The sequence below is a fragment of the Aythya ferina genome (genome assembly GCF_964211825.1).
Source record: "Aythya ferina genome assembly, chromosome: 2".
Lineage (NCBI taxonomy): Eukaryota > Metazoa > Chordata > Aves > Anseriformes > Anatidae > Aythya > Aythya ferina.
The window spans coordinates 140,005,038-140,494,742 of NC_140297.1; the positions used below are offsets into that span (position 1 = coordinate 140,005,038).

At 37.6% G+C, this 489,705-nt stretch overlaps 1 protein-coding gene across 33 annotated transcripts; it reads left to right on the forward strand.

Annotated features, from left to right (window-relative positions):
- Positions 1 to 13,365: 13,365 nt before the first annotated feature.
- Positions 13,366 to 461,435, forward strand: RIMS2 (regulating synaptic membrane exocytosis 2). 33 transcript variants are annotated; one of them, XM_084510626.1, is made up of 38 exons: positions 13,366 to 14,052; positions 73,300 to 73,332; positions 73,733 to 73,819; positions 94,793 to 95,003; positions 128,701 to 129,011; positions 207,870 to 208,795; positions 250,079 to 250,287; positions 251,640 to 251,759; positions 252,868 to 252,967; positions 253,786 to 253,909; positions 258,906 to 258,952; positions 260,103 to 260,215; positions 266,455 to 266,502; positions 273,608 to 273,738; positions 276,572 to 276,743; positions 277,319 to 277,472; positions 285,021 to 285,047; positions 291,838 to 291,906; positions 303,919 to 304,075; positions 309,368 to 309,484; positions 316,031 to 316,096; positions 316,560 to 316,667; positions 320,398 to 320,463; positions 322,871 to 322,933; positions 331,357 to 331,536; positions 332,721 to 332,830; positions 333,686 to 333,718; positions 359,170 to 359,202; positions 368,619 to 368,654; positions 373,902 to 374,002; positions 392,700 to 392,872; positions 393,901 to 394,137; positions 411,293 to 411,534; positions 456,853 to 456,994; positions 458,187 to 458,299; positions 459,000 to 459,101; positions 459,691 to 459,830; positions 460,299 to 461,435. In XM_084510626.1, the coding sequence occupies exons 1-38, from the start codon at positions 13,883 to 13,885 to the stop codon at positions 460,515 to 460,517; spliced, it is 5,490 nt and encodes a 1,829-aa protein (XP_084366752.1). In that variant the 5' UTR covers positions 13,366 to 13,882; the 3' UTR covers positions 460,518 to 461,435. The 33 variants fall into 33 exon arrangements, with proteins under 33 accessions (XP_084366752.1, XP_084366740.1, XP_084366744.1 ...); XM_084510614.1 differs by lacking the exons at positions 316,031 to 316,096; positions 316,560 to 316,667; positions 320,398 to 320,463; positions 322,871 to 322,933; positions 393,901 to 394,137 and adding an exon at positions 350,304 to 350,393 and having other exon boundaries at positions 13,584 to 14,052; XM_084510641.1 differs by lacking the exons at positions 316,031 to 316,096; positions 316,560 to 316,667; positions 320,398 to 320,463; ... (1 more) ...; positions 331,357 to 331,536; positions 393,901 to 394,137 and adding an exon at positions 350,304 to 350,393 and having other exon boundaries at positions 13,586 to 14,052.
- Positions 461,436 to 489,705: the final 28,270 nt, after the last annotated feature.

Sequence of the window (489,705 nt, forward strand, 5' to 3'; positions counted from 1 at the left end):
AATGAGGCAGAAATATTAGAACTAAATGCTGAAAAAGAAATATTTTTAAAAGTTTTGTTAAAATGTTTAGTAACCAACCCTTCACTCATGTGACAGAAAGAGCTGACAGAGTAGTGAATAGGTGAATCTTTCACCAAGAGAGCTGAAGGAAGAAGCTGCAGATCAGTCAGGTTCTCATTTTATTGTGTGTTCTTAATTCAGCCCACTTTTCATATTATCAGAAATGTAAGAGTTCAGCTCTCTTTAAGCTGTGCTATCACAAGCCACTGCCTTCGTGTTTTTCCAAGTTTTGCTACAAAACTGCTGCTTCAGTTAACACTTGGGTTCACCCAGCTTCGCGGATGGCGAAACTCCTGCCTTGGGCCTTGAGGTGAAGGCGTGCCCAGTCCAACAACACGGCGTGCCTTATCCAATGCAACCGCTTATCTGTGAGCAAGCAAGGGAAATACCCACACCGAAAGCAGCTTTCCATCCTCCTGCCCACAGGTGTATGTTTAATGCATAGCTACAAAAGACTCCTCGCTTGCGGCGGGCGTTAGATTTCCCCGCTGGAGGCTCGCCATGGAAAAGCAAGGCTTTCCACTTGAGTCATTTCTCACAGACGCACTCATGCACAAGTGTCTGTTTTATTAAGGGAGCTAATAAACAACAGGACTTCCCTCTCACAGAGCAACACGGCCATCCGAGGCCATGCTGATTCCCACCACCTTTGTTTTTTGACTTTCTGCCCTCAGGAGATCTTCGTCCATTCTGACAGCTCTTTAGGCACGAGGTTTTTATTGATGTGTCCAGGAGGTAGGTGTCATCAGCAATGTCTAGATTGACATGTGTGTGACTTGACCACAGAATTTCACTGTCCTGAATATCTCGTGCTTCTGAAAGCTAAAGAATATGAAAATCAATACAATAAATTCACTGTTAGCTCTAGACCACGTGGTTAGACATCTTGGCTTGTCTTAATGAAAAAACACTTTTTTTTTTTTTTCCTGAATATTAGGGAAATTGAAAAAAATTGGAGATTCTTTTGAAAGATTTTAAAGTCAACAGAATCTAGGGTGTTAGGTGTGTGGCATTTTTTGCTGTTGTGCCTTTTTAGTTCAGTGATGGTGCACAGCCTGAAAATAAGGCCAGCGTACCATCAGGCAGTCAAAAGTAGCCTGAAGATGCAGTGTTGTTGCAAATCCAATTCAGTGTAGTCAGTAGAAGAATTTTCTTGAGGAGACTGTGATAATATGTCAGTTTTACAGTCACTAAAATTATCTTTTGGGTAAGTTTTTGGAGGTTTTTCTTCCATGTTCTTCTACAGTAGAGTCATTCTCTTGTGCTCAGTTCAAGATTTAGAGCATCATTTTCTGTTCCTTTTTCCTGCCTTCTTTGAGCAGATCTGATCTGTTTTTATCCAACACCATGCCTTACAGTGCTTCAGTTTTGTAAGCTACTTTCAGCTTAATGCAAGATGATTTTCACACAGTTGCTGTCTTATTTGAATTACCCAAATTGATATTTTTTTTTTCCAGATGACAAGGCAGTTTCAGTATGCAATGGAAGTGTCTTCTCTTTAATTTTCATTTTTTGGATGGTATTAACAATTCATCATTTGTTTTTATTAGCTCATTCTAGCTATGGTTAAAATCACCTGCAAGCTTTTTGTGGTTGGAAGACAAACCTCAGAAGCCACTTTTTTTTGCTGCCTGCCAATGAAATTGTCTTTTCTTCACAGCCACACATATTCCCTTTTGCCACTTCTAATGCCATATTGCCGTGAGCATTTGGGAGGTTCTGCGTGCCTGGCCCTCTCTTACGAAGACATACAGTCCCATTGCAGGGACCCACCTCTCCTTCCAGCTGCTGAAAAATACTAGAAAATTCTTAGTATTAAAGGATATTTTACTTAAGATACTCAAAATTAGTTTATGCCAAAGCTGAAAATTATGCCTGTCAATGTGGAAAACTTGTTCTTTTAAGAACTGACATTTAAATTCCAAGAATTTCAGTGATGATTTTCTAATTTGCTTCTTCTTCAAGTATTTGCTTTAAATTTGTTTTCCTGATGGCAACACATATGCCATATTCACTGTTGTCACCTGCAACTTACATGCCCAAAGTTCAGAGGAATGAAGAAAACTTTCTGCAGATTAAAAACTGGTGTGCCTGTGTTTTTCCTTACCACCAAGCTTTTGTGGGCATGAGAGCCTGTTCTCTCCATCAACAGATGATTACGTTGGATTGAAGTTGGATGAGCTCTTCATCGGTGCTGCTGTGTGAGCAAATTCTGGGTTTAGCCTGTATTCTGCTGTTCCTGTTCTCCCACCCTCACCTACTCATGGCAGTGGGGGTGTGCTGCTGTTAATGGGGATCTATATGAGGTTTTAGAAGATGGTTTTCTAACGTGGCAATGCTGGGAGGGTTTTCGTCCTTGCCTTGACCTGTGTACCTGTGCTGTCACTGTTGATCGTCTCTTATCCCATCTCTTTGGGCTCTTTGCGTGGTGTCACTCACAGTTGGGGCAGCTCTCTCTTTCCCTCCAGCTGGGGAACCTGAGTAGTTCATGATTTTATTATTGTTCTTCAATTTGATACAATCTGTTCCTGACCATCTGTACCCACTCACGCTGAGAATATCAATACTGTAATTTTCCATCTCCCTCATAACTTGAGCTGATTTTTCCAGCTTGCAGCATCGTGTGTACATGCCAGGAGCTTGTACATAATGTGGAGTGACTCTGGAGCAGCAGCTACTTCACGGGTCCGGCTCCTTGGAGGGTTGGGCTGGCGCTTGTTGCACAGGTTCATTTGGGACTATCCACTCATCCAAGGAATTGAGATGGAAATTGTCATGGAGACAAAGTGAAGACTTAGCCAGTAATATTCTTGAAGAGGGAGGTGGTCAGCCTTGCCTCCAGCTCCCACGCGTGAAGAACTGGGAGAGGAATTTCTGTCTGGCCTCTAAGGTGGATGTACCCGGCCGTGGTAGACCTGTCGGGAGCTTACATAATCCTGCTGGCATAACTCTGGATCAGAGTCTCCTAAGCAACCCTAACACAGCAAGGTACTAGCCCCAGAAATGGGGAAAAATATGTTTTTGACTCTGGGAGTGTGTGGGGTGTGTGTATATTCAGCATAATGCTGGCAATTTATATTTTAGTATACTCAGAATTAAGCAGGTTAAATTAGCTTTTCCTCTATTTGTTTGTAGCTGGTGCTTAGAGGATTTTGAAAATCCTATTCTCAGCCATCAGCTAATTTCATTTACATCAAAAATATCACAACTGTTATGTGTTGTCTGGTGACCTGTTTTTTCAACATTTTTCTAAATGCTTTCTTTCTGCATGTAACATTTTGAAGTAAAATGCTTCTAAATGCTATGTGAATAGAAATCTGATAAATTCATTCCTTTCAGTATTTAGTCAATCCTTCAGGTCCTGCAGATTCCTACATTTGTGTGCGTGTGAGAGAAAGAGAGAGAACGAGAGAATATGGGGGAGTATAAAGATGCATAATGGACTACAACAAGAGGTTTCAGTGATGTTATAAACCACAGGACTGATGTTCAGATAGTTTATGGTCCAGTTAACAGAAACTCTCAATAGAATTATATCTTTATAAATCAAAATTTGTCTGTTGCATATTTTCTATATGTGGTTCTGACTCATGAATCTATGCCCTGTAGAAATTTCTATTCCTTCTTGAGTCATGCAAATGTAGCTTCCTATCACCCCAGATCTTGCTTCCTCCAGTGATTAGCCCTGTTGCACCCTACTCTGTTGTCATGTAGTTTTTACTTCATGTAACGTCACCATTTGGGAAACATATATATATAAAATGTTGATTTATTTATTTTTTTATATTTCAAAAATAATGTGGAATTAATTGTGCCCAAACTGGAGAAGTAAAAGAGGCAGTCAGCACAAATTAAATGGACAAAATAGGAAGAAAAGTTGATGTACATAAAACCAGAATATTTTATGCTACTTTGAGGATGAAGTTCTAAATGCAGCAAATCATTGAAAAACGCATGTAGGCGTCATCATATAAAGGGGCAATACATTTCTCCACATGAAATGGTTTAGTCAAGTAGCAAACAGGTTAACCCTTTCTTCTTTAAGCTATTTTATGAGAATGTTAAGTGAATCTTTGTGTATATTTCTCATTGTGTGCAGGAATAAAGGAAAAAAACTACCATAAACCAATGGAGTTAAATAGTTGCTAGATGCTGAATTGTGGCAGTATAGTCTTCAGGGACACAGCAGATGAATATATGAAAGTCTAAGAAGCAACACGGGGTGGACAAAGTCACAGGAGGCAACTTCCTCACCAGAAATGAGAAAAAGTTCCTCCTGAGAGAAGCAAGAAGCCACGTGGCCAACGTGTCCTCCTTGCTCTGAGGGCAAGTCATCAGCGTCACCCTCAGCTGTCCTGCAGTTAGCTGCTGCTACCGGTCAGATGCAGCACTTCAGTTTTTATATCTTATGCTGCATCTGCTGATGGAGATAAAGAAATTAACATTTTCTTCTCTAAGAGAAATGTTGAGGTGTTGGCCAAGGGAAGTACTTTGAGTAACAGCCAGATTGGCAAAATCTGGCAGCCCATTTTGAAAAGAGATTGCTCTATGTTCTGCTGCAGATGATGCTCTCAATTTTGTATTGAATTGGTTGTCTTTGAAGCCAGATCAAATACCTCATCCCTTGGTCAATATCCATTTAGCTGGGCAGGTCCACCAGAGACATCATTGGTAAAGTTTGCAACATGGTGACTGGATCTGTGGTCTGTACGGTTAGTAAATGAGAGGAGGGAAACCACTGTGTCCCTAGCGTAAATTATTATTTTATTATTATGGCGTATCATTATTAAAATAGTAATTATTATTATTATTTTATTGGAGAAGGCCATTGCCTGTTTCATTAAAATTAGATGACAAGAGGAGGAATCAGCTTTTGAAACCAATTTGTCAAATGGTGTCTTGTCCTATGCTACTCTTGGGGAACAGTGATTTTTAAATACACAGCAATGCCTTATTTCCCCATTTTTTCTAGCATCTTATTTCATTTTTCTATACTTTTACACTGAGGTTTACATATGGTTGTGTTACAGGCTTTATGATTTTTGAACTGCTGATGGCCATTAATGCTTTTAACAATGGTGGTGTGATCTACATAGGGGTGAATACCTATGAAATCCTTAGTATCACCAACAAAATGCCAACAGTTTTTATTGATGGTTTCTTTATTGCCATCCTTTGAAGTAGCTGGCATGGGAGAATGCACTCACAGAAAGGTAGCTAATCATCAGAACAGCTCATACGCAAGACAAACACGGGGAAGAATGCATAACCAGAGAAATGATAGAAGAAGAATTTATTTGGATATTACTGTCAATACATTAGTGGATAATAACAATGATAACAACAACAACAATAATAAAATATTTATCTAGCTGCTGTTACTGAGAGAAGGACAACAGTAATGAGATGAGCACTGTAAGGATGGGACTGCGTTACTGAAGTAATTGTAAATATCTGAACCCCTGAGCAGCTGCATACCTGCTTGCTCTTGCAAATGCAACAGGTTTATTGCCTCCCTAAATTCATGTGTAGAACAAATTCAGCCTGCTAGTATGGCTGCTGCTAGAATGCCTACTCATTTTGTTCTGTGGGAGAGCACAGAAATTGGCTGTGGATCCCTCCCCATGCAGAAGTAGAGATGAGGCTGTCTTTCTGTGCAGTGTCTCCAGTTTTAGCTTATCAATACACCAAGCCGATAGCATTAGCCTAAATTGTAGCATGTTGTTCAATGAAATACAGACTACGGAGCAGTTTTAAATGAGTTTTGTGTGATTTCTAGGTGTTGGGGTAGTTATTGGTTCTGTTCTTTTCCTTTCCAAGTCATACAAATCTGGCTTTTGAAAGTATCACCTACTAGTTTTATACTGGATATAGTCCCTTTTAAAAGAGGCAGGCCAGGCTTTAACAGCTGATAGTCTGAAGTACTGTCTCATTCCTTGTACACATTTCTGGTACGTCCCTTTACTTTTGAAGAAGGAAATTCACTACCTTTCACTTTGGTATTCCTCTTTGAAATGCAAGATGAAATACTAGAAATTTGCTCATTTTTTTAATTACCTCTTCTCCTCCATCCCTTCCTTCTCAAGACAATTCTTCATACATAATGCTTTTTTTTTTTTTTTTTTTTCTTTTTCCCCTGCCCTCTGTGAAAATAGATGTTTCCAAGGCACTGCTTCTTCCAGCTCACTCTCATCAGGAAAAGCTGGAAATAGAAGTAAAATATAAAGGGAATGTTTATTAATGTTTTAACTATCTTTGCTGTCTGTCAGCAAACCAAAAACATACTTTTCATATTAATTTGTATGAGCCTGTATCCTGAGGAAGGTAATAGTTATATTCAATGGGCACATATTTTCTTAGACTAATGTTGCTAGTAAAAGTGGACAAGCTTTTGTGCACATAAATCCCTTTTCAGAATGTTCTGATTTCCTATTTATTAGGAAATTATTATGAATGTAATTATATGAATGTAGCTAGCGAATGAATCTTGTTTTAATCATACTTGTGCTTTTAAGTGTGGCAGAATCCTGTTCTGGAGAGCAGACCACAAAGCAGGCACAGTAGTGTTACCATGCATTTGCTGACTCTAATTTGGCCTAATGCAATTTTTCCCTTAGCCCAGTAAAATGACAGAGTTGATTAATGTTGATTAATACTGTTCTTCATAAACTTTTCATGCTGCACGGTTTGATTTTATCTGAGGTATGTCAAGTAGTATCAAGGGGAGTTATTTTTGGGAAACCAGTATTTGAAAGAGTCAAATAAGTGCTGTACGATCTCAAAACACAAAAAATAAATTGTTGTCCAGTTAGACATTTTGTCATTCCAGTCTCTGGAATATACAGAGGACTTTCACAGAATACTGGCTCCTTACTTTAGGTACTGTAGTTAAAATTGTAATGAAAGACTGTTTGAATAATAATAATAATAATAATAATAATAATAATAATAAAGTCTTATACCCTTACACTTTTAGAAGTATTATAGTAGTGTTACATCTTCTGTGTTTATCTATTATTTGAATTAATTGAACTTCATGATTAATTTTCTGGTCATTTGGCAGATGTGAATCCTAGATAGGTAGATTTCTAGATAGAAAATACCATATGCTAAGCTTTAATTATCATCCCTTTCAGGCATATTTTCATTATCAAAGCTGCTGTATTCCAGGTTTGTGAGAATTAACCTTAGCTGAAAATTCAAACAGCTAAAGCCCAGCTGGCTTTGGGTTTTGAGGAAAATGATCAAAGTCAAGCCAGTGTTTTCTCTCTCTTGCCAATGGAGAGGCCACAACCTACACTGTAATGTAATGAATGAAGGACCTCAGTAAAGAATCATAAAGTCTTAGTATGGTTTGGGTTGAAAGGGACCTGAAAGGTCACCTAATTCCAACTGCCATGGGCAGGGACGCTTCCCACCAGACCAGGTTGCCCAAAGCAACCTTTCTTGTAACTCCCCTTCAGGTATTGGAAGACTGCAACAAGGTCTCCCTGGAGCCTTCTCTTCTCCAGGCTGAACATCCCCAGCTCTCTCAGCCTTTCTTCCCAGGAGAGGTGCTCCAATCCTCTGAGCATCCTCATGGTCCTCCTTTGGACCCACTCCAACAGGTCCATGTCCTTCTTGTGCTGTGGGCTGCATACCTGGGTGCAGAAAAGGCCTGGTTTTGCATGGATGGATGTTCCTTTATTTGTCGAACAGATACACCTCACCTTTAAACTTCCTGCCCTTGTGATTCTGTGGAAAAATTTAAACAGTTCTCCTCCAGCAGTACCCTCCAGCCTTCAAAAACATCTCTCCTTATTTTTCTTCAAGGATCACTTTGACCCCATCTTATGATAATGTCTGTGGAAAAAAAAAAATTAAAAAAAAAATCTTCCATTTATTTACTCTTGCTAACTTAATCTGACTGCTATCTTCTCATTTCAACCCACTGTGTTTACGTGAGTTACCCACCAGTTGCATTTTGTCTGTGGCTCTCTGACTCCGAGCTTTCGGTGGCAGCAGGCTGTTGTCTGTGCTATTTTTTCTATAAATATCTAGGACACTACAGTCCTCATACGTGACTAGACTTTCTAGGAATTACTGTAGTAATAATAATATGTCCAGATATTATTATGACTTTTAATAATGGATAATGAATTTAGAGACAAAATCTCAGGGTGGACTCCATTAAAAAGAAACAAAACAAAACAACAACCAACCAACCAACACAACCACACTCATTTCTGTCTTGTATAGAACCAGAAGATTTGGGACTTTCAAGCTGTCACTACAATAGGGATGAATATGTACCTGAGAGCTCGTACAGGATACTCTGTACCAGTTCTGAAGGACAATTTTGTGACTAAATGAACAACAACAAAAAGTCACGTGGGATTTAAGAATACTGGTGTTTCTTCTGAAGCAGCTTGAGATCAGGGGTCAGGGAAGAGGGTTTAGAAGGCAGCAAACAGACAAGGCAATGCCGCATGTGTGTGTTATAGGAATGTCTGACAAAGTTCTAAGTACCCGATGTGCCAGGGTGAGTGCGTGTTTTATGTACTGACTAAAATCTACATGCTCAACATTGCTGATTTGCCAGGGGAAGTTTAGGTTGGAAATGAGGAGACATTTCTTCTCAGAGAGAGCAGCCAGGCACCGGGACGGGTTGCCCAGGGAGGTGGTGGAGTCACTGTCCCTGGGGGTGCTCAAGGAGAGGTTGGACGTGGTGCTTGGGGACATGGTTCAGTGGGTTACACTGGTGGTAGGGGTGTGGTTGGACCAGGTGATCTTGGAGGGCTTTTCCAACCTTAATGACTCTATGATTCTATGATTTTGAAACACTTACAGTATCTGACAACTCAGAACACTCAAGCAAAAACCAAAGGGCCCAAGCTGGGCACAATTTTAAATACCAATGAAGGGCCCACAGATGATCAATAAATATAGATTTTTGTATGGGTTTAGCATGATTTTTGAAAATTATCTGTGTAATTGCTACACTGTTGAAAACAAAATCTTTGACTTATTACTATTATGGCCTATCAGCGTACAGGAATTCAATTACTGCCAGTTACTTGGGAGCACTGATGGTACTGTTCAAGAACTGAATGGGTTCAGATTGCCTGCATTCTTGGCATTTTGCAGGATTTTTTTTTTTTTTTTTCCCCAAAAAATCCTCTTTTGAGCTTCAACTGACTAATTGAACAGCAATCAAAATTGAAATGTCAAATTCAGGCGGAAATATTGAGCAAGTTTAAGATCCTATAAAGACATTTGTCTACACCTGTAATTCAGCATATGGTATCTCACACAGTTCAGTATTTCAAACTTACAGGCATGAGACATGATAAAGCTCTTAGAATTGATCATATTTAAGATTTTATGAATTGTATGTATTTGCACTGGACAAAACACCCCAAGCCCTAGAAATCCTGTCCATCAAGTATCCCATTCAGAAAACAATCTAACCTATCTCACACAGTTTTCAGTTGCCTGTGCTTGCTGAACACCTACGTGCCAGTGCCTCTCCCCCCTGGTATCCACGTGCTTTCTCAAATACAGCCTGGACACCAGCTTCTTGGTACACTGAGAGGAGGCAAAAAATGTCTTGTCACCCCAGCTGATTTAGGAATAAATAAATAAAAAAGGTTGGAACTCCCCTGTAAGCCCAGGAGTCACCATGATGGACACGGTGAGACTGCAGCCCTCTAATCCAAAATATCTGTCATTCTTCAAATTGCTTGTGGGGAAGTATCCAACTGAGAGAACAAATTGTCCGGAGCAGTAAAAATTACATATAGCAAAATCCTCCTGGAAGAAACCAAATGAAAAATGTAGGCAACATTATACAGTATTAGCTTCCTCAATTTAGACAGAGGAAAGCTGGGAAAGGTCCAAGACAACACCAATAAAACAGTCAATGATGGTTTGACAGCACTTTGTATAGAACCCGGGAACTGCAAATTGTTGCAGCGTAAAGTTTTTTTCCCTCCTCAGCAGGAATTAGAGGAGTGCCTTGTAAAAGAACGAAGAGTCCTGTAGGATGCACTTCTTGCTGGGTTTGATTTGATCTATTGGGAGTCTGAGTGCTGGAGGTTTTCAACCACGAACGTTTTTCACTGATCTATAACAGAATGCTTTGAAGTCCCTTTCATGTCAGCTACATAAAGATGTTTTCCAAATTAATCTTTCAACTTGGGATAGAAATAATGGAAAGAGTTAGTTCCACTGGAATGCTCCCTTACACAAAACATTAAAAAGCAGATGTTAGCTTTACCTTTTCAGGAAAGAATTACACTTAGCACACTTGAACAATGAATCTACTAACTCATTTACTCTTGTAGCTGCTCTAAGGAAGGAAATGGGATTAAGTATAATGAGACCCTTAGTGAAAGACATTCTGTGGTCTTTAACCTGATAAAATCAGGTTAAAATACCACTGTTTCCTTGGGAACCCCTTGTCTGACAGAACTGGAAAAGAACAGGAAAAAAAAAAAAAAAAGTATTAAAAAGCTTGCATTATTAACCCTGCTGGTATCAGTACGTGTAGATAACTCATAGAAGCCACCAGAAGAAAGTACCTTTGATATATGAAAGGAGGGCATTTTCAGTTGTAGATTATACAATAGAAGAACAATTCCAACAGAAGAATGTAAAACAGGAATGTGAGTCTGGCTTTTCTGAGTATAGCAGTGTATTCAGAATGGGAGCTGAAATGAAGAAGAAGGGCAGGTACCTGGAGATGTGACCCATGAAAGCGAAGGCCAGGGTCTGTAGACATTTTACTGTTGAGGGGATTACGAATGAATGTTCCTTAAAAATAAATTTCAGAAACGATCACACTACATATTAATAATTTGTCTTGCTGGTTGATTGTACATTATTATTGACACAATTACTCTGGAGTAGGTAGAGAAGTTTGCTCTGAGCGTATTTTCATCAATATGTCATCTGGGTAATGTAAATAGCAGGAGCAGCTTGGGACAATTCCGTGCAAGTTGATGGGAACATGAACAAATAATGTTTCTTTTTAATTGCAGGAAAATGTGAGGAATGATAGGTGGAGCTGATGAGAAAAAAAAAAAAAGGGAAGGTAGCAGCACAGAAAGGTCAAGCAGAGCCATTTCTTCAGTGAGTCACAGGATGCTCTAAATCTGCTCTATCCTTTCAAAGCAAATAACTAGATATTATATGGGGATTACAGTTCCTGTCCCTGGATTTGTTTATAGTTACATGTTTAGTGATATAGGATTTAGTGGGAACAGGGCAAATACCAAAGAGAAAAGAAAGCTCTTGAAATTCTGTGGTCATGTTGAGAGGAAGTACTTGTAATTTGTGGATGGAAAATCAGAGGCATGTTGAAATGATTTCAGAAGCAGGAACTGTAAATCCAGGAACTTCAGAGGTAACTACCCATTGGAAAGAAATTCAGGTGGATGAAGCCATGCACAAAGAACAGTAGCACTGTCTTGCAACAACACCTAAGACCACAACGCACTTGGTGTTTATGGCTGGGACACCGCATAAACTATTTGTGAAACAGCTGTGTAACCTGGCAGGGCAGAGAGGCTGCTTTGAAGCCATCCTCGTACTTCTTTTTAATTATTCTTAGAAGTGATTGAGTGATTTCTCTCTTTCCTCACTTCTTCAGGATAAAATGTAGTTTCCTAAAGCGATCGGTCCAGTTAATTCAACGTTTACAGATTGATAAGGACTGTACTATCTTTGGTAATCTGATGACACACACTTCTACATTTCCTCCTCTTTTTGACTTAGATGCCAGATTTATCTAGTGCCTAGAAGAAACGAGGAACTGGGTGAGAGCCAGCTGGCTGGAATCCAGTCGGAAAGGTGAAGGTGATGTTGACTGGAAGAGCAGAATGCTTTGAGGACTTGATGAAAATCAGACACTTTATTTTGTAAGGGTATCTTTTTAAATATAGCATACTCGGTTTCTGTGCAAGGGTTTGTGTAGATTATTTATATTATAAATAGATAGTGTATATATTATAAATAGATAATGTATATTATCTATTACAAATAACGAGAGACTACACCAAGAAATGGAACGGGCTCCTTTTAGTGAAAGATGCCAATGAATTTCTTGGACAAAATTAAAATTTGATGAATATGTGTGCATGATAAGAGGGATGGATTACTTCTGACATTTGCTTTACTAGAGACAACCTGTCACATTCTTTCGGTGATCTGTTCCTCCAGAACTTGTTTTCCCAAAGGAACAACGTCTTTAGTACAACATTGGAGGTAGAATTGTTTAGTTACTGGAAGTGTATCCTGGAATTCATTCGTTGTAGAAATACAGGTAATGAGGACCATGATACTTTCAGTATTTTTTTTTCCAGGTCTTTGCACCTGGGTTGTAAGTTGATGGCCCATTAGAAACAGCATCAGAAACGTAAAATTTATGTTGGAGATTTCAAACTGTCCAAACTAAAGCTTATAAAACCACTTTATTACTGCTACATATACATATACAGTTGTATGTATCGCAGTTAATGTAAAATTTGGAGTTATGAGACAATGGCAGGTAGATCTCTACTGCTTGTGAATAGATGGACAAGCCAGAGATGCGGATTCTTCAGTGTTCCTGGACAGGTTATGTCCCATGTATTGGGGCTGGTCGGCATTTTTGGCAATGCATTTCGAGAAATCCCTTTTCCAGAAATTCCTCCTCGTCACCAAACTGCCGGCTTAGGCGGGGGTTTCAGACAGCGGAGGCACTTCAGGAGGTCGATCCTGCTTTCCAGGGCTGGCGGAGGGCTCCCTTATCCCCCCAGCACCCCACCCCTGCTCTCCTCCCTCGGGCAGACGCCGGGGCAAACCCCGCGGCTCCCGCAGGCCTCAGAGGGGACGGGGCTGAGGCAGGGCCAGGCCGTGGAGGCCCGGCCCGGCCCCACCTGTGGCGGGCGGCTCCTGGCGGCCATGCCCGGCCCTCCTTCCCCCTCCCCGGCTTCTCCCCACCACAGCGTGCCCCGAAGCCCGCTCAGCCCCGGGGCTCCACCCGCCCTCTCCTCCCCTCGTCTCGGTCCTCGCAGCTCGCGTTGGCTCCTCCTTTGTGATTTTATTTATTTATTTATTTATTTATTTAAATCGCGTCCTCTTTTTTTTTTTTTTTTTTAAATTTTTTAAAAATTCCACCTCCTCCTCCACCCGTACAAATTAATTAAATAAATAAATAGCGATCGGCCGCTCCCTCCCTCTCTCCCTCCCTCCCTCCTTCCCCGGCCCCTCGCCGCCGCCCAGCAGCCGCTAGGGGCGGCAGCCGGGCCGGGCGCTGCTCAGGTGGCGGTGGCGGCAGAGGCGGAGGCGGTGGCAGCGGCGGGGGCGATGCGGGGCCCCCTCCCGTGACTCCGGCTCCTCCGCCATGCCATGGGTTAGGCGGCCTCCATCCCGGCGGCGGCGGCAGCGGCACGAAGAAGCGGCGGCGGGGCTCGGCCGGGGCGAGGAGGAATTATGAGCCGCGGCTTCCCCCGCTGCGCTCCCCGGGGCGCCGGGGCTCCGCGCTCACCCCGAGCCCCCCCGGCAGCGGCAGCGGCGGCCTCCGAGCCCCGTCTCCCGGCTCGGTGCTCGGGATAAGCCCCGCTCGCAGCGCTCCGGGCTCAGCCTTGCCCCTCTCTCTCCTTCTTCCTCCTCCTCCTCCTCCTCCTCCTCCTCCCTCCGTCCCCTCCCGCCCCGGGGAGCCGGCGGCGGGTGGGTGCGAGGTCGGGGCTCCCGGGCACCCCGCCCCTCGCCGTCGCTGTGCTGCCGGGCTATTGATTTGTATGTGCGGCTCCCGGCGCCGGAGCCCGGGCAGCGCCTCCCGTAGCTTCCCCCCCTAAAGATGTCGGCTCCCGCCGGGCCCCGGGGCGGCCCTGCGCCTCCTCAGCCGCTGCCGGCGCCTCAGCCCGAGATGCCCGACCTCAGCCACCTCACGGAGGAGGAGCGGAAAATCATCCTGGCCGTCATGGACCGCCAGAAGAAGGAAGAGGAGAAGGAGCAATCCGTGCTCAAGTAAGGGCGGGCGCACCCCCCCCTCCACCTTCTCCTTCCCTTCCTTCTCCCTTCCTCGCCCCGGCCCCGGGGGGTGGCGGCGGCGGCCGGGGGGCGCCGGGTGGGGACGGTGCCGGGCGGCGGCGGCTCCGCTCCCCCCCTCCGGCCCCGGCGGCGGCACGGCGCCCAACATGGCCGCACAGGTGCCGTCCTGGAGGGAGGGAAGGAAGGGGGGAGCCGGGGGGAGGTGGGTCGAGGCGGCGGGCTCGGCGCCGCCGGAGGGGGGCGGATCGGCGGCGGCGAGCTCCGTGCCGGAGCCCCGGCGAGCTGCGGGCGGTCAGCGGCGGCCCTGCCCGCTGCCCGGGGCCTGCGCTCCGGCCGCCTCCCCGGGTGGGTTTGCAGCGCCGCCATCTTCCTCCGGCAGCGCGCCCGCCCCGCCGCGCCTCACAGGAGGGGGACGAGGGGCACCGGCACCGGCACCGGCGGCCTTCAGCACCCGGAGCTGTCCGCACGGCCCCGCCCGGGAGCTCCCAGCGCCTGGGAGCCGCCCCGGAGCGGCGCTGCCTCAGCCGGCACCGCTCCCCTCCCCTCAGCGCCTCCCCCCTCAGCTCCCCCAAAATCGGTCCCGGGAAGCCGCCCCCCGAGCCCGGCGGCGCTGCCGCTGCTGTCACCGTGATAAAAACTTCCCGTTGCCGCCCGCCCGGCCGTGAGGTGCGCTCCTGAAGCACCCGGGGCGGTTCGCTGAGGTGTGTGGAGAGCGGTGGTGCGGTGTGAGCACGGGGAGTGAGGTGCCCCGCACGGCTCCCAGCCCGTGCTCCTCGCTTGGCTTGCTGCTGGGACGCTTTTGTTTTAAAGCAGCCCAGGTTCTGTCACGTTTCTAAACGGTGCGATGCAAAAATAAAGAGGCGTTTGTCTAAAATCTCTCCTCTCGTAAACAATCCTTACCAAAAGGGAAAGGAAAGTTACTCGAGTTGCACTTTAGGCACATAATGCCAGCACTACAGCTTCTAAGAAAGCTCCTGGCAGCTTCTGCGATCTCCATGCCTCCAGGATCACTTTGGATGGTCAAGCTTAGAAATGAAAACCGAAGCCTTCTCATTTCGTGACCAGTGAAAGTTGGCTTCAGTGAAACAGAGCGGTTTTCATTTGTGGTCTCCAGAAGCTCGGGACAAAAGGGAGGTCTTCACCACAATCTGAAGACAAACTCAAAACTTCTCGTGAGGTTTAGGCTCTGGTGGTGCCTCGCTGAAGTTTTCTCTTGAGTTCTGGGCGAGCTGTGAGGGGAATGGGATGGCACAGAGTTTATACACAAAGGCTGGCCTGACACAGGCTCTCTAATGAAAATGCTGGTGTCAGTGGAGTTTGGAGAGATGGTCCACAATATTTTATAGGATACCGAGGTCTGGTGTCAGATGAATACCTCACCAGTTTAATTTTTCTTAAAGCAAAGCGGTTCCTTGAACTGTCAGATACATCTGCATTCTGAAAATACCAACAGCTTTGTTAAGCACAACCCCTCACCAGTCACACAAGAGCGTGGTCCGCATTTTTAGGTAGGTATTACTGAGCTTAATTCTCTTGACAGACGTTTTCCTTCTGTCAAGAGAAGAGAAAGAAGAAGAAAGGAAAAAAATCAACAACCCTGCATTTATATGAATGAACTGCTGTTATTGCATATAGATAAATATAGAGCTAAATCCTGCAGTCTTTGTTCAAGTGTAATTCTCCTCGAAGGCAAGCTCCCTTTGAAGTGGAAGGTATTTTTGACTGACTAAGCAATAAAATTGTGTCATTTCATTCCACGGAGGAATATGGGAGGATAAAAAAAGATGCTGGAAACAAGAGTTGACACTTAGAGATATTAGCACAAGAACTGTTCAAACATTGTAGAGAGGGACAAGCATGGATTTCCTCTAAATTTTAGATAATTTATGGTGATTGAGTGTCAGTATGAATGGCTAGTCCCTGGGCTCTGCTTCCTTTCTGCGTTCTATTTCTATTTTGTGCTCTTCAAATTCTTATGCTGTGCCCATCACTGTGGTATTTGAGCATCTTCCAAAAGTGCACTAAGTAGCGTGACTCACATCTGTAATGTGGACCATTTTTTTTTTTTTCTTTCACTCCCTGGGGTAAATATGTGTGGATTTAAAATAGATACATAACTTCTTTTCCTTCTGCTTGTTTTACTCTTTTTTAGGGAAAGGAAATGCAGATGGTATTGAGTTGTAATCTGTAGCAACTAATAGTGATCAGGTCAGCATGAATTCCTGCCAGGATTTGCTGGAACATGATGGCGTGTAAAACTGAAGCTTTCCAGATTTGCTCTTTCCTTTGGCCTGGTTTGCTCTGTGAAATATGCCTAGCTGCAGTTATGCTCCGTGTTCCTGTGGTGGAGCTTCCGCTCCTAAAGGAGGACAGGCAGCAAACTGCTGCTTTGACTGTCTCTCCTTTGGATTTTTTGGGACCCTGGGAGTGCATCTTGAATGTCCTGTGCTAGGAAGGTGCCTTTTTTGGCAAGGTTACCGTACATATGTTTTGTGTAGTGCAATATATGCCTAATGCATGGCACTCGGAGAAAGTGAGTTCACTCAGAAGAAAGCACACTGGGTGTAAGTCCTTCTGTTTCAGGAATATTTACATATTTTCAACTTCTGGCATTGTGGGTGTTTTAATTTCTTGGATCCCACACAATGTTTGATGATGACTTTTCCTGTATGTTACACACATCCTTCCTCTCACAATTTCTATTTTTTTTGTGTGTATAAACTTTCTAAGGGGTTTTAGATAGTACTGTTTCCTATATATGGATTGATTTATGGGATCCATCATGTGCTTTTTTACTTTACATTTGTGCTTTTGTATCAAGAAACTGACTTGAGAGGTTGCACACAGGAAAAGAAACATTTGTAGAAGACGCAAGGATGCTGACATTATTTGTAAAGACAAAGTTTCAGCCTGTGTGGTGTGCATAAACACCTGTTTGTAGTACTGTGAGTTTCCAGCTTCTTCTAAGCTATTTGAGCTATTCTGAAAGCAAGATGAAATGCTATCCTAGTGAAGTCTGGCTCACGGCTCTGAAAACACAGGCACTTCAGCTTCCCAGGGGTATGGACAGTTTGGCCCAGTAGAAGGCAAGCTTACCCAAGAGAAATTCCTTTATGAAATCATCCAGCCTTTCATATATTCGCAAGGTATCACTCAAGTTTACCCTAGAAGATCTCACTCTGTGTGCATGTGAGTGAAATCGAGTGGCATCGCCGTCACTTTTATGCAGGGAGAGAGGACGGATGGGCACACGGTGGGCTAGATGGAGAAGGGTGGCTCTCTATAAGCCACCCCAGCAGGCCCACGGTTAGCTCTAGGAAGGTACAGGTGGCTGTGAACTTGTATGTGCTCCGTTGCTCTTTGTCTGCAGTTGTACAGCCATGGTAAGAAATGACTGAAATAAAACCCATGATGAGGACACCGCAAAGAAGCTTGGCTCTGTAGGCTCTGTATGGCGCTGTGGGTGAGCGGGGTGTGGGGCGGGGCACCAGGCCTGGGACAGAGGAAGCAACAAACTGATGGCTGAAAGTCACAGTAAATACCTCCCATGGCTATCACAGTGCTTTATGAATAATTATCCTGCTTTATGAGTAATCAGCTCTGATTTACACCGCTTTAAAAGGATTGTGTGTTTAGGATTTGGATTTGGGGCTGGAGGGATGACAGGTGTAGGTGATGAATACATGTGTGTGTGTGTATAGATATATATATATATATTTTTTTTTTTTCCCACAATAGAGATGCATATATGGGAAATTTCAAAGTTTATAGGGTAATGCAAGAAGATTCACTTCTGGCTATATAGTAAACTAGGACTCCAGGCAACATGAGCTGCGTAAGTTATGCTCTCATACCTTTGCACGGAGTTTTGTCTAAATTTAGGGTGCTGATCAGAGTAGGCCATTGTTACACCACTTACTATTTTGCTTTTATTTCTACTTTTTTATAAAAAAAGTATGATCAGGGTGACTTTAATAACTTTATGCAGTGTGAGGTAAGCGGTAATGGAAGTTGTAAGAACAGGTGTAGTTGAGGGAGGACACAAATCCCCTTGTCTCCTTCTGTTCCCCTTTGCCTTCCCTTTTCCCTTTCTTCTACCTCATTGTCTGCTCTCTCATAATTTTCTTCTCCCCTTTCTTTCGTTTTACAAATTTGTGCTGCCTCTTTGACCTCTCAAAATTACCATTATTGGTTATTCCTTTCTCTTGCCACATGGTTATACATGTTATACCATAGGTAATACCCATCAGGATGCTGTGACTTGTACCACTTGCTCTTCAAGAAGCCTCAGTGTTTACGATTGCTGTGCAAAGCTGCTAGCACACTTTGGGGCACTGTCTGCAAATAACAGCAGTGGTACTTCCTCTTAGTGACTAAGCAGAATGCATTTGGAGATTATACAGACTGGCAGTAACACTAATTACTGGGTTTGCTAATGTTAACGTTGAGTAAAATTTTGGAAGATTGCAGTAGTGCCAATGTTGTTCCAGCATTCAGAAAGTGCACGCAGGATGGCTTGGATGTAGAAAGGCCTAACATCATATGGGATCGATGAATAGAAAAGCTGAAACAGGATTTGGTTAACAAGGAAACCAAAAAGGAGATATTTAACATCAGCAGATGTGTGCTTTCTGAAAAATATACCGTGTGAAATAAATACACTGTTACACTTGTTTGAAACCAAAAGACAATTCCCAATTTTGCATTTTAAAGGCACGAGTGTAGACCATACTTTTAAGTGCTGGGACTGTATCCTGGAAAGTGGTGACTGGGTGAAATGCAGTGGTCTCTGGACGTCAGGGCAATGAACGGTCCTTTCTGGATTTTGTCTGCCTGCATCTATGAGCTGGATAACTTCTAAATAATGGAGAATGTTAAACAATTGATTTTTCCATTGAAACAACAGCTTAATTAGTATGTATATTGTAAGCACCAAAATGCAGCAAAGCGATAAGTTAGTACAGAACCAAGGCTTATAACTTAATGTAAAATGTGTTTTTACCCTGCCACTGGAGTTTTAAAATACCTGAAGCACATTCAAAGCTCCATAATAAGGAGGAAAAAGTAATACAATGGTTTGAACTTCGAAATTTTATCCAATGCAATTACTCTGTGAAATTAAACATGTACATAAACGTTCAGTTTTTATCTGTGAGGTAGGCGTGACAGTCTTGGGAACTTGGGAAGTGAATGCCACCTCTCACCATGTGCTCCACTGCTCCCTTAGAGCTTTGCTGTCTTACTCAGAGTCAGTCAGAAGGCTAAGTTAGAAAGTGTCTGTGCATACTGTGTATTCCGTGTTCCAAGCTCCTATTTTCTAGGAAGGATCTTTTTGTGTTGCCAGCTTCTTTCCTGTTTCCCCAATGTTTCTGTGATGGCTTTTTTTTGACAAGAAAAGCAACTTGGGGAGATGAAACCAAAAAGAGCACAAAAAAATGATTAGTTGTGATCTCTTCTATACTTGTTTGACTGCTACAGGCATTATGCCTCAACAACGAGCTTTGAGGTGCGGACATTTTTTTTATAGGATGACTAGATCATATGGGCTGTCTTAATCACTTGTTCTACTATATCATGGTTAATAGCTACAGGTTATCGTGGATAAACTCATCTCTCTAAAAAGGGGAGTCTTCATAACTCAGTCTCAGGAAGAGCCTAATTAAAGACCGATTGCTTAAAAATGGCATTCAAAACCAGTTGTTTTTCAAGCAAATTAACTGCTATTATACATCTGAGTTCAAATCAAGCCACATTATTTTCTGTAGTTACTGAGTTTAGATTACGTCTCCTTGAAGTACTGCATGCTGTAACAGGAGGAAGTGTCAGCGCCTCAAATTATAGCTGGCTGTTGAGGCTCTATAATAGTTTATTAAGAAGAAGAACAGTTTATATCTAATCTGGTAGTGCTTTTTTAAGCTAATTAAACCCCAACAACTGCCTTTTGTGATTTGTTGAACTTCTGGTGATACAGTAAAACTGCGGAACCAGTGCTGTGCTGAAAAGGTGCTTCTGCATGATGTTCTGTAGCGCCTGCTTCCTCACGTTGTTTCTCCAGTGTATCATCTTGAAGCTGCAAAGGGATTATCAGTCAGGATCAAGATTATAACAGCTAATGTAATACTCCCAGATGATATAGGGGAGTAGGAGTGCGTTTAAGAAGTTAATATACGTGGCTTTAGGAGAGTAAGAGTTCAAAGTCATTTATATAGTGCTTTGCTGTTCTCGTTGAAACTGGAAGATGATTCTTTTATAGTCTTAAATTCAGCTGCCATCACACTTTTCCACCTGAACATATTTGTAGATTGATTTTAGTTGCGCTTAACTGACATCAAATTCATGCATTTTGATGGTGGAGGAGTTTACAGTAGTCCACTATCTATCTTTGGTGTTTTGATTCAAGGAATATCTTTGATTTAGGCTTGAAACTGTTCTTACAACCACACTGAGATATCCTGTTCATTCTAGCAGGATTTAGCAAGAGCTGAACATGTGTTTCAATAATGTCCAGGTACTTCTGTTTAGAAAATTCACAAAGAAAATCTTTAATTAAATATAAAGAAGTTTTTTTTTTTTTTTTTTTTTTTTTTTTTTACTGTCCTTGTGGGGTTAGTTCTTTCTTCTTAAATCTTACGTGAATTTGCTTAAATACTTCCTCTATTCAACACTGATAGTTTTAAGGTGAATGGTTCCTTAAAGCAAATACTGTATTATATTTGTACATAGACTCACAGGTCATATAGCATTACCAGGTATTTGATATAGCGTGAAAATTGGATTCTGTGTATTTGAGGGGACAGTCTTTAATAGGTGTATTATCTAAGCGCATAAGGGATATCAAATGTTTTGACCTTTAAATAGAATTGCCAGTTACAATCAGTCATAATTTTTGGACAATGTTTTGCAGATATATTCTATATAACTTCTCAAAAACATGTGCTCTAGTGTGTTAGTAATAAAACCTTTTCCCTGTGCAGTTACTCAAACTCTTGGTGTGAATACATTTTTCTCTTTACCAAAAGGTGGGTGAGAATTAATGCTTTTAAAGCCGTTTAAAGCTCAGAAAACAAAGAACAATAGAAATTGGGTCTGTCTGAGGCCTCAAGGGGCCTTCCAATTCATCCTTTGCCTCCAGGTATGACCAGCTATAACACAGTGATTCCTGACACTTATTTGTCTAATATATTGGTTCCCAGCTGTGAGGGCACAGCTATGCAGTACACAGGCGTAGTGGCTGAGGCACGAGCACTTAACAGGAGATACACAGAGTTCAAACCTGTCGGCTCTGCAATAGTTGTGCTGTGTACACAGGAGAAGGTGAGGAGAGGGCCAAACATCTTGGCATAAAGCTCCCTGGCCCAGTTATGTATGAACCCTGCACGTTTGTTTTGCAGATGACAGTTTGGTGTGTATATATACATATACATCTGATGAGAGGTATGCAAACAAAGAATCTTAACTACTTTCCTAACTGGAGGTGGAGATTCCTTGGTGTCCCTAGGTAATTTGTTTCAGGTACTCAATGTAATTATCCTTTCCATTACATTTTTTTTTTCTCCTAAAGGTAAGCCCAAATCTCTTTCCTGCTATTTGCTGCTTACTCCGTCCCCGGTGGAAATGCAGAGCATTCCGTTACTCTCCGCAGCAACCTTTCATATACTGCACAAATGTGATTATGTCTCCTTGTGTAGATAATCATCATCCCCTTTCTGTAGGCTCAACAGGCCATATTTTCTAGACTTTAGGCTGTTCTTGTTGTTCTCAGTATTCCTTCTAATTGAGCTTTTTGAAATAAAGAGTCTGAAATGAGACACCATATTCCAAACAAAAATGTATGGGGAGGGTGCAAAGATCACACCACGTGTCCTACATAGAACACCTCCCTTGACAGCCACTGTCATGAGTGTTTGGGGTTTTGGTGGTGGCATGGCAAATTGACTCATGATCAAGAAGTTGGCTTGTGATCTTCTATACCTTCAGCATGCTTTTGTGCAGAACTGCTGTGGAGTGATTTCATTCCTCGTATTGCATTTGAACTTGGTTACCCCAGTGTTTGTCTTCATCCCTGTTGAGTTACGCTCTGTCTGTATCAGATACCTCTTATGAACGTTGAGTTGGAGCGCTTAAATAAAATGAGAAAACAGCCCTGGGAGCGACGACCAGGATTTGTCTCTATAGAGTATCCTAATCGCAGAGGTATTCAGACTTTCTCCTGGTTGTCTGTACTTGCACATTCCTGACTGCACAATTGCTCAACTTCATAGGCAGAAGGCAGAATAATCTCACTCCAGTTTTGCCCAAAGCTTGTTGGTTAGGGAAGAGAGAGCTGTGCTCAGATCTTCTCAAGCTGGGAAGGGTCTAGGATACAGGTCTTGTACCTCCTTGGGAACACTTGTAACTTTCATGCTATTGTAAAGGAAACAGTTGCTTCCTCTGCTACATTTATTCAGTTTGTGGAAGCTGTTGGCCTACTTAAAAACAAATTTGACAAAGTTGTTGAGGTCCCAGAGATACTTAGTAACTAAGGGTCTAAAGAAAATAAGTAGGTGGTTAGTGGAAAGATTGTTCATACTCCTGACCAAGGAAAAGCCTGCTCACGCTCCCTAGATGCCAAGGAGTCCTTACGGCAGAGAACCAAGCATAGACATCAAAATAAATTAATCATGACTTGTGTCCTCACAAAATCAGTCTTTTTTTGGGTTCCATACTCGTAGAACTGCTTGGTTAAGGAAAGCGATTGCCTCAGTTTTGGTGTCTTTTTCATTCCATGTTTACAACTTCTGTAGCTTGAGAATCTCTGGGATCATTCAGATCAGATATGAGTATATATAGTATAATACTTCTACGTATGAAATAACTGAAAATACTGAAATTGTCAAATTTGATTTAGAGCCAAGAAAAGAGGTGCCTTTAGGATGTGATCCATCTCATTGTAAAGTAGATGTTTCATGTAGTCTGGATGAATTGCAGAGCCCATTTCCAGCCATGGACTTAAAAAGAAGGTAGAATACGGCAGAGTTCTGCCATGTAGGCATCGTAGGTGAGTTGAATCTTACCCTTGGAGTTCTGACTTTGAGAATAATTCTTCACTATTTGATCTAATGAAAATGCCATAGCCACTTTCTGTGCTGGCATTGACTTTTATAGTTTTCTAGACTTCTTTAGAAGCCTGTCTGCTGATCTGCATCTTCTGCTAATATTTTAATGAATTATTAATTAGGGCATGTTTATTTATCCATATCTTTAATATTTGAGACTCGCTGCCGGGAAACTGAGTATGCTTCCTTTCTAAGTTATTCTTAGGATTTTGTATAATTTTTAGTATATTTAAAGTTCCAAGAGCCTTCAAAGAATGAGGTTTAAAAGAAGCCCTTGGACCACAAGATATTTCCAGTATGTGGGATTAAATTTATCTATCAAGAAAGCACATTGCAGAGAAAATCTGCCTGTGCCATTCACCAGTTAGAGTGATTAGTGGATATATCAAGCCAGAAAACAGAAAGTCATGGCTGCAGGTAGTTACTTTGTTAGGTGAGAAGTTAAAAACACGTGATGCTTCAGCTACTTGGAAATACAGATTTGTCTTTAAACTCGATAAAGATTTATTTCCATAACTCACATGCCATCTCTCTTCTTCTGTTATGTTCTGGTGTAATGCAAGCTAGTATATTTCAACCTATACTTTGAATATTTTGCATGCTTTTTCTGCCAGTAAGTCATTAGTTTAACAACATTTACGTAGCTACCATGTATTTTGAAGTTGGTAGGGCACTTTTGATAGCAAGCTAAATAAAAAATACAACTGAATTGCTATTGAAAGAAGTTATCGATATGAGCTCTGAAACTTTCATGCTTTAAAAGCCTGGATAAACAGGTATGTGCCAAAGATGTTGTGTGGAATAGAAATCAAATATATTTTTGCTGAATCAGGCCTTAAGACACTTTGGGAACATGGCTTTTGATTCAGCGTGCTTCCATTAATTTGGTTAGTCACTGCGATTATGATTCATTTCATTCTGTGTAACCAACTGCTGCACAGTAAGTGACAGCTGAACCATGTATTATCTAACAGCTAGAAAAATAGCATCACTGTCACGTTTAGAAGGCTGAGGATTATATTTTTACTGAGCACGTGTTTTGTACTGAAGTTGAAAGGCTTCAGGAAAAATCTTAATTTTTCTCAAATTACTTATAACATTACAGATATGAAATATAACAGTAAACAGCATGAAGTATTTCAAACAAACTTTATTTTGATTTATCACTATTATGAAAGTTTTTGTTCTGTTTTTGGATATTTTATTGGCTTTTAGGATTAGTTGTGAAATTATGGCTGCAGATGCTTTTCTGGTTTACATATAAGTGGCAGGTTTGCAGAACTAAATGTAACTGAATAGAAAATACTTCTCAAGTGCTGGTATTACTCCATGTTAACATCAGAACACATTTCAAGGGCAGAATTTTCATTATTCTGCTAAATTTTACCGAAAATACCACTGAGACTCAAAAATTAGCAGGTTGTAAAGTTAAGCAAAAAAAACAATGTATGATGGAAACAAAATTATATTTTCATCTAGTTTCCATGTTTCTTTCTAAAAATCATACATTCCATGTTTAAAAACAAGTATCAGAAAGTCCAAGTATATGTTTTCCTGTCCTGTTTATGGCTTATCGGGAAAAACACTGTACAGGGTGATGTGAAGACACCAAGCCAAGAAAAGGTGTTTTCAGGGTAGAGTACGGAAAAAGCACTCCGTACTTGAAAATGTTGAATTCTTCTGTCTGGTTGATATCTGAACACAGAGGTGGACAGAGATGAATGAAATTTAATGTATTATAGCTGAACACTGGTACACATTTATGTATTTTGAATGTATTTAGGCATCATTGGAAGATAAATGTTTTTAGCTACTTTGTGGTTTATATATCAATATAGGATCATATCACAGAATATCTTTGGTTAGAAGGGACCTCAGAGATCACCCAGTCCCAGCCCCCTGCCATGGGCAGGGACACCTCCCACCAGCCCAGGCCGCCCAAAGCCCCATCCAGCCTGGCCTTGAGCACCTCCAGGGATGGGGCATCCACAGCTTCTCTGGGCAGCCTGTGCCAGGGCCTCACCACCCTCTGGGTGAAGAATTTCCTCCTAACCTCTAATCAAAACCTACCCTCTTAGTTTAAAACTATTCCCCCTCGTCCTGTCATTATCCAATTGAACAGAGAGTTGTTCTCCATCCTTTTTATAAGTTCCCTTCAAATACTGAAATACTGCAGTGAGGTCCCTCTGGAGCCTTCTCTTCTCCAGGCTGAACAAGCCCAGCACTCTCAGCCTGTCTTCATAGGAGAGGTGCTGCAGCCCTCTGAGCATCTTTGTGGCCCTCCTCTGGACCTGCTCTAACAGCCCCACATCCTTTTTGTGCTGGGGGCCCCAGACCTGGATGCAGCACTCTGTGTGGGGCCTCACAAGGGCAAAGTATAAGGGGACAGTCACCTCCCTTGATCTGCTCTTTTGATGCAGCCCAGGATGCAGTTGGCCTTCTGGGCTGCAAGGTGGATTTGCCGTGAGTTCTTGTCTAAAATTCAGCCTGAGTTCTGTATTTGAAAAGTCTTTAGAGCAGGTATACTCTTATATAAAACATGCTTTTATTTGGAGAATGGCAAAATAAACTTTTAATTCGATTTTCAACTGTTAGTGTGAATAGTCATGTTTGTTCAACACAAACAAGAGTGATTATTATTGTATAATTAGACCACGATCACAAAGATACTTATGCCCAAACTTAAATGCAACATCAGTAACTAATTTTTAACTCATTCGGACTAGTTATTTACATGTAAGAGATAGATTAATTAAAATGAATATAGGTTAAAAATTTGTCTTTGTGTCTACTACCTAATTTTGTCTAATAATACTTAAAAAAGGAAAAACATTCACTGAAACTGCACTTTCACTCTAACTTATATTTAATAGTGAATAATTTTTTTCATTGTTTAGCCACTGTGCATGTAAAGACTGGAGCGTATCCTTCCCAATTTACATTTATTTTTAAAGAAAGGATTTCTTGAAAGTTCCTGGAAGTAAATCATTAGTTCACTGGCCTATTAACTAAATAAAGGCACTGTTGTATATGTTGTGTTGTTATTAATTTAAGTCATTGAATAATATGCTCTGACTTTTATTCTTAGGTAAATAAGAAAGAGTAGTTTGGACTCGGTAGCCTTTTTTGTCATTCTCTGTAACCATAAGTTCTTCTCTGACAGGGGCTTAGGAGCGTTTTATTGTAGTAATCCATGAAAAATTTTTCTTTTAACAGGGCTGCCGTGCCTAACACAAGCACGACTAAGCACTTCCTTACCAAAGATGACCTATTTTAAAACAGCTTTTGCCTCCCATTGGTGCTGCTGGGCATTTTGTAAAGCTGGCCACAAGAAAGATGGTGGCTTGTGTTGGAAGAGGGAAAGTACCATTAAACAACTTCTGTCTTGGATACAAATAACTTGTGGTTGGTGTTTATAACATTACTGAAGGGTATTATCATGGTGTGGAGTGAGGTTTACACAAGAGCTTTTCTATGCATTTCCATTGCTTAATGTATTTGGTCATCATCAGTATCTTTTTCTAGGGATGGTTGGAGCATCTGCACAATAGCTTTTGTGTTTACAGTACTAATGTGTATTTTAGCCTTAGTTTCATTTTTTCTGGGGAAAATTTCTCTGGATGTGATACAAAGGGAGGAAAGGATTGTTACTGAACTCTTGCCTATCAACCTGTGTATCTTTGTCTTTTTATTCATGGTTAGCTTTCTATTGCCATAATCAATGAAAACTCATGTAGGAACGTATATGGAAGTAGGGAATTCACTAGATTTGTAATTAAAAATTGCATAATTTCCTTTTTGGTGTGGAGTAACTATTTAGTAAGTATATTTAGGAAGGCTAGTTTGAGCCTCATGACACCACCCTTCCCTGCTTCCCTGCTGAATAACTGGAGTTGGAAGGCCATCGCTGATGGCCTCCTCCAGGCCACATCCCCCTGCTCCACCGGGGGCTCCTCCACCCATGGGGGGGCTGCAGCGTGGAGATCTGCTCCATGTGGGACCCATGGGCTGCAGGGGGACAGCCTGCTCCACCAGGGACCTCTCCACAGGCCGCAGGGGAACTGCTGCTGCCTGCCTGGAGCACCTCCTGCCCTCCTGCTGCACTCACCTGGGGGCTGCAGGGATGGTTCTCACTCCTCTCTCCCAGCTGCTGTTGCTTTTTTTTCCCCTCCTTTCTTCAATCTGCTCTCCCAGAGGCCCAACCAGTGCTGCTCATTGCTTGGCTCTGTCCAGCCATGGGTCCCTTTTGGAGCAGCTGGAGCTGGCTCTGCTCTGACATGGGGCAGCTGCTGAGCTCTGCTCACAGAGGCCACCCCATCAGCCCCCCACTACCAAACCCCTCCCACATAAACCAACTAGAGCTCCTGCAAAAGGTGGGTCTGAGCAGCTGCATTAAGCGGTTTATCCCCCAGGTAGTGCTCTGGTGTCAGTACCACACGGGCAGCTCCATCCCCAGCCCAGCTGCTTCCTCGTGCCTCTGTGACACCACCGCAGCCCTGGTGCAAGTGTCTGGTGAACTGTCTAGTGAAACTGCTTCAGGGAATTTAAAAATATCCTCCTCCTCCCCATTTCGGCAGAGCTATTTTTATCGATGGAAAGGAACTGATCTGGTTTACTGTACAGTCCTGCAAGCAGCTGTGCTAGCACAGCTGAGGGACCGGGAGAGATTAGCTACAGTGCTTTTCATGTTTCTGGAAGCAGTGGGCTTGCTCCACTCTTATTTCCACAGTCTGCAATGACTGCTCGTGTTGCAGTCATTGAGAAAAACAGCAATCAACACTTAGGAAATCATTTCCGATTTGGAAGGTTTTTGAGGTTTGAGTAGATGCAGCCAGAATTAATGTTCAGAGCCCTTTCTTATGATGAAAACCAGGAAAATGCTCCTAAAATTTTACTGTTGAATAACTGGAGTTGGAAGGCCATCGCTGATGTTAGTTGAGGTTAAAGGTTTTGTGTCTCAGTGTACGCAGGCTGTTTTCTCAGGTACTTAAAACAGGTTTTCTGATGTAGCATAACATTTCAGCTCATAGGGTATGGAAGAAAGAGATGGGAAACACCTTAGATGATGCTGGCCGAGTGGATAGGCTGTAGAAAGCTGTGTTGTTCCATTTTCCAATGCGATCTGGTTTATAAATAATGAAGGATGTGTAGCAAGGATCCTAGTTGTAATCGCAGCACACACACAAGCTCATGTATTTTCACAGGTGGCATAATGACCAAATGCTCTTTGTAGTGTGTGAAATAACGCTTTGCCCCGTTTCAGTTTTTGGGTGGAGATGAGAACTTCCGATTGTTCAAATTATGTGGTGATTTTGGCTCTAAATTTGTTCGCAATTTACTCGAACTGCAGGCTACATGGATATTTTAAAATAGAGGGCATATGAATAAGTTGTAATTTAATCTATTATTGAAACCATTTTAAATAATGGCTGAAAAATTATGACTGAATTTAAATTTGCTAGGGTCATTAACTCATGAGCTACTGAAAGTTTATAAGATAGCATAGAGAAACACGAAGTGTGGACTTAGTACCATCTATGCCAACACATAAGAAGGAGGTAGACCTTGCATCAAAGTGTTTAATTTTTTTACTTGTAGTAAAAGTAATAGACTTGCAAATTTATTTGTGCATCTGACATGTAGCCTGATTGAAATAATGGAATTCCTTCTAAAAAAACCACCAACAACCTTTAAGAAATAGAGGATTAAAAATACTACCCTACTAGTAACATTTTTCTGAATGCCTGGTGTTCTTATTTTCAAGCAATGCTATAATTTAAAGGGACATCGTATTCTTTCAGGAGAGAAATAAATCTATTTGGACTAGGATTATTATGTAGGACTATTAAATATTCACATATTTTGTACTGTCTGGTTGCTAATATTAGCCCAGTATTCATTAGGAGCTACAATCTACTATTGGACAGAAAGTATTTTTTTCTCTTGGATTGCTATAGCAGTCATCTTTGATCTGCATTTTACTGAAAAATCAAACATCTATCCCCTTTCTTATGCCTTCCCTTTAGGCTACTGGTAAAAATTACTACAGAAACAATATTTTAACATGTTAACATGCGTTGTACCCCAAATGAGAGTGGTGATTCTCTTTTCAGAATCACAGTCCACTCTTCTGGAATGATGTGCTGCCCCAAAATGTGAATAAATTATGTATTTTTTAAAATGTCACATTCACTTAGAAACCAGCAATTTCATTAAAAATATCTTTCTTTTAAACATTTCTTTTTTCTATAAATATTAGGCACAAATATCTGGAGGGCATAGTAAGCTTTTACTTTTTCACAGGTTAATATTCATACTGTCTCAGTGTCCGCTTCTACAAATGCCCAGTGTCCGACTGGATTAGAGTTCTAGTTCGTACCGCTGGCTTGAATTCCTGTGTTAGTGGGAAATGAAATATTAAAAGGTCTTTCCTCCTAATGCTGTATGTAAAGAAGATGCAGTCATGCTAGGTGTTTTTCTCTAAAGAAAATGAGGATGGAACTATTATATCCTGGGTAGAGATCCATCTGAGATACCAATGGGATTATTTTGAGATAGGGAAAATATGGACAGCATGTTCATCTTAAACAAGACTGTTTCCACACAAGAAGTGATATATTTATTATAGTACTCCAAATATCAAATTATATAAATACTGTTTTAATATTTTTAATTTTACTTATATTTAGGTTACACAAGTTTTGGATTTTCCAATTCTTGTATTTTATGTCCAGGTTATATATAAAAGTTTCTGTGAGGTGACCATTTAAGTCTCTCAATTCTATAGATTTTAATACAGATTAATTTAAAATTAGACAGTTTCCCTAACTCATTTTTTTACAGATGAAGCTTGTCAGAAAATATTTGGATTATACCGTACCACTGGCAAATGAAACACTTTGTGATGCTTTCCTGAATTTTTTTTTTTTTTGTAATAAAATGGCTGAGCCCGATTTTGGATTAACTTGCATTTTTTTTATTCTGTTATAAGTCTACTGAAGTCATTAGATCGCTTCTGATTTAATCTTATTGTCAAAAAAAAAAAAAAAAAAAAAAAGAATTAGGTCCATTATTCCTCATCATTTATGTCAAAATTTATAATGGCAATGTGGGAGTGAGAGACTGCAGACGGCCTCTGGCCTGTCCTGTAGAATTTAAGCACTGAATTTGTAGGTCCTGAAGTGGCATTGTTGCAGGTGGAAGAGTGGAGAGAAAAGTAACCTAAAGTGAGGCATTGTACTCATAACAGAGAAATCTTGAAACAAAAGCCCAAAAGTTTTCTTTCTCTCCTTTTATTTTATTTTTTAATCATATTTTGTTAACCTCACGCCTCTTCAGCTGCTCTGGTACCTGTAAATAATTTCGTGTGATGACAGTTTGTGGAATACACACAGTATAAAAGTTGGCATTTTAGTAAACATTGAACCTCGTGTACATTCCCCAAACACCAGAAAGCTTTTGGGTTAAAGTTCAAGGCTGTCGCATGTGTAGCAAGGATTGTGCGTGCAGTAATAAAAAGGGAGTGAAAGGAAATTGCAATTTGATATCTACACTTGTGACATCATCTTGTATGTAGACACATCTTTTAGTTTTTTATTTGTTTGCAATAGATAAAGGGAGGACAATAGGGCTTTCAGTGGTTCTCATTCTTTTTTTTTTTAAGGCCAGTTAACTATATATAGTTACTATAGTTACTATGTAAAGCTATATATACTAAATAACAATATTTTTTGGGTCTCATTAGGAGAATTTTTCTGAGTAAAACGCTTTTACTGTCTGTCTTACACTATAAAACACTTTTACCTATTTTATCTATAGTAACTAACAGGTAAAAATAGTTGCTGTAGTGTCGTGCATGATCTTTTTCCCTCTATCTTTCTTGTAGCTCTTTTCAGTGGCAAATCCCTGTATGTCTGTTGCTGAAGGAATACGTCTTCATGGGAGCTGACAAAATTAACTCCTGTCTGCAGCTAAATTTATCCAGTTTAGTCAAGCAAGAATCAAAGTACAGGAATTTGAAAAGGGCGTCTTTAATTAACGTTATTTCTAACAGTTGGCGTTTGATAGCTGAAGCTTTTTTTTTGCGCTGTCAGCTGCAGGGTTTCAAACTGAAGTGCTGTTTTTAATTTGCTGGTGACAGACAGCCGTGCCAGTCAACATGCGAGAGCCTGGGTGCTATCGGTTTCTGTTCGTTTGCTTATTCACTTTCTTGCTTTGCTACAACCTACTTGCGCTCTCCCAATCTGTCAGGCTCGCTTAAAGTAAGTTGTAGCCTAGCTTTCCACACTGGTTTTGTTTTTCCCATGTTTCCTTATTTTAGTAAGCTGTTTTATCCAGTTTTAGCTAGAGCAGATTGATCTAAATCCTTCAGAAGATGGATGGATTGACTGGAGGCACCTGGAGGATTAACTCCAAACCACAGCAGGATACAAAGCTCTTGCATTTCTTTTTGGGGACAGGACTGAGTCCTGCTGCACTCCATCTCCAGCACCCGTGTGGGTGTTTCCTGGGCAGAGGTAGGGATGGCGTTGACCGTAACATTCTGTTCCCAAATTTTGGGATTCTCTGCTCTGCCACTAAAATGGACGCGATCAGTACCAAGAACAAGCTTAGATTATCCCTTCGCACTCCCAAAACACATTTGGAGCCTTTAACAAATGTTGCCTCTGAAGCTGCACGGATAAGTTTTGTTCCATCCTCTGACCTTCCAGCAAAAATAGATCCCCTCTCATTGTCCACAGGGCTCGTGGATAGCTCTTCTTTAGTTTAGATAGTTCATCTTTCTCTCTTTCTTTCTGCTCCTGTTATATTCTGTCCTTGAGGAAGGATTTTATTATTGAGAAAAGTTTTCAATTAGAAGGCGGGCCATTCATTTTAAAGGGCATATGAATTTGAGCTCAGTCTAGTAATCGTTAATAATTACAGAGCTGCTGTTCCAGACTGAGGATGCTCTGTCAGTACTTTCTCAGAATATGTTTCCTGATCCCTGCAGTTTGTCTGGATCCAGGTGTGCAACTCAGCTTTAAGGTTTTACTCCATAGTAAGAAAAAATTCAAACCTGTGACACTTCTCTCCAATTCCCCTGTGTCCTGCCTTCCACAAAAAAGAAGCAACACTGTGTGCATCAGGTGAGAGCCGTGGCGTACTGTGAAGCACAGCTGATGTGGATGGTCTGGAGGTGAGGATATTTCAGTCCCAGTACACAGGAGACATGTTTAGGTTCATCCCAGGTCCTGTCCTGAATTCCATCACCTGCAGCGTGCGTTGCATTATGGATTATTCAGCAGTATCTATAGCAGCAAAATCTGTAGTTTGCCATGCAGTGACATTTTTAACCACAGGCGTGAGGAGGCATCTTCTCCCAGGTTATTCTTGTTTGACGGTGAGGTTGCTGCGTTTTATACAAGTTGTATTTTCTCATCCTTGTTAGGCAAAGTTGAAGCAGTCTGACCAGGAAATGATTAATGCATGAATCAGAGTGACAGTGTCCTCATTTGAAAAGAAAAAGTGCAGCCTCCTGGATACTTAAGTTTTGGAAACACTCTTTGCCGTCAGTACAGCTGTGCCTCCAGGAGAAATGAAGAATCCAGTATGACCCCATGACTGTGCACTTGATAATCATTTCACTCTTAATAATCTAATCCGTCCATTGTAATGAAGCAATTAGCTTGCTGTGCCCCTAGCTGTACTCCAGTAGTGAATAATGGCAATTTATTCTCATTTTAACAGTTTTACTGTTGAACGCTATGAGGTGGGGCTTATTTGACCTGACCTTTCAGGCCTCGTACACGGTAGAAAAAATATTTTTGTAAATCAGGCTATCTGTTGTGGGGATATTTATGATGGATGAATTTAGCTCCCTAACATAAATTTCTTTGGATCAGAAATAAAGGTAATATGACATCAGAGGGAAAAAAAAAGGGCAAGGAAAGGAGAAACCACAGCACTAAATCTGGCTGCTATTAGTTCCTCTGGTTTCAGTTGAAGTGATCAAAGAAGTGATCTGTGACAACGTATTATTCATTCCTGATCTCATCAGCTAGCCTCAAAATCTTCCCTGTATTTTTTCTATTTACTTTATGGTCTAGCACTCCATTTCGATGTAGGTTATCTTTCTAGGGCTCTCAGTTTAAAATGGACACAAAAATTCCTTGCATATTTTTAAATGGGATAAGGAGAAGGTTTAATTTGACGTGCAGTATTTAAGGATAAGCTATGTTTACTGTGACTTTGCCAGAACTGGGTAGTGCTTGCTTTGTCTCTTCATTCACTGACTCTTTCAGAATTCCTTTTTTTCTGCAATGCTTTCTCCTTGTAAGGCTCTCTGTGATACAGGCAGGTTTTGTTCAGTGCAAATGTTACTCTGCTCCTGCAGTGACTTTCTTTGCAGGAATGGCACGCGGAATCAAACACAGCAGTCAGGAAGCATGAGGAGGAAGGCAGAAGGGAGAGTGTCTGGATTTTGCTCAGTGTCACTGCTGAAAGGCACATCGAGGTGGCAAGTGACACTAGAAAGCTCTTGAGGGTAGGAAGCATTTTTTTTAATGTGTGGAGTTTTAATTAAAAAAAAAAATTTGAACTCTACCTCTACAATTCCCTACTGCCATATACTGTACAGAAGTACTACACCTGTACATGTTCTCCTGGGAATCTTTTCACATCCTCTGTAAGTTCTGAGCACAGTCAAGGTTTCCTTGCACCTTCTCACCTCTTTGTTGGGATCTGCGTGTTCAAAAAGGTAATGAAAAAGATCTTTTCGGTTTTGGGGAGGATTCTTTTTTTGGATGACTTTTCAAACCATGACAACATGTTGCTAGAAGCCAGACAAGTTTTGATATCTGGATTCTGCTGGAAGAAACCAGGACTCTTGCCAGCTCCTCTCCTCAGCATCTTGGCAGGCTCGCCGGCAGGCTGGCGGGGAGCAGCATCCTTTGAGTTGCTCAGTCCCCAGTTCTTCAGCAACGGAGACAGCTGGGGCTTCCAGGACCCTTGGTTCTGGGCTTGTCAGGTGGCTTGTTGCAAAACCTGGAGCCCCGATCAAGCTGGGTATAAATCAGTAATTCCACTTCATAGGAAATTTCCAAATTCTTGGTGTTCATTCTTCTGTAAAACAGATTAGCTGCAAGGTTTGTACCTTGTATCATCGTTTCCTTATGCAGATTTTGAATGTTCTCCTGTCTCGGTGTCTCAAATGTAACTCCGTGCTCTCTTTCATCTTCCTCTCTTCAGTCAGTTACAGAAAATTGTTACAGAACAGTGTCTGTGCCTTAGAGTACACTCACAAATATGCATGAAAATATTGTCATTAATAATGTGTGACCTGACATATGTCTCAGGTAAGAACATTTTAGTGCAGCTGATCCGTACAGATTAACTCTGACTACCTGTCTTGTTATGGCAGACTGGGAGTCTCACAGCTAACTACTGAAACTATGTAATCCAACCAATTTTCTACCCAAGAGGTGTATGTGATGTTAAATTGTTTCCATCCTGCTGATTGAAGCCACTTGCTGAATCAGTGCTTCATCATGATCTTGATGTAACAGCATATGGGGCTAAACTTCTGCTATAAAATCTCCAGATTATCCATGCTCTACTGTTTAAATATTCTTTTCTGCGTATTCAAGGCAGCCAACAAACAAAATGTACTTCTAATTATTGTTATCACTTAACAAATAGCCTTCTGTTGTCTCATTTAGAACAAGAAACTTATTTAACTCCTCAGACAACCACATTAGTCCCATGTTTAGGGTATAATAGAGAACAAATTTAATTGCCTGCCTTGCCCTACTCTTCCCTATCTAATTTATACTGCGAGCACTGGGGGCAGCTAACAGGAATCTTTGTGGTTTTGGAAGTAGATGTCTACTCAGGATTATGGTAAGATTTATAGTACCTATTTGCCTTCCTGCAAGTTTTGTTAAAATGCGTCAGTGATTGACATTCCGCAAAGGCACTACTCTTAAATGTGCCTCTGCTCCCAGTAATGCTGGACAAACCAGAAGAGAGCTCATTCTGAGAACATACAAACAATAAATATTTATAAATATATATGAAACAGGCAAACAGGAAATGATACTTAGAATTAGGAGCTGTTTCTAACCTGTATTTCATTGAAGAATGCATCTTTGTTAATTAGTTACTTTAAATAAAATTAGAGTTAATTACTAAATCAGGTACACAGTGGATTTTTTCCTTTTTTTTTTTTTTCTCCTAATTTATAACCAGATTTTTTTTTTCTTAATTTCTTTGAATAATAAACAGCATGTCACAGTTACACCCCCTGCCCTGCCCTGCCCTGCCCTGCCCTCCCTTCCCCTCTCCTCCCCTCCCCTCCCCTCCCCTCCGAATTTGAAAATTCTGGAATTAAGAGGTAGCTGCAGAAGGAGAGGCAAGAGAAATAAGGATCTGTCTGAACTATTCACAGACAAGCAGCTTAGAGAAAAGTGTTATTTCTCCTGTACTGTCTTTGGACTTCTCTCCAAATGAAGAAGTGTCCTAGTCAGAAAAGTATTCTGGAAGATGTTGATTTATTCTAGCTGAGGATGTAGCCTCATGCTTTTATTGTGAGACTAAATCCCAGTCTACTTTCATGTCCCATGCTGTAATTGAAGAAAATATCATGATAACCAAAGAAAAACTGGATGGTTTTATTTTCATATTTCCTCCTGTGTTTGTTCAGAATTTCAAGTTTAAAAAAAAGCTTGAAGCTTGGCTTGTGGGCGATGCACATTTTTTGTCTGCACTTGGGAGATGGACTGCTACCTTCCCTTTTTTGCTTTCCTTTCTTCAAGCCTCAAGCATTTTATGGCAGGTTGTTCCTGAATTGTGTTTATTCCCTGATTCAGACCACACATGCAAAGCTGTGTGGAAACATTGGATACTGTGGTGCTGTTGCTGTTGATAAAATAACAAATAAAAACAAAGATTTGCCAAGACTGCTTCTTGCAGATGGACAGTCATTTTCTTAAAAAGAGTCATTCGCTTTTTTGTTTTTTTTTTTTTTTTTTGAAGATCTGTGAAACTGAGGAGGAATTTTTTATTAGCTTAGAAACCATTTTTGGTGTGGTGGTCAGTTTTGAGGCTCTGAAAGCTTCTGTCTTCAGTCTCAGCACATGATACCCATGGCAGACTAAAAACGAGTAAAGAAATTCATCAACCTCTGCTTTTCACCTGTTAGCTTAACGCTTTATTCTTGTTATTCTCTTTATTCTCATCCTGAACCCCTTGCTCGTTCTAAACAACCTTCTGTTACGAGGGTTATATGCTGAACAAAGAAAATCTGAAAATGCCTCATGTCCTCACTTTGAAAAGCAGGCTCTTTTCCTTCACATGAGTAGAAAATAACAGAAGACCACTGCAAATTTTCTGTGTTTCCATCAGAAAGCTTTGCACTCTTAGATTCTGCTCATTTGTTCTGGTCAGAGAATTAAGAATAAATGGATCAGATCTTTGTAAAGTGTTAGAATGGCAGAATTTGAGAGGTTAGTTTTTAAGAGTGTATATTGAAAGCAGGATTCCTACTGGTGTCTCCTGTTTTGTCTGCAGGTTGCTTAGGAGAGAGCATCTATATGACCATCTATCAAGAATATACTGCTCTTTATATATAGCTTTTGCTATATTATGAACATGTGTTTTAAAGCTTTTAAGTACAGTTTTCTCAGCACTTTCCAAGAGAGTTTTAGTAAAGTTCAGGGAGTTAAAAAAAATAATAATAAAAAAATCAGAGCATATTTTATATTTTTATTTTCTACTGTTGATATGCCTATTTTTCACTTCTTTCCTCATCCTTTTCTTCTTCCTTACCTTGACCCAAAGCTCCATACAACTTGAGCCCTGGCAGATCACTCCCAGTTATGCATGAATGACTCTGTGGGGCTTTCAAAAATGCTGTTTTGGCTCCTTTAGAATAATAGTAACCTAGCCTTACTTGTATATTCTAGCATTTACAGATGGTGTGTACTATTGTACCTGATAATGGAAAGAAAGATAGTTATGTCTTCACAGCAAATGCAAAATGTGTGAGTTTTGGTTATTTCTCATAGATTTGCAATTCCTATGATAACTTGTGGTATTAATTTTCCCTCAAGTACTAAAATAATTATGGATTAAAAATTGTCAATTCATGTGGCATTAAGTGTCTAGGGAATTGTACTTGTAGGAGTTTCAGTTTGTGTTAAACATTCATATTATACTAAATAGTTTAATTTTGTAAGGATTTTATTAATAAGTAACCATTTTCCAAGTTAAGGGGTTAGATGAAAGAAGAATTAATCACATTTACTAACGTGCATGCCTGAGACAACTGTCACAGCAGGAAATTTTGTTTACTGTTGCTAGAATGGGGATTTGTGAAGGGTTGAAGTAAGGCTATGGCAGAGTCATTCAGAGATTGAAGAATCTAAGGGGTAAGCTAAAGGGCTTTATATATATATATATATATATATATATATATATATATAAAATTTTTTTTTTTTTACAGAAATGAAACATGAAGAAATGTTACGACATTTCTCAGACTTTGCAGGATATGCCATGGAAATGGCCAATTTGAGAAGCTAGTGTTGATAGGACAAAAATTTAATTAATGAGGCAAAATAGTCATAGATTGTAAATGTATACTGAGGAAAAGTATGTTAATTCTAGACTACTATTGCAGCTTCCTACATGTAGCTTTACGAGGCACCAGAACTGAAATGACTGTGCAACCCAAACATAATGCACATTTTGTAATACCTATCCATTGATCTGTTTACTGAGCATGAGTCATGCAGCTTGCAATGAAGTTTGGTATCAGATGTGTTACACTAGCCTCTGCTGTTCTACAGGTTGGTGAGGAATAGGATAAAAATAACGTGAAACCTGTTGGAAGCAATGGAGATGTAGATATTGAGCCGCTTCATAATTTTAAATCATATAGTTTCTGAAACATTATTCACTATTGAGTGACCATGTATTCAAGAGTGAATAGTGAACAGAAATAATATAACATTGCAGACAAGTGTCAGACAAATTGGGGTTTTGCAAAAGAAAATTCTGACTAAACCAAAATATCATTTTGATCCAAGGCCACAGGGAGCTTCCACTAATTCAGTAAGTGATATGTGTACCAAGGAAGTTAACAATCCTTAGCATCAGGGATGTCATGTCAGTGGATCCTTTGACTTCTCATATTTTCACCACAAACAGTTATACCCACTGAAGAAATAGGCAGTTTTTCAGCTCCCATAGAAATATAAGGTACTAAGCTTGCCACTTGCTTGAGAAAATTCTGACGTCCACTTTAGTATGTTTGTAAGTATTTGAAGTTCAATACTAAGTGATCACTGGGGAAGAAGCAGTGCACTTTGCCTTTCTAAGAGGCTTCGGGAACTGAAATAGTAAAGGAAACAGATTTGTAATACTCGGGCTTAGTAATATACAGCAGAATTCGGGAACTAATCTTTCAGTACTGGGAGAGATGAGTTCCCCCCTCCTCAGTGGGAATAAGTATTTTTTTCTGTATTTTTCTAGGTTTTTTCCAGGACTTGGAATGAAGTCTCATTTATTCCATCTTGATTGTTAAGGGGGCTGAACTACACTGGTTTTGCAGTTCAGTGCAGAATGGGAAGTGAGCTGAATCACTTGTGCATTCTAAATCTCTTTGAATTTATTTACCTTGTCTCAGCTCACCTTCTCCATAATACAAGAATCAGACGTGTGTGTGTGACAGATTCAATGAATAACATATTCAATAACATGTTCAAACAGTCAAACTGGTCCTGCTGGACCAATATCTAGGATGGTGTCTTCAACAGTGTTGCAGCATGAATTTTAGAAACGTATATCATAACAGGCATTTTTGTAGCTATCCTTGTTCAGAAAAGACTTTGTCAGAATTCAAGACTTGCTGAGTTGGGTATGGTACGCACACCACTGGGCATGAGAGGCACTGATGATCTGTTGTGTGTAAATTTTTCGTAATTTTTTTAAAAACTATACCTCTGGTTTTAGTAACATACTGTGCATCACATTCCCAACTGATGAATGCAGTGTGGAAGAAAACCCTTTGGTTGTGTTTATTTTTAAATTTGCCATATGACAACTCTAATAGGTAACACACAGCTCTACTAACCTGAGAAAAGTAGGGAAGCCATATTCACCTTGACCACATCAACTGGGTTTGAATAGACTTTTTTCATAACCCTTCCTTATTTCTATTTATTTATTTATTTATTTTTACAATCTCAGTCTATCTCTATTTCAACTTGAATGCTTAAAAGGATCATGTGTAGATTCTTGGATATGGAAATCATTCCCTGCTGTCTATCCCTCTCACTGTCTTTCTTGCTTTCTTTTTTTGAATAAATTGTATTCTCTCAGAGGGGAAATAATTAGAACTGAGACACGTTAAAGATGTGGGCATACCATATTCTTATCAAGTGATATAGTAATATATTGTTTTTTGTAATAAATCCCCAAAGCTATTTCTCTTTCCATTTTTGACTACCACTGTAATTTCTTTTTCCTGAATTATAATAGCTAATTTATCAGTGAGCTTTCTAGCTGTAGCTAGGATTATTTTTCCATGTGCATTACTTTGTACATATCCACACTGAAAAATATCTAATATTTAGTTGCCTGTCTGTTCAGTCTCAAGATTTCTTACAACTCTTTTCAATCATCCATTCAATGAATTCCAGTAACTTTGCTTCTGTAGAATTTTTTCCACCTGAGTTTTTCACATTTCCTTTGAGTTTAGTTGACAGTACCCAAGCTTTGAGAACTGCCATTTTAAAATGTGGGGATGTGCTAGATATGTGGGATTAAACCCCATAAACTTGCCATCTTTTTGTCAAGAATTTTGGTAAAGAATTAGTAGTTTGCTTTAAAAAGACTAAAGCAGCGCTAATTGTAACAATTTAGAGGATATAGATATATGTGTATGTGGTCATAGTACAGGATTTATTAACTTAGCTGGAAACCTTGTTAAAATGGTATATGTGCCTGTAATTTAGATAACAGAACAGATGGAGTGCTGTTCTTGCCAGGTGTTAATGTTTTTAAATTTATTTATTTAAATCTTTAATAGCTATTTCCATAATAGCTATTTCCATCTCTTTTTTTTTTCATCTTTTTTTTTGGTAACAGTTAGAAAATTTGGCATGACAGTGTTTCCTGATAGAGTGGGAGGTGTATAAAGCTGGTACTGTACTGCATTTTTACCATGTTCTGCAAGTGCAGAGCTGGAAAAATGTGCCAGGCTCCTACAGGCCAGAGGGTTCCACGTAATGCACAGAAGTGCCTGCTGAAGATTATTTTCTAACTCCCACCAGTAAGTTTCAGTATCCAACATGCCTAAGTACAGGCTCCTTTATAACCATCTATTGAAAACAGAGGTATTTTTGTGTGAGGTGTATGCAGAGATGACAATCAGGAAGAGTTTGAAGCAAAGGGGAGAAATGCCAAGTTCCTACTGGTGTCCACATATTTAGTATTAGATGTTGTAATTAAAAAATCATTGCTCATTTTGCTTTTAAAAGGGAAATTGATATTTTTTCTCCATTACTATGTCTTTTTTTTTTTTTTTTTTTTTTTTTTTTTTAAGAGCGTTGGCTCCCAAGTCCGGACTCGAGATGTCTCAAGCAATCATGTGTTATGGTCCACTTTGTAACTATTTTGTAGGTAAATTATTTTGTAGGTAAATTATTTTGTAGGCAGAGCTGTATTTTCCTCTCACTTCTCTAATTGGAAGGTATGCTAGTGTATCACTATTCAGAGCCGGAAAGATCAGATCTGCTTAAACCAGCCTCAGCCCATTTATACCTTTTTGTTCTTTAACATGTTGCTTCTTTTGCTGAGGGAGCTGGGGTTGTTTAGTCTGGAGAAGAGGAGGCTCAGGGGAGACCTTATTGCTCTCTGCAACTGCCTGAAAGGAAGATGTGGGGAGCTGGGAGTTGGCCTCTTCTCACAGATAACTATTGATAGGACTAGAGGGAATGGCCTCAAGTTGTGCCAGGGGAGGTTCAGGTTGGAAATTAAGAGACGTTTCTTCTCAGAAGGAGTAGTCAGGAACTGGAACGGGTTGCCTAGGGAAGTGGTGGCATCATCGTCCCTGGGGGCATTTAAGGAAAAGTTGGCCGTGGTGCTTAGGGACATGGTTTAGTGGCTGACATTGGTGGTAAGGGGATGGTTGGACCAGGTGATCTTGGAGGTCTTTTCCAACCTTAACGATTCTATGATTCTTTCTCTGTTTTTTTCCCCCCACTTCCCACACAAGTGGGAAGATGGAGGCAGTCACAGACACACACAGCTGCTGCATTGCCGCTGCCCAGGCCCCGTGGCTGCCCTGCTGCCCTCAGGTAGCGGTCTGGGGAGGGAACACCCAGCTTGGTTTGGCTCAGGGTCCCACATTGCCTGATGTTTGGCCATGGCCATGTGGGCATAGCCAGCCCTTCGGGAAGGGGCTGAGGAGATGGAGGTGGCTCAGAGGCCACTGGCCGTTATTCCGTTCTTGTTATGGCTTCTGCTGTTGTCCCTCTCATCAGCAGGCCTGTGTGGTACCAACTGTCGGTCTGTTTCAGTTTTGGTGGGGTGCCTAGCCTGCTGTTGACAGCAGAAGTGTGTGTTATGCTTTTGTACCATAGATGAATGAAAAATTAAATAGAAAAAGTGCCTATGAGAGATTCTAGAGGAACTTCACGATTTACAGACTCCCAGGCTGGCTGAGGCCAGCAGGGCCCTCTGGAGCCAGCCAGTGCCACCCGTGCCCAAGCAGGGACACCCAGAGCAGGGTGCCCAGCACCACGTCCAGGCGGCTGCTGAAGGGCTCCAAGGAGGAGACCCCACAGCCTCTGGGCAGCCTGTGCCAGGGCTCCGTCACCCGCACAGCACAGAAGGGCTCCTGGTGTTTAGAGGGAGCCTGTGAGTCTAAATGTTGCAACTGCAATGCAGACTTGGGGTAGAAACAGACGTGAAGTAGGCCTGGCTGCTGAGTGCCCTTAAGACACTGTTGCTTTTGCAACCAGAAGGATAGGTAACTTCACAAAAGCAATTGGAGTACTTAGAAATCTAGGACAGATTTCTGCTAGCATAAATAGGGGTATAAAAATGTAGTTAACAACTTGCTGTGCTGCCAAGCTGTGAATCGAGACACCCTTAAACTTTTTTAACTAGCATGACATGTTCAGCAGGAAGGACTATGTTCTTCAAGTATAGCCTGTCTTTTATAGCAATTTTTCAAATTTTTTTTTTTAATACATTTTTTTCTGCAATTGTATACCAGAATTTCTATGCATGAAAAACATTCCTAATGTAGGCATGTAGGCATAGTGAGTGGTTCCTGAATTAATTCCCATTGTTTTGGAGATGTCACCATTCCTTTCCTATGTGACTTTTGCTAGAATATTGCATTCACCTTTTAAGCCTGTTAGAAGTAAGTTGATGGATGAGGAGTTGTTCAGGCAACTGCAAAGCTGTTTGGAACTCCAAAAGAAATGTGGATTTTTTATTTTTTCATCATGTTTTTACAGGTTTAAATGACAATAAAAGGGGAAAGGTATAGCAGTCTACACAACTTTAGCAGGAAATCAAGAAAAGAAGGTAAAAAACCAAATGTATGAAATGTTGATAAAATTCTGGGAATGAGATCTTAGTCTATGGGAGTAGTCTATTACAGACTGCTAGACCTCTTGTTACTCGATTCTTTCAAAACAAGGTGAAGCACTCTAGGTACGTGGTAAAGAACAGCACCAGTAACTGATGGAGCATAGAATCCTAGAATCATCTGGGTTGGAAAGGATCTTCAATTACTTCTTTTTGGTTTATGATTCCATCATTCCTAATACTGACCGAGGGACTTTTATAATGGTCTAAAGAACTTTTTTAGCCTTTATGATTTCTGTGCAGAATAGATATACTTGAGAAATGCAAATATATGAAGCACATCTTGGATTCCATAAGTTTAAAATAGAACAGCTTCTCTTTTATTTTGAACCTCCACTATTACTTTTTTTAAAATTTATGTATTTGTTTTTTTTAATTTCCTGACTGTTCATATTCAATCAGAAAGTTCGTTTCTTAGAACTTTTTATGGTCTTTGGTTCATCTCTTTTCCACAAAGCTGCTTCTGAAAAAAGTCCTCTGGCTTCAGGCCTTGCTTGGCAGGCAGTATGGTATCCTTCTGTCAGACAGCCATTCTTACCTTCTCTGATGTCTGTCTGGGTGAAGACATGTTAGGAAGAACTGTAGCGATTTGCCAGACATTTGATCTCAGAAATAGGAAGGAACTGCAAAGGATCTGAAAACTATTTGTCAGAGTTTCACTAGATAAATTTCCAATCTGGCAGTTCAGGTCAATCTGGAGTGTCAGGTGGGCTTCTCACTGGACTTGTGCTTGAACAAGAAAGGAATTTTCAAAATGTTTCAAAAACCTAGTGTGAGAAAAAGCCTCGATGCTATGCAAGCACTGTTCAGAAATAACCAGAACGTTGTGGTGTTATCAACACTGTTTTTGTCACAGATCCAAAAACAGCACCACATGGGTCACTGAAGAAAATTCACTCTGTCTGAGCCAGATTAAATATGAATTCCTAAGAAGCTATACTACAGAGATTTGAAAATGAGGGATTATTCAGAATCTAGTGTTGATGTGTGGAACCAAAAGCCTTCTTCTCTTGTGGATCATGGATGGTCAGGTGGTGGAGAGTGTGTAGTGACATTACTTTGTTCTGCTTTCAGTTCCTCAGCTGTTCTCACTTGGAGAAATTATTTTTTTCTGTATTGTTTCCTGAGGTGAATCTCCTCTTCAATTCAGACGTCAGTACATGATACTACTCATGGTGGTAGTAGATTAATTTGAGCTTTTATTTTTTATTGTCATTGAGTTTTACTCCTTGACAATAAAATCACTCCTCCATCTCTGTACAAATGCATCTTTTGCGTTAGCTGCCATTTTTACCTGAGAAGTAGAAAGTCTCTTAAGGATTATTCCTTCTGTATACTTTTTTTTCTGAAAAATTTTATACTTACGAAGGAATCTATGTTAAGTTCTAGTGTGTTATTTAGGTTAAAATATTTTTTTTCCTTTTTCCTATATATAGGTCTAGATTTAGAATATTGATTATATTCTGGATGTCACTTTTCATCCTGGATGTCTAGAATAATTTACCTTTCATTTGTTATACAAAATTCTGTTGTCTTTCTGACTCTGAATCAGAGGTATCCAAAGATGCTGGCATTCAAGGCTATCAGAATTGTTTCTTGACTGCTCTGAAAGCACCACAAAAATTGCTAGCTACACTGGATATAAGAGCCTGAGGGCTCCAGCAATGGCAATATCAACTGCAAAGTGCACCTACATCTTTGAGATTTGCTGATCTTGCTGAGGATTGTGCATCAGTGGCCTACAGGTGTGATGCAGCACCTGGCAGAGAAGTTATGCCATAAAACTTTGGGTGAGCAGCACTGGAAGTAGTTGAGTGCAAGTGTACTCTCAAGCTAAGTTTGATCTAAGTGTTAAGTGTGATTCTCACACTGGATGGGAACCTATCCATGGCTTACACTATCTTGAAGAATTTTCTATTAACCATGATTCATCTTTTTTTTTTTAAAGTCTAGATTAAAAAAGCAAGAATAATTGAAAAGTCCACTGAAAATAATGAATTCTGTGGTGAGAGCAGAGTTTGAATAGTGCACAGTAAATTCAGCATGGGGCCAATGGCATCAGAAATGAGAACACAAAACACTGAATAACGCCTGCTTAGCAAAATGACAGCTGACATCTCTACTACGTGAAGCAGATGATCTTTGGGAAAAACAATGTTTGAACATGCAATTTTTTAAATACATGCATAGAACTGAAGTAGCAATCCCATCAATGTTAGCTTTCTAATGTATGTTCTAACTCTTCAGTTCTACATTTTATGAACAGAAGTGGTAATGTACGAGCACAGCACATCAGGTTGCCTTGTACTGATACTGGTAAGGATGGAACCTTTAGAAGGTTTTATCTCTGTTACAGGAGCTAATGAAGTATTAACAGTAACTGATCATAGGTTTCTGCCTGAACTCATAGAAGGAGCACAATGGGACATGCTGCCTGTGAATGTCAGCAGAATTAGCAGAGCAGTGCTTGAAATTTGTGTGATCTATTTCTTGCTGAGGTGGGAAGTAAGTGTAATACATATGAAATTATATAGAAGATTATATTACATATCCTGTAAGATGCCTGATCCTAGCAGGGAGCTCAGGGGAAAGAGCCCTTCGATTCTCATTTCAAGTGTCTGGATCAAAACCTCATATAATTCATAGAAGCTCAGGGCTATTGTTTCAGATACAGTTTCATTCAGCTTAGGTTATAGAAAAATCATAGAGTATCCTGAGTTGGAAGGGACCCAAAAGGATCATCAAGTTCAACTCCTGACTCCACACAGGACTACCTAAAATTAAACCATATTTCTGAGAGTGTTGTCCAAACACTTCTTGATCTTCAGATTAAAAGATTCTCTTTGAGAATGAAAAGTAATGAAAAGTAAGATTTGGCTTCTAAAACTAAGAATTTAATTGAGTTTGTGTGATCTGCAGTTACTTGCAAAGGTTTTTTTTTTGTTTGTTTGTTTAGTTGCCAGCTGATGACCATTCTTTGTCTAATGGTAAGGCCTGCCTTCAAAGAGTGCTGTTCAATATAATATCATCAGATTTAGTCTTATGTTTTTTAATGTATTCTCTAGCAGCTTTTTTTTTTTTTTTTTTGTAAATAGAGAAATCTTTATAGAAGATATTAAAGAAATGAAATCTAAACTTGTAATGCAGTGTGTCAGGCCAAGTAGTGGAAAAGCAAGGAAGTTTTATACAGTAGCTTTATACAATTTTATAATGGTAAGTACATAGTCATTTTTGTATATTCATAAAACAAGAATATTCATTAATCTACACCTATATGAATCCATATGTTTATATAGATCTTATATAGACCCCAGTTATATAAACAGAACCACTAAAAAAAATCATAGTGCTTCATAGTTACTAAACTTTAAACTCTGGGAATTTTGAATTAACTCTTTTTTTTTTTTTTTTTTTTTCCTGATCTGCTTCATCACTAACAAATTCAGATATCAGGAAAAGGAATTTAGGTAAATAATTGTGCCAAAAATTGATAGGCATTAAAGGTAACATAAGATATAATGCAGTGAAAAATCAGCCAGTGAATCAAAATAAAATTTGATTCATTGTCAGAAGAATGCTATCTTGGACATATTAGTGTAGGTGAAAAATTATGAAAATGTACTTATTATGGTAGAAGCACTCAAAAGAATGAAGAGAACATACTAAGACTGTTATCTTTACTGTTTTTGGGGATTGCGTATACTCTAAACAGATAAAAGCTCTGTAGTGTCTGATAGCACTGGGAGAACTCTGGGGCAACTCTTGAGTGTAAAGGAATATTTTTCTTGTAGATGTATTTGTGGGAGAATTAGAAGGTTGTTGTCTGTGAATGTACTCTTATAAATGTAGTATGCCTCATATAGAATAGATACTTAAATTCAGGAAAAGAGAATTTCACTTAGTTTTCAACTATTTATTGGCGACAAGTTTTTAGATACCAGAATTAGTTTTTATTGAGTATAGGTTGGATAGGTAGCTTACCCGTGCATTCAGTACACAAATTGTTTATGCTTTATGTAACATTTTATTTCATGTTGTTAAGAAGTTCAAAGCAGAAGTTTTATAAAAGTGGCAAGTAAGTAGTTAACTAATTTTGTAGGAGTGCTAAATGAAGCAGATACTACTTTCTGATTTGATATAAAGACAGCGTCCATCTGGATTGGTGTAAACATGAAATAAAATAGTTGATTTGCAAAATTAGCATTTTTAGAAAACATTGCAGTGGTGCAAAGTGTGCAAATATCAGCTTGAATCTTCCCTAACCATATGTCTGTAAATTAATACCAACGCAGAAAATCACAAAGGCGGTAACTGAAGCACAAAAGAACCGGAGATTGCTGCTACCTAAATGTTGTTACGTCTTCTTTCTAAGATTTTAAGTAATCTCTTAAATTGTATTCAAAAGTTTTTGCAGTAAAATCAAAGAATCACCTCGGTTATTTTTTTTCTGAGATGGAAACTGGGCTTTATCTTTTTTTAAGTTGTTGTGAGTTAACCCTGATGGCAGCCGCTTGTTCACTTCCCACTGGTGGGATGGGGAACAGAGTCAGAAGGGTAAAAGTGTGGAAACTCGTGGGTTGAGATAAAGACAGTTTAATAGGTAAAGCAAAAGCTGTGCATGCAAGCAGAGCAAAATAAGGATTTCATTCACTACCTCCCATTGACAAGCAGATGCTCAGCAACTTCCAGGAAAGCAGGGCTTCATCATGCATAACAGTTTCTTGGGAAGACAAACGCCCTCACTCCACATGTCCTCCCCTTCCTCCTGCTTTTCCCTGGTTTTGTTGCTGAGCAGAAGTTGTATGGTCTGGAATCTCCCTTTGGTCAGATGGGGTCAGCTGTCCTGGCTGTGTCCTCTCCCAGCTTCTGGTGCACCCCCAGCCTCCTTGCTGGTAGAGCAGGGTAAGAAACAGAAATCCTTGGTGCTGTGCAGGCACTACACAGGAATAACTACAAATAACTACAGCATCGGGGTGTAATCAACACTGCTCTGGTCACGGATCCAAAGCATAGACCCTATGAGCCACTATGAAGAAAATTAGCTCTATGCCAACGAAAAACAATGCAAAAGTACATTTAATATTTATATTAAAATGAAATAATCCTATGTATTTGCCAGTTACCCTATCTTTTCTCAGTGTGACAATAGGTTATTTGAACACATTGTGAGCATTGTAGCAGTTGGCAAAATGGGAGGCTGAACAGCTGTAGTTCATGGGCCTTGCTGTCTTTGCAAGGAACCTATAATTTTGCCAGATCACAATGCAATTGATAGGAAAACTAAATTCCAGTTCACTTCTCTATTTGTTGAAATGTGTTTTTTTTTTTTTCCTTCCAAACTGGAATGGTGAAACTAATCGATTTGCTGGTTGATCGTACAAAAAAAAAATGGATTTTGCAAGATGTACTTCTGATTTCATCCTGATTACCTAACCTGGATATGGTATTACTACCTTGTATATTGTACTACTTTACTCCTGCCTGTTTTGTGATCAAAAATTCTGATTTGTTGAAGGAGAGCTCATTTTATCCTATATTTCACAAAGCATTTAACGCTCAAGAGGCTGCCAGAGTGCCGATTAATCGTAACAGACTGGCTGAACTGTGATAGCAGAGTGGTATTCTGTCAGCTTTGAGGGGGTGGATGAGTTCAGCAAATAGCTTTATAACACTGAGCAGCTAAAAGAAACTCAAAGTTTTGAGAAGGGAGAGGTGGGCCTACTTAATCCTACTGAATGGATGACCACAGAAATCTTTGAAAAGCTCTTGGTAAAGTGACAGGAGAAGAAAGAAAACAATTAAAAGATTCTGAAGTGTAAAAAAGTTAAGTAACGCTTTTGTCTTAATGCTATCACCTGGTCTTTTTGTGCTAGCTAGGGAATTTAAAAAAAATTGTCCTGTTGCTATCTGGCAGTCATTTATATATCCCATTAGGAAAAAAGGAAAGACTCGAGGACAATGGGCTTTAGCTGCCATGGGTAGTTTGATTTTTCTTCCTTTTACAGACAAACACGCATAAAGGGAAGGTAAAGGAAAACAAGGAAAAGGAAGATGCACCTCTTCTGTTTGGTTTTATTTGCAACTCACTGCTGGAGAAAGAGAGAGCGTGAAGCCGGGTTAGCTTGAATAGTTAGGGCATTGCTGCCTAAAAAGCTGCCTTATTCTTCCTTGGCTCATGGGGGTGCTGCAGTCATGGAGTTGCTGCGATGAAGGAGGTTTATCATCTGGTGACGGCAATTAGAGAAACTGGAAAAAGGAGGGAAAAGGTAAAAAAGAGAAAGAACTGTTGAGATAGCTTTTGGCTCTTGACTTCTAGGTTTTGTTTGTTATTTACAAGTAGCTGCTTGAGACGCCTTTTTTCTTAAACTTGGTCTCATTGGGATATTTCTCAGGATCAGGCCGATCAGTGCTTGTTGCTTTTTTGGTTATTGGGCTACAGGAGATGGAGGGGACAGCAAATTGGCCTTCGGGCAGATGGTGACTAAATAAATTATCCAACATAGCCCATCCTCCAGTTGTGTATTTGTCATTCACATAAGGCATTCTGATTAGCTTACCATTCATTATTAACACACTGTCTTTTGGTGATAGAAGGCTTTTGAAATGAAAGTTTTTTCAATTGCTAATTCACACGGTTTGCCTCTGGTATCATTTCCTGCCAATATCATTTTTTCTAAGATATTTGATGTCTTATACATATATGCATACATAAGAATCCTTATATCAAGTCCAATTTAAAAGATTTCTGCTTTATTACAAAAGTAGGATTTTGTCCTATTCAGCATCTTCATATCCTGAGTTCGTTGGGAATGAAGCACAGGGACAGACCAAGGGAAGACTGCAAGAGGAACACTTCCAATGCAATGACCCAGCTGGTGTTGTAAATCTAATTTTAGGTCTTCAAACCTTAGCCAAGTCTTCTATAAACTATTCTATAAACTAGTGTTCAACTTGGAAACCGTTTTTTTTTTTTTTTTTTTTTTTTTTTTTTTTTTTTTTAATTAAGCCATATATATCATTGTGGCATAGAAAATGTCACATTAGCCTCCTATTCAGGGCACAGAATACCACAAGATCGCATTGGTGTAAGCAGACCTTTTTCACCCTAAAGAATTCCTTCTTTTTCTTCTCATATCCATAAATATAAAGGAAAAATGTAAGAATGTACATTAATCCTACAAACTATAGTAATTGCTGACTGAAAGTGAAGTTGTTCATTTGTTTTTGCTTGTGTCCGTCTTGTATTATAAAAATTGTTAAAGCAAAAATAAATGCATTGTAGTAGAACTAAAGCCAGCCCAAAGTAGTGAGTTAATTTCAACCAAACGTTGGGAATAGTTGTGCTGATTTATTTATTTGTGGCAATTTTTAACTATTCTACTTACCAGTTTCATTATTTCTAGGTAGTCTTTTGTATTAGATTTGTACGGAAATTTCAGTATATTTATATATGATCTCTAAACGGTCATGAATTTGGAAATTCAGAAAAATAAGCTAATAAAATGAAACTATAGTCACTACTTTACTAGTTAAGAAATTTTTGTAGGGGTCTGTGTTAAAACCTTTTGGCTATGATAGGTAGCTAGACATACTGCTATGTCTTTTCTGTATTTTCAGATATTAAACTCCGGTTTGAGGAGAGCAGAATTTGTCCATCTTTGTTGTAAAACTAGGAAGAAATGGTGATAATAGCTATTATCAATACACTTCACATGATTTCCTGTCTGCCAGATGTGTATTAATGTATACTCCTAGTTTTTCAAATTTTTGAAAAGTTTCAAATTTAGGAAAAGTTCTGAAGCCAACAATCTCATGCATTTTGTCCAGGTGCATGTTTCCTGGGCATGTTTCATCCCTGGAGGTCTTTAAAAAACGTTTAGATGTAGAGCTTAGGGATATGGTTTAGTGGGGACTGTTAGCGTTAGGTCAGAGGTTGGACTCGATGATCTTGAGGTCTCTTCCAACCTAGAAATTCTGTGATTCTGTGATTCTGTGATTCATTTGCTTGCTTCACTCTCCGGGACTGAAGGGTTTGTCATGGGGGGAGCAACTGTTGGAGCTGTATCTCTTGTTTTACATCAGATAGGAAATCTTCTTTTTTATAGAGATTAATGAAAATCTCTTGGGTAACCTCTGTGAGCATCTGGGAACTGAAGTAGAAATGTGTATTGGATATCCCTGGACATCAAGACAATGAATTTACCCATCTAGTGTAGTATGCTTTGAAAATATTATAAAGGAGTCCCAATGTAGTTACAAAGATTCCTTTTACTACTTATCAGTACCGAGATTTTGTGTAACCAGTATTGAAAGAAGTCATTAAAAAAGGAAAGTAGCCGACTTGTTGCCGCTTGTGGTTAACCCATCAAAAAGCAAACGCAGGGAAAGTTTTGTTCACTTTGTCACTTAGTGACAGCCTGTTCTGTATTAAACAAAGAAAGATCAAATGCATCTGTCAGAAACCACCTGCCACGTTGCTTGATAGAGTTGCTTGTTAGATGTGTTTTGCTTTACATGGAACAATTACAGGAACTTAGGTTTTGCATGTTTCAGAACGAGTATTTATCATCCTATTTAATTTTTTACAGCTAGTACATTTTGTAATAAGTTCCAACAACCACAAAAATGGATCATGCATAGATTTTGCTGTTTCAGCTTTTCAGGTGACAAAGCTAAATTGCTGATGTCTCCTGTGGATAGTATTTAGTTAAATGAAAATCATACATACATATATTCTTACACTAGTACTTACCTATCATTTAGCAAACTGGCATATCTTATTTGTACAGGAGCTTCTGTGAATCCTCATTCAAATGCTATTTTTGTAAACTGCAGTAAGAATTGTAAACGAACAGGTAGTATAATGATTGATGGCAGAATAAAATGTAATGTAAAAAAATGGAGCTGGTATTTGTTTGTGGAATGAGCCATTTCTGTTTGAAATAGAAGCAAAGCAGCACTCACCAATAGTAACATTTAGTAAGTAGTGTGCTTCTTTGCATTGAACACCCGTGCTTAACTTTTTATGGAGAATAATCCCCCAAATTGCTAAAACTATGCCTGGTTTTAGGAGCATGTAAGATTCAGGTGTTCTAAGAAATTTCAGATGTGCACCTAGCCATTGCTACACAACCAAGCGTTTGTTCAGAGCTCCCTGCATGTCAAAGTTTGGGCATTTGACCAAATACTTGATATTTGACCATCCTGAAAGCAGGAGATGTTTTATTTATGCCTGGTTGGAATTTCCCATGTCCCAAGGTGTCTGTCCCTTGTACACCTTCAAGAAAAATCTGGCTCTGTCTTTTCTGCACCCCTCATTAGGCAATTGTGAGGGGTAGTAAGACCTCCCCTTAGCCTTCCGCTCTGCTTAAGGAATACTCAGCCTCTCAGCCTCTGTTTGTAAATCATGTACTCCAGCCTTGTGACCATTTTGGTGTCTCTGCTGCTTCAGTGTGTCACTGTTTCTTTTGCACTGGTTAGCCCCAAACTGGATGGGTTGTTCCAGGTGTGGTTTCACAAGTGCTGGGTAGAGGGGAATAATCACTTCTGGCTAAACTCATACTAATGGGGCCTGGGATGTGGTTGGCTTTTGCTTCCAGTACGATATGCTTCATAACCTTCCAATCAGGGTGTTTGAGGTTCACATCTCCTACAAGCATTACGTGAAGAGTCTGATGGACTGATCATTATCCCTGCTGTTGAACGTGTGATGCTGCACAGTCAATGTTGAAGGACTTGGTGGCTGGCAGGAGAGCAGGCTCCCCCTTGCCTGAGGGAAAGACTTCATCTGGCAGTGTAAAAAAGTCTGGATTTCCATCCCAGGACTCCCATTTCTGCCTGGATAACCTATTTTCTAAAAGATCAATACCGTGTTTCTAAAAACAGTGAACTCGTCCAGTCAGATTCTGCCTTCCTGGAAAGTATTCTATGAAAATGCTGTTCGTGGTGCTCTTGGACGTAATTCCCAATGTGCAGAAGTGCCTTGGTCAGGTACCTAAATTCTTGGAGGAGTCAAGTTCAGAAGAGCGGTGTTCCTTTTGCTTCTCTTGGCTAGATCCATGCAGTTGCTGTGTCAGTTTTTCAAGTTTCTGGATTCTGTTTTGAGAACACAACTTCATTAGCTGTACTTAATTATGTGCAGAATTTAGAGGTTTCTTGGGGTGTTTTTTAGCCCTTGTAAGAATGCAGCAAAGCAGCCACTTTAAATCTTACCATTATTCCTTGCCTGTGCGGAGATGTCTGTGAAGTTAGCTTGTTCTCGTGTTCATAAGCATTTGAAGTCCTTGAGCATGACCTTCAACTTTTTGGAAAGCAGAGCTCGTTTTTGTTGGAAAGCAAACTGGGCAGTTACTTGAAGTTTCTTGAAGGTTGATTTAGTCTTGCCTTCTTTAAGACTTGCATGTTCACTTGCCTGACAGCTATGCCTATATAATGGGTATATAATGCTATATAATGAGTATGCCCTTGAATCAGTGAGAAATATGAAACAGGCATGAGTAAGGTAGTGCTGTTATTTTTAAATAAGAAAACAGGAAAAAAAATCTAAGACTTTCACTAATTTATTGGTCTCTGTGTGCCAAAACACCTTGTTATTACTTGCATGCAAAGTTAGGAATCCTGGTATATTATTCCTTCCAAGAATGATTACAGGTAATTTGCCGTTCTTTCCCAGGGGATGAATGATAATGAATTTGTGTTTTGCTTCTTTTAAAAATGACTTACAGTATCCATAATCAATTGGTTTATATTTAATGATGAATACGACTTCTAAGTAGTCATTGACATTCCAACTAGAATATTTTTTGTACATTTATCACAGAGATGATAAAATACATCAGTTGTGTCATCACTGATGCTGTAATTCTGCTCCATTTTGTAGAGAACAGTTTATATTTCCTGTCAGCCTGAAATTTCACAAAAGAAGTCTACACTGAAAATTTCACAGATCTTGTTTGCATAACATAAAGATTTGTAAAAATACTATAAGTTGACTATCTCTGGTAGTTCTCTTAGCTTTGACTAGTATTTAGGAAAGTGGTTACCATTCCCTAAATATTTTTATATTTTTAAGTATTTTTAATGCTACTTGAACACGTTGAAGCTTTCAGTGCTTCTATTGTAGGAGCTGAGTTGAACTCTGAGGGTTTTAAGTAACTGCAAGCAACTACAACTATTATAATTTCTTTATATTTATTTTTATGTTTTATTAATTATAGCTTTTTTCAAATGTAGTATCAGTGATACACAAAACAAATATTCCATTTTATTTAAAGAAAGTCTGAGTATGTAATCATTTTTTCCCTGCTGTGATATAATACCTATAATTAATAATACACTGACGGGAATTTTGCCTTTCGTTTGTGGTTTCAGTAAGTAGTTTTTTTAATGTTTATAATGAAGTCTCTCCACTTATATCCTGAAACCATGCACAGGAACAATTCAAGACATCACAAACAGAGCACTATTAGTATCGACCAGGATGGCCACAGCGCTGTGTCCTCTGTGGCTGATATAATGTTAATTGTAAAGCGCAGTCTTCTGTATTTTTGACAGGCTTTTTAGTAGCAAATCAGATGTTCTGAGGCATCTTCTTTGGGTTCTCGATGGTTTCCAATTTATTAATTGTGAAAAGAGAATTGTCTTTGCTTTTATATTAAGCTGTTCCCTCAATTTTAATGATGCTGAAGTGCAAATCCCATTCTGTTCTGCAGAGGTTCATATGTTGTCCTCATCAACAAAGTGTCTTCAGCCTTTCAGTCATGCATTAAATGGCACGACTAACATCTGTTACATTCCGTTTGTTCTCTCACATCCTCTCCCTGGGGGAGGAATTTCATGTGCACTTAGTGGGGTTTATTTTAAGTTGGTGTTTTTTTCTTAATATGTACGTTTCTTTGTGTTCATATAAGAAGAGGTGAGATCAAGATGCTTTGGGAATTGAGGATTTTTGTAGAAAAGTGCTCTCTGCTTTTGAGTATGTTAAAACCATCGTTGTGCCATGTTGGCCATGATCTTTATTCTGGACACGTTTGGTCACAAGATGCCGAGCATTTTGAAGATAATAAATGAAACTTTGTACTTGACACTCTATTTTGTTAAAAATCAATGTGGAGAACAGAAAACTAGGCTACAGCCCTTATGGTAGAAAAATGTCATAGATGGAATTTGATAATGGCTGATAGCTTCTTGCTGAGGAGTTTTGCATTACTGTGATTGAGATAGCTAAAGATAATGGCAGCTGATAGATATGGGAACCCATGGAGACAAACTGCAATGTCCTGACAAACCAGGACAGGAGAAGGCAGCTGGAGGTGCTGATTTATGGTAGGCCACTATCAGGAGGAATTCCAGGAGAATTCTTAAATATTTGACTGAGTCGGCAGTTTGAGGATATATATGTTCAACCAGATAGGAGTACAGATATTTCAAAGTGGTCTCTTCTGTCTGTTCCCTTCATCTCGTTCAGCTTCCAGCAGCTGTTCTTCATTCCTGAAGTGATCTTGTTTAAGTAGCAAAACCCTGCTATCGTTATAAGTGGTAAAATCAGCACATCCAGATGCTAAGCTGGGCTTTGAAGCATTATAGAAAAATTAGGCAAGATTTCTAAAGCCATGATCAGTGTAAGTCTTGCATTTATTTGCAAAGATATAAATACATTTTATATATAGAATGCCATTTTATTTCAATCAAAAGAGCTTGCCACTTCCTTACAAGAACTGTGGAAGAAGGCAAAGTACTTCCATCACTGCTTTCTGTTCCAAGAGTGTTTCGCAAATCAGGGTTGTTCTACAGCAGCATTTTATTAGTAGTAAAAAAACATTGTGTGAAATTAATGAGGTAGTCATTGTATCTGTGCCATACATAGGTCAAAATAGTTTGTTTATTTTGTACAGAAATTAGGGTGGTTGCACACTTCTCACTTCTGTTTTCTAAGTGCTTCTGGTCCAGGTGCAATGTATTCCTTGAGCTGCCTTATAAGCCATTGTATAAATGTTATCCAGAAAGCAAAAAGATCCTTTTTCACACAGGCTGGTAACATCTGCTGTTTCCTTTTCCTGCAGCTCAGTAATTGTATGTTCTAATAGCGTCATCTAACCTTATTGGATATAGTCTTGCTTAGTGCTGCTTTTTGTAGTCACTGCATTCAATGAGATATTACAATATTTTTAGTATTCCTTGTATAAAACACTATTATCAGAGATATTAAAATAATTTTAGGGAAATTAAAAAGCGATCTCTGTAGCTATAGATATACAATCTATAGAGATGCATTTGTAAATGAATGAACAAAACGGGCACATATTAAAAAAAAAAATGTGTTTTTAAGTAACATTATTCATCATTATTTAAATAACTGTACATGTTTGAAATAACTTTAATTTTCATGGTGACATGCCCAGCACATAGAATGCAACCTTTTATTTTTTCAGTGCATATGATTTATCTTTTTTAAAATACATTTATTAAAATACTCACATAATGTTCATTTCATATGAATGACTTTTCAGTTAGATGGTTGTTAATATATGAATAGCACATGATAGCTGATGGCTTATCTTAGAGGGAGTGATCAGCTGAATATATCTACGAATTTGGCTTCATGCACAAAGGAAAATTTCTGAGTGCATGGTGTGCACAGTAAGAGAAGGTAAGAGTGGTTAATCATAAAATCATGGAATATCCTGAGTCGGAAGGGACCCACAAGGATCATCAAGTCCAACTCCTGGCTCCACAGTGGGCTGCCCAAAAATCAGACCCTTTGTCTGAGGTTGTTGTCCAAACACCTCTTGAACTCCAGCAGGCTGGGTGCTGTGACCACCGCCCTGTGGAGCCTGTCCCAGTGCCCGACCACCCTCTGGGTACAGAACCTTTCCCTAACCCCCAGCCTGACCCTCCCCTGTCCCAGCTCCATGCTGTCCCCTCGGGTCCTGTCGCTGTCCCCAGAGAGCAGAGCTCAGCGCCTGCCCCTCCGCTCCCCTCGTGAGGGAGCTGCAGGCCGCCATGAGGCCTCCCCTCAGCCTGCTCTGCTCGGGGCTGAGCAAACCAAGGGACCTCAGCTGCTCCTCATACATCTTCCCCTCTAGACCCTTCACCATCTCTGTAGCTCTCCCTTAGGTTAAATAGCTTTTATGTTGGAGGAGGGACCATTATGTTCTGACTCCATCCATCATGTATGTAATACGAAGTCTTTGAGCAGTTTTTGCATCAGGCTCAAGAAAGTGAGATTGAAGGTGAACATATTTAGAAATTGGTCCAATATTGACTTAAAATTATGATGTTTCAGCAGTATTGTAAGTAAAATGTTTCAATATTTTAAACACCTCAGTTTTAAAAAATTATATTTTAGTTCTGATATTTGCTTGAGAATCAATTTTTTTCAGTCTATATCAATACTGTCCATCTGATACATGTTAAGGAACAAGCCTGGGCTTCCAAAACAAATGGTAATTGTATTCATTGTGTCTGGTGCAGACCAATCTCTATTATTTTCTCATTCGTAGCTGTTTCTTTTTGCATCGAGATGACTGCTTGCTTCAGCCATAATGGGCCCTGCTGCAAACTACTCTGCATATGCTTTGGATGATCAAGTAGCTAGAGCGCTAAATTGAAAGGGCAAAATGAACCAACTTTGCAGTCAAAACATTCTTTTAAGAGTTTCTACATCTCCTGTGCATATAGAAATTGAAAAGATTCAAATAAAGCAATCAATTTCAACACATTTCCAGTAATGTAAAATTAAATGAGCTCAGGTCTCACTGACATTTTCCCCAGTCCTCATGACATTCTTCTCCATCTTTTCTAAATCCTTTAATATTAGAAATGTTGTGCATTCTTTTCACCTCTCCTTTGCTGTACATTGTTTTTAAAGAAAGGTTTAAGTAAGTATTTGAATTGTATGCCCTCTTCATGAGATTTGGGACTGAATTTAGCTACATAAAACCTTTGTCTTCTTGTAGTTAGCATCTCTTTTGTGGGGGAAAAAGTATTGTTTTCCACATAAGTATATAATTGACACTACAAGTAAGGCAGCGTCTCAAAATGTGTTGTTTCTGCAGCTGTGACAAGCACATCCATATCTGTGTGCTTTTTCTGTTTTTCATCTATGTCATTTCCTCAACTAAGAAGCCAGCTGTGACTAAGAATCCTGAGATTTTGGGAGAGCAGGCCAGAGAGGTTCCAAAAAAATCCAACTGTTTGGCACACAACTGAAACAGGACTTTTTGATATTGGCAAACAGTGTCATAGACAAGCCTAGTAGGGCTATGATGGATGAACTTTTTCTGTCTTTTGTGAGTAAAGATCATCCATATTAGTAAGAAACCATTGTGCTTTCCAAGACACTGTTACCCCAAAGTGTTAAACAGTTTTTAATTTTGTTTCTTGGTTAGACTTGCTACTAGTAATTGCATAGCCAAACTGTCTTCAGAAAGTGATTTTCTGTTTCTTTTCATCAGCCTGTTCTTGGTTGCTAAAGCAATATTTTAATTCATTGAGATGCTAGGATTGTCTCTAAAATTGTGAGTTTGAATACATCTGTGAGACACAAAATAATAAAAATACTAATTAGTTGGATCTTATAGATTTTTTTCTCTATGCTATTTAAGAATTAAGGACATATAATTAAATCTTTTTTTTTTTTTTTTTTTTTTTTTTCGGATATGGTGTTTGAGAAGACAAGGGGAAACACAGAACCCACTTTAAAATTGGAGGTGAGGTTGTTGGAAGAAAATCCAGAGTTAGACTTGAAACAGTCCAGTTTAATTCCCAGAAAAGCAGTGGAAGGAATAAACAAAGCTCTTGTAAGTATTTAGAAGATAATGAGGAAGTGAATAATAGACATTGTGGATTTATAAAGAACAGACTGTGCCAAAAAACATAACACAATTCTGCAACAGATATCAGGTTTTTCAGACAGAGAAGTGGCAGTGGAGAATATATCTTGACTTGAGGAATGCAGTCATCCTGCAGAACTTATTCAGAAGTAAGCTAGGACAGGTGATACAGAGAAAACTGCTTGTAGGACCATAGTAAGTACTAATGAATAATAGTCGGAAAATTTCACTGAGTAGCTGTGGATGGTTTTCTGTCTAAATGGAACAATGCAGCAAGTGAAACTTAGCGGAGTTGTCTGACAATAGTCAGTCATTCTTTTCATTAATGCCCATTATGATGGCGTAGGGTGCACTTAGAAGCATGCTAGGAAAGAGGTTTAAAATGATCTTGACAAATTGGTGATATGGTCTAAAATTATTGAATGGTATTCAACAAAGATATTATTCAGTAAGTGCTATGCTTGGATGTAAGCATTTGTTTAAACTGAAGTTAGCAACTGATCGGGCAGCAATTCCCAAATGTAATATCTAGGTTTTAAACCGCCTCTTATGCTGAACATGAACTTTAATTGTCCATGTTGTTATGGGTATTTGCCATCATGGGTTGCATAAACATCGCTCTGTCCTACAAAACACTTCTGGTGAGCACCAACCCAGCTGGAATGTGTCCAGTTTTGAAAACTGCAGCTCAAAACAGCAGTGGATTAGTTGAGAGCAGTCCAGGTGAGATCTCTAGAAAACACGGAAACAAATTAGAACAAATTTGGTATACTTTAAGACAGAAGTCTGAGGGTAACTTTAAGATTTTCAAATAAATGAAAGGTTGCTGCTCCTCATGCCCCACAGTAGAAGATGGTGCAAGAAGTATTGAGCTTAAATTGTGGTTTGGGAGATTCAAACAAGATACACAGTAGTAGGTCTAATTTTATTATATGTTAAGCTATTTAAGGCATTGTTTTCTCATTTGCTTTCTACTCTGTGGCTATGTGTATTGAACTTGTGCTTGGGATAAACCATGACTTGTGAGAATAACAATTTCTCAAACTTCATAAGCTTGTCCTTCCATCAGTACCTTCTACAGTTTTCAAAACTTTACTCCCTATGCTGATCTTGGGTAGGTTTTTCATGATGTTTGAAGTACTCTTTTTTTCCTCTCAGTCTCTTTAAGCAAAAATGCATGTACATTCTTCCTTTGAAAAAAGGAAGTATTTTCTTTACAAAACAGAAGCATACCAAATCACTAGTTTATGAACTTGAAAGTAACTTTTAAACCTGTTTTCTATAGATCGCCTTTACCATGCATTTATAAGAATAGTATGAATTTTAAAAAATATTGAATTTACAGAATTTAGTTTCCTACTACCATTAGAAATGGATACTTGGAGAACTTAGTGTTGTAACTCTGCAGAATGTGTTTACCAGGGAGTTTTTCCAGGATGTTTACCATGTGCTACATTTTAAATCATGGGACTATTGTTAGGGCTGGTTTTGATGTCACTGTGTATTTACTAATTTTCATTTATATATAGTGTCTTCATGAATGGCAGTTCTATTCACTTTAAATGCACCCTAATTGCAAACAGACATGAATGAATGCTTGCAATTAGATGGAAACGAGAACAATGAGTGTCTGCTTTACAATAACGATTTATGAGATAAATGATCATCCAAAGCTGCAATTCAGAATGCTGTTTTTAGACATTCAAAAACTTTGCAGAGAAGAGTATGAATAAGCTGTGTTTCTGAAGAATGATGCTCACAAAAGTATTTATGTAGGTTACTTTCCATTTATGCTTTTAGTACAGGTACAGATTTGTTGGACGAAGAATGAGAGATCTTCCCCGTACAAGTGCCTTTAACCTACTGTGGTCAGTTCTATATTTCTGGAATTTAAAACTGGTTCTTCTTACAAATAAGCAGTGACTGTTCCAGATATCACCCATGTTTGGGAGAGGAACATCTTCTAGGTTCTCAATTGGTTGCTAAATTTATTTTAAGGAAATATAGAAAACAAAGGAGGAAAACTTCAGATTCTTTTTTATAAAACCTTGCAAGAGACATCACATCCTTTCAGGAAGTTCAGCTCTTGAGTCAATGTTGAAATGTTAATCATTGAGAGAATACTGTAGTTTTATTTAGAGTATGATGTTTGATCATACACTAAAAACTTTCATTCATACTTGGTGGAAAGGCTGAAAGGCTACCAACCCAGGTACTTACATGTGCCTCTGACTGTAGGAAGATTTTTTGCAGCTTGACTAGGAAAGCTAATCTTAGAGAAAAATGGAAGAAAGACAGACATAAAACTACAGGAGTGTTACAGTTTCACTTATACTTAAATTGTATTTTCAAATTTCTCTATTAAATGTGATGACATTGAAGTTTTTCACCTTTTCTGCGAAACAATTTTGTTTTTACAAGAATATCTGTACTACTTTCAGGAACCACTATTGATGTGTTTTTGAACCAGAAGAATGAAATTAGATGTTTGAACAACTTTTATCGACCTTGACTATTTAGATGAGATCTCAGAGGTTAGATGGGTGGCCTGCAAGAGCCACTTGTGAGTGGCTTGTGAGTAAATAGTTGTCCTGTGAATCACAATTAATGGAGTCCAAGCAAACAGAATTTACTAATTAGTAATAAGTTTTTGTTCTCGTATGGTCACTCATTTTGGGATTCCAGAGTTCTTTGCTGGTGCCAGTCTATAGAGTAGGTGATTTGCTTTCATTGAGCAATAGCAGTAGTTACACGGATCAGATCCTCATTTCATTCTTGTGATGCTGAGAGAAATTCAGTTTGGGATTTTTTTTTACTGGCTATTAAACTGCCTTGCTGAGTACCATATAAAAATACGCTGAATGAAATTCCTCAAAAGAAATATATGGTGGCAGTACAGTCATGCAGTGTAGTGATGCCTGATTGATCAACCTGCACAGTACTCTGAAACATCAAGCCTAATGGACCCAAAACACCACACTTCTCAGGTTTTGGTGTTGAAAGCTGGTAGGAGAATGAAGGAAACCACAAGTCACTTGGGCAGGGGATGTCTCAGTTAGGTTCAGTCATTGGTACTGCATGGGTTTGTACATGGCAGGAATTAATGAAGATTAATGAAAATAAAATAGCTTCAGCATTTAAAATTATTTCTCAGCTAAAATGAGCTGTTTTGGAGAGGCTAAGGAATTCTGTTCAGAGGTCCTAACATCTTAGTTTGAAAGAAACTATTTTCATTACTTTTTATAGCAGATCATTTAAATACTTTTTAACTTCTGCTTAGTATGTCCTTACCTTATGGAAGCTATTTGAAAGAATTTAACATCCAGGACAAAGCAATCAAAATAGTTAAATATCAATCATACCAGTGTGTTCTGCAGAAGTCCTTCCCTTCCCTTCCCTTCCCTTCCCTTCCCTTCCCTTCCCTTCCCTTCCCTTCCCTTCCCTTCCCTTCCCTTCCCTTCCCTTCCCTTCCCTTCCCTTCCCTTCCCTTCCCTTCCCTTCCCTTCCCTTCCCTTCCCTTCCCTTCCCTTCCCTTCCCTTCCCTTCCCTTCCCTTCCCTTCCCTTCCCTTCCCTTCCCTTCCCTTCCCTTCCCTTCCCTTCCCTTCCCTTCCCTTCCCTTCCCTTCCCTTCCCTTCCCTTCCCTTCCCTTCCCTTCCCTTCCCTTCCCTTCCCTTCCCTTCCCTTCCCTTCCCTTCCCTTCCCTTCCCTTCCCTTCCCTTCCCTTCCCTTCCCTTCCCTTCCCTTCCCTTCCCTTCCCTTCCCTTCCCTGTGGTACTTCCTTCAAGAATAAGACAAGTTGGTTTATGTTTGGAATGCTTTTACCAAAGCAGTTTCTCTTTTAAGACTCCTAGTATTCTTTCAACATCAGTTTTGAAACCTTTAAGTATTTCCATTTATATTTTAGTCAATTATTAAATGGTTTAGTGGGGACTGTTAGCGTTAGGTCAGAGGTTGGACTCGATGATCTTGAGGTCTCTTCCAACCTAGAAAATTCTGTGATTCTGTGATTCAGGGAAAAGAGCAGTATTTTATGTTCTCCTCTTGTAACAAAAAGTCTTAAGAATATTGGAATTATTTCCTCATAAAGAATTTAAAATTTTGTCTTTAATGTAATATCCACCTCTCACGATTTATGTAGCAAATTAGCAAAAATGAATGACTTGATAAACTGGCTATTAAACATGGTCAAATCTCAGATATATGCAATTGCATTTTCAGTTCTTGTTACAAGATGTCACAATAAAGTTTGTCAGCAAGACTAGCATTTTCCTAGATTTAAAAAATTCAATTTGAAAGTATTGCTACAAAAGTTCTGTGGAATAAGAGACTGCATTACTATTGTATTTCTTGTTTATTTTTCTTGTCCTGGTTTTTCATTTCCTGTTTAAATCTTAGATTGTAATCTTGGTTTGGTAGTAGAAACTATGATGTGTTTCTTTTTTTGGTATTTTTCATGCAGTTTAACATTTAGTACACTGTCCTTAACTGGTGAAGTACCTCCACTGCTAACAGTGATAGTTATTCAGAGCTTCATGTATGAGTGGATGCAAGACGTAAGCCAGCCCTGCCAAGGGGCTCTGTAAGGCTGATTCTGAAGAGGCTGAAAACAAGAACAAATTCACAATATTGATTTCTGTTCCTGTGCAATTCTCTAGGATTGGCTGCACTCTGACTGGAAGGAATTTGGATCCTGTTCATGCAGTTAGACCTCATAGTCTGAGAAATATGAACTTACTGATTCTCTTGTAGTGCTTGTGGTTTTCACCTGGTGAATATGCTACAGCTAATGATGTTTAAAAAATTCTTACTTAACAGGCAAAGTAAAATATCAAGACCAAAGTAATTACTAATGCATTTCAAATTATTTATAGAGTTAAAATGGATTTTTATTTAATTCACCTGCTAACAGCTGAGCCCAGGGTTGCATATTTCAGGGTAGCAGCTGATGATATGCATCTAGGAAAGCACTTTCTGCAGGAGGTGCTTGGAATGCCATCTACTGTTGAAGAAGGAAAAAAAAACACCTAGTGAAAACTGCCTTTTTGGAGTTTGTTAAAAAAAACAAACAAAAACAAACAAAAAAACACAAACACGTAACTATATACATTGTTACATCTGTACATTTATTACTTGCAAAGACGTTGTTTTTGGATAATATTTGAAATATGTAAAATTCAATTAATGCTCTGAAAGGGGATTAAACGACTGTTTGATTTCAGCTTCCTAGCCTTTGTATCATTTTTAAAGTGGGCTTTTGGCTTTGTTTTATGATATCCCTGAGAATTTCAGTTAACTGCAAAAAAGATTGAAACATTAAGTATTTTTTTAAAGCCTCATCTTTCCAATATAGAATTAATGGGAATTACATTAATTAAGGAAAGTTGCAATCCAGATAATGTAATAAATATATCTTTAAAATCCTCAGGATCTAGTTAAAAAGAAATAAAAAATCACAGTGTTTTTGCCTTGTATGTGTCTAGATATACCTACAAGAGTACAAGAACGTAGAAGACTCTCAGATGAATTAAAATGTCACTATAATTTAAAGTTTTCATTTAAATGGAATTAAATACTAAGAACAACCCCTTTCAGTCCCTCTCTCCCTCCAGTCATTTTAAATTGCATTTATTTCTCTTTTTAAGAAAAACAAATGTAGGACAACAACTAAATTGGTGTTTGGTTATCAGTTGTTAAAACTTATCTGTTGATCAAATTGTGCTTGGAAAATGCAGATTTGCTGAAGTTTGAGTAGGTTTATAAACTTGTGGTTTACACTGAGATACATTTATGCACGTATTTCATCAATGAAGAAAATTAACTCTGTCCCAGCCAAAACCCGTGACATCTCATGGGGTGAAACCTGAATTTTTGGAAGTAAGGTGAGGTGTAAGTGTGGAGTGTTTGTCTCAAGGACTGTACTGAAGGAATATTTTCTAAGTAACTGTTTGTTAACGTGGTCTTAAAAAGGAAGGAAAGCTAATTCAAAATTTGGCTAAAGTAACAACGTTAATAGAAGGTAATAAGAAATTTCTTCAGTTCTGTCTAAAAATAGACAAATAGACATTCAAATATGGATTTTTTCAGCTAGTATGTAAGCTATATGCTGAAAATTCTAGCTGTCAAAAATTGATCTCCATTAGGAGACTGGATTCTACTAATGTATGTAATTCAAACATTTTTCAATGCATGCACTATTATAGAAAAGTAGCTTGCATGAGGGAGACAGTAGTGTTATCAAATCTACTGCCAGGATAGATGACTAAACTATTGTCTTACTGTCTAGATGATTAAACTGTAGTCTTACAGTGTAGCTTGTTAAAGAGAAGAAAATCAGCATTTGTAGGAACATAGCTTTTTTGTCTAGAAAGCAGTCCACTGACAGAAGAAACCAATTAAACTCAAGGAGGTGTTTACCTCCTTAAGTTTAATGTCTCATGTCCTTGAAATTAGATTTGGAAATTCACTATAGTAAAGAATTACATCATATTAGCTGCTTTTTAAAAGAACCGTTAGAAAATGAATAGGTAAGCTTCTAGTCAAGTAATATTTATTGGGGCTCAAGGACTCATTGAAATGTGCTTGCTCTTTTCAACTCCTGCCTATGGCAGCCTTCATGTGCATTGACTGGATCTTTGTTTTGCTCTTACTGGTTTTCTAACACAATCTAATTTTTGATTTTACATTTTGAATGTTAATTAATGCTGATGTTCGACCTGTTATCTATGGTACAACTACCAAGTAATGGATAATTTACCCTGAGAAGCTCAAAATGGTGAAACTCCTAGTTCACTGAAGTTAGTAGATGAGACAAATGATAAAAATCTTCTGGAATTTTAGGATTGGAAGATGCTTTTTCACTGAATATATTTTCTTGCGTTAATAGAATTATTGAGCAGTTTGGGTTGGAAGGGACCTTAAAACCCGTCTAGTTCAACGCCCCTGCCGTGGACAGGGACACCTCCCACCAGACCAGGTTGCTCAAAGCCTCTTTACACAGGATGAATAAGGTTACATTCTTCTAGCTGTATTTATTGCCCCTATTTGACAACTCTGCTTCATTCAAAACTTTATATTAATTATCGCCCTGTAATTTTTGCTGTTCCTAGTTTTTGTACATGTTGTTCCTAGGTTTCTCATAAATCCTCGGCAGACACAAGATACCCAAGTGGGAGGCAGCTGGCGCGCTCCACATGGCAACCACTTACAGTGCTGACGGTTACAAATTCCCACTTGCTCTGTGATAACCAAAATACTCTTGGTTGCTAATTATAGGACGAAGCTGCATTAGCTCAGTTCAAACAATGTGGTAGGTTTGGACAAATACGAGATTTTTAACACTGACCTTTCGATATTACCTCCCTGGTTGAGGCCTCCTGCTTCCAATTTTGGATAACCTTCAAGAGAGAGCATTGATCCGTGAATTAGTTATTGGAACGGCACATAACACAGTGGATACCATTCAGCGTAGTGCTTATTTATTATTACAGTTGTACTACGCTCATTTGCTCGTGTACTCATTGTGATTCAGACACTCAATTTATGGTTTCAACAGCAAGACCGTAATGAAAAGAAAAAGTCTGAGAAGGCTAGGAGAAATGTGGAGGCTTCCTATTAAGGAATAGGAGGAACCCAGAAAATCTCCTAGAGATTATGGTCACCAGTCTTGAAAGGATTGATTTCCAAAATGACCATATACCTAAAGGCTCTTCTACCAACAGCTCTTGGAAAAAATTAGTTTTTAAAGTTATTAACTCATTGTGGTTATGCAGAAAGGCAGTGATGGGATTGTACCACATAATGCACAAGCTTCTGAATTCAGTTATAGCTCACAGTGTCTCTTACTCTGGAAGCAAGTAATAGGAAACATTTTTGCCCTGAGGAATTCATGTTCAAAGATAAGCCGTGTCATTTATTGGGCTGGTTTTGAAATAATCAAAGCTTCCTGTCAGTTTCCCCACTCCGATTTGAAAGCCAAGTGTGGTGTTGTTGAATGTTATGTTTTCAAATAGCAATGAACTACATTCGGTATGAATTTTCTAAAGATGTTGCTATCATGTTTCCACCCTGAGACATATTTGTCTGGCATCTTTGATAAATTCATCCGGTTTCTATTTATCACCTAAATGTCAGCGTAGTTGTAGTTGTATGGAATTTACTGTGTTTATCGGTGATTTTCATCTGAGGTCCTGTAGGCAGCTCATTCAGTCTGTACCACCGTAAAGCATCGTCTATAGGTCTATGCCTATTCCTAAAGTGTGTATGGGGTTTTCTTGTTGCCTCTCTTGTACTTTTAGATACTCCTTCAGTTTGGACCTCAGGTGATGTTTAACCACTTCAGCGAGGATTTAGGTGGGTTTAAATTTATTCTGTGTTAACAGATACCATTTCTATTCCAAGCATCTAACTTCACCTGCTTCTCTAGCAGTATCAAATGCTCAATTACCTCTCAGCTTCTGATCTCCAAGTTGTTTTTGCAGAAACCGCTGATAGCGTTGTTATGGTCAGGTCAGAATCAGTCAGAAAAATCACTTGAACACTTCATCAGGCAATTTTTTTTCTTTGAAAAGACATTATTGTATTGTCCAAAATATGATCCTTCTTCACTCAATTACTTATATTCTCTAAATGAATTAAAAAATTTCCCTCTTTCAAGGGAAATGCAGATTTTATACATGCTTTACTTTGTGGCTTTGCTTACTATTTTGTCAAGAGTGGATGCAGGCAAAGTGAGACTTGAGTTGTGAGCAGGTAATCACTGCACAGTAATCTTTTTTTTTTTTTTTTCTTTCCTTTTTGATTTGTCACTTGGTGGAGGGAATATCACTGGGGTACTGTTCCAAAGATTTGAAAAAAAGAAAAGAAAGAGTCCACAGCAGGAAATCTAGGAAAATGGATTAATGGACCTTACAGTCCAAGACAGACTGGTGAAAACCTCTGAATGTGGATGGAGAAGATGACCTCCCTCTTTTTCAACATGGTCCCTAGTTAGACCAATGGAACTGGCATTCCCGGGGTGGTTTAAACAGAATTATGCACCAAATGCCATTTTCAGAGAGAGCAGGAGGCAGGAGGAAAGGAGAGGGGAAGGCTAACAGAATGTTATCATTATTTATTTAAATACTATTTTATTTTTAGTGTCATTTTCCAAGGTATGTTGGGGATGATTTTCTTCTACATAACAGAAATATTGGTGATGGCAAATTTTTTTTAAAAGACTGTGATGTTCATGTGCTGTGAAAATAGGAATGCATAGATTCCTGAGATACAATTCCGTACCTTAATCGGTATTTTTAAAAAGTGATGAAGAGTGTGAATTCATTTGCTTTTGCTTTCTTTTTCACTTTCCATGCCATCTGCAGCCCAGTTCATATTGGGTAATGCTTTGTTTTTTGAAGATTGCTGGAATATACTCATTTAGTAATTGCATTTTAATCTGTGGAAAGTTTCATGGAGATACTCAGAATACTTTATTGGGGATTTACAGTTACAGTAGCCCTGTCAATTAGCAGTATGTCCATTTTTTGGACAGCTGTGCAAGAAATAGCAGTATCTAACGTAAAATCTATAAACCGAACTTACAGTTTTGTCTTTAGTCTGTGCCTTTCAGTATGTTTGCATTGAGAAGACATTTTCTGGTTATCAAATGTTTTTGGAATAGTTGAAATCTGTTAATAATCGGAGAGAATTGGTGAGGAGGGAGAATATGTCTGTTGAAGCCTGTGTATTGGCATCTTGACTCTTGAGCTAGCTGCTGGCTCTTTACTGTTGTCTGCGATAGCGGGATCTGGAATGCAAAGAACAAATGCAAAACCCGAGGGCAGTATTAAGTTAAATTCACTTTATAATGTGTGTGGGTGTCAAGGAGTTAGCATTCATGCTGTTGTGTTTATTTGAAAGATACTGCTCTTCCAGATTTTTTTTTTTTTTATGTGGATAACTAGAAATCTGTATCTGAGACAATTATATCTGCAGTCTTCACCCAACTATTCTCTACTTCTTTTCTGTGAGCGTGGCTGGGGTCAGTGTCGGTATTGTATCTGCAGGGGAAGCAAGACGGGAAGGTGCTTTTTATAGAACTGAGGCCGTCCCTCATTGTTCCTGGGTGATTTGCTTTGGGAAAACGAGATAGCTCTGTGCATTAATATTTAATCTCATCTTAATTCTTAATCAAGTTTGGTGTAACGTGCATTTCTCATGGAGACTACGTATACTCCGCTTTGAGTTTTGGGCCGTTAGGCTCTGTGTTCCCCAAACTTAAAACTTCCTGGAAGTGTCCCACTTGCTGGACTTCAGAGGCAATGTGTTTAATAAAAAAAAAATAAAAATCAACGACTTCATTAAAGTGATCCAACATCAGTTACGACATGAATTTTAATAATAAATACTTTTTTAGGAGGAGGAGGGAAGTCAGAATTCCAAACAAGAGGTAGGTTTGTATTTCCAGCCCTCTCAGCAAAAGGGCTAGAAAAATCTTTCTGTCCTGGTGTAGCCTCATCTAACCTTTGCTGAGCAAAGGCACACAGGTACAGGCCTGCAGTGCTTGAAACCCAAGTGAGGTGGTTTGTTACGTGCCTTGTGCTTCTCCCGGTGTTTCAGGAGACACGAGGTACACTCAGACTGTTCCTGCTGACCCGATCTCCGTGTGCCTGTAGGTCCGTGGCTGGCAAATCTGAATGTTGAGAGCGCTGTCGTGTTTGAGGTAGATCTTTATTCCTGGCAAGGATGGCTGGTTCTGAAATGTGCATATCCCCAGGCTTCACTGGAGAAGAACTTGGTACCTGTTGAATTTCACCCATCTAGAAGGTATACGGAGTATTTTATGGGTCATTATCATGGATTTAGGCACCTGAATACCACCCGCATGTTTTTGTGGCTATGCACCAAAGCATGTAAAAGTAGAGGAAAGGTCTGGTGACAGAGTACTTGTTAGTTTACCAACACATTTGGGAAGAATCCTATATGGTTTTGGCACAATAGATTTTAGGTAAGTGCTTTTACTGATAGCAGTGGATTGAAGAATAGAAAATTATTAAGAATTTATAGGGCTGAGGAAAACTGTGTTATTTTCACTACCTTTACAACTTCTTCTCCTGCTTCTGTTGTTCTTGTTCTCTTCCCTCACTTCTCTGTTCTGTCCTCCTATTCGTTCTCTCTACCAGTGGGACTAGCCATGACCTTTGAGGAAGCGTAGAGTACACAGAGAGGATCTAACATAAAGAAGTGCTGAATGAGACTTGAGGTCTAACGTAATGATGCTGGTGCCTTGAGGTCAAAGGGTCTGGCACTTGCACTGTGTAGGCTTGCAGAAGAGCACAAGAGGATTGGTACTGTGAATGTTTCAAAGCGCAGAGGGTCCAGACAACTTACACACTTTTACACTTGTAAAGTGCAAAAATTCTTTATTGTTGGCAAGCAGAAAAATGGTGGCTTGTTTTAAAGTCAATAAGGTGATGCAGGATATGGAATTATGAGATGTGGAAAGTAAGTTGTGAACTGATAAAGGTTTCAGATTCTTTCAGCGTTTAAGAATTAATGTAGTGTTTGTACACAGTGTTGATTGAATTCCTGTAGGGACAGAAATTTTCATCAAAAAAGAAAATAGGTAGAGAATTACTTAATGTTTTGAGTTGTTAAAATGCACTGTCCCAGTCACTGCTGATCACATCATCTGCAGCCTGCTGGTGGTCTTAATAAGCAGGTATTTATGGGAAATTGTTTCTGGTCAATAATTAGAACCGGCATCCTTCTTGGTGGAGTTTCTAGAAGGCAGATTGAAAAGGTGTGGGAAGGCAAAGTTAAGACGTAGTCTGAAAGAAACGGAATGTAGTTACATGGTTTGGGATTTTTCAGTTGGTCTGATGAGTAAATGGATATATATATACATATATATATTGGACATGTTAATCCAGTTCTTGTAAGGAATTATTAGTTGCTGATTTTTGAAAGGAGGGGAAAAGGCAATTTATATATGGGAAATCTGGGAGTACACTCCCTAGTAAAACACAAGGTACTTCTTGTAACCGAAGGAAGGACAACGCAATGTGTAGTATCTAGACAGGATTTAAGAATCTGGAGTCCTATCAGTCCTCTTTTGTCTAAAAAAAACTATTTAAACCACCATTGTGTTAAAACACATTCCTTGTATTTCATCTAAATGCATTAATATTTCTATGAGTTACTGCAGCTTCTACTCCTAATTTGTCTGATTGAAGAGTATTTTGGAAGGAGATTAGCAGCCCTTTCCCTCTGGCTTGCTGACTTGGGTGCCGAATCTCAATCTATTCCCTGACCTTGGATGAGAAATGTCTGTGCTGTACACCCAAAGGATCCAGGCCTGTTGACCCACAAGGTCAACAAGAGCTTAACTTCATATGGTAGAATCTGTTTTTTTCAATAGATACTTTTAATAATTTCGTTTCAAATTCTAGCTTCCCCTCCATTGTCGCTATAAAGTCAAGAAAGATCATTGCCTAATCAAGGGACTAAAGGGTATGAGGATAGTACTCAAGGATGCGTCATAGTTATATAATAACAGAGGCTCTTGTCCTCACGTAACTGCAGTGTTGGAAAGTGTACAGTGGACGAGACACAGAATTGTAGGAGAAAAGAGTATTTCAGGGGAGATATTTTCAATTGCGGAAGCAAATCATATCCTGACTTAGAACACAGTGCTCCTATAAAATGAGGGGAAAACCATTTTAAATGCAGATTTTCAAGGTGGCTACTAATGGGAAACATTTCTTTAGTGGTTCTGAATCTGATTGTAAGATTTTCAGAAATACAAAGGATTTGCAGCTGCAGTTGAAGTCACTGAACACACACAATTATGTAAAGATGCTAAATCCTCTTGGGGAAAAAAAAAAAAAAAACAAAAAACACAACAAAGATTTCAAATGGAGCTCTGAAGAAGTGTGCGTTACTGCAAATTATGATCTCACTCTATTTCGGTCTCAATTCTGCATGTTACAAAAATGACCATGGTCCCAGTCCAAAGGAAGGGCATTGGTTGTAATCTCAATGTGTGAAACATTCGTATTTCATTTGTTTATTTCAGTAGAAAAATTCACAATGAAACACTAATTTAAGTGTCCAGTAAATACGTTTGGGAGCCATGTATTGAGAGGAATATAAGGAAGCATGGAGGAACTGCGTATTCAGGTTTCTTGGTCCAGTGGCACTTCCTTCTCACAGCTTACCAAATACAGCTTTCAGGCCCTTAAAGTTGGAGGCTATAAGCTGTTTTAAGGTGCCTAGTACAAGAAGGTACAGATACCAATTCCCTATTTTTTTGTGTGGAAAAAACAGTATGGTATCTCACGGTGAAAGATGATACTGCAGTTAAAATGCATGGCGGAGTGGAATTGCAACTGCATGAGCAATTTTTATTTCCATATTTCTTAACTTCAAAATATATCTGCCTGCGTTTTTGGTTTTGTACTTTTACCTATTTTTTTTTCACTATAATTTTCTAAAATGCTGAAAAGGCAAGCTGTGCTAGAGGACTGTTCACTGTGTGCTCATGTTCAGTTTTCTCTTTCTGTACTAAATTTTGTTTTTTTTTTTTTTTTTCAAAATTTTCACTGTATCAGTGTCCACTTCCCTTATTTAGTTCTTGTCTAGTCACTGAACCCTGTTCACAGGAGGAGTCACAGTGACATGTCATATGGAGGAAGAGATGTGGAGCTATTTTTGTGAGCTTTAGTCTTTTATCTGAAGTTAAGCATCTGCTTAAATTATGAGCCTGCACTCCCCTCCTAGCTAAGTAAGGGACATTGAGGACATCTGTTTAGGAACCTGTTTGGTTTCATTGAATGTAAAGGGAAACTGGTCCTAACTTGATATTTAGGACAGATAGGTGCAATTAGAGAGAGAGTAAATATTAGAGAGATGTAAATATTGCCTGTGAGTACACATCTCTATTCTTGGATTTAGTGGAGAGGAATTGCATAGGACATCACCTTGCTCACTCAAATTAAAGCATTTATTTCAGATACAATGGTTTCCTGAAGATGATGGACAAACACTAATCAGTACTATGCAGACTTACTGCATGTATTATCTAATTACTTCTTCTAGCAAGTAAAAGTAAACTTCACTCAGAGTCAAGTTCCTTAGTCTTCCCTCCTTAGTTTTTAGAGTTACGTTGTCTGCAGACACTGACATAATTGTAGTTTCATAAACGCAGAGAAGATTTTCCTTTAACCTGTTAGTTTAGGGTGCTGTGTTTTAAATGATGTTACATGTTTTAAATTCACCTTGAATTATGGTAGGTAATTCGATTGTAAAATAAAAATATAGAAAATAGATAGTAAAGATAATCAAAACACCTTCCTTTGCATTTGTAGTTGAATGTATTGCTGGAAATGTTCTAACATGTTATTCTGTCCAAAGAATTGGAAGCCAGTTAGAAGAAACTGCGTTGATTTCAATTTTGTAACGAGAAGTTTTAGATATTTGGCTTTCCCTAGTTTTAATCCTAAATGGAAATAAGCACAAAATACCCAATACTATAAATGCCCAACAAATATTAAGGGAATTCCTTTTAACTCAGGGTAAGATTTTTTTCCTACTGATTTGATGCAGGTTATAAAACTTCAGGGTAGTTGTTTTACAACATGTTGCACTCAGTTGTGCAAACTTATCTTTTTAGGGTCAAAGAAGAGCAAAAACCACAGCTGACACAGTAAGTAAATTATCTTAAAAGTGCAGTAGGCTTGACTTTTCTACCTTTGCCATGTTCTGCTTTCTGCACCTTTGATGGTATTAGCTTACCCTAATACCTGATAGGCTGCAGTTAGTTTGCCATCTGCTTCCTGACTGGCTTGTAAGAGAGCTGCCTGCAGCTTCTTACTTCATCCACATCTCGGTTGGATGTAGGTTCTTGCTGCCTGCTTGTGAACTGGTTAACTGTAAAACTTTGTTTTCCCTTTCCTCCCTTAGTGGCTGATTTAGTACTGCAGCTAACATTCCCATTGGCTCTAGCTTTTCCGCCTGTATATTTTCTATTATCATTGGATAAGAAAACATTTGAACTAGTCTGGTTTTATTGGTTATTCAGTCACATTATTTGCTTATTTAAACAGGTGGTTTCCCTTTAGTGGGATCACTGAGCTGGTAAATAACGTTCTTCAACCACAGCAAAAGCAGCAAAATGAAAAGGAGCCCCAGACGTAAGTAAGCTGCTCTCTGTAGACTAAGTAATGTCTGTATAGCATTAAAACTTACTGGAGAGTAGGTTTATAAGAACTGCCCATTTAGAACATCCTGCTGAAGGCATTTTACAAGCTGACACTGTTTGCTTTCCAACCCTCATTGGCAAAGGGAAAGCTGAAAATCAACTTCGACATTTTTAACAGTAATTTAAGTGGTTATATTAGAAAACAATCAGAGGAAATACTACTGCTCCATTTGCCTTTTTCTGCAAATGCTCCATACGTGAAACTCTCAGTGAAGTGATGTGTTTTCTGTGCATGCGGAGCTTGAATGGTAAGACATGTATTATATATAGCATATCTATGCACATGCATGGTATTTGTGGTACTGATCATGCATAGAATGCTATACAAATCTATGTAATATGAAGACCTCTTAAAGGACCAGGAAATTACCATTTCATTTTTTCATGCTTCTAAAATATCTGTAAAGTTTCAAAACTTTAGCAGATATAAGGTGAAATTTTGGTTCTGTCAAAATTCAGGGGAGTTTTGACTTTGATGGGGCCATTATTTCATCCATGGACCCTCTACAGTGCTAAGCCAGTATGAGAGCTGTGTGAAAAATTTTACTTTTCTTTCAGTCTGAAAATGTTATGATTTAACAGGAACTGGCAAAGCTAGGACATTCAGTCTTAGAGTGGAACTTAAATCATGAAGCTACAAATACTCTTTTCCTAATGAGAAACTAAAAGTATATATATCAAATTTTAAGATTTAAATGTGACATCTGATATTATTTGAACTTTAAATGGTTATGTATTTTCTTTTTAAAATGATTGTTTTATAATTTCACATTACAAAATAAATGTTTGCTTTTGAACCCATGTGTAAGAGGTTTAAGACACGCATATTATTTGAGGCAGAATCAGTTTTAGTTTATTTTTAAATATGTATAGTTAAGTGGCATTTCATACTTCCAGGGCATGAAAACAGTTATTATTTTTTTTTCCTGAAAATACACAGAAATTTTGACAAAATTGAACAGAGAAATAGGCCATAAAATTGATATTCTGTAAGGCAATGTGTTATTTTGAGCTCTGTGTCTTATTTCCTCACTGAGGTTCTTATTAAATTGTGTATGTTACTCGTAGTGGAGTTTTTCTTTATTGATTATGGTTAGGCATTTGCAATATTAAAATTTGTTCACACCATCTCCTTTGTCTTCCTAATCTCCTCAATGCATTAAAGTTTGTTCTGGTTACCAATATTGTACATGTGAAGCATATAGCTTTAAAGAAACAAAATACTGTTCTCAATGTAAATGAGTGAGTTATAGTTGCCAAAAAAACCACTAATAAATACTGTTATTGTTAAAATTACTGTTATAATGGAAGGATTTTTTTGAACAGCCATTTCTGGGAACCAATTTTCTTCAGTGTTTTTATTAGATAACTAGGAAATGAAGTATGCTGTAAACTCATTGAATTTACAGATGCCACAAGGCTGCGAGAAGTATGATATTTAATAGCAGGGTTATATTCCAAAAATATTCTGAATAAAAACAAGCTGTGGTTATGGTGTTATGATGCCATGCAGTAGAGGTCTGATACTATTCAGCAGGATGAATTTGTTAGGTAGGGATAGTTTATGCAGTTGACCTAGGATGGAGAAAACCGTCCAAGTAGAAGTTCTTTTACAGAGAATATGGGAGCCATAATAATATATCAACTGAGGAAGAGTCAGTATTTGTGAACAACGTAAATGGCATAATGGGATGTGTACACAATAGCCTGGATTTGCTGTGAAGAAATGTTTTCACTCTGCTAAACTTTGGTAATGTCTCACCTGGAATAGTGTGTGCTCTGTTTTGGAAACTGTATTTCAAAAATGATGTGGAGTGGTTAGTGTTCATTGGAGAGTAATAAGAATGATTAGTCATATGTCTAAATAATATGGCATGTACAAAGAAAGATTGAAACATATGAGATGGTTTAGCCTACTGGAGAGAAAATCCCAGGGGATGGAGATGAACAAATCTTTAATTATGCAGAAAGTTGCTGTAGTTTGAAAGGAAAATTTTCTCTTCTCCTTCCTGCTCGTGTTCAAGCAGAAAGAATTAAACTTAAGTTGTGCCAGGGAGGATTCAGTGATTCAGTTTGGTAGGGAAAACTTTTTAATGGAAAGAAAACTTAAAATGCTTAAGTAATTTGCCTGGGGCTTGTGTGGAAGCTCTGTCACTGAAAATCTTAGACTTGGCAAGGTAAATATCTGTTGTTACAAGAGACCCAAGTGTAGGTGGTTCTCACTAGGACAAGAGAATGGATTAAGTGACTTTTTCAAGTGTCTTCCAGCACTGTGTATTTGTGATCATATCAAGTCATTGATTTATTAATTAATATGATTAATTTTTGTGATTATTGTAAACTTTCACAGAGAAAAATAGAACAAAAATATTAACAGGGCAACTTTTTTATTTACTTTCTTTTCCTGACTTTAATGGATTGCAGAGGACTGTTGTACTTGGGGATCATTGTAAGACACAGAAGTCTGTATGCCTGAAGACATTTTTACCACTATCTATAAATGTCTGCACATTTTCCACTTGAAATCACTGCCAGTATCTGAGTCTGTAATGGATTTTAAGATACGTCTGGCTGTCCAATTTCAGTGATGGAAAACTTATTTACAGTTAATCTGGGGAGGACAAAATGTGTGAGAAGGCAGACAAGGAATCATGCTAGTGGTTGAGAATGTAAGGTATCGTGTTATAAAATTCCGTTTTGCTCTCAAAGTATTTTTGAGGCAGGAATAGTTTGACATCCTTTCGACATGAATTTTTTATCACAGAACCACAGAATGTTTGAGGTTGAAAGTTCCCTCTGGATGTCTTGTCCAACCTCCCCTGCTCAAGCAGGGTCACCTAGAGTCACTTGCCCAGGACCATGTCCAGAAGGTTTTTGAACATCAGTCTCCAAGGAGGGAGACTCCACAACCTTTTTGGGAAACCTTGTTGTGCCCAGTCACACTCACAGTTAAGTGCTTCCTGATGTTTAAACGTAGCCTCTTGTGGTATGGTTTGTGCCTATTGCCTCCTGTGCTGGCACTGGGCACCACAGAGGAGAGCCTGCCTCTGTCCTCTTTGCACCCTCCTTTCAGGTATTTATGGACAATGATGAGACCCCCCCCTTGAACCTCTTCTTCTCCAGGCTGAACAGACCCAGCTCTCTCATCCTTTTCTCATACTGTTATGCTTTGCTGGGCTTTCTCCAGTTTGTCCAGGTCTCTGCTGTACTGGGGAGCACAGAACTGGACACACTACTCCAGGTGTGGCCTCACCAGGCCTGAGCGGTGGGGAAGGATCATCTCCCTTGACTTGCTGGCGATACTTTGCTTAATACAGCCCTGAATACCACTGGCCTTCTTTGCCCCAAGGGTACACATTGTTGGCTCCTGTTCAACTTGCTGTCCAGCAGGAGCTCCAGGTCCTTTCCTGCCAAGCTGCTTTCCAGCTAGGTAGGGTCCAGCCTGTGCTAGCGCATGGGGTTGTTCTTCTCCAGGTGCAGGATTTTGCATTTCCCCTTGTTGAACTTCATGAAGTTCCTGTCAGCCCACTTCTCCAGCCAGTCTAGGTCCCTCTGGTGTATCTGCCACTCCGCCCAGTTTTGTGTCAATCCACATTGCATCAGTTCATGCAGCCCGTAGTTCATCAACTTCTGTGTGAGAATCTTGTGGCAGATGGTGTCAAAAGTCTTCCTGGAGACAAAGTAGATGGTATCCGTTGCTCGCCACTCATATATTAAGCCACTCATTTCATCACAGAAGTTCATAAAGTTGGCCAAGTATGACTTCCTCTGTTGAAATAGTTTCCAGGATGAGCTGTTCCATCAGCTTCCCAGGGACTGAGGTGAGGCTGCCTTGCCTGTGCTTTCCCTGGGCCCTCCTTTGTGCCTTTCCTGAAGGCAGGAGTGACATTTGCTTTCCTGCAGTCTTTGGGCATTTGTCCCAGCTGTCATGATGGATCAAAGGTTCAATATTGAGAGTGGTCTTGCATATCTGGTCTTCCTTGATAACAAATATTTTTATCTCCAGCTCCTGTGTACCTCATCATGAGTTTTGCCTGCATTGTTCAAGGTCTTTCCATGTTGGCATCCTTACAGAGTAGGGATCCATAGCTGCCTTCTGAAGAAATTGCTTCAACTGTTGAGCAATTGCTCAACAATTAGCCTGTCAATTTTTGTTTCTTCACATATATATGGCATGTATTTTGTAAAAGGTATATATGGATTTTTCTTCATTAGGACTTGCTGATGTTCTTTGTGCCTAAGTGTTTCACTTAAAGTTTATATATCTTTTTTTTTTTTTTTATATATATATATATATATATATATATTTTTTTTTTTTTTGTAAGGACCCTGGAAAGTTATGTGATTGTATTAAGCTCCAGTCAAAATAGAGGTATTCCCATAATCTGTATTGGCAATGCCCAGCAATGCCCAGCAATGGATATTTAAGAACTCACATATGGAGCAGGGCACGCAGAGAGTAATTCTGGTACAGCCACTTGGCTGTGTTGTAGTGGTTTCCTGAGGTGAAGGCTGCATACATATTGCTGCATTTATTTCATAGCCATTAGGAATCTCTCTGCCATAAGCATTTTCAGTCCCATTCGAAACCTATTTATATTTTTGGCTTCAGAACTTGGTGAAATGAATTCTGCAATTTAATTAGGTGTTGTATAGGAGAGTTGTGACCTTTTGTCTGCTTTAAACCTGCTGCCTATTAATTTTATTGGGGGAGTCCTTCTTGTGTTATGTAATTCCTTAGATACTACGGTGGCTTAGGAAAGACAGTTTCTTAATATTCGCTGCTTAAAGATATCCAAATACCCAAAAGATTTTTATTTTTTTTTATTGCTTTCTGCATGAAAGTTAAAGCTTATTATTAAGGGCATCATCCAAAAGCCTCTTGAACACTGACAAGCAAGGGGCATCAGCCACATCTCTAGGAAGCCTGTCCCAGTGTTTGACCACCCTCACAGTAAAGAAATTTCTCCTGATGCCCAGTCTGAACCACCCCTGGTAGATCTGTGCCATTCCTGTGCATCCTGTCATCACTTCCCAGGGAGCAGAGGCTGGCACCTCGCTCAGTGCTTCCCCTCATCAGGAGGCTGCAGAGAGCTGTGAGGTCGCCTCTTGGCCTCCTCTTCCCCAGACCAGACAACACAAGCACCCTCAGCCTCTCCTCATAGACTATATTGTGGAGCCCAGAACCACACACGATATTCAAGGTGAGGCCACAGCAGTGCTAAATATAGTGGAATAATCACCTCTCTAGGCTGGCTGGTTGTGCTGCATTTAGTGCATCTCTGAATACGGTTTGCCCTCTTGGCTGCCAGGGCACACCACAGGCTCCTGTTGAGCCTGTTGTTGACCAGCACCCAGAGATCCGTTTCTGCTGAGCTACTATCCAGCCATTTGTCTCCATCCCAGGCACAGAACCCAGCATTTTCCTTTGAGCTTCATGCCATTAATTATAGTGGATATTTTAGTCAGTGTCTGAAATAAAGCCATTTCTGAAAGGATCACTCCATTTATTAGAATCTCTAATGAATTCAAGTTAAAATACATTGGCATTTCTCAAATATTTATCATAAATCCATGGATCATTGTTTTTGTATTCTAAATTTCCTGTGTAAACAATGCGACTACCAAACACTAGGTAGCTTTGAATTTCATCATATTGACTACTGCAAGTGTGATAGTAAACCCACATAAAAAAATGTTCAACGAAAGTTACACTATATATAGTCAGCAGGTTTATTTGCAGTCCGTTTAGTTGCTGTTCAGTATGGTTTTTAATAGAACCTGTTGAAAATAGCACATTCCACTTGAAGGAATATTTTTCTCAAAGAGAAAAATATATCTCTGCAGCCAATACACTTGTGAAATTGGAGTCATAAGAAGTCTAGCACTCTCCTGTGTTTATTTTCTCAGACAGGAAGATGGAGAGAAAACTGAGAGTAAATGAGCTGAAAATAAAAGTATAATTTATGGTATTAAAAAAAAATAATATTCCAAGATTGTAGCTATCTAGCTATCTCAAAGTCAAATATTATAAATCTCCCAAATACCTTTTTAACTGTAAAAATATTCTTGTCTCCAAATAAAGTCAATATGAGGTAACTCAGCAACTTCTGTTGTGTGGTTCTAATGACTGATCATGACCACTACTGTTATGAGACTGGTAAAAATTACCACTTTTAGCATAAAGTTACAGTTGACTGACTTGTAAAGATGCCCTAGACCTTAGTCAGTTTTTTTCCTCCTAATATTTAATGCAAGAAAGCCTTATTTATGTTGGTTGTATTGTTCACATTATTAGTGATGCCAAGATAGTAGTAATGAATATGGTGAGTTTTGGTTTTATCAGAAGGCAGAGTTGAACATTTTGGGGACAGATAGATGTGATCATAAGAAACATATTTCTGGACTTAACTTTGATTCCAATTTGCCCGTTTTAGTTTTAACACATACACAGAATGTAATTCTGCAAACAAAACCCACGATAAAGATACGAGATTTCACATTTTTGATATATAAAATCTTATTAATTGAGGAATTAAAAAACACTCAGGGACAACGTGAGGAACCTATTGTTTGGGAAAATGCCTATTCATGGAAGAAAAAAAAAGTAATCTTTAAACAAAAGCCAGGTGGTGTGTTATAATGAGGAATTCCCGAGGATCTGGGATTAAAAAGAGAAATGGTCTTGCAAATAGAAAGAGAAGAACAAAACCAAAAATATTTAACTGGTCAGCAGTTAGCATTATGGGCAAAGAAAAAGTGACACCCCTCCTACTCCCAAATGGGATAATCCCAATGTATATACTTCACTCTAATAAGATAATAGATAAATGATAAGAAAGTAATTGTACTTTCAAATAAGGTAGAGCTGAAATGAAGCTATGTTAGCTATTTAGTATACTAAAATCTCAAGCTATTTTGTGTTCTGCATAATAATAATAATAGTATGACTAAGAACATAATGTTTCTATATGTATATGCATGAGGTTTAAATAAACCCATTGCTACCTAGGCCGCACAGACTGCAGTATTTCGTAACATCAGTAAAGCAGCTCCAGAAAGCTTTATGTGAGAAGATTTTCTCTTACATTTTTTGGAATTTCTCAGAGTTTTTGGATCTCATGGGCTGTGGTGCTACTAATATGCTGACAACATCCTGCTTTGAGCTGCTTTCCAAAAGAAACGGACAGTACCCCTAGAGGGATGACAGGTTGTCTGAATGAGATAAGCAAATAGATTTAGAAAATGCTGGCTTAAGCTTGACTGAAACAAGACAGAAGTGGTAATCTCACTATAATAAGAGGGAAGCATGTTAAGCATGCAGCTGAGTCACCGAGCCCAGTCTCCAATGGCACCTGCCTTCGTGACAGTGGCAAAAGGGATTCTTGCAAGATGTGGAAGCTATCCAGTTATTTTGGCACAGAGTGTAACTATCATGTATATTTTCATTTTTTTTTTTTCAAAGATTTCTCCATTTTGTGCGCTAAAGAACTGATGGTAAAGGCTGTACAGCAAGTTCAGTTTCTGTGATGTGTATTAAATCTTAGGAAGGTCAAACCTTCTAGACAGGGTTGTATCTCAGCTGCTGCACACTACTGGATAAGCATTATTCTTAATAATTTAAATTCTTTTTCCTTTAAAATGACACAGAAAACTATATTTTGTGGTAGAAGTGGTGTGAAGCTTATTATACTTGGAATATTGCTAGTTCCAAGACATCTGTTTTTATCATGATCCCAAAACAGAACAAAATGTTTTTGACTTGCCAAATAAAATTGGAACATCACTTTCCCAAATGTTCATGACCATTTTAGACTGCAAATGATCATCTATATGTGTAACAACATGTTTAAATGTGGCCATCAGTGTATGGCCTGTCCTGCTTGTCTCTGATGCTAAGTGAGCAAATTCCCTTGTGCATTTGAAAGGAGTAAATATCCATCACTTACATTTTTATTTTCCTCCTCTAATATGCTTCTGTGTTCCCATGCAATTTTCAGTCCATTACAGATACCTACTCTTTTATGTCCTCTTTTGTATCTGTCAGGGGTGGTAAAAGAGTGGCTGTTTTTGCTGACATAGTCTGACTAAAACTCTCTGGAAATATTTAAAAAGGCTTCGATTTCACAAAAGGCAGACTCAATTTCAGTGAAGAGGATATATAGAAATATAGGCACCTATTAACTGTTGAAAATACAGATCTATGCTATAGAAGCATCTGGAGTTCTATTCAGGAGTGAGTATTCAATGCACTTATAGCTACTGATAATAGAGAGTATTTTTCATTAATGTTTAAATAAAGATTCATGATATACATCTTTATTAGTCTCAAATTTGAGGAAAATCTACAGGTAGAAAATTAACTCTTTTTGTTAACTATTTCTTAACTAATGAAATAATGTCATAATAAAGATATTCTTAGCTTTCTTATAAAGCTGCTATTTTCTTAAAATAATCTTTTGGTCAAATTCCTGGAGACAACTTGGCAGAGACTGAGCACAAGAAAAGAACAAGGGAATGCCTTCTGCTTCATACGTTTTACTTACAGGTTGACACAAAATGCTGTAAGCTTTTTGCTACTCTTGGATCTCTCCTCATGCTGGGAGAATTTGTGATTTGATACTTGGGCAGAAAATAAAGAAGACAGGAATCTCTGATGAATAGTGGTTCATGGTTCTCATTGTGAACATAACAAATACCAAAGCCTGAATTTCAGTGGGATTTATATTATCTACATCACATAGCATGCCTTAAGTTATTCTTTGTCCTCTATCAAGTTTTTGTTTGCTGATTCATTATTCCCATTGGGAATTTAGAACACAAAAATTATCATATGGAGCTTGTACTTACAGTGCCTGATACTGAAGGAAAGTTTGGGAGCTCAGCAGTTGCAGAGCATCTCTGCATAGACAGAATCACAGCCTGAAACTTAGAGGAGAGAGCTGCATGGTACATCCGGACTGTGTTTGGTGTATGATCTGAAGGCATAACGATAAGTTGGTTAAGAACTTTTGATCCTGCTACAAGACCAGATAGCAATGGTTATAGTATTTTCAATAATGACTTAAATCAGGCCAAGGTTTATAATCTGTCTATACCGAAGTTTTACAATTATCAATTTTATCAGTCCTGTTAAATAAGCAGTGATTGGTATGACAAAAAGGCTTTCAAAAGGGTAGTTTTAATGAATGCTAATTTGAGGTATAAAGGATTCTGAATAAATTTTTTTTTTTTTTTGCACCAAAGGTGCAGCTTGTTCTTAAAGCAATAGACACTATTTGCTCTTTCTATCATGTATGATTGATCTTAAGACGTGAAAAGCACACCATGAACGATGTTGGTTAAATATTCAGTAGAAGGGAAAGATTTAATGGTCATGGATGAATCAATTCTAACATCATAACTGTGTAACTGTCCTCAAAAGGTTGCATAAACTTCTGAAAAAGAATCAGGTTCATGAACCAATGAACAATTTCTGAACAAGCAAGTAGGTTTTAAAACACTCTAAGTTAGCGACAGTAGCACTAGAAATGTTGGATACCCTTTAACTCCACCTGGTTTCGTTGGTACTGGAAGATGTTTGGTGCTTCACAAAGGCTGGCTGTGTGGTTTAAGCCCTGCATCTTAATGTTTGCTACTGAATGCAAGTACTGAGGACACTTTGTAGCTGTGCAAATGACTTCTGCAAATGACCCGGGTGCAGGTAGTGCTGAGTGCTACTGTGAAGCATTGAGCACTTCCAGCTGCTGATGATACCAGGGGAAGCAGTGGTTGATTTTCATGCTAAGTTTCACATAACTGGGTATTTTTGCTTACTTGCAGGTTGAAAGCAGAACCAGGCCTGTCAGTCATCAGTATCTGGGGAATTCCTGTCCCCTGGAGTCAGGAAACACAGTTAGGCATGCTGGAAATGCAATTAGGGTTCCCAGCTGCAGAGCTTTCCTGGAGAAAGTTCAAACATTGGTGATGTGCTTCTAAACTAACAACTCCTTTCAATACCACTTCTGTGTAACCGATAGCTGTGAACCAGCATTGTGTTTGGCTTTGGAAGGGTTTGTTCTATGCTTTTATGTGTTTGGCCAGTTTGTTAGATATAAATAAAATGAAGTATTTGTTCCTTATTCAGAAAGGTCTGGAGGGGCAGTTAGACTAGAGGAAAGAAGTGTCAATTTGTCCTCCCTTATTTACGGCAGGAAAGGAATGGAGTGGTTTAGAAAGGCTTGACTGTAAGATGTAAAGCTCTGCCACATTTGCCCAGGAAAGACATCCTGAGTGAGACGGTTATCCTTCATCACCAGGCACAGCTTGTGTCATGATGATAGTTCTTGCTCCAGTCTGCTTCTACAGATTTGAGGTTCACTGAATGGGTATCCAGAATATCTCAGGTACGGTCTAAAAAGAGCACAGTCCTCCAAACATTTGTATCAATGAAATCAGCAAACAGCCCTTTATTTTGTAGACGAGTGGATCTTTCTAATTTTTCAGTATAATCATCCCCATTTGCTTTTGCATGTGCTCTCTTGGCTGGCCTTCTGTGATCATAGTAACAGTACTATTGATTTTACAGAAGAAGGAAATTCACTTATCTCTTCCTAAAGATGTTTTTTTCTGATTATGATCTGTATAGAGAGAAAGTTGAAGTAAATTCATAGTGATGTGGCTCCTGGAGTATCTTGGACTCAGAACAAACATAGACAGATGGTGCCAGGGTGAGTCGATCAGAAGCCTGGGGTGAGGATGAGTACTACTGGGTACAAAGTCTCATCTATGAATAACATTAACAGACAGTGAAGATTGTCATAGGGCAAAAAAGCCGTCTCACAGAAACAAAAATCCAGTTTTTATTGTACGCTATTGGGAATTTTGGTCTGTCACAGTCATGATTCTGTGATTTCAACTTGCCAGTAATTCCAGTTGTGCCCTCCACATGTCACTCCTTCTTAACCTTTAGTAAGCTTTACATCCATTTGTGTATCCTGTGCTTCCACAGCTGAATATGATAGTTTTGTTTTAGGAAGGGGATGTTCTTGATTCAGTGCAAGGATATTCAGCGGAAAGACAACTTGAGTGCTGTCAGCAGGAGCACAGCCTGCCCAGCACAGGTCTGCTTTGCCTGTGGATACAGAACCGTGTCAGAAAGCAGTTTTGGAACAGTTGGGGACCCCCCATCTCCCAGTTATGCCCTTAGGCATAAAGGCAAAACACGTTTTCTTGTTTGTACTACGGTGTTCACCAACAGGGTGAAAACCACTAACGTTTGTATGACAAAAATCTGATTAACAAATGACCTCTGAAACAGCAGACTCTTGTCTATTTCAACACTGAATGTGTATTTTAGTTAACAAATATATTCCAGCCATGTCTCATCATACATAATGATGGCACTGCATTCTTCTCTTTATATTACCCTTAATGAATCTTTAAAGAAAACGTTCTGCTATCTGTACTCTTGGAAACTATTCTCTAAAAGGTTTACTATTGAATTTATGACTCCAGTGTGTATACTCCTTAACTCTGTCAATATTAATTACCTATGTACACTAAATAAATACTCTTTCTTTGGTTAAACATGTACTGATGAGTCACGATAATCCCAGGATGAAAACTTTTGTCTGCTCTGCTCAGCTTTTTAGATGGTGATTTGTTCAAGTATTGGCCATTATATCATAGGCAGTGCCTTTGCCTCTCTGCCAACAGAAAGACGAAAGGGAGATGTATATATAATCGACTTATTTTGGGTGCCTGTATTTAAAGAAGGATGCTGCTTTCAATGCTGGAAACGTAGTTACAAAGATCTGTTTTGTAAGGGGCCAGTTAACATTAGCACAAAGAAGAAATGGACATTTATCAGTGTTGATACTGGGCCTTAGAATGTTAATGTCCATGGACCTGGTCAATCCTGGATGCAAAAGGCTTATCTAAAATAAGAGTGGTGATTACTTTCAGACATGTGGACTTTGACAATTCCACCTGAAGTGTCTATGTTTTGCTGTAGGAAGATAATTGATAATTTTCCTGCAAAATATATTGCAGATTATCAACGGTGTCTTTAATTTATGATAGTAGATTTGTTGAAATACCACAACAGTTGAAGATCCCTCAGGGAAGGGGCAAAGGGAGAGCAACAAGATGGAGTAAGAGCCTGCTGAGTCTGATGTGCAGTGAGCATCTGAGCTGGATGAACTGATCGGTTCAGACCTGTACATCATACTATTTAAACAAAATGATATCTCAGAAACTTACAGGATCACATATATGACACAGCAGTCTATGTAGTAACTTATGAGCCCTGCTCAAGAATATGGAGAAATACAGTGCTCGAATATGAGAGCAGTTACACAGGAAGCAGATTGATGAAGAACAGAGCTAGGGCTTGTTTGACTTAAGTGCAATTATGCTAAAACAAATGTGAGTAGAATCTGCTTCTATTTACTGTTTTTCCAAACAGAAGTACTCCAGGAAAAGGCTTTAATGAACTGAGATCACAATCTTGGCAGGGAATAGTGTTCAAGTGTTACAGGAAAAGCGAATTTCACAGAGCAGTCTCTGGGCTAGTTCCTGGCCTGTGAGTGTCACGGTGTCCTTGCTCCTGCTGGTTTACAGGGCCTGCTCTTACCCCACACTTCCCCTCCCCTGGGTTACGAACAGCAAAGCACGATCAGCAGGGCTACTGGTGGCCCAGTACTGCTGTCTTACAGCCCTTGTTTATGCCCAGTAGGGCTCAGACCTTAATGATTAATTAATAAGCTATTTTTTTGGGGGGAGGGGTTGGTTTTGCACAGCTCTGATTATTTAGAAAAGTCAAACATTGTCTTTTAGGAAGTGTTAGATTAACTACTGTTTATACTGTTTTTGGGACACAAATCTCTTTTCAGTTATTATCAAATACTGTTTACCTAAAATGGAGAAATACTGTGTTAACCTAATCATCATTATGCTTCAATTCAGTAAAGCGTTGCGTTTAGTGAACTTTTTGACTAAAGGGAAGGTATGGCAGCCTGGCTTTAGATACAATTAATATGGGGAAAATTGTTACATGCCATGTTCACACAGTCATAATAATCTGTCCTCCAGGCGAGAGCATCCCTCTCCTTTTGTGAGCTACTTGCACCTGAAAAATCGTAATTATTTTTATATTTGAATTTCAGTGTTAGGAACCATTTCTTCACTTTGTTTCTAGAAGAAACTAACCTGACGAAGGTAATTGATGTGTTTTGGCCCTATTTCCTGTTACTTTTAAAACATGAACAATATGGAAAATGACAGTCTCCTGAAAATGGGAGAGGTATTTCAACAGGATTTCCCCTTGTAGTGCTGCTAGCACGGTGGCTCCACTGGTGGTCCTTTTACAGTAAGAATACTGATACTCATAAACCATACAAAACCCAGATCTGCCATAATTAATTACTACCACCTATTACAATATCTATGGTGGTGATAATTCATCATCAATCACATTGGTGTAGTCTACATAGATGATGATGAGCTAACACTGTAGCAAACACAACTGAGACTTGCCTATACTAACTTTCTTAACATTGCTCAAAATTATTTCCTGTTCATTAAAAAAGGAAAAATGTCAAGATAGGAACAATCCTGTTGCAGAGGTAAGAAGATAGGGGCTGCTTAATAATTGAAGCTGCTCATGAATGTTGTAAACAATGTGGAATGAACTCACTCTAATCATGATACTGTAATGTCAGGAGGTGTTACATTTCGGAGCCAAGACAGTCTGACCTATTATTTGGCATGTATTTATTTGGGTTGTGAGTGTAATCATCTAATGAAAAAGTAATTTTGCCTTTCATAGTAAGGATCACATAAAAGTTCAACACAGTAAATTTGCTTTTTTGGGCATTTTTAAAACTATGGGCATGAAGTTAATGGCTTCTTTTTGTAAGTTAACTGATGATGCAAATAAAGTAACCTGAGTGACTGTGAGAAATATTATCTCTGCTGAAGATGCCCTTTATAAATGTAATAATGTTGTATTGCGCTTAATAGTCAGCCACTGAATTAGCATTTTTAAGGTACGTTTGATAAACCTTGCATCCCTTAAAAGGAAATGTATAAAGTAAATAACAGCATGATTTATGAAAACAAGACAAATGTAAAATAAATTGGGAAACTTTTTTTGTGGGTGAATTATTTGAATAGAATGGTATTTTGTGTAATTTTTAATAATGAGGCTGTTCTTTAAAAAATTAAAGTCTAATAATGCATCTGATATTCAGTCCTTTTATTTAAAGTGAAATTTGTGATGACTGCCAAGTTAATTCAGTGACAGGAGATGAGATTTAAAAAGTTATATAGATGTGGACAAGGTTGTTTACAGCTGATGTTTATTTGGTTACCTAACACAAAGTATCAGAAAAAAATCAAAAATAGCCAACATGCAGCACTATTTCTAATAATTTTAGACTGATATGAGGTCTCTGTTACAAAACATTTCATTTGAGCGAATCAGGAAGAAAAATGCAACAACAGTTACAAAAATCTGCGTGGTTTTTAAATGTAAAATGTAGAATGATGGTATAAAAATAGACTGTAAAAGGATTATTCTTCTGAGAGCCTCAGCCAAGTGTACTTGGTGATCTAAATTTCAGGTGAGAATTGTTGCATAGGGGATAAAAGTCTGTATATGCCTGCACAGATGTGTCAGCTTTGCATGGAAAATATCTAATTAAGTCTTAGTTTTTGCATAAACCTCATAGCATCAGCAGGAGACTGAATGCTGAAAGACCCATTGCTCCTGTGCATTGCTACTGAGACCTCCACTACCGCTTGTCGAAGGTGCTTATCAGCTGCAATATGTGATGTTACTATGCTATCAGTATAGCTGGAGATTCAAATAGTGTCACCTATCAGGCCTCTCAAATGAGAAATCCTGTATGCTTTCCCATATTCAGTAAAGCTTGAGCTCATGATGCATTTTTACCCCTTGACTAAACAGTTCCAAAAGTGCTCTTCTATCAGCATGGCTGTTTTTCCAGATTTGTAACCAGAATTTCTTTCAGGCAATTGTTCTTTCCCATTGGATTTGTTTGAAATTGATCAAAAGAAGTTGAAAGTATCTGGATATGTATGGCATGTACATATGGGTAGCTGCTTACACCTTGCTTCATAACAAACTAGTTTAAAAAAAAAAACAACATTCAAACAACAACCAAAAAACCAACATTTGATCATAATTGTCTGTATATCTGTAATCTCTAATTGAGTTTTCTTTTACTGGGCTGGAATATAAATTAAATGACAGTACAAATGCCCATCTTTAAAGAGCCTGTTCTGTGCTCTGCCACACACACTTCCTGGCAGCCTGCTTTTACTCAAAGTCCAACTACTGGCTCCTGATCTTCCCTGTCAGCTGCGGATTAGTACTTACAGCTTCAGCACTTTACCAGAGCTGCTCCTTTGGGATAGTGGGGAATGCAAACACAGGGACAAAGCCCAAGGAGCTGGAGATAAAGTATTTTTAATTGAGGCAATGCAGTTGTGGAATGAACTTGGAGGGAGAGATTCCTATTATTAGTCAGGCACTGGAAGATCACCTTTGTCTGTTAAACTGGTATGGTTAATCTTACTTTGAAGGACACCTAAAATTACCTGGGAAGGGCCAGCCTTGTCACATAGTGGGAAAAAGAGTATTTGGAAAACTTCCTCTGTACTATATAACAATGTGGATTTACTTTACCTCCTTGGTGCATTAAAAAAGCAGTCCTAGTGATATTTCCAGTATAGGTGGAGAAGGTACAGAAGTTGCTGGCAAAATTAATTAGAAGAATAATGAAGATGTTTTAAGGGAGAAAGAATGAAAAATTTAACTAGAATGGAGTTGGATGTGTTACTACATTCTGCCTCTTTAAACCTTAATTGGGACTTTATAGCTTTTTATATAGTACAAATTGGGAAAATACATTCAAAAATTTGGTTACAGATTAATTTTAACAAATAAAAAGGCAGTCACAAAGATATCACTTCCCAATTCGGTCTTGCAATTAGCTTGAACTGTCTGCTACAGGAAAGGAAGAAACAAGTATCAGTGTTTTTTAAGGAAACCTGGGAGGAACGGACACAACCTTTCTTTTTTCCTTTATGTGCATATTGTCTGGCTTTATCTTGCTGTCATTAAACCCACGTAGAAATATCGTAAGATTAATTGGATCAGCCTTTAGTTGGCCATATGTTAATCTTCTCTGTGTTTACTTTTTCTTGTAGCCCTGTGCAAGACTATTGTACCTAGAATGCTGTTGTTCACTGCTGCCTTGCCAGGAAAGAGCAGCCTCACTGCTGCTCATAAACAAAGTTATTAAACAAAGGATGCAGTTTTATTCAATACTGAGCAGTATATATATATATATATGTATATATATTTATATATATTTTATATATATGTATATATAAAAGGAAAAAAAAAAAGGACAACTAAGGTAATCCTTGTGATCTTACAGTTACAGTTAGACTTTCAGTCTATTCAGTCTTATCCTACCCATTTGTTAAAATGGAGTTGTTTTTTTCCCCCCCTCATTTTTGCTTGTCTTTTTTTTTTTTTTTTTTTGAGTGTCTTAATAAATAAACTAGATTCGATATGACTTTGTCTGTAGTTGCAAGCACGTTTATGATCATACAAGACTAATTCATTATGACATCAGAACAGCGCAATGAGCAATATTTGCTGTTTGGTGGGGGAAGTCAAATAAACAGAGAATGTGGAATAGTGCAAACTGGTGGTCTTTGCAAAAAGCCCTAATAAAGGACGAGGGGAGAAAATGGATCTGGAACAGCTTGAAGACCTCCTCCTGTCCATATCTTTTACTTCTAAGAGTGGCCTGTACTAAGTTCCCACCAGCATAGATCAAAAAGTAGCATTTTACTGCACAGTTGTGTTTTTAAACTTCTTTCAATTTTCATTCTCTAAAATATTTTTCAGTAGAATTTGTTTTGGGTAAAGCTGAAGCTTAGACATATAGCTGAGGTAGTTAGCTCTGAAGTTAAGCCTACTGACAGTAGAAAATAGTTAATGATTATTCATTTAAGGAAACCAGACAGTTAACATTGTATTTCAGCTTAATGAGACAGTGGAAAATTCATTTTGACAGAAAGTTAAAAGACTGTGGGTTAAGTGAATGTTTGTAGAGATCACTGCTGGCATCTAGTTTCTGACGGGGTTTCATTTTCACTGGTACAAAAGCTCAAAACTCTGAATTACGAGTGACATTGAAACTGTAGTTGTGTTATCAGCCTCTGTATGATAACTCATTCATTTTAAACAGAATTTGATGAGAGTTTCTTTTATGAAATCGGGATTGAGTCTTCCATTGCTTAAGATTTTTTTTATATCTGTTGGACTTAAAGTAAAATCATGATTTTATGAAAAGGAGTTTTATGTGGTCTCCTTTCTCATTTCAGCCATATACTGGCAAAACCGACAGTTTGCGATTAAGGAAAGCTCTCTTTTGCATTTCTGAAGATAGTTTTCTTTTTAAATTTACTTCTTTATAGCCTCCACACGCCAGTATGAAGGCATAAACTCAAAGTTTTGCTGCCCATTTCCTTATGTAGTGCTGAAAATACATGTGAGGTCACTGGTCAGTTGTCCCTAACACATGGGATTACATGTGTAAGAATAATATCCATTCCGATAAGAAGTGGGTGTGATTAGTGCTGGGTTTGCTATCACTGTTGTAAAAGTAGAAAGCTTTAAGTGTTTGATACCATAGAGGGAAGAGCGATGTATCTGTTAACGGGTGGTTGCTGCCACTGCACTGAAAAAATGGTTGAATGAAGGGACTTGGCAGAACTGAAAGTGAACAAACCCTTTTTGAAGTCTGGATTCTGGCCACATCCGTGCTCTGTGCCTGGGAATCGGAAATGAGGCACAGGCTTCAATCAGTGGGAAAAAAAAATAATGAGAAAACTTTGAGGGAACCACAGCCAGGAACTGAGAAGTGGCTGCTGTCTGCCTTCTGCACCCTGGGTACTTAGCCTTGGAAATCTCAGAAACGTTGAAGTGAACTTTTGTAAGGCAGCAGTGGCTTTGCAGCTTCTTGTCAGTATTAAGGATTTTGTGGGGGGGATACAATACTGCAAATTCTGTAGGCATTTCTGGGGGACAGAAGAAAACAACTTCTGCATTGTAATAACAGAAGTCAGATGACTGAACTTGCTTTTCTTATTTACCATTGGCTCATGGTTCATGAGAGGCCCATGGATTCCTGCTCTTTGATTGATTCTGCATTTCTCTTTGCCAGAAGGGTGTGGGGGACCAAGGAGAAGCAGAATTAACTGAACTCCTTTCCAGAAAACAAAACAAATACCTTTTTGACCTTGACAGCTTCTACAAATGGTTGCATTGATACTCAAATGCCCTCTATGCAGCTATCTTGTATATAGCTTTATAGTACACAAGTCTTGACTAGTGATACAAGCTTCATGAACTCGAGCAGATATGAGTGTGATTCAGGGAACTCATTCTCACAGGAAATTAAAATGACCAGAACTTACATTTAGGTTTTCCACCTCAACTTTCCATCAGTATCAAGTCTTTGTATAAACTCCTACCAGCCTCTCATTTTCCTCTAAAACTACAACAGTTGTTAAAGTGCATTCTTGTAGTGTTTGGAAACATTGTGTGTGGAAAAGGAGAGAGATTTTGCATCAAGACAAAGAGATGGCGTGTGATGGTGCTATTTGAGGCCATTGTCCAAATACACATAGATATAAATACCCATTGCTAAGTTTTCCACTTAAACATTTTTTACTGTATCGTTCAATGTAATTATTTGGGTTTATAAACAGAAACCCTGTCTTTTTTTTTTGGCTTAAACCCTTATATGCTAGATGTTGAGAAATAATTATTAGATTTTATAGAAAGGTTTTTTCTTTAAGGACTTTCTATTTTTTTGTTTTGTTTCAAGTATGCATATTCATTTCAAGTGGTTCTTATCAGTACGTAGAATGCATACTGTGTGTACTCTGTTTATTTAACAGACTTTTGTTTTCTGTGTTTAATTTTTTCCAACAGCTGTCAAAATGTGTAATACTTTTCTTGAAACAGAAAATGATGTAATAATGAACTATTTTGACAGAAAAAATGTTCGATACTAGAACGAGGATTTTAGAAAACTTTTCTGTAAAGTAACCTTGAAAAGTTTATACATTGAGGCAAAAGTTACGGTGACCTTTGCATGGATGCTTGTGCCCAAGAGGAAACAAAAGTGAAATTATTTCAGTACATGAGGCTTAGGAATTGGCAAAAGGCTTGTGCTTTTTATGCATCAGTGAGACTGGTAAGAAAATAATCATAAAAACAAAGGCTGTAGATTAAAAGGAAGCCACAAAACTAAATGCAACCTAAAATAAACTTGAAGTTCAGCATAGATAATATGCATTAAATGAAGAACACAATGTTTGGCAAAATTAAACAGCAAGCAAGGTCTCGGGCTTTGCATGTGTTATTGATGGACATGGGCCAGACTGCCAGCTACCCGTTGTATAGTGCTGTCAGTGTAAAACGATGAAATGTGCCAGATTTCCAGAACGAAATTCTGTTCTCAACTTCATCCAGCTCTTTCTTAATAGTGACTCGTGTCCTGCCTCATTCAACACAGAGCAGTCAGCAGTGAGCTCATGGACCTGGAGGAAGCCCCTTGCTCCTGACCCCTCAGGCAGCGGTGTACCCATGTCCCTCCCGTGGTGACCCCATGTCCCTTGGGCAGTGTCCCCACATCCCTCTCATGGTGTCCCCCTGTCCCTCCTGTGGGGCCGGGGGTGCAGTGGGGCCTCTCTGCTCTGCCTCAGGCCAGAGCTCCTGGCAGCCTGCAAGGGACTGCTACGGTCTGAGGGCAGTGTGTGGACTTAAAAGAGAACTCAAGTGACAACAGCCAGTAGATTAGAAAGATGAGGCATAAATTGCATGAATTAAACCCACTTTGTCTCTGGAAAAAGGCCAGCGGGGGCTGAGAGCAGGAGACATCCCATTGCTGCACAGAAGAGGCCTGCCTCCTGCCTTGCTTGATGAAAGGTGGGAGCTGCCTCTTAAATCCTATGACTCCTCTATGTTATAACACAAATAATATTTTTAGGGGAGTTTTCCCCTAAAGTAGCATGCCAGAAGGAATTGTTGCAGTATGAACTTGGTAGCTGAATACGAATGTGCTCCTAGTCCACTGGAAATGGAAGGTAGAATGTGTGGGATTTCTGTGTGTGCATATGTGTGTGTCTTAAAATATTGTTCCTAGGTTTTACACCTAAGGTAGTCCTTTATCGTGAGGTGGCATGAGATGGTGGTCACTAGACATGTATAATGATATGAATGGCTTAAATAACGGATAGTAAGTTGCTAAGTTGACATATCTTGCTATATGCTTGTGGTTGCACCCGTTGCTTGATAAATGATAAAGCATTTTAGAATAATTAATCTGTGCAATATTGGCAATATCCAGTGTTGTCGGATAAATGAAGATAAGGTGTATTAAGATAAGATACTTGCATGTGTCTGGTGGAACTAGGTGAAAGTGCACTTGGAAAAACAAATGAGATTTTTTTTTTTCCTGCTATTAACCAGTTTATCATCTAGTACCATGGGATTATGAATCACTCACTTCATGTTTCCTACTGTTGTATTTGCAGCTCACAGCTTGGTCACATCCCAAAGCAAATTACTTGTCTTTGTAACAGCTGAACTGTGTGCTGCATGTTACTAGTGTTGGGCCACCTCCTTGAGTTTAGTTCAGTTGGAGAAGTAGTAGTTCTTGAAGGTTACACCTCTGGAGCATCATAAATTACACGTATTTCTCTCTGATTTTTGTTCTGAAGTTGATTGTGGTTTAGTGATTGTGAAGTATTTGTGGGCCTAAATAAAAAGAAAAAAAAACAACTGTTAATGATCTCTTTTCTTCTGCAGAAAATTACATCAGCAGTTTGAAATGTATAAGGAGCAAGTGAAGAAGATGGGCGAAGAATCACAGCAGCAGCAGGAGCAGAAGGGTGATGCCCCAACCTGTGGCATCTGCCACAAAACAAAATTTGCTGATGGCTGTGGCCATAACTGTTCATATTGCCAAACTAAATTCTGTGCACGCTGTGGAGGAAGAGTGTCTTTACGGTCAAATAAGGTATGGACTTACAAAAGCTTAGTAATAAGCTTCTAACCTCATTGTCTTTTATTCATTGCTTATGCATCCTAATCACAGCTACTGAAACACATTTCCTTAAAGGATGAAATGATATCTACTTTAAGGTCTTCTAAGACATCTATCCTCATTTCAAATAATTTCCATTTGCAGATGGATTTGTGACTATGTCCTTTACATTAACACATGCCACATTTCTACTGTAAGACTTATGCAAGTACAATTCTTTGAATAGAGGATCAAGTTTCTGTATTGGAGGCCGGGAGATATAGCTAGTGATCCAGTGATGCTAATGTTGAGACACTGTGACTATTGCAAATTAGAGCAAGTTTTTTTTTTTTTTTTTTTTAATATTATGCTTGCCCAGAATCCTCTGTACAAGATTATCGTAAAGTGAGTGCCAGAACAGTATATAGAGTACGTTACGGACTTTTAAAATGTTTATCTATTAAACATATGCACATATATATACACATGTAAGTATATTACATTAAAATATTCTTAGTAAAAATGCAATGCACTAACAGTATGGAGCTTCAGCTAGTATACTGTTTTTTATTATACAACAACAGGTAAAACAGCAAGTTGAATTTTTAAAAAGTTTGGTCATAGAATAAAACATTCAGTAGAACAGAGGTAATCAGAAAACTTAAGTTCTGAAAGAACTTAAATTCAGTGTTTTAGATAGTTGGCATCTCACACATCTTTCTCAGTTTCAGACAGATATTTGTAGAATATTCTTGACTACTCAGGACTCCTTATGCTAGCCTTTGTTGCAATATCTTCTGTAAATCAATACAATCATTTATTAATGTAATCATTTGTCAGTATCATTTATTTCCATAAATCAGTTTCTTCTTGTAATAGTCATTGCAAATACCATGCAAACTGTAAATATTATCTTAATCGCTTGGAAGGCAGGTGACAATGTTATGTATTTTTTGTCCAAGATTGAAAAGGAGGCTTAAATAATGGACTCAAGTTTTGATTGACAGGGTAGAAAAGAACCTTCTACTTGCTGATGATTAAAGTAACTGAAATTATGTGTAAATCTGTCAAACTGCCTTGATAAGACCAAATTTTGTTAAAAGTAATTTTAAAATTTGTATAGAACCTTTTGTCTTGAGTGTGCTCACATTATTATTGCTTTTTATAACTAAATTGTGTTACCATTAATCAGAGATATAATAATTCCTGTACTGATATCATCTGACTATAAAATACCATTGAGACACTTTCTTGGATTCATTATGTCTACGTTAGTAGAGTCATACACTAGTTAGAGTCAAAGAATAAAAGCATTAGGAGGAAGGCTTCTTCTAATGAGATGTTCTGAGACATCATTTAGAATCATAGAATGGTTTGAGTTGGAAGGAATCTTCCTCAGGATGGATCTGAACTTGGCAGAAATTTCTCTACTGTCTCTTGACAGGTTTCCAGTGGATTCTTCCAATACCCTCTAGACTTAGAAAGTTTTTCTTTGTCTAATCTGAATCTGTCTTTCTGCAAGCCCACTTCTGCTTTCAGTATTATGAGTCTGTTCAGCAACTTTTCTCAGTTGACATTTTTCTACTACTATGGATAATTTAGTGTGGTAAATAAACTTTTCTGACTCTCATTCCTTTCTGTTCTTGATCACTTATGAATATGCTGGACAGAGCATCTCTAGAGAGATTCTCTGTGAGGCTTCACTGGTGATACCTCTCCCATAAAAAGCCCTGACCATTTATTCATGTTCTTTTCTTTTTGTCTTAAACTAATAAAATTTTCTTATGGAATAATTAATTCCTATTTCACTGCCACTGATATTCTTTAAAATCCCAAGAGGCCAAACTCAGCTATATCAGCAGGTATCACTTACTCAGTGACTCCTTGAAGGAATTAAATGTAACAGACATGACTTTTCCTTACTAAAGTTTATACCTTTATCTTACATAGCTAAAACATTAAACTTACATAGCTGATTCATACGTTTGCATTAAAATTAAGTCCATTTTGTACAAAAAGCATTATTATGTGGAAGTTCCTTCTAGATCAAACAGATAAAATTGATAATGATGGTACTGCTGCTTCTCTGCTCCAGCTTATGACTTTAGGGATAGGAGCATTCAACCAGAATGGGGAGTTTAAATTCTGTGTGAATAAGGGAGCTTAAACTGGCATCTCTTATGATTATGAAAAATTTCAGATTGATTACAATTGTGTTTCTCAAATAATAAATCATATAACAGCAATTTGTAGTGGTATAGGTACCACTGATACACAAGGTAACACTGCTATTCGTTCTTAATCATACACTGATTATACAGGAAAATACAGAGAGTGAGGCAGTAGACAGCAGAACAAGACTTATGCAGCTGAGAAATTTATATGTTAAAATGTTTGACATCTACTGCCTTCAGATAGATAAAACTTGTGTGCAGTAAATATAATTTTCAACAGCTCAGAATGCCACTTCATTAAATCAACCTTTCATTCCTAGAGGAAGAAAAGAATACTTGTGTGAAAACTTAATTTGAAGTATGGTGAATATCTGCTTTAAGGATGTTCAGCAGTCTGCTATCAGTTACACCCACTGAAACATTCTTCTCTCTTTGTCTTTGAACATCAAAAATTAGAGATTTTCAGTTGTTTTATAGGGCCTAACATCTGTGTTTGAACTACACAGGGTATATACATGTATATAGGAAATTTCCCTCATTTCCCTCTGGTTCTGTCAAAAATTTGCATTTTGATTATTTCTCTGGGGTTATGTTTGATTTTCAGAGAACCATCAAGTTCTTTTCCCTTCTTTGTTGAGTGCAGGACGTACAGTGTGGACCATCCATATGCAGCCACAAAGTGTAATCCATTTCATTGTGTTGACAATTGACAGGCACCAAAGAATTAGTCTGTCACAGGCAGGATTTCCAGGTCACTAGGATTTGGCATAAACACAGTGATTTGCAATCGCATACAAATAAGTTGATCCTTAAGAGACACTGTTCGATTCTGTGTTTCTCTAGAAAAGACATGTGACATTACTGACTTGATGGAAAGGATTTCTTCAAACCATTTTTTTTCCTGTTCTTTAGTGTAGGCCATGTAACACCTGTAGAATCTGATAACATAAAACTGTAGTCTTCTTTCTGAAGAATCTCTGTGCCATTATCTCAGGAAGAAAGAAAAGGAAGCTGCTGAATTATTCCGAAGACAGTCTCCTATTTAAAAGATTCAAATTCACAATTGGAGACTGTAAAAGTTATCCTTCTAACTGGGATGAATTTCACATCTCAGTCTCTCTGTGTGTAGAATAGAGTTCATATTATCAGATACATTAAAGACCTCCAGCACACCTGAACTCTGGTCATGGTTATCGGAAAACAACAATGCCACAGTGACCATCCATGACTGTTAAAACATTTCTAAACAATGATTAACACCATTTAATTTGAGGTGAGCAGCTTTCCAAAGTTATACCCCAACCTAGCAGGACTACAGTTCAGCCATATATCTCATGGTCCTTAGCACAACTCCCTCCCCATCCCTCACCTCCAGCAGTGTTTGGCTGCCTTTGCTCGAGGGCAGCTCTGATGGGACACAGCTGCAGCCTGGGATCAGCCCAAGTAAAGTGGTGGGAGAAGGAGCCCTGTGGGGGCTTCCACCCCCTGCTTGGGGCTGCCTTTTGGCTCAGGCACTTGGCCTTGGTCATTCCCTTGGTGCCATGGCTGGGCTGTGCCCCTGCTGACCTGCATCTGTAGGCTGGGCCTGCTGGCCAGCCTTGGTTCTGCCTCATCACCACGGCCCTGTTGGGATTGCCCTGTTCCCCTCGTGTGGGGACTGTGGGACACAGCTCTGTTGGTGGGGGCATGGCCTGGCTGAAATCACCCTTTGTGCCCTGCTCCTGGCCCTGGCTAGGCCGCTGGCCCTGGCTGTGACGGGGCAGTATAGATGCAGCTGTCCTAGCAAAACGTAGTTCTTCTCATTGCTGCATTTGGTACTGAGATGAAAGGCTTGCACAGCAATCATTTTGAACCAGGAGATACTGCTCCTTTCCAGCCTGTAAGCTTCTCATGCGAACTTATACGTAGCAATACTGATACCCAGCTGCAGCATTTCTGTACTGACACCTCAGGTTCTCTTGATTCTTCAGAAAAAAAAATATATCTGTGATTCTAATAGAAGCTTTGTGGATATTATCATTTCTTTCAAGTGATAACTGCAGAAACTATTTTTGTTACTCGCTTTATTATTTTAGGCTATTTTCACTTGGTGGCTGTTTTGAATCTCATTAAAGAGCAGATGATAGCTTCAATTTCAACAGAGGCTAGGCATATTTGAACTCTTCACTCTGTTTCAAAGCTTTCAAAAACCTTAGAGATTATTATGATCCTGACACAATGAAGAACTGATAATATTAGGCAAACTGATACTTTTGCACTTAAGGTGAAAACATACTTTCTTGAACAGTGGCTTTGGCTTACCCAGTCAAATACCAGATTCACCTTCTAACATTTTTTAAAGGATAAGGTGTAGATATTGACTTTAATGCTACATTTCTTCTGAATATGGAATGAAAGTCCAGTAATTTTACTCACATTTCTTTGTCTGAATATTCATGGAGGTAAAAGCCTTTTCCCACAAAACTGATGTTAAAATGTACTTGCATTTTCACATGGAACCAAATAAATATTGCCAAAATCTGACCAATTTGTTGCTTTTTAAGCATTTGTTCTTTGAGAACTGGATGGGATAATTTCTTAAATATCTTTGCTATTGAAACGACTGACTGGACTGTCTCTCATATGGTCAGTCATGTCACTCCTTATGTCGTACTGGTGTGAACTCAAATGCTGTGCATCAATGCTGGGGGAAGCAGCTGAGAAGCTGGCGGTAGTCCTAGGTGTCTAATGAAGGGTAACTGCTTGTCTTGAATTTCACGTCTTTAAATTTCATTGCCTGTTTCTGAAAAGAGACACTTCATCCTCCAAGTTGCTCTATATAGGTAGATTCTGTCTGCATCAAGACTTGTTGATCTGTTGGGATTCACACGTTACAGTGTGAATGACAGGATTTAGAGTCAGAACTGCCTCCAAAGCCACCAATTTCTGGAATTGCTGCTTTGCATTGGAGAATTTACACTGATATGTTGAAGTGTTTAAAGCTCTTCCTATGCTGTTAATTTCTGAGAAATATCTTACATCTCCTATGAGTATATAGTTTATAAATGAGTAAATATGTATTATTTTAATCTTTACCTAAGCAGTGCTTGTACTTTGGAATATCTTTTAAGCTAAGAGAGAAGAGACTTCCCTACTGATACGTGAAAATGACTTATCTGCTGCAATTTTCACAAATATTGACTGAGTTCGTAGGAAATACGAGTTGTTCTGTTCTCCTTGCTTATGTTCTTAGGATGCATTTAGCATTTACGTTAGCTTTTCTGAGATTAATATTAAATTTTTTAAAGTAAAGTGAAGCTATTGGAAACTGTTGAACACAAATTCAGATTTGGCAAAATGAAAGTGAACAGAAGAGTGTTACCAGATCAATATTTATGAGACAATAGTTTCTAATGTTAGAGCCTAGTGATGAAAGAGTAGTTATTAGAAAAACTGTCTCAAAGCTCTTAAGCTGTCTTCTCTTAAATACGTATCAGTGTTACAGTGAGAGCTTGTTTCTGTCTTTTAGATTTGAAATGAGTTTTCTCTATTACTGGCTTATATATTGTCATCTTTACTTTTCTTCTTATATTAACTTGTTTCTTATGCATTATGGTTTTATTCTTAAATGTTCTAAAGATCCTTGTATTTTAGGTGAGAACTACTGAGTGGAAAATGTAGATTAGAACATAATTCAGAGTATGAAAAGGGGCAGATCATCCACGTGTTTGCAGAAGACTATTAGAATATTTAATAGTTAAAATTTTATATATATAATTATCACTTACAATTTGGATAGACTGGAACACCATGTTAGAGTAGCATAAAAATAGTCAGGACATTGAATAAATTATGCTAGTCATTATTTTTGGAAAAGAGATAAAAGTGGGAAAGATTCATATTGATGGCTAAGCAGAATGTTTAAATATATGCAGGTGTATAGTGTGTAGTTGAAAGCTATTTAAAAAGGCTAATATAGCTAGATTTTCTTAATGAGTGAGGACAGACTATTGATGAATAATCATTGGGTTGGAAAGGACCTCTGAAGGTGTCTCACCCAACCTCTTGCTCAAAGAATTTTGAATTACATTAGTTTTCTGAGGACCTTGCCCAGTGAGCTTGAGTCTTCAAGGATGGAGATTCAGCAGCGACTGTGAGCAAACTGTTCCAGTGCTTCACCACTCTCTTGCTTAAAAACTAAACAAAAATTTCCTACATCTAGTCTGAATTTGCCAAGTTCTATCTTGTATTTATTGCCTTTTGTCTCATGCTTCACTGTGTATCATTGAGGAGAACGCTACACATAACACCACATCATTAAATGATCAAATTATGGGTACTGCATAGTGAAGATTATATGGGATTAATACTCAAAATTGCACTATTTCTAAGCAGTTTCTTGAAATATCACAGGCATTGTTTATAGTCTGTTTTAAAATTTCAGAAATACTGGTGCACTGGAGATTATGAAAAACTGAAGCTAAATAACAAGATTTTAAAAGTTATTAAGACAGTAAATACTGTGCTAGAAACAGACAATTCAGCTTCAAAGAGTAGTCAGCCTAGGTAGGTAGAACAGTAAGTTAAGTTCTATGATAAAAATCATAGCATTTTTTTTCATGCATTTAAAACGTTACCTTTGTCAATATTTGCTATTTTACCTGCTGCGTTACTTGTAGGAATTAATTAAATTTTGTCAAGCTCTCTTGTTTAAAATCAAACAGTTTTTAACTGTTGTCAGTATCCTTAAACTGGGGAGTGGGGCTAGTCTGACCCAATTGCTCTTCTGTGCTCCTACATACTGCTTCCTGCAGTTGAGAGACATTCACCGAGAAAGGAACCTAACCAGGCAGGCATTTATGATTACAAATGTTTAGCCTCTGTGCTAAAAACACGTGGTAATGCTCCTCTTGCGTAGTAGAGTGTATTTCTCCAGAGGTGAGAATGAGAGATTGAGGCGTTAGGTGTTTTTACTCCAAACATCTATGAACAACTCCTGCCACTCTTGCTGTGGTGGGACAGGCAGCCCCGCTAGGAAAGCAGTGGTGCTTTCCTATGCTGTGCAGATAAATGACTCTGCACACGGAATGGTAATGCTTACAAGTTCTTTGGTTTTAGATAGCTTTCAATGCTATCTCCTATTTCTTTAACTGAGAATACTCTAAAAACTCTAGCATCTTTGAAAATGCTTTAGGTTTTACCACTGCACATAGGATCACAGAGTAAGCTGAGGGTGGTAGGACCTGGGGAGGTTATCTAGTCCAATCTCCTGCTTCAAGCAGGATTAACTTCACAGTTTGACCAGGTTTTTCAGGACCTCATCCAACTGAGTTGTAAGGATGGAGATTCATTCCATAGCCTCTTTGGGCAACCTCTTGCAGTACTTATCAACTCTCGAGATTTTTTTCTTTCTTTGTTTACGTCTGGCCCAACTCATTGTCCTTCAGCTGTGCATCTTCAAGAAAATTCTGGCTTTGTCTTCTCTATAGCTTATCTTTAAGTAGTTGAAGATTGCGAACAGTTCCCCTCTTCCCTTACCCATCCACATCCCAGCCTTTAAACTAAATAATCCTGTGTCCCTCAGGTTCTCCTTGTGTGCTCTGCCCCTTGACTGTCTTAGTTGGCTCTGCTGTACTCTGTCCTGTTTGTTTGTGTCTCTAGCATTGGGGGCAACCTAAAACTTTTGTAAGAGCACAGGAGCACAAAGTTACATGTCGTAAGGATATCTGAATAATAAAGCTATAAATGAGTTGTCACCCTTTCTATGTGAGCAGTTGTATTTCCAACGCAGCAAAGTGCTCGTTTGCATGCCTAGATTTAGTCTATGTATTGGCATGTGACATTGAGGTACCAGAAAATATTGCTCATTTTATGCATTTTTCATCATCATTCACAAAAATGGGAAATAGTTTTGTCTGAAACCATTTTGAATATTTTTGTTTTCTGAAGTATTAATCCATTTACATTTTGAGCTAGAAAGACAGTTCCTTCAAGGAAAATAATACTGGGAATATTTGTATTCAATATTTATGAATATGAAAAAGAGTATATAAGTAATATAGTAATATAAGTAATACAGATCTGACATGACATGCAATAAATGCTTGAGAAACTCTGTCTCCTTGTGCTTTAAAACCCTAGTATTTTAAAGAGCTATTGAATGATGAACATGCAGTTATGCCATAATGTATCCCCTATTTCTGGCTAGAATAAATAAAAATCCTTCATTTCACTGGACTCAGTGCAAGTGCAAAAGGTTGATGCATGCTTATCATTTGCAATGCTGGGGTCCAAGGCATGTGGAGCTAAATTCTGCATCCTTTTTATGACATGCCTCATTTGATTTATTAAGGTAATTCAAAATAATTTGGAGTCATGTCTTAGAAAATTCCATCAAGAAAATAATTTTAATTTGTACAAATATTTTCTTGTATACATAAAATTTCTCAATTTCACCCAGAAAAATAAGAAAATTATTAAAATGAAATATTTTTCACTGGATCCTCGTCACCACTATGGGAAATAAGAATGACATATAATAATTCCTCTGAAATTTGTTCATTTATTTTACTAACAAATACTACTGCTTGCTTTCAGAATGAAAGTGACTCTTTCCTTCTTTGTCTTTTTTTTTCTGTCTTTTCTTTCTTGCTTTCGTGGATATGAACTCCAGGAGGACAAAGTGGTTAGAGCCTTTTTTCTGTCTTAAGTCCTTTTCTTTTATGCGTAGATTTGTTTCCTGGCCTACATTTGCTTTTATTTACACATGTGTAATTCCTGCTAAAGGCAAGGGGAGTTACTATCACTGAAATGAAAGCAATGTTTGGCATGAAAGCCTTACGTGTTTTTCAGATAACTTACTAATAATTTGTGAGTTGTTGTGGACATTATGCATGATATTCCTCTCTGCAGCTTCTGTGAGCATGCTCCTTCTTTTTCTTTAGTTTTGCAATATGATATGTGCACAGTTGGAAAAAAAAAATTGTCAGGGAGGTGTTTCTCTTACAAAAATACAAATTAATTTTACCACAGTGGCATAAACCTTTAAAAATAACTTTTTCCCTATGTAGTAGCAGTGTTGTTGATATTCTCAATCTCAAATGCGGTTGATGTTCTCAATGTTTTGCCTTCTTTTAGTAACTTTTTGTAACATGGTAGTTAAGTCTTGATTTTTAATGACAGTACAGTTAGATGTCAATAACAACTAAGAAAACATATCTGTTCTTACTGTCTAGGAATAAGCCAGCAATGTCATAGAGCAATCCATTAACATATGTTATTTTTTAAATTAAATGGCACACGGGCATTCAGAAAATGTGGTGCACATATTGTATTGAGCATAATGTTGAATTAACGCTAGAAGTTATGCATGTCACTGACACTGTGTTTATTTTGCTGATATTACACCAGAAGCAAATATTTTAATCTGATTTTATTTTAGATGCACTTAGTAAAGGTGAATTTGAGAATAAGCCTGAATATATTTCAATATTTTACCAGACTATATGCAATTATTAAAAAAGAGAATGGAATCAAGAAAACTAGCTGAGCTAATGTAAATCTGCTCTTTTGTGAAAATCACTAATGTATTCTGAAGGGAACTGCAATTGTACAGCAACTTGCCCTGTAGTGCTCGGCAAGTAAGTTCCAATATTTGACGGACTAAAGAGATACTTCAGCATTCATATGCAACATGGCACAGTCTTTCATTGCAAAAAATAGGATTTTTTTTATTGGTAGCAGTGTCAAGGCTCACATTTAGTTCATGTGTATGGCTCAGAAATATGTTGCTTAGTATAAAAGTTTTAAGTCATTTGCTGTTACCATTTAGGCTGTGTTTTTACTAGGGGGCAAGCGATCTTTATGGTGGGACACATAATGGTCCCTTAGTCTGTTAGAGGACTACATAGATTTTTTTTTTGGCCTGCATCTTCAGAATTTTTTTTTCTCAATTAAAATGTTGTGAATTCACAGAAGCCATGAAGTAACACCAGTTACTAGTTGATAATAGGATTATTATTTTTATTATTTTTATAATAATAGGATTTTTTTTTTTTTTAATTTTGTGTAATACAGCATTTAGTAGTATGTTAATCCACACAAAGAGTCCTTAATGTTATCAGTTACCTCTTTTTGTTGTTAGCAGTTTTCCACTGTTAACATATTAGGGAAGGTGTGAATTCCAGTATTTCTTAGGAAGCCTGTTCTGTATTGAGTAGCCATAGAGTGGCAAATTCAATCTACTTATGGATAAAGCTATAAATATTTGGTGATTGTTGGTAGGATGTTGACTGTATGATTCAACAATATGAATTTGGAAAATCAGGTTTATCCAAAGCCTGTGAGGTGTTAAAGAACAGAAAGTATTTTAATATTTCAGTTCATTGTCTCGAGAAATAAAGATTAAGATTATAGAGAAAAACTGGGGCTGTCCATGGTGAGGAATGAAGGGGACAATCATACGCCAGGCTGCTGGTGCTGTTTATTATGGGGAATGGAGTTGGACATGAATTCTCAGTCTGTTTTAATATTGCAATTGTACTGTTAAACATGCATAGAAGAGAACTTACATTTCATACTGCTATCATATTGGAGTATAAAGCTGTACCTGTTTCCAAGTCAAATCACTTGTCCCAGCCATTCATTAGTCTGGTATCACTGTATATCAAGTACTTTTGCAAAATGAAGGCTCAAATGTGACAGAAAGGAGTCATTTATGTTAAGTTATAAAAGAGAAAGATCATCTCTGAGGAGGAAATAGTTGACTATTTTTAAAGGAAAAATAATGTTCAGTGATTTTTTTCCACCTTCTGTATTTATATTTTCTCTAAATAACAAAGGTACATTTTAAAGGATTTTGTGCATTAGTTATTATTCAATCAAATGTGACCATGAAGTAGAGCATTGCTGTTTAAGAAACGAGATTCAATTAAGGCTGACTGAAGTGAAGTGTATTTCAGAAAATAAAGGTGCACAGGATCTCCTTCCTCCTACTTAGATTTTCACAATTATATTCCTAACCAAATAAATTTGTTAAGATGAGCAACATCATTAGCTGTGGCAGTGAAAACATACAGCTATATCATTGAAAAACATTAAATTAAACGATTAAAAACATAAGGAACTAAGGAGTGCCATATAGGTTGTGTAAAAACATATCTTCACTGCATATACTACTAAATGAATTAGTGGTGAATATTTTAGTTTTGACTGAAGTTTAGCTTGTTTTTAAACAAAACTATATTTTTATATCTTTGCTTGGAGGCAGTAGCTTTAAAGTCGGTGGTAGTTTGAGGACACAAGTAAACCTTAAAAGAAGTTTTTGGAAACAGCTGGCAGGAGAAAACACGGATCCTTCTGCTTTAGCTTCCTTCACTTGCTGGTTATGGTTCTGGCTTTTCAAAACTTCTAAAATCCCTATGGAATGTTTAGTTTTGAATGTTTGAGGTTTAGATACATCAATTCATGCTTTTCAAGTGCTTGTTTTCTTATTCTTTGTTTAATAACTGTCTCAGGCACAGAGATTTAAAAAAACAAAAACAACAAAAAACCCAACAGCTTTATGGTTTGAGTTAGCTCCAACTTAATTCAATTATTTGGAACTCTAATTTGCAACAAATATTGTTAAGGTCAATGCTGCCCTGTCTGAAAGAGAGTGAAAATCTCATTCTGGATTAGACAATGTCTGTAGCTGGTAATGAAATCTTTTTTTTCTCTCGTCTCAGGAAGTTAGGAGGCAGTCACTGATTGTCATAAAGCTGGAGTCCGCTGCGGCAAAAAGATGGTGTGTATGGGAGTGTATGACATGGAAGAGACACTTTTTGAAATCTGAAGGTGAAAAGGGTCTTTCAAAAGACAAAATCCTTAATGTTCCTCCTTGTGAGATGTTTCTCCCTATTCTTCATTCAACCCCTTCGTAACAGTGCTATGGGGAACAGTCTCCCAAGTAAGCAGTGGTGATACTGGAACCTGATCTGGAGTCCAGCAGACAGATCAAGTGGAAAGACCGAACTGTTAAGTGCTAATCTCACATATACTATCACACACCTGTAACTCATACTGGAAGAATCGATTCTCTTTTCATAGCTGTATTTCTGCATTATAAATTGGATACTTGTGACATGAAGTGGGCAGTTCAGCAGCCTGGCATAGGGACAGTCTGGTCCTTTCTCTGCTCTTTCATCTCTTTTAGAAGGAAGTTGTTTTTAGGGAATCTGTGAACTGCTACAGGTAAATGAAAGCCTTCAGCAGAACAGCTTATAATTCTGTAAAGGACAAACCTGAGGTGCAAAGTTAGGGAATTTCATCCTTGTTCTGTTTTTATCTACTGTGTGAAGTGGGTAAAACATTTAACACCGTCCTTGAAATGGGTCTTCTGCCTTTGTAATTGTATGTATTTTGAAATACTTAAAGGCACAAACAAATAGCTTGTCTTTGAAAATCAAATCTTCAACCTTCGCCAGTCTTAAGAACCTGGAGAATCTTTTTGATGAAATTGTCTCAAAGTCTCCTTTAGTCAAAATCAGATTCAAACATATTTACTGAACAGATTCCCAGGTTAATTCCCCTAATAACTGGACCGACTCTGGAGTTTTATTTTAACTTTAATTATTAAATAAAGATTTAATCATTTTTGTGATTCTAGACAGACTGAGTTCAGACAAATGCAGTCACTTAGGCAATATAGCCTCATAAAACAATTCTATGTAAAATTACATTAGAAAAGATCAAAAGCAATTAACATTGGGCCTTGCTGTCCCTATGTGTGTTACTGCAGATAAAAATTTATGATTCCCCAGTTTTCCTTTGGCGTATTCTAGAGTAATGAATTTTATTATTCCAGTCAGGAGAGACCAAAGTGGTGGCGAGAACGCTCACATCGTTTTGTGGAAATTTCATTGGAACTGTTAAACAAGAGAGAGTGTGTTTCTCATTTTACTACTGTCTCCCTGAAGAGATCCTGGGCTTGACCGAGAATCCTGTTGTTCCTGCCCCAGCTGTGTTGCAGGCCTGCACCTCCACGGTGCCCTGAGGCAGCCTGGAATTGCCCACATGTGACAAAAATTTGTAATAATCATTGGGAATAACCCCCATCATGGGTTATTTCTAACACTGTTGCCTTCTTGCTTTTGGAAAATACCTGTTTGGGTAAACTCTTACCTACTGTTGACACTTGACCCTGACCTCTGTGTCTTATCAGGAAACACGCTCCGAGTATTATCAAGCTTTTTAAGGTCTGTCAATGCTCTAAGGGATATGCTGTTAAACAAATACGTTGATTTCTTGATGACTGAAATTTGGGAAAAACAACTTCTTTACAAAGCAACTTGCAAAAACAACAGGATATTTCATAGACTTAAAATACTTCTGACAGAAGTCTCCTGTACCAGCTATTATTTAGGATCATTTTGCTGAGACATTTCTCAGCTGCAGGAAGCTTAATGATTTTCCTCAACTCTTGAGTGTTGTCTTTCAGCTTGGGATCTCTAAAAGTAATTCAGAGGGTTGGCAACTTAGACCTTCCTGTCTTAGTTCACTTGTCCCGGTGTGTTCTCTGATCCTATTTCTCATGTATCCATTTGTCTGAGCTACTCTCCTTTATCTCTACTGAGTTCAGAGCTCACTCCTGTTTCCCTCATCACTAAGGGGCCTACCTCCACTAACAGAAGGTGCTTCTAACAAACATGACAGTGAAAACTCACAGTTTTTCTGTTTCTTGGAGTTGGATTGCAAAACATAAGTAAATGTAAATACCTTCAAACTTTCTCTGTAGATAACTTTAAATACTAAGATTTTCAGTACTTTCAAGGCTGTCACAATGTTACATATAAGAAAAAATAGTCAATGTCTTATTAAGGTTGTAATGTTAAACTTTACTGAAATCCTGGTGAGAAGCACACATAGTAAATAAATCATATTGATGGCTAAATTGGCACACAAGTGTTATTCCTAAATCAGATCTCTTTCTATGTGTTGTTAACTTTGATGACCTTACTGTCATACTAAGATACACTCTGTCAGTCAAGGAACAGGGAGATTACACTATGTTGTATCTAAACTTCATATTAACTTCTGTGAGCTGCTGGAGAAGTTGGGGGACAGTGGGATGGAATGAGGCTTCTAATTTCTCCACTGCAAAGCCCTTTGTCCCATTTCCTCGTGGACAGATCAGTGATACCATGATGTTCAAGGAAAGGGGGATGTGGCCCTAGAAATTGCCATTTTCCTTTTCTAGTTTTTCTTGCACTTGAAAGTTAATTGGAGAAATGATAATAAACTTCTTGATACAGTCTACCTTCAGAATAGTCTTAATTAGTGCAATCTAAAGACTACAGAGTTTTTTAATATAACTCCGTATTAAAACTATTTGCTTTTGTTAGCAAACTCCATGCTTGGAGAGCACATTCAGATGTGTTTCTTGCTTAAGGGATAAACCAGAACAGTAACTAGAGGAGTAAATAGGTGTGAAAATCCTTTTACATCCACATATGTACTTCGGTATCAGATGAGAAAGGGTTTATATGCCTAACGGCTTATATAATTTTTCCACCTACAATAATCAGTGTAAAAGATGCTGGTTCCTCCTATAAACCTTGTCCTGCACGTGTACACTCTGGTGGTGTAATTTTGTAGTACAGAAATTAGAAATAGTTGACTTGTTTCAGATGGTTTTCATTTTGACTTTCATTTTGCTGTTTGTCTTATCCTGATGGCATTAGAAATTTGTTTTCTAATTTCAGATTGTGAACCATTTACCACTTCATAGCTTTTTCAAGCTATCTTAAAATAAATTTGTCTTAAAATATATATATGAAAATTGTATAACAATAGATAGTGTTAGATATAAATATATTTTCACTGTCATTTTCTTTGTTGAAATTAATTTGCAATTCCAGAACAGGAAGATGAAACAGTTCTTGAGCAGTAAGTTATATTTGCCAACTGTTGCAATATTCAGAAACCATATCATGTGCTATTAAGTTCCAGGTGTAGACCTTTATCAAAGGTAGCTCAACAAATTCCTTGTTTCAGTCCCAGGTGTGTAACAGCACACCTAGGACTCTATGGACACAGTTAGACACAGCACAGCAGGGGGTGTTATAAATGTTTAATTATCTAGATTCAGCTTCAGTGGCTATATATATAAATAATGAAGACATTGCCAGTAAAAGAGTAGAGCAGCAAACCTCCCAAGGTGTTTTTTGTTTTTTTCTTTTCCCTGAACTCTTTACTTAGAACTTTATCTAGTGTCTTCAAGGAACAATTTTTTTTTAAGTTGAGGAATTAAATGAAAAAGTCTTTACACCTGGGTTAATATTGCCTGTTTGCTGTTTAGATCTGCTCTAAGAAAATAGGAATTTATATGACAAACACTTTCTGATGCATCAAATATTGGATGCACAGACAAGACAGTTACTTAGCATAGTACGCATGACTTTATGTAGGCAATTTTAGCAGATCTTGGACTTCATTGTGTTCATGGAAAAAGTTTAAATAAATGTGAAAAATACTGTGTTTAAATGAGATGTCTTCTATGAAGTATAAATAGGAGGCATTTGAAAATTAGAAATCCCTTGGTTTGACTTACTGTAAAGATGCCTTCATTCAGCATCAAGGAGATCTACGGAGAAATCTGGATTTCAGGTAGCTAATTCAATTTCAGTCAATTGATGTGTGCTAATGTTTGTAGTTTGTTGAGAATTAGTTCAATGTAGTTCAAAAGTCCTTCTTATCATTTTAGATCTGCAAGAAGAAAAAAACCCAATGCTTTGTAAACCAAACACATATACAAAGTTAACAGGAGTCCTGTTTGTTGTTGGGGATAATGTGCTTTCACAAAGTAGATTCCTAGAGTATTTTTATACTGATAGAATCATAGAAGTGTCTTAATTAATACAAGTTAGAACATTAGCCATTTAGTTTACTATGTATATGAACACACCTCCCATTTAGCTTTAAATGTCTAAATTTCTTGGGCATTGTTAATAATGTTCATTTAACCTGTTCATCTTTCAGTTTCACTGTAATTGCTACATAACTTTAGAGTCATGACCTGGTTAATTAAGGTGTACTTGCTCTCAGATTCTTGGTCATGTGGTTAAGAAAGATGATATTTATTGTTGTTGACAATTTGGATTTCTTACAGTTCTAGGTAGGGAATGTGCGGTGTCTTTCTGAGAGAGTAGAATAGTTTTGCCTCTACATTGGAAGACAGGGTTCAAATGCTTTTTTTCCCTTGATATGTACAATTGTCTAGTTGTCTGTTTGCTTTCAGAGTTTTTAAACATTTTTTAAACTCCAATACCATGATGATTATATATGTTTTAAGAAATCGTTTTTGCTCTTACGTGGGAAAGGAAATTTGTCTCTCTTAGTATCTCCTTTAATCTACTTTAAATTCTCTTTTAGTTCTATCTGATCCTGGTTTTGTTTTCCTTTTGTTATGGATATCTCTGAGGAAGAAGAAAGCTCTCTCTGTAGTGGATACCTGGCATCAGTCATTTGGGAAGAGCAGAGTTGTTTGCATTGTATTAACATACTTGTTTTATAGCAAAAAGTGAAAATCATCTAGCAGGTTATCCTATATACTTGTAGCTGGACACCAATCTCAAGTGCTCATTAAAAATGTCTAAAACCTTTTTTTTTTTAAATCCATACCAAAGTGTTTTATTATTATGCAACATACTATGAAGAGGTGGTTATTTATTTATTTATTCTGTGGTAAACTAACTTTTGGAACTGTTTCAAGATTCATGTGATCATTTTTGTTTGATAGATTCTTAATTTATTTATATATTTATTTATATTTATATTATTTATAGATTTTTTCGTAACAAAATAGTTTTGATACTACAACATTAGACTTCTGTAATATTGTGCCAAAGGCTTAATAAAATACGATTTTGTATTCTGAGTAGGGCTCTGATACTTCTGTTGTAGTTGTGTCTCAAATTTTAAATTCAGGTTTAAGTAACAGCAAATCTAAGCCTATTACACTTCTTTCCATATAAATATTTTTATTAACTCTATTTACTTTTGTTTGCGTCTCACATTCAGTACAACACTGAACATGAGAAGAGAACACAAGGCTTACTTAATGAAAACCTCTTGTAAATGGACACATGTTAACTTTTCCAGTAAAAAGTAGAAGACATGGCCCTTGATTTTGATGATTTTAAGAGATACGCTTTTCTTTACTGGTTACTCCTCAGATCAGCATGGGGTTCTGCTGGATGAACCCCAGAGCACAGTTGGTTGACATATTGGACTGCGAACTAACTGGGTCATTAAATAATAAGGATCTGGACCTTAGGATAAATGTATTTTTTGGCTCTGTGTAAATGGCAGAGCACATCTATGAAGTGTGTGTCCCTCAGAAATGACCTGCTGCCAAATACTTCAAACCAGAAGTTTCATAAGGTTTCCGTGATCTCTCAGGGTTTCAGATCTTTTTGACAGCTTTGTCAAAACATGTTCCAAAATACCAGTTAAGCAAACAAACAGAAAACTTAGAGAAGTCTGCAACTGTTTTGAAAGTATACAGTGCCTGAGCCAACTGAGAACAGTAGTACAGTAAATCTGGACATACTCCTCAGTGGTAAAATTAGTAAGCATAGGAAGTACAGCATTACGTCTTTTGGGGATGTGACTGTGATGCAGAACCACTGCCCCAGCGTGCCACCTTGGTCCTGTCGCTGTGATAACGCTGCAAGTGAGCGAGGTGCCCTAGTGATCTACTTTTCTCGAGTCTCCAGCTAATCTGGGCAAGTGTTTTCTTCACATCTGTTAATGTGGAAAGACAAAGCCAGATGACGTATGTATATCAATATTGTAGAACACACGTGGGTTCTCCACTGCTACTCTCTTTTTCCCTCAAGCCAGCAGTAGTTCTCGCAGCTGAAGCTAAATCAAAAAGTTTGCATCTCTAGGCCAGAAGAAGAATTCTATATAAATCTGGGGATTTTCACTTTCTGACCTCCTCAAAGCCAGCATCTCTAACCTCAGCAGCAGCAGTCCTGGAATCCAACACTGAATTTGGGGCATTAATGGAACTCAAACACCTCATCCTTTTGGACAGCCCTGATGTTATCTGGGTAGATCCTCAGAACTTTTAGGCAGGAAGCTGCCATTTTTACCCAGACTAGAAGTACAACCCCTTCCACATACACCAAAATCACTGAGTCCAGGTCTGGTTAAATGCTTCTGTTCAGTTGCAATAAACCTTGCAGCAGTCCTTCAGAAAGTTAGGCCTTTAAAATTGTGGCTGTCCAGCAAGGGAGCTGTGATATTATTATTAAACCTTGAGGATATGCCAGAGTAACTGAGGCTTGAGAGTTTCTGAGGCTTGTCCTATAAAGCCCACATTTACTAAAGTCTTATTAGACTCTAGTTAATTAGAAGGCATTGCAAACATGCTATTTATACAAGGACCTTAGTTGCTACTATTATAATTTTATAATAGTTTATAAAAAGTAGTTTTACTGTGAAATACAAGCTTTGTTGCCCTGTGGTTTTCATCCTTGCAGTTGTGCGTACTTGTGTTCAATCTTTGGTTATAGTTTCCCCTGTAACTGGGCATGTTTAATGGTATTCTCCTAATGAATCCTTTGGTATGTTCTAATAGTTTTAAACTGCACTTTACAGTGGGAAGAGCAGCCTCTTCAAGCAAGGGGATCAGAACTATTGCAGCTCTGAAGGCTAGGGGAGGTTTTCTATGAAGTGGACTGGGAGAAAAGCGAGTCAGGAGAAATTTCAGTCAGAAGAAAAGTAGGGGTAGCTGTGGAAATGTTGAACTTTATGTGGATGCTGGCCTGAATTTGCTTGAATTATAGTTTTGTATTTAGAATAGTAAGTATATGGTATAGTGAGTATTTATGTATTCCAATGTGAATATTTCTTCCCCACCATAAGTACCTCATGTTTATAAGAAATCAGCTTTTTACATGGGAGTGAAGAAAACTGATCCCAAGAAATCCTGCAAATAAACCTTTTGTAGATGAAAAATACTGCCTTTATTATTACTTGGCCCAGGAATTCCCTAAGGAATCATTTATATTACTGAAGTTTGATGTTGCCGTCACTCTGTTTTTCTTTAAGAATCAGAGAAACTGTGTGTTTATGGTTCTTGTGCCTGTACTTCAGAATTGTAGTATTAGGAACTTCTGTCCTTATTTTGGAGAGGTCATCCTTTATGACTATGAACTCAATGCTATGTCCTTGTGAGGCCCTGAACAGGACGAATGGAAGTTATGAAGTGAACTAGTTTCATTGAGTTGTTATTGGAGCAGGGTGAACTTAGAGACTTTAAAAAAAAATCACAGAAAACTTAGAAAATCCTTACCATATATGTTTCCTTGAATGCAGACTTGTCTAGTCATCAGTTTAAATATATTACAATTTTCTGACATATAAAGAAAGATAACATTGATAAATTCAGGCAAGATAAAATGTAGGAGTTTTTTGAAAATCCAGACACTGTTGAATCTTGCCTCAGGTCTGAGACGATGCTTCTGATGTCATTCTGCAGATTCTGATTTTGTGCAGAACTGCTGTTTTCACTTCATTAGGTTGCAGTATAAGTGTACTAAGATTTGTAAAAACAAACAAACAAAAACCAAACCAAACCAAAAAACATAATTATTTTTTCAAGTCCTTTCCAAAAATTGGGAACATTACTTTCAAATAACATATATTAAAAAACAAAACACCATTTCCCTTTTCTTGGTGGTATCAGGTCTTCTGTGTTACCCAACTGCAGCAATATTGCTTTCACACTTAAAACTATTGATCTAAAATAATTTCTTTTTCCTGAGAGTGAATTTCTTTCCCTCTTTTGAAAATCTGTGTCATTGGATCAATCTTTCAGAAATTAATCTCTTTGAGAAATTCATCTCTTTGTAGCAGTGTAAATGAAGCTGGCATGATTTTGTCTTTACAAACATCAGTTGTGGTAGAGGGAACCCTCAATCTTGCAGAATTTCTTTCTACAATTTACCAGTTCTTTCTATCCTTTGAAATGCTGTCAATGTATATAAGGGTATTTTGAAGAATGGGCTGAAATTTCAGGTCTAGAATCTATGATGATGAGCTGGAGAGTGTCAGTTGTGGTCATCCACTATGTAAAACGTAAACCAGGAGGCGGTTTACTGGTGTGCTCATCATCTGTCATCCACTCTGACTTAGCCATGTTACTATAGCTACTGTCCTAACTGTAAGGAGCAATCAGCAAAGAACAAAAACAAGACCACACAAAACTTTGTCAGTGATCCTGACAAAAACTGCAACATTTAAATTGGGATTTAAAACATTAAATTGGGATTTAAAATGTTTGATTTCTTCATATTGTCAGATGCAGGAAAAAAAGGGAACTTTGAAATTAAGGAATAAAATTAAAGTTCTCTGAGTATATTTACAGTCTATTACAAAAACAAAATATTCTTTATATTAAATTGGTTTTAATTTGGAACTTGAAAGATACCTGCTACCGGGTGCTCTGATGTGGGCTGTGTGACAGATGTATTAAGAAATCTTAAAATTCTTTTGTCTATTTTACCAAATTTAAATGAGTCTTTTATTTGAAACCAGCTGTGTAAGGAGAATCTTCATAGTACTGAGGTGGACAAATCTTAAAAAAAAAAAAAAAAAAAAAAAAAAAGCCATCTGACCACCACCACCAAAAAAGGTGAATCCAAATCAAGGTGTTGTAACAATAAAAGCAGTTAAAACAGTTTGCTCTGTGGCTGATATTTGCGCAGGGGATTCTCCAAATTCAGAGATTTGCAGATTTGCACTGTGAATGTTTTATACTCCACAGATTTGAAGGAATCCTAAAGTACCTAGACTTATTTTTGCTTATAGGAAAGCTGATAGTGCAGCATGAACAACACCAGAGAACACTGCAACTGTGTGCTTAAGGTGAGGTTGAACTGGGGGCCACTGAGCCTTTCAAGTACCCCAATCTGAAATCGAAAAGTAAAAAGAGACAGGAAGCTTTAAAGAAATCTGTCAGACTTCAGGGGCTGTTCACAAAAATGCCAGAACTATTTGAGGGAAACTTCATAGTCCTTGCTGCAACTTTCCAGTATTTTTCTATTGCTCTGTTACAGTCACATTGCCAACAGGGTGCACTGAAGTCCACTAGATGGAGCCAGGAAGACTTTGTTATGATATTACCAAACCACTATTTCAGATGATTTACGTGTCTACGTTTTATCGTACTTGAGGAAAGTATAACTTAATGCTGTGTTTTTTTTTTTGTTTTTTTTTTTTTTTTTTGTGTGTGTGTGAAACATTCTAATCTGCATGTCACCTACTTGTCATAGTTGCCGTAGGGTTTGTTCGTTCGTGCCCCAAATCCACAAGAAAGGAGCTTTCTGCTGTGTAATGCAATTGTCTGAGGCAGACAGAGCATGTCAGCAGTAGCAAACTTACACATAACAACCAGGGAAGGAATGGGTGACTTTGTTTGTCAGGACTAAATTGTCTTTATAATTAAGTAAGAGTTTTTGAAAAGTCCACTAGTGGTTAGCTGCTATCTGATATCCTGGCATGGTTCGGCTATTGGTGTTCTTCAAGATACAGTCCTGTTCTCACTTTGTTTGCATCCTCATGTGTTTCCTAACAAAAAGAAGTATTTGAGACTGGAATTAATATATATATATATAAATATATACATATTTTATAATAATATTTTAATAATATTATAATTATTAATTTATTTATAAATAATATTATAATTATTAATATTATAACATTATAATATTTTATAAATATATAAATATTTTGTTTTATATGTATATATAAAACAAAACCCACAAAACTTTATTTCATATGTAACTTCATTTTTCCTTCAAGAAGTGTGGTTGTTCTCTTCAGCATACTGATAATATATACCTGACTGTGCTAGGTGTCACTAAATTTGTTGCTTTTCAAGTCTTTTTCTGCTTTTCTGTTTTGAAATTTATTAAGCTGAAGTACATTTATTTTTTTTTAATCTTAGATTTTTATATTGTTCTGTCAGTGTTACTTGTGATGGCATCTCATGTAGAAATAAGATGTGTACATCCTGAATTCTTCTCACAGTGAAGCTGACTTGACATGGAATTCAGTGTAGGTTTCTGGCCAGAAAATGTGTCTTAGTTTCTCAGCTGAGCTTTGCAGCCTGCACTGAAAGCTGTGCTGCTGTGACTACATTGCAGCTAGAGTCTAGGCAGCATTTTTATGTTAAATTGAAAAATGTTTATATAGGATTCAGTATAGCAGTAACTGCTTTCTAGGCATCTTACCATTCTGTTACTTTTTTACTACGGTTGAATCTTGCATTTTTTTCAGACAATTTCAGTAGTGAGTAATGACACAGAGGATGTAAATGGTGTGGTTCTGTTGACTTCAATTCAGTGACATCTTTATACAGACCACAGACTTATTGTGGCCTGTCACATTATCTCTGTTCTTGGCCTCTTGTTGACGTTGATGTCGTGTCTTGCAGTAGTAAATAACCTGTAAATGCTTTGTGTGATTCATTTTCAGAACAGCCTACATACATTAACTAATGAACATGCTCAGCACATTTTTTGCTGTAGATCATTCAATATTTTTATTAGTTGGTTCTTAAATAAAGCTGTGATGTGAGTACACAACTTTGAACACAAAGTTCAAAAATAACGTAACATAAATAACATCTAATTGAGACTTTAAGTCTACAAAAGTCTCAAAATCAATCTGCTGTAAGACATTTAAATATTATTGGATGTGGTACTTAGGGATATGGAGTAGTGGGTAATGTTTGTGGTAGGGGGACAGCTGGACCAGATGATCGTGGAGGTCTTTCCCAAGCTTAATGATTCTATGATTCAGTTAGAAATTTTGTGATGTAAAACAACTTGGGGTTGTCATTTGGATGATTTCAATTACAAGTTGGAACACAATACTTTGTGTGAACTAATTATTATAAAAATATATATAAGAAAACCAAGACAATCCTCTAATTATCTTTCCTTAAAGACATGCTGGATTTGTGAGAGAAAATGTTAGAGTTAATGACTTTGCCATAAAGCTATGGAAAATTGGTAATTCTAGTGTCTATTATGTTACCTTACTCCAGCCATGACTGTGTATTATATTTTTTTACCCAAAATTTGGCTGCTTTTCCTCCATCATAAACTTTTAATCCATCAGCAGCAGTTGCTCTAATAACAGTCTCTACAGAGAAAATTCTTCTCTGAAGAAGAATTCTTCTCGCTTCGTTGGGTTAAAAACTGGCTGGATAGCTGGGCCCAAAGAGTCGTGGTAAATGGAGTCAAATCCAGTTGGAGGCCAGTCACTAGTGGTGTTCCCCAGGGCTCGGTGCTGGGGCCGGTCCTCTTTAATATCTTCATCAATGATCTGGACGAGGGCATTGAGTGCACCCTCAGTAAGTTTGCAGATGACACCAAGTGAGGAGCATGTGTCTATCTGCTCGAGGGTAGGAAAGCTCTGCAGGAGGATCTGGATAGGCTGCACTGATGGGCTGAGGTCAACTGCATGAAGTTCAACAAGGCCAAGTGCCGGATCCTGCACCTGGGATGCAGTAACCCCAAGCAGAGCTACAGGCTGGAAGATGAGTGTTTGGAGAGCTGCCTGGTGGAGAAGGACCTGGGAGTGATGGTGGATAGTCGGCTGAATATGAGCCAGCAGTGTGCTCAGGTGGCCAAGAAGGCCAACGGCATCCTGGCTTGTATCAGAAACAGTGTGACCAGCAGGGCTAGGGAGGTGATTGTCCCCCTGTACTCAGCTCTGGTGAGGCCGTACCTCGAGTACTGTGTTCAGTTTTGGGCCCCTTGCTACAAGAAGGACATGGAGGTGCTTGAGCGGGTCCAGAGAAGGGCGACGAAGCTGGTGAGGGGCCTGGAGAACAAGTCCTACGAGGAGCGGCTGAGGGAGCTGGGCTTGTTCAGCCTGGAGAAGAGGAGGCTCAGGGGCGACCTTATCGCTCTCTACAGGTACCTCAAGGGAGGCTGTAGCAAGGTGGGGGTTGGTGTGTTCTCCCACGTGCCTGGTGACAGGACGAGGGGGAATGGGCTTAAGTTGAGCCAGGGGAGTTTTAGGTTAGATGTTAGGAAGAACTTCTTTACCAAAAGGGTTGTTAGACATTGGAACGGGCTGCCCAGGGAAGTGGTGGAATCACCATCCCTGGAAGTCTTTAAAAGATGTTTAGATGTTAAACTTAGCGATATGGTTTAGTGGAGGACTTGTTAGTATTAGGTCAGAGGTTGGACTCAATGATCTTGAGGTCTCTTCCAGCCTAGACGATTCTGTAATTCTGTGAATTAAACAACCAAGCAGGTAAAAACAGTTGGACAGGAGAATTCAAGGAACTCAAGTCTATGTGCAGGGATGAGTAGGGATTAGCCTGTAACAATTACCTGCAACTTCTTTACACAAGATTGAATGACATAGTGAGACTTACACATTACTGGCTCAAGTGAAACAATGAGGCTTAACTGAACAATGATATTTATAGGGGAAAGCTATAAGCAACTTCCCACTTCCTCAAGCATGAGTATTGGGAAAATCTTTAATATTTTCACTACTGGCCTTGGCATAGAGGACAGGAATGCAGTAATTAAATACGTCGGTGACACAAATTTGGATAATTATCAGAACAGAGGAGGAAAGAGATAGCATGTCATAAGGAAGTGGATTATCTTGCAAACTCCAGTAGTAAAAATGGACTAGATTAGACAGCACTAAGCGTAACATTAGGAATTTAAGGACTAATAAGAATTTCTACTCCTAACTAAAAGTCCTTTTATTGTAAATCACTGAAAACAGTATGGGAGTCTAGGATGTGCTGAAAGTGGGTTAAATCCTTTTCTTTCCTGTGCCTGTAGGTACAGAGCAGGACTGCTGGGATGATGGCGTGTGTGAACGTGTATGAGTGGAAGCTAAGGCCGCAGTACTCCAGGACAGGGACACCTCTGTGGGCCAGACCTGCTCGACACCCCTCAATTCTGCTTTTCATAGTTATGTGACTGTGTCTGAGCTGCTTATTAGAAACAGTTCTTGCTCCGTGCTGTTCCCTGCACTATGTGCTTGGCACCTGGCCCTCTGACAGGGCTACGTCTTTCTGGGATAGGCTCAGCCCAAAAGAGCCACGTCTTGCAAAAACTGAAGGGCTTTTGTGGGTATGCGATTGGTCTCTTCAGACAATTTCTCTTCAGAAATACCAGGCAGCAAGCACAGAGGAGAGAAAGGAGCTATTTAAACTCAATGACGCTGGTATAAGAATAAAGAGTAATAAAAGTAGCTTGGAATAAATGAACACTGGAAATTAAAAGGCATTCTCTCCACTGCAGCATTAAGCCTTGGAAAAGCATTTTGATAGATTCTGGCTTCATTATTTCTAGCTAATTTTATGTTGGAACTTTACTAAGTTGTAAAGCTGCCTGATGCAGCAGGCACGTGGAATCACTGCACAAGGTCTCTTTAAATCCAGTATTCTTATTAAATGAGCTTAAATTGTAGCTGAGAAGAATGGCAGCAAATGCACGCTCAGTTTTCTTCCTTGAGATTGTTACAAATTTAGTATTGGTGCAGCTTGGTCAACTATACATTTTCTATATGTTACATAATTATGCAAGTTTCCGAAGTTAAAGGAAGGCCATCTAGAAATGTGTTGTAGATTCTGTTCATTTATAGCAGGTTTATTTCACAAAAAAACACCACACTTATTTAATGAGCCCTCATGACCCTCTGGGGTACTGTAAGGGCTTACATACTCAGCTTTGGAAGCTGTGCAGCTGGGACATAACACTTGCTAGTGTGTACTATGACCAGATCACACCTGTTTTCACATCAGCCGTTTCCTCACTGGACGTTTTTCCACCGTCTAGTTCCTTATGAAATCATGAAAGCTCATTAAAGAATTGTTTATCGTCTGTATGGCTCTGCAGGAATTACGTGCTATTTCCATTGGAATCGTTCAGAAATGTTTCAGACTCAGCAGTGTACAGGTGTGCCTGTGCCGTAATGAAAAAGGCAAATTAGTGCCTGTACAGATCTTTGACAACATGAGTTATTTTATATATGAACTTCTTATTTTTATGCAATCTACTTTAGAAAAAAAGAGCATGCTTATGAAATATCTTTGGCTTATGTTAACCCACCAAAATTAGCATTCCAACTTAAAATTTCTAGTTGTTAATGTTGTGCACTCGGAGAGGTTTGTTACATTTTTAAAACACAAATATTTTTTTCCTAGTCAGGTGTCTTATTCCCTTATTTTACTCTTAGACAAAAAGAAAATTTATGAAGGAAATTGTTTTTATATGCCTTAAAGGTAGTAAAAAATTGGTAAAACAGAGATGACCCATCTCATTACAATAATTAATACAGCATTAGTACAAAAAGTGAGTATACCTTTTATAACATAGTAGTTATGATTTTGTTCTCTTCTATGCTTAAAAAAATAGTCACATAACTATATATTGTATCAAAAGCATGCTCAAGCAATGTGCCAACTTTATGCTGACTCAGCTGTTTGTGACCATTGTAACTTTTCATGCATAATATATCCATTATCTGCAAAATTTATTTGTACAAATACATATATTCTTTACAATTTATGTAAAGATGCTAGTCTCATATTAGTACTGTAAGCTTTCCCAATTTTATTAAGTACTCTTGGAATCCATGAAGGTATTTAATACATTTTTGAGGAATGTGTGTCCATGGGGCAGGTGTAAACAGCCAAATGAATCATTATGGATATAGGGCCAATAAAAATTACAGTAGTTTTGGCAGTTGGCCAGACTGATTTTAACTTTATTACTTGCCTGAAAGTGAAAGACAGTACCATAGCACAGACTAGTGGCATAAGAAAACGTTGAAAAAATAAGTTATTTTTTATCAATTCTTTTATAATAGTCACAAATTCATAATCTTTGCTCGTGTAATATACTTCATTGAATGAATGCATTAATTTCACTGAAGGAAGTGGTGTTACACAAAGGGAGAAGGCATCCCACGTGTATAGTTGAATGGATAAATGGTAAAATACAGCCTCTGTTTGCTATAGTGCAGCAGTAGAAGAAGCTAGTATGCCGTGTCAGTAATGTTGCTGATTGTTTTGTAGAGGTTATGAAATCTTGCAGATTCATTTGGCTTTGTAAGAGAAGCAATAAAATTGATTGGCATCAAATAAAAACTAAAAAGTCTTTAAGAAAAATTTCACAATACCATACCAACTACAAGGAGTTTCTGTTCTCAGTTGCAATCAAATACATCCAGAATAGTTCTGCTGACCTTAAAACAGTTATGTGGGATTTATTTTTTTATTTGTTAGAAAAAGAATTAGAAAAATGCAGGTGGGTGGTCATAGAATCATTCAGTTTGGAAGGGACCTTGGGATTCCTCTAGTCTAACCTGCTTCTCAAAGTAGGATTGACACTGGAAAAGAAGAGAGACACTGTTTTAAGCTTCAAAAAAGAATATATACATGGAAAGAAAACACAGGAAAAGGAAGCAAGATTCCTTTGAAAAAAAAAAAAAAAAAAAAAAAGGTAGAATGTGATGTCTGTATGTCCAGAACTGTATAATGAAATCGAAAAGTTTCTGCTTTCTGTTTGAGCATAAATTAGGCACGATCTATTCCATGCGCTCCAAAATAAGCAGTTAATGTTTTTAAAATCTTCCTAACTACAAAACATCTTGACCTGAACCTTTAGAAGGATGTCTCAAGAGATGAACCGTGAATCCTCCAGCTATTGTGAAAGCCCCTACACTTTCCAGAAATATGAATGCTGGCTATTTATAGAAGATGCTGTAAGTGTTGCACAGTTTTAAACAGTTGTAAACAATTGCTTTCATTAAAAAACAAAGAAAATACCAACCCAAAACAACAACAAAAGGACAATAGAATTAAAAATTTTAAAGGAAGCACCTTGTAGAAATGAATAATAACTTTCTCTCACCAGTAATGGGTATCAGTAGTCTTAGCTGTAAGAGAGAATCCAGATTTCAGATTGAGAAAAAAAAGTGAATTATTGTGTTTTAGAGCAAACATGATCCATTTTTGATAGTGTACAGAACCAAATAGATAGGATTTAATATTTTAGCTAACTTCAAGAAGTCTTCTATTTTAATTCAAAGAGCTTTGAAACAAACTACTCTTTTAACCAAGAATTCTAAGAAGTTTTACTTCTGAATGACAATTAATATTGGAATCAAGTGCTTTTGGTGTTTTACTGGGGAAAAAAAATGGGTGATTTAATGTATTTGGAAACAAACCAATGTCCAGAAGAGCAGATCAATCATGTTTTTTAGCGAAACAATGCTCAAAGGGTTCTTGAAGTCCCTGAATCAAGACAACCATTGATTAAACAGGCAAAATAGGGAAAGCTCATCAGAAATTGGGACTAGAGGTAAGGAAGATATCAATGGGCTTATGGTAGGGCCACATCAGCAGAAGACACAGGTTTGCTGTGTAATTGTAACTTCAGTGACTGTGCAGAGGAAGCTGGCTCATATTGCACTCTGCCAAGACTGATTCAGCAGTGTCTACTCCAAGGCAAAGCAGTGGAGAGGTGGAAGTATTTCTTCCTCAAAACATTTCTGTGGTGTAGGGTGGCTTCAGACATTGCACTTCCTCCCTGTTGTAATCAAGCTGTTTTGCAGACAGACTGATGCACTGAAAAAAAGGAACTAACTTCAGTATGTCAGTAAATGTGATTAGTTGTCTCCATGCTGGGGTTGAGCAATGAGTTTTCTTACTCTTCATTTTCCTTCCCCTTCCTTTCAATGCTATGTTCTTGCTACTTTTGAGAATGTGTAGGAAATGGTACACATAATAATAGCTACATATTTTTAAACCATGTGCATTTTGGGGAAATTATCTAGCAGCAAGCACAGCAGTTAATATAATGCTAATATATTGCTTGCTTCTGGCAAGGACATGAATGTTAAGAGAGCTGGTAGTAATAACAAGCCTTACTCTTCCCTAGAAGTCTTACTACCCTTCCAGTATGATTTTGGACCTGTGCACACCTGTAATTCGAAGTAGTATTCTAAAGGCTAATGAGGATTTAGGGTCTTAGACTGTAGTATCTGAAGTATCAAACTCAGGCTGATGTGTAATCAAATATACTGCGTCTTTTAATAAAATCTTCAATGCAGTAAGACTTCCATTTTGCTCTCAGAAGATATGTTGGGACATCTATGCTTTAATAATACACAGGGGAATAGCATTTTGTGAGGTATCTTTTTTTCCACATAATTTTCTGATACTATTAAAAGGACTGTGTTACTGTATCATTTTTATTAAATTACCCATTTTTGGTTTAAAATATATTGAAATATGATTTTTCTATACATTTCTTTTCCCTTCTAATGGGTTTACAATGTGTAATATGTTATGAAGAGTTTCAACTGATGAACAAATATGTAATGTTTTTATTTAGGACAACACAAAGGAGTAGTTTTTCTTGCCTTAATCATGTCCAACATGTAGACGCTCAGTGGCTGATTATTTGGTTATTGCAGGTGTTGCAGAGTTTGGTTTTGAGTGCTTATGGAAAAAATAAATAGTACTAATACTGTGTAATGAAAGCCTTTGGGGAGAGCATGCTGTAGAATAATCTTGTAAAAAGTGGTGAAGAAACACTGAAATAGTTAGAACTTGTCTGTTCTGTGTGTAGAATTAATCGTTGTGAACTACAAGCAGATGGAGGGTTTGAAGCAAATCTGTCTGATCCCAATTCAGAATGTCTTCTCAAAAAAAAGTGTTTTATTAAAAAAAAAAAAAAGATATTTGTCTTAAATGAAAATGAGAGTTAATGTCAAAATGTCAGGCTAGATGTATTTTGTGTGATTCTTTTCACTCTTTGCAGGATAAATGAAAAGGTATTCAGCAATTCTTAGCCTAGGCACTAGGTGGTGGTTCAGGCTTTTGTATTGAAATGTGGGTCAGCATCGCTCGCACTTCAGAATCTAAATTTACTTACTGATTAGAGCTGTTGAAAAGCACATTTTTGTCCTTCTTTTGCTTTTAAAATCAGTGGTAAGAATTGACCCCAAACTGCAACAGCGATGTTTGTGTGCAAAGTGTGTTCCTAAGTTACACTTTGAATTCCTCGGGGTGGTGGTGAGGAGTTTTAGGAGTGGGCGCAGGAGGCAGTGTGCCCCTGCCAGGCTGCAAATCCCTTATGTAAGGGAAGGGCCTTTTGTAGGTACTGCTGTGGAAGGGAAGCTTTTGTGGATCTTCTTTGCAGATATGTCAAAAGGCATGCATTAAGCACGAGATCCACTCATACAGTTTCCCTTTCCCCTCTCTGCTCTATTTCCATCCAAAGTCACCCAAAATCCTGCTGGGGACTCCACGGGGTCTGGGAGCTGCCAAGCAGCTGCCCCAGAGGCGCATGGTGGCAGGAGAAATCCTGCCCTGGAGGATGCCACCCTGCTCCCCGTGCTCTTACACCCATGGCTGCCATTCAGCTGGGGGGTCTGTGCTGTAAATTACCAGGATTTTTGATGTTGAAGCAATGCTTCTACACACGGTAAGATGGAGAAGTCATTTGCGCCCTGTAGTGGAGGAGGGCTCGAGTTTGGTGGTGCACACTGACAGCACGTAAATTTCTGTGCCTGTGCAGCACTTGCCATGGACTTTGTGATTACTTGAAGCTAAAATTATAACTGCTTGGGTCAACACTATGGAAGACTGCATGTTGGACCACATTGTAAATTAAGCTTCAGGAGTGCTAGCTGTGTGCATTATGAAACACTCTTTAAAAAGGCAGAAAAAAATCTGCAAAATACATAACTGCGTGTGTTTCCATGGTCTGGCTTTTTTTTTTTTTTCCAACATGGAATACCTTAAGCACTTTTTTCTTTTTTAAATTATTCCTTCTGTTTCATGAGGTGCTTTCAGCGTAAGTGCCCATATTTTTTCCTGCAGGTTTGACCCAGTTACTTTGGTTGTCTGTAAGAAACGTGGCGTGATGGAAACAACTGGAACCAGTTTGACTTCAGTAGGGCCCGGGCTGTAACACTGCCCATGTTCCGTAATGTGTCACTGACAGACAGTGAAAAACAGCTTCCAGGCTGTAGATGGAAATGAAAATACCAGGTGACGTTGTAGATAACTGCAGCAAAGATAGGTATAGCATCTTTGCCCAGGCACTGGGCTTGTTGGAACTGTTATCAGAAAATGCTTGCTTGTTTCATCCAGGTCTTGTGGCCCTGCCAATTGCATTGCTGTGCTCTGATGTACATCGCCACCTACCCAGCTTGGCAGCAGCCGAGATTTATATTGAAACAGATCACTAATTTTTGTGTGTGACGGGGAAGAGGTTAGATCAGGAGTGCTCTCGTGATTCTGCTTGTAGAGGAGGAGATACTAAATCCTGTTCATTCAGGAAGACCTATCATTTTGTAGGGTACAGGAGGATAATACCGTTCGTCCTGGAGTGCATTGTCCCAGGAGAAAATGGATGACAAGGACATAGTTGCTCAAGTGTTTAGACTGTGATACCTAGTTTTTGTGACATTTTAACACCTACCAATAGAGGAAAATAATACAAAAAGCTTTCAGGGATTTTATGGTGCAGTGAGTCAAACTTTATGTATTTTTATACTTAAATAATTGTTTTGAATCTGCTCCTTTCATTACACTGACACACAGGTGGAAAGTCTCTTTCAGTGGTGTGTGGAACAAACAGAAATACTAAAGGCTTTTAATTGTTATGGACTAAGGAGGGCGAAAATACTTCTGTCTTTTGTGTTGACATTCTACTTCAGAGCTTTTATCTACTTTCTAACGTAATTATTAGGAAAAGCAAAACAGAGTTGTTGTGCCATTAGTATTTGAATGATGGCCAGACCTGAAGCACACGCGACATTGACCTTTCTTCTGGGGAGATGTAGCCTACTTCAGACAGCCAGCTACTCAGGCAGCCTCTCCTTTTACCCTGTCAGTGCTTGGATAGCTCCTTCTGCCTTGTGGAAATCAGCTGACTTGACTACTCCAAGGTGGGACACTAAAAAGTGAGAAGGGATGCTTGCCAGGATGGGGCACGCTGCCACCGGCGAGCAGTGCCTGCTCCTCCTACCCCACCTGGCAGTCTGTGAGCTCAGGTAGGAGCTCTGTACTCTAGTAGCCTTCTGTATGAAGCTTTCACCAAAACGTTTTTGGTGAGACACAACGAAACAGCACAGCACAGATTTTTTATTAGATAACTTACTGGAGTTAGTAAGATGCAGCTTGCAGTTTCTGAAACCTTTTGCAGTGGACAGAGCCAGGTGGGTTACAAGTTTGGAGACACTCCCAATGTGATTCAACCATCTAGCACTGTAAAGAATAACTAAGAGCTTTAACTTAAGCCATTGAATGTTCTGCACTGTAAATATTTGAAAAAGAGGCAACTCAGGTGGTAGATTAGAACTGGAGGCTGAGTGTAGACAGTGAAGGAACATGGAGTTCCAAAGTGGTATCATTTTGTTTGGGAAATAAGACAAAAAGTACATAAAGAACATAAAGAACCAAGTTAAGGCTAAAAAAATTAAATTATAGAGTGATGGACTAAACTTGTGGTAAATTAATTTTAAATACAATAAAAATTTTAAGATAACATCCTAAGCAATTTGAATAAGCCATTGAATTAGTAGCTCGCCTCTTATATTTTATTCATTACATCCTGATATATTTTAATGTCATGTAAGAATTGAATGTGAAATTAATTTACAAATAATTGGCATTGGCAGTTTCCTGCGCTGTCACATGGTTAAGGTGAGCAGACACAAAAGCCTTGCAAATGAGTACATTGCTGAATATTAAAAATCTCATCACTAAGTGTAGGATCTCACAACCGGGAAGTTATAATAATTTTAACCATTTACCAAGCGTACAGTGAAAGCTAATTCTTGGCTATGAGATGGAGAGGCTCCATATGTATTGTGCTACTTTATAAAATGATTTTAATTTGCAATAGGTTTGAAAATCAAGTCACATCTTGAAGTCAGCTTCTTCATGTGAATAGAAAATATAGACCACAGCATAGTCTTTTGGTGTATTATAAAGTTACTTGTTGCAAATGAGCAAAGAATCTGTTCCAAAGTTCCATACTCTGACTTACTAAGAAAATGGTTTAATGAATAAATAATATAAATGTTTAATTAAATTTTTATCCCTTCCTTTTTTTCTGTTGTCCTTAGCCTTTAGTCTTTATTTTCAAATTTTACATTTGATGCCATTGGAATGCCAGTTGGTAGATGCTTTTCATATATTTGTCTGCTGTCTGTGGCTTTCCCTTGTATTGTAAATGTTGAAGCAAAGGTAGAATAAAATTATTTTTCTGTTTATATATATATATATATTAAAAAAAAATAATTTTCCATGGTTGTACAGACATGTTGTGCTGTAGCTCAACTGTTGTAATTATAACAGAAAAGTTAAAATAATATTATTTAGTATTGTTTATACTTTGATCAGTTGATGCATACTTGATGAAAACTTGTATAAAGTATTTACTAGCTAACAGATTTTCTGTTTAAATATGTCTGAACAGGTAATGTGGGTATGTAACTTGTGCCGAAAACAACAAGAAATCCTCACAAAATCCGGAGCCTGGTTTTATAACAGTGGATCAAACGCACCACAGCAGCCTGACCAAGAAGGTATCAGAGGTCTGCGGAACGAGGAAGCACCTCAAGAGAAGAAAGCAAAGCTGCAGGAGCATTCGCAGTACCAAGGTCCGCCAGGTGACATATCCACACAAGGTTTGGACAAAAGTAGATCTCAAGGGCTCACCAGACAAGACTCGATTAAGAATGGTTCAGGAGTAAAGCACCAAGTAACAAGCGACACAACATCAGACAGGTAAGAAAGTGTTTAGTATTTTTACTGAAAAGATCTGTTGAATTTATGGTACAAATGTATTTTTTTCCTTTTGAGCTTTAATCTTGTTTTTATTCTGTAACCTATAAAATCCATTTTGGGCATTTTGAAACAACCCTAAGCAGAAGCAGCTGAAGAGCCTCTTACTGCATTCAGATGGTCATAGACAATGTGTATTCTTTGCTCCATCTCATAAAAAGAGTTCACGGAAAATGACAGTGGCAGTGTGACAAAGCCTGTCCACGTGCTTGCGACTTGCTTGAACCAAAGTCATGCTGTACACACATGAGTTTGGGGCCACTCACTTCATGGCAGAATTTTTGTAATCCAAAATACGGTTCAAAAACGGTTTTTTGAAGGTTAATGGGTGATGATGAAATCTTTGAGTGGTGATCTGAGTATTTTCACTGTTTCTCAGTTTCTTGCTCTTAGTTATTGTTATTAGAATCAATTTTTATTTATTTTTCACTGATTTGACTCAGCACTGGTTGAGTGGCTGTTTCAACAGTACTGTAGTAGGACCTGGATTTGGCCAGAGGGTGGAGATGCATCCTCCATCCCTTTCTGTTGTTGTGATTGTGCCAGAAGTCACCAGAAGGCTCTCAACCTCTGCGGCTGCGCTTTACTGGAACACAGAAGTAAAACCTGTTAGGTTAAATAAATTGAATTTCCTTCTAAACAAGACCAGACTAGAACTTGAAACATGTTGGGGAGGGGAAGAAGAGAGTCAGCTTGCTCACGTGTTTCCATGGAAATGATGTCCTCTCTCTCCAGAGGCCTTTACCTGACTTGGTATTTGGCAGCCAGAGCAGCATAATCTGGCAACCTTCTACTTGCTGCCCAGCCATAACCTTTTTAGCAATATTTATACCTCAAACTTGAAGCAAGTTAGACAGCTATAATATCTTTTGCAGCTAATACAATTAAAATCATTTTCTCTCCACCTCACCTCTTGGATTCTACCATATTTCATTTCCTGGTTTTGGTTTTATTTGGGAACAAATTAAATGTAATTAATCTGACCCTTTTTGTTTCACTTGTTCTGCCTGCTGTCCTTTGCTCCCATTTCAGCTGATGGGTTCAGTACCTGGTGGCTCTGAGTGCTCCTCAGTTATTTGTGTAGTATCGAAGAAATACAGAACTAAAGCTGGCAGCATAACTTCATGCTAAGGAGCAGGAGAGATGATGAGCCAGAGACTGATTCTCTTTTTATTTATTTTTTTACTTAATTTTGCCTGGGAGATGGAATCATACGTTAATGGGATGATAAAAAAAAAAATAAAAAATCAACAGGCTTTCTTGTTCTTTGCAATAAATTAACTCTGAAAGCTTTTTTATATTATGTGTGTGTGCAAAGAGGGACAGAGGGTGATACAAACATATCATTCAGATACGTAATATGTATTTACTCTGACACGGGCAGTATAAATTAATATTTATCAACAGGAAGAATGGGGACTTCATGCCTGAAGTCAGAACCATTCTGCTAATCATTATCAACACTGCTCAACAGAGTGCTCTTTCCGAGTTTATCCTCTCTGTTTTATTTGGATGCTAATACTAGTGTTCCCTCATTAACACATGCAAGTATGCCTTAAGTATATTTCTGTGTGTTGCATGTGCTTGAAAGTCAGAGGGTCTGCTGAATAATTTCCGTGCCTAGTGTACCTCATGGTAACTGTCTTTCCTTTGATGGAGGTAATGAAAAGGATTCCTGCTTGATGCCCAGTCATGAAGGGCTGGTTGGTCAAATGGGCTGTTAGAGGGCAATATCAGCGTTGTTGGGAGAGAGTAGCCTAAAATTCAGAGATGGAGATGGGCCTTAAATTCCAGCCTCTATGAGGCTGTCATGCCAACTCTGTTCTCAGCAGCAATACTGGGAAGGCTCACAATTTTATTACGCCCAGTGGCTGTTAAGAAGTGAACATAATATATTATTATCTTTCTACTGAAGTCTTGCATAGAATATTTATCATAATTTATCATAACTTTAATGTTTATAAACCCATGTATATTCTGCTTATTATTATTGATCAAGTTAAGAAAACTTTTTTTTTTTTTAAGAAAATTTTTGCCCTTTGAAACTTACAGTTGTCATCACGCAGTTGTGCTCAACTTTTCCTAAAGGATTCTGTTTTATCAAGCCTTAGTTCCTGAATGCTTTTTTTTTTTTTTTTTTAACAGCCAGTAGAAAAACATGTTATATGAAAGATTATCATGACAGGCCTATTTTAATTCTTACATTAAATGCAAAAATTGAGCTACTCTAGTATGGAGTAGAATCCATTTGTCTAGATAAGCCCTAAGAGAAAAATGTGGCAGATCAAAATGATAAAAGGGAAATGACCAAGAAGTGAGAAATATTTTAAATGTTTTTTTTTTGTGTACCTTGCACAGTATAAATAATGTAACTAAGTAGAAAATGAGAACTATATTGTCTCTATTTTCTTTTTTGTTCCAAATACATTAATTTTGATGCCAAAATTAATTTCAAAAATTAAAAACAATAAACTACTTACAATAAAGGTATCCCGAAGACTCCATATACTTCAGTTTTTCTGAAAAGCAAGGTAGAATGTCATTAAAATTTTTTTTTTTTTGGTCATCTATGTGGAAGCAGAACAAAATAAGGAATTCATTCACTGCTTCCCATTCAGCCACTTCCGGAAAAGTAGGGCTCCATCATGCGTAATGGTAACTTGGGAAGATAAATGCCATGACTCCAACCGTTCTGCCTTCTGCTTTCTTTCCCCCCATCTTTTATTGCTAAACGTGGTGTCCTGTGTAATGGAATATCCCTTTGGTTAGATGGAGTCACCTGGCCTAGCCACTTGGCCTGTCCGGTCTCAGTTTCTTGTGCAGCCTCAGCCTCCTCACTGCCAGGGCAGCATAAGCAGTAGAGAACTCCTTGGTGCTGTGCAAGCACTGCTCAGCAGTAACTCAAACATCAGTGTGTTATCAACACTGTTCTGGTCACAAATCCAAAACATAGCACGACATGAGCCACTGTGAAAAATACAAACTCTACCCCAGCCAAAACCAGGACACTTGGTCATGTTCCCTGAATCTCAAGGCCGTCAGTGCCATTGCTGTCTATTCCTTACTTTTTTTTGGTTTTGTTTTGCTTTTAAGTTTTACCATTCCTGAGTAGTACTTATATTTTTGTCCTGTTTTCTTTACTAGTATTATTCTCTATTAACACAGTAGTAATTGTTTGAAGTGTTAGACTGGCCTTCTGTTCTCTTCCCAACAGCTCCATTTCCAACTGATAGATCCTAAACTGCTCAGACACACAGGTACTTGAATGTAGATCCTCTGATTGATCTGAAATTTGTTGCCTTAAAGCAGTCTGGGATGATTTCAGATTGCACATTCTCCAAGGATGTTTTTCTTACGTTGGACATATTGCAGAGGAAAAGAGAAGTCATAAACGATTCAGCAGCAGGTTGTACTTAGCGCCAGCAGATCGGTTTTCCATTATTAATTTTTTTTTCCTTGTCCATATCCAATATTTATAATCCACCTTACGGTGTTGTTACAGCTTTCTGTGTTGTGAATCTGTGGAGAAGGCAGCGGCAGCAGCCACACCGTAAGATCTAGTGTTAATTTACTTTCAGTAATTGGCCATCCTAGGTGACAATGCCATAATTTGTTTTGTGTGGAGATTTTATGCTAAGGGCAGTTAAGAAGTCACCATACATAGTGGCTTTCATAGACTTAACCGTGCGAGCAGAGTATGGATTCTGATGTAGCATAATGCTAGGTGTTTTGAAAAGTGCCAAATGATGTGAATCAAAGAAATGCAAAATATTACTCTGTAATCCAGAGCCTCAGAAGGTCCGTTCTGAGGTCTGCTGTGCACAGATGGTGGATTTATGGCTGTATGCACTGCAGTTCTTTGATTTGTATGATCCAATTTCACATTAATTCTGGATTACACAAAGGGCCCTCTTTATTTTATTTTGATAAAAAGCACTCCCATACTCTTATTGTCTCCAAGATCTACATTACCCATTGTTCAGTAAGCTTAGTTTTATTTCTAGCAACAAAATGGTCTGAATAGGCATAGACTTCTTTCAGTCGTTTTATAGCATGCAAAATGGCTGATTTCTTCATTCCTCAGCCTAAACCAAAGCAAATATTTGTAATGTCCTATTAAAATGTGTGTAACATCTCATTAATAAAAGCTGGGGAACAGGGAACCTTAATGCTTTTTCCTGTGCCATTCTATTTGCCTGAATTGTTAGATCTGCAGGTGATGTTCCCATGTTTGAATTGTGTGGTAATTATTTTTCTTGTGTTTGGTAAGATCAGTTTTAAAACCATTTTAGTCATTTTCCAGATCTGACTTTGTTTAGTTGTTTAAATCGTAAATCTTGTGTCAAATTCCAGATGTGTTGATTCGTATACAAACTCTTTCCTATCTGTCTGGAGTAGGGAATGAACCATGTATCTTCCCAGCACAAGGTTATGATCGTGTAACTGTTTCTAATCTCATGCCTGCCTGAAATGATATTATGTAGTTCAGGCAGATGTGAATTGATTAAGATGTGAATTGATTAATTGATTTCATTTCCCCCCCAATACATCTTCATAGAATCCAAAATTCTCTCCAAAGTTTGAAAATGTTAACTTTTACTTTACAATATATGTTTTTATGCGTCCTATTACTGAAAGATAAGCTCTTCTCAGGGATATTTTTCATGAGATTCAACATAAAAAGTTGTGAAAATATTGCAAGAAAGTTCGTTTGCATGTTTTACGAGTCAAGTTATTATGTTTGCTTCTATCAGAGGATGAGCCGTATCAAAAAAGAGAGTTGGTTCTTGGTATCTGTGAAGATCATGATCTGCGAGATCATGATTTGGAGCAAGACTAATGAACAAAGCTGCCTGAACCCTCTTCAGAACTGTAAGGATGAGATTAAGTCACAAACAAACAAACAAACAAACAAAATGAAAGGAAACAACAAATTGTGAGAGTGAGCAGCTGCAGAGTTGCACAACAGCAGTATCCATTTCCCAGGCCAGCAGGCAAAGATAAAATATATCTCTCTTCCCTTCTTTCAAAGATACATGTGTGTTTTGAGGGGTTGTTTTCTATCTTCCCTATTCTTTATTCTCAGAAAAAATACAATTCTAGAGAAGTTTTCACTAACTATAGCGGCTTCAGGGGGTTCATCTTGTTCTGGGTGAGAACTGCAAACAAGATCGTTGAGGTTGCTTGGGTCTGGAGATGCAGGTTTTTCTGCATGTAATTTTTATGGAATGTATACATGCATTTCCCACTACAGAGGTGTTTTTTTCCAATGGTGGCAGAATGGAAATGGTCCACCGTGTCCCTTTGCTTCCATTCTTGGAAGGAGTGCCAACGTGAGCCGGCAGCATAGGCTCTGTCTTTTGGGACTGCAGTTGGGGATGTCAGGGTGTGAGCAGAGAGGAAAAAGAGACCAAAATAAAAGGGAGCAGGAGGAGAGAGGAAAAAGCAGGCACAAGCTAGCTGAAGAACAGCAAAGAGCAGCATGCATTAAATAACTGAAAATGTGTGTACATCTGTTTCATGTTGTATCTTTTACAAATAGCTTTTCATTAATTACTGAATTACGAACGGATGGTGCTGAGAACACCACTGACAGCAGGTTATTGCAAGTTAAAACACGATGCTGGCACGTGGAAGATCCAGTCATATTTCTTTCCATCAGGCTGAAAACCATCCACTTTCCAAGATTATCACTGTTTTTCTTGAGCAACCTACATACTTATGACACCGCACTGTAGTGCAGCCTCTGATTTTGATTATTTTATTTCCGAGTACCTGTGTTGAGAGCTCAGGTGTCTTAAGAAAAGCACACAGTCTTCACTTGGAGCTGTGGAAACCAAGCATATTTGAAAGCACACTCAAGTTTATTTTTCCACCTGCTGAACTATTTAAAGACTGTGAAAAATATAAAAAATATGTATAGAGAAGATGTTTAAACTGAGGGAGTTGGTATCCAAGAGGTAGAGTGAAAATGCTATGTGTAGATTTCCACATGTTCATATTTATCCATTAAGGACAACTGAGTTTTTAAACGTTTTAGAATTCTTTATATATGAATTGACTGACATGAATTTATTATTTTACGTGGTTTTGGCCATCACAGTGGGAAAGATACGCGATTGCTGAGAAAGCAAAATGATAGGCTTTGCCTTTATGAATAAAGCTAATCACTTTGTGCAAGTATTTTTCAGGTGAGTTTGAAATTAAAACAATATTCCTTTCCATGGATGGGTACAGAGCTGTCACGGACTAACATGATGCAAAACTTGGGCATTACAAGTACCCCACAATATTTCGAACGTGTTAATTAAAGATTGAAGTTTTATGAGATTGGAACTGCATGCACATAAGGTTTTACCTTTTGTCGTTCTTCTCCTGTTCCAGTAATTTTCTCCACTTTGATAGCCAGCCCCTGGTGTGGTAAAGTGAAAACAATGTCAGTCTCAAAATTTTAGTCTCAGTACTTCTGCTTTTTTTTCTTGTGCTGTCTACCCTATTTCAGTGTATGCTTCATGTGTTTCTTGAGATAGTGACTCAGAAGAAATGAGGTAGTTTCCTTTTACTCATTTCATACCTCTATGTACAGGTCTGGGGGTGCGGTTCACCATTTTATGGCTATTCCAGTTTACAGGTAGAAACCAAAGCTACTTTTATTGACTGTCTAAATCTGGAACAGCATAAAAAGGAAATTAATATCATCTCCAGGCAGAGGAAGTGATAGAAATTTATGGGAAGGGAGCCAGAGAAAATGCGGTGCTTAATTATTGAAAAGAAGTACCTCGGGTCCAAAAAAGTCAGAAATCCCTCAGTGTATTAGTTAATGAAATAATTAGACACAACAAGGGATTAAGCTACACCTACTTAGGAGGACGAGTGAGGAGTTTGGTACCATCTCTAATGCCTGTGTGCAGAGGCTCTGTAAGAAGCTCCCGAGTGGTACTGATGCCAGTTCACAGCCCAGCGACAGCAGGCATGCTGAGCTTCTACCTCTTAGTAGTGGGCTGCAGTGGGTTATAGCACCTCCGTGCTCCTCTAACTTCTGCAAAAGAGGGGAGCTTTTCATCTCTCACCATTACCTTTGCACAACTGTCATCTGAGAAGCAAAACCGTACAATTCTGCTTCTCTCCTAACCTTGGTTTTGTGGGTCTCCCACTCACACAAACCATAAATAATTTCGGTGCTAATGCAACAGCCAGGGCACACACAGCAGCTCTGTGACTGCAGTGTGGTTTTTGAGACTTCAATTACTTCTCTCTCTCTCCTTCCTCCTCTCTTTTTTTCCCTCCCCTCCTCTGCTTTTCTTTCCTGCAAAGTAACTGGACAACCAGTGAGTTGTCTGAAAACGTTTCTTATGTTGCTTTATTTAAAAAAAAAAAAAATAATAATAATAATATATATATATATATATTTTTAATTATTATTATTATTTTTAAGCTAGCCTTCTTTCTGTAGTGGTAGAATATGTACTGAGTCGCAAAAACCCTCATGGCCCTCTTAGCAATAGTAGATACAATTTGGTGTCCTTCCCTCAGAGAAAGCCAATCTGTTTGGGAAGAGAGGAAAGAAAGAGGAAAATGCCCTTACTGTTGCAGAACTAGCCTACCTTGATACACAATCCCAAACTGCTGCTTTTCTTTTCGAACATTATAGAGTGTTTTAATTAAACACATAATATTTTTTGTTGTTGTTTATATTTGTTGCATTTCAGTGCAACCAGCACTTACTATTTGATTTTCCTTCACTCGTAGAAGAATGAGCTTAGAGAAGTCCTGATAGTCACTGCTGATACTCGATATCTTTGAAATGAAATTTGGCCTTCCACTACAGTGTTACACTTCTGTATGTCACAGCTACATCTTTAGCTGTGCTAAAAGACCATTCATAATCTAAATTTATAAACAGAGATCTCAGCTGTATCAGAGTATTGAACGCTTGTATTAAACACTAGCATCAGCTAACGTTTATGGAATGAAGTGCAGTTTGGGATTTAGCTAAATTGACCCTGAAAGAAAGTAATATCAGAAAAAAAAAATGAGGATGGAAGTATTTTTGCTTTTATTTTTAATTAACGAGACCGGTACCTTTCTGGGTTGAACATATCTTCTCAAATCACTGTTTTGTTGACCTTGCAGAAACATGAATTTTAGGGCTCACCATGTGTACATAATCCTTAGTTGTGCTGTGCTTTTTCCTTTGGAGTCTAATTTCTCTTGCAGTGTAAATAACAGATTTTGTTTGAATTCCATATTTAAAAAATTGGTGTGTAAAGGTGAATAAGAGGCGTCTGCGGAGTGCAGCTGGGTACATGGGCTAACATTTAATAACGGACTCTGCAAACTCAAGTTTGCAGTCTCTGGCAGCAAAGTGGTTCTGGAACCTACAGGAGGCGATTCAGTGAATGGTCTTTTGTGTTCCTGCGTTTCACCATGGCTATGTGGGCTGAAAATAAAAAATGAGAATGAATAAGTAGTACTGGCACTAATTCCTTGGCTCTTCCTTTGTGCCTCTGGAAGACACAAATAATAAAGCAATCAGCTCTGTAATGCAATGTACAAGATAAATGACAACCGAACGGCAAGATTAATAGTTCTAGTAAATGTAAACCTATTTTATTAAGTCATATTTGAGGAAAAAAATAAATGAAAAGTGAATGTAACATAATGTGACTGGGATGGCCATATTTTCATGATTAAATATTATGCTATTAAAAGGTACTGTTTTGTTTTCTGCCTTGTCCTTGGCATAATTATTTTGCTTCTCTTTCTGCCCCTTGTTGAAGCCAAATCCGTGTTTGTCCCTTTGTCCACTCTGGAGTGTCTTTTTTGATATTATTTGCTAATTTTCTTTTTTTTGTGCACCATCATCTATTTTTCACTGATCTGAGTTCTTGACCAAACTCTGGTGAGACATTAGAAATGTTTTCAAAAATATGGTATTCCTTCACTTAAAGACAGACCTTTTCTTCTCTAGCCTGGTTGTCTTTCTTTCCCCTTGCTCTAGCTCACCTCTCTCTTGATTTCCAACAATGCTTCAACCGTTCGTAAGTCTCCTTCCAGATTTGTAGTAATGTGAGTGCTTCTCTCCCAGGCTCTGACAAATCTTAATTTTGTGCCTTTGAGTGAGAACAGGCCCCTCTGTGTTGCCTACTAACCAGAAGGAACTGTTCCCTTTTAAAGGAATAAACCAGCAAACTAGTGCAGTACGGTATCATTTCACGTTAAGATGAAAATACAAATTATACGAGGTCAGTAACCTTTAACTGTAAAGTGGAGTTACAAAATCCAAGGTAATATCTGGGTATGATACGCAGTGGGTTGTGCATGTCCAACTTAAGGTTCGGACCTTGCTCTGACATCTCTGCACTGTGCAGCGTTGTGCCCTGCAGCCATGCCCTGGCTTTTCGGAAAGCGACAGCAGAACGTGCCCGATTCTGCAGCGCTGGGCTCCTGGGAGACGGACTGGGGACCTCAGGAAGTGCATCATGTTCAGAGAATAACAGCAGGTTTAAGTTGCTCCAGATAGTTCTCCCAATGTCTGGTTCAGTGTTTTCTCAACTGATTCTACATGCCTGAATGGGTCCCCAGATGTAGTATATCTGCCAAATAAGTTTTTATTATGCAGGTTGCAGTAAGATAAAGCGTGAACTTTGTGCAGAAACCCATTTTCTTTGGCAAAAGGAAAACGGCAAGGCCAACAGTCCTCATGGTTATGTCTTGACAGAAAGCATTGCATTTTAGCTGCAGGTTGTTTTATTCTGTAATGACTTTCTGAAAATCTTTGGCTGAGCTTTAAATGATAGACTTCCACGATGCTCAGTAAAACAAACAAACAGAAAACTACCACTGTGGCAGAGGAGATTAAACTGGAAAGCATCTGATTTTCTGTGTAGTGCCAAATAAAGTCCAAAGCCTCAGAGGGTCATTGGATTCTAACGTACCAAATCAGTGCACAAAACCAATTTTTCTTCCAGAGGTGGATTAATTTTAATTAAACCTTGTTGACTGTGACATCAGGTCCTGGGCTGACAAAAATGGGCCTTCCTCAGTTGGATCTTTATGCTCCAGTTACAACTGTGAGGAATACTCCAAGCTAGAAGAGGAATCACAATTAATTTAACAATCTTACCTCTTGAATTTTAACAAGTCAACAACTCAACAGTTAGTTCATCCATTTCACCTCCTCATGATGCTGAGATAATTGGATTTTCTTTCTGAAATGGATGTGTAATGATTCATCTTCCTGTAACATTCCTTAGCAGGAAATAGGCTGAGAAAGATCTCTTGAAACAAAACCAATTTAACTTGAGTTTTAGACTTCCTAAAAACAATACGTATTTTGGGTGCTTCCCATGTCTTACAGCTCAAGTAAATATGATGGCTGGAGAATTTATTTTCATTTAGAAAATATGTATGTAGATTGGAAGCAAGAAGTTGGATCTTTGAATAAAGGAAAGTTGAAAGAAAAATAATTCAGTTATTACTCAGCAGGTTGGTTGCTTTGATTTTTTTTTTTTTTTTTTTTTTTTGATGCAGAGATTCTTCTCTAAATGAGAACATCAATTGTAGATACTCAGAATCATAGTGAGAATGAAGAGAGGAAGATATGTTAGTTAATGGGTAAAAGGAAAACTGTTTGCTAGATGAGCCTCTTAAAACAAACTCTGAAGTTTTGGATATTAAGGCCAGTATTAGCAGTGTCTCTGCGTTTTCTCCTCCAAAAAGTTTTGGATACTTTGCAGTAGTGACTGATGCACTGGCGTATATCAGGACCATTTGTTCTTAGGTACTTCTTACTCCTTCAAATACCTACAGATATTTGTGAGAGAGAAAAGCATATCCTGTGTCACATTTGTAGTTCTTCACAGAAGCTGTTAGTTATTTTCAGAGTTAATCTTGGTGAAGCTGAGTAAACCAAGAGATTTCCCTCAAGACAAGCATTTTACATTTCATGCTCTTTGTGGCATAGGGCTTCTTCTCTTGGAAGCATTTGTTCCTCTATGAAAATTAAATTTATTTGGAAATCTATACCATGGTGATCACTAAGTATCATGAAGTCTAACATTTATGAAAACAATCAATTACTAAATTAGTTTACACCCGTCCCCAAAGATTTTAACGCAATGGCCAGCGTTGCCATTACTCCACTAACATAAAAGTCCAGCATTAAACTGAAGTCTCTCCAAATTAAAATATTTACACGATTCCTTAATGCTTATAAAATGCAGGCTGTATGACACTGTCAAAGGAAATGAATTCCAGAGGTGTGTCCTCATTAGGAAAATATTCTTCTGGTATTCCAGCCAGCTGAAGATAGGAGCAACCCAGGACAGCATAAATCCTACAATGATATGAAAGGAAGATAAATTAGTCTCTTTCGACTGGTTCCCAAGATATGGAAGGCTCCAACTTTTAGCCAGTGCATTGAATTACAGCAGAAATTAATGAGCAATTTAGTGTATACACGTGTTCTCTTAGCTCCTGCGTCATAAAACAAAAAGGCTAATCTTTGTCGTTTGTAGAATGACCTATTTTCTAGTATGCCCATATTTGTTTCCATCACAGATCACCTGGACGCTTTGACACACAACACAAGTTTGGAGGCCTTTAAGGGTCCAAATCAGTCATCTGAAAGTAGAGGTACTGCAATAAATTCTGTAAGATACTGGCCAGGTGACTAAAGGGAATTTATAAAAATAATTAAACTCCAAATCACATGAAATGAGATATACACAAAGTATATACATTTCCACAACATGACCACACCATGGGCTTCAATGTAGTTGTTACTTTGTTTTCATTGTAAGGAGCTTTATGATCACCTTGGTCAGTCAAGTAAGTGCTTGTGTATAGATCTCATCCAAAGAGTATGATCGCTTCTTATTTCACAAAGAAAATATTATTCCTGCTGGCTTTCCTTCTCTTTACCTGAGTGTGTATACTGAACTCGTTACTGTGCTATGTGCCTTTACCTTGTTGGGAATCATCAGCGTGCTGTTGTAGGATTTAATTTTTGCTGTCTGCTTTGTGCTAATCACGTCCTCTTGTAAATCACTCTAACTTAGAGTATAGGGGATATACATGTAAGTAGTAACTGTCTGTGAGCACTGTGGACATCAGCTCTCACCTTGAATCAGTCATCCTGATACGAAGAGAAAAGGAAACATGTCTGAAAACTCCTAGTGCACGCAGTTTGGCTTCTGTTTGTAATATTTTACATTACTAATCATGCATGATGCTTCTTAGCTGTATTTTAAATCACCTTTGTTTTTTCTGAGTGGTGAAAAATTCTGACTTCTTATGAAAATGACGAACAGGTTTTTTTTTGGAGCAGATGAAGATATCAATGTATAGGCATTGTTTCAAAAATCAATCACATCTCTGTTCTAGGCCAGCACCTCTTTGCCTACTGAGACACATCTCGTTGGTGAGCCATCCAGAACTGCAAATGAGGCATAAAGCAGGATTCATGTACTGTAATGAGGTGCAAAGAAATAGCAATTGATTGTGAGTCAGATGAAGGTTAAATTGGTTGAAATACACTACTCCAAACCATGCATTCTGCAAGGTGCGGCATCTACTGCATATATTGCCTGCCGTATGAATGCGTTTTACATTTATTCCTCTGCTTATTCAACCAAAGTATCACGGCCTACTGTTCCCTGCCAGGTAAGGCAGCTACTCCTTTAGTCAAGGAAATGAAGTCTCAGCTAGACCTTTTCTAACTCTGATTACCTGATTCTTCCATCTTCATAATACTTGTTTAATACTTTTAAAATTTAAAAATACTTGCCCAGAGAGAAGCTGTGGATGCCCCATCCCTGGAGGTGCTCAAGGCCAGGCTGGATGGGGCTTTGGGCAACCTGGGCTGGTGGGAGGTGTCCCTGCCCAGGGCAGGGGGTTTGGATGAGCTTTAAAGTCCCTTCCAACCCAACCCATTCTGTGATTTTATGATTCTCCATTTTATACCATGCATTTGAATAAGCACAAATGCTAAAAGCTTAACATGTGTATCTATTTCAGTAAGCTGTCAGACACTGAATAAAGCGGGGAGCTGATTATAGGTTCATTTTATGCGTCAGAATTTACAGGCATTTTCTATGGAGAAAAGCAGATGTATTTCTCCTATAGGAGAAGCCTTCCAGTCCTGCAGACAGGAAATAAAATTGGCAGTATGTATGAATTATTTTGGTACAAGCTAGAATCATTAAGGTTGAAAAAGTTGTTTCTACATTTATTAGAAGAATAGGTAGTTTTTTCTTTTGATTTGCCAAATGCAATTTCTGCCCCAGCAGAAAGATAGATAGAGTTAATTATTCCCTGAGTCAGAAAAATGAATTAAATAACATGCATCCCTATATTTCAGGGCATATGTATATATATGGGAGATCTATGATCAATATGAGTTTTGCTGGAAAACTGGCAGATCTATGAAAAGCATGGATTATATACTGGGGCAGTGAGCTGGGTAGGAAAAAAGGAGAGTACGTGCACACCTGCATTTCTTTTCTGACATGGTGTCAGAACACAGCCAAAGCAGGAATTGATCAGATTCAGCAATAGAAATGCAGCCATAGAAATGTGGTAGGTTATATTCATACCTCCTGAATAAGGTACTTAGACAAGTGTAAGAGCACTTTATTAAACCTATTTTGGGGGCACTCAAAGAATTTTTAGTAACGTGAAGTTTTACATCCCCCTCTTCCTGTCAATTGATTATTTAGGAAGGAAAAGATGGCTGGGCTCCTAAACTAGACACCTTAGGAATCCGTATTTAAGTGGAATAAATCAGAGTGCTTAAGTGTCTGAGTGAATAAAATGAGGCCCTAGGGTTTTGTTGTGGACCTGAGGTAGGCAACAACATACTTAAACCTTAGTTTTCAGGATTGTTTCTATGAACATGTCACATACTTTATAATATTTAGATACTGAAATACAAAGTAATATTGAAATTGTATCTTGTGACTTAAAAATATAAAATAATATAGTGTTGAGTTTGAGGTTGTTGTTGGAAAGCAGGATTAAAATCTGTTTTACTTTGAATCAATGTGATTATATGAAAATTTGAAATTAATATGAAAATACTAGAATTCAAGTACTAGAACAGCATGATTCAAATGCCCATTCAAACCTATCCTGAAACTCAAATACTTCTTTTTTGATATTATCTAATAAAAAATGTACATTATATTTTACGATCTGAATATTATTGGAATATATATGCAATTGTATATTCTATTTATATATACACATAACTTTGGTGACTAATATGTGTAATATTAGTTCATATTCACCTAGGGACAATTCGTAGTGAATTTGCTAGGATTATGAGCATGGGATGAATTACTGTAGTAAGAAAAAGAAGAAAGAAGTAATAATTTATTTTTTAAAAAATGCCTGATGTCATAAGCATCTACAACTTTTATTATTATGATTGATAGCTGTCATTCCTAAGTCCTACACCTTTGAGAAAGCTTTGTGATTGAACTCAGTAGATTTCCAATAGAACTTTTTGAATTTATGCTGTTCAGGGTGTGAGGAAAACTGCTGACTGCAAACTCTTTCCCTCTGCCTTGTGTTTCCAATTGGCTTGAAAAGGTAAAATGCTCGAGAGCTTTCACTCTGGCATGAGGATTTTACCATTCACGAGTTGCATGTTTTGCTCTTTCTCCAGTGTAAATTGGAAATAACTTTACTTGACATTGTGGAGTTACAGCAATAGGCCTAGATAAGAGGAGAATGAGGCTTTTTATGCTGCTTTATTCCCTATTTCGGGATGTGCTCCAGCAATAGAAGCATTCTGTCACCATGCAAGTTGCATATATTGTGTGATCTTCAGAAGGGAGAGAAGAACAGAGATATGAGAAAAAAACAAAAAACAAAACAAAACATAATATATATATATATAAAATATTAAATAATATATAATAAAATAATAAAAATATATAATAAATAACAAAATAATAAATATGTATAATAAAAAATAAAATAATAAAAATAACTTCAAAATAATTATAATGGAAAGCGTGCCTTAATCTGAGGCTATTGATTCATTTCAAGAAGTAGACCTGTTGTGGTAGAGTCCATCATCACGAATAAAGAACTGATTTTGATGATCATTTTCATATTTCCCTTGTCCAGTTTGTTTGTTTATTTCGCTCGTCTTGAAATGTGCAATTTGTGTGGTTTGTGCCAGTTCTGGATGTGTCCACACTGGGCCTAACAGCAGGATTTCCCAACCGAACATATGGCACATTTCCTAATATCTGCATAAGGAGCAAAATCAGGCTTCTCATTGTGTTAGCCGAGTTTCCAGAAATGTAGATTGTTTAACACTGAAACTGTTTGTAACGAACAACTCATTTAAACATTCAGGTTTCACAAGTCTTCATTTTTTCCTTTCATAGATTTAGGTTTTAATTAAGCCCCAGTTGGTCAAAATAAAGTAAAATCTCAGCTTCCTGTTTGCAAAGTATATTCGTGCCAAACTGTAATAAATTTGTAGGTAAAATCTCATGTTTAACTCACCATCTTTTGGAAAGGTTTAAAGCCATACTGACTGGTGGATCATGACTAATTGTGTCTTTTACTTAGACCACAATGGGATGTAGGAAGGTGAAACAGAAATTCAACATGTAAATTAGAAAAGTTGGCACTTTTCTGCTTAGGAAATTTAAGGCTGATACAGACTTTCCTGTCAAGACTTGGCCTTTTGGGCTGATACGGCTTACACTCCCTGACTTTACTGGGAATCTAGGCGTGTCCAGGTTAATTTTATCTTTAATTATAAAGTAGACTTTTGCATGCTTTTTCCCTGCCGTGTGGTGATAACATTTAAAAATATCCAGATTCCTGCAAAGGTACAAAAGGTAAACTGAGAGTTTATCTCAGTGTTTTTTCCTGAATGTAAGTAGATTGATCATGGTGTCCTTATAGTCATTCAGAGTGTGGTGGCAAATGCTTAGGTTTGGTTTACTTTATACGTGTTGAATTAGACAATAAGCACTGTTTGAAAAAGGGAGCTTTTGTATATAGGACCTCTTCTTTCAATATATATATTGGAAGGTGACAAGTGAGTGACAAGTGAAAAGAAGATCTCAAGTATAAGGAAGTTAAGTATCAAACTGGGTAACAAATAATTGGTGCCTTTTCCAGAACTCTTACCTGAGGCTTTTAATGTGGGAATGCTGGTGGAACAGGAAACAAACTGTGGTGAGTCCTGTGTGCATGGGATACTTTTAGCAGTACATCCAGTGGAAACTGAGAAATGAAGGGGTTAAATATAACAGAGACAGAGGGTTCCACAAGCACCACAATCCAGATAGCTTATAGACGTATCCCACATATTTCCTTTGTGATATGGTAAAGGATAACAATAGCTTAAGCAGCATTTCCTATCTTGTGACTCTTCTGTCGAACTTACCATGGCAATTACGTAGCTATTCACTGTCCAATATCTACTGCCAAAGTGAGTGGGTGTTGGCTAAGCACTACCTGCCTTTACTCCATGAACACTGACTTCAGTCTTTCTCCTCCTCTGGTGATAATGATTTTCACTCAGCTTGTTGGAATTTAACTATTTTACTATTTATGCCCCTTTTTCCAATTTGGCTGAAGTTACCCAGTGTCTTCAGTCGTGGCAATGGAGAGTAAGGTGGACAGAAAAAGCAGACAAACTACCCAGATTTCAAAGTCTCATATCCTTAGGTTTAAAACTTGAAACTTAAACTAAAAGGAGAATATAGATTGCTGTTAAAAGGAGAAATGGGAGGAAGATGGAGAACTGTTTTTGGAAAGAAGGTCATTGAAAAGAATTACATGAATATTGATAGAAAGCCTTGGAAATGAAATTATGGAAATAGGGAAATGCAGAAGGTACTGAGATAAAGATGCAGACGAGAAAAACCCCCCAAGTTTTGATGGTTGGATATTCAGGTGAACACACAATTGTTTACATTACTGTACTTTGTTAGTGGATATTTTCTGTGGCAAGGTTTGATCTCTTAGTTGGAATTTCAGTATCTCCCATCTGAGATCTTTGACCTGACTAAAAGAGAATAAAATCAGTATCACTTTTCCATTCTCAATGAATGTTTAACTCAGTGAATTAAACAGTTCTTTCAATATTTAATTGTTTTATGGGAAAGAGAACCGCCTCAGCGATGATAAATTCCCGTTGGATTAACCGAGAGGGGGTTCATATGGACTTTTGGGAAATACATGAAGAAGGCGGAAGAGAAACTTGGGACTTAGTTTTCCGTGTTCCCAGACACCATTCTAACCACCAGGCTTCCTGTATTAAAAACGAAGGTGCCTTGTGACTGACTGCTCGGATGCCAGCTCAAGGAGTGGATTCATTATTGCGATTCTTGAGCAGAGTCTGATGCTTCCCTGCAGCCTGGATTTAGGTACTTCTGTATTTTGGGAATGGGGCTTTATTTGCTTTCCTCTCTTTGCTATTTCTGATCTTGGATACTCAGAATACTGGATTCTGTGACTTCTGTGCTCATGCGTTTAAGTTTACGGTTGTAGATTTTGCCATAGTACTTGCAAAACTTCTCATGTGAAGCTGAACCTTTGCACGTTGATGTGCTGAAATACAAATGAACGTGTGCTTTACCCCAGAAGAAAGTCTGGTTACATTTCATTTGCAGTAGCTAAGTCAAATGTTCATCATATTACTGAATTAAATTTAAGTTAGTCCTTTAAAATCATGCCCCATCTTGGAACACCAGTTTGCTAATTTGACCAAAAATGAGTAGTTTTATAAACAGTTAAAACTAGCCAATGTTCGAGGCCACTCTTGTTATCTTACCTGTCTGAAAAGTGTTGTTCAGGTATTTTTTCCAGTCATAATAAGAATACGTAAAACAATCCAAAACTTTTTACCTTAAGTATTTAGATAAATGTTTGTTAAGGGCAGATAGAAGAGTAATGCAATTGATGTGTTACAGGGATTTATATATTGTTACTTACCTAGTTTTATTACTGTCTAGATGAAAAAAAAAATAGAGGTTTGACTTTCTGTAAAATAAAAAACCTACTCCAGCTCCAAACTCCAAATGGCTGATCTCCACCATTTTATTTGATTCAGTCAAACTACTTTCATGCAATATCCAGTAAATAAGAATGGAGTTTAATCCAAATTGTACTTAGTAGTATCTTTTATCGCAGAATGATCTTAAATTCCTTATGAGTTTTAATGAGGTTGAACATCTTCACCTTTTGAAGCTACAACTTCCTATGAAATGATATTCTGTGTGGCTATGATAAAGAAGTGACGCCTGTAAGTAGTGTTTGAGATAACATATTTCTACACATTGTCAACTTGCTTTGTATAATAGATTTACCTTATGAGCTTTCTGAATTCTGAGGTCAAGAGGCAGTTTAATCTTATATTTGAAATAAAAATGTATATAACTTGAAAAATATCCATGCACACTTGAGACCTTTTCTTACAAACAAAAAGACCTTTTCTTGAGACACTTTTCTTATAAACGATAGCTGGAGGGTGTTTATTAAGATTCATCTTGGCTAGAGAAGTAGTATCTGTGTGGATCTCAGTGGGGCCTGGCTTAGTGGATACAACAATCTTTTCCCAGGCTTGCCTTTTTGTTTTGAAATGGGCCATTTCAGCCATGTCAAAATAGTCACTTACAGTATCTGGTACTTGATATTCCTATTCCGTGTAATATCTTTAAAGCATTTCATCCTCCTGGCTATGAAATCCATTGTAAAAGTTGTATAGAAATGACTTTTATTACTATTTAACAGTAATTAGCAGGAATGCGTATCTATATGTGCAGGTATAAACACAAAATATTATAATAATCAAATCAGAGTTTAGTTAAGTCAGGCCCTCAAATGTTAGGAAATGGCAGAATTGCAAATGCTTAGGTTTAGTTTACCTTATCCATGTTGAAGTAGAGAATAAGCACTGTCTGAAAAAGGGAGCTTTTATATATAGGACCTCTTCTTCTTTCAATGTATATATTGGAAAGTGACAAGTGAGTGACAAGTGAAAAGGAGACCTCAAGAATAAGGAAGTTAAATATCAAATTGGTAAAAAATAATTGGTGCCTTTTCCAGAACTCTTACCTGAGGCTTTTAATGTGGGAATGCTGAAGATATTCTTTCTTAAATTGAGACCAAATCACTCTGCCCTTCACCACAGGAAACTTTTCTAATATAAAAAATGCTGAAACATTTAAAAATCACTACCAGGCTTGCAGTAAGTCAACTAGTACCTGTACTGTTTTGTTCTCCAACAGTATGAGTGTGCAGGAAATAAATTGTACTTGTGGTTCTGCAGACTTCTTTTGATTGTCAGCTCTGTTCTGGCTCTGCAAGGATGTGTGCTTCAGTGGGCACAACCCACTCTGCTTATTCTCCTTTATTCTGTCCCCTCCGACCTGCTCTTGTTATGCCTCTTGCTTCCTTCATTCTTTTCAGCCCAAACAATTACGTTTTGGTAAAGGTGTAAGTAAGGAAGGAGAAGGTTTAGGAAGAAGCCTACCTTATGGAGTGATTATAATAATACAGGCTACCTAGTAAATATGGGGAGGAATTGTCTCTTTGCCAAAGGGATCTCTGTGAGAGCAAAGACAGGTCAGGAAAGAGAGAAATTCTGTTTATTTTTCTGTCCCATATTTATTTTTTGAAATAAAAATTAGTACTTTTCCAGTCAACAGTAACTTAAATCTTAATTAAAAATTTCAGATGTCCAAAAAAAGTGTGTTTGCTCAAAAACCCCACATCATTATAAATGAGTTTTCTTCTAATTGCATCTATGGAGTATATGCCTTTAAAAAGTCTCTCTTTACTTTTGTCTTTTTCTCATTAAACAATATACTTACAATGTAAGAATATTGTTTACAAGCTATCGATTCCTTACTTCAGAAGAAAATGAAAAAATGAGAAATTTAAGATATGTATCCTATTTCTCAGTAGGTTTAGAACAATTTTGCAAAAGAAGAATGCATCTCATAACTTCCATATCTGAAAAATCACTGAAATCCTTAAGTATCTGAGAATGAAGGCGGAGGTGAAAGTCAAATATTCAGACCTTCCTTGCAACTACAAGAACATTTTGGCTTTGATAACCATCCATAAGTCGCACACTAAAATGTTGATCTAATTGAAATGTATGGTAGGATACTGGTCTTGTAGCTACTCCGTGGTCAGCATTGTCTCCATGTAGTTATATGAGTGCGTATGAGTCTAATAATTACTTGAATAACTGGAATCCTTTGTAACAACATGATTCTGTTTCTTGCAGCAGTAATTTCCATATACTGTCTTTCAGATGGAATTAAGTGAAGGCAAAATTTCCTATATTACAAACATGAATTGGCAAGTAACGTGCACAAGGTGGTTACCTAGTGTAAAGTTTTCATTTGTTATTGCAAGGTAGCCATAAATACTCATTAGTTCCTACTCCAGGAACTCCAGTTCCCAGCTTTGCCATACATGTAGCCTAATATTTTTAACCACAAAATGTAATACAGTTGTTAAATACAAATGTTTCCATAATGCACAGTATGCTATAGGAATAAATGTAGTAGATATTAAAAATTATGTGGATTTAAAAAAAAAAAAAAGTAGATATTAAAAACTATTTTGTGTAATACTTTGTAGGTTTTCATGTGAAAACAGGAATATTTGGGAATAGCTTTATTACTTGTTATTTTCTCTGTTCCTCTTTTTACAAGTTTAACTTAGGTGTGGGTTGGAAGTCTTCAAGGTCCCTTTTAGATAGTCCTGTAGTTGAATTGGTTCACGTTTCTTTTTTTTCCTTAAAAATTTGAGTTGTAGCTGCCATCCTTCTGGCCAAAGAAGCATGGATGGGTACTCCATTCAGAGCACATCAAAACAACACTTTAATTAGCTGGAAGGTTGCTTATTCCCCATATCTTCTGGGATTAAAATCGCTTTCAGTGGAAGAGCTTTAATAATGGCCCTCATTTTATGTTGGTTTATTTAGAGATTTTGTAATTAGTGCTAAGATGTTAAAAGCTGCGCATAGTAAATAAGATATTCTAAGGCAAATCTTTTTAATTGTTGTTTTTCAATTTGATGATAGAATATATTCTGTCATGTTATGTAACGTTACCCTCTAATCTGGCACAAGTATTGAAAGGAAAAAGGAAAATATGCTCTGAGCCAGGGGTACTTGGTTTCTCTAGGTTCAGTAGTATTCACCATGCATATTCTGCTGCAGGATTTTGCTGTGGGCCTCAGTTAAAAATCTGCTTCTGCTTCTTGCTCTTTGACTTCTCCTGTACGTGCACCAGCTCCTAAGACAGGGGGGTTGTCTGGAAGTAGGCAGGTACGGAGCACCCAGAGATGCCACTGATTGTGCTCAGTTCTAGCATGGTTGATGCCGTGCAATGAACTTTTAAAAGGTGCTAAGGGCTTCTAATTTTGAAACGTTTTAATATATATAAAATGCAACAACTCCTTTTGGTGGTTTTTCAAGTTTTCAGTGATAAATCATTACCTTGATGCTGCATGTGCAGTACCTAGCAGAGCAGTTGCGTATAAGATGCATACTGTGTGCTTCAGCCATGAATTGGTCCTACATTTAAATGTTTGCAATGAAAAACCTGTTATCTCATCTGAGGTACAGTATAGCCTTCCCGGTGAGACACAAGGTCTGTCATTACGGCCTCAGCTACATGTTATTTATTATGTGAAAATATTTTTCGAGTGGTCTGTCTGTCCTGTACAGCTGCCTTTACATTAAAAAAAAAAAAAAAATCGACTTACATACACGGCCACTGGTGTTAGTCATTTTTACAGGGGAGGGAAGGAGGAGGGGAAGATGCAGAAATCCTCCTCCTCTTAGACAGTAGTAACAGTGTGAGGATGCCTTGTCCTCATTTTTATTACTTCTGAGATTTTATTGCTGGCAGCCAGATGTGCTGAAACTCCTGACGACAGCATCTATTCACTGCGTGTTTTTAATAGGCTTAGAGAAATATGAGTAGAGTACATGAAAGCAGCTCAGCTTCACACTTCAGCTGGGAATGCCCAAAAAGCTTACTGCTGTTTAGAATTCTTGCTACAGTCAGGAGAAAGCCGCACGGGTACTAAATCTTCTACGACTGAATTAGAAGAATAATGACTGTACAATTAACTATCAGCCCCTGCTCATTTAGGCACAGTTTTTACAGAGACCAGGAGAAATATGGAACTTGATTGGCATGTTTGCATTTGATGGTGTGTGCAAAATAGATGACTTTTAAGACAGGTGGTGAAGAAAAATAGAAGGGAAGGAAAGAGAAAATGCAATTTGAGACACTGCGCCAGGTCTGCAATTCTGTTTTATCTCATTTTCATGGGGTTTTCTCATCCCCTCCAAATATTTTACAAAATGATCTTTTTGGACAGACGCTGAACAACACTAGGTAAGTAGAAATGAAACATGTTTCCCTTACCATTTCTGTGCTTGTGCTGATAGCAATCTATTTGCATGTTTTGCAGTGCGATACCTTTCTAATTGCACTCTTAAATATTAACATTTTTATGGTGGCAGTGACTCTCTTCTGTTGGTGCTTTTATGTTTTATGTAAGGATTTGAATGAGAAGTCAGTCTGCAGAAATAAAACCAGCACAGATAGAATAAAATATTTAAGATGGATATGTATCTTCCAAATACATTAGCTGCCATTAGGAGCTCGCATTATTAGCTCTAATCCTTAAAGCATATTAAATAATCATAAACAAATTTGCCTGGGAAAATGATTTCTGTGTGGATGTGGCAGTGAAAGGATTAAATGCTCAGCGATGTGCCTGTTTAACCATATATAATTTGTTGGGAGATGTAAATTAGGAGCCCTGCATACCATTTGCAACACAGGCAGACAGCAGTTCCTTATTTTTAGAAGACTTTGATGCTGTGTGCGATGCTTGTCACTAATGGCTTTAACTAGCCAAATTACAGCTGGTCAGGGGATGCTTTGCAGTAGGTCGGTCAGCTCTGTAGGCTACCCTTTAGCTGTTGTTTTGTGGAAATTCAAAGCGATGGGGAGAAGTTGTTGTTTATTTGTGGGAGACGGTTATTAAATTGGCTGCTCAGTTTTATTTCTGAGAGGAAACTGAATTCATAGCAACTCATTTTTGTTGCATTCAGTGAAGATAATGCTGTAATGCCAGTGTTGAGAACTTTTTCATACTGCTTTTAAATATTAACAGAAAAAAACGATGAAGAAATGTATCTAAAAGCCTGAGAGTGCAGATCGGGGAGAAGAGGAAGCCTGTAGTTTTTTGTAAAGATAGTGCACTGATGGAAACATTCTGGAAAAAGCATGGAAGTAATATTGCAGAGACTGTACCCAGCATTTTAATCTTCCTCTCTGTATCTGTGGGAGAAATCCCTTTTAAATGAGGTATCCTTGCTTCAATACAATGATATCTGTATTTAATACTTCAGAAAACTGTTATTTCCCAGAGCATTGTTCTAAGGATTCTATCCCTTACTCCTGATGTTTCTTTTATCAATATTTTAATATTTATTTAATGTTAGTGCTTTCAAGTTCTCGTACCTTGGCTGTGAATTTCTATTTAGGCATGCAGAATGGGGGAGGCAGCTTTAGTAATGACAATCAGTTTAGTGAATTAAGATTCTTTTAGATATAGCTGAAATCTGTAGTCGGTGGGATTTTCCTTACCTCCCTTTAGTGTGCTGTGAAATCTTTGAAGCTCAACAAAATGGAGCAATAATTCATGTATTATCAGCTGTGATTGTAAAGCAGTGCATATTTCCAAGTGCACAGTTTCAGGCCTGCAGCAACCAACAAAGCCCTTAGCAACTGTTCCAGACATCTACAAACCGATTCCTGGTTCTCTGTATCTGTTTTTGCAGATCAAAGTGCCTGCTTTTTGCAGATCAAGGTGCATGCTTCTTCTTAATTTTGTGCAGACACGTCTGCGTACTGCTTTTAGGTGTGTATTTTGTTGTAAGTCTCATGCAAAAGCTGCAAATGATAGCAGTTTCCAATCAAAAGGCATCAGAGGAATATTTGATTGCATTTGTTGTGCCTGAGATTTAGAATTACATTTATTCTAGAAGACCGGCAAAGAAGAAAGGATTACTGGAAACCCAGCCTCTCACCCGGTATGGGCTGTCAGGTTTAGGATGAGAATATTTCTACATTTATAAGGAGCTGTTTAATGATTTTCTGGGTACCAGTGCAAAGCATTGTGCAATTTTTTAACAAAATGCAGCAGTAACCATGGTAGACAAGTCATGCTTTCTGTGTTATTTAAACTTTTTTATTAGTTGGAAGTTATTTAAACTTACGGGGTAAAGAGGTTCTTTCTAAATTCGGAATAAGTATTTTAAATTTGGTCATGATAAAAGGGCTTTGAAGAAGTCACATATTGAGTAGTCACTAAAAGTCTTTCCTACATTTATTTTGGAGGGTACTCCTTGTTATTGTCTTACTCATTAAAAATTACATTTTAATTTTTCTAATTACATCAATGTAGTGTGTATTTTAGGTAGATTTTTCACTGAGTTTTGCATTATTAAGGTACCATACTTGCTAAAACCCGATTGTTTGTGCATCAGAACTGTAGCAAGGAAAACAAAAACATCTACAGCATGTACAAGATTGTGCTTTACCAACGTATAATGTGGTCTGTCTCTTTGGGCTTTGAAGTTAAATATTTATTCAGATTATAAAGCCTCTTTTGTGCTTTTTCAGTTTTATTTTCAGTCTGTTTTTATATGTAAAAAGTAAAAGTTGGAGTCCAGAACGATAACAGCTGACATTAAGCACAAAATGATTAACTGCTGGTATACAAAGCAATAATGGGAAGAAAACAGGTTTACACATACTAACAGCATAGCAGGTAATAAAATATTAAGAAGAGTCATAGGGGAATAGGTAGTCTGCATATGACTGTAACTGAAAATGCATTCCTATTAATTTTCACATGATCTATATTCTTAAGAGTTCTCCTGAAGTTTAGATGTGCTGTGATTTTGGCTTTGGAAAACCAGTTATCATGGCCTCGGTGTTCTGGTATTATACCAAACATTAGCAGGAATATATATTAAGCTGCTTTTTTGTCATTTTACAAAGAAACCTTACATGAGTTGGCTTTTTATTGCATGTTCTTTGTGTTACAGTAGCTGGTGTGAGAGGACCCAAATGACACTGAACTCCTCATGAGTTAGATTGATTTTACCGTCGAAATGGCTTTAGTTAGCCTCTGCTAACAGCTTCAGCTGGAGGAATATTGCAGTTCGGTTTTCAGTAAGATGCTGTTGTGGGTGTAAAAGGGCGAGCTTTACGGGCTCTTCCTCCTGGTCCTGCACGTCTCCTGTCCCACATTACCAGCTCTGGCCAGCTGAAGCAGTACATGCTAGGAGTTCACTTCAAAATCATGTTTCACCTACCTTGTGAGTGCAGTGCTATTTCCCCTGCAATAGGTTGCTTTCTGCTGGAAAATTATTAGAATTACCTCGTGTTAGGAAATCAGTAGAATTGTTTTGTATTCTTGGCATTTGGCAAACAGCAAGCTTGGGGAATGAAGTCTTCATGTGTCTGGGAAAGAAAGGGTGGGGAAAGAAATCGGGAGACTTTTCTTTTGATTCTGAAAGCGTACCAAGTGCTTACATTACATTCAAATTGCTCAGCAGCATCTAAAGGAGCTCCAGATTTTTGAACTCTTAATTTCTTTCTGATGATGTTAGCTGTCATTCACATGAGTAAAGACAATGAGATAAAGTTTTTGAATGTCTTTAAAAGCCTTTAATTATCAGATATGTTGCATATTCTGATCGTCATTCTTCGTTTAGAGTTCAGGGTACAAATACTGTGCTGTCAGATGCTTTATTTGTAGCAGCACGCTTTGAGAAGTCACAGTTGCTTTGGGCAATATTCAGATTAACACATCACTGCATTATGGCGAGTATCTTTTGTGACTAAAATTGATACAAATGGCACGGAGGAGTATCAGTCCAATTTTACCATTGCAGTATATATTAGCAGGGCTTTTCTGAGAATGGAAAGAAGGGGATTTACCTAAACCTAGTTTGTCCCACAACATGTTAATATTTTTTTTTGTTACAGCCATGTGAAGGTGAATTTGTTGTATAGGTTGGCCACACAGGGGCATAAGATAACTTATATATTCTGCCCCAAGTACCAGTACCAAGGTTGTTCTCCCCACAAATTCTATGTACAGCAGAGGCTCGGGAATGGTCCATGCTTTGAAATTAGACACACCTAGTTTAAAAAAGTAGACTATGTTTTATTTCATTAAATTTAAACTCATTATTTTTAGAGATTCTTAAGTGTTTACGCTTTTTGAACTCCTCGGTAAGCATCTTTTAAATAAGTATGCTGATTTTCAAAAGGTTACTAAAATAACTAATATATCACCCTATTTATGAAACCAGATACTTACACAGAAAATAAGATTCTAACAGAAAACTCTTATTTTCATTATTTAATTTTCTGTTTTCTTTCCTGAAGATACCTATGAGCTATTTACTGATGCTCCATTTTATAGTTAAGCCATCACATGATGTCAAGAATTACTGGCACAGACATTTGTTATTCATCATGGTGCAATTAATGATTACTTTGACATTGAAGGAAAAAGATCATTTTCTATTCCCTGTTGGGAAATGATTTTGTGGAGATATTTCTGCAGAACAGATTTTTAATTTTCCTGACTGTATAGGTTCAACAAAGCATGGGGTTTGCAATAATTTTAAGGGTATGTTAAATTTACACATATTTCTAGTCCAAGAGTCAAGGATAAAAACACAGCGATGACATTTGAACTGAGTCTATTGTCCATTTTCTGACATACGGTACTGAGTAATAACTGCAACTGCCTCCCTCCCATTCAGAATGGAGCTTGCCCATAACTACCTTTAACTATGTTGTTTGTTGGGATGTTCACTTCCCTACTAGATACATATAAACCCATCTTAAACCATTTCCTGAATTTTTCAGCTGATGTGCTTCATCAGTTGAAAAGCCATGTGATACTAGAAAGAAATCCAGAACATTTATCTGTATTCCTTTTCTTTATATATTTTTTTTTCCTTGACGAGTCAAAGGCATAGCAAAGCTATTTTTCCCCGGTTCCTAACAGTGTGTTACATCAGACACAATCAGGATTCCAAAACTAAGCTAATGCCACCCCTACATCTCTGCATTACTTCAGAGAGGTTAACCATGTCATATGATCAACAATCGTTTTTCACCTAAAATTGGAGTCGTGAACCATATTGAGGTGAACGCCTATGCATATATTTAAACTTCTATAAACACAAGGTGAAGACTGGCTGGATCAAGAGGTTGTATATAAGACATAGACAACAGGTTGCATATAAAAGACAGAAAGAAACTTACGACTTTCTTTCCTGGTATTCCATGAAAAGCAGCTGTCAGAATAAGGAGAACCTTTTAAATTCCTCTTTTTCCTGTAACCCGTTTAAAAATTCCAAGCTTTTGGATTACAAAAAAGCCCACTACCACAGCAACCCAATGAAGTGGAGCAGACAGCAGGGGTGAGGGAGCTCAGTGGTGAAATTAGTGACCACATTTGGACTTCTTTGCACCTTTGCCATGCGTCCTCACAGAGCACTCCATGTGCTCTTTGAGCTGTGAACAAGTATATTGAACACCATCCATCCTTTGGCCCTTAATTTTCTACTTTGGGAGAAAGTGGGGCAAGCAGCACGAGTATATTAGTTTCCTCCTTCTCATCTTTCTGTTTCCCATGCAAGAAGAAACTGAACATGCCCTGAAGCTATTTCTTTTTGGGAAGAAGTTCTGTATTGCATCCTGTCTTGGCAGCTGTTAATTTTTTTGGGACTTGTTTTTTAAATCCTTTTTTTTTCTGGGGAAAAAAATCAGTCAGAGAGAGAAAAGTAAGAGAGAGATTTCCTTAGAGAACCATCTCCCTTCCTATCTCTTCCAGCTCTGGAGAGAGCTACCTTCTGTTACTTCCACCTCAGTTGCTGCAGATTTAATAAAGTGACATATGCTTCCTCTGTGCATCTCACAGAGCTGGGGATATTTGCAGCCGTAACAGGTTTCTCTCTATTCTCTTTGTGCATCAGCTACTGTTACATGAGGATGCTAAGAATATCCTACCTGGTATGTGGTTGCAACTTCCCACCAGGAAGAAAAAAAGAGGAGGGGTCAAATGTGGACAATTGACCACAATCCAGTTAGTATGTTACATTTTTGAATTTAAATCACCCTAAATTTGGAACCAATTACGTATGTCTTAAAACTTATGGATATTTAACCAGGATGAGAGCATTAGAAATCTAAGCTATATTTGATGAGAACATATGAGAAGAATCCCTCTCCATTCTTGAATAACTCAGATAATTCCTGTAATTCCTAACACCATCCTCATGAGGTGTGGGTATTATCTTCTTCCAGAAGAAGAAAAGGTAGATGCCATGATATTAAAAAATGACTGGTGATTTTGTCTGCATGACTTGAAACATTTTAAAGAGATCTGTTTAAAGAGCCCAGTAGTTTATGAAAAGTGCATGTTCTGACAGACATCTAGAAATCAAAATTTCTAGCTATGGACCTTTATGGGATACTAGACGCATTTGGTGGTTGATTGAGCTGTGGTGACTGCCACTAATGGTATGATCTTACCCTTCCTTGGGTGTTGTAGAAGTGCCCTGGGTGGTTTGTGAGTCTGTTCCATGGCGCCTTGGGTTCCTTTGGCATTCTGGTATGAGGCAAAGGCAACGTGCCAGACCATACACTCAAATGCATATTCATAAATATTTCCATTTTCCCACCTGTACAGTCAAAAACCCCTGGTAAGATCCTAAGCCAGGCCTCCATTGCTCAGTACCAGGTATGTCAGAAGAACAATCATTGAGGCCCTCACCTTTTGTTTTCACTCCTTTCTTTATTGTTTTAGCTTTTTTCCTTTCAGGCCAGTCAGTGAGTTAAATCACCTGCACATTCATGGCCCAACGGGCCTACCCATGGCAACATTCATTTACCCTGTCGGGAACTGTACTTATAACGAATTGTGGAAACATGGTGCTTCAAAAAGAAATCTTCTGATTACAACTAAGATATATCCATGTGCTCCTCAGTAGAGGCCCTTTGCCAGCTGTTCTGTGGCCTCTGCCGGCTCCTGGCAGTGGCGAGGAGGAGGTAGGCCGCTTCTCTGGTGTGGGCCCTCCTCCTGGTCTGCTTCTTGAAGTGTTTTTTTCTGTTTTTGATCTTGGCACAGTGTGGTTCTGGGTAGGAAGAGAATTACAAGGGTGACCAATCTTATTTAAACCTCTTGAATACGGTCTCAACTGAGAGATGGACAGAATAACACAATAAATGTGGAAACTTTGGATATGTGGTCTAGATAAACGAGGATGGAAGAGAGCAGTATTGCAGCTCTTCCTGCCTTCCCACTGAGGCAGGGCTAACCTTCCAGCTGCTAACTATGGACAGAGCAGCCCTTTAGATCCCCCAGGAGTACACACTTGGTAGAACGAAGGTTTATTTAGAGAAAATACCAGGTTTCGAAACAGTTCCAAAAAGATTGGTAGCTAGGCTTCAGGTGGTTCATAATGTTCTGATAAAAGGGATAATAAAAAATAATATTGGTCCTTGATAAACTGTGAAATCTGAGGTGAGTTAGCAGTATCGTTTTAACCCTACCCTTAGATAGGATGCTTGAAGCAGAAGTTTGAAATATTTCAAGCCCTTGGCTTCACTTCAGCTTGTGCTGAACAACAGGGAGGCAAAACCCTTTTCCCTTAACCCTGACAAAAAATAACTGCGAGAATCAGAAATGACATAAAAATTTTGCATGTTGGAGAATTTTGTCCCAAATTTGTCTAAGTATGGCATGGATTACAGATTTAGTTGTTGAAATATAAACTTGTATTGGTTTTAGAACAAGAATTGGGTTGGATTTATCTTACTGAAGTCAGTGAATTTGCATACTGTCTTTATTTATAAGGCTGAAATAGATCTCGATTAATACACCCTATCCTACTTGCAACTTTTGACATATCTGTCTGATGAAGATACACTTCCAAGTCCTATCTTCTGGTATTCAAGATAATTTTTTATCATGAAACTTAATATTTTTAAGAACTTAGTTTGTAGTTCATGCCTTTTAGATTGTAACAGCCATTAATGTTATAATCTGAACAATAACCTTTTTTTGTTAAAAGGTGCACAAGACTAAGCTGACAGGCAAGGAAATGCAATTTCCTTGTTAACTGCTTCATAATATTTATCTTTCTAAATCTGTAAAGTAATATATGAAGTTGCTAAGAAATACTCTAAACCAAAGAAGTTTAGTATGTGGTTCAGCTATTATGCACCAAAGAGGGGGCCTCTTAGCGTGTATTATGCATGTGTATTTGTAAGTGACAAATATTGCATTATTAAATAAATGACAAGTGAGAAAACTTGATACAAATTTGAATATTTTTTTCTCTGTAATGCATTCAAAATACTATTTTTGAAGTGTTGATTATAACACTATTAAAAGATGGCCCCAGATTTTCAAGATGAAATACACACCAATTATTGATTTCTTATCTCAGTTCTGCAAAATTTAGTTGCAAGTATAGATACGCAAACGTAATAAAAAAAATCTAAAATAGCTTCAAAAAAAATGGCTGAAACCACAAGCATAAAATCTCCTCTCCCAACCTACCCTCTCCTCTTCTATATACCAATGTTTCTCTTTGCATTCCTTGATTTTCCTAGCATTATTTTTTATGTTGTTGCTCCTGCGTCTTCAGATTGCACTCACAGCGAGTGCATTTTGTGTGGATGTTGAGAACCCAGGGGCAGGCAGCGTTCCGTTCACTTGACAGCTTCCATTTTTCACTGCTGTTGGTGGCATTGTTCTGCTGTAAAATTACATGAAAATGTGTTTTTTTAAAGAAGACCCAAATTTTACAGCTCTTCTGTATCACAGTGACTCTACCACTGTGCCTGACCATTATTCAAATAACCTATAATAAATGCCTCTAATGCCCTATTTTCAAGAACTTTTCCAATAGAACCTACTTCATCTAACTGTTAGAGTTTTGCAAGTTTTGGAGAAGTGTCAGGAAGGACAGAAAAGATTTTAAAAAGCAACAAGAATTATGGTTATAAAACCACAGCAATTCAAATAATTTACATGCAGAAAAGCTTGTGATTAGTGTAGATCGTTAATGGTAAAGTATGCTCATTCATAGCACAAAGCACAATCATGGGGCATAAGGAGTACCTGTAATGGTATTTCAAATCTCCTATTTTAGACTACAGCATGAGAAGAAGGTGTCAGCATCATTTGGTCAAAGAACTGGGGGGTGCAGAGATCTGAATTCTGCACCTGCCACCATCAACATTTCCTTTGCAGTGCCAGGAGAATAATATGAACTTCCCTGCTGGAGTTTTCTGGTATATATTTCCTATTCAATATGTCATGGGCAGACTGAAGTTTAATTTATAATTTTTCGCAAAGTGTGATGCTGGATGTGCACGTATACACAAATGAGAGATCAAAGGCAGTTTTCATTCTATTTTCTAGGAATTTCGGTTCACCTTTGGATTTCAGGCCATGCGACAGAATAGCTTGAATATCTTAAGAGATGCCCAAGGATTTTGTGGCATACCCTTCACTTGCACTGAGGACGCCCTCAGTCATACCAGCTGCAAATTGCATCATATTGCTAACTACATTATTTCCTTAGATAGTCAGCTACACAGCTGCTGTGTCTTCATCATGGTGATTTTTCATCTTGGGATGGGTCTTTCAGAGTGTTCTCAATTAATTCAAGAACTGAACATAATTTGTCAGTTCTGCAAGCATATATTTATATACATATAAATATGTAAATGTATATACATGTAAATAAATACATACAATTCTGCAAGCATATATTTATATACATATAAAGCAAATATATTCGTGTTTGCATGGAAATAGTGAGTGTGATGATGTTGGGCAATGTGTTTGATAATAGTTGCTAAGTATAATGGAGACTCTAAAAAGCTGGGTAACTGTACAAGCTGCTCAGAGGTTCTGTTTATAAGATTGCACTGGTGTACAGAAATACCTTCTCCTCCTGTGAACCACAAAAAATAAAAATAAAAATAAAATCACTGATATGCAGTGGCTGTTGCTGATGGTAAGCTCGGAAGAACCCGTGGACCTTGATTTTTGTGGGTTTTATTGCAGTTCCATGGAACTAATGCAGTGGGGTCTGTTCTGGATTCTGGTCTGTTGATGTAATCCATTGCGAATATGTCTGTATTTTAGAGTTCACAGATAAATATAGAAATAAATGCAGTTGAGAAATGTGAACATTTCCTACTAACCTTTAATTGGGAAACCTTTTGAATAATCATTAGTGTTTAAATGCTGTTTCAATAATTACTTTTCTACTGAAGCTATGCAGGGTACATTAATCAGAATTTCATGTTGGTTACATACGAGTGATATCTAATCTGTTCTTGTGTCATACATAGAAAATCTGCTGCATATATTCACCTTTGATTGGAGAAAGTGGATATTAAAACAATAGTTTTGGTCAGATTGGGAATGAATTTTGGATCTACCGTTGCTTCAGCTGAAGATTAGCTAAGTAAAAAGGAGAAAAAATGTTTTTCTTAAGTAGGTCTTTGGCAATGCATCAGCTCTGCTTGAATTCTGGGAGTTTCATTATAACAATTTCAAATTTGGAGCAATGTGTTAGTGCATGATACATTTTTTTCTCCAGAAAATAATGTTAGTTCATTGTAATTGCCAAGAAAATGTGTGGAAAAAGTACACTGAACTCTGAGGAGTGTGACAGTGTGGCGATAAGATAGGAAACAGTTTATCATATAGACCTACTCATTGCAGTGTGTTATTTCTGTCCCTTGCCTATCTGTATTTTTTCTTTCCCTGTTTCAGTTCTCTCCCCTGACAAGAAAATGCTGCAAAATAATATAATTTCAGTCATGCATCAGGCATTCCACATGTAATGTAAAGTTTAAACTATGGCAATAGAGTAGTTGTTAATTTTTCGTTATCTCCATGTACCTAAATAACACGTTTCAGAAACTTTTTTTTTTTCCCCTACATATTACTCTATGGGGGGATAAGTTTTGTTCTATTTCAAAACGAAGCACTTCATTAAAAATTCAGCATCTTTCCCTATCCATATCAATGCCTAAAAACAAATGATTTATCTTTGCTTTAGTTTTTCAAATGGTTTTGCACTAGCAAGATTGGTGACATTTTTTTTTTTTTTTCCCAGAATAGAACACATTAAGTTATATAATTAAAACCAAGAAAAGGTAATGGTTTCAGGCCAATATATTAATTTTGGATTTCTGAACTAAGCTTTGCTTTTATTGGTGTGCTAGACTAGTCTATGTACTGAGCAGATCTAGAAAGAAAATTTTATTTTCTATTATTTTGACGGGTTTTGTGCTTAATCATGCGATGCACTATATTTTTAGTGTGTGTTTCATCAAGACTGAACCGAATACCCTGAAAAAAATATAAGAAAGTACTATAATGATTAATGTTAATGCACTTCGTACTGATTGCAGATTGACTAATGCCAGCATGAAACTGATGCATTCCTAGTAGGGTCCTTTGGATATAGACCACAGGCTTCACCTGTACTCAAAACATGTTGGGAAGTCCAATTTAGAAACATTACCGAATTGGAAGAGGTTTACGAGAGTGGTTGTGAGGAAGGATACTGTCAATATCGCAGCAGAAGTATGTATTAACTCTGCAGTGAAAGCGTGCCCTCCATTTCGCCTGATTATATTTTCTGTCTACGATATACTCTGTGCTGATTAGCTGCACTTTCTGCTGCAGGGCTGCTGCATTCTATTTACGGTATATAATCATGTATAATAAATAAGATGGTTTGAATACTTAACCAGGAATGATACTACATTTACTAAGGTATTCATGTATTATTGTGGATTATTTCTGGTTCCACAGTTAATGCTAAATTCTATTTTTTTTTTCCTTTGAAGCAGAAAATTTAACTTTGTTTCTTGTATATAGGAAAAGAAAAAATTCAGGTATTCTAGATGTTCTCTCGGTAAAGCTTACAACTGGCTTGAAATGATCTTTTAGCTTTTGAGTTCTAGTCCAGTAAAATAGTATTTTAAATATTTACATAGCAAGTCTCATTTTTTTTGAGATCTGTACAAACAGTACAATGAATAAGGCACTAGTACAGCTTTTTTTTTTTTTTCCTTCCACTTTCTTTGTAGCTCTGTAATCTGCTAACTAAAAGACTAAAACTTGCTAACTAAAAGATTACTTTTCATGAATCTTCATTTTGATCTTGATTAGTCAACAAAGATTGTTTTTACGTTGCTGGCTTAATGCCTTTAAGTGATATATACAGAATTAATTTATTTGTTAAAGAGGATTATAATGTCTACGTCTGTTTTTACCCTCAGTAAATCTAATATAATAAAATAGCTTTGCACTTTGCCATGAAAAGTTCATACAGTATTCCTCCCAAACATCCTTGCATTTCTTCTCTAAACCATCTTTTTTATTCAGTGGTGATAATTGGGGGTTCTAGTTGAATTCGTGTGAGAAAGGAGCTTCACATTTCAACTCCTAGTTAGGAACATAAGTTCATTGTGCATCACTCAGGAACTGAGATGAGGATAATATAGACTCCTGGAAATAAGCAATGAGCTTTAGATAAACATCTTCTGTAGAATGCAGATTTAATGTTTTCCACATAAAGCCCATAGGGTGTCTGTTGAGGCTAACCATGACTTGCAGGTTGCAGCCTACTGAAAAACTATTAAATGCCATTTTAGGTTTTGAGTAGTTTATAACTGTGAATGTGGATGGAACATGCTGTCCTATGAGTCTGAGACACTGGAATCATTGAGAATATTTCTGGAAATATGGTTTTAGCTAATCTACATTTCAAAAAAGCAATAAAAGAAGATGAAAAAGAACACAAAACAAAACCAAAAAAGCACCACGACGAAAGAGATAGAATAGTGAAATGGAAATATGCCCAGGTTGGTTTAATTATTGTTGAAAGAAAACAGCTTAGTAGCATATGTATGTATTAATTACTTAAACAGCAAGGATGAAAGAGATTCATTTAGGAGATTTAAAAAAATCCTGAAGTATGATGAAATCAATATAAGGTTTAGACTAAATGTCCATTCATATTTCTTAATCTACCCCATTGCAGAATGAATCACCTAGCAAATGGCATTGCATAAGCCTTAAAAACAAACCAAACACAAACAAACAGAAAACCACCCAAAATTAGATTAAGAAATCTCTAGAAAATGTACCGTGGGGAAAGATCCTTCATTGTCATGGAAACAAACCAGATCATCTAATAAGTGCTTTCCATCTCCAGCTACATCCTACTTCTGCCATATATTTCCAGGTGAAGTTAGAAAAGAAAGGCATTTTTGTTTATTTTGACTGTCTGACAATGCGCTACTGACAGCTAAGATGCCAGTACTATCGCTGGAAGTTTATTTTTCATTAGGATTAAGTAGGAATTATTGTTTATAATACATGAATGCGTAATTAAAACACATGGGCTAAAAGGCATTATTAACAGACCAAATATTACCGCTACTATCTCTGTTTCCTGCATCACGCCAGCATCACTTCTGTCATATTTTGCTGATTCTTCTTTCAGTCAAATGCAAGGCAAATCAAGGAAGCTATAATTAATTAATTTTATTTATTCTTTATCTAAACAGTCTCTTTGACAAGAAGGACCTTGTTTTCAGAAAAATGTTTGGACTGTGTTTGTACATTACCTTCTAGACAAGTTTTAAAAGACTATATGATTTGCTTGGAAGATTCCCTAAAAAGTATTACAGATAAATAAGACATTTTTTTTTTTCTTGTGAGGTTAAAAACTTCTTTGACCTATCACCAAGCTCATGGCCTTTTTCCAAAGAGGTTAATGTCACTTGGTGGCGTGAGAAGCTTGTAGTTGAAACACAATCAGAAGTTGTGTTCCCTTAAATTCTACTTAGATATATTTAATCTTTCTTTATAAGACTTAATTCAGAAGACAAGAATCTAGATAGGGAAATAGCAGAAAAACCCAGGGACAAACTGTATGGATTGTGAAGGCATTTTTAATGCTTGCTGCGTTCATCTGCAGTTTTTCTCAGTTTTCATTAGAAAGGCTTTACTGTTTGCATTGCTAAAATAGTCTTCAGTTATATAAACCTTTGAGTCAGTGTATTTACAAATGTGATATTGAGCTTGTATTAAAAGCTGAGGATCTGGAAGGAATATTTCAAAAAGCAACACTGGGCTTAGGAGGCTGCTAGTAGGCATCAAGAAGATTTTATAAAGGCTGTGGAAGGAAATGAGACGTGTGCCCAGGTCTGTCTCATCTGAGATCAGATGCTGATCAAAGCCCCCTAGGTTTCCTGCGAAATCAGTGGAGAGACAGAGGTATTTTAGGGCAGAATCCAGCTGACATGTTTAGGCAGCTACGCTACTGTAAGTCTGTTGCTGACCAGGAAACGTGAGATAATCATAGCTTCATCTTTTTGGGGAGCTAGTGTGTACAGAGAGATGGGAATGCAAAGCCTGTTGCTGCTGTTCTCTGAAAAGTTCCTTGCTGCCTAGATCTAGTGCCCCACCTCACATTGCATGCCTAACGTTTTACGTGCTGAAGATAATTAACCAGTTAATGATGACTATAATGAAATTTAGAGCATTCTGAGAAAAGGTGTGTGAGACAAATACTAGGTACCTCTTACAGATCTGACTCTTAGATGCAACCAGGTTTTGAATAAGTTGGCTAAAGGAGTTTGGCGTATCCTTGTCACAATGAGCTTGGTGGTTATTTTGGCAGTGTAATGCGTATAAATATGTAAAGATGATGCAACTTCTAAAGAAAACAAAAGTTGCTACAAAATCTATATTTGCTTATAGATTTATTTATTTATTTATTTATTTATCTTTTAGGCAGAGGCTCTTTCTTCCACCTAGCTTGGAAGGAGATTTGTATATAGGAAAGAAATCATTACGCAAATAGCGTGATAGAGAAGTGCTATCCATTTCTTTCTCTTAGTGGTTGAGATGTAGTGTCTACATTAAAAAAAAAAAAAGTTTTGAAGTTTTGTTCTTTCCTTTACCTACTGTGGTTGTTGGTAGGAGGAACGCTGCTTCTCAGAATAAACACATTTTTTTCTTAGAAAAGTCAAGTGAAATAATATAACACAAATAAAAATAAAATTACAACATCCCGGGTCTGTGAAGACTAAGACTTCACTTGAAGCTAACAAAATAAATTTGTTGAAATACAAAAAAATACTTGAAACCTTTTTAAAATATGGGTGCAAACCTGCAGCAGTATTTGCTTATCTTTCCGTGCCTTAACAGCAGAGGAACTTGTCATAGGGTAAATTTGTCATTGGGATGGGTCACTGCAGACAATATAATGTGGTTTGCCAAAAATGAGCTTCACGTTGTTTCATTTCCAAATATATGAATTATCAGTATATTGCTGTCAGACACAAACTTAATTTTTTTTTTCCTTCATTGTTTGCTTTAAGTAAAAGTGCTAATGCCATCCAAGTTTCTTCACCTTACAAAGATAACACGATCTCTAAAGTGAAGAGAAAATGCTAAATATCATCTCACACAAAAAAACTTAGAAAATACGCAGTTACAAAACAATTGTCATTCTCTGAAAGGTGATATATAAATAAAGTATTTCAGAGTATTCAACTTAAATCTCTTCTACATTTATGTTAGTCTGATAATGACCAGAGCTGTCTACCTTTTCTTCCCTTATGGCTCTCAAGAGCAGCTGTTGCAGTGAAACCACTGAAATGAAAATAAATCAGCACGAAATATAGCCACATTTTCCAGAATGTTAATTTAGGCTTTCTGCCTAAATAAGAACACTAGTTCATTAAAAATAATAAGCAATACTTGTCCAATATTTAGCTATCTAATAAAATGGTTACGTTGATTTTGATTGTTTAAAGAATAGCTACAGGAAAAAAAAAAAAAGTTTAGTATAAATGCTTGCAATTTAAATTAGATTTATTTGCTCTTTATTTCTAACTTTGCCTCTTGAGCTATGAGCTCCAGAACTTTCTCGTTTAATACTTTTTTTTTTTTTTTGTGAAATAGAAGCCACATAAAATTAATTGAATAGCTCTGAAATACTGTACAGAGACGATCACAATTAATTTCATCAAGTAAAAACACACTTTGCCAGATACAAAAGGACACCTATCCAACTGCACTGTCAGTCTGACTGGTTCCAAATAAGTTTTCTGTTCAGCCATCCAGGGACACAATGCTAAATTATGGTGATGCTCCATCAAGGGTATTTTTCAGTGTATATACATGTATATGTATACACATTTTAATATACATTTTGTATCATATTTAACATTAACACAATTTTATTACTGTCCTAAGAAAGAATCATTACTCTTTTTGCTTATGTGGCTTACACATAAAACCCATAAAAAGTGGTCGAGGAGCCAGAAGAGGGAGTGAACCCAGCATACCTAAAGTGCCTGTGTACCAGGGAGAGACTGGTTTGTCTTCACCTAAAGCATTTCAAGTCTCTGGCTTCCTGGGGGTGTGCATGAACAAGCAATCCAGTGTGGTGTTAGAATTGAAGGGTTCTCTGCATTGTCTCCGTTTGAGTCTGTGTCATTTATGTTGGGGTAAAAATGCAAGACAGAGGAAAAATTCACTGCCAACTGCGGTCTTATACCAAGGGGTCTGGTCACAGCTGCCAGAACTGTTTATAGGTCCCATCCAATGCTCTTCTTACTGGTCTAGTAATTACTGCAATTAACTATTTTTTAATTTTTAATTTTATAAAGTATCAGTGCTACTTCCTCCTCCAGCCATACTGAAAGAGTGAGCCAGTTGTTTATCCAAAGAAAGCATTGTCAGTGCTTTCTCTGGAAGGATCCATGGAGAGTTCTCCTTACCATTACTTCTGATTCTGGACCCGACACCACAAACCTTCCTTGAGAATGGAGGGCGTCCCTGTAGACACCAGCCTTGCCTCTTTCTCCAGGCCACATCTTCAGCCCAGAAGGAACGTGTTGAGATGGAAAGTCAGGAGCCAAGATCCGTTCATTGACAGTTCATTGTTAAGTGTTTTTGAGCCCCACTGCAGCCACGTCAGTTCTGCAGACACTGAGAGGAGCGCAGGCCTGGGCGGCAGCTCTACCTCAGACCTTCATGCTCAGCAGAACTCAAGGCTTGAAGGCTGTTAAAACTCAGCCTGACAAATCCTCGTGAGAGCTGGTAAGCAAGTGTGCAGCTGTAGTGCAGCTATATCCGTAAGTGCCTCAGGCTTTGGCATAGTAGCTCAGATGTTTTGGTCTGTGAGTTCCCATCAAATAAAGGATTTCATGATATGTTCAGGGGAGAGGCAGGATTCCAGACACAAAATTTCCCAGCTTTTTCTGTTTGTTCACCCAGGTACGCCATATACTGCTTTGAAATGTAGTGAGTCAAATTCTCAGATGCCTAAAGCTTCTCATGTGCTGTGTATTGTTGTTAATAATTAACTTAGTATTTTGTTTCCTGGACTACATATTTGTTTCCACAGACTACATATTTACAAGGTAATCATCATTGTCCCCATAGCTAAGTTCATGTAAGGGAGAAACATTATGTTGCTGTCTCATCTTCAACTTGGCACCACCAGCATTGTCAGCACCTGTTTTCTGTTTTTAAGACATTGTGGATTAGAAGGTGTGGAAAACAGAAATATTTTTCTCTTCCATGCAGTATGGATATTTAGTTATGCACATCATCTACTAAAATCTGGCACCAGCACATCTTTTTTTTTTGTGTGTGTGTGTGTCTTCATTACCTGTTAGATTAAGAAACAAGTAAACATTTTGGTTCCAATTCATTTCCTGTAAATGTTTTAGAATTAAAGCTTACAAAATTTCAAGCAACAAAGTAACTATTAAAAGCAATATGCTGTAGAAAAGTAGTATAAAATTGAGGAAAATAAAGAGGATGTTTATAGATGAATTGAAAGAGTATGTATGTATTTAGTAGCTTATCACTCACTTGGTTTTACTTTGGTACATTGTTTTTTAAATTTCCTGTCTTTTACATGAAATGCTGAGATTTTGATGACTGTAGTTAAACATCTCCTTAACTGTTCAGATGTACTGCACCAAGTTGACTTGTTAAACACATTAAGCAACAAGTTGTAGGTAATTTTTTGTGAAAAGATACAGTAATACAAAACATCGCAGGTTTCTTCTGTTGAAGGAAGAAATGAAAAATCAGATTATTCCATAGAACAGGGGTAAGTATTGTCCAGCTTTTTTGAGAAAATGGGCTGAGAGCTTTGCCTTAAATGTGTCAACAGATCACAATCATAACCTGAGGGCAATTTGTTCTATCCACTCTTGCTCCCCTTGTGCTATTCAGAGAGCTCAAAACAATCCTAAATTACCATCAGATTCTCCTTCTAGGGATTCTCATGGTTAGTGATGTTTCCAGGGAAGCTTAAAGACATCTGAGTAGACTTCAAACTGCAATATTAATTCCTTCTATGTTACCAGCAGCTTTTTCATCTGCTTTTCAGCTCTAGATGGTAGTATGGTAAGTTAAGGCTCTGACAAGAGATACTGAAAAATCTATCTTCCTTTTGTCTACTTCATTTTAGTGGGCTTTCAGCCAGGACTGAGATGAGTGGTGGGCTGGGGGAAGGAACACTGGTCAGAGTGCCTTCACATCCCATAGCATGAGACTGGTCTTGAGCTGAAAACATGCAAAGCCTGGCTTGTTGTGAGAGGCAGGACTGATTCAAATACTTTCATGTAAAGGAGATTGTATGTCTGGAATGCAGTTTCAGGCTGTTATTAAACACATTTTTAAGTCATCTTTGAGAGCTTTTCTGTATGTCAGAAGTAGACCAGGATTGTGTGCTGTTATCTTCAGTTACATATTACCATTAGCCATTTCTCCAAAGAAGACATACGATGTAAACTTTTCCTTGTATTTAAAAAAATCTCTTCTCTATCCTCATTGTTTGGTGCTTAATTTCTAGTTTCTAAATGAGAAAGACATTATGTCTTGACATTATGTCTAAACCCCTTTGTGAAGTTTTATTTGTAAACACATGAAAATTTTCCATGAAACTCTTTAAATTATGTATGATCCAGTGTAAAAACATTTTACTAGTACTTCATAATCCACAAATACATTATTATTAATTATTTAACACATAAGTACATTATTGCAGAGCACTACTGTATTTTTTGTAGTCTTGTACAGTACTGTAGGTTAGACTCATACAATAGCTTGGGCTGGAAGGGACCTTAAAGATCATCTAATTCCAGCCCCCCCCCCGCCATGGGCAGGGACACCTCCCACCAGCCCAGGTTGCCCAAAGCCCCATCCAGCCTGGCCTTGAGCACCTCCAGGGATGGGGCATCCACAGCTTCTCTGGGCAGCCTGTGCCAGGGCCTCACCACCCTCTGAGAGAAGAGTTTTCTCCTAACATCTACTCCAACTCTCCCCTCTTTTTGTTAAAAATCATTCTCCCTTGTCCTGTCTTTGTCTGCCTGAGTGAAAAATCACTCTCCATCTTTTTTATAAGCCCCCTCTAAGTATTGAAAGGCCACAGTGAGGTCCTCACAGATCTTTCCCTTGTCCCAGTTGGACATCCGCAGCCCTCTCAGCCTTTCTTCACAGGAGAGGTGCTCCAGCCCTCAGATCATCTTTGTGGCCCCTCTCTGGACCTGCTCTAACAGCCCCACATCCTTCTTGTGCTGGGGCCTCCAGACCTTGACAGAGTACTCCACGTTGAGCTTCACAAGAGCAGAAAGATGGGGGCAATCACCTCCCTCCACCTGCAGGCCACTCCTCTGTTGATGCAGCCCGGGATGCAGTTGGCCTGGGCTGCAAGTGTCCACTGCTGAGGTGATCAAACCCTGACAGAAATAACCACTTACAAGTCATGAAGGCAATGTATGCGGTAGACCTTCTTCCACCACTGTATATGGCAGGAGGTGACCAAATAGTGACCAGCTGGGCTCAGAACAGTCTAACCAACCTGATGGATGAGAAAGGATGGGTTAATGAAAGGGGCTGAGGGAGGGAGAATTAGGAGGCTTTTCCCTGTGGCTTTGGCCTAGGAAGAACCCTCTCTGTGGATGTCATGAGACAAGGGCAAAAAAATCTTTCACTTTCTCAACAGCATGTAACTTAATAACTATTGTTATTATTGCCATTGTGTTATCTGTTGTGCTTATTGTGTTTAAATCTTCTACCTAAGAAAGGAGAAAGAATTGAGAAGGCCCATGTGGTTCTGGAGGTGTGGTGTAGTTCAGAGCAAGAATGTGATTACCTTAAAAAATGAATGGGTTGCTATCATTTCATGAACTGTTCATACGTGTGTTGCAATCCCACAGTAACTCATGTAAAGATAGAACCAGAGGACGGTTAGTTATTTAGAAAAGCAATAAAGGCGCAGAAGGAGTTTCAAATGGGTGAGTTCCTAATGGCTGGAAAAGTCAGTACTTTTTTTGTTGACACTAGGTTTGTGTTTAGTAACGTGGTCTTCCATTCAGACAAAATGTTGTCTTTCAGAGAGAAGAGAACATAAATCAAGTATGACCAAACTTGTCCATGTGGAGGATAAATGTGAAAAAAAAAAAAGTTAGTTCATTAACTATGTTAAGTCTAATTTTAAGTTCAGGTCTTCCAAATGGATTTTCACTCTTGAGCGGAGCTTAAGAAAGTTCTGCATGGGTATGTTAAAGTCTGGAAAAACTGCCTTCAAGTTTAAGAGACTAAACATGCCATTTATTTAAAGAAGATGAAATGTTTACTGCACAGTGATTGATAAGTGCCTGCTCACTGAAAAGTATTCGTGGAGCCTATTATGAAAAGACGCAACAACATCCATTAAATGTAAGGGAAGCAACATCTCAGACAAAAAATGGTGAAAGTTTTGTTATAAAATTGAGGGACTTGGCATCAAAAGACTCCAAATCACAACTGAATGTTTTTCAGATGTATATTTTTCAACTCAGATGCAATTTATGATCTAGATTTAAGAAATCTGGTCTTTGTAATCGAGGAAGCCATATGGGATGATAAGAATAATTCCTTGTGAATTTAATTTATGAACTAACTAAAGGCCAAGTGGAGGAGAAAATCCAAACAAATTTTCTGTAGCAAGCATTTTAATTAGTATTGAGTTTAGCAATAGTTTTGTTTTAAAAGAAGCCTTAAATGCTTAAATGCTTAAAACCGTACCTGAGAATATCATTTTATATCTAGTTTATTACTTAAATATGTACTACTGTGTGGTTTCTATTATATGTACAGCATGCCTTATGTTCAGCTTTGGCTGCGTAAATGAGTGGAGGGTAGCTATGATTTCTGTGCATTTTAAGAAGCTTGCCCAGATGGTGGATATTGCTGAGTCACCACTCCAGGCTCAGGTAGCAGTTTGTTCCGGTCCTCATCAAAAGATTTATAATGATTCTTATCAGTTTATCCGTATGCTTGTCAGTTCATTTCACAATGCAGAGATTAGATGGACTGATGGCTACATATTGTTCAGAAAATATTATTTTTTCATTCAACCGTTTTCATTACAATCCATCGCACTCTTTCAAAGCCTAAATTCTAAGACCTTTGTTGTTAAAGAAACACATCTTATGATTTAGTTTCCATTTCCATGTGTTGTTTCCCATTTGTTATGCTGTATTGTCAATATTAACTGATTCTTCTTATTTTGACACGTTCCTTGTGGTTGAACCATCCCTGTCTGTGAATCTGTACTTCCTGGTGTTCAATCATTAGGCCTGGACATGATCTTCAGAGGCAGTTGCAAGATAACTTCATAGCAGTAACTGAGATAATGCAACTTTTGTAATGAATTTAATATACTCAGTTCCTTATTTATACATTCAAGGACTATATTAGCCCCTTCAGTGTGGATTCTTCTTGAAAATTGAAGTGACTGCTCTCCAGCATGGAGTCTTCCATCCTGGTGATGTGGTTTACCTGTTTTTCCTGGCTGCATGATTTACATTTAGCTGTGCTGCAGCATGATTTCTGGAGCTATCCTTTTCCTTCAGTCATTCTGTCAGCGTTATCCTGATAACTTCATGCATACTTGGGAGATACGTAAATATCAATATCAAAATAACTATTGGTGCAACATTTCCAGGGCTTTGGGATCTTGAAAATCACTGTTAACACATGAGCTTGCCCTTTTTGTAGACTTTCTGAAGCTACTTGCTATGAACCTAGAAAGTCAGTATAATTTAGTATAAATGTAAAACAATCCTTACTAAAATTAGACATTTCCTTAGCTACTGATGTAATGGAAAATATTTATGGTCATCACCACCTAGTATCAGTTTATAATCTGGCTTCCTTCCAAATCACAGGAGAGAAATACTGATCATCTCTGTCTATCAGTTGAAAATTTTACCATTTCCTTTTCATAACAGACTCGCATAATTGTTAAATTCCTTTGCTTTTGATATAGTTTCAGAAATACTTCATATGTTTTTTGTCCTCGTCTCATCTGACAAGGGATTTCCCATATGTATTTTTGTTTCCATTACCAGTTTTCTTTTAACTTCTAGCTTTATGTTAATTATTCTCAGCTTTTCCACTTGTTATATTTGTAGAACTGATTTCACTTACAGCTGAAGGAAAGGATAGCTGCTAAAGTGTTCTAAAAAGTACTCAGTCAGAATTTCCACTTCTCAGTTTACATTTTTTCTCTTCATTTGATTTGGATCCTTGTTTTCAGCTTTGGGGCACAAAATACTTTCAAGCTCTGTGTGTGTATATTAAAGGCTTGTGCTTGACCATGTAACAAATTTCACAGAATGGTTTGGGTTGGAAGGGACCTTAAAGCCCATCTAGTTCCAGGCCCCTGCCACCAACCCAGGCTGCCCAAAGCCACATCAGCCTGGCCTTGAGCATCTCCAGGGATGGGGCATCCACAGCTTCTCTGGGCAGCCTGTGCCACTCACTGCTTCATCAAGGGGCCTTCCAAATATCTAATCTAAACCTACCCTCTTTTAGTTTAAAACCATTCCCCCTTGTCCTATCTCTTACAAGGCTTTCTGATAAAAATGTGAAGTAATTATAATCATTTGTACCTAGGATGTTATTAATTTTTAGTTATGTGACTGGTTCTTCATTTTCTGAGGATGACATTTCAGGATGAAAAGATTTCTTTGTGTTGATGTAGTATTTTTTTTATTATTTTTTTTTCACTGTTGAACTTTACAGCTATCTTTCTGAAAATTTCTAGGGACCTTCTGGCACTGGAAAGCCTGAACCTTCCATTATAGGTAGCATATATGCTCATACTAAAGTCTCCGTCTCTCCAATATGAAAAAGCTTTTTTTTTTTTTTTTTTTTTTTTTTGTATACTATAAATGGGTCTTAAGGAATGTGTCATTTAGTTAGCTATAATGATAGATGCATTTAGATAGAAGAACGTTGATTTCAAATTGATTATAGATAAAACATTGATTTAAAAACATTTGAGATATTTTAATTGAAAGTTCTTCAGTGAACAGAAGGTAGGTAAAGGGAAAGTAACACAGGGAACTCCTTTATTAATGTGAAGTAAGTGACCCCTCCATACAGTGACACGAAGTGTATGAAGACATGATCCTTTTAAAGATAGATCATTTATATTCTGTAAAACCACACCTAGACAGGAATTTACTTCTAAAACATGGACAATAATGTTTTCAAGAAAAGTCAGTAGTTTTTAGTGTTCTGAAATTGTATATAACCTGCAAAGTTCATGTATGGCTGTGTCATTAATTCTGGTATGTGTCATTACTGGTAACAGGTGGAGCCCATCAGGTACTAACCATGTCTTGTTTCTTGATTTTAGAAGTCAGTGTAGCATCCTGTAGTGCATCTGTTTCTTGCAGAATGTTATTTTTACTTTTCATTACATTCTATTGACAGATCAGCAAAGACATTGTCCTCTCTTGGACATTCATAGGTCTCCCTATGGACCTATTTGCTTATCTTGCTGTTTGGGCTGGGCAGCCATTAACACAAGTATATTCTGTAGATTCCTCCCTTCCACCTAGCAAGGCATGGTTACGTTCTTGGGCAGTTTTCTTCATCAGCTCTTCGATAACCTTGCCTGACGCAGTTTTCAGATTTCCAAAAGACTTTGCCTATACCCTTCTATTAGTGAGAAAAACAGTCCCTTCTCTGGCTTTAAACTTATTGGATTAAAATGCAAATGCAAGCACCATTTGAATCTGCACACATATGTTCCTTTGCATGATTATTACTTAAAGCTGCCTCCTTATAGCCATAATGATCTCTGCAGATATTTTACAAGATTGAAGTACCTAGTGGCTTACTACTCGCTGCAGGACATATAGATAAAGTGTCCCTTAGGTCACTTTCTTACTTACTTCCCTAGTATTTGCACACTTTCAAGTCAAACAGCCTATTTTTCTTTCTGTCCTTTTCCTTTACGCTCCTGCCTACTCAGGAAAACCTTTTCATGCCCTTAATGTGAAAAAGACTCCTTTTCTGAGAGAAAGAGAACAAAGACCTTTTAAAACTAAAATGCAGTGTTTATACCCTATGGGGAAAAGTGCAAAGGTGATGCCATTTAAAGGTTTTCCAAATGAATGAGATCATGTAATAAAACTTACTAGAACACATACAATTCTTAGTGTATAAAAAACTCAGCCAAGCAGGGCTATGGTCACAGTTATTTGAGGGACACACTATGTCGTGGTCTATAGAACAGTTCTTTGTAGCTGAATTCCCCCTCTTAGCAAACATGCTTACTCCAACTTAATGTCTTATTTCTGATTTTCGGAAAGCTATGTAACAGCCTTTGTTCACATGAAAATTCTTCGTCTCTTCTGAGCTGTGTTGTGCTGCTGATTAACTTCTTGCTTTCAGGAACGTGTAAAGGTTCTCAAAGGAGAGCATGTGCCCTCAAAACGAGCATAGAGTGAAAGGTGCTGGAATTACATTGCTGTTAAGGATTCAAGTAGATACTTTGGAGAGGTTTACCAAATACTGCCCATTATAAAGCACTCTTTTTTTATTTCTTTCTTTTCTACACTTCAAAATCTGAGACCTATAGGGTGAGGTTTCAGAAAAAGCACGGGAAAGACCTAGAGGCATACCAGTATCACGTATTTTTGTGACAGAAGGAACACCCGTAGATGAGACTGCCAGATGACCTTAAGAAGTAGACCACACTTTATACTCCAGAGAAAGACAAAAAACAGTCCCTGCCAGTCTGACGTAGCTAAAATTCATTCTTGACCTCAGTTGTGCCAATTAGTGTACCCATGAAAGGGTAAGGAAGATGCAACAATAAGACAGCTGAGATTTTTTTTTTTTTTTCATGCCATCTGGAGCATGCTTGTCCTCCTCTCAAAAATCTGTTGCTAGATAGAGCCAGATTCTCACACATCAATGCAAACTTAAGTCTAGCAAACCTAAAAGCAAACCATGCTTCTAGAAAAACAAGAATGTACTTTACCACTGAAAGTCACAAAGCACAGGACTTGTTCAGTAAGAAGATGGTGGAACAGTCAGGAGCCAGATATGCTACTTAAACAGACGTCTCTGTGCTCGTTATCACGTGTGTATATTTCTGTGTCCTGGCTGAATGACATCTTATTTAAAATTATTGTTTCTCTCTTAAAACAATGTGGATTCTGTGCCTCTGCTACCCTGTTTGGAAGACATCCTAGAAAAGTACTTCACTGATAATAAAGCACCTCTTCAATTTTTAGTCATAGTTCTTGACCAATTTAAATCTATCTCATCTTGTTGCAGCAGTGTCCTGTACGTTAAATTGTTCTTCTCTGTTTTTGTCTCTAATTACATACACAGATTCATAATATTCCCTCTCAACCTTCATTTTGCATAGTTAGATAAGACAAAATTATTTTGATATTACTTTTTAGTGTCAGTCTCAATTTTCCTGACCATTGCATTGGGTCATCTATGTAATTTACTTTTTTCTTTATTGAAGATAGGTGACCAAAAGCTCATGTTAGTCTAAATGGAATCTTACAGTGCCTTGTGTAATGATACTACTACTTCCTATACTACTTCCTAATACTACTTATGCTGCTGAAAGTAAGTTTTTTATTAGTCCTAGAGTCACAGTTACCTTTTCTCTGTATCACACGGACGTATCATATTCCAGTCATTGCTGTGACAGGCCAATGTGTGTATCCTGCACTTGGTTTAGAAACCCCTCTCTTGCCTCCTCTCATAAGGGACAACATGGTTTGTAGCAGATGTTTTTGATTTAAAGCAAGACTTAATTTTTTAAATATTAAATCTTATCCTTTACTGTTATTGTTAATTCTGTATGTCAGGAAAATTGAATTCAGCTGATGAACATGCACACTTCTGTGTTTAGTTTCTCTTGTAGACCACACGGATTTTTAGAAAAGCACTTGTGCAGACAACTTTGGTAAGACAAACCAAAACTGCGCTTCAGAGGTTCAGTTCAGTTTGGTTGTAAGACCATGTTTTGTTTGTTTGTTTGTTTCTGTTCCGCAAGAATCGATGTTGATTTCATCCGTTTCAGATTTTTCAGGATTCAGGCTTTCTACTTTTCCTCTATGATTGAAAAGACTGGAAGCTTATCTGATGAAATAAAAATGCATACTTGCTTTTAAATGAAAGCTGAGTATCTGCTTAATGTTGAGATCATCTATGTAATAATATTTAGTGTGCATGGCTCTTCATAAGATGCGATGAATCCTTCAATTCATGGAACATGGATCCTTCCTGAATTCTTCAATCCGTGGAGCTGACCAAAGCATGGTCAGCTACACAGAATTCACCTTCTGCTACCTTTGTGGCAAAAAGACTTACTAAATATTGCACTGGAAAGCAAACAGATTATGAAAAGCAGTGGAACTGTAGAATATCTTAGCTGCCAAGAAATAGAAGTTCATAAACTTACTGACGCCTGCTTCTCCCCTTGTTTAATTATTTTCTTAATCCAATTAGTCTTTTGGCATCCACTGGCTACTATTGCAAGAAGTGAATTATGTCCTTTGCGGAAACAAGCATTTCCTTTTAGGTTATTTCATACGTGATTTGCTGGACTTACATCTCCTTACACCAGTCTTCCCTGTTTCTTTTCAATATTTGAACGAAACATCATATCTGTTTTTGACCACTCCTGAGCACTGAGCTGATGCTTCAGAAAACTCTCTGCAATGCTTCCATTTTTTGAGTAGATAACAGCTAACTCCTGGTTTCTTCCAAGTTACGCGTTGTTAGCTTTATTTTTGCCCTTTTGTGTTTTTTAACATCGAGTGTTATTTGCAAGCTTGTTATCCAGTCATTATAAGATGGCTAATGCAATTCTTAGTAGTCAGGTTTCATTCTATTCTCAATAGCTGTGAAAACTGTCATGTCAGTATTTGACTCTGTTTAGAAATTATTTATAAATAGACCAAATATTTTGAACATAAATCCTTTGTGCTCATGAAGAAGAAAGAGGAAATTTGGAACTCATGTATAGGCTTTTACAATTCCACAGCCAGTATCGCCCATCCAAACTTCCTAAGATCGCGTGGTGATTTGAAATTTTTACCTGTTCTGCTGAAAGAAGAGCAGTCTCACCCTAATTCTGCTTTCTTGAAAGCTTGCCTTTTCTGCAGCCTTGAAAGTATTTTTTCACGTATTGTGTCTGTCTGGTAACTTTCCCCCCAGCCTGCAGCCTCTGGTTCTAAGGATGCTATAAACCGCAGGTCTTTTTAGCGTGTGATGGGATGGAAGAAGAGAGAGGGAGAGAAGCATCGAGTTTTCCTTTTTCTAAGTGCTTCCCTCTTCCTTCAAATGTGGTCCCCAGATACCCAATCCCTGGTAGTGTAAGTGCTTCTTTGAGGCCCATTACACTTGGTACTTTATATACTCAACTGCTTTTGTCTACTTTAATAGCCTAATTCAGCTTCTACTGAAATCGATAGAAAGTCTCCCACTGACTTCGCTAGGAGCTGGATCAGACCCCATTGTTATTTCTCCCAGAGTCTATTAACTTTCTCCAACTGTATTCATTACTTGGACAATTGCAAGTATCCAAAAGGAATTGATGCTTAATTTGCCTACTTCAGAAGTCAGTAAAAATGTGTAGGGAGATGAGATAGGATGTGTACTTCAAAGCTGACATGCAAACCTGCCAAATTCCATCTCCTACATCCATCTGCAATCCTAGTAAATAATTAGAAAATATTTAAAAGAGGTCTCTAAATCTGTAGCAGTCCCTAAACCCAAGAGCAATAGTTATTTTGAAAGTAGGGAGAAGGAAAGTTGCTTAACGAACTATTTAATTTGACAAAATTGTGCAAGAGGATCAAGATAATGCATAAAATGTGCTCTGTAGAAGTATTCAATACAGTCTCTTAAGTCATCTTTAATTCATAATTCTCATTGGGCACAATTGCATGTATTGAGAAGAGGCAGAAGGACACCCCAGGGTAGGTTAGGATCAATGGCAATGCTCAGGATGGGAGGTGAGTGAGTAACACATGGGTGTGTGTAACCATATCACATGCTACCTCTTATTAATGTATCTAGAGATTAGTGTTCTGTTAAGTAAATACTTTGATGATGCTAAGAGTTGTTGCTGATGTTGGAGTAGGAAAAAAAAGGGTAGGATACGATGAGCTCTAGAAAAATACCATCTATGAAGTAATGAATACGATGAAATACGGCTTTAAAAATGCAAGTGGCTGCAGGAAGGCAGTGAAGTACTTGCCTTAACTTTGAGTATGTGAGTCATCAATTAGCCTGCTCAGAATGCAGCTTGGATGTCACGTTGTCTTTGACAGCTTAAGACATTTTTGGTCTGTTCTCCTCTGTCCTGTATCCCGGGTCACACGTTGCTACCTCTGAAGACACGATGTACCATCCCCTTGGGCAGGTGCTCTGCTAGGGCTCGTTCCTCGCTCCTGCGAGTCAGGCAGCGCATCCTTCAGCAGCGCCTTGGCTGACTTCTGAGGGCACTTCAGGTGCTAAGTAAGTGAACAGCATCCAAATGGAGCATGTGGATACAGCGGACTGTCAAGGCTTCTGCTGGGCCACAGCTTTGGGTTCTATTACTGGGTATTGGTATTTGAATATTGGAAAAGAGGGGTATCTTAATAAAGGGCAGGGATAATGTGTTAGTCCCCTTAGTCCACTGGACTCCTCCTTGTTATAGTGAAATTACACTATCGAGAAGAAACAGAGGATTGGTTTTACATTGTTTTCCTTCCTCATGAACTTTGACAGTATAATAGTTACTTAAAGCCTATGACCTAAATTTTGATTTTTTCGTTGTGTAGGAATAATAAGTTATGTTTCTGTACAGTAAGTAAAGATATTTTACCCTTTTAGAAAAATAAGTTGGAATTAGAGCTATAGCCAGCTTACAAACTGTTTTTTTTACTAGTTGTTCAGACTTCTGTTTTTACCCTCAATGCCCTTAAACACCTACACCAACTGCCTTTGAAGGCTATGTAATTAGTTCCCATAGGCAGCTTGAGCTTTTGTTTGAAGCTTCATTTAGGAGAAAATCCCTTGTGTACCATTGTATTTTTTTTTTTACTTCGTTTACCAGGCAGAATTACAAACTGCTATACATACATAATGCATACACAGCTAAAATAGGTATCTCTTACCTTCTTCTGTTTCTTGTCCCCCTTTTTTTTTTTTTTTTTTTTTTGACTAATGACATGCTCCTAACACTTGCACCTCTTAAGTAAATGTGGCAAAATGGTCACTGCGTGTGGAGTGATTATTTCGGGATACTACATCTTTAAATGAGATCACACTCTAAATTAATTAGTTCATCATATTTTCTGCTTGGTAAGGTGTTCGTGTAGCCTCTGGCTTTTGTGTGGATACTTCTACACATGAAAACGATGTTTAAAGAGAAAAGTATAATTATATCCTTTGTCATTTTTGCCTGTGGAGTGATTTTTTTTTTTACTTGACAAGTTCTGATATGAAGGACAAAAGACATTAGGCATAATTTGTGAAGACATTTTAGTTTGCTTATACATGTATTATTTTTGAATAGCTGAATGGTTGAATAGGCTTTTTTGTCTGAGGCACAAGTATGTCAAACTATAAAATTCATGTAACATAGTATACAATGCAGCACAGCATAATATAGCACACCATGGAATATTCCATTCCTAAAAAGGTAGGGCTCTTCTCCTTTACAGTAGAACAAGAGGATTTTTAATCAAGCTCTCATTTTTTTTTTCATTTATTTTTTTATTTTTTAACAGTGAATTAACACAATAACTTGAAAGAACAACATATAGATGCCAAAATTGTAGCTGAATCTGATGCATTTTTGAGGGGAAAAGCTGACTAAGGTTGCAGGGAGCTGCAAAAGCACCGTAGTGTTCAGCTGCTGGGAATGATCAGAATGCAAAATATTTCAGGTTTCACTGTACTCTAACTACAAGTTTTTCCTATTTTAGATCGACTATTATTTGAACAGCTAATCTGGATGTGTTGTATTTAAATTGGACTGTACTTTCTTAACTGAAACATCTTTACTCTCTGAACGAAATTAAATTGTACTATGGGAATGGTCACATAACTATTGGAAATTAAACACTGAATCATGCAGCCATTCCCAGTAAATTACTTATGGACGACTGTATGTACTGCAAGTTTTACTAGAAATTAAGTATTCATTTGTTTTCAAAGAAATAATTTGCTCACAAAGGATTCTTTTTTTTTTTTTTCTTCTTTATTTTTCTTATAAAAGCCTTTACTTTCCAAGAGTTTTATTTAATTGTTTTTTTTTTGATGGCCTCTAAATAGATGTTATTGTGATTTCAGTAGGTTTTTATGACAAAGGCGTATGACGTTGATGAAGGCATATGAAAAATGACTTCTCTCTGTTTAACATAAAAATGGACTATGATGGAGGTTTAATTTTCATTGTGGCTTTACATTCACAAAAATATGAATATTATGGTATATTTTGACTGGGAATGGGGAAAGGAAGGTTTGCCTTCCTGTAAATCTGCTTCTCAGACATCTGAATCTATTCTAATTCATACACCTGGTGGATGTAAAAATAGTTGCTTAGATAACTTCCCATTTTCTCTTCTAAAAGTCATATGAATATGTAACTTTGGATTCTGTAGCCTATATATGGCTGCAGAAATTCAGTTTCAATGAAGTCCTTTTGGAACTAGAGCAGCACCATAATTTCCTAGCATGAGAGCATGTGGAAGTTAGAGAAGGTGCTGTGGTTGGATTGAATGCTGAAAAGTAAGTAGAAGTTCACAAATTTAAATCTTTGATCTACAGGATTTGGCTTAGTATACATTAAGTGATGCCAAAATTGGGTTTTCATCTTAGCAGCACCACCAACAGAAGCGTGGGAATGACTTGCATTTGTTTTCCTTAGCAAGATTGCAAGTTATCCCCTTTCACTAAATAACTTGAATAGGGAGAAAAGAAAAGAAGTCTGAAGATGCTCATTAGGGAGGAGATACAGCAAATCAGATAAGAAGCAACAGCTAATCTTTGATGCAGCTGTGAACATTACCAGATATAATTTCATTAAATAAAAACTCTAGGTGGTAATACAGAAATGATTCCTTCATGACCTTCGAAGCCTGCCTTCCACGAGCCTACTTCAGCAATATTTACTTAGGTGACATGTTTTTCTTGACTCGACAACTGAGATCCTCTTAGTCAGGAAGTGCAGAATGGAGACCTCATAATAAAGCAACACAATCCTACTAAAATTGCATTAACTCACACAAGAACCCCTTCTCTCCTGCAGTGTTTAACCGTGTGTATTTAACACAGCCCTGCATTTTGACCTTGTGAACATGAGCCAGTCACTCTGTCAGCTCCCATTAATGCTTAAAGTCAGTAACATTTCTTAATGAAGGCATTCTTGTTCTGCAATAGAACCTGGTAAGGAGTGGGACATTCAAGGCTCACTGTAAAAGATACCTGCTCAAGGCTTTAGGTAATGAGCAGAGCCTCAATGTCTCTCAAAAGACTTATTTACATGTATATTTCACCAACAGTTATGCAGTTAAGAAAATCATTGCATCTACTTGATAGCAGTTAAATAGAGCCTTTGTAAATTGGCTGAGAGTGTTCTGTTGGAGTGGCTATTGTGCTGAGGTACTCCAGCATACTATTTAAAAATGCACATCGAGAGGAAACTCTTACAAGATCTAACCCCGTTGACTTTTAAAGGTTATTCTTGTGTTTTGCTCTGTCAGATCAACTCAACAAAACAGAAAGCAAAAGTGTCTTCAATGTTTAAAAAAATCCGGAATTTCATAAAACTTTGATATGCTGGACTTTGCTTAATTTTAAGTTTATCAGAACTGGTATCAATAAATTGTCACAGTAATCTGGGCTGTTTCACGAGGCAACGACACATCTTAGAAATGTGTATTTTCCTCACTTTTCGCTTTGTGTGTCATTTAAGGCTCTGTAACATACCAAAACACAAATTTTGAAAAAATTAAATGGAATCATTCTCGTGTTTGTAGACAGAGACTTGAGATGTTGATATTTCAAGATTACAAATGGATAAATTGACCAAGTAATGCAAAATAATTTTGTTAAATATCGACTTAAAAATCAGAAAGCCTCCACAAACACTTAACAATACTCTGTTTCTTTTCAGTTTTCAAAATATCTTTAGGCTCAGGGCCATTTCCAGGTGAAATTTTATAAATGGTTGCTAAAAAGATGTTTCACAACATCTGCCTGCTCAGAAGTCATAAAGCCTCATTAATATGGATTAAAAAGATGTATTTCAATAACATTTAGTGAAGATACATCCATCTCATAACAACTTTTATATCAGTCCTTCAGGGTTTCCTGATATTTTATTTACTCCATAAACCACTTACTAAAATAAAGTCAAAGCTCTCTAAGTTGTTTTGAAAAAGTTATTAGAAATTATTTTGGAAAAATAAGTCAAAAACAAGTGAGATGTTACCAAGAAAGAAAGCCGTGCTCTCAGATCCTGCTATAAAACTGGCAAGCTCGGGGTGAATCTGCTCTCTTCTTGGAGGCTCACCTCAGACATTTGGAGAGCGTTGTCGTCCTCCTGGCTGTCAGTTAGTGGGAGAGGGAGAGAAGAACTTCCATGCCAGATGGGTTCATCCTTTTTATCAGATACGTAACAGTGATGGACAGCATGTGAGTTAGGCAGCAGGAAGAGAAACGAGATGGAGGAAAGAAATACAGATGTCAAACAGACACTTTAAGGCTTCTCTTCTGTGGAACAGTGGAACAGGTACCAGTGCAGGGCAGGAATCTTTTGTGTTTGAAGGAAAACATTGCACATGCTAATTCTGGGTTTTCCAGTGTGCAAAGATGCAACAGCAGGATAGTGGTGAAGTAAAAATGCACTGTGTTTTGTCAGCCCAAGTTCTTGTTCTACAGGAGATTTTAAACATTTTTCTAAGACTGTAATAAATTTTGAAAGTCTTAAGTGCTAAAGAGTGTAAGAGTGTAAGTATGAACCACTGCAAGTAGGAACCAGATAGTATTTTACACTGTCAAAATGCTCACTTGGACAAGTTTTCCTTTGTTGGCTTGAAGACTTGAGCAGGATTTGAAACGCCAACTTCCCTGAGTTACCGCGTAACCAATACTGGGAGTGTAATGCAAATGATGAAGTACACAGATTTTGAAAGGTTTTATGAATAGCTTTTTTTGCTGAAATAAACCTACATCCTTTCTCTGTGCTTTGGTCTTGCACAAAGTCTTTCACCTATCAAAAGAGTTGCCCTGACCTTTATGGTAGCAATTTATTAAAATAGGAAAATCTGTGAGACTTCTAGTGTGCCACATTTCCCTCATCCTGTAGGATGTGGATTGATTATTCAGTTCTTGCAGGGTATTAAGGATTCAAGTACTGTCTGTCCTGGTGCTAAATGAGCAGTTGCTGGAATTTTTCTTGCACAGTGAAAACAACTTTGAAAGGAAAATAAGATGCAAGGAGGTCCTATTAAACGGGGTATTCTGATACCACTTCAATGTCTTGGGACTTCTAATGCCATGAGAAGTTATATAAGCATCACCAAAGTATTAGCAACAGACAGATGCTTAAAAATCACCTGGTCAGGTAAGACTACATGTAATATTACTCATTCAGTTTGAGGTCAACATGCATTGCTCTCAATGCAAGATGCAACAACTGGATCACACGTACCCAGCTATACCATAGCAATCCTGAAGTTAGAGAGGTTTTTTGTCTCATACACTGCTCCTAAGACAACTTGTTTTTCTGTCTCACGTTTCACAGCTAGGAACAAGGTTTTCCCATTTTCCGATCCCTAAACTTCCTATTTCTGTACATGATTGGTTTTCATTTTTTTTTTTTCCTTTGGATGCTACTTTTGCTATTCATGGTTTTGGTTTCATCTCATTTGGCTTTAAAAATCTATAGCACAGAATTTTGTGTCTTAGTTACCTAGTCTTCCCTTCCAGCAAATGGAGAGAAATAAGCTTTTATAGGGAACAACTCATTTCTCCCCACTGTAGACATGGAAAATGTGTTGGAGTCTACAAGTGCCATTTCTTTCTGGTGACCCTAAGGGAGTCACTGGTGACTCGGAGCTTGCTCTGGATTGCCTGCACTGCTCTTTTCTCAGACTAGGGAAGATCACCCAGGACCTTGGGTGTGAGGTTTGTTGTTCCCTTCATTTAAAAGAAAATTGGAAATGAAAACAATATATATATATATACATATTTAAAAAACGTAGTCAAGGCAGATGGTCTGTTGAAAATGAAGCTGGCAGTGTCTCTAGGCTGCTTTTTTCATGATTGACAATGGGTCTTAATGATGACAATGGTGATTACTAGTTTGAACACCATAACAATGCTGCAATTAGCAGCAATAGAAAGGCGAAGGTTTCAATTTCACTTAGTGTTTTCAGAAGCTGCCTTATATAAATGAATGTTTCTTCCAATTTTGCACAAAGCACTGTCCAGAAGGGATGCAGGTGCCCGTTCTTCACAAGCTTCACAAGCTCTGTGGTAGCCTGGTCACACCTCACACGACGTGGTACCGTGCTCCGGGAGCTGTGAACGCTAACTTTAGTTTGTAGCTCACGTCCCTTGGCTCCCTTCATAGTCAATGGAGAAAGATTGGCTCCCTAGGGGGTGATTTTGAGAACCTCAACCTATTTTCTGCTCCGGATCAGCCGTTAGAGTTGCCTGCCTCTCCCCACTGACTGTAGAGGGAGCCTGGGGAGAGCAGATTCTCTGAGCTAACTTCAGGCGTGTGTGACGGTCCCCAGGTAAGTATTTAGACAAAATACAACACTCTGTAGGTGCCTGGAAGTCCTTGTGGGTCCATTAAGGTATGCGTTGAAAACCAGGCTCTTGTCCCTTATTGCATAGAGAGAGTTAATGTCAACCTATTTTTTTTATCCTTATGGGTAGTATCATAATGCAGCACATCCAGAGTGAAATCTGGTAATTCTAGTGTAAAATAAAGTCTATTTCATATTTGTCCAAAAGTACAAAATAACACGGTTTCAGGTACATGTGTTATTCAGTTTTCTGGTTTGGATTTTTTCTAGATATGCTGACTTTCGGATAGATTTCAAACACACAGTTAGTATGGTACAGTACAGGTCAGATTTTATTACTACTGAACAGAGGAAAAAAATTACAAGTAGTCATGGATTTTGTCTTGATAATGTTAGGCTTCGTGTTTATTCGCTTTTATGTAGGTAAATGTGATTTACTAAAATGCGATTAAGTAGTTACCTCATTTATATATTGAAGGTAAACAAAACCATAATCCCTGTGAATGCATATTGAATTAAACCTTTGAATTTTCCCAAGTAATATGTCAATAAAATAGAAATTAAAGTATTTTAAACAGATAGGAATGTCTGGATTAACGCAATATAAGGCACTGTGAGCAAAATGCTGTAGAAAATATTTTTTTTCTTAGCAGTGGTGAAATTTAATGTCTCTTACAGCACCAGTTTTGTGGTCAAGTCTTGTTTTGTAGTGAGTTTGAGAAGAAAAAAGTTTTTATCTGTGACTAACCTTTTCATCACATTTAATAGACCCTGAGTTAAAAGATATTTTGTGAGGTTTCCCTGTAATAAATTTTAAATGAGCTTACAGAGGCCAAATTGACATTTTCCCCCTTTTCTTCTCTATTTTTCCTTTCTGGGAAGGCTCTCTGCCCTGAGTAAAATGCCATGAAGTGCTAGGTGACTTGATATTTCGGGCTAGGGGGGCTGTCTTTTGATATTTCAGCAGATTATTTTAATTGAAGATGATCATGAAGTTGGATCCTCACTGTCGGGACCAGATTGTGCATTTTCTGAGCGAGCTGCTTCCCGGGGGTTAACACGAACGGTGATGGGATAGACTTTCTTTATCGAGGCTTATAGGTATGCTGCTCGTTTGGGCAGAACCATGAGTCATTTCCAGCTAGACTTGGAGCATCTCCACTCTGCATATCGGCTTGCTGCTTGTGAGTCAGCAAAACCGAGGTGCTGATGACCGGCCACTTGAAAAGGAAGGCGGGTGTCAGCACCTGTGGTTCCTCGCGCGCCCTGTGCTGCGCAGGCATGGCACCTCCTCGTCCTCCCCGCCCGGGAAGCTCCCACCCGGGGTCTGCAGCCGCAGAGGAGCTGCAGGGCCTCACAGGGGGCAGAGGGGTGGGAGCAGTTGTGTACGGCCCCACCAAGCCCCGATGGCCCTGACGTTATGTGGTGAGTGCCCGGGGTGCCTGTGCGTCAAAGCCATGCAGCGCAAAGAACTCCAGTTGCTGTAAGGTAAGCAATCACTCTTCTTTTTGCTCGTCGTTATTCCCACAGACAGGCATTACGGTCTCCATATATGAAGGAATAGAAAGGTTTGTGTGCAAAAGTGATGACTGCAAAAGCTATCTGTAAAAAACTAATTTAGAATCTTTTTTTGTTACAATTTACTCTTAAAAGAAAGCTACTGAAACCCCCGTGTGCTTCTTCCTGTGAATTTTTTACATACATCCCTGACCTGCAGTGTCTAAGCAATAAGCAGATGTATTAAATAATTGTTATTACAGACACAGTGGAAGAAATAAGTAAATTTTGACACATCCGGAGCTATTGCATAACATCTGGTGATTCATAGAAATGTAAAGATACGAGTTATCAAAAGAGGTTTTAAAATTTATGGTCAACCTAAGCATTTTTGAATTAGAGTGCTCCTGAATGACTGATCCGGTACCTTAATTCCTGTAGCTATTTCTTATCTTTGGGTGCTTACACCTTGTAAAATAAATACAAAGCAAGCTCCTTGCATGTCACTGTATTTATTTTTCTGTGAAGGTTTTATTTTCACTAATTTCATTGAGAATTCTACTAGAAAGCTGCGTGTTTTTACAGGCACTGCATTCCCTGAGATCTAGCTCTGATTAGATTTTTCTATTGTTTCTTAGCCGGTTAATTACATTTCTTCACAAATAAAGGGAGAGGCATATAAATTTAGTGGTATATTCAGTAGCCTGCATGGTGTATTTTGAATTGCTTAGCTCTTTCCTATTTTAAAAAGATTTTGTAGAGGAGCACGTCTCTGTGATCCTAAGTGTGCAGTTACATTTTGTGTATTCAGTGACCCAGTATTTTGTAGCATTTCATATGAGCCATAAGAGAAAATGAACAAAGACTAAATGCATGAGTCATTATTTGCTGAAAGGATCTCGTATTCCCATTTTTATTGTGTTCCTCCGAGTGAATATATATGATTTTTTTGTTTTGCAGGGATTGAAGGTTTTGCTAGTGAATATCGGAGCAAATGTGCAGTTGTCTCCTTTTGCTGTTCTTTCAACTGGAAAGTACAATGCAGCCCCAGCATGTACTCTCTAGTTCTGATAATGGCATGAAAAGTATGGAGCTTTAGAGAATGTCAACTAAATACTATGGCTATTAAAAAAATAAGAAAATGTCCATTTCTCTGCAAGAAAATCGCAGTCCTTTACCTTTTCCAAAAATGCATGCACTGAAAGAATGTAGAAACACTTTTACACTAAACCTGCTAGTATATATAACTATTTCATCATGTAATGAATTTTGAGGAAGATAGGTAAAATAAGTTATGTAGTCTATGCTAAATGTCTGAAAATTTCAATAAAATACTTAAAATAAGCTAGTTATAAATACTTCTGTTTCTGACTGTTTGAAAAATATATTTTGTGCAGATTGTGGTATGGTTTTTGTTCTAAGCCGATTATAGACGAAACTTTGCTCAGTCACATTGGTGTGTAAGTAAGGGATGCTATGGTTTAAAAAGCCGTGACCAAAACCCTCAGATTAATGAATTCACCTAAGTATGTTTTTCAAGAGAGAAACCATAGGTAAAAATTCAAGGCTTTCTGTGCCTGACAATCATACTTCAGGAGCATACTGCATTTTGATAATTGAGAAATTTCCATATAAATTAACTTGGAAATGGGACAAAAGTAGGTTCAGTATTCCAAAGGGGATGAGGGAGCATCTTTCCTTCTCTCCCCCTCCAGTTTTCGATTCAGCATGTTATACCTTGTACGACATTCCCTTTAGATCCTGACAAGAAAAGCAGTTGCACTTCTTAACTACAAGAACGTAACATGTTTTAGCCTAGCTTCATTTATTTCAGAAGTATTTTAGAAATATTTGTACATCATTTGTATTTCAGAAGTAATGTAGTCTGCAATTCAGGAAAAGCTGCTTGAATTGTAAAGATGTTTAACTTGCCATGTTTGCTCTTACATTTACTACTGCAACCATAACAAATATCTGTTTTATTGAACAGGGTGGTAAAAGAGCAGTCTTTTGTTTTATACAGAGTTATAAATCTTGATCTGTATAAAGCGGAATGAGTTCATAAATGTGCATTTCATTGGAGGTTTTGATGTTAGCTATTTAGGCACTGGAAATTGGCTTACAGTGAAACCGTCTTGTGGCATTGGCAACACGACTGGTTAAAAGATTTGAAACCTTATTAAACTGATGGCATGGCTGCCTGTTGTCTCAGCCAGCTTTCATCTCACTGACAGGTCTCTTGACATATTTTAAAAATTGGCAGTATCTGTTGGTCATGCCCAGAATTACAATTGAAGTTATGTCTGTTTGGACGTCTTTGTCCTTCCAAAAACCAGGCTCCCCACCAATACTTAGTTTTAGCCTAACGAAATAAAGGCTGAAATGATCCATATAAAGACATTTTCCCCGACATTCTGGTTTTCATCAGAAAACATATTTTAGTGGGAGATTTAGCAGTTAGCTATATCTTTATTTTTTGGCCTTTATTTTGCAGATTTAGGAGTTTGAATTTCTTTAGGAGGCACCACCTTGTAGTTAAGAATGATGTCGGTAGGAGATGGCCACAGGTAATAAATGTTAGATGAAGCTTTGTTACAGATGTGTTATTTGCATTTGGTTCAGTATTTTTAATTTTGCTTCATTTCTTCATTTAATTCTTGCAGAAGCACTGAGTAAATTAGTAGTTAACACAACCAGAAAAAAAAAAATCCAGTGATACATGGTATAACTATTTCCTGTTTAGAGGATTTATTGTGAAAAATCTCAACTTTAAATCGTGCTGAAATCTCTTGAATTCTTTAGGTATGGCTGGGTATGTGGATTTCATTTCATTATTTTGATTTTCAGTGGGCTTCGAAACTTGCTTGCTCCCAGTCTTGAGTGGGAAAGTTTTGGGTTGTTCACCACCACAACCACCAAACATACCAGGAGGAATGTGGCCTCTCAAGGGAGAGGTGACAAAGATGAGACAATGCCATGAATTGTGGTCACGCTACAGAATATTGCTAGCGATGCTAGAAGAGTTTTTACTCTTCACATTAATAAAGTAAAAATAAAAAAGATAAACATTTTCAAAGTCAGTAGTCTTGAGACAAAAAAAAGAACAATTTTTGCTTCAGCTGTTCACATTTTATTATATAATCTATATTGCATGTTTCAGAGGAATGTTCAGATGTTACAATATTAGGATTTACTTAAAAAAAAAAAAAAGCTATAGCCAGGTTTTGTTATTTTAAGAAACATTTCTTGTAAACAATTTTTCACTTAGATTTCAGTGGTCCAGGCTGCTGTTTGCCTTGGCATTAGGGAAAAGTTATAAATAGGTTTTAAATCCCCAACAACAGCATTTCTACTGAGATATAAGTAATAAGAGGGAAATAGCTTTTCTGGAGAAGGAAATCTCTCTGAAAGTAATGGTTTTGGGAAAAGCTATGAAATGTGGATTCAGATGTTAGGCACTTTCATGAAATCTCAGCCTCCTAGCTAGGATATAAATTTGGAGATACCAGACCCACTAAACGGGTCTCCTGATGCAATGAAGGGAACCTCATTTAGAGTGGGTGGAGGTTATGCTGTACACACTCCATTTCTTCTCCTTTGGACCTTTCTTTAAGCTTCCACAGATGAATACTTCTCTCTTCTCCCTCTCATTCCCTCTTCTGCAGAAGGCAGAGGCGAATAATCTGAAGGTGGTCATGTTCAGGGAGTTTATCTGAAATTATCGGGAATTGTCCCCTCCTCCTCCTTTGCATTATCCATTGGAACTGAAAATGAAATTTTTATCTTCACCAGGGACCTACTGCTTTTTTATCCGTTTGTTACTAAAATAACAAATTCAGAAGACTTAGAAGTTATTCTTAGTCACAGTAAGTGTGTATGGGTGCTACATGTGTTGTGGTCTTCGTGCAAGAGACCATGGACAACCAGCATCAAAGCTTCCCACACAGCTTCTGCCTTGGGGCTTTGCACTCCCAGCTGCTTCTTCAGAGCTCTCAAATTGAGCACCTGTGGACTCACCCTGTGGATTCACCCTGACTCGTGTGCAAGGCTATGTGCCCTCCACTCTGCAAACTGCAATACAATATCGCATAAGAACAGCAGAGATAGCACGTTACCTCATTTCAATTGTAAAAGTAATCGTTAATAATTGTAGAGTAATTGTACCACTATTCCTTAGTGTACTACCCACTGTAAGAAAAACGTGCCGGTCACTGTAAACCAAGAATCCGTAGGTCTTCTAATTTAAATTGCCTTTTTAAATCTTGCTATTTGCTTTGTGCCTGCTTCTGATGTGATTATGATTCAATTTTGTCTCCCATGCTGATCTTGAATTGTTACTTGAGAAAAATCTCCATATATCTGGTTCATATGAAGAAATACAGTTCTACCCAAAGTCTGCCTTTTTGTTGCCTATCCTCAGGATGGGATGTTACAAAAGATGACCTGAAAAGATACTATGATCTCTGAGAAAAAGGCTGTGAAGTGCTTTGAAAATAAGTTTTATTGGAAGGCCTGATGCAAACAGTTCTCTAATGGACGAGCTCTGGTTTGCAGCTGGACATAATCACCTCGCTGTGCCTGAAAGCATTTGCCTCTTGTTGAGAGATGGGTATAGCAGTATATAGGTCTTGGATCCCTGGTGTTGAGAAGGTTGTGATTTTGTCATGATCACAAGATGCTTTTGAGGGCAAAGAACCGGAATATGAGCAGATTCAGAAGAGTAGCTAAAAAAAATGAGATGCATATCTGTATGACGTGTATTGCTTTTTATTTGCTCTTTCTCTTATGCTCTTTATGTTTGTTTTAACTTTTTAACTTTTTATTTTGTGTGTGTGTGTGTCCTGTTGTCTTTCATACTAAAAAATGTCGTCTTTTAATACAGAAGGTGTGGTCTGTCTACACGTTAGTCTATCTGTACCTTTGCCTGACACTGTGTGGGTAGCTTTCTCTCCTTCAGTTCACTGAGAACCAAAATGTGCACAGTGCTTGTGTGAGCCACCTCGTATTACTGGCCTCAATATGCCAGGCAGCCACTGAACCTGTCAAGAACTGGGAAGTTTAGAAAATGCTTAAGCAGAACACAGTTCTTGCAGTAAAACTGGTGTGCAGGTTGCATTTCTAGAACAAATCTATGTTTGTTTTTTTTTTTTTTGGGCATCAGAACAAATGGACCCGTGTACTAGAATATGTAGAGTATTTATGTTTTGTTATACAACATGAAATACTGGCATAATTACAGTTATACAGCAGTGAGCTTGATAACAGGGGGAAACAGGAAAGGAAATTGTCTGTGTTGGAGCTCCCTTTGGTAGTCAGCTGGTTTAAGAAAGAAGTCCTAATTTTCTCTTGATCTTTGGAATTACTATTTAAAAAAAATCTGAGTTAAATTGGTGCTTGAGCTTGGTCATTGAATCAGGTGATAAAGCAGCTTTCCACATGTCCTCATCAAAACCACTTCTGAATTTTCAACCTTGTTTCTGATTCAATGACCAAATCGGTCCTAAGTACAGGAAGCCAGAGGACAAAGGTTATGAATAAATTAGCAAAAGGACATTTTCAACGTTCGAGAGTGGGAATGACAGGAGGGCTTGGAAGCAGGAGTACTTCTGGGCAAATGTGCAGGCAACTGGAGTATCACAGTTTGTTCCCTCACGAGTACTTATCCCGTACTTAGAGCCAGCCATTACCAGGTCCTGTACACAGCATTATGGCAAGTATAGAGCCCTCTTCTCATTGCCCATAAGTGTTGCTATTACAGAAAATGTAAAGTAATGACAGAAGCTCGAATTAGAAATATCCTGGATTGCATTTTATGTTATCTTTCTCTTCTATCCTTGATTTCTTTTTGTTTGATCTCTGTAGGCATTATTTGCGTGTTAATTAACACAGTAATGTAGATTTACAGCTTTTTCTTTTTGGCAGGTTTTTACTAAGCAAAATTTGTTTATCTTTTAAAGTCTATCTTCATTACATTTTGCATTTTTCACGTCATTCCTCCACGAACTCCTTTGTCACTTAAATCAACTAATGCTAAGTACTGATTGCAAGACATTCAACTTCCAAATAAGAGAATTAATTAAAGCATTTTGGTCCACTTCATTGCAATACTTACTCCTTGTGTTTGCTTGCAGTTCCCTGCATTTTAAAGATAATAGCAGAGCAGTCCTGATCAGGTCCCCATTCCAGGTTCTTACAATATTTAGGCTCCTGTGTTAGTCCCTGTGATTATACACAATTTACATAAAATTCCAATCATTTCGCTATTTCTATTATGATGTTTAATCACTTTATTTTATGTGGCATGGATCCAGTGATGGAGCCAGGCCCCTTTGTAAGTGAAAGGCTTTTTTAACCCAAAATTTTTGAACTCAGAAAGCAGGCGGTGAGACAACTTGCACCTACTGCTGTTGGGCTGCCCTGACTTGAAGGTGGCTTTGATTCAGTAAGGGTTCTCTTGAGGTAACTTGTTGAGAAAAAGAGAAAAGAGAATTAAGTTGGATTAAGATGCATAGCATACTTTCCTGTCTTTGCCTGTGAGTTTGTATGATTCTTGACAAAAAGCTTTCAGGATGTGTCATAAAATACTGCATCTCTTAGCTATGACCACGTTTACTTAGTTTGGTGTGTTGCAGAAGGGTTTAGATGTTTGACTTCCATTTCCCACGTTTCTTCCAAGAACAAAACATTCCACTCGACATTGCCTTAAGCTAGAGCTTAAAGAGGAGCTAAGGCATTAGCAGGCTGCCTGTACACAGAATAGGGCAGCTCCAGTGCCTCTCAAAGCAAAGGAGGTGAACCTAGGCTTGGCTCTGAAAAGGGATGTTGCTCCTGGAGGAGCTGTTAGTGCTGGTGCAGCCCGGGCTTTCTTAGGTGTGGTTCAGCTGTCCCATGGAACAGAGCTGTCAGCAGCCACAAGAGCAGCCCTAGTGCACAATAAAGCAGTCATACGGCATAAAACATATAAAATGCTTCCTTGCTAAAGAAAAAGGAACATCATGAAGTTTCTGTTTTCCAAAATACATTTTTACTTTAATACTGTATTTTTATAGCATGAAATAACTTGCTGTTGTGATAGGTCAACTGCTTTAATACCTCTTATGTTTTTACCAAATAGGATTTTTTCATCATGCGCCCAATATTTTATTAACCTTAGATCTTCTGAGGACACACTGATGAAAAATAAACAGTTATTCATCAGTCTCTGTATATTTGGAAAGAGATTTTTTTTCACACAGGCTTAGATTTTTCTTTCTTATTTGGATGAAAACAAAACGTTGTCACTATCTTCTTTTTCGGAGTCAATATATCAAAAAAGTGTGGAATTTTGAAAGCTAGCAAATGCTCCTATATTTTTAATGTCAAATTTTGTGTTTTACGCTATTGATCAGTAACTGCATCTGAAATCTCCATTCAGAGATAGTATGTAATGCATTCTTTCTAAAATAGTGGAAAACGGCAAAACCAAAAGTAAACTGAAGAAAAAATGTCTAACCTCTACCACAGCATTATCTTTCTGTCCAATTTTCACAAACCTAAGTATTAAAAATCTATTTTTGCTATGATGTACTGATGATGGTCATTCTGTCAAGTTTTATCTGTATTTTAAGTGTTCATATCTGTGGTGATAATTTTCTGACGTGGCTATAATTATCCACTTCCCTTCTCCCTCTCGCCCCCACAAAATTTGTATGAATTTATAAATCAAACTCAAGATTTATTAATTAAACTCAAAATAGCATTGGTTGTTCTTGTTTTGCCATAAGAGCAAGAGGAAGGTGCATGGGTAGGTTTTAATGGAAAAGGAAGAGGTCTTTAGGTTTTGCTGTTAATAGCATATCATCTATATAAACCTAAATAGTCTATTGATTTGGGAAATATCACCCTAATGGTTTGGACAAATGAACTTGGTTCCACAGTAAGGCCACATAGAAGGAATTTAATTTGATACATGTTTTTCTTCTCAGCAAATTTTCAGTTATATCCAGCATTAACCTGATTTCTGAAAAAAAAACATTCTGTGGAGGGAGGACATCATCCTATATGATCAGAGTTATCCTTCGCTCTTTATTACATATTAATCTATTAACCTTGTAACTGTATTCTGCTAGTTCTCCTGGATATGCATTTCAAAATCTTTATACTACGAAATACTCATTGCCAGATCTATCAAACTATCCATTTTGATTGTTTTTCTCCAGTGAAATTACAGAAACTTGCTTCTTGCTTTCTGCTCCATTTGTCAACTCGAGCATCCCGAATGTCTTTTATAGTTTCTCGCAAAGTTAGCATGGCTCCCCGGCCTAACATCCAATCGCTCTCATGCCTGAAAAGTGCTTCAGTGAGCATCCATTTAACCTTTCTTCTTGCTTAGCTCAACAACGAAAGTAAAGGTTAGCTAAAAAACTGCTATAGATCCCAACAATTTGACAGTAACACTATCGAGAATGATGAAGTCATCACTAATCGCTAAAAGCTGTCATGAGTGTCTTCACAAAATGTTTTAAATCATCAGTTCCTTAATTACTTTTTTTTTTTTTTCTTGTCCTTTACCGCGTTCTCTTAGCCAATTGCTCACATTCTACTTAAGACTGACGTACGGCGAGTACTCAGTAATTTTGTATGATGGACTGCTCTTACTGAAGAAGCTCTAAGACTTGAACAATTCACGATCCGAGTTTCTCAGCTATTTGCCAATTGAGGCTCCAGTTGGTTTTGGCTGTCCTAGTTTTCATTCGTAACCTCACACCTTTTATAGAAATGCTGTTGTTGATGGAAGAAGTGACCAACACAATGTCCAAAATCTTCTCATGCGTAGCCCTAAACTTCAGATATAGTTTTGTCATTTGTATCACAACCTGGGAGAATGGTGTAGAAATCTAGCCTGCTGGGTAAGGCAGGTGATGTTGGCAACATGAGCTGTAAAGGATGAACTAGTTGGGATGTTTGTGTGCACACAGAGCAAACAAATGGGCATTCATTTCTCCACAGGAATGAGAAAAGTCAGTATCTTAATTTATTTTTTTAAGTATTACCAAAATAATGAAATCTCTCTTCATTGCAGCATCATGCAGAATACATTGAAAATCTTGTTTAAACTACAAGACTACGTTTATTTTAGTTGATTAATTTTAAAGTGCCTTTGATTCCCACACAACCTTCTCGGAAGAGAACTAGTTGTATAACTGTTTATTTCAGTGAGTTTACTTCAAGGCTAATGTGTCTCCAGTGGTCCTCCAAGGACTACCCAGCACTGGTGTGCCTCCTGCTACAAGAGGTCTGTATTTTCCTCCATGTACACTGTTGTCATCTTGACTGGATGCCACCTTCCCATATAAATGCTGCCAGGTAGCCAGGGTTATCCTTTCACCTGCACACGCTTCATAGAGGAGCCAGTGATCTTCCATGTGGATTTTTGCAAAGATCCTGGAATAAATTTTCTGATGAAAGCTACATGTTGAAGCGCTTTGGGGGAATACTCACTATAAGGCAGACACCTGTAAGAGATGATCAGAAACTAAGAGGGGGGAGCATCCAGGGCTGGTCTCAGCACTTCAGAAAACCCAAGTAGCTCTGGCAAAAATACTTAAATCAGGGAACTGTATAGGATATCTGAGGATGGACCTGTTACCTGCTGATACTTGAAGGAACCAGGCTGTTGTTTCTCATGTGCTGTTGTTACAACATTGTGGAGTGGTGGGAAGTTTTCCACACAGCACCTCTGACAACCCAGGCAGCAGAGGGCAGGGTGGGCATCTCTTTTCTCCCGTTAGCCCTGGGATCTAAACTGGAGGATTTCCATCTAGGCAGCGATGACTGTTTAATCCTGCACATTCAGGCACATGTTTCAACTCATATAAGGACTGTAGATTGAAAGCCCCATACTTAAACTGCCACGGAGCAAGTTCTTTCAGCTTGGAAAACACCATAAAGTCATGTCCTATCAATATTTGTTATAGATGCTGTAGCCTTTTCCACAAACACAAATCATTTTTCTGCATATTTACGGTCTGCATTTATGTTGGATATAAACAGGTACTGCTGGAAAAATATGCACTTTTAATCCCATCCCATCAATATGTTGAAAAAGATGGTTGAACTGGGAATTTAAAGATATATCTACTATGGTAAATTCCAAGTTCCTGAAGGAACATGTCTCATTTCTTAGTGGTCCAGCTCCTGTCCCCTTGTCTGAACAGGTCTTGGTGAAGCTGCTGCAAAACCCACCATTCATAGACTTAATAATGGGTCTTTACCTCATGCTACTGAAGAAACTGGACATTTTCATAATGGTTATTTTCTGCTTGCTCTTTTATGTAGGCGTCAAGACAGCTCAGTATGACCTATTCCGTTTCTCCCAGACTGAAATATGAATCATAAAGATAAAAACTAAAACAAAAACAATCAAAAAACTAAAATTCATCGTATGATATCATTTATATATTGTAATGTATTGTATTGACTCCCATTCATTAGTAAAGTTTCAGTTCTATGAGTTCAACACCCCCAAACAACCTGCAGAGATGTTTCTGGGCAGAGCAACTCTCACAGGAACTCCCATAGGACTGTCCATATTGTTGATATGTTTTTTACTCTTTGATCATTTCTGAAGTAGCTATCTTTTTTATGTATTTATTTATTTAACGGTGATAATGCACCAGCAATAACACAGTGTTTCGTTGAAAGAAAACTCTGTCCTTCATCAGACTTAAAGGTTTTCTTTGAAAACCATCTACCAAAACCAGGGTGCTTTCAAGAGGTGATAGCTGCACCTGCTGAACGATCCTTGTAGTACGAAACTGGAACACTTCAAAAAGATTAGACTCAAAATTAGATGCAGTGATGTATAGATGAACATGATAAATGCTGTGTGGCGGCTGAGGGAAGAACTTTGGTGTCAGAATGCCTTTCTAGGAGTGTGAACTCACTATTCTCGCATACTAGGTGGAGGAAATCTGGGTTGCTGCAAAGTCTGTATTTTTTCCTATGTCATGCCATTTTGTCATGGGTTAAATTTATCACAGTCAAATTTAATGTGGATGTGGTGCTTTATATTAAGTATATAATTTATTTTTATGCTAGTTTGCATAGATTGAAGGCATGTTACTTGTGAAATTATGGAAAATAACGTGTTTATGATTATTTAATGCAAATGAGACAGTCTATGCATTTGCTTTATTTTATTTTCACATTCTCATCACATTTTGAAAATGAGTTCTGTTGACTGTTGCTAGAAACAGTCCACTGATTTCCACTGTTTTTTTTGGAAATGGTATGTGAAATGTAAGTAAATATTCTCAGTTCTACAATATGTTCAGCACTTCAGACTGAAGGAGATGCTGCAGTTGTTTTTAGCCTAACGGTTGAAAATTTTATCAAAATTTGACTTGTTACAAACTAAAAATAATGGATATTACATAATTTCATTTAGGACCTTGTAACACAAGGCATAAAATACTGGAACTGCGCAATTTTAAAAATAGTTTAAATTAAATGCCTTGACCAGCATGTATGTTTGTAGGCAGTAGTACTGCAGCAAGGCACTAATCAGCTAAGTACCATAATCCTCCTTATAGGGTAAATTCTTACTTGACCTCCAGCTATATACAGCACATGGTAACAGCATTAAACTATAACACTCCTCTCATGCTCTCAATAGCTTCCCATTGGGTCAGCTCTCTGACTTGAATTGCTGCTTCATATTCCAGATTTTTTTTTTCATGATGCCTTATATTTTGTGATTGCATTTTGAGGGAAAGGAAAGGATCGTAAAGTATATTTTGAAATCGCGTCTCAACGTTAAGAGACTTTTTATGTGATTTTGCTGAACCTAGAGGATTAAATGAGAGACCTAGCCAGAACAGAAATTGATGTATTCTCATGAACCTGAGGCTTCCTACTACCCAGATGTGCAGTGGCTGATCAGAAGGTAAAGCAGGGAAGAAAGGTGCTAAATGTGTTGTGTGAAAATGATGTGTAATGTTCAGCATTTTTTGTTCTCTTGGGGATATTAGGAAGATATTTTTTATTTTTAGCAAAAAAGCTCATTGGAGGTACAGAAAAACTTTTTATTGTGCTTCAGATATTTGAGAATAGTATCTTCAATGAAGTCTTGTACTTTAATGTACTTTTTTAAATTGGATTTTATTGCCTGTGACTTAGAAATATTTCTTGGAAAGTTGGATTTCCTCTCGTAAAAATAGCATATGCAGCATTTTGGATTTTACTTGCATTTTATATTATTTGGAGTACTTTTTAGTAACAGTTCAGTATTGTATTAACTCTTTCTTGTGCTTCAGTATTTCTGTGACCTACTATTCTTCTAACACCCCAGGTTCGAAAGTCATTTGAGTCCTGCTGTATGACAGCTGTTAATTGATTCCACCCTTCTGGAAATGATTTCTTTGGTGTCAGTACTAAGACAGGCAACTAGAATGCATATTTTGAGCAATTATTCGAGAAAGAGGTTTAGCCCATTGAGCATTGTTTTTATGATTATCTGTTTTTAAAAAAATATGTTACAGAAAATAAGTGAGATGTTTCTTGTGCATATTTGCAGTGGATATCATTAGCAAAATACCCATTTTGAAAATGTTCAAAAATGTAAGTAAAGATAGATCTCAGAACGTTTTACTTATTTGTAAAAGGTAAGCATTCAGCAGTATAGCTGAATGAACAGTAGGATGAAAATACAGTTAGTTTATTTTTCTAAAGTCAAATCACATGAATTAAGGGCTGCTGAAAACTCGGTCGTAATTAAAGGAGGACAAAAATATTTCTACTGGTAGTCCCATTTTCCTTCCCATGATGTTCTTGATGTAATAAAAACCTGTGAAACAAACTCATTGCTTAAATATTTGTAGATTAGCAAGGGGTATTTAAAACCACTAGTACTGTTCAGTGGTTCCTTGTTTTTTTTCCATGTTATAACTCATTTCCTCACAAACTGAAATTAGCCCTTCAAAGCTGCAATGCTGATTTGTGCTGAATTGCTTGTATAGCAAATATGTGATTCTGAAGTAATTGTATTGTTTTATATGTCTGTGCAGTCACGTCAAGTTCAAAGCAAAGTCGTTATCAGTGGCGAATTTCATTATGTTAATGATTTTGTTACCACAGATTTCCTTTCATCCCATCAATACCAGCCTGCAGTCAGCGAACTTGTATTTTCTGATAAAATCTAATAGAGATCAACATCCACAGTACTACTCTCATGCTTCAGTAAATTTTATAATCATCATTGTAAACTTAGCTCGTTATTGTTTGGAGATACTTAGCTGGAAGGTATTTTAATGTTTCAAAATATGGTTGCGATAAAATTTGTAAGGCATAGCTGAAATGAAGAATGAAGTAATGGCTCAGATGAACTTTACTTAATGAATTGCTTAGATATCCGAGAGTTAAACGTACTTCAGCATAACCTGTTTAAAACTGTATTGGTCAAGAAATCTGAGAAATACCTTTTCTTTTTATGAGTAGGCTATTAAAATGATTTAGTTTGAAATTGGTTGCATTTGGTTGCATACTTCTTTTTAGGTGTGAGAACCCAAGGAGAGGGGAATAGACAGATCAGAAGATCAATGTAGTATAAAAGTAGGCAGTATAGGAGAACTGCAAAAAGAGATCTTAGAGACCTGGAGCTGCTTAGAAGTCAGAAAAAGCTATTTTATTTTTATTTTTTGTGAGGTGGAGCCATAGGTGCTTTTGGAGTGTGTGCGGAATGACTTCTCATGCACAGTGTGACTCAGCAAAACTGGAGCAGTTTTACGAAATCTCTAATTGAGAGCAGCCCTGAGGAGAAGGACCTGGGGGTGTTGGTTGACAAGAAGCTTGACATCAGCTGGCAATGTGTGCTGGCAGTCCAGAAAGCCAACCGTACCCTGGGCTGCATCAAACCTCTGCTCTGCTCTCCTGGAGTGCTGCATTCAGCTTTGGGTCTCCCAGCGCAAGAAGGATATGGAAGTATTAGAAATGAGTCCAGAAGAGGGCCATGAAGATTATCAGAGGGCTGGAGCACCTCTCCTGTGCAGACAGGCTGAGGGAGCTGGGGGTGTTCAGCCTGGAGAAGAGAAGGCCCCGGGCAGAGCTTACAGCGGCCTGCCAGTGCCTAAAGGGGGCTGCAGGACAGCTGGGGAGGGACTCTGTGTCAGGGGGTGTAGGGACAGGGCAAGGGGAATGGCTTTAAACTGAAAAAATGGAAGATTATTTAGATTAAATATAAGGAATACATTCTCTGTGATGAGGGTGGTGAGGCCCTGTTACTGGCTGCCCAGAGAAGCTGTGGCTGCCCCATCCCTGGAGGTGCTCAAGGCCAGGCTGGATGGGGCTTTGGGCAGCCTGGGCTGGTGGGAGGTGTCCCTGCCCATGGCAGGGGGCTGGAACTGGAACAGCTTTCAGGTTTCTCCCAACCCAAACCATTCTGTGATTCTATAAGCAGAAAATGTGAAAAGGAGCTAAATCAATACCAGCTAGTCTCTTACAAATACTTCCAAAGTAGGTAAGCATTTTGCAGATTCCCCAGTAGGGCAAAGGAAGCCTGAGGAAATCCTTTCTTAAGAAATAACAGAGATCTCCCTGGAAAAAGGGCATCAGGATCTTAATTTTACACTGGAAGTTTTCAGGGATCTTTGCATGCTCAGGATTTTTGGTTGCAAAGTCTGCAGCATGCTCAGCTCACCTTCTTGCAGCCTAGAAGTTTTTCTGCAAGGTGAAATGACGGTGCTTTATCTGCTCCCTGGCTCTGTTGTAAAACAAGTGCCTGTCTATCTGTTGAATATAATGCATTAAACTGTAAAAGTGTAGAAGAGTAGGACTATTCTTACCTGATCACTCAGCAACCAACAAATGCTGTTTTCCTGACAGGTGTAGGCTAGTAATGGAGAAACAAAGCTGTGCTGGCTGTGTTTGATGAGGTCTCTAACAAGAAGCCTCATGTATTGCATGGCTTTTATAGCAGAGTTCCAGTGGGAAATGTGAATTTTTACTTGCTCTGCATTATTCTTTCATGTACTGAAAGTAGTGCATTTTGCAAACAGCTAAGCAAGAATGCAGTATGTGCAGGGCAAATATCTTCAGTTTTAAATTTCCAGTGTTCCTTGCTAAGTTATAGGAAACAGAAAACAAATTAGGAGTATTGTTTGGTAAGTTAAAATTAGGTCTTAAAAGTAGGTGACCAATATTTGATTTTCAAGTAGTTTATCATGGCTCAGGCCCACTGAGCCCTTAGTAATTTTTTTTTTAATTTACCTTCAACTTCTTATTTATAAAAATCTCTCAAGATGAGTTCAGGTACCCATATGTTTGGACATATCTTTAGAATTATATTTTCTTGAACATTTTCTTCAGTTCAGATATGTCTTTTATTGGTCTGAGAACAAGATTAGTAGCCAGGAACATCTGAGGTCTAATTTTTACTGCGATACAAATACTTCTTGTATTACAATGTTTTTGAATATCCATAGCTTTTGGAATATGGTGAAACTTGCCTTTTCATATTTCCTTTTCCTTGATACTTTTGGGTTCATTTTTATAAATCTAAACCAAAGCAGACAGGGGTTTTCTCTTCATGGAAGAATACAGATGAATGGCAAAGATTTTTAAGCTATGTAGTTGCATTACTGAAATCAGAGCCATTAAAACAGAATAGCCATGTTATATTCTCCCATGCCATATTTTAAGTACATATATTGCTATTATAGTATGGGGGAGTTGAATAATTAACTGCATGAGCAGGTCAGGTTGCTTTTTCATAGTATTAGTGATATTTGTAGTGCAGTGCGAGTAACATTTCCACCAGTGTAGGGTTAAGAGAGATGTGTTAAAAGCGTAAATGTCATGTATTAGTAAAAATAATAATGATAATCAGTAGGAAACAAGTCTTAGTTTCTGTATCAGAAAAATGAATTTTTAATAGACTGTGCCCCACAGGTTTGTGTAGGTTCTAGAACTTTCGAGGCCTAGTAGAGGTTTTATTTCATTGCTGGCTCAAAGAAGCAGTAGTCACGGTGGCCTTGCAGTGTTGGGACGAGGGGACAGTTGCTCAGGGCCATGGGCTGAGAACCCGGCTGAGGACCAGGCCACATCCAGCAGCACTGGCGCTCCCTGGAATTTGGGCTCACTGCTGTGTGCCAGGAAGGGGACGGTGTGGGTGCCTTCTGTGGTGTAGCTGCGGGGGGAGGTACGCCAGGACAGGCTTTTACTAAGGTGTCTTAAAGGTAGTTAACGGTGAGGAGTGGATTAGACAAAGGCTCATGAAGGTGAGTCAGAATTAGTGTGACCTAAAAATAGCAGTGACTGACCATAAGTTTGTGAGTGCTGCACCTCCTACCACAATTTAACAGTGCTGTCTCAAAACGTAGACATGCAATGCACTCTACGACAGTGTTTGTTGCAGGTATTTTTAAAATAAAGAAGAGTGGCTAATGGTGAAGGGGGGCTTGAGTACCGCGCGGTGCGGTGACCGCTGGGCAGGACGAGCCCTCTCCAGCTTTGAATGTCTCTAACTAGAGTACTCTTGAGAGTTTTTTTAGCCTGTTTGTCAGATTAGTCCCTATTTTACAGGAGGTAAAGGCCGTTCCTGGCCGGTTGGGTGCGTGGGTGTGCTTCGTTTGTGTCTCATGGATAGGATTCAGCTTCTGCCATTTGATCCTGGGGTGAAGTTCGATCCCTTCAGCAGAGCTGAAATTGATTAAAATAGTCCCAATCAGCATAAGCAAGGAATTAAAGCAGTGACTTTTACCTGTCAGGCTGCTTTCACCAAAGAAGAAAGTTGGGTTTTCAGGAAGGTCCTTTCTCTTCCAGGTGGCCTGAAAGTTGCCTCATGCAGGGCAGCTGCATAAGGTTGTTTCTTCCGTGAAGTAGATGGAGGACTCAGCTGATCTTTATGTTACTGTCAACCATAGGTGTTGGTCCTATATTCATGTCTTGGCAACAAAACAGAGGAGAGGCAGTGACTACTTCTGGTAAAGGGTTTGAAAATGTTTGTTTAAGAGGTATAAAAATATGGTGCTCTGTTGGCACATCCTCCTCTCATTAACATAGTACATGCTAGAAAAAAAAAAAGGTGGAGTTTTTAGAAATCTTGTGCCAGTTCCATAGATGATACATTTTCCTGGTAGAAGTATGTTTGTCTCTGCAAAAAGTCTACAATAAATGCTTTTGCTTTTATGAAAATTCCCAGTGTTTCCAGAAGAGATTTGTCTTCTACTCTTTGCATTGCTATGAGGACAATGTGACATGGAGTCATATATATATGTGTGTGTATATATATTATACGTAATATATATATGTATACATAAATATATAATCTCCCCAAATGTGGCTAAAACACTTCTAACTATACTGTTACTTATATTACTACAGATACACGTATGCATATGTTTGATCCTGAAGAATGTGTAGACTTAGTATGCTCCAAGGCATATGTGAGATTTTTCAAACTGGCTTATGCATGGTTGTGTGTTTTACACAATTCATGATGGACTTGGTCCTATAAACCACACTTCTGGGGGTGGTGTTTTGATGTCTTGGAGGAACAAGTCCATGTAAAAATCTGTGACTGTAAATATAACTTAATCAACTCATTATGTAATACAAACTCAGTATACACAGTGTGAATGTTAACAGTCAAGTATACGTACATACCATGTGAACACATACTTGTCTCAACCTTGCAGTGAAATCCATACGGATGACTGCATATCCATTGAATGCCATTTATTATTTAAAATTGCATTTGCATAGAGATAAAAGATTTTGCCTACATGGGGAACAGAATCGAGATGTTAGGCACATTTTTAATATAGGCATGGCAGAAACTTTCAGCAGTGTAGGTAATTTGCAATTGGAACATCTTAACTTGGGATGTGGCATATTTTTCATTGTCTGAAGTACTTAACTGAAATTGCGTATCTTCCTTAAAGTAAGCTTCTACATCCAATCTCCGTTGTTTTAATGAAAACTTCCATGTCTTTGCAAACTCTCTGATTGTGGTAGTTCTGTTGTCCTGGTTGTCTGTTCCTGTTGTCTGTTCTGGTTTCAGACTTATGAAACTGTTTGTGTCACATGAGAACGATTCAGCCTGACGCCCCAGCAGCAGAAGCCGTAGAGTTTTCCTTAAACGTACAGAGGTTATGATTTCTGCTGGTACCAACATGACACTTTATTAAGACAGATAGGACATCTTAACTTCACCATAAACAAATAGGCATACAAGTGATGCTGATATTACTTGTCATCCTTCACAGAAAGAGTTGCACTTTTGCAAGATTGAATTAGTTTCCTCATTTGTAGATGCTGTTGTAAGGCTAAAGTACTTTAATGTTTACGGGGCTAGACTGGGTCCAAATCTTTCAGGCATTGTTTAATGACCCTGTATGGTACCTAAGACAGGATGCCAATTTGCCAGCCACCCCCTGCACGCCCTCCTCTCACACAACTGTGGTTTTCCCTTGCTGAGCAGCGACTGCATTTCCTTTCTGGCTGAGAGAGCAGTGTCTTCTCTCCTAGTCTCTTAGGCAGAGCCTTTTCTGCCTGCTTTCCTGGGCACCAGGGAAGCCTGTTTTTCCTTCTCCCCTTCACAAAGCTGAAGCCTTTCCTTATTCCTTCTAAGACAGCTGTGGCAAGAGCAGGCTGTGCCTTTGCTGTTCTTTCCCTGTACTCAACAATAGGTAGGATTGCCATGGTGCTGTCGGCAAGGCTGCCCTTCGGCATCAGTGGCCATTTGGGAGGGTAGAAAATATTTTCAAAAGGTTCTTAATTGCAAAGATGGAACAAAATGTAAGAGCAAAGGTCTGATAACACAGTAATAATTCCAGATTCCTGCAGGGAACTCCTCCAGCTCCATCTGGGGTACTGAATACCAAGCTGGATGTGTCTGGAAGAGGCATTTTGAATGCTCATTATCCTTTGAGGATTGATAAAGGCACAATCTGAAGCTCCAGTCTGTTTTTCTGTATGAATCACTACTCCGTCTTTAATTGATCCCTTCTATTCAAGATGCAAACAATGATATCAAACAAATGTAGCCAACAATATATCAAACAGAATATATGTAGCATTTTTAATATTCCAGGCAGATCTCCTAATAGGATATTACCGCTAATAAAATCAAAGACAATCAGTTATTTGCCAATGTCAGAAAAAAATATCTGTAGATATTTTTATTTTTATTTTTATTTTTTGCTTTCCTGAGAATCCTCAGAATTTTCTGTGGTAGATATGGTCTATGAAAAAGAATGGTACTGGAGATCTATTTTGGTATCTGGCTGGTGTGTCTTCTTCAAATGCTTGGACCAACACTATTGCCAATAGTAGGGATGAGAAGGATTTTTTTGTCAAGCCAGGCAGGAGTTCGAGGATCTTTGCTTTAGTATGCAATAAAAATATGTTTTGTTTTTTTTTGACTTAAGGTAGAATACCTGATTTAGAAAACTGCTGCCACTGGATCTTCGTCTGTCCCCTTTTCTGCCCTTGGTACACATCATAGTTTTGTGGGAATGGAAATGTATATTTTTAAGCAATAATGACTGCTAAAAGATCAAACTAATGTAGTGATGTAGCCTTAATTTCTGCAGTGATTATAAAACCCTGTGACACAGAAGTATGTGGTCAAGTTATATCACTTAAGAAAGATTAGAAAAGATTATAAAATTTTGGTACTTTATAAACCAGTTATGACTATAAAATAGTGTCAATACTTGAATTTTATATTTGATGATGTTGTATTAGCATTTTTCCATAAAGACTGTTTTTTTTTTTTTAAACTACACACTGTAAACATGCAGCGTGACATACTTTCTTTAATTTGGTGCAGAAAATATGCAAGCGCATTCACACAGAAATGCAATGAATGTTTTCTTGTTTGTTTGGTTTTCCTTCAGCTGATCATTGTATTAAGCATTTAGTAAGCATTAGCTGAATATTTATGCTGTAGGAAATATTGACAGAGTTCTCTTCCTTCTTCCTTGTCATTATTATTTAGGAAAAGAAGCCCATCAATATCAAGAGAACAGAACAGAAGATACGACCAAAGGGAAGAGAGAGACGAATACTCACAGTATGCTCCATCAGACAGTGCGATGCCCAGGTCACCATCAGATTATTCAGATAGGCGGTCGCAGCGTGGGCCACAGTTATACGAAGAACCTGAACTGGGTGATTATAGGGATTCCAACAGGAGGAGTCGCAGGCGTTCCAAGGAGTATCCGGTAGAAGAGGAGGATGCACAGAACAGAGAAGAATATGAAAGGCAGCGGAGGGAAGAGGAATACCAGGCACGGTACAGAAGTGATCCTAATTTGGCTCGTTACCCAGTCAAGCCACAACCGTATGAGGAACAAATGCGTATCCACGCTGAAGTGTCCCGAGCACGACACGAGCGGAGGCATAGCGATGTCTCATTGGCAAATACCGAGTTGGAGGATTCCCGGATATCTATGCTGAGGATGGAACGACCGTCAAGGCAAAGATCTGTGTCTGAGCGCAGAGCTGCCATGGAAAATCAACGTTCATACTCTATGGAAAGAACTCGAGAAGCTCAGGGACCAAGTCCCAATCGTCAGAGGACCACAAATCATAGCCCTCCTACACCTAGGAGGAGTCCAATTCCTCTGGAAAGACCAGACATGAGGCGCTCTGATTCATTAAGGAAACAACACCATTTGGATCCCAATTCTGCTGTACGGAAAACAAAACGTGAAAAGATGGAGACCATGTTACGGAACGATTCACTCAGCTCAGACCAGTCTGAATCTGTCAGACCTCCACCACCAAAGCCCCATAAAACAAAAAAGGGAGGTAAAATGCGCCAGGTTTCTTTAAGTAGCTCAGAAGAAGAATTGGCATCCACTCCAGAGTACACGAGTTGTGATGATGTGGAGATTGAAAGTGAAAGTGTTAGTGAAAAAGGTAAGATTACTATTTTTTTAAATTTATTTTTTTTACTATTTCAATATATGGATGTGGTTTGGTTTCCATTCCGTTATATGGTTATTTTACATATTAGAATTGATTGCAAACACTTATCTACAGCCCTTCAGATGTGACTGAGGTTTGTTATGATGGGGGTTTCGTTTTTCCGATTTTGTTTTTCATTTATGTAAATCTCAATGTAATGATTTACATCGAAGGAGAGTATCACAGCTACTAGACATATCTGGATATGTTTAAGGAAAAATGTACCTTTTGAAATAGTTAATTAAATCTGTAAGTTATCTCTCAGTCTGGGCTGTCATACAAGGCCATGATTTCATGTCCATTAACACCAGATCTGTGTACTCCTGGATCACACATGAGTGCGAATCTGGATCAAGTGTGGGCGCATGACCGCATTTCTGTTGTATTAACTAGAGCACATGATGCAGAGCTTATGCCAGTTTCATGCTGGCTGCTGTAGGTTAAAGAGCATCTGATCTGGGAAAAAAAAAAAAAAAGTATGCAAATTTAACTCATTCAAGTTTTTTGTTTTCTTTTTTAAATTGAAATGACTAAGGTGATTTATATCAATGGAGGTTCCTTATGGCTATGGTGCTTTTTGATTTTAGTGCTTTTTAGGATTTTTGATGTTGCAGTTACTCCATTATCAGAAAGAAAAGAATCAATTGAAATTATTCTCAACCTATGCAATGGTAATGTATGTCTTAAATACAGAAGCATTGGGGACCATCAGTTTAAACTGAATCTAGTTAATATTAGTTCACTTGCTTTCATGTATCTTGTTGGTCTGAAATGCAATAGTTATGACTTGTTTTCAATTCTTTTTATGCCAATGCATCTTTACTAATGCTCATGAGTGGTGTGTGCCCCTTAATAACAATGTTCAAGGTATGAACATGGAGAAGAAAGAAGTTCCTTTCAGTGCTCATCTGCTTTTGTGGATTGGGATTACAACTGTTCGTTGTAAATATTTTATCAAGTTGCTTTTGAAGTACATAAGTCATTGGAGGTGAAACTACAATGAATTTGTATATGTTGATAGCAGAAACCATGGTCTGATAGCCAAGGAGCAAAACAGTGCTCCTTGAAATTTGTCTCAGAGTCGAAGTAGGTAGTTACATGCACTTCATCAAACAGCTGTGATGAAATCCAGATCTCATTAGTCTTCCTGACAAGCAGCAAAACTCCTATGAACTTCAGGGTGTTCATGATTTTATTCTTAGTAGCAACCTTGAGGAAAATAGAACCGATCAATTTCTGGGGAACAGTAGTAAAGTGCTATTTAGTGAAATTCACTATAGGAAACATTATACAGAATAACACAAAATATATTCTTTGGATATGTAACACACAAAACATACTATACATAAATCATACTATACAAAAATGTTAGATTCTTTGTCAGTATAATAAACTGTCATAAATTAGAGTTTTCACTGAGATCATTTTGTATTTTAACTATCACAGAAAACACATTATTACCGATAACAATAGTTAATGATAATATCATCTCTCTCCTGATTTCTCAGGTAGTGAATGGAGCTAAATTGAGCATGTATTTGATAAACGCATGAAGAAAGCTTGAGGAATCTTACAGGAAAAATGCCCTGTTTTATGTTTTGCTGATCTGAACTGAATTGCCATGTGTGGTTTTCATGTCATAGCTGCATCAGCGTGGCCCAGTGGTGGCCTGCGACTAGAACCGGGCTGGAGAACAGCCTGGTTTTTAAGAGAGGACACGAGCCACTGCTTGAGCTGGGGAAGAGCTCTGCCTGCTTCTGACTGTGCCTGCTTCCAGCTGGAGCTGGCGGCTGCTCTTTCTGGCCTTGCTGACGTGCTGGGAGGCAGGGACTGTGCACAGAGCAGGCAGCCAAGCCAGCAGTTGTGCCCATACCCAGAGTCAGAGCCAGCTGCAGCAGCCCTGCTCATGGTATCGGACGATAACCTCAGCCCCTCTGTACTTCTCCTCCACCCTTATTCCTGGAGCAGAAGCTCCCAGAAAGGATTTGTTTGCGTTTGGGAAGGTTTGGCTTCTGCTGGGCGTGGGATGGAGCCGAGAGGTCTGCTAGGATGATGCCTTCACAGCTGCTGCCGACAGGCCTGCAAAGTCCTAACTCTTTATTTTTGTCAATTTCTGTTACCATGTTGAGTCCATACAAGCAAGCGATTTCTTCCTGAATACCACCAAAAGGAATCCAGCACATAAAAGCCCATCAGTCTTCCTTGCATTGCACTGCAATACTTCGTTTTGATCAAACGGCAATTAATTATTTTAAACACCTCCTATAAAATGGGCTTCTCCTCCCCACGGATTACTTCCTTCCTGCCCTACAGGACTCCTCAGCCCCGAGGATTTCTCAGCTGCCCTTCCAAGTCACACACAAAGCCTCTTTGGCCAGAGAGGAACTGCTAACCCCAAAGCATTTGGCCTTGGAGTTGCAGTTGGAGAGTGGCAATGTTAGACGGAGAATTTGGATGCAGTTATAAGGAGTTCTTTAAAAGGAGAGAATAAGTTGTTCTCCATCTCCTTCTCTATGGAGTATCCCTAGTATTTGGTCCTGGTCTCTTTTCTGTAGCTGTCTGCTTTAAGGTAATTTCTCCTTAATTAAAAAAAAAAAAAAATATTGGTTTTCAGGGAGGGGACAGGACAAAGTTATTTTTCTGCTCATTTCTTGTAATGGCCAGAGAAAGCATTGGAGTGCTCCTGCCTCATCTGTGTGGGGAGCAGGGAAGCTGGGAGCAGAGAAAGCTGATGAACACCCGAACACCCAAACGAGACGCAGGCAGCCAGTAGACAGCCATGTCAGACACAGCCATGATGAAGGAATATTGTAGACGGAGGTTCAGCTGCAGAAGCAGAAGAGCTAGCTTCTTAGCCGCACAGGTTTTGTAATGCAACTATATTTGGACCAGGAAATTCGGGTCATAAACTAGGCTGAGGAATGGCAGGTTGGAGTCGGAGTCAGGAGGCTGAACAAACAAGGGGAGTAAGTTTAGGAATTGCAAAACAAAATGTCATTGGGTCACTGGAGACCAGTGGATCGAGATGGAAACCAAGGCTGAAAATGGGGAGAACAAACCCAGTAGCTCAAGTAGGCTAGAGCTAAGATCGGTAGTTTGGGAAGAACAGCTAAAGTGAAGGCAATGGATCTAATAAGGATAACTGAGAAGGTGAACTGGAGCTTGCTAATCCTCTAAGTGTTGGTTAGAGGGTGCCAAGGTTAGCTGAGAAGCAGAGGCAGCAGTTTGGGTGAGACGGTGAGTGGCTGGGAAAAGGACGTTTGGTGACAAGGACGGGAGGGCCCAGCTGGGCTCAGGAGCTGTGGCAAAGAGGGACAGGGACATCCCAAGGAAGGACATGGGTTTGGTGGTATGCAGGTTAGGCCAAGCTGTATCCATAGCTTGTCTGATTTTAGTCTCTTCTGTTGTGAGGAAATACTAGAACATTTCTGTTTGCATTTTCAGTTAGATGTTTGTCAGTCCAGTTGTAAGGAATAGGCCTTAGGGCCGGCTTGAGATAGCCCCCAGCATTTGTCGGCCAGCATGGAGCAGATGTGAGGCCGAGCACCACACGTTTGCTCCGTGAGAGCACAGGCTTTCCAGGTATGGTTAATAAATGAAGCAGCACCACTGTTTAGGCATTCTTTGTGGCAGTGCTTTCATGCCCACAGTCAACTCAAGTGCCTGAAGAGACCTGCCACAGTGTGCCTTGGGACTCCTGGGGCTGGCCCCACACCTGGAACACGGGAGGTGCTGCAGCTGGGGCTCCTTCTGCCCACTTCTCCCCTCAAACATTTAGGGGTCCTGGGGGTACAACAGTGCTTCACAAATCCCTAAAACACCAGTGCTCCAGCAACGCATAATCTCAGATGGAAAAAAGAGAATTCTTTCATGGAAATCTCGGTGCTTGATAGCCCTAAATACTGCTCTAATTTGCTCTAAATATGAAGTAGGACATAATGGATTTTCCAATGGTGGTAAGCAGTTCAGGCGTACTTGTGTGCTGTGCTCCCAGCCACCTTCCAGAGCACCCGTGAGTGGTATCTGCTTGCACAGGCAGTGACTTGACATCTGATGTGGGTGGAAGCTGTGGTGGGGAGTGCAAACGTGTCTCTGTGTTCCCTCAGAGGTGCGGCTCTGAAGTTTACTGTTTGCTTTTACTGCTCTCTTATTAAAACATCACAGCTAGATGGATGACCATTTTTATTATCATAGGAAATCATACGCATAACATGTGGATAGACAGGCTCCAGTGTTCTCATATTCTTCAAGTCCCTCAGCTGTTGACTGAAAGCTTTAGAGCACAAGCTGTGAGAGTAAAAATGTGTGTATGCAGGACAAGGGTCCATATGCTGTTCTTTGTCACTAGGTGCACTAAAAACATGGATATATGACCTTGCCTTGACTGTATTACACTCTTTTTTTCGTAAAAAAAAAAAAAAAAGAAGTAACTGCACTTTTTCATTACGGAAGTTAAAAATGTCATTTCTGGAATGGGACATTCTTGTTTATTGAAAAGAAAAACCAAAACCAACCAACCAACCAAACAAAAAAAAAAACAAACAAATCAATTTAAAACAGTTTATTTATTTATTTATTTATTTATTTTTTATTTATTTATTTTGTGGAGAATAAAGTCTATCTGGAACCTCTCAAACCTATATCCTCTTGTCACAAGCAAAAATGTATGGTAGGTAACTCATGGATGAGGAAAAGAAAGCATGCTTTCAGTGTGCTCCTGCAAGAACAGTGTATGGCTTCCATGAGCAGAGCTGCCATGCAAGTGGGATGCCGTCACAGTGCTTGCACTTCTCAATTCCAAGAGATAACGGGCCTGATTTCAATCTGACTTGTGCCACTTTCATACATCTTCAACTTTGACTTCAGAGTTACACTGAACTAAATTAGATCTGAATGAGGTCATTGTTTCTAAAAGCTGCTTCATTGAGGTTAGAGAGTTCCTGAAAGTCTTTGGTGGAACAAACAGGAATTATACTAGAAGGCAAAATTTCAGGACTGAGCTGCAGCACTTGTCATGAACTCAAGAACAGGCTTTGAAATTCCACTCAGTCTCAGTATGAAGATACTTTAGATTTTGAAATATTAAATTTTGAATAGTCATAAGGAGAATAATTGATTATTCATTCAAAACACTGAAAAGTTTGTTGTGTTTTATTAAAACTCAGATTTAAGGCAACCGATGCATTTCTCCTTATTGTTTTTTTGCTTAATATTGCAGTGTAAGAGAACATTTTTTTGCATTTAGAAAAAACCTCTTTTTTTCCATGAAGATCTTTACATCTTCTGTAAGGAAAATGTGATTTTAATATATAAAGACTTTGACTAGAAATTCAGAATTCAATTTTTCTATTTTTTTCCAGCCTTCTGATATTAACTTATGTCTCTGTCTTAGCTGTATACTAACCTAGGAAATACTAACTGATAAGAAATACTACACTTTTCCAATTCCGTGTGCTTGAGCAATAAAAAAAAAAAAGCTGCTTTTAAAGTATTACTTACAACATCAAATGAGAAGTATCTTACTACTTAAAATATTAGTAATCGTCCATGACAGAATACAGTTTTCCTAAAAAAAATAAAATAGTATATGTAATATGCATAGATGATAGCAGAACCAGAATGTGTAAAGCTGTGGAGATTTCTAATAGTAATGAACTGCTTTGCTGTAGTTTTGCCAAACCTTCTCCTACTTGTATGTTCCTCAGGAGATAGAGGGAAGTGATGCGATCTTCTGCAGCATTTAGATGGATCTACTGTATAACATTTTTAGTTTGCAGTCACTTAAACCTGGCATAAGCCAACAGTGTCCCTTACAGAAAGACTGCCTTTTCTCAGTTCTTGACCACGTACTCCCGTCCTTATATCACTCCTTCTGCTCTGCTGGCAGAGGCTTTCAGGCAGGTACATACAGCAGCAAGTCAGGAAACTTTTGTAGGGTAACACTAATTAAGCAAAAAGATGGTAAACATTAATATTTGAAGCTTCTTGATAAAATTATATTGAATGTCATAGTAGATGCTGTAGTGCATGCTAAAAAAATCTCAGCCAAAAAGAATCTCAGGATAGGCAGAGATGTGTTGAAGTATGGAAGAAGAAGTATTTTCATATAGTAGTCAGAGAAGACAGAATATTTTCTCAAAAATAAATGAAAAATTTCATAGCACTCAGGTTCCAACAAAAAATCTAATAGTTTTATTGATTAAAATATTGACTAAATTACAAACTTAACCTTCTATACACAAGTGTACAGAAACCATTAGAAGTGCAATTCTTTATTCTGTTTCCTTTTACTCTGGAATTTTGCTGGAACCACAGCTATAGCAAAGTGCTGTGCTGGCACCAGATTTATTCTTTCCTGATATGATGTAATGGAGGGACCATGAGTTATTACTAAGGTATTTCTGTGCATTAATTGTAGTTATTTATGCTTCCAGATGAGAGTAAGTTGATTATTAATAGTACTACATAATTTTAAATATTTTTAAGTTGCAGAGAAATATTTATTATTGGAACTGATTTTTAGTTCATATTTTTAATACTAACTACACCATGTATTTTGCCCTAGAAATGGTCTTTTTTATTTTTACTTATTTATTATTCTGAAGGTAAATATATAGGTATATTTCAATTAAAGCTATAAGCCATTGAATTGTCTGAGCTACCATTCTTAAAAGTACCATAAAAAGCATTGTGACTTTCTATGAGCACTCTTACCTTTTTCAAATGTCAGTAGAAGACAAAAGACTTGTGTTTTTGTTTAAAAATGTTTTTCAACTGTCCTTTCGCATCTTGAAAGCTAGAATATATGCTGAATGAACTTAGTGTATATTCATTGACCTTTTGCTGAATCAGGCATACTTGTGTGCCTGATATAAAATAAGAAATTACTGTCCAAATATGCCTGGAAAGGGGTTGATCCTAAGAAGGCGTCCTATGGAGGTGGTTCTTACCTTATTCAACCCAGTCCTCTTGTACTCAAAATTTGTGTTTAACAAAGTCAGAATCTTAGGACCTGTGGTTTGAGTCTTGCATCATCCCTAAGTGCCTTAAATTCATAAAGAATTGGCAGAGGTGAGCTAAAATGAAGACTGCTGGGTACTGTGTAAAACACTTGATAGAACAAAATGCCATTATGGAATTTCTCTCGTGAGTTTTCTGAACATTTAGCTAAATACTGGAGTGTTTGTAATCTTTTCACAGAGGACTCTCAGCAAACAGAAACACCAACAGCAGGAACAATGACGTGATGTCTCCAGAAGGCAGGGAGCGTGCATTTTTCAAATTATAATTTTCTTCATAGTTTGGTGAAATCATTGTTCTTCCAGTAAAACAAGGCACTCAGACCTATCTGTCACAGATCTAATGTCTGGATTAGACTCGGTGTCATTTTAAATTACGTTAGTACTTTCCTGTGGCATATTTAAATTGATTTTTGCAGGTAGTGTTGCCGCTTCCCAAATTAACCGTCAGAAACATAAAGGGCCATTGTCAAATAATTTTACTTAATTAATTTTACAAAGTAATTAGCTGAGAGTGTTCTGTCAGTAATGCAGCGTGATTTTTTTACAGTTTATTTAGAAAAAGTAAGGATTTGTCATTTAATTTCATTGAGGGTGGGGTAATCATACGGCAAGGAGGTCGGGGAACAAGCACGTGCTGTGCCCCTGCTGTCTGGGTTCCCTGTGCTCTGCCCGTTAGCTTCATTGCACCAAACTTCCCAGCTGTGCCTTCCCAGACCTGGAATTAGTTACAAAAGCAGCTGGAGATTAAGCATGATATGTCAAAGGTGAGAGCCAAGCTCCTGTGTTTGCCACAGGAAAGCATATCTGAAAGGATATTTTCCCAATTCCCTGTCCTGGTGCAGGGGTGAGGGATCATCCCGACAGCCTGGGGCAGGACCGCCACGGAAATTTCCTTCAGAAATTAGTCCCTTTGGCACAGTCACAGCCCCAAGCTGCTGGTCAGGTTTCGGGCAAGGAGGAAGCCATTCTATGATCCTACAAAAGGCTTTGTCTCCCCACTGCCCCACCAGGGAAGATCAGGCTGCTGGATGGTGAGTGGCTTTGAAAATCAGGCCGCCTGCTTAGGGAGCTGATTATTGACTGAAGAACTGAATTTCACCCTATTATTGCAAATCCTACCTGGTTTGTTCCAACAGTAATGTTTTCTTGAAATTATATTAAATACCATTAAATGTGTTTCAAAGTGTTTGATGTCTTCCATTAATTTCTAAGGATCAGTAGTGTGTGTCTTTCATGGCGATTCATAGTTTTGATATTAAAATCCTAATTTTAGGGGCAAGATAGAAAAACCTTGATGTAAAAAAAATGGCTTTTTTTTTTTTTGATAATTGAGTAAATGTTAAATAAAACTAGCTGAAGAGAATTGGCTCATATCAAATTGATACTGAGAGGTACTGTTGCAAAGTCTCACTGAGAAACATATTTTGCCATGGAATACAAATACCTACATCTCTCCTGAGTGAAATATCATATATGCTAACATTTTTCAGCCTTCCTACTGAACTAATCCTATTTGTCATGGAAAGGCTAAAAACTATTGCACAGAGAAAACAAAAATCAAGAATAACGTTTAGTAGAGCATTGTTCTTTCTTGGCATCACTTTTTTAGTTATAAAGTTTTCTACTTGGCTTTGAAATGGGAAAGCAGTTGGAAATTACAATTGATGATTTATTTCTGGAAACATTTCCAATAACATGTATCAGCTTGCACTGTAAAAATGCTTACATTCTGGAACATCCAGATGTGCTGAGGACAAAGCAAGTCTCCAGTGTTTTAGTCCTAACAGCCAGGTGGTTATGTTTGGGCATTGTTGTATGGTAAATGAACCATTACGTGGAGAAATAGATGGAGAGAGATCCCGTAAAAATTTGATTGACTTCCTTGTGGAGCTACTTACATAGCGGTCTGTTCCCATTTTGTATAGCCCACCCAAATCTTGACAGTCCTCAGTGGTGCTTTCCCCCTTTTTACTGAATTTTTATTTTTTCTCTTGCATCAATTTCTTTCCTTGCCACTTTTTGAAGCCTTGTAATTTAGGTAATTATTTGATGGGTCATGCTGCAGCACTTACAGACTTCCAGACTTGAAGAGACTTTTAAAACAGTTTATTTCAGTTAATATTTAACATTCCCATGGTAAATTGTCACATGTACTGGTGGGAACAGCACTTAGGATTTCACCATTTCACCTCGTTGATTAACTTCTTGTAAAGGAAAATTTGAGTGTCATTTATGAGCATGGAGATCCAAGTGAGTGAGAGAGGGGCATGTGGTTCTGGCTTACATCTCATCTGTGTGATTTTTCAGTAGGAAACTGAATTCAGCAGCCTGTGTTCGTGCAGCAGGATGCAGCAGTATTCTCTGTTCTCTCCAGTAGGATATTCTTATGAGATTCATAAAGGTAGACAAGCTGACTGAAACCACATATAAAAAGTACTCATGTCATACACTGAAGTTTAGGCCAGATTGAAGACAGGAATTCTTAGGACAAGGTGCTCAGGTCAGTGGAATTCTGGAGAAACACTCCTTAAGAAATAGCTCAAATGTTTTTATTTTCAGCCTTCCTGATCATTTAGATTGTGATCATCTTTTAGGGCCATTGTTACATAATCTGTTTACTTGGAAAATGGAAATATATGAACATTAGTTACATAATCTAATTTAAGTAAGAATCAAATAAAAGTTTTCATCACAAATCCCCATGTTTTCTGCTATGCATCTTTCTATACACCTATAATAACACGGAAAGGTGTAGCTTGTCAGCCTATGGTGGATGCCTAGACATTACATAGTATCTTCTCTAAGCAGTGCCTGCATGAAGTATTTTTCATGGGATTTTACAAACTTTAAGAACTTTAATATTTCTTCTGTATTTTACAGTTCATATTTAAAAAAAAAATAATCTCAACTTTGAAAATCTGTCAATACAGGGAGTTTCTAAAAGCTGAGGTTCTTTGAAAATTTGACTGTTCTGTTTTCAGCCTGCAGTTTTAGTGCACTTTAAAAAAAAAGAGAATTACAACAGAAAGCAATTTTAAAAAAGCTAGCATAATGTTGCTATAAAGGAATTAAATTTGTTCTTGAAAGTTTTGGACTGCTGAAGGCTACCAGAGTTAGGTTTGAACTTCAGGCTGATCCAGGACCAAATTTATGAGGTTGTTATTGTCTATAGAAATAGTATAGAAAATATATTTAAGAGGCTGAAAGTTCCTTGTTTTCAGGCATTCATAACCCATCGACTGAGGTCCATCACTGTGATCCTTTACAAAAGCCAAGGCTATTCGGTAGTCGAAATCTTCACAGATGTAATTCAGTATAATTAAGGCTAACTGCTGCAGGCTTTCTGCTATTTTTTATACTCAGTATTGCAAGAAAGGAGAAATAAAATCAATCAAACCCGGTAATTTTTTTGTAAGAATATAAAGTTATTGCAGAAACTAAGTCCAACAGAGTGGCTGAACCAAAGTAAAGTCCTTGTTAAAAGCTGAGAAGAAACCAAGTGTGCCTCTCGCCATGAGCAGGAGAGCACCCACCTTCCTGCTGGAGCATGGCTCAGCAAGGTGAGCCCACAGCTCATCGCTGGCTCAAGCAAAATTTCTGCCTTGCCAGATGAGAGCGAGGTGAGAGCATCGGCTGAAGTACTGGCAGCACTGAGCTGCAAAAAATGCTAACTGCTGGCAGTATGCATGTGAGGAGCCTGCTCTGAGCTGCCATGCTACCTCCTTTGTTGCTGCCAAGGCTGATAGTGGCGTGCAGATGCCCTATAAGCAGCTTTTCACTTCTGGCCTTTGGAAGAAGTGTTGAGCTTGAGCAAATCAGCATCTTTCTAAGATGAGGGAAAGTACCTACGAAAAAGCAATAAGTTGCTTTACTGCCACATTAAGTTCACAAGGTTTAAAATGGTACATGGTTATGGCAAACTTTGTATCAGGAAAATGTATGGTATGCTCAGCGCTCTTGCCTTTGTCACTAATAGTTTTCCTGTAAGAAAGGAAAAACACGGTTAAAATAGATATACAAGAAGGCATCTTGATATGATTTCCATTCAGCATTCTCTGAACCTTATTTTCTGTTGCTACACACGCTTTTTAGCTGTAAAAAGTGACTGAAAAGTGGGTGTAAAACATTACCATTCTGATCTGCCAGCATTAACTAACACCTTCCACGTATTCACTTTGCAGTAGATCAGATGCCTGCACTGGAGGCATTGCAGTGGAAGATGAAAGCTGCGTTTTTCAGAAGTGCTAAAGCCTCGGTGCACTTATGAAATTCAATGAGAGCACAGAGTGCCTAGTCAGCAGTTTTATTCTTTTAAAATATCTGGAAAGAGACTTGTACATAGTGCCCTACCTCTCTGCATTTGTGTCACGCGAGTGTGAAATGCCATCACCCTGTGAAGGCGATGACCTTCAGTCACTCTGCACAGATGCACATCGCTGAGCATTTTAGAGAGCTGAGGGACCTGAAGTTGGCTGTTTCTTTTTATGGGTAACAGTAATAATATGCTGTAAATATACTATGAAAGTACCACATAATTAAACAACTTAATTACTAACTATGGGTAACAGTTTCAGGTTACTTGGACTGTGTGTGAGGCCTCACCTCGAGTCCAGTGTTCTGTTTTGGGCCCCTCACTACAAGAAGGACATGGAGGCCTTGGAATCTCTCCCCCAGAGCAGAGCTACGAAGCTGGTGAAGGGCCTGGATCACAGGTCCTGTGAGGACTTCACCCTCTTTCTGAGATGCGCTTTTTGTCTCTATGAAAGTTGGCACACAGTTGGCTGCATTATATTTCTTTGAAAACAAAGTATCAGTACACATAGGCTTAGGAAAGAATTGTCAGTATTCAGTTGCTAATATTTGTGGCTCTCCTGAACTTGTTGAAAGTTCTCATAGCTCCTATGTATAACCACAATAGATAAGGACTTTCCCTAAAGAGCTGCTAACTCGTTTTCTCCCAGGAAGGCACAGACACAAGGATTTTCCCTCTATGTGCTCTGGACTGAGGCAGCAACTGTCCGAAAGAAAGATTATATATTTTTTATTCTTGTCTTACCTTTTATATCCTGCTAAGCCTGGAAGGGAGAAACAGTTTGTTCACAAGGCGGACCAAAGCTAATCTCAGGATGAAAACTACTAAACTAGGATATGAATTCTCTGAGAGGGGAACTGGAGAGGGAAACTGCCCCCGGGAGTTGTGGGGTTAGGCAGAAAGCTGTGGGAGTTCCCTTATAATGACTGGGAAAAAAATATATGTTAATTATTGCTCAGATAGTACTTTTTGTAATTGACGTATGCTCATTATCCTATTTTTTTTTGACTTGTTTAAATATTGTTTCTTGAGTAAACTCCTCCGGTCAAGGCCTCTGATACTAATGCACTAAGCAGTGTTATTGTTAAATGGTTTATTCAGCAATAACGCGCCATAGAAACTCTGTCCTGTTCACCATTATGTGGCCCTTACAAGACTGCAGCAGTGGGATCAGCAAGCTAACAAAGCAGAACTTCAGATACCAGTTTCTATGAAACAATGTTTTGCATCTTTTTGTTTGTTAAAGTATTTCATCAGTCTTCGTTTTGCTCCTGTGTACAGTTTTTTGAGTATTTCTTGTTCTTCAGGTCCTTCTAGCTGGATGGTTTGTCTCTACCTTCCTTTTGAAAATTCTGCTGCTGCAAAAATGGACGTTATTAAAGATTGATCTTTGTATAAGAACAGTTAGTACAGTTGGCAAATCTTTTCTAATCATATTTGTCAAGATGGGTTGTAAATAATTTTGAAATGGGCTGTATAATAATGAATGACACAAGAAAATTCAACTCAATTGTAGGAGATAAACTGATGAATTTGCATTTTCCCTTCCATTTCAAGCTTTGAAGACATATTTATCAGTAGGTCTTTACTTATCATGTTTGTTTATTTAATCTGTAACTGAAGTTATATATATACAACAGTTCCCCAGAGCTCTTCTGTCCTTGGGACACAGCTAGGGCTCTCGGCGTGACAGGTGCTGGATGGATACAGCTGCAGCCCCACAGTTGCACAGCTGCACTTCTGTGTCAAAACAGCTTGCAATGTCCTAGTGTTCATCGGAAAGGTAAAGATGCTTTTGCCTCTCCAGTTTCGACTTAGGTGAGGCAAGCTGTGGTGCAGGAATGTTCTGGTCCCACAGCTACACGCCTAGAATTGGGTAATGGGAAAACAGCAGGTATTTTCAATCCTGTGCTACCCCAAAAATTTTCTCCTGCTGGCCAGCTCATCAGGTGGCTAGCTAAGCCTACTTTGGTGGCATAGCAGTGAGCAGCAGGACTTTGTGAAGGACCCAGATCTGGCCCACCTGGGAGAGGTTTAAATTTGATAATAATGTAGCATAATCCAGCAAATGCTTTGGCTACTTGTTCCTGCTAAAAATAAAGCAGATTTTGCTGAACTAGACAGCCACATCAGATCATGTACTTGCAAACTATTTATGATGAAAACATAAGCATAAAATAGAAGCTGCATTTCCATATTACAGGCTAAGATGTACTCAAGAGGGCCCTAATCCTTGACTACTGCTTTTAGGTACTATTGACATAGGAGAAATATATTGCTGACTGGAGTCCAACTTGGTCAACTGTCAATGCTTTATTCGGCAGAAAAGCTCTGCTTTAGTACCTGTGTAGTATATCTGCTGTCTTTTCTAAAGCATTTTGATAGTTTTGTAGAATTTAAAATGAATGATTACCATTACAGCATCTAATATGGCCAGCTATTTATCACAGTCCATTCAATGCCATGCCGGTAATTTGTTAGTGAGCTCAATAACTTGTATGACAGAAGAACATCCTGTATTTGATCAAAGTGCATTTCTTGAAAGGCATCCAGCATTTGCATGGAGGAGAGATGAGAATCTGTGATGTTTCGTAATAGTTCATTTCAGTAGGTGATTTCTGTTGTCATTTAAGGTGAGAATTTAGATTCCAGACATTCGTCTAGCCTTACGTGTGTTTTAAAACTTCAAACTGGAAGATACAGAGGCTTAATTTTATGCGTTCTAATCCTGGTAAATCAGTGGGATTATTCATAAAGTATAAGTTTCTGCATTTGCCTAAGACTGCGTGGGAACAGAAATGGGGTGCCACACTCATACATATATGTAATCTGGGCTTCTAAGGTTGCTCGAAATGCTAAAACTTCAGCTTGTTAACAGTTTGGGTGAACCTTCATTAATAATTATGAGGACTTGAGCTGATTCAATGCATAAAATATTCTTAGCTTGATCCCTAGACAGATCTCTTAGCTACTCTGCTCTGGAGTTCATCTGTGTGTCTTTTCCATCTTATAATGTAAGGAGTTTTGAATTTAGAAGATGTGAAGACATAAGCAAAGAAAATAACAATGTGTTTTAATTAAAGAATAACATTTCCATTTGAAAATGCACTGGGTTTTGTGTTTTACATCAGCTGGCTGATTTACTTTAGGTTTTTGATGTAGTCACTTAGATGTTGTGAGTTAGCAAACCTGTAAAGGGATCAGTAGTATTGTAAGAAAAATACTGAAAAGTATTAATATATGAAAAGAATTACAGAAAAGAGAATGCTAAGTTTTTTTTTTCAGCAGAAAAATTTGAAAAGCAGCTGCATTTAGATTATGTGCTTTCCTGACATTTAAAATGAGAATCCAAGAAATCAGAGGATAATAGTTATGGTTATCATTATCATACCAGTGGTAATAGAATATCTTATATGATGTTATGATTAAACTATTCATTTTATTAGAAAAATATACTTAGTGAATTTAAAATCAGTGAGAGAAGACATTGCTAAAATTATATGAGAAAATATGGATTCTAAAATTGTATTTAATAAAATATTCATTAAAGATTCATTCTATACTTTAAAATTAGAAGTCTGCTTAGTATTTAATTTGTAACTGGTTGAAGTTCAATATCGTATTTCTACTGTATGCGAATCTAAAAGCTGTAATACTTTGCCTTTATATGTTCAGATAATATTTAGAAGAGAAAATACAAGAATAGCAGTTGTGATATCTGAAAGCCAAGTATCAAAGAAAGAAAATAAAAGAGCTAGATTTCATCATGCATTTCTCAATGAATTTATTTGTCAAAGGGTGAGAGCAGACATGAAGTATTTTTCCTCTGGACTGCAGAAGAACTTGTGTTCTTTCAGATTTTTTTCTTAACCATTCAACTGCACAAGAAGGAGAAATATGCTTACAAAAGGGTCCAGACTATGCGGTTTGATTACAATTAATTACTTGGTGGAAGGGGGATAAACTGGCTTTCCTCACTGGGGGACTGATGTCGCCCCTCTCCTGCCAGCTCTTTTAGGGCAAGTGCTAAGCTTTTGGTGGCAGAGGGGATCCTGTCGCAGGCTGGTGTGGACACATTTCCTGACAGTGTGACCTGCTGTAGTCATTTTTGTGCAGGACACATTAATCCCAAGCCTGTAAGAGCAGGGGTTGAAATGCTTTGCGAAAGTGTTCTCTATCTCAAAGCAGTTGCAGTGAACCAAAGCAAAAAAGGTACAGTTTAGGGAAATGATGAATATTCGACAAACTCAGCCTCACACACTCTGTTAACGCCTTTCCATGTAGAATTAACTTACTGAAACTATTACAGTAAATGTGGGATCATGTATTTCAGGTTTGCTAAAAAGTACAGAATTTTCTAAGTGTCTCTAAGATTGATGCATTCTGTAACCTGCATTGGCTTGAGTTATTATCAAGATGTGAGTGGGTAAAATTAACACGAGCATATTCAGAGTTAACTGCCGGCCTCTTCTGTGCTCTGAACCAGTGGGGCATCGCCACCATCTGTGGGTATGTGACTAAGCTCAGCAAAGTGTCTCTTCTTACTGACATCACCACGGTCTGCATCGATCCAGTGATGCTGTTCCACTTGAGGGCTTGTTTGTGCCTTGTTGGCAGATGCTGTAAAAGTAAGGACTTCACATCTGACTGTGCAGATAATATCCTGGGTTGGGTGGCTTTTAGGACTAATCTGAATAGGCAGCAGCCCAGGATAACCAGTGTTGGTGAAATTGCTATAGCCCAGTTGCTTATTTTGCATGCTGAGCCTGTTGTTGCTGCTGCAAGAGAGGTTAGTGCTGCTGCAGGGGGGCCGGATGAGCCCACCGGTCTCTTCAGGCAGCAGTGACAGCCATGGCCTGGATGAACAACAGCAGGAACAGCAAACCTGGCACTGGATGTACCTTCACCCTCAGTTTCCAGCTCCATCTCTTCTGCCTTGCTGACCCTTGTTGTGGGCCACCACTAGCCCTAAGTGCAGATAAACTTCAGGTCTGCAAAGCTGAGAAACTTTGCTTTGGGTCTCTGTGTTCCTGTTAACGCTGCTCACATCCTGCGGGACAGAGTGGGTTAAAGGGCAAGTAGATGTAGTTCTAATGAAGTTTAACAGATCATAATCTCAACCAGCATGTTGACCTGGCTCCCTTTCACTCTGTAGATGATACCTGTTATTAGGATACAGTATGGGAATAACACATTTTAAGGTACTACCTTGGTTTCACTATTGCAGCAGCAGAGCAGTTCACTATGGTTTGTGGGGTTTTGATAAAGGGTTTCCTTTTACCAGAAAAATCGTAATTGTTCTGTTATTGCTGTTGACATCTATAACAGACAAAGAAGCAGAAAATGCTTAAATGCCTGGAATATGGAAGTTAAATAATGAATAAATGTCTTTTTCTTTCACATTCGGAAGCATTCTCAGAGCAAAACAATAACTGCTGAGGGGACTCTGACAGGCACCAACTGTTATTTGGGGGGAGGACTGGCAATGAAATGAGGTGTTTTGGCTTGGTTACATTTGGTGATGCTATTTCTTCACTTTAGAATCATAGTACCAATAACAAGGGAAGAGAGAAGATAAAGAAATACAGAAAGTCTGTTCTTGTTGCTTGCTTTGTTCAGGACTACACAGAGGGATCCTCAGGTGAAGGCTGGGCCTTCACCTCTGGCCCACCACTGGGGCCTGCTCCCCGTGCCTCAGCTTTCTCCTCCTGCCCTTTTGTTACCAGCTTGGACAATGTTGTTTACTGGGTCTGAGCTTCTCATAGTGGTCCTGGTGGTGGTGATATCGTGAAATCAGTTCAAAAGCTGAACAGTTTGAAGTGGTTATAGGGAAGTCAAGGACATGGCAAGAGAGAGAACTGAATTTGGGGAAGGGATGGCAAAAACGTGATGGTGATTGTGACCATCTGCCCACCTCACAGGTTTCTGCTCAGGCCCTTGTGGCTGATCATCACAAACAGCTGTGCCTGCACGAGTGGTGGGAATTAAAGCAGTCTGAAAGCAAGGGTTTTATTGCCAGGATGCCAAGATTTGACCTGCAGATCCCTGGCGGCCGGCACTAGTCCTGTAGCAGTGAAAGCCGGGCTCCGGGGAAGCAAGCAGGAGTTTTTCTGTTGGCTTAAGTGCAACCAGGTTTCAGTCTAAATGTTGGGAGAGGCATTATCACTGATCATAATGCCATCAAACTAACTAATCCTGGTGTAAGAAAATACATTTCCTACATTTTATTTTTAACTACATTTTTATACTTTGAATTTGAAGAGTTTATGCACACTTTTAGACTTTAAGATTATTTTCTATTAAATTCACCTGCTCAGGATATATTTGGCTCCCTTGTATTTAGCAGGAAAAACTCTCGTAAGCATCAGTGAGAATGAGGATTTATGTTTTAATTACAGAAATGGATCTACTTAATCTAGGTGCCTTCAAATGAACCTGTTTTAACAAATGTGGATGCTCAGCCTCTGTCTTGCAAAGATTATTGCTTACCGCCTAGATTCTTCTGGTAGAAGCCGATAGAAGCTGGCCATGACAGTAATGCAGTTTTTGATGGTGTTAAGTGGTCATTTACTCAGATTTCTAAAGACATCTTCTTCTCAAGTAAAGCAATATGAAATAGAAGCTGACAGAAAATTTTAATGTCAGTCACAAGCGTGAGCCAATGAACTATTAAGCAGTGAAGAAATATTTAAATATCTGACCAGCAGTGCACATTTATGTGCAGGATCCACATAATACCTAGAGTTTATTGTGCTTCATATTTTTAATAATACAAAACTTTAAAAAAGAAATAAAGAAGAAAGTATTCTGCTTGCTTATGCCCTATCATTTAGAAACATCCTTGAAAAATATATATGTTCAGGAAGCCACAATTAAGTGATTCTTTAAGAAGAAAAATGTAGTTATTTCCTTTAAAAGAAAATAATAAATCAGATTAATAGTATTATAAATCTCTGCTCACAGTAATGATAGAGAATTGGCATACCAGGTTAAGGCTGTTCTCAAATGCCTGTGCAAATGTGGCTAAGTGAAGCGTTCGTACATCTGCCCTGAAAATCATCTACACATTATTATTAATTGCATCTGTGCTCAGACAGTAACTTTTTGTGAAGCTATGCCTCATCTTTGACTGAAATTTAAAGCTTTTAGTCTTGTTTTCAAGTGCATTGATACTCTGTGTAAGAGTAGGGGTTTGATTTAGGTTTATACAAACACTCCCAGATGAGGGCCCTGATAAGTTATATTAATGATTGTTTGGCAGTTTGATATTATAAAGAATATTTAAGGAAACTATCATCACGATTATAGTTTCAGCAGTGCAAAAGAGAAGTATATTCATGGAAGAGTGATATTCAGGGCACAAGAATTCAAATTGATGGTGGATTCAGTGATAGCAGATGCAGATTTGAAGTCCAGAGTTAAAATATCTCTGATAAGAAGGTTGTAAGGATTACATCTTTTTATAGCCTCACACATATGACTAAGCACTAAAAACCATGCTGTCCACATTTTTCTTTCTAAAGTAGGTTGTGTCATAACACTTGATTTATGGCAGAAAACAATGTAGGACTGTAATACGGGTGGAAAGTGTACATATGACATGTGTTCTGCTCCCTCGATGTGTATTCCTCATGGAGCAAAAGGCACGCAGTCTCAATAAATTATAGAAGAAAGAAAGGTAAGTAGTGTTTTACTTTTAGCTAAGATGCTTCTACTAGAAAATAATAGAACAGTGTTTTGGCATCAAAAAATTCTTAAGTATGATAAAGCTGAGATAATGTGATATGAGACTCTGAATTTTTAATGTTATGTTCAGTCAAAATGACAAGGAAATGCTGTAAGTGTTTAATCTAAACTAGTCTCCCAGTTTTCCATCCCAGAATTTATTTTGCAGTGGCAGACGTATATCTACAGGGACTTTGATTTCTCGTAACTAGTGTCTTGATTGAACTTCTTAATAAACAAACCATCAAACCATCATTACCTTTTGTTTGACGTTGCTCACACTGGTACAAGCAGAGTGTTTGGGATGGGATCTTAACCGAGGGCAGCAAGGAGAACAGCACAGCACATTCTTGGCTAAGAACAGAAAGGATAAGTGAATACAGGCTTTGTACCGTAGTGCTCCTGCGCTGAGGTGAACGTAACAGGGCAACCCTGTTAGTTGTGACCTTCCTTCTATCCTATAACGCGTTTGAGTGGTAATAGATTTCTTCATGAATGCAAATCGTAGAGGTTTGCCCCACATGGCAGTTGCGGTGTAACAGCTATCCACTGCGGAAAAGAATCGGGGAATATGACTGAAAACTGAGACCACAAAGAAAACCCCTTAGTACCTTTACAAAGGCTTTAGGCAAACTTGAATTTGTTGAGCAGTTTTAAAGACTGTCTTTATTACTAGGTGTACCTAGGATGCAGAAGATCTGTTAGTCAATGAAAAAATGATGCATTTCCCCCTTCTGTTTGCTTTTCACGTTCTCCGACATCAATAACAAAGCATCTGCCCCACAGGAGCCCCGTAATCCTCTATAACTCAGGTCTTTGGGATTAGCCACCTTCTATCTGAACGCATTTCTGTGTCTAATCTTGAGTCTTTTCTGTGTTCTGAGTCTAGTGTTAAACACTGCACTAAAGAAAAGAGACTTTTCATGGGATAGCTGTGTTGTGAGATATGTGTAGCACTGTTAAGATTTTAGTTTATCTTCTTCAAATTTTGTTATTTCTTAACAGAGAGACTGGAGCTTTTTATCATGAAGAAAAAGGAGGCTGATTGTAACCTAACTAAATTTCAGAAATAATCTGCCACAGGATAAGACTTAATCAAGCAAAGTATTCATAGTCACAAAAGAAATTAAAATAGGATTGCATTCTAGAACTGAAAAACTTGGAGCTGTTTCATCATGGGCAAAATTTATGTTGGTTTGCTCAAGATTTGATCACAGTGGATTCATTTCCTTTGCATTTTGATGGTAAAACATATGGCAAGGTTTTTTTTTTTTTTTTTTTTTTTTCTTTTTTTTTCCCTAATGATGATGCCAGCATAGTCCAGTACTATGAAAAAATGTGGATAATGAAATAATTGAAAAGTGTCGCTGCCAGCCTGAGGAGGCAGTCACAGAGCAGAAGCAGTCTGCTTTTTCTGGCACCCTGGTAAAGAAAAGGAGATAAAAGAGTTGGAATGGAGAGCTGAGAAAAAACTGAGGTAGCAAGGAAAAGGAAAAGGAAGGAAAATGGGAACTGTGTAGGCCTGGAGGAGGCATTTACAGCAAAGAGAATTGGGACACTGGGCTGATCTAGGGCTGCGCAGTAGGGCAGGAGGGCAGTAAATCCTGGCTGTCGCCCTAGATTTGCACCTAAGACCGTGTAATTACAACGCAGCAAACCGAGTGACCGTGAAGTTAATGCCTGTCATTGACACGAGTCGGACTGTTAAAATGACTGAAAGCATCGCTAATAAAAAAATGCCAAAGCTCTCTCATGACTGCTCAGTGCATGGCCAGTGGAAAAGGAAAATGCCAACTTGCCTGGCTTGGGAAATTTGATTCTTTTATGAATATTTCAGCTTCTTAAATACTGCTCTCTTTTCCTGAAATTTAGTGGTGGTTTGGTCAACCGCAGGATGGGATTCTAGATTTTTTGAAGAGAAAATGATTTGTAGTGGGGCTGGGGTGTATTTTTCCACTCTGAACATTTATCCTTCTTCTTGCATGTGTCAGATCAAGCTAATACCACCTCTAATTCAGTGACTAAAATTAAGATAAAAATAAGCAGTTTTGCATACAAAAAAGTAAATGTAAATCAATTCTTTCCTTCTCCTTTCTTTTTAAGAAAACAAAGAAAAAAATGTGAGAAAATAAGAGCCAAAACTTCCCCTAAAACTTATTAGATGTTAATAATAAATAACTAATAACTCTTAAATAATTATACACAAATTCCCACTTTTGTGTTCTAATAATTTGAAGATCTTTATTAAAAAAGGAAGAAGACTGACAGATTTAAAAGTTCTTGTGTCATTATTTACTTATATATTTTGCCTGCAAATAATTTATGTATTACATGTGTTCATGAAGGTCATACATTTGTTGATTACTGTTAGGTTTCTTTCTACCTCTGCTCTATCATTACTATGCTACTGTGATCAGATGACTTGGTTTTCCCTTACTTATCTTTCCAATCTGAAGTACACTGTGAATGATATGAGCTTCTTAAAGCATTCTGAGATCTAAGGGTGAAATTTGCTGTATTGCTGTTAGGTGTAAAAAATAGAATATAACAGCAGTCGGGATTAGTCTGTAAATACATGTTAAATTGTACTAATTACATGCTAATAATACTGATTTTACAAAATCCCAAAATTTTGAATATGCAATGCCTATTATACCAGAGAAATTTATCTGTTAAGATCTTTACTGCAAACTTTGAAATTGCAGAACAAATAAGTTTGTATTTTCCTTGCTAAATAATAATAGAAACAATAGGAAAATCAAGAATAACCAAAAAAATCCAACATTTCACAAATCTAATAAAGATATATTTCCTGTTTCCTAAGCAAAGAAGTCATTAGAAAAGATGAAGAATATGTACTACACAATAACATTGCAGGTTTTTTTTTTTTTTTTTGCTTATACCTGGCATCTGTGCAGTGTTGCATGACACAGAGCCCAGAACTGACGATAGAGATGGGAACGGAGAGACAATACTGAGAACACGACGCTATTTTCCATTTCTCTGTACTTGGTTTTCTGGCTTTCATGAATTATAACAACGGTTATTTTTATATACAACTCATTATGCTACTGTTAGTGGTAACTCCTATTATTATTGGATTTATATGCCATATAACTAAATTAGAACATGGAAGAAGGGCTGACTGAAATTATTTCTTTCTTGTTCAGTGTAGAAATAGGCTAAAGAAGCAATGTGCTCATGAAGCTTATGAGATTGCTTTCTTAGCACAGTAATATTCTTTTAATATAATCTAATGTTCTGTGTCTTCTTTGGCTATAGCTCAAAGTGCTTTTTACCTCTGAAAGATGACTAAAATTAGCATCTTAGAGAAAAGACCTGCCATCCTGCTGTCCCATCCCATCTCCTCATTCTGCTGAGCTGGTTTTTGCTGAGCTGCTTGCAGGTGCCCCAGGGGGCTGGGAGGATGCGCCAGCTCATTTCTGCTTCCCAAGCACCAGCAAAGTACTGCTGGTAGAGAGGTTTGGTTTTGGACAGAGCCTGGAAAGGCTCTGAGGATGCAGGTTGTCTTTACGGTGAAATCCGTGATGAGAAATACCATTTAACATCGTAATGTGGGCAGGTTTCATCCAGAAATTCTCTAGAGTTCAGCGTGGAGTTCCACATTTTTGTAGTCCCTTTCAGATGAGCAGTGACTGGAAATCTCCCTTCTAGTTGTGGTGGTGTTTGATAACATTGGCTTTTTGCCTGGGACCTTGGCCTCTTTCTAGTGTTTTGTTTGCTGAAGTTTGTGTTTTGAAAATAAGAGCTATGGGAGAGTTTCCACTGATGCCAGTTCCTAAGAAATTAGCTGTTTGATTTCTTTTACCCAGCATCCTAGTTAAACATTTACAACACTGCAAATAAAATGGCTGAAAAATACAAGCAATTGAGAGTGGTAATCCAGCCTGGGAAGTGTATGTGGTATTTACTTTTGGCTTCTGGGAAGCTCTTCATTAAAATATGGAACTTACTTTAGTGGAGTGTTTTAGCATATGCATGAAAATACTTTTTGCCCGTAGTTGAGAAATACTTCAGCATACAAAAAAGTGAATGCACTTTTCAATTTGAAATGTTAATGTGCGCTGGTATCCATTCTCCTCAGTCATGAATAATGAACATGGCAGAGCAAAGGGCAGAGTATGCAAGTCATGAATTCATAAGTCAGCTGAAAATTTCTCTCTTTCCTTTGGAGGCATTTCTATGGATTATGGTTATCTTTTTCAGTAAGTTTAATGCTAATGCATGATCAAATCTAGGAATTCAGAGAACTGGTCTATAACTATAACTTACCCCATATTCTTCTGGTAGCTAATAATATGAAATAATATGGTAATACAAACTACATGAAATCAGTTTCTAGGAATAACTATTGAAAGAGTGTGGTTATTTTTTTAAATGGTGACTGTTGATAGTAATAACAAATCTGACAAATACTATCATTTTTCCTTATCCATTGCATTATGTTCTCCATAAGTTGCACAATACAGTGTAGATATTTTAGAAAGTTCTAATGAGAAACAGGCTGGGGGCTTACTTGCATCATGTGTGGAATATTTAAATAATAAAAATACACTTGATAAACTTTGTAACAAAGCTGCATTCAGTATCTGAAAAAAACGTGGGTTTTTTTTGTTGTTGTTTTGTTTGTTTGTTTTACTGTAAGCAGAGCTTTTTTTACGATGAAATTGTGGAACAATTCCGTTATCTGCTTACAAAATTACCTGCAACATTATCTGCATATAAAAAGACCAAAAGGTTTGTGAATATTAACATAAGGCTTTTGTAACAATGCTGCTTCACACATTTCAGCTTAGTGTAAGCCATGTGACATTAGTTACCCAAGGCGTATTTTTTTGAAACTACAAAAATAATTACTCTTGACAGATGAAAGTGAGGTATACTTATTTTTATAGTATTTTATAATCTCCAAAATAAGAGTGTTGTGGACATTTGAAGAAACATGTTTTTCCTCTCTATCCAACAAAAATATGTCCGTGATTATACTTAGAATATTTATTTAATTTAATTAATGATGATACTTCTATATCTTTCATATCCTTACTTCTGTGATGTTAGCTGGAAATAAAACAAAACAAAACAAAAAAAAACCCATCAACATATGCATTTAAAAAGGATATATTTATATAAAGAAAAAACAAGTATTTTCCTAAGCCAAAGGTTAAAAAATTCTGGATGTATATAACTTGAAAAATGCTGACCAGATTCTTGCTTTCATTTGTATTTTCAATGCCAGCTGACAGCATTCTGGCTGATTTCAAAAAGAGATTGAGAACAGCATCCTGATGCAGTTAAATAGATTAACATGGTTCCTACTAAGGTACAATGAACATTTGTGAATACTGAGATAAGTAATACCCCAAATGAGTTAAAAATGAGTATGTATACTCCCAAATATCACAGCTGTAAGTAGATTAATTTTGTTCATATTATTAACACATTGGCTGACAAAATTTAATTTAAATCCATGTTTACTGTATGGTGGAAATAGCTGAAGTAGGCTATGTTTTAATGTAATTTCTTTCTGTTTTCCTAATTGCACTGCTGGAACGTGATTTAACTCAAAAACAAATAAGAACTGTAAATAGGAGCTTTGTAAAATTGCTAGTGTGAAACATTAAGGTCGCTTTTGAATCTCAATTCAGCATGTGACAAAATAAGCTCCTGCATACCAGCCTGAGGAGTCTCAACCCTGCGTGTTCACCTGTGAGAAGATACTTGTACCTTTGTGCCCAGAATCAGAGCCCATCCCTGGTTACTTCTTCCCCAGAGCTGGAGTCTGCATCTGACATTGCTGTGTTTCAGAATCAAGTGTTCTGAATCCAGAAATGTCAGTAACCAGGTTGCATGGTCAGCTGTATTTTTTATTCCTTAAATATTTTCTTTATACCGATATCTGTAATTGGATTACTCTATTGTCTTTTTTTTTTTCTTTTTTTTTTCCAGCAGCATCTGCCTTTTTCATTGTAGGGAATGAATGTTATCTGGAGAAACAAGGCAGATATTTATTCTTCTAATTCTTATTGAAAGAGCCTGAATTATTGCAGCGGTACTTTTTTTTTTCTTTTTCTTTCTTTCTTTTTTTTTTTTTTTTAATGGCTCTTTGCAGCATGCTCATCACAGTAGTGCTTGAGTAGCTCACATTCATTCATTTATCTCCGTAGGTGGAAGAGAGCTTTAATATCTCGATTTTACAGACTGGAAATCAATGGATCACTGTCAGAACAAAGCTAAGCATTCAGGTGCCTTGTATTTCAAGCTCGTTGCTCATTACTGTTACGGGAACAAGTGAAGATTCACATTTCAGTTAACCTTGGTTGTAATTGTTAGGTTTCAGTTGGGGGTTACTAGCCAAAATTTCGACTGAAGTGAGTTGGTCTTTTCAGACACAAAGCATTTAAGCAACGCAATAGATCTATTTTTTCCCTGCATTCAATTCAGTTCCCTCCTGTCCCCTGGCTCGCTTTCCTGACTTCTGTGTGCTCGTCTTCTTCCTTTGCTCCACACTAGGTCATAAAAGACTTTGCAAAAATCAAAATCTAAATTCTCACGCTGTGATGCCTGTTTGACTCCCTCCTATTAATACTAGTAGAATTTATTCACTCCTGTACATTGACTTCATACCCCTTTTACTGTGTTCAAAGCTCTCTTAAATCTCTTCTTATGATTTCTCTCTTCTAGCAGCTTAAGTAACCAAGACATTGTAAAAGGCAAGAGCTGGGAACAGGGCCTGAAGTCTCCAGTGTGGAATATCTGAGTCTCTATCAGATCTCTGTAGCTCTATATCTATCCCTTTGTCACACTGTGCCTGAGAAGAACAAACCACACTTGTACTTGCTTGTGCTGTCTCTGCCCACTAGGTCTCCTGATGGGCACGAGGGAAAGAACTGCAGAGTCTTGACATCCGACATACCCTATTTGATGGTTACACAACTTCTCCGAAACAATTTATTACCGGAATAGACAGCATACATAGAAAGGAAACAGTGCATGAATCTTGCAGAGTCAGCTGTTTTATTAAGCCTCTCAAGGATGAGATCGCTCCCATTCCTCAGTGTACCTGTGCTGTCAAGATGAAGTCAGTGGTCACCTTGGTCTTCTGCTACACCACAGATTGGTAACACATAACTCACAGCTCACAGCAATCTGTTGCCTTGAATGATTCCTCCATCTCGTTCAGGGCCACACAGAATGAGTACGAAAGCTGAACTCCCTCTATTCCCTCTAAGAATAGGCAAACTCCTACTAAGTTGCTGGTGTGTGCACCTGGGATTAAGAAAAAAGTGCAGTAAGTTTTTTACCTGTCCCTTACTGGGACATTCTCACATCTGGAAATAAATAAAAATAAGTTGTAAGGGATCTTTGCGTTATCAACCCTTGTTGCTTCTGACTTTACTAAAAGAAATAACACATTGCTTACTATACTTGGCTTATGAAAGAAAAGATTTGTAAAAACAAACAAAATTATAGGAGACTAATCTTAAGACAACAGTCGTAAATGAAATGTGGAAGCCCTTTTTGCATACAATCTCATTTGAAAGCAACAAAGAAAAGGAAAGAAAAGACACTGAACCATGGCAGAGAAGCAGTTAAATTTCATAACTGTTTCAGTTGAGATGTGTAGTTTGCCAAAGTTGCTATTCCCAAAGCATGTCATACTTGCCAGTTCTCTATCGGATTTGACAGAGGATGATCTAAAAAAAAATAGGCAGCAACAGCAATGTCACCCTAAAAAGTCATTAACTGCTTGTGCTGTTTACAGCAGTATAGCTATGAACATAGCCAGTCCTACATTTGCAAAAACCTTTGGTACATCTTTGTTTCAAAAAATCGGTTCTAGAAACACAAATTACAAATCACAGCCCATTATGAAGTATATGCTAATAGCTGTTAATTGCGTCATTATATTCACAATATTGTTAATCAAGATGATCTTTTCAGCTATTTTCTTCCTTTTGGTAGATGCAAACATTTCCAATTTGCTTGCATAAGAGTAAGCATCAAGAAAAGAGTACTGAGTTCTAAATTATTTCTAAGCACAGTAAACCAAAACCGTTAAGATTTTAACAGATTTTATTTATTTATTTATTTATTTATTTTTCCATGTCAGTCAGGTAATACAATATTCTTAATGTTGTAAATTTAGCAGATTACAGGATTCCCGGTTGCTTTTTCATAAAACTTTGACTTGGGCAAGAACTGCAGTTCTCAGCACAGCAAAGATGCTTTATGGTCTTTTTCCTGTGCTGGGCAGACCCAGGCAGAAAAGAAGAGCGTTTTGAAGAACGAGTGTTTCCTAGTAGTGGGTTAGTACAAAAGCAGTTTATCTGAAGATAAACATAGTTTGGAGAACAAGGTAAATGGGAAAAGCCTTTTATTTGGGGGGTTATGTTAGTCTGGTTTGATTACATGTATACTGGGGAGTAAGGTGCGTGCCCAAGGAAATGAGCAACTGACACAAGGGAGAAGAGGGTGTTTTGAAAATGGCTGCGCCACGCTTCTTACAAAATTCTGTCTGAAGGCACTTGGTGGCATTTCCAAACTTGATTTTTTGTTATTGTTGTGCATTACACATTTGTAGCAAGAACAAGGTATTGACTTCATTTGGAACTGTGTTATTGCAGTGTTTATATCAGAAACAGGCAATTTCTGTTCTGGAAATATACTTCTACCTGGAGAAGAGATTGATGGTCCAGGCTCACCTAAACTATTTGTCTGCTTCTGTAAAACTCCTCTGGTATGAGCTAGGCAAGTTACACTGGCTGAGGGACCACTTCATGTAATGAAGGTTTTTGGTTTTTGTCACATAGAATCTGGTCCAACTTTACGAGGTGAAATTTCCTGCTGTTTCTACAGGCACCACATAGTATGACTTTTTTTTTTTTTTCTCCTCACACCTCAACTTTCCAGAAATTCAAAGCTAAGTAAGGGATGTGCAGGAATTTTCTTTAAATAGCGGGGAAAAATAATAACCTTTTGCTAATAACTCATTCTAGAAACACTGAGCCTTGGTAGATATATTTTTGGATCATATAAAAAAGAGGAAAATGAGATTAAATTGCTTATGTAACCTTTATTATGGCTTAAGCTACCATGAAGGCTATAATTATGGGAGTGGTTCTTGTTGACGGCTGAGAAGTCCCTGAGCAACATGCTTATTTATGTATTCAGCTAAATGAAGTAATTACAGAGCTAACATCAACCAACTATTTTTTCGTGGAGGCTTCTCCCATTGTTCTGCATCTTTTTGAAATGACAAAGACACTGAAAACTGCAATTAAGAAATCTACTTTAATCATTAGGATTCAAAATTGGTTCTGGAATATGAATATAGGTGTATCTATAGATACAACTTTAACAATCTTGCTCTCATGTCTCCACATTTTACTGACCATATTGGTTTACTTTGAAGAACATCCTTGTACATTTTCCATACAAAGGACTTTTCCATCCAGTTTGCTTATTTAGACATGGGCAGTACTGGGCAGATGTTTGGAAGAGGAAAAATTTTGTTTTCATCATATAATAAAATCAAATGCGTTTTTGGAAAGTAGATTTTTGTAAGTAAGTTATTGTCATTTACTGAGTAGCTGGGAAAAGGCAGTACTACAACTATAAAACATATTGAAGAAAATTCAGTTCCTGTATTACTCAAGTTTGGCACTGAAAATTGTTTGGGACATTTGACAGTTTCTGCTTTTATGTCTGTATGCCAACAAATCATTTCAGAAGAGGTTAATTGTAGCATCCACCTTGTTTCATTATGCAGGCCTGCCTTAATGAAAAATTCCTTGAATTTAACCGACTCCCACAGAACCAGCACACTCTGAGAGCACAGTGAAACACTGTCAAGAGACAAATAATTTTGTATTTAGATTATGTTCAGTAACTAATGAAAAGGGTAATTAGTTGAAGAAATGGGAATATTGACTAGTTATTTAACCTTTCTGTGCACAGAAGAGAGTGGTCCTCGGGGATGAGGAGGAGTTTTCACCATTGAGTTGTTAAAAATTTTGTATTATGTTTGTATAGGGACTAAATTAAGGCTCCACGCCAAACTAAGACTCATATCATTTTTACTTTCTGAATATTTAATTTTGTTACCTGCCCTTCCTTGTAATATAAAAGGCATCTATGTGTGTGCACATATACATGTATTTATATAAACATATATGAAGTTTGTCTTAGGCCTGTCTTAAAAGACAAACAGGCTAACTCATTGATATTTTATTTTTTGCACATTTTTTAAAATTGTAAACCAAGCACAACAGATCATTGCACTTAACTAATTTCCTGATATAGAATCATCCTGTCAAACCTGCGCACAGAAAGTATGAAGACAGCTCATAGTGATTGTTACTTCTGGAATCCACTGGACTTGCGTTTTTAGGTTTACTCTTCCTCCACAGCAGGTAATTAATTTCCTTGAAAGAAAGTGGTTTGACAAAAATAACTTGTTAAACCAAACTTGAAGCAATAGGTGTTTTTATATATACCAAATTACGTTCTTCATGGTGGCTATTAAGGGGGGGAGATCAATAATTAATGATCCAATTACTGGCTTACAGAGGCTTTTATTGTGGTGTCAAGGTGATGAAAAATCATCTTGCATTGATTTTTTTTTGCTGCCACTCCTGCTTACTGAATCAGCAGTTGCACTGCATGTTTCTAGACAGTTCATGGCTTGTGTGCTGCCAGGGATGGATGAGATGCTTTGGATTTACTGCTGTGAATTATCTCTTGTTTCTCAAACCAAATCATCTCAACAGTGATGTGAGACTATGTCATGTCTGCTGCAGTTTTATAAGCAGTTTTGAGAAGCTAGCAGCTTGAGTTAATTAAAAATTATACTTGTTTACACAATCAGAAAGGCTGTTATTAGTATGCCGCCTGTGAAATATTACATCAGCTTTTCAGAAGGAAAGGAACTGCTGTGATTGGTATTGAAATGCTGTATTTCCTGGTTGTGAATCACAGTATTATACTATACCATCTTTTTGGTTGGAGAAGACCTTTACGATCATCAAGTCCAGCCATCACCTAACACTACCAAGTCCACCACTAAACCGTGTCCCTAAAGCACCACATCCACACGTCTCTTAAACACCTCCAGGGATGGGGACTCCACCACGTTCCTGGGCAGCCCATTCCAATGCTTAATCACCCTTTCTGTGAAGCAATCCTTCTGGATATCCAATCTAAACCTCCCCTGGAGGAACTTCAGGCCTCACAAACTATCAACTCACTACAATCACCTCACTGCAAACTCCTTTTCAGGTAGTTTTAGAGAGAACAGTTGAATATTAAACTAGTAATGTATCTACCACACTAGTCATTCTCTCTTGATTGTTAGGTAGAATTTCAAAAATTGCGAGTGCCTTTCTGCATAATGCAAATTGACAATTACCGACAAGGAAATAAGTTATCCTAACTCCCAAGTGGTGCTTTGGTATTCAAAATGCCTAGTTATTCAAGTACAGAATATGGAAATGTTTGCTTTTAAGATTATTCATATTTCTGTTCTAAAATCTATGTTTCCTCATCAGTGATCAAGATATTTAGAATGAGTTTTGAGTCCATTTCTGTGCTGTCTCAGAGCTTGTCATAAGTCACTGGGAATACTACACTCAAAACTGGGAAGTAGACCTTTTCCTCCTTTCTCTCCAGCTGTCCTTCTAGGAGAACTGATATATCCAAGGGTAAAAGTGGGGGATTTCTTCCCATCCAAACAAAACCTAGTAACTGAACAGAAAAAGGCAATGGTGAACAGGAAGATAGATAATGGTTTTACAAGATTTTACAAGATTGTTTATCATCAAAATGGTAATTATTTTGATTTTGTAAATGGTATTTTATACTTATGTCTCTCTATTTTATTATGTTATTAGACACACACAGATGCATTCTTTGGTCATTGGTTATCTTGTATTGCAAATCATGCATGTTTCTCAATAGTACTGTTTGGTAGCAAAATATCATGGATCCTGACTGGAAGAATTAGAGAGAAGGGAAAAAGATGTGATCAATGAAGCAACTAGCTGATCTTCAGTCTTAATATATGGAAGGCTGTTAGGTCGTTGATGGAAATTGATTATAGATAATGATGTCCCTATATTAGGAGGCATCTCTATGTTAGTAGTGTCTCCTTTCATTAGCGTTATCTCTATGTGACTTTGGAAATAAAAATGTAGGCTGCTATTGTAATTTAATATATTTGATTCTTTAAAACTAAGTTAAGAAGATTTCCCTTTCGTTCCTGACATGCATGTTTCAGTTTTACTTACTGGTGAATGTTCTCTTGATTAAATTAATACAGCTCTGTCATGAGTACAACTGACATGCTAAGTTTATGTTGTTGTTTGCCAATTTGACATCACATCTCACAAAGAATCCATTCCCTTGCTTTCTGCTGTGGTCTTCTATTGGCTTGACTTGGTAACTATGAGTCTTTCTTAGTAATTAGGATATACTGATTCAGAGTGGCTGACTGTTATTTTCTATAGTAATTAATATTGACATCAAAGTTGTAAAGCTTGAAAGTAAATAAGTGCACTCTACAAAGAATTACCTTTTCTGTAAAGTTTACTGTCTAATAAATATTAGAGGGATCTGTTCATGTACATGCATACATGTTGAGAATGTGAATATATGTTTTTATTATTTGCATTGGCTCCAGCTATTCTAGTAGCCTCAGATTTATTATTTGATGAAAACATGAAAACATTGGTACAGACTCCCTGTCAGTAGATGTTTGTTTCTGGAAGAATTAAAAATATGCATCTGGTGAAGCACTGCCTTGGAAAGGTAGTGAGCTCATATGTCTGTCCAAACCGTCCAAAAAGAAATAGGTTCATATTTAGTATTCAGTGCATGTGCAGCAAATCCTGTGCCCCTGAGACTTCCAGATGCCAGGCAGTCTTATTGGAGCTACTCTGCCAGCCTGTCAGGCATAATTTTGCCAAAGTCACAACTTTAGGATGTGAAAAGAGCGTTTATTTGGGGAAATGGAGATAAAGGGTAAGCCAGCACAAAGTGAGCTGCGTAAGAGAATATGGTCTCCTATAGCTAAATAGATTTTTCCTGAAGCTACTTATTTCTTAAGCTTAATTAAGCCTCCTTTAGTGAGTGTAAAGTAATCAGTAACAAATACAAAAATTGAACAGAAAACAGGTATCATGAGCACACAAGACCTGAAACTGTTTCTTAAACATTGCAGCTGTTGCTCACAAATTTTCGTGGTTCTCCAATTATAAGCTGGGTTCTCTTCCAGGTTGCTATAAGGCTAGTTTCCAACTGGCTTGGCAGCTTTTCCTGTTGCCTTGCTGTTGGCAGCAAGACACTTGAATGTGCCTGATCTAATTTCAAATCGGAGGAAAGAATTTGTTGAACATGTGCAGATGAGCTCCCGCTTGTGCTGCAGCTCCGCCACATCCCAGAACCATCGGATCTTCTGCGCTTGTATGACAGAGCTGTGCATCCCCAGCAGTCGTTTTCCAAGGTGATCCATTTTCTCAGCCAGCCAGATGGAAAACACAGCTTTTAGTAACCTTGCAGACAGCGGTTAATATCCATGTGCATTAAATCTGAGAGCTCGTTAGCTTTCAGAAGGCAGGTCTGTGAAGAGAGGTAGGCTTATTTATCACACCTAACCAGGCTGCCTACTTCTAGGTGATGGGAATGCCCTCCGTGTTACAGAGCGGCTGAAATGAAGGCCAGATACAGGATTATTTAATGATATTAATAGCTTTTACTCTGCCCTGCATTACTAATAGTGCTACTTTCCTCCTTCGAAGGGTTTCTCATTCAGGTATAGGCAAGCTGGTATTGCTGATGCTTGTTCAAGGAGGGACTTGCAATGAAGCTGTCAGTTGGATGATTGGGTTGGAGGCATGCGTGACAAAGACAGATAGGCAAGGAAGATGTGAGAGGTCAGCCCATGAATATAAGCGTGGTTGTTGTGGATGTGAGTAGGCAAGAAAATGGAAAAAAGCATGCCCTGTAAGAAGGGATTGAAAATTTAGACTGAATAATAAAATAGTAAATTGCTTTTGGATGCTTACTTCTGGGCATTGCCTAGAGCTGCTGCCTCTTCTAAGCTTTCTGCAGTGTACTTCCCTTTGTGTTCTGCTGAAGGAATTTTCTTATCCTGGAAATACTTTGGCATAAGCTCAAAGCATTCTACAAAGAGAGGAGAAGGAAATGGGAAAGTGAAAATGCTGCAAGAATGGTCAGAAGTGTAATTTGGAGTAAACATCTTCCTAGGACAACATCTTAAAGAGAATAACACAAGAGAGATGTCCATAGGATGTCTTTCTTTGTTACTTCAGCTTTCCCTGCTCTTGATAGAAATCAAGCAGGGAACACACAGCAGGGGTGTGCAAATCTAAAATATTTGAGTATTAAGTAGATAGCAACTGGCAGTGTCGGGCTGGGTCCCCAGGATAAGATGTCTGGCTGTTTCACTTGACTTGTTCAGCACACCAGCCCATTTCCTTGGTGGCCCAGAGCGTGAGTTTCAGTGCCCTGCATCGCATGGCAGAGGCCACGGTGTGACAAACCGGGTCACGCTCCTGGTGTCCTCTGAGAGGCATGGATGTAAGTGTACGAGGACATCTAGTATGTGCCTCTGTGCTGCCGTGTGTCTTCCAGTGTGAGTCTGGTGAGTGTAAACTGTAGTTAAGAAATTCTCAGGTTTCTCTCTTTTTCACTTTTTTGTTAAGCTCCATCCTGCTAACTTTAATATGCAGCAGCTTTCTCCAGGAAGTAGCCAGTCCATCATTACAGATGTATATGCTGTATTGATACGCTTTCTTTCCATTTATTTCATGACAAGACCTTTATAAAAACATACTTGACTGTTAATTAAGCCTGTGTTTTGGAAAATCTAAATATGAAGAAAGTCCTTCCCGTATTTTAAATCCTTCTGGCAAAACATACCTAAGAAAATACTTTCAGTAAGTATACTTTTCTCGACAGTGATTCTAAGTCTCAGATTCAGAAAGGTAACCGAAACAAAACAGTCATGCTGAAACCTTTTCACTCTTTATATGAGGTAATCCTTTCCATAAAATCTTTTCTGGTGAGCAGTATTACTAGTATTTGAAAACAAGGCTACATTTTCATGGAGTGGAACCAGTGTCTTCTTTCTTAATGACATCTTCCACTAAACAGCCTCACTTGGGAAAAAAAAAGGGGAAATCAAGAGATTTTTAAATTCTTAATGAAATTAAGAATTTCCATTGAGAATACTGCCAAAACCCAGTCTGGTATAGTAAGATATTCCATAAGCATATAAATTGTCAGGGGATGTCTTCAAAAAAGGTCTCTGTTGGTAGAAAGTTTATGTTTCTTTATTATACAGAAATGCAGAGTTGCTGTGCTTAAGGGTTTGCCAGCATTTCCATCATAAGGAATGTTTTCAGAAATTCATCTCAGAAGACGTTCTGCTGTTTCTGAGTGACAGTGCACATACATATTTTTATCGTGAGTGCTATCTACCCTTTCTCTGTAGACCAGAGAAGATTTTTTTTTCTGTGGCAGTACCTCTAGTCAATGCCCTCAGGTGCTCTGTGTCATCATTCTTGCCACCTGTATGTGCACAGCCTCAATTAGTCTCTTACCTGTTTTGTGGGATGGAGCTCTCTGCTGTTCAGGATCTTCTTCTAACTGTGTAGGTTCTCTTTATGCCTTTCCTTCTTGGCCACACGACCTTAAGAGTACACCTATTGTTTGTCATTAACAAGGGAGGTTATGCAGGGTTACGAAAATCACTTTTTTTTTGACCCTTTATCAAACGTAGCAGTCCTATAAATCTGTGGATTCATACATTAGAGGTGAGGTTTCATCTTCTTCAGTGTAGACTCCCACAGACATCTACATCTACAGCCAAGGTAATTACATTCACTTCTTTTATTGTCATTGAAAAAAAACAGATTTGGCTACAATTCATGTCAGCCTTAAAGCAGATACATAAAATAACGCAGATGAATGGAGCCAATAACTCAAGAAGCCGTAGACACGTACTGTGTGTTTTAGATCCAAATTTTTCAATGTTTTTAAAAGATACTTAAATGCCATATTTCTGGGTGGGAAAGCTATTCTAAGAAGCAAAAAATACATAATCAAGCAGTAAAATAGAAGGGGAATGTCCATTGACTAGAGGTATTTTTTAAATACAGATTGCAATTCAAGGTTCCCGTCACTATGGGAATTTCCCATTGCTGCACGTTCCCAGTGGAAATGTGGAGGAAGAAGAAGGAAACCTTTTCCTTTGCCTGCATGGTTTTGGCTATAGACACCAAAGACAGTAAAAACAAAATATTCTAGAAATCTGTAAGCTTACAAGTTTTCAGCTTTCTGCCATTTATAGAGAAAGGCTAGGTCAGTGATGTGGTTTCTCTCCCAGCCTTGTTTGTCCGCGACATTAATAAGAGCAGAACTCACATATGTCAGTTCTTGTATCCAGCTGCACTCCTGAACTCCTGAGGCATCTGCATGCTGTTATCATGACACTAGCTGAGATTGTATGATGCTTAGCAATATATTTGTTCCTTTTTCCATGAAAGATGGCTTTGATACTGTAGTTTATATAATTTATCAACTAGGTGACATTTTTCCTGAGTCATTTCTGCTGCACATCCTAAAACCCCATTGTCTCAATAGTGAAGCATCTGCTATTGTGGAAGAAATATTTAAAATATTTAAATAAAGTGTTTTCTCTGGCAGTCAGAATTAAGGATTCAATGTCTTTGTTATGGTAAAATTATGGTTTAACAGTTTTTCTTCTAGAGAAACAAAAAAACCATGTGTCTTACATTTACTACTTTTAATTTTACAAGATTTCACAAAACTTTTACGCAGTCAAGATTTTAATATTCATAGAACATGCACCAAAAAACTGATGTCCAGGCATCTTATCAAGTCATTCATTGTACCTTAAAAAAGTGTGATTGTACTAAGTAATTACAGTCTTATAGAAATGTAATACACCACTGGGCTTCCAGACAGTCTTCCTGTATATATTTTATTAGTTTAAATATTTTATTTATAACAGTTTGACTGCATTTGATTAATTTTTATAGTATTTAAAATCTGTTATTTAGCTGACTCTTAATGCAGTGTTAAGGAAAAAATCTACATAGACTACAGTGGCTTTATCGTTTCTAATTTAATGATGATTTCTTTTGAAATGTTTCTACATATTCTAATGGAAAAAATTATACATTTTTGGACAAAATGGTATGAAGTTGTTGTTTGTTTTCTTACCATTTTAATTTTAGAGTAATCAGTGTTTACTGTGAGACAACTAAAATAAAGAGAAAGACAGCTTTCTACATCTTGACTGGAAAAAAAAAAGTCAAAATAGTAGAGCAAGAATTGGGAGTGGTTTAATCTGGTAACCGTGTCAATTTTGCATTTGTTCCTTGTTGCAGGTATAGGTTCAGGGCTTGCCATATTTCCGAGAGCTGCAAAATTGCTGCAAAATAAATGTAATTTCTATGTGCTAATCTAATACATTGGGCATATTGGGCTAAGTTGGTCTTATCTTGAATACATAATAGTAGGTGGATGCACCATATAGCACATGGGTGAGAGGACACTTGGAAACTTTTTCAGTAAGTGGAAGTCTTACAACGGGCCAGAGACCTGTGTTTGAACACTTGAACACAGAAGCAAAAAGTTTTCTATCGTCCAGAGATCCTTTTAGTCTACATTGCTGCTGCTGTGGTACAGAAATATTTGGCATTTCTGATTGTATATAATCAGTCCAGTTGACTTGCCTTTCATTAGATCTTTGAGTCCTGAGGCCTTTATATGGTTATTTTGGTATTTTCTTGGATATATAAATAAATAGTTGAGGCTGTGTCAAAACTGTAACTTAGGGTAGTAGGATCCTCCTAATGAAAAGACAATGACCATCTAAAGGAGTTATTGAAACCTCCTTTAAAAATGGCAGAGGATAAATAAGACATTTTGGATGTGATGAATGTATGATTTATCGCATCTGGAAGTGCACATCTAGAACAGGTCAAATGAACCACATGTAAAAAGCTCTACTTTCCTCTATAGTAAAAGGAACATAGGCTCATTGATCCAGATGTACAGATCTGTACAATAAATAGTCAAAGTTTAGGTAAAAGAATTAGAGGGCTGTAGAGTCAGTATTTGAAAGGTGGCTGCAAGAAGTTCTCTAACAAGTTATAGAAGGACTTACTGTAAGATTTTTTTGTTTTGTTTTGTTCCTGAAATGAGAAAATTGTAAGTTCTATTGTAGGAAAATAATCAACGTATTTTATTCTTACTGTATGAATGGGAAGTTTTAAAAACTACAAGTTATCACTCAGGTATATGTGTATCTATTAACATATGTGTCTTACTATTTTGGTTAACTTTAGTTAAAAGAATAAAAAATCAGAAAAAGAATCTTGAGTTTCTATATCTAACTAAAAGACAGTGTGCACATTTCAAGTGTGGGTGTGCATAGCCCAGACTGTTAGAGCCCAGCACTGCTCAACATTTGCTCATATAAACACCTATAGGATGAACTTGTATACGTATAGCACATCTCTGCTGTGAAGTACAGTTACTGGAAAGGTATTTATTTTCAGTCTTTGAGTGGATGCCTATGTGCATGTGCTGTGGGCATATGAATTCCAAGGGAAGACTAGACACGTATTTGGTGGCTAGGTATACACACATTCAGTGTGAAAGTGTATATATATGGTGAGTACATCCTGGGGACCTCAACTTTTCAATAACTTATTTCCCTATTTTAACAAGTTATTTCCTATTTCCTACGTAGACAAACAACTGAAAGTTGAGTTTGATAGGAATCCTAGCTCTTGACAAGTTCATGCAAAACTGTTTAATTTATAGGGGAAAAAAACATGAATAGGAGAGCTGGCACAGCTCAATTGCTACAAATAATGTGTGTGTGAACATTAAGAATGCAGATGAATTTCATAAAGGGTAGATAAGTGCTACGTTCACTGGAGAACAGCGAGGACGTAATAACTACACCTGTGGATTCCCTTCTGTTGGCTTCTTTTGGAATATAAGTAATAGTCAGGGTTGTTGCTGACAATTTTAAAACTTTAAAACAGGGCCAGTAATTTGCAGTGGTCGATTTTTACTCGCTAACAATAGATACCTACATTTAAATGTAGTCATTTCAATGAAAATACACCATTTCTCAGAAGTAGCCAGGAATTAGAATTAGTAAGAATGACCTGGTTTAACTGTTCTGCTTATACAGCCCATTTCATTTCAGTGCTCTGCTCCTAGAATTAGGTGGCAAATTACAGGGAGCCAAATTACAACTTTTCAGTCAGACTGTGGTTTTGGGCGTAGAAATTGTATTAATGACACAGAAAATAACGACTAGGAAGAAATAGTATGGGCTCACATGCCTTTCGTTCCTGTAGTTAGAGTGAAGTCATCATTAGTGTAACGAGATGAATTCTCCTCACTTAAGATTCCACTTTCCATCTACTCAGCATTGGTGAGGGCACACCTGGAGATCTGCGTCTAGTACAAGAGAGACATGGACATATTGGAGAGAGTCCAGAAGAGGGCCACCGAGATGATGGAGGGCCTGGAGCCCCCCTCCTGTGAGGAGAGGCTGAGAGAGCTGGGACTGCTCAGCCTGGAGAAGAGGAGGCCCAGGGGATCTCATCACCATCTGTACATCCCTGAGGGGAGGGTGCAGAGAGGATGGAGCCAGGCTTTGTGCAGTGGTGCCCCGTGCCAGGACAGGAGGCCCTGGGCACAACCTGGCCCCCAGGAGGCTCCCCCTGAGCACCAGGAGCCCTTCTGTGCTGTGCGGGTGATGGAGCCCTGGCACAGGCTGCCCAGAGGCTGTGGGGTCTCCTCCTTGGAGCCCTTCAGCAGCCGCCTGGATGTGGTGCTGGGCACCCTGCTCTGGGTGTCCCTGCTTGGCCACGGGTGGCACCGGCTGGCTCCAGAGGGCCCTGCCGGCCTCAGCCACTCTGTCACTCTGTGAAGATTAACTTTTCAAATACATTTTAAAATCAGGATTTGTAAACTAGGCAATTGTGTAAACTGGAGCTCTTTCCATCTCCCTGTATCTCTCCATATCTCTAAATGTGTGTTAGTACAGTAAAGGGTAGATCTTCAAGTGCTCACTGATGATTTTACTCTGTTCTCCTGAAGCAATGTTTGTAGAGTTGGAGGTAAGAAAACCCTGAAAGCTCCTTGCCAGGAATAGGTTTTGATCAGAAGCTCCCATTTAAAATGTTACCTTCCCTTCAAAGAATCAAGAAAAATAGTTTGCACTTTTACAGCAGGCCCATTTACTACTTAGAAAATATGAATGAATTAAAGCTTCAGAATAGTTTCATGAGGTCCCTTAGCATTCCTTTTCTGAAACGAAAGGATGTCCAACGTGCTGCTCATTTCTGCAAAATGTTAGGGACTAAGTTCAAACTGGAAGTGTCTTTTTAAAAAGAAAGCCTTGATACATGTCTTCGATGCATGTCCTTTAAAATGGAAACGAGACTTGATCTTGTTTCCAGATGACATACTGTATGTATTAGGAGAAAACAAGTGGGAAAAAAAAATCATATTGCTCATTGTATATAGTAAATCCTTTTGAGGAGACTGTATTTTACTTTTCTAAAGCATCCATTAGCTTTTTGTAGCTTAGTTTTATGGGGTTGTATCTGCGTATCATTTCTGCAAGGTTTTCTAAACAAATTTTCAGGCTGTGCTTAGACCCAGTAGTTATATTTTACAAACCTTCTGGTGTAGTTTCAGAGGAAGTAGCTGAGCAATGTCAAAGCAGGATCTGAGGTAATGGAAATAGAAAAGTGCTGTTTGTGGGCTGTATTAAGAGCGGAACTGCACTGGTTTAGTGTTCTCTTGGTCAAAAGCCAACATTTGGTCCTGCACACAATAATATCATAATCATATCTCGCACACAGCAACAAAATATTTTTTCATGTAGCATGTAGTAACAATATTGTAAAAAAACCAAAAAGGAACACTGATAATTCAAAATGCGTGGGCGTAATTCATGATTTGTGTAGGTACCTACACAAATGCTAATGCTTTATTAAAACACAAAAATCACTCCCCAGTCCTGTGGACAGTTTAAGGCCTGTGGAAAGTTTAGGCTTTTTGTTTAAGACTGTGTTTTAAACCTTTCTCCTTGTCATCTGTCTGCCATACATGTCAAATTCGGATTCTCTAATATGCAAAGACATATATCCCTTGTTAGAATCCTAATGTTTATTCTCAGTTTCAAGGTACCTATACTTACAATTATCACCCTGATATTTAACCAGTAGACATTTCTCTGGGAATTTCAAGTGACGTTGATACGCTTTTTATAAGATATTTTATATATTTGTTTTGCTTATAAATCTTTTATATTTTAACAGATCATTCAGCCCTCCTTAATCATCTACAGTACAGCTAAATACACCATACCATTGCTCAAGTATTTTATGGAAGCGATCAGAAAGAATACTATTTTGTAATGGAAAACCAAAGTCTGTTCTTTAAGACAAGAAACAGAAACTGTTTCTGTAGCTTATGATGAAAACCTGTCATGTAATCAAATTTTTTCCTTTCTGAAAAGCGTTATGAATACAATGCAATTTGCCTTTTCATTTAATTTACTGTAGCTAACTGTATGCAAACAGTTAAAAATTGGGAGCCAGTGATGCTTTATGCTGTACATAACTACATGCACACCTATACCCAAGCAAACATACCCGCTTCCTTACTGTATTTCGTATGCCACTTACTTGGTTGTTGGCATCTTAACTTTTTATTGGAATTGTTTTCCAAGTCCCGCTAGCAAAGGGTATGAATCAGATAGGATAACCAGCAGTCTTTACAATTTTACTGTATCTTTTTCTGTCCTTTCTTTCACCTTTCCTTTACTGCACTATCTTGTCTGTCTGATTCTCGCAGGAGACATGGATTACAACTGGTTGGACCATACGTCTTGGCATAGCAGTGAGGCATCCCCAATGTCTTTGGTGAGACATGTGGAGCCTTACCATTTAGTTTCTTTTACCATTTCACATTTCCTTTGTTTTATTTACACCTTTGCATGTTTTCTTTTTTTGTTTCCTTTTTTTTTTTTTTTTTTTTTTTTTTTTTTTTTTTTTTATCCCACATCTATAGGGGACAGTCAAAGGGGAAAAAGAAAAACTAGTGAGCAGGCAGTTTTGTCGGATTCTAACACCTTATCCGAGAGACAAAAGAAAATGGTGTGCTTTGGTGGCCACTCTTTGGAAGAGGACTTGGAATGGTCTGAGCCTCAGATAAAAGACTCTGGGGTAGATACGTGTAGTAGCACAACTCTAAACGAGGAACATAGCCATAGCGAGAAGGTACTGAGATTACGGAGCCTGCATTTTAACCTGCTCATTTGGTCTTTGTTTGCTCTCTGTCACTCATTAAAATAGTGCACAAAGTAAAAGACAGGGTGTTTCTAGAGACAACGTAGCATTTCTTAAGGTGCAGAAAAGAAAAACAAATGAAAACTCTCTGCATGCTTGCAGCTTTTATGGTTTGGCAGACTAAGAAAAAAACAAAAACAAAAACAAAAAATGAGACATTGTTCTTGGTTGCATAATAGCCTATCATGGTATTACCTTCAAGTGTGAATAATTAACAACAAGGATTCTTCTGATTGGCTTATTTGATTTACTATGTTCAAACTCCTGGGGCTGAAATTAAATTAATAGTTTAAGTCCCAGGTGAAAAAGGGAGAAAATTGGGTCTCTCTGCACGGAAAAGTTGTTTTTCTTTTTTCCCTTTCACTGTCATGGTTGTTCTTTTGTTTTGTTGCCATGCCATTTTTTGTGCAGTACTGTGCAGCATTAAAGGCTTTGCCATCTGCTTTGGTGATTTTTATTTGTGTGTTTTGTTTGGTAGAGATTATGATCAGTCATTTTTGAATTATTACGTGTAATGGGAGCAAATTTGTCTGTGCCTGCTAGTTTTGCATGAAATAGAGCATGAAAGTAGTATTTGTCAGTGAAAAAGTGCTATGATTACACAAAATAAAAATATTATTTTAAATTTTAGTAATTATGTTATGCCAGCATACAACGTGTGACCATGTGTAGTAATGGAATAGTAATACGTTCATATGCTCTGTATGTGGAGTAATTAATCCAATAAACATTTAAATGCAGAGCAATGAATGTCATTTTTAACATATTCTATAATTTTAATATATTACTAATGAGAGAAAGAAAAACAGAAAAAAAATTGTCAGTCTTAGAGAAAACTGGCGTGCTTGGAATAGGGGAAAAAGAAGAAATCTGTGTCTTGCATCAAGTTTTTGAGTTAAACTTGCCTTTTCAGTGTTACTCTTGATATTGGTCTCTACAGTTGTTTTTGTCAGTACTTGTGTGATCGTCCCTGTGCGTAGGTAACTATGCGTAGTTATCTGTATCTGTCTGTTCATCAAGATGCAAAGATCATTACAGATATTTATAATTTGGATTTGGTAAAGTAGATAATGTTACTAAATATTAGGAATATATTGTGAAGGACTATACGTCCAAATAAATCTTTACAAGCACAGTTTTCAGTCATTCTGATACATTAAATATTAGTGTAATCATAACACTTTCACTGCATTTTTAAAATATATCAGGAAATGAAAAGCATTACTGACATATTTTTCTTTAACATCCTATTCACTGTATTTTCCATTAACACCATATGATAGCATCCAGTAACTTGGCAACCATCCAAAGATGGAGACCGTCTCATCGGTCGGATTTTGTTAAATAAACGACTGAAAGATGGAAGTGTGCCGAGAGACTCGGGAGCAATGCTTGGATTGAAGGTTGGTAATGAATAATTTTGGAATTACTTACTTAAAACTCTCAATTAAACTAGCTACCTTCATAATGTAAGAACTCATAATACATAATTCTCATAATACATAGTCTACCTATATCTATAATGTCTTCATCTCAAAAATAATGTATAAAGACATTGTATGTTATTAAGAGGAATTTCACAGGGTCCCTGACATTCTGAAAAAGTTGTATTTTACAGAAAGACTGGACATGTTTTCGCAAGTTTTCTGAGAATGGCTGCTCTGCAAGATACTAATTGCATCCTTGCTAGGCAAGCCGAACCCTGTCCACTTTCTTGAGTATTGAGCATTGCAGCGTGGTGTAACTTCTGTCCTGCAAAAGGTGAAAGAAATGTGAAAAATAAATCTTTTTTGAAGATCTGAGGGACATCTGGAAGTTAATGACACTTTAATCCAGAGCAAAGTCTACCACTGTAAAGAGCTGTTTCTAGAATTTTTCCCCTCTGATAGATTTGCTACATCTTAAATGCACAAGACTGAAAATTATTAGTACTTGTACGTTTAGATGTAGAGCTTAGGGAAATGGTTTAGTGGGGACTGTTAGCGTTAGGTCAGAGGTTGGACTCGATGATCTTGAGGTCTCTTCCAACCTAGAAAATTCTGTGATTCTGTGTGTGATTCTGTGATTGTTTATTATCACAAAGTGGATTTGATTAATTGTTAGATACATTCAATGTTTTGCGTGAATGTTGTAGGCCCTGTTACATTAATAAATCTATTTACAGCTTGAAAATATTGAAGTAAGCAGTCTAATGAACCGTAGTGTACTTTTTTGGGGGTGCCAATTTATACTACAGAAATATACAATACAGTAAAAAATAGTACAGTGAAAGCTTGAAGTATTTCACTTTCTGTATTTGCATTGTCTTTAAATTACTCAGGTAGCTGGAGTATAGCTATATAAACATAACCTACCATAGCCAATGTTCTGTGGTGTTTGTTTCAAGTGTATCTGCCTTATCTGGGCTACCTGAATACCAGAAAAGTCATTGAATTCTGTTCTCTATTGCCTGTATGGTTAAGTCATTTAAATAATTTCTCATGCTATGAAAATAATTCCTCTTTGAAACAGGTAGTAGGAGGAAAGATGACTGAATCAGGTCGACTCTGCGCATTTATCACCAAAGTTAAAAAAGGAAGCTTAGCTGATACAGTGGGGCATCTTAGACCAGGTATGTATCCATTATAGACCTGTAATGCTGAGTTTCTTTTCTAAAGGTGATAAGAAGAAAGTGAGCTTAATTAGAAGTCAAATTATGTTGAATAGTTGTGATGAGCTGCTGCAGATTTCAACCTGATGTTCATGTACTAGATTATTACTGACATTACTGCTTTTTTGAAATACATAAAATCTCATGTTGTTCAAAATCATGTTTTCACATTTTTATTGATGTTTTCATACTCAAAATAATATTCCCCTGACATCCTGCCCAGTCACCTTATGGAGTATATTTTATTTAGACCCAAGCCACGATATCACAAATGTGCCAACAAAACCATCTTGGCCAAGAAACTTTTAGGATCTGGTTCTATCCCAACGTGTGAACCATGGATTGCTGCACTGGAGTATGTGCAAGAAATATTAAATGTTAACATAAGAACTGTCTGAACACTAAATACTAAACTTTTAGAGGTAATTGAATCTTCATAATAGCAAGTTGATGAGATCTGCTGTTTTAAAGATCTGCATTCTCTGAAGAGCATCTTGAGTTTTATTTTAAACCACAACTAACATTATAAGTAAGAGTTGTATCTAATTCAATAGTGATCCTATGGATGATATTATTGCTTTGCTGAACCTTATGGAACCTTAGGTATTCAGAGCAGAGCTGCAGAAAAAGTTGAATACTTAGGATTTTCCTGTATGAAGGACTCCCAAACTTTTTGCCAACACAGGTTTCACAATTCGGTAAATGACAATAAATGGCTTAAATTGTTCACAATTAAGTTCACAACAGACTTACTAAGACTGTTATTTCCGAAATTATAGGTGATGAAGTATTAGAATGGAATGGAAGGCTACTACAAGGAGCCACCTTTGAGGAGGTATATAACATCATTTTAGAGTCCAAACCTGAGCCACAGGTGGAGCTTGTTGTTTCAAGACCAATTGGGTAAGTCCATTTTTGTATTAAATGTGATAAAAATATTGTTAAATTTCACTTCTAGTGCAGATCATGTCAGATTCATAAATATTGTAAACAGTAAAACTGTATGTAAGACTATGTAAACCAAAAACATAGTTAGAGTGGTAGATCATGCCAGTAAGTAAAAAGTGGTGGAGTGAAATCATGTATTCTCCAGAGAGTTCTGGGCATTATCTGGTGATACGCTTGAAAGCAGATTACCTTTTGTGGTTATTTAGTTGGTGGTCCAGGCTATAAAGGATCTGTGATTAGAATCTTTATTGCCACAACTCTTCATTAGTAACTTGACTCCTGATTCTTTTTCTCCATTTCCATTTTTATATAGTATGTATAGTAAAGTATACATATTTGGTCTATGAATTGATGGTTAGCTCTGTTTATTTTGCCCAAAATACAGTATGCTAATGACATAACCAATATGTCTTGGAAAGTAATGACTTGACGTTTTCATCGTCTTCATCTCTGAAATATAGTAATATTTGGTTTCTAATACAGAACATACCTGAATAAATAGCTAAGTTGAATGCTCATTTAAACAGACTATGTGACTCTTTTTCTTCAGTTCTCCACCCAGTTTGCTTGACTTTGAGAACTGCCTCTCAATGTCTAAACTTAGGTGTTTTTTTGTGTGTGTGTTTTTTTTTTTTTTTTTCCTTCTAACAAATAGGGCATTTCTAGCTACTCTGTTATATGAATGTTTCCACTTCTATGAAGACTTGCCTTTCTTCACCTGTTTGTTTTATTCAAGTTCCTACAAACTACAGTCACATCCTTCTTTTACTTCTCCATTGAAAGTTCTATGGCTGATCGTTTCAGGGCTGTGAAGAGGGGGTACTTACCTCTGAAGTTGAAGATGCTTACAGTTGTTAAGAATTTTCTCTTTTCTCCCACAGAATTTATTACAATGTATTTATATATTAACATATTTATGCCTTGTGTAAGATGCTCACAATTTTTTTATATGAAAGCATGAGTAGCATAGCAAATGAGAACTAAGAAGTACTAAAAAAATATATAAATTTAGAGCCAGATAATGTGAAGATGGAATTTCAGTGAGGGTAATTTGTTATGGGTTCAGCTATGAGGTATATTATCTGGTGTATTTAACTCAAAGAAGATGCAGTATGGTTAGGAACATAATTTGCTTTGATACTTTCTAACGAACTTGATAAAAACAAAGATTGTTTTATCTTGTCAGTAAGATGAGACGTTATCTATGTATATACTGAACTGCAAACCCTTTAGGGCAAGGGCTGTATCTTTTTGTCTTATCCATAAAAATCTTTGCATAACTTGGGAGTTCTAGGTGTAATAGTAATACTGAGGGACTGACTAACTTGCAAGAAAAAATCTGTCTTAGAAGAGAAGGTTTCACATTTGTTTCATGTAAGTGTAAGATCTTTCATTGTATTTCAACTATGATGTTTATACCAAAGTTTCAAGGAACTGCTCTCATCTTGAAAGTACTTTTTTAAATTTTTTTCTCCATTCCTTTGACTGTATGAAACTTCCTCAATTCTTTCTTATGCTTTTCTATTTACTGCCTGTTACCTTCCTTATCATCATGTCTTTTATTGATTATGTTACCATGTGCTCCACTTGCTGTCACTAGAGCAGCTCATCTATAATTCCTTAAAGAAGGTGGTGTAGGCTCTCAAGACACCTTCTTCAACATTAACTGTTTGCCACACAGGGTGAAGAACTGAGCCAGGTAGTGACTAAAACAGTTACTGTGTGCTGGATTCCCACTTTCTTTTTGCAGTGGACGTAAAAGGGGGTCTTCACCTTCAGAGCTCCAGTTACTAATGGGAAATGGGTTTATAACTGAAGCCTCAGTGCTAAATACATTGTGGGTGTCTCAAAATATTATTTCTTTTAGTCATCTGCAGGTTGGTGAGAACTTAAGATTCTGATGAGATATATGTTGCTCTTTGGGGATTTTGATATCAGCAGTATAACTTTTTCATGAAGTGTTTTTCATGAGATTTGAGCTGATGAACTGGAAATGCCATGTTATCTTCTTAGTTTAGGAAATTTCTGGTCATAATCAAATGCTGTATAGAAATGAACATCTTTTGCTTGCCCAAGGAAGCAGAATGCCGTAGGTTCTGTCCCAGGGAATAAGTTTTCAATGTGCTTAAAATCATTAAAAGTGCAGATTTACCAGATGTCTGAAGTGATAATTGTTTTGATTAGAATAATTTCTGCCCACTTGAAGGACTTCACTTTTGCCTTGAAGTATATCCTATTACTTACAGAGTCTCTTGATAGTCTTACAGCATCACACTAATGCATGCCAGAAATCTCCAGACTGGCAATTAACTTAGCTGAGAAAGAGAACCCTTTGTCACATCCTGATCTTCTGAATACAAGAACAACTTTCAGTAAACATGATTACTGGTTCTTCACTTTATTATGGGCTGACTTCTACGGAAACTGAACATGACAAACTAAGCGGATAAAGGAAAATGAAATGGAAAAATCTTTTTTAAAAATATGATCATACCATTTTGGCATGCAATTTACCCCCTTAGTTATCTTAAAATAAACATTGATGGCCATGTTGGTATTCTGTGTAAGCTGGCTATCTTTTATATGCAAGATTTTTTTCTGCTTTCTAATAATCAGAAATAACTATTTTAAATTGTATTTTATTTTCATAGTTACTACTGTTTTGAATTTGGAAGGTACGTTGCCTTGTGTTTTATTAATTATTCTACAATAATCTGCTTGCAATTGAAGATATCTTAAACTGTGAAGAGGTACTGAAAACTATTTTCACCTCTCTTCCATTTATCCCAGTGTGAATTCCCTGCAGAAATACTACTCACACTACTTTGAAATACTCGGGTCTCTATGTTTTAGGTACATTAAAAAAATTTAAATCACAGGTTAAATTCTGCAGCATATTTCTGAGTGAAGTGATAGGCAGGTATTGCATACCTTGATAGTCTACAAATATCAAGAATTTTGTATTCTACAAATATCAAATATACAAACTTAAATATTTGCTTCTTCACTAGCCCTTAAAAGTTTCTGACACGTTTTGCTTAGTAACAAGAGCCAGTGATTTTTCCTTAGTGGGGAGTTACACCAGTTGTATGCCTTTTGATTTGCTTGATTCACTGGGTGCTGCAGCATCGCTTCACTTGGAAAGGTACTTGAATTTGCTTAGTACAGCTACTTTTCTGGTGAGTTTTGAAAAATGTTTGGAATGCATATACCAAAAACTTACTAGATAAGTCTTTATACATATAGCAGATTTATTTATTTTTTTCATTGCATAAGACAGCATATATCACTGAAAGGATTTTTAACTTTCCCTTCATTTTCATGTGCCTTTGTGGTGTTGACCTTGGCTGGCTGCCACTTACCTGCCAAGCTCTCTCCCACTCCCCCTCTGCGACAGGAGAGGGGAGAAAATGAGATGGAAATGCTCAGGGGTTGAGATAAGGACAGGGAGATGGCTGAGCAATTACTGTCATGGCCAAAACAGACTTGATTTGGGGAAGATTAATTTAATTTATCGATAATTAAAAATAGAGTAGGATGGTGCAAAAAACAATATAAAGCTAAAACCACTTTTGATGTTGAGTCTTCCAGGCTCAACCTCACTCATTTGTTCCTGACACTCCTACCTCCCCCCAGCCCACGGTGGTGTGGGGGATAGGGAATGGGGGCTGTGGTTGGTCCCTTACACTTCATTTCCACAGCTCCTTTGTGGTCAATCTCTGCCCCTGCTCCACCGGGGGCCCCTCCACCCATGGGGGGGCTGCAGCGTGGAGATCTGCTCCATGTGGGATCCATGGGCTGCAGGGGGGCAGCCTGCTCCACCAGGGGCCTCTCCACAGGCCGCAGGGGAACTGCTGCTGCCTGCCTGGAGCACCTCCTGCCCTCCTGCTGCACTGACCTTGGGGTTGTCTGCAGGGCTGGTTTTCTCAGTTTATCACTTATCTCTCTCCCAGCTGCTGTGCAGCATTTTTAAGCTTTCATTAAATATGTTATCACTGAGGCAACACTGTCTTGGCTGATGGCCTCAGCTGTGCCCTGTGGTGGGTCCATTTTGGAGCCAGCTGGAGCCAGTTGTGCCCAGCATGGGGCAGCCTCAGCCTCTCCTCACAGAGGCCACCCCTGCAGCCCCCCTGCTGCCTGTACCTTGCCACAGAAACCTATTGCAACCTTCAAAAAAACAAATCTACTGTAACACACATTGTGATTTTAAATGCTGTTCTTGCTGTGACTCAGAGTTGAAACTCTTAATCTTGTTTTATGTTGCACAAATACCTCTAAAATGTTTTTATTAGCATATCAGTAGTTTGTAATCATACATATAGTAATGTTTGCCCGTCATAGGAAGAATATGTTTCTGTGGGGATGGGAGACCATAATGATGTACTTGTGACTGAGTGTTTTACAATTACATAGTTGTACATACAGTTTAACAGAGATGATATGACATTTTATGTATATGCAAGTATGTTATTTTGCAAAATGAAATTGCACATTTTATTTAGTCACTGAAAAGTGCCCAAATTTGAGGGTTCAAGGACAGTAAAGGATGTATTGAGATAGCCATCATTGGTAGTCCAGTACGTTGTAGCAAGGGTCTAGTAACTTGAATTCATGTGTAATATCATAATGAAGTCTGCTACTCCCAGTTTTAGTCTACTGGTAACTCTGAGATTGTTTTTTCTTTGTTTTCTGTTTACTCAATTATTTTATTTGTGACTGTGCAGCTTCTTTCCTGTATTCACTCAACTGCTTGTTTCTCTAAGCTTAATTTGCCACTGAAATAATTTATACCAAACAAAGGATAAATCTTCCCTGTGGCTGAAGACAGTCCGTAGTTCATAGGATTTTCCTGAGGCATTCGGTGGTGACTTGCAAAGTGTTATAGTTTAACTGAAATCTGAATATGCTTGTTAGATAAAGGATCAGCCTGTCTTACTTTTCCTTATTTCAGGGATATTCCCAGAATACCTGACAGCACACATGCACAGCTGGAGTCCAGTAAGTTTCAATTGTGGGGTAGGAAAATCTTCTCTCTCTTTTATGTAAACACAAATAGATTCAAAAATGTCATCTGCAGTCAGTATAGCTCTTGTCTCTTTGTCTTTATTTGTGTCAGTATGTTATTTTCCTGTATGATGAACTTACCTTTGTTTAATAATAGAATATCGGAAGTCAGGCTATGTTTATTTACGCTTGATGTTTGGTTATAAGTTTAAGCTATTTTTTATTGAGAAGAAAAGCATAACACAAATTAATATACAAGAGCATTAATCATAATTTTCAATTATTTTATTTTATTTTTTGCATTTCAATTGAAACCTTAGGAACTAAAATATAGGGATGAAATGTTCACTATTTAGAACGTGAAACATAACTACTTTAAAACCAGAATACTCATTGTGGTTCATTAGACCACTTATCACTCTTTAAATTGGCTAAACCAGTATTTTGTGTGGGAAAAATAACTTATTTTTTGGTGCAGATCTGGTAGGATGGATTTAAGCCTGGAGTTATTTTTATCATTGTTTTGGAACTCTTTTAAAACAGAAGCTGTAAATTCATACAGTGGTATAAACTTGCCATAATAATGTGATAAACTTGCCATAATAATGTGATAAACTATAACTTTTCACTGGTCAGCCAATTCTTTAAAATATATTTTAAATTTTGTGACTTTTTGTAACTCAAAATTTGTCCTTTGAGAGCTTGCAGACCTTGTGGATTTGAAACAAAATGCACAAAATATGTGCATCTTGATATTTTTGTAAAAATCTAATTAAGTCTGATTGCACAAGATAATAAGTGCTCTTTGGAAGACTGAATTCCTTTTACCACAGTAAAGTAAATAGGAATTTGGGGCCTTCAACTTACTGACATGATTACTTTGGCAAGTATCTGAATGAGCTATTATTTGTTCTATGTGCTTGAAATGACATTTTGCAGCTATAAACTTGGAAAGCTTTTGATTGCATCTGAGCATCAGAAGATTGAGTGTCGTTACTCAGTCATTTTATAGATAAAAATACGATATTTATCACAGTGAACTTTATTGTGTGTGTGGTTATATTTGTATCCCTTTTATTGAAAGAACGTTGTGAAAAATGCACAAGTGCCACTATTTATAAAATATTTTTATTTATAATTGCAGGTTCTAGTTCATTTGAATCTCAGAAAATGGACCGACCTTCTATTTCTGTGACTTCTCCCATGAGTCCTGGCATGTTAAGGGATGTTCCACAGTTCTTGTCTGGACAACTTTCAGTATGTAATCATTTCATTAATATTAATGTTGTGCTTTTTGCAGCATGTACAACTCTCAGTACAGAGTCCAAGCAACCCGTAACAAATTTCTTGTTAAACCAGCTAAATATTTTATTAACGGTATATATCTCAGTATAGGCAGGACCGTAGTTTCATAACAATATTCCATTTTATTAGCTTTTGGAAATTTAAAATATGTTGAATTAGACATAGATATGTATATTTATGTAGTAAGCTAAATTGATATTGTCAAATTTTCAGAAAGACCAAACGTTGGCCTCCAGTTGTGTTTGTGCTGTTGAATGTATATACTTCGTCAACTGTAACGCTTATGGTGGATTTTATCAACCATGTGCTTGGACATTAATACTTCTTATGTTCTACGCACTAGCTTTCACTTATACCTTTCCCCAGATATCCCGTTGTTTACTAATGTTGTATTCTTTGTACCATTGTTATTCACTTTTGTTCTTCACTCTCATTGAGAACAAGGTTCATTATTTGAATGTCCTCTTTAAAAGAGTTTTTTTTTTTTTTTTTTTTTTTTTTTTTTTTGTACTGAACTGAAGGACTTAGGTTTTGTATGCATTTCTGTGGCATTTACGACTCCAAAGTGTGATTTTTTTCAAAAGTGTTCAGCTGTGGCCTGGTACGTGTTGAAAATGAGAGGAAACAGAATGGAAGCGGTGCAGAACCGATGCGAAACATGTTTGAAAATGTCACATTTATATTTCTTCTAAGTTGTTTATGTTAAGATAATGAGTGGGCTATAAAAGTATGCATAAAATCAAAGCAGACTGTTTCTGGTCTCCCACAAATGGTTTATGGTATTGATAGAGGAGAGGAAGAAACATTTTTCTGTCTATTCAGCAGCCATGTTGGCTCCATTTTGCAGTGCATGAGACGTTACTTGTTTTGCTCATCAGACCAGTCATCTACAAGACATAATTTGAAATTTTCTGTAACTGCTGTTCTCAACTCCTTTGGAAGAGTCCATCCTTTGGATAAATGGACAACTAGAAATCCTGGCTGTAGAGTGCAGAATGCTTTGACTGCATGAAATACGGTGGGAAAGGAATAGAAACGTGAACTGTCAAAAAACACAGACTGAGGTTTCTAAAAATGACTAGAGCTTTACAAGATAATGAAAAGTTGTTGATAATTGAAACGGTGGTGTAGAAGTCTCTTTTGGCTAAATCTCTTAAAAGATTAGGCTATAGGCTAAATCTCTTAAAAGATTAGGCTATTAGAAAAGTCAGAACCCATACACAGGCAATGCAAAATAATGATCCAAGTAGAAAGAACACAGAACTGACTTTCTCAGTTTCAGAAAGAAAATCCCCAGGAGTTTAGTATTAAGGTTTATTAGTGAAGTTAGTAAGTCTGTTGCTTTTGTGGTTTGATAGGATGTTGTAGTTTGAGATGTGTAAGAACAGTAAATGGAGATTTGGAGATATATTTTAATTTACTGAGAATAACAGAATTCAGTGTTTTACAACTCAGATTGGCATATAAGTTCAGAGTTTAACTCAAGGAAGCATCATACCTATTTACATTATTTTTTTGTTTGTTTCAAGATACAAATTCCTTTATTAATTTTATAGTATTTCTTTCCATCTAAGGAAAGCAAATAATGCTAGAAGATGTTTAAAGATCTTTCCTACATTTGTCCTCTTACGTTATACACTGTATGCAATTGTACACAATCATCACAAACTGCACAATTTCCTTGTTTCCCTCAGAGAGCAGCTGATTTCTGAAAACACACAGGCTATCACTGAGGTCAGAAACACTCTACCTCTCTAACGTAATGTCCCACTGTCCAGCTAAAGACAAGTTGGCAAGAGCTATAGATGGTGTTACTGTGCTAATGGCACAACCTGGCTCCTGCTGCTGTTGGGAGGCTGGTGCTAAACCTTCTGCTTTGCAAGGAACTGTGGCTCTCACAGTGTCTGAGGACGGTGTGGATAGATTTCAGCAGGGCACACAACAGGAATTTCCCCTAGAATAAAAGAGGGCTCATTGAAACTACAATATAGTTTTAGAAAAAGACGACTTTAAGAGATTGGAGTGTTCTAAAGAAACAATTTATTTCAAAATGGTAGATACTTGCAATTTCTTTTTGAACTGATAATTAAAGTAATCAAAATTTTATACTTTCCAGATTAGGGGATGTATGTGTTTTCAAAATGGTGCGATAAAAATATTTTCTTTCACTTTTTAAAATGTTGCTTTCTCATTTCTTAACTTTAAGTAGTTTCTGAACTTTGGAAGAGTTGGCTAGTTTAATTTTGTACCTTTAGCAAAGATTAAGAAATACGGAAAACTGAAATTCTGAAACAAAGTATCTCTCCAAATTGCAAAAAATATTTTAGTTTGAACAGTACATAATGGAAGAGCTTCAGTATTTTGGTTTTCCATGTTTTTAATCAGCTCTTTTCTGACAAGATAGGTTGGTCGAATGCTCCTTCATTCCAAATAGCTGAGTAGATGGAAAAGGAAAAAAATACTAATTCCTTATGTAATTGGGACTGTGCTTTTTGTGGTGACTGCTGAAGCAGGAGAATAACTGCAGGATCCCGATGGTAGATGGCAACAGGCTGCTGACCTTGGTGGAAATTGAGGGTAAAAGATGTGAGAGATGGTGACTGACAGACAGGTGGGATGAAGCTGAGGGAAGGGATGATAGAGAAGACTTCAGAAATGTCTTCTGTACTTACGGACAGTAACATGTAGTCCTCATGCGATGCTGTTAGGGCAGCTCTGTGCAACAGGCTGTGAAATAACTGAGTTGTGGGCAAAAGTGGAGGAACCTACAGTTTGGTTGATATCTGAAATTTGAAGAAATGCTTGGATATATGCATCCTTATTCAGACAGTAAGCAGATCTCAAGGGTGTTTTTATTTTATTTATTTAATTTATTTATTTTTTATTTTTTGTTAGTTAGTAGTGCTTTGAAATTTGTTGTGCCCAGAATGTGATAGGAAGCATTCTTAATACCAGTAGATTGGAAAGCATAGATTTTCTGCTTCCTCTTCTGGGTATTTTGGCAATATTGTGTACTATTTCAGTTTTTCCCACGTTTACTTCAGCCTGTCTCAGATGTCTTTGTGGGGTCTTAAATATGTAGCAAGCTCAAAGTAAAATGTCTGTGTGTCCAGACATATTTTGGCACAATTGTTGTGTTGGATTTTGTATATTTATCTGTATAAGTAGATAGTGCTGAGTAGAGTTTTGATTTGGTCTTAAAGTCCTTGTATGCAAAAAACTGATGGAGTTCTTATTTGATTGTATTCCTTGGCCAAGACATTTATAATTCAGTACATAATCTACTGTCTTCAGTGACAGGCTTTTTAGAGAGACAGAGAAACTATAAACACTTTTGAGGTGAATCAGCAGTTTTGTTACAAAAGGTTTCAAAATTGCAGTATTTTAGGTACATATTTACGTCAGAAGCTAAGTTTATATACATTTAACTTGACAAAAATAAGAAATTCTACTTTACTACTTTTTGAAATACTGGTAGTATTTTAAAGTAGTATTTAAAGTATTATTTTAAAGTGGTATTTAAAGCAGTATTTAAAATTATATTTATTTTAAATACTACTTTAAAATGAAAGAGGATGTGTTTCTAGTGCTTGCTGGGTTGAATCTCATGTGTTTCAGGCTATGCTACAGTCAGTTTAGTCAGTTTAGTTGCCATGATGCCTCTCTACTATTCAGGGACACCTTTCTCTGCCTCTTCAGTTTTCCATGTTTTCTTTGCTTTGGCATTAGTCTGTGTATGTCTTTCCTTCTGTTGAGGTTACAGTAACACTCCAGAGGTGGCTAACAGGTTTTCCCATGAAGTAAACCATCTCACATAACTAGGAAATATTGTTTCCATTAGTAATTATTCTATTCAAGTATATATTTTATTGAAACAAGTTATATGCAGCTATGGTGAACTATCGTGTGCTATAATTTTCCAAGGTGTATGAATAATATTATCTGTATTCTGTGCAGTTTATTTTACGGTATTTTTGGTCCACATTGCTTTTTAAGGGGAGTATCTTTAACTTTTGTTGCACTTACTGTTTTATTATTTGCTTTGGTTCCTATTTCTGTGTTGTTTTTATTTATTTATTTAATTATTTTCCCTCCACTGGTTTGTTTTTCTTTTACTGTCGCTTTGAATAAGTCAGTATTCTTGGTGTGTTGGTGCTCTTTGCTTCATTACTGCATTCTGGCTACTTCCAGTGCTGCATGAAAAGCATAACTTGGAAAGCTTTGGCTATAGCTAGGTTTAGAGACTGACAACATGGCTAGAAGAATGTATAAACGCATACAGATATAAAATCACAGTATTTAATTTTTGTGCTGGTGGAAATCGTAACATAAGAGGGTTTTTACTTATAAAATTAACTATTTCATTGTACAGCTGAATCACAGAACAGTTTAAGTAGATTTTCCATGCGTATTCAATTTATAAATTAATGAAAATGCAAGTATATAAACTATAGTTGAATTATCTGTAGCATATTAAAAGCAGATATTGTACATTGTAAAGGACATAATATGTCAGCATATGGGAGCAGGAGGATTTGAGTATGAGAAATGCTCCCCTTTCTAGTTTTCCTTTTCTTTTCCCCTTTCTCTTCTCTTTGTCTCAAGTCAAGCAAATTGATGTTGCTCTAAAGCCCAGACCTGCAAAATCCTAGGTATTGCACACAATATGCTTATGGCCCTCCATTTCCAAGGCAGAATATAGCCAGTGAGGGTCTTCGGTGCAAGGTGCTTTTGGTTTTAGGATTGTGATATTCTGGAATATCTGTATTTCCATTGAGATACGGAGCAGAAGCAAGCCGAAGATCTGCTTTCGTTGTGCGTGAGTAGGTGATATTTTGGCACCCTTACTTGGGGCTCTGAGGAACTGCCAGTGCAGTGGGGGCAGCGTGCAGCTGCTGCACCTCGCCAAGCACGGGGGCACATCAGACAAAACCGTGATTCAGACTGTCAAATTGTCTTACATATCCTCGTACTTTGGTGTGAGAACAGATTACTTCACACGTTTTATGGAACAGATTTCTCCAGCATCTGTGCATGCCAAGTAAGCAAGGAGGGTGGCAGAACCATCATCACTGCCTTATCTCCATATTCTGGGTACAGTCCTTATGGAAGGGAATATCGAGCAGTAGCCTCGTTTCACCACTTTGAAACAGTCTCAGGGAAGTCTAGCAGGAGGGAAAGGAGGTTCAGCACTGTTGGATTGCTGTGGTTTTTGTGACCTACCCCAGCTCACCAGCTCTCTGAAGTATTAACCTGCTCCTGTTCCTGTCCATTCTGCATGCTCAGTACCCTGTCTGTGTCTATTGCCCTACACCAAAAACAGAGAGTGCTTGGAGCTAGAGCAGGAATTTGGGAGCTTGCCTTTCCTGATGTAGTTTTCATGTAGCCACTGGGATCCACAAGGTGATATATGGTCCAAAGTGTTAACATTGCACAGATGAGGGTTATAAATGGGTCCGTGTGTGCTGTGCAGCAATGTTAAATGTTCTAGGTTCCATTTCATGCCAGGGTCTTCTGTATATACCGTATGTCATTTCTGTCATGATTGCTGAAGAATTGAAATACACTGATTGCAGCTTCCACCCTGTAAAGCTATAATGAGATAGCGCTAACTTTCTTTTAATCCTGTTAAAAGTATATAGGAGGGCTTTTTTATAGAAATGCCACCTGAGTTACAGAACAGGGAAAACCTTTTACTTTACTTGCTTTACTCTAGAAAGCAACCGAAGCTGTCGATGTGTGCTCTGTACTCGTTTCTGTGTCTGAATATGCATCTACAGTCTTTCTGAAAGAGATGTTCAAGCTCAATTTATATTTTCTACCCCACTTTTAAATCACACTTTGCTGACCTGCTCCTTTTGTTGATGTTATTTCAAAATCTATTGTAAATATTACCTGTAGACCTGTAAAGTGAAATCCTTGCTCCTGGGGAATCAGTGGCAAAATTCCTGCTGACTTCCCTAAGGTCAGAATTTCAGTCACAGGGGTTTGATGTGATCTGGTAATAGATTTGCAGATTTAATTTATGCATTGCATTAAAATACTTTGTTTTAGATAAATATGTCCTTGGTGTAAAGCTGTGTTTAAAGTAATAGTTGTGTGTCTTTGTTTTTACTTTTGGTCTTTTAGTTTCCAGCGTGTTGTCCTTTTTGGTTTTGTTTTATTGCTTTTTCTTTAATTTTGCTTACCAGAGCCAAAGCCTTAGTAGAAGAACAACGCCTTTTGTTCCTAGGGTTCAGGTAAAGACTTCGTCTGCCTGACAGAAACTAAAGTTGTGTTTTTTCTTTTGTTTGTTATGGAAAATGCATAGTAGGAAAACGTTACATTATAGTCCGTTTTCCCATATTTTTAGTGTGTTGCTTTAAGCCATATTAACAAGTTTCATGTCATCTTGTGAGCAGCTTGTAAAGTTCTGCATGGAGGTTAAAATACTAAATTGCAATTTAAAGAGACAACTAGCTTGTGTTTTGCCGTTTGCACAGTATTAAACTCACACAGGTTTCAACAGTCATGATGGGTATGTATCCCACATACAAAATGTACGTACTGTTTAAGCAATAAATAATTTTATGCTGTTGATGTTCGAGGCCATTATACAAAGATTGATGTCTCTTTAAATCATTCATTATCATTACTTAACACATCCTTTTTTTGCATTTTCCAAATAATAGTAGCGCCTTGAGTGGAAGACAGGCAAATAAATTTGTACCTTTGAAACAAATTTCTTGCGTATGAAACTCGGTTCTTAGATTTTAAAAGCACGTCAAAATAACTAAAACTCTGTTAAGTAAAAAACAAACTCTTCCTTTTTGTTACTGAATTTATGTAGCCTTGATATTCTACTTAGGTACAAGTTGTTTGCCTTTTTTCATTAGGAAACTCCTAAGGTACTGTAGATTAATGCAAAAGTAGGTTTTACTAATATGTTAACAATGCTTATCTTGCTTTGCTGCATGTTTTTCAGTTTTGTGTATTTAGAATATTATCTGCTTTTCTTACAAAATACTTTTATGGAGATGTTAATCTTTTGTCTGGGAGCCGTATAAATGTTCCCCATGTTTGCTTAAGAAAAATGCAAAGGACTGGATCTAAATGATGAGAATGAGATGATGAAATCTCATATTGAAATGGAAAAAAAAAATCATACAAGTTTATAAAAAGAATTCTAAATAAGACTGCAGGAAGTCATTTGGTTATGACTCAGACTTTAATAAAACACATTTTTTTTTCACAATATATTATTTCCCTAAAGTAGCCCTTACAAATGCATAAATATAAACTCGAAATTAACAAAACAGAACTGTCAAGACATTAGTTTTTAAATCTCAAAAATGTTCTTGGATTTTTTTTAATGTTACTATGTGCTACTGACATAAACTGGCTTTCTATTAAAAATTTAAAATGTCCCTTATCATGATTGAGAAAGTTGGCTTCTGCTTGTGGTAATGAAACCAAAGGGGGTACAAAGCCACTCACAAATTGATAAGTAGTTCACAGAGGTAAATGTTGTATATAACACAAGTAGTCTTTTATGTATGTGCAAAATAAATTAGGAAATAATATGACAACTGAGTGTTCAATTTAAAAAGGAAACAAATGCCTGAAACTTGCATATTTCACAAAATACTGTAAAGTAGAAGTAACAAGTAGTAGTCCTGCATTTAAACCCCATTGTAAAAAAAAATAGATGTAAAAATTGTCAGTTCTACTTAGAGTAATACCTTCTAATGGGGGGAAAAAAAAAAAAAAACACACATAAAAAAAACCATAGAACATAATAATTTACATTGCACATGGTATTGGAGATTCAAACTATCTTCAGCTCCGATTTTGTTTCTGCACAATGTCTGTGGAGTCAGTGTGGGCCTCTCACCTAAGAGGTTTTTGCAGAGCTCAATCCTAGTCGAAGCCAAATGTGTTTATTAGAGGAGCTCCAAAAAGCTCCCAGGGAACTCAAGCTTACAACCTTGGCAACATCTTTAAGATTACGCTGAAACAAAAAGTCCCCCTTCTGCCCGTGTCTCGTAGGGAAAGTAGGTAGTTTAAGATGGATTAATTTAATATGTGTTTACAATGCAGGTTGCAGGGAAGAACAGAAATTCTCCAGTGATCTATCTTTAAGCAAGCTGACTTGGGCATTAGAAGCAGTCCAGAAGCAGTGCAGGACTCTGGTTACTTTTTGGCATGAGCAATTAGCTAGCACAGAGCTCTGAGCTGTTGTTTGTGGATGCCAAGAGGTATGCATTACACTGTGGGCTTTGGTATAGCTGTGTCTGTAGAATTCCCTACAAGAACGAGGATCTCCAAACGTTTCTGTTTATACCTATTTGTTTCACTGCTTTTAACAGGAAATGCACATCATTATTCTTGCTCTTATCTTCTCTACTTGTTAGTCTGAAAGTGATCCTGGTGATACGTGTCCCAGATTCTGGCACAAGTTCCTCCTCCACACTTCTGTCCATGTCATTCAACTCATTTTCTCTCTCTTTTATCACTGGATGATTTAAAAAATATCCTTCTTCTTTTATTGGAAAGAAAAATATTCAATTTCATTTTTCCCTACTATGCACCCTTATCCCAAACTTTTACTACATATACAGCACTTGGAAGTGTGCATATTTATTACTTGAACTTTTAGAATCGTTTTAACATACCAGCAGTTTTCTTACTTACAGAATGCTGTTATGCAATATCTTCATAGAAGAACTGTTCTTAAATGTGTTTTCGTGCATTATCTCTTGTTCACTTTGCGGAGCCTCCTTTTGAGCCAGTTGCCATTAAACCAATGTTTTTTTTCCTAACTTCAAAAATTTCAGACATCTCTTTTGCTTTACTACAGAACATCAGTATGTTTGATCTTGTATAAAAATATGTGCATACATCTATTTAGCATTATTGAAATCAAAATGGAGCCACTAAAAAAGAAATTTGTAGCGTATCTACATCAGGGTATCTTTAGTACCTCCATAATTTTCTGGTGTTCAGAACCTAGAAGATCTTTATTTAACAGCCTTTTCTTGCATTTGTTCCAGCATCAAGGACAGCAACCCAAAGACAGCAATGGTCATTTGATTTAGCAACTTTGAGTAGTCAGCATTTGTCAGAGGTAGATTAGAGAACAACCAAAGCTCATCTAAGATACAATAGAGATTTTACCACCTCAGGGCAATTCCTTCATCCACATAAATCTGGTCAAAAATAATTGCTTTTTTTAAAAAAATAAATGTAGACATTTTTTATTCAAAACCAGATCCTGCTGGTATATCTCTTATTTCAGAATAATGCATAAAGGAAATAAAACTATTACCCTAATACACAACTATGTAGGTTACATAAAAAATCATAATGAACGACAGAAGTACAAAAATGTCTGGCCAGCTGTCTTGCAAACCTAGTGATGTTTGAGCAGTCACTTGGCTGGGGTGGTCCTAATTACATGATTACTTCTTTTCTAGAACTCTGAGCTTGTTCAGTAATCAGAATAAAAATGTTAAGGCAAGATCTAAAAGAAGGGTGAAATCTAGTAAACTGATTTTTTGCACTTAATTTATGGAGCTTAATTAATACTAGCTTAAGGTGCTTTGTGGAAGAGCTTTGACTTACCCAGTTGAAGGAAAACTGGGTATCTCAATACCTGCAGTGGGGGATTCACCCCAAATAAAGGACATCTATCCTCGTTAACTCGATTTGAAACTTAGGCTACTCCAGAACTTTTGGTTCTTAGAATGCATCACCAGCCCTTTATATATAAAGCCTTTTATATACTGTTTTATGTGACTCATTCCAGAAACTGGACATCTGTGTTTTAGAGTGAAGAGACTGAACTTGTCTCTTCGAGAGGTGCTTTTATCGTCAAGCTATTGCACATCCTTTTCTCTTCTGGAGTGTGAAGTCTTCTCTGAAGCTGAGACACTGTGTGGCCAGGAGCCTAAGTGTGTGGTGATTGCAAAGAAAGCTTAATTTTAGTGTAGCAGGTTCCAGACCCACTAACCAAAGTGTGTATTGATCTTGTATTGTACCCCTGTTGGATAAGAACCAGGAAGAATTCTGTGAGGCTGGGGCCAGACCTTCAGCTCTGTCTCCCCTCTGTGCTGCCCCTGATGAGTATCTTTATTGTCAGTCTGTAGAAGAGTTCTTTTTTATTCTCTGCATATCAGGTATTCCTGCCTAGAAGCCCATCTCAAGGAGTTCAGCAGATAGGTCACTCCATGGATGACAGACCATCTCACAATTTCAGGACTTACTGAGTTCAGATACCTGTTTGCCAGAATGTAGGTCATAACAGAAATCTAGTCAAGAATTAGGTGCACCTCTGTATAGGGAAGATATGAGCATGTGTGTGGCTAATAAGTTTCCAGAACTTCAACACTAAGGAAAGCCTTAGTGTTGGGCCTTAGTTTGGAAAGCCTTCATGTGGGATCGCTTTCTGACTAAATGTATTTTAGTTGCTTACATCCTAAATTACCTAGGTAGATGAAGCCCTATTCAAGACATTTCCTACAGGTGTTAACCTCCACGTTAGCATCAGCCATCGTGATATTATTATGTCATATTTTATGTGTTGTCATTTTGGCATTCATTTCCCCCCATTTAGATCAGAATTGCACCTGTTGCAGTTTCTTAGATTTTTTTTTTTGAGTTACCTCCTTTTAAATATGCGTTTCCTACATCTATTAAAAACTGCTGGTGCAGGGGGGAGCTTATAGGTTCTGCTCCATTTGTCAGCTGCCTCAGTCTTTCAGTGCTGAGCATCACAACAGCTGTGCATTCCTGTGGGTCTTTCACCCTGTGGCTTGAATAATTCAATGTTCTTCGCTTTCTGTTGGTAGGAATCTTTTCTGCATATTACTCAACACAGCTATAAAGGAAAAAAAATATTTTCCTTATCAGCTTTCCTGTTATACATCTGGTGTTCCACATGACAATACCGACTGTGTAGTTCTTTTGTCACCTCATTCCATTTCTCTCACCCAGTCTGGTTTTGACGCTCTTCTTCTGACATCAGTGGCGTTCCTGTGCTTCACCAAGAAACATGCAGTATACTTAACTTTCCTAGTCGTCCTAAAGCAAATTCTTATTTATCCCCTCTTCCTTCTTCTAACCCCATGAGAATTCAATCCCATCCTCCCCTCTGTGGGGCTCCTCATTCATTCCCTCACTCTTGTTTTTGGTTTCTTCTCTTCTTTTTGCATTCAAATCAAATGACTTTGTGGGTTACAAGAGCCTGTGCTGTGTACTGGGTGTTAGCAATGTGAACACAGGAGAAAGACGCTTTTGGTTGAAATTCTGCTTTCTGATCTGGCCAGTAACAAGACAAAGTACAGGGAATGACAGGAACATTATGACTGTTATGTACAGGTTTTTCCAAATTTTGTGAGAGTATTAATAGAGGAGCAGAAGCTATGTGTCAATGGAAATTTTGAGTTCTTAGGGCAAAACACAGCTTTCTCAAAGAAATAGTGTCAGATGATTTAACATTACCCTTAGGCTCCCTCTCCAAACCACTTTGGCCAAAGTCTTCTTGCAAAAGTTCAGTCAAACAACTACGGGAAAGAAGTATTTAGCCTGAATAAGAATGAATAATTCTGGTTATATTTGGGTACCCAGGTGTGGATTATCTTAACTTCACTATGTTTGTGATACTGTCTGGATCACAATTGCATTGCATTCTGCTAAATTGAGGATAATTTTTCTCCTAAATAAGTAGATGACAGAATTGTCTTCAGTGCAACTTTGCTTCATCAAAGCTCTCTTTGGGTTCATATTGTTGGTGAAAAGCTTTCTATTTATTACCTGTAGTTGGATGAAGATAACTGATAGTGCAGATAATTCTCAGTTTAGATAAACACTGACAAATTCTCTCACTTTGCAGGAATGGAGGAGCAGCATCTAGAGCTCTGTTGAATGAAACTTATTAGGGATAATTTATCTCACCCAGTTTTCTGCTTCAGGAGTCAGGGAGCCCTTTAACTGTCTGTACCAGAAACCTACAAACCCAGTAGCAGGGCCAATAGCATGATAATAGAGGATAGGTATCCCCCATCCTCTAATATCCAAACACTGGTGTTTGGTAGCTATAGGGTTTTAAGATTTTAATGGAGTAGGAAGAAGTACCCTCCCACCACTGAATGTGTGGGTGTGTGTTAGTGTCATCTCACTTACTGCAGTAAGTAGGCCCAGCAGAAAGCTAAACCCACCTCGTGTTGGTTGGTCTGGAGACCTGAGAATTGTATCAAGACCTTTCTTGAAGTGACTTTAGTGCTGAAGATGAGGAGCTCTGACAGTAGATGGAGACCCTGTCTCTGAAATGATGTGAGATGGGCTCCACAGAAAGTACACCTGTCCCTGGGGATGTTTACCTCAGGCGGGGTGCATTCATGCCTAAAGGTGCACAGCTTTCTTAAATGTTGAGTGAGGCATTACCTTCACCAATTCCTGTAAGTTCAGGGAGGGACATTGTTTCTTTTAAAGGTCCTAGTTCGTCCTCTCTCTCAAGCAAGTTGCCCATGAAGAGGGCCTCCTCTGTCAGTTGTAGTTTATGATATCATGGTGGTACCACCATGTAATGACTCCCATGTTATTTGAAAAGCTTTGTTTTGTCCTATCTGCCCCATTTCCCCCTGCCACAGTGTTCTAAAGTAGGTGTATCATCTCTTTGAATACTGCGTTTGCAGCTATACTATTCAAACTGGAATAGCTAAATAGCAGCATCTAAAGAGTGTAGTAAAAATATTTGCTAGGCCAAGTCTAAGACCAATTAATAATAATTTATTCAGATGAGTAATGGTAGTTTTTGCCTTGTTGTTGCTGGGTAGGACTGGGAAGAGAGTTGTTCTATTGAAACTCCCTCTCTTAGGATTCCTGGAGGGCTTGCTTGATTTTAGCATGAGCCTCCACATCTTGAAAAACATTTAGAGATTTTAAATATTTATGGTCTTATTCCATAGTCTTTCCAGCACAACAGGACGTGAAACATTCATTCATTCACTGTGCATAAACTACGTAGAAATGTATACATAGGAATACCAGACATCAGTAATGCAAGTAATACAATACCACTGCCAAGAGACAATAATCCTAACCTTAGCACCATGTGAAAAACAATTAGTATGAAATAATGTACTTACGGTACAGGGTTTTAAAAATGAGTAACTCCTGGTACTTACTGAAGCTATTACAGTTTTAATTTGTTTTTATGTTTTATTACAAATACAGAGTAGAACACAATACTTTGTGTTTAAGTAACTTATATAAATAGAAGCTAATGAGCAAAATTAATTTTAAAGTTTAATATGGTGCTTTGTTGTAGAAATGAGTTCACTAATTAATATTTTCTCATTACAGATAAAACTATGGTATGACAAGGTTGGTCATCAGTTAATAGTGACAATATTGGGAGCAAAGGATCTTCCTTCAAGGGAAGATGGGAGGCCAAGGAATCCTTATGTTAAAATTTACTTTCTTCCAGACAGAAGGTAGGGTGAACAGAACAACAAGGAATGTTTGAGTAAGAATTAGTCTGATACTCAGATGTCATGCACAGCTGAGCTTACTGGTCATGCACTTATGGAAAAATACTACAGTTTGAAGTTTCTTAATTGAATGTTCTGTGTAATAGTGGTTTGTCTTTGGATGCTGAATGCTAACTCACTTTCACTGTGTATTTTATTAAATACTAAATAGAAAACAATAAGGTAAACGTTACATCATTGCATGAGGAACTGTTACTTGCAAAGCATGTTGTTAGTGTTTTATAATGCCCTTATTTTCTATGACAGTTATTCCTGTATAGCACAAAGAAAATGCTGCAAAGGTAGGTTCACGGATTTCTGGACTGATCAGCCCTGCTGTTTGGTGTGTCCCACACTTAAGCAGGAAAAGTTTTGACATCCAAACCCAAATAGATTTCATATCACACTATTAGTGAATTAAGGCTGAAGGAGACTTAAAATGGACAAGTTACTGAGAATTCCCAGATGCAACTTGAAGACTTTTCCCAAAGCAAAGGATTGATATTAGTCTGGGATAGCGTATTACATATGTATTTAGAAAAAATGAAACTGCGGTAAGGCTCCTTATTCCCGAATATCTCCTTCATTCTTTGTCCACGATTTTCTGTTACTTCCACGTTAGAGTTGGGAATAATAACAAAGAGCATAGTATGTTCCCCAGCTGATTTTTGTTATTGATATTTCTTCAGATCATGTCAGTAAGGGAAAATGTTTATTTTATAGTGTATCAATCAAATAATTTGAAGATTTAACCTGACTCAGTACATTAAAGATTAACCAGTAGATCACTGAATCTGGAGATGTAACTTCCTAGTTTGTTTTTACATCCTTTGCTTTTATAATACCTAAGCTGGGAAGATGCTAACTATCTTCAGTGCCAATTGACTTCAGCAGAAATTAAAGCTATTGAGTATTTTGAAAGACATTGCTTTTACACTTTCATTGTGTGCCATATGATAACAGGTGATAATCTTCTGTGATTATATGTTTCTGTATAATTTATGTGTTTCTGTGTAATTATATGTTTCTGTATAATTTATAAAGAGGTTTTGGATGAGTTGTCCTGGGCTGAACAACATTTGGATTGATGGTCTAGATTCTTAGTTTATTCAAATTGCTGTAGTATGTATGGAGATGCTAAGGCTATGCTAAACTGAATATCAGGTGTGCTTAAATTATCTTACCTGCTTTTTGAAGATTAATGAAACTACCAAAAATGTCTTCGTAATACTTCACTGTAAACTCTAGTAACTAAGAATACATATGAGAAAGTTAATTAATTAAATAATGTGGGTGTGCAGTTATGGAAAGTTACATAACATGAAATTTATTATTTTATAATAATTCATGTTTCACAAGAATGATTTCACCTTTTTCCTATTTATGTGAAGTATTCAGAACTTTAATTATCCTATGGGTTTTCTACCACATACATAAGAATAAGCAAGTTGTCTTGTTGAATTAGGTTGGTGGTTTTTTTTTTGTTTGTTTGTTTTTCTCCTGGCAGTAAAATTCATTTTCCTTTGCTTAGATGTAAAAGCTAAGTAAGCAAAATATATTTCTAGTGTAAGAGAAGGAAACGTGCTAGAGGTAAAATACGCTTAAGTAAGTCAAGCATTTAATTAGAGGAAGACACAGAACTCTCTTTGATTAAACAAATTTGATTGGAAAGGCTTGTCCAGTATAACTTATTTTAATTCTCAAGGGTAAACAAATTTTATTGTAATAGAAATAATTGCATTATTTGCTTTAACAATGTGTCTAAAAATATTATTTCTTAGTTAATACATTGACCCAGTTTCTAAGTAATAGTTCAGAAATTCAGTAACTATATTACAGTTGCAAGTACTTCCAAACTTCATTGCCATATTAAAAAATCTACATAAATTAATACCACAGCTGCATTATGCAGCTATCAGCAGGTTTAAAATTAAGCATTGTTCTGAGAACTCTTCTCGGTATTCTCAGTAGAATGAGCGTGGGTGTTTTCCAGTGAAACTCATTTCCATCAGAAAATATTAATTCTTTCAAGCAGAAATGTTCTGAGAAACACTTTGCTTTCAACAACACCCATGAGTCCAAGCCAGGGCTCTCCTGGTAGCCTTACATGAGGCTCCAAAGAGTCAGGCCCACCTTGCAGTGGAGATCTGCCTTCAACCTGGGGACCCAAAGGATTTGGAGAGCTGTTTTGAGAACACTATTCCTGCCACTGTTGCTGGAAGAATTAATGTAACTCATTTTCAGGGCTTCTGGTTTCGTAGCTGTGCAACCCATAGTCAGGAGCACCCTGCGCAGAGCGGCCCCACACTGCCAACAGCTCCCTGTGTATGGGGCCAGCTGCTCCCTCCTGCTCTGCACCTTTGGGGCCAGCTGCTGTAGGACTAGAAATTCTGAGTGAACCTGCTGGCTCAATTATCTGAAATGCATTTTTGCTGTGCCCAACCTTGTCTGCATACATGTGCTCATGGGAATTCCATCTACAGAAGTATATTGCTTTATACAAACTCCATGTTTGCTGCTTGCAAAACAAACTTATTAAAACATTTTTGGCTTTCAAGGAATTTCTTAACATTGGAATTGGCATGCGAACTGAGAATTCAGCTGACTTTAGGTTTTAATATTAAGTTATGAATTATGCTGAACTTAGAATTTGTCCTTAACGATAAAACAGACATACATTATCATACTACTTCCATAATACTACACAATCTGCTTTAATATTTGCTGCTTTCCATAATATGCTTATTACAACTTAATGGTCTGTCAAACTTTTAAAGTATTTGATTGTTTTTTACAGTGATAAAAATAAAAGAAGAACCAAAACAGTAAAGAAAACATTGGAACCTAAGTGGAACCAGACATTTATTTATTCTCCAGTTCATCGGAGAGAATTTAGAGAACGAATGTTAGAAATTACTCTTTGGGACCAAGCACGAGTTCGAGAGGAAGAAAGTGAATTTTTAGGAGAGGTATACAATTACTGTTAGTTGTTACAGGAATATATTTATTCACACATTCAAGATACAGTGTTTTTGAATAAAATAACTAAATGTAGCAAAACAAAGATGCTTTAATTTGTTGTATTTGTTTTTATTTCATTTAGTAGTATTTGGCATATAGTATTGATACAAGATTCTTTCTGTATTTGTTCTAATAGCGGGATGCATGTAGTTTCTCAAATTCTTTGAGAACTGTTTAATAAAATCTATATTATCCATGGTTTTATTTTGCCAGAATATTGGAATGTTGCTGACTAACTTGCTACAAAATACTCTAATGCTGTTAAGATTTTAATAAGGTCTTGTGAAAGATTTTGGTGTATTTGGTTATATAAAGGTACAGGAACAGCTTCATATTAAATGCAGATTTTTTTAAAATGCAGATTTTTTTTTTAAGTGCAGAAACTTTTAAAAGACAAACTCCTTAACTTATAAGACAAACTCCCTAACAGTAACAGAATAATAGAATAAAATTTATGAACACACGTATTTTAAGAAGTTGTTATACAATGCTTTCCTACTTTTAATCATTTTTTCTATTTTAGATTCTTATTGAGTTAGAGACAGCGTTACTAGATGATGAACCTCACTGGTACAAACTTCAAACACATGATGTCTCTTCATTGCCACTTCCCCATCCCTCACCATATTTGCCACGCAGACAACTCCATGGCGAGAGTCCCACACGGAGGTTACAAAGTAGGTTGTTAGTTTTATACATGGTGCATGGTTCTATTGAATTAATATGTATGTATTAATGTAAGTACGTTGAATTCTTGTAGATGGGAAGCTGACAGAATTCATGTGTTCATTTTTAGATGTTTTTATGGTCATTTAAGATTAGTGATGAGAGTCTAATGTGTTACAAATAGTAATACTGAACACTGTGCAATACATAATTTTTTTTCTTATGAGACTACCTGGTCCAGATCCTGAGCTTGAGCAAGTTATCATGGTCTTCTGCAGTATGCTGTTTTTATCTGGAAGTCCCATCTCCCCTATTACATTTATCATTTCATTTTTTAATCAAAAGAGGAAGTGCAGTAACTTTCTCTTTACTTCTTAAAGATAAAATTACTTGTATATAAGATAATATGTAATTAAAGTGATACCATGGCCTAGTGTCTTGTTTTGATACTATGCTATGTGGTTATGTTCACAAATGTAATTCTCTTTTGTAGAGTTTGGTATAGTCAGGATAGTTTGTTACCAGTAAGTATGCTGAAAATAGTATACATGCAATAGATACATAAGAACAAAACAGTATATTCTGAAACTCTGTTTCTTTAATGCTTCATTATTTCTTTAACTGCTCACTACTCTCAGTCCTTTTAAGTTATCCTTCAGGGAATGAACTTTATATAGTCTCATTTGACAGTGAAAATTATTTTATTTTTCCTGCAGGTAATTCTTGCAGGATTAAAACAAACAAACAAACAAACAAACAAAAACTATTTCTAAAAATTCCTTAAGTTTTGTATGGTCGTTGTATGTGAGTGAGTGTGTATGTGTGTGTGTATATATATGTATATATTAACACACACAGACTTGCAGAAGCTTATTTGTGTAGGCACACAAATAAGCTTGCATGTCCTGTCTCCTCTACTAATCAATTCCTTGTATTACTAGTAGTTGGTAGTTTTTGTGTCTGTGCACTAGATGTTAAGACGGATTAAAATGCTCCATATCATAATATTCTGAGATAGATGCATTAACTGAGAGTTGAAATGAGTAGCCTTCAAGCTGTCGGATTATACTTATCCACAAAAAAAGGAAAAAATGGTAGTTAACAGGTAAAGAGCTCTTTTTCAATTCACTTCTCTTCAGTATCCTCAAGGACCATTAATATTAGTAAAGTTTTTAAACTATTTTTCTTCTCTATTTTCTGCCATCTTGTAATGCTTGATTTTAGAAAGTTAAATGTTTCGTGTAAAAGTACTTTTAAAGACCAATTGGACATTTCAGTATCTGTATGTGAAATTTGTGGGAAAAAAAATGAAAAATTTTCCATCTTGCATAGAAACCCTGTTTATTAATTCCCATCCATGCAATAAATAACTGCCATGAAGAATGAATAAAATAGTAACTGTTTTATTTTGGAAATGATTTGTAATGATATTTCATTAGAGATCTGTTTAATGATACTGACACAATTAGTTTTTAGTCAGTGAGAAGTTTTTAATAGTTTCTTGTGATTAACATAACAAACTTATATGCCTTTCTGGAAATGCAGAGGGAAGGGAAGGACTTAACAAAACTTCTGGTCTGGTGAAACAGTAAGATCTGATGTAGAAATCCTGCTTTGCAGTGAAGGATTGTGCCCAGAACAGTAGTTGAACACCTTATGGTGTTCTGCAAACTTTAGCCAAAGAAGCAGTCTAAGATATTCACTGTGGTTGCTGGAGAATTCTCACATTCCTCTGATGCATTATGATATGTTCGTTCCTACTGAGATGGGGATTCCATCAGGAAGAATTTTCTCTAGTGTCCTGGGAATATATTCAATTCTTGAATCCTAGTATGTCATATTATCATTCTTAATTTAAAAAGATAATTTTACATGTACAAGTATAGAGAACAAGGTCTCTTGACAGGTAGATAGATTCAGATAATCAGAAACAGATAGATTCAAGGTCTCTTGAATCCCTCCTTTTTTGGGACTGGATCCAAACAAAAACTTTAGACCCAGTCAGAGATCTGCAGTTGTAGCAGAATCCATATAGCAAAACATACAATTTTTGGTGAATTGGTGTCTCACCTCTGAAATTTGTGTCCATTGCCTGTTGTCCAGAGAGGTGGTAGAATATCCCATTGGAGATACGCAAAACGTAATTGGACGAGGCTGTAAGCAAAGCAGTGTAAACTGGCCAGTCTTGAAACAGGTATTGCACTGGGTGACCTCTAAATAGTCTCTCCCTACTTAAACCGGGGATTGATGAAAGGTAGACAGCACTTCTTATGACTTATAACACTTATATATTAGTAACAACATATAGAAGTCTGGTTGTTTTATTGTTTTTGGAGGTTTCAAAAGAATATTAAGCTAAACATAAGATCTCTGTGTTTCTTCTGTCTGAAGCTCTTTTCACGTCCTTCATCAATCTTGTATAAGATGTTATCAGATTTTGCCAGTGGCACATTTTGACAGCATGCAAAACAAAAAAAAAATAAATTAAAAAAATCCAGAATGAAGACAGGGAATGTCTAGCAAGTGTGCTTGTCTTATTTAAAGCACTTTTTAGAGCACTTAATGTGCTCTTACACTGTAAGCTGATTTCAGTTTCTGGGGCTGCAAAAGCTGTCTTCAGCTTCAAGAGCAGTTCAGTCCTCCCACCTTTTGTTCAATTCTGTGGTGCTTATACATATAGAGTTAGTGAGTACAATATGAAGTACTTTAATGTAGTCCCCAAAATTTGTTATTGCGAGAAATACCAAGAGATTTGGAATTACAAGGCTGTTTGTCTTCTGTATAAATACAGATCTACACATCTAAGCTTTCTTCATTATTGTCAAGCTACTATAAATACATATATTTGAAGACAATACTTCAATGGTATTCTCTGAAGGTAGTTTGAAAGAACCACCTACACTTACCACTTTTATTCCCTTTTTAATATCACTGAATCTCAGCATTCCTGAAGACAGGCAAGTTGTCAGCCCTGAAGTCTGAGCTCCCAGATTTACAGATAGCCAGGAGCACAGTGTGAACTTCCCACGGAGCCCCATATGCCATTTTTTTTAGGAACCAGCTTTCAAAGAGACACTGTCGCTTAGTTTCTACATCTGTTTATCTCTCAGGATCTCTGAGTGGGCATTATGTTGTGGTACAGAGTGATCAAAGCCAGCTGTCCGCGTTCTCTTTCCCAGTCCTGTGGCCCATACAATCCATTAACCTCCTAGTGATGAATGATCATTTCCATGCATTTTCCATATTATGAAAGAAAAGAAAATACTGAGAAATACTTAAAGAAAGCACAGAAAAAGGAAAATGCTTAGAAATTGGAATTAATATAGCACATAGGACTTACTAGGTCTTTCAGCTAATTATATCTCAGATTTTCATAAACTGTCTGGCTTTTATCCAATGAGTATATGTTAGTTTTTTTTCTTAATAAAAGAATGAGCTTTTTCATTTGTCATGCTGGACTTCTGAACTGAACTTTTAAAATGTCTTCATTTTCTCTAACATTTGACATAATACATGCCGTACATTAAGAAGTCCAAACAGCATTATCTAGGGTCATAGGCCAACTGAAATTATTTTTATATTGCCTCTGAAAAGAGAATGTAAACAGAAAAGAAAAAAAAAAAAACCACACACACACAAAAAGATTTAAGAATTCCATTTAGTTGGTTAGGCCACAGTATTTATTTTTCCTTCTCACGTTAGGTAAGACTCAATAAATTGCGTGGTTCTATGTTTCTACAGATAACATTGACATTTGATGTGGTTTGGACTGTTGTTGTTCTGTATTAACTCTGAATTTGTTTTAGGGGCAGATTTCATTACTTTGTTATACTTCAAGAATTTTAAGAGTTTCCCTGTCACTAGTTTCCTAAGTCAGACTTTTGCAGCTTTAAAAATAAAACTTGATGAATTATTGATCTGCAGACCACAGAGTGTGGGTGGACAATGCTTATAACAGCTAAATGCCAAAAGAAGGGAAGAAGTGTGGGGAAAAAAACAAACAAACATCTTTAGGTCTGTAGTTAGACCATAGGTTTGTACCTATTAATTGCTATGAGAGTGCACGATATGTTAAAAAATTGTTAATCAAATGATACTTTGTCCAGAACTAAACACCAGAAAATCAGTCAGGATCAAAATAACCAAATAAGAAAACTGTGAATTAGTTTTCTTTTAAACGGATTTGAGTTTCATTATTTTGAGATTTAAAGTCATTGACAACTCCATTCACTGAATTTCACAATTATTAATCAAGGCATATATATATATATTAAAAAAAAAAAAAAAAAAAAAGGAGAGAAATTATAGTAGTGTGTATTCCAAACTATAGGGATAAAAAATTGAATGTAGTTATGTTCTACAAAACAAATGTGCATGTATCTTGAAAAAAGCTATATATGGCATTACTGTTCCAAATTGTATGTATTCACTCACATGCGTAAGCAAAGTATTCTGAATCGCATGGTAAGAAGTATTGTGCCGAGACTTTAACATGCTAAAAGTTATCTGATCCAACTAGAAACATGAAATCAATAGAAAGAATTCACAAAAAAAGGACCCTATTGCTTGTTCATTTTTGAAAAACAAATTTAGATAGAGATTATTGATTTTTTTTTATCTAAAGCTCTGTGACTGTCCCATGGAATCAAAGATGAATTGAGTGTTATAACTCATAATTCAAGTCCTTTCTTCCATTATTTAAATGTTAAAATTTTCAAGCCTTTATTGTAGAACATTTAGAGCTACATTTAGTACCAAAATCATTACAGTTTAATAATCATTAACTATGATGTATCTGAAACTTCACCCTCTGAATTCTGAGCCCCTGCATTAAAACCTCAGTATTCCAATGGAACCTAGTGACTTCCTTGGAGCTCTGTAGAGTCTCATTTTCCTGCAGAATCAGGATCTTGCTGTCTCAGCAATTTCCTTGTAATATGTTGTGAATATGGTAAGTCTCTATGATAACTTTAAATCAATGTCACTGAGTTTCACTTGAGGGAATTATAATAATGCTGTTCACTAGCAGGTAAGTGAGTTTACTTATTGGAAACATACATCAGTGACTTTTTTTTTTTCAAATTATTATATGGAGCATTTTATGGTCAGTGGCACAGACCACGAATGGTGAATATATTATAAAAAATTTACCTTAGAGAGCATTAACACTTATTTTTCTCTTTCATGCTTTTTCCTTAATTTTTCTCTTTCTTTTATGGAGCACAGCCCTTGGGCATGATTTTTTTGTTTGCATGCATTGATGTTATGTTCATAGAGTATGTATATATATATATATACCTATACCAGTATTATATTAACTATACACCTATGATTTATTTATTGTATTTATTGTACATCTATGGTTTATTAAATACTTTGATAAAAAGGTATTTAACATGCTACAGGGGTGTCTGAAAAGGCCTTAAACTATCAAAATATGTTCTTTTTTTCCTAATTACAAATAGAACCTTACTTGAGGAATTCTCTGATCTTTGAAAAATTAAAAACAAACTTTATTAAATTATAATTAAACTACAAAAATATTTGAAATCCTGTCAACACTCTGAAGCAATTTAAGAGAATTTAAATATTGCTTATTATTCCGTTGCTCTTGTTTCTTAACAGAATCATGTTATTAAACCACTCTTTTGTCATGTAATGACAGAAAAGCCATGTTCTCCGATGAAATAACTCAGTGGATAGGATAAAGTAACCTTGCTTAGCAGTGGATAAATAGTCAGGTGACCTTTAAAAAGATTCTATAAGATAGAGGTCCATACAGTAGCTTCCTTTTCTGGCTGAAGTTAGTAGTAGTTGTTGTTGTTGTTGTTATTATTATTAATAATAATAATTGTTAAAGCGTAATTAAGTATCATACATAATGGTGCTGATGAAGTCTTCAAATGAGTTGAATATTGTTCTAACTTTTGCCTTTCTGTGTTGTAACTATATGGAAACAAACATGGCTTCTCTAGTCCTTGCTTTAGGAGGATTCAGTATAATCTCAGTATTTTTATATTCTTGTGCTCTTCAAGAAGCTCTAAACTTTTATAGATCTTTCCAGAAGTTTAATTCAGAAAGTCCATCATTTTTCGTTAAATAAATAATTCTGGACTGTGTTAATAGGTTTATTTATTTATTTTTTGGCTTTGGTGACTTTTTAATGTTACTGGAGCAAACTTCCCCCATACTTAACTTTTCATAATTTTGTAGCCAAAGATGAGTCAGTTTTTCATGAAACTAAGAACTGGTACAGATTTGTACCAATAAGTGTAAATATTAGAGAAGTTATCCACTAAAGCTTACATTTTAAAGTTTGCAAATGATGCTGAAAAAAATCCTTAGTATTTTATTTGAAATTATGTAGCCTAATGCAGTTCTGGAGTTGGATGACAGAAAATAATTATATTTATCAAGAGACACAATTAGAAGTTAAAAAGAGTTAAAAATTTCAGATAGTATATGATTTAGCGATGCTGTCTACGTATTAAAATAGTATATAACTGGAAGTCAGAAAAACTATGACTTGCCAGAAGGGACCTAGTCATTCAGTGAATTCCTGACAGCACCAGTTGGCAAGAAATGGGTATTTTCATTTTTCCAGGAACACTGTCATATCTTGTCATCTGATGTGCATCTCATGGACTGTCACACTTATTTAAATGGCGTCTGTGAGCATTGTGATAGCGAGTTAGGATTTGTAAACTGCTGTTCACTTAAAAGTAAAAACATCCATAATGTCTTGCTAATGTCGGGAGGGCATTCATATTATTCAGACATCCTGCTTCCTCCTGTTACCTTATGAAAGTCCTATTTACAAAGTCTACAAATGCAAAGCAGTATTACACATTTCCATTAATGTATGTTTCTTTGCATACTGCTGTATTACTGAGTTTAGAAAAAACTGATATGGTCATTTGGAAAGCTAAAATACTTAAAACAGCCAGATTCAAGGAATGCAAACAATTATCCAGATCTTGAAGGTATTTAATCATTGTGCTCACATCAGGAGTCTTAAATTCACTGGTAACAAAGACATGTAGATAAGCTATTCATGTATGTACATATTTGCCAAATCAGGTCCATTGACTAGCTGGAGACAGAAGATTGACTTAAACATTACCACAGACTCTGTTAAGTTTAAAGTTCGATTCATAGCTACATCTCAGGAAAGTTCTGCGAATAACTTCCTGCTGAGGTGCCAACAGCAGCATACTGTAATTTTAAAGGTAGCAACTCATATTGTATGTCTACTTGAATATACATTTTGCCCTTAAAAAGTTAAACACTTGAGTATAGTAAATGGGCAGCTGCACTTCAGAATCAGAAAGAACTAGGTGTAAGTACAGAGTATAAATGTTGATTCAGAAGAGGGCATTTTTGTGGTTTAATTTCTCATAGCTGATTTTTTTCTCTTGAAATGTGGCCTACAATATCAAATTCTTCAGTCTGCTTCTGCAGATGCAATGAAGTTTAAGGTTCTGACCATCCCTGTTACATGTAGTAGTGATTCACGTATTTTTCCCTGACACTACTTCATTTCAATATTTGTTTTCCAGATAAAGGCTTATATTCATATAATTCAGGTAAACTTTCAGCATGCCAGAAATGCTTATTGCTCCCATTATACATGCAGAATTTAATTTGATAATTTATTGGTGTGCTTTTGCTACCTATTGTGCAGACGCTAAATTGCTTAAATGTTCCTTGGCTCTCCATGTCTGCTTTTCAGCCATAGGTCCTTTGTTGGCTTTGTTTTTTTATTCTGAACGTCTCAGCACTGGTATTGGAGCAGTGTTGTAACACTCCACTTGCTTTGTCTGCCTTTAATTGAGGTAGAGCTTTGGTAGGTAAACTGTAGCAAGCTTTATTAAGTATAGTAGGAAAATGCTATTTTGCTTAAGCTATGTTGATAAGAACACTGTTGTATTACAGCCGTTTGAGAACTAGTGTAAGTATTTTCAGAATACAAACAAGGGGTAAGTGAAGTACTACCAAAAGCAGTATTTGTACTGGTACATGCATCTACAGTTTAATATTGCTTTAAATCCCCAGTTACAGTTCCAGTTGCTATATCTGAGAAGTTTCCCTTAATTAAACATAAATAAATTCATAGTGTAAAGTTTTTACAAGCTTAAATTTTGTAACACATTTCATGTGGGACTTTTTTCAGTTTCTACAATTTTAATTATGGGAATCTCATTGAGAATTGGTTCATCTAATTATATTTCATTAAGTTAGAGATTAAACACACATTGTTGAGAAAATAGAGCAAAAATTGTGGTAGAGAGAGGAAAAAAGAAAAAAACAGGATGCTTTGTGAGATTGGCACTAATAAAACCTAGTTTCCATTACATCTACCCTTAATCTCCCACATTTCTTCTAGTCTATACGGTATGTTCCCATGGGAATAGATCATGTTTGCTAGCGTGGATTCACCACTTGTACACTTGCGTTCACCACAAGTTTTACCTTGATTTTGTTTCTTTTCCATTCATAGGTTCTGATTTGTATCACACTCTTCCTTCCAGCAACCATTTTCAAAGATCTGTAGGAACTTAATTAAATTTATACCTTTCTGACAACTCAGCTGAAATTGGTCGAAAACTTAAAAAGCCACTATAATATAGAGGAAGATGAAGTGACAGATTGACATGCAGACAGCAGGACTGCATGACAAATTAGTTCACGCTAAGAACCTTCAGGCACAAGCTGGATGAATATGAGAGAAGAAATACTTAAGACAGCCATTGTGAGACTGCTTTTGGAGTTGCTTATGTGTCAGCTTTGAACATAAAAAAAAAAAAGAGTGGCAATGCTAAGTTACTTTAAGTGGTTGTGAAGGCCTTCTGTAAGCTTCAGGGAAGGAGATCATATAAGCATGCTTCAATACCCTTTGTTCCCCCAAGGAGTTCATCAAACCTTGTCGAAGGTTCCTGCATAGGCAAGACACCCTATCTCAAGAGCTCAGTCTCTTTTTCCCCCCCTTTTTTTTTCCACAAGATAAACTGAATTCCTGAACCATGGTATTTTTCCTTCTGTATTTAAGCTGACTCACCTTAATTTATTTCTCATTCCACTCTTTATCTTAAGTCAGTTCTATATTGGTCAGTCAGTCAGTCAGGTAGACTTTATTAGAGTTTTGAATCTCACATGCTGCCCTTCTTTTGTTGAGGTTTACATCAGAAATAGCAGTGGAAAATATACAAAGCACAGACATGCTATCTTGCTTATTAATATCCTGTATATTAATAACTGGGCACAGCTCTATTCCATCATCAGGTGTCATGTAGAAGTCAGGAGATCTTCTGGAACGCTCCACAGATTTAGGTTACCTTGCAAGAAATTATTTGTGCTTGGATACTCTTTCATTCACAATTTGGAAGAGTTCCAGTTATTGAGGATGTGGCTGTGAAGAGAAATGTGATTCTGTCAGAGTAAAGAAGATTCTCTAAAATGTTTTCTGTATGGCCACCAAGACTGCAGCCTGTGAAAATTTAACCAAAAATTAAGTATTTGATTCATAAAATGAAATAAAACGCTGCACTTCTTTCTTCACATTATTGCTAGCGATAAAGATGAAAAATGGAAAGAAACTAGCATATTTAAATGCTGCATCTTGTGATGTGCTGTGGTGCTGGGTGGGATGGTAGCTTGTACAGTAATGGTAAGCACAGGAGGCAAGAGAATGCTGAGGGTTATCAACTTCTGATGGAGAGGTTCTCCACTATCCCCAGGATAAGATCTGTCCCTGGAAAACATGCTTTTTTTTTTTTTTTTTTTTTTTTAACAGTTTAAGACAGTTAAACCAAAAACTGCTGAAGTCAATGAGAATATTTCTTTTGATTTCACTAGAGTTGGGGTTATACTGAATTAAAGTGTTTTTTGCATGGTTTACTAGGTAATTGTACAGCATGGCATCTAGTTTGCTTTGAGTTTGTGACTGTAATAACCATTAATCTTGGTAGAAAGCATTCAAAAATCAATATTTACAGACTGTTACCACCCAGTTATCACACAAATTGTAATAATATCCCTAAGAATATTTCATTAATAAGCTATATTCCTGTACAATGGCAGTGAGACTGAATTATTGTCATTCCTCATGTTTAAAATCAGTCATAGTTAATTATATACAAAGCATTGGCATCAGTGCATTTATATGATGCACCCAGTGCCCCAGGTGTTACATGCTCAAACTCTTTAGAGAATTTTGAATTTGTTAGAAAAGATTTCATCTTCTTATGTTTGAAATATATAACGTATTTCATAACATATTGGTTAAACACTTTCAGACATACATTAAAAATACTAAACAACAGTTTCATTGGCAATATTCTTTTGGAATAATCTGTTGGTGAGAAGCTTCTTCATCACATTTCCCAGAAAAACTATGAATTGTGCTTTCTCTGCTTTGTGGACAGTAGTTCCAATTAGTTAGGTAATGAAGTGGTATTTTCAAAAGACGTGGTTAAGGAGGTACAGAAGCCTACCTCTTCAAATTTACATTGTCAATAGGTTAAAAAGAAAATTACCAGCTAGAATAGATAGCAGATGAAATTACTCTTGCAAAATTTATGAGAAATCTTAAACTAAGCTGCCAGCAATTATACTGGTATTTCGGATACTCAATTCAATAAAGGATTTTGACCTGTGGACCTTCTAATCTGTTCAATTTCTGAAGTTAATGGAAGACATTTCAAATAAATTTAATCTTATTACTTTACAGAAGTTACATATTCCAGGCAGAACTTCTTGACATTACATATTTAATAAACATGCTTTCCTTCCTCCATCCTTCCTGAAAACATTGATTTTCAAAGACAAAACCAAGTAATGAATCTCAATTTAAATTGCATTTGACTTCTTAACCAGCATTTAAAATCACGTGTAAAGTAAATGAAACATTACTTTAGCATGATTATTTTTCAGTTATTTTAAGTCTTTTAGTAGTTAGTCTTGGCTTAAGGTATTCTCAGTTTGAGGAGGTAGAACAGATAATCCGACCTGAACAAGCTTCCTGTCTTCTCTTACACAGAGAAAAAGGTTTTGTATTTAAGGGATGTCAGCTGTTACGAGAGACTCTCCTCTTTGTGGGAGTAAAGGCAAATGTGGAAAGGAAGCCCTGAAACCTGGTTCTTCCATTGAATGTACTCTTTCTCTATGTCTGTTCTTAGGGTAGGTTTCTTGATCTTGGCCTGTTCACTTTCCCTTGTGCCCCATCTTTTCCCTGGGGTGAAGAGAGAGGTCTGTACATAAAAACAGAAAAGAGTCTCTAGGTCATAGAAGGCGTTTTGGAGTTCTGCTATTGGGCGATTCTGGAAAAGGTGGATAGTGCACTGAGGGAATAGAGAAAGAGAACCCCCTGCCTTTTACACCCATGGTCCTTCTAAGCTTTTCTCTTTCTACAGGATGTGTCCTGTGACTACTACAGGATACAATTTTAGCTCTGCAACTGGGAAGTCTTCAGCCCACTGTCACAACAGTTGGCTATTTTCATCCTCAGAGATGCAAATCTTTTCTCCAGAATACGGAACATAAAACTCTAAAAATACATTAAATCGGATGTATTTAGCTGTAAATATAAACACAAATAAAATCAATCTCAGTCGTAATTAATTAGATTCATTCATAACGATGAATTAGATGATGAGTGAATGACACTCATTCAAATCATAGTTGATTCAACCCTTTTATGTCTTTCTTAATACAGAGCTTTTCAAACATCCGTGTGATGAACAGCAGGCTGTTCAGTTGCCTTCATCTCCCCATTCCCCAGTCCTTGCTCTCCAGCAGAGGCTGAGCGATGCTGTTGGCATCTCCATGCAGCGTCACAGTCCCATGGCCAGATCACTGCTCTGCTCCCCCTTTGGGGGCTTCTTCCTCAGTCCCCAGCCAAATCCTGGCCAGATTAGTGTGGCTCTTTTGCTCCCTGTTTGGTCACAAATATCATCTGTTTTATCTAATGGTCTGAATTCCTGGCTAAGGAAAATGGAGACTGATGGCCATAATCTTTCTTCCTCACTGGCGTGTATATCATCACCACAGCAGTAGAAGACTCTCTGCTGAGAAGAGCAGCAGGAACAGCATCACAAGCAGAGTGGATGCTCTGTCTTTGGAATGCAAGAGAGATTTTCATTGGGCCTCTGTAGTACTATAATTAAAAAAACACATCAGATTGAATATTGTCGTAGTCAGACTTAATTGCTTTTTAGAAACTTTCCTGATTAGCAGAAAGTCCATTAGGATGATGAAGACTTTTCCTTCACTCCTGCTCTTCGAGGTTTTCTCGAGTGCTAATTGCAATCATTTGCTTGTTATTTCTTCTTTTAAAAAATAATTTATTATTTCTTGGATTTAAAGACACCTTGCTTTCTCTCTAGTGTAGCATAGCTATTTCAAAACACTTAGAATAAATTGAATTAATATCATACCATGTAAGAATTGCAGGACGTGAAACCAACACGACTTGCATTGTATTGATTTTTATTTTCCATTTGTGAGAAAAAAGCCAACAACCTGTGTTGCAGTTAAATAACGATAATTTACGTTGCTCTATTGTAATTGCATAATGTAATGGCAAGCAAGGTTGTGTTTTATAGGAATTAAAAAACACATATCACACCATTTTCTGATTGAATAGTGTTTAACAGAGCAAGTTTTATCCAAAAAAGAAATAGTCTGCCATCTACTTTATAAATTCATATATGGTATCTTGATTGCTACAGTCAATTCTGACTTTTTATAAAAGGTGCAGAATAACTAGAAAAGACACAAAAGCAGCAGTAGCAATCAGAAATATGGAATGGTTTGCATATGCAAAGAAATTAAACAGCAGTATTGCAGCCCCCCCAAAAAGAGAGGACCGTGGGAGAAGACAGAACGCTGATTCATGTTCCTCAGAAAACAAAAGCTCGGAGGGCATTGTCAGAAGTGGTGCAACAGAGATGAAGCAGAGGGGAGCTACTTCACACAGCGTGCAGCTAAACTGCAGGACTTGCTGACATCGCATGTTAGAGAGGCCAAGAGGATGGCTGAGGAGAAGTCACAGTTGCCAGGACTCCTTCTTGCTAAAAGCTAGAAGGGTGCAGCAGGGAAAACTTCCATACACATCGCATCAGCATGCTCTTTATGCTAAAAAAAGGACCTTCCACTGCTCCTTGTGGGTAGATGTTAGACAGTCTGATATACAACAGCAGTCCATATGGTTCAGATAATTTCTCACATAATACTTCTTTCCATTGAAGAGTGTTTTAATTCTGTCAAAACCCCATTTTACACGTTCTCCCACTTTTGTGCTTGGAGGGGAAGCTGGGGATCGTTCTGTGCCAGTCACCGATGTAGGACATTAATCCTGCTTTGCCCTGGGTTCCTTTAGGTTTGCTTCCAGTTTTTACTTGTATTTTTCCATGTGTTTTTCAGAATAAATCATCCTATGGCAGGAATAAAAATCTTGCACATAATAGAAGGTTTTGCAACAATTAGATTAAAACTCCTACCTACTAGTTGCTTATTTTAGATGGCCAGACAATTAGAACAGACACACCATCTTGCTGAAGAACAGGGATTTTCACATCTAAAACAAGTGAATGAGTGATTATCATTCACATGTTGACATGCCAGCACTTCATCCTGATGTCAGCAATCAAATGTTTTTTCAAAGATGCCACAGAAGACAGAAGAAAAATAAAGCTAATCAAACACATATATTTGTTCTACCCAACCTACGTTTTAGTTCTCATTGTAGATGTGGAATCTTCTTTTGCCAACTGTCCTCCAGCTATTTTGACAGGTGCACTCCTAGATAGCATTTAACAGCTTGCTTCCTCTAACATGTCACAGAGAGATTTTGTTTTTCAGTACACACTTTACGTGTGAAGCTGCCTGGTCTCCTGATATAGCTTACTAATACCCTAAAGATAATATTGCATCAGAATATTATCTTTAGGGTATTAGTAAGCTATATATTCAGAAATATTCAGAATATTGCATTCTGAATATTTTGTTTGAATACCAAGCACTTTGGGAAAGAGGATGATGCCATATATTTGGTATATGAAAACTTGGAAGATGAACAGTGTGGTATCTGTTTTTTATATGGAATTAATAGATGTGCATATGATGTTTACAAGCATTTCATAAAAGAAATGTTGCAGAGTTGTATTTCATCATTACTTCATGTATTATATCAAAATTGAGATAAAAATATTTGGAAAACTAATATATTTACAATAATATAACATTAATAACTTCATTTACATGATTATATTAATGCTTCATTCTCTAGTGATAAATCCTTATATTCATACAATTAGCTGAGGATAGTTCTGATTTACAGGAAGATAACTAATACATTTTTTGTTGTTGTTTTGGCAGGATCCAAAAGAATCAGTGACAGTGAAGTCTCTGATTACGACTGTGATGATGGAATTGGTGTTGTTTCAGGTATCGCTTTCTAAATTATTCTTCTGAGTTCAGTAGAAATCTTTCTTATTTATAATTCATTGTTGTGAATTTTATAATGATTTTTGGTGAAAAATAAATAGAACCTTAGCGCACATTTTTCTAACAGATAAGTATTAAGACTAATGGAAGTTTAACCACAAAAATGGCCAACAGAGGGGAAAATCAATGTGTAAATTTCCCTGTTGCTTTTATAAAATTATAAAAATAGCATTGAATTGTTTTATATTAAAAGGTAGGAAATATGTATTTGACCTTTTGACAAACATTGGGGTTTTATGTATCCTTGAAAAATTAATGGTGAAATAACAGCAATACGAGAGGTCTGAAACCTAGACACATCAGGCAGGCAGAGAGATGTTCTAACAGATAATCTGATTTTATTAAGAAATATTGAAATTGTGAATCTGATTTGTATTTGAGATAAAAGTTGTCATGTGAAAGATTTAATATTTCTCCTCTTTTAAGAGAAAAAATTTTACTGTTGTCATAGCCAAAACCAACAAAATCAGGGAAACATCCTTTTCCAGACTGTAACAAAACACGTTTAGGATAGAGCAGTATGTGCTGCCTGGCCTGTCCAGCAGCTGTAGGGCCTCTGTCAGCTGGTCAGTCAGACTGTGTTCCTGCCATATAGCCACCTGACAGCATGCGTGCAGCTTTTATGGCAGATACAGCATGCTGCTGGTGGGCTAAGGAAGGGCATACAGGAAATGTGAGTCAAAGGGACTGTACTACAGATTGGTTTGGAGCTAGAGAAAGAAAAAGGAGGTAGATGAGGCAGTCGTGGGTATTACGGGATGGCGTGTTGTCAAGTATGCATAAATGCAAACCTTTAATGAGCTGCCAATTACCTGAGTTTGCACAGTCTTAAACAAAAGCTGTTACCAGTCTGAGCTCAGTGTTGTCTAGGTAGCCTGTATTTCCACTATTTTCCACTTTTCACAGTTAAATCTCTTAGGTTTTGCTTAATTTTTGATGGTATGTCCTTGCCATGGTTCTTGTGTTTTCTGGGAAGGAGGGATAACAGTTTGTTTTATTAAGCAGCATGCAAATTTCATCAACCACCTCTTTTTTAACTAGCATGATATCACGCACACTTTGTAGTAGAAGGGTCAAGACAAGAAGGAATGTTGTGGATTGGACCAGTAGGTTTTCTATCTTCCTTAAACCATGTCTTCAAACAGCAATAGGCCAGTTTTCAGATTATTGCCTTAACTGGAAAGGTATTTAGGAAAACCTACGGCATTTTTACATTCCCACTGCCTGTTTGGTTTACTGCAGTCAGAAGATGGGAAGGATATGTAGCCAGAGTGGCAGAAAATTGTGGAACCTAAATGGCAGGGAGTCTCAGAAGTCTTTTTCTTTTTACCCTACTTTCAGTCTAATGTTGGTTAGATTTCTCTATGTGCTCAGTAGTCAATAAGGCTTTTGGATTGCCTGTCCTCCCACAAGGAAACACTTTCATATTCTGGGTGGTCAGTTAATTTGGAAATTTAGCTACCAAACTTTGGAGTTTGATTAAAAAGGGGGAAAAAGAGGATTTATTTAGTCTAGAGTTCCCAGTATGGAGCCATTTTGAAATTCAAATGTCTGTATTATCCAGGAGGAAAAGTACATGTTTTTGCAGAAATGTATCAGGTGCCTGAACATCCCCAGGAATCCTGTGAAACACCCGGTTTTCAAATTATGTGATTTTGTTTTTCTTTGTTTTGTTTTGCTTCCTACAACATTTGAAACACATTAAGCCTTTTAATTTTTTCATAAATTCTTTTTTGGAAGATGGCTTTTAAATAAAGCTTTCTAATGCAGATTAGTGTGCAGTATGTTGAATGGTCATGCATCCTCTAATAATACTGAAATCTTTATTTTTTCCTGGCAGTATTATCAATTCTCTTTCCAAAACCCTGCTTAAAGAATTAATTTCTTTTTCTGTTTCCAATATCTGATTTTGTATTGTTCATGTAAAGACTGCTAAAGTGGTCATTAAAATCTCTATGTTAGCTAGCCTTTGATATGAAATAGTTTAACTCTTGTTTTGACAACTCCTTGGAAAATTACATCTTTACAATTTTGCGAATGAGTCTGCTTTTCTTACCTGAGTGTTTAATGTACATTAGTTCCTTTAAGATCTCTTAGCTTTTATATTTCTGCTCACAATTCTACACCTTACTTGCATTTTAATTCAAACTCGCTGTGTGGGTGGAAAAGTTTGATGTTCTTTTGGTTTTGAAATATTTATTTATTGCCTTTCTTCTTTGTGCTGCTGTCACTATGTTTACAAGTCTTTTGATTTATCCTTGTTTTGTCTTACCTTCCACATCCTTCTCTCATTTAAAGTTCTTTACTTTGCAGACTCATCACAATCTTGATTTAAATATATGCCTTCTTTGCATGAAATGCAATACTTCATCCATTTGTCTCTCTTTGTTCTCTTTCTTTCTTACGTACCCCAGTTTTTTTCATTTTGTATTTTCAGATTTTATTTAACATGACACCTCACTTTGCTCTTTTCCCTTTGCTGTATAAATACTGTATCATGTCAAATGTGTTTGCTAACGTATGTCAGGTACTCTCAGTGATCCTTTCCATAAAATACTTGTTTATTCAAAGTCTTGGACTTGCAAACTGAACTCCAGAAGCCTTTAAGAATATCTTGAATTCTCTTTTGTTTCCTTTTCAGTTTGTTTTTATTCAAAATAGTTTGAATATTACTTCATCTCATATGTATTTATTTATAGTTCATTAATAGATACACGATGTCTTACTTCTTCATATTCGTGATTGTAGCTGAATTTTTCTCTTTTTACAGAACACCCTTTTATGTGTAGCTTCTCTGATATTGGTCCTTAAAGTCAAATGACTGTATCTTTAGATAAGCAGGTAATACTTAGAAATCCAACAATGGAAGATCTGAAAACAGTTCTTAATGTGCATCTGTAAGCAAGATTGTCTAAGACTGTTTGCTGAAACAGAAGGTACTTCATATGCTACAGTTCCTTGCATCATCATCTATTTTTAATATATCTGCAGTTGCTTTTTATCACTGCTCTGGCACTTCTCAGCCACTGATTTAATTTCCTGATGATAAAATTCTTAGCTTACGTCTATTCTTCATACTATTCTTTATTTTGTACAAAAAGTTCGGACATCTTGGAAAAAATATTCATAAACCCTTTCACTTCTGGTGGCTTGCATCTTATGCTTAGATAAATAAACTTAGTAAACTGTCTTATTAAAGAGAGTATTGTTTCTGTTAACAGGAAAGGCTTTTAAGAAAACAAAGATAAACCAACTGAAAAATGTCAATGTCTTTTTTTCTGGCTGCACATGTATTCTATACGAGCTACTGTCAGAAAGAGTTATATTATGTATTCAAGCAAATATGCAAAAATGCTTTTTGACAAGATTTTAAAATAGTTCTCTTTGTATATAATGTAGATTCATTTAATGTTGGGATCTAAAATAATAGAATAGGATCTCTATTATACTTCATCGGTGCTGAATATAATGTTAGCACAGGATAGAAGAAAGAGAGACTTTTATATTGCTTGTTATGTGTCCTTTAAACAATTTAAAGCATTCATTTTGCTATCCTAAACAATAGACTTTGGCTCTTCTAAAGTCCTCTCTCATCAGCAGTACTGTGTGGGAGCAAATCAGCTTCTTCGTGTGCTGTTTAGACTGCTATTACTCTTCTTATGTATTTATTGATAAAAGCAGAACATTGATTTTATGTCGATTCTAGAGAAATTCCAGAGTATTTACAAGACATTGTTTAAATTTTAGTATTAAATATAGTTCAATGAAAAGCAGGTTGTTTTATTTTTTATTTTTTTTTAAATTTTTTCTTCCTAGTGACTAAACTTGTATGGGCATTATAGTTAACCAAGTTCAGCAAGCATGAACTGTAGTTTCTAAATAGTGATCTTCCTAGGTAGTTCGTCGTAGTGCGTGTTGAACTTGCTGTAACCTACTGAGTACAGGTAGCTTGTTGAATCTGACTTTATGAGCAAAAAAGGACATTGACTGTCAAGTCTTTTACTTTAAGTCTCATCTATCATTGTTTTAAGTCTTAAATATTGAGTGACATATGAATCTTTCAATTGCCATTTTACACCAATATCTCATCTGTACTACATCATTCCATGAGACACTTGTAAACTGAGATATGTTTGAACAGATGAGTTCTGGAAGAATAGAAGGTGCAGAACTCTGCATAAACTGTATTGCAAGTCTCCACAGAGAAGAGCTTTTCCAAGTAAAAGATTGCAGTCCCCAGCCTTGAGAAGAAAACATTTATAGTGATAAGCTTTTCTCATTATGCAAAAGATAATGAGATGTTTCAGGAGCAAAATGAGAATACAAACGAGATATTTACTCAGAAGATGGTTAGAGCCAGGTAGATTAGAAAAATAGTAACAACCATTAAGGAAATTTTTATTGAACTTAAAAAATCCATTCTGTTTTTGAAGAAGAATTAAATGCATTTATTCATTTTGCTTCATTTCGTATAGTACCTGAGGAGTCCCTTGTTCAAAAGAATTCTTTCGCTGTTATGTTGCATCCTTCTCTGCAGAGGAAACAAAAGGCTCTCAGTATACTTGCTGATAATGTGATCTGAATTTTTATACCTAGTCCTGCTGATGAATGCCACTGAGCAGCTAGAGAACACATAAATGTTTTGGTTACATTTTGAAATCAACTGCCTATTGAAAGACATCTTACAGCATTGGAAGGTAGAGTGGATGTTTTCCATCCTTACTAAAACAAAGGATTTCATTATAGATAAACATCTATAATGGGAGTTTGTATTGCCTCCAAAGCCCAGTAACTACAAATATAAACATAACCAGCTTTTTCTTTTATTATGTGCTGATGCCTATTCCCCTTCTCTAGTATCTAATCATTGTGTCATCTTCTGTGGGTAAAAAGTCAGCTTAATGTCTATGTGTCTTGAAAATTCCCCCCCAGACTGGAAGCGAAATTCAGTTAATGTTAAAATAGTCATTATGCTGACCCTTTAGATGAAGGTTAACTTTAAAGTGTTAAAATCCTTGCTTTTAAACAAAAGTGACTTTTCCTCAGCTAATAAAACAATTTCAAACATCCAAATTCTCAATGAATACATTAAAAAAAATAAATCTGTTTTTATGTTTTTAAATATAAGCTGTATCACTCTGGCAGTAAAGATACAATTAAATTCAAGTTGTATTTGTAGATTAACAGTAATTATCAGCAACGTTCTATTCACTGAGTAAAGATAAATACAAACTCATTGCTCTACCACAATGCCAGCATCTAAAAAGTGTCAGAAACATCTAAAAGATACTGGAAGGTGCAAAGAAGTTGCATTCCTATCAGACACCTCTCTTGAGGGATGCTTCTCATATAAGCATAGCCTGGCTAGGTTGAGTTATAAACGTGGTGATGAAATCTTATTATAAGGAGATAAAAAGACTGATAGATTCCAATCAACAGTGTCAAGAGAAGGCTAATCTGGGGGACTTGTAGATTTGTCAAGCATGCATACAAGTGACAGTTGATCTACCAAGAAGATATAAATGAGATGATTAATATGATTGAATTCATATATTTCAGAAAGAATTGTCTCGCAGTATGCATATTACAGAAAAAAAAACATAAAATATGGCTTCTTCTCAGGAAATTTGGGATCCATTTTGTATTCCATTACATTCTTCCATCCTGAGACCTATAATTTTAATGAATGGCATGCCCAACATTTAGGCCCATATCTGTAAGAAATCTCTCTGACCAGCTTCTTATAGCTTCCATTTATAAGCAGATATTCTTGTTCAGAATAACAACTAAGTCCTTCATCCTAATTCATGTGCCATTTATTTTACCAAGTATGTTTGTAAGGTGCCTGATCTGCTTGAAAGAACATGTTTTTTAAGTACTCAGAACAACTTCATCCATAGTAGGGATGATTCTTTTGATAGATATATCTTAATAAATGGAAAAGGTTTGACATAACACTGAAAAATGTCTCTTATTCTGAGATTCAGATTACATATTGTTTTGATTACAATCTATGACTGAGGAGTTATCTTTCCAAGTAATTAATTTGGTAGTTTTAAATGTATTATTATTACTAAAGTCAAAGATCCTGCATCCAATACCAGGGATTCAAAAAGTTTAATGTCTCAAGAGATAGTCTAATCTTTTTCAGAATCTAAAGGTTATTTCTACATTGGCTGTATACTTGCTCTTCCTTGAAAGAAATTTCAGAGAGCATCCAACATGTACGAAAGTGTCATTAATACTTTCCGCAGTATCTGTCAGACACACTTTGATTTTCATTCAAGCTATACCATCCGTCTTTCAATATTTCCAAAGTCATTCTTGACCAACAAAGATCATCCAAGATGTCCTGTGGAAATTTTGATCTCATGGATAGAACTGAGCTGTTTGGATCATATTTTGGAGCAATTTAATCAAAACCTATGCAAATTACTTGAAAGATGAGCTGTCACAACATAAAAATGTTCAGGTTAGCTAACAGTCCCACTGGAGATACTGAATAATTTAGCCTTCTATTAAAGAGCGTAGTTTATTCCAGTAGAAAATTTTGTTTTGATTCTCTAAAGAATATAGTAGTCACAAACAGTTACAGGACAGTTTTCAACTTCAGTAAAAATATTTCTCAGGATAGTTCTGTCGCAGTGTTGCCTGAGTCTGATAAAAGCTGTGGCAGACTTGTCTTGTGTTTGTTATTTTAGAAGACTTGCTGTTCCCATCTATAGTTGAGTCACCAACTTCTTGTATGGTGCCATCAGTGGGAAATGTATCTGGATGAGTACTTAAGAGGTAACATTTACTGTATAGTAACTGTTTTTTCAAGTCTTATATGTCATACCGGATGTATGGAAAGCACTGAACGACTCATCAGGCTCTGGTTTATTACTGTGTGGGAACATTCTCCATACACATTAATGATAACAAGAACACAAGTGTATTGGACCCATGCATGTCATCAGTGCAGTCAAGGTAAAAACCCCTATTGAGAAACTGAGTTACAACGCAGCAAGTAACCATTTGTTTTGCCTGTAAAGTTTTCTGGTTTCTTTCAATATGTATTAGTTCCTCCTTTATTTGAAGAACAATATTTTGATGAAAAAATAATAATAATAAAAAAACACACGCACAAAACTCATGCATAATTTATAGAGTATTCAGATATTAATAATTCAATTTATTTGGTCAGTTGTCAGCACTTTTTCAGAGGACATCCACATCCTGCATTTAGATGCTCAAATCACCATAGAAGTTGAGCACATTAGTATAAAAGAGCTGAACTGTCTCCAAAGTGCCCATGTGTGAAATCTTGGTATGTTAAGCATTTCTGGCAATTTGATTATGTAATTGTTTTTAATTAGTGCTTGCTCTAAGCCCAACCACCGTGAGTGTTAAAAATGAGATAACTGATAAAGAGAAAGCTTCACGCCTCAGTCAAGTACAGATGTTAAAGTGGAGAAAATGTCACTTAGCATCGGTGTCTGAAGCAAGTCCATTAGCTTCCCTGTGATGAATAACAACTCTAATAGAGCTTCTCTAGAATAATTTTAATGCGGAGTTTCTGTCAAGTCAGTCAAGCAACAAGACACCTAAAGTAAAAGCTTCATGAATACTTTTCAGGGTTTTTTTCATGGTTATTTTACTGCTGTTGATAAGAACTTCCTATTTATTTGGAGGTTTGTGATTTTCTGTAATTTTGTGCCAGACAACTGCAGAATTTGGTAACAATTTGTTATACATAGTGACCTGCACCAGCATAATATCAGCAAAGGAAAACTGTACTGTGTGGATGAGTATTTTAAGTCAAACGTATTAATATTCTCTCTTTAAACAGATAAAATGAAAACTTTGGCTCAGAGACGGCTATATTTAGTGTGCCTTTTGAAATCCCTAATATGATGTGTATGACAGTTTTTAATGCAGCCCTCCTGTGAAAAGCAGAAGGTGGTGGCGTTGCAGATATCTTTGTCACATGCCCATCTTTTATATGTCCACAGTTCACAGTCACTTATCTCTGATGATCTGTACTGATTATCAGAATCTTTGTGCTCTACACGTTGATTTAAGAGGCTTGCCATGGTTACAGAGCCTCTGATTCTATGGTAATGACAATATTTATAGCTACAAGCAGATTCCAGTGTTTATCATAGTTTTAATATTGCTATAATTTTCTTTGCTGTAGAGTAGCTCCTTGGTCAAGTTGCACTCATTATCTGTTTTTACTGTCTATATAGTTTCAGCAGGAAAATATTTTTACTTTCCTTCTCTAACCTAAGTTCTGGGACATCAGAATATTTTTGAAATTGGAATTTAGGTTGTACCTTTTTCAATTGCGAATGTCAACATAAGTTTTGGGACGTCGCCTCTCTTGTGAGAGACATGGACATTGCAACTCCTGGGCAGCAAAGCCAGTCGCGTTGTAGAGAGAATTAGGTTCACAAGTTGGGAGTACCAAAGTTACCACTTCAACTCCCATTGGTCATTCAGTCATCGATAACATCTTCAGAGTCTGCTCAGGGTTTAGGAGAACTCCAGCATCAATTGGTGAACACATTTACTACAGTGTTGGACACTTCTGAAGTGTACAGATTAAAGATGTGAAAGATGACCGAATCAATTATTTTGATATTATGTTTTATCTTGTGGAATTTATTCTTAAACAATTTTTAGGTATTATTTTTATATTCCTGCTGCTTTCCACTGTATCTAGGGTGGTTTCGCTATACTTTCTAAATTTTGGGATGAAATCCTGTAGCATTTCAAGTTTCAGGGCATACTCTGCTATGTGCCATCTTTTTAATCTGGTTTCATCTGGAGAAAAAAAATCAGTGTATAGGTGGCATAAAAATGTGGTGGATCTCACCAGCTGGGCATGTGACATGGGCTGTCTGTGTGATTTAAGCACAAAAATCCATTTCATTCTGGAATACTAGTGGTCTTCAAAAGAAGAAAGGTGAAATTAATTATGCTTTTGCCCTGCTTGGATTCTGGTCTCTAGGTTCAAAATGTAAAGTAAGTATTGCACTGAAGCTTAGGAATCTCCATTTATTTCTAAAAACAGAACAATAAAACAATTCAATTTTTAAAAAATAATTAAAAAAATCTCCACCATTTAAAATAAAGAAAGCTTATTTAAAAAAAATAATTAATAAAGGACTCAAATACTAACGAATCATTAAACTATGATATGCTGGTACCAGGTGCCTTCAAGACCAGTATTGCAACTCTGATCTGCCAAAGCTGACTTTAGACAGACTTACTCAAGTCTAAAGATGATCATTAAACCTGCTAGGTTCTTGACTTCTGCATCTGGAAGTTTTGTACATTATTATATTTTTTCCTCTGAACGTGTAACTGGCATGATCTGAGTGACTGGACAGCCAGCTCCTATGTAAACCTTGCAGTTTTCCTAGCTTTCCAAGAAGCAGAAAAAACATTTTCACCTTATCCCTGATCAATTATGTTAAAAAATACGGTATGATACATTAAGTCAGAAGATAATGTGAAGGGCTTTGGATCCTGAGTGGATGGAAGCATCCTCCTTGCATCCTTCATTTCATCAACTAAGTTCAAAACAGGGCAACTTCTGTGAGCTCTGTCTGCATGGCTGCATTTACAGCATATAGGTTTTTGGATCGAATTTCTGAAATACCTGATTTTCCTCATGTGTTCTTACAGTGTGAGCATTCTCCCTTATAGCTTAGATTTTGTTATGTCTGTAAAGTATTGGAATGGTAATGACTCTTAAGAAACCTAAGAAAGTTTCTAGGTATATTCCCAAGCTCCTTTCTCTCTCCACTTGAAACATATTTAAATACGTTCTGGTATTGCAGCTTTATAAAATGGACATTTTTATTTAATAAAAGTATTATATTCTATGGATGTTCACAGAAAGTTCTGTCCTGTGAAAGTATGATGTGGTTATTTTCAGTATGAGATTGTGTAGGATTTTTTATTCTATGTTCCTTTGACCCCTAGTTGGTGAAAATACTTAGTATGAAATTTAAGCGCATAGCTACATTAACTCCACATAGCTGAAGTGTGACTTCGGAATTAACTCATGTTAGTTAGCTGCTTTGCTGAAGCTGTTACTTTTCAATGTTTGGTATGTTAGCAGATGAGAAGCTTATAGATATAGTAATTATCAGTTTGAGTGAATTGATTATAAATTCCAAGTTTTTCTGGCAATAAAGCATAGAGAATATACATTTGGCCAGTTTGGTCTTATGGACCAAATTAAAATCAGTAAAATTTAAAGAATACCACTAAAGAATAGAGGAAATAATTTCTAGTCCATCCAAGAACAGTCTGCAGAGCTTTCACTTGTCTTAATTCTTGGAAGTGCTGATAGCTCGTTGCTCTATGGGATAGCAGATAGTGGCCTACAAAGATTTTCGTAGTCCCTTGGTTGCCTCTTTCTTTACTTGCAGAATTTTTCTGCTGATAGATAAAACTCTGTAGTTCATCATTGGCTTTCTGCTGAGAGTACACATAACATGACTTGATTGTTCTGAAGTGACAAGCAAGTGTCTGTTCATTTACATCATTTTCTTAAAGTGATTGTAATGATGGTATATTTTTATCTTTTAATGTACACACGTGTGTGCTTACACATACCCCAGCTCACAGCTACATGTAGGAAGAAGGTAATTGATTCATGTGTATCCTTGGTCCTAAGGTCATACAATGAATAGGAGTAGTAATACTTAGTAATACTTAATTGGAAGTATTGAACATTCTTGGAACCATGAAATGGAATGAATTAATGAGGTTTTGCTCAGCTGCTTGCTAAAGGTTTTCCAGGAATAAAACTATGAATAATATGATAGAAGACCAAATACTCTTGGAATCTGAGAAGCTTTTCACAGGGAAAGAATTGCAGCTTTATGAACCAGAATTTTCTAGTGTCAGGGAGATCTCTCTAACCATTTTTTTTTACTTGGTTACTGTCTTCAGAATGAAACGCTATGTCACTTGTCATAGCTGTCAGGAGCTTTTTGACGACCTATTTCTGCAAAACATTATCATCAGGTTAAGATTTGCAATTCTTCCATTTGTTATCATCATACATTAATTTGATCCTCACAATATTTGTGGAAACTTTCATGAAACTATTACATACTTGGTATCATTTTTTCAGTGAGTGGTGAAAAACCACTGGACCGGTGAATTCAAGTTGTGTGATCAGATGCAGAGAGCTATTTTAATACATACAGCTTTAAAAAAAATATTTTTCTTAAAAACCTATGTAAAATGGCCATGCAGTAGCCTTTTAAACTATTGAAATTGGGAAGGCTTTTGCTTAGAACAATTTGTGTCTCTTATTGTCCTAAGCCAAGATTAGCTCCAGGATGTAAGTGTGTGTCTGTGTAACCTTAGCTACACAAGAATCATGTTATCATAGAAGGTTGCTTAGGTTCACACCCAGGAGTAAAATCCCATGTCACTGAGTCATTTTTACTTTAATTCTCTGAAACAGAAATCTTTCATGAACTCAAACTCTGTATCTCTCTAGTAGTTTACTATCCCAACCTTTAAAACTAAACTTTGGATTCGTTTTGAATTGTGGACATTTCTGTGTGATGTATCATAATATCATACATTTATAAAACTATTACGATATAATTTTATATGTTATTTTAAGGAAAAGTCTGTTTACCTAGTTTTTCTATTAACGCATCATTCTGACCACAGATTACCATAAATGGCCAGATTGGTGCATGGCAATTTATTTCTATACTTTTAAACTGTAATTGTAGGAATGATGGCTGTATTTAAACCAAGCAAAAAATCATAAATCTTTGCAAAAATATTTTTATTACAGAAGCTGAGAAACATAAGTGACACCATTCTTGATCAAAGGCCGTCATTTATCATGCTTATGACTGCTACATATGTGGTAGGAAAATAAAAAGTGCAATTTCAGATTTATTGAATATTTCCATTTCTTTTTAGATTATCGACATAATGGGAGAGATCTTCAGAGTTCAACGCTATCAGTGCCAGAACAAGTTATGTCATCTAATCATTGCTCTCGATCAGGGTCCCCTCACCGTGGAGATAGTATAGGACGGACTAGATCGTGGTCTCCTAGTGTCCCTCCCCCACAAAGGTAAATTGCTGTTCGAACATTCAGTGTATAAATTTACGTGCTGTTGATCCTGTGAAAATCCTGTGAAAATATTGGAAAGAATCTCCTGACCTTCAAAATGGGATTAAATTAAATAGATCTTATGAAATTATGTAAAGCCAATGTTTTTCTTACATTATGTTGATGTCTAGAAATTCACCTGATTTTGTATCAAAGGAAAGAAAAATTCTTCTCTAGATTTCTGTTTTCAAGAGGTATTTAGAAGGTGCTTTATAGCATGTGATGGTTTGACATTTTCTCAGTGTTTGTCAGTGGCATTTTCAATCCTTTTATCTGTGCAGAATTAAGACCCTGGGAGTGCCATACTTCTTGCCCATAGTAGCTTTCTTTCTACATTGTTTTTTCAGACTTTTAAAGTATCAGTAGTAAATTGACACACATACAATTTTATACTGAAAAATGTCAGCTCTTGATCTTGAGAAGCTTCTGATAGTTTTTTATCTTGTAAAACAAAAGATCAGGACATTTCTTCCAAAAGCTGATGAATTGGTTAATTACTACTATTTCATTAAATATATTGTTTAAGTAGGAAGTAAGAATTTTCCTGCATGGATAAGTTTTCTTAAGAGGAAGCAGAAATATAGATGTAAAGGGGAGTGAAGCCCATGTTCCAGTATTTTTTTTTTACTATGTATGGGTAGGTTTTCAAATTACTCTAATGCAGCTGGAATAAAAGGAGTAAGGTAATGTTCACAACTGTCATTTAATACTGAAGATTTGGCATCCAATATTCCCAATAAGGTACGTGTATGTATTCCTTTCTTCTACAGCCATTCTGATTCTTGTGTTCTGCTTTCTTTTCTGTTATTCCTGTTCTTTCTGTTAGCTTAAAATTCTCTTGACTTCATATTCTCTTACTTCTGTGTTTACTTACCATTTCCCCTAACAGATACAGACTAAATGATATCATTTTCCATTAGTGAAGTATTAGGATTCCAAATTATCCCATATCATCACAGACAGCTAACAGGCAGAAACTGTAAGTTTCTACTTGAAATCTAAAAGCCTACATAAATACAGCCTTGCTTTAAATGAGACATGCTGGTAATTAGATAAATAGTAGACACAGTGGGGTCTATTCTGATTTCAACTATACTAATTTCAGACTAAGTAATTGCCTGTGCTAACTCTCCTGGAGTTACTTTTATGAGATACAGACATAAATGTGAGCAAAACCTTTTTTTCCTTTCTCTTTTCTCTGTCTCTCTTTGTGTGTGTGGGGGGGTGTGGGTGCTGTGTGCATTTTGGGCAGAATTTCTACGCAAGCTAGTAATTACTACTTGTCTTGCACCATTGAAAGGCCTTTTAATTTTCTTGTTATTTTGTGTTCTGTATGTGTATGAGATGCTTCTTGCTTCCTGACTTTCTTAAAGCTAATACTTTAAATATAATTTTGAACTTACAGAGTAAACCACTTCAGCTGTTTCCTACAATGTCACAGTCAATATCTAATATTTCCCTGCCTATACCCCAAATAATTTCTTTGAGGATTTGTAGAGCCTAGAGAATTGGGTTGCTTGAACTTGAGACTTTGTAGAAAAGAAGAAGCATAGTCTTTGAATTACAGAAATGCCTTTTTTAACTCTAATGAAAATCTAGCTGTATCTGGCAAAGCTGTAAGCATTGTTAATCACATTTCCACCGTGCTTAGCTGAGTTTGTTATGTATGTGCTGCTACAGGTATGTTCTAACTGCAGTGAGCATGTTGCACATGCAGAGATTTCAGTTACTGATTGATGCCTCTGCAGACAAGAGCTCTTGGGTCACAGAAGCTCAGGGTGCTGTTATATCATATTAAGTTATTTTGCAGTCCTCAGTCCTTCTACTGGATTTTGTTACTAAATGTGTATAGCTTGAAGCCCTTAAAGTTCACCAATGCAGAGGTGAGAACAGGTTAAAAAGTCTTAAATAGAACAGTAGAAGACTCCTGTAACGTTTTCAGCTAATGCATGTAACGGGCTATGTGATTTTGACTAGATCAGGATGGAGTTTAGACAGGCACTGAACAACATCATGTTTAGCTTTTTCTAAAAGTGCATTCAAAGAAGCAAGATGAGGGCGACTGTAATGATCTGGATGAGGGGATGAAGTGCACCCTCAATAAATAAACAGTACCAAGTTAGGCAGGACTGTTGATCTGCTGGAGGGTAGAAAGGCTTTGCAGAGGGATCCAGATAAGCTGGATCAGTGGGCTGAATATGATTGCACGACATTCAACAAGGGTAAGTGTCAGGTCCTGCTCTTGGGTCATTACAGCCCCATGCAGTGCTGTAGGCTTTGGGAAGAGTCGCTGCAAAGTTGCCCAGCAGAAAAAGAGCTGGGAATGCTGGTTGACAGCTGGCAAAACATGAGCCAGCAGTGTGCCCAGGTGTCCAAGAAGCCAATAACATCCTGGTCTGTATCACAAATAGTGTGGCTACCAGGACTAAGAAAGTGTTTGTTGTCCCCTTCTACTCTGCACTAGTGAGACCGTGCCTTGAATATTGTGTTCAGTTTTGGGCCCTTCTTTACAAGAAGGATATTGAGTTGTTCAAGCATGTGCAGAGAAGAGCAGTGAAGCTGGTGAAGGGACCAGCAGACAAGACTTAGGAAGAGTGACTGAGGGAACTGGGGTTGTTCAGTCTGGAGAACATGAAGCTGAGAGGAGATGCCATTGCTCTCTACAACTACCTGAAAGGAGGTTGCAGTGAGCAGAGTGTTGGCCTTTTTACTCAGGTGGCAAGTGATAGGATGCAAGGAAACAGTCTCAAGTTGTGCCAGGGGAGGTTTGTTTTGGATATTAGGAAGAAATTCCTCACCGAGAGGGTGGTCAAGCATTGGAACAAGCTGCCCTGCGAAGTGGTGGAGCCACTATCCCTGGAGGTATTTAAGAGACCTGTGGACATGACACTAGGAGACACGGGTTAGTGACGGGACTCAGTAGGTTAGGGTAATAGTTGGACTTGCTGATCCTGAAGGTATTTTCCAACCTACATGACTCTGTGAGTCCATAGAAAGTGACTAGGCTGAAAAGGTGTGGTAAATCTAGTAGGATGCTCAATATTCTCCACCATCACCAGCTGCAATTATACCTTTTCATCTGCTTGTGTGTTACTTGGTTGCTTCACTCCATGCATGTTCTATCAGCTGCAAGAAGGAGTTTCAAAGGAATGGATAAATGAAGTGTGAAAGCAACTTTTCTTATATAACAAGTTCCATTGGAGAAAGCATGTAATTTCCTGGTAAATATTAAATCTGGCAAACAAAGGTATCCATAGCAGAGTGAGAGAGAACTGATACAGTTTTAACACTTTGCTTGAAGTACAATAAATATAGTTGTGTAGGAAGTTAAAAAGCAGCATGAAGTCAGAATCTGATATAGCAAAGAAATCTAAAGAAGAAAATATTTATTTGGAGCAGTAAGCCTAGAGCACAATCTTAATGAAAGCTGTTTAAGCAGACAGGATGGTACTGGGATTTCAGGACTAAGACTAATAGTTTGGGCAGGAGTTCTGATTGTGTGGGCAAAGAACAAATATCTGATCTTTGGGAATTTTTGCAAACAAATGACGACTTGATAAAGCTTTAATATTTCAGTCAAAAGAAGGGCTGAATAGCAAAAAATAACACTACAGACAGAAAAATGCACGTTTTTTGTTTGTTTTTTTGAAACCTGAATAAAAAGAGAGACTGTGGATGAGAATTGATTGCTGGTGGAAAAGGTAGAAAAGTCAACAGAGAACAACAGAGTACCGCTCAGCATCCATTTTAAAGTAAAAATATGCATGAAATAATCCAACTGTGTGGTAAAGGTATTTTGGTATACATCATTTTGGTATAAATGAGGTGGTTAAAACATGTACAGAGAAGGAGTTATGTGCCAGATGGTTGTAGAGTGGAAGGTGGAAGAATTATACCTACTTTTGATATGGAAAATAGAATATTTAGTAGTTAAAGTCAACTTCAAATTTGGCTTCATGAGACCCAAAGTGGAGAAATCACAGAATGGTTGGATGGGACCTCTGGTGGCCATCTGGTCTGACCCCCTGCTCAAGGAGGGCCATCTAGGGCACGTTGCCCTGCACGATGTCCAATTAATTTATTAAAAGTGGAGTAGAGCTAACAGCAAAAGCAAATAGTGCAACATCTTTATATAGCACTTCTGTGCAGAAATAATTAATAGCATAGCCTGTGGTGAAGGATGCATGTGGATGTTGACACTTGCCAGGGACTGGCAAATGACAGAAGGTAAGGATGATAGTAACCAAAAGGACAGACAAAGGGACAAAAAGGAACACAGAAACTGGAATAAAAGAGAAATGAGGCCCACATTAGGGAAGACCGCAGATCAGAATGGGAAACAGAATTTCTTGACCTAAAATGTGAATTTACTTGGAGGGAAGCACGCATACCCTGTTATTCAGATCCAAACAGATCAATCATGATTTAACTATCCAATAACTGTCACATATAACTGTTGCCTTCCTGTCTTGCCATTCTTGTAAATTTGTTTTACAAAGCAGAAAAGTGAATTTAGTGTGATTCAGTCAGTATTGATGGCTAAACTGAGTAAAGCAATCTATAGACAAGGCTTTGGTCTCACACAGAACAAAACCAAACAGATGATTGATGCTCTTGAACCAAGTCTGCGCTAAGTGTGCCACTTATAGTTGCTATTAGAAATTTAAAAAGTTTAATTATCAATTCTGTCTTTTTCAGATTCTATAATAATGAGATTACAGAACAAGCTTTCCACTCAAAAAAATAAAAAGAAAAATCAGCTCTTTTGTTTAGATGACATGTTTTTATCAGGCTGCACTGTACTGTAACAGCCAGCAGTAGTAATTGTGTGTTAATACAGTTTACATGTTTATAGTATTACCAGGCTCAAGAGCTCTTCAGAAATTCTTTACAGTATATGTTTCAGCTGGGAAGGTAATTTTCACTGAATGTACATATTTGGAAAGACTAAGGAATTTTTGATTAAAACTTACCATTCTAATAAATAATTGATACTCTCTCATTTCCAAACCAAACAAATATCAAAGCAAAACAAAAAAGCTCTATCCTTACCAATGGGGTTATCACCTTTGTCTGCAGAAAAAAAAAATTGCCTTGAGATTTTAAATTATGTGAGCATGAAAACATACAAAAGACAGGTCAGCTAACCCATCTCATTTCCTTCATGTTTGCTAACAAGTGTCTGTACAAACGAGTGAGGGGATGTGGCCCAGCTGCACCCAGAATTCAGAATCTGCTGTCTTTTATCCCTAGTCGGAATGTGGATCAGGGACCACGAGGGACACGATCTACTCCTGCTCATTACAATACCCTGAACCGAATGGAAAGACACCGTGTAATAGATGACCACTACTCTCCGGACAGAGAGAGGTAAATATCTGACAGGAATTAGAAACAGATGTAGCCTGCATTCATCAGTGTGAAATACTTCAAAGTGGTAGCTCTCTAAAATAGATAAAAATCACTTACCTAATCCTACAGGTGAGCATTTCCTTACTCATTTAAAAATATACAGTGTGCACAAGGCTGACAAAACAGTGAACGCTGTTTACCTTTGCTAAGAGGGAAACTGAAAAATCTGTGACAAATTATGCTATAAAAAACAAATAGCTTAGTTGTCCTTTTTTATTAAAATATTTTATGCACTATATTAATAAATTCTCTAAGTACTGAATACCTCAAAAAATTAACAATGGACTTGGTCATTTTTGCTGCTGAATAAAGAGACATAAAAATAATTTGAGCTCAGTAATAACATAATACTCCTATTGTATACAGTCCAATTAAAAGACATAACAAAAGTATATTCTAGGACTGTGTTTGTCTTTTCTAAATTTCATGAGACATTTGATGATAAAATTAGCTATTATAGCAGTATGCAGTAGAATGAAATTGGGGTCTTTGTGTTTAGAAGCACATGACTAATGTTTTGCCTAATCGAACTACCTAAACAATGAACGAAACTGTAGCAACCTGTATGAATTTTAATGATATAAAACAGAATTGCAAGCTCTAGTTTGCTATTATAGTTAATTTTGCTGGATTAATTGCGGTAGTGCCTTTGTGCAGTTACAAAAATATTTCTAAGATCCTTTCCACCTCATTGTCTTCAGGTCAGGAAATCACAAGTATGACATAGTTGAACCTCCTTTTTTCATTAAAATATTTAATATTTCTGTTTATGCTGCGGAAAAATGCTATAAAAGCATTGGCTGATAAGACTAGCTGATTTTTATACAGATGGAAATAACTAAAGGATTCTAAGCTGTTTCTTTAGAATAAATTAAAAAAAATAATAAAAAAAGCAAACAGAATGCTCTTGGGATAATACTAAATTGATAGTAAGACCAGTCTTCCTTGACAGTGTCTAAACTTATCCTTAGAGCCTGCGTACACCTCATGGAACATTTTTGGGTTTGTTCACTGTGTGAGTTTGCTTGCTGCCTCCCACATATATGCATAGCTCTGATAAGTGGTCTGAAATACAGCATTGCAGTTTTTCCCATCATTTAATCAAATGTCCCGTACTGAACTGCCTTGGGTTAAAAAGAAAGCAAATCTAGTTTTTTTCAGAACACATGAGAAAAATGTCAGAAATTTGTCAGTGATGGAAGTATTGAATTTTCACGACCATTCTTGATGAGTAGATGTTTGCTTGTTAGGTATGTTCTGGATCTCTGAGTAGAGGTATGTCATCTGTATTTTCCAAAATGCAGAAGTTCTGTTCCTTCATGGCTAGTGGTTGGCTAGGCAATTAGGTTGTTGACTAAGTATACCTCTGTTGCAACATACAGTCTCTGAAGCAACTAGGGCCTAGACAACACAATAATAGAAAAAGACTAGTCCCAGGCATTTATAACATTTTATATTCATTGTTAATTAGCAGTGGTTTTAGGAGTGGAAAGATTATCAGACTTCAAATTATGTTACTGAATATTTCTCTGATACTATCTGTGTTACATAAAAAAGGATGGTGTGTGCACAAGTCCTTGGAATAACACTTCAATAGCATTAACTGTGAAAACTGGTGGAAATGCAGGCAGTTTGAAGTTGAGAAACTGAACTTCTAAACAGGTTTATAAACTTTTTTCTTGTCATCCTTATTTTGTTCCACACCCACCTCTGTGAAAAAAAAAAATCCTACTTTGCTTTCCCACTGCTCTGATGGTTTGCTGTTTCCACGGTCCATTTATACCTTGGAGCTGTTTGCAAAAAAAGGGACTTTTTCAAAGTACCTTCTTGTTGACAGGCTCAGTTGCTAAGTTAAAATATGGCAGCAAATATGTGTAAGAACCTTTCTTCCTTCCTTTTCTAGGTAATTCAGCATAGAGTTGTCTAACACATATGGTACTAAGGAGTTAAATGCAACTGAGTATGAGAATGTCTAAATAACCTCAAGGCTGATGGCAATGTGCACATTCCCTCAAAACCAACTAGTGAAAAGTTAGAAGTGGAAATCAGATTATTTAAAAAAGCAGAAAGACACACATTTTTAGTTTAGTTAGAGATTATTTTAATTTCAAGCACCAAGCTTTTAAATATATCAAACTTTGCTGTTAAACCACAAAAAAGTGTAAAGAGTGCTACTAAGAAGGGATTATAGTTGTGTTCTCCTAGGATCTCCCTAGTGTATCACTTAAAAATTGCTATTGAATAATAGATTAGAAAAAATGGATGATCATAAATGGATGAACAATAAGTGGATGATAGAATTTTCTTGTGTCAACCTAATTTGATTCATGCAAGCTCTAGCAGTGGAACAAACACTCTTGTTTTGCATTCAGAATTACTTACGGACTTTGCAATAAGCACAAGACAGTCAGGATGTAAGTGTAGTCCAGGCGTTCCATTTCCACAGAAATACTTGGGAATCAACTTCCCAGTCTCATATGGAAGCTGGAATATTAATTAAATGGTGAGAGCTGGTCACAGAGAATTAACATTGAAAGCAATGGCTAACCTTCTAATGCCTCATCTTCACTGTTGAATGAAGTATCCCAAGCAGTAAAGACCAAGTTCAAGTCCCCTTGCACAGTAAGAACAGGAGGGAACGGAGTGTGGGGTGCAGTGAGGCACTCTGTGTACATGTGTGTGCTTTCAATATGCTTCTGAGCCTGGTTTGTTATATGAAGCCTGTGCCTGGTTACTAAATAATAGAATTAGGCAATCTGAATTACTGATATCTGTTTTGTTACCCTCATGGTTTACTGAATTTTATGAAGGTGTGAGGAAATGGACAAATAGGTGAGTGAAAACAGAAAATTTTAAGCCATCACTTTCTGTTCACTGAAAAAGAAAAAAAAACAAAAAACAGGCATTATAATGCTTGCCTATACCTGTGGAACTGTGTTGTCAGAATAGTGGAAATCTGTTTCCACCTGATGCAGGGGAGAGAGAGAAATTGTGTGTGTGTGTTTATGTAACTGGCAGCATTGCAAAAGCTATAGTACTTCCTCATCAGACTCATCAGATTTCCTTACTTTAATGTAAGTGAAATGATAACTGCTGCAGATTGCCCTCTCTGTAGCAAAATATGCAATGTTTCAGAAATTTGTGAGGCTGCAGACTTAAATTTTTATTTTGCCATACGATCGTTTGACATTCTTTTGCCTACTTTTGAGTACTATAATGTAGAAAATAAGGAGTGTGTGCTAAAAGGCTGCAAATCTAAATGGAGGTTGCCAAATAAAAGTATCTTGGAGGTCTTGTTTCTTTTTAAAAATCTGCTGTGTTTAAAACATGGCCATGTCTCTGTGGTCTTCCATGCATTCCTACCTGCATGTGCACGAGATCATGATTTTCATGAACAGCTCAAAAGACATTTTTATTTTGGGTTCAGGTCTGGAACATTTTGGAGTTGTTTTGCACTGAGGTAATGCACAGCTTAATGGGAGCAACCAGTTACATTATGATTTTACTACGTAATGACTTACTTACATTATGCTTTTAGGAGTTCTAGACTGGCTGTTAGCCAAATCAAAGTTTTGCATGTCTTAGTTTTCAGCAGGGGGAAGTAGGTAAGTCATGGGCATCTCTGGTGTTTTGCTGTTAACATATTTATAAAAATCTATAAAATATATTTGAAGCTCAAGACATAAAGTATAATAGCAACAAAACAAATAAGAGTATTGACTGGATGCTCAGAAGACAGACAGCATTTAAACCTTTTGCTCTGCATGCTGAAATACATAAACCACAGAACAATCTGCAGCCTCCTAATGTGCATCCTATCATATTTTGACCTAAATGATGTCAGTCATTCTGTCTTCAACACAGATATGGCATGCACCTTTCCTTTCTTGATTAGCTTGCATAATTTATGGCACAATATTATGGTACATCAATGGAAATCATTTCCAGAGAAGGAGAGAGACATACTTACATGAATAATACATGTAATATGATTATTGCAGCTAGAAAAGGTGCATATTATGAAAATGCTACAGACTATTTAGGCTATATATTCTTGATTTATGATGAATTACTTGATTTATGATGAACTCCAGTAAGCTACTGGAGACACAGTTCTACACATTCATCTACACACTCATGTGTAGAACTAATTTTTCCTCTTAATGAATTCAAACATGGTCTTATTTTATTTTTTTTGTGTTGCACTTGTAAGAACATATTATAATGCATTCTTATACATTATAAATTAGGTAGCACGTATAACCTGTTCTAAACAATAGGGAAAAGTATAAATAGCTAACAGTGCCAGAGGACCAGGTCGAGTATAAAGTAATGCTTACTTGAAGTCGATGTATGGACAAGCAGAGTTTTGAGTGGTAAGAAAGCATATATCAAACTTGTCAAAGTTTATTATATATCAGACTGTATATGTGGTTATATCTAAATGGCAGCTTACTCTGATTGTAAATTCCTGAATTTAAAAAGTCCCAAGCAAAAGTCTTGGGACTTGATAAGAGCTCTAGAGCTCTGAGTTTCTATTAGGACAAAACTTGATACCAGAGATCAGGCACCTACGATAATTTAGTGGGGATTTGGGAAGTAGTTAGGAGTCAAAACTGAAGCCAAGCATTTACTGCTGGTGTTTCATTCGTATACCAGTAAGTGGTGGGAACAGTCTGAGGTTTTCTGTCTTGTGGACAATAAGTTAAGCTGTGTGCAAATAGCAACTGCCATTAAATTCATATATTGCAACACCCACCACTTGAAGTCTCAGTTTTGTTTAAAGTTCTTCTTTTTAACAACTATTTGAATATATTGCATTTATTTGATTTTGAAAGACTATCAAGAAAATTTGTCAACAATTCACTGAAGAGAGAAAAGGGGAAGTGAAAGTAAATTGTTAACATCAAATTGCTATCTACCAGATGGAAGCACTAAATTACTTATTAAGCGTAATTTAATATTTGCAACAGTTTTGCAGTCCTACTTCCAGCGCTTCATCTAAATTATTTAAGGGCATGTTCCTATAGACGTAGCCTGTGAATAACTACAGAGTGGTGAATATAGACTGATATGCAGATGTTTGCCATTGTTGCATGTATCATAGCTGCTATAGGGTAGACTCCTACATTTTTATTTGATTGTTCTTCCTGTGGGTGTGCATATGTTCTAAAGGAAATTTTATGAACATGACAGAATTATTTTTTAATGCTTCTTGGCAGCATGATGACTGTTGGCTGTTACGTGTAGGCCAATTTTAGTATTCAGGTCCATATATTAGTTCAAGGACACTAATACAATTTACAGCCTGCTGTGTAGCTCTGTGATTATTTTCTTAATCATTAGTCCTTCTTAGGGCTTTGCTTTCTAATTTTCAACTAATTGTGTGAAATTGGGCCCCACTGAACGGTGTACAGCTCCTCATTCACGTACCAACCTGTCTGAAAATAAATTATATAACCAGAGACTTAAGTTACACTCTTTTTATAGTGGTGGCTATGTGCTTTTGCATTTGTTTGGGAAGCAGTGAACACAAACATCTCTTATACTACATATCCTAATATACTACAATCCTAATATGCTTATAAGGAATATTTAGATGTGGCTGATTGATATATTTTATCTATGTACAAAAGAGACAAAGATAATATGAGTAATATAGCTACCAGTAACAATTTGTCTGATTACTAGAAGATCATTAGCTACAAGCAAATTAAGACATGAGAAGTAAAAGTGTTTTGTACTTCTACTGTGGACTTTTGTTACTAGACATCACTTTAAAATACCCCAACTTTAGAGGAGCTGTAGACCAGGGACTCTCTTCTACATTGTAATAATTCATTGTAAATTGTGAAAAAAGTATATTAAAAAATATATATTTTCTGTACATTGTACATATAATTTGTACTAAAAGAGAAGTAATAGTCTATTTTTAATAACTTGAGAATGTTATTTTTAAAAACTTGAGAATTACTGCTGTAATGTATAAAAACTTTTTGTTTGTTTGTTTGTTTTGTTTTGTTTTAGTTTTATTCAAAGTACAAACAAAATGTGAATACCTTGTTTTCGTTATTTTGAAATGCATGGATTTCTTTTCTGGTATGTTCTGTTACGTCATATGATGAATATCTCTTCATTAGTTTTTTGAGTAATAATGAGGGTTTCATGCAGGTTCATCTTTTATCACAGTAGGATAAATATTAAAGAACACCCTCAGAAACAGTAAAGCTCCAGAGCTTGCTGTGTGGGGGCAGACTGGCAGGTTTCCCACTGGCGTTAGCCTTTCAGACAAAGTAAACCTCTGCCAAAGATATTGTTCATACTGAAGTTATCACTGCCTGCAGGCAAGGGAATGGGCAATATGACTTCTGGAGATTGCTTTCAGACACACATGTAACCCCTGTATTCTCAGATTTTTATGTCTTGTGTTGTGTGAAGTGTATCATTCCTTCTCCATCTTATTGTCTCATATTTGTTTTTTTTTTCTTCCTGCCATCTGCTCAGTCATTATGTTACTTTACCTCGTTACCGGTACACCCAGTCCACAGATCACCATCATAGAGATGCCAGGTATATGTTTTCCTCTGTGTGACTCTGCGTGGATCATGCATGTACTTCTATGTACCTACATGTCCACTTCTGCTTTTCTGAGTGTGTGTGTAGTGGTAGAAAACTTGGAAGTGCTGAGTTAATATCAGCATTAAATTTCCTAACATAGTATGTAGACAATCACTGTACAATTCTTCATATACTTCCCTTTTTATTTTTTTTTCACTGCCAAAGGACTGCAATTGGTAGTACATGAACATGAGGCTATCTGCACATTATTCCAATGTCTTTTTAAAAGTCAGTAAATAAAATTATGCAAGTCAACAAACTGCTAATTCAAATTAGTTCTGCTAAATTCACCAAAATTCCAGCTGAGTATCCTTCAAGTAATTCTGTTGTTTAAGTTTCTTGCTTTTCATATTGTTTTGTCCTCATTTCACCTTTGTGTTGCTTTTCATTGTGTTCACCCTTTATGTTTTGGCAGCCAGGATCACACAATGTATCCTCTTTTTTGCGAAGATGCAATCAGATTACTTCGCTCCCGTAAGATGTGCCGTACCTATTCTGAGGGTGCTTACTATGATCTTGAGAGGTATAATTGATGTGGAGCATATTGTTAGTTCTACCTCTTGCACTTTGACAGTACTGTGTTTGGTTTCCAAACTAAGGGTATGATCTATGTTTTAGTGACAAATACACACAGTGAAGAAGTTTCATGATGTATTTTATGCTATTCTGTGAGTATGTGTATATTTAAGACTCAGTACTATGGCAGAATTATAATAAAAGCTAAAGAATTTTATAGAAGTCAGTTTCATAAATTAGGTTATATGGTTATTATGTATAAGGGTCTTTGTATAACCTTTATTTTTGCTGGAATTTTTCAAAGCACTTTTAGTACTTATTATTCTCTTTGAAATAATGAGGAAATACTTATCTACTTCAAAGTACACAGAAATAGAGTCTTTCTGAAATCTCATATTTTGTTTAACTGAAAAATGAAAAATACAGTGAAATATACAAGTACAAGCTTATGTTGTAGATATTTATATAGCGCTTATTCTGTAATTTATGAGTACTTGTATACATTCACAACGACTGTGTGTGATTACAGACAATCAGCATTCCTATTTATATCTAAAAATAATGTAGAGAGAAGTTAAGCCCATAATAATTTCTGCGAAGTAATTATGGTTGAAATACAGTTGCTTTTAAGAGACGAAATACGACATGCTGTTGTTGCACTACAAATGCAAAAAATACTACTGTGATTATGATATTTTCAGCAAATATTGTAAAACAGAAGAAAGACTACATGGTTGTGAATGGATAGGAATAAGAATATAAATCCAATAAACTGTAATCCACTTAAAAGGAAGTGGTGGCTTCGTATCTTAAATAGTAGTTATAAAGGTTGATATGGCCATTGCTTTGCAAGAGGCTCTATATAAAATTTTTCATGCCGAGCACTAAAGAACTGTTGATATATTAACTTCATAACTTCCATCTGGATATGAGTTTCTCTGACAATTTCGTTAGGGTTTGCTCAGGGTTCAAGGCATATATAACCATTTTTTAGTAGGTGTAAAACTAGCTTTTGATACAGAAGAAAAATAGAGTCTGAAAATCTTACAATATCATAAAATTATTCCTTCTAAAGCAATATTGCTTTGGAAAAATTCTGCAATGTATTAGACATTATAAGCGTTAGAACTCAGTTAACATTTGATTTGAAATGATGCTGTTTTGCATGAAACCTGGTAAGAAGTAAGTGCGTACTCAATAATTCAGCCCATCTATAAAAACTTTATTAAGGAGAATGATTTTTATTTTGTTTTCTGAAAATATGGAATGAAAATTGCTCATAGTTACACTTTTCAATAGTTAATCTTTATATACTGCTATGTGCCTTAGTTATAGACTGGCATTTGCATTGGTTTATCTGAACCTGTTTCATATTTCTGGCTGTACCTGTGACTGTTCAGATATTACTGATAGTTGCAGCTATTAAATTGTCTTAGTTTGAGAAACTTGACTTGCAAATATTCATCTTTGTTTCTACAAAAATTACTTTATCAAAAAAAAAATAAAGTAAGATCAATGAAAATTAAGGACAAAAGTGATAATAAAGTGTTCAGAAAGATGAAAAAGACAGAATTTAAGCAATACAATGGAGTAAATCTTTTCCAGGGCTTTGTTTATGAGAAGGCCTATTAAAGTTAATTCCTCTTGGGTCAGAGAGGAAAATGTAAGATGAAATGGCATGTCCTCTTCTCCCTGTTAGAGCAGTATCTTGAGATTCTTGGGTCTATGAACTGATCCTGGGTCCTCTGCTCCTCTTGATTCCAGGCTCCCTGTTAGTACGTTAGCGTTGTTACTCAAGTCATCTTACTGGATATGAGCTGTTCTGAGTAGCTCATAGTTACTATCATTTTTCCTAGTTTTTTGTCCTTTTTGTTTTTTCATTTTCTGCCAGTAGTTTTCTAGGCATTTAAGGGCCATTTAAAGCATAACCTTTATCCAATTTCTCATAATACATTGCAAAACCCTAAGTAATTTCTTCTTCTTTAAGTTTTGGAAATACATGAAAAAATGCTTCTTAAACAGCATTTCCTCATCTATCTTTACACTTTTTTTTTTTTTTTTTTTTTTTTTTTTCTGGTTTAGTGCCTTAAAATACATTATTGTTGCAGGTCAAGGTGTTAGTCACATCTTCTTAGTTCCATCTGCTTAATCAATGTCATGTTGATAGAAGCAGCAACCTCTCTTAATATCTTTTATTTTCACTTTTTAAAGCATGTAGAATAACTATTTCCAGCTTCTGCTATTCATCAAAATTGCAAAGATTGTTCGATAATGTCCAGCATTTATGGAAGAATCTTTCGTCTGGAACAGAGTTAAATCACTGTAAATCCACCAGTGTGGATGTCCTACAGACAGGACAGATATACATCAGTCAAAATTACTTGTCTTCTTTATTATTCCAGGCTCATTTGGTTGTGTATCTGATAGTCGTTCACAGCCAGCCCATTAACTCTTTTGTTCTCTTCAAGCAGTTTTTTCCTCAAGGAGTTGACTACTCGGTTCTCTTTTGTACTTTCTCTACTGGTGTTTGTTTCAGTTACTGCTTATCAGCTTTGATAATCTTTAGTTTTATACTTCTATGATGAATTTCCATTATGAAGAACCTGAATTTCTGAATTCGTTCTTAGTCTATGGCATTTTGACATTTCTTTTTGTGATAGTTGCCCCTTTTGAAGGGCTCCAGCTATTTCCCTCCTAAAGGAAATGGAGGCAATGTTGACAAGACGCTTACTCCAACATATATCTGAGAAAGACAATAGGCACATGTGCAGTGTCAGTGACTGCACTGCCCTTTGGATACTGGCTTTCTTAAGTACTCTCTGTACCTCTGTACCCCACTCCAGTTTTTCTTGGCTTTTTAATGTGGCAGCACTAGCCGATATCAGTTCACACTGCTAGAGCTACTCAAATTGAACATATATCATATATATATATAATTGACATCATGGCTGGGCAAGTAGTGCTATAATTACATTCTTACTTGTATCCCCCAATTCACAGTTTTCTGGATTATTGCAGGCTAATTCATAATTTGACATTCACCCATTTTAAATTGTCTGACATAGACATCATCTCAATGACAGAATGATCTCAAGATGTTTATCCAATTGTTTTTTAAATGAAAATATGCTGTTTTTCTAGGTTTACCAATATTAGTAGTTCCTCCCCAAAAAATATCTTCTGAAAGCCTCTCATAGCATGAAATTACTTCTCAACTTTTCTATCTCAGAGCTCGTCTTAGTCACTGAGGACACCACACTTTGTGCTATTTTCATTTTTTTCACTTATCCATTGAGGTTTAAGTTCGGAAGACAGTAAAAGGTGACTTCTGCACATTTTGTGTAAAATGTGCAGTGTATTTCAGGCTGCAAATTTCTTTTGCTTCACTTAAGGAAACAAACTTCTGCTTCCATTCTGTTCTTTGGCTTTCATTTTACCAGTCAGAAATTTTGCAGACTCCATATCCTATTCTCAGTGAAATTCCCTGGTTGCTTAAATTCTGTTTTCCTGTTGATGTAACTTTTCACTCCTGAATTGTATCTGAATATAATTCGAAAGTAGAAGTTTAAAATGACTTATTTATGAAAATATATGTTCAGAAGATACTGGTGAACATGTAGTAGATAAATGTGTTCTGTGTTCATTGCTATCTTAAAAATACAGTGAGAGAAAGCACAACATAAAAGAAACAACCTTTAAAATGCCTGAAATACCTGTGCTGTTTATTCCATATTCAGGAGGACTAGGCATGAGAGAAGAGTGCCTAATACATATTATGATGACACAACCTATACTCCTGAAAGGTATTTTTATTTCTATCATAAAAATAGATAAAGATGAGTAATGCATTTTTCCTGAAGTGTAGTCTAAAATTTTTAATTCATCTAGAGTGATGATACTTAAGTTTATAGTGCACTATGTGCAACATTTTATTAAATACAGACCAACTAATCTCCAGAGCTTTAAGTACTTCATTTTCTTTTAGCCCTTTATTGCCTTCACTCTGGATCTTTTTTAAAGGGTATCTCTTATTCAAAAAAATAATTAAAAAAAAAAAGTTCATTGGAAGATGTGGGAGGAAAACTGATTAGTGCATAACAGTTAGGTATAACTGAAGGCTTTTCCCCACTTAACTTCTAATGGCTAACGTTATCAGTCACAGAGAGTGATTATAGGAAAATTTAGAATCGTCAATTTAATACTTTTAATATCTTGCGTTACTTAAGAAAGTCCTCAGCTTTTGACATGTTAATGCCCATACTGACTTAAAAATGACTGAAAGTCTTCAACCTGATTCTGAGTGCTTGCTGTGCTGGAGCCAAAAGCACTATTGTTCTTCCTAAATTTTTATAGGCATATAGTGTATCACAGTGAACATAACTAAAATCTGAAGTGTAATCTGAAAGCTTTCAGAGTATCTATGAAAGTAGTTATTTGATAACTTCACATTTAAAGAGAGACACAAAGTTCAAAAAGAAAGATATCCAAAGAAAGAAGCAAGTTTACATTCCTATCCCTTTATACAATTAGACCTTTACATTTCGTTGTCCATTTTTAAAGCAATATCTGTTGTCTGTATACAGTATGGGAGAAGGTAAAGCAAGAATTATTTACTAATAGCAAGAATTTTATTTTGCTGCTATGAATAAGCAGTCATATTCAACAAAAACTAAACTGCAGTTTTAAAGCCAGTCTTGTTTATTTACGGTGCCTATAACAAAGCACTTTTACAGAAGAAACTTACCTAAATACTGGCTAACTGGAGACAGTGGCTTCAGTTTTAAGGACACATACAAGCAGGGCAAGTGTAAAGATACACCTGTCCTTCTCCAGCTGTATTCTAATTAAGACTAAACTAAATCTAAATCTAATCTAAGTTAAATTATATTAAAGTATCTTTCATCCAGTCAGTGATTCTGGCTACAATCTATGCCAAAAATGTCATTACTAGTGCCATCCAATTTGATATAGAAGAAACAAGAGCAGCTGAGCAACACTCACATATGCTGCAGCCCATACTGTTTTCCCTCAATGTAATGACCAGGAAGTGTGAGATCATGTAGTTTGTGAATATATCTCAAAAATTCAGATTCTGAAACCTGAGAAGTTAGCAAAAAATGGAGTTATGCAAGAAATCCATCATGTATCGTGCTATGGTTCCTGGAAAAAAATAATCATTAAAACCCTCTGATATATATTCAATATTCAAGCCATTAAACAATTCGACCTGCAGAGTTTGGCTGGGACTTTCAGTACAGACAAAGGAAGACTTATATTCAAGTTGGGCACACCATGATCCCTTGATCTTTTCTGAAAATCTCTGCCTTGCTTCTCACCCATTGTCATGTGGAAATCATTGAGCAGTAGGATGACTGCAGTTCCAATGCTGTACCCGAGCAGGACATTGAAAATCTGGAACTGCAGATACCCAGTTGAAGCTCCTTGACCAAATAATAGATGGTTTGCATATATTCTTAACATACTGGGGTAAAGCTGCCGAAACAGATTATCCTTTGGTGTCTGAAATCAAAGCATCATTTTTGTCCCATTGTTTCTTTTCTCCATGGCTCTACTTTCAGATAAAATGTTTCTACATGTGTTTTGATGCTATCTTCAATTTATTTGTTTAAACACTGCTGCAAATGTTTAGGTAGCCCATATTTAATACCTGGAAGAACAATATAGGTATAAAATTTAATTGGTTTTCATTGATCTGAGTGAAGTGAGTTTTCTTCTGCTTCTTAAACAACCATATAAAACAAGCAAATAGAAAAATGAATAAATTAGAAAAAGTTAGGCTTGTGTAGTTAAAAGCAGTATTTTACATTATTGCTACACAAAATGTTATTTTTCTGAATGTTAAGTCTCCACAATTACTTCTTAATACTTGAAAAACTCAGTAGCTCTTGAAAACTTGATCAATTAGGCTTTATGGAACTGAAATTCATAGCTAAACTGCTAAAAAGAATAAAGGTAAAATATATTAAGAATTCTGTCAGGAAAAATAAAAAATAGAGTGCTTGTTTTTTAATTTAAAAAGATTTGATTTTCTTCATACCTAAGAGAAAGTAGAAAATATACAAAGTGATTTGGAAACTGTTGGAAAGCTTCCCATTTTATTGAGAAGTGATCGTGTCATATGAATTAGACTGTTATTAATAATACATATGTTTCTTTATAACGCTTCTTTATTTTAACTGCATTGTAAAGGTGGTACAATGGTGCAAGTTCATGGGCAGATCATGTAGTCAATGGTTCAGCTGAAAATTATGGGTAAGTAAAGAGTGTAGTGTTGCAGATGTAGCTAAAATGTATTTCTGATCTTTATAATAAGAATTCGTTTATTATTGTACTAAACTTATTCCGAATAAGTACATTTTTTTTCTTTATCTCTTGCTTTCTTGACTCAGAACCAAGGCACATTTATGTCTTTTTTTTTTTTTTTTCCTTTTCCAAGATTAAGCTGTTTTATTCAGATACAGATAGAAAAAGAACATTAATTATGTTTGAACTATTTTTAAAATATGTTCTCACTGCTAAGGGCTGCTTTAATGAAAAAGGGCTTTTTAAGTGATAATACCTGCCTACATTCACGCTGCTGGGGCATGTGCCTTTGAGACCTAATTCTTTTTAGATTTAGAAAAGTCCTAGCTCCAACTGTCTAACCTATCTCCCCATGTGATTGATGTATCACCCATGTAAAGCACTGTGTACATTAAACTCTGCAGTTCTTCCCACCTGTACTTGGCTCCTGATCAAAGGAACACACAGATTTTCCTTACAGAAACTCTTGCTATTAGTTTGACTTCACTGCTTCTCCCTCATTTTCTTCTAGCTCTTGCAACATTTATCTTCTTTATTTTTACTTATTTCCTTTGTGAATATGCGCAGAGCTTGCTTCCTTCTGCCTTTCTATGTCTTCTAAATAGGAGGTGGACTATGCCAGTGACGTATTTTGGCTGACTAAAACTAACATATGGTAGAGGTCCAAGTTGCTGATAAATGCTAAAGTTCTTGAGTTAAGCTCCCACTGATTTGCTGGGAATTTTTCCTTGATAAAGTCTAATAAGAGTTACAAAACTGTATCTAAAAAATATCTGTTATGTAATTAATTGTGTAATTATACAAAATAATTCTGTGCATGGGTATCTCAAAAGCTATAATTTTGTGCAAACAAATTATAACGTAAACTCTCCATGAATATTGAACTAATTCTTTGCATTGGTTTATTTTTTACTTATCCATAAGTTTAATATTGACCCTACTTTGAATTTTAGGATGCTATTTATTCTTTTGTGGCTGTACAAGAGAATATATACATCTTCGCAGGTACAGTCATGTGCCTGAAACAGATAATTGGAAGACTGTAAGGCTGTACTCAGTTGAATAAAACAAGCTGTATAAAACAGCTTTATACTGAAAACAGAATTACCTAAGGGGTTACTTACAGTTCACCTGTAGTCCTAATGCTATTTAAAGAAAATTGTAATTCATATTTGTCCAATATATGTTGACTAATTCCTATATAAGGAATTCAGAAAGTAAAGGAGAATGTGACTTTGTTGACTTGAAACTAAGTAAAGTGGGATAAGGCATTTTCATGAAAATTTCTCTGCTTTCTGGATGAGTTTATAAGGGTCTTTTGGCTTAACATCAGTGCAGCCATAAAGACTTACTTGGAACAATATTTCTTTACTAGCTCTTTGAGGCAGAGTTCCACTGATTGCTGACTCTTCAAGTGTTTTCAGTAAATGCTTTTTTTTTGTGCCACCAGCAAGGGTTGTGTGTAGTTCTTCCTGGGAAAGTGCACAAGCATGCTGAAAATGGAGAACATTTGAAGAAGGCTGAAAAGTGCTTAGTGTAAACAAGGCTTTTGTATTTGCTTGTGATAATCACATTAAAATAGTTTTAGCTTACTTCAGTTGTCTTAGATTTAGTACAGTATACATCCTGACATAGGTAAGTATCTGAGAAAAAATCAGATTTGTAACTTGAAAAAAGAACTTATTTTGAGTACTCTGTCCCAATTTAAATTTATCTCCAAAAGCTGTGCAAAAAGAAAGAAAGGATAAGAACTTTTGTTGCAAATCAATATGACTTTTAAGTACACTGTAAGGCATAGAACATACTTTAATAGAATAAGGACTACTGAAATGGATCAGATTCTGTTCATATCAGTAGATTTACTGAACACCTTTAATGGTAACAGTGTGATATTTTGCTCTTTCATGATTTAAGAGCTTTAAAGATAACGAAGAATTACATAACTGCTTATCTTGGAATGATCTGATTGAAATCCTGTTCTTCTCATCAAGTGACAAAATTCTTGTTGTCTTGTTGACATTGAGGTCCGAGTTACAGGTCTACTGCAAGAGGTTAAGAAAAATAAACATGGATATGCACTATTAAGCGTAGTTTGAGATATTTTATTAATTAAATGTCTGACACATTATTGATCTTCTAAAATGTTAACTTAAAAAAAAAAAGAGACCAACTACAACTTGTACAACTCAAGTTTGAATTAAGACATGAAAAAAACAACATGAACTACCAAGGACAAGTGCTTTGCAAATTTGATATTTAGTCCTGCACAGTATGAGGGCATATTTAGGTACACGCTTGATTTTGAGCCTACATCTAATTCACATAATTAGTCTATAGTCTAAGTGCTCTCTCTGCATTTGAACATTCAAGCCTTAGTGGGAAATGTTGCTCTATGAATTGTGTTATATACCACTTACTCTTCAGTCATGAACAGTATGTTCATCAGAACCCTTGAGTGTTTGTGTCACTCTTCATACATTACGATCACACATTCAAGTTGAGTGGGTGAAATTTTGTATTCCAAAATGGGGAAAAACTGTGTAAGAAAGTTAAAAAGCTGGAACAGTTGTACTTAGGAATATTTCTAATATTTTAATTAAAATTTAGATGGTTATCCTAGAGAGAGTCACATAAGTATATTCAGACTTGAGCTGGGCAGGAACTGGGGAGGAAGAAGATTTCATTTCTCACTGAGAATTTTGTGTTTCCAGCTTTTGAATGTTAATCATGTTTATCATAATCTTCAGTGAATCATCTTAGGAAGATGCAGATATCTGTTCCTGCCATGGGATTCTTTAATTTGTGTCAACTGAGTGTTTTGTTAAAGATGCTAACAGTTAGAAATAGTTGGTAAAAGACAAAGTACTATAAAAGGAAATTGGCTATATAGGTGAGAATGTATTTTATAAGTATCAAGAAACAATTGGATAAAACCAAACATTTAACATATTATAGTATAATTCTACTTAAATATCTCAGACTTTTAAATTAGTATTGAAAGAACACCTCCATACATTTCGTATTTTAAGTACATAATAAAAACATGATTACATATTAATATGAGAAATTTAACAGGTCAAGCCAAATAAATGAATAAGATATGAGGCAACATAAATGTTGCTTGCATTCTTTGGTCCACTTTAGTGTGAGGAAATTCTAACCTTGAAGGTTCCGTTTTTGAGAAATTACCTTTAAGTAAAATACTGGAAACTGATTTTTAAACTACTGAAAGTTAACTGGTTAAGTTAAACTACTGTTACTAGCTCATTTGCAGTACTTTCTGACGTTTTAATGCAGATACATATAGCATCTGTGACAACTGGTTTTACTGATATTTGATTGTAATAGGTAGCATAACCTTCTATCTGCATCCACAGAATCATAAACTAATTTGGGTTGGAAGGGACCTTTTAAAAATGATGGGGCTAACTCTCTACAGAAAGGCCTTTGCTATTTCTCAGTAAACTACCGTAAAATCTGTGGATGAGAAGATGCATCACAGAGAGTAAATCTCTATAGATGTAGCTGTATGTGCCTTCTTTAAGCATTTTAGCAATTGCATCATGCTATCACATGTTAGTATGATTAAAAATATGTCTACAACAAAATCACTAAAGTGACTGCAGTGCCATATACAGATACCTAAGCAAGCTGTAAGCAACTGAGTTTCTGTAGCTGTAGCTGCCTGCACATAGCAGTGTGGAGCACAGTGTGCCTGGGATCACAGCCGAGTGCTCTGCTCTGTCTGCATAGCTGCATTAGCTATTAGAAAAGTAGCTCAGATAATGGCATGCTACAGTGTAGTAATTCCTGTGACTGTCAAGTAAATATACCTGTAGTTATATAAACCACAGTGTGGCGTGCGTGTGAATGTCTGCATGTGTGTGTATATATGGATATATAAATATGGTTGAATGTTACTGCAGCTTGCTTTACCTTCTGCTTTTGTTTATTTTGTGAGAATATTTAAAAGCATTACACGTCTGGCTTTTAAAAACTATAGCACACATAATTTTATATTAAGTTCCTTTGTAGGTATGGATGATTGATTTGGTGAGGCTAACCAGTCACTAATTTATCTCCGTATTTTGGCAGTGTACTCCCATTTTCCATTACAGTACTTGTGACTCAAATTTAAATTTGCTCTTGGTACTAGAAATCTCAGTTGTTTGTAGACATGCTTATTTATGTTATGCTAACAGAGGATCTTGTGTCTGTGACTAAACAGCAAAGTTCCTATAGCTAGTAGAAGAATAACATGTCCAAGGATTGAAATCCAGCAACCATCCACAGACACTGACAGGTATTACCCTTATATATTAGCTGGAGTTTGAAATTATGATCATTAGAAAATGTATTGCTGTATTTTTCTTGTTCTGTGCTCAGTGTTTCTAGATGAAAAAAAAAGATGTGCTAGGAGCTGAATTATAGTGTATTGTAATTCTACAACAATTCTATTTTTATTTCTTCAGCTTTTTGTTACAAGAACAACCTAGTACTTATGAAATTTTGATTGGCATGATCTCATAGCCTACTTTTTTAGTCTTGAACATGGTAAAATACTTTTTTAGTCTTGAACACAGTAAAAAGATGTTATATGTGGAATTTCAAATAAACTTTCATTTTTTTTTGGGGGGGGGGGAATAAAGTATTTGTGTTGTAAGCTCTTATGATTGCTTACTATGGAAAAATGTCAACCTTTTGTAAGGTTTTCTCTATACATGAGTCTATACATCAATGAATGCATTAATTTGTTGAAAATTTTCTTTTTTAAAAAAATTTGTTAATAAAAGTAACAAATCTGAAAAATTAAAAATCAGAAGTAGTTACCTTCTGCATTGGGAAAATAATTATGTTTTGCAATTTCCGGAATATGAATATAGAACAATGCAGATAAATCAGTAATTAGTATTAAATGTGTAGCATCTTTGGTTAGATATTTTAGCTACAACAATTTACAGTGATACTTAGGTATGTTGGAATCCTAATTCTAGTTTGGATGGGTTTGGACTATAAAATTTAAATTTAAATACTCACAGAGCTTTTCTGCATGGTGGCTTACAGAGAGCTCAAACAGTTTCAAAGTGATAGATGTGCTTGATTAAAAAGTAGACCCTGCTCTGCTCTTTCATTGTTCCGAGAGTTATGCCCACAAGTCTTGTAGATTTTGACAGAAGAGTTGGCCCCCTACCATGCATGATTTCCTTAGCAAAGGTAGAAAGGATGTTATGTTAGACAATGCTAAAGAGGAAGAGGTCGCTATCATGAACTTTATTTTTTATAATAAGTCTGTTGGCAAAGATAAAAAGCTGTCATATATATTAAAATATTATGTAGTTGTTGAATATCTTTTATCTTTTCCTCTTTAAAAATCAGTAATTCATATTTTATGACCAGAATCGGCCATTTTATGTCCTGTAGTCAGACTAGAGAAAAGTTTCATCTAGATAACTTGGGACCATAATCACTCCAGAATATTACCTGAAGTCATGAACATCTGTTTTTCATCCATTGAGATGTCTTAAAAACTCTCTTTCCATGCCTGTGGTTTAACTGTAGTGTTAATACGTTGTTGTGTATTGTGGTGGATGAAGAGCAATAACTGTCCAAGCTGGTTATTGGAGTGGTATTTTTTCTGTAAAAGGGACAGTTCTTCTCTGAAGACCTGGGTCTTAAAACACATTTCTACTGTGAAAATGATTTTAAAAAGTTAGGACAAAGAATATTCCTGTTTCACTCTAGACCATAGTGTGTCTGTTGAATTGTTCTCTGTATGTGTATGGTCAAAAAACAGTGATGTTCTCAAGTGGAAGGCTGTCACGCTTTTATAGCTCTCCATTTGCTACTGTGGGTATGGAGAGGTTTGCAGCTTGTAAACCTATAATGTGAGGATAGCACCTCATCTGAACCTCAAGATTACACTTACTCTTCAAATCCTTTGATCTACAAAAGCAACAGTGGTGCCAAAGTTTGATCTAAGAGGAAAAGGTTCACTGCCAAAATCTGTGTTCCCTTTCCCTTCTGGCAACTCCCAGTTGTTTTTCTACCTGAAGTAAATACCAGCTGCAGATTGCAGCAAATTGACTAGTTATATTAACTCAAATATGAAATTTCTGAGGCCTTTGCCTGTTAGCACAGAGGTTAGATACCGTGGCCCGCCCCATGATGCTCTCCAGAATACAAACAACCCCACTAAGTCATTAGTATTGGCCCTAATGGTAAAAATGTCTTCCTGCCTTCTGAAAGAGGCAATGAGTCAGATCCCTGGTATCCTAAAAACTATTTCTTATTAACATCTAAAGAGAGCGAAGCCTTAGGAATAACAAATGAAAGAGGCTTAATTTCTCATGAAGTGTTTGCATGAGTCGTGGTTGCTACTCACCTGTTCCTCTGTGTGTCCTACCTAATGTTGGGACAGGGAGAGAAATAGAAAATGGAATGAAACCTACTTTTGGTGGGAGACCAAAAGGAGAAAATAAATCTCTGTCAGCTCACTTATTTTCTAACATGTGGGTACACAAAATAGGGGTGGGCTGTCTGGACCTTGGCCATATTCTGTAATTATGCTGAATTCAGGAGTTGTTTTTCTTAGAATTTATTCCCATAGTCAAAAAGTTATTTTTTTTAACCACCATGCAGATGGGTGACAGCTTTCTCACCTTCTGTAGCACTAAAAACTGTCTTAAACAGTTACCTTAAACTAAGCAACTTTCATATCAAAGCTAAGGTTGTGTTTCTTTATTTGCCCACAATGTAAAAGAAGCGAGACAGTGGATGTTTTTGCTGATGAAGCGTCATATTCAGAATCAGAACTGATAGAAGAAGAAGTGAGGTAATTTTTTTGTGGTTTTGTGCCAGGCTCATTGTACTTTTCCTTTGATCTTTTAGTGCCTGAGCTTACAGTTGCCATTATGTTTCTCAGTGTGGTGTGTGTGCTTGTTAGGAGCTTCTAGATGTAGGTTCTTGGTGAACGGTATTATTCTGAACCTGTCTGTGGCCATTCCTTGTTGCTCTCAAGGAATCCAGCTGTTACCTCATGGAAGGCACAAGGAGACATTTGTTTTAATGAATACATGTATTGACCCATTCAGCAAAGTTTGCCATCCTAGAGAAAACTATATTCTGCCCCAATATAGTCTTAGAAAAAAAAATGTTGTTAATGACATAAGACTCTTCATACTTAATGAGGCTGTGGTGTGTCTCTCTCTCATTTTTGATACTAATTGAAGTATGAATTCTTGTTACACGTAATCACCATCCAGTCACTCTTTGTATTAACAGACTTCATTGTAAAAAGGATGTCTGAGTTGAATATAAAAAAAACTAAGAGTTCACCATGTGTACTCTGTTGCTGTTCAGTTACTCTTGTAGAACTGGAAGCAGTATGAATGTAATAAGCAGCTTCATCACGATATAGATTTTACTTTTAAAATTACCTTGATTTTACATATTTTATCGTATTGCTAGCCATTATTACTCCTTGCAAATACAAAAATTACACTGTGTAGAGGTTAGGCTTGATTAATTTCTGAAAGTAATGACGTGATTAATTGCCTGTGATAGCAGAAGGCCTGACCAGTTGATGCAGAAATTCCTTTTTTTGTTCAGTCTACTTTCTTCCTGTTGCATCTGTTGCTGACTTTTTTCATTGCTGTTTTGACACTATTCTTTAGGCTGAGGGTTAAATAATTTTTTTCTTTAATTTATTTTTGATTATAACCCAAAATTTCTGTAGTTGGAGGAACCTCTGAAAGGACTAATGGTATTGTAGATCATCTGACTGTATTCCAAGTACTGCATAAAAATCCATCACTATGGCCTAGCCAATATTTTAACAAATGTCCTGAGAATAGTAATGCAGTTAACAGTGCTACATATTAATTACAATGTCTGGAATGTGACCAAATTTGCTTTGGACTTTCCTACAAACAATTATTAAAGAGTGCTACCTCTGAAGGTAATGGAGTCTGTAAAAATCTATTGATGTGAGTAAAAACGCTCAATTAAAATGCACAATTAAACAACTCCTTAGCATCAGTGAGATTTAATATTATGCCAGCTATTTTTTTCCTCCAAGGTTGATGTATTATTAAACAGAAAAACAATATTTTTACCCAGAAATTGTCAGGAAACAGACTATTGCATAGATAGTCATTACTGTGACATTGGAAACATTTCAGCCCATTTATCAAGAGTTTGAGCAAGCCAATGCATACATGTTTAAAAAAACTGTATGTTATCAAGAAGCGAACTCAGAAAATTTGCCAAAGAAAATGTAGATAACAAAATTATTTTCTCCAAACCAGTATCATGCAGCATATCTTATAATTAATAGAAAAGTCAACTGAGCTGCTTTTTGACTAACATTACAGGAATTGTGAAGCAGCAGATAGACAGCCATATCAAAGATCCAGATCAACAGAGCAACGGCCTATGCTAGAGCGGACCAACTCCCGCTCCCGATCCACAGAGCGTCCTGACTCAAACCTCATCAGGTCGATGCCTTCATTAATGACTGGAAGATCTGCCCCTCCTTCACCTGCCTTACCGAGGTGAAACAGACAAATCAATCAGACTAATCCCCTTCTGCCCCACCAGCTCACCATTTTATTTTCCCAGTAGCTAATTGGTATTGCCTCTCATCCTTAGCTGATCACTAGTAGCTCTAGATACTAACCCTGTCAGTGCCAACACACCATTTATATTCTATTCTGGATATAATGGTGTGGCTGCCATTGTAAATTGTTTACTAACAGTATTTAACTACATTTGTTCGTGTGATTTCTCATTGATAGGAATCCTGGATAGTTTCCTACATGAAACACCTCATAATTATCATAATTTTCTCTTACAGAATGAGAAATTATTTGTGTTCATCAGACATTGCTTATGGAACAACCATCATAACATCAAATGAAACTATTTTTTTTATAAAAATGTTTCTTCAAATGAACTGTACTAACTTTGTGTTTTAACTACCATTTTAACCACCATTTTTTCTGACTACATTTTACTGTGCCATAGTCTGTATTGTTCCTGTTTGAATACTTCACCTTTACCAATTGACACTTTGCAGATGTCTATACATTACTCTGAGGGTAAACATAATTCAGTAAAAAGATGAGTACATTTTGGTCTAGGAGACAGATACTCAGTAAGCCTCTCCTTATTTTAGAGCTGCAGAATACATTCTTTTGCTTTCTGAAAGTGAGAGATAGTAACATCAAATCCCCAGTGAGATGTAGAGTGAAATCCCAGTGTCTTTGCTCAGTTTATTACTTATTTTGTTTATTCAAATTCCTGTAATCTCTTTGCCACTCAATGGGAATTTAACCAAATACAAACTGAGGAAAGATTATTGAATTTGGTCTGTGGATAATTGTATGTGCATGCAGGTATTATTTCCATGTGCACATGAATGTACATACATTTTCTGGCCTGACTGTGCAAACAAGCAGCTTATGGGTGTTTAGCCTTAGTTTGGTTTGTTTTTGTCTTTTTTTCTTTTCAGGGAGAGATTTCTCTTTTCAATCTTTATTATCATTATTATTTATTTATTTATTTATTTATTTATTTATTTATTTATTTTAATGAAAAGAGTTAATAGTTTCACTCTGGGACAGCAAGGGTCCCAAGTGATCTAAAACCTAATTAGTACTTTTATCAGTTCATGAACGTATTTAAGGATGAATTTGTCATTTAATTGCTATGGTTTGTTTTGATATGTGTCTCATAGGTCACATCCTCGAACTGGGTCTGTTCAGACAAGTCCATCAAGTACTCCAGTAGTAGGGCGAAGGGGCAGGCAGTTACCACAGCTCCCACCAAAAGGGACGTTGGAGAGAAGTAAGTGTATGTTTTTCTCCTTAATGACATTGCAAAATTGCTCATGGCAGTCAAGTTCGTATTTTCCTTTGGTCATTACATTTGAAAGCTCTTGAGTTTCTGTGTACAGAACTAGGATTTGATAGTAGTATTGTATTTTGTACTGTATTTCCTTTTATTATATTTTAACATCTACAATATTCTTGACTGAAATGAATCATCAACATTACAGTAGTCATCAACAATATGAACCAAGATGGACTAACTATTAGCACAATCCTGTTCCTTTTGAACTCAAGATATGTTTTGTCACTGACTTCAACAGGCACAGGAAATGATCTTTTATATATTGTTTAGTGAGAAAACTCTTGCTCTTTTGGGAATTAGGAACATAGTTGATCACTTGGGGACTCACATGGAGTGTGTTACAGAGTACTAATGTAAAACCTCTTCACTTTGAAACAGGAAGAGCAAGAAAATAGGTAATAATCCTTAAAATAGGGAAGGCCAGCAAGATAGGTCATGATTCATGTTTTATTGATGCTGTAATTGTGCTGATCTTTAATGTCTCATAAAAGCACTGGTCAATACATAAAAGCATCTTCCAAAATGTTTAGAAACAGAGGACTATAGACATGTTCTTGATAGCAAATGCATTTTCACCCTTTCACATCTGATAACTAGATGTGCTGTGCAAATTCAGTCTAAATGGACATACATTCAAATACACTCGTGTTATTTTTTTTCTTCTTCTTTTTTTTTTTAATCCTTCTAAACATGTATATTGTATCTTTTATAAAACTTACGTTGTTTTTAACCCCTGTGCTTTGGTTCCCCTTTTTTGTTTCTTTTTTGTTTTTTTATTACTTTCCCTAGACAATGGAGACAAGGAGATAGAACCTTTTGAAGGTCTGTACATAAAGGAGGGTTTGTTTTTCACCTGAAAGCCTTTTTAAGAGGTTATATAGGGAAAAATAAACCCAACTGCAATTGATGTTACTTGATTGCATAGACATAGCCAGAAACATTGTGATAATTATTTAGTCTTTTTTGTATTCAGACCCATGGCTCATAAATTTTACAGGATTCTCCATGTAAAAAGATAATAAATAATATTATCTAAATACAATCATCATTAAAAAGTACCTAGATATATACCTATTTTTAAATACTAAGGATTTACAATGCAGCAAATAAGAGTATTTCAAGTTCTATTGAAGCAAGCTAACCTACATATGTATCTATCTTTTCAGGATTAGCACTTCAGGTACTTCAGGAAATTTAAGCATTTGAGGCTATTTGACATATTTGATGTTAACCATGCATTGAGTCAGAACTATGGTTTTTATTGCAAATGTGTTTTTTTACAGTAGCTGAATTACTTGGTATTTTTTTAAAGAATATAGGAGCAAAAAATAATTGAATCAAGATAGTCTTTCAAAAAAGTGATAATACTTTCACATAAAATTAAATCCCTTTCTATTTTGTACAATTGAAGCCATTTAATTTGCTTAACAAGCCATAAGATATCAATTGCAGTCCTTTGTTATACCACTGAGGGTCTATATGTAGTATAACTGTATTTGTTTCATCAGACTTTTTAATTTAGTATTTGAAATGTTTATGGTGCTTATTTCCATTTTGGAAGCAAAACTTCATGACAAGAAAACTCTGTTTTCTCAGATCATCACCCTAGTATATTCATTTCTCCGTCGTCTAATGTGCTGTGAAATGCTTATATGAAATACAATCCAGGTGTGTGAGGAAATAATCACATCTAATCACCTAATGTTTGCTGTCATTGCTATATACACTTTCATGATTTACCACTTTTCCTAGCACTTTGCTTAGCATATCTATGTAGACTGTGAGCTCTCTGGGGCAGCAATTTGAAGTACCGAATATTTTTACTGTTTGATTGGAGAGGGTAGCAGTCTTACTTACATCGTAGGTTCCATAGTGAGAAAAATAGTAAATACAATAAAATAATTATTTTTATAGGATTACTAGAATTGTTTACTCTGGTAAGTACTGCTGAAACTCTGTTTTTACTTGAAGACTAAGTAATATTTTCCTGTAATTCTGTCTAAAGCGGTCTTTTTGGAAAATCTGGGCTTTGGAAAACTGTGAAATCCACAGATACTGGAGTTTTCATCAAAGTGTCATCAGAGACTCAAGCCACAGTACCTAGACAAATTTCGTATTGAATTTTGCAAGTATAAAGGTGGAAAATACCGTAGTTAAAAATTCAATCTATAGTTATCCAGCTATCACACAGTATTCTATGTAATTTTCTATCATGAATTAAGAGCTCATATTCTAATTACAATCTAATTCTATTTTGAGGCTTTTTCTATTCTTTTTTAGGATTTTCTAATCCTTTTCTTGAAGGGAAGTAGTCAATTTCTTTAAAAGGAATAACCCTGTACAAGAACAGCAGATTACCTAACTTATGGCAAAGGCAGAATATAATTATGATTAATAGTAATTTTTGACTCTGGAGAATTGCATTTTACAAAAAGTAATTTTCAGCAATTGAAGTGCCAGTAATAAAAACTGAAATCTAGTAGAATCAAAAACACTGACTATAGTTGTATGGGTGGACTTATGGTATTATTTAGCAAATAAATCAGCAAGTAAACCTGAAAACTTTGTAGACATTTGAGTAGATTTTTGTGTGTTATTATAAGACCTGTTGGTATTCAAAAGAGTTGCCTCAATAAGGGAAGGTTGTATGACTGTACTGGAAAATGCCATTGTCTTGGAGAAGTAGTCCTTTCTGTTCCCATAGAAGCATATAGTTGACTTAAATGAGAGGAGATTTTATATTGCATGGAAACACACTGTGAAGGCTAGCTTTTCTGTAATTTGAAATCAAGGATTCTGTGACTAGATAAAGTTAAAATTATACCAATGAAAGGAATTAATTAAATATATGTTGTAGATAAACAGGAGTTAGAAGGCATTTGAATCTTGTAGAAGAAAAAGAAAAACCTCTGTAACTCCTACAGTATCCACATATAATTTGTATAAATTTGAATAATCTATTGCAAGGTGGCCATTGCATAACGTTTCTTAAAATGTAGTGCAAATGCCGGTACTCAGGTAGGAAGAAGGGAGCTATTTGCAATTTTGTTCTCTTGCAGCACTCAGTATAAGGTGGAATATGTCTTGCTTACATTTATGTGATTAGAACTGGAAGGGCAGGAATCTACAGGAAAAAAACCTGTGGGTAACTGCTTTACTGATTAGGATCAGCATTAAAAGAAATTGGCCTGAGATTTAGTTCAGTGAACTGTGTTATGTGGTTGTAGATTCTTGTTCCAAGAATCTTTTAGATTCTAAACTCCAGAACAGCCACAGAAGTTTGTTTTTATGGAATTTATCTGAGTAGCTGTGAACGACCATTCCTAACGGTAGAACACTGACGTATCTGCCTTCTTCTCAATCCCCCACATACTCAGCAGGAGAGCATCCAGATATGACTAGCTATGTTGCATTTGCAATCTTTCATGGTCATGAATCTTCGCCTAATTCCTTAGCTTCCTGCAGCTGCATTGCTTCAAGTATCAGATTTACCTGTTCAGTGAGACTGGGTATCTCTGAAATGTACATTATTATCTTAACTAGCTAGAACATTCCATGAGCATCTAGGTAATTTTACTTTTGCTTGTAACTTCTTCATGTAGTATATTTTCATGTTAGATGAATGGAAAATTGTTCTGGTCTGGGACCACTTAAGGTTTGACCAGATTTCCACTAACAACACGCCACAGGACGTTAGCTGAATTTATGCATATTTTTAAGTTATGATAGAGGTACATATATCTTGTTTATAATCAACATTTGTAGAAAAAACAAGAGTATTAAATAGTACCTGGTTTTAGCATTTAAATTGGTATATGCCTCTTAAAGGTTCTGTGTTATCCATACTATAGACCATAAATGAATACTGGGATATTTATAACTCTGTAAGAATTAGCAAGACCTTTTTCTCCCTGTTTGTTTCTATATTATATTCCTTTGTTCTTCCTCATCTTGGTAGAAGGGTGAACTCAAGGACTGCTTGCTGCTAGTTAAAATAGAACACTATAAAGTGGTCTTGAAAATATTCAATATTAACCCTTTTGATTTACTGTTAATTACTAACCAAAGAGGGAGTACTTTTTCCTAACAGAGATTTTTCCTTCTACTTCTTAAGAATAAATATAGCTCTTCTTCATCCCTACCAAAAAAAACCAAAACCAAAAACAAAAAAACCACACACACAAGAACACACCATTCATCCAACCAAAAACCTAGAAGATTGTCAGGCCAAACAACTGCCATAAAGCCTTAAAATATAAAAATGAAGTGCTGAGAAATTCAGCCGATAGTAGAGCTCAGCCAGAATTTGCCCTTCTATTTATGCTCGGTGCTACAGACTTTAATTACATGATCTCATAATAATCTGGTGTTATGAAGAAGTTATTTCAGAGACCATTAAAGCTGACATTAATACTGATTAACTGTCCTCTCTTAATTTCAGGTATGGGTGGTCTTATTCCAGAATAAAATTATCTACAAATGGAATTAACAGGGGTAGTTGATTAGCTTTAATCAGGGATAGCTGTCAGCTATAACTCCATTTTTTTTTCTCTCACTCTGACAGAGTTTCAAGGCTTTAAATGAAAATAGCTATACTATCAACTGCATTGTCACAAGTCAGGCAGAATGGAATGTGAGTTACTGAGATACTCTGATGGTTAGGAAAACACAACTATTTACTGTTTTGTCTCATTCAGAGCATAATTTCCCACTAAATGAACATAATTTTGCAACATAAGAAGGAATTTTATTCTGTATTTTTCAGCACCCTAACGTAGCTTGATGGGATGTAGAGAAAGATTATTATAATGAAGTTGCAGAGAACCTCTATCTACACTGGTCACACTTCTGTCATATTCTGTCAGCTGCGCTTTCACAGGTTTTTAAAAATACATGGCATACTGGTAGTTTGCGTTGTAGAACATGATTGATCACATATGCATCATACTGGATAGGAACTTGGACTAACTTAAGCTTGGCTTGGAACTTGTAGTCAATCAGCAGAATTCAAAAACCACAGATATAAATATTTGCACCCATCTTTTTGTGCATACATTTCTGTGGTACCGATTGTGTGATGTTAGACATTTTCATTCTTGCACAGGGTTAACTCTTGCATTATGTGTGTTTAACAGCAGAGGGGAATGGCTGTCTTCTGATAATGCAGGAATACCTCTTTTTATTTTATTTTTTTAAATTTTTTATTTCCGCTAGGAATTTGCAAAAATAAACCTTTGGACCTTTGGGTTTTACTTGTGGATGCTTAGTTCAATCTCCTGAGAGGCAGTAGAGTTCAGCCCCTAATTATTCTGAGGACTTTTCAAATATTTTATTTGCATTAGTACAGTTCCATTGAAAAACTTGAGGAAATGTTACCCATAACACAGGGCTTACTTGAAAGGTTCGTACCTTTCAGAGGAAGTAATGGTTCATAGTATTCTCGTGTATTGGCAAAAGGAGGAATTAAAAACCTGTCTCTTCATGCCATTTGAAGGTCTTAGCTTCTAGGTCTGATTCTAATATTGGCATAAAGAAAAATGAGCAAACAGTCATACATCTGTGCTCATGACAGCCATGGTTTATTTATGTGTTAGGGTACCAACATGCCAAAACCATTTTAGTTCAATTCTCCTGGAACCAATTTTGTTAAAAGTCTTTGACACACCTTTTATACGTGATTTTTTTCTCAATGAGAAAAGGTTGACTGTAGACATGGTGTCCCTGCTAAATATTTTACAGTATGGAACAGATACAATTTTGGTTGCAATTTAAATATCATGATTTTATCACAGAATTACAAAACAGAAAGCTACGTAGATGTTAGTTTCCATTGCATTGGCATTGATTATTACCTAAATCTTTCTCCTTATTAGCAATAATCAGTTAGAACTAGCATGAAATCATAATTTTAAAACTGCCTGCTAAACCTAAAGTCAAATAATTCAATGAACCGTGTAGTTGCACATAAACCTATACAAGTAATGAGAGAAATGTAAAAAAAAAAAAACTTGGAAAAAGAGTACAAAAAATCAATAAGTAATCATAATCCGAACCTTGAAAAACTACAATATATTGCATCATATCAAAACAATGCTTAATAACTGGCATTTAAATGAAAGCAGCCTTACGGTACACCAGTTATTCACCACAACACTTTTCTATGTTGTTATGGTTGTTACCCTGGTATTAGATGAGTTTTGTCACAAAAACTTTTGGTTCTTATTTAATGAGATAAAAGAAGTGCACTTATGGTGTTTATAACTTTAATCATACATGTTTATATACCTTCACTGTTATTTCCAGCTATTTCAGTATTCTCTAAGATTTAGATATGCTCTAGGCAGCAGTATCTATCTAGCTATAGGTACTGGTGGAGAAGCACCTATCTTTCTGAATTCTAACCACTCTGAAATCCAGGTGAAAAGCCTATTACCTGGCAAATTGAGGATACTTTTTTTTCCAAGCTGGAGAAACATTTGCTTTGTTTATTCAGCACATATTAAGGTACAGAGTATGCCCACTTGCTTAGGATTTATACATAGTTTTAAATACGCTCTTTGAAAATGTAGGCCTGTCTTCTCTTGCAAGAGAAACTAAACCAAAGCCAAGCAGTAGATGCTTGTGAACCAATTATACATCAATATATGTCTGCTTTTTCTGCTTTGGTATTTATTGTCTGCTTTCTGATGTTTCAATAATTCATTAAGAAATTGGGTTATTAAGGACGGCATATGACCATCATTACTTTCAGAAGAAGGTCATTGGAGTAAACCAGAAATATTTATGAAAAATAGCAAAAGGATTCATTCAATTTTTAATTCACAGAAAATAATGTATGTGACAGATTGAGGGTTTTTATGTTATTGTGGATGTTTTTTGTTTGATATTTATCTTTTATTTGACAAGCTTGTAACAAAGCATGCATGTTTTTGTCTTGCTTTTTTCCCCCCGTCATACCTTGCTTAAACAAATGCAGCAGGAGATGAAGAAAACAAGCGTATTGGAGTGCAGGAATCGGAGGTCGAGGCAGGTCTGTCAGACCACAAGTGCCTATCTCCTTTAGTAATATTTCCCATGAGCATGTAGGGAAGCTTTGCCAGCTAGCTTGTAAATATATTCAATTAAAAATTCAGACAAGACAAACAAATTCGATATAGCATAGTTTATTTACTAGCTCGTAAATACATAAAATAGTTCAACTTGCAAAAAGCAGTTAATTTTTTTTTCTCCCTCTTTGAAAGTACTCTGTCACTATGATAAGGTTACAGCCTTAGCCAGATCTGAGTGTACACCCCTTCGACGTGTTACCCTCTACTTTTCATTTATCCTTTTGGCAGGCAAGGAAGTAAATATTATTGTGCTGTGACACTTCTTCTTTAGTTTGTGTAGGTGGACTGATGATGCTGAACAAATAGCATTACACTGAAGTACTTAGAATATTTTGCATAATGTCTCTCATCGAGCTTGGAAGACACTTCAATCAGTAGACAAAGGAAGTTAGTATGATAAGAGCTGATGATCAAATCAAATAGATGTAAATATTTTTTGAACTCAAATACCATGTGATTAAAATATATAACTTTACATTCAAATTTCAGAAAACACACAGCCCTGCAGAGATCAAAAGATTTTTTCATATATCTTTTTATTATTTTTTTTTTCCTGCTCTTAGATTATTTTTTTTCTCAAAGGAAGAATCATAAAAACTTAAATGTGCATTTACATGCACTGTTAATAGGTCACGTCTGGTCTGCTCTTCAAGTTAAATATTTTCTCACAAAATAATCTGTTATCCCTTTTTATAACTTTATGTGACATTACACCAACTGTTGTGGGTGTGGAAGAGCAGCACAGAGTAGCTTTTCTGGTTGTAAATATTTGGGGCTAGATCAATGCTAAATTTAGCTGTCTAAAATTGTGGTAATAAAAAAGTGTGGTACCAACCTCAAAACCAAGGAGCACAGCCCAGAGAAGGATAATGTGGTGCAGTTATTACTGCAGTTATGTGGAGAGAATCAGGTGCTCTAGCAGGCCCAAAGAAATAATAAGCTCAGCAAAAAAAATCATCTTGCACTAGCTGGTAGGAAAAGTTACCAATGCCTAAAATCCCATCCCTACTTTACAATATAATTGCTTGAATCACAGTTCATCTGGAATCCTATGACCTGGATTCTGCTTCCATTGGTATTTAATAGAAGAAAATATGGATTGCTGTTTTCTTCTTAAAGCCAGAAATAATTACTGTGATAGGACTCATTACTGGTTCAGAAATCTGGATATTAGAATTTGAAGAGTTGGCAGCTAGAAAGCAGGACTTTTTCTTTAATTGTAGTTTGCAGTAAAGCATCCAAAGTGGCCTTTAAGATCTCAGCCTTCCCTTTTTTACATTATAGTGCAATGTACGTATTCTTGCTTTTGTTGTGATTCTGTCTCTAAGTGTGTGTTGTTCACTCGTGTGTGTACTGTTCACTCTGTGTGTTTTGTGTTAATTCAAGCACATTGCATGGAATTTTGCTAACATACTTTGCAAAATATTTGTGTGTATTGCAAAATATTAGTTATATTGTTCATCATTGTATCTGTTCCTGTTGTTAATCATCGTTGTCTGTTTTTAATGTCATAAAGATTGTGAGGAAAAACATCAAAACCCACCTGTTAATGGGAGAAAAGGCAAGTTGTGATGGTATTGTTGGTGAATTGTGGGTGTTTTCATTTACTTAGTTTTTGCTGTGTGTGTGTGTGTTCTGTAGTTCTGCTAGTTCAAAATTAGTAACTTTGTGTATCTTCAATTTTAATGTGTTGTTCTTGCTCTTAGAATAAGTATTTTCAACTGTGGTTTTAAAATCTTTCTTAGAATCAAAAGTTCCAGAAAGATTGTTTTTACGGTTATTGAGTATGTAGTTTACACCACATGTGATCGTGCTGCCTATTTAGACCAGGTGGGGTAATTTTTGTACTTCTGCTCATTTAGGAATTCTCAGTCTGCTTTGCCCTAAGAGCCCAAGTAGGTTTCACAGACATCTATGAAACTGTCTTCATCGTCTTCCATGTATTACCAGGGCTATATGCTGTTACCTCTCTTGGATATATATTTTACAAGTTTGGCACATTTTTGCTAATCAGAGGAAAGCTGGACCATTTTAGTTTGCGTATCCTGGTAAAGAAAGTCTCATACTATTAGCAATCATCTCTATTGTTTAGTTCTTATTATGTTTGATATTTTATTCCAAATGCTGTAGAAATAAGCTTAATACAAACCACTGAAATGTTGACATGGAGATACAGATTTATTACCTAATAATAGAACATGGAAGTTGCAATGAACAACCACAGCTTACTTGGCAGTTTTGAGTTCATGCTGCTAAATTGCTGTGACAATTTTGAAGGAATGTGTTACGATTTATCCAGGTACTTCTAAAGCTATATTACATTTAAACCTTATCTCATCTATATCTTCTACCAGTGAATGAAACACCGTCTAGATAGTGTCTTGGCTTTATTAAAATCTGGATATTAATTCTTACAATTCCATCTCTATCAGGAGGCCATGCAAAGGACAGCCCCAGTTAGACTATTTTGTGCTATTCCTAGCTTTCTCTTTGCTAGATTCATGTAGCAAGGAGAACACAGGTACCAGGGAGAGCCAGGATTCAGTTTTGCCTGCGATGGTTCACTCTGTTGTGGGAAACACTATTTTTAATACACTGCTTATTTCACTCTTCCTCTCATATAGTGCAGACAGACTGAGGTGCCTTTGCAGAAAGAGTGCGGTTTGTAAAGCAATGCAGGGTCTCATTTCTCTAACTCTGGAGGCTGTGCCAAAATAGTTCTGCGTGAATTCAAGAGCTGGAAATCAGCTGCCATAAACGTATTTCATTGTTATTACCAAAGAGTTCTATGAGTTATACTTTTAAGATCCAAATTCTAACTGATAAAGTTGGAGGCTTTTGCCGCTGACTTGACTAGGTTGATACACAAGTAATCAGTTACTAAGTCAGACTAAAGCTGTTTTTGTTCTTGGTTTATCTTCCACTCCTTCCACAAAACAATTTTTATAGAGAAAGCTTGAAAGAGGTACTTTGCACGATAAACTAAATCTTACTAACCTATTTTAAAGATGCGTTAATACATTTTGTGGTTTAGAACATCCTTCTCCAGAGTTCTTTCAGTCCAGAGGAGTCACCTGTGCCTCATACTTGATTTCAAATATTTATTACCAAAAAAAACACAACCGTCTCTTACAATTCTCCCTCAGGTCTTTTTATTATTTTTTTTTTCATGTATTTTGTACAACACCTTTTGATCATTTGTGTTTGGAAGAGAAGGCTCCTGGTATTTCTACCTAATTTCTACTGCCTTAATTTTAGGTGCATAAAAGATGCTGTAGTTACTGAAGCAGAACTTAAAGCCTTTTGGATTATCAGCTCCCTCATTCTTTAGAGTATTTTTTATAATTACACAACAGCTTTGTCTATTTTATGGGAATCAGGAATGCTTCTCAGTTTTTATCTCCCAGGTTCAGAAGTGTCTGGAGCCTATTTGTTGAGTCTATACCAAGACAAGACCCAAGTCACCAAGTTGTGCCCTTTCCCTGAACTCCAGTTTCGAAGCGCACGGGAGCCCCACCACAGTGTGAGCAGTCCAGATGCCCAAGAGTTAGAACGGACATTTCACAAAATAGAATTTCAGACTTTCTGCATGGTTTAGGCACAATTTAAAGAATTTAGGTGACTGAAGTGCAAACCAGGCAGAATAAGGGAGCCCCAGTCAAAGAAGCGGTCCCAGGTTAACTTGCAGAACTAGTGGATACACGTGTTTTTTGAAAACTAAGCGTGTTGCTGTCACACCAAAGGGACTCTCATCCTGCTGGCAGACCTGAGCATCTTCTTCCATCTAAGATCATGTGGGACTCCTGGAAATGGGGCTTACACCTTGCCTGAACTACTAAACATGACAGCCATGAGTCTCTTGTGTGCTCTCTATTTCCCTGCTCATAGAATCCAGGCTTTGCTAAGAGACCATGGCAGCTTCTGAATTTTGCATGAAGAATGATACTGATTATGTTTAATGTGTGCCGTGAGTATACCTTACAAATTTATGTGTGTTATGAGAACTTAGGGAGGGTAATACTAGATTTTAATTAAATTCTAGTTCAAGCAAAGTAAGGTTTAAGTAAGGTATTGAGCTATTGAGGCTGCTCTAGTTGTAGGAAAGCACATAACTGCAATCCTTGCTTTGGGAAAAGGGGTGGAATAAAATCCCCACGAGAACACAAAACAGAAGTAAATCACCCATAAGATGCCAGCAGCTCAGCCAGAACCAGGAGTGGGGCGGCAGGGGTGACACAAGGCAGGTCATCCCCTCTCCCTGTCCCTCAGCCCCCAGTGCACGGAAAGCAGGACAGGGCCCAGGACCATGCAAGAACCTCAACTTGAAAAAGTCCTGAATAAAGGCAGAGGAGGCTAAGGCTTCTTCCAGCTTTTCCAGCTTTTTGGTGAAGGACTCTAAAGCTAGCTCAGGCTTCTCAGGCAGCTCCCCCTTATCACAAGAAGGCAGCTAAACTTCTCAGCTGCTCATGTGCACTTGTGCCCTGCCAAGAAGCATTGTGCCCTGCCAAGAAGACCATTAAAATAATAATAGCCCAGAAAGCATAAGAAATAGTATCCAAACCAGGGGCTTAAATATCCAATAGAGTGAAATAACATGTTCGTTATAACAAACTATTAGAAAAAGATCGCTCAATAAAATGATTGGTCATATATACTATAGTCACACGTTTATGACAGAGATGCAAACATGATTTATTTCCAGATATCAAGAAATATTTTGTATGAATCATTGTTACATTTCAGAATTTGTATGGAGAATTTCCATTCATGAGTTCCTCTTCTGCATTACGTGTTACAGGAGCTTACATACATGGAATATATGTGCAGAATAGCCTGAAAAATAAAACCAAATCCATAAACCAAATTAAACCTTACATCCTGCACTTTGCTGGGTGGATTTGTAGTCTGTTCCCATTTCCTTGCGTGCAAGGAGCACTCACTGATAACCAAGGGCATGCAAACTTGAATAGAGACCACAAAAGAGAGGTGCAGAGCAAATGCTTGCATTTTCTTCCATGTTTATGTTGGTCATTACCTGTGATGTGCCTTATTTAAATTAATTAATCATAAGACTCTGGAGATCTTTTGACTTTTCTTTCTGCTTACCTTTCATAAAAACATGAGGACCATACCAGGTCTGACCAGAAATCCACCTAGCCTAGTGTTTGTCCCTAGCAGGCTAGGTGTGGATGCTGGGAAAAGGAACCTGAGCAGAACAAATACCTAGCAAAGCATCAGAGCTTATCGAGGATGCTGGATTCCCAGTCTCCAGTGTTTTGTGCCTCAGGGTCTTCTACAGAAACGTCAATGGTATCTTTGTGTGGTATCTCCATCTCTCTCATAAGCTCTCTGCAACCAATCTCCTGCCTTAAAGTGGTCCTGTCAAGGTAACCCTGCAGTGCTTATCCAAACAGCTGATTCAGCAGAGCAACTCTTCGGAGATATTCAAAATAAGCCTGTTCTGAATAGGCCAACAGGCCAGCTGTACCGTATTCATTTCTAATGTGTTTCTGGCATATAACCAGAAGAGGGAGCAAAACTGCTGTATTTTAAAAACATATATGAAGACAGGAAACAAACAAATCCTCCCCCACCCCAAACAATCCTGGAAAAAAGCCTTGATAGCAGCTTAAAAATAATGTCTTTGCTTTGTGATAATTAAATATACCTTCTTAAATATAGATATATTTATATTTAATGTACCATTAACTGACGATTTTATTCTTCTGGTACAGTTCCTTTATTTTTTTTTTCTGTTGTTTATTCATGTTTGGCAGTCTGTTATATTTAGTAAAGCACCAAGTGATACTTTGATTTTTAGCTAAAGGTAGGCTGTGACTCTACTCACTAGCGTACTGTAGTATTACAACAAGTTCTCTCTGTGCCGTTGTTTGACTGTATCTAACATTCTGCCCTAGACTAAGCAATAGAAGATGATTATGCTATTCCCCATGTAGAAGGATCCACTACTAAGACAACTAGAAAATAAGTTTAGATTGGAATTGATGATGTTTTCTGCTAGGGAATATGATGAGATGAGACTGCTACTGGATGACTTGAACTGTTAGTTGATTTACAACTACAAATAATTAATGTAGCCTTGAAGTCAATTTGAAGAAAATATTTCTGGAGTAAAGGAATAACCTACAGTGCACTATAATTTTTGTTACACTAGTAATGGTAATATAAAATGTAGTTACATGGCAATATTTTTTATTACCTACCTAATGACTCCCATTAAAGTTATTTTAATGTATTCCCACTGCAGCCCCAGGGAATGAAGCCCACTATTTTTATTAATTTTTTTTTTCTCCAAGATGTATAGTTCAGTAATGAACATGAGATGAAAACAATAAATAATTAAGATATGTCAGCATTTTTATTGCAGTGCTGCATTAGTTAAACCCACAATATAAGTGATGCTTAAATAGCTGTTTAAGAAGAACACTTTATTTATTTTAAAATGCTGTTAGCATATCCCAGCATTCATTTGCTGATTTGGCTCAGTTTGCAAACTAGTTTCATGTGAAGTTCTTTTCTTTGAATATTCTTTTCCGTATGGAGAAAAAACTTTAGACGACCTGCTACAGTGTAAATAGGAGAGGCTAAGAAGTGGTGTCCTCAGGTATGGTGTGAAGTACTGGTACAATGTTACCTGGAGAGGCGGGAGGTCTTGCTCAAATTTTGACAGAAAAGGACTGTGAGTCTTGTCTTTAGGTATCAGACCAGAGTCTAGTTCTTGTTACAGCAGGATAGGGGAAACTCAGCCCTGTTTTACAGAGGTATCTGGAAGCTCCCTTGATGTAGGAGCAGCAGCAGAGTTCCTTCATTGCTGGCTTTGTGTCACATGGAGCTGGCCTTGATGCCATTAACAGTGGTGTTAGGTGGGATTGGATTCATTCCTTATAAAATGTAGTACATCTGGCACAATTCACATATCATGACGTAAAGCCATTTGCTTTCCTCCACTTTTTCCAGTGGAGGTTTGACAAAGCTGGATTTTTTCCCTCTTGGTGGACTTTCTTTTATTATATCTCTTTTTATATTTTCTTTTATTATAGCTCTTCTTATTTTCTTAGGGAATTTGCTTTGTAAATTAAAACTTGCATAATGTGAATTTAGCCTTTTCTAAAATAAGTCTAATTAATTCCTCTTCTCCTTGTATTCTTAATGCATGAGTTAAAAATCATGAGCATCTGGTTCAAAATGTAGTTTCTTAGCTTTTGACAATTTATTCCACAGTTCTAATGGCTTTTCACTGTGCTGCTTCATGTTTAATAAGCACTAGCAAAATCCACTTTTGACTCATTTTTAAAGTAGTTGTCACCATAAATTATTAAGAATATAATTCCTTTCTGAGTGTTCAACTTACAGCATTAAAAATAGAAGTTCTGAGAATTTTTCATTTGCAGGAAAAGATGACTACATTAAGTATGTCCTGGTGAAAAAGTGAAGACTTTATGATAAGCTAATTAAAAGTCTAAAACTCGAAACGTACTGATAAAAATTGCTTCACAGAAATTTTTGGAGCTGAAAAGAATAAAAAAGCTGAGTGGATTTAATAAAAAAAGAAATTTGAGAGAAAGTTTCAAGCAAAGGGTAACTGAGAAAAGGAATGTTATTGTCTGTAGTGCAGAGAAAAGAAGGGAGGGGGTAGTATTTGCATAAGAAAACCCTCTGTCATTAGCATCTTGGTATTCTGCTGCATCATCTTGTAGCTCTGCAGCTTGCAGCATCATTCTGCTTCAGCTGCGACATAACTGGAGCTTAGAGCACATATTTAGAAAATCAGAAAAGCTGGAGATATGCAACAATTCTATGTTATTTCCTTACTTTTAACACTGAATATTCTAAACAAAAGTGGAATAAATGCTGAGTTTGTTTTTAACAGTAGGTATACTGGAGTGCACCAACCTGTCCCAGGCAGCATGAGCGAGTGTCATTCTCAGAAGCGAAAGGCACACGGCCAGGTGGCATCCTGATGTGCGCTGGGGAGAGAGCCTGGCTGCACAGCTCACTGTGGTGCTGGTGCCCGGGGGTAGATGCAACAATGGCATCTAATGAAACAACCGCATTTAACAATTTTATTGTTCATACTGATAGGAAGAAATCTGAATCAGTGCACCTGTCAAATCCTTCTAGCCCCAACAGTGCTTCAATAACTATAATTTTTGTACTCAGTAATCTCATCTTTTATATAATATGTGAGGTCAATGATTTTATTATGTCTTTCATTAGTCACAACTGATTCTCACAACAGAAGACAGATTGAAATTCATTTTGAAGTGAGAGTGGTGAGAAGTGAATGATAAATTAGAAAATGGGAAGATTTATTTCCAAATATTTATAAGTTGGCCAAAGAAGCTTTGATTAAAACAAGGGAATAGAAGGTGGCCCTGTGCCTTGCAGGGGAAAAAAAAAAAAAAAAAAAAAAAAAAAAAAAAAAAAAAAGAGAGATAGAGAGATTTTAGAGACTATAATGCAATCTAACCAGTAACCAATACTAGCCAAACTCTTGCATTGTTCCAGAAGTCAATGAAGCTTTTCATCTGATCCGAACTCAAGTACCTGCAGTCTCCATGTACTCAGTCTAAGAGTTGCACTTACCTTCTGAAAAAATGAAACAGATACTTGAATTTAATGTTGTAAGAATAACTATAGCTATAGAAGGATCCTTGAAACTTTTTTTCTGAAAGTATTTACATAGTGATACTATCACTTTTAGTATAAGCATTAAAAAGTAGCCTATATTGCTTTTTATAATGGGTTTTGCTCTTCTAAGGCGTGGCAAAATATTTATTCAAAGAGTTATATTTTGATTTGATGTTTATCATAAAATCAAAATTTTGTTAGGAAGAAACATAAGATTTTATTTCCACAGTTTCAAAACAGAATGTGCCTTCTGAATTTCAGTGCTACACACAGTACTTCAAAGGTATCAGTTTGTGTTTCAACATGCATATCTGTGGTGTCCTAAAAACATTATATTGAAAATTTTATTGATGTGTTATTACTTGAAGGCTACAACTCCATCATTTTCAAAAGTGAAAGCCACCTTTCATAGGACAGCAGCCTGTTGTAGAACAACAGCCATAGATAAGATGGCTACAGGATAACTGCAGATAACATTTTTAAATGTTTACATTCTGAATTCCAGATATCCACACAGCTCAAATAATGAGGAAAAAAAAAGGTCATGGGCTAATATAATTTTATGTCTTTTTTTTTTTTTTTTTTAATTAACAAGATTAAGAATGTACCCCATATGTAGCATATTCTTCTCCATCACTAGCTATTTCTGTGATCACATAAGTGGTTATACCCATGCTTTATGGCTGTAAGGACCTTTGCATTTGGGGGGATCAGCAAAATAAGCAGTTTCACAACAGCCCAAAGCAAAAATGGAGCTTAAGATATTTAATCTATTTAATTGATTGGGCTAGATTTGGTTTTGACATGAGCTATCAAAAGCTTTAAAGTGTAGTGTTATGATAACCACACAGTTTAATTTTCAGAAGGTAGAGAATTTAAATGTAGACCAAAAATATCTGACATTGTCACAAAGACTAAAGTCTTGCAATCCTAGGAAATGGAGTCCCTATCTGGAGGACAGTGTACATGCCTATATCCATAGCTCTTTTCATGAGCAGATAGGTCAGAAATGCTGGTGTCAGGGTATAGGAACTGTAATTAGGAAGAGTGTCTTAAAATGCCTAAAATACAGGTTGAATATAAATCAAATTCCAGATTTTTAAAGTGAATCTGACCTACTTTTGGCTTAAATATTTTTAACTCAATTTATTGTTAAAAATACTTTTGCGATTTAAAAACAACATGCATGTCAAATGGTTTGGTTTTACTTTGTTTGTTTGAATTTTTGTGAATTTGTGAAGTCTTTTCTACTAAAATATTTTTGCATGCCTTTTAAATTCAGAGAAATATATAAATATTGTAAGAAGCTATGAAATATCCTGTTCTAGTTTTTTAAAATAGGAGGAGTTATTGTGTAAATAACCTCCAGTGTTTTTTTTTGTTTGTTTTTTTCACAATTGTTATATATAAAAGAGAGAGAAATATTTGATATATTACATAGACATTAACTTACATAGAGTATATCCTTTTCCTTGTTTAAGTTGTTGACTAAACCTCTTCATCACAGGCCTCTAAATTAAAGAAATAATCTATTTTTTTCTGTGTTAATGATAGTATTTTGCTTAGATCAAGTTGTCCCAAATGATATTAGGTGTCTTATAATGCAAGTTATATAATATTTCTGATTTTTTTTTGGTTTATGCTAGAAGTTACATGGGAGGACCAGCAGAAAAAGGTGAATGGTACAATAACTGATGAAAAGCTATTGCCGAAAAAGAAACACCATTCTGAGCCAGGTTTGTCAGGGTTTGGAAAACCACATGAAAGCATGAGACTATAAAAACACATTTCATGCTTTTGTAATGCGTGTGTGTTTGATGTACTTTTTTTTTTTTTTTTTTTTTGGTGTGGAATTTTTAGTATGTAGAGACTATTTAGAATAGTGTTGTACATAGTTCTGTTTTAGAATAGCAAAAATAGATCTGCTTTTGTAAACAATTGTGTTAGAATGCACATACATTAGAAAAGAAATATTCTGGCATATTATTAGACTTAGCTTGCTCTTTAGATTTGAACTTTGTTATAATTTATCCATGTGTGCAAGCTTCAGGAATCCAGGTATAAGTCATGTTGATTCTTGTTTAGTTGACTGAACAAAGGTATCTACTGCATGCAAGGTGAGAAAGTCATCTTCAGAGACTTGAATCTGAAACCCTCGTGTACTGTCATGGCAGAAATAACGTTGTGACCTTTTTTTTTTAGCATGAGCTGCAATTTATATCTCCATACAGCTGGAGTTTGTAAATCTATCCTGTACATGAGTGGATTTCTTCTGGAGCTAAGAACTATCAAAAAGTTTCTTCCACCCCAAACATTAAGTGCAATTATTCAGCTCTGTCTTCATTACTACAATTGCATAACAATAAGAAGCAAGCCTAATAATAGTGATGATAATGCTGATGGTAATAATAGTATTGTTCTCTCCTCTGAATCAGACAATAAGAGGTGCTAATCACGTTATTTTAATCACTTATAAAAATGCACTGTGATGTTATGGTGATGAACACATTGTAAAATGTAGAGAAGAGTGGAGTAGAGTAGAGTAAGAATGGAATAGAATAGGACTATACTAGACGAAGAAGCTTTAGATTGCAGGTTTCGTCCTGTATTTAAATGTTGATGCATGTCTCTCAAATGAATGGGGGTTTTCCAGTTCCAAGAGTACAATGGTATAGTTCTTGTCTGCAGATCTCTCTCTGGCCATAATAATTGTCTCATTCTAATAACAACACTTTTCCCAGTCATGTAAGTTAAAGTTTGCATGACTGGACATTTGTACCACCTCGTAAGTGCTGTAATCTTAATTTTTTGGCTTACTTACATGCTGAACACCTCCAAGTTTCTTGTTGAATCTGAACTATGCAGCTTCAAGTGCAAAAATCAGGACTGAAGAGGAGCAGCAAAATCCAGATTCAGTCTCTAAACTAGAAACTGGGGAATATAGCTGCATAAGGACAGACCTTCATTTGAATTCCATGCTTCCTGACGTTTTAATTCATCAGAGAAAGTTACAGGATAAAACAAGTATTGCTTGTAAGAGCCAGTCTTGCAATGTAAGTGTATCTTCTTTTGCAGCTGAATGTCTTAGGTATTGAATGAGAAATTCAGGATACAACATCTGCATATCTTTACTGTTGCCTTTCCAGGGTAATTTTTGCAGAATAATCTCTCTGCCCAGACTTTTCCTGTACGCCATAGTTAGGTAAGAGCATTATCTCCATCTCCCAGCTGAGCTGGGCTTAAAAATGTAGTGCTCTGTTGTCTAGGCAGATGGCACATCCATTGTTATTAGCAATAACTTGTTTGGAGTCACCTTCCACATTCTTAGAAACAAGAGCCATACTTCGTTAGATGCCTGCTTTTAGGGCATTGTAGATTTTGGAATGTGAGGAAAATCTTGTAATTCTAAGACAAGAAAACAGGTGGCAGAGTAGAAATCGGAAACAAAAGTGGGCATTAGAAGTAGTTACTTTTGAAAGCATTTGTATATCAGAACAATATTTATCTGATTTTCTTTTTTATCTATTTTTTCCTCTGGAACAGTATCACTGATCTCAAGTACTGCTGTGGATACACAAAATTGGTTTGGAAAGCCACAGTCACAATTGCCAAACCCCAGAATAGATAAAGACTTGAGAAAAATTTTGCACTGCACTTCACAGCCTTAGGTCTTTATGTAAAGGCTGATGTCTGATAAGAACATGAATTCTGCTTTGATTTTTGTTTTCAGGATTGTCTTTCATGGTATGTACACTTGGGACAATGATGTGTGATGTTTCATGGTGCTTTTCCAAACTGATTCTCTATACTGAAGAGGCAGGAGAAATGGTGGAGTACCAGCATAACACACACCTGCAGCTTTCAGGATGCAAGTTACCTGCTATGTGTGGCACACTGCTGGCCCCTACAGACATCCCTATATCATTACAAACCCATAGTATCTTCATTTTCAAGGCATACCAGAAGCAGGGCAACTAGTAGGAGATTCCACTGTACTCACACCTGGATGTTGAGATATATTTGATCTGTAACCAGTGATGTGGCCTGATTAAGGAAGCTTCAAATTGCTTGAAGCTTGTCAATATGGGATTTGCCCTCTGGAAGGGCTGTGCTTTCTTTCTTTAAATGTTTTGTTGGCACAGCGCACAGCAAGGAGATACTACCACAGCTTAGTCCCTGGCTGAAGTTGGCAGTCTACAAAATGCAGCAAGGAGGTATATGGGTACCTAATATTGCTGTTGCCCTCTTTTAATTGTCTTTTCATACAAATAATTTTCTGCTATAGCAGAAACTTGTCCTGTTTTTTAGGTTTTGTTCGTCTCTTAAGAATTTAACCTAACCAGTCACGTGGAAACAGCCAGGTAGAATTACAGCTAAGAAAAGCTGTGAGAAAAATGAGACATTGATGACATGAATACATTGAGCAAATTACTGGGACTGTGAACAAACTGTAGATAAAAACATAAATAGATAATAAAAATAATTCAAAGTAACAAAAGGAATAATAGTAATGCTATATCATGGGAAGCATTAAAATAATATGTGGGACTACAAATGAGATTAGCAAATTTGTTGGAGTACAGTTTAAGGTCATTAAAGAAGCAAAATGGTTCTTTTGTTTCAGGCTCTACCACAGAAGATGCTGATAAAATTCTGGCTGTCAGAAACCAACATGTTTTTTCAACAACGCCCTAAATCTCTAAGTTCTGAGGCAATTGCCAAAACTGTTGTTCTGTATGTTTCAAAGAGGCAATTATATTTAAGTAAAGGAATGGAAGAGCAAAACTGCAGAACCATAGCCAAGCATAACATGGAAATTCAAGCCAGCGCTTGAATGTGTGTGCCCTTCCTTTAGCTGGCAGCATCCTGTGAGAGAGCACTGCATTCTCCGGACACCACTGGATCAAAGAGCACACAGAATACTTATGTGCTTCTATCTAACATACTAAGCATTTCCACTTTCACAGTGCCTCTCTCTGAGCTGTAATAGATGACAAACTAAAGAGAATAGAGGTCTAGTCACATTTTCTTGGTCAGTAGAAGAAAAAAAAAACAAAAACATTTTCATATGCTTTTGTATTTTTATACATACTGTCCTCAGAGAACAACTTGGAAATGCAGTAGGCTGGGGTGCAAGTGCATGGTTTATTTTGTTTATTTTGTTGTTTTGTTTATTTTTAATAGATATACAGTTGAATAAGATACTGTTTTTCCTTAAAAAATCAATTATTTTCACCTGGTATCATCACTCATCTCTTCTGAACCTATAGGGTTATTTAAGGGAGAAAGCATGTCGTTTAGGATACCAGGGCAGTAATAATCATTTCTGTTGCCTGTAAACTGTTGTACAAGTGAATAATCAGTCTCACTATCCAAAGTCTGGGAGGTGAACGCAGTCTAGCAAACTGCGTTTCCATCCAGAGATGATACAGGCGGTGCAGGAACAATCTATGTGAGATAGCAAAGGAAGTATTACTGTTTTTACCCTGTTTTTCATACTTTAGGCTAGTAGATTTTACATTTATTATCTGAAAACCATTCTGTGATAGTTTCATTATCGCTGCCTCTTGAGAAGATGGCAGTGTCATCAGATGTCCAACCCTTGTCAACACTTTTAATTTCAAAGCAATGGTCAAATAACATAAGGAAACGCTGACATATTTTGATATGATTCAAAAAGGAGACCGATTATTTTAAATGCACTTGTACATCTCAGGATGGAAAAAGGTCAAAGAGGGGTGCTTCTGTAATAATTTGGGGAAGGCAATACTTCTTTAATACTGTATTAAGGTTGTAGAGGAATTGTAACAATGGTAAGTTAAGCACATCAGAAAACACAAAGGCATGCTTACAAATGGTAAGTCTTTATATACAGTGACTGGTTTTCAATTTGAAAGAAATCATGGCTTATGTCTTTATCCTGGTGGAAGCATTCCTTAACTATACACAGGAAAAACCTTTCTGAGATAACATCTTTGTAGTTGAATAGTTCATCTATTGTCATGGAATCAGCTGAAGTAGTAATACAGTAGTAAAAAAATAATTCAAAACAAAATGGTGGTTATTTTAAAATAAGTTTGTAGTTAGTAAGTATGGTATCATAAGTATGATAGAATGTACATTAAAAAAAACGCTGTTAGAAATGGGGAATAAGATTAGTCAGGAAAAGGCAAAGTATTTTTGCTGAAGATGGGCCACTCAGAGAGAGGTGAGAACACAGTAGCACTTCATGTAAAGGCCATCATGAGCAATGGACAAATCAAAAATTATGGTTAAACAAGAAAGCTGGTATAAAATTGCCATCTTGTGAAAAGGAGAGGAGCTGAGTGGAGTCAGGGACTAGTTTATGATTGCTGAAGAGAAAAAGTCACTAGGCAGTAGAACAGTTGTCAGAAGAACAGTGGGAAAGTAAAAGAAGTCATCTGGGGCCCTGATGCAAGGGCCCTCTGGTAGGGCTGGTGAAGAAAATACAGAAAAGGTTCTTACAAAGATGCTGTGAGATCTGGAAAGCAGTGAAGTGGGCAAAATTTACAGAAAAAGCTACATATTACATGCCATGTTGAATCTGTGAAGATTGTTTGACCCGTGCCAATTGAGAAGCAATTCAGATTGAATATATCATATGAATAATTGTTTTCTCAAAAGAATATGAGTGTTCCCACTAGATTTTGGAATGATGGACTCCTTTTTTAATTAATAGATGTTGTGTATAACAGATGTAGAGTACTTATTTTAAATAAATAAAGTATTTACTTAAAATTTACTTTCTATGTTTCCCTGTACCACTTTGAAAGTCAATATGCCTACTCTGTACCAAAGTAACAGAGTATTATCCTTATCTCTGGGTAGGAATTAATGACAATTTCCATATTCTTACTGTCTTTACATAGCATGTATTTTATATAGCATATATTAAGCCTTGCATATATGCTGTAGTTACAAAATTGAATGCATTGCTTCTGTCTTCCTGTGTTTTCTTCATCTTATTTAGTCCTCAGCTAACATTTTTGAGCAAAAATGTCAGCATCTGTCCAGGGCGCAACTGTCATTTTGTGTGTGTGAGTTTACACTTTAAGATGAAAAACTCACTTTTAACTAGTAAGAAAGTACCTCATTAAAAACATTGAAAGTATGAAATGGGTTCTGTATCTACAGGAAGGGTAACTGGAAGACGTGTTTTAATGCTATTAAATAAGATTATGGAAGACTGATTTTATGCAGACTTGAACATAGTCAAGTAGCCATTCACTCTAAATCTTCTTTTAACAATTATTTCTGCACTTAACTATTCTGCTTTGTAGTCCTCCTCTTTAACCAGTATCCTCAGCATTACAGAATTTGACTGGTGGTAGGGAACATCTTCCCAGAGAGCTGCATGCTTTATGTCATTCTTTAAGTCTAATCACATCCAGACTAGGGACGTATACTTATGGAACATGCAGACTTGATGGAGCATCTCTTTTTTAAAGTCTCCTCCCTGTTTTAAGATTGTGCCTATGTGATTGTGCTGTTGCACGTCTTATGGCATAAAGAGTGCTCACAAATGAGGCTTTTCTGTGAAGCCACAGAAGGTTCTGAGGGCAGAAATGCAGTGAAAGGTCTTTGTTTTTAAGGAGCAAAGAAAACTGAAATTAAGAAAAGCTTTGAAGAAAGGAAAAAAAAAAAAGAATAACTTACATCTCGTTGTCCCATGCTACTTTTAGAATTTCAGATGGGCATGTTTGCTATACAAGGTTTCAAGCACTTTTTTTTTAAATTAAGTTCCTAAATACTTCTCTTTAATAACTGACATTACTTACAGCAAAAAGCTCTGTATCAAAGCATGACAAAATAGTTGATATTTCTCCTGTTTTACCCAAAGTTGTAATACAATAGCTGGTTTTCATTTGTTTTAGAAGTTTATTCATTCAAAGAGTCTAATTTGTTTCTAAATCTGTGTGTAATACCCAGACTCCATACCACACTCAAGATACACAGTTTATACAAACAAATGCTTGTTCCACAAGAAAGCAATAAAGATGCAAATGAAAACTACCAATTGACACCTAAATTTAATAGAATTTTATTCCATGATTTTGTTTGCAGATTTTAATACATTTCTATCAACAAAGATTGAATGTAGTGTATTTCAAGCTCCAGAACTAGAGAATTTTCATGAATGATCCAGAGAGATTTATGGATCCAGAGAGATTCATGGGTAGCTTCTTAATCATGAGGAGATTGGTTCCTATTAAGTGCTATTGCATCTAAATTAATAGGTCTAATGGAAGGATATTGGTGCATTACTATATCACAAACTACTTCTAATTCACTAATGCTTGCAACAATTAATATACACATTTTACAAACTATGTATATCAAGAAATGAGATATCATCTGAACAGTTATCCACAATAAAGAAAAAAAAAAGACAATGTATTTGTAAATATTTTTTTCCCAATGCTTTGCATGAGAGCTTTTAAAAATTCAGTTTTTAAAACATATCGCCAGATGTGTCTCATACGCAGCCAAATACTGGCTATTCCTTGCTAGAATCCTCCAAAGGGGTCCTTGGCATATTACTAACTTGGAAATTAAGTGGTTCTAAACATCTTCTGAAAACTTCTGAAGTTTTTAAATTTTGGCTTAATGTAGTATATGGCTTAAAGCTATGCTATCCTTACAGCTATTAAAATCCACAAATGGGGTAAAAGGGTGTCATGATAGAGACTTTCTAATGATAGTGTTTGGCATAGTAGGAGTGCTTGCTTTGGGGCTGTAGATAATATATAAACACACAGATAACAGAAAACATTTTCAGAAAAAAAAAAAAGTTTTTATTTTTTTGCTGGGTTTTTGATGATGGTAATAATGATCTATTTATTTAACTGTTACAGAAATTACAGCTACATTGTATTAATATGGGCTGTATAAAATTAAGGAGAAGTAGGTCTTTATTTTCATTGTTAATTTCATACTATGGATTCATTGCACTTTATTATGCAATTTACGCACCATTACTTTTCTTTTTTTTAACATATGAGCACACAGCATCCTTTGTCAAACTGTCAGCTGTTATGCTTTCATATTATATATCTCAAATATAGCACTTAACTGTGTTCATCCTGTAAGCAAATTTAATTGCCTTAAAGTGAATTGCAAATATAAGTTACAATCTGTGTTTACAGCAAAGTTTTGGTGCAGTCTTGACATTTGTTGCATGAAAATGATAATCTGCTAGCTATATAACAAAATAGTTTAACTGTAGAACATGGGTTATCGGATGAAAATTAGTCTTGTCTTTCATTTCATTTTGTTAATTTATATTGCTTATTCTAATTTTGCATTTTTCAGTGCTATTGATAATGACTGCAAAAACTACAGCATATTTTTTGTGGTGTATGAATTTTTCTGGAATTTTTAATCTAATAACTGCAGTGTTACTGAGTTATGAGCAGTATTTTGTGACTCACAAACTGCGAGCAGAACTTAGATCAGGACTTACAGATACATATATTTGCTTTAATTCTGATGCTTTTTTTGTAAGAATGCACTTGTTTTGCTAGTGATGGTAGCTTCATAGTTCAATGTAATTATTATTACTTTTCAAGATAAATTCCTCCCATTCTTTTGCTACAACTAGATGTTCAGTACAGAGAATGACATTGTCCCTCAGATGTTCTCCATGTCTGAATGGCAGTGTGTGTTTTGAATTTGAAATAATAAAGTAAGTAATGAGATAGTTGCTTTGGCATTTAATTTGCATGCATTTCCAATAACTTAGACTACTGTGAGATGAATAATATTTGATTTGGAAAAATATCTGCTGAATTGACCATGAGAGTTATTAGCTATACATTCTCTTTTCTCATATTCAATATTTTGGTCTTGAAAATATTGCCATTGGCAAAGTTTTACAATAACATGGTCCTTTCCAGAGTGTGTTATGTGGATTCTGAAATTCATGAGCTTGTATATCCTTTTGCAAACAATCTGTTTCCTTTTTATTTTCCATTTTGGGTATGCGAAGTTTGGTTCAGAATAAATTAAAATCATTTAATCATTGAATTAATCTAACAATACACTTCCCATTGGTGACTTTAAACTGGGTGTTCTGTACTTGAAAGAAAAAACTAATAATGGCATTCAAGTTAATAACATTCCGAAAAGTTGAACAGTCATGAACAAAAGTGTTTCTGCTAGTTAACATACCTTTTACTATCCAGGTTTCTTTTCAGCTTCATTTCAAGATTGAATTTGATCTCAATTATAACATTTGTTACTTCCTCAGCTCCTCTACTAACCCTGTCTTTGCTGTTCTTTTTCAACTGTAGTTTAACCACTTCTTTCTCAGCTTTCTTTCTCTTTCTGATGTCTTGCTATTTTTCTCCCCATTTACTAACTCTGCACTGCAGACTTCTCTCTAAAACAATTTTTGGCCCTTTCCCTCAGTGTCAGTTTTAACCTTCTGAATACATCCTCTCACGCCCATCTCCTTTGTCTATGTCTGTCCATTACACGATGTGATCACAGAAGAAGCGGAATCATCACGGAGAAGAAACTCAGGTCTGTCTCTTCTACTGCTTTTCTCTGTGCTATTTTTCTCATTTTACCTTTCCTATAGATTTTATCATAGCTCATCTCATATACTTTTCACTCTCTTCCTCTCTCAATATATTAAAACATTAGCAAACTGTAAGAGTTTAAGTTAAATCAAGATGTTTATGTAATACTTATTACCTCTGAATTATGTACTTTGCAAAAAAGTTTAAAATCAACAGATAACACGTGCATACTTTTAGACTTTGAACTGGTTAAGTTTCTCTCATCTGTATTTATTTCCTACCTCCAATATCTTTGTGTTAGCCTCTGAGCTTCCAGCTAGCACAAGAAACACATATGTTTTCTAAACGTATAAACTGTAATTTGTCTATCTTCACATTTGGAAACTTCTACATAAACTAAAAAACTTAGACATAAGAAGTCATTTTTCACCCTGGGGAGGATATAATTTAAGAACCAAACAATCTCAGTAAGATACATATGATACACTGAAATTTCAAGCCTAGCTTTTTTGAACAAAATCCATTTTGATTAGAAGTTGAGTTGTTAAAAAGCTGTTCTCTCATGGAAAAAACTGTAAAACAGAAGGGTTTGATAACAGAGAAGTGAAAACATTAAAGTAGATCTAATTTAGCTGTACTGGTCATGGCTTTTCTTTCATATTGCACATTACTAGTTTTTTAAAGTTTCATATCAAATTTTAGTCTGCCATTTTATTGGATTTTCCACATAATTTGTATTACCAGCACAGAACTAATTCTAGCTACCTCTGAAAATGCAATAGCTGTTCATACTTGACCTGCTTGTTCAGTCATAGTATGTCAGAACAATGAGGAAATTCCCCATATTTAAGCTAATCAAATTCACCTATAAAAGTCTTACACTTTGTTGTGTCAAAGCTCTATTTTTTTTCTATGCTTCTGCTGTTATCCCAATGAATAAGAGAAGTCACCTGAATACCATTTACTTTCTAATCTCGGAAGCAGTTTTTATGTACTGGTTCAGTAAGACTTAGGTAGGATTTAGTCAAACATTTTTTGTTTCCTCTCCTGTGGCTGGCTTGTTCGGAACTCAGTTTTGCCTTTGGTACTACTCTTATCAAAATCCCTTAGAGTCAGAGATTATCTGTGGAGGCTTCCAAAAGTTACTTGCTGTGGATTTCATATTTTACAGATCCCAAGATAGAAATCACTTAAATTACAGGGAGAGCTAAAAGTTGATAATCCTGATCTAGTGGGTGGCATCCCTGCCCATGGTAGGGGGTTGGAAATAGATGATCTTTGAGGTCCCTTCCAACCCAAGCCATTTGGTGATTCTATGACTCTATAGCAACTGGTAGTCAGAGTTACATGATCTGATTTCCTTCTTCCATAAATCACCACTATTGGAAATTAATAAATTATTCTGTAGAAGCACTGAGTTTTCTTATGTTGTGCTTAAGATCCATTTCTAGTTTCTGTGCAGTGGTTCTGAATCTGTTTCATTACAAAAAATAAATAAGCAGATTGGGTGAGCAGTTTCTTATTTGTTCATAATAAAGGAAAAGGAAATTTGTGGACCCTTTTATTAAATAACCCTCCTCTGAGTTATGAATCCTAAATGATTCTTAGAATAGGAAGAAGTCAGTCCTTAACAGGATATCTAGACTCTCAGAAAAGTATGTATTTTTATGATACTTTCTTGAACATATGTGAGAAGACAAACCTGTGAATTGTTAACTTTTTTTGGACACTCCAGTTGAGATAAGCTTCTGCAAAGCACTGTTTTGCTCACTGACAGTGTTAACCAAATGTATTAAGCACTAATAAAGTTAATTGTCTAGCAAAGAAATGCAGAAGCATGGCCAGAAGTGGAGTTGCAAAAATTACTGCCCTTAAACTGAAAGCAGTTAGTTTGCTTTGTGTGTAGGAACATATTTTCAGATACACATTTGAGAGTGGTTATGTGATTAACTTCTGTGCTTTACCTCAATGACATTATAGCTTACACATTTCACTCTGAGGCACTTTGTGCAGCTGTGTGCTCAGCTAAAAGCAAATACGACTTTTCAAAGCCACACCTCCAGAAGGAGATGTTTCCCCGTTGCTTCAGATTTTGCTTTTAGAAGTGGGGGTACTAGGATTATCCATTTACAGTTTTTTTTCAGGAAATGCTTTTCACAGTACCATGCTAGAAAACATTTAGCTGAATCAAACGATTAGCTATTGATTCTAGGTGTTATTAGACCAAGAAATGTTGAAAAAGCTATATATCTGAATATGTGACTGTTGTACTGAAAGAAAGGTGCTATCATTTCCTCTCAATGGACGTTAACATCTTAGCTTTCAAGTTGACAGGATTTTCTTCACTGAAAAAAATCTAGGATTTTTTAGTGGAAATGTCCTATGCTAGTGCATGCAAAGCTAATGCTGTATGTTTCAGGCACAAAGGCAAGTTTCCAAAGCTAACAAAAACATTTTAATACAAATGTCATTATCTGACATCAGTGCAGGTTGATAGCAACCTTAATGATTAAACTCTATTTTCCTTTGGTGAATGAAGAGCTTCACAATGTGCAGTTTTCACAATTTGTCTCTAAAATTTTACTTTGCAAATAATTTAAAATATGTCATAGGATGTATTGTGTGTATTGTGAAACTGTTAGAAAGACATCCTGGTCATCCTGCCTATATTCAGTGTGGGCAGTGGAAGTAAAACTGCCTGCCACAGAACCTCAACCACCAACTGGGAAACTTTCTTTTCACCAGTGGTTCTGATTAACCAGATACTGTTGCATCAACTAATTGCAATTATACTTATTGTGGTCTTCAAGCATATGAGATAGAGAAAACATTCTTCAGTCTTGTGAAATGGATCTAGATGTGAGATGACTTACGTAACTATAGCCCCCAACCGACCACCAAAACTACGAAAAGGCCAGTCTATGACAGTTTAAGGTCAGTAAGTGTACAGGTAGCATAAATAATGATAATTAATTCTAGGTTTAGTTCAGGATGAGAAAGGATGGACTAGTGATGCCCAGTCACTGCTGCTTTTTTGTGGTAGGGCATGGAAGTTAGAAGTTGGACTACCTTCTATTTCTGAAGGGCCCTGAAAGGTAAGGAAATAAGAGTTCTGGTTCTTTTTGACAACTTCTAAAGCAGAATTCTCTCTCAAAATAGGAGCATAGGAGGATTGATTAAAGTTTTTGCTAACTTTCTTGGAGAATGAAGTTCAAATAGATAAGAATTTTGAAATATGTTTCTTGTGTTGTAATATTTTTATGGAAGTTTGTTTTGTTTTGTTTTTAATAGTAACCTGTTTGCTGGGGGTAAAGCTTACAAAACTTAAAAAATGTTAAAGATCAGAGTTGTCAGCCCAGGGCAGTGGAGGGCCAAACAGTAGAAAAGCCTAGAAAATAAACTGTTGGAGGAAGCAAATGAAAAAAAAAAAAAAGATTGAGATAATTTAAGAGAGCAACTGCAGTGGAAGAGAAGGAGCCTTATTTGTATTTGTTTTTATCTACAGTATCATAACAGGTTTTTCAAACCTCCCAGGAGTGAGTCTACTCTGATATATTTACCCATTATAAATAGGACATGACACCCCCCTATTTTTGTTGTTATTGAAGTCACTGTTCCGTGACACACTTCCCTTTAAAGACCAGGGTAGTATTTTGTTTTGTTTCTGTCTTTCTCATGTTGAAAAGGAATTCCTGAAGGATTTTGTAACATATTAGCACAAATGTGGTTAGATGACGTGTGAATCACTGAAGGCTTCTGTGATATTTAATTTGACAGGTTTGTTTAAAATTTCATTCCTTAGACTGTGACTGAGACATTTAAAGAGTCCAACTCTCTATTTGTTCAACAGAGAACAAATTCAATCTAAAGGTATTTAGCATACTAATAGATGTATCAAGTTGGATGGCTGGGAGGTTCTTTGTCCTTTATTTTAATTTTGATTAAAATTAAAACCAGAAACCATAGGCCTCGAAACCCCCAAACTCCAAAATAGCCATCTGTATTGAACCAGGTAAATAAAGGCTGGTCCTCAATCTGGCAAGGGAAAAATAGACAAAATATCAGATTATATAAGTAAAAATGAGAGCATAATTGTGCAAAAAGCAGAATACCATTACATATATATTTTTTATTGGTAAAAATTTGCTATCTGAATTTGCAGTTCTACTGAGTCGTGCATGAAGGTGTGTACACCACTGTTGTTTTTGTGTCCTCTACTTAAGTCTTTGACCGTATTTCTGGCTATTGGGACACTGATGAAAATTTCTTGCATTCTTAGGATGGCAGAAGAATCTCTATTAATAGCTGTTTGCTTTTCTGGAATCTGAGGCATAGTTATCATCAAGTGTTTGTGCCTATGTATTGAAATGGCTGTGTCAGAATGTGAAATATTCAGCGGTTATACTGATGAGTATAGTCAGTGAGAATTGTGAGAAGCTTGAAAAATAGGAGGCTGGAGAACTTAATAAGACTGAGCTAGGGCTTTAATGAAGACAATGCAGAGTTGAATCGTAGCATGGCTGATCTGAATACATTTTCATGAGGACAGAATTTAGGAGCCCACTGGCCCCTCAGATATTTTGCTTTTGCATTTTCAAAATCCTATTGCATATTATTCACATAGGGAGGATTTGTCACAGTTCTTGGGGGAATTGAAATGTCGTGCTTTAGCTAAGGTTAGTCTTACTACTTCTTTAGTAACACCTTTTTTCCATGTGGGATCTTGGCATTCTTCAGAGGCCACCAAAACGTATGTACTTTGTATGAGGCAGCAAGGACAAACATCACAGAGTACCTTGCAAAAATCACTTTGGAAAAGGATCTGTGGGCAAACATAGCATTAAAAAGAAAAAAAAAAAAAGTCATAACTAATTATTATTCTAACGAACATGCAAAATAGAGCTTCCTAGCTTGCTTCACAAGACCTTTGTCCTTTATGAACTGTGCTGACCTATCCCCAGTGATGAAGACCTAAGATAACCCCATCAATTTATGAGCCCACGATTCTAGAGCTTAACTTTCTAGCCTAGATCACCACAGCATCTTATTCAACACTTTTACTAAGCAGTACCATGTATTCTGCAAGTAATGTGAAATAACATTGTTAACATGGTTTAAGCATTGTGATAAAAATTTTTTTAATTGGTGAGAAATATCCCATGGGTTTCAGTCTTTGTTTAGTAATATCAGGTTTGAAGCCAAGAATTTTAAAAAAAAAAAAGAAAAAAAAGACAACAAAACCATGAAGCAAGGCTCAAATAGAAAACAGGAATGCAAAGGCATGTTCCCCCACTAGGAATCTGGCTAAGTGGAATGGTCTTCATTCTAACATTCCCTTTTAAGGACAGTAATTGACATCTCAATCTCATTCAAACAGTAATATAAAAACACTTTAAAACCCAAGCTTTTTGTATTTTTATTTTTTTTTTTTCGTCTTTCACATTTCTGGAGCTGTCAGCTGTATTCTTTTCATTCAGACCGTGATGTGGATCCCAGACTTCTTGGAAAGGCCCTGTTTGTCACAACAATAGGTTTTGTATAATTGCCACACCTTGGACATACAGCCCTGAACTGAAGTTCAGGAGCCATTTACATCAGGCATCCATTAGGTAGTTGTATTTTTCACACTGTAGACAGCCAGATTAACAAAGTTTAGGGCTAATTTCTTAAAGGTAGAATTGAAATTGAATGGCTCTGGAAATAGAGGAAATGTAATCCTTTGATTGAAAGACCTTTAACTGACAAATTCTGATGTTCAAAGTAAATAACATTTTGATTTTCCATTTAGGAGACATTCTGTTTTCCTTTGCCTGTTCTGATAAGAATAGTGTTTCAGAGATTTGTCTCAGTATAAAAATGATGTTCCTGTAGTTTCATAAAGAACTTTCCAAGCGAAATATTTTCTATCAAGTAAGATAGAAGTCATGCTAGCATTTTGAAAAGTACTTATGTAAAGTTACGGTCCTGCTTATAAATTTGACTTTTCTAAATAAAATATTATTTATTAATTCCCACTGCTTTGAAAAGTCAGACTCATTTTTATCAAAGCACTAAAGAAGCTACTTTAACAACTCTATAAATGTAATTGCTATATTACATATTGCTGATTTTATCTTGTGTCAGCAAATATGAAAAGTAGAAACATAAAACATTTTTAATATTATTGTTGTTGTTGTCCTATCTGATGCCTAAATTCAAAGACAAACAAGGAGTTCTGCTTCAGTATGCTCTAATAAGAGTCACATCCTCCGGTTTTGGAAACTGTGATTACTTTAATTCAAAGAAAGGAAGTCTAGGCTTATTTTAGACTCCAGCCTGAGCTAATGCAAGTCTCTCTGTTCTGGATCCCAGGTTAATGTATTATTCTGAATCAGCCTATTGCGGTGATCCTTGTGCAGCTAAAAATCACTTCAGGAAAGAAATTTTGAGGGAGAACCAGGCTCTAACCTTGAGTTTTGGGCAGTGAGGTGTGAGAGGATGAAGAGGTCCCTGGGAGGGCCTCTGAATCCCAACACCTCCTGGTAGTCTTATGGCTACAGAATCAGGTTACAACGTAAGAAATGTCAGTGATAATTCTAATAGTAATTACCAACTGCAAAGTGGAACAAGGTTTTGAGAGAGGATCTTTCAGTATCTATCCCTCTGTTTCATCTCTGTATTTTTTTTCTGTACTTCCGTATCTCCATATTCTGATTAAGCTGAAAACTGGTATAGTTATTTTCTGTAATGTACAGAGATGTCTCCTTTGTGAAAGGACTGATTTTTTTCCCCAAATTATTTAATTGTGAAAACATTAGCTGTTAAGTTGATATAATTACAGCACATGATAGAGCATATGTATTTAACTTTGTAAATCAAGTTTAATTCAGGTGATAAAGAAAACCATTGAGTAATGTGATGATATTGAAGAGCCATATAAATAGAAATACAAAAAGATTTTTAGGATTGATTGTCGACTGTGTCATTTTGTATTATTCACTTTGAGACATTTTTAAATCATCTTATAGTGATTTACTGGTTTTCAGCATTTTCAAAGTTAATAGTTAAGGTTATTTTTTATTTATTTTTAAAACTTGAGCACCTAGTAACTGGGGGAACCAAAATCATTGATTACTATAGCATCAACATTCTGAAATTGCTTTGATTTTTTTTTTAAGAGGGAATGATTAAGCTTAAAGTTGCTATGAAGATATTTTTTTTTTGCTGAGAAGTTGGCCTTGTTTTGTTCGCTCGGTGATGCTGTTCAGTTTTGCTGCTTCTGCCCAAGTGAACTCTTCCTCAATTCCATTTTCTGTTCTTTCTAATACTCCTTCAGACAGCTCTTCACAATACAAATGAAACCTCATTTTGGAGAGTAGGGCCCACTCTTGCTGACCTTTTCTTTAAAAATCTAAAGGATTTATTTGTTGTAGAGATTTGCAATAAATATCACCACATTTCAATTACACTTCTGAAATTCAAAAATCTAATAGAATATCATGCTTGCTGGTACTATAGTATTCTTTTCTGAAAGTCAATTTCGAAATATATTTTTATATACTTTAAATGGAAAGCAAGAACAAGTGAATCTTAGGCAGGTTACAAGTTTCCCATATTTTGACTGTCTTCATTTAAAAATTCATGGTTGAAAAGTCCTGTGGCCCAGAAATACAGAAGAATGGACTTCTAGGCATCTTTAAAAAGGAATTGCACCATATAATATTAGATTTCTGTATTAAGATTATATTTCAGGCAAAGTAAAGATTTCTTTTCACCATAATTGTGAAATAATTTAGAAGTTTTATCATCCTGTTTGTGTTCAAACTGAAGGTTAGTTTAATGGCTGTTTCTTCACTTTCATCTATTTTGCATTATGTTGAGTAGTATTGCTATCAAATAGCTTTCTGCTTTAGAAAGCAGTAATATAGTGGGAGACAGTGTTGTATTTACAGCTCTTGTATTGGTGACAGCAACTTAAAAAAAATAATAAAAAGCAGAGGAATGCATAGGGTCTTGTTTAAAACCATGCAAAAAATGGGACAGGAAAAGACAGGGAATGGTTGAGGTTTCAAGAACCCAGTTGATATCCACTGATTTCCAAAACTGTACACTTATGACTTGCCATATCTTTTTCCCATTAACTTGCCTTACAGTTCCACTAGGAGTTGCCAGCAGGAAAACCACCTTGATCCCACACAGAATGGGACATAAATGCCAGATCCCATTAAAGTGCAGTGCATTATTTATGTTCTCTGCAGGAACCCATTTTTCTTTCTTACACATCTACTTAGCCCTGGTATGATTTCTTTTTAAGAATGACTTAGTCCTCTATTTTGATACCCATCTACAAACTGATATTTCTTCAAAATATAACACCTCTGTTTCCCTCTTCAACTGGTAATATCCTGTGTATTGCAAACTCGATAGTAATTTTGTGAGCAACTTTCAATAACCAGTAATTCTGGAAAAATAACTAATTCTAATAATACATGCTATTTTTGGTTTGTGACTGGGGGGGAAATTGCTCCTTATTTATGGGATTGTATTAATTGAAATTAATATAATTTGGGCCTAAAGTATGAAAAAGAAACAGTCTGCTTAAAAGTTAATGTGTTTCTAATTAAAGTAAATTTCATCTGACTTTAAAAAAATTTCACATTAATTGCCAAACTTGGATTTCAGAATGCAGTATTTATGTGCTGCCAAACTATTTGATAGGGATCCAATGTATTTTCATTTCTCTGTGGCAGAGGAATGCCCTGAGCCATATATAACCTTTGATATATATTCAGAATATTTGTTGGCATCAGTTATTTGGATTTATGTGCACAAGCTGAGTTCTGAGTATTGATGTTAATGTCTTTTGTGCTTCATAATTTTTTAGCTCTAAGACAAGGTACAGTAATATCATTAGTAAACCTTTTAACCTGTTGAAGCTATGTGAATTGATTAAACCAAGGAAGATTTAAAGCGATTACTGGAAACCATTCTGACACATGCAATTTTTATGCTTGAATCATTAAACTACATATTGTGTGTGTGCTGCATAAAACATACACTACAAAGATTTTTTTACTTTTATTTTTTGTTTCATCATATTCAAGGAAATTGTAAAGTAACTATGTCTGAAACCTACCTTGCTGTCTTTTGTATTGAGCGTGTTAATGATTCTGGAAGTGCACAAAGTACACATGGGTTTCCTTGAGGACGTCTGTGATAAGGGTGCACAAATGTATGCAGTAGCATGCAGTGTATATGCCTCTGGATGTAGAGCACTATACATGGTTGGTTGACTAAACTCATCAATTTGAATTAATTTGATGGGTTTTATTCTTTTTTCCTTTTAAATGCATGCTTTATTATTATTACTTTTATTATTATTTCTGCATTTTCTCTCTCCCTCTTTTTGTTTTACATATTGCTTTCATTTGTTTGTAGAAGAAAAGAAAGCAGATCCAGAGAATGGGGATACAGGTAGGGTGACATTCAAAACATTTTTGTATTTTTTTTGCCCTTAAATTCTTTGATTTACTATGTTTAAACAAATGTGTTACTGTGGAGCTGGATCACAATATTGATGTATCTATTCTGAAATCACAAAAATACTAGGAAACAAAAACTGAGAAAGGGCTTTCCCAAATGTAATTCCTTCCCTTTCTTAAGGGAGTCAATTTAGAGGGACAAATGGGAGGAAAGAGACCAGGTTTAGCTAAAGAAAGCTCTCATACACCTTAACACCTGTTTTCTTCTCCCAAATCCAGGCATGGAACATGCACACTGCCTTTTCTCTCTCTGTTACAGGTTTCTGACCTCCAACATCTCAGTGTTTCTGTAGTTATTATTTTTCCTCCCTTTGCCTGAGCCATTGTTCTACCCAGATTTTGTATGTCTTTTGTCCATGCCTATCCAAAAGTGAATCTGTCCTAATACTTTAAGAGGAACTCCTCTCTGTTTCTGTACCCCGTATTTCCCTTCTACTCTCTGTGTCCCAGCAGCCCTGTTGTGCAGTACTTTACAACTCCTTCTCCAAATTTACCACTATCACCTGCATCTATAATAGCTAGAAGAGTTTAATAATTCCCACTGGAGAAGGCAATGAAAGGAATGAACACAACTCCCAGCTCTTTTTAGTTCCTTTTTTTTTTTTTTTTTTTTTTTTTTCATAAACAGGTTTGTCTTAGGCTAAACTTAAGGCCATTTTTGTAGGCCCGTTTGCCTCTAGATGTGGACCATGGGCCATCAACTGAAGAATCTTAGCCTACAGAAGAGTCAATATTTGTCCTGAACATCCAAGATCAGCCTTTAAGTCCTGGCTGAACTAAACAATTGCTTATTTCCTTGTAAAAATGTGACTCTAAATTGAGGTCAGGGAAAGTTAGGTATCAATCATACCACTGGTTACAATTTTTGTCATTAAAAAAATATCAATTATGATGAAAAGTTTAATGCTCAAGTAGCTGAATCCTATCAAATTTCAAGATCAAACATTAAAATAATGGTTTGCATTTGAAGTTGGGGCAGCGATTCTAGTGCTTGTGATGAGTCCTTGCAGCTCCAAGGACAGGTTGCAGGTTTGCTGCCATAGTTGACCTTACTCTTGGCTGTGCTGTGGCACTGTTGGCAACCTCTGGCATTTTGAGACTATGCTGGCACTGTAATATTGCTGTTTTCCTGCAGCATACTTGTCGTGGTTTAACCCAGCTGGCAGCTAAATACCACGCAGCCGTTCGCTCACCCTCCCCCCTCCCTCTCTGGGACAGGGGAGAGAAATGGAAAGTGAAGCCCGTGAGTTGAGATAAAGACAGTTTAATAAGACAGGAAAATAATAATAACAAAATAATAATAACAATAATAACAATAATGTTACAATGGTGATAATAGGAAAGTAATAATAATATGTACAAACAAGTGATGCACAATGCAATTGCTCACCACCCGCTGACCGATGCCCAGCTTAACCCCGAGCAGTCCGGCCCCCTCCCCCCGGCTAGCCACCCCTATATATTGTTTAGCATGACGTCAGATGGTATGGAATACCCCTTTGGCTAGTTCGGGTCACCTGTCCTGGGTCTGTCCCCTCCCAGCTCTTACTGCACCCCCAGCCTGCCTGTTGGCAGGACAGAGCAAAAGGCTGAGATGTCCTTGGCTTGGTATAAGCACTGCTCTGCAACAATTAAAACATCGGGGTGTTATCAGCACTCTTCTCATCCTAAGCCAAAACACAGCATTCCACCAGCTACTAGGAAGAAAATTAATTCTGTTCTAACTGAAACCAGGACAATACTGTATTCTAAAATTAGGGAGAATGGCAGGTATTGAATCGGCAGCTAGAGTTTTGTTAGCCATTTCCCTGTGCTGATGACAACCCCATGGAGCTGACTTCCAGGCCCTGTTGTGTGTTTACATTAGAAAGTTGTTTAAAATAAGCAAAACTCTGAGGTGTTCCCCTCAGTTTAATGATCCCAGTTGCGTTAGGTGAGCACCATCAGGCTTTGTTCTTCCATCAGTCTGTCTTTCTTTTATGGTATTCTTGTGGCTGAAGTTTGCATGTCTCATTGTTTGTGTTGGAGGCACAGCTCTTGTCTAAAAACAAAATTTTGGAAGGAGGTTAAGGCAGAAAAAGTTTACTAATGAAATCACATCTGCCTGGCCAAAACTTGATTGCATGTCCTTTGAAACATGATGGCATGACATGAAAGACATGAAAGTATACCTTAACTAGCTTTAATCTTTCTAGTGCCAATCTCTGTGCAACCCTGAACGTTTGTTGTACTGAGCTCTAGCTAATGACCTGAATAACTCAAGGGCTCAGTCACCTGGTGCTACCAGTGTAAAAGCTGATGCTCCTACATTTTTACTAATATTGATAACAAATATCTAGTAATAAGTTAGTTCTGGCTCGCCTACATGTACTTGCTATACAACTCTTGGCTACAGAGAAATCCTTGGTGTAGGACTGATATTGAGGCTTGGTTAACCAAGTCATGTTAGGAGCTGAAGCTTCCTAATACACAGAATTACTGGACTCTGTTGGAAGCACTTTCTGCTTCTGCTAAATCCCCCCCCAGCTAAATTTTAGTTAAGAACAGATTTGCCAGCAGAACCAGAGATGGTCAATAGCCCTGCATTTGTACCACTTAGTGCAAATGTGACTTAGTGCACTTAGACCACGTGAACAGGACGTGGCCATGACACTCTCAACCTTTCCTGCTCCCATCCAGATCACGGCTGCATCTGGCATTAGTTACATGGAGATAAGCCTGCAGCAGGCATTAGTCTGTGCAGTCTTTCTGCATATCAGCTCCATGCACAGCAGAACCAAAGATGAGCTTGTGCATTATTAACTTCCCACTGCCCTCAGGATTTCCTCTTTTTTTGGCGTGACTGAATTCATCTGTTCTTTAAGGACATTTTCAAAAATATATAGTGGGTTAGATTTTCTTGTAACAAGTTTTTATTGGAATTGAGTGATTTTTTTTTCTAAGCTTTGCTGTGTTTGTTTTTTTTTCTTGAGATGAAAATGAGCCACCAACCATGGCACCTCTTGTGCCATGGAGGGCTCCATTTTCGACTGTATTTCAGTGCTTGATTTTGCAGAACACATGCAATTGGATTTGTGGAAACCTACCTTTCAATTTGCCATAGATCACAGATACGGAAAAATGTTTCCACAAGTAATTGTGGAATTTTTAATGCGTGATCAAGAGGTGTTATTTCTTCACTTCTTGTCATTTACTGAAGTTTGGCAGGATGTCTGTGGACAAAGAACAGACGTGATGATTTCATAAGAAAACTTCATAAGAAAAACTTCTGGTGAGAAATTGTCTCCTTCATTATGTTACTGAAGAATGACGGGTGGATTTGTAAATCCAATTTCAGCAAAAGGCAATTTATTTCTTTAAGCAAAAGTTAAGAGTATTTTATTCCAAAAATACTAATGTATTATTTCTGTCATTGAAAAAAGAGAAAAGTATCACTTTCCACTTCAGAGTTTCTGTTTTAAAGAGAGAATATCTTTATAGTGCATTTAAAACCAGATCCTTAGAAAAACCACTGCAGCTTAAAGATAAATTGGCAGGTATTGCTGAGGCACTTTTAATAGTTGAGATAAAATGCAATAGGAAAAAGTAGCTATATTTTATTTTAGGAATTTTCACCAGCAACTGTTGTTTTCATTACGTCTCTCCCTATTAAACACCATTTATTCTTTTGCATTCATTTTTATTGATTCACGTCTGTCTTGACGGTTTCTCTGAAGTCTCTTCATTCACTTTGACTGTAAGGAGTAAAGATGGAGAGTTGGAATAAGAAAATCAGAAGCCAGAAGATTTATAGATAACTGTAAAATTTAGTGTTCTCAAATTCCTTTTTCCTTTCACCCCATTCCTTCCATATTTTCCATGGTGTAATGCAGGATGTAGCTGGCAGGCTTTTCTAGTAGTGTGTGCAACAGTCATTACTGTTCTACAGAAGGAAAATACAAAACTCAGAGGCCCTGCAAAGACCCTCTGAAAAGCCTCGCTTTACTATTAGATTGTGACATAGATCTAAGGTTTAGAATTTAAGTCAGATTTATATAATACACTGGAATCTAATATTCCAATCACAGCTCCATAAATACAGGTCCAGATTGTTCAGTGGTTATAATATACAGAAGCTTCCTAACTTCTGGATGGATTCTGATAAACTAATCCTAGGCAACCTTTGTGCTAAAAATACAGGCAGTTTAAGAGAAATGCCAGTCAAAAGGAATGCTTATTAGCATTTAGTGGATAATGACTTATTTTTGATTTATACCATGCTAAAGTGGAAGGGAAGCAAGCCTCTATGTGTAGATGACTATATTTTGCTTGAAAATCTTTTTTTAATTCTGGGCTGTTCTCTTCCTTTCTTTTTTTCTGTTTCTATTTCTCACACTTTCCCTTAAGCTTTGACACTTAATTCCTTATTATTTTGCATAGTAACTTGTGCTGTTACAGTACCAGTTGGCAGAAAACAGATGATGCCTGTGTTGTATAGTAAGCAGCCATCTCGACTGAGACTGATCATGTATTTGGTCTAAGAAGAGTTAATCCTGAAATCATTCTTGAAGTAGCATGTCATTAGAATATGATACAGTGATACCACTGGGTGGCTCTTTATCATATCTTTACACATCTTGAAAATACTTTGAGCAAAATAAATATATGCTTAAATGTAATATAAAGCTTAAATGTAAGCTTTGCCAGCCTGTGGTCATTACTTGATTAGTAATTTGGTACAAAAATGCTGGTATCACACCAAAATAAATGCAGAACCAGAATCCCCACCTAAAATAAACTGGTCAGCTTTGCATTTTATTTATTTATTTATTTATTTATTAATGAAAGACTTTGTTTTTGTTGAATATTTTTTGTATTAAAACTCTGTTCTGTAGAAACATTATATTCCATTTGCATTCATTTCTTCCACAATATTGGATTCATTTAAATTGTGCAGATAATTCAGTGCTTATTAAGACTGCTGAAATACTTACTCATCTACAATTTTCCTCCTCTTACAACTTTTGTTTTTGTGCAAAATTGTATCTCAGAAACTAAAATTGTATACACCATAATTTAAGTAAATTGGATTTTATCTCTTTCTGTTAAAAATGCTATGAGTGTAACTTTAAACTTGGAATTGAGGATGACTGTATTTATTTCCTTTTTTTTTTTTTTTTTTTTTTTTTCAACTTAACAGGTTCAATGGATGTAGAAGAGAGAAATCGCCAAATGAAAATGAGCAAGTACAAACAGGTAGCGGGATCAGATTCCAGGCTGGAACAAGATTATCATTCAAAGGCAAGGGAGTTTTGTTTTGAAAAACAAAAAAAATATGTTAAAGTGAAATACCCAATATCGCTTTTAGAAAACAATTGATGAGTAGTGGGTTGTTTCTTCAGTAAAAGTTTTTTGCGTATCTGTAATAAAATCATTGGAAAAGTGCAGCAAAAATCTTAAGACAGATTGGTTTTGATTACTAAAATTTAGGAAGGATAAGTTAATTAAGAGTGGCAGTGTAATTATCCATTGGAATGAATAGCAGTGCCATGATTTAAAAGCTCAAAGAGAAGGTAAAAAGAGGTTCACTGAGTGACACATGCAATGAGAGTTATTGAAATCTGTCCATGGCTTTCATATAGTTGAACACTGGTCTGTCTTGGTCTACTGAAAACCAAAGTTCATAATGCTACTTAATTTAATAGTGGCAGTTTAGCACTTGGAAAGGTACTGTATACATCAACACAGGCTTCTACATCAGAAGTGGCCAGATTTGCCAAAAATGTGAATTGTTACATAGTAGTATAGCCCCAAATATATTATCCAAAAATTCCTGCTATCTGGAACAGGGTCATGTCATATACAGTGTGTTAATTAAAATAATCAAGATATTTCCAATTTAAAGTCCTATTATACAAAAATAATTTAGTGTCCTCTAAAAGACTTCATTAATTGAGGTCAGATTATAAGTGAGAAACACGAGACTTCTGACCTATTAAAGCTGTTTGAGGAAGAGAAGTCTGTTTAAGACTTTTATTTCCAGGATGTAGTTCCTTTGCTTACAGGATTAGCAGTTATTGTAAACTGAGCTATTTAATGTTTGAAGGCCAAAAAAACCCCAAATTTATTAAGTAGTATTAGTTTTGCACATCATGTAGACTTATATACTTGATGTAATTCCTTTTGAAAAAATGAGTTTAATTTTTGGGAAAATAGAAGGAGAACTTTTTCAAAGCCCTTGACAAAATGGAGAAAGCTATTAATGGAAATAGAATTGACAAAACAAACAAAAAACCTGTGAAAACGGCTTAAATATTTTAACTTTATAGATGTGCTACATGGTTATTTGCATATTTCCCCTGTATACTTTTCACTGTAGAACACATAAGAATTTTTATTAACATGTAGAAGGGACTTGGAATACTGACATGTCTAGATGCTTGCTATGTGGTGACGTTTATGGCAAAATTATTTTCATGTGTCTATATTGTCTGCTTTGAAAGGTGTTACCTTTTACAGGCGAGCATAATACTGTGAGCAGGCCTTCTTGTGTTATGATTGTATGTACCATAAAAAATGAATTTATGTATTGTATGTATAACCAGATTTATTCTGCTAATTTTCCTGCTCCCTCAGTGCTTGCCTGAAATTTGAGTCAGAAGTAGGACTGGTATAGAGTGTAGAGAATAAATGTGCTCTCATATGAGGGAGCTGAATAGAATATAATTACCTAATGAAGCATTTTCTACCCTTGTTTTTCCATTTCACCCACACCATATTATTGGTCCTCACAATACATCTTTATCTTTTAAATTAAAATTTTAATATTTGGTATTATTGGAATGTATTAAAGAGGAAAAAAATTAATGGAATTCTTTTATGAAAATGGTCGTTTATTTATTGCAAATATCAAACAAATTGTCTCCAGAAATAAACAGTTAATTTACTCTTATGCCAAAGTGTAGTTTCAATATTTGAAAATGAGTTATCTATTCTATCTCTGAACTCATGGAACTAGACACTGAATATTCACTTTAATCATAGAATGGTTTGGATTGGAAGGGACCCTAAAGATCATCTAATTCCAATGTTAATTGAAAATGCATTCTTAAAAATTCTAGTTTTTAAGCTAAATTAGAACTGTATCTCTCATTTGCCATATGAGAGATCTGCCTTCATTTTTTCGCTAACACTGCTTCAAATTCTTTAATTAAGCGATTATATCATCTAGAGACAGAAAACGAGTAAGTACAATTTATCTAACTGGTTTCTACAAAAATTCTTCTGGAATCATCAGCTGAAACACATATGTAAGAAGCTGAGTGAAATTTCATGTTCAATATACTAGGCAGTGACTTAGATTTTTTTTAAGACCGTCAGCTGGCACAGCAGGCAGTCAAGTGTGTCATGCCTGAGAAAAAATGTCATTATCTAAGCGTTAAATGACATTTGGGACAGCTAGCAAATATAATTTTATATTTCTGTTGTATGTCTTTCTTTAAATGGAAATAAACAGTAACTGAGTGTTCCTCATAATTACTTTCAGAAAAAACACCCTTCTTTGCTGAGAAAGCAAAAGATTTAACAGCAGAAGTGGGACAATATTAAAATAGTTATCCTCTAATATACCTCTCTGGTTTGGTTCTACCTCTGGAATTCAGTACTGGTAGCTTTTTACACTGATGTGATACATAATCATGCGTTAAGAAGCCTGTGAGAAAAGTTTATTTTGACATGTGCATTCATAAAAGCAGCTAACATAGGAAACTGCCCTTCCTTTTTATGGCTATGTATGACTGATATAAATGCAGATTGCATTTTTACTATTCATATACATGCCTCATCATTTTTTCAAAACTGAGTATTTTGTCTTCCATAGTATTTTGGCAGGTCATACATACAGTGTATAAGAGTTCTCTCCTTACATGCAGAAGTTGTGTTAGTATGGTTTCAGCACAGACATAAGGAAAACAAACAGCATATTTGATTTTAAGATAAACATATTTACAACTGAGGAGACATGAAAGGAAAAATAGTGGGGGTGTAAAGGAATAAGCAAAAGTATTCTTGGTGTTAGAACAACTAGTTATTTCTAAATATTGAATGCTAGTAGAATTGTATAGGAATAGATAGTGAAGTCTGAATATCAATGCTGGTAGCATTGAAAGCTGACATGCAGGAAAACCTGAGTTCTGGTTACACAAAAAGAAAGCACAGGAGTACAAGAGCATTCCACCAGAGAAAAAGAAAAATAGCCATCGGCCATACTGTGACTCTGCAACACTAGCCTGATGTATATAATGTTCCTCAAGAATATTTCTAGGGCTAGTTTATTCTTTTGGATGAAAACTAAGCTTCCCAGTTCTTAAATGTTCAAGCAAGATGATGCACTGTGAAGAGAGAAGGCCAAGATCAGAGACCAGAGCTCAGAGAAGCTGAGTGAGTAGTGTGCTAGATTCTCTCTGGTCTCATTTGATTGAGATGGTTTTTGAAGATGTTTCCTGAATTCTCTCTTAAATCTCTGCATTTCTTCTTGTATTGTGCTGCTGCCATTAGCTCTCCTGTCAAGCAGATCGATAGGTGGTGCTATCATTGGTAAATCCTTCCCCTGGCTGACAAATGAAGGGAAAAGGGTGGGAGGAGTCCTGCTGCTCCTTTCTCCTTGCTGCCACAGCTAGGACATGGCCAGTGGGTTGACTGGGAAGAGTGGGCGAAAAGACAGAAAATACTTCCTAGACATGTTTGCAATCAACATGAACTCAGTGTAGCTCAAGAGAGAACTCCATCAACTGAGGTCCTATTAGCCCCTCCAAAAGGGTCTGAGTGATTAAAACTGTTGCATGCTAGACTCAATGAGGCTCCTTATATCGGAGTCAGAATAGGGAAAAATGGTTGTTTTATTTAGAACCACTTGTAAAACAGAGGCTGGTAACTAGATGACACATATAATCTCAAAGTATCATGAGGTTCATTTTACTTGTTTTATTAGGAGGAAATAATATACTTACAATATGCCTACATATAATAATAATATGCCTACAAAAAGGCATAGAGAAATCCTTTTATATAATATTAGTGATACATTAATTAGGGATATAATATAATAGAGCAACAAAGTTGGGTTAAAAGTTGTAAAAAACAAGATAAAATTGGAAATTTTAACAGAACTGTTGAAGAGATTACTTAGCCAAATGTAGAAAAGAATGCATCAAATAGAACAGTAATACAGAACACTGACGAGAAATTTCCAACTTCAGCTTTAATGATTCATATTGATGACAAGACTGAAATTTTCTACATCATCAGCTGTATGTAATGCCATAGTTGCTGCTCTCAACAATCAAAATTCAAGATTTAGATTTGCCAGATACTGTACATCATAAATGTATGAGCATAACTCTTTCTGTGTCTAGTGTAGCAAACTAGTAGTACTGACAGAGTAGCACACTTCTTTTTGGTATTCTAAAGCCTTAGCAAGACCAAGATAAATTAACCAATGGAAAAGAAGACTTCAGCATGTGTTCATTTGACTAGTGCAGATGCAGGTGGATGCCCTTGAAGCATGTAAGTGCTGAAAAGTTGCAGTTCTTCAGGCTGAGCCATTTTGATTCAGCAATGAATTGAGTACCTCCTCATGATCTACTTGGGTGCAAGAATGTGCAAAAGATAAGTGTGCAGCTCTCCAAGAGCTGCCTTTTTTGCTCTGAAACCTGCAGTAAGTAGTTTTGGCAGTGGTACAGCTGCTCGTGGTATCCTTTGACCTGTGTTGATAGAAACATTTGTTATAATAGTGTTTTGGGGTTGTATTGTGAACAATTATGAATACACATCTTTGGTACTAGAGTTGTTTCTTGCAACTTCTCTTGTTAAGGAAGTAAATATGACATATTCAAACATATTGAATAAAAATGGAAGCTAGGTTAGATATCCATATTCCATGAAAACAGCGTAGAAATGGAATGCTGTTTCATATAGATTCCTTTTTAATGTACTAGTTTAATTTTTAAAATATTAGATACCTGGATAAAACTTGAAAAGATGAAACATAATTAGAATGGAGCTATGCTGAAAAATAATTAAGAAAGGAATAATTAATATCAATAATACCACACAGTTATTCTATGCAATTACTTTCTGTAAGATTACCGTAAAGCTACAAACCTAGACAGTATAATTTGATAGACTTATGATGGAAATAGCTGTGCACAGTTTTATTGGGTCCCCTTGTCTTTCCCTTCCTCACCTCCACACCAAGCAGCTTTTTGCCCCAGGATGTAAACCAAACCCAAACACCAGCTATGCTAAGAAAGGATTATCCATGTGAGAAGCCTGTTTAGTTATTCCCTGTCCTGTGGCTCTTCCAATGGGCTAGTCGGTAATTGTATTTTTGGACAGAAACCTAGACAACTAAACTAGCCATCTGGTCTGAAAGCAAAGGTCCTGTTGATCAGCCATGCTCGTTTGTGATCTGTGAGGACTTCTACTACTAAATAGGAGAGATAATCTCTATGGCTCAAAGTGCTGATAGGATTTATACTTTCAGTCAAGAATTTTATTATATTTTTAATATAAGAAGTTAACGGAATAAACTGCTGATGTTGCAGTCCTAGTTCCTGTAAATACAGGATTTAAAGTTTAATTACGCAACTTAAAAATGCAGCTAGGTGAAATAAAAATCCTAGATTTGAACTGCTTGCACATAGTAATGTGAAAAACATCTCTTATTTCACTCGTATTTTCATTGCAATCCTATATTTTGCTGATGGGTTAAAAGTGATTTAGCAACTTTGAGTATAGATGTGGATGTAATTTCGAGGATGTAATTTCGAGTATTTTCTTCTTTAGTTAATGATATCCAGACTCTGAGAAACGATTTCTGTTTCATAGTGCTTCATAGCTGTCATGTTTCTTCTTAATTTAATTCAAGCTCTTGCTTAATTTGTTTTCATTTTGTTGCTTTTCTAATTTATTTTTGAATCTTGAATATCTGTGTTACCAGCAGAGATTTAGGGTAGTCTGAAAAGTTATACGATGGTTAACACAAATACTGCATTCAGATACCGTGATGAAGGCTGACAAAAATTGACTGATACTGACTTGCTTATCTGTCTGCAGGTTCTTTGTATTGTCAGCCATTTTCTTAGTTTTTGTGTAAGCTTATGTTGCTAATAGTATATCTAGAAAGCATTATAAAATGAACTTAACGTATCCTGTAATGTTAGAATGAGTCTCAAAGAGAAAAAATGAGTCCTTAAAGTAAAAAAAAAAATAAAAAATAAAATCATCAGTCTAATTTGGTCCTGCATATTCATTAGTTGTTAGAATTGATTGTAAAAACAAAGGGGGTTCAATAGCAGAAAATTTTTCTGATTTAAAAATCAAACCCAAAATGCTCAATGTAGCACAAATTCTTGGATTTTACTCTTATAGCAATAAGTTAAATGCTCTTTTGCAAAAAGCAAATATTTCCCGGGGGGGGAAAAATAAATTTATCTAACATATATATATATTTCAAAACGTGTATGAAAAAAAAATCTATTAAAGCCATATTCAATAGTGTAATTGTAGCCATCCTACTAATAATGACATTTAAAAATCATCTGGGTACTGTCCTGACCAATTTCTAACCAGACTAATCACTACAATTTATCTTAAATCCTTTTTTCCTTTTTATAATAGAAGACATTTTCTTCTCAGAACTGCTTTACATAGATCTGTGAATTGTTAAACTGTTAGTCTATTTTGTTTCAGAGTGGCTTTCTTTTCATAGTAAACTTAAATTATTTCTATTTACAGGTTTTTTTCCTCAATTTAAGCCATAAAGTTCCAGGATGCTATTGAACCGAGTAACAATTAATGTATAAAATTATATATATGTGTCTTGAGTTCATTTTCTGTGGTGTACTAAAACTGATGCTGATAATAGATGAGAAGATTTAGAGAAAAAAAAAAAAAAACAACAAAATAATTGGGAAATATGTACTAAATATCTGGGTGCCTTAGTGACATTCAAAAATGCTGAATATAGGAAGTTAATAGAGTTGCTCTAATGGTCAGGGAGCCCAAGAAGTGAGGGTGATAGTCTGTAATAATATATATCGCACCAGACAGCCGTTTGTGCTTCTTAATTCTGTGCCAGGCAGAACAGGCATGAAAAGGCTGTGATTCACATTTAGAAGATGACAAGAGTAGAGCCATTGCTCCAGCTCAGCCAGAAACATGTTTGCTGGATCAGTTTGCTAGGCTATTGACCTTGAAAAACCAAGGAGAACGTTGCATGCAGTAGGAATTGATAAGCCTGGAGTTCTAGTGCATAGAGCCTGCTTAAATGTGTAGGATTCAAACCGAGGAATCCTGCAGGAGGTGCTCCTGGGATGGCCACCTGTGAGCAGCTTTGGGTGGTTCAGTTGGGCATGCCTTAGGTCAAGGATTCAACCAGAGTTTGCTCTTACAATTTGTAATTCTTCACTAAAAGTGTTTTGACTGTAATAACGAGGCATGTGAAGTGGTTTTATTACTGTGGATGTTTTATTTTGTCCAGCCTTTGTATTAGATGGGTTGGTTTTGTTTAATAGCAGCCCCAGAGAAGTCATGGGTAATTTTGCCAGTTTATCAACCATTGTCCAAACAACACATTTTGTGTTTGATGATTTTTTGCCATCTATTATGCAAGAAAAAAGCTTTAAGTCTCTACCAGATTTTGCCCAAGGCATTGCATTTTTTCATCCTTTTTCCTGAGTATCTTAAATCCATAATTTCTCACAGTTAGTTTTACTAACTATAACTGTGTCTTCAAACATCCCTAGTGCAAGTAGTATAGGTAAAGAACTTTGATGGATATTTAACACAGCACTGTTTTTCCATCAAAGCTCAATAATTGAGCTAATCAAAGTTAGATTAGCACCTTGGAGGCTCAGTGTAGGGATACATTTTGTTTGTAAAGCTTTAATGCCTTCAGCAACATTTTTAGTGAAAAGGTTACTAAACCATGAAATTATCTCTGTAACCATTCTAACCTATGTTATTTCTGATTTTTATTTGGAAGTAGAGTCTTGCTTACGGGAGTTAATATTGGTTTAGTGTTAGGCAATAGAATAATTTTTTTAGTAATAAATAAGAAAGGATGTTATCCTGCTCCTACAGATTGAAGTCATTAGTTTACCAGTGATTTCACTGACAGTCTGGAATCAGTGAATAATAACAAGGAATAAAAAGGAAAAAAAAAAAAAAAAAAAGTTCTGAAAATTCAAGCCCTGAACAGGGTAATGATGTACCCAAAATGTGTTCATTTTTGCAATACAAACTGTAAAATAGTTAAATTGTTGCAGTAAACTTATTTTACTAGTAGTGCTCATGAAATTTAAAATAACATTACATAAACTTAAATTAAAGTCTGCATAAACAGAACTTTCTCTTTTCCCCCAGAAGAACATCTTGTCCTAAATCTTTGTCTTGAATATATACGTTTTCATCTAATAACCTTAAGTATCATAGCTGAAAAGAAGTTTGGAATTTGTTTTTCTTCCAGAGTCAGTTTATGTTGAGAAAAACAATCATCTGTCATACAGCCAAACACAATTTTGTCATGCAGTTCAACTTCTGTTATAACAGCAAAAATTATCTGGTGTATCTTTTGCCTTCAACCTATGTCACATCTTTAAAAGAATTTATATTAGTTTCCTTACATACGGTATCTGAGATCCATTAAATTTTGCACAACCAGGATGCATCACTCTGTTTCTTTTCTCTCTAGAGTGACAGATAACGTCAGATGAAAAACAAGTCTGATGATTTGCGTACTTCTGCAGTTTAATCTGAAGCAAGTAGCTAATTATTAGTATCTGCATGTTACTTACTTTGAATATGATTTTCTAAAAACAAAATTGAAAACACTGACAGTTTTCTGGATCCAAGAGAAGATAACGTCAATTCATTGCTGATAAACAGGTTGACTTTTAGTTTCAAGAATTGCAAAGAAGTAGCTTGGGTGTTTTTTAGGAGGCATTGTTAGAAATGTTATCTTGCCTACTTCTAAACTGGTTTCCAGACACATAAATTTAGAAATGCCATGCTAATGCTATGCCAAGGAAACATCTGTAAAATGAAAACTTTCAAGGTTCTTTAAATTCTTAGACATTGAACGTCAGAAATGTTCACAGAAGTTCTTGACCCTAAGAATGGTTCCAATATAGGTAACTGTCTTGTGAAATTACCTAAATTCGTTGCACAGTTTCATTTGATTTTTTTTTCTTTGTTTTCCTGAAATGTTACATATGAATATCTTGCTGTTAAAGTGTTTTATGTGGTGAAGTTGAAGTTGTAATTAATGGTAATTGGCATTAAGTATTTTCTATAAAAGTGAATTCAAATTGGCCTTATAAGCAAAGAGCAAAGGATTATAAAATTTGTAAAGTGATATGAAACATGTGATACTTTTTTTTTTAAATTAATTTATTCATTTTTTTTCTCTCTCTTTGAGAAATGAAGGATAATGACAAAGAGAAAAAGAGAGTTCATTTTTTCAATTTCCCAGGAGCAGACTGCATGCTTAGGATCTCCCTTCAGCTTTTATTCCCTGGTTTCCCAAAATGACAGGAGTAAAGGTGCTGAGGAAATACATTTTAGGGAAAAGTAATGTTTTCTAAGCAGTTTAACTTACCAATGGAGGGATAAGGAGATGGTGCTATCTACATCTTGCAGATTTGTTTCCCCTTTAGGTAAACACAAATCAGCAGAAAATGTGTACACAAATTATTAGCTAAGCTTATGTATTTATTCTTGGACTTGAATTTTTCAAAGCGTATTCTGAGAATCAGTGAAAACAAAAGATAAAGAAAAATGTTACGGGACTTTCCCTCAAATCATACTTGATTTTGAAGGCTACCGTCTTTGATTTCTGTGGATTTAACAACTTATAAAGACAAGTCGTACAAAGATGTATTTATATCCTGTTCTTGAGCAATTTTGTAACTCATGATCCTCAGGCACTTCTGCTTACAGGAATAAGCACTCACCAGATGGCCCATGTGTCAATCCAGATGTTTCCTTTGGCATGAATTCCTTTAGTGGTGCTGTGTCCCAGGACAGATTTCGTGAAAGTCATATTTAAATATTACATAGAGAAGGTACTATTAAGGGAGCAACTTCATACTCTTTTTCTCAAACAACGAGATTTGTTGAAATACATAGCAAGCTTTTGGGTTAAAATAAACAAAGGTGGTTGCTTTTCCGTATTTTTGTTTTTATGAGAGGCACAAAGACAAAAAAAACCCACCACCAAATAATGGAAATGTAGTTTATAATCCAGGTTAAGTGACAACTCTTTAAAATGAATGTTGTTTGACTTCATAGCTTGATCTTGCACAGTAACATCTTGAAGAAGCCCAAGTTAGGTAGAACACCCGGAGATCTGAGCTTTTCTTAAACAAAACAGAAATCCTGCCCTGTTACCATCCTTAAAAATTAAATTGCTGTCTGAATGGCAGGACTGTATGAAGTGGAAGAGATTTTGAGTGCAGTGATAACAAAAACGACAAATGAACCACTTGAGGAACAGAAGCAAATACAGGAAGGACACTTTGATTCTGTTTATCCCATGTAAGTAGGATTCACTGGAGTTAGAAGACCAGAAAGGACCAGAAACATAATTAGGAGTCATCTCTAAAATTAAGCCCACTGAACAAGTGAGTTACCTGTAGCCAGGCTTGCCAGTTTGTCCTAACAAATGTGATGGAGTTCAGCAGGAGATAAAAAGTGTAGGAAATATTGTTAGATGGAATTGGACAGTAGATTGTGAAGCCATGGATGAGCCTATGGTTGATCTGATGATCTGGAATCATCAGATCTTGTGACAAGGTGAAGTCCATACTCAGGACACACAAGATTTTCTATTGACTCCCATTTATATGGGAATATAAATATAAATACGTCTGTTTCACCCTAACTGTATGCTATACCTGGATCTCTCTTCTGTTTCATTTAACAGTGAGGACCATGAAAAAGATCATCTTCCTTTAATATTCAGACTATGACAACTCTTCTTAAATCTCAGTTACCTTTCTTGATAGATAATAGAAATAAGTTGTCTTATTTTTTTAAAGTAGATATCTAGTTATAGAGTACATCAGGCATTCTACCCAAGGATGCAGACCAGTGGTGGTAAACGCTTGTTATTATGACTTGTTATATCATTGAGTCCTGTTCCAATAATTTGATGATTTGGAGTTGAAGTGCTCTCTGAATTGTATCATTAAGGTAGCTTTTGATGAGATACCTTCTTGGCCATTATAAACCTTAGATTTTCATTGCAGTCTTGGATTGCCATTTGAGTTTTTAGAGTTGATGCGTTGAAGTGTTGCTGTGTTGTTTTACTTACCTTTTATTTTATTTTAAACACTTTTTTTTTTTTTTTACATGTTGTATTTTTCATTGGTAGGATGGGATTTTGAACAGCGTCTTTCTAATTATGTGGTAACTTTGTATATCCCAGCAGAAAGTTGATAGTGCCTTCTCCTTTCAAAATTAGTAAAATTTGGTCCTGACTTAATGTAAGATTAAGTAAGAACAGTTAGTTCCCTAGACTGGATGAAGCTATCTTTGTGAATGAACTCTGCATCAATAACATCTTGATTTTGGAGCAGATATCAGTGCAGTTGAAACTAGAGGTTGTCTTGATCTTCCTAACATCAGATTGTATGAAATAGAACAGAAGAATGATAGACTGATTATTTTTTTGAAACTGACTGCAGCAACAGATCTTTTGTAGACAGAAAAACTTGCAGGTAAATTAATTCTTAAGCTCCTTTAGGGACCCAAATACTTCTTAAGAGCTGTCTCACTGCTTTTTACTGTACTGAATATTTGCAGGTCCTGAAGTTCCCCTCACAGTAATCCCAGAACATTTACTATTGTTCTGCTTTATTTATTTTATATTGTACACTTAGGGAATTCTTTAAAAATACACCATAAATCAGAATATGTGAAGCAGACAATTTTTTTTTTTTGTCTTTTGCTTTGGTTTGCCTCCAGATTACCCCTCTCTTGATTTTCAGTTCTCCTTAGACAGTGGCCTAGACAGTAGTAGACTAGTGGCTTCTGTGTTACTGCTGCCCTTGCAGTTTCTTCTTCAGCCCCAGGGTCATCTTGACCCCTACAATGACAGAGAAATTTGGGTTGGAGGGGACATGAGGAGCTGTCTTGTCCAGCCTCTGGCTCAAGACAGTCAAAGGAGAACAGTCCAGGTTGCTCAGGTCTTTTTTCAGACAGGTCTTGTAAACGTTCAAGGATGAAGACTGCACTACCTTTCTGTTCAACCTGATCCACTGCTTCACTGCCACAATAGTAAAACTGTCTGTCTTTGTATCAGTCGACACCACAGTGAATAGCTTGGCTCTGTCTTTCTGACATCCTCCCTGCCCTCCTGCAGGCAGAACGAGCCCAGCTCCCTCTCACCACCCCAGGCTCTCCTCACTGGGCAAGAGCTCCAGCCCCAGCCATCTCATGGCCCTCTGCTAAACCGCTCCAGCGGATGATTATGGAACCCTCAAGGTTGGAGAATGCCTTCCAGGATCATCAAGTCCAACCATCAACCTGACCTACCATGTCCCATCACTAAGCCATGCCCCTTAGTCCCATGTCCCCATGGCTCTTAAATACCTCCAGGGGTGGAGACTCCCCCACTTCCCTGAGCAGCCTGTTCAAATTCTTGATCACCTTTTCCATAAAGAAATTATTCCTAATGTGCACTCTAAACCTCCCCTTGCACAACTTGATACTGTTATTGATGTCTTTCTTATAAACGGCCTCCCAATAATGAATGCAGTATCCTAAATGTGGTCTAATGTGTACTGAGTATACGGCAATCCCCTTGATCTACTGATTATGCATTGGTTATTCTCCAGTTAATACAGCCCAGGCTACCTTTCTTTGCTGTTATGGCCTGCTGCTGGCTTGCTTTTGATGTTTTTCATTGCTCAGTTTTCATTTACTGATTTGGCAGTAGGATGTGGTTTGCAACATGGCTTAGCCCCTGTAGTGAAATCAACTTACCGAGATTTTTAGGTTTCTAGGTTTTAGGACCTCCTTATTAAGATTGTATACAAGAACATCAGTTAGTGAAATAAGTAAATGGATGGTACCAAACCACTAAGGGAAATTTTGAGGTACTACTTTTCCATGTTAGATAGAAATATAGACATTCTTTTTTTATCATTGCATTTCAGTTAGTGGCCTAACTTTGTTGAAAGAAAGTTAGGATGGTTTAGGAGGTGAGATTTGTAAATCAGGTTACAGCCATTTCTTTTTATTAAAGGTAGAAGTAGACTGAAATGCTCTCAATAATGGGGAAAATATGTTGAATGAGGAATGAGGCACAAGAAACTATAGCTCAGTGCCTCCACAGGGAGCCCCAGTACGTCCTCCTAGGCCTGCTGGTTCAGGCACTGTTCTGCTCATGAGTAGCGACACCACGTGCAGCTCTCTCTTTCACGCTACATCAAGACAACAATGCCAAGAGAGGCACAGCAGGGCCAGGGGACCACAGGGTGCCCAGCGCGAAGCAAGAAATGGCTGAAGGGGAGGCAGGGTGGGAACAGGGCCAGAAATGTAGGGCTGGGGAAGCAGCATTCAAGAACTGGCAATGGAAAGAAGGCAGGAAGGACAGGACCCAGGGCTGAAAGGCAGAAGTTGGGATCGGCAGCCAGGCGTGGGTCAGAGCTAGAGCTGGTTGCAGCTCCACATTGAGAAGGCCGGGGCCACCGCTGCACTTACCATGTGCTGAATGCTGGGGCAGTGCAGGAACTGAGCTCCCTGGTCAGTCTTTTAGCCTCCCGAGGGACTGAGGGCTGCTGTGTGCAGCTGCTGGCTCCAGGAGGGCTGGCGGATGCTAACAGGGCTAGCTGTGCTGTGCTCTGCCTTGATGGAGCCTGGCGGACTGACAGATGGAAGCACTGGTTACTGGGGTGGCTAAGGATGAACTAATTACACGCGAGGGCAGCTTCAGCACAGCCTTCATCTCAGGTTTGTTCATATGCGAGATACACATAAACTTACTTTCTCACTGCATGTTAATTTGTAAATTTTGTGAAAATTATTTTAGAGCCTCTTACATAAATGTAATGTTACATTTATAAGTGTTCGGTTTTGTTTCTAATGGAATACTTCATTAAGCAGCCATCAGCAAAGGACGTTAAAACAATGTAACAACATTCCTTCAAATGAAGGATGGCAACTAACATTTGCAGTGCCTTTTGGAGCTACAAACTTGAGCCAGAAGCTCCAGTTAGAATTACAGAACATTTCATACAATTGCTGTGCTCTGGCTGCTCCAAAGCTTTTGTCAGCAAGGCAAGGGACTATTGAAACAGTCCAGAGCGGTTCTTTAGTCTGTTGTGGTAGCACAATGGGCAATTGTCTGAGACAGCTTCCCAACATTTTGATCAGTAGAAACATTGACCAGATTTATATGTCCCTATGTAAATGCTAGCAAATAAAAACTGATGAGTAGATTAAAAAATAAATAAATTATAGAATAGAAAGATGGTTGGAAATCTTTGAGAATTTCAATTGCCTGGAAACTGCATAAAACTGTATAGTCTTTAATGGAAGACTGGTAACAATAGATTAAAGTAACATGAAACAATTACAAACTCCCTTTGAATTAGAAGTTCCAAATTTTTTTTCTTTCGAGTACGAGAGCAGTTGTATCTCCGTATGGCCGGTTAGTCACATACTGGCAGTTCACAGAGAGGTCGAAAGGCTGGCAGAGGTGGCTGTGTTGGGAAAGAGAGCAGGTTTTTGTTTTTCAGCTGTAATAATCTTGAATTCATCTCTGCAGGAAAATAATCTATTGCAGTTGCAAAGTATTGGCACAAGCACCAAACTTTCACTTTGTTATTTGTTCCAACCAATGATTTTATTACTGCAGAGGGAAAGGTTTTAAGGAACTTTAAAACTTGTTTGGTAGAATTTGTTACCATGAAATTTATCCATTTCTTCAATGCAGTAAAATAGGACAAAATCATCTTATTTTTAAAAACACCAAAGTGACTTCACATCAAGCCCTCTGCTTGCAGAGAGCCTGGGACACCTAGAAGAGGCTGGGAGCTTTTTCTGTGTTATGCATCTGAGTCTGGAATCCTGGCTATACTATATGACAATCAATTGGGTTGAAAATGAAAATTTCACCTTATTGAAATAAGAGACATATATTTCCAGCATGGGAAAAGTCAGGAGATAGGTTTCCTACAGCAATGGCTGTTAACAAAATAAAAATAAAGAAGTGGTATTTAATTAGCCTTCACAGTAGCCAGGTATGCTTCACCATAGACCAGCCCATATGGTCCGAATCAGGGGAGCACATGAGGTTCCCTTGCTGTCCCCATGCCCATATTTCCTTCTGAGGGAACCAGAGGCACGGAGGGCAGTTGTTGGATCTGTTGACACAAACTCAGGTCCTGCTGCAGCCAGCAGCCAGCTGTGGGGACGGCAATGACTCTGCAGGGTGCTGCAGCACATGGCGTAGGGACAGCAGGGGGGCGGGATGCGAAATGGTGGCACTGTTTCAGATGCAGTGGGTGGATGGCACTTGGTTAATGATGAATGGCTTTTCCAGCCTAACACTTGATCTTGTACAGTTGGTGACATATAGCAAAAAAAAAAAAAAAAAAAAAAAAAAAATTGAGACTCAAAAAATTGAGACTCTTGGGAATAAAAGCAAGGAACTATATGAAATGCATGAAGATGTAAAGCCTTTGGGCAACTTTGGCCACACAAAAACTGAAGAAAGAATTGTGCAAAGTTGTGCAAAAAGAGTTGTATTTTACAGTCAATATACACAACATGAAACTTGATACTTTATAAAAAACAATATTCACACAACATAAATGCCATTTTGCTTTTGAGGCAGAGAGCAAAGTAGCATTTTGGAAACTGCCTTATATTAAGTTGCAATTTCAGAAACAAATATAAAACTAAAATACCAGCATGGCTTCTGTCAGACAAGCAATGTGTTTCCTTTTGTCTTCTGTGCTGCACTTTCTGAAACATTAACATGCAATTCATTGAAATTATAGTCTGCTTCCTGGACAAAATTAAGTTAGATATAAGGTCAAAAGTAGACTGTGGGGGATAGGGACCAGCAGGATAAAGAGCAATTTGGAACCGAGTTTATGGATGAGTTGGAGATATCTGGTCTTTTAATGAGGTATCCAACAAGACAGACAATTCAGTTTCACTCTGTAGATGTTACTTTGGTAGGCAGTTAACAGATGTGCGACTGTAACTAAGACAACATGTAAATGTTTAGCAGGGCTTTTAAATATAAATACTTAAAATATTAATTCATGCATATTTAATGAAAATAATACATTCCAAAATTTCAAATCTAAAGCATCCTGAAATGGTAAGGGCCTAATAATATTTCTGTGCCCTCTGACCCAATCTAAAATATTTGGTGGGAAGTACCCTTACATACAACAGGGAAAAGAGAAGCAAGGCAATGACCTGATAATTGTGTTTCCCCTTACATTTCCAGAATTACGTAAGCTTTCAGCTTACTTTTGTTACCATAGCGATTCCTCAATGTATATCACTAGGTTATTACTGCTGTGCTAGCATTTTAAAAAATAAAAATACAATAAGGTTGTTTTATTTGTCAAGATGTTTGATTTGTTATATCCAATGTTTCTACCAACAATGTGTTTTTAACAATTGAGGTTCTGCAGGTGAGGAAATGAAGCAGCCAAAATCAAACCTGTGGGTTTTTGAGCCTGTTAGGGTGCTGCAGCATGACTCTTCAGATTGACATCGTGCGGTTTGGGTACCGTCTGAGGCTCTGTGTCACTTACACATATTTAATTTAGAAGGGCTCATTTCCACTGTCTGCCTGGCAAGCTCAGTGTGGGATCTGCAGGCCGAGCTCCATCTTTCTGTGAACCACCGCAAGTAATTATCTATCCCATAATTAGAATGTAATTAATGATTCCATGAATGATTTACACCCGACACTACAGTCTATCCTGTTTCCCCAAAGAGTAGCCACATGAGGACTGTAGTGCCAGCGGCGTGTCTGGCCACCATGAGGGCAAACACCGTGGCCACGTGTCGGCTCTGGTGGGAACCAGCACTGGCTCCAGCAAGTACGACTGCTCAGGAGCCAAGACAAGTGCTGAAGGCCTTAAGGCAGCTCTGTGGTGCCTTTTCCTTAGAGCCTGGTGGTAGCCCAGGCTGGATTTGCCAGTGTTGGTAGTTTCAGGCTAAATCGATGCAAACCTTTCAGCACAACTACACTCATACCTCTGCCTTCTCCTAGGGAGAGTTATGGGAACGGGGCATGCAGGACTCAATAAAAACCGTCAATAAATATTACACCATTTAGAGGTTGTGACCACAGAGATCCCCTGTGAGTTTGTGGCTGGCTAAGTGCACTCCCACACTTAAAGGCTGGGGGTGCACGCTTAAAGGAGGGGGTGAATGAACACAAATACTGGAAATCAGTACAGATCAGGAAGCCAGCTGCAACATTTACATCCACTTTAGGTAAATGTGTAGCCCAGGTTGCCCTTGGTCACTGTCTTGGTGTACAGTGTAACCTGCTTGGGCATTTACTCTTGTCTTTATTTTATTTCCTGTCTTAAAAGTTACAAGATAACTCATGATTTCTAAGTGTAATATCCACGTATGATAAATAGGCACTCAAATGCTGTTCTGAAACACTACTAACACACTGTGCATTCTTTCAGGATACTTCCCAGTGTTGCTTATTCGTGGCAAGAGAGCAGAAACAAACAGTCTGTGTACTTCATGAAGGGCATTTATTTTAAAACTGTAAAAAAGGGCTTGGGTCCAGTGTTGCTACCCCTGAGAGTTCCACAAGCCTCTCTGCAGATAGGATTTAAAGAAATCAATGGGAGAAAACAATCTCTGCAGTTCTTTACATCTTCCATGCTGTCTTCTTTTGAAGTCGGCCGAACAATTACCTCGTGGTGGTCATTGACATTCTGTCCTGCAGTACTGTTTTCCTGAAAAGGTTATCAATAGGAACCCATCAGATTGCTGTGTACACAGATATGTCAGTTATATGAAGAGGAGAATGAAAAATCTCTTTCTGTTACTTATTCTATATCACATAGTGCAATGCAGAGTGGCACAGACTTAGCATTTATTTAGAGCTAACTGGTGTAACAAGAACAAAGAACCATAATATTTTGTTCAGATCTAACTTGAATACCTTTACACAGCTCTGCTTAACATTACGTAGGCTTACTGCTGATGGTCAGTCACCTGCCAGTTGTGTTGAGATTATACGGTCAGTGAGCATTATTGTCATTCCTGAATTTCTGAGGCATTTGAACATGATCAGTACAAGTCATCTCTAGTCCCATCCCCGTGTTCTCACATCCGTTTGGATTTCTCAGCCCAGCAGTTCAGAAGGTTGTGTGTTTTGTTTGAAGAGCTACAGCAACACGTTGTTTTTTAGTTTGATAATCTCATCTATTTAATTTAAATTAAAGGATGTGTTATGATTTGTCAACCAGAAGTTCTTGTAAACAGGCTAGGCCCCAAAAGAGATGCACTTTGTGTAGACAGCAGGAAGTGTGTTCTGTCTCCTGGTCAATCTTTCATGAGCTCAGCAGTTGTGGGCATGTCACTAAGTCCCTCTGCCTTGCTTTTGTGCACTGGAGAAACAGTGGTGAGAGTACACTGCAATGGGTTAGATGTCTTTGCTCAGGTTTGTGAAACCTTTGGGAGCGCTAGACCTTTTGTAAAAGTTACTTTCTGGATGAAACCAAGGAGCTAATTACTTTTGGATATCAAAGCAGGATAAAAGTAATGTGAACCAAGACATAACTTGTATTCTCTATTAGTTAAAATCTTCCCTATAAAAATTCAGGTAGTCTGGTGACACAGACAGTTTAGATACCATCAGGGACCAGCTCCATAGCTGATGTGCGGTAGTGCCGCTGACAACATCTCTGTCTTTCTCCCTTTCCTCTTACAGTATCGGTCGGGACGGGATCCTCAGCGGGGCTCTGACAATGTTTCCAATAAGTCCTCAGACAGCGACGTCAGCGATGTCTCGGCTGTGTCTCGGACAAGCAGTGCTTCTCGTTTCAGCAGCACGAGTTACATGTCTGTCCAGTCAGAGCGGCCAAGGGGAAACAAGAAAATAAGGTGAGCACAAGGAGCTATGGTGCCTACCATAGCTGTGTGATTTAAGTAACTGAGTACTTTTCAATATTTGTATTTGAAAAGATTATTTTGCCTCAGTTGGAATTTGCAGGGAATTTGCAAGAAACTGGTTTAAATGTCTTCATCTTTTAATGCTTTTTGAATTCTTTATGGTATTTGTTTTTAGCAAAGTTTTGATGTCTTGAGTTATGCTAGAATACACTACAGCAACAAACATGTTGTCAGCAGGCATTAGACACGCTTACATTTGCACTTTCTGAAAACAGTTTTGTAAAATACTTAACACAGCTGAAAAGACAGTCGAACTCAAATTTTGTGCTGCCTATGTCAAAGGCATCTTAATTTACTTTTTAAACTAGAGCTGCTGAACTGTTACAGAAGTCTTAGATAATACTAATGCAGACCCTGGTCCCGTTCAACTGTAGGCATACCTCTGCTGAATTAGTCTTCAGCGAGATGTGCACAGTGTATCTGTGAGCAAAACGCAGCATCTCCTTTGCCTGCACCCTGTGCACAGTCAGTGGAGATTCCACTGTGGAAGGAAGGAAAGATTGTTCTTCTAGAAGGTGTAACCCACCTGCATCTGTCAGCAAAATTCAGTGTCAACTTGTATGAATTCTCAGAAATTTGTCCTCTTGAGAAATGTGACACATTTGTTAAGTTTGTTTGCACATCTGTTCATATGAGCAGTGTTAGGACCACATCGTTTCTATCGTATGGTTGTGTATCCCTTTTTAAATGAGATGTATTGCGACACAACTTCTATTCAAAGAGGGACTTAGGGACTGTCCTAAGAAAACACCACAATTTAAAGCTTCTCTAGTGTAGGCTGGAGGATTAGCCAGCATGACTAACCTTATGACTACTTCCATCTTTTAGTTTTTATTTCATTTATTTTGTTCTGCCTTTCTTGTGAGTTCATGCATGCGCATCTCTGTGACCCTAACTTTACTGCATTCTTTTCTTTTTTCCTTTTGCATGCCTCCTTCAATTTTTGTTGACTTCAGAAGGACAAGGGACATAGAGGAAAAAAAAGAGGGGGGGTTGGAAGGGGATGAACGAGATGAAATATTTCCTGAGGAAGAGGAAAAAGAGGAGGAGGAGGAAAAAGCAAAGGAGCAAGAAATTAATGAAAAAGGGGAAGGGCAAGAGGTGGCAGAGAACTGTGATAAGGAAGAAGTCAAAGGATCAGGGCAAGATGAAAAAGCTCAAGAGGACCAAGCAGAGGAAGGGAAAGAGGATGACAGGTAAAACATATTTCTATTTTTTGTAGACCTATAGACCTAGTCTTCCTGCTGTACCTGGACCTTGCTTGCCTTCTTTTTTTTTTTTCTTTCCTTTGCTTAGTTTGTCTGTTTTGTGCAGATTATTCTGCTTTCAACCGTGATGCTTTCATATTTAAACAAGTTTCACTCTCAGCTTTAGAGAACTTATTCTGCATACCAAATGATGCAGCACACTAACTTGATTCATTATTTTGCACATAACTACAGCATGTTATTTTTTAAATTGGTTTAGATTTGAGTTTGGGTTTGACTATAATAAACTATAGAAATTATAAGATGCTTCTTTATATGCCCTACTTGAATTACTTTTCAGGGAAAAATCTTTTGTTGAGTGATATCAATATCAAAACCATCTTTACTTTTTACTTGTGTCACTACTAAAGAAGAGAATTTGAATTATTTTTTCTTATTGTCCTCTTCATGTGGGCTGATAAATGTGCATATTGATTGACAATTGATGTGGATAAACAAAGAGTTTTTTGTTTTCTTCCACTCCACTTGAATAGCTGCCATGGGTTGCTAATGGTGGAGGGGTTATGTAGCTGTTCTGCTGTATGGTGTCCAGAAACATTTCAGCACAATTGGCTCTGGTTTTCTTAGATGGCATTCTAGATTTACACATTTTGCCACAATTCCTTTGAACCATGACTTCTAATTCAAATGAGTGACATTTTGTATTGCAAAATCCATGTAACTTGCATTATGAGAAATGCAATGTTCTTTCCTTCTTCATTAGCAAAAAAAAAAAAAAAAAAAAAAAAAAAAGAGTTTCAGATTTGCTGAGTATCTTTGAAACTCTAAAGAAACTCTCATTTCTTTTAACTGCTAGTGCTGGTACCTATAGAAATCTAAAGCTTGTAGAACTGTGTTAATATATAGTAGGGTAATCATAAAGTGCTCTGCTGCATTCCACTTTCTTTGCTTCAAACATACATGTGTATGTACCTGTACATACTTGCACATGCAAACACACAGAGACTTGCTTCTTTTATTTCAAACAAATAACTACTCGCATAAAATGTTCTGAAATACTTTTCTAAATGGAAATAACCAAAACAGCTCACCTGTGGTAGAATGGATCAAAGGTGATACAAAAAGAGAATCAAGTTATGTGGTGTTCCGTCTGAGGTGGCAATAGAGCTATACTACTTATTTTATGTATTGATTACCATCATTCCTTCACTCATGAGAGCACATTTTTGAACTCAGCAAAAACAGCTGTTTAGAAAGAGCTATCTTTAAGACTGCCTTGGCATATTTGCTCCACGGACTGCTAAGCAAACCATTTGGTAGTGTGGGAAAGGATGGTTTAAAGACCTTTGTCTCTCCCAGCTCTCATTAAGTCTCCAGTTTAATGGGATCTGGAAGTCCTCCCTCTTTGAAAGCATGGCCCTGTTCCTGGTTTTCAGCTTTCACTCAGGTTAGTCTTCAGCCAAAAATGCTGCCCCTCACAGAAAGTAAACTCCTATTTGAGAAGAAATTTTTCTTCCCCATGCCAGCTTGTTCCTCTGTTTGGTACCTTCTGGAGTAGGAAACAAGCTGAAAAGCACAGATTGCTTCCTATATACATATATGTTTGTGAATATATGTATGTATATATTATACACATACATAGTTTTTTATCATTAGCATCCTGAAATATAGTGACTAGTGAATTCAGTGGACAAAACTGAAGGCAGGATAGATACTAAATATTGCTATAAATTCAGTGCCTTATGCTTGCTTGTTTGGCAATTTATAACGTGCTCATATTTTCATTAAAATATCTTTTCTAATATTCATTAAGTGAATATTAGAAATATTCATTAGTAAGTATTTTAAAACTGGGGATATGTAATATCTGTATGCACAGATGCTTTATTGAAGTCTTAGTGGAGTTAAGTATCTGGAAGTGCTGATACAAGCTGCTTATTGCTAGTTAACAACTGCAGCTTTCCAAAAATGTTTTCATGCCCAACACCATTATGAAGCAATCAACAAAACATCACTTAACAAATAACCCAATCAACAAAACATCACTTAATAAATATCAATATCATATCAACAGGTATTTGAGTTACCCATCAGAACTGAAGCAGCCATCTCACCGAGCAAAAAATAGTAGTAAATTATTACCCAGATCCTGTGATCTTGGGTATCCAAAAAAAGCTAGAGTGCAGATAGAGTGCATACGCTTGTACGTCACAGGTATATCTTTAGTTGAACAGCAGTCACCTTTCCTCTGGGAAATTTGGAGACATAGTGGCTGTTCTCAATCACACTATCATCAAAAATTAGTTCATTAAGGATACATCATACCTCTTGATGTACATTTCAAAGTCACCGTGCACTGTACTCATATATTTTCTGAATAATGTTAATAGTCACACTAAGGGCTTCAATCTGCTGAGATTATAGGTAGGTTCGAAGTAACTTAAATGACCAAGAAAGCAGATATCCATCATGGGTTCATCCCATGCCTATTTTGAAGAGTACTTCAGTGCAATAAATTGCATTAGGTTTTAGAGCACTGGAGTACAATAAGTCAATAAATCTTTTTTGGCAGAAATAGCTGCAGAGTCAGATTTTGCCTTCATTAAACCTTGTAAAACTAAAAATTGGCATATGGTTGATGTACAGTGAAAGCATAATTGTGTTCTTTTTTGGCAAGGCATGCTAGTAAACAGAAAGCACAGATCAGGTTTCACTGTTGTAATCTTTAAGGATTCTTTATGTACAGTTATCTGACAATATTTCTTATTCCGGCTCCCTGATGATATTAGGGACAAAAAGCCCTCTTAGATCTATAGTGTAAGCATTCAGAATATTTAAAAAGTGCAGGAAATCTTTTTGACTGCTCTAAATCTTAACCTTTCTTAATGTTTTTCTAAATAGGAATCCAAAACATTAATTCTAATAAAGAAGATAGTTTTGTTTTCTCATATCAATATACAATTGTAGTAACAGATAAGGATTTCACTCTTTTAGAAGCTGTTCAAATACAGAAGAAAAATATGGGCTCTGTTCCAAGCACAGGGAGTCTAAATCATGAGATGACATATGAGTGCAGAGAGGGGACCACAGGAGAGTTATGAAATATTTCACATGACAGAAGACAGTGACAATACAGGGCTGGGGACATCTTGACAACAGGGAGCACTAAGGGGAGATTGGAAGAAAGAAAATAAGATTTTTTTGTGAATGCTTCTGGAGAGCTCTTTTCAAGCATTAGATTCACGGGGGAAAAAACATGAGTTGCTTACTAAAAATACCACAAGTGGATGACGGGGTAAGTCTGTTCAGCAGCAGGAGCTGAACTTTTAGTCCTGAATGGGAGAAGATAAATGGGATAAGGAACAACTGTTAAATACTGGAAAACAAAGACAACTTACGTACAGCTGGATAAAGAAAAGAGTACCTTTGTATTGATGCACAGTGAAAGGTTGTACAGCCAAACTGAAAGGCTATGAAACTTATCTTTCCTACAGTGTCCTGGAACGGGCTTTGGTTAGGTAAATTGCCAGAGGTGGAGAAGAAATACATGACATATGATATGTGAGAGAGCGGATAAAACAATTAGCTGTGTGGATGGACAGAAGAGGTAGAGGTGTGAAACAGAAAGTACTTGTAAGTCATAAAAATGTGCGCCTAATATGAAGCTTGAATTAAAAGGGCTGCCCAAAGAGCAGGCCTGAATGACATGCATGGTCCACGTGGCTGAGAGAAGAAGCAGATGAGAGGTCTTGGAAGGAAATACTGAATTTAGTGATGCTGAGTTGAGATTAGTGATTCATGAGGAGGTTTTAGTGTAGGCAGGGGAGAAGAGATGGAGTTTTTACTGCAGAGGGGATAATATTTTGACGTACTGCTGATGAAGAGAGGCTAATTTAGGGATATCAACATAAGAGATATTGATATAGTCCTGTGGGGCCATCACAGTTAACTGGTTGGGCAGAAAATGAAGATCTACTAGAGCAGATGTCGAATAAAAAATTAGAGAGAGGGCAAATCTGAGGTGTGATGCAGTATAGAAACTCAGGGAGGATAACTTTTCAGAGCATGGTTAATTGTAGCAAGGCAAAGGAGAGACCAGTATACTATCACAATCTTAAGAAATTATTAAAAACTTTGGCAGATGTAGTTTCAATTGAATGCGAGAGGTGAAAGATAGTTGTTTGGAAAGTGTTTGAAATGGAATTGGAAAACAGGAGATCAGTTATTTTAAACAATGCATTTGATCATTCAATTAATTCAGAGATGAAAAGGAGAAAGGAGATGTGACAATACTTGCAGAACTGATGAGAGCAAGACTAGGCATTCTGTTCTACATTATAAAGGGATATGTTAAAGCATGTTTCTACAACTTGGGGAAAAAAAAATGATTAAAAAAAAGGGGGGGGGGGAAGCCAGGGGAGATCTTATTGATGTCTATAGACAGCTGAAGGGAGGGTGCAGCGAGTACGGAGCCAGGCTGTGTGCAGTGGTGCCCAGTGCCAGGACAGGAGGCCTTGGGCACAACCTGGCCCCCAGGAGGCTCCCCCTGAGCACCAGGAGCCCTTCTGTGCTGTGTGGGTGACGGAGCCCTGGCACAGGCTGCCCAGAGGCTGTGGGGTCTCCTCCTTGGAGCCCTTCAGCAGCCGCCTGGACGTGGTGCTGGGCACCCTGCTCTGGGTGTCCCTGCTTGGCCACGGGTGGCACCGGCTGGCTCCAGAGGGCCCTGCCGGCCTCAGCCACTCTGTGATGAGGTGAGCAGAGGTGAGAGTAAGGAAAGTAAGAGGCAGGGGGGAAAGAAATAAGAAGGTAGCATCCAATCTCACTTAGTCAAATCAATCAGTTTAAGATGAGATCCAGTGAAAAATTTCTACCTCTGTGACAAGAGCAAGTGAAGAGAAATGTATTAAGAGGAGAATGCAGAGACAGCACAGGAGGATGGTGGATCACCTGTTTTGCTATGTTTTATATCAGTGAGACCCAGTGTAAAGAAAAGAAGTAAATCCTAAATAGATAGTCAAAGAAATAGAGCCGATTAATAGGAGGATGGCACAAGCGAAGAATGAAAATTTGTAGTGGAGAAAGTCATCTGGAATGTAATTTTGCAGAAGTACTTAAAGATACAAAAAAAAGGAATACAGCATGTAGTTTTAAGTAATGGATTTGTTCAGATAAAAAACCTTTTCTGTTCATAATGGTACTTCATGCTCTCTGTGCCCTTTCCCTTGTGGGATGCAAGGGAATTGGATTAATCTCCAAGTCACTTTCTAGTTCTTTTTGTGTCATTCGGTCAAAAAATTCTTCAAAGAATTTAATTATGTAGGTTTTAAAACTGATGCCTGATGAGTATTTGTTCCTTAGTTTCTCATTATATTGTAATCTTAGTGTTTCATTTTTTATGAAGCTTCTACCATGATTGCAGCCATTATCAGTTAAATGCAGTGTTTTGCAAAGCTGGATGAAAAAATACAGAAATTCAGCCTGTGCTAGCTCCTCCATAGGAGTGGAAGCCAGTAGCACTTTAAAAAATCTATATTCTGGTAAAAATATCAAAAGCTCTGCAAAAGATAACAAGCATCAAGAAATCTGTTTTCAATGTGCATGTATTGTTTGCTTTCTTAAAGCTATTTCAGAATAATTATAGTGATTGTTCCAACTGCTTTAATGGATGAAAGAAGTTAATTGTGCCCAACTTTTCTCGCCAAGCAGGCCACATGCTTGTGAGCGAGCGCTGTGGCCTGAGACCCTTTCCCCACCGCGTGGTAGGTCTTTTAGGAGTCTGTACCCCAATAGATCTAGCAGAGGCTTCCTATAAATACTGGATTTGAGCTTCTGCTGGCCAGCTGAATCATGCACTCCTAGTAGGCCAGGCCCTCCCTGAAGCACAAACTGCAGTGTTTGTGAGCTCGTAAAGGCCTGGCCACAGTCTGGGTACCCTGGGAAAGAGCGTCAAAAGCACTTTCCCTCTCCATGGCAATGAGCTCAGGCCCTGCCGACACCAGGTGCCACCCCTGGACGAGTAAGTGGGGCAGCAGGCAGGATGAGGTACGATGCCACCAGCCTCCCCTGGCACCCTTCCCTTTGTGAGACTAGCCCTGTTCCCAGCATGGGGTGAGAATGACTTTTGGACTGTACTCAACCCAAGAAGTTGGTGTTGCACTTTCCTTAACCATCACAACAAAGTGAACTTGCTGCTCCTGGGATCAGACCACCAGGTTGCCATACCACATTCACCACCTATTTTTGAATGCAAAACATTTATTCAGGAGTCTGGGACAGATATGGTGGACTGAGACCTGGAACAAAAAGCAGCAACTCTGTTTCGTGTCCCCCTAACATAACTGTTCTGCATGCTTCTCATTAGCTAAGCAGAGAGATAAACAGCTTACGTGTAGCTGGTGTGTGTCTCTGAAATCAAAGTACCTAAAATCAACCTTTTTTTTTTTTATTGGATTAAAATTATTGGACTATAGAGTCTGTTAGCAGTTCATGACAAATTCTTGCTCTATTTGAAGTAACAATCCCAATCCACTTTATTTATGTAAGTTTTAAACTTGTTTTAGTGTTCTACATTGAGGCAACTCTTCAGAAGCTGAAAATTCATACAGCAACTGTGTTATCAGCAATGCCTGCAGTCAGTAATTTGGCCATTTTGTGTTCTGCACTTTCACAGATGACATGCGGAGGAAAATTATCTGTGACTTCTGGAAAAATAGTATGGAAAAGGATACAAAACATCAATGCTTCATAAAGGAATTGTATTAATTTTTATTTTTATTTTTTGTGAAATCTATAGAGTAAAATACAAATCATTTAAGAAATCCAGCAAAGGCACCTGTTTCTAAGTTACTCATCACCATCTACCAAACTCTTAGAGACCCTTTTTTTTTCCCGGTACTGTGGAGTAGGTATAAAAGACATATAGACTCCTTTACACATAGTAAACTTATATTTATTATTTTTTTCAAGGAAATAATAAAGTAATGAATTTGGAAGTACACATTTTTAACAGATGAGCAGTGAAAATACTTTATATGAAACTGTCTGCAGCTTTGATATATGATGCCCAGCAGGGAACTCAGACATTTTTTCTTTGACAACAACACGATATTATTGAGACTGCTTCCTTCTACATGAAATGTAGCCTGCACTTCAACCTCTGCTGAGTGTCAGCTCTGAGCTGTGATCCAGAAAGCACTGATGTACTCCTGTTTCTAAAGGTCATTTAACTGTGCATCAGTAGTTTTTTTGTTGTTGTTTTTTTTGTTTGTTTGTTTGTTTTGTGTTTTTGTTTCTGTTTTTTATACTGAGGTGCAGATGTAAAGCCCCAGAGACACACAAGACGTAGAGATGATCAAAAGAAACAAAAAGAGGATTTGAAGCAAGTAAAAATATTGAAATTAATTTTTGCTTTTTAAATGTTTTGGAAAAAAAGGCTCATTTTCTAAAGATATTTAAAACCAGTTTGAATTACAAGTTCTTCATTAGCAGACTTCTATATCTACAGGATTGGGCACAATAGGCCTGTGGACTTGAATAGCAATAGCAACAACTAAGTGTGGAATAGAAATTTACCAAAGCAAAGAATTTAATTAGGAAGCTCATTTCTCTCTCTGACACCATGATTCTGTGGTTCTCTCTTAGTGCTGTATGTTTTCATTGTTTTTCTTTGAGTATGATTTTAACTAGAAATGTGAAAAGATTCCATAAAAGTAATATAGTGCCTTTTCTGATTCCTCTAAATGTACTTAATCAAAAATAATGAATAAACTTATCGCTTAGCCTTCTAAGAAAGACATATGAACTTCCTTCATGTTGCTTCACAAAGGTGCTTCTGAAACACAGGTTCTTTGAAACACATTGCCAGACCCATCTAGCAAGTATGGTATTTTAACTAAAGGTTGGGGGCTCAGTGTTGGTCCATTACTTATATAATTCCCAGGGTAAGATGATGCTGCAGTGGTTTGCTATTGCCCATCTTTCTGATTTTAAGGTTATTTGACTAAGCCTCTGAACATTTTGGTTCAATATTATCACATAGTAGTTTTACTCATCTTAGCCTACAAAGCCCATGAAGCGCTACCTAAGCAAGCCTTTGCTCCAAACGTGTATGGCATGCAAGTGTGCATACTTCCTCAGCCGGGAGCTCTGGTCATGGACCTGTCCTCTCCACATCAGGGAACAACATTTGCAGACTTGAGCTGAGAAGGATGTAAGCCAAATTTCCTCACGACATTTTCTTTTAACGATGCTTTCAGGTTTTCTGTATGCTTTTCTAATTTCCCCCAGAGGCCCCAAGTGACTCAAAGTCATTTTGTCAAAATGACAGAAGTCAGACAGGCAAGATCATGATGTCCCAGATAACGTCCCTTTGGCTGAGGTAATTATGGCTTCAGATCTCTTGCTTGTGTCCATTTAGCTCTCAGTCCCAGAAGATCAATTCAGAAATATGCTATGGATTTGATAGCAGTGTCTATTCTGACCCTGATTTTTTGGAGTCCTCAAGCAACCTGAATTTTACAAGGAATGAAGGAAACATCAGAGCTGCTTTATTGTTTAGACACCCCCCTCCCCATCCTGTTGCACACACACATGAGCAGTACAAACATGAGCATGGTCACATTGCACAGTACTGATCAAAACAGCCCTATTTTCCATGAGCAAAGTATAGATGCAGCTATAGTCAAATCCATATTGACTACAGAAATCTATTGGAATAATGGCTTTTCAGAACATTTAGTTCTTCCCTGCATATTTCGTGATTTTCACCCTGCTGTACACAGTAGCACATCCAATCTAGTTCCTGCATGACTAGAGTTCTCCAGCTCTCAATGTATTTTCTAAATCAAAAAATCTTCCTTATAGATGATTTCAGTTTAGCAAATAAAGATGCTAAGTTATGGCTCACCGTACCCTGAGGCAATACAATGTCTTTTATCTCTATATATTTTTGAGAGTGTTTACCTTCAAATTCGAAAATTTTATCACTTTGGGACTTGATTTAGCATTATTTCTCTTGTGATTTTAGGTCTTAGTAAGCATTGTTAATAGTGGAAACAGAATGATCCCTATCTTGCTTCTCTGCTGGAAAATTTTTATTCAACAATATGTTCAAATAAGCATAGGTCCATTTCTCTAAAACACATTGTCAATTAAACCAGATTGCCCACTGTCAGCTTTAATTTGGCAGGCCTGTTGTTAACGTGCTGTGTGTTACACAACTGATGCTGTCTTTATTTTCTTTTCCTTATTACCAGGCCTTCAGAGCTCATGTGGACTTGTATTTGCAAATGAGTATCAAACTAAAATGACAGCTGGCTAATGCAAGACTTTTGCTCCTTAGCTTGTTTTCTTTCTAGGCTTCTTTTGAATTCACACATTTTGAATGCCTGGTTTAGTTCGCTGTATCAAAGGAAGGGATTTTTGCGTAGATTCACAGCTGTTAGCAGAGTAATATATTAATGATAATATGAAAGTGATCTTTAAAAATGTTATTTTTATTTTCAGTTGTGCACACAAGTTGTCTTTGAATAATATACAAAACAAAATGCATTATAATCACTACTTTATTCACTAATTAATCATTAAAAATATTTTTTTTCTGTGTTTAGCCGAATCCATTAAAAAAAAGCCAATTCCAAAATCTGTTGTTTTCTACCACCTTTCCTGTTATAATTTCAATAAAATAAACTTAGCAATGAAGTCAGTCCAGTAGCTATTAGAGATTTATATCACAAATAAGTTAATAGGATAATTTTTGGTCAAGTGAACCTCAGGAGACTAAATCATTATAATTTCAAACCTGTATTGTGTCTCTGATATGAATTGGCAAATGAGTATGTGCATTGGCCAGAGGCATTGTTCCCATGGAAATATTTCCAACATCACAGCTGTCCCCATAATGTTGTTTTTGTTAAATTTCCTCAGCAAATTAATGAAATGAGAATGTCTCCAGATAAGTAAAGATATCTATTGAGAATTGAATTAAAATTCCTATCCTGCTTCTGTAAAAGAAATCTTCAGTGGTCATCCAGTCTCACAAATGACATATATAAGAAAATACCTTTTAAAGCAACTGAAAAAAAATGTTAAATTTCGTACCCTCCCTAGGACATCACAGCACATGGCTGTACCTCTAACTTGGCAAAGTGCGTTTTTACAATTGCAGATGCTTTAGTTTAGTTAGGCATCATTACCAGAGAACTAGGGTGAACAACAGGGAAGTATTAATTCTGAATTTTCACTGGGAAAAAAGAAACCTGCCAAGATCTGCCAAATGACTTGGGTATAAATCTGATTCTCTTGTGCATATTCTTTTGGCAGAGCAATGAGATGAATTGCTTCATTTCTAATTCATTTGTAATGAAGACTGAAAACAAAACAAAACAAAACAAAAAATACCCAGAAATCCTACTAATTATAATTAATACAATGGTTACAATTGCTTTTCATCTCCTTGACATGTAAGAATATAATACCATAGAGTTGAAAAAAAACTGTGCTTTATAACACTGGTTTTAGTAAAGTGTATTTGTTGGTAAGTGAAAAACAAAAAAAAAAAAATCAAGATTGTCATAATAATTTTAGTCTATCAGTCATAATTAGGAATGGATAGAATAGCATTTTGAGTCTAGGAGAGCAAAATGAGACTCTCAAGCAAAAGCTGCCTGAGAGGATATGATCTGTGTTTTTTGAGTGACTGTGGTGTTTTAAGAGAGGATTTTTCTTGGAGAACATGTATAAATCCATGCAGTTGGAAGCATTTTAACTGGCAATAGACCAGGTAAGATGTTTGTCTTTGCTTCTAGTTTGAAAATATTATCTTTGGTTTGGGTTTGGGTCTGTTGGTCATTTGTATTTCTTGTTTATGGGAAGGACTGAATCAGTGTATTTTCCTGGTTTAGCCTTCCTCATTGCTGTCTGTTGGATTGCTTAATGTACAGAAAGAATGGGCAGTAGTTTCTTGTTCGACAGTAGAGGATGTCTGCAAAAATCTTAATAAGGTTCTTTAACCGCTGGGACTTCGCAATTGCTTTTTATAGCAGTAACAATTTTTAAGAGAGTCATCGTTTTCAGTTTCTCCATCCTTGGCTTCATCTCTGGCTGGTTTACCACATATTGTAAATCTCAACAGGCATGGTAAAGCATAAGGACTCCCAGGTGTCAGTGGGTTTTTGCTGTTATTTTGTTGTGGGATTTTTGTTTGTTTGTTTGTTTCTGTCTTAAATGAAAGGTTCCCGAGGAAATTTGGCACTTATTCTACTAATCAGATGGTTTCTATTAAAAAAAAGATTGTTTCCTTAGGCAAGTTTCTGACCAACTAGTGAGATGCCATACAATCTCTGCAATTGGTTCAAAAGTGGCAGCCAAAGACTGCAGGTTTTTAACTATGGAAAGAGGAGGAAATTTTCCATTTGGTACATACGAAACAATGAATGTTCTGTGTGTCTCCAATTGCTCTTATTGAAAATGTATCAGCAGCCAACAATATTGTCAATTAATTCTAAAACAAGTATTTTTTGTAAACCCATTAAATGCCTTCGAAACACCAATAAGTCAGACATTGGGAGAAGTTGGGTGAAATTTCTGACTTTTTTTTTCTTCTTAACTTTCAAAAATAGATTTTTGTTGTTGTTGTTTTTATGCAGACCTTGTTTATTTAGGTTCTAGAGCGTTTGTCCACACTGCAGTCCATCTTAACTATAGTGCTGTATGTCAAGTGGCTTCAGAACAGTTTCTCTCCCTTTAGGGCAGGATCCTTTCACATTGTGAAATCTCTCCTCTTAACTGAAACTTCACAAAAAGTTGCTTTTCTTCTTGGTCAGATATCAAGGATTGTGGTCTGTCTAAAGCATGAAATACCAAAACTGAATCAAAGATCTTCTTGTGCAACCTATTTTCCTGCCTCCTTCCCTTCTTTGAGGATTTCCTCGGGCAGTATTTCCTTCTGGCTATGTGTCAGCTCCTAAGAGATCGTATTCCAAGCTGCAGGTCATAGGCATTGTACTTTGGGAGAGGTTCTCTGCCAGTGTTTTCTAATCTGTATCAGCACAGATATTGACAAAGTGAGAAGAGCAAGATAGTTGCTGATTACCTGCTATGGTAGGAGTCTGGAAAACCTTGACAACAAATCTGATTCCAGAGGAGAATTACACTCCCTGTTTTGAAAACAAGTGGGTCTTTGAAAATGGATCCTGAAGATAAGTGCCTGTGAGAAATCCAGAAGCATAATACTGGATTTTCTAGAAGGCTGTATATGAACAGTATTTTCAGACTGGCTTACTGTTTTTCTTCAAAACGCATTCAGAAATAGCTTATGAGCTACGATTGGTCTGTAGAGTATCAGAATGTAAGAACAATCTGAGGTTTGCTGTATAGCCAAGGAGTTTAAGGCTCTATACCACTAAACTGGGAAGGAACAACCCTGGCTATACATACAGACTGGGGGATGAGATGTTGGAGGCTGTTACTAGCCACTTTAAATACATTTTTGTACTCCTTCTGCTTCTCTGTGAAGAGACTACAGAGGAATGCTGTATTTTAGGAAGGGTGTATAAAGCTACATCTCACAACTGAAGAGAACTAGGAGCAGTACAGGAAGCAACATCGCCCTGCTCTGGCAGACTAGTTGGTCCCCCAGCCATAGTCAGGGGCCTGGCTACCTCCACTCTGTGGCTGCCTCACAGCTGGGGTGCTGTGATAAGTTTGTTCCTGTTTTGATTTTAATGAGGGTGATTCTTGCACCATCATTCACATGATGGCCTAACACTATTTATTTATTTATTTATTTATTTATTTATTTATTTATTTATTTATTTAGGCCCCATACAGCTGCATATTCTCATCGTGGAGGATTTTCTTAAGTTGAGTAGCATCAGACAACTTGGAAACCCTATTTTTACTGCACATCTATTCCTTGACTCATCTCATAAATTTAAGATGTACATATTTAACTGAATGTGGATGTGGGATTATGTTTGTGTATGTGTACATGGAAAGAAAACTTCCTGGATAAGTAATTTCTGTTTCCAGATAAAATAAAAGTTTGTAGGAGGTAGTCTCTTAACTCTGACATCCTTCTGATAGTTATGTTACCTCAGAAAGGAGCGCAAGCTGACATACAACACCCTATTTTTCTAGAAGTAATCCATTTCTGGCACTGTCAAAAGGCAGTCTGGGTAGAAGGATAGCTTCACAGGTATCCAGTAATAATTAGTGAGGGAGGGCTTGAATGGCCAAAAGAGTTCAGAGTGCAGATGAAGGAGCTGGTTTGCTCATGAGCACTGCAGGTTTACTATGAAGTACTATAAGCCTTTCAAACTCTCCTAGTACTTATTTCCCCAAGATTTTTTTTTTTTTTTTTCCCAAAAGGAGGAACTGAGAAAAAACAAAGCCACTGCTATATAATGGCTTTCTCCAAGAGCTGTTGGCTAGCTGGGAACATAACAAAGATGTTCCCCCTGCTGCTCTTACAGAGCAAAACAACCCCAAAACTTTAATTAGAACAAGTATTTTTAGAATAAAATACTCAGGGGGTAAAAATAGCAAATGGTGAATGAACTTTCAATATTAGCCATTTGTACTAGTTTTTGGAATATCCACTCAATCCTAAAATTAAATATTTTTTTTCTTCACTTTAATTCTGTTTCCTAGCTTTCTTATTTGGTCAAAAGAACCTGGTTGAGTAAGTCTACCTCGTGGTTAGCAGGTACACACATAAAAAATTGATTTTATAATTCAGAATTTGTGTTTTATGAGAAAACAGACTATTTCTGTTTTCACTGCTATGTCATAAGACCTTTCCTAAGTGTTAATATCACTTATAAAGCAATGGCGTAATTACTATTTTCTGTTATAAAATACAACAGGAGCTCACAGACTTCCTGGGTATCATAGGATCCAAGGGAATAGCATGAAGCTGCAACAGGGGAGGTTCAGGTTGGATATTAGAACAAGGTTCTTCACTGAGAGAGGGTGATCGGAAACTGAAACAGGCTCCCCAGGGCACTGGTCACAGCACCAAGCCTGCTGGAGATCCAGAAGCATTTGGACAATGCTGTCAGGCACATGGTTTGATTTTTGGATGGTCCTATGTGGAGCCAGGAGTTGGACTTGATGATCCTTGTGGGTCTGTTCCAACTCGGGATATTCTGTGGCTCTTGAAAAACGTAACATTGGAGTAGGTTGTTCTGCAGGCAGTAAAAATACTTTCCTCCTACCAGTCTGTGCTGTGAGAACGAGCTCCCATATGAAATAACAGAGATTTAATGACTTATACTAAGTCTTTCCCCAAGGGAGCATTCTTAAGATCTCTCTCCAACGATCTGTTTTCAAAACAGTTTTAGGAACTAAATAGCTTTAGTTTTTTACTCCTGTGCTAAATATGAATGCAACTGCTTGAAAAAATACATCAAAGAGCTCTGACAGACAACACTGAAATTAATCACATTTCCTTTAAAAACTTGCATTACTGGGTAAAGGGCTCTGATTTTCTGATTCTTAGAATTTAGCCTGACATAAAGCTGAATACACTGTCTCTTCCCAACAATGACCTTTCTAGATCTCTTTGTTATTTCTTATTTGTGAGATAGTGTTGAAACGGAGAACTAGTTCATGTGGCATCTCCGTCCTGTGAAGCAATCTCTAAAGGTGTTAGTTTGAAAGGAAATACAGCATGTGATGTTATCATCTCACAAGTCAGTTATCATAGTGATAAAAAGCTCCAGGAATACAGATCCACTTTTTTTTTCCTTCCCTGCCTCTTTACCAACATCCTATCCCACTTGACTTTAGTGTGAAATTCACCAGGTAAACTAGTTTTTGTGTTTTTCTCAGTGTTGTGGTTCAACATCAAGCATTCTGTGCCTTCATGTAGATGTGGCTGCCAACTAAAGGGCAAAAAGTTTTATTGGCACCTCTCAAATATCTTAAAAAGTTACTTTGTTGTTCCAAATCTGATGGCTCATCCCATTTCCAATCAGTAGTAAAAGACCCAACAATACCTTTGCTTTTGACACATGCACACAAAAATAATAATTTTCCCTGATTTCCAAAAATATTCTGTTGTTTTGTTCTCTACAGATTGTCTAACACTGTATCTAGTATGGACTTACTAGTGAGATGCAATGAAGAGAATTATAAAGGGCTGAGTTCTGTGCAAGAATTTCACTGAAATAGAAATACTCTCTGTGCATATTATCAGGCCCACATTTGCTGAAGAGTGTTCCAGTCTGACTGTTTGTCCAGCCATCTACTGGTTACATGTCAGGGCAAATGTGGACGTGTACTGCTATTATCATCATAGATCACCATTTCCGTGCAAAGGAAAGGTCCCTTAACGTGGACCACTGGGAGATCAGGTCCCTCTGGGAGTGCTGTGCGTGTCTAGCAGATAATTCAGATGCAGCTGCTTAGAGCCTGTAGAAACAGTCTATAAATAAGAACAACATATGTATTATAATAAAATTCCATTTTATAAGTAAAGTTAATTTAAGTCATGTAATGTCCAAGTGTTTTAAAAATGCTTTATACATGTTTTTACATGCATTTGTTGCCAAAGGGAGGGAATAAAAGAACTGGATAAGTTAATCACTGTGTAATTTCATCACAAACATAGGATAAATGAACTAGATTACTGAAAATATCCTCGAAATGTCTGGATGTTTAGAAATCAAAGCTAGACTTCAGACTTTCATTCTGTTCATTAATGAATCAAGTATCTGTTTCACTGAGGAATATATACTTGTGTGTATTTATTTGTGTGTACGTATGTGTGAAGAAGAGGGGCAGAGCAACTGAGAGGGTTGTAGAATGTAAATTTCCCAAGCAGCACTAAGGCTGTCTCTCAGTCTGCCCACAGTTCAACCTTCTGTCTTGGGGACTGAAAACTAATTTTTTTTGATTTGTACCTCCTGAACTGTGGTGTCCTCACTGGTGAATTTGTGTGCAGTGCCTGTTTAAATAAGTAAATAAAAAATGCTTTTATAATCTCAGACCAGATAACCAAAGAACTTACTATTAAATAATTATTTTGCTGTGAGAGTCAAAAGTTGGGATATTGGTGAGGAACTGGAACCACTTAGTGTGTTTATGTTGTTACACTTAAAATAATTATTTGGTGATAAAGACACTATTAGAGGGACAGCACATGCTCAGCATAAGTATATTGCTGTGCCACCTCAAATGGCAAAAATTCAGGCGAGTAACAACTTAATAGTGCCATAGATAAAGCTCAAGAAACATACAAATGAGATGCGTAAGGGATGGGAAGAGTAAATTCAAAAAACATTATACTGAAGCAAGCTTATTTTCACCTGTCCTTTTTTTACCCAAGCCATTGTCAAGTAGTGATGCACTGTAGCTGCTGTAGGAAAATCATAAGAATAATATAGGGGAGCCAGGAAGTGACTTTTCTTTGGTTTACTGAAGGGTCTTGAAGACCCTTTGCTTTTCCACAACTGTGGACAACACTTTGTATTCTAGCTTGTGACTATTTAGGTTTATAGAATATTGTAAGAAGATACCAGCATAGTAGACACCAGCTTTTAGTAACAAAAAGAAAGCCTGCTCAGTTAAAAATATACCCATAACCACTATTCATGTGTGCTGAGTATCTGCAGCCCTCGTTTCTAGTTGAAGCAAGAACTATAAATGATAGTTTATGTTTTTTATGTAGGGATTTATGTATTAATCCCTACTCAAACCATTTTCAGAACCTGCTTAGCTGATAAACTAGAGGAACAAATGCATATGATTTGATTAGCCAAATGTGGAAAAGCAATACACAAATCAGTCAAAACAAAAAAAAATATATATATATGAACATACTTATAATCTTGCATAGAGTTTTTAAAAAATGTGTACATGGTACACGGATATATTAATCCTTTGATATGCTTTTGCTGGTCATGTAAGAAATTTTATTTAAGAAAATCAGTAAGAGCTTGTTATTTAAAATGAAATACCAAACAGGAGCTTACCATTAAAGCTGCTCCTTTTTACCTCTAAAAAAACAAACCCTACCTGTGTGAATTAGCTGCTTTTACCCTCCAGTCTCCCAAAACTTTCCATCTGAAACCTGTCCTTTTCTGTCTTCCCCTTTTTACTCTTTTTTGTCTGCGCTGTTTATCCATCCACGGGCTGACAGTGTCTTTACATCCAAAATGCAAAGCAGACAGATGGGCGCCTCAGGAAAGAACATGACTAAGAGCACCAGCATCGGTGGGGACATGTACACGCTGGAGAAAAACGATGGCAGCCAGTCGGACACGGCGGTGGGCACTGTTGGTGGCGGCGGCAAGAAGAGACGCTCCAGCATCGGTGCAAAGATGGTCGCCATCGTGGGTCTCTCGCGGAAAAGCCGTAGCACATCACAACTTAGCCAAACTGGTAGGAACTGGATTTTTTTTCCCCCTCTGGAATTATTTAAGTGTGCATAATGTGCATGCATTATGGTTTATTTGTTTGGATATCTTGTTGAAGTTGCCTGATCAACAATATTCTAGCAAAAGAAGAAAATGGTCAAGCATTTTTATTTCTTTACTGGTGTGAACATTCACTAAGCTTGGCTTTTAGCAAAGATTCTTTTCAGGTTGGACTGAGGCTTGTATTTTCTGCTTGCTGAAACCTACTTAATGTACTAATTCCTTTGCTTCTCAGGAGCCAACATGAGCTGCTGTACTTACATTTGGGGGGAACTCTGACTGGGATTTTGTGAAGGGTCGCTGAAACACAGTTGCAAAACTCCTTCTCTTCTGTGATGAATAGTGTTTGCATTATGTTCTTTTCTCACATTTAAACATGCACCATTATTTTGAAATGAAACAATTTTCATGAACAAAACAGTATGTTATATTTTACTGCATTAATACTGCTTTTTATTGCTTTTTAATTCCTTTCCTTTCAGCCTACAAGTGTATTCACTATCTGTATATATTTTCCTCATTTCTGTTTATGTCAGTTAAATTTCCTATGCAATTTTTTATGCTTCCTATTTCAGGGAAAATCCATATAATGCACTCTGAAAAGCTCTCATTGTCAATTAAGGAACTTTTATAGGACAAGAGTACTTTACATGGAAAATGATTGCTTGTATTTTAATCATATATATATATATAATTAATATATATATATATGTTTATATATATTAAATGTGATTATATGTACATATATTTATATAATTCAGAGTATATACATGAGCTATACTATGTGTTCAGTATCTAAGTAAAATAATTGCAACATTGTCATATGGTTCAACCTAAGTTTATAAATAGCATTCAGCCATGTGTTGTCCCATCAGGAGGTCTCCATTGTGCAAAGCACCATTTGGACATTGATAAGGGATTTTTCAGTTCTCTGAAAGGTTTGCAGTTTTTTTCATGAAACAAGAATGACAAGAGTTTTAATGTACAAGTACATGAAGCAAGCTGATGATTTGCAAAGTCAGAAATTGTGGTATATTTTGTAGGTAAACTTTTGTAGGAGGGGAATTTAAAACATCTGGAAAGAGTAGAGTTAAAGAGATGGGATACTGAAAGGAAGGGTAAGAAAGAGGGAGAGGGGCAATAGTACAGAAGAAGGGGGACACAGGAAGAAATTAGAGAGACTGAGTATGCGTCTTAACTGAACATAGTAAGAGTGAGGAGGGAATAAAGAAGCAGAGGGGAAAGAATGTACACTGTGAAAGCTTTGAAAATTGTGTAGACACTAGTGACTACACCTGTAGGCAAGTCTTTGCAGTGCTGTCCTGTTTTACCAACTTGATGGTTATCAAAATGGCAGTTTCATATACATTTCTGTTTTCTCTGAGCTCAAATGAATGGGGAAGATGAAGCCATCTTTACACGGATCTGTAGAATGTCTGGTTGGGCAACCAGAAAAACCTAGCCTCTTGCTCACCTAGAAATGTGTAATTTTGTTCATGTGACGGTACAGAGGTATGTAACTGTGTTAATGTACTTGGATATTGTCAAATATGCACTACATTACTAGTTCTGATCTACTCTGGTCATTACTGAGATACTAAATGAAGGCTTTTAGCTTTTTGTGCGATGTTCAAGTATAAGTCTCAGCACTATAGAGAGTCTGTATCGTGTGGCTTGCTTAGATTTGATTTAAATACCATGCTGCTATAGTTATTTGGGATGATACTTTTAACCTGAAGTTTCTCTGTTGTATCTAACCAGTTGCGCAACAACTGATTAGGTACTCAAGTTTTGGGACAAATGTGAAATGTAACTCTTTCAAAACTTCTTAAGATCTCTTGACCCATTAAGTGTGAGCAGGTTGTTCTGAAAAACTCGTGACTACCAAGCTGTATGTCAGTGCTGTATGTCTGCAGAAGAAACCAGGAGAGTCCGTATGGCTCTGGCCAGCAGACCTTCTCCCTCAGCTGCTCCCTGGAGAGGTCTGTGCTCAGGCCTGCACCTGGCCCACCAGGACATTGCAGCCAGAGCAGCTCCTGCTGCTCCTTCTGAAAAGGCCCCTCATGTATAAGCTGGACAGAAGATGTTTTGTACAGTTCCCAAGCTGCCTCCATCCCATGACCATAAGGGGGCTTCTCTGGTGGCCACACGACTGCCTCTATAACAGGGCAGGCACATGCGTTGTTGAAATAGTTGGGTTATATGAGTGCACTGGTCATACGGTGAGCAAGCTTTTCGCCAAGTGTTAGGGGAACCTTTAATGCCCTAAGGAAGCATGTGTGGTGCTGTGTCTGCAATGAGACAAGTCAATGGTCTCTTGGGTAGGTGAGGGGGAGGTCACATCACGAAAACATGTCTTGTGTGCCTTAAACATCCATCTCTTAAAGAGCATATTGGATACCAGTATTATACATGAATACCACAGATTTAAAACTTGCAGTTAATGTGTCTGATGAATTCATAATATTCCCTCTTTTATCTCACCCTGTTCCTGTTTTCAGATGGTAAGTGCCTGGACAAGGAATCATGAATTGGCACAAGCACTAATACAAGGTCTGGTATTGAAATGCTGAAATACTGAATGTGCTGTAGACTTCCTGTAAGTAAATTTTTGGTAATTGAGAGGCAGGAGATACTCAGCTTGCAGAGCACCATTACCATATAGAAAGTGGTCAAAATAAAAAGGTTTCTTGGTTAGTTTCAGAAGATACTATGTTGTTCAGCTGGTCAGCTAAGTGTCTCCTTACTTGACATAGGGTTGAAAAAGCATGTCAGTATCAGGAGACAACAATACAACTTCTATGGAAAGTTGTAATCATATTTATAGCAACTAAGTTTTTTTAAACTGTGTTCTCATCTTGAAGTCAGTAAAGAAATGCCTACCAGCATCTCTGAAATTTCTTTCTAGTGTCTTGTAAGGCATAATTGTATTTCAGTGGTTTTCTTCATTCATATTTTACAACTAAAACTATGCCATAAAATTGTGAAAGTAGGTCATTATAACTGCTTTCAAGACTGAATCAGGCATACAATAAATGCCTTAAAAGATAAATTTTTGTTTTTATTTCAGTTGAATTTTATGTTATTTCTTTGTGTTTGGCACACTACTGGGGAACTGACACTCTGAATAAGTACAACTTAAAGTATGTTTTCATTCTGGTCTATGTTTTGTTTAGTGTATTCAGGTAGGAACTCTTGTTTTGTGGGTAGAGGGTATGTCAATTTGTTGTTATTGCTGGGAGGAATGGGAGTAACTGTATTAATAATAATAATTATATAATTTATTACCTACTGAAGGTATTTTGATTTTGTTCAGTTGTGGCTAGTGTCTATTTTGTGTTGGAAAGCCTCCACGGAGAGAACTGAATACATCTGAAATATAACAAAAACCTGAATAAGCAGTAGAAGCAACATTATGTTCTCCTCAGGGATATAATAATACAGTCTTACAATGCATGGAATACTGCTAATTGAGTAACTGTGCTGAGCAAGACCATCCAGGATAATTTATGAGAGTAAAATAATAATTCAGGAAGTCGGACTGATCTGACCTCATTGACACAGGCACCAGGAACTGATCTTTTCAGTCGATCATACCGAAAGAATCCAAGTATCCAGTAAATCTGGGTGATGTTTCCTCGAATATGTTATATGAAAAGATCTTAAATGGTGCTCTGTGGATCACTATCCTTATGGGAAAAGAAATAACAGAAAAATTGCTAGTGTTAAGACCATGGAAATACAGAAAACATGAATGACAATAGACAAGATTCCTTCTCGGGTTTCCATTTGTGCTTAAAGAAGCATTGTAATTTATTTTTTGACAATTCATATTAGGTTTCCTCTGTAAAAATGTGTAGCAGTACTAGCTTTTTCCTATTATTCAATCTAGTGAAAATGTTAAGTGTGAGAATATACAGGATTAGATTTAGTGAAGTCTTGATTTTTTTTTTTTCAAAACAATAAAAAAAAAAAGCCTGGAAATTCCTGCAGTTTATTTAGTTGGCTACCTGACACAAAAGTAATTTTACTTCTGATTATTTTTATTTAGGGTGAGACTTTAGTGAAAGGTAAGATACTGTAGAATGACAAGTTGAATCAGAATTGACTGCAGTTCTGATTCCAATACATTTTCACTGCTACAAAAAAATAGCTGGAGGAATACTCCACAGACATCATTTAAGCCATCATTCGTAGAAGCCATCATTTGGCAGAGTAGGAGGAGTTCATGTTGAGATGCTAACATCCTGATTCCACAGATCTTACTGCTGGATAAATTGTCTTCCTTTGCAAAGGAAAACCAAATACAAAATGCAGGTCTCAAACAGCATCTTGACAGAGTTTGCTTAGCTGTTCGTATCTGGAATTCAGTCCTTTTCCTGCTAGACAGCCCTGAGGGAACTGGAGACCAGGCTTATATACAGGTGCAAACCTGTAGCCTTCAGTTGAATTTTGTTCATGAGTGAAATCTTTCCCTTCTTCTGGTTACACAGTGTTAGATCTCTCTTTTAACTCAAATGCACTGTCTCTTACAGGTGGATACCTTGTTTAGGTGACATATCTCTAGCTGAGGAAATGTCTTGTGCTTTCTTTAGTTAGCTAACGCTTATTGTGTTTGTAGGCTGACTATATCCAAAAGCCTATACAGTTTAGTTTATGTTGTCAAGAATTTTTTTTTAGAATCTGCAGCACACTGTGAACCATACATCCTCAAGTGTTTCCTCTGTGTACACACAGTTACACCTACAGAGTCCAGCACACTCTCAGCATTTGAGAATGTTATGGCACATTTGGATGTATGACTACAATACCTGATATCTATCAAAATAGGTGATATGAGGGAAAGCATGTTATGGCATGACTTGATAGTGACCAGTGCAGTAACGCCTGCAGAGAGATGTGACCATATGTTTCATATGGGATTTTATTTTCTGTGGGTGTGTCTTAAAAGCCAAATTATGAATTTTGTATGGTTTGCAGGGTGTTGAAAGAGTCTGAAGTGCTACATTCATATACCAACTATATAGTCTGTAGAGCTATTTCCTCTATTACTAGAATAATTGAAGGGAATCTGTTGGGAACATTGGTTTTGGTCTTCTATGGAATTTCACATTTCTTAGTTCAAAGTTTAGATTTTTATAAAAAACAGTCCTTTACCACACATGCAGTACATATGTTTCCTTTAAAAAGAGGATGATGAATCACTTCCAACAGGGGAAACTAAAGAAGAAACTTCATCAACTGCCTTTCATTGTCTAAAATGAAATAAAACAGAATGAACAAACAACTCACCAAACTAGAAGTGTGCTCGTTATCATAGTATATATTGTTGCTTTCTACCTCTGTAGTTAGATTATGTGACCAAATATGCAACTGAAATTATCATGTACTGCTTTTAATCTGACAACGTGTTACTGGTTTTTTTAATCACACACATAATTCATGTGATTTGAATCAAGCCTTTTGTTTGGGGTTTTATTTCCTCTCCTGCTCCAAAGGCAGATTAGTGTTGTTAATAAATTGCTTTAATGTGTAGTATTACACTTGTATCAGTATTCTTGATGTATAATCTGATTTAGTTTCAAAATAAGCCTGTATTGCATTGATAGAAGTATACGATCAGTAGTTGTCAAGCGATTAAGGCCAATTTGTCCTACTGATTACTTGAGAATTGTGACCTGAATTCTTTGCCAAGGAGAAAGTGCCATTATAATAAATACATTACCGAGGGAATTAATCAGCCTTTACTAAATAAACTCTGGAGAGTATGCTAACAAATAAATAGACTCTAATTGCAAACTAAAAAGGCTGACTACACAGGCTTTTAATTTTATTTACTGAGGTGATGATAGATTTTTGTTTTTAAATCATTTTCTTCCACATGTAGGGAAAGAGAAGGAAAGAAAGTAAGGGAATACAAAATGTATGTAACTGTCCAGAATAGATTTTCTGTAGAAGAGGCAGGTATATATTTGGCTTCTGTTATTTTCATAAAGCTTCTGTGAGAGATGGATGCAGTGAAAAGAAATATAGAGCTGAGGTGTCAGAACCAACCTTCAGACAGTGCTAGCTATGATCTTACAGAAGTCATCTTCTGAAAGATGCTTCTTATATATAAGATGTAGGAGATGTCTTATGCCATATATAAGCAAAAATTCCAGGCAGTTAAGAAGAAAGTCCTGTAATGAGAATAAAGAATAAGAATAAAAGGCTTCATTTTTGGAAACAAAATACAGATCATGTATACTAGCTGAGCAATACTGTCCCAGTCACAAAAGACATTTTGAACTCTCTCTCTGTAATGTTTAGTTACCGACTCAGTGAGGTCTACACCTGTGAGCTTTCCAACTAACTGTGGTGGAAGTAAAACCAATTCCCCTGGTTTTAGGCATTTATATGATTAAAAAAATACTTATATTTCCCCAAATGATTTTCTGTACTGTCAACCCTTTCCTTAAAAAAGCCACTTAGTTATATTACCACTTGATTTCATTAATAAGGGAAAAAAATGAGAAAGCTGTAAGTGAGATCAGAATGTTTAGCTTGACCTTCTACAAGATTTTCACTCTTTTCATAATTAGAGGTAAAAATAGAGAGAGAAATGTAGGGTGATCTTTCTTGGTAAGAATACTGCAAAGCTATCTTTTCTTATCCAGAGCAGAATTCTCATAAGATCCCTGCTAAAAAAATTACACATCTCATCAAAAAAGTTTAAAGCTGTTTTATCTCTGTTTTCACAGTAAACAAGGTTTATTCTTTGTGTTGTTACATAAGCAAAAACCATCACACTCCTTCCTGAGTTCCTAATTTAATTTGGAAAGCATTTCTGGTTTATGCTGTAGGAGAGATACTCAACAGAACAATTTATGTTTCCCATAAGTACATTTTGGTTTGAGAACTCCTTTTGCAATTTTATAATACCTTAGTTAACATGTGATATAATATGTATGAATTTTGTGTTGGATATTCTGTGAAAAAAAAGACTCATTTCATGGAATCTTGAGGCTGAAAAGAAGAACTTTCTAGGCAATTTCATAGTTCTATTTTGGCAGTTAGTCACTTTTTAGCCTGAAATGTCCAATATGCTTACCTATCATTACAGTTCTGTGTATCTCTATGGTTTATATTTTAGGGAACAACATTGTTTAATTTATTTTAAGTTTAATTAATATTTCTAGCATTGCCTAATCTAAATCCCCCCTCTTTAATTTCCTGTGAACTTTTCTGTGGAAAGTTTTTTTCATAGGAACTGTTCACACAAACCATTTCCCTCATAGTGAACTGGTATATGCCTCCTAGGTATCTCCATCTTTTTCTACCAGGGATGAAGTGTGATGATGGTACCACTCAAAACTTACATGTGCCACTAATAGAAAACTTTTACAAGAGAAATGATATTAAGAACAGAGTAATTTAAAAGTAGTTAAATGTACCTGTGATGATTCACACAAAATTTACAAGCAACCATTGGATAAGGGAAATAAACCCTCTTTATCACAAATTAATTCCTATGGATCCCTTGCCACCGCTTTATTTGGCCTTTTGGGGGGTTGGCTAGCAAATCCAGTTGTTTGCAAAATAGTGTGAATCAGGTATGTCTCAGATGATGTGTGCCTGGTAGCCTCCAAGAAATAAGGAGATGCATTAGTCTCCTCCAGCAGGAGGAGGACCCTGTACCCCAATCTTCCTCCATCATGGGAACATCCTCTTTTTGCAACATAAAGCTTTCTGCTTCTCTAGAAATGTTAGGAAAGAAGCAGTGGCCAACATTACCTTTCTTGAGCACAATCCTGTAGCTGCGTTTTACAAGTCTAAATCTTACAAGATCTGTCCCTGAGGCACAACATGCAGAACCCGCTCTTTCTGAATGCTGATGTGTATCATCATTCCCTGCCATCTCCATGTCAGCAAGAGTCAGTAGATTCTCAACATGCACAGAATCAAAATTAGAGGGAAAATTAGGATAAAAAGCTGATTTATTGGGAACTTATGCACTACTGGGGCTATGAGGAGATTTTTTCATTTGTTTCTTTGGAATGAGAAGCCAAATTCCTGTGTATTTTAGATCCTTTTACCCATATTTTAGCTATTTTTTTATGCATATCTGAGCCTTGCAGTCTGTGTGGAGAAACTTGGTACAGACTGGGAAGGATAAGAGGAACAGCACAGAGAAGTTACCTGAGGACTAGCAGAAGTCAGTGGAGAACCAAAACACAAGCCTAAACTTACCAAGTCCCTATTCCATGTTTTAGCAACATATCAGAAAAGAATTTGTGAAATTATGTTTTGTCTTTCTGAGTGTACATACTGCTTTTTGACGAGCCTATTGGACAACTCCAGGTAAAAGTAATTTTATTTTATTTTTTTTAATTTGATTAAGTTGAAATAAACAAAAAAAGGCCCTTATGCTTCGTAATTATCAAATTCTTTGACAATGGATAGTGAGGGTTTTGAAGACGTCACAAGACCTAATACTAACCAGTCCTCCACTAAACCATATCACTAAGCTCTAATCTAAAAGTCTTTTAAAGACTTCCAGGGATGGTAACTCAACCACTTCCTTGGGCAGACTATTCCAATGCCTAACAACCCTTTCAGTAAAGAGTTCTTCCTAATATCCAACTCTCCTTAACATGAAGGAAGGGGGGTCTTTTTATATCTATTTTTTTATAATTTTACTTTTTCTTGAAAATACTTGTATGAATGACATTTTTTTTTACTGTCACAATCTTTTAATTACATTATGAAGCATTCAATTATATGTTACCTTACATGAATTAAAACTCTGCTCTAAAATTTACATTCAGATTTAATCCAGGTTTGTATTTGTAGTACTGTAATATGAAGATTGTTCCATTGTCTAGGTAGACTTTGGTGCCAGCAAAAATTATTTTTAGCTCAGCCTGTGAAATCACATTAAGACCTAATTGAAAATATTCACAGTAAGAAATACTTTTCTTGGTCATATTTGCTGCAAGAAGACCTGTAATGAACAAATTCATACTGTGAAAGAAAAATGACTTCCCTGTGATTAACTAAATTAATTGTTTAAATTAACTAAATTACTGATTTTTCATAAGGTGAATATATAAGGTATTTTTCAAAATGAAAAATTAATGCAATATTTTGTGTGGAACATGCTGTAATTAAGGCAGCGGTGTATTGAGTGGAAAATATAACATTAACACCTTAAAAATAAAACAGGTTTTTATAGAAATTCTGTATCATAGATTTTCTAAAGTATGTAAATTACTTGTTCTAGTAAGTCAGTATTCTACTTTTGTTTTAATGCAGCACAATACTTTAAGTTAAATGAATTTCAGAAAAAATCTTTACAGAGCTATTTTACACTGAACTAATTTGCTCATTGATTTCTGAATTTTATCAGTAACAAATACATTTTTTGTAATGTGTTCATATAAAAAGTGTCTTGATTGTTATCAACATTTCATAATTTTTACATCACCTTTTTAATATTTTCAGTCATTTCAGGTCTATGCAAGATTGGGTAGTATTTTTGAAACCTCACTGTATAATTATCATGTGGAAATCCATGCATCCTGAAAGGGGTCTTCAAAGGTAAAATGGGACCACTATGGGACTTGAAGTTCTGGTTAAAAGCATTGCTAAAATGTGCCCTTGACTAGAACAGGGCAAAGTACCTCCTCTCCCTGATACCAGCTATACTGTCTTGCTCTATCACTTTTTCACAGTTAGATACATGTGCACGTGCAGCCCAGAAAGCCAGTCATCTCCTGGGCTGCACCAAAAGCACCATGGCCAGCAGGGCGAGGGAGGTGATTGTCCCCCTCTGCTCTGCTCTTGTGAGGCCCCACCTGGAGCCCTGCGTTCAGCTCTGGGGCACCCAGCACAAGGACATGGAGTTGTTGGAGCGAGTCCACAGGAGGGCCACGAGGATGATCCAGGAGCTCCTCTCCTATGCAGACAGGCTGAGGGAGCTGGGGTTGTTCAGGCTGGAGAAGAGAAGGCCCCGGGCAGAGCTTACAGTGGCCTGCCAGTGCCTAAAGGGGGCTACAGGAAAGCTGGGGAGGGCTCTTGGTCAGGGAGTGTAATGCTAGGACAAGGGGGAATGGCCTTAAATTAATAGGTAGGTTTATATTAGATATAGCGACTAAATTTTTCACTCAGAGGGTGGTGAAGCCCTGGCACAGGCTGCCCAGAGAAGCTGTGGATGCCCCGTTCCTGGAGGTGCTCAAGGCCGGGCTGGATGGGGCTTTGGGCAACATGGTCTAGGTTCACCGTCTTGTCAAAGTCAGACCTTCATTGGTAAAGGGACAGAAGTACCAGGAAGTGTAAAAAAGCACTTGCAATTAAAAAGGTAAAATACATAAAAGTCCAGAGGGTTGGATTTTGCCAGGCAAGAGGAACAGTTCACTATGCTGTTCCATCAGTTGCCCAGTGGCTGAAGACCATACTGCTGTAGGAGTTACCTTTAAAAACACCACTTCCAGCTAGCACTCCAAGCTGAGACTCCTCTTACTAAGTTAACGTACTGAAAGAAGCCAGGCAATAGGCCCATGTTAGAGGTTGGGCAGCGTGAAAATGAACACATCTGTCAGTTCAGCAGCTTCCTCACAGAAATGCCTGTAAGTGCTCAGTGCACAGTAGAAGTCATTAACTTGCATGCCTTTTACTCGTCCATTTAAGCAACTGCTTTCATGCAGCGTGTTGGCAGATTATAGGAATTGTTGAACAGAACCCCACTGGGAAAAGGATTCTTTGCAATTTTGAAACGAGTTTTTTTTCAGATTGTCCAACTTGGCGCCTGGCTTTTGCCACTGTGATTGTCTCTCAGTGGGGAGATGAATTTAAACATGTGCCAGTTGGATCCGTGTTGCATATTCCCAGCTTCCTTGGAGTGAGAAAGAAACTTCCTGTCATTTGATTTTACCTCAGTGCCATCCTGTATTTTTCTGGGGTTTTAAGATTTGTGGTATATATGGAAAGGAATCTGAACGTCTCCTACTGGAGAAACCTCTAAACTCTCAATCTTATTGGCACTTAAGGCTACGATCTGTACAGATAAATTAAAAGACTGGTTCTGAGAACAAGATCTGGCAAGTCCATGCTGTCCTCTGAACTGCACTGTTTTGGGGCAGGTCAGCTTGGGTCAAAATAGTGACAGGGAGCTGGCTAAAAATCATAAGGGTGGTTATGAGTGAGTGTCCTGCCCCTCTACACCTCACTATTATAAATGTAGCCTAAGAAAATCAGTTTTATGCAGTCGTCCCTTTATGAGTATGTGTATGGAGGATTTATTAGCCTGTGTGCACCCTCCATAACACCTTGTAGTTTCATAGTGCCTCAGATAATTCCATCTACATTTAAATGAATAGAGCACAAAGATAATTAAATTCAGGAGGATAAGGTGGATGGCAGAAGAATGTGCTCATAATGCTTACTTGCACGTAAATTTTACTGCAGCCTCTATCTCTATGTTAGTTATTCTGAACTTCATAGCTTTGTATTTCATAATTCTTCATCTTTCCTTCTATCTATATAAGGTGTGACAGGATGCAACTGGCTGAAATCACACTCAGTAACGCTCACGGTTAAAACTTGTGAAAGTCCTTGAATGTAATTTCTATTAATTCATTGGCTCATCACCAAGAATTCAGATCTCATCTCAAAATGCTTTTTATGGAGCTCATTAGCCATTTTGAGCTAATTGTCTTTCTTCCCTTTAGCAGAATTAACTGCATTTTCCAGTTCCACCTTCAGTCCATCTCTTCCTGCTTTTTCTCCACCTCTCGCCTTGAGCTATGTCACCTCTGTCCAGCCTCTAAGTACTAGAGAAGTGAATACGCTTTGTTGCTTCTTTGTTTTCAGTGAAGTGGGAGTTTGGATCTCACTGAAAGTAAGTAGCCTTGACATGAAAGCAGACATGAAAACAGACATGAAAACAGTAAACTCCTTACAATGTTCAAGATTCTAGAAAAAGGACTTGAGAATTAAAAATATTAGGATGAAACTGTTCTACCAATTCTTACAAAAACAGAGACCCATAGATCTTAACACAGTATGAAAGGAAGGTACTAATCTCCTAGGATGGTGTAAATATCAAATGGAGTTAGCAAGGTACACATGGCTAGTAAAAATGTACAGCTCCAGGATGAAGGGCTCCATATCTGTGGCTGGTAGCCTGCTGAGAAGATTTTCATCAAAGATGAACCACAGACTGAAAGCAGAAGTGATTGGTGAGGTTGAAAAACAGCAGGAGGCAGCAAGGCAGGCTTTAATGTGAGAGAAAAGAGTCAAGAGGTGAGGGAAGTACAGTATGGAGAAAATCAACAATTATATCAGTGAAGGAAGGAGAGTTAAAGCATACACAGGAGAGGACTAAATACCACTATGGGTCTGACTGCTGGTAGGGTGTGGGAATTGGGAACAAGGGAATTAGAGGGAGAACAGCACCAGGGAAGGATATAGTAAGAGAGAAAAGCTTTTGTGAGTGAAAACTGTGTAGGATTGTTTGGGGTGACTAGGAAAATCCTTCTGACAGAAAAGAGTACACGAGCAACTCCAATAGAAATTCATTTTTGTCTTAGGTGTCACGCTTTCTTCTCCCCACTCCTTGTAAACCTTAATTATTTTTCTGTTACCATTTGGGCCCAGTAATTATTTATTGTTAGTGCATCAGCTGTTAGTTTTTAATATCAAACAGCTATATAAGTGTTGTAGTTTCTAATAAGCAAGGACAGTAATTGAAAATCACAGCTTTGATAAGGCAGGAAATCAGATTACAGTTTCACAGACACATCCTCAAGGCAATAAACAAACAAACAAAAAAAGGTGGCTTTGTTAAAAATTCTATTTATTTGGAATTAAAAATGAGTCTGGATTTTTATCTGTTATATTAAGATGCTCTTTAAGGTGCCTTTTTGGAGTATCCTATTTAATTTGGTACTGAAAAGTATGAAGGAAAAATGTGTGACTGGAACAAATTTAGATTCAGCAACCTCAAAGAAAGCAAGCCTCATTTAAACCGTGTGAGATGCACACATTTATGTCATATATACATGCATATAATATACACATATTGCATATATAAATATATTGCATATTTATATATGCAATATGTGTATATTTTATTTTTTATTTTATTTTCCTTTTAACTTAGTTGTCCTACAGATATTAGATGCATCGAAGCCTACACCTCTCTTCTCAGTGGTGCAGTGACCTCACTTCTCTTACTCAGCACACTGCAGTTCTGATGAAATCTTCTGAATCTCTGGAGCTCTCTTATCTCTCTTGCACATCCCCTGCTTAGTGGGAGACAAGCTGTGCAAATGGTGATTGGCCCAGTCCAGCCTCAGCTCAGGATTCCGAATGGGAGCAGTGATTTGCAGCTTTTTGCAGCCATTTATATTCATTAAGCTTGCAGGTCTCTAGAGATATTGGAACTTGACTGCAGTTGTTCAATAGGTCCACAAGTTAGTAAGAAGAAAAAAATATCCACATTGGATTATTTTTTATTACTATTATTATTACATGGCACAATCATATAAGACCATTTTACTTAGGGGATGTCTAGCAGCGACATTTTCAGCTTTCATAAGCAGCTGCAGTACTCTATCAGGTTGAAGATCTGGGCATTGCTGAGCTCCCAGCGCCTCAGGGCTGGACCATAAATATTGATAGTGTGTTTAAGTCCTGACATGGAGCTTTTCTCAGCTTTGCTTCTCAGCCTGGGCAAAGCACAGAGTTGCCAGCTGGATGTATGAAATGGCTTGGATGCTTGGTCATGAAGTTTGTTGTGTCTTTCTGAGGGATTATGTTGTGAATTATGTTGTGAATTAAATTTAAAGCCAAATATCACTAAGCAAAACTAGTAGATGAATGACTTTCTGATGATTAATTTAGAGATGCTGTATTAAAAAATAAATAAATAATTCAGCAACATACAGCAACTAAATCTGGTGTAACAAATTTGTCTGTTTGTAATTTCTTTAATTTTCCTGGTGAAAATGAACACTTTCAGTATATGTGATATATATATATCACATATACATATAGTATATATATAGTATATATATATCACATATATATATAGTATATATACATGTATATATATACTCTATATATAGTATATATCACATATATATACTCTGCTCTAACTGCCTCATTCCTGACTACCAAGGTGAGAAACACTGAGAAAGGCACCAGGCAGTGGTGCGCACGCTGATGCTTTCTCTGGTAGCCAAGCAACAGCTTGATTTCTGCAATGTGTCCACGCAAGCTCTTATGTACGCTGTTAGCTATTCAGGTCCTTTTGTAATGGTTCTACAGTAACGAGGGTATGGGACTTTTTTCTTCCGATCTGTCAAGAGGCAGCTTCAAAAACAATCCAAATGTAAATTGGCTATATTTCAGGCAGGTGTGAGGAAGGACGTAGAACTGCTGAAGGAGAGAAGCGTGAGATTCACGTGCAGGTGTGTACGTGATGTCTTAGTGATGATGATTACTCCCACACGCTCCTTGCTACATTGAAAACACACTAAAACTTCATTATGCAAAGGCTTGACCCCTAAGCAGGAGGAAAATAAATTGAAAGCATGAATGAAATGAAATTAAATTAAAGACTTCACCACGGATTATTTCTGGAGCTGTTCTTTACTGCTCCTTGGCTTAGTAAGCACAGAGTACTTATTTTTACTAGACAGGATTATGACTTAGGAATGATGAGACTTGATATTGCTGCTCTCAGGACAAAAGGAGTTGAGTCTTGGCCTGTTTGTAGAAGAAATTGCAAACAACACTACCTTATAGTAAGCCCCTTCCCCAAAAGTAGACAAGTGCTGTTGTGCTCTACAGTTCTGTGCTGTTCTCCTTACTCACTGCCATGATCACCTTTCTCTCTCCCTTTTTATCACTGTAAATTCAAGCCCATTGACCTGAACTTCTGCACCCTTCAGGATTCTTCCTCCTTATTTTCCTTATTTTCTATCCTTATTTTCTTTGTCATCGAGTCACTTCTGTTCCTTTCACTCTAGCAAGGCTAGATGCACAGATAACATTTAGACTGAAAACAAAAATTAGGCAATTATGTTTGTTTACAACTATGGGTAGACCAATGCAAGGACTGTATTATCAGTATCTATTTAGTGAGCATTTATCAGTAAATTCCTTTGCTTCCTTACAAAATACAGCCTTGCACATTGACATATGAGACAGATGGTCTCTCTTTTACAATTTTAGGCCATCAGGCTTGGGCATGTGGTTGTTCAGTTGTAAGAAACAAAACCAGGCATGTGAACGCAGGGCTTCCTCCCTGTGAATGAAGAGCTAAAATCCAGGACTAGGGGAACTGGAGAAGGGTTTTTATGGGACTTCTCTCTAACTCTGTATATACATATGTGGTAGTATATGGCATGGAAAAAAGTATTTAGATTATTATAATTCAACACAGAGACAAGATGAACACTGAGAAATTAAAAAAAAATTGAGGGGGATACTATTCAGTGGAGAAATGAACGTGAACTATGAGGCAGGGCAGAACTCAATGGAAGTCACTTTTATCAGATTAGTTTGGTGCAGTACTTCTGTTCATGGTTGATATGTAAAGTCTATCACATGCTTAAAATGGTTCTGCCCTACTTGTACTACTATGGAAATCTGTTTTGCTACATACCTGGTGCCCTTCCCACCTCCTGAAAATCATAAATCACAGAATGGTTTGAGTTGGAAGGGACCTTAAAGCCCACCCAGTTCCAGTCCCCTGCCATGGGCAGGGACACCTCCCACCAGCCCAGGTTGCCCAAAGCCCCATCCAGCCTGGCCTTGAGCACCTCCAGGGATGGGGCATCCACAGCTTGTCTGGGCAGCCTGTGCCAGGGTCTCACCACCCTCTGAGTGAAGAGTTTCCTCCTAACATCTAGTCTAAGTCCACCCTCTTTTAGTTTATTCTTCCTTGTTCTATCATTATCTGTCTGATTAAAATGTCACCATCTTTTTTATAAGCCCCCTTTAAGTATTGAAAGGCCACAATAAAATCTTCCTAGAGCCTTCTCTTCTCCAGGATGAACACCTCCAGCCCTCTCAGACTTTCTTCATAGGAGAGGTGCTTCAGCCCTCCAAGTATCTTTGTTGCCCTCCTCTGGACCTGCTCTAACAGCCCCACATCCTTCCTGTGCTGGGGCCTCCAGGCCTGGATGCAGCACTCCAAGTGGGGGCTCACAAGGGCAGAGCAGATGCGGACAATCACCTCCCTCAACCTGCTGGCCACCCCTTTGTTGATGCAGCCGGCCTTCTGAGACGCAGGCACACACTGCTGGCTCATGTTGAGCTTTTCATCCACCAGAATCTCCCAAGTCTTTCTCCACAGGGCTGCTGTCAATGAGTATTATAATAATAATCTCAAACTATTTTTAAGATTCATTCATGCTGTCTGACATGCATTAACAGTATGCCAATAAGCTTATTTCTCATACATCTGCACAGCTTATTTGTCTTAGAATACCAATGACATTTTAGTTTTACCCTAGCCATTAACAGCAGGTATTTGGATACCTTTATGAACATTATTCTATTTTACTTCATCCAGTCATAATAAGTGCTCAGAATTAACAAGCTATGCTGCAGTAATTCCGAAATATGGTCTTAGTAATTCAGAAGAGAACTACTGTATTTCGTTTTATTTTGTGAAAGCAAACAATACTCTATTTGTTCATAAAAGTGGTAACTTGCAGTAATAGAAATACACTATACACATACTGATGAAAAATTATATTGCAAAGAGGCAGGCATAAGCAGAGTGGGGCCATTTCACAATACAGGCGTTTATGCCAGTGAAGGCCATGTGTTCCTTTTAAAACATTTTAATACAATAAAAAACTGCTAACATAGAAGGATAATTACAATGTTACTTGTATTTGTACTGAAAATAAATTGCCAGTACAGACAGACATTTGAGAACCATAAAAGGAACAGGAATGCAACTTCATTCCACTCTAAAATTCATCATTTAGAGGTTCTGAGCATGACCATTATCTTCTGATTTTGCAGTGGTACTTAATACAATGCTAAATAATAAATGTGTAGTCTTGAGAGTGCAGCGTTTTAAAGAAAAGGTCATTAAAGTATCTCAGTCACAAGGTACACAAGTCACAGATGTGTTCCTTTCTGCTGAACTTCAGAACTCTTTAAGAAGTCTGTTCACCTGATCTTTGTATTACCATTTGCTCAGATTTGTTATATTCAGTACTAAAGCATAATATTCATACTATTTTGTATCAGCATCATTGTTTCTTACCCCAGTTAATCTGCTCTTGACTGTTTCTTCCCACCACCTTGCTGACTGAGAAGACTGTCCTGCAGTCAGACCCAAGTATCTCACTAGTTGATCTTCCCAAACAGTGTTGTTGCAAAGTATCAGATGCTGAGGTTTACTGAGCCTTCGTTGCTCTTGTAGAGGAACAGTGAAGCAGGGCAGTTGTTACAAAGCATATAATGCCGCTTGATGAGTGACTGGAAAAAACCCACTCCTGTAAATGTTAAATCTGTTCAAACCTGATGGATTCAAAAGTCCCACAGCAAGGAATAAGCCTCAATGGCCCCCAAGACGTCCCCTGCCACAAAAGACTGTCTCCTCCCAACCCTGATCAAATTGCCAAGTCAGATTTTGGATTCAAGCTGCAAGAACTTGACATGAAATAAAGTGAGGCTAAAGAATCCTCTTTAAAGAAGCAGCTGCATTCTAAATTTGATATTATATATGTATCTTGGCAAACTTCATTCTGTACTGTGATTCTGAGGAAATTTCCTTACCTTTCCTTGAAAAGAAATGTTTGTGGGTTGTGTTTTTTTTCATACAGTGATGCTTTTAAAAACTAAAAATAATTTTCATTTGAAAATTTCAGTCATCCTATACTTGAGTTAGACAGCTTTTATAAAAGTTGAAGATAAATTATTTTTACTGGGAGTCCATTGAGATTAAACACTACAGTTTTTCTCTCCTGGCATCCCTTTATTGTCAATATCCTAAGAAAGGAAAAAAAGTTCACAGAATCATCTAAAAGTCAGCAAATTGTGACTCTGTTGGCTCTAAGCAGAAATTTGAACATTAGGAAGTGAAAGATCCTGTTCAAAAAATGCCCTGCTCTTACGCCTTTTCTTAATAGGTTAGGTACAGCTGGTATTCAGTAGTGAAAAAAAAGATGAAAAAAAGAGGTAGTTTATGAAAAAAAGAGGTAGTTTTCAAGGTATCCATGACAGAAAACACATAAATGTTTATAATATGAAGGTGTCTCTAGAGATAGCTTTTGGGTGCTAATTTGTGTGTTGGAGTTAAAATTTTGGATCAAAGATACAATGTCCTCTTACAAGGTAAAAACAGCCTTCATGTGAAGGTCCACACAGTGTCTAGCAAGGAAACTTGGATGCAATAACAAAGTTTATGACAATTGTGAGAGAGCACAAGCAAACAAAAGAAAAGATTAGTCTGACTAATAGCTCAAAAGCACCTTCCATGACTGTTGATATGAGACCTGCCTAATCTTAACCTGCCGGGCAATAGGCCACCTCTTTTGTGCCCCTTTGTTCCCTCACAGCTGCGGTGGGTCGTGTCTTGCTGTGCAGTTATCCAGCCTCTGTCCTGTGAGTGCTCCTTGGGTGGCAGGCAGAGCTGTCAGAGGGCAGCAGCTCGATGGACCTGCTTCCCACCACCTGGGGACCACTTGGTAGGGACTCGAGGAACTAGAAAAGGCAATGGCCATGTTATTTGGTGCTTTAGTCAGCTGAAAACCGAGTCAGATTCTCTATAATGGGAGTTGTGTGTGTTACCTTAGCACTCAGGAGGAGCGCGGAATATAACCAAAGCCTCTGTGGCCTCTGTAATTGAATCACAATAAAAAAATTGATATATTTCTCTGTTAGTTTCACCCAGTCCAAAAGAATAAATCCAATCTTCCGTGAACTGAACAGTGGCTTGGCAGGTCTCAGGAGATAACCCTCACAACAAGAGCAACTCCTGCTGCTGCCACAGTCTCTCTTTTTCTACTTCCTCTTTTATAATATACTGCAGATTTCCTCTCATGTACATTTTTCATGTGATGACTGAAGATCCTTCTCATGATGAACTTTCCATGCTTCACATCTTTACTTTCCTATAAGAAAGCCCATCCTTGTTCACACTAAATTCAGAAGGGGAAATACTGCGCCCTTTATTAGTCTTCCACCTGGCTTGTTTGTTCAGTTGCCTACATCAAAACTCCTTTTTCCTAGGGTGCTGATTTTGCAAATGGCCTTCCAGGAGCCTTTATGTCCCTGCATATTTTTATCAGTGTCACCTGGACTCAGCAGGTGTTAGGGTTTGTATCTACAGGTTCCTTTATATGACTTGAGCCAGCAATTTTTATTGGTATTTGTCTACAGTCATCTTGCTGTTTCAGCTTCATCTGGGTAGATCAATCTACAAGAAAGGGAGGATTTTTTTTTCCTCTTCCAGTTAAAATTTGGAAGTGATGCTCAGTGGTTTCTCCTAGTCCCTCATAAAATAATTACTGGCACAATTTGCATCAAATCCCAGAGCAAGACATTTCCTAGTTAAACATATACATCTTTGACTCTTGTAATTTGTTGGTGTATGCCTAAGGAGCAATTCCTCTTACTTTGTCATTCATTTATATACCATCTTCATCTAACGTCTTTAAGTTTACTCTGCAGGGCTGTTTGCTGGCTTCCTCTGATGGGGCTCTTTACTTGTTTTCCAACATCTTAGTCACTAACTTCCCTTAGACCTGTTGCAAAATATTCCCTATCTCAAAGACTTCCCTAATTAGGAAGTCTGAAAAGGTTTCCTATTTTTCTCAATAGCTTTATGTCTTCATATAGAGTAAAGTGAAAATCATAGACCGGGTCCATTTTCCTGTCACTCATAAATGAACTTCAGCAGGGATTATCTGATTTATCTTTGTTCTGCAGGATGCAACACAAAGCAAGCATAGTGCCCAAGTCAGAATTTATGTACTAAAAGAGTCATAGGTCCCTTGGTTTAAACACCCAGAGTTGATCACTGCTTTCACAGACTGCTGTCTGAACACAGATTTTTATGTGCTGAGGCTCTCCAAAACTGAAGCAAGATATTTTCATCACTCTTTAAAGCTTAGAAATTGCTCAAAAAATGAGAACATTTATTTATTGTAAAGTCATCTCAAACTGAAATTGTGATTTGATGTTTTCCTGCCTCTGTTTTGACTTCACAGTCAAGCTCTTATGTTGTGTGTTGGTGTTTTTGTTGTTGTTGTTTTTTCCCCCCAAAATAGATGTTACAATTATTAGGAAAAGAATATAACAAAGCAGAGCAGAAATTTAGTATCATTATTCTGTTGTGTGCATCTCTGATGGTTGACAGCCTCAAAGGGGTCACAGAGCTAGAGCAACTATGCAGAAATGCATTAAGAGTGGAGAAAAACATAGATGGGATTTTTTGGTTCAGAAAAAAAAAATGACTGGAGGAGAAAATTGAGAGCTGTGAAAAAAGGTGACTATGGAATGATTTATTCACTGTTCTCACAATACAAGAACTAGGGCACAGCATGCAATTGCCAGGAAAAAAAGTAAGAGGAACTACTTCCTCACAGCACAAAGTTAAACTGTGGGACCTGTTCTGTAGGATACTGTATGGGCCAAATGTATATACTGGCTCAAAAAGAGGTAAGACAAAATGAGGTGGATTGGATGTAGCCATGGCAAGAAGCACTAGAGCCTTTGAGAAAGCCCTTAACTGAGAAAGACAATAAAGTGTCAATGGAACAGAGGTGTTCCTTCCTATGCATGTATTTTATTTTATTTTTTATTTTCTCCCATGCAGTTCTTAGGCATTGGTATTAGCCATACTAACAGACAGAATGTTGAGTAATTGGACATTTGGTTTGTCCTGGTATGGCCGTTTATATTTTCTTATTTTTTGTCCACTTTTGTCCTGGTCTCCTGTTTGGTCTGGGACATGAAAACAGAAGGCTGATTACTGGACTGTGTGGATGTTGGAAACCTGAATTTATGTATGATTTGTTCAATATTGCATTCAGCTCTACAGAGGAACATCTTTTTCCCTTACTCTGAAGGCTTATCCATTGTAAGTTTTATTTGGCTTTTTACAGAAGTCTGAGTAGTTCATATCAATGCTGTTTTTCATTGTTCCAGTTAAACAGCTTAACATTTTATTAAGCTATTTGTCTTTAATCCTGTTTAAGAATACTTATCTCTCCCCTAAGAACAATATTCTAGACATGATGGCAGCTTAATTATAGAAGATTTTGGAGCAAAAAGGAACATAAGTCAGCTGATTCCTGTGCTTACCTGATATACCTCTATGACACCTCAAATGTAAAGTTAATCTGGAGGGGTTCAGGGAATGACTCTATTCACATAGGTGTAAGCAAAGCCAGGAGGTGGCCCTGTGTCTGTAACAGACACTGGTATCAACATTTTGACTGTGAGGTCTGTACCTTTCCATTATATATCACTTTGCACACTGTAAAATATGGTTTAAATGGAAATTTAAAACATTCTGTAAAAGCAAAAAAATTTTCATATGGTCATTTGTTATATGTGTTTAGAGAACATTTTTCCTCTCTTTTCATACATGCAGGTTTGAAGTCATATATATACATGACCCTGAATCTAAAGATATTCCCCAAGCTGACCATAATATTATTATACATGGTGTGACTGACTTAGAGTAGTGTATAGAGAAAATTAGGAGAGGTTTATTCACTAAACTACATTAAAATATTAAATGAAAGCCCCCATTGTAAAATTAGGAAAAGACTCAGCTATCTTTGACGCACTACATAATAATCAGACGTAGAAAAACAGTATTCACATAACTCATTTGCATTAGTGGGTTGCTTCTATTCTAACTGAATTTTGTAGAGCTCTTTAAACAAAAATGCAGAATCCTGATGAAAGTCTGACATTTGTTAAATCCGCAAAAGATTATTTTAGAAAGTAACAATAGCCAGTATTCATACAGAAAAAAAAAAAAAAAGGAATTTTAATTAACAAAATGTGTGTCTATTTTATTTTGTTTGTGAAACAAAAGGACGGGGGGGGGGGGGGGAGGGAGGGAAGAAATAATCAAAGAATTATTGGCTTGACTTTTGGGGTTCTGAGAACCCAGATTTCCTGACAGATCTCTCCAAAATAAGTGGGGGAGAGAGTTTCTCAGCTCCTTTATAGAATAGCTTATGTGCTATTCAGCTGAAATGTATGGAGAATGATTCTATGATCCTATATGTTTTAATAAGAAATGATTTTTATTGATTATTTGCGGGTTATTTTTACATACTGTTTATATACGAGAATATTTCAAAACAAACCTCCGTTAGTACTGAGAGATGTTCAACAGCTGGGCTGCTGTGCTGATTGCTTTTTTCACTTCATCATCAACTCCCATACTTCCTGCAATATAAAAACTGTTAGTATGATATAGATGCAAGCGTGTGTGGATAAACACAAAATGGCATTTCTTGTGTATGTGTATATATATATACATTTACATATATAAATATGTGTGGTCTTATGGACAGACATGTGTGTATGTACCAAAAAGGAGCAGTCCCAGTAGGCAGCTCCACCTGGGCTGTCAGCAGGAGGCAAGCTGCCTGTGAGATCTGCCCTGAAGTGTCCCATGGGCTTCAGGGTGGGAGAAGCAGAGGCCTCAGAAGTTGTTGTATGTTGTACCATCTTTCATCTGTTGGGTTCAAAACCTGATGTGCCTTAACTATACCAGCCCAATAGCTAAAAACATTTTGGGAGTCTCATTTGTATTACTGCTGCTAACTAGCAGCATCAGTAGTTCGTCATTCTGTCTTCCAAGTTTGCTTCTGTTACTTGTGTGGCTGCGTGTAGTTCCTAACTGAGTCAGTAGGTTTTCTATTTTCAGTTAGCATTGGCTGCTAACTTCTCCACAAATAAAAATTCACTAATTTGCCTTAGTTGGTACTCTGGCATGGCAATCTGTTACAATCAGAGTGTTTCAAAGTTTCTTCCCTTGACTATAGAGGGAGCTTGGGAAGCTGGTTTAAACTAGACTCCTACTTTTAATCTGTGCAAGTGAGGAGATGGATCTTGGTGTATCTCAGTGCTACACAGCGTAGCACTGCCACAAATACCTGAGCTGACTCCAAACAACTGACATACTCTGGAGAACTATTTAACCTGCCCAAACCCAGCACTGTTGCAGTTTCCAGTACCTAGGCTGAGTTAAAGTATGAAATTTCACAGAGCATGAACTGTCCAAACAGATTTTTTTTTTTTTTCATCAAATGACTCTTTTAGTCTCTAATCTAGAGAAAGAGCTTTGCACTGATGTGAGACCCTTACTATTAGTGATGGAGATTGCCTTGACCCCTGAAAAAGAATAGAGTTACTGGATTTTGTACTGCTAAATGAGCCATTCTTTGCTAGAATAACCCAAATGTTCATTTTTATTTAAAATAGCTAACAGATAAATGTGATACTATGTGATATACTAAATATGATACTAACAGATAAAGCAAAAGAGAGACATTACAAACTTTCCCTTCCACTGAGGACTTCATAATCCTCACCTCAGTAAGCCAATTTGAATTTACACTGATGAAATGGAAATTGATATGAACTGTCTCCCTATGTATGTGGCTAGGCAAAAATTAGTAGGGTATTATTTGCTAATGCATTTGAAATTGAGAATGTTGACTAAACATGGCAGCAAAAAGTGGCCAGCTGAAAGTAAAGGACCAACCTTTTGAAATACAGTCAAATAGCAAATATAGCATAATCCTAGGAAAACGGATCAAAAGTGTGAAAATTGCTCACAGACACATGCTTATGTGTAGCTTTGCAGATGATCAAGAGGGGCTTGGAGGATGAAAATGTGAGGTACATTTATGATACTTCTTTCACCTCTTTTACACTTCAGGTGACAGCCTAAGTTATACCTGAAGGGTTTGGAGACACATATCTAAGGGAGCTTTGGAAAGTCAGCCAGTGCATGAATTTGCTGTTTTGATGGTTTATGTGAATCACGGGTTTGCACGTGTGCACGAGCTGTGTGCTCAGAGGGTATTTCTATCACACTCGTCCTGTTCAGGAGGTTCGAGCAAAGCAATTTCCAGACATTTCCTTCCACACAGTCAGCTTACTTTAAAAGCACTCAAAGTCTGGGGACTTTATGACTGTGGATTTCCTTTGGTTTTATTAGCAAACCACAGTTTGAAAGATAAATTGAAAGTATTTGCTTCGGTAGAGGTGTATTTCTGTAGCAACTTAAAAATGCTTCCCCTAAAATGTTTCCTCTTAAAATTTAAAAAGAGCTGCATACTGCTATAAGGATTGTAAGACTTTGAAGACCAAGGGTTGTCTTCTCAGCAGACTTGATTCAGTTGTCTGTGGAAGACTTTGAAGGAAATGTGTAGAGCACCATATGCTAGACGAAATCTTAATCATAAATTGCTTTTCCTAGGACTTTCACTTTCCATCTTTTTCTATGACTTACTGTCACACAGTATGCAATCTGATTGCACTATTGGTCTGACACTTGTACCTGAGTTACAGGAGAGGTTATCCATCCAACCTAACCTACCCCATAACCTGGCATAACTGTGCAGGATCTGCTAGCTGCCATGGAAATGCACTGTGGGCTGTTGTTACTCTCCATTTGATGTTTGGTTGCTGCACTTGGTTCAATGTGACAGTCAAACGTGCCAAATGGTGTGATGAATGATACCTGTTGATGACTGGTATGATTTTATTTCTATGTGAATTAACTTAGGAAAAGAAAATATTGCTCTTCTATGTAATATTTGCTCTTTATTGTGCTTAAAATTTTGACCTGGAATTAGACATGCCTGAAAAACATACCTATAATCAATTGAAACAAGAATATGGATACAAGAAAATATTGAGCATTTTGATGTATGAATGTTTTACATGCTTTCATTGTAGTTTACTGTAGATTGTAGCCTATTATATCTTTATGACATCATTCTGTGCTATTTTTAGGCATTCTCTGTTTTTAAGGATTTTTTTTTATCATTTTGGATAGGACACTTTACTAGCTAGAGAAGTAAAATTTATTTCCTAAAGCCCAACGTAGATAAAGAAGCTGAAGTTGCTCAGCGTTTTGCAGGATCCAACACAGGTCAGGTGTGGGGCCAAATTTCTATCAGCACATCTGGTCTGTAGTAAACATTAGCTAGTATTACTACTACTAGTACCAGTAGTATCCTAGTCTATGGAATTTTACAGCTGTCTTTTATTTTCAGTCCCTAAGTATGAAATTATGAAAAGAATAGTGCAGACATATATAATCCAATGTGTACAGATCTAGATGGATAGATATGGTGAAAGGTCACTATTCTTGGAAACTACAAAAATGTGTAAGAAACATGTGTGGCATTTCTGCATACATAACATGAGATATCAGGGAAATAACTTTAAACTGCCATTTTACTTGAATTTAAGTTATTTGGGAAATTTCCCAAATCAGTAGAATCTGTGTTCTTAGCAGTTTGGCATTACATTTCAATTAGGAGATATTTAAGAGGCATGCATCCTACTCTCCATGTATTGGTTTTCCATCCAAGAAGGTGTCAGCGTGTTAGTTATTTCCCTTGAAGGTTGCAATAATGTTTTCAACAGTACTAACCTTTGGCTAAGAGAGCTCTCCCATGCTGAGCAGTTTAGCTAGGCATGAGTATGCTGCCAATGCCCCCTTTTGGCCAGACCATACACCCACCAGCAGTCACTCAGCCACACGGGAAGTGGTGTACACTTAGTACAGGATGATCTGCAAAGCGTGAGAGGTTTCTGAGAGTTACAGGTTACTCAGAGCAATTAAAAATTAACGTGTGTTATGCTGAATCATATTTGAACTCATTAATACCGTGGTAGTGTTGTTAACTGTCTTTTAAACAGCTAACTTGTTTGTTTAATTAAATTAAATATTTGTAGCATAGTGATGTGAAACCAGGTAAGTTCTTCGGCAAGTGAACTTTGTATTTTGTATCTGCAGTCAAATTCCTGCCTGGCAGTCTTAGATCTCCAGTAGTGTCATATCTGAGAGAAACAGGTTTTCTCTGTATTACAGCGTTCAAATACACAGGCTTGATCTCTAGCACTCAGTCCAGCTGGCACAGAATTACCCAAATCCATACTCTGCAACTCTCTTACCTCCAACAGCTTTTGGGAAGAGATTGCTGTCCCACTTTAACTCCCGAAGCTGGGCTTTATCGGAGGAGTGCTAGATGTTCAGCCTGATGCTCTGCTAGAGATGCATCTAACAGCATGGCAGTGAAATGGTCGAGTTCCAGTGCCTCAGGTTGTGCCTTGGTATTGCACTTACTCGGGCAGATGTAGCTGTAGATTACCAGAGTAAAAACAAGCGAAAGAGAAAAATAAAAATGTTTTTCAGCAGCAGTGGGATTTTGGGATTCATGTGGTTGTGTGATCATGGCTGAAGAGACACTGCTATGACTCAAATGCCATGGAAATGAGAGCAGTGTAATGACAACAGCACGCATTCCTCTGCAGGAAAGGCAAACAGAATGAAACCTTACAAAACAAAGCTAAAATTTGTGATTTTGTCAGTTAAACATGACATCAGTAGATAAAAATACATTTCTTTTCTCTAGCTCATTTAGACTTTGTTTGGAGAGCAGTTTTTATTGTTCTTCCTGGCAGGATCCCAGTGCACACCGACTGCCTCAGACTCTCACTCTGTACTCTGTGAATTCAGAGCTGACCGTTCAAGTTCAGGTGTCTCATTAGCAGGCTGAACTCTCTAAGTAGGGCCCCCCTCTAAAACCCTCATTAAGATTTGGAGGCCTCACACCCCATACATTACCTGCCTGGCATGAAATTGGTGCCCTCGATAAGGGTCTGGCACGGGGCTGTGCATGGCATGGGAAGCCTCAAGGGAGCACCGTGGTTGCTGTGCCCCGGAGTATTGCAGATGGTGTGGCACAGGGCCAATGAATCCTGTCTGGGGTATCAAGAGCAACAGATAATGTGATAGGCACAGAACTTTGCAAAATCATCCCCACTTAATATACATTAACCTTCTGCAGGTATGTCAAAATTAGGTTACGGGCTTGCAAGACAAATGTCCCCTTACAGTGCTGGCATTTGGACTCACTGAAGCTTTCCCCACTTGACAATAATGTAATACTCTCCCAAGGTAGACTCATCTAACCAGACCTGCATTTTAGCAGCAGTGTCTCAGCAAACTGTGCTTTCTACACTTTGCAGAGCCAGAGAGCAGTGGGTGACAGATGCATACCTTGCTCTGTCCTCATTTGTCATTTTCACATGCTGTCTGCAAAACACATTTCATCTCAGTACTTCTTTTTAAATATTTTGTCCTTTTTTTTTTTTTTCTGGAAAAATACAAGTATAAAGGTAATAGGGTGCTTTTCCACAGTACAGCTTGTTAAGTAACACCAGCAGATTGCTGCATCAACTCAGGTGCATTACCTCTGCGTATACCTTGTGCTCCCCAAGCTGCTCAAGTGCAGTGTTCCTGCCCTGGTTTTGTCACTTCTATACTGAAGGCTGAATTACAGAGGGAAACAAATCATGTTGCATGAACTTACAGTTTCAGAGAGTAATTACACTGTCTCATGTGAGGCAATTTGAAAACCTTCCATGGGGTACACAGGCAGCTGAAATAATGTTTGAGAGTACATGTGAATACCTGAAGTATGTTTCTAAGCTGATGGATTTGTTTCATTATAAAGAAGGTTATGCCGTGTGGATTTCCCTTCTCAGAGACAAAAAGGTGGGTTAGGATCCAAATAAAGAGAGCAGATAGCCTACATATATGCTTTTTCATATAAAATCGCGTATGTGTGTTTTTTTAACAGATTAATATTGTTTTATGTGGGCTTCTTTCTCAAAAAAAAAAAAAGAAGAAGAAAAACAAAAACTATTTTTACCTTAAAAGAGCATTTACATTTTTATTTCTGTGCTTTTTATTTCTCACCCTGATGAAGCATTATGAAGTAATATATTTTGCTGAGTTCTACAACACCTTGTGGTTTGCAGATTACCTTGTGATCAGGAAGGTGTGAAATTATTTTAATCAAAATAGAAATACTTAGCTGTGTAAAGGTTTCCTGCTCTGGTGCTGACCTCTTAGCTTTTTGTGAGCTAGCTACACTGCATTACTGCAATGACAGGACATTAGCAGCTCTCTCTGTTATTTAGAAGTAGTATGATTTATTTTGGATTTATAGTTTTATGGTAAACATCAGAGGGGAAAGTTAAATATATGTTATTTAAATAAGAATAATATTAGCATTAAAGCAAGAGAGAGACATATTTTTCCAGATTTCTTTCCTTCCATTGTCTAAAAAATTAAATTTGTTTAAAAAATTAAAACTGGTATCTCCATTGATCTGAAAGCATCCTATGTTTCTAGGAAGAAGAATACTAGTACTTCTTCATCCCCACCTTGCTAAAATTTCTAAATTTTATTCTTAGAAATTGAAGTCTGTGTTTTGGAAGAGATATGAAAGCCATTTCTTTCAGCTCTTCAAATCTGTATGTGGTTTTAAAATGTGCAGGCAAAACTTTGAAATGATCCTTACAAGGGCTAAACAACCTAAAGGTAAACTTCCACTGGCACAGACTGTTCAGGAAACGGGAACACTAGGAGCATTTTTCTGGAATTGGGTACCAGCAAATGCAAAACAAACAGCTCTAGTAGAACGCTGTTTTGCTGATATAACCACACTTGGACTAACACCGAGGGAATTCTCCTAGAACATCTGTGTCAGTCAGCAAAGCTATTTTGGTAGAAATCTGTACTGTGGACCTAGCTTGATACTTGGGGTGGAGTTGACCTTACAATAGCAAATGCCAAAAGTATTGGAATGGAAAAATTCACTGTTACTGCTTCAGCAGAAGGAAGAGTGTGGCTCCCTTGATAGGCAATGCTTGGAAAATGCAAAATGTATTGACTTTCAAAAAATGCAATTTAGAAAAGTGGTATTCTGATTGATGTAGGAGTGGTCATTATATCAGGAATCTTTGCAGAGAGAAGGAGACCACTGATGGTTCATGCTGCAAGACTTAGACCATGGACTGGGAGCCATGGCCCTGGGAATATACAGGGAGTCTTGAATGGAGTTCGTGATCATGTTAGTCATGATCAAGGCAAGAACAGTTATTTTTTGTATGTTGGGAAACAGTAAAAACAGCCATTACCTTGTGAAGGACCCATAGCTTTCTGGACCCTGCCCCTTTCATGTGCATGGCTGGAGCTGCCACGCGCTCCTCTCTGCAGGCATGAGAACACCAGCACAGTTCTAACATTATCAAAGTACAGTAAGTAACAGCTTTTTACTACATCTGATACCACTTATACACTGACTGGGAAGTAATTTTGTGACCTTTTCAGTGTATTGCTTTAGCTTAAATATATATATATATAATACCTTATGCTTAATAGTTGATAGGTATAGTGCAAGTTGAAGATAATTGAGATGTGTAGAAGGCTAGGCAGCTTCACTGGCTTTTCTGAAGACAACTGTGATTGAAGCAAACCCTGTATGCAGCAAACAAAAGAAATCTGTGGTCCATGACTGACAGTAGTGCAGAAAAAGTGGTGAAGAAAGGGGCAATAACTTCTTCCCAGTTCCATTCCCAAAATGCATTCCATAACTGCAGGTTTAAAAGGGTCACCTTTCTATAATATCAGTGGACAGGATCCTCTTATGGCAATGTATGCTTTTATCTTGCATTCAGGAGCCAGCTGCTCTGGTGTCAATGCCAGGGTGGTAGTCCTGTTTTCTGCAGTCAAGACATGCGTCTAGACTGCCATCAATTAGATTATTTGTATAATGCACTCGTTATCAAATGTTCCAGGAAAGCCTCCCCAGATCCCAGAACACTGGCAATTGTTGTCTTATCTCAATTCTTTGTCTTTGTTTTCATTCTTCCCATTGAGCCTTTATTTTAAAGGAGGAAAATCAGGAGAGAGAAGCATGTTAAGGAGTCTTGGTGCTTTGTCATATGTTTGCTGAATTGGTGTCTTGTATCACAACCTGCAACTGGGGTAATTTTGAATTGATTATGGATTGTGCAATATTTAAAGTGATTTTCTTGGTACAGACTGATTTTATCAATGATAGTAATACTTCTGTTATATACTGTACAATATTAACAACAGCACTGACTCATTGTAATGCCTGTGGCTGCTAAGACTGTTGAAAGTTTGCTTTTATTTTTATAGATAGAAAACTTTACAGTCAGATCTCTTTAAAATATCTTTATCAATTACTTCAACACATTTCATTATTTTTTGCCAATTAAGTGATAGCTGTATATTAGAGGTTTGTTGTTGTTATTATCATTTGCTTTACAGTCTTTTAGTAACTTACCTTTTTAGAGTAAACTGTAAACAGAAGTTCTCTCTGCAATTCAACTACACTTTAACGTGATGCAGTGCTAGTACAGATGCAAAGGGTGATTTTAGAGGGAGTGCTGCATGTTCTGCAGGCTGAGTGTCCATCTCAAATTGGAGTGCCTCATCCAGTATCATCACCAACTGAATGTACCTTTTGGAATATGGCCTGAGTGAGACATTTATAAGATGTTGAATCCTAGACAAGTTGCTCTGGATATCATGTCTTGCTAGTGCAGAGGAACAGAAGTTTTATCTTGTCCCAAAGTGAGTGCTAGAGGTGTCACATGATGCACATCTTATTAGGAATACTTGATTATAGTTGTCTTAAAATGAAAATATCAGGCATGTAAAAATTGCTGTCACTACAGTGAATTCACTAAGAAGTCATTTTTTTTTTCCTATAGATCGAGTGGTGATCAGTTCTGTCCCTGAGTGCTGAATTTATGATGGGTTTTCATTCAGCAGCAAAGCACAACTCTGTTGACTGTTCAAGATCTTTTATTATTATCCAAGCACAAATAGCATTTTTCAGTCATCAACTCAATGGAATACACTCCAGGTGTAGCTCTATAAACAATTTTTGTGATGTTTTGTTTGGCTTCAAACTGGCATTTTTACTGTGGAGTTTGTTAGATCAAAACCTGAATATCATTTACTATTATTTGGGTGGATTTAAAGACTTCTGAAAGACAACAGGGGAAAAAAAATCACGTGTACTAATGTTGTGGTTTAAAGCGCCAGTAGCAAAACAACAGCCATGTGCAGGGTTTGGTACTGCTTCTGCATTGTTGTGAACTATAGGGGAAGGAGTTGTTGATGCTGCAAAAGACAGCAGTAAGTTGATGGTTTTAATGATGTCCTGTGCTTTAGTTTCTTACCGTTTGGGGGGACAATTTGCCAAATGCTATACACAGCATTAATAAATCATCCTGGATAAGCAGAAAGGTAAATGGTGGTGAGAACATAGCAATAAAATCAAAAATGCAAATGATGTACCGGAGCTAGGAGCAAAGTGTGTGAATTCAGAAAAGACACCCTTGCATCTGCAAAGGATGTAGGTGTGTGTTAGAAGTTTGAAGCTTCTGAAGCTTTGCTTTAGAAGTGAAGGAGCTTCGCTTGAAGTGAAGGAGCGGTGTGGGATTTGCCTCTTGTTGCAGGGCTGATTCCTCACTGGGTGTTGGACCACTGGCAGCGGGCAGAGCTGAAACAGAGGGGGCAGAAATGAAACCAGGAGCCCTTCTGTGCTGTGCGGGTGACGGAGCCCTGGCACAGGCTGCCCAGAGGCTGTGGGGTCTCCTCCTTGGAGCCCTTCAGCAGCCGCCTGGACGTGGTGCTGGGCACCCTGTTCTGGGTGTCCCTGCTTGGCCACGGGTGGCACCGGCTGGATCCAGAGGTGCCACGGGTGGCCAGCCTCAGCCACCCCGTTCCCCTCAGCCCCGTTCGTGCCTCAGGTGCCGTACCGGCTCTGCCTCAGCCTCTCAGCCTCTCCCCCCGTCCCGACCCATGCAGGCGGTGCCTGCGGGGCGCCGCCTTCCCCACAGGGCGGCCGGGCCCGCCCCCGCCTGCCCACCCGGCGCCGCCCGCTCTCGGCTCGCCCCGCTGACAGGCGCCGGCCCTGCCCTGCCCTGCCCGGCCCGCCTCGCCTCATCCCCACCGCGAGCGGCGGAGCCGGCGGAGCCATCGCCGAGCCGGGCGGCTCGCAGCCCGCCCAGCGCTCCCTTCTCTCCGTACCCTCCCTCCATCCCTCCCTCCCGCCGCCAAGACGCCGCGCTTCTTGTACCGCGCCAAGGGCGGGTGCCGCTCGGCCAAGATGGGCCGGCAGACGGCGGCCGGCGGGCGCAGCATGCAGCGCTCGCAGAGCCGGAGCAGCCTGTCCGCCTCCTTCGAGGCGCTGGCCGTGTACTTCCCCTGCATGAACTCTCTGGAGGAGGACGGAGGTGAGGGGACGGGGACGGGCGGGTACGGGGCCGGGGGGCACGGCAGCTGGCAGGGGGCTTTTGGGGTGGCTGGAGTGAGCGGAGAGTCCAGGTGGAGCTTGCAGGTCTCACACCCGGCTGTCTCTGCTCCCTAAAGTCAGCCCCGGCTGTAAAGCACGCTCGTAATTTCCATACGTTTGTTGCAGGACCAGAACTTCACATGGCAAAGAGGAGGAATGCAGGGGGATCTGGCTTCATGTAACTGGGGGGGAGCCCTGGAGAACCTGAGAAATAAAAAGTCCTGGTTCCTGTCTGGGATGTGTGTAACAGATGTGTGTGTGTGCTCAGACACAGCACCAAACCCTCCCAGGGACAAAAGTTGTGTTTCGTGAGTTTACTTTGAAAATCCTGCTTTTGTAAAGAAAACGTTTAAATGTATTTACATGAGCTTAGTCTTCCTAGTGTTTATCAGAAATCATTTAAACTTCTTAATTTCGTTGACATTAGTTGAGCACATCACACCTTTGGTAGATTTTAGCAATATCAAATCAAGATATCAGTATTTGTACAATCCCACTTGACAGTCTTATATCAGCTGTGTGTGCGCACCATTCATAATCTGCATTTAAAACATAGCATATATCACCTTCCGCATCCCAGGTCGAGAGTTCAGTGGCATATGTTTGTCCCCAGCCTTCACGTGTCTTGATTTATCTTTCCATGTGCAGCAGTCGCTGAAGTGTCATCCCCAGAGCGTCTTTCCGTGCTGATGAGGATGCCGAGGTTGGTGCCTTGCCTTTGCCCTGGTCCCTGCTCAGGGACTGGTCGGGTTGGCTCTTAATGTAGAAAATAGGGAGCTCCTCCCTGGGGCAAAATGTGCTGTCCTTCAGTACTCTCATCTGTTCCCTGCCATGAACAGAGAAATGAACTGCAAAATATTGCCGGTAGACTGAAGGGTAGGCTTCAGAGGGCATTTTGTTTAATCTTTTGACATGCTAATAAACTCTGCGGATGAAAACACACATTTTTAAAGGACTGAAAATATCATAAATTATGCTAAAATGCTTAGGTATTCTTTAAAGGTTGTTCCATCCATTCCAGAACAGTTGTCTCTTCAGTCCTGATTCTTAGTTACAATAATGGCATTAGCCCAGTGTGAAATCAGAGTATTGATTTGTATTGTTCTGGTCTGTTTTCTTTACTTCTCTAGGAAAAGAAAATAATGATTTATTCCTCAGTTGAGACCCGTCTATGTTTAAAGCTATTCACTGACTTGAAGAAATCTGAACTTTATGGAAATCAATAGAAGAATACCTGTTAGTTTAATGTTAATTCAATTGTAATGATTTATTTCGTTTGTGCTGGCAAGTTATTTAAAAAGTAGTGTTAAACGACTATATACAGGTTTTTTTTACATGTTGTGTTTATTTAAGTTATCTGATCCTATGTAGATGTAGGCTACGCTTTAAAATGCATTTCGTGTAGTTCAAATGAAAAAGCAGAGATGCAATTGCTGTGTAGTTTCTGCACAGCTGAGTCTCTGCTGCCTGAGCCTTCAGACACACCAGGTCACAGAGGCATGGCGGGCATGACAGCTGAGCTGCTTTCCCTAGTGCACTCACTGGGGTTATAAAGAAAAAAATAAAAAGCTGTGTTTTTTGTGTTTTTTTTTTTTTGAATGCAAATCACCTCTGTGCCCTATTTTAATTTGTTGTCTTCTGGATGCTTTTACGCAATTATATTTTTGTACCCGCAGTGTCCTTAAGTTGTTGTGGTATGTGTGCTCCCATGTTTGTGTACTTACTGCTTTACACTTTAATCTGTAAAAGATAAATGTTAAACCCACTACATAAGTTATACATCCTCAAGAGGTAGTTATTTTTGTGTATGATGAATAGGTTAAAAAAAAAAAAAGATAACCCACTACACAGAGGTGCTTTTACATTTTCCACTCAGTCACACTTTTAATACAAATAGAAAATCTGTTCTTGTTGAGGCATTTATTTATGATGCACCCTTGAAGACTTATGTTCATTAGCTGCTGAAATGAATACGCTGGCCCATAGGTATGCCTTTGGGTAGGAAAGTACATCTGTAATGTCAAGTTTCAAAGTCACGAAAAAGTAAGTCAAAAGAAGGTATTAATAGGAACAAATTCAGAAGCCATTTTAGAACACCATGAATGAGAAGACAGATTTGAGTGTCAGTTGATGAAGAAAGGAGACTTCTTCAGCCCTGGCATCCAAGCTGTGATGCGCTGAAGAGGCTGTGGAGAGGCTGCAGGTTTCCAGCTCAGTGGCAGGCATGAACTTGTCATGGGTTGGCCAGGTTTACAGCCCAGGGCTCTGATACTGGTCCTTGTGTTTCTGACTTGCTAATCAGCTACGCGAGTCCTTCAGGTTTGCCCCCCAATATTTTTTCCATTGTTAGTGTACTTCTGGTAGCTGTGCTTGTGCACACCCAGAATTAACACTTCATGTGGTACCAGAGCAGATTACATCTGTTATGGAAGTGTCAAGGTTTTCAGAAGATGTCTTTAGTATATTTTGTTACCTTTGTGGATAATAGAGGGCACAGCCTGCATCCTAAAGTGGGAATTAGCATCACCTGGTGCTCGGAACAGATTCAAATTACGTGGATGTCATCGAAGAGAGGCATGCGGTGTGAATCTTGAAGCTGCTCTTGAAGCATCTTGAGCCTCACATTTTGTCTCTTAATCCTGGCTCTGTTGAAGTTAAAGGAAACTTTGTCATTAAATTCAAACAACTGGGGAGTTTCAAATGTAAATGTTTGTGACATTGTTTTAGACATCTGTGTAGCGATAATGCGAAATTTCACGCACATAAGATATTTAAAAGCGGTGGATTTGAGTTTACTAAAGTTTCCTGTGGTCGACTGGAAAATGTGCTTGAGCAAGTGAATTTTTGCATGCAGGACTGAAGGTTATCCAGCACACACAGAGGAAGGCAGAGGCTCGGATCACATGTGGTCACTAGAAAGCTTATGTCTGCTTTTACAAGTGGGATTGTTAACTTGGTGTTTCCTCACATTACACAGCGTGTATTGTTTGCTGTACTAAATTTGTGCTACACTTTCCGTTTTATGCTCCTTACATTCACTTCTGCCTTGCATTTACACTGAGGTGTTGATTTGTGCTGTTAAATGGCAGGTTGTCAGGAGTGCAGCCATGGAAAAGCCACTCGTGGCAATACCTGCATGCAGAAATATGCCCTCCAAAAGGGATTGTATTTCAATCTAATGTCGTCTTCACCAAAACACTGAGTTTTTGGGTGGTAGCAAAGCTGTGAGATTCAAGAGGAAAATCAAATGCTTTGCAGGTGCTGAAGACAATTCGAGAGATAATTTATGATAATTTAAGACATAAATTAATTCAGAAAGAACTGGAAGGCATCTTGGTCTCCCAGTATGTTAGAAAAACAAAAGGCAATTGGAGAGAGGGGAAAAAAAAAAGCCACAGAATGTTCTCCAGCCCAAGACAATCATGCCAGAAATAGCAGGAATGAGTTTTGCTAGCTGAGGAGAATATACATTGCAGTTCTGCATAGTGATGTCTGCCAAAAGAAGTTTCTTGAGTGTGGCCACAGGGGTTCAGTAGGAATCAAACCCGTTGCATGCTGCTGTTAGCTAGCTGGTAGCTATCTGGAAACCTGGTTGGAAAAGTTATTTGATCACGTAGGTGCGAGCAGGAGTGTGCCACTGATGCCAGTGAGTGAAGGAGCAGGACTTGAAACATGTCTTTGACTGCTCACTTGAGCACTATTATTGATTTCAGTGGCATTGTTCACAGATTAATCATCTGCTCGTTGGTAGAGCTGGAATAAAGCTGTGCAGTTCCTGGATTCAGTTCCTGTGGTTAGGCCACCAGATCACGCTGTCCCTCTGGAGGTCCCAGTAGACAATAACAAGCAGACAATAATTTAACCAGAAATAGAAAATGGGGGAAGTAGTAACAATAAATTCATTAACACAGTAATTATTAAAGTGAAGAGGATCCTGCACATGAAGCCGTTATGCTTTAAAATTGTCCTCTTAAAAAGAATAAAGTAATAGCAGGACTATCAGGCGGTGAAGAAAATGAGAGTAGCTACATCTTCTTGGGGGAATTGGCCTATTTTTTGGCCTTGGTGGTAAAGATGACCTTGCTTGCATGGAATGTGCAGAGGCAGAGTCGAGGTGGAAGGTGAGAGAAGGGTATTTTGTCCTGTGGAAAGGTGTCAGCTGTAAAGGACAAAGCTTTAAGGAGCACAGGCTCGAATGATGCTAACACACCAGAGGCTGGCTACTGTGTATCCCCTGCGAAAGTGGGGTGGCTCATGTGGAGGATAAAAATCACTCAACAGAATCTGTATGACGTTAAATTTTATGCTTTGTTTGCTGCTACCACACTGCCTGGGGACTGACTCCAGTCCACCTCTCCGTCCATGCTGCAGGGCTGGCTCTCCCACCTGCACAGCTCCTCTGGTTGGCTCCAGGGCAGGCAGAGGTAGCACAGAAGTCATTTCCAGCAATTTTTGTCTGCCTTTTCAGTCCCAAGGCAGATAAAACCTTTTGAAAAAGAAGCATAGGAATAGCTATACTGCTGCCAGCAAAGCAGAGAATGTGGCTTGAACAAAACACGTGGAGTCTGGGGACTGGCTGGAAAACCAACAGAGGAGAGTGGAGGAGAAGGGTTGACATTCAAAGAAAGTATAGCATGCTTCAGCTGACTGTATGATGGAAATGCCCAGCAGAGTTTTAAATCTGTATTTCTCATATTTGTTGTGTTACACAGCAGCATCTACCTGAACAGCTCGGGTATGGCTGCGTCAGCAGCTGTGAACATAAACCTGAAAAAACCTGTCCGAGTTAAATCAACATGCTGTAATTGTCATTGTCAGTGGCAAGGTCAACAGCGTAGCAGAGCGGTGGCTGGCTGCGTTGCCGCTTTTTCAATTGCAGAGGTAAATGTTTAACAGCAGTGCTTTGAAAATGGGTCATTACAGTGTGAAACGTCGGAGTTTGGGGAGCTGCGGTTATTTAAATAACGGTATTTGCATGGTACCATTACTCATTTTAGACAAAGCTAAGAGGAAGATCTGTTCCTAATTTGTGTAATCTCAGTAGCCATCCAACTACTTGGCACCATCTATCTCATTAGACCCTAACAGAGGATGTTGAATTGTTTCAACACGCTCACTACATCATTCAAAACTGCTGCACAGATCCTTCTGATAATGTATGTAATCATTCCAGCTATACTAAAAATAAACAAGATTGGGCTAAAGAATGCTGTTAGTGTTGTTATGTATTTAGAAAATACATCCCAATTCATGTAATACAAAAATGAAGAGCAATTGTGAGCTCCTCGTTACAGAAACACTTCACTGTTTCAGAAGTTGTAATCTGCTCTTGGCGCTGCGTGGAATAACTGTCATTAATGAGCACACAAGGATGCTCTTCATCCAGGAAAATGTGCATATAAACCTAATAGCATTATAACACAGAACTGCAGCGATGGTTTCTTTTTACTCAAGATGGTCGTCCTTTGTCATTGGCAAAATCAAAGGCTGGGTTTAGAGGTTGCTCATGGTGAAGATGTGCACCTAGCTAGCGATTCCTTATGTAAACGGTATGTAAAATTAGAATGTAATACTACAAAATTGCTTGCTCTATTTTTTCAGGATTTTAATAGCCTGGGGATAAGGCTGATTTCCCGCTGCTTTGCACTTTCTGTAGTCAAGCAAATTGCGGTACGGGATGTACAGAGTGGGTATAAAATCCTACCTATCTGCTTATGCACAAAGTCAGACCTATTCTGTCTGAATTGCCAGATCACCAATCTCTATGGGATCACAGCTAAGTGAGGGTACCCAATATGCTGTTCATTCGGGTCACTTGGCAATGGGGCATGCAGCTGTGGGCTGAAAAGCAAAACTCTTCTTTGGTGTCACATCTTTGTGTTTAGCTTTACAGCAATCCTAAGAGGCTTTTGGCTGGTGGGTCCTCCAGCCACACGTACAAGAGTCATGGTCTTACCCGTAACAGAAGCAGAGACTGCTGCAATGGTGCTGGAAATGCCTGAGTGGCTGTGTACGGTTGTGTTGTCCTTCTCAGCCTACTAGTAAAATAAAAAATAAAACAAAGTAGCACAAGCATAATCAGGATGTCCTGATCACTCATGGGCCAAGTAGGCAGTTAAATATATATATATATATATATATATATTAAATGTTTTCTTTGCTTATAAAATCAAAAAGTGTATATTGTTATCATTTCAATAGGGCACGCTTGGTGTTTGATTGTGCCTTTTAAAATGTTCTTAGGTAAGTGTTTATCACATAAGTTTTGTATTTGAAAAGCTGGAAAGCTGTAAAGATTAAGTTAGAAAGTAAAAATGCATAGCTGAAGCTTTTTTCTCTAAATACAGCAGCTCCTGATATCAGTACAATGAATATGGAGGTGAAAAAAAAAAAAAAGGCATTCTTTTCTGAAATATTAAGAGAAGTTGGGATTATGTATGGAAATGGGGGGTTTCTGTTTCAGTGTGTACTGTGAAGTATGCACTTCTACATTATACTTAAAAATGTCCTTCACTGTGTCAATACTGCAGCCAAAATCTGTACTCAACATCCTTAAAACAAGAAATCCAACCAAAAGTCTTGAAAGCTGGTTTGCTGTCATATGGTAGGGGCCAAGTAACCAACAGAGAAGTGGAGATCCCAGAGGATGGCAGGAACACCAGTAACGCCAGCACCCATCCAGACTGGTTCCCTGGGGTGGCTCCCAGCGTGCTGGGGGGCTGTTATCAGAGGTAATTTCCTTGTCAGGAGAATTGACCGAGCTCCAGACCCTGCTGCTGCGGTTCCCTTTATGCCAAGCTGGGATCTCCAGAGCATGGTGCGCAGCACAGGTGTTGAAAAGAAGCTGAAAGCTGTCAGAGGCAGCAATGTGTCAATTTTGTATGTAGCATGCTCAGTACCGATTCTGTATAATAATACAGGGGATACAGGAATTTTAGAAACATTAAAGTAATTATCATGTATGGGAAATACAGTTCTTGTTAATACCTCAGTCTTGTAAAAATATTTTAAAAGCTCTTGGGATCACAAGTGTTGAAAAGCTTGAAGTGATGCCCCACGCAGACAAAAGCAATTTCTGTTGTCTGATGCTCTTAAATATTTGCAGAAGGATCAGTTAAAACTATCAGGAGAATGAAAATGAGCAGAGCAGGGAAATTAAAGTGGCAGAATACAACTTTAAACACATTGAGAAGTGGGAGGGAATAAGGAGCAGGTGCCTGCCTTAAACCACAGCATTGCCTGGGAGCAGCATGTGGTGAACTGACCTCACATCACACAGCCACAACAAGCCAGGGGGGATCTTTTCCAGATTGGAAGTATGAGCAGCCTTGCCATGAAAGGGAAATGAAATACAGACAAAAGGATGCTGCAATTTAGTCTGAGCTTTTTATCCCATGAACAGACAAGATTTTTGATGGCTGCCTCTTGAGTCCCGTATATGGGAGTTCAATGAGAATGGGACCCGATTTGCAGCTGATCATTTCATTCACATCTGTCTTTCTTTCACTTTTTCTTAGGTGCTGTCTTAATTAACCTTAATCTTAACTAACCATGCTTCCAGTGTGGCCAGAGGAAAGGAAGAGGAGGAAATAAAAAGGCACGGGTCAAGAGTGAAAAAGTATTTCTTGACTGAAAATGAAAAGCTAATGAGGGCTCCCAAGAAATTTGAAAACCTCTTCTGACCAGAGGCTGTGAGGCTCTGTTTTAGAGGAAGGTGTGTGGGCACCTCAAAATGTAGTGGAGCACAATGAAATTGTTAAAGAGGAAATGTAGTTCCTTTGCTGCCTGTGATGTGGACAGTCAGTGTGGCTTCTCCACCCCAAAGTCCTTCCATTCTCAGTCTTTGTTGGCCGTCTGGAAGGGAACACCATGTGTCTTTGGGGCAGTTCCTTCCTTCCTGTAGGACAGGATAGGATTTTTCAGAGGATTTTGTAGGCATGGTGTAGACTGAGGCTCTGTTAGTCTAGGCTCTGTCAAACTTTTCCTGCCTGGCTGTCCCCATACTGAAATGCATCCATACTGAAGGCAGCACTGCTTTTGGGTTCCTCTGGCAGGCCATTCCCATCCCAGTCTGAATTTCATAGTGTTCTGTATTGAGATATACGTGAAAGGAAGAACCAGTACAAATATCTTCCCTTCTTCCCTACAAGTACAAAGGGAAGGTCAGTGGTTATAGCTGCTCCTGCCCTGCAGAGGCTCTTTGGGCTTCAGAAGTGCTTGCATTATGCCCTGGGGAGAAACTCCATCAGAAGGGCGGTAACAGGACACTTCATGAGCTGGTGGTGAGCAATGTCTTGAGAGCAGGTAAGATGGGCTCAAAGTTTCTTAAATTGAGGTGGTGGTGGAATCTGGGTTTCCCAGATCTTGCTTAAATAAGGAGATCCTAACCCATACTGGCAGCTTGAGGTCTATGGGTGATGCAAGCAAAGAAACTGCTGAGCTGTGTTTCCCTGCAGTGCTTAAACAAGAGCTAAATGCCAAAAACAGGGCTGTGCCAGATCTATAACTGTGTGTCAGCAAGGGGATTTGAGACCTACCCTGTCCACTTCTCTTAGGTAGGCTCAGGTGTTCTTAGACTCTCTGATAATTTTATCTAACCTGTTCTTCATGTGCCCAGAGCAGGTCTCCAGATACTTAGAGAGTTTTGCTCTTGGAAAATAGTCACTTCATGCTCTTTGTGGATCTAACTCCTGAGTTCAGATGAAAAAAATGAATCAGTTTTTACTCAACCATTTTTGTTTGGTGGGAAGTGGCACTTCAAGCGCTCAAGTGTGTTTCTGAAGCCACAGCTGCTTTGTACTCCATGAGAGTCCAACCGAGAGCTCACATACCACATGGGGACCAGCATAACCAGCTGGCCTCTGCCTGCACCAGCAGTGTCCTCTCCTGGGGCTCTCCTAGCAGACACTTGCCGACAGCAAGCTGAGACCTTGTGCATTCCCCCAGCAGAGGCAGTTATCATCTGGCTGGATCCCAGATCACAGAAGCTAATCTGTTGTGCTCACTGCAGTCTTCAGCTTGCCCTCATCTGGTATGGAAGATCACATCAGGAGTGCTGCACCCTTCATTTCCAAGCGATTTGCACTCCTTGTTATGGGAGCAAATAAATCCACAAGTAATTTAGAAAATACGGCCTGTAGAGTCTATTTGCAGTAACCATATTAGTTAAATTACCAACGTGATTAACTGTAAGAATGAATGTGCTTTCATAAATGCCAGAGCAATTATTTCTGGTAATTTATTCCACTCCATTCAATATAGCCATAAGAATCTGAACTAGTGTTTTTCAGATAATGCATTCCATATTTTTGCTGGCGACTTAAGAGAAATTTCTTCTTTCTAGGGCAATTAGATTATGCTAATTTGGAGAACATTCTCAATGTTCTTTATTAGAGTTCAGTAAATTATGAGGAAATTTATTTTCAGAGTAGGTGGTCAGCAGCATACTTAACAACAAAATACGCTACTAATCCTCTCATTTCCTCATCCTTTCATTGGGAGAAGTTAAAAACTGTGTGAAGTGAGTGTATATGTGTAAGTACTTGATGATTACGAATCCAGATTGCCACCTTTACACTGGCACCAGTTCCGTGTTTACTTTTGTGTAAGGCAGATGCACCCTCAAGTTACTGATCTAGCTAGAGAGCAGCATCATTTCATTTGGGATCTTTAAAATGTATGATTTCAGAACTGGTTTTATGAAATGATCGGTCTTAGAAGAAGAACAACTTCTAAAAGTGTTGTTGGTTGGTTACTTTTGGGCTAGATCTGGTAAAGAGGGCAGACACACAAGTAGTTGAATCAACACAGCTGAGGGTATTCTAATTTCTAGGTAAGGATGAGGGGAAACAGTTTGAATTTACTGGAGCAGTAAGACCTTCAGCCAGGTCTTCCACCAGCTACAGCTTGTAAGTGTGCTACCGAAGACTTTCTTTGAGCTGAGAATGCTTCACATTTTTATTACTGCTTGCAACCTTTTAAGTATTTTAATGCTGAACTTATGAAACATGAACTATGAATCATATAAATACCATTTTTGCATCTAAATTGCTTGAGAAACTCTGTGATTTGGTTTGTTATGTTTTTCCAGGGACCAAAGTAGTGGTAGTATTGTGAAATCACGTTTAAGCATTTCTCATGTCTATTATTACATATTAGTTTAGCCAAGCTTAATCTGAAAGAATACTCATCTCTAAACGGCAGCTCTGGAGTGATGTCTGTGAGCTGAGGCTTTTTCTGAGCTTCTGTTTCAAAATGCCATTTTGCTGTTAAAATCTTCAGTTCTTATTTCAAGAAGCATCAACATCATGATTAGCATCGTGCTAACATCAGCCTTACTGCCGAAAGGTCAGATCTTCCTCTTTTGAGGCCATCAGAGAGCTGTGCCATTTTCTGCTGAAAACTTGAAAATTGTTATTCACATTGGCTCTTTTGGACCCTCCTTAAATTCAGCGTTAGGGTCCAAATAATTCCTGTTTATCACCTGCATTTATACTTAATGTTCAGCTTTCATTCCCTAACAAAGTTGCATCTTCTCAGCTGTTGGCTTGTCTTCCTGCGAACCAGAGCACTTATTTCAATTAATGTGAATGTGGGAAAGGAACACTGGTGCAAAGGGATGCAAAGAACAGCTGGTGAAACACGTGTCTCTATGAAGACTTGAATGGCAATTACACTAGTTGTGCCTTAATTTCTCAGTAAATTGATATGCAACAGATGTGTTGATTTTTTTTCTATGAATGTTTTGGTATTGCAAAGGCAGATACAAAATTTAAATTATAATTCAGAGAAAAAATCTGCCTTGCTAATTAATAAAAGTTACTGTAATACTCTTTCATGTATCATATAGTCAAACTCATATTTATCCCAACCCCAAAAATCTTTGAAATATGGTACAAAAACTTGAAGAATCATGCAAGATGGAGTCGTTCTGTTAAATTTGTATAATTCATGTTTACAAGAATGAAATGAAAATTACCACCATTTAACAAGAATGAATACTAAGTAATCAAAAGAGCTCTTAACATCGGAAGGGTGACATCCTGTAACAATACTTTGGTGAATGGAGCGTGGAGCTTCGGGAGCCGCGTACCTTTCAGATTCAGCTGTAACACTGTGTACCTTCTCTACAAGACAATGGCACATTTTTTCCAGGCAGTTTTGCAGTAATGTTTCTTTGATCTGAATGATTGGATTTTAGACCAATGTTGGACCAATGTTGGAAGTCAGCTGCCAGCTTTCATTAGTTTAATATAAAAAATAGAAGAGCAGACAGTTGGAACAATACAACCCAATTGTTGACTTCTGCCCTTCATTTTCCATATGTCATGTTAGCCTTGTATTTTATTTTATATATGAATTTATTGCTCCAGATAATAATGGGTATTTTCAGAACTAGCTTTGACAGAGTAAAAAAATGATTTCTTTCTGTGTAGGTACCAAATTAATGGATGGTACCTAAGGGGCAAGGTGAAAATCTACAGCAAAATTGTTTTTCTTACTTTTATTTATATTGTACTGATTAAAAGTTGTGGTATTAAGGAATGTATAGAAGTCATGTGACTTCTAACATGACTACAAGGCGTGAATGAACCATTCATGATGCTGATATGCATCATGTCTCACGACAGCTAAATGCTACTGAAAAGTTATTAAACATTTTTTGATGGGGCCAGTGGGTTTTCAAGGTATTTGAGGTATCTGTTTCCCACTTCTCGAAAATCCCCATGTTCTTTACCTGACATGTATCCCTCCTTGCTGTTCTGCCCTCTGGTGTGGGATGAGCCAGAGGAGCTGAAAGGACAGCAGTCTACAAAAGACTGCAGAAGAGGACAAGGTCCTAGATGTTCCAGGATCTTGGATATTTCTGCCCACTCAGTGCATCAAGTGGATTAAAAAATCTGGTATCATTTGGTGTCATGTATATTTAGAGTTATTACTCTGTAATCAGTATATCACACATTATTGTGAGGGGGTTTTATCCATTGAATAGGTAAATGAAATTGGAATACTGCATTCCCTGCACTATTGCAGGGAATAATTAAAATCAGAAATGATGTGGAGTGACTGTCTTATTCATGAAAGAAAAACTGAGGCTTTATGCAGTTCTTGATTTTTGTTTTCTGGAATTTTAATACATTTTCCGTCTGAGGTCTTGATCAAAATTCTGACACTAAACTAATACTATATTCAGTTCTTTTATTTTTTTTTTCTCCTTTACTAAGTTTTGAGTACTTTTCCCTTATCCAGTACCCAGCTATCTCTCACTTTGCTGTTTTTACAACTAAAATTAAGCTATGCAAATGGATACAAAAAATGTTACTCTTGGAGATGGAAATAAAGTTTCATATTGTGCATAAGGGTCACTATGGTATTTTTTAGGGGATGGGAAGGGTCCTTGATTTGTTGTTTACTGTCCTCACTAATGGATGTCTGTAGCTTGATGTCTGCAAGCAGATAATGACCAAATGTTCTTAAATCCAATAATTCAGCTGGATTAAAACATTCCTGAGACACTGCAGGTTTTGACATAATGGCAGCACTCTAATTGAATCCCTAGGAGGGATGTGTTCATCCATAGGAAACGTATTTTAAGCAGACTAGATTACGGCTGGTGTAAATCTGGTTACCTCCACAGGCAGACTTGTGTATTGTGTCTGAATAGCTGGTAGTGACAGGACTAAGGTATCTCAACAGGTATTTATGATGAGTGTTCTGTCTGCTTGCTTATTAATAAAATACTGATATTTTTTAATGGAAGACTCGGTACAGGTCAGTGATTTCTGGCTTCTACTGCTGCTGCGGCGTGGAGCGGTGCCCTGCAGGACCAGCTAGGGTGGCACGGTGCGATGGAGACCTCTGTTTTGTCTCCACAGAGGCAGGGGGTAAGAAGCTGCGGAGCACCGTCCAGAGGAGCACTGAGACGGGGCTGGCCGTGGAGATGAGGAACTGGATGACCCGTCAGGCCAGCCGCGAGTCGACGGATGGGAGCATGAACAGCTACAGCTCCGAGGGAAAGTAAGCAGCAGTTACTATCGTGGTCACCTGTCGTTTCTGCACAAAACTGATGGTTAGACAAAAGTGAGGTGAATGCTGTAGGTCATGTTCAGTCAAAATCCCTTCCACAAGCTAGTGTTATTGATACACTGCTCAAAGACCAAGCCTAATTTTTCTCCTGTAGCCAAAAAAAAAGTCTCTCTCCAACTCCATCTGTGTGGAAGTATGAGACTGTCATGTATTTTAATGTCCCATATGCTTTTCATAAAAGTTATGGACCTCTGAGTGGTATGTCCGAGGCACTGGCCAGACAAGTCTTATTGTGGATACATTGTTTTAGTGGTATTTCCAGCATTGGACAATATACCTTTACTGGATGATACATCTCAAAAGTCCTGGTCAATGTGCTGTATGCACTTGAGATGGACGTTTATTTATGGTTGGTCATTACAAATCTCACTAGTTTTTTCGACCTTTTCTTTTAATTGATCATCTAGAAGACTACTGTTTTTCTCAAGCAGTTATTGACCAGATTGTTTTTCTTAGTAATTGTTGACCTTTATTTGGTCGCATAGAATTTATGGCAAGAATCTGAATTTTGAGGTACTTTGGTCATTTTCCATGATGAATTTCATTTCCATTATTGAATATATGTCATTCCCCAAGACATAATATATGACATATATAATGAATGATAATTTTAAAAGGTGCTTTTAATAATAGTGACCAGTGTTCCGTCTAATATATTTATTTCACTGGATACTTTTGACATTCAGCCATTGAGTTGATGTTGACTGAGAAGCATAAGAAATTTTACCTTCATGTAACTAAAGTACTGGTAAGGGCATGTATTAATACCTTATTGAACTGATCTCCTATTAATACTACAGTAATTAAGAGGCCTTTGATATATTGGGAAAAGAGAGCATGACGCAATAATAACACTGTGGAAGTTAGAATCAGTGAGGATTAGCACTTCCTTCACCTGCTCAAGTGATTATATGCTGGAGGCTGAATTACTACATGTTGAACACCAGGAAGTTTTGACAATTACAGTAATTATTTTGTTGTCTTGTCAGTGTAAATAAGTTCCTTGTAAGCAGTATTACCAGAATTATAACTGATAAAGGCAAAACATCTAGAAAACAAAGCAAAAGGCAAGATCAAGAGTATTTACTGATTTTACTTATTTATTTCCAACATTCTTTTTCAGTTTGATTTTCCCTGGTGTGAGGTTGGCTGCAGATAGCCAGTTCAGTGATTTTCTGGATGGTCTTGGTCCTGCCCAGCTCGTAGGGCGACAGACTTTGGCAACACCATCAATGGGTAAGCATTTTTGCCCTATAGATATAAAATAAACTACTGGGTCTGGTAATTAGAACACAGAAATTATCTAGGTTCCAGTTCTTTAAATAAGGATTTCCCATGAGGTTTTGAACAAGTCAGTTAGGACCAGCACTATAACCTGAGCCCTAGCTGAAAATAATTTTGGATACTCATTAGGATATTCAAAAGTAAAAAGGTGGTTTGAAAAATTCAGTCTTTAATCTGTTCTTCTTCAGTTTTCCATCTTTGAAATGTGGCTGAGACCTATTTTTTCTCTGAAGTACTTGGCTAGTATTGAATAAAAATGGGAATTTAGGTGCAAAGTATTTATTATTGTTCTTACAGACTTTTTACATGCAGAAGTATTTTTTCATACCTTTTCTTAAACTAGAGGCAGGGTGAAGAGATTCCAAGCAATTTCATAGAGCAGCTTTGTACTAATTCCCTTGCTGCCTTTATTTCTCTGAAATTCTTGAGACAGATATATAGAATTTAATTAGAAGTAATAGAGGCACAGGAAAAGGGAGATGAGGAGTTATTAAAGTTTTTTTTTTATTGTTTACTAATATAAATAGTAGTGAAGAGAATAGGTATTAAGTTATCTAAAAGTGTTCACATCTGGATCATACTTATTGGTAGGTTGCAGAAGATACAAGTCATTGAATATTCATCCTATTTTTTGTGTGTGTGTGTTCTCTAGGAGATATCCAGGTGGGAATGATGGACAAAAAAGGACAATTGGAAGTAGAAATTATCCGAGCCCGTGGCCTTGTTGTAAAACCAGGTTCAAAGACACTGCCAGGTAAGGTAGAAAAGTCTTAGCAATGTGAACTTTGAGGGAAGTGAAGAGGGAATCAACAAGAGGTGTGGAATAGGTATCTACTCTGCAAAGTAGACTAGTAGATAACTTAGTCCTTTTTTTATAATCTGATGTCCTATAACACTCTGTGGAAAGGACGATATATTAATACTTCTAGCAAGCTCTTCTGCCAAAATAGAAATTGTGTCAGAGTCGTTTCTTCACTAATTTTCACCTAGTAGATTATTTTAAATTACTAACAATTTGGAGCATTGATCCAGATCTCACCAAACTCAATGCAAGTCATTCATTTACTTAACAAGCCTATTTTGCATACTGTACAGTAAAGTGATGCTATAGATAGGAATACCTGATTTTTCAAGGTCAAAATCTGGATATTATTTTTTCTTTTTTTGGGGGGGGGGGGGTAAAGAAAACGCATGGATGTTTCGCATGTTAATAAATGTTAATACTGCTTGTGGAGACTTATTATATATGTTATGTATCTGGTAAAAGGCAGATTTTAGCATATGGTGATAGAACATTGCATCTTTTATGCAAAAATTTAGATTTATTTTTCTTCCCTTCTCAGCACCATATGTAAAGGTGTATCTATTAGAAAATGGAGTCTGCATAGCCAAAAAGAAAACAAAGGTAGCAAGAAAAACGCTGGAACCGCTTTATCAGCAACTTCTATCATTTGAAGAAAGTCCCCAAGGAAAAGTTTTACAGGTAATTTGCATCAATACTCTTCTGAATCTGAGAATGCCACCTATTCAGTTCCCACTGAATGATTTTCAAAAATCTTTCATGCGTAATTTGGCAAGTTCTACCGTTTCAAAGACTTGTTGATTACCAAAATAGCACAGTAACACACCTATTGATGACTACCAAGTAGAAAGTGCTAGACAAAAGTCAGTTGTAGATTATTTTGTCTGTACTACAATGTGCTCCTTATCTCACTCAGCTTTCTTAGTATAATAGATAACTGCTCAGTTACTGCCCTGCTCATTAGTGCCTCTGCATTGTGGTAATATAAGCTGAACTATATCAGTAATATACACTGAACTATATCAGCAGTGGAATATTTAATTCTTTACTACACAGAATTAAGTGGAGGCATCTGAAGAATCAGACTGAAGCTCTTGTTATTGTTGCTGATTTTTTTTTTCTATTTTCTTGTGTTTCCTTTGCTAACAGATAATTGTTTGGGGAGACTATGGACGTATGGATCACAAATCCTTTATGGGAGTGGCACAGATACTTTTAGACGAACTGGACCTGTCCAACATGGTGATTGGGTGGTTCAAACTCTTCCCTCCTTCTTCCCTAGTAGACCCAACTTTAGCTCCTCTCACCAGAAGAGCTTCCCAATCATCTCTTGAAAGTTCAACAGGACCTTCGTATGCTCGCTCATAGCGTCTGTGAAACTGTTGTCATAGCAACCAGCGTTACAAAAAAAATAAAATTACAGGTCGCAAACCCTGGTAACACTGCATGCTTAATGTTGTGTCTTCTGAGCCTGTTTCTAGGGCTACAACGCGATCCTGTGTTCTCAAGGAAGTTGCACACATTGTGCCCTACAGAAGGCCCTCAGGTGAAGGACTGAAGTCATGAAGAACTGATAGGTTTGGAGTTCAGGGACACTCAGTTTTGGTCCAATCTGAAGCCATGGACTAAACTAAAAGAATCAATCTGTTTCATGCAACAAAAGTCCTTTTCAATGGCATATCTATTTTGTTGCTCCTGTTTCTTTATTTATCTGCCCTCCCTCCCTAAAGCTTGGTTATGCCACAGAAATGGAGTTAACCTCCCATGAAGCCATGTTACAAGTCAGTGGATTTGCAGACATTGGAAGAAAAGAAGAATGCAAGGATGCTGGAAAAGTCAACTGTCATTTGAAACAGTTACTTGAGATCTGAAAACTCTTCATACTGGAAAGGTTCAAGACTTCAAGTGGTGGGCTTCATACCTCCAGCTATAGATACAGTGAAACCCCAGATGTGATGGACTCTCTGAAAAATAAATTCTGTGGATATACTGTACTGTATGAAATTAAAGAAACTTTTTTGCATGGACACAGATTTAGCTGAACACTTAAATTATTTTCTTGGGGCTGCAACTTGCAAAAAAAAAACAAAAAACAAAAGAATAAATCAGCCATTTTCAACAGTTTATATTATTTTTAAAAATAAATTTCACTAGTGCATGGTTTTAAAGGGAAGAGAATGCAACAGGGTGATACAAAGACACACCACGTTTATCATTCTTTAAACCAGTCATGGTCTGTATTTTTGCAGACGTATATTAAAAATAAAAAAAATAATTTCTAGCAAATATTTAAAATTCTGTTTATGTGACAAGAAATAAGTGTAATATATTAAATTTATTTAAATGTAAAAGGTACAAGCCTTGTAAAGTTCAACATAATGTGCAAATTGTACACATCTTTTACCTCCTCCTTTCTCTATCTCTCCTCCCAGTCTCTCTTCTTCCTTTTGCTCTTTTTCCCCTCCACCTCCCAGGATGATCATCATAATCTAAAATGGCTACCTTTTGACTTATTACTCTCTTATGCCCCACATTTGGTTCAGGATTGCAGATTGTTCTGCATTTCTGAATTATTTGAGAAAAATATTGTTTAAGAACTTTTTTTCAAGCATGTTGAAAAGGATTTTGCAACATGGCTTGGGAGTACATTAATGTAATTCAGCATGTATTTGATAAAAACAAAAACGATATTTGAACTTTTTGCAATTTATTGTACAGTGCATGGTAACTTATTTTCATTTTTTTCTCACCTTCAAATTGAATTCTACAGCAAAATACTGGAATCATGTGGCCATTGCAAGATGTCTTCAGTAAATTTGTTTTCAGCACCAGCATCATTCATTCAAAGGTTGAACTATCATTTCTTGAAGGTTTTGGAAAGAGGAAAAATGAAGTAAATGGTTGATTTTTAGGAGGTAAATTTAAACAGTTTTATTTGCACTAAACCAAATTGCTACATTCTTGAGATTATAAAAGCAACAAAGATTACTAATTCTTACAGTTCTGCTGTAAAGTTCAATTTTCGTAAACTACATTTGTGTTGGCAAAGACATAATTAGGTAATATCAGTCTGAAAAATGTCAATCTTCAGTTCATAATGTAGCCTTAAAGCTTATTGCTACCACTCCGGCAGTTATTTGACACCATTACCAGAACCCTCACTGCAGTCAACAGATCTTCAAAAACCTGGTTTTTGTAGCAAACAGTAACTACCGTTGGGTGGTGCTGCAAGTTCAAGCTTCTCATTAAATTACATTATTTAAAGGGAATGTAACTGGCTAACATTTAATAAGAAAATGTCCCTTTTTTTCTGGGTCTTTGTATGCCTTTATTACCTACTTAAGGTTTAATATTGAAACCTTGCAATAATTTTTGAAATACACATTACATATACCTTTCAGGCCACACAGAATTATTCTGATTTTATTTGAAAATCTATTAATGTTTCCCATTATTAAATTGTACATGCCTCATTAGAGGGCAAAAGTAATAATAGTATCACTTAAAATGCCTTTTACTTTGTGCAATATCATATAAATCAAGATTGTGTCTTGTCTTCAGAGTTTATATAATGGATTATTAAGTTAATGGACAGACTGGTAAAATTATATTTATTGAAATAATTTAGACACCTGTCTACCAGCAGCAAATAAATATTACCAACATGCAGTCTACAATATTCCCTAGGATTAAAGAAAAATTACATAACCATTTTCCTGATACTGTGAGACGTGCTCACACATTGCTGTATGCATTGTCCTATATAAATTATTTCAAGTTTTAAAATCAAGGACATGACGCATGGAAGGTTTGTACATACTTGTCATTATGCAGTATTTATTTAAAAAAAAAAAATTAATGTATTTTTTTTAATTTTCACACGTCTGCAACTCTACTTATGGTTTAGTCATGTAAATAGCACTATTCCAGTGATCACTGCTGTCTTGTACATACTATGTTTTAAAAAGTTAAAAGGAATACAGTTGGGGAAAAAAAAAAAAAAAAAAAAAGGCAGATTAGGCCTGTAATGAACACCGACTAATGTAAATCAAACTCATTCTGGTGATGGTATTTAACACTTTAAATAAAACATTTTCTTTACAGAGCTTGTCTGCAGTGCTTTGTTTCTTTTCTCACTGTTATGACCGTAAGCTGTCCGAAGCTGCGAGGCTGGGCTCAGGCTTTGGTGTCACCAGGATGTGAAAGGTGCTGGGGCTGTACAAAGCACACGTGGCCATGCAACTCGGGTAAATGACAAAAAATAAAAATAAAAAAAAAAAAGAAGAAGAAGAAGAAAAAAAAAGCCCAATTTCAGGGCTGGCCACACTCCAAGTGGCTGGCAGGAAGGCTCTGCTTGGCCTCCCCAAAGCAATGCCGGCGGTGGTCCCTGGCATGGGGACCTTTCATTGTTCCTGCCACTGCTTCATTTACTGGGAAAGCTGTAGCTTTAGATTTTTAGTTATTGGACTGTAATATTAAACAGATTGGACTATGAAAAAGACAAGTTAGTAAGCCTCTACTGTCCAGATACCACCTAACATTAGCCTTTTTTTTTGAGCAGGGCACAAATGAGGCCAGGCACTGGTAGTTCAGGCGTAAGCAGCAGGGAGCAGGCTGTAGGCCAACACCTCTACAGCCACATGAGGCAGCTCCAGGGAGTTCAGTGGGAGGGGAGCAGGGGCAGTGCTTCCCAAAACCAGAACTGGCTGTAGCCTGGCCAGGGGCAGGGGTGGAGATGGCGAAGGTGGGCATGGAAGCTTTTCTCTCTGCCTGGCTCTTCAGAGGGAGTGTTGGCACAGGTAGTGGTTGCTGGGGCTTGGCAAGACTCAAGCACTGCTGCTGAATTAGGCACCTATGCCTTGGAAAGTGACAGGCTGAGAATGTCTGCAATATTATCATTTTTCCAAACAGTCCTTCACTTATGGGTGGCCAGGCCCAAAGAACTGTAGTGAATGGAGTTAAATCCAGTTGCAGGCTGGTCACAAGTGGTGGCCCCCAGGGCTCAGTATAGGGGCCAGTTCTCTTCAATATCTTTTTAATGATCTGGACAAGGGGATTGAGTGCACCAGCAGTAAGGTTGCAGATGACACCAAGTTGGGCAGGAGTGTTGATCTGCTCAATGGCAGGAGGGCTCTACAGAGGGATCTGAATAATCTGACGCTAACTGTATGAGGATCAACAAGGCTTAGGACAAAGCATTAGCTTTCATTGCTTCTTCACAAAGTTAGGTGACTGGCAGGGTGGGAGGGCAGGAGGTCTGGAGTGGTTCGTGTCTATTTTCTTTATTTTTCTTATCTCGGTGTAAGGCTCACCTCAGCATCAGTCATCTAAGCAGCAAAAAGCAGACACAGATCTATAGGAATCTTTCAAGTGTGATTACCCTCTCTGTCCCCTCTTTGGTAAACATTTACAGTGAGCCTTAATCCAGAGCAAAAATTTAAGGGAGAAAGAAGACACGCATGGCACACATTCTCCTAGGTAAGAATGGCCCACATTTAGGACAGATTCATGGAAGCTGGTTTTAGCCGGCAAAAAAATAAAGATATACACTACTAAGACCAAAGATAAATCATCTTCTGGAATTACTGGCTTCATACATGCCTATTTTAGATATCCTATTTAGGATGGAGTGAACCGCTCTGGGGAGATCAATTTCTCTTCCTCTCTCCCCACTGGCCACAGAGGCAGAAAGAGCGATGACTGTTTTGAGCTGAATATCTAACTTTGTGGCAGCTGAGCTTAGGAGAGATGGACTCAGTCTCAGCAGCCAGGAATAAGAGCAAGGACTCCATGGTCCTTCATTAGCAAGTCCTATCTCAGCTGCCTGTGTAATTAACAGGTCTGAGGGCAGCAGGCAGCTGATGACTGATGAGGAAGGAAATGTCTGGGAATCAGTTCCTCAGAACTGACAAACTGCCCTGTCAGGTCACTCAGCCCAGTCCTTGCAGAAAAGAGAAGCAATTGCCCATCTATGATAATTAAACTACAGGACATTAAAGCCCCAAAATATATTTGACATGAGGTCACACAGAAAAGAAAGAGCATCACAGCACTGCAGAAAGTACATGGCACAGCACTGAGAAAAACAGTCAGAAGTGCCTGTCCTTCATGAATCTTCCTGCAACCAAGAACAGTTTCTTAAGTGCCATACAAAATGTATATATTGCTGTAGTTATGTTGGCATGAAAACAGAATGGATAAGGGGCGCTGGATGCCATTAGTTTTAAATACATAGAAGTTTAGGATATCTCAGTGGGGTGGGAGTGGGGCTGGCACTGTTAGACTGTTTCTGTCAAATGGATTATTTCTCTGGACAGCTGTTAGCAGGGATGGTGTGAGAGGCGTTAGTCAAAGTCATCTCTAGCTGCAGTTGTGGTTAGGGAACAATCAGTGATTTAAAGATGATGTTTATATTAAGGTGATACCACACACTGAAATAAAAACAAAAGAAAATCCCAACACTTACTAGGCAACAAAATGCAACAAAACAGTCCTGCTATGTGAATATGCATCCAACGCATGAAGAAAAGGCTAGTATTACACTTGCCAGTTTATGTCAATCTAGTCTGAAGAACAATAGCTACCAAAATTACTACCCCCTTGAAGAGAATAAAAAGCAGATTTAGGGAAGAGTGAAGGATGAAGGAGGACTGTGAAATTATCAATGTAACAATGGGAGAGATATTTTATTGATCCCCTGTTTTGTTTCTGATGAATTAGCATGTTAGCTGCAGCATTCCTGAACAGTGGCAGGCAGCTGCCCTGAAGATGTAGAAGAGTTATCTATACCAGCCCCATCACCCAGGGACCAGCACACTGAGAGTGCTGCTGCATTGGAGGCAACTAGGTTAAGCAGCTTGTCGACATTTCAAGTTCCTTCTTATGGTTTACCACACACTGGCAAGGACACAAAGACAAAGATTTTCTTTATGTAACAGTTTCTCAGTCCATATTCTGATTCCATACCAGCTTCCAAGCTGTGATTTTCTGTTTTGACCTTCTGGACTCAAGAGCTGCTTATTCTCATATCAGCTAACTTGGACTTGCAGAAGTCTTAGCTACCACCTGCCACTTACCTGAGGCATCAGTGCACGTATTTTCAGGGCCACATGCACAAACAAGTCTTGTCCTTTGCAGTGCTTCATTTGTACAAGCAGAACTGCCTGAAGGCCAGCAGCTCTGGCTCTCTAAGAATGGCCCTAGGTTAGTGGGCACTACTGTGGTAGACAACTTTATTCCTCACTGGCAAAGATACAATCTGGAGAAAAGACATTTTTGTATAGGTACCGATGCAGTTTAGCTGTTGAAACAAAACTGTAAATAAGAAGAGTAGATCTCAGAGTAAGCCAAGAAATGTTTGGGTTACAGGAAGGGGAACAGACCACCAAATCAGCTGAAAACCTTGACTCTAATCTGTTCCCAAAACACATGAGCCAGGTGCTAGGCAAGGACATGCTGAATGGAGATACAGAAGTGATATGTTCCTGCCAGCAAAAAAGAACCTCAAACCAATAAAAACCTGTTAGCATTGCTCTCAGCTTTCCTGTCCTACTGACAGGAAAGAAAAGCGTGAAAAAGAAAGGTAAATGACCATGATGATCTTCACTTCAGACTACCAATTTCTGTGAACTGTATTCATTTCTAACCCAACGGTATTCATTTCTAACCCAGGATTTCTTGTTTTTAATTAACATGCTGAGTTATCAATAAAGATCACGGTGTCAGTAGGACTAGTTATCTTCAGTCACACAGTTGAATAACTAACAACTTATTTTTGTAAAGTAATTTTTTTCTTTGCCTGCAAAGGTTTTCCTTCTTTATTTTCTTCAGTATTGGTTCATGAACTGAGAGCAGGACCAATCTGCCTCAACATGACATTTTCACATCTAATATAGGACAAGGAGCAATGGCTTTAAACTGAAAGAGGGAAGATTTACATCAGATATTAAGACATTCTTTAGTCTGTGGGTGGCAAGGCACTGGCACAGGCTGCCCAGAGAAGCTGTGGATGCCCCATCCCTGGAGGTGCTCAAGGCCAGGCTGGATGGGGCTTTGGGCAACCTGGGCTGGGGGGAGGTGTCCCTGCCCATGGTAGGGGGCTGGAATTAGGTGATCTTTAAGGTCCCTTCCAAGCCAAACTATTCTATGACTCTATGATTCTATGATAATATGTGTATGATTTATACTTCAAATGTGAGCAGATGCCTTTGGCAACAGATTCAGAATAATCTGGCATATAGTTACCTCCTTCCCTCCCTTGGCAGCTTTGCGTGCATGACCAGTGTTGATTAACAAACTTAGTTGTGACAGCTGGGTGTCAATGCAATTCAGCAAGCCACGCATACAGCCTGAGATGGCTGTCTTCAGACATCTAATTTAGGTGGAATTCAGAAAGCCAAAATTAAGAGTCTATTTAATTGTGCTCAATGGAAGGAGACAAGAGGCCCTCCAGGGTAATTCTAATTTAGGATCCTCTGGAAAGTCATTTTGAGCACCTTTCACTATCAGCTACATAGGAGGCCCAAGGCAATTCAGCTTCCAGGGTAGTCCATGTGAATAGTTCCGAAAATTGCAATGCCATCCTCTTGATAAGATGTAAGGGAAGAATCAGTGCTTATTACTTTCAGAACTTTTTCCTCCCAGAAATCATTTAGGGAAAATCTCTCTTCTGAGACCTGAATGACAATTTGAATGTTGTGAAGGCAAAAATGTGAAGAAGAGAGGAATTTACCCACTGAAGTTTTTCCCTCCCCTAAAGTGCCCCAACACCCTCTCATGCAAACCTCAGGACTTCATTCTAACACTGTGGCAGACCTTGGCCATGGTGACATGAGTTTTGTTTATATTTCTGCTCTCAGACAGCTCCTTGAGTTCCACTTGAAGACAAGCAAGAGGCCACCTGGCTGCTGGAACCCTTCAACAGCATTGTTCTGGTGTGCCTGGCTCACTTCAGCCTCTGGACTTCATTCAATAGGTCACATCTGCACTGCTCAATTAAATTTGCCAGATCCAGTTTGCAGGCATGGAGACGTAAGAAGACCAATTCTCGCCTGGCTAGGGGCAGGACCCAGGGGACCCAGGAAGTCCAGGCTTATGGAGTTAAATGAAACATCTGGGAGATGTTGAAGAGCCATCATGTGTTGTTGCTACCACAGAAGAGACGGGAGTAGTGGGAGCTGGGGGGCATTCTAAAAGGACTACAGCACATATTCTGCAGGAGGGATAAGAGCCAGCCAGTTTGCTGAGAGAGCTGATTCAGAAAAAATAAGCAATGGAGCCATGGTCATTTTCTGCTTTTCCAGAAGTCTGATTGTCTGGACAAATATTTAGTTTGCTTAAGTTGGTCCTACTTGTATGAATTTGCAAAAATATAACAGCTTCAAGACTGATTAATCACAATCAACAAGGATGATCTGAATGAACCAAGCAAAGCCTGAGGAAAAACAAACAGAAACTACTAAGTGATTTAATTCATTTCTCTCCATCCCTTGGCCGCACCCAGGTGTTTCCTAGTCTAGTTAAGCACCTGTGTTATTGTCCCATAAGCATTTCAATAGTTAAAACAAATAAGCAGGGTGCATGTGTTGCGTTTTGATTTGCTTTGATTTGTTTTTCCATTAAAGGGCTGTCATTGACCTAACTGGTTTGTGGAAGGGGTGCAGTTACTTGTGTTTCAGGGCTGAAGCTGATCTCCAAGTATTAGAGAAAACAATAAGTTTTTTTGGTGGGTTGGGTTGTCCTGCCCTGGTCTACCAAGGGGTATCATGTAATTTCATTTGAAGCATTTAGCAGGGGCATGATCAAACTTAGGTGGAACAAAAGGCTGTGTTCCAGCATGGTGGCTCCCATGGTTTTCCAGGCTAGCCTTAATCTTGTTGCTGATCCACGGCCTTTAAGGATGCCAAATAACACTGAAATGAAATTTCATAAAAATCATATTTATGAGTATTTAACTGACACTCTCTTTCTTTCTCAAGTTCCCTTATGCCTAAATGTGTTCTTTATTTATTTATTACTAGCCTCCTATTCATTGGCCACATGTATTCAGGTCAATACAGCTTGAGTCATTCAAAACAAATTACTCTCTGTAAAGAAAAAATAAATAAATATATAGTGTTGTCTTGGTTGAAAGCCAAGAAGAAAATGGCAAATAGAAAGGAAACAGCTCACAATTCATGCAGAAAAGGAAAGTTAAGGGATAAGTGCCTGCCTTGCAAGGCTTCACAATAGGCCATTGTCAAATTAAGACAAATCCATACATCATCTCTCCTGGAAATGAACAAAACTGAATGTGTTTTAGGAATAACTATTACCCAAAACTCTGCAGGGGGAGAAGCAAGCTGGAGGAAGCTGTGATGCATTCATCTCCCACTGAGACTTCGCTGGAACTTTCTTTTGTTGGGAGAGGAGCTCATGTCCAGGAGGGTTATTGAGAATATGAAACTCCACAGATCCCTCAAGATCTTCACAGATGACAGGCATGGCTCAGTTAGATGGTGATCAGTGTGTAGCCAGGGCTGGGTTTGTTAGAAGTGTTTATATGTCTCACTAAACATTAAAATGCAGGTACCAAAAATTACTAATGAATCAGCAGTGGGGTGGAAGGACTTTTTGGCTCTTGAGAGATATGGAGGCACAGGGAGCTGCAGGACAAGACCTGTGCTCTAATTATTTTTCATTCATCACTGAACTGTCTTATAGCCAGCACAGCCATCTCAGTGCAGCATCTAAGAAGTGCCCTCTGCCAAATATTCCACTTCCATGGAAGACTGGGACTCCTCAGGGAGAGAAAATACGTTACCCACTGTTATCCTACATAATAGGAGCATGGTATCTCCCTCTGATGGACGTTCCTATGAGAAGAGAGTGGTCCAGGTTTCCCATCTAATGACACCAGACAGATTTTGTGGCTGTTGATCCCCATTAAGTATTGGGCTCTCCTCCTGCCCGTTCACCACTGCATTGGTCACATAAATCCATAACCTGGGGTTACACATTCTGCATGTATTACAACAGCAAATTTACCACAGCCCCCCCTAGCTCCCAACACTGTTTCTCTGCCTTCACCTTGGATATGCCCTCTCTCATGGTACTAAAGTTTAAGGATGCTCTGCTGTCTAGCATGTATCTAGGTCATCTTACCTAATTTCATCAGTCTGCCAGCTGGGTTGTTCAATCTGGCCTCCCTTTACAGGCAGTGGAACTGGCACTTTTAGAACTCAGTCTGACATTTTAGATGTCTTTGTTAGGATGAGCATGGGTCATAGCTTAGTTGTACTCATTCTTGTTGCTGACTATAAAGGGAATAGCTCCAGTCAGCTGAATCCCATTAATTCTCTCTATACACTTAAATGGATTTTTCACTGAGGCCTACCACTCCGGTACAGAAGAAGCACTGCTGTAGCCTCCAGACCAAGGCTGGTGAAGACATGTACTGAGTGCTGCAGGATGGCAGCCAAAATAACCTTAGTGGTTGCAGGGCAAGAGATGCCTTGAGCTAGCCCAGCAGAGACAGTAGAGACAGGTCTGGATATGTGTGAAATAGCAAGGGTTCATGATGGGCAGGGTGAAAGCTCTCTCCCAAAAAGAGGAGGGCAGTCTTTCTTTCAGGTAGTTATTTCTGCCTCATGTTTCATTTTAAAAGCATGTTGAGTTTCATTAGTCCCAAATGTGGGACTGCTCCAGAGAAGCTTCACACCCAAATCTCTCACCTAGCAGAAAGGGTCCCCAAAGCCAGCTCTGAGGCACATGGTGGATAAAGGACTTTCCCAGCTAAGGCAGAGACAGATGGACTAGTAGGAATGAGGGGTGGGCTGAGTGGATAGGCATGGCTGTGTTCTGGTCCTGGATCTGAGGATTTTGGATTTAAACAGATGCTGAATAAAATAGACTTCACCAACCCTGCCATCTCTCACAGGCCACCTCACTCACAACACAGAAACGGGATTCCTTTCCTCTGATTTAGACTAAACTCCATGTCTTCTACAAGTCACAAGGTCCTCATACATAAGCAGCCTATATCTGTTGTCAGAAAGCATACCTCTTCTTTAATCTTCAATTTAACCTTGCTTTTTTTTTTTTTCCTTTTACTATCAACTATGATTTAATCCTAAAATCATATTATTTTATCCCTCTGATACATGTTCATTCCAGTTGAAGAGAATGGTGTTCAGCAGGGAAACTTGCTACTGTATTTTGTCCCAGTCGTAGTTACTATTCAGTTACTTATTCCCCTTTCCAGAGTGTGAGACAATGAGCTTGAGGAGCCAAGCACTTCTATCAGAAGAAGGGTACTTCTGTGAAGAAAGGGAACACAAAAGTAAAGCAGTGATGAATGAAGTTTCTAACCTGATTTTATTTTGACATTAATGCCTGATGGGCTCCCAGTTTTGAAGGCCATACCCAGTCTCTGTATACCATCAATACACTTGAAAATGAGACAAAACTCTTAAGTTGTCATCTGAGCCAGAGAAATGATGAAGAAAAGAATGTCACTTCAGCTAAGATCTCCTCTTGTTAATGTCAGTTCCAGTAATACCGGTGGGACATGTGCCTGGGGAGGGTGCTGATGCAGGCTAAACTGGCAGATCTGGTGCTAGGAGGACATGGGGCTGTGCTAAAGGTGGTCTGGCTTGTGTAAGGACTGCAGAAATCACTGCTACACCAGCAGGCTGGGCCTGATTTTGAGAGACCAGTTTCGTAACACAGACTGCAGTCTAAAATACCATATAGGCCATCATTTAAGAAAAAAATGAACACATAAGAAAGGTTTCTTGGAGTCCTGTGGACACCAAGAGGCAAGTGTGCAAGGAGGTGACAACAACATGCACAGCACAGTTTAGAGGATGAGCCATGCCTCCCGAGGCTGCTCCAGAGACATGCAACCAAATAGACACTGGAAGAAAACAAAAGCCGGAACACACTGAGGGAAATACATTATTTGTGTTTCCAAAAGTTTTTTCCATATGCTAACAACTCCAGGCTTTCCCTTCCAAGTTTTCAGAGCTGGCCTACTCAGTAGCAAAACTTCTGCTAGAAGGAAGGCCTCCAGCCCTGCAGAAAAGACTTAGAAAGACCAAAGGCAAAATGTTAAGGTTTTTTGACACTTTCTCATAATGAAATTACACTTTTTTTTTTTTTTTTTCCTAAAACATTGGAAAAATATTAGTTAATGATGCAACTAACCCACAGATGTGGTGCTTTCAGCATCACTGGGAGTGTTTCAAATCTAGACGTTGTATTAGAAGATATCCTCCAGTGTGAGAGAAGACCAGTGGTTTCACGTAGGAGTTTCATAGAAGGGTTCTGTGGCCTAAACATACTCATCCATTTTCACATTAATCTATTTTCCTGTGTACTCAGAGGAAGGGGAAATGATTGTGGCATCCAAACCATGTTTGTGCAGATATGTCAGTAAGCAACAAATATAATTGTTGCCTTGGAGAGTAGATTTGTGCAGGTTTATTAGTATTATTGCATATCTTCTCTAGAAGTGCTGAAATTAAACAGAATGACTTTTTTTTTTTTTTTTTTTTTTTCTTTCTCCAGTCTGTTCTTCTCTGTCTGGCCATCTTCTGGTTCTGCTATTAACCTTTAGTTGAACTAAACTTACAACTTTGAGCAACAGCTTGTAGAAAAGATGTTGTGTAAGGAAGGAACTAGAACTTGCAATCTAGCCTCTGTGATTTCAGCACAAGCTGAAAAAAACAGAAAACCAACCCAGGAGTTGTACTGCCTTTTTAAAAACAATTTATTGTTTCAACTGGAGGAGCCCACCCTGGAGATGTCTGTCTTGGATTCTTATATCATCAGAGTCAACAACAAAATTCCTGTTCACTGATGCAGCTAAAATTTTACCCGATGGATTTGTCCATTGACTTTTAAGGATTTGTCACTTGGGAATGGAAAAAAGTATGCAAAGGTTTGGATATATATAAGTATATGTATATATGTGTATATACAATATAGAATATTATATAAATATTTAATATAGTATCTACATATGAGCAATGTAAAAAGACACTTTCTTGAATGTTTTTTCCTCTAATAAAACTCATTTAAATTAAAGATTATCTTCAGGTTTTAACGGAAAGGTGAGCAGGACTCAGCATGCAGTCTGGGTGAAGAAAGGATGTGCCGGACTGAGCAGTGGTGTAACATCCCATTGCTGGCTGACATTCAAAGTTCAAAGAGCAGCTCTTACATGTGCTTTTGGTTTAGGGCAAAGCATGGTAAAGCACTTCCATAAAAGTTTTACTACCTGCTATTAAACCAGCGTTGACAACAGCTGTTGAGTGCCATATATTACATACGAGAAAACACTGGATCTACCCAGAACTTACCAAAAGTAAACACAACATTGCACTGAGAGGGGCAGCTGCCCTGCAGGCTGGCTGGGGACAGGGCCACCAACAGCAGCAGTCAGCTGAGGGTGACTGATAGGGAGGAATTTCTGCACCACAGGGTCTGGGCTCTGAGTCAGCCAGGTCCCTTTAGAGCTGCAGGAAGCAGGAGGGAGATAACAGGCTCGGGTTCACACCACGTGCACCGAAGAGGGGCAGGAAACAAAAATGTAAAAGGCTTTATTTCTGCTAAATTCTCCCATTTCCTGTGTTAAAAGGTTTGCTTCCTACATTAAATTTTGATTTTAATGGCGCTCTGAATTTTTTTGCTTTCCCTGGCCCAGGAAATGGAAAACAAAGACTTTTCAGCACAGTGTGTTCCCTGTTAATTGGTTCTGAGGGCTCTGCCTTGCCTGTGGAGAAATCCTTTAGGTGCTCCTTCACATCCTTGCATAAAACTGGTTTTGTACCAAAAGATTAATTTATTCCACTGCAGATCACAGTGTACTCAGAGCAAAAAATAGAGAGGTCTACTTTAGATGCTCACACGAAGTGCAGCTGACACACAGCAGCATGCACAGTGCTGCGTGCAGGCTGCAGCCTCTGGCCTGCCTGGCTGTGGCAGCCTCGGCCATCACCTCCCAGGCATGGGATGTGCGGGACAGAGGTGGGTTTCGGGTTGTATTGGTTTGCTCTTCAAGTGCAGGGCTCGATGCAAAGTGTGGCTGCAGCCTGACAGTCAACTGGTACAGCACTTCCCTGAGAAGCCTTTTGCTGAACTGCTGTGCCCACTGCTTCACTGCTTTGTCCATCTCAAATAGAGCACTGTCTAGTGCTGGGCTGTAATGTGGCCATCCTCTCTCCAAGTGTTTTTTTTTTTTTTTTTTTTTTTTTTTTTTTTTTTTTTTCCCTATTCTACCTTTCCCTGACATTCAGAATTATTTTTAAGCATACAGCGTATTTTAGAGACAGAAGTTAAGCATGTGCACACACAGGCACAGGGAAGAGATCAGCGTACAAGCAGGCTATGGAGTGAAGTGACCCTGTTCTCCTGGGTCCTCTTGTCCTCTCCTTCAACCTCCAGCTCTGACAACATCTTTCCCTTCATATAAGGTGCATCACTGCCACACTCATCCTTCCTATGTGACCAACAAACTACACGGTTTTACTTTTTGACCTTTTTCTTGTAAGAAAATTCCATATTAACATTAAAAAAAAACATACTTCTTACATATGTGACCCATGTGAATTCATGGAGGTAAAATTAAAGTGGAAGATTAAAGAGAAAATTTTGTAGTCTGCTCAGGCTGCATTAGGTTCTGCTCTCTTGTTTGTCTTGCGCACAGAGTTAAATCCTAAGATGTACAAACCTCTGATGTTAAGATGCTGCAATTTTTTCACAATCACTCTGCTAATTGCAGCAACCAATTTCACTTCTCAGCAGTGTCTTCTCAACCTATGAGGCAAGAGTGACTGCGTACAACACATTTAGTACTGGATGGGATTTAATCTCTGGTTTTAACTTCCAAGGTTCTGGGGATCAAAAAACTCAGAGATGCAGTGATGGTATGGACATTCAGCTCATGACAGTTCAACATTTTTCAGGCTGATAAAAATCCAGGCTGTAACAGCAGCAGCTACCTGACCTTAATTGCCTCAAAGCTCTGGTCAGAAGGCAAATGCCAAATCACTGCTTTCAACACTGAAAATTCTAACAAATGAGTGCTTTTACTTACTGTGAAGAGGATTTTGTCTCTATCTCATCTTGTTTAGATGACTAAAGCTGATTTCAGAAACTTTTCTTAGCAAGTTCCCTCAGTGAACTCTGAACTGAAGTTGCAGGAGAAAAAGCCAGGACTGGCTTGATTGCCCTGGGCAATAGTCTTCTCTTTACCCACTGAAGCAGTAATGAAAGCATCTCCACACTGCCTCTGGATGCTGGTAGACTGTAAAACCACTCGTGGTATTTCCAGAAAACATCTCAGACACAGTCTTGCACTAAAACCTTGGCTCCAGACCTCACAAATACAATGGAAATCAATAGGACTGTTTGTGGCTACTGGGACCTAAAAAGGAATTTGATGCATTTGTGAATTGTTAAGGCTGAGACAAGAGACATGAGATTTCTGGATACGGTACAGTAGCCATTTAAAATGTTGTTCACTTGTTTCTTTACTACCATGAATATCTTTTATAATATTAATAAAATGAATAGCAAGTTGGAATGCACAGTCACTCAGTGAAACATCTGAAACACTGTGTCAGGAGGGAAGGATAACTGCTTTGTTTTTCTGTAAGCAGAGAAGCAATTCGATGTGTATAGACCATGAGAGGTTTCAGAGGGGGTATATGATTTGGTGCCTGTGACTGGAAGGACTGGACTCAGTGACCCTTCTGGGATGCCTGCCTCTCACAGACTCCTTGCAAAATCATAGAGAAGTCACTGAAGTCATATCTAAGTACACTTGAAGTCATATCTAAGTACACTAAACACAATCCTGTGAACCTCAGTTCCCAATCTACAAAAAAAGAGAATAATCATATTAATAATAATAGTAGTATAGCTGCACCTCAGAGCACAGCGCTTTTCTGGGTACCTCACCTCAGTGCTTAAAGAGTGCTTCCCCAAAATAGAACCCGATTAAAAATTGTTATATACACACTTCTTATTTTCTATTCCTTTTCCCTAAGTTATGCTCACCCTTCCCCTGCTCCTCTAAGGTGGGCTGTTTCATTCTGGTGTGGGTGGAGGAGTTTCCAGCTTCTGAAGTGCATTCTGGAGTGGGACGTTTGTGTTGAGGGTTTCTTCTTCCTCTCTCCTGGGGTCTTTTGTGTACAATTGCTAACACACTTTTGCACCTTCCTTCTCTCTTCACTGGCCTGCAGCCCCATGTTATGCCCAGATCTGCAGCAAACCAAGTAAACCAGAGCTGCAGTCAGGTGAGGAGGAGTTCAGACAGAGCAAGCCTAACAAGCAGCAGCCCGAAGGCCTTGCAGACTTGCCTCAGAGCTCCTGGCCTGTTACTAGCAGCAGCAATGTGGTATTACAGGGCCACATGTAGCTGTTCCCTGATGTCCATGTGCTGTAGTCTGGGGATGTACTGCCTGTTCCAGTGAAAGTTGAACAAAACCAAAAGCATCAGCAGAAGCAGATGTGCTTTTTTTTTTTTTTTTTTTTTTTTCTGTTTAGACAATGTAAGACCAACATTATGCTTTAAGAGAAAGTGCCTGTGCTGTAAATGCTGAAGACCAGGGGAAAAAATAAACGTATGAACACTCAGGAGTTACTCCACAAAACTCGTGGGCAAATGCCCCCATAACCTGAAGGAACCGGGCAACTTGGAGAAAACACCCAAAATATCACAGCCTTTGAAGTCCTGAGGCACCAGGCCCTAAGATTACAGGAATTTGCTCCACATCCTCTCCTCTCATGCTTATAAATCATGATTTCCAGCCTTGCTAAATCAGACATGAACACAAAAATTGCTATAAAGTGAACTGGAGCAAGATTCCAGCTCCTTCAAAACTGAAGAGCCTAAAGCCATGGCTTATCTCCCACACCCACATTTCATGTAAAATGTGTCTGGCTTAAGGAATGACTGTCACCAGCCCCTCCAGGGCTGTGAGAGCACCCTGTGCTTGGCACTGAGGTGGTGGGTGGCAGACAGCTGCTGCCACGCAGGAGGCTTTGCGAAGTGGCAGGGCTGGGAGCTCTCCTTCATACCAATGGGAAGGTTTCTGGGTAACACAGAGCTTTGTGCCATAGGCTGGGGGCAGCCTCTTGTAATACTGAGTATTATTGTGCATTTACATAACAAAAATAAAGGAATGTAATAGCTGAATACATTATATCCTGGTTTTAATAGGAAGGAAAACCACAGCTATGTTGTGCAGCTAAACATGTTCTGCAGGCAGACCAAAAATGTGAAGATTGCCTTGCTGAGCCAGCTATTGTGTTTTAAGGCAAGGGGATAAAGATTTATAATCCCTCCCCAATCTGTGAAAGCTTGTCTTCCTACAGTGTCAGGGTCAGACAAAATGTAACACTTCCATAACTGGTGTTTCTCTGTAGACCCAGAGAAATATCTGAAACCAAGTCCTTGTCTCTGTGATGTTTGTCATGCCCTACCTTTGACTCATCCTAGACAGATCTCTATCTTCTACCAGAGTTGTCAGAGCTATCAACAGAGACATTTTTTAAGTTCCTCTCATGGTGTTATTTGTCAGACACAACCATTAAGGGATAATTAGCAGATAAATGCCACTCAAAGTCATGTTCTGACCCTGCTAGTAAAGCTTACTTTGGCTTTTACCTATACTCTAGTATTTTTATGTTTATCTGGAGTACTGTGCTGTACAGACATTATTTAGTTCCCTTTAAATTAGAGCTAAGTCTTTCTTATAAGTTAAAAGGAGCAAAATCAGCACAGAAGAGGTCTTATAAATAAATACCTGAGCATAGATCTGAGAAAAGGACTGGCAAAAGGAGCTCATGTGAGCAACCTTCAAATTCCCTTCTCTATATTGCACTATCAGGGAAAACTAAGTCTACATATTCAGACTTATTCACACTTCAGCATGTGACCCTTTTAAATAATTTATATCAGTTTTACCCACTCTTTACTGGGTTTGAGGGATTTAAAGAACACCTTTTTGCTCAAAGTGCAGCGTGCAGGTCTGTGTGGGATTTCATGTAGGTTAGGCTGAGCAACATCCACACTGCCTCTAAAAGTAAGCTGTAGCATGACCAGGATTAGCTTTCATTAAGTTCTCTGATCCAGTAAACATGTATTAGTATAGACCCAGACTTGTAGAGGATGGAGTTGGGAATACAAGGGCACAGGGTGAGAGTAGGGAGGAGATACCTCCCCTGGCAGCACCATGGACCTTAGAGCAGGTCTGGGCCTGGATTTCAGTGCTGTGTCAGGGACCTGTGCTGGTTTCAAACACCACACTTCGAAGCTGCTCAGCTGGAGCAGCTCACATACCTCCTTAGTAATAGAATAGATCCTTGGTGCACACCCAGCCTTAGCCTCTGTTAACTGCATCTGTAGACACCAAATCCTCCATTATGCAACTGCTAACAGCTAACCTGTCTGATCAGAGGTGGTCGGTCATGTTTCAATCATTAAATTTTCATTGGCATCTGAAAATTTAGTTAGGCGTGCTCACTGCTGCCTAAGTCCTACCTGAATCCACAAAGTAGCCAATACTCTGGGTACATTTCCAGAGGAGCACAAATTGGGAAGAATTTTCAGAATATCCTACCTGTTCAGTTAAGTGCCCTCTGTTCTGCGTGTAACAATCAGATATTCACTGGCCAGAGAGAAGCACCAGGTCACAGCACTGCTACACAGCTGTGGAGACCTGTGCTCTAGGCACTGCTTTGACAAATGCTGTAGTTACTTCTGCCTCTATGCTTATTTAATTGTTCCCATTCTCAGCTCCAGCCTCACAAAACACACACAATTGCTAGTTCTGTGCTTTGTAGCAACATGTGCGTACACATCTGTAGGTCCCATGGCTGAGAGCAGATGGTCTCCAGCTGCATCATTATGCACTCTGGTTTCATCCATCTTCCCAAGCTGAACCGTGCCCATTTGAGTGGGGTGTCTCAGGGTAGGCAGGGGGCTGGCAGGGAAGCTTGGAGCAGAAGAGCAGAAAAGCAGCACTGCCAAAGTAGGACACAGCATTTTCCCACTGAAAGAACCACTCCCAAGAATTTAGTTAGACATAGCATTTGGCTAAGGGGGTGGGTTTTTGTGGGTGTGAAGGTGAGCCATTCTGGCCACTATGCTAAGTGAGAAACGTGGTGAGAACCTAGCTGCCCTGGGAGGTGGTGTTCTCCTGGCAGAGGGGATCCCTGCAGCCTCAGCTGGAACTTCGCATGATGTGTCTGCATGCTGAGGGCTGTGTGGTCAAGTAGTGTCTTGCTCCTGCTGAGCAGCCTCACTGGTGCATTACTGGCTTATCTGTTTGTGTCTGCTGTGCCTCGCACATAAGAAGCATAAGTTTAAGCATTTAAGTGAGATTGGTTAAAAGTTAGGCCTTTCTGACCTGTCTTTTCTATCATTATCTTCTATGCTTAGTCCTTATGGGAAATTCATTGATCAGATGCCATGAACGTGAAACCCACGGAGAGTTTAGAAACACATGGGCAAGATCCATTGATTTTGGTGATATTTTCTCTGACAGAGAGCAGCGTGTTTTCTGCTAGTAGTCAAAGACAGAAAAAAAACCTGCCATTACAATGTTCAGGCAGCAAGTCAAGTGTATAACAGGAATTTCGCTGTCTCCTAGACAGGACCTGAAAAAGAAACAAGAGACATCAACTATGGTTTTGATGTAGCAGCAGACACAGCTTGGGACCCTTGGTGATTCAGAAGTCACTTTTGTTTCACTCGCAACTGGCTGCTGTGATAATCTGCAGTTGTTGTACATCCTGCAGCCTCAGTCATTACAGCTTTTTTTATGTGCAAGGAACTTCCACTTTCTGAAGGGGAATGCCACTGCTGGAGGCTTAACCTGACCATAAGGTTTTGCAATGATGAGTGGCTCATTCATATTCCAGGAAAAAAAAATCTGACTCTGCCTTGGTTCAGCAAGTTTAGTCATTCTTGTACCTTTAGCTTCAGTAATACAAGCACTTTATTAGAATAGTCAGAATTTGAAGGTTTTTTCTTAGTAATGATACAAAACATGTATTTATGGAAGCACTTGTACAGGAAGGCACAACTTCATTTAGCAACAACCATGTTTACAATTTATTTTATTTTATTTTTTAAATGCATAGAAAAAACTGGAGTTGGTTTGCTTGTTGTTCCCAGACATGTTACAGTAGCAATGAAATGAGACAGCGAAGGAAGTGCAGAGCATCACAAAGCAATAACGTTACTAAAAATGACCATTACAAACCTGGAGACTGGTATTTGGATAGTAACTTGAAATAAAGTAACTTGAAATATGCAAATAACTCCTTTCAGCATCCAAATATCCTTATCTCCTCCCTGCAGAGATGAAATCCCAGAGCCATACTCTTTGTTGTGAAAGGGTTTTGGAGTCAGCACATCAAGCATAGGAAGAAAGCTTGGCTCTGAAGAAGTAGCAGTATTTTTTAAATCTTTCTGACTTTCCTGGGCACGAGTACCTGCAGCCCTGAGGCAATTCTGTGGGACTCAGCTTCTCACAGCCATGTCCTTTGCATAAGAATGAAAAACAAAGAAAAAGGACATCATCATCTGGTGTCCTGTATTTTGCTGCGAAATCATGGAGACCAAGGGATGGATTCATCTGACCCAGGGATTCACCTAGATTCCCCTTACAGCAGTTGGAAGGACACAAGCAGCTGTGCCATATAACCCATTTCTTAGTAAAGTAGTCAGGACTAACTGTACCCTAGACATGCATATTGTCCATAAAGCAAATTGTGGGTGGCAAGCTCACATGCAGAGATGTGAAGGAAGATGAAAAGAGCCCCACTCCTGTAGCCTCTCAGGACCTGAAGGCAGTACTGTAAGGGCTCTTGGGGCCATGGGTATGTAAACTCCTCCTAATTGTTCCAAGGTGACAAAATTCTTTTGAATGTTGACCTTATTATTTATCCCCAGAGTAGATGAAAAGGATTTTCATGTACCAACATAGGCTGGGGGCCAACTGGCTGGGAAACAGCTTTGCAGAGAAAGTCCTGGGAGCATGGACAAGAGGTTGACCATAAGCCAGCAATGTGCCCTTGCAGCAAGCAAGCCAATGTACCCTGGGCTGCATTAGGCAGAACATTGCCAGCAGGTCAAGGGGGATGATCCTTTCCCTCTGCTCAGCTCTGGTGAGACCCATCTGGAAGTGCTGTGTCCAGTGTTGGGCTCCCCAGCATGAGAGAGACGTGTACTTGAACAAGCCCACTGAAGGGTCACAAAAATGATTAAGGGACTAGAGCCTTTGTGATACAAGGAGATGCTGGGAGACCTGGGGCTGTTTAGCCTGGAGAAAAGGATGTTCAGGGACAATCTCACCAGTGTGTGTAAATACCTGAAGGGAGGGTGCAAAGGAGAGAAGCCAGGCTCTTTTCAGTGGTGCCCAGTGACAGGAAAGGAGGCAATGGACACAAACTGAAGTGAAGAAAATTCTATTTCAGCATAAGAAAAGACATCTCTACTATTGGGTAGTCCAACACTGGCAGAGAGGCTGTGGAGTCTTAATTGTTGGAGATATTCAAACCCTGACTGGATGTGGCCCTGAGCAACTTGCAGTAGCTGACCCTGTTGAGCAGAGGGGCTAGATGTCCAGAGGTGCCTGCCAGCCTCAAGTACTCTGATTCTGTGATTTTTTTAAAGACCCATTTTTAAAATATTTTTCCTTCACATCGTAATTGCTTGGAAGCATTAAGTATTTCTGAATGTCTCAGTGATACAGCAGTAACAGTCAACATGGTACTCTTCCAAGAGTTAGCTCAACTCTAATTTTTTTAGGCTGAGAATAGGTGATTTGGGCTCTGTGTTTCATTTTTCCCTTATCTTGCTGAAGAGCAGCTTTATCTGTATTTTAACATACTTGTTTGTCTAGCAATATCTTTGGGTTCTAAAAGTTAGCAAAGAGTTTGCAAATAAACTCTTGACAACATCCCTTGCTATTTTTAATGTTTTTCTGTTACAATGTTTGGTGCTAAAACCACTCAAATTTTTTCAACTTTTAAGGAGAGATTCAGAACAGACCAAAGCAGTCAGAGCACTGGCCAGCAAAACCATGCTTGTATTGCCAGGGCAGCACAAAACCAGCCAAGCCTTACTTGTCTCTAGTTTCCAAATATCTAATTTCCCTAGCACACAATTATGAAGACCAGTATTTTGTGAGGGACTGAATAGTTCTAGTTTCCCTCATTCACACGTTCTGGATTCATTACAGAAAATACAAACATTAGAAGTAAATGATAACAGTCAGAGAGAAAACTGTCATCTAAAGCGTGATATTAAATAATCAGTGAAATAGCCATTGTTTAGTGTATTTACAATGTAATATTTTTATGCTGTCTGTGTTTTTGCAATGCCAGATTCATGTGAGCCATATTCAAGACAAGGAAATGACATGTTCTTAAAGGCTCTGGAGCTAACATGTACAAAGGATCGAAAAACTCACATGGCAGTTCTTAAGATGTTCACAAACTGAATGTTGGAGAAGCATATGCTCTATCTTCCAACCATTGAGTCCTTCAAACATTCATGTTCGACATAACAGTCTGGATGGATGGACAGCTAGATGGGTAAAAAACCGATTGGGTGGTCAGGCTCAGTGGGCAGTGGTTAGCAGGCCATACTCCACATGGATGCTGGTAGGAAGAAGAATGCTGCAGGGGTCTATCCCTGGACCTGTACTTTCCTATATTGCTTGTTTGTTTAATTCATTATTATTATTATTATTAAGAGATAGTGTATACCAGCCATTGTAAATAATGTGTGGACAGATTATCTGGGGTGTCTGTTGGACATGCCAGCTCCTGATATAAACATGGGAAGCACCACAGAAATGCCCTTCCAAGGCACACAGGGGATGCAGAAGCTGCCTGGCACACAGGGCACAGGCTCTGCCAGAGCTGAGCTGGCATGGTGTGGGGCAGGGATGCAGTTGCTGCCAGCCCAAACTCAGACAGGTTTTTCTGTAGGGAACAGCTAAGACTGGAGGCTGGCAGCAGAGGCAGAAGAAGAAGCAGCACCAAAGTCCCCAGGGGAGAAGAATTTTGGGAAAGTATCTGGGGAGGGAGCAGAGGTGGAGAGAGCTGGAGGTGGGGAATGGACAGGAAGAGAGGTTGATGGCTGTCAGCTCCTCCAGAGTCCCATAAGAGCCTTTCAGCATAGTGTGGGTGCAAGGGAGCACATCTATGTCCGTGCCCAGCAAGCTGGCTGGGACTTAGTCATACCACAGGCCTCTCCAAAATCATTGAATTGGTAGGTCATGAACACCTGTGCCATGCTGCCCTACAGATTGCATTTAGAATCATAGAATCATTAAGGTTGGAAAAGACCTCCAAGATCATCTGGTCCAACCATCACCCTACTGCCAATGCCACCCACTAAACCCTGTCCCTAAGTACCATGTCCAACCTCTCCTTGAACACCTCCAAGGGACGGTGACTCCACCACCTCCCTGGGCAACCCGTCCCAATGCCTGGCTGCTCTTTCTGAGCAGAAATGTCTCCTCATTTCCAACCTGAACCTCCCCTGGCACAACTTGAGGCCATTCCCTCTAGACTAGTTACCTGTGAGAAGAGGCTGACCCCCAGCTCCCCACACTTTCCTTTCAGGTAGTTGGAGAGAGCAATAAGGTCTCCCCTGAGCCTTCTCTTTCCCAGACTGAACAACCCCAGTTCCCTCAGCCACTTGATCTATTCCAGTCCATGTATTTTCCTCTCTGATGGCTGTTAGGTGCTACTCAGCATTGCTGCTTGTGAGCTTTGTTGCTGGCTGTGGTCAGAGTTTTATCAGTCCTTCCAGGCTTTGTAGTGGATCCTTCAAATCCAAAGCAGATAACACAATGTATGTTTGCATAGAACCTAAATCCTCATGCTCATTATGGTGTAAGTTGAGAGTAGCCTTCTTGTGGACTTTCAGCAGGACAGACTGAAAAGTCCTCAAAATGAAGAAGTTTCCAATGACAGCTGTCAATGATTTATAAAACATTCTACATCCACATTGACAACTGGCACATAAATAATAAAGAATACGCTGAAGACAAAACATTTTGTACAATTACTGTTTCCTCAGATGGTCATGTTATGTTACTAAGACATGTAGTCTGTTGTGTTGCTTAACTCTGCTCTGCTTGTGTTAACACAAATGACTACTTTTGTCACCAGTTGGCTAAACTAATGCAGAGCTTGGAAAACACATTTCCTGAGCTAATGGCAGGAACAAATAGCCACAAAAGAGTGAACTATTTACACGTTTCTCCTTTGGGATACAAAGTTCAGAATAATTACCACAAACACAAAAGACACTGTACTAGAGTTTTAATTAAAAACAAAAACAAAATAAAATGCACACAATAATTTTGAGCTTTGGAAACAGAAACAAGTCCTATTCTTTTTGGTCACACAGGCTAATAACCATTTTTAATGTGATACATTTGTATCACTAAAGCAATTTCTCTCAACCTTTTATAAGTAAAGAACTTAAACTTTGAGGGGAAAAAAAGCAAACAAGGGCCATCTTGTATGGACTTCCAAGTATTGGTTGGCAGTTTAAAGGGACTGAGATCAGTAAAAGAAGGATATTTATTTAGATAAATAAAACAATAATTTTCTGCAAAGATTACAATTTTACAGCCGTATTGGGGTGTTGTGCAGAACACTTTTCCTGCCATCTGTTTGCAATATTTTCAACGTGGAGGATCACCAGCAAGCCCTGTGTTCATGCTGAATAACCCTGGTTTTGGATAGGCAGTGCAGTGGACTCTGTGCCATCAGATTCCTTAGGAAGACCAGGTCTTCCCACCCATCTGCACTTCAGGGCACTGCCTGCACCAAGTGCTGCTGTCAGTGTGTCACAGGTTGGCATCTGGCACATACAACTTGCTGAAGAGGTGATTTCCTCTTCTTACTCCTTGTAACACTGAAAGAAAACATTTCAGTCAGGCTGTAAAAGGGTCTTCCATTTCTTTTGACTCACACACACATACACTCATAGGTACACCCTGACACTGAAATTGAAAAAAAACATTAAACATGAGGACATACAAGAAAACACTATCAAAGATGAGCCCTAAAGGGTAGGTAGGTTTTTATCTGACAAAAGAGCAAATAAACTTCTAATTTTGCATAGAGTTTTTACACAATTTAATATGTGGGTGAGGAAAAGCACTAACTGAGCTGTCGATAGCCAATGCAGAATGTGAGTTTTCTTTATGTTTTACAAAAAAACGAAAACAAAAACAACAACAACAACAAAAAAAAACACAGAGAAATGTAGCCTAGACAGAAGGAAAATTATTATTATTACTATTACTATTACTACTAATAATAGTTAATTCTATTACTATTACTATTACTATTACTATTACTATTAGTAATTATTTTTATTTATTTTTTATTTAGTAATAATTATTAGTATTAGTATTAGTATTAGTATTAGTATTAGTATTAGTATTAGTGATAGTGATAGTGATAGTAATAGTAATAGTAATAGTAATAGTAATAGTAATAGTGATAGTGATAGTGATAGTGATAGTGATAGTGATAGTGATAGTGATAGTGATAGTGATAGTAACAGTAAAAGGTAAGGAAGAGAGTCAGTGATCGTGAGTGGTATCAAAAGTGCAAGATGAAGTAGGGGTTATGGTCACCACCCCCGTCCTTTCTTTCTGCCCATTCTGTCATGCTGTCTTGCCCAAGAACTATCTGGTCTGCCCTTCACAACTTTATCCTTCATAAAACATGCACAAATTTCATCTGAGAAGCCTGATACTAGCTGTGGAGCTGGAGAAGGGGCTCAGCCCTGTCTAAAGAGGTTAATGTGTGTTATGCTGGTTAATGACCATGGCACAAGAGTGGACACAGTGGGTGACTGTGACAAGATAGGTGACCAGGGCTAATGGCCAATGCTAAAGCTCTCCCTCCTACCCCCAACTTGGAAAGTTCTTAAAAATAACTAGTTCTTTCTTTATTCTTTTCCTAAGTTATGCTAGCTTCCCAATGAAGCTCTCCTCTCCCCCTGGGAGCTGCAGGAGCTGGTAGGGCCAAGTGCTTCAAGAGTGCTAAAGATCAGGTTTCAGTGGGAGGCAGAGAGGGCAAAGTTTGTGATGAAGCTGAAGTGCCAGGTGGTTCCCTGGTGCATACAGCAGTTCTGTCAGGCCAGAAGGTGGAAGAAAAGGGCCAGTCACCTGGGGTCTCCCCAGACTTTAGGAGCTTCCTTAGTGATCAGAAGCCTGCAATGTTCAAAATAATCTGCCTGTTGTGACAGATCTGACCTGCATCATTTCACATGGACACTGAGAAAAGCACATTTTTAGCACATTTCTGTTCTATCCAGGCTGAAGAACACAGTCAACATATCTGTCTGCATGGCAATTTTGCAATACATGCCCTGTTCACAGTGGTATTTTCAGCTGAAGTTATGAACTGCAAATGCTATTTTGATTACTAGATTAGCCTGCAATTTCTGTAAATGTTTTGCCTTCATCTTGGATTGAAATTCCTGGAAGCAGGGACACATGACTAACGGCAGATGCTTGTGAATATCTAAAATACTTCTGTTTAAATCTCTGGGCAGGGACATGACCAGACCAAGTGAGTGCCATGGCTAGCTGGTAACTAAGCAGCAGGTCTGGTGGGGACAGTAACAGCTTGACAAGGGTTTTGCTCATGGCTTCATCCTGATACACAGGACAGAGTATTCAGACAGAAAGTCTGTGTGTTTCAGAAAGGGAGAATAATCAGAGGCGCTGTGATTTGAAAGAAATGCCCTGTGTGTGACAAGGGGTCACTGCAAGAAAGGAAAAACCCTGAAGTCTGGTTCAGGACTGGAGAAGAATGAAGGGATGGGAAGGTGCATTTTATTGTTTTGTCTGGGTCTATGATTTGTATGGGACACAATGAAAAATATAATTAATTTATTAAAAATGTTAATATAATTTGTATGGCTGTGAGAAATCATGTCTGAAAATATAATTGATAGCTAGATTTTCTGCTAGGATGGAGGACTGCAGCTCCAATTGCCATAAAGGTTTGCCTTAAAGACGACAATGTGGCTCAACACCAAGCTACCTTCTAGGTAAATTCCACTGATGTAAAGAACTAGGCCTTTTCTCTCATTAGGGAGATTCTGGGCTGTGGCACTTAAAAAAAAAAAAAAAAAAAAGAAAAAAGAAAAAAAGAAAAAAAGGAAAAAAGAAAAGAAAAAAAAGAAAAAAGAAAAAAAAAAAAAGAACAAGGACTCTACATTAAAAATGTGGAAGGAACTAATTATATTTTAAGAGAATGAACATGCAACAAGCTACAGGAAATGAAGAGTTAATACATAACAGACTTCAGTAGTTACAAGGCTCATTATAATGGAGCCAGATTAAACTCTCCAAGGCATTGGTATTCTGAATAAATGGCAGCAAATCAATTTGACTAAAAGTATGACAAGATGTTTTTCTTTTTCCTTTCCTAATCTGAGCTTTTTTGTCTACCTATTAGTTAAGTAACTAAGATATAAATCTTCTTGTGAAACTTTTGTGAAACAAGGAGGATATTCAGCTACTTTTGCTTAGAAGACTTGGTTGTATTTCCTCGTAAAGACATTTCATCCATTAATATTTAAACAATCTCAAGAGAAAGGATAAAGAAAATAGAATGAAAGCTTTCAGTATAATTGTGATGGGGGGGAGGGGAAAGATCCATCAAGAGCTGGTAAATCAGGGAAAGGAAAAGTAATTACAGTGTATTGAGTATATTTCTTTATTCCCATCCAATTGACTTGAACATTTACAGCATGCCAGAAGCAAAGAAAATGCTGTAATTGTGTCATAGCATTGATATTTTCTCTAGAATTGTTGAAAAGTCCATAATAGGGCATTTGTCAGCTAGGATAAAGTTTTTCAGCAGCAGATACTGCTTTGAATTGTTGTATGATAGAACTTTTATCATATCACCTAATCTGTGCTTCAGATTTGGAGCATATCCTGGGTTAACTCTCTTTCTGAGTTAATTCTCTACTGCTGGAGATCCTTGTTGGGCCAGAAAACAGCCTCGGCCTCTATGCCACTTCCAGGAGATGTGGCTGGTGTCTCCAAACAATACTTATTAACGTCATGACTATTATCCAGCTCTTTCAGCACAGTGTAATTCAGACCATTCAACATAACATAATGTGTCCACAAGATAACCACCTTGCCTATAAATCTCTCAGTTAAAGTCAGTTTTGAACCATATTTTCCCAGTGCTGGCATATAAGCTGTATTGCCTGAGTACTTGGAGAAAAACTCAATGAACATCAGCTGCATAGTGGTCTTCCTCAAAGCCTCCTCACAGGCTGGCATTTCTCATGCCAGGCATTCCTCATGTTTTCAGTCAAACGCCCCATTACCTGTCAAGTCTTTCATGCTGCAACCTGTTGGCTGATGACAAAATACAGGTTTCACCCAAATTTACAGTATTTAGAGATCATTTTGTAATTATAGAGTGGCTTGTTGAACACTAACTATGTTGAACACTAACTTTCCTATATGGCAGGAAAGTAAATGGTTGGTTAGCTGATTTTACTTCCAAATAAAGTACACATGTTGATAAATGCTAATTGAAATTGTTCTGAGTACTAAAGAAAGGATAATACACTGGGAGCCTGAATGTTGTCTTCGGTGGAAATGCAGAAGGAAATGAATCTGCTAGAATAGAAACTGCTTTTTTTGTACATCACTTTAACAATTTTTTAAACATATATTCTTTCATTAGGTGTATGCTCAGAATGCTAATCTGTAACAACTTACGTAATTAATTGCTGCAATCATTATATGAAACTCTTTCAGAACAGGCAATGAATTGCCATATGATACCAAAAGCTGACATGACAACTGCAATTTTCTTCCATTCTCTCCTCTTTACAGCCAGTGAGCAGTATTGTTCTGTGTTTACTATCATTAATAAGGGAAATGTACTCTTTTTCTTCTGCACTACAGCAATTTATCTGTAAATATCATATGGATAGTCCTCTGACTTTATTAAGGAATCTGGGGTCACAAATCTCTGGGTAGGTCAGAAGAGAAGCTGCTAGCCTACCTTCTAGGTTTTATTACTGAGAGCTAACTTTTTACTGGTGTTAAAAGATTATTTACAAACAACCATTAAACTTCTACATATTAATCTTCCTCTTTTTAACCAGAAGTGTCATGAGCTGCAGCTTCCAGTTGGTAAAACATGTACCTTCCCTCTTTGCTCATTTCCTTAAATAATAATTCAATTGACTTCAGTCAGATAAACCAAATAAAACAAAACAAAACAAAAAATATATAAAAAATAAAAGTAAAAATCCATTACATAGACTATAATAGCCTGATATTAATCTTTCCCATCTAACTTGGTCATCATTCTTACTGCTGCTCCTTTCCAGGACAGCTCTGTTCAATTTGTCTCCTCTCTGTGCCCTTGGATATTCTGCAAACCATGGCCCTGCTGAGGCAGGATCAGGCACATTGTTTTAGTGGTTTTTGTCATTTGTGAGTCCTTCTTACTAAAATTAAAGGACCACTAC

Excerpts from the sequence above, each read along its gene's own strand:
- RIMS2 (XM_084510626.1), top strand. The coding sequence starts at position 13,883 with ATGTCGGCTCCCGCCGGGCCCCGGGGCGGCCCTGCGCCTCCTCAGCCG. Across the intron at positions 253,910-258,905 it reads GTTGTTTCAAGACCAATTGG|GGATATTCCCAGAATACCTG; the intron begins GTAAGTCCATTT and ends TCCTTATTTCAG. Across the intron at positions 411,535-456,852 it reads ATCACAACTTAGCCAAACTG|AGGCAGGGGGTAAGAAGCTG; the intron begins GTAGGAACTGGA and ends TTGTCTCCACAG.